We start from the raw sequence: 576716 nt of genomic DNA, 5'->3' as shown, positions 1-576716 counted from the left end.
CTTCTTCTTCTCTTAATATATTTTATTGATTTTTTTTTTTTTTTTTTTTTTTTTTTTTTTTTTTTTTTTTACAGAGAGGAAGGGAGAAGGATAGAGAGTTTGAAACATCGATGAGAGAGAAACATCTATCAGCTGCTTCCTGCACACCCCCTATTGGGGATGTGCCAGCAACCAAGATACATGCCCTTGACTGGAATCGAACCTGGGACCCTTGAGTCCAGGCTGACACTCTACCCACTGAGCCAAACTGGTTAGGGCAACGGGTTCTTCTTTTAAAAGAGGCTCTGACACACACACACCCTCCTTTAATTTAAGTCATGTTACTAGTCATGCCAACTTGAGTCACTGTCGGGCTTCAGAGTAAAGAGTGGGGAAGTGGGGGGAAGGGGGAAATCAAGTGATTTTTAAATATTTTGAAATGTCAAAAAAAGGGAGGGAGAGGACAATGGCATCATTTTGAATATGAACTGCTGCTTATTTTAAGAGCAGTCGTTTTGGCCATTGCCCTGCAGATGACGTAGAAGAGGAAATGCTTTCTGCATGAGGAAACAGCGAAGGAATACTGAGAAAGGGTCCAGTTGTTTCCTACGGGGCTAATGCCTCTTTCTGGAGGCACGTGGCCTAAATTTTCTTCTTGTCCCAAACCACTGGGGACAGAAGAAAGTGCCCCACTGAGAGCGGAGATGTACAATCTGGGAGAACCAAGAGAATCATTGGAACCCAACAGAAAAAATCATTTCCTCCAGGGAGAATCGCTTTCTCCTCTGGACTCCCACGTTCACATCTGGGGTCATTATTTGCTTAGATCTGTTCCTTGGCTGGAAGGCAGGAACCACGGCTTATTCATCTTGGTGTAGGCCCAGCATTAGCCAGTGTCTGGCACAAGACAGTTCAATGAATGTTTATCAAGGAATGCTTGAAAAAAGGAGGGCTGCTTGGAAACTAGGTCTTACTTTAATCTCAGGAATGAAGCTATCTGGACATTCAGAATAAAATTGTTGGCAGAGATCAGTTCAGAACATCCTTAACGCGCATTACCCAAAGTCTCAGAATTTTAGCAATAAGGAATGATACAGACTTTGGAGGTCCCAGGTCAAGAAAATGATGGAAGGGGAATGTCGTGGGCAGGATTTTGTGCAGAGTTCATGTGCCCCATATCCTGCCCTCTGAGCCTCAGGGTGTAACTGCTGAGATAACCCCAGTGCATGGTTACACACACACACACACACACACACACACACACACATATTTGTGCAAAACATGTCTTTCTGGTCAAAGAATCAGCCATCTGACAATAAAAAAAAATTCTTAAAGCATTCATAATAAAAACAAAACAAAATCCAGACAGAAAACAGCAAGGGGGGGAAATGGTGAATAGTTGAAGTCCTGACACAACACCTATTCAAAATGATTGTCTGTTGATTATCTAGAACAGCGTTTTTCAACCGCTGTTCCGTGGCACACTAGGTTGCCTGGTGTGCTGTAGGTGCAGACAAGACAAGAATTTTATAATTTTTCACTATTTTGTTTACTTAATATTTCATAATAAAGTAATTATAAAATACTTTCTTTGTGTTTATTTGATTCCTATTCAAGAGAATTACTTTATATATAGTCAATGTAGGCACAGAGTTAAATTTTTTAACATTTTCTAATGGTGGTGTGCCTCGTGATTTTTTTCATGAAACAAGTGTGCCTTTGCCCAAAAAAAGTTGAAAAACACTGATCTAGAAAGAAATGCTCTTTTATTGTTCTGATAGGAGGAGGGCTTTCATAGCCAGACTGGAGGGGCTGTCCTGCACTGTTCCCCTCAGAGCCTCTTGGCAGTAACTGGCTCTGGAAATTAAGACCCCAGTGACGAGCAGGAGACGGAAGAGCTGCCGGAGCATTTGAAATCAGTCCAAATTATGCTCTCTTTTCCCAGGACGGGCTCTGCTTTGGTTCTGATCACATTCTTACCAGTGTCTCCCTCAGGCATCTGAGTTCCGTGCCTATCTCAGACAAGTGATCACAGCCTTATGAGATGGGAACCGGGTTGCCCGACATCAATCCAAGTACCATTCTCTTTGCACTCCTGCTCTGTAATCCTATTGCCTGCACCTGTCAAAGACAATACACAGAAAGGGATCAAGAGAAGTAGCTCACTTGTGAACTACAGATGTAAAAGATAAATAAATAAAACCTAAATAAGATAACAGTTAATCAAATCCAGCACCGGACTGAAAGGAAGCACAAATAATGGGGGACATTGTAAGGAATGCACAGGACAGCTGCGCCTGAATCCTGACACCACTAAGTAGGACGAGCAGATTTTATGTGCCTCCTGATGTGGGACAAAAGCAAGGAAACAGTATCTCCTCTAAAATATTCTTGCCTAAAATTTGAACTTTAGTCTACTCTAGGTCTAATGAAAGAAAATGCAAGGGAAAAGAGACTACGTTTATAACCACAAAGGGTACAATCAATCAAATCTTGAGTGCAGAATATGAAAAAAAAAAAAAAATACCCCATTTTTTTCAACAAAGCACACAAAAAAATTAAAAGAAAGGAAGGGCTATCGTAAAGAGACTTCTTAAAACAAATCGGCAATTCCAAAAACCCAATAGTGATGCAATTGGAGAACATTGAACTTGGATAGGTTACTGTATGACTCTTGGAAATGAGTACATGTATTAATTGGTCTTTTGTTAGATGCCATAATGGCATTGTGCTGGTGTTTTTAAAGCCCTTATCTATTAGACAACTATATTATAGTATTTATGGGCCAAATGGTAGATTGCCCTAAAATTTGTTTTAAAACACTCCACCAAAAAGGGGAGGAAGAGAGAATAAATAAAACAAGAATGTTGATAAATTATATAATTTGGGTGTAGATTATATGAGGATTTATTACATTATTCTCTACACTTTGGAGTTTGTCTGGAAATTTCTATAACTAAAATGAAATGAAAAGAAATACCATAATCAAATGAGGAGTTTCCAAAAATGCAAAAATTATTTGACATTAAAAATACTTCACTACAACAAAACGTAAAAGGAAGAAAATCACTTGAGCAATCTTATAGATGCTAAAAAAGGCCTTTGAAAAATTCAATATGTAGTTCTAATTTTAATAACAAAAATATTGGAAACAACAACATAGGATATGTTAAATGTATTATGGTATCTTCACCTGATAAAATAGCATGCTTTTGTTAGGAAATAATGTTGTAGGAGAATAACTAGTGACATAGAATTATGTTAATAATATACTAAATTAACAAAATGTTATACTAAAAGATTACTTTATGATTTCATTTTATATTAATACTAGAGGCCCGGTGCATGAAATTCATGCATGGAGGGGGGTGTCCCTCAGCCCAGCCTGCACCCTCTCCAATCTAGGCTACTAAAAGGATGTCTGCCTGCCCGTTTAGGCCTGATCCTGGTGGGATCGGGCCTAACTGGACAGTCAGACATCCCTCTCACAATCCAGGACTGCTGGCTCCCAACTGCTCACCTGCCTGCCTTCCTGATTGCCCTTAACCGCTTCTGCCTGCCAGCCTGATCACCCCCTAACCACTCTGCTGCCAGACTGATTGATGCCTAACTGCTCCCCTGCCAGCCTGTTTGCCCCTAATTGCCCTCCCCTGCAGGTCTGGTCACCCCTAACTGCCCTCCCCTGCAGGCCTAGTCCCTCCAAACTTCCCTCCTCTGCCAGCCTGGTCACCCCTAACTGCCCTCCCCTGCAGGCTTGATTGTCCTCCCCAACTGCCCTCCCTTGCAGGCCTGGTTCCTCTCAACTGTCTTCCCCTGCTGGCCACCTTATGATGGCCATCTTGTGTCCACATGGGGGCAGGATCTTTGACCACATGGGGGCAGCCATTTTGTGTGTTGGAGTGATGATCAATCTGCGTATTATTTTTTTATTAGATAAGATAGAGGCCTAGTGCATGGGTGAGGGCTGGCTGGTTTGCCCTGAAAGGTATCCTGGAGCAGGGTGGGGGTTCCCTTGGGGCATGGGGTGGCCTGGGCAAGGGGCCTATGGTGGTTTGCAGGCCAGCCACATCCCTTGGTGACCCAAGTGGAGGCCCTGGTATCTGGAATTTATTTACTTTCTACAATTGAAACTTTGTAGCCTGGAGCAGAGCCAAGCCTCTTGCTTGCTCTGTGGCTGCTGCCATTTTTGTTTGGATTTGTTTACCTTCTATCACTGAAACTTTGTAGCCTTGAGTGGAGGCCTAGGCCTGAAAGGGCAGGTAGAAATCTTGGCTTCCGCCATTGTCTGGGAAACCCAAGCCTTCCTCCTGCTCTCTGTGGCTGTAGCCATCTTGGTTGGGTTTATTTGCATACTTGCTCTGATTGGCTGTGGGCATGGCTGGTGGGGGTGGCTGGTGGGTGTAGCAGAGGTATGGTCAATTGCATATTGCTCTTTTATTAAATAGGATATGTACTAAAATATTGAGGAATGTTGGTTTGGGTTTGTTTGTGATCTTCATTTTCTTCCTTGTATTTAGCTAATTCTCCAAAATGTCTACAGATAACACATATTACTTTTTTAATGAGGGGAACGCACCCAATGTTATTTCAATTTTTTTATTTGAAATTCTTATGGTCATATTTTCAGTTACAAATACACCTACAGGCCGGGACCGGTTTGGCTCAATGGATAAAGTGTCGGCTTGGGGACTGAAAGGCCCCGGGTTCGATTCCGGTCAGGGGCATGTGCCTTGGTTTCGGGCATATCCCCAGTGGGGGGTGTGAGGGAGGCAGCTGATCAATGACTCTCTCTCATTGATGTTTCGAACTCTCTATCTCTCTCCCTTCCACTCTGTACAAAGATCAATAAAATATATATTTTTTTAAAAATACACCTAAAGGAACTCTCATCTTCCCAACATTTTTTTCATTTTGCCCAAATCTGAAGAGATTTGTTAAATGCCGTGTTGGAATCAAAATCTATAGTGTTTGCAGTGCTCCCAAAGCAATAATGTTATTGGAACAAACCTGAAAGGCCCTTTTGAAAAACAGTGCTCATATTAAACACTTCAAACTGTCCTGAGATAATTAAGTTATGTCAATTATGTTTTAAAATAACCCCTATTTTACAATTCATGCATATGGCACAAAGTGTGAGAAATACAAAAATGGAATCAGTTTGTATATGGCATGAGATAAAGGAATTTGCTTTTTTTCATTTTTGTAATAATGTTATAAAGGAAAGAAACTATGTAGAGTCTTTTAGAATGATTTTTGGATACAAATTGAATTGACTTGCTAAAATTTCAGTAAAAGGGATAGCTTCCCTCTGCCCAAAATGTACTTTATGAGATGCTACTTTGCTGCAAAAGTATGAGATAAACCCAGTTTTCTTAACCAAATAATAAATGAATTATTAGGAATAGAATTAAGTTTATTCTGAACTGTGTTGCTAAAAATCTAATTGTTGTATATACCATGTACTGATAGTTCTGAAGAACTAAAAAGGCAAAAAAATAAATTAAAAATGAATTAAACTAAAAGGAAATCAAACATCCTCTAAAATTTCATGTTTTTCAAAATTCTGTCATTGAACCTGACACTTCAGTCTCATTCATATATCAGACTGAGCTTCTCTCTATGAGTGGATTTGGTTTATTAGTAGCCCAATTACTAAATTTGCACAGTAGATATGAACTTGTTTATAAAAAGGTGTTATCTGCGAAAAGTTCAAGTTTTTATAATTAACTTTTTTAAAAAAAAGGAAAAATAAGCAAATGGGACTACATCAAACTCAAAAGCTTCTGCACAGCCTGGCAGTGTGGCTCAGTAGTGGAGCATTGGTCCTCACAATGAAGAGTCATGGGTTCAATTCCCAACCAGAGGGTTTTAGGTTCATTTCTCCCCTCCCCCTTCTCTGCCGGCCCGTACAGAATGCAACCAATTGATGTGTCTCTCTCGCATCAATGTTTCTCTCTCTCTCTCCCTGCCTGTCCTTCCCTCCTTCCCTTCCACTCTCTGTAAGAATCAATGGAAAATATCCTCAGCTGAGGGGAAAAAAAAAAAAACAGAAATAAGCTCCTGCACAGCAAAAGAAACCATCATCAAAATGAAAAGGGAGCCGAAACCGGTTTGGCTCAGTGGATAGAGCATCAGCCTGCAGACTGAAAGGCCCTAGGTTCGATTCTGGTTAAGGGCATGTACCTTGGTTGTGGGCACATCCCCAGTAGGGGGTGTGTAGGAGGCAGCTGATCGATGTTTCTCTCTCATCGATGTTTCTAACTCTCTATCTCTCTCCCTTCCTCTCTGTGGAAAATCAATAAAAGATATTAAAAAAATGAAAAGGGAACCCATTGTGTGGGAGGACATATTCCCAGTGATACATCTGATAAGGGGTTAATTTCCAAAAATATAAAGAACTTATACAACTCAACAGCAGGAAGACAAGCAATCTAATTTAAAAAATGGGCAAAGGCCCTGATTAGATACTTCTCCAAACAGGACATATAGATGGCCAATAAACATACAAAAAAGATGTTCACTAATTATCTGAGAAACACAAATTAAAACCACAGGGAGATATCACCTCACACCTGTCTGAATGGCTACCGTCAATGAGTCAACAAACAAGTGTTGATGAGTATGTGGAGAAAAGGGAACCCTAATACACTGCTGGTGGGAATGCAGACTAGTGCAGCCACTATGGAAAACAGTATGGAGTTACCTCAATGGAACTGCCTTCTGGCCTAGCAATTCCACTTCTGGGAATTTATCCTAAGAATCCTAAAACACCAATTTGAAAAAAATGTATGTAACCTTAGCAGCATTATTTACAATAGCCAAGATCTGGAAATAGCCCAAGTGCTGATTAGTAGATGAGTGAATAAAAAAGATGTGGTACATTTACTTAATAGAATATTACTTAGCTGTAAAAGAGGAGGAGGAGGAGGGGGAGGAGGAGGAGGAGAAGGAGGGGGAGGAGGAGGAGGAAGGGGAGGAGGAGGAGGGGGAGGAGAAGGAGGAGGAGGAGGAGGAGGAGGAGGAGGAGCAGGAGGGGGAGGAGGAGGAGGGGGAGGAGGAGGAGGGGGAGGAGGAGGAGGGGGAGGAGGAGGAGGAAGGGGAGGAGGAGGAGGGGGAGGAGAAGGAGGAGGAGGAGGAGGAGGAGGAGGAGGAGGAGGGGGAGGAGAAGGAGGAGGAGGAGGAGGAGGAGGAGCAGGAGGGGGAGGAGGAGGAGGGGGAGGAGGAGGAGGGGGAGGAAGAGGAGGGGGAGGAGGAGGAGGGGGAGGAGAGGAGGAAAAGGGGAGGAGGGGAGGAGGAAAAGAGGAGGAAGAAGAGGAAATTGTATCATTTGTGGCAGCATGGATGCGCCTGAGAATTATTATGCTAAGTGACATAAGCCAGTCAGAGAAAGACAAATACTATGTGATCTCACTTCTATGTAGAATCCAATGAACAAAATGAACTTAGAAACAAAATAGAAACAGAGGCATGGATCTATGGAACACACTGACAGCTGTCAGAGGGAACTGGATGAAAGAAGGTGAACAGATTAGCCAAAGAATATATATGCATAGCCCATGACACAGACAGCAACGTGGTGATGGCCAGAGGGAAGGGGAACAGGAGCTGGCTTGGGGCAGGGCGGGGGGGGGGGGGGGGGGGGGGGGGAGCGGAGAATGGGAACATTTGTAACAGTGTCAACAATACAAATAAAGTTGAAAGAAAAAAAAAAACAGAGATATTATTGAGTTGAAGAAACAGTATGCAGGCCACTCTCCTCATTCAATAACTAATACCCACACCCAATTAGCATCAGAACTATTATGACTTCAGAAGGAGCATGGCCTAATGAGAGTCAATTGGACTGCGAGTTAAATGCAGAAACGTTATTTAGCATTGACTACCGGCCTTCCTTCTATATTTAGTGTTTTGCATCCCTGAAAATACAAAACTATGTTTAAAATGCTCACTTTTCCAACTGACCAAGGTAAACTCAATATTAGGTGATCCTTTGCTGATGTAACTTGATAGCTGTATGATACTATCTTCTAACTTTTCTTGTAATAATAGAAACACACTGGTCCAAGATCTCATATAATCTAAATGAAATGTATCTAATTTCTGCATAAATTATTGAACTGCTATTTTAGATGAATTAGTTTTACCTTATGTTTTCTCAGCCTTGTGACAAAGGTTCCAAACCACTGACTGGAGAAATATATAATACTGAAAGTGAAAATTCATAATACTGAAAGTTTCAACTTGAGCCAATTTTTGACTAATACCATAAGACTTATATTAATCATAGTATAGTTTATTCATTTAATTCTAGTTACTTCAAGAGCTACACGGTATATCAAAGAACCTAACAAACTGTCATTTTTTAAAAGTATTTTTATATAACATTTGATAGTGTTATATTGTCATGAAAACATGAAATTTTAGAAACTAAGAGAAAAGCAAAACATTTAGCTTACTCTTTTTTTTATTGTAATAAATTCTAAAACAGAGTTGGAGTTGCTAGTCTATAGAATAAGATATTATAAAACATTCTTGTTTAGGATTGAAGTTTCTGTTTCCTGTCAATCTAAAATTCATTAGGGAAAACGAAAATGAACACACACACACACACACACACACACACACACACACACACACATATATATACATAGTACAGTGAGCAGAACCCTGTGTCAACATCAACAGATCCTTTTAGAGTGCAGTGATTATATTTATTTCTTAAGTTGTTCACATTTTATTACTATTCACAAAACTCCAAATAGTTCTTTTCAATTGGGCACTAGCCTTTCTAGGAGAATTGCTCCAGAATCTATAGTTCTATATATATATTTCTTTCCTAAGTTCCAGATATATATATTTCTACCTGCTTCCTGGTCATCTTCATTTAGATGACCCATACAGATAATATACAAAGCTAGAACCCATTTCCCTCACCCCACTCCCACTCCACTTCTGCCCTAGGACTCCAAAATTTAGAAAATGTCATTGCCATCCTCATAGTCATATGATTGTGAGGATTAGAAGTTTTCTCTCATTGCCCATGCTTAATTAGGACCAAGATCCAGAAAGCCAAAGAAACAACCCTCAAATTTATATATTCTATTATATTTCCAATAGCTCTGCTCTCTTCAGGCCATCCTTTCCTCTGGAGAATAATATTTTTTTAAAATACATTTTATTGATTTTTTTTTTTACAGGAAGGAAAGGAGAAGAATAGAGAGTTAGAAACATCAATGAGAGAGAAACATCAATCAGTTGCCTCCTGCACACTCCCTACTAAGGATGTGCCCACAACCAAGGTACATGCCCTAGACCGGAATCAAACCTGAGTCCAGAGTCCGATGCTCTATCCACTTAGCCAAACGAGTCAGGGCTGGAGGATAATATTTTAAAGGACTCCTAACTGACTTATGTTTCTGGCCAACATGAAACAACAGTAATTGAATTAATCCTTCCTCCCAAAACTAAATAAATATATGAAGCAATGGTTCACAAAACTTTAGTCATCAGGCAACCAAGGACAGTCATCCCTGAGAGAAAATAAATAAGGTAAGCCTGTGATTGCCTTAGCTTTCTACCTAGAAAATTTTTTTAGCCTTGGCACAGAGGGGCAAACCAAGTAGAGTTGACCATCTCCCTGAGTGGGAGTCAAAACTGTACAAGGAAGCAAAAAATCATCTAGAATTCACAGAGACAATTTCCAGGAGAGAGGTGGATATCTGCAGAGTAACCATTGGTGTTCAGCTGAGTGTTGATCACTACATGCAGATGATGAAACTACCTGAGGCCAGGGTTAAAAAACAAAACAACAACAACAACAAAAAACCAAAACCTAAAAATATCAAAGAGAACAATACCCTTTAATTGGGGGGCGGGGAGGGGAGGAGCCAATTTCCATTAACCAAATAAGAAAACCTCATAATTTGTGGGGGCATTAGTTACAGTATTCAAAGGGTTTTACCCCAGTAATGGGGAAAAAGTAGTCCTAGACTAAACATTGGTTTGGTCCTGCTCAACAAAGTTTTATAGAATATTCCACCCAACAACAAAAGCATGCATATTCCTTACAAGTGCACCTGATTTTTACCAATATTTTCATTTTCTGAGCCATAAAGCAAATCTCACTGAGCTTAAAATAATTCAGGTCATAAAAAATCTGTTCACTGACTACAATGGAATTAAATTAGAAACCAATAACAAAAAATGTTTTTGGCAAATCAAATTTTTTAGAAAGTAAATACACTATAACTATTCCATGGATCAAAGAAGAAATCAAATGGAAATTATTTTAAATAAAAAAATAAAAACAAAGCATTAAAAATATATGAAATGCCACTAGAGCAGTATATAAAGGGAAATTCAATAGCATTAAACATGTACATTAACAAAGAAGAAAGTTCTCATGACAATGACCTCAGTTTTCCCGTAAGAAACTAGAAAAAAAAGAACGAATGAATCCAAAATAAACAGAAAAGAAATAATAACAATCAAAATGAAAAGCAATGAAGAGAAAAAAGATAGAGAGAAAATCATAAAACTGAAGTTGGTTCTTTGAGATCAATAAAATTGATAACCATCTAGCAATATTAATCAGGACATAAAGAGAGAAGAAACAAATTACCAACATCAGGAATGAAAGAGACGACACCACTAAGTAAATATTAAGTGATAAACACAGTACACCTGAACAATTTCACCCATTAAATTTGGCACCTCAAATGAACTAAACAGATTCTTTGAAAGTTGCAAACAATGGAAGCTCACTCAAGAGGAAATAGAAAACCTGTTTATTCCTTTATCTATTTAAAAAAATTAAATTCACATTTAAAAATTTTTCCAAAAAGAAAACTCCAGGTCCAGATTGTCTCATAAGTTAATTCTACTAAACATTTAAAGAAGTGATACCAATTCTACAGAAAATCTCTAAGATAACTGAAGAAGAGGAAATGCCTCTCAACCTCTGAGGCCAGCATTACTCAAAAAAAAAAAACAAAACAAACGGTGGGGGGGGGGGGGGGGGGAGACATTACAATAAAAAAGTAACGACTAAAATCTTTTGTGAGCAAAAAATTGAAACAAAATTTAGCAACTGAAACAAAAAAATATACAAGAAGGATAACGCATGATAATTCAGTGAGGTTTATCCTAGGAATACAAGGTTGATTTAACATTTGAAAATCAATCAATGTAATTAAGCAAAGAAACAGACATAAATAAATAATATCATTTCAATAAATGTAGAGAGATCATTTGACAAAAGCCAGTATCCAATAATGATGAAAATTCTTGCCAAAACCAGTTTGGCTCAGTGGTAGAGCGTCGGTCTGCAGACTGAAAGGTTCCAGGTTCGATTCCAGTCAAGGGCATGTACCTGAGTTGCGGGCACATCCCCAGTAGTGGGTGTGCAAGAGGCAGCTGGTCGATGTTTCTCTCTCATCGATGTTTCTATCTCTCTATATCTCTCCTTTCCTCTCTGTAAAAAATCAATAAAATATATATTTTTTTTAATTCTTGGTTAAATTGGAACAAAAAGGAATTTTCTCAACCTAATAAGAGCATCTATAAAAACCTACAGCTAATAACATATTTAATGGTAAAGATTAAATATTTGTCCCCAGAGATAAGGTACATAGCAAGACTGTCTTCTCCTTCTCATGTTTATTTATTGTATTGGACGTTTTAGAAATATAAGGTAAGAAAAAGAAATAAAAAGCATCCAGATTTAAAAGATATACATAAAATTGTCTTTATTAGCAAATCACCTATATAGGAAACGTAATGGGGGGAAAAGCCACTAGAACTAAAAAGTAAGTCTGTCAAGATTGTAGGATGCACAATCAATATACAAAATTCAACTGTAACTTCTATGACCTAGCAACATCAGAAACTCAAATAATTTTTAAAATTATATGACAATGTCATGAAGATAAATTTGACAAAAGAGGCACAAATCATGTACTGAAAACTACAAAGTATTGCTGAGAGAAATTAAAGAATTTTAAAGAAATAAAGATTGTCAAAATGGTAAAACTAAACCACATTGTGCAATTATTATAAAGAATAAATTAGAAGTATTGGCCAGGAGAGATGCACATAAAATATTAGGTGACAAAAGGAAAGATAGAAAAAAAAAAAAAATACACCATGTTTTGTTTTTTGTTTTTTATCAGAAAAACTTTAAAAACTCCATAATAAGAAAACAACCATTTTAAAATCCTCAGAAAATTGGCACATACACTTGACAAAGAAGATAATCATTAGTCATTAAGGAAATGCAAATTAAAACCACAATAAGATATCACTTCACAACCCCCAGGTTGGCTAAAATTGGAAAGATTCATGAATCTAACTTTTGGTAAGAGTATGGAGCAAGTTGAAACCGGTTTGGCTCAGTGGTAGAGCGTCGGTCTGCGGACTGAAAGGTCCCGGGTTCGATTCTGGTCAAGGGCATGTACCTTGGTTGTGGGCACATCCCTGGTAGGGGGTGTGCAAGAGGCAGCTGGTCGATGTTTCTCTCTCATCGATGTTTCAAGCTCTCTATCTCTCTCCCTTCCTCTCTGTAAAAAAAAAATCAATAAAATATATTTAAAAAAAAAAAAAAAGAGTATGGAGCAATAGGAATTCTCATACACTGCTTTATAGAATGTAAAATTATACAACAACCTTGGAAAAACAATTTGACAGTTTTGTAAAATGTTCAACATACATACTATACCATTGACCCAGCTATTCAACTCCTGAGTACTTAGTCAAAAGAAATGATAGCATATGTTCTAACTCTTGCATATGGATGTGTACAGCAGCTTTATTTGTACCTAGAGGCCCAATGCACGAAATTCCTGCAAGAGCAGGCCCTCCTTCCCCAGGCTGCTGGCACTGGCTCCCCTCTGGCACCTGGGACCCAGGCTTTCCTCGCAGCCCCGGCTTCATCCAGAAGGATGTCCAGTCTAATTAATATATTATGCTTTTATTATTATACACAGCCAAAAATTAGAAATAACCAAAATATCTTATAATAGATAAATAGCTAAACATATTATGGCATATTCATTTAATACTACTATTCAACAAAAAAACAAAACAAAACAAAAAACACGTGTTGACGTGCAATAATGTGGGTGAATCTTAAAACAATTAGGCTCAGTAAAATAAGTCAGACAATAAAAGGAGTATATACTGTATGATTCTGTTTATATAAAATTCTAGAAAATGCAATCTAATCTATAGTGACAGAAAGCAAATCAGATAAGATATGTGAAATGTATTATATATCAATTATGCCTCAATAAAGCATTTAAAAAAAAAAAAAAAAAGGCTTTTGACTGATCTCTATGACTCCAATGTTCTAAATCACAAAAGTATCAAACTTGAGAGTAAATAAGCCATCTTGGATAGCCAGCCCAGTCAGGCTTTCCTTCCGATGACTCCAGCCTCAGTCACGTCTGATGGCAACTGTGTGAGAGACCCGAGGTGAGAACCACTGAGCTGAGCCTGGCCCAGGCAACCCACAGAACTATGGGCCACTAATTTTTTTAATTCACTAATTTTGAGGGTGATTTGTCACATTGCAATAGATAATAACCAAAACAGTAGATCTTAAAGTTTGTTAATTTTTTTTTTTTTTTCCTCAGCAAAGCCTCTTTTACTTCTTAAATCTTAGGGTTAAGCTGGATATGGCAAACAAATAAAAGCAATACTGCTTTGGTTTAAATGGGAGTGAGAACCTAGATTCCTGCCTGCCCAGCCCCCGTGGATGGTTCCCAAGGCTGCATGACCTGCTCCCACCTAGCATTTCTCCTTTCCCAGGTGGAGAGCTGAGGCAGAAAGGCTGTGTGACACACACAAGGTAGTGACCTGGGACTGAACTCTAGCTGCCTTCACTCACAATTAACTCCACTCTGCTGCTCAGAATAGAAAGATGTGAGATGAGTACGGAAAATATCAATTGTTAAATCAGTGAAAAGTGTGAGGAAATCAGAAAAGCCAAATGTGTATATCTTGACAAATCTAACCGATAATCAAATTTTTTACCCAAAATGGAAGTAAATAATGGGTATTTGCCTCAATTGGACATTTTCAGATACCATGAATGTTCATGAGCACATATTTATTTTTCCACAATCTACATTAGCCATTTATGAACCCAGGAAATGAATTTCAGATATGCTAAATCGAAAATGTAAGCAACTTATTAGTTTCAGTAAATAGACACACTACATCCTGGATGTCCTGCCGAATTGGCTAAAGGCCAGGGAATACCTAATTCCCCTGAGCATACCTCTTCCTCCTTTTTTTCTTTTTGTCCCAATGGTACAAAGATGGTATAATAAATTCTGTGATAGCGGTCTTCCTTATAGTATACTGAAATCAAATGCTCCATTTTTAAAATCTTTGCTTCAGATTAGAAATTATTATGCTGATAAGTAGCAAAGTTCTACAAGGGACACGCTTCCAAAAATCATGATGGATTTATTTCAATACAACCTGAGTCCTAATATCAAACACAGCCAAAATATACTGAAGCACTTGGCCATAAATTTTAGCAGCTGGTTCTCTGAGCGATAGCTATAGAAACAATGTTTCCATAGTAAACATGTAAGTGTGGAGGGGACCATTTCATTAACACGCGTATGACTTAGGACATGGCAGAAGAGCCACACCACGTACACTGACGCTGCCATTCTCTAAAGAGAGAACAGTCGGGTTCTGACCAGCTGCAATGTTTCCTCTCAAGCCAAGATTTACCAAATTCAGTCTCTTTCGTGGCTTTTGCTACTGTTTCCGTAGCTGACATTGAGTTCCAAAGTTGCATAGCAAGAAACATCTTATTAGATTTTTTTTCTTTATTAGAGTATTAGTAGCCTAAATGAGTTGAAAAGAAATATTATCAACTTTTTAACCTAAAATTAAAAATCAGAATCGCTGAATAGATTTCTTTTAAAACTCCCCAATCCACAAATGTTTCTACCCAAATGAAGATTATTTTGAAAGTATGAATGAAGTAGAATGCAAAATTGATGCTGTCAATGAGGTTATTTTATCTTCTGGCAAGTGTGGAGGGTATGAAACCTAGTTCTGTGTATTTTTTTTTTTAATGTACATGTTTGAAAGGGAACACTTTTAAGAATCAGTAATGCTGTAATTTGAATATATAAAATTTTAGTTTCAAAGTAAAACTCATAAGCAAATAAATCACTTGGGTTGCATGATTCATGTTTGTAGTCTTCAAGCAGGATTTGTTACTCAGTATTTGAATTGTCAGAGCTTTCATAGCTCTTCTTCAAGTCAGTAGAGAACATTTTTCTCATGCCTATGTTTATCTTAATCAACATTAAAACAACAGTGCAAATCTCTTAAATTCAAAAGAAATTATTAAAAAAAATTAAAGTGTGATTAATACTACTAACGTTTTAATGCAAGGATTGCTGGAACATTCTATTAAAATTTACAAATACAGGAGAGTAGGCAAAGTAGGCTTACAGTTGTTTCTACGGGAGAAGACACTCAGGTTGATTTTTTACAATAGCCTTATTAAGACTGTGTTTCACCTACTCACAGCTGTAAACCTACTTTTGCCCATCCCTGTCCAGAGAGCTGTAAGAAAAACTGAGTCTACCTGTCTTTAGGTAGACTAGGAATGTGTAAACCTATTACTCCTCAAAGGAGATGGGAGATGGAATACAGAACTAGCTGAAAAACATCTTTCAAAACTGTGCACATTCCCGCTCCCTATCAGAAAGTGACAGGGGAAATGTGAGTGCTCGGAAAAACTCCCTCGCTTAGTAAGACACATTGTTAAATCCACTTCCTGCGCACTCTCATCTAACCATCATTATGACAAGCTCTCCAAATAAAGACTCAATAAAAATATTGGTAATGATAATATAATAATGACAACATCTTATAGTAAATGTCACTTTGCTATGTACAAAGCCTTTTCATTTAATTGTCTCATTTGAACCTCACAATAGCTCTATAAAGTGGACAGTAGATACTATCAACCCGTTTTGCAGCTGAGGAAAATGGGGGTCAAAGAAGTGAAGGGCCAGCCCTGCCAGGTAGTTTGGTTGGTTAGAGCTTAGAGCGCCATCCCAATGTGCCAAGATTGTGGGTTCAATCCCAGGTCAAAACACATTCAAGAATCAACCAATGAGTACAAAATGAAGTCCAATAAATCGATGCTCCTCGTGAAATAAGCCAATCAATGAAAGAGAAACACCACATGACCTCACTCATTTATGGATAATAAAGAACATTATAAACTGATGAACCAAAAGATAGATATAGAGACAGTGGAGAAACGGGCGGACTGTCAAATTGCGGTAGGGAGGGGAGGGAGATCTGGGGGAGATAATAGATCAACCGAAGGACTTGTATACATGCATATAAGTACAACCAATGGACATAAAACTCTGGGAGAGAAGGAGGGGGGCAAAAAAAAAAATCAATAAAATATATTTTTTTAAAAATCGATGCTCCTCTCTCTTTAAAATCAATAAATACATTTTTTTTAAAATGTAAGTGGTAAAGGACTTTCCCCCATTTCAGCTGTATATGCTAGAGCAGGGGGCTAGAAGTGAAGGTTATTTGTTTCTCCATTCAGTTCTTTTTCCCTTGTACAATGCAGTGTCCTATATCATGAAATAGTGCTTCCTAAATTTAAAAAAAAAAAAAAAGGTGTTCTGACTTAAATGCCAAGTCAACTTCTTCATTTAGTTCTCTGTCATCCAACTTTTGGGTTAATACTTAAAAACAAGAAAGGAAACAAAAGGAAGAAACTTCTCTGTCCCAACACATAAAATTTGAGCAAAATATAGATTTAAGAATACTCGGAGAAACAGATTCACAAAGGAAACCAAGCAAAGAGAGTGGTGTAAGATGATGCCATATTTCAAACCTTAACAGCTAGAGAAAGAGAAAATTCTGAGGGACAAGAGAGAGCTATCTAAATCAGCTATTAACCCTAAATCAAGCCCTAAAAGTCATACTTGTTTCAGAAAATAAATACAAGAAAAAGTACTCAGCTTCAAACCCAGAGAGGAATTCCCACTGGATTCAGTGGGCATTGAGTTAAGCAGTCTTCCACGCCACAACAAAGGCTAGCCTGGACAGCACTGGCCAAGCAAAAACAGAATGAAAATAAGTGTAATGGAGACTCTGAACAAATAATGCAGGGGAAGAAGGAAGGAAGGGAGACAAGGAGGGAGGAATAAAGGATAGAAAAGGCCTAGACGGAAATCATTAACATTTGCTTCGTGCCATTGCATAAATTCATGAGAATACAAATTCAATAAAGTATGAGTTCAAAGATAAGATGATAAAAAACAGAAGGAGAGTAAAAGAAAGATTTGATTGGAACTATATCACAGAACTAACTGATAAATTCGAGATGGAAAGGAATAGATACCACCGAATATAAAATTTTAAAAGGCACAATACAAATTCAATCAAAGTAACACAAATAACTATAGAGAAAATAAAAGATTAAAATCCCAAATAATGGTCATTGGGGTCTCCAGGTAGAGAACTACAAATGGAGCAGAAGCTATGGTGAAAGATGTAATTGCAAACAAGGACCTTCTCACCCTGACCCCAAGTGAAGGAAAAAGCTGGATATGCAAATCAGTTCCAAGAAAATCTGATACAGAAGGCTCAATATAGACACTACCTCGGTTAGCAACTGAACTGCAAGGACAAAGAAAGAATTCTTGCCTGGCAAATGTGGCTCAGTGATTCACCATTGACCTATGAACTAGGAGGTTATCATTTCATTCCCGATCAGGACACATGCCCAGCTTAAGGGCTCCATCCCTAGTAGTGAACATGCAGGAGGCAGCCGATCAATGTTTCTCTCTCTCTCCCTCTCCTTGTTCTCTAAAATCAATAAAAAGTATATATTAAAAGATAAATAATAAATAATAAATAAAAATTTAAAAAGAAAGAACTCTTTACATGTCCAGGAAAGTATCTTCCTACTGTGATGGCTAATTTCAGTGGGCCACCTTGACTGGGCCACAAGGTGCCCAGACATTTGGCTAACCCATATTCCGAGTGTAGCTGTGAGGGTGTTTCTGGAGGAGATTAACATTTGAATCTATAGGCTGAGTAATGCAGATAGCCTTTTCCAATGTGGATGGCTCTCATCTAATAACTGAAGATCTGAGTATAACAAAAAGGTTGAATGAGAGGAAAACTCCTCCTGCCTAACTGAGCTATAACACGGATCTTCTCCAGCATCTGAACTGGGACTGGAACACTGACTCTTCTTGGGCCTCATCCCCCCCCCCCCCACACACACACACACACACACACACACCTCACACCATCAATTCTCCTACTTCTCAGGCCTTTGGACTCAGATTGGAACTATATCTTGGCTCTCCTGGGTCTCCAACTGACCAACTACAGATCTTAGGATTTTTTAGACTCCATCATCTACTTATAATGGATCTCTATATAAGTCTCCTATATATATATATAAATGGTCTGTTTCTCTGGTGAACTCTGACCTGCAAAGATGGAAAAAACAAACTGGCCTAGTCTCCCATGTCTTCACAATCATATACAAAGGTGTAAGACTAGAGAAATAACCACAAAATTCCAGTGAAAAGAAACTGTGACTCGGGAGCACTGATTCAGTCGTGAGGTCTTTCTAGTAGAAAGACAACAAATAGGTATTTTCAAACATGAAAGGACCAGGAAATATGGTGCCACCGTGCCCTTTTGAAACACTATCAGACAAACAAATAAGAGATGAATCAAAGTAAAGATCAAAGGAACTATAGTACAAAGACTGGCAGAGAACAACACTTCCATTTAAACAAAGAAGTTACACAAAAACAGTGGAACCGTAATTGCAGAATGTAAACATTATACATCGGAATAATTTGAGAATAGTAATATAGTTAATATTTGAGGGATGGGCAAAGGGGAGACGGAAAAAGGCCAATGCTAACGTTCTCATTTTACACCATCTAAATCTGGGTTAAAAATTCCTTTAAATGTTCGTCATAACCTATTTTATAACCTTAGAGAGATATTTAGTCAATTTCCCAAGTGGAGAAGAAACATTTATTTGAAGTTCACCAATTCCTCCAATAGTGTTTTCTTTCACTTTTCTTCTACTAAATACAAAGTTTTTAATTTTGAGGATTGCATGTACACTGTAATGCTATTTGCCTAAAGCATGTTGATTTGAGTGTGTGCATAGAAGGCTGATGTCCATCAGTGTTAATTGTCACAACTTCTGGGTGATTCACTCTTACTTTTCATTTATACGTTCCTAAATAGTCTGAATAACTTAAAAAGTAAAGCCATTTAAAAAAATATATATATAGTAGAGACTAATAGGCCAAGATTTTAACAATAATGGGAGTATACCCAATTAGTCTTTACTTGTTTGTTGTTGTTGTTGTTGTTGTTTTATTGATTTCAAAGAGGAAGAGAGTGATAGCAACAAGCGATGATGAGAGAGAATCATGCCCTGACCAGGAATTGAACCATGACCTCCTAGTTCACAGGTTGACACTCAACCACTGAGTCATACCAACTGGGCTCTTTACTTATTTGGGTTTTTTTGGTTTTTTGTTTTTTTTACTAAACTTTCAATTTCTGAAAACATAAAGTCACTCCCTAGCTACTGTCTTGCTATTAGAAATTTGACACAATGTTGAAAATTATTTTCATGTACCTTTCATTGCACTCTCTCTCAATAGAGAATCTTTAGAAGGAAGAAAGTTAGACCTCATACTCTCTTCTACTTGAAACATATAAGGCTACAGTACCTGCATTTCACCTCCATCTTATCTAATAAAAGAGTAATATGCAAATTACCATATCTCTGCTACACCAACAAGCCATACCCACCAGCCATGTCCACCAGCCAATCAGAGCGAGTATGCAAATTAACTCCAACCAAGATAGCTGCGGCCACAGAGAACAGGAGAGAGACTTGGGTTTCCCAGGCAATGGAAGAAGCCAAGCTTTCCTCCTGCCCTTGCCTGGACTAAGTCTCCACTCAAGGCTACAAAGTTTCAATGATAGAAGGTAAAGAAATCCAAACTGAAATGGTGGCAGCCACTAAGCAAGCAGAAGGTTTGGCTCTACTCCAGGCTACAAAGTTTCAATTGTAGAAGGTAAATAAATTCCATATACCAGGGCCTCCACTTGGGTTGCCAGGGGGCGTGGCTGGCCTGCAGAACACCACAGGCCCCTTGCCCAGGCTGCCCCACACCCCAAGGAAACCCCCACCCTGATCCTTCAAGGCAAACCAGCTGGCCCCCACACATGCACCAGGCCTCTATCTTATCTAATAAAAGAGTAATATGCAGATTGACCATCATTCCAACACACAAGTTGGCTGCCCCCATGTGGATACAAGATGGCCAGCAGGGGACGGCAGTTGGGAGGCACCAGGCCTTCAAGGGAGGGCAGTTAGGGGTGATCAACCCTGCAGGGGAGGGCAGTTAGGGATGACCAGGCCAGCAGAGGAAGGAAGTTAGGGATAAACAGGCTGCCAGGGGAGCAGTTAGATATCAATCAGGCTGGCAGGGAGTGGTTAGGGGTGATCAGACTGGCAGGCATAAGTGGTTAGGGTCAATCAGGAAGGCAGGCAGGTGAGCACTTGGGAACCAGCAGTCCTGGATTGTGAGAGGGCAGTCTGACATCCCTCGAGGGGTCCCAGATTGGAGAGGGTGCAGGCTGGGCTGAGGGACACCACCACCACCCTCCCCCCACCCTCATGCACAAATTTTGTGCACCGGGCCTCTAGTAGTAAATAAGCACAAATTATCCCGAAATTGCCTTAAATAAGGTAGAATTCCTACACGAGTGGGAAGTGACAGTAGGCAGTACCAGGTTTGTGTACAGACTCCCTCGTTTTCTAGCTGTGTGACCTTGGCAAGTTTTTTGTTGTTTTTTTCCCCCTGACTCCCAACGGATCACTACCGAATGCGATGCATGGTGGTGAGAATTAAACAGACAGCATGTAGGTAAATTGGCCCATATTAGGTCCTCGGTAAAGGACAGCTGTTATTACTTCCAAAATAATTTCATTGAAAGGAGGGATTAGAGGAAGCACCAAATCGGAAAACAGTCTAGAAACCTCTCAAAAGGCCACTTTTCCTGCTTCCAGGGCATCTAGTGAGGGATCTGTGTCTGTGGCAGGAGCATGAGGCTCTGAAAGGGTGATAAGCAGGCAGCCCTTTCCTCTTGGCTCACAGGGCTCCGTCTGTCCTGGGCCCAGACAGGAAGGAGGCTTCTGCGCACTCTTTCATTCCATGCTTTGTAGAAAGTGACTACATTAATTTTTATGAGTTCTTCGAATATATCATTTACCAGGGCAATCAGGCGGCCTGACTTCTCAGAAACCAGGTTGGTGAGATAGCGCCCGAGCCTTTCCTGGTGAATGAATGAGGGAAGTGAAAGCCCCTCCCAGCCCTGCCCCGAACCCTGCACCCAAGGGTGTAACTGCTTATCTCCTGGATGGGGGAGCATGCTCGGGGCGGCACGGTGTGTGCATTGCTCTGCCAGCCTCCTCCTTCTCAGGAGGGCATTTGTAGGGCACACAGCTGTCCCTACAAATAGTTCCTTAATAAAACAGGCAGTGCACCTTGGGCTTGGCTCTTGCGAGAGAAGAATAAACACACGCGGTGTGGAGCTTAAAGATAAGAAAATAGCATGTTCTGGCTGCAGGTCCAAGTCCAATCTCTTGTGCTCATAGAGCCCATCGTCTGAGTCACCCATACTACCTTCACCAGGTGTAAGGGCATTCTTCCGGCTCAGGGCCTAATTCCGACTTAGCCTGGACAGCAAACTCTCCCTGCCACGAGCTGATGGTTACACACACACACACACACACACACACACACACACACACACATCAGGTTCATAACGACTGGGATTATTTTTCTCCATCAATTTGGATCTTTGTCTTCTGTTATTATGGGACAATGTTTGAACAAGGTATAAAAGCACTTATTATTAGTTTCCCTGAAAAAAATTTGAACTGTTTTGTGTCGGAATCTGATATGAACCGGGCCCTGGGCCTAAGTACTGAAGGCTGGAAGTACTCCCACAGTATTTCTTCCATTTCCTCCTCCACCCACATCTCCCAGAACGGTGAGAACCTTCAGAGGCACAGTCTCCGTTTTATTTCTCTTTCAGCTTCTTCATGCCTGGCACTAAAGGGGCTCAATAAATGCCCAGTGAATCAAGGAATTAATATGAAGATAACTACAACTTTCCACATGGATTCCTACTCACAAACTTTTCTTTCCAAGCCACTTAGTGTTGCATTGCCAGCTTCCTCCCCTCCCAACATTTCACTCCCTCTTTCAGAAATCCTCATTACCTTCCCCTTGCTTCTAGAGCAGTGGTTCTCAAATTTCTAATGCCTCAACCCTTTAATACCGTTCCTCATGTTGTGGTGACCCCCAACCATAAAATTATTTTCATTGCTACTTCATAACTGTAATTTTGCTACTGTTAATGAATCGTAATGTAAATATCTGTGTTTTCAGATGGTCTTAGGCTCTACAGCTCTACCATTTTATGGGTGGGGGTCACTACAACATGAGGAACTGTATTAAAGGGTCGCACATTAGAAAGGTTGATAACCACAGTTCTAGAGGAAAGGCCTGACAAACAAGGCCATACACGCCTCTTCCAATATAGTCTTCCTGTAATTCCTTTCACATTTTCTAAGTTCCATCAAACTTGCCTGCTCCCTGGTCACATCGCTGCATGCCCCTGCATGCTCCCAGGACAAGTGTTCTGTTACCCACAACCCCCTTCACCTTCATCTCTGCACATCCAAATGCTACCTTGTTGGGTTTTGAGTCGTCACAGCTAGGGGCCCTCAATAAATGATAAGTAGTCACTGGTATTTGGGAAATTAATTTCTTCTTTCTTATTATACTCTTCAAATATAAGACTATGTACAGCAATAGCTTCCAGGATTGAAGAAGGGCTCTGACTGGGTAATATTACGGTAAAGTTAGAGTGCACCACAGAAACAAAACCAACAGTGGAGAGCGAGAGAGAGAGAGAGAGAGAGAGAGAGAGAGAGAGAGAGAGAGAGAGAGAGAGAGAGAGAGGGAGAGGGAGAGAAAGGGAGAAGTTTAAGGAATTGGCTCATGCACTGTGGAGGCTCGGTAAATGCAAAATCTGTAGAGCCAGCTGAAGGCCCAGGAAATAGTGCAAAGGCAATCTGCTGGTAGAATTTCTTCTAGTTCAGGAGGAATCGTTGTTCAATTCAAGCCTTTGACTGATTGGGCAAGGCCCACGCACAATATAGAAGGCAATCTGCTTTACTCAAAGTCTATCAATGTAAATGTCGATCTCATCCAAAAAACACCATCACAGAATGTTTTCCAGCTACCTGGGCATCATGGTGCAGGCCAAGCTGACACATAAAATTAACCATCACAGCTTCTAAACATCTAATACAGACTCCTCAGACTACCACCATTACCAACCACCAAAGGGGAGTTTCTCTTGATCCCTGGAATTTTCTTCCTTTTATTCTAGAGCCATCAACAAAATTAGCCCCAGAGATATTAGAAATAAAGACACAGAAAGCCAGAAGGTGTGGGGGAAGAGTAGGGTGGACATTCCCCTTAGCACAGTTGACATATACCCTTGCTTTTGAGAATAATGCTAAGGGAAATATAAAGAAATAATTATAAAACATTCCAACAAGTTGCCATGTTCCTACAGAACAGTTCCACAACTGCATATTCTTTTGTAGGTGTGTAGGCTTGACTACACCTGACACCTGTCTGGGAATCAAACAATTCCTTTTTTCTTCCCATGTCTTTTTTTCACTCCTCTTCCCTCCTGGAACAGGGGTTGAGACATCTGTTCACAGACCTCCCTAGGAAGGTTAGGAAGTTCAAGTTTTAAGCGCAACCAATACCCTCATCCCTACCTCCCTGTGAATTGCCACATAAGGAAACATCCCAGGCACAGAGATGCCTGCCCTCCTCCAGGTCAAGTTATTTCCTTGTAGTTATTTTCTAGCCAGTTTTACCCTTACAATAGGAGCTCAAGAACAAACCTTGGCTGCATTTACCCCAGGCCTGAATAGAGCCTGGCTTACATTTCTCTGGATGTGTGATGGGGAAGATGTGGCCTCCTTGAAGGTAATGACTTATGGAGTTTCTTTTTTTTTTTTTTTCCTTTGCTTTCAATATATTTTATTTTTTTATAGAAAGGAAGGGAGAGGGATAGAGAGTTAGAAACACCGATGAGAGAGAAACATCAATCAGCTGCCTTCTGCACACTCCCTACAGGGGATGTGCCTGCAACCAAGGTACATGCCCTTGACTGGAATTGAATCTGGGACCCTTCAGTCCACAGGCCGATGCTCTATCCACTGAGCCAAACCAGTTAGGGCTGGAGTTTCCATTAATATACAATCCTTCTCCTGCTGTAACTGGCTTAAGCTCAGCTACAGTGGGCTTGGGGGTTCTGCTGGCAGTCCCCAGTGCGTGACACGGAGTACACACCTACAGAATTATCTGACTCGCACATCTTTTCTAAGAACCTATTTCCTCCCCACCCCTACTCCCACAGCTCTTCCTCACCTACATTTTTTGCCACAGAAGCCACTATATGCATAGGTAAGGGCCCAGGTCCCTGGCTGTTGTTCGTTCGTCCACAGGTCAGCATGGGACGTCAGTTGAACTACAGTCCTTCTTTGTGGCTGTGACCTTGGAATCGAGGTGTAAGTTGAAGCATCTCTCTCTCCAGGGGCTTCACCCTTAGTTATAAAACCCAGCTGCTTCTGGAAAGTCTATATTCCACCAAGTGGAGAAAGCCAGTCAGAAACTGGGAGAGAAGGAAGCCAGCCTCCAGAGAGGCATGTGAGATGGAGAAGAATCCTGACATCTTCCTAGTCCCTGGGCTTTGAAGCATGCATGACCCAGCTGCACCTCTGCTCTTCCTGTAGCTGGTTATTCAACACTTCCTAGAAGTCTATGAAAAAGAACAACAACACCCACCAGCATCCTTCCAGTGAATGACCTTTCTTACATAAGGTTTATGTCTGGTTGCTATTATCTGCCACCAAAAGATCCTAAAAATAACTTAATACAGGCACCCTTCAGTGCCACTGTGTACTGACAACAGCGTCACCTGGTTTCTGGGAGAATTAAGTGAGATGGTTATCGGAGATTGCTTGGTCATCTGTAAAACAAGATTGCACTTCTTCTGAAATCCTTCTATTCAGTTAACCGGGAATAAAAAATTCTACTTAAAGACCAAAAGTTTTGTCATGCTTCAGAATTTTCCTACTTTTTCAAACTTTTTGGAATATGTTATCACTTTCTGTGACCTCAAGCATTGCCTGATATGAAGTTATCTTTAGGTTAATAGAACTTTGAATACAAAAGCAATGGCCCTACCTAGTTTGGCTCAGTGGATAAAGCATCAGCCTGACGACTGAATGGTCCCAGGTTCTATTCCGGCCAAGGACACATACCCGGGTTGCAGGCTTGATCCCCAGTGTGGGGTGTGCAGGAGGCAGCCGATCAATGATTCTCTCTCATCATTGGTGTTTCTATTTCTCTCTCTCCCTTCCTTTCTGAAATCAATAAAAAAATTTTAAAAAGCAATGTATGCCACATAAGCACAATAATAGCCTTTATAAAATGGCCTTTTGGACATCTCAGTCTGTAATACCCTAATGCTTAGGGGTCTGTGAAGCTAGCAAGACATCCTGAGGCTATTTTAAATATTTTTAAACTTCTAAAGACAACTGTACATGTACTATCTATCAATGTACACAAGTTAATTATAAATCTTATTTTTAAAATATATTTTATTGATTTTTTACAGAGAGGAAGAGAGAGAAATAGAGAGTTAGAAACATCCATGAGAGTCATCAATCAGCTGCCTCTTGCATGTCCCCCACTGGGGATTTGCCTGCAACCAAGGTACATGCCCTTGACCAGAATCGAACCCGGGACCCTTCAGTCCACAGACCGACATTCTATCCACTGAGCCAAACTGGTTTCGGCAAATCTTATTTTTTTGTTTTGGGCTAGAATTATATCAATGCAGTCTGGCAACTGACTAGCTCGTGTTGTTCAGAATTTCTGATTGGCTATTAAAGATACCAATAGGCATTTCTGTGATGAAACCAGAGGTCATACTGTTTTCAGGTTGTAATATCCAAACTGAATACCCAAAGCAGAATGCACCCAGGGACAAGTACAGCTTGATAGCCAAAATTAGGGACTCCACAGGAGTGAATTTTGCTTATACATTTCTATGCTTACATAACTCCATTTGGCATAACTGTGAGTAAAATCAGTTTGATTTTATTTACTGGAAAATGTGTTCAAAATATGAGATAAAAGGGGAAAACAAATAAACGAAGTCCTTGGTAAAAAAAAACTATTGTAACTTGTGATACGTAATATGACTGATATGGTGTTTCCGTAGATGTGTCTCCCAAAATACTAATTCTGAGGTATTATAATAGAGTTAAAAAAGAAGAGTTATATTTTTATTTGTTTTTTTTAAGTATATTTTATTAATTTTTTACAGAAAGGAAGGGAGAGAGATAGAGAGCTAGAAACGTCGATGAGAGGGAAACATTGATCAGCTGCTTCTTCCACACCCCCTACCGGGGATGTGCCCGCACAACCAAGGTACATGCCCTTGACCGGAATAGAACCCGGGACCTTTCAGTCCGCAGACCGACGCTCTACCACTGAGCCAAACCGGTTTCGGCGAGAAGAGTTATATTTTTAAAAAGGATCCACTATATTTAGGCAACACTGGCTCAACAGACTTGTTTGTTTAGCTGCATAATTTCTCAGAGCCTTTACTACCTCTGCATTTGTGAGTCTCCAAGGTGTCTCCTTATCTGACCAGCTATCTCCTTATCTTCATTCTTGAGGCATTTTACATGACTAGTATGCTATTAAGCATCCTTTGGGAAAAGCTGGTCTAATAAACTCTCATCAAATCATTCCTGCTTTTTATTACCTGGTTATACAGAGATTTGTAAACAGAGCCGGCCCCAACAGTTGGTGGAATACATGAAATTAGAGTTGCTTCACACACCCACCCAAAGATCTGTTCCAACGCCCATCAAACCACCTTCATTTTTCTCACTAACGTGCCATTTCTTTGATTCTTGAATAATTGTTACTATTCCCCATACAGATACTCCTGAGAGCAGAAACAACGTAGGCCAAATTTCCTCCAGCGCTTCCAGGATGAACCAAGAACTGGAGTGAACTAAGCCCAAAGCCCAACATTCATATCAAGTCTCCCGTTGGGCTTAACACTAACACAAGTTTCACATCCTACACCATAATGTACCCAAGTTGCTTTAGTATAAAACTTTTACATTGCTTGGCAGCCGGTAGAATGGAAACTGTAAGGAGATGCCCCACATCAGAGCTTGTGCCCTACTGCACACTGTGCAGCCAGAGAAGAAACACCCCTTGGGGAAGGGGCATTGGTAAGATCCCAGGGAGGAAGGCAGAGAGAGGAAGGACTGAGAGTCTGGTAGGTGAGTACCAGAGCAATGGGCAGGCTCATCCAAGTGCTATGGTCCCATCCTCCAGGAAGCCGGAGAAGGGGGCAGAGGTGGGAGACGGTGTTGTGGGAACGGATAATGAGGAGGCAGTCCTGGTTCTTCCCCGGGAGGCACTAGTTCCCTTCCGATCAGGAAGGCTGCCCTGTGCCCGCAGTAACCTCCCCCCACTTCCCTTTCCGCTTCTTATCCTCACCTCAGAGTTGACACTCCACCACTTGTTTTCTTTATTCCTCATTCACACTCACCCTCATCCAAATGTAAGGTTTATTGGTGTCTATGTGCTGAGGGGTGGGAGGTGGGAGGGACCAGAATCACGGCTGTGCCCTCTCTCCTAAGAGAAGGCAACAATTTCAGTTCCTTTAATTTCATGCCACAAGACCTAACTGGGTGTGAACACAGTGGGGCTGGGGAAAAAGAAACACTGCCACTTTTTTTTTCCACTCTGTCCTAACTGGTAACGGTGCCAATGTCAAAAGTGGCTTTCAACATCACTGACTTTTAGCAATTTTCAAGCTTTTGAAATTTAAAAAAAAAAACAAACACAAAAAAACACTTTTTCAAATCAACTGATTAGGAGCAAGAAAAAGTAGTATTATTTTAGAAGTAACCATTATGTCCAATATTCAGAACCCATGAAAGGTAGCTGAACACAACTCTGTTCTTTCTCCCCACGGCCCCTGCCTGCCCATTCTTTGGGGCTGATGTGCCTTTTCCTTTGGATGTAACTTCGGGCCAGTCTTCTCTGGTCTCTTCAGGTTTAACCAAAGGAATGGAACATCCTCTGCTCACTGTATTCTTCCAAACAATTCATTTATTTGGAATACAATAATGGAGCACCTTTCAAAGTCTATGTGTCTCCCCTTCCCTGTGGGACTGCTTTAGGCTGGGCCCCAGCGTGGGAAGGGGTGTGAGCTGGCTGATCTTTAGCTTCACCCACCTTCTTCTCCTACCTGGTTTGCCCCAGCTAATTATCGGAGTTTCTGACTAACCTCCAGGATAACGGGTCAGGAGGGCCGGAGGTTAGGTCAATCACCAATGAGCGAGTGACTCAATCGGTCATCTACGCAATGAAGCCTCCACAGAAACCGGAAAGCCTCTGGAGAGGCTCCAGCGTGCTGAGTGCACCCACGTGCTAGGAGAGGGGTCCGCCCCCGCTCCACAGGACAGAAGTCCTGTGCTGGAGACCTTTCTGGACCTTGCCCGCTGTCCCTCTCCATCTGGCTGCTCAGCAGTATCATTTATATAATCCTTTACAGTGAACGAGCAAACTTTTAAAGGGGGGCGGGGGAGGGGAGGTCAGGAGGAAAAGGGAAGGTAAAGAAGCAAGAAAACTGTTACTCAACAGGTGCTGTCCTGGGTGGCGCAGGGGCTCAGCGGACTGGAGTCGACCCAAGTTGACTTTCTCTTAAGGGGTGTTGTCATAGGGACACTCTCCACTCAGAGTCTTTCATTTGCTGTTTCTGTGACAAAGGTATGTGATTGTCATCAGATTGGTTTCTAATGAGTCTTCCATCAGTCCCACCTCCAGCCTTTTTCTTTCTTCTTTTTTTTTTTTTTTTTAATATATTTTATTGATTTTTTTTTACGGAGAGGGACTGAGAGTTAGAAACATCTTTGAAAGAGAAACATTGATCAGCTGCCTCCTGCATACTCAGTGGGGATGTGCCCACAACCAAGGTACATGCCCTTGACCAGAATCGAACCTGGGACCCTTCAGTCCGCAGGCCGACACACTCTATCCACTGAGCCAAACCGTCCAAGGGCATCCAGTCTTTTTCAACTGAGATCTCACTGATATCCTAGGTTGCTCTCTCAGGTAGAATCTAAGGCAACCCCACACTAGTGCTTTCTCTGTCTTAGCCTACACCTGGCCCACAAGAAGCACACATCTTTGACCTTTCATTCCAGGGAGTGCAGTAACTTCCCAAGCCACAGTCCTCTGCTCCAGGCGCAGCGGTTCAGCCGGAGGCATGGCCTAGGTCTCTCCACATGCAGTTGATACAGATTCTGGGAGTCTCCTCAGACTGCAAGGATGCAGAGCAAGTCCCCGAAACCTTTTCATGACCATGGGGTGAGAGAAGAGTACCCCCTTCACCCTACGTGGAAAAAGGATACTAACAGCATACTGACAGCCGTCTCTAAATAAATCTTCCAATTTCCATCTATTCTTGGCCTCTTCAACTTTAATCCATTTGTATTCCATATTGGGTGAAAGGTAAAGGTTGCAAAACTAGTTTTCAACATCTGTTTTTTTGGTTCTGAACAGTGATGTGGTTTCTCCTACAATACGTTTCTAACATTCAGACTAAGAGGCTGTTTAGATGAACTCAGAAATTTGAAAACAGGAGTTAAGAAGGGTCAGAGGTCAGCCTCCACTTCCATGAAGTGAGTCAGGCATTTGCAAGGGAGCCACCGACCAAGGACAAACATTGGTGTGATCCCACTGTTCCTATTAGAAAGGAGGAAACTGAGGCCTAGATGAATGAAGAGATTCACTCCAGGTGACACAATTGCAGGCAGCAAATGACAACCACGTCACAGTCCTTCCGTGCCTACTCCTGTAAGTTATCGCCACAGCATCTTGGCTCGCTCCTATGCCTCTCAAAGAAATGTAGGAAACTTGAAGAGGCTGAGCAGTCTTGGTGGCTCTACAGACAAAAGTCTGGCCTCAAATCCTGTTCCTAATGTACCCTTGAGAGATTGTGGGCAAACCTCTTGTCTTCTCTAAGCTTCAGGTTTCTATCTGTGGAATGTCATTGATGATGGAATGAGAAATATAATGTAACGTATAGCAAGGTTCTTTCCAAAATGTTGGGCCTTGGGCAAACATTAGTTACATTATTATGAAACTAGAGGCCCGGTGCATGAAAATCCATGCACTGGAGCACATGTGTCAAACACAAGGCCCGCGGGCCAAATCCAGCCCGCCAGGCCTTGCAATGTGGCCCGCACCGCGCTGTCATCACTGCACTCCGCTGTCAGTTTATGACATTGTCAGTTTATGACTGTTCAGTAAACCATTCGGCCCGCGATTTAGGCTGGATTTTAGATTTTGGCCCCTTTTCTGATTGAGTTCGACACCCTTACGAGGTAAGGGGTCCCTCAGCCTGGCCTGCCCTCTCTCACAGTCTGGGAGCCCTCAGAGGTGGGAGGCAACTTGGCAATCAGGGGAAGGTGACACCTCATCCATCTCTGCTGCTGCCACTGCTGGCAGCCCAAGCCTCAGCCAGCCCTGGATACCTGAGCCTTGAGCGCCCTTGGGCAGTGAAGCAGCTACCATCCAAGGCTTGCCTGCACCTCAGGCCAGCCCTGGGTGGCTGGGCAGCCACCATCCGAGGCTTAACTGCTCCTCAAGCCGGCCCTGGATGTCTGGAGAGCTGAGAGGACTGGGCACTGCCATCTTGTGGCTGTGGGCACTGCCATCTTTGAGGGTGTGGTAGTCAATTAGCATATTCCATCCTTATTGGCTGTGGGTGCCACCATCTTTGCGATGGCATGAGGGCCAATTAGCATATTCCCTCTTTATTAAATAGGACTGGAGTAGGGGGTGATCACAGTTTGTTCAGGATAACCTTAGTCTTAGAATTATTATAAGATTAATTACAAGATCACTAATGTGATGGTGTCTGGTCATTAGAAATGCATGAACTAAACAAGTTTGGAATGTTTTTTTACATAACTCTATGCAAGTAAGTTTTATCCATTACCTAGCCTGTTAAATATATATGTATGTGTATATTTAAGAGAACAGTATACATTATAATAACGTTACGGTTATTAAAGAACAGCAAAGAACATGTACATTTTGTCTATATTCAAGAGCTGTGAAATCATCTTGATAAACGGAGATTACAAAGCACCATGGGACAGTGGCACGGGTGTCACGACAGGCCTGGGCAAAACTGTGTCTGGAGCACAAGGACTTCGCCTCCCAAAACTGTGGAAGAGGAAATGGGATCATTCAATAGCAGAGCAGGAAGCACCCTCCCTGATAGTATTTCTAACATCCAGAGGAAAAGTACACACCAGCTGCCTCCCCCGAATAGGAGTCTCTGGACCTAATCAAAGTCAAAGGCACCGAGAATGTCAGGGCAGGACTCACAGAGACTGGAGGGAAGGCTGCTGGCTTCCCAGGGCTCCCCAGCAGGAAACCCTGCCCTTTATCCTGGCTGGATCTCTTTGGATTGCAAAATATACACAGTGCTCTGGTGTAACCTAAGAGTCTTTGAGAAAGAAAGGGGGTGGGGAGAAGAGCACTCAATGGGGGAAAATACTTTTATCTTTATTGTTACCATTTCAGAGAAAAGCCAGGGAGATTAAAGGGCTTGCCTAGACTGGAAAACTCTTAGTAGTTACCACCCAATCCAGCCTTCCTATAGGGGATTAGACGGCCATGCTTACATTTGTTTTTATTTATGTTTGTTGAAAGCAAGAAAAGCAAGTTCGGGATTAACCCTGTGTGGGTAACAGCAGTGATGTAAATGAGCAGTGCGTGGGAGACTAATGCCTGGTGTGCCGTGAGGCCACGTAACACCCATAAACCAAAGGGCGTGATGATCTGAAATCGCCCTGGCAGGCCACCTGGATCCATGTGTTTCTGCTGGGTCTTTTTGCACATTGTGTCAACAGAATCATACACGTACATGCTAAATCACTCGTGTTCTCTACTACAGTTTGAAAGACCATGTTCAATGGAGGCCCACCGGTTTTTCCTTTTATTTGCTAAGTCATTTTTCCTTCAGTACTGGTTTAGAGGGGCTCTGAGTACCGTCACTCTACTAGTCTAGGATCTACAAGTCATCTGCTCTGAACTGGGCTCAGCCTTGAAGAAATCCTGTGCACTTTATTCAGGACATTTGGGAGACTCTTGAGCATCTGTGCAAGCTATGCTTACTGGAATTCATTGGGGGAATGGGAAGAGCAATGGGCATTCTGAAAAGTGGCCTTAAGAGATAAAATCTGTGTTCAGTCAGCATCCATCGGGGCCAACTCTAGATGTGCTCTGGATTACAGAGCCACTGTCTCCCATCTGTAACTATGAGCACTCCACTGGAGAGACAGGACCTTAACTATCTATGTTCCCGCAGAGAACAAATAGCCTCATTCCTGGAACACAGCACTGGCTCAATAGACATTGAACTATATGATCATCAAACCCTAAATGTTATTTTTATCCAACCATTCCCTCTTCATTTACTTCTTATTTCCCATAGGGACTGGTGCTATACCGGCAGGAACTAGTGAATGAATGAATGAATGAATGAATGAATGAATATGTTCATAAATGCATACTGTCTGATTATATATAAAAGCATTTGTATAGCTTGTGAATGTGATAGTGTTTTTCTCCTAATGGTGTTTGCTTGAATATGGTGCCATTATTCATATTATGATAAATGCATCTTTATATTGTAAGACTGTGTGCTATTTATAAAATGCTTTCACATGCATTATCTTATGTAATCCTCACAGCAGTGCTGCAAAGTAGGTATTATTATCCCCCACTTTAGATAAGATAGGTGATTTGTCCAAAGTACACTGGCAAGCACAGAGCTGAACCTGACCCGAAGTTTCGCCACATATACTCAGCAGTCTTTCCCTGAGTTGGAGGGTGAGTAGAAGGCAAAGGTTATGTCCATTTGTAAACAGAAGCTTGTTTCTGAAGACGTACTCATGTGCAGTGTCCAAATAGGGGAAGCTGCCTCTCTATCTCCTGACAAGCTCTAGCACCAGGCACCTGGCTTTCCGCTGGCCACAGCTGCTTTTGAAGGCACAGCTGTCCGGGTCACTCACCAGGACCTACATTTAGTTATAGCTAATTGATACTAAAATAACTGGCAAAAAAAAGGGGGAAAATTCAAAGAATGAACCAGTTACTATTTTGTCTACTACACAAAGACAAACAACCTTTGGAGTAGATTTTTGTCTTTGGGTTGAGTTGCTATCTTCATGGAGATATCACAATTATTTCCTCTCCAGCTAAATGTCAGCCCGGAACGAGGAAGCCAGGAGGCTTGAACAGCAAGAGTCAATATAAAAAAAAACAAAAAAAAACAGAACTAAGCCTCAAACTGTGGCCTGCTTCCTAGAGCCCCTGGTGCTCTTTTCTGTGCGAATGGCCTGTGTTGTTGGCATTGCTGCCCCAGACACACTCAGTGTCCTGGAGCTGCCAGGACTCGGGCAATCATTTAGTGTGGCAGTTTTCAGACTTTTTTAATTTTTAATTTTTGTATTTCTGAGAGGAAGGGAGAGGGAGAGAGAGATAGAAACATCAATGATGCCCTAGCTGATTTAGCTCAGTGGATAGAGTGTCGGCCTGTGGACTGAAGAGTCCTGGGTTCAATACTGATCAAGGGCACATGCCCAGGTTGCAGGCTTAATCCCTAGTAGGGGCATGCAGGAGGCAGCCAATCAATGATTCTCTCTCATCATTGATGTTTCTATCTCTCTCTCCCTCTCCCTTCCTCTCTGAAATCAATAAAAATATATATATTTTTAAAAAGATAAATGATGAGAATCATTGACTGACTGCCTCCTACACATCCCGACTGGGGATTGAGCCCACAACCCGAGCAAGTGCCCTGACTGGGAATCTAATCGTGACCTCTTGGTTCATAGTTCGATGTTCAACCACTGAGCCACACCGGCCGGGCTAGTTTTCAAACTTTGAAGAAATGGTACTGAACACTTTACTTTCATGAAATCTAGCACTGAAGCCCAAAGAGCAAAGCAACCCAAGCAGACTGGTGCTGGATGAAGAGTAGATTGTGATAAGCCTGTGAATGATGAACCTTCCTGACCGGGCTCTAAACACAGGGCAGCCCGTGGTTTTACTTGTGGGGAAGTGAGGCCCAGAGAGCAAAATGACGAAGATAAAGAATTGGGAAATCCACCAGCATGGTTCTGCTACTCTTTGAATTTCTCTGTTCCTCATCTCAGTTTAACTTCCATTTCTGCCTGGATTCCAGTCTCCTCCTATAGCCCATCCTAAGTCCAGCCACTTGTGCCTGCTTACTGCCCACAGAGCCACCCCAGGTTCCAAGTTTGCCACCACTGCTTGGAGAACATCATGTTTCCCAAGGCGCCTGGTCAAAGAGTTAGCAGGAGCCCTTGTTAAAACGCAGATCCTTAGATCCCCTCCTTTGGCAGATTCTCACTCAATTGGCTTGGGATGAAACCCAGTGATTCTTTTTGTCATTGAGTTTGGGAAACACTTCCTGGATGGAATGGGCCAAGGATGTCCTCCTTCAGGGAAGGCAAAGACTATACCTAAGTGGGCCATTTATCTGGAGCAGATGTGGAAAAGACCATCTTCTAAAGACTTTTTAAGGCTGGTATGCTGAGTGAAGTGTGATCATTCAGATCCCCCCGCCCCCCCCCCCCCCCAAAATCAAACTCCCCTGAAACTAAGCTGCTTCCTCAGAGGGCAAAAATAAATTACTTGACCGTGCTAAGCCTGTACCCAAAAGTCAGATTATTCTCAGCTGGATCAACTGTTGTTCTGTTCAAGAAAATGGTATTTTCATTGTGCATAGAGCACATCTCAGTGTTAAAATTTTTCATCGTTTGTTATCACTTCACAGTTGTTTTTTCCCTTAGAACATCTGGTTTATTACCATATATAAATGTCTGTAAGAACTGGAATACTAATATCAATTTTTGTTTTAGAAAAAAAAAAAAAGATTACTTACAATGCAAAATCGGTACTTGCTGAGAATCAACATTCAACAAAGAACCCACACACTGTACATTGGATTTTTGACCATTGCAGTTCTGAGACAGCTCTTCCCATGGACTTTATTTATAACTCCCTGTTTTCTTTGAATAATTCCAAAGATTTTTACAGCTTTCTAGTAACAAGACAACCCTATTGTGTTATATCGTCACACTATTTTATAGTACTCCATCTACCACTGAACTGTTAAAATAGTTTTTTGCTTGTCCATTCAAAGTTGGACAATTCACATTGCATGTCTTCTTTAAAGAATACTAACTTGGGTCTATGCTATCTCTGGCAAAAATTCATAATTTTCTCCATTCTTACCATCTTCCATTTGGAACAGCAAAGTGCCCTTAAAAAAATGGACTAAATTTCTTAACAATATCCCCCTGCTAATAGAAGTGGCCATGTGCTTTAATCCATGAGATATAAGTGAACATCACTGGGTGAGAATTTTAGGGAACTTCTTTAAAAGGAGCACACACCCAGCCAACAAATATTTTCCCTTGCCTTTTCTCTTCTTTCTTCCTGCAAACTAGATGTGATGCTGGAAGTGGTGATGAGCTTGGGCTCATGAGGCAACAAGCATCCGCTAAGGATGGCTGAATGGAAGGACAGGAGGAACCCGGGTTATATCGGTAGCAGGGAGCCACCATACCAGGCCTGTGGTGCCTAGCTCCAGCATCACGTAGTGTAAAGAAAATAAAGCCTTCATTTGTTTAAGCTCCTGTTTTTCTGGTTTCTGTTACTCACAGCCAAGTACAATTTCTAACTTCTAAATGATCAGATAAACAGTGCCAGAGGATATAGAGGTGTTCAATATCTTGAAGCTTAAAAATTGGGATAGGTCTACAAAGTATGATTAAACATTCTGTTATATAGCCATTAGGTATTTTCAAACAATATCTAAAATTCAATCATCTGTTGGTGAATAAGATCAATCATTTGAAAACATGATTCAGTTATTAAGAAAGAAAAAAATATATCAATGCTACCATCCACTCTCCATTTATTTCAGTAAAATAGATCTGGGCATAGAAAAGAAAACATGATTTTTGAATTATGAAACTGACAGAAAATACATAAAGTTTTGGGTTTCTTAACATGAAGAATTCTTGTGCTCAGAAATATGCATATATGTAGTTGTTCACACAGACAAATTGACTTTTAGATTCAACAGTGGAAGCAATAGAAACCTCTAAATTGTAGAATTTTAAAAAGTATGAAAATTAATGAGTGTTTTTCTATATGTATGTGATAATATCTACTATTTAAAATGTGCTAATAATGGACTACGTTCTGTAGTAGGTCCTATACCAGAAGAGGAGAGGTATTTAGTGGATTCATTCATTCATATATTGTTGACTCCTCTGTTTGTCCCATACCTCTGAGAAAGTCTCAATTACCGATGCAAATACAAAGTCTAAGATTTGGAGAGGCATTTTATGTGATTAAAGTTCTGTCGGTGATAGCTCCTAACAACTATATTAATTTTTTACTGCTTGTAGATGAAATTACTGAGCACTTAGTGACTTAATACCTATTCATCACCCTATACTTTCAGTAGGTCAGAAATCCAGTAGGCATTCTGGGTTATCTGCTCAAAGTGTTACGAGGCTAAAATCAAAAGCTAAAATCAGTCAAGACATATTCTCATCTATAGCTTGGGACCCCCTTCCACACTCACTCAGACTGATGGTAAAATTCAGTTCTTTTCAGTATAGAACCAAGGTCCCCAATTCCTTGCTGGCTGTTGGCCAGGGGTCTTCAGGTTCTAGCCCTGTGCCCTCTTTCTCTCACAACTTGGCGATCTGCTTGTCCCCCAGGCCAGCAGGAAAATATTTTACTGATGCGTTGCCTTCTTTTAAAGAGCACATCTGGTTATGCGAGGCACACCCAAGATAATCTCCTATTTGATTAATTTAAGATCAACTAGTAACTTCATCATGGAAGTGGTGTTCCACAATATTCACACCCTTCCCCCACAACACACACATATACACCCAAGGAGAGGGAATTTCAGGGGGCATGTATACCAGGGGACAGAATCTTGGAGCAATGCCCATATTCTTACCTAGTTACCTGAAAATGTAATCGTCAACACTGCACTGTCATTATGGTTTTGGAACTAAGTATTCAACACTTTAGGATGACTGTTTCTTCAAACCAGAATAAAGAAGAAAGGACTATTCCTATCCCATTCTTTTGTATATTTGCCCTAGCAATGCACTTCCAGGCCTGTGCCCGGGGGTTTGGCACCCGGGAGGTTTCCCCATGGCCATTTCTGCTGCATGGTTCTAAAGCTGGCAGCCATTGAGGCCATTCCCTCGGAAGTTCTTCAAGGTGTCTCTAGACTTTACCTTCGAAAATGGAGCAGTGTTCTCTGGTCTTTCTAATGATCCCCTGAGCTACCTAATATCCTTTATTAAATCTACTTCAGCTAAGACTACTAAGTACTACTAACTACTATCTTGACCAATATAGGGATTAATGGCAGAGGTATAATGGACAACGACCCTTTCACGAAATGTGAATGGCTGCTTACCTGATGGAACCAGGTTAAAAGGCAGCAGTGGAGGGAGAGATACTTAAATGATCACATGGTCGTGTGGCATGAGAACCCTATCAATGGCAGGACTTTCGGGGACAAGGGATGGCAGTTGCACAAGAATAGGAAGGTGTGTGAAAGAGAAGACTGAAGATCAGTCTGGACGCTTCTAATTGTTATAGGTTAATTTTATATGTCCTCTTGGCTAGACATGGTTCCCAGATATATAGTCAATGTATGCATATATATGCATAAACACACAAACACATACACACATCCTATTGGTTCTGTTTTTCTAGAGAATTCTAACCAATAAAGACAGGCTTAACATCTATAATAATTTCAACAATAAAGATAAGTTAAATATATATAAATAAGTATTAAATAACTAAAAAAAAAAAAAAAAGACAGGCTTAAAGTTTGACCATGACCTGGATCAAGTAATAGTCAGAACTATATGTGCCCTAAAAAGAATGTCTTTAAAAAAAAAAAATGTCTTAACAGAATGGTGGTTACCAAAAGGGAATGGGGTAGAGGGGTTAAGAGAGCAAAGGGGTCAAATATATGGTGACAGAGACTTAAGTTTATGAGCACACAATATACAGGTGATGCATTATAAAATTATACACCAGAAACATACAATGTTATTAATCATTGTTACCCCAATAAATTTATTTTTTTTATAAGAATGTCCAATGTGGCCACAGGGCTGTTCTAATTGAAAAAAATAACATGGTGTTAGCCTATAGATTGTTGAGTTATATCAGCTGATTTCATAGTCTCCTTGCTACTCTTACATGAAAATGAAGATATTACTTAGGGAATACCAGTACTGGCACTCTATCTCCTAATTAGAATGGGGCATATGGGAGGAGTCGGATGATTCACTTTACTCCAAAGTCCCTAATTTCACTGAGCCTTCCTGTGCCAGCTGAAGCAGCCCTTCCTGATCTGTCTGATGAAGCTGTTCCTGCCTTTCTTGATTCCATGTAATAGCCTAGACACAGGCAATTACTTTGCAAAGGAAATCTACTCCTCCTCCCCCTCCCCTGAGAATCCTCACTACCTAGAAGCTTATAATTAGAAATTTCCAGAGGCCTATTACAAAGGCAAACCAAGAAGGGAAAGCTTACCTGCCTGAAGGTATACAAGTAAGCAAGAGCTTGCTAATTTATATCAGCAAAAGCCTGGGGAGTCTACGGGAATGGATTTTGAGGATATTTGTGGTATGGATTTTCTAGTGATGATAGAACAATATCTCCCATAGCACATGCTCCTCTTTGATGCTCCTCCCATCAAGAGTTGAGGCCTCTTGTTCCTTCCCCTTGAATCCAAGTGGGCTGTGACAGGCAGAAGTAAAATTACGTGACTTTGAGGGTTAGCCATAAAAGGCAATAGTTTCCTCCAGGCTGTCTTTGGGATGCTCACCCTCAGAATCCAGACACAGTGTTGTGGAGTCCAAACAACCACATGAAGAGACCACATGTAGGGCTCCTAGCCATGGCCTCAGCTGAGATCCCAGGCAAAGCTAGCATCAATTGCCAGGCAGGTGAGTAAGCAGGCCAGTCAGCTTCTCACCCCAGTTTCAAATCTTCCCAGCTGAGGCCTCAGATATTATGGAACAAAGACAAGCTGTCCCCATTATTCCCTTCCTGATTTCCTGATTCTCAGAATCCATGCGCCTAACCAAAACACAAAATTTTATGGCACTGAGTTTGGGATATCTTGTTACACAGCATGGGTAACTGAGCCAGTATTCAGGCCAGTGAGAGTAAATTTAGATTAGTCTGAGTTATTGATAGGATTGTGCTCCTAACAGACCCTGGGGTCAATATGGTAGGTCAAATACTTAGTTTTCAAAGTTTTGCTCAATTAATTCACTGAAACTTGCATTTAGTGGTGGTTTTCCTTAAATGAAGATGTACAAAAAGTTGTCTGATATTGTTAACAGGAAAAAGATTTAGGATAAATAAGAAAATGTTGGTGATTATTTATAATTTGCAAACCATTTATACACACACAGACACACACGCCAGAACCCAGAAGAAACTCCTTTCACCACAACATCAAAACAAAACAAAAAACAAAAAACACACACACACATTGGAAAGTAGTGGCCCAGCATTTTGGAAAGTGCTAATGTCTGTGAGCACAGATGCTGCCATGGAAATGGGCTCTCTGATGAGCAGACCTTTGGCTGACAGTGGCTCTGAATCAAGAGACCAGGTACACCTGGTTATGGAAATAGATAACATAGCCAACACAATTATCATATGATTCATAACAAAGTGATTGATCTCTGACAGTGCTAACTGATCCTGGGGTCCCCAGTACAAAAATATAGGGCAACCCACCAAACTCCATCCTATCTAATAAAGAGGTAAAATGCAAATTGACCATCAATCCAACATACAAGATGGCACCCCCATGTGGTCAAAGATGGCTGTCCCATGTAGACACAAGATGGCCACCACAAGATAGCCAGCAGGGAAGGGCAGTTGGGAGAGACCAGGCCTTCAAGGGAGGGCAGTTGGGAGCAATCGGGCCAGCAGGGAAGGGCAGTTAGGGGCAACAAGGCCTGCAGAGGAAGAGAGTTAAGGGCAATCGGGTTGGCAGGGGAGTGGTTAGGGGGTGATCAGGCTGGCAAACAGAAGTGGTTAGGGGCAATCAGCAGGCAGGTAGGTGAGCAGTTGGGAGCCAGCAGTCCTGGATTGGGAGAGGAATCCCAGATTGGAGAGGGTACAGGCTGGGCTGAGGGACACCCCACCCCCCATGCATGAATTTCATGCACCAGACCTCTAGTTTTGATATAAAAACAAAACAAAAATAAACAAGAACAAAAGAAGAAAAGACACTATTTCTAAAGAACAGAGGCATTGAATGATGGAGTAAAAAAAAAAACACCAATAACCAATACTCAGACAGAAGTCAGTTCACAGACCCTAAAGCCCAGAAAACCCTTGAGAAAAGGCCCTTAAGATGACATCACGTGTAAGTAATGGCTTTCTCCAATGGGCTCTCTAGCCATCTGGCAAGGATGACTGTGCACCACCAGTGGTAGAACAACACTTTGGGGATTCCTGGACACTAGCTCTGAGCAACAGGTAATCCATGGAAACCCAGGCTTTTCCTATGGCCCACTGGTCAGCATGGTAGCTAAATGGGGCCATGTGATAAGTGCATTTTAGAAACTACTCAGGTTTAGAGTGCTTCCACAAAACCATCTTGTGTGTATTTTCCCAGTTCTCAAAATAGAATGTGAATATAAATACTCAAATTGGCAAATGGCAAATCTTCATGCTGGCTCTTAACCACTAGAATTAAATTATGGTAGAAATAGCCAAATGTTAAGTCCCTAGGACTAGCTGCCCTCCCAAAATGTTAAATCAAAATCAATACCTTATATATGATACACATAGAGATTAGCTCCACCATTAAAATCTTAAAAGGTGCACAGCTGGTAACTATTATATTTTCATCTAATTTACCTGTATGGCTTCTGGAAAAGAGAGATGGGTCTTGCAGAATGAAAAAGGATTATTTTATATTTAATTGAATTATCACATCATAAGGATACAGTCATGTAGTAGAAAAAAATCAAGCTAGCTCCCTGGATTATACCTTGAATGTATCTATTGACTTAATCAATACATTCTCTGTCCTAATAAATTAATAGACCTGAAAAGATTGTACTAACTAGTCTTAGAGCTTAGAGTCTCCTTGTCTGAGAAAAAGGTGAGGTTTCCCCCACACCCCCCCCCCACCCACCCACCCACCTTATTTGGTGGGAACACAGTTTTTGTTGCTTTTATTGTTTCCAGCTTGGAAAATGAATGTATGTCCAGATAAAGAGTGACTCCTTGAAATATTTTAAATACTTTTTTGACTTTCGATTGCTTCCTGTTTTGTAAATATTTTCCCCAATTGGAATCCCAAAAACTTCATCTTTATAGACTATTTTACAAGTAGTGCAAGCACTTACCTGGTTTTTTGTTTTTGTTTTTTTTTTTGGGGGGGGGGCTTTTTTTTTTTTTTTTTGCCATGTGGGAACATAGGGTCTGTGTGAGAAATTCATTTTATGATGATGTGAATATCACCAGAAGTAAAGGTAGTGATGGATGGTTCCTGTATAACCCATGAAATATGATATTGGAATCAGTGGCAGCTTCCTCCACAGCACAGATCTGTGGAGTGGCTTTTGGAGTTCATGGTGGTGACAAATGACAGCTCCCTCATTAGTCCAGTTCTGTGATGTGTCACAAGGTATTGTTCCTGGAAGTTTAATTTTTTTTTTTCCAGCTCTCAATAATCCCATGTAGGGGACCATATTGTTTATCATATCTCTCTCTCTCTCTCTCTCTCTCTCTCTCTCTCTCTATATATATATATATATATATATATATATATATATATATACACATACACACACACACACACACACACACACCGTATTTTCCGGCATATAAGACGACCCCCTAATTTTACAGTTAAAACATAGGTTTATGCCTATATTTGCTGTATAAGACTACCCCCCACTTCAAAGAAAAGACTTACTTTGTCGTCAAGATCTGCAGGTAATTTTTGTGCAATTTTGGTCTTTTGCCCCCGATTTTCTGTTGACTTTTTTTCGTTTCAAAAGTCGTCTTATACGCCGGAAAATACGGTGTGTGTGTGTGTGTGTGTGTGTGTGTGTGTGTATGCCTAAGTGACTGCTATGACCAGAACGTGACCAGTTGACCAGTCACTATGACACACACTGACCACCAGGGGGCAGATGCTCAACTCAGGAGCTGCCCTCTGGTGGTAAATATGCTCCCACAGCCAACCTCCCACAGTCCTTCTCCCTGGCCAGCCCCCCAATAGGCCTTGATCACTGGCCAGGCCGAGGGACCCCATCCATGCATGAATTCGTGCACCAGGCCTCTAGTTTGAAATAAGACACATTTGGGAGTGAATGGGGATGCTATTAATAATGTCATGGATAAACTAGAACTGCACGGAACAGATGGGACACATAGTAACTCTAATACTGTGATTTACTTAATGCATTTTGCAGCTTAACACATTAAGCGCCAGCCTGTTTTGTCTTCTGGATGGAAAGTATAGTGTCAGTCACCAGTGCCTGACAGGGTGCTTAACGTGTTAAATTAATCAGAATAAACTTACTTGTTTTATTTTTACTAAAATCCTTAACCAAAATTCCATCATATTTGTATGATTATAAAATTAATTAACATAAGTGGACCTAGAATATTATATTGTGCCTATAACACAGGAGAGAATATTTTATTTTACATATTCATAAAGCAAATTCAGATTTACTCACATTCATAGAATCTATTATATCAATATTAGTTGACTTAATGTAGCCATATGCTTGTTGCCTAAAGAACCATGACTCAGACTGATGTCCTTAATGAAGCCTAGGAAATGGAAATAAAATATCTTGTCCCAGTGTTTTATAAATAGTGATTCACATCAGTGAGTTGAAGTTGTTAAATGAAATATTGCTAGGGCAGAACATACACTTTAAGAAATCTTTAACTTCGTGTGCATGTTAAAATTATCATCCTCTTATTTCAATGAAGTTGTTATTTTATGCTAAAGATATAGAGCTATATGCAGATTGTTCTATGCTATAGATATATTGTGCTATATTACTACCAATGTTAAGAATCCAAGAAGAAAGAAACATCAGTCTCCTTCACCATTCCAGCACCTTCCTTCAAACAATATCACTGAACACTTACTGGCATTCTACTTTCTCATTTGCCAATTTGTATCAGCACTGGGATAGTAGCTCAGACTGAGCAAAACAGACATGATCCTAGGGACATAGGTCCAGTAGTCTCAAAAGGCAACGCAGTAATACAATTACAACACAGATAAACACACTGTTACAAACTGTGAAGAGTGCTATGAAGGAAACGTATCCGATGCGCTGGGACCTGTGCAATGTAGGGAGGCAGGGAAGAGCTTTAAGAGGAAGTGATATTTGAACAAACACCTAAAAATGATGAAACAATAACCAAGTGCAGGAGGTAATGTGGGTGGACAGGCTGCTCTAGACATAGAGGAAAGCACATAAAGGGCCATGGAGCAAAACTGGGCATGAGTTTCATTTTAAAGCCCTGGAAGGAGACCTGTGCAGCTGGGGCTGAGAGCAGAGGGTGTGGGACCACAGTGGACTCCAAAGGCGGCGGCTGCCTCCACCACAAGGCCCTGCAGACAGGAACGGGAAGGGGGCTTTGCCCAAGGCCCCTCCCCCATTCTGGGAAATTGGGTAGGTCAGTAACAACTTTAAACAGAACGCCAGGAACAGGAATTCTGAGAGGATAGCCAGTGCAGGAATTCTCCCTGAGATTGTAGAATGCAGGAAGAGATGGAGAGGGAAACCCAAGTCCTTGTGGGAAATCCAAAAATGAGGAGTCCAGACACCAAATCATCAACACCAAAGACAAAGATGACCTTCAGATAAAGATGACAGACTGAACTCATACATCTACCTATCCTTTCTCTCCCGAATCCCTTAACCTACTTTAAAAAAAAAAAAAATGTAAGTTTCACTTATAAAGGATAATTGTGCTGAAAAACAAAAACATTGTACTATCCCCTAACCAGAAACTGGAGGAAGAAACACAGTAGATGGGGAATGGAATGGGAATAAGAGCCAATGAACAAAAAAATCTCACCCAGCCTAAAACACAACCAGGAGAAAAGTACTTGAGTAGATCTGTGTTTTACCAAGAAAAATTGTTTATAAACAAAGTTACAATTGAAATGGGCTTTATTTTCACTGCACTCTGTTGTGATTTAAAGTGTGCACACACGTACTGCATGAGGAGCCTTTTCAGGAGGCCAGGGTCTGCTAGGGGGTTAGAACACCTGGAAAAACAGCCCTGGGCAACTGATCTGCAATTGGTCCATTCCTACAGGAAGCACTGAGGAATGTGTGGGGTGGTCAGGAGCTATTTGCATCTGGTGAACATTAGAAACAACCACAGACTCCAGAACAGTGGAAAATGACCAAGAGGGAGTAAAAACCCCAGAGCACTGGCAAAGAGAACTCTCCAAAACCTCCAGTTCTCTGCGTCAACAGGCAGGGCTACCAGCAGCACAAAAGGCACAACACTCTCGTGTGAAGTGACAGCCAGGCGAGCTTCCCCATCAACAGGATGGCTGTGAGCATTTCACCCTGCAGATCTGTCTCGATGTTTCTATTTCCATGTGAGGAAGTTGTGTTATATATCAGAAACTGTATTGCCTTCCAGGCAACAAGATCATCGTCATAAAAACTGCACAATTACCTATGTGTGTGTTTTTTTTAAAATAATCAATACAAATTATCCTTGAGAAGGCAGACAATCAAAATATTGCTCCAGCGTTCAGCACAAGTGATTTTTCCTTAACAGTGGAATAAAATAATATTTCTTTGGTTAAGCACCTGAGAAAATGTTTGGCTTACATTTAGAAAGTACACTATAAGGGACAAAGCTGTATCTCTCATCATGATTGGCACACTGAATGTGGTGAGTGCTCAAACTACAAGAGGTACGTGGATGCCAAATATGACCCGCAGATTTACATCTCCCTTCTCGGATTCGCTCGTTCTGGGACAAAATTTATGGGATAGAATGATAGGTAAAATCAGCTGCCATCTTCTAAAAACTGTTGTGTTTTTTCCTTAAGTTTTCCCTACAACATATTGAATTCTGAAAAATTAATTATGAATATAATAACTCCACTGTAAAAATTATGCATGAATATAATATAACTCCAGATATATGTTAAGATGAGATTCAATAAAAAAGCAAAGTCAAGTAGCTCTGGCACAATTGTCACAGTGATTCATTAACTTGTGGTCTTGGAATAAGCAACATGAGTCAGACTTTTCCTCTTCCCCTAAGAATCCTAAAGGGTAGCTACTGTTGTTTGTACCCCTTTCCCCAAAGCAAACAGTCTGCCTGGAATATTAGTGTGCTGAGTGTTGGAGTGGGAGAAAGAAGAGCAATGAAATAACTCCAAACCTCCATATTGATAGGAGAGAAAGAGAGAGGAAATGGAATAGATAAATCAGCCACTTCTTTCAGTATAAATGTTAAGATACTGTTTTCTACGTTGGGTTTTCTGACACAAGTAGATCTGAGACCAAACAAGTAGTAAAGCAGGGTAGATAATTTAAGATCACAAAGAAGGAGAGGGAATCTCGCCCTCTTGTCCAAAATCAAGCTATGCACAGATCCTATCTAGTCACATGTCTTCCCAATCCCCCAAGAGCATTGAAAATCACTAAACAATTGGGGAAATAGTTATTAAAAATCAATTTAATGAAAATTGCTATTCAAAAAAATAAAAAATCATATAAGTTAAAATATGTCTCGTAATGTTCCAGATATCTATTGCTATGTAACGAACCACCTCTCTTGTGGCTAAACCCTATCATGTTACTACATTGAAATACCTTTTATTTCAGCATTTTTTGAGTCAGGGAATTGGGGTAGGTCTCAGCTGGATGTTGTTTCTGTTCCTGTGTCATCAACTGAGGTCACTTGATTATCCATAGATGCCAGATAAACTGGTCTAGAGTTTCCAAGACTGATATATTTACATGGTTGGTGCCTTGGGGGGGATGGCTATAAGAATGGACTTAGTTGGAACTATCCACCAACACATTTACAAGCTGCCTTCAGCATGGCTGCCTCAGGAAATTCATACTTCTTACATAGTGGCTGGCTACCCCAGATTAAAGATTCCAAGAAACCCGAGTGGAAATTACAAAGTGTTTTAGGACCTAATCTTAGAAATCCAAGAATATCACTTCTGTCCACATTCTAATTAATGGTCAAGCAAAACTAAGGCCAAGCCAGATCAAAGGTAGAGAATTGGAGTCCACCTCTCAATGGAAGTAACAGCAAAGATTTGTGAGCATGTTGACTCTATCAGAAGGAGAGTTTCCACTATGGCCATGATGGAATAACAAAACCAGAAAAACCCTACTGCAAGAAACAACTAGAAAATAGGAAAAGTGTATGAAACAATGTTTCAGACACTAAACAAAATGCATGAAAGATTATGATCTCGGGGGGGGGGGGGGGGAGGGGGAAGGCAAATAAATGAGGTGACCCCAACAATCACTTGGAACTTGTTTAGAGACACTTCCCAAAGAATCATTTCAGGGAGAGAAAACCAAAGAGAGCACACCATGTTGATGAGCTGGGAAGACAGAAGTTGAATTTGGGGATTCAGGTGACTGAAAATTGCAGAACAGAGAGCAAAACAGAGGAGGAAACCATGCCTAGAAAGAGTCCCAGAAAGATGCTTAAGGGCTCCTTTCCTTAAAAGGAACATTGGCTAAATCCTAATGTCAGAGGATGGGAATCCACCACATTGGACAAACTAAACTTGTCAGAGAGGTACAATTTTCAGGGGTCAGTGGGATAAACAACTACTAAAGCAAATACAAAGCAGAAAGATCTGGAGGATCCAAGATGGCTGCTCAGGTATACACCTAGCCGCAGCAGCTCACAACAATTTCAAGGGAATACAACTAAAATGTAGAGTGGACATTGCCCAGAGCTACAGGTAGTCGACTGACTGAAAACTCTACAATAGGAAGGAGGGAGAAAACCAGAAGGAAAATCAGAGGAGCTGAAAAAAAGCCTAAGGTACGGAGACATGCTGCGCGCTCGCACGCACGCGCGCGCGCGGAGAGGTCGCAGCCGGAGAGGAGGAGAGGGCTGGGTGCTGCCTGGCGTTTCCTAGCAGGAAGGAAATAGAACCCCCAGCCTGGGCTGAACCCCCGAACCGGCAGCGCTGAGCCCCAAGTTATGTGCCAGACCCTGGGGACCCAGGCTCCGGCAGGGGGAGATGGGGCTGTGAGGCGGAATCCCGGCGAAAGGCGGGGCCCCCGGAGTCGCGCGCACATGGCTTGCAGAGGACTGAATGTTGACTCTGATGCTGGATTACCCTAGCAGGAAGAAACAAAGCCTCCGGCGGCAGCTCTGAGCCTCAGTCCAGACCGCCCCGAACTCCAGGTCTGGGCCAGTCCCTGGGGACCCAGGCTCGGGCAGGGGGAGACGGAGCTGTGAGGTGGAGTCCTGGGAGCGCGGCGAAAGGCCGAGCCCCCGGAGTCGCGCACACTGTGCGCAGAGGACAGTCTGTTGACTCTGATCCTGGACTCCCCTAGTGGGAGGGAGAAAGAAAGCTCCAGACTGGAGGAACGCCACGAGGAGCAGGAGCCCCTGCCGGACACCGGCCAGCCGGGCGCCAGCAAGGAGCCGGGCGACTGGGCCCCCAGTGAGGGGGGGTGCCCCTGAGCCTTCGACTGCTGAGCGCTGGCAACGGAGCCAAGGACGGGGGCTGCTTCCTGGGCGGCGCCGACCCCGGCAACAGGCTGGAGCAGCGCGGGAGCCCGCAGAGAACAAAGGGGTGCCACAGGCCAACCAGCTGAGCTCCCAGGACAAGGAGGAAGAAACCAAAGAAGTTCTCAATGTGAAGAAATCAAGTGAGAGCAAATGATAGTAAAATTACTTAAGAAAGAATACAAAGAAGATCTTGAAAAATCAAAGACTAAGTCAGAACTCAACGCACCAGCCAACATTGCAACATAAATGCGTTTTGTTTTTTTTAAAAAAAGAAAAAAAAAAAAAAGAGAAAAAAGGGACAGAATGTTGGAACAGCGGCGACCAGGCCTAGAGTGGCCAGGCACAAGGCAGTGGCAGCTGGGCCCGGAGCAGCAGTGGCCAGGCCCCAGAGCAGCAGCAGCCAGAACAAGAACATCAACGGCCAGCACTGGAGCAGCCAGACCTGGGGCAGTGGCAGCCAGGCCTGAGGCGGAGGCAGCCAAGCCCAGGGTGGCCAGTCCAGGAACACCCAGACACGGAGTGGCTGGGCCCGGAGAAGCCCGGCCCAGAGCAGCCGGGCTGGGAGCAGCCAGGCCCAGAACAGCAGTAGCCAAGCACGGAGCATCCAGGCTGGGAGCGGCCAGGCTCGGAGCAGCCGGGTCGGGTGCGGCCAGGCCCGGAGCAGCGGCGGCCAGGCTGGGAGTGGCCAGGCCCGGAGCAGCTGGGTCTGGTGTGGCCAGGCCTGGAGCAGCGGCTGCCAGGCTAGGAGCGGCCAGGCCCGGAGCAGCAGCTGCCAGGCTGGGAGCAGCCAGGTCCGGAGCAGCCGGGTCTGGTGTGGCCAGGCCCAGAGCAGCGGCTGCCAGGCTGGGAGCGGCCAGGCCCAGAGCAACAGCTGCCAGGCTGGGAGCGGCCAGGCCCGGAGCAGCCGGGTCTGGTGCGGCCAGGCCAGGAGCAGCGGCTGCCAGGCTGGGAGCGGCCAGGCCCGGAGCAGCAGCTGCCAGGCTGGGAGCGGCCAGGCCCGGAGCAGCCGGGTCTGGTGTGGCCAGGCCCGAAGCAGCGGCTGCCAGGCTGGGAGCGGCCAGGCCCAGAGCAACAGCTGCCAGGCTGGGAGCGGCCAGGCCCGGAGCAGCGGCTGCCAGGCTGGGAGCGGCCAGGCCCGGAGCAGCCGGGTCTGGTGTGGCCAGGCCCGGAGCAGCGGCTGCCAGGCTGGGAGCGGCCAGGCCCGGAGCAGCCGGGTCTGGTGCGGCCAGGCCCGGAGCAGCGGCTGCCAGGCTGGGAGCGGCCAGGCCTGGAGCAGCAGCTGCCAGGCTGGGAGCGGCCAGGCCCGGAGCAGCCGGGTCTGGTGCGGCCAGGCCAGGAGCAGCGGCTGCCAGGCTGGGAGCGGCCAGGCCCGGAGCAGCAGCTGCCAGGCTGGGAGCGGCCAGGCCCGGAGCAGCCGGGTCTGGTGCGGCCAGGCCCGGAGCAGCGGCTGCCAGGCTGGGAGCGGCCAGGCCCGGAGCAGCAGCTGCCAGGCTGGGAGCGGCCAGGCCCGGAGCAGCCGGGTCTGGTGCGGCCAGGCCAGGAGCAGCGGCTGCCAGGCTGGGAGGTGCCAGGCCCGGAGCAGCAGCTGCCAGGCTGGGAGCGGCCAGGCCCGGAGCAGCCGGGTCTGGTGCGGCCAGGCCAGGAGCAGCGGCTGCCAGGCTGGGAGCGGCCAGGCCCGGAGCAGCAGCTGCCAGGCTGGGAGCGGCCAGGCCCAGAGCAGCCGGGTCTAGTGCGGCCAGGCCCGGAGCAGCGGCTGCCAGGCTGGGAGCGGCCAGGCCCGGAGCAGCCGGGTCTGGTGCGGCCAGGCCCGGAGCAGCGGCTGCCAGGCTGGGAGCGGCCAGGCCCGGAGCAGCCGGGTCTGGTGCGGCCAGGCCAGGAGCAGCGGCTGCCAGGCTGGGAGCGGCCAGGCCCGGAGCAGCAGCTGCCAGGCTGGGAGCGGCCAGGCCCGGAGCAGCCGGGTCTGGTGCGGCCAGGCCCGGAGCAGCGGCTGCCAGGCTGGGAGCGGCCAGGCCCGGAGCAGCAGCTGCCAGGCTGGGAGCGGCCAGGCCCGGAGCAGCCGGGTCTGGTGCGGCCAGGCCAGGAGCAGCGGCTGCCAGGCTGGGAGCGGCCAGGCCCGGAGCAGCAGCTGCCAGGCTGGGAGCGGCCAGGCCCGGAGCAGCCGGGTCTGGTGCGGCCAGGCCCGGAGCAGCGGCTGCCAGGCTGGGAGCGGCCAGGCCCGGAGCAGCAGCTGCCAGGCTGGGAGCGGCCAGGCCCGGAGCAGCCGGGTCTGGTGCGGCCAGGCCAGGAGCAGCGGCTGCCAGGCTGGGAGGTGCCAGGCCCGGAGCAGCAGCTGCCAGGCTGGGAGCGGCCAGGCCCGGAGCAGCCGGGTCTGGTGCGGCCAGGCCAGGAGCAGCGGCTGCCAGGCTGGGAGCGGCCAGGCCCGGAGCAGCAGCTGCCAGGCTGGGAGCGGCCAGGCCCGGAGCAGCCGGGTCTGGTGCGGCCAGCCCAGGAGCAGTGGCTGCCAGGCTGGGAGCAGCCAGGCCCGGAGCAGCGGCTGACAGGCTGGGAGCGGCCAGGCCCGGAGCGGCCGGGATCGGAGCAACTGGTCCCAGAGCAGCCGGGTCGGGTGCGGCCAGGCCTGTAGCAGCAACAGCCAAGTCCAGAGCAACTAGGTCGGGAGCGGCAGTGACCAGACCCGGAGCAGCTGGTTGTGGAACGAACCAGAGCAACAGAGGCCAGGCCCGGAGCAGCCAGGCCCGAAACAGCTCGCTCCTCGCCTGTACCTGCCCACGGCTGCCTCTCAGACATGGCTGGAAACTTTTGCGGGAACTTGAGGGTCTGCTGAATCAAGTGATGAAGGCTTAGATCTGGATGTGTTGAGTTAGTATAGCGCTGGGGTGTTGATCTGTGAGTGCCTTGGGTGGGGCCTGGATGAGGCTGGTTGACCTATTTGAAAATGTCTTTTGTGTGAAGTGTATCATTGGGCATGTGGAGGTATTATTGATATGAGAAAATGCTAAGTAACAGATTTACTATCTGAAAAGGGATTTACTATCGGGGAAAGGGAGGGAGGAAGAGACTGAACATAAACTGTGCACCTATGGATGAGGACAATGGGGGATGGGGAGGGGGCAGAGGGTGGGGTGGGAACCTGGTGGAGGGGGGAAGAAATGAGGAACCTTTGTAATAATATGAACAATAAAGATTGATTTAAAAAAATAATAATAATAAAATAAATAAAATAATGATATCTTTAAAAAAAAAAAAAAAAAAAAAAAAAAAAAAAACAAAGCAGAAAGATCTTTGACTGGTTGCAAAAGAAAGATTTTGTTAAATACCCAAAACATTGGGTAGAAGTGCCAAGAAGACCATGCCTTAAGGAGGAGGGCTAAATTAGCTTTACAGCAGTGGTTCTCACATGGGGATGATTTTGCCTGCCAGGAGACATTTAGTAATATAGAAAAATAGTTTTATTGTCACAACTGTTGGGGGAGGGCAGCTATTTGCAATCAATGGATAGGGGCCAGGAGTTTTGCTAATAATCCTATACTGTACAGTATAGTCCTACAAAAGTAAAGAACTATCTGATTCCAAATGCCAATAGAACCAGAGATTGAGAAACCCTGATTAGAGTCAGACTACTTTAGATCTGACCTATTTTAGGTCTGACCTAATACAATGAATAAATTAATTTAGCATGATCACAAAATACAAGGTCAATATGCAACATATACTTGAATTTACATGTACTGGCAACAAATAATTGAAAAATAAAACGTAAATAATGTCATTTCAGATAGCATCAAAACACATAAAATAATGAACAAAATGAATGCAAAGCTTTGTACTGAAAACTATATAAAACTCTGCCAAGAGAGATTAGAGAAATCCCAAATAAATGAAAAGATATACTATGTTGATGGCTCACAAGACTAGAGATCGTTCTGCTATAAATTCTTCTCAAAATTGTTTATGGATTTAATGCAATCTCATTCAGAATCTCAGAATATTTTTTTTTTTGCATAAACTGATAAATTGATTCTAACCTACATAAAAATTGCCAAAGACCAAAATTGCCAAAACAGTTTTTGAAAGTAACAAAATTGACATGTAATAGAATATTAATCTATAATAATAAAAGCATAGTATGCTAATTAGACCTCACATCCTTCCGAATGTCCTTTGTTCCCAGCAAAGCGACAGTGGGCGGGGGCCCAGGCAGAGGCCCAGGCAGAGGCGGCAGAGGCCCCAGCTGCAGCAGCAGTGGGCGGGGGCCAAGGCCCTTGCAAGAATTTTGTGCGTTGGGCCTCTAGTCAGAAATAAGAAGGAACAAACTACTGCTATGTGTAACTGATACTGTTGTAGTAACCTGTTTAATATTTAACAGGAAAGGGGTGGAAAGGGAGACCAAAGGATATAGGCATGCCATTTACACAGCTTTGCCAAAAAGCTACATTTAACATTCTTCAAGTCTATTCCTGCTGATTGATGGGGGACGGGACTAGGCAAAGGCAGTTCAGACACATGCCTAGTAAAGTCTGAGTGACTTTGGGAGCCTAATTGCCCATCAACTACACCTGAAAACACCTAAATATATAAACTTCTAGGCAAGAAAGCCTCTAGCTCTCGGTTCCAGGGTGCCTGGCTCCTGGGACTTCTGTTACAGGGGCACAACCCTCTCCCCCTCCCCCCCCCCCCCATGCCCCTGCCCGCGTGGCACACATGTTAGACTTCACACATGGACTGATGGACTTCAGTTAGCTTGAATGCTAAACTTTACCGACTACCACGTGGACCGGAAACTGGACACTGGCCCTCTCTCTGGCTCTGCTCAACTCCCAGCTGCCCCTCCTTCAGGACTCGTTTGGGGAAATGGGACATGGCAAGCCGAGGAAGGTAACTCTATGCCAACAAAATCTTATTCCACCTCTCATCCTCCTGTGGGGGCTTCTGAAAATTCCTATGTCAGGGACACCCAAGAACCCCACAAACAGTGGAGGGGCCCCACTCATATACCCCTCTGGCCGCCCAAAACATGGCTAAATCACAAAGACATTATAGTTAACAAGAAAGCCAGACATAAATGACTATGTAGTATATGGTTCTACTTAGGTTAAATTCTAGGATATGTGAAACTAATCTATAATGATCCATGTTAGATCAATAGTCACTTGGTATGAGGGAACTGGGGGAGTACTGACTACATTGAGGCCCAAGGAAACTTGGAGATGATAAAAATGTCCTAATTAGAGCAGCACATTTTCTATATACATACATGAGTGTTTACATTTGTTACAACCCATCAAACTATTTAAAATATGGCTATTTTGTTGTATGTACATTATACCTATATAAAGTTTTTTAAAACACTTTATTAATTTTTCACAGAGAGGAAGGGAGAGGCATAGAGAGCTAGAAACATCGACGAGAGAGATACATTGACCAGTTGCCTCTTGCACACTCCCCACTGGGGATGTGTCTGCAACCAATGTTCATGTCCTTGACCAGAATTGAACCTGGGACCATTCAGTCCGTATACCAACGCTCTATCCACTGAGTCAAATCGGTCTCGGCTACATAAAGTTTTTTTAAAAATAAAACTTTTATCTGACAAATCTGGAGGGGAAAAGTGTCTCTGAAATTAAAAGTTCAATATGTGGGAAAGATATGGAAGACTCAATGATCAAATCAGTGAGCTAAAAGATTAAAAATACATGTCTCTCAGTCCAAAAAGACAATGCTATATCAGGTATTATTCAATAGTTAATATTTTAGATAATTAAAAAAATCTCAGCAGCTATCAACAGCTCTATGAAGAAGAAATGGAGAGGAAGAATAGGGAATTTTCTAGAAGACAAATACAATTTCCCAGAGCTGAAGAAAGTCTAGGGTCTCCACACTATAAGTACCACTGGCTTCAGAGGAAATAGGACAAATGGAAAAAAAACAATTTTTAAAATACTAATGAAATTTCAGGATCTCAGAAAAGCAAGAAAATTCTAAAATCTTTTGGACACAAAACAATCTACAAAGAAACAAGGATTGATGAGAATCAGATTTTGCATTAGCAACATGAATTGTTAGGAAATAATGAAGCATCTTCGGTATTCTAAGAAAAAAAGCCATTTGTAGTCTAAATTTTTTAACTAAATCAAACCATTCATTTATGAGAGTAGAAAAAAAAAAGATATTTTCAGACATACAAGAAGTCAGAAAATTCATCCTCCTGAGACTTTTTCAGAAATACTCCAATCTTTCAATTTATTTCCATTTCTAGTACTTGGTTTACTGCTATCTAGTCTCTCTGTTTCTAGTCTTACTCACATCCCATACTTTAGTTCACTTTGCAGCTAGCTGGGATAACCTTTTTTAAAGGCAAATCTTGCTTACTTCCTTAGTAAAACAAAGACAAAAAACCTTCAGTGAACGACTCTGGACTCATCTGTAGCCATTCTCCTTCCCTCCAGCCACTGCTGATCTGCTGAGAATTCTTCCCTCCCATTTTCCCTTCGGGCTATTGTCTCTAAGTCTAGAATCACTATCACCGAGTTCCTTCCTGATTGCTTCTACTGTGAATGCTCTCCCCTGGCTCTTTCCTCATCTTTCTTCAGGTCTTTCTTAGTCTTGATATTATTTCCTTAGAAAAGTGTTCCATGAACCTCCATTCCCATCCCTGCCCCTCCATCAGATTAGGTTTGACTCCTTTGTTATTGACACTAACTATGCTTTTCCTTATAGTAGTAATTGTGTTATACAGCTATAAATATAACTAAACAATTGGTATAATTCTTTATTTAATGAATTTTATTCCTATTAGATAATAAGCCCTATAAATCTACTTTCCTTTTACCTACACCTCTGTGGGTGTGGATATTGTCTGTCCCCAATATTTGTTCTCTACTTCTCTAGTAACTAGACTAGATTTTCCAGTCTTCCTTGGCTGTGTGGCTACATTCTGGCTAATGGGGTGTGAGCAGAAACAACATGTGCAATGGACTGTGACCTTAAAGGAAACAGGTTTGGTCTTCACTTCTCCATTTCATCTTCCTGATGGCTAGTAAGTAAGCCACCATAAAACTGACTAAGGTCAAAACCATAAGGACAGAGGATCAACAAGTATCCCTGAGGTTTGAGGGGTGATCAGAACTCTCAAACCTCAAAGGGAAGGTGGGGGAGGGTGGGGGCAAGAGGGAGAGATCAACCAAAGGACTTGTGTGCATGCATATAAGCCTGACCGGTGGCCATGGACAACAGGGGGGTGGGGGTGTATGTGGGGAGGAGTTTGGGATGGGAATGGGGGGATAAGGACAATTATGTGATACCATAATAAAAAAATAAAAAAAAAAGTATCCCTGACTTTGAGGGGCCACCTCATACCAGTCCTGGAATGATATTCTTGGACTCTTATATGAATGAATTAAAAAAAGTACTTCGGGCCGAAACCGGTTTGGCTCAGTGGATAGAGCGTCGGCTTGGGTACTGAAAGGTCCCGGGTTCGATTCCAGTCAAGGGCATGTACCTTGATTGCGGGCACATCCCCAGTAGGGGGTGTGCAAGAGGCAACTGATTGATGATTCTCTCTCATCAATGTTTCTGACTCTCTATCCCTCTCTCTTCCTCTCTGTGAAAAATCAATAAAATATATATTTAAAAAAAAAAAGTACTTCGGATTAAATTGCCAGACCTCAGACCCTCCTGAAACGAAATACTACCCCTCTCACCAAAGAAAGAACTCTAGAATTGCCTGTCGTTCCACTTCTGATTTCTTCTATGCTTTCTGCCTTTCACTTATGGGTGCCGTAAATATTTATTATATTCAATGATCTATTCATATAACCTTTCAATTTTTTATTATTTGGTTATCCAGATGCCCTCTATAAGATCCAGTGCTTCCACGTTATCAACCTTAAATTATAATGAGGATGAAAGATACAACCGCAAAATATCTTTTTACAAGTTATTATTAGAATCCTATACATGTCCTCACCTTAAGGGGAGAAAGGAAATCCATGCCAAAGCAGCCAAACTTCAAGTCAGTATGGAAAGGTCTTAGTGTATCTTGAGTTTTGATACAGCGGTATTGTCAAGAACAAGGTCATGCGCAGGTGAGGCAATCAGCTAGGTAAGCATAAGCCAGCTACAGATGATTGCAGTAGCATCCTAGTTGATCACCTACTTCCACTAGGAATCCCTCAAATCTGTCTGCCAAAACGATCTTTCCAACATGAAAATCTGGTCATGTCACTTCCCCTGCTCAAAGCAGTTGCTGGATCTTCACTGCTCTTGGGATAAACACTGAAATCTGCAGTGTGGCTTGCAAGTCCCTGAGGTTCCTCTGCCTGCTTCTCTAGCCCTCATGCTTCCCTCTCCCGTGCTGTCTGTATGACAATCACATTTGCTTTTTTCTTCACTTTCCTCCAAAGCACCATTTCCTTCCCTCTACCAGACTTCACACAGCTTGTTCCTTTTGCTTGATGTAGTCTACTCCTCTATGCCGCCTCAACCTACTTAACTACTACTCAAATGTCACAGTTTTAGGGAACCAAGCCTTGCCTGAATCTTAAGACTTATTCACATTTCCCATTCTATGCGTTTATACTATTACACTTTTTCACAGAACTTAGTTATAATTAACTAGAGGCCTGGTGTATAAAATTCATGCGCGGGGGGGGGGGGGGGGGGCGGGGGGCGGGGGGGGGTTGGAGAAGAGCATGTCCTCAGCCAGGCCTGCACCCTCTTGCAATCGAGGATTGCTGGCTCCTAACTGCTTGCCTTGCCTGCCTGCCTGATTGCCCCTAACTGCTCATCTGCCTGCCTGATCATCCCTAACCACCTCAGCCTCAGTCCCTGCTGCCGAGGCTTCATCGGGAAGGATATCTGGAATGACATCTGGAAGGATATTTGGCTATCTGGTCTAATTAGCATATACTTTTATTATTATAGATTATATCTATTTATTTGGTTCATGAGAGCAAGGGCCTTGTCTATTTTACACAGCATTGTATCTCATGGTTTATGGGAGGACTTAATAAATATTGGTTAAATAAAATGAACACATTAATGAATGAGATATGATTTGTAAGGTAAGAAAAGAAGGCACCCCTGCTTACCGTCTCCATCAACCTGCTATTAGGGTCTGAAATTGTCCCCATTGTTTAATTTAATGAAACAACATGGACTGGGAAATTTATTAAGGTTTCTGAAATTTAATTGTTGAGTCTGCAATATATGTTCATCAAACTCTATTTCCCACCTGTAACTACTGACTAGCAACAATGTGAAAGCGCAATGCAACTTATGGGGATTTTAGGCAAAGCCCTACTTATGTACATAATGTTCTGGGTGCAGACTCAGTGTGAGAATGAGAGGGAGAGGTTTGCAGGAGGAGGAGTGGTAGCATGATGTAGTGGTTATGAGCTCAGACTTTTCTGCCAACTCTCTGGTTTTGAATGTTTATCCCGTCACTTATGAGGTATTACTCATAGGCAGTTTTCTGTCCTCTCTGTGCCTCAGTTTTCTCAACTGTGAAATGGACCAAAATAGTATGTGCCTCATAGGCCTATGTGGATTCAATTTGCTAATATCAGCAAATTGCTTAGGAGAGTGACAGAGGATAAAGGCTAGATGAATAGGTAAGCATGTAGATAAAACATGTTACATGGGAGATGCTATTCCCAGAGAGGTAAAAACCTACTATAGTCACAATAATCAAGTGTATATAAATGCAACCTCAGGGGACATAGTTTGGATATGCCTCCTTCTTACCATCCTCAGCACATTGCTTTATGCCACTTAGGACTGTCTTGTTATATACAGACTAGAGGCCTGGTGCATGAAATTCATGCATTGGCCAGGGGGAAAAAGGGTCCTCCCTAAGCCCAGCCTGCACTCTCTCCAACCTGGGACCCCTTGGGGTATATTAACTGCCGGTTTAGGCCCAATCCCTGTGGGTGACAGTTGGACATCCCTCTCACAATCCAGGACTGCTAGCTCCTAACCACTCACCTGCTTGCCTGCCTGATCACCCCCTAACCTTCTCTGCCTGACTGCCTGATGAACCTAATTGTTCCCATGCCTGCCTGATTGTCCCTAACTGCCTTTGCCAGCCTGCCTGATCGCCCTTAACTGCCTTCCCCTGCTGACTTGGTCACCCTAACTGTGCTCCCCTGCTGTCCTGATCACCCCTAACTGCTCTCCCCTGCCAACCTATCATCCCTAACTGCCTCTCCCTCAGCCCCTCCACCATGGCTTTTCCAGAAGAAGCCCTGCCCTCCAGTCCCCCAATATCCATGTATTTTTGTATGTGTGTATGTATGCATATTGTTTTTTGGTTAATCCTCACCTGAGGACATTTTTCATTGATTTTTAGAGTAGAAGGGAAGGCAAGAGACAGAGAGAAAAACATAGATGTGAAAAAGACACATCAGTTGGTTGCCTCCTGAACATGCCCTGACTGGATCCGGCCGAAACAACGCCTCCGACAGGGCCAACTGCCGGCGGCCCACTGGGGCTCAAGAGTTGAGTGTATGGCGATTTTCTGTTTCTGCTTCCACTTCTGGTAGAGGTCCCACTTGGAGGAGCTGCTGGTGTAGTGACCACTTTCTGTCTTGATCTTCTTCTTATCCTCCTGTCCTGACTGTCCCAGAAACCACTTCTTCTTCTGGTCCCACTTGAGCTGCTGCTGGCCCTTGGTCAGGTTCTGGGCCTCATCCCCCATCAGGTCCAGGACAGTGCCAGCCACCTGCTGCTCAAAGGCGTCTCTGTCCCTACCAACACTCAGGCCCTGTTCAGTGTCAAAGTCCTTGGACCGATAGGGGACATAGAAACCCTGATCCAGCGGTTGGGTCTCCTTCCACCTCTTGGCTCCCCATCAGATCCTGGCTGCTGCCATTTCAGGCCCATAGCCCCTGGGAAGACGTCCTCCACGCTCTCTCCCTCCTCCTTCTCCTCCCCTTTCCCAGACTGTTCCACTGCCACCCTGGAAAGCTCTGGGCTGGGCCAGCCAGGCCCTCCTGCCCTCCTGCCAGCCCTGCTGGAAGCTGGCGACGGCCTCGCAATCCTTCTACTGCTTGGCCACATCACCTGGCTGCTCATCCCAGCTGAAGGCCTTGATCTCAAAGATGGTTGCTGGTGAGCGGTACTGCTTGATGCTGTCCACTAGCCTCAGCCGCTGCAGCTCCTCCTAGAAGCTCTAGCTGAAGAGGAGGTGCAGGCCCCGCCTTGCCAGGTCCAGCTCTTTGGCAGATGGATGGACTCTGGCAAGGGCCCCAATCACCAGCGCACATACAGCTGCTGGGCATTTTTGGCCACGCAGCCCAGGTTTGCAGCTGCAGTGACTCCTCCAGGTGTTCCACAGGCCAGAGTCCTCATCATCCACCAGGCTCTGTGGCACCTGCCCAGCAGGTCGTCCACACCTGAGGGCTCCTCATAGAGGTGGGCGAGGGTGAGGGCATGGGCTCCTCATGGAGGTGGGTGAGGGTGAGGGCACAGCCCAGGAACAGATGCAGGTCCAGCAGATTGGGGACCTCATCTGGGGCCACCAAAGAGTAGGCTGGGCCATTTTGGCCAGCCCGGCCACACGACCCACGTGGTGCAGGAAGAGCTTGCCCTTGGCCAGGAAGCTGAAGTTGATGACGTCCAGCAGCAGGATGCCCAGGCCCTGGGCCACCAGCTCAGTCACGATGAGGTGGAGCACTTGCTGTGGGTGAACTTGTCCAGGTTGATCTTGCAGGCCGTCTGGTCCAAGGCACTGTAGATGTGGGTGCAGCTCACCCAGGGACCCGGGAGACTTCACTCTGTCCTGGCTTTGTCAGGAAGGACATCTGGTCTAATTAGCACATTACCATTTTATTAGTATAGATGACTTCCAGGAACCCTAAACAGTGAGCTATTTGACCACATCCAGTCTTAGCAAGTTCCAAGTGCAAAGCCTAGGATGATTCATTTTAGTAAACAGAGGCTGGAGAAACGTCGTTCACTTGATCTAGCAAATATTTACTGCAAATGCAGAGGCTGGCTAGCTATTTCCCATGACTCGTGATCTCCCCCTCCTCAGTGCACTATGGCCTGCCTGACCCAGGCCTCTGGCATCCAGGAGGGGAATGTGAAAATCTCTCTCTGGTAGGTGGTAAGCAGAGTGATGGGTGGTACTTTCAGACCATGACAGTTAAAAGCAAGTGTTTAGAATGAAGAACTTCTGAGGTAACATCAAGCTTTTAGATGCTATAATATTTTTTTCTCAAGCCAATCATAGTAATAATTTGTTGACAGTTTTACAAAAATTGACTATATGCAAATAATACCACCCAATAAACTCCTCTTCCTACAAGTGCTTAAAAAAAAAAAAAAAAAAAAAAAAAAAAAAGCAGGTGTTCTGCTCTGCTTATCCCTTATCTCTTCCACTGCCTTCCCTGAAATCCAATCCAAGGTCTCTTTCTTCGTTCTTAAGTTTAAGTTGGAGCTTAGGAGTTATATCAATGAGACTTATTAGCAAGAAGCTTGATGAGTGGTTTTATAATTAAAAAGAGCTTTTATATTGAAGCTATAGATTCATTTTAGACTATTATGTGAGCAAGAAATGGTGTTAAATCAGTGACACTTGGGGACTATTTGTGAAGGCAGCTAGGCTATGACTAACTCCCAAGGTCTGAGCCAGACACTCTGATTAATTTATGTAATGCAATTTCAACTGAGGTTTCCCTATCCATTGTCATCCAGATAGGCTATTCAAGTCTCAAGTCTTCTCACAAGAGTACTGTCACATCTGAAATCGTATTCTTTTTAATATATTTTTAATGATTTCAGAGAGTAAGGGAGAGGAAGAGAGAAACATCAATGATGAGAGAGAATCATTGATCTGCTGCCTCCTGCATGCCCCACTCTGGGGACTGAGCCCACAATCTGAGCATATGCCCTGACCGGAATCAAACCATGACCTCCTGGTTCATAGGTTGATGCTCAACCACTGAACCACACCGATCGGGCTGAAGTTGTATTCTTATCCTCAACCCTGGCACTGATCTCTTGGTTCTGCAGAACTAGAAGAGCTTATTCATGCCGTTTTCCACGTGTTTTCTCTACCCCCAACAGCAGTAACTAAACATGAAATGCAACCTCCACTCAATTTCCACCTCCCTCCCCTGCAAAGTCCACTCTCTCAAAGCTCTTGTTATTTGGTTGATTTTACTGAATGTGGGAGTGCAGTGACACAGTGGTGGTATTTACTTTGCACCATCCTTGAACTTCAAAGAGAACAGCAGACATTTTTTTTCCCCTTAGAAGTCCTTCACCTCTCCTCTACCCAATAAACCTATAAGAAATAATCCTTAACCTTTCTAGGATCCTTTTTTCTTCTTAACCATCTGCCTTAGACTGCCCCTAATGTGAGAACACCAAGTTTTTTCCCCTGTAGTATGTGAGTCAGCAGTTTTAATTTCATGAAATTCACTCCTATACTCAAACTCACTTCCAGACCCATCTTTGTGATGCTAAACCCACTAAGGTCATCTTCTGAGCAAGAGGGCTCATTGAGTCTCGGGATCCTTTTCACAAAGACACAGAAAATACACGGCGGTTCCCACAGGAGGTGTAGAGTCCCATGGAAAAGATATGGCAACTAAAGAATAATTATAAATCAGAATAGATTATTAGACTTCATTAACCAGGATGCTTCCTTTACACCCTCCATGACAGAGAGAAAGGAGCAAAGCAGGCATGCATGGTTCCTTAACAGGCCATTCACTCATGAAGTTCTCCAAGCTTTGGGAGAATTAAAAACCTTCCCCCTCACAACAGAGGAACGATCTTTGGTCTACAGCTTTTTTATCTTCAAGAGAGTCTTCTCCCTCCCCATGGAGAGAGAATTAAATCCAACCTATCCACCAGACCCTCAAATAGTAAATTGAGGCTATAAAAAAATTCCAATTCAAGGTTTCTTTTTGTCATGTGAGCTTAAATTGGAGCCCTGGAGTTATTATAAAAATATTTTCTTTGCTGAACAATATTATTAATGGTTTTATATTTAATGCCAGCTTTGTTATTGAAGCTATAGACATAAGTCTCTCAGTGATAGTAACCTTTGGTGTCCGTTCTGGGCTATTACATTTTAAGTAAAGTACAATGCAGAAAGCAAGGTAGCACCTTAAAAGTCTAGAGTAGTTTGATTTCATCATATTACTGATTCTGGGCCAAATGGTTTATTGCATCATTGACATAAACTGGAGTTAGAGTGCAGAAGGGAATATTGAGCAATTATAACCATCCGTTGCAGGGCTGATATTTGATAGAAAGTGTTAATTTATTTTCATTGTTAGTATTCACTGGGAATGTAGATACTATGGTAGTAGTATGATATCTGAATAAAAGGCTCATATTTTTATTAGACTCTCATAGCTAAATGTATCTTAATTGAAAATTTGAAGTAATGAAGATTTTTTCCCACTTATGATTCCCCATTTTTTAGGTCTCAAAAATCCTTGTTTTCTTTTTTTCCCCTTTAAGCATTAATAGATATAATCTTCATTTTATTGTAGTCATAAAGAAAAGTTTAATTCCATTTCTATTTATTTAAAAAATACAATACAGCCTTTTAGTTTCCTCTCTGAATCATTAATTTTATTCTTTTTATGTGGAGGATTAATAAAGATTAATAAGAAGCTGAGGTAAGTTAAAAATATTTGTCCTGCACTTATTTAAGAATGAAACATAAAAAATGCTACATGATTTCTAAGCCTTCTATATTAGCTCAACTGAACTGATATTTAAAACCGCCTGAAAACAGATCTTAGATAAACCCTGTGTTCTAAATTATAATTGGTTGACTTACTGTGCCTTTGAAGCAGTGTTTTACTCTCCCAGAAATAGCTGCATTTCCATGTACCTTTTATGCTAGCATGTTCCCCACAGAGATAGAGAGTTGGACCTGCCAACTGTGTGTATATTTTTCTAGCGTCTATAAGACTGTCTGAAATAAAACCATAGATTTTCAGAACTGCAAGTGACTCTGGACTCCTCAATCATAATCTAAACCCCACTTGCCATTTGTCAGATGGCATCTGTTTGAACAAGAAAAACCTTAATTAGGCTTTGAAAAAGAGTAAAGCATAACCTTTAAAAGCCACCATTTTAATAAATTAAACAACAGGTAAGCTAATGAGAAGTAGAAGTGAGATTATTTTATTATCTTGGTTTTAATTTGCTTTTTAAAAAATGATTCAAGAGTTTTGTTTTGAACTTAGCCTCCCTTTGTTTTTTCCCTGTGCTGTTATACACAAGCTGCCTGGGCTGCAGGGAAACGGCATGGGGTCTGGGGGCTAAGGATGGGAACGTAAAGGATGAATGCCCTGAGAGGTGATCTGGTCCAGTGCGTCCCAGCCTGCAATGCATCAGAAGCACTTGGAGAATTTTTGAAAATGCAGATTCCCAAGTTTAGATTCAATCGTTATAAGTCAAGGCCCAGGATCATATACAGGGTGTTCCCAAAACTGTATACACACACTTTGAATAATTATAAAGGCAGTGTTTATTAAAATACATGTCATGTTCATTTAAGCTATCAGCTGTTAAAGTGTGTATACATTATGTTGGGACACCCTCTATATAAAATTTCTCAGGTAATTCAGATGATCAGCTGACCTGTTGTACCTCACTTTTAGCCCAGTCCCCTCATTTTGCAGACTATCTGAAAATGTCTTTGACAAAATTAATTAGTAATCAGAATTGAGTTGAACTACAACTATCCATATGCCATGCATGATAAGTAATTATTCCTAATTAGTCACCAGAATTGAGATAGGAATCCACATCCCATGGATTCCCCTGTCCATGTTTCTCCCATGTGACTGTGCTTGAGGATGAGAAGAATGAAGGGACCATGGGCTGAGCCCTGAGAGCAGAGGGCTGAGCTACATGCTTTTACTTCTGATAGTCCTAGCATCTCTTCTGAACAATCCGAGTCAGCAATCCACTAGTGTTGTGACAGTGGGAAGTTGGAAACAACTTAATTGACCAACAAGATGCATGAATTATAACACATAGTTATAGGACAAGAAGAAAATATGTGGCCTTTAACAAAGATGATGTGAATGTATACTTTAGACATGGAAATATACACTGAGTGGCCAGATTATTATGATCTCTGAATGCATATAATTTGGCCACTGAGAGAGAGAGAGAGAAAAAAAAAAAAATATATATATATATATATATATATATTTTAATTCAGGCCCAGTGCATGAATTCATGCATAGGTGGGGTCCAGCCAGCCTGGCCAGGGGGAGGGGACATGGGCAGTTGGCCGGCCTGCCTGCTGGTTGAACTCCTGGTCGAGGGGACAATTTGTATATTAGCCTTTTATTATATAGGATATACACTGAGTAACCAGATTATTAGCATTCAGAGATCATAATAATCTGGTCACCCAATATACATACATATATACACACATACATACATACATACATACATACATACATACATAGAAAAAAATCTGAAGAATATACATCCCAACATTGATGGTGGTTTTCTCAGTGAAGGGTTTTTCTCACCCGGTGGCAATGAAATCATAAGACTCTTTTCAAAAGTTTGCTAACCACTTTTCACGTATTTTATCAATAATCACATATTGATTATAATCACCATATACATACAACACATTCACATACAAATCCAGAGGTGTTATGGCTTTCATGTTATAGTTCAATGATTCTATAGAACCGACATTGAGCCCAAACAAGAATAAAGTGATGAGAAGGTTGCAGATGTTTTTCCTTGATATACTTTTCTGTGGGTATTGTGTGTGTGTGTGTGTGTGTGTGTGTGTGTCCTAGAATACAGAAATCAAATTATACATAATGTGTATATTTAAATTAATGGTGTACTTGTTGAATGTGTGTGGTTATGTGAAGACTCTTCCCATAGTTCCTAGCATATAAATGTTTGCATCCAATAAATGTTAGTTTCTTTTTCTCTTCCCTAAGAGGGGACTATAATAATACAAATGTGAAACAGTTTTTTATAGGAGGAAAGAAATGGAGTTCTGTAGTTGACTTACTATTACAGTTGGGAATTTTTGAAAATGCAGATTCTACCAAAGGCCTTGCCTTGTGCAGTGTTTATTAATAATTTAGCTATAGTGGAAAAGAAAGGAAGTGGTGTGTATTTACTGAGAAAATAGTGAAACCTCCATTGAAGATAAGGTAATATGGCTTAGCAATAAAAATGTGTGCATGTGTAATATATTACTATCTCTTCTGTATAGACTAGAGCGCTAGTAAGTCAAAGGTGGTTATTTCTTTTATGAGACAGGGTTGTGATGGAAAGAGAATTTGCTAATTTCATGATTCTAATCTCATCTCTGTTACTGAGTTGTTCTGTGATCTTGGGTAACAGATAAAAGTTAAGTTCAGGGTACAGAACAAATATGACACCCTCTTCAGAAAGTGCCCCATTTATATGGGTGTATATCTAAGCAATAGTAAGCATATGTTTATATATGCAATATGTATCCATAAACTAAACATACAAAGTTCTCACAATATATTCTAAAGCTAAGAATTTCAGAGTCAATAAACTAGACTTATCACTCTTTTATAGGCCATTCAAAAATAGGTAATTCTCCTTTGTTACATCAGATGCTCTGGAGCATTAAATATTAAACATTAAAAATAGAGGGATGACAACACAAGGTACTTTCCATAACCCCTGCTTCTTACTGCCTTAGGACTTTTCTGCTCCTTTTCTAATGGTGAGCACACCATGCTGAGACAGAATGCTGGGCTGTCGTGGGAGTTGGTAATGTTGGATCCATGTTTTGAAAGCATAACTCTGTATACCCTTAAAGCACCTGGGTGTAACCCAGGCCCATGGTCCCAACAGTGATAATAACTAATTATCCATTGGGTGCTCACTGTTTGTCAAGCCCTATGCTAAAAATTGTACATGTATTAACTCATTTACTCTTAGTTTTCTTGATGAAGAAATAAAGCACTGAAAGGTTAATTAACTTGCTTAAGGTTACTCAGCTAGTGACAGGCAGAGTCAAATTTAGGGCATCCTACCCTAAAACCATACCCTTAATAATTCCCTGCATGGAATTATTGCCAAGCCCCATGAGGACAGAGGCTGGGTCTCTTGTATTCTCATTTTATTCACTAAGCCTAGTTCTGGGTATGCATTCAATAAATATACTTAAATACGAACAAATAATATGGGTATTTTGCAAATCATTTGCAAAGGTGTCATTTTTTAATCCTTATCTGAGAACATGCTGAGAGAGAGAAAGAGACAGAGACATAGATGTGAAAGAGATGCTTCTATTGGTTGCCTCCCACACATGCCTGGACTGGGCTAAGATCAACTTGCAACCCAGGTACATACCCTTGACCAGAATCAAACAAATAACCCATTCAGTGTATAGACCTATGCTCTAACTACTAAGCAACACTGGCCAGGGCATCACACTAATATTTTTTAATGTGGCATTATTTTGAGCAATTAGTAGGTTGAAATATGAAGAATTCACTGTAATATTCTGCCTATTAACAGTATTGTGACATTGGAACAGTAAAGAAGGAAATATATCTCACTGTTTATCTCTGCATTGAACAATATTTATATATTCATCATAGCATGCATGCTATTTCTTACTTTTAATCTTTTAGGATCAGCCTACAAAGCATTAAAGATTTAATTAAGGTTATAAAACATTCAAAAAGTTACCAACAAAAAATCATTAAAACTAAATAAAAATACTATAAAATAAAAGGCTAATATGCAAATTTTCCCCTCCACTGGGAGTCTACTGGGAGTTCAACCAGGGGGGAGGGCCAGCACGCCAACTGCCTGCGGCCTCTCCACCTGGCCGGTTCTGCCTCGATTGTTCCCCCCACCCTGATTGGGGAGAGGACCAACTGGCCATCTGGCCAACCTTCCGCATCCCCTACCCTGGCTTGGACTGATCAGCTCTGATCGGGAAGGTCAGCTGGACCCAACCCATGCACAAATTCACGCACCAGGCCTCTAGTGTTACAATAAAAGTAACAGTGGCCTAACCTAGTTGATGGAAGGAGCTAGGGAGGAAGATGGCAGCAAGGGTCAACGTGCAAAGGGCCTTATTTCCCAGAGAAGAGAAACACCATCGGGGCAGTATTCTTTCAAATTCTTGTAACATAAATGCACTCATATATATATATATTTGTACTTGATAATAAATTTCCATTTTTATTTTCAAATTTTAAATAAAAAGACAGCAAAGTTTGAGAATAAATTTTGAAAGCCCTTGAAGACCTCCCTGAACATATAGCTATATTTGTCAGTGAATTTTAAACCAAATTATCTGGAAAATTCTTTCTCTTTCCCACTTTAGGTGTGTAGTGTCAAATATTTTATTAAAAATTCCTAACATCTGCCCTAACCAGTTTGGCTCAGTGGATAGAGCATCGGCCTGCGGACTCAAGGGTCCCAGGTTCAATTCCGGTCAAGGGCATGTACCTTGGTGGTGGGCACATCCCTAGCAGGGGGTGTGCAGGAGGCAGCTGATCAATGATTCTCTCTCATCAATGTTTCTAACTCTCTATCCCTCTCCCTTCCTCTCTGTAAAAAAATAAATAAATAAAATAAAAATTCCTAACATCTTATCTAATAAAAAAGTAATAAACAATTTGACCATACCCTGCTATACCCACAAGCCATGCCCACAGCCAATCAGAGTAAGTATGCAAATAAACCCAACCAAAATGGTTACAGCCACAGAGAGCAGGAAGGAGGCTTGGCTTTCCTCAGCAATGGAAGAAGCCAACCTTTCCGCCTGCCCTAGCTGGCCTAGGCCTCCACTCAAGGCTACAAAGTTTCAATTATCAAAGGTAAACAAATCCAAACAGAAATGGCTGCAGCCACAGAGCAAGCAGGAGGCTTAGCTCCACTCCAGGCTACAAAGTTTCAATTGTAGAAGGTAAATAAATTCCAGATATCAGGGCCTCCCTTTGGGTCACCTGGGGGTGTGGCTGGCCTGCAAACTATTAGAGGCCCCTTGCTAAGGCCGCCCCATCCCCCAAGGGAACCCCCACCCTGATCCAGAACACCCTTCAGGGCAAACCAGCTGGCCACACCCATGCACTAGGCCTCTTTCCATCTAATAAAAGAGTAATAAGCAGATTGACCAATACTTCAACATACAAGATGGCCGCCCCCATGTGGTCAAAGATCCTGCCCCCATGTGGACACAAGATGGCCACCACAAGATGGCCAGCAGGGGAGGGTAGTTGGGAGGGACCAGGCTGGCAGAGGAGGGAAGTTGGGGGCAAACAGGCTGGCAGGGGAGCAGTTAGACATCAATCAGGCTGGCATAGGAGTGGTTAGGGGGTGATCAGGCTGGCAGGCAGAAGTGGTTAGGGTCAATCAGGAAGGCAGGCAGTCGAGCATTTGGGAACCAGCAGTCCTGGATTGTGGGAGGGGTCCCAGATTGGAGAGGGTGCAGACTAGGCTGAAGGACACCCCCCCTTGTGCACGAATTTCACGCTCTGGGCCTCTAGTATTCCTATAAGAATCTAACTCTCCTAAATTTTCCATTCAGATCAATCTATGTTACATAATACCCTGAAATCCCTATTATATGGTATTAATACAAAATCAAATGAGAAAAATAGAACAGAAACATCACTCTAAACTGATTTTAAAAGCATATGATTATTCTCTTAAAAGCATTAATTATCTCTTAAGTCCCAATTATAATGTCTTATTATCCTTACAAAAATGCCAGCTGTCTTGAGTCATAGATAAATGTGGTAACATGAAAACAAAAACAAAAACAAAAACAAAAGCCTCATGGTCTGATAGTCAATACCTATTTACTATTTTTAAAATCTTGGTGTCTCTAAGTTGCTGTGCTAGGTTGCTTACTATAAAAAATTAAAATGGCCTAGCAGCATGGTTCAATGATTGAGCATCAATCTATAAACCAGGAGGTCCCAGTTCGATTCCCGTTCAGGGCACGTGCCCGGGAAGGGGTGTGGAGGAGACAGCCAATCAACAACTCTTATCATTGATGCTTCTATCTCTCTCTCCCTATCCATTCCTCTCTGAAATCAAGAAAAATATATTTGAAAAATATTTTTTAATAAAGGGCAAGTAGAGGCATAAAAGTGTGTTAACAAAAGCTTATTTCCACTCTGACTTATTTGTTCCCTCTATATCTTCTTTGGGGAGCAGATGGTGCCTCCCATATCCTCCCACAAAGCCTGAAAGAGCTTCTGCCTCCTGGAGTCTGGGGGCTGCTGACTTCATATCCCTGAGTCCCAGGGAAGTGGAATGACAAAGGTTGTCCATCAACATCCACAGAGGAAAAAGCAAGGACAGTTGCCTTCTCTCTTCCCGTCAATGCTCTCATCAGTTCATCTGATTGGTAGAGCCCACATTTTATTTGAAACCCTACTGGCAATGAAATATGAGAAATGTTGTTCCCAGGTTTCTAGCCCCTGCAAAACAGGAGAGATATGAAGAGTATAAACGGGGTCAGATATCTATAGACAATATGGGGTCCATTTGTGTATTACCAAGTTAATATGAGTAGCCCTGTTTAACTAGAATGGAAGCACCAAACAGGTATAGAAAAGACTGATTACGGGTTGGCGAGAGTGGGAGAAGGGGAAGTGAAGGAAGAGAAAGCTAGACCTAAAAATGAAGTGGGTTAAATGGGAATATACTAGAACTCTATTATGGTCCTTATCAAGGAAAATCTCATCATTAAAGCAGCCCTTTGGGACAGTGGCATCACTGATGTGATAGGAAGGACTGTATGTGTATGTGTGTGTTTGGTGTAGGAGAAGACAGGAAGGAGGAAGGTAGAGATTTAAGTACAGAAACCTCTTCAGAGACAATTTTAGGAATCTCCAAGTGAGGTTATGGAAGTTGTGGATTAGGATAGAAGTGGTGAGAATGGAGACAAAAGACACATGACAGAGAAGGTCCTAGAGCCAGAAAAGTAACCTTTTCCTTAAGCATGTTCTAGTGTCACACAGTGTATCACCTGACGGGCCTGTGCCTCCAACCTCTGTCTCCTGGAGGAGCAGCCAGCAGCTGGAGCCTGCCCAGGGCCACCTCACAGCCTCACCCACCAGCCCATCAACAAATCACCCTTTTCTTTTTTTAATATATTTTATTGATTTTTTTTACAGAGAGGAAGGGAGAGAACTAGAGAACTAGAAATGTTGATGAGAAAGAAAGATCGACCAGCTGCCTCTTGCACACCCCCTACCGGGGTTGTGCCCGCAACCAACGTACATGCCCCTGACCGGAATCGAACCTGGGACCTTTCAGTCAGCAGACCGACGCTCTACCATTGAGCCAAACCGGTTTCGGCAAATCACCCTTTTCTAAGGAAGGATCCAGGTTTGTGCCTGCATTTCTGTCTCCCTTTTCAATTTCTTTGGAGTAGTTACATTAAATATGGAGATATGAGGTACGATTAGCTGAGGAACTTCATCATGTTCCCTCTCTTTCCCACTGCTTAAAGAATTCCAAATTCTCCTGTCTCAAATCCAACATTCTTACAAATGATTCCATTTTCTACTCCAGCCCCACTAGACCTCTGCTAAGTCAGGCTGATCTTTCCAGCCATCCATCCGTTCCTTCACTCATCTCATGCTCTTTCGCCAACAAATATTTATTGAGTAGCTACTCTGTGCCAGTGTTTGCTGAGGATTTTAAAGTTAAAACAATGACATTAACAACAAAAATCCCTATATGGTGGAACATACATCCTAGTAGAGAGAAGCAAACAAGAAGTAAAATACAGAGTATGTTAGAAGGTAAGTGCAGGGAAGAAAAATAGAACAATGCCCACCTTTATAGAATTCTCTACTTTTATTTTTCTGCCTTCCAAAACCAACCTACTTTTCAAGATTCAGAGCAAATTTTCTTCCTACTCTGTGCTTTGCCTGACTCCTTCAGCCCACAACATCTTCATCTTGTTCAATACCTCTTATTGTCTCATGTCTTTGTGTACTGTTGATGCATACAACACTCCCCTCTTCTGAAAAGCACTGTATAGAATAGATGTGTTTCATGTAAACACAGGGGCTTGAGAATTTTTCTTGTAAATATCCAGTGAGAGCACATGGCTTCTACAGCAAGATGATAATGTTGTACAGAAGTCTAATTGTGGTGTATGAAATAATGAAGTAAACCTTGGGGGGAAAAAAGATATAATTACCTATATTGAAAATTGAGAGTTAGGCAATGAAAGGGAAGGGTGGAGTCAAAGCTGGATTGGGACAGATTTACAGGAGATGAAGAGGTCTCTGTAATGAAGCCAGGGGGACAGGAGGAGAAAAGGGGTAGAAGTAAATTATCTGGAATAAAACACTTTGAGGAAACAATATGAGAGGAATAGTTAAGGGAAAGAATATGGTGCCCAGCTGGTGTGGCTCAGGGGTTGAGCATTGACCTATGAACCAAGAGGTCATGGTTTGATTCCCGATCAGGGCACATGCCTGGGTTGTGGGCTCATTCCCCATTGTGGGGTGTGCAGGAGGCAACCAATCAATAATTCTCTCTCATCATTTATGTTTCTATCTCTATCTCCTTCTCTCTTCCTCCCTGAAATCAATAAAAATATAAAATCAATTAATCAATAAAAGGTTTTTTTGTTTGTTTTTTAATACACATACATGAAAGAACAGGCTCACTTTCTCACCAGGGAATGGATGAGGGCAAGTGTGCAAGGATATTGAACCCTAGAATCTGAGTCTGAGGAAGAGTTCTAGAAAGAAAATAAAACAAAGAAAGTTGCCCCTTTAATGCCTGTGCTTTCTAATCAGAGGATATTTGCCCAGGATAAGGCAACATTAATTTGCCTTACCAAGATATTGTTGTAACTTTACATTCCCTTAACAAAATGCAAAATTGACATAAGCAAGGTATAATAGTAAAGGCGACTTCAGCTCCCAGGGCATCTGTGGGAGTCTCAAAGCAAAGCATCTGATAAATTAGTAACTTGTTTTTTTGAGAATGTCTATCTCTCATAGGGCAAAGGAAATAATCAGATGAACTGCTACTTTGGAGAGAGAGAGAGAGAGAGAGAGAGAGAGAGAGAGAGAGAGAGAGAGAGAGACAGACTAGTTGTGAACTGGATATGGAGTCAGAGGAGAAAGTGCCCAAGTCACCTTAGATTGTGTGATATCCAAAGATGTCAAATGTGCTTCTAAACCCCAGTAAATGAGATTTTAGAAAGTTGAAGAAAAAGCTAAGTCAGGTGCAAAGGCCTGAAGTTTTAAAGGAAAGATTATTTTGAAAGCCTTTCAAAAATGAGATTTTCAACTCAACAAATATTTATTGATCCATAGCAACATGGTACAATTTGTCCCAGGAATGGTAATTCTTACCCTCAGAGAATTCATGGTCTATGCAGGGAGAAAAATGAGATAAGTGCTCAAATGTGTAGCTACTATTTGCCGAACATCTGTGAAAAACAATATGACTAACAATTTACATATAATATTTTAAATATTTACAAATGCTCTGCAAGGTAGCCTCAGTTAACAAAGAGACTCAATGCTTCCACTGGTTAAATAAATTGCTCAGCCTGGCCAGTGTGGCTCAGTGGTTGAGCACTGACCTATGAGCCATGAGGTCACGGTTCAATTCCCAATCAGGGGACAAGCCCGGGTTGCGGGCTGGATTTCCAGTAGGGAGTGTGGCAGGAGACAGCCAATCAATTGAGGTTTCTCTCTCTCCCTATCCCTTCCGCTCTGAAATCAATAAAAATGTTTTTCTATATAATAAAATAGATAAATAAGTAGCTCAAAGCCTCATAGCTCCCCAGAAAAGAAGCTCCGGCCCTACCCCTCCTACATTTATTGGATGAGCCTGACCCCAGGGGCCTCCCTAGTGTGGCAAAAGGAAGCTTTGTGGTCTTCTGCTTTTCTCCCCTGGGTGTACAAAAAAACCAAGAATTCATCTGCATGGATTTGGCCCCTAAAACTAGTAGCTTTCAACAACTGATAAGAAAGGAATACAATTAGTTCCATCTTTGAAATTGGAATATCTGCTAAACTTCTAGATGAGTTCATTCCTTGAATGAAAGACCATCATTAATCCTTCTATATTTAAAATCCTTCTCCTAAACTGTCAGGAACTTCGGTAAATTAGCACTTAAAATACAGCTACTTAGTGATGAAATGTGTAAAAATGGTTTATCTGAGCATTCTAAGAGGAGTCATATCTTTTTGAAAAACAGACCAACTCTTTATGTTGAAATAACTTAGTTGTGCCGAAACCGGTTTGGCTCCAGTGGATAGAGTGTCGATCTGCGGACTGAGGTCCCAGGTTCGATTCCGGTCAAGGGCATGTACATTGGCTGCGGGCACGTCCCAGGTGGGGGGTGTACAGGAGGCAGCTGGTCGATGTTTCTCTCTCATTGACGTTTCTAGCTCTCTATTCCTCTTCCTTCCTTTCTGTGGAAAATCAATAAAATATATTTAAAAAAAAGAAAAAGAAAAGAAATGACTTAGTTGTGCAATGTGTTTCGAAGTCTAAAATGTTCAGAAGTGGATACCAGCATGACAGAGTTTTGCTTTAAACATTTAATGAATTATATATAGATTAAATGATTGACTAAAGAAAATGGAAGACTTGACCAATTACTACATACCAATCAATTTTGTCATGTATACATTTATTTCAATTTGAGAGAAACAAGATAAACACCCATTTTCTTCTCTATTGCAGTTAATCGTTGACTGAATTCTTGGAAAATTAAATTTACACTGATGTTTATTTACTTATGTAAATTCAATGGATATGTTTTAGCTAAAAATAAGAAAACCAATGAGACCACTAGATGTGAGCAGTCGAAGATAATGTCTTCCGAGGGCTACTGACTCTGGTTAAGATACCAGCAACAAGAGGCAGTGACAGCCAAAGAACTTCACTGGGTTGAAAGAGCCACATAGCCAACCAAACCCTCTTTGCTGTATATTCCTGGGAGGGGAAAATATCCAATAAACCCTCATGAAGTTTACATTACAACAACTTCTAGCATACACAGCGTCAGTTTTCCTGGAAGTTGAGGGGAAAGATGTCTATACTTTTTCTTAGTGGCAAAAAAGAAAAAGAAAAAAAAAGAGTATGTTTAGAAGTAAGCAAGAATGAAATCTGATTCACATCTCTCTATATGCAGAGAAAAATAACAGAACATATTTAACCATTTATTTGCTGTGTATAGAGAAATGCCTATACAGTACTGGATAATTCAAAATCCTCTCATTATCTATACGTCTGTGTGTTGTTAGAAGAGCCAGCACAGGTGGCATGAGTGGGTGTTAGCATCTAACCTGCTCTCTCTGGCCACACCTTGGGCCTGCACTGTGAGGTCTGGGTGGAGAAAGGTGTACCTCGTTCTAATTGGTCCACTCAGAGGGGTACAAAGCCACCTGAGTGTGTGGCTGAGGCCCTCAATGGCCCTGCTCTCATGAGTGAGAAGGACAAAGGAGGTAGCCTTGAAAAAGGCATTCTTATGGAGATGACTAAATGCGTAAATGCAACTTGAACTGGGCACTTCTGCATTCTGGACAGGACAGATCTGAGGCTGCGGAGCACAGGGTTACATCATTGGTGCTTTGATAGAGGAGGCGGGATGGACCTACTCCTGCACATAGACATGCACTTCTCAGCCAGAGGGGTTCATAGAACCCTAGTGCTCTCAGAGATATCTTATTTATCTGCTGAAAATCTGGCCTCAAACAGACCCCCGGGGTGGGGGGCGGGGGAGAGACAGACCCCTGGCCAAGACTTTTTATGGCTCTGATGGGAAAAAAATATTCAATACTTTGCTCTCTTCCCTCCTTCTGATAGTCTTTCCCCCCCTGGACCCTAATTACTCCTTGACCTAGAATCCAGAGTGTTAGAAAGTGAAGAGTCCTTTGAGATCAAACCCAGCAGCTTCTTGCTTTCTGCATGATAAACGGAAACACTTCGTGCCTTCTGCCCTACTTAATTTTTCTGATATCTGCTCACATTTTGTATAATTCCCAACTCCTGGAAAATATGAGCTAAAAAATTTTGCTCACTGCAAATCTTGCTCTGCCTAGTTCCAAACCATAACTAGAGTATGAGAAGAGACAGGAAGAAAACAAGAAACCTATGTGCTTTCAAAACTTAAAGCCGCTTAGACACTGAAATGAGCCATGGCGATTCATTATAACGTTGATATTCATTATAATATTTGTGCTTCATACAAAGCTTTTGTTTTATTAGTTTAAAACTTTTTTGAGCCTAGACCGGTTTGGCTCAATGGATAGAGCGTCGGCTTGGGGACTGAAGAGACCCAGGTTCGATTCCGGTCAAGGGCATGTACCTTGGCTGCGGGCATATCCCCAGTAGGGGGTGTGCAAGAGGCAGCTGATCGATGACTCTCTCTCATCGATGTTTCTAGCTCTCTATCTCTCTCCCTTCTTCTCTGTACAAAATCAATAAAATATTTTTTTTTAAAAAAACTTTTTTGAGAGTAGGGGCTATGTCTTTTAGAGTATCTATCTATCTATCTATCTATCTATATATATATATATATATATATATAATATATATTGATTTCAGAGAGGAAGGGAAAAGGAGAGAGAGAGAAACATCAATGATGAGAGAGAATCATTGATCGGCTGCCTCCTGCACATCCCACACTGAGGATTGAGCCTGCAACCTGGGCATGTACCCTGACCGGAAACTGAACTGTGACCTCCTGGTTCATAGGTTGATGCTCAACCACTGAGCCACGCCAGCTGGGCTAGAGTATCTTTGAATACATATGGAATGTAGCACGGTATCATGAATTCCCAGGAGTTTAATAAATATTATTTGTTAATGATGAGCTGGTCTATCTTCTGGCCTACTCACAGGATCCCACATAATCATCCCAGACAGAGGAAAATCGATTGTGCTTTTACAGACCTCCAGGGAGGCAGAGTCAGAACCTTCTTGCATAACTCATTTCAGTGTTTAATAGGCTTAGTGTCTGCTGGAAGATTCCTCCCAAGGAGGAAGCATTTAGGAATGCTGTATAGTAAATGCTGGACTCTCCCTAAAGCATTGAACCCAGTCACTGTAGTGACTAGGACCTATCCCCCGTGGGTGGGTGGGGTGAGGAAGGTGGGGCTGGATGGGTGCTGGTGGGGAAGGTAGTCAGCTGAGGAAGTGAAAGGGCAGAGACTAGATTTCTTTCCTACTCAGAGAAGTGGCATTGTCCATACCGGTTAGTAGAGCTGTCCAGTGCTAAAGGGATTTGGGATGGGTGGAACTCGGGAAGCTGTGGAGCTGGGGGGAGCTGCGTGATGGTGGAAGGCAAGTCTGCCATTAGCTACCTAGCTTTTTACACCTGTCCCTGGAGCTGTCTGTGAGGATAACGCTGCCATTTCTATGGTCCATTACTATTCCATGGATACCAGTGTTAGCGCCTGTTAATAGAAAAGGAACCTGCATACACAAGTGACCCGAATACTTCTTTTGCAGTGTGTATGTGTGTACGTGTACATGCACTTACACACAAATGTAAAGGTTTGTGGAGGTGCAAAGCTAGAGTTACAGGAGGTGAAAAAAATAAGGGTTAGTAGGAACCTAGCAACCTCTCAAGCCAAAGTAGAGTCAGGCAAAGGATACAAATTAGGGCTGAAAATCCCAGCTGATGACCAAACAGAGGAGCTGCAAATTCAGTGACAGCCTAGGAGGAAGTGGAAGGACAGAGTTGTGGGGAGAATAAGGATTGAAGTGAGAAGAGCAGGCCTACTGAGCTATTGCATTAGAAGGGATGAAATAGCTCTAACCAGTTTGGCTCAGTGGATAGAGAGTTGGCCTTCAGATTGAAAAGTCCCATGTTTGATTCCGGTCAAGGGCATGTACCTGGGTTGTGGGCACATCCCCAGCTGCATGAGGCAGTTGATCAATGTTTCTCTCTCATCAATGTTTCTCTTTCTTTCTCTCTCTCTCTCTCTCTCTCTCTCTCTCTCTCTCTCTCTCTCTCTATCTCCCTTCCTCTCTGTAAAAACTCAATAAAATATATGAAGAAGAAGAAGAAGAAGAAGAAGAAGAAGAAGAAGAAGAAGAAGAAGAAGAAGAAGAAGGGATGAAACAGAACTGTGCCTCCAGAAAAATGGGTTGGCAAAATCCAGATGAGCACTGAGTTTCAGTCTAATGGTTGGGATACAGGTCAATGCTTCCATCCACCCTGTGTCCTTGCCCTAGGCCCGTGGTTGGAAAACGGAAAACTGAAAACTTTAGCTCGCGAGCCACAAGCGGCTCTTTGGTCCCTTGAGTGTGGCTCTCCCACAAAATACCATGGCCTGGGAGACTCTATTTGAAGAAGTGGCGTTAGAAGTTTAAGTTTAAAAAATGTGGCTCTCAAAAGAAATTCCAGTGGTTGTACTGTTGATATTTGGCTCTGTCGACTAATGAGTTTGCGACCCCTGCCCTAGGCTGATGAAGGGCCACAGGAGTGCTGTGGCCAGAAGACCTAGGCAGAAGGAAGGTGGCCCACCTCCTTACTGGAAGCTTGAGATGAAATTCAATAGGATGAAGTTGGTGCCGCTGGATAGAGATAGGGCAACATTTGGATGGACAACAACCAAAACAAGTGGTCACAAATTCTGTTGTTTTCTCATTGTTTGGAAGAGAGAACATTCACCAAGCTAGAAGCTTGCTCTGAGGTGGCTGAGACCAGGCAAAGCTGGGGTACACAAGGCCAGCAGGGAGAATTGGTACTGCAATAACAATCAAGTAATTAGTCACTTTAGAAGGATCTAGGTGGGTTTGGGTGAAAAACACCCTGGCCCATCATTTCTTAGCCAGTCTTTCTCAGAGTCTCCACAAACAGAAGGCAGTTGATTGGAGACCAGTAGGAAGCAGTGGAATTAGAAACCTAAGTGGCATTAAGAGCTTGAAAAGGAAGTGTGGGTGGAAAGGAGTGAGTCATAAATAGTGGTTTACATGCCTTCTAAGGACTGTCAACCCTTGGAATAGAACAAAGATGCCACACACTTGTTCCATCCCCTATTTCTTATTAGCCCCGACAAGTCATTTTCTTTAGCTCTGCAGGAACCTTAAGATATTTTGCTCAAATTGTAAATGATTTACTTTATGAATGCTGAATCACAGGACAATGGTTAAAGAACATAGCCTCCATATATAAGAGAAGAATTCCTAATCTGCTCTCCACACTCTTCTCTTCCTCTCTCACTCCTCGTGTGTGTGTGTGTGTGTGTGTGTGTGTGTGTGTGTGTGTGGTGTGTGGTGTGCTGGGGTGGCTCCAGACATGAGCCCTGAGATTGTCTTGAAAGCACAAGTTTTGAGGAGCTCTCAGGTCAAAAACTGGTATTCAAGTACAAAGCTGACGAGAGCCCTAAATACCATTCCTGCTTTTCTTGGCATTTTCCAAACTGCTCTGGCATATACTTGTGAAAAATAATGAAGGATCATAAATTATCATTTTTGGTTATAAGTGGGCCTTTTGTACATTTTTGCTTATGTGTTATTATATGCCTGTTTTACATTAAATCTAGCTGGGGCAGCTCATTTAAAGTGCCTACCCAATGCCAGCTTGATCTACCTATGATAATACTATGATTTCCATAATACTCTACTAGCTCAAAGATTTCCTCTGTGACCTCCTAGTTCATAAGTCGACGCTCAGCTACTGAACCATGCTGGCCAGGCAGGAAAAGTGTTTTATAAATCCACCCCCCTCACCCTCCTTAAAACTAAGGAGAGCTTTAGTAATGTCAGTGATTAGCAGCTCAAGTTAAAGGTGGGAAGACTGTTTTGTAGGTAAAGGTAGGGGCTGTTTTGTTATTAGAGGGACAATATTAGCTGTCCCTCTAATAACAACTTCTATGAAAATGCCTGGTTTTACAGCTGAGCGTCCTTACTGCATAGCTAGGCTCTTTAAAGCAGACATTACAACGGAGAGGAGTCAAGTTTACTAACAGGCACAATTGCTTCCTGCTGAGGGCAGGCCAGGCTCTTCCCAAGGACACCCAGACATTCCGTGTAAGGGTACTGAGAGGGAAAGGCTGCTACTCCATTTTCCCTGAAGTACGGCACGCATACTGAGTTTCATTGCTCTGCAATATTGTTTTAGGCATCAGTTCCCAAATGGAATGTGGCATGGAACATAATTCTTGCAGAGTTGCTCATGTGTGCAGCTGTGCATGGCATAAAGATCCCAGAGCAGACCTTCGGTTGCCAGACAGGGTTAGTCCTGAGGCAGCTCTGTGGACTCAGGTTCCCGACGTGTCACCAGAGTAGGAACTTTATGCCCCTCTCTCTGTCGTAGTGCCCCTCCAGCTCTTTGCAGGGCCCTCATTTGAGTTAAACACCAAAAATGGAGAGGAGGGCAGGGTCAGACTCAGTCAGGTAAAAGGTATGGGTTTAAAGATTATTTCTTTTGAGCAGAAGCTGGCAACCTGTAACCACAGACCTTATCCAGCCAGCACCTGAGGCTTCCAGTACATTTTTAAAGGACTGGAGCAAGCGAGAACAAGGAGGAAGCTACCGTGGGCTGCGAAGCCTGACGGTTACTGTCTAATCCTCACAATAAAAGTTCGCTCCCCCAGCTTCAGGTGCACCCCTCCTCCCTTTCTCTGCTCGCACTCCTTAGATTCCTCACGGACTCCTGGGTAGGAAGGAGTCTGGGCCCAGCCCTCTGCCCCAGGTTTATTTACTCAACAATTAGAGCTAATCCTCCCACCCAAGGCAAACTCTTTGAACTGGCTGCCTTTTCCCAGCTGGAGGGAGGGCTGCTGTTCTGCTTCTTTCTCTTTCTTTCCCTCCCCCTCTCCCCTCCCCCTCCCCCCGTCCCCTGGCTTCCACTTTGCACTTTGAAATGGAGCTGCCCCTCCTCAGGCTGTGGGTATCCCAGTTCCCAATGCCCTGGGGCAAGGGCTCCTGCAACCAGGAGCTTCTGGAGACCCAGGCCTTGGGTGTCCTCTGCAAGAGCAGTGAACTGGTCTGCTCCTTGGGACTCCCTTGGGTTATGTCATCTGAGGTCCTAAGAGAGGCTTCCCAGGACTTTGGGCTCAGCATGTGACCCATAATGCTCTGGGCTGCCAGCCTTTCAGCTGCATACGACCCCTCCCCCCTTCTCCCCCCCCCCCCCCCCCAACACACACAAACACACACGGGGCTCAGATCTGTTTGCTGTATGGAGTGGTGGTTAAGAGCATGAACTACACCCCATGAAAACCCAGAAACCCAGTTGTGACATTTACTAGTTAAGGAACCTCCAGCAAGTCACTTAATCAGCCTGAGATTTGGTTTCCTCATCAGTGGACAAGGGACAATAATAGTTCCTACCTCATCCGGCTGTGGCGAGGATTAAATGAGTTAATCTGCATAAAATTGTTTTGAACAAGGCCTAACACAAGGTAAGCACGGAATAAAGTGCTAGCTTTTACCACTATTTGATGTTCTGAGGTTAAGCTGTGTGGAGGGCTGGTCTTGGCCCAGGTCTCCACTTCCTCAGGCTGTTGCTCAAGGTAATATGACACTGGCTCTCAAATTTAGGCCATCCCCAGAGGATAGGCAAGACTGTGAAACAGGTCAAATGTGTGTGTGTGTGTGTGTGTGTGTGTGTGTGTGCGTGCGCGTGCGCGTGCGTGCGTACGTGTTTATGTGTTTAAGAGACTTCCCACTCCCATATTCTCTATGCTTTTTACCATAGAGAATAATCATGACTAAAAGTACTTTGCTTTTGTATGCAAGTTGTAATCTGCTTTCAGAAACATCATTTAATTTGCTGCATCCAACAGCCCTGTAAAATAGCTGGCCATGTGAGGGAGATGAGCTGTGAGCCAGCCAGTAGGCAGAATGATGGGGCATGGCTGACCAGTCAGTGGCCATGCCCAACTGGTTAATATTTTGAATCCATGCTGAAACAATCAGTTAATATAATCCCTATTTTATCTATGAGAACTCCGAGTTTCCCGGCTGGTTGATACTTTGTCTAAGATCAGGCAGCAATGAGGGTAGAGTTACATCTAGAACACAGATACTCTGGTCTTTAAACTAGCCTTGTGGCTGATATACCTATCACTAAATATGCATGAAATCAAGTTTGTTTTATCTGTTTCCAATAATGACGTGAGTACTGACAAGCACAGTCCTCCCTGCTTTTTGCTAATGAAGAAGTATTAGAAGGCTGATAAGGGGAGGCATTCTTGGCCTTTACCTCAGAAGAGTGACTTACAAGATTGTGGGAAAGAAGTGAAGGAGCACACAGTACTCAGTGACTTCCCCTCTTGTTGGAGGGGACTTGCCTGAAGACACAGATGCCCTTTGTCCTTGGGTGAGCATTTTCCCCTGCGGGGAAGAGTGTGCTTGTTTAATCCTGTCTGTGGCTGGGGTGAGATAAATTAATAGGGAAGGGCAATTTTAGAAAGCCCGTTGGTTGTGTATCAAACACTATATATCAAACAGTGTTCCACAGAATACTTGGAAAATTTTCAAAGTTAAGTCTTTTAAAAGGGGATTCCATGGATGTATGAGACTTTCATACTGCAAGGTATCTCGGTCTTTTAATATGCTAATAAACACTGAAAATCTCCAGAAGGAAGGTGAGATTTCGTAAACTTCTTGAATGTTGGAACCTTTTCATCACCAAAACACAGGTTATGTGCCCATGATAAACGGAACATGGTTTGAGAAATCTTGAATAAGAACATAATAGTAATTGGGAAGAAAGAAAGAAAGGAAGGGAGGAAGGAAGGAAGAAAGGAAGGGAGGAAGGAAGGAAGAAAGGAAGGAAGTAAGGAAGAAAGGAAGGAAGGAAGGAAGGAAAGAAGGAAGGAAGGAAGGAAGGAAAGATGTTACCTATCAAAAGACATAAAGACTTTTGGGACATCTTTCTGATAAAGTGAAGTGGGCTCACTTTCTATAATAGTAGGTATATAGGCATATGTCACTTACAATGTTATATAAGACAGTGGTCCCATCCTATATAATAAAAAGCCTAATGTGCTAAGTGTCCAGTCATCACAGTCAGCCATTCAACTAAAGCGTAATATGCTAAAAAAAAAAAAAAAAAGAAAAAAAAAAAAGAAAGTGTAATATGCTAATGATATGCTAAGGCTGCTCAATGGCTCTCTAGGACGTTCACTAACTACCAGGGGGCAGACAGTTGACCAGCTGACCAGTCGCTATGACTTGCACAGACCACCAACTGACACGTTAGCTTGCTGCTGGGGTCTGGCCAATCAAGACTGAGCGAGATGGGCCAGACATGTCCTGGGGCCCTCCTGTGGCCCCACCCTGGATGGCCAACCTCCCATGTCCTCCCCTGGCCCTGATTGTGCACCAGTGAGGTACCTTGCCCTATCCGAAATCCAGGCTGAGGGACGCGCCCTCCCCCTTCCCCTGCCCCGAGTGCATAAATTTCGTACACCAGGCCTCTAATAAGATTATAATGGAGCTGAAAAGTTCTATTGCCTACTGATGTCATAGCCCTCATAAAGGTCAGAGCACATTACTCATGAGATAATTACGGCTCTGCCAGTCATATAAAGTATAGCTATTCAATATGTACAGTATAAAATACTTTATAATGATCATACATGACTATGTTACTGGTCAAAAATACTTGCTATTGTGCTACAATTCCTTACAGTATTCAGTACAGTAACATGCTGTATAGGTTTGTAGCCTAGGAGCAATAGGCTATACCAGTTGTCAGCAAATTCATTAGTCAACAGAGCCAAATATCAACTGTACAACGATTGAAATTTCTTTTGAGAGCCAAATTTTTTAAACTTAAATTTCTTCTAACACCACTTCTTCAAAATAGACTCGCCAGGCCATGGTATTTTGTGGAAGAGCCACACTCAAGGGGCCAAAGAGCCACATGTGGCCCGCTATACCATACAGCCCAAGTGTGAAATAGGCTATCCCATGTAGATTTATGAAAGTGCACGATGTTCACACAACATTGAAATTGCCTAATGACTTATCTCTCAGAACATAATCCTGTCATTAAGTGGTGCTTGACTGTAATAAGGTCTCTCTCTCCGTGTGTGTGTGTGTGTGTGTGTGTGTGTGTGCCCCCAGTCAAAATGGAAGAGCAAGTCACAGATGTGAGGGCATGATCAGTTAATTTCTTATAAAAATTATAGCCCCATCCGAAGAAAAAAATGAAAACAATCCATAGTAAAATGAAGTAGAATATAAATTGGTTCAAATCCAGCTATGTGTCAATAATCTACCAGGAGGGAGTGCAAATTCAAATCAGTTGAAGAAGTAGGTGCAGCCAGAATCCATGAACATGAGCTGTGAACATTATCCATCTGAAGGCAAGAGCTTGGGGTTCCCTAGCCCAACTGTCATGGCTCAGTGGTTGAGCGTCGACCTATGGACCTGGAGGTCACGGTTCGAATCCCTGTCAGGGCACATACCTGGATTGCAGGTTCCATCCCCATTGCAGTGGAGCGTGCAGGAGGCAGTGGATAGATGATTCTCTTTCATCATTGATGTTTCTGTTTCTCTCTTCTTCTCCCTTCCTCTCCAGAATCAATAAAATACATTAAAAAAAGAATTTGGGGTTCCCATTGGCTGGCCTTAAGGAGGGGTCAGCATGTCTAATCAGCTGTGAGAAATACAACCCTCATGTCTGCCTCTCCAGCCAGAACCTCTCAGGACAACAAGCTATTCAACCCACTGGAAAGGCATCCCACCCAACTAAATAATAGAATTGTTTATTTAGCATGCATTTTTTTTTTTTTAGCCTCAGGAAAGCATAAAGATACATGAAGAGCTCATGATAATATTTTAATTTTATGTTTAGAAATAACATGCATATCTGCATTTGGTATTTTAAACATTTGGAAAGTTTAGTTTCCTAAAGATAATTTTACACTTTAGAATGTCTAACAGGTTATCCTTGTAATGCCAATTTAAAATATCTAAATGAGAGCTGTAATTGATTTAGATATGTGATTTCAGTTGAAAGGACATGAGAATTTTATTAAATATGTAAACCCTTTGTAATGTTCAAGAGAACTTGATTCATTATATTTTATAATTAGTTTATTATATTTATGACCACTACTTATCTACTTGTGATTCTTTTGTTTGTTGAGCAACTGAAGTATTATTTATTGTTAAAAAAAAAAAAGATGGAATACATTAAATGCATAAATGCAGTTTAATAGTTCAAGGGAATTTAATTAATTAAATTATAAACATTCACTTAAAAGGGAGAGTTAGAACCCTGGCTAGTGTGGCTCAGTTGGTTGGGCGACATTTGTATATTGATGTGTGCAGGTTAGATCCCAGGTAAAGGCAGGAAGTAGCCCACTGATACCAATCAATGTTTCTCTCTCTCTCTCTCTCTCTCTCTCTCTCTCTCTCTCTCTCTCTCCTTTCTAAAAATCAATTAAAAATCTTAAAAAGAGTTATGTTTGAAAGTTAAAATTCAAAGCTTGAAAGAAAACTAGATTATCAAATTTGTAAAAAGTTAAACTGAATTACTGTATATTGTCATCTTTGCTCACAAAACCTGTCTTTAAGAACTCTCCATACCCAAATTGCCCTGTGATGGCAGGGGCTAGGGGGTGGGGAGGTGGTGGTGAGAGACAGGGAGAGAGTGGGACAAAGGTCTTGCTTGTGTAATCAGTAGATACACGAATAGTATCAAAGAGTACAACATGATTGATTATAACCGTGTCTGTATTCAATAAACATTTTTTAAGATTCTGATCTAGGAAATGGGGTCATTTAAATGTAATTAAGATGGGGTTCCTCCCCTCTAGCAGTTTTTCCTTTCTGCCACTTTGCATTTCTCTGCTCTCCTCATTCAGTGAAGGACTTTCCAGCAAACACTTTCGCTTTCTTGCCCTGACCTGCTTACTTTCACTTAGTGGAAAAAACAGACGTTGCACTCAGACAACCTCGAGTTCAAATCCTCATTTTGCCATTTGCAGCCTGACCTTTAGAAAAGCTATTTGGTCTCATTGCTTTAGTTTCCTGATGGATCAAGCGGAGATAACAATATTATTTACCTCTTCAGGTTGTTGAGAAAACCAGACAACAAAAAAGAAGTGCTTGGCAACATGCACAATAAAGGATGGCGATTAATCCTGCCATGTTAGCTTATGTTCACCTTTGACAAAAAATGTTTTAGGTTTCTGAGCACACCAAGAGCAGAGGAGCACTGGTAAGAAAACATTTGGGGCAGCAGATGATTGGAGGTAATTGAGAATCCTCCTTTACCTCTACTCACTCTCTAGTTCATTGTATCCAGACCTGTGATTTCAAATATCTTACTGACAAGCCCCAAAATTATATCTCCAGCTGTGATGCCTCCTCTGAACACCAGATTAGTTTACCTAGCTGCCCATTCTCTACCTTCATGGGGATGTCTAACAGGCACACCGAACTCTAAAACAAACACCCTTCATTTCCCCCTCATTAATTTTCTCCACTCCAAGCCTTTGTCATCTCAGTAAGTGGCAACACCATTCTTTCTCTTATTTGGTCCAAGATCTTGGAATCATGGTTTAAATTGTACAGAGTGCAGCTTCTTCTCTCCAGCTCCTGCCACCACCCCTCTCCATGGGATTCCTGCCCTGTCCCCCTGACCAGCAGTCCCCTTGCATGGCTGTACCATCACACTCAGTCCTCTGCACAGTAGAGGAGTCCTTTTCAAACGGAAGTTGGATCGTGTCACTTTTTTGCTTTCAAAACCTTCCACTGGCTTTCCATTTCACTGGAAGAAAAAGGCCTTTCACATTTGGTCTCTGGCTTCCTCTCTGCCATTCCTTTATTTACTGTATGCCAGTCAACTGGCATTACTTTTATTCCTAGAATATGGCACACTGGCTTTTACACCTCTTCCTTTATGCTTGATAGTCCCTCCATCTGGACTGTTCTTTTTTTAAATATATATAATATTACATTATATTATTGATTTTAGAGAGGAAGAGAGAGGGAGAGGAGCTAGAAACACCAATGATGAGAGAGAATCATTGCTTGCCTGCCTCCTGCACTTCCCCTACTTGGGATCGAGCCAGCAACCCAGGCATGTGCTTTGATCGAGCCAGCAACCCTGACCTCAATAGGTTGACACTCAATCACTGAGCCACATTGGCCAGGCTGGACTGCTCCTTTTTTTATATCAACACACTCACTCACTCACTTCATTTAATTTTCTGCGCATATTAACTGAGCAGTCTTCTCTAAAACAAGGTACACTTTTCAACCCCCTCACCAGCTAATTTTTACACAAGCTTGGTACCTGTGGTTTACCTGACTTGCTAGCAGCTGAATAAGTAGCCAGGTGCTCAAGTTTTGGCCAATGGAGTATGGGAGTGGTAAGTGTGAGTGCCAAGACAAGTCCTGAAAGAGAAGGCGTACGCTCTCAATTTCTCATCCTTTCCAGCCCGGTGACTGGAATTTGAATGTGATGGCAGGAGCTAGAAAAGCCAGCTTAGACTACCAGATTGGAAGATGTGTGTTGAGACAGTAGGGAAATCTGCACCCTTAGTACCTCATCCCCCTCTGGAATGCTTACATCTGAATGGTCTCCTATGGGACTAAACATTTGTCTTGTTTAAGCCATTTTCTTATTACCTTTGCTATAGAAGTCCAACTATAGGCGATTACATACATGTAGTTTTTGAAAGTCTGACTGCCCTTCCGACCCCCACCTGAAGAGGGACTGAAATGTAAAGTCCGTGAGAAGAAAAGCTCTGTTTGGTTCACTGTCAACAGCTTTTTGAACAGGGTGCGGCGCACTAAGCATTCAGTAAATGTTTGTTGAATGACTGAAGGGGCAGAACTACCAACATCATGGAAGGCCTCCAGCGATGCCCCGAGGAAGCACATGGCTGGTCAGTGTAAGTAAGTGATCTGTGCACACAGCACTTAGCCCTATGTGCGTGGCTGGTTTTCTGTTCCAACAGCATCACCACGGCAAGATACGACCTGCTGCTCCCATTACCTGAGAGGCATCAATACTTGCAAGATGGTTGTATGTTTCTGGTTGTCACTGAAAGGAAGACTCCCAAGGAAAGTTCATGGCTGTAATGAAACTGGGCCACAGAGTCATGGAAAAATTGTGACAAGGTTCCAACCGATGAGGAAAAGGTCACCAGCAGCATGCTAAGTGCAGATGGAGAAAAGGTGCTTGTGTGCTAAGATCTGGAGATGTGTGGCCAAGATGTGCATCAGTGCAGATGGCAAAAGCCGATAGTTGAAACAACCACAGACAGAGTTGCACAAGCTGAGTTAGAATGAAACAGAGACACATCACAGGGTATCAGAGACGCTCGAGGGTAAACACTGTCGACGTAAAGCCACTGAGTTCCTGGGTAAGAATATAAAAAGGTTTACAGGGCCAGAATAACATTTTTGGTATCAGATATCTTTTTCAAGCTATTATGTTTGTTTTGAACATCTTAATGACGTAGATCAGCCAATGCAAACAACTTACACCATCGTGGTGGCTTTAAAAATATATACTGGAATGAAATATATACTGTAGGCCTGGGATTAAGTCACCTAAGCTTTAAAATGTTCTATTTCCTGAGTGATGAAAGTCACAAAGGTGTGTAGGCTATCTTGCCATACCACGCCCCTGGGTGTAATATTACTGAAATAAGAAACAAGTCAAGATTTGTTCAGTCATTTTATAATATATTCATATATATGTATGTAACTTCTGGTAACAGTTAGTGGTATGAGGTTTCTTTTTGTTGAATAATTAGCTAGAATGTTTTCTTATCAATGTGCCTCTCTGCTTGAGAATGTCTTAGTAACAGAGTAATTTCTCCTTTCTAGAAACACAACACATACTCATAGTATAAGCCGCAGCCTTGGTTAGGACAAAGCACTGAAAGTTAGTAACAATAGTTACTTCTTTGTGCTCTTGGGCCTCATCCTTGCTTGAATTTTGGTGAGGCCTCTCATCTTGTGTAATGGATATGTCAGAATGACTGAAGGGCAGGGTAACTATGTGTGCCGCCTTTGTATCGTGGCTCATTTATCTGAGGATTTTTTTAATGTTGCAGCCACACCAGCATTTCAGAACGGGTTCCAGAATACAGCAATCAAAGTGATCAAAATATGGTTTCATTTAAAACTCCTTCCCTTCACCAGGGGAATCAAGGCTTTTCCACATTTAGTGCATTTTTTGGTCCAAAGATACTTAAAAGTTTCTTTTCAGTGAGCATGGCGAATGGGGTACCCTTTATTGGAACTGGTTGATGGCACAGGCCCCACCCCACCTTTGGTGATTTTCATCATGATAGTCAAATAAAGTAATTGATGCACAGAAATACCTTTGTAAACAACAGATATGTATACAACATAGATTATTGTTATCATTATAACTTCTCTTAGGGAAGACAGCAGCTTGCTATAGGGTATACGGACTTCAGGCTAGAAGCCTTTGACCCTGTGAACCTGAAAAAGGGTGGGGTCCCCCTTGTGGAGGGAGAGAAAGGGGTCACTTTTAGGGAGAACAGTGGGAGGCCCTGGTTGAAAGATGACCCTTTTAAGAAGCATGTAGTTTGGGAAATCCTCTTTCACTTGAACAGTGCTTTGGTTTTATGCCTGGAGAAGATCCATGCATGCAATGAGAAACTTCAAAAACAATCTAGATTCTAGGCTAACAGATTTGTTTCATTGGGTGGATCAGATAATGGTACTGAGATAGTTTACTTACTGAAAAGAGGATTATGTTTAGTAACCTATGTGTGTGTGTCATTTATCAACTCTTTTAAAAAAATGTAAAAACATAGAAAGCTGCCTGGCCAGCGTGGCTCAGTCTGGTTGGAGCAGTGTCCCATACCCATAGGGTCTCATGTTCAATTCCTGGTCAGGACACATACCCAGGTTGTGGGTTTGATTGCCAGTGCATACAGGAGGCAACCGATTGATGTTTCTCTCTCTCTCTCCCTTCCTTTCTCTCTAAAATCAATTTAAAAAATGCCCTCAGGTAAGGATTAAAAAAGTCATAGAAAGCTGCTGTATTCTCATTACTTCTGAAATAGTCTTTGCAGAGGTGCTGGTTCTGCAGTAAATAAGCCTCGGCTTTAGAATCTCACTGAAAGGCAAAACTTGCTCTCCTCGTGCTGTTTTCCAGTACACTCAACCCAGTGTTTTGGAAACCTTCAGTTATCTAAATTCCCATCGGGTGACATTGTTTAATCTAACATTCCCTCTTTCATATATGAAAATAGCTCCAAGGACATCCACTGACGTGCTCTGAACTCTCCTTAAGGGTGGCTGGGAGGGAGTTTCCAATCCCACTCCTTTTCCTCTAATGGTTTTCCTGCCCCTCCCCCCTTCCCCGGGGCTGGTCAGGACAGCCTCTGGCTGCTCCCCCCTCAAGGGCTAATCAGGGGAAAGAGCCTTTGACCTTGGCTATAAAAGCACCTGTCTAATCACTGAGCTTATTAGGCCACCCGGAGTCCAGATGCATAAGTTACTTCAAATAAACATTTTTTGGGGTGTGTGTGAAAATTTACGTCTCTGCTGATACTGAGAGGGGAAAAAAAACACCTATTGCTTTAAAATAATGACTACACCTATTTCAAATATTGTCCTGAAAGTATGAAAAATAAAATAATAAAAAAAACCTCACATAAAAAGCCTGCAAAAATGTTATTTTACTTTGAAGACAGTAATAACTGAAAATAACAGGTTCTTTTCAGGCCACATCCTAAGAAGGTAGCCGCTTTTTTTATGTCTTAGGCCTGTACAGAGGCCCTCAAAGGCCCCTGACCCTGCCTTCTGGAGATTTTAGGTTAACACGTTGGTCCTAAAAAACCGGAGAAGGTGCCTAAATTTTAAAAAACAACCGGCCACACCCCCTTCCTTCACCATATTGTCGCATCCCCCAAGTTACACTTTACAAACAGCCTTGCTGTGTGCTACACACGTGCAAAAAAAAAAAAAAAAAAAAAAAAGTACACAAAGTGGGCAAACTACCTTGCCTTGGAAGTTACTATATTTAGTAACCACTCCAGTTACATTCTTTTATTTTTTTGTGTGTGAAATGAGAACTGATTGACCAAACCTCTCACACAGACCCACCAGACGATAAATGCCAGCGTCTGTTCGATTCGCAGTATGTTTGGGCACACACACACTCCACTTACAGCTCCGTGTTTAGCATCAGAAACCTTTGCTTGGGCGCGTGCGTTCGCTCCAGATTCCCTGCTCGGGATTACATTTTTGAAAACCGCCTGTTTACACAGATAAAGCCCCTTCCCAGGTACGCTTTTCTCGGGGAGCAGATGGGTTTGTTATGCACACAGAGGGGCGCGCACACCTTTCCGCGCACCAGCGCCCCTCGGATGCCTGCGCACCCGGGTCCCCGCACAAACAGGCGGCCCCCCAACACACGCGGGAGGCCCCCCCCACCTCCCTCGCAAAGTCGCTGCTACCCCGGCTGCGGCTCCAACCTCCCCACCCCTCCCCACCCCCCCACGGGGCCTGGGGCCGCGGGGCCCACACCCACCAGGGCCGCTGCGCCCGGGGCTCCTCGAGGGGTGCGGGTGGGGGCGGGGCGGCCAGTGCCGGGAGGCGCCTCGGAGCGCCGGCCGGCCTTTCTGTATTTTTTAAAAATATATATTTTATTGATTTTTTTTTTTTTTTTTACAGAGAGGAAGAGAGAGGGAGAGTTAGAGACATCCATCAGCTGCCTCCTGCACACCCCCCCACTGGGGATGTGCCCGCAACCAAGGCACATGCCCCTGACCGGAATCGAACCCGGGACCTTTCAGGCCGCAGGCCCACGAGGCTCCATCCACTGAGCCAAACCGGTTTCGGCGCCTGTGTGTTTTTTAAAAGACTGCGAGCCCCAGCGCCGCCCCGGCGGGCGGGAGAGGAGAGGAGCGAGGCCCGCGGAGCCCCCCAACCCCCTCCCAGAGCCTCTGCCGCCGCCGCCTCCCCCCACCCCGCTCGGCGGCGCCCCTCCCCCCGCTCGGCGGCGCCCCTCCCCCTCCCCGCCGGCCCCTCCCCCTCCCCCGCCGGCCCCTCCCCCGCCCGGCGCAGGCCGCTCGGGTTTGTTTTGCTGCGCGGCCGCCGCCGCCGCCGCCGCCGCCGCCGCCGCCGCCGCCGCCGCCGCCGCCGCCGCCGCCGCCGCCGCCGCCGCCGCCGCCGCCGCCGCCGCGGGCCTCGCGAGCTCATTTTCGCCTGGCTGGTCCCCGCTCCCCTCTCCCCGGCGTGGAGTGTCTGAGCCGTTGGCCGCTCCGAACCGTTTGGCTCTTTCCCTTAGTAACAGCTTTTACCTTCTGCCTCAATTCCTCTCCCGGCCCGCGCCCTGCCCCCGCGCCCGCCGCCGCCCCCCCCGCGCCCGCCGCCCGCCGGTCGCGTGCGCCCCCGCCCCTCCCCCCGCGGCGGGAGCACCTCCGCCCGCCACCTGGGGACCCGCTCCCGCCCGCCGCCCGCCCGCCCATCCCCCGCGCCCTCCGCGCGCCGGGGTTATAATTGCCTCTCACCCCCCGGAGGGGTTATTTTGGGGTGGTTGGAGGCGGCGGCGGCGGCGGCGAGGAGGGGAGTTTCCTTGTGCCTCCATTCCCGGGAGGGGGGAGCGGCGTCGGAGGCCACCGTTTCCAGGTAGGTGAGTGCGGGGGGCCGGGCCGGGCTGGGGGCGGCCGCGGGCCGGGCCGGGGGCGGGGGGCGCGGGCCGAGGCGGCCCGGGGGGCGCGGGGGGGAAGGGGCACCCCTGGAACATGCATTTTTCCCCCCCTCAACTTGGCCCTGTGGGCAGCCTGGGCTCGGGTGGGGGAGGGGAAGGCATTTAGGGTGTCCCATCCCCCTCCCCCCTTCTTTTTTTTTTTCCTACCCCCCCTCCCTCTCAGGCTTCTTTGAAATGCTCACGTGCCTGCCCAGCCCCTACCCTTTCCTGGTCTCTTTGGGGGGATGGGGGGGGGTGTTGGGGGATGGGGAGGAGGGAGAATCCTTACCCTTATTATGTTGTTGTCCCCGAAAAAAAATGTGCACCTCGGCCTTGTCCCCCTGGTCCAGCCTCGGTGCACGGACACCCCCTGTTCGGTGTGTGTGTGTGTGTGTGTGTGTGTGTGTGTGTGTGTATGTGGGGGGAAGGGAGGCTGCTGGAGGAAAAGCATTTGCAGCAAAGTGAATCCAGGAGCCATCATGAGGCCGACTCCTTCCCGAGCCTATTTTTAGCCGAGGAGAGGGATCCGCGGGGCGCGTGTGATTTGGGGGAGGCGCGGGCGGCCGCGGGGGGACCCGCCGGCCTCCTCGGGGCGCGTCCGCGGCGGCCGGGCGGCGAGCGGGGGGCCCGGCGGCGGCGGGGCGCGCGGGGGAGGGGCGCGCGGCCGCACTGGGGGGGGGGGGGGGGCCCTGTGTGTGTGTGTGTGTGTGTGTGTGTGTGTGTGTGTGTGTGTGAGTGTGACCCGGAGCCTTTCCTGTCGTCCCGAGGAGGTATTTTTGGAAGTCCCTTTGAAGTTTTGGGTTCAGAAGTGTAAGAATTGGCAAAGTTCTTGCCGGCTTCCTGGTAAGTTTCTGGGGTGGCACCGAGTCCCATGCTGCGGCCGTGTGTGCGGAGGCCACGTTGTGTGTGCGAGGGTGGCTTCTCGGGAACTTCCTCTTTGCCGCCGAGGTTCGGTTCTTTTTTCTTTCTTTCTTTTTTTTTCTTTTTTTTTTTTTTTGAGCAGAAACGGACTTGTGTGTAAGTGGGGAGATGGGTCTTTTCCAGGGCAGCCCGCGGGGAGCGGTGCGTGTGCGAACATGCTCGGTGTGTTTTTGGAAGTTGCTCATGGGCTGAAGCAGGCATCCCTTTTTGCAGGGCTAAAACCCAGATGCAATGTTAGGTTGTGAAGATGGTGCGTTTCCTGTTAACATTCGGGTTGTCGTGGCCCTGTTCGGGGGTCTGGTCACCTCCCCAGATAGTTTGGGGGGTTGTAAGTTGACAAGGGTTGGAACCTAATTTAAAAAAAAAACGAGGTGTTTCTCAGTGTCTGGAGTTTCCTTTCACACCATGGACTGTGCAGTGTGCAGGCACCAGGGTGAATAGTTTTGGGACCTACGTGGTTTTACAGTGTGGACTTGGGGAAGTTTACTATGGGCTTCCTTGTTTTCCAAACAAGAACTTTCATGTTGATCCGAACAAGCTTGTTAATAAAATGTGGTGGGTGCATTGGTGGGCTATTTTTAGTCTCTAAATGGTTTGTCTTCCCTTCCCCTCCCCCCAACGCAATTAAATAATCTCTTCCTTCCCTGTTTTTTTTCCTGAAGACCGTTTTATCCCACTGGAAAATATAAAGACACCGCGTGGTGTTTTCTTCTGCTCACCTAAAACACACGGTAGTAAATGTCCTGGTTACATGCTGAAAGAGGCAGTGAGTGACTTTTTTTGGCTAGCCCAGTGTGGCTCGTTTTCATTTTTTGTCGAATCAGACCAGTGCTACATCAGTGTATTTTAGTAATCCTGACTTCTTGGGACTGTATGTTCTCACTATTTTATTAAGTTTATAGTCTAGGGAAATAGAGCAGTTCTGTCTCCATGAAAAACGGTGTGTATGTTGGGTTGTATCGTGGGAGTTAATGGCAGGCAAGCTTGGGAAATTACCATTGAGGGTTCTAGAAAATAGTGAGCGTTTACCCGTGGGGGAGGGGCGGCAGATAGAAAATGTGGCTGAGAGTGGTTAGGTGGGTGATGCGTTGTTTATGTTTCTTGCTCTTAAGTTGAGGTTTTCCTGCTTGTTTTGAATATAATATTTTCCAGTTCTTTTATCATGCGTTGTCTGATGTATGCAATCACTACCATTAAATCCGTAAAGAACTATTTTTTGCCATTTGAGTAGTTAGAATCAGACCCATAGTGGAAAGGTACTAAACTGTACTGGGGTGAAAACAGTATTTATGAGGAAAAAGTTTTTCTTACTATTAAGGAACTTAATTAAGGGACTCATTAATGACTTAAAAACTGTTGCTTAGCTCACCATTAGTTAATGGAGGGACATTTGGTTAATCAAATGATGGAGACACATTGTAAATGAAGTGGCCCTTGGTTGTATTTTTGCATTGGGTGCTTCAACATTTTAATAAACTTCTTCCATGTGCCCAGGAATCTGTTACTTGTGTTCTCAACATCTAATTAAGGTTTGTCATGATGCCATGATGCTTGCTTACCAAGAGCACAAGGAGTAACTGCTTCCTGTGTGCTGGGAGCCTTCAAGCTAATGTGCAGGAAGGGTAGACCCTTCATGTAAACGTAGGGGCTACTAATGAGAAAATATGTGAACTGATGAACTTTCTGAACAGCAACCTGTTGAATGAATACATGTTTATATGTTGCAATGAAATATAAGCAGTCTTGTCAAATGAGTAGCTGACAGGAATCCTCCCACAATTTACTACAGCATTATTTCTGACATTTTGATGAAGTTCATAGAAATAATTTGTTGGGCTTGTTCAGTTTCTGTATTTATATAAAAAGAATTGAGTGAAACTAGGATGGTGGTAAGTCAGGGGAGAGAGATGGCTAAATATTGACAATGTCTGGGACTTTGTATTTTTTCTAATACAAGTGAATTTGACTCATTTCACAAATAACATTTACAGTATGTTACTGAAATGCAAGAGAGAGAGAGAGAGAAAACAGCAGCTAACATGGAGACATTTATGCATTCCCATAAAACAGAAGGGTAGGCCCTCAGGCTGTGAAGTAAAGAATTAATAAGGGTATGGTCCAGCTTGGAGACCACCATGGTGGTATCTCCTGCTCTATCACCAACAGAAACTTGAATTTTAAAAAATTAAAAAATAATTTAAAGAAAGCTGTGTGAGAGCTGCTGGAGAAGTTTCCTGTTCACCACCTCTAGAACAGGACTGGGCTAGTTGAATACAATGACTTGCCCTGTTAAGAAGAGCCAGTGGAAAGAGACTCTGCTGGGGCTATGCTCTAGGAAAGGTGAGAGAGATGCTTTCTGTGCCATTTTTGAGGTGGGTAGCATTGGGCTTTTTTTGTGGATTATGAGGTAGAAGTGCAGAGAAGTTAACTTACTTGTCCAAGGCCTCAAAATGATCAAATGATGCACTACAGTCCGCCCTCTCTGTGTTCTTTCTAGGTGGCTGTGGCTGCACCAGGTTTTCCCAGCTTTGTCTTTTCTGTAGATATCCTTGCAAAAACTAGTGTTTCTAAGCAGGTTTATAATTCTTTGTTGTGTATTTCTACTAATAGGGTCAAGTGATTGCATGGGTAAATAAAACTCATGGGATTCAAACATCATCGTGCTTAAATCTCTAGAACTGTTTAGTAAGATAAATATTGTCAACTGCTGTATTTTCTACCTTAATGTTGACTGTGGTGAAGGGCCACTCCAAGTACTACTGCTTGCAGACCTGCAGAAATAAAAAAATGAGGTTCCATGCCTATAATTAAGAAGGAAAAGCAAATAAAAGTACCCTCAGAGTACATATTCCTTGAATAAGAGACATCTGTATCTTGTGTAATATAGTGATTCCATCAGAGGTCCTCAAGGCCAACAGCCTGGGTTCAAACTCAGGAACTCTCCCACACCACATGTGACTTCCTGGGGAGTAGCTCCTGCCGCACTCATTTCCTCCTCCTGGGACAGGCGACTGTGTGGAGTTCAGAGGATTGAAGAGGTGTATGTGTAAGGTGCCGAGAACAGTACTTGACATACAGTAAGCATCATGGAAATGTGAGGTGTTTGGGATGATGATGATGGGTTTGGATTTGAAGTTTGCTTCTTTGTATCATTTTATTTGCTTGTTACTTGTTTTCAGTGGGAGCATAATGCCATAGAAAGCATTTGGCAACTTTATTTCCGGAGGTCCTTGTGGAAGTATTTGAAATAAAATTGGCTTAATTTATTTCTATAAGTTGTGATTAAGGCTTACCTTGAAGAATTAGATTGGGTTTTAGTAATATCAGGTTATGTGGTTGGTGTAGATACAGCGGTGAATCTTTTTTTTTTTTTTTTTTTTTAATATATTTTATTGATTTTCTTACAGAGAGGAAGAGAGATAGAGAGCTAGAAACATCGATGAGAGAGAAACATCAACCAGCTGCCTCTTGCACCCCCCCCCACTGGGGATGTGCCCACAACCAATGTACATGCCCTTGACCGGGATTGAACCTGGGACCCTTCAGTCCGCAGACCAACACTCTACTGCTGAGCCAAACCAGTTTCAGCAGTGGTGCATCTTTTGCATGCCTTTGTTGCTGTTCTGTCACTTGGGTGTGGACTTTTTAAATCCACTTGTACCGTTTTTAAAAAAATATATTTTATTGATTTTTTACAGAAAGGAAGGGAGAGAGATAGAGAGCTAGAAACGTCGATGAGAGAGAAACATCGACCAGCTGCCTCTTGCACACCCCCTACCGGGGATGTGCCCGCAACCAATGTACATGCCCTTGACCGGAATCGAACCTGGGACTTTTCAGTCCGCAGACCGACGCTTTACCACTGAGCCAAACCGGTTTCGGCTCCACTTGTACCATTTTAAATATTTTCCAACTTTAAAATTTTTGTTTGTGTTTCAGTGCTGTATTCGGCAGTACCGAGGATCTGCTTTTTTGATTGGAGTGATTACTTCAAGTGGGTTATTGTTTTTCCAGCCTTGACCTTTCATCTGTGTTCTTGTTCCATATTTCAGCTGCTGTCAAGACAGTTCTACTTGGAAGTTCTGTTCTTCAGAAATATCTGTGAGCCTTGTCTTATTTTCACTTCCCATTTTTTACTATTCTTAATTCAGTGATAATGCTAACTACTTACTGTTGGAGTTCTAATAGTCAGGATTACCCAGATGCTTTGACAGGTACTTGTGAAAAACTGAGTGGGTGATACCCTGGTTTTTAACAGCGGAGGCTCAGGGGATAAGTGGCGTTAGGCCCAGCATGTCTGTTTTATAGCTAGTGTTTTTACTAGTCTACTGTCTTCTCAGTGAGTGAGTGAAAAAAATGAATGAATGAATGGTTTTCAGTCTGGGTTATTGCATTAATTTTCTAGTAGGTTGCTTTGAGCAGCCTTTCTTCTTCATCCTATCTTCTGTAACTACTGACAGTGTAATTTATTTAAAATACTGACTTCATCATGTCACTTCCACTGCTGGAGAACTCATAATGGCTTCCCTTTGCCAACTGGATTGCGTTCAGATGCTTCAGTTTGGCTTTTAAGGCTCCATTCTACCTATTCAGCTTAATTTCCCACTCCTTTCCAATTGGGATTCTTGCCTGCCTATCAAATACTGCAGTTTTCCATACTCATTATTCTGCTTTTGTGCATGCTGTTCCTTCCATTTGTCCTCTGGATGGCCTGATTTCAGTCCCACTTCTTCGATGAAGATTTTTCTGGCCATTCTGACTCAGGATATTTCTTCTCTGAGATTCCATTGATTTAGTGACTATTACAAACTTCATAATTATTTATTGTTTTATGAGTATGTGTCACATTATCACAACTACATGTCATATTTCTTGGACTTTTTCCTTTTATAGTATTTCTTTTTATAGTATTTTAAAAAATGTTTTTATTGATTATTTTAGAGAGAGGAAGGGAGAGGGAGAGAGGAACATTGATCAGCTGCCTCCTGCACGCTCCCTACTGGGAATTGAGCTGGCAACCCCAGGTATGTGCCCTAACCAGGAAAGAACCTGCAACCTCTTGGTGCTTGGGGCAGTGTTCAACCAACTGAGCCACATTGGCCAGGGTGTTAGCAGAATTCTTGACTTTCTCTCATACCATCTTCATGTTAAATGGATTGTTTCTATAAGGGCCAGTGCTAAAATACAATGGCAGTCTGTTGATATGGCAGAAACTTCTTTTTGAATTAGGCCTTCAAGGTTTAGGTTTACGATAGTCAACATTTAATTGTTAATTTTGAATTAAAAGAAAATTTAGAGTGAAATGAAAATGAATAATTTTGTCTTCTTAATTCAAGAATGGTAGTCACATTGGTGAAAGACCTTCTCTAGTTGGAAATCATGTCACACTAAGTTGGTTTATCTGGTTATCTTTATGCCTGTTTTAAAAGTTGGTTTATCTGGTTATCTTTATGCCTGTTTTAACTTAAGATTTTAGATTTTATGTATTTATTTTTAATCTCTTAGGCTGTTTTGCTTATTATTTTCTTGGTGGTGTGCCTAAATAAGATTTTTTTAGCTTTCAGTATGTGTGACAGCATTCTGATCACATTGGAGTCTCATTTGAGCCATTGCTATGAACGTTTTAACATTTAGTATAAGATGTATGTATTATATTGTGTAAGTGGGTTTAATTTACCAGAAGAATGTCATTGTGATCATCTCCCTTCAGTAGGATTTTATGGTAAGGTTGGGCCGCATTACTAGTAGTTACAAACAAAACTGCATAATTTATTTGAAACACAGCTAATTTGTTTATATCCTTCTGAAATTTTTAATGTTTAGAGTTATAAAATATAAGTTTTTTAAAGTATGGTTTTTGCATCAAACAAAATGAGTTGGATATTAACCTGCTTTCTGAGGGATTAGATTATTAACTCAGAATTGATATAATCAAACTATAAGGGTCGTGCTGAAAGATCAACAATTAAATTCCAGTAAAAATAGAAAGAGTATTCAGATTAAGGAAAAGATTTGTGTAAAATGAATAGTTTGAAGAATGAATGAGGAAGAGTAGGTATTGAATGTTTAAGCTGGAGGTTTGCCACCTGTTTTCCTCTGTAGCTGTGAAAGTTTCTTTCAGGAGGTAGAATTAAAAAAAAACCCAGAAGAGAAACATGAGGAGCACAGGCCAAAGATGGTCATTCCAATATCTTAATAGAATAATTCTTATGAAATGGTACTCTTTATTCTCAAACCTTTTTTTTTTTTTTTAAAGAAAAAGATGTTTAACTTTTTAATTATCTTAAAACAAAAACAGTGAAGAATTTTTACACTTTAAGTAAAAATTTCAATCTACTTCTTGATATCTTTATTTTGCCTTAGAACAAAGGTGGTAATATTGAGTCTTTTTGAACACTGAATGATAAGACATTATAATTAAATAATCAGTGACTGTTTTTATTCTTACTGCTTATCTACTTGTATGGTAGGAAGCATTTTAAATTTTAACTTGGGTTCATTATTAAGCAAATTAATTTTTATTAGTTTTTATTAAAACTGGTTTAGTTATGTGGGTAAGTGATTTAGCTTCTAGTAATATGTATTACGAGGATCACATGAAATACTACCTAAAGTTTGCTCATTCAACGAATTTATTAAAATTCTCAAATTCTGTCATTTAATTTTATGTGATTTTTAAAAAAGGAAGATCTGCACGGAAATTTGCTTAACTTATGGTTTTAAAGATTAAAAAATATACAGCCTGTGTAGAATAATAGTCAGAAAGTACTTGACATTAGCATGAGCAGATACATTGTTAGAGAAGTTACAGTGATAGCCTATTTTGGTGGCTACCTTCAACTGCTAATAAAACAAAAATTATGGGTTAGGGAGAGGTATTTTATGCTTTCTCCTTCATTTGAACAGGCTTAATTGTGTACTAATTTTGTTCCATCTCTATTTTGATGCTATCAGATGCCATTAACTCAAAGTGTAAGGCAATACTTTGGGTTTTGAAATAAGGTAGTAGGGATAATGAACGAATTTCCATAACATCTTACTTTCTCTACTTCTACATAATTATCCCTTTATTGGTATAAAATTTATCGTGTGTGTGTGTGTGTGTGTGTGTGTGTGTGAATTTTTAGGTGTTGTTTGTAGCTGTGGCAATGTTCTTTGGTTCCTGTTTATATTAAAATGTAATATGCAATATACTTAAAAAATTTCGCCTCCACTAAAGTGGTGGATTTTATCTAAGTCACCTTTCTCTGGTTTTCTTAGTAAGCAGTGCACATTTGTGACACCATATACAGGTTAGGAGTGGAGTCTGTTACTCTGTCACGGAAATAATTTTTCTATTCTTGTGCAAAAACTAACAGACCCTCCCAGAATTACTTTTTGTCTTTGGACTTTCTTATGTCCTGCCAGCAGAGGTCACCAGTTTTATTACCTGGTGAGAGATGTTTTGTGTGAAGTGAATTGTTCTTTTACAGGTTTGTTTCAATTTGATGCTTATGACTTTCTTGTGTTTATTTTATTTTATTTATTTATTTAATATATTTTTATTGATTTCAGAGAGGAAGGGAGAGGGAGAGACAGATAGAAATGTCAATGATGAGAGAGAATCATTGATTGGCTGCCTCCTGCACGGCCCCCACTGGGAATCAAACCCACAACCCAGGCATGTGTACTTGATTGGATTCAAACTTGGGATCCTTCAGTCTGCAGGCTGATGCTCTATCCACTGAGCCAAACCGGCTAGGGCTTGTTAGTGTTTTTTATAGAGTCTTCTCAAAGATACATTTAAGTGAAAAAAAGGAGGAGACGAGATCTTGTGTACTCTGTTGCCATTTTAGCTTAGAAAGGGGGAAAGGAGTGGAAAGGACACGCACATGATGGTGGGGTGTGTTATGAGTATGTGTATGCATGCTTGTCTTACGTGTTTAAGGTGACTCCAGAAAGATGCACAAGAGACTCTTAAGAGTGGTTTTGGGGTTGGGGTTGGGGTGGAGAGATCAGGAGGCCAGATGTGGGAGAAGCTTATTTTTGTGCATAACCTTTTGAACTGTTTGAATTTTGTGTTTTACCATTTCAAAAAAAAGGAATGATTGTGAAAAATCAAAGCTTCCAATTAAGGATTATTAATCTTTTCTATTCCTTTCACACTGGACAGTCAAAAGAAGAGAAAACTATGTTAATTTCTTTCATGCTTTTTAGTTTTTCAAGAGCTGGAACTGTGTATATTCCTGCATGCAGTTATTTGTATTTCTATAATTTGTTGGCAGAATTAGAGCCAGTGAGTATGATGATAAGTTTTCGTTCTGTTTCATGATTGGTCATCAGACCAGTAAAAGTATTTAGTGATAGTGACTGGTGATTTTTGAGTCCTATCCAAGGTTGATCATTAGAAATTAATTAATTGCGCCGAAACCGGTTTGGCTCAATGGATAGAGCGTCGGCTTGGGGACTGAAGGACCCAGGTTCGATTCCGGTCAAGGGCATGTACCTTGGTTGCAGGCATATCCCCAGTAGGGGGTGTGCAAGAGGCAGCTGATCGATGACTCTCTCTCATCGATGTTTCTAACTATCTCTTTCCCTTCATCTCTGTACAAAATCAATAAAATATATTAAAAAAAAAGAAATAATTGCAAACTTGAAGAAAAGATTTTGGTTGTGTAGAAGTAATGGTGTCTGATTTCAAAGGTATTGTTTTGTCAAAAATGTGGAAATTGGAGTGCTCATAGTTTAGCAGTTGATTTTAATAATTATGATAATCTTTATTAAAATGGGATTTGTGGAACCATATATTCTGACATTGCATGGATCCTAACATGATTATGTATTATTGACTCCAAGGAGACAATATTGATTTCATTTTTGATTTCACTCTTGGTTGCAGTTGGTGTCACTTATAATTGTACATTGGCTGTTTAGTTTACCCAAAGGGTTGCTTTGTAGTTGTGCTTATTACTTTTAACTTAAGCTGGAACAACCTCAGAGAAAGGTAGCACCTGTTTTTGTGTGCATTCACTTCTGCTGCTGTGACCTGACGCTAGTGTTTCCTGAGAGCAGTGCCTCTTTTCAGAGCTAAGAGGTTGAGGTAGGTCTGTGCCTGATCTTTGGCAGTAGCCCTGATTGTAGGGTGTTAATATGGAAAAGAGCTCACCTGCGAAGCCAGGCATACCTGATTTGAATCCTGTCACCTTTTTTTTTTATTAATTTGTTTATATGGCTTTGGGAAATTATATAACCATTCCAATCGGTTTCCACTCTGAAAAATGGGAGTAAAGGGTAATTAGTACTTTTTTTCATAGAACATTTGTGGGGATTGAAATGTGGATGCATGTAAAGCAATTATTGTAGGGCCTGGCACAAAGGAAGCAATGAATGCTAGCTACTACTTGGTACTTTTGTTAGCTGCAGGAGGAACAGCTGTAGAGACAGGCAGAAAAGTGACACCCCTCCTGTAAACCTGTCATGGCTTCTTGTGGCAACTGCAGGGAATGGGATGGTTAGAATTCCCAAGCTAGAGGGCTAAGACCACCACATTTGGTGACTGAGCTTTTATTGCTCACTCTGAAATGATACTCTGTACTGTGGAGCTTTGCTATGTCTGATATATATGCTGTCTTACAGTAATATTTTATGTTGAATTTGGTCATATCTTGATAATGTTTCAAGGAAAAAAGGTTGCTACCTTTCTTGCTTTCTGGAATGGAATCTTGGCTCCTTTTTCCAGTACTGCTCTGCTCTCAGTGGGTACTGCTTGTGGACAAATCAGTCATTTTAAATAGGCATGTTACACACTATGCAAACTTTGACTTGGACTCTCACTAAGCAATACTATGACATAACACAGAATGTGTCTATGTGCAAAAATACTGAAAGTTTTCAGGAAATGATATTTGCTTTAATATGGGGTACACATTTTCAATACTCTTATTTTTTTGTTTAAAAACATGCAGGGTGACTCAAATATACAATATTAGAAAAGGGATTCATCCATTTTTACAAATTCATTGACCCTTGAGCTCATACTGTAAGAATTGTGAGGGTTCACTTGATAACCCAGAATCCTGCTATACAGCTTTTGGAGTCTGCAGAGACAATGAATATGCTCAAAACCTGAGTTAAAAGAAACAGAGACTTTGACTAGTTAAATTTGACTTGTCCACTTGCTCCCTGATACTCATAATCTTTCTAGTTTTATTTCCTTTTAGGTCCCTCCTACCCCATTAGAATCCTGGCTTTTACCTGATTCTGATAATGTCATTTTTGCCTGACTTTTAATCCTGATTTGGTGCTCGCTCTCCCTTTGATTTTGGCCTTCCCGAAGGACTCAGAGCATACACACACTCCATGCCTTTTTGTCTCTTTAAACCAGTCATTAATGTACATGTGATTCTGGGGCCCAGGTTGGCTCTTAATTCTGACCTCTTCTGATCTACTACACACATTCTATCATGCGAACATCCGGTACTTCCTGTATTTTTACTGTTGAGTGTAGGTTGGCAGTGGCATGAGATTTTCATTTAATGATATGTGGTGATGAGACAGAGTTGGAAGATAGAGGAGGGTCAGGGTTGGAAGAAATAGGAGTAGGTCATGGTAACACTGTCAGGATCAGCTGGGGCAGCATCTGCTCCTGGCTACTGGTGAAAATATCTAGGACAATTTGAGATATTGGGTGTTTGGAGTGGAGATGTGGGGATAAGAAGTCTTGGTATTATTTGGAAGATGACTCCCCCCCAACCCCCCTCATTTTTGTTGTTTTTGGTTTCTGTTAATCCTCACCTGAGGATATTTTTCCATTAATTTTTAGGTAGAGTGAGAGAGGGAAAGACAGAAACATCAGTGTGAGAGAAACACATTGATTGGTTGTTTCCTGCATAAGCTCCTACCAAGGGCCTGAGCCAGGGAGGAGCCTGAAACTGAGGTACTTACCCTTGACTGGAATCAAACCTGGGACCCCCTTGGTTCACAAGCCTGCGCTTTATCCACTGAACAAAACTGGCTAGGGCTCCCCATTTTTATTGAGGATTTTTTTGTCAGAGGGAGATAGTTGTTAGAAGGGTGATAGTTGAACTGTTTACTGGAAACCAGAATTTGCTGTAAGGGAAGATAAGATTTTCAGTTTTAAAACTTTGAACTAAAATCATTGCCACAGCATTTTAGTGGTATTTTAAGAAATATTTATAAATAAAAATTTTATAATTCAGATAAAAAATTACCAAGCATAGTATACTTAAAACATTAAGATTTTCATTTTCCTCTGAATGTTGTTAAAACAGTCAAGGCCCTATTAAATAGAGGCATGAACAGAGAATTTATATTAGAAGCTTTTGTGTGTGTGTGTGTGTGTGTGTGTTTTTTTACTCTGTTTATATGTTTGCTGGAGTGGACTTTTAAGTAGATAACTTAATCTTTTGTATCCCTGGGCTCTCTGCTTCTTGTATGTGGGCATGTTTTCTAATTTGTTGCTTCTCTACTTGGTTTGTTCCATTGTATTGGGTCATACACTCTCATGAATAGCTGGCTGCCTTGTTTCCATCTAGCCTCATTTGCCTTTTTTGCACTTTCTTCCAGATGACTCATGCTAGTAGATAACATTGGTTGGTTGGTTCCTTTGGTCTGACAAATCAATTTATAAGTGACTCCTTCAAGTGAGAACTGGTAGTAACAGGAAAGGTGGCTTTTATTTTTTTAGTTTGTGCATAACAGCATACTGATTTTTTGATAATGACTATGATAAATGCTCACGGTATAATTTACATGAATGCATATATGGCTTTATAGAGTCCTTAGGAAAAACATTTATACATACTATTTTATCTGGCATTATATAAGGTGCTCAATAAATGTTAGTTTCTTCCCTTTAGTCTTCTTCTATGGTTTTTCCATCATACTCAGTACAAAATTCAAATGCCTTTCCTTAGCTCCCGCCACGTGATCCTGCCCTTGGCCACTTCACAAACTTTATTATATTTCACAGCACCCTCCCCCTTGTTCCAGCCATACCAGCTCCACACCCACTGAACAAGCTTACGCCTGTCTCAATACCTTAATTGCTTTGCTCTGTGCTTCAGGGTTGGCCCTGAAATTGTCATATGTCTAATTTTATGTCACTCTGATTTCAGTTCCAATACCACCATGTCAGGTCACTTTGAAAGGTCATAAGCTGCCCACTTCTTTGCCATTTTTGATTTTTGTTCCAATAACCATTTTAATCACAGCACCCTCTTATTTTCCTCATATATATATGTGTGTGTGTGTATGTATGTGTATATATGTGTGTGTATATATATATGTGAAATATTTTATTTTATTTTATTTTATTTTTATATATTTTATTGACTTTTTACAGAGAGGAAGGGAGAGAGATAGAGACTTAGAAACATCGATGAGAGGGAGTCATCTATCAGCTGCCTCTTGCATGCCCCCTACTGGGGATGTGCCCACAACCAAGGTACATGCCCTTGACCGGAATCGAACCTGGGACCTTTCAGTCCGCAGGCCGGCACTCTATCCACTGAGCCAAACCGGTTTCGGCTTGTTTTTTTAAAATATATTTTATTGAATTTTTAAAGAGAGGAAGGGAGAGAGATAGAGAGCTAGAAACGTCGATGAGAGAGAAACATCGACCAGTTGCCTCTTGCACACCCAACCGGGGATGTGCCCGCAACCAAGGTACATGCCCTTGACTGGACTCGAACCCGGGACCTTTCAGTCCGCAGACCGACGCTCTACCACTGTGCCAAACCGGTTTTGGCTATATGAAATATTTTAATCTCTGAGGAAGATAACCACCTTCATCCTAACCAGACAGTTATGGTAAATATTTTTTTAGCATGAAACAAAATTAACAAGTTACATATTCCTAACAGTGGTTGTATGGAGCAAAATTTTATTAGCTCACTAAAATAAGAAAATACCCATGTAAGAAGAAGCCTTTTGTGACTCAACTTGTTAATTTTTCTGGACTTCATTTGCTTCATCTTTAAAACTTTGAACTGGGCCTCTGATGTCTCTTCTGGATTGAATGCTCTTTGAACCTGTGATTGCACATGTAATTTAAATATTAAACCAGTACTCAGCCAAATTAAATGGAGAATGTACAATACTTATCTCTTCTGGTTAATCATTACCTGAACTGATTTTCCTAAAAAAAGCATTTTCATTTCTCTGACACTTCGATTTTAAACAGATCAGCTATACAGAAAATATTCTTTAGGTATCTTAAGAAATTTCTGTTGTTTTATCCATTAATTTCTGAGTTCAGGTGCATATGTTACATCCCATTTTATTCTAGAGAAAATTAAAAGGAATAACATTACATTTAAAAAATTTTTAATATATTTTTAAAGTGTGTTTTATTGATTTTTTACAGAGAGGAAGAGAGAGGGATAGAGAGCTAGAAATATCGATGAGAAAGAAACACCTATCAGCTGCCTCTTGCACACCCCCTATTGGGGATATGCCCACAAGCAAGGTACATGCCCCTGACTGGAATTGAACCCGGGACCTTTCCGTCTGCAGACCAACGCTCTATCACTGAGCCAAACTGGTTTCGGCTCAAGTACATTGTTGCGATGATTGTTTCCTTTAATGCCTTTATTTTTTAAAGAACAGTTTATTGATTTTTAGAGAGGAAGGGAGAAAAAAGAAACATGATGTGAAAGGGCAACATCGATTGGCTGCCTCCTGCAAACTGCCCACTGGGGATCAAGCTCCCAACCTGGGCATGTGTCCTGACAGGGAATTGAACCGGCAACATTTCAGTGCATGGAGGATACACAACAAACTGAGCCACGCTGGCCAGGCCTAATGCCTTTATTTTACTTGTATGATAGCTGGATGTCAAAGACAATAATTTTTTGGCACTTTCTATTTAATTTTAATTTTGCTCTGTGTTCTACACTTTTGAAATTGTACTAAGTCTATACCTCTTAAGTGTAATAAAATGATGTTCACATTCATAATTTTTAAAAAATTAAAATAAGTTACAAGTGTTGTCAATATTAACCAAGTATCTGTGTACATATCTATACTAATAAAAGGGTAATATGCTAATTAGATCAGGAGACCTTCTGGACAAAGCCATGGTGGCAAGGCCAAGGTAGAGGCGGTTAGGGGTGATCAGGCCAGGAGGGGAGTGCGGTTGTGGGGTGAATAGGCCTGCAGGCAGAGTGGTTAGGGGCGATCAGTCAGGCAGGTTAGCAGTTAGAAGCCAATAGTCCCGGATTGCAAGAGGGATGTCCAACTGCCTATGGGATCATGCCTAAACTAGTAGTTGGACATCCCTTGAGGGGTCCCAGATTGGAGAGGGTGCAGCCTGGGCTGAGGGACCCCCCCCCCCTTCCTCGTCCCCCCCCCGTTCCCCCCCCCCCCCCGCACTAATTTTGTGCCCCAGGCTACTAGTATTGAAATAATTTACAATAAAAATAGATACGTGAGTGGTATAACAGGAGGAGAGGAATATTTATTAGGGCATAAAGATGCCAAACAGGTTGATCTTTTCTGGCAAACCATTCTTCATGTGTAGGATATATTATAGTTTGTAAGTTGGACAGTAATGTGAATGGACAGGAAAGGTAAGGGATCATATCAAGTGACTTTTTTGCTGTGATAAGAAGTTTGGATGTTCTTCTGTGACAGGAGACTAAGCAGAATAGCAGGATTATGTTTCAATCCTGGATATAGTGCATGATGGATGAGATTATGGTTTGAGAGGGAAAGGGGCTTAGCTTTGGACAGAAAGGACGAAGTTGAATTGGTTGTTCAATAGGTGAGAATGACATTGCATCATTATTATAGCATTGCACCCTGGACCACGTTTCTGAATTCTAGAAAAATAAAAGCAATTGGAAATTCAGGAGTGAATGTTACTGAGAAGAACTAAGCATACAGGTTTTCTTCTTTCTGGCTTGCTGTTGCTCCTATTTTGAGGTGCATAGGGGTATGAAGATTGGGGGCTTATGGGAATAGGGAATTGATTTCATTTCCAAATACTTAATGGACAAAAGCAGAACAACTGGAGGAGGGGGAAATTACTGCATGGGAATGAGGAATCCCCTTCTACATTATGATACACTAAACCGAGATAATTAAATTAGTTATTTGAGGATAGTCACAAGAAAAATAGACTGATATAGTGTAACTAATTAATGAGGTTTCTAGGGGGTATAATTTGTATTCTAGGATAGTTTTTCATGTTATTTCAAAACTTCTAAAGATTTTACATTAATATAAAAGTCATCAGAAACTCAGTTTGATAGTTGGAAACAATCTGAATTAAACACTGTTTAATTAATTAAAATTACATAAATAGTATAATTCTCTGTATTTCTGTGGCATCAGTCATCACTTCTCTTTCATTTCTGATTATATTTACTTAGATTCTTTTTTTTTTTTTTTTTTCCCTGAGTCTGGTTAAAGTTTTATTAATCTTGTCTGTCTTTCCAAGAACCAGTTCTTGGTTTCATTGATCTTTATTGTTTTGTTTTAGAGACTATTTTGTTTGTTTCCACTCTGATCTTTATTATTTTCTTCTTTCTACTCTGGGCTTTGTTCTTCTTTTTCTAGTTCCTTTAGGTGTAAGGTTAGATTGTTTTTTTGAAAATTTTATTGTTTTGCTCTGAATTTCCCTCTTAGAACTATTTTGGCTGTGTCCCATAGATCTTGGGATGTTGTGTTTTCATTATCATTTGTCTCAATGTTTCTTTCGATTTCTTCTTTGATCTTGTTATTAACCCATTCCTTGTTTAGAAGTGTGTTATTTATTCTCTGTATATTTGTTTGTTTTTCCAATTTTTTCTACAATTGATTTCTAGTGTCATACTGTTGTATGAAAGATGCTTGATGTGATTTTAGTTTCCTTAAATTTATTGAGATTTGTTTTGTGGCCTAACATGGTATATTCTGGAAAATGTTCTATATGTGCTTGAAAAGAACATATATTCTGCTTCTTTGGGGTGAAGTATTCTAAAAAATATCAATTAAATTCAACTGCTCTAATGAATCATTTAAGGTTGCTGTTTCCTTGTTGATTTTCTTTCTGGATGATCTATCCATTGATGTTCCCTACTATGACTGTATTACTGCTGATCTTTCATTTTATGTCCCTCAATATTTGCATTATATATTTAGATGCTCCTATGTTGGGTGCATAAATGTTTACAAGGATTATATCCTTTTGTTGAACTGATCCCTTTATCATTATGTAATGTCCCTCTTTGCCTCTAAATATAGCCTTGGTTTTAAAGTTTATTTTGTCTGTTACAAATATTGCTACCCCAGCTTTTCTTTTGTTTTCCTTTTGCATGAAATATATTTTCCTCTTTTTAGTCTGTGCATGTATTTTGATCTGAAGTGAGTCTTTTATAGGCATGTATATGGGTCTTTTTTTCCTCTTCATTCAGCCATCCTGACTTTTAATTGGAGTATTTAACCTATTTACATTTGAAGTAATTGATAGGTATGTAGTTATTGCCATTTTTATTTATATTTCTTATCCTTATTTTTCTTCTTGAAGAAGTCCCTTAATATATTTTAGAAAATTTTTTTTCTTTTTTAAATATATTTTTATTGATTTAGAAAGAAAGGGAGAGGGAGAGAGAGATAGAAACATCAAAGATGAGAGAAAATCATTGATCGGCTGCCTCCTGCACGACCCCTTCTGGGGATTGAGCCCGAAACCTAGGCATGTGCCCTTGACCAGAATTGAACCCAGGACTCTTCAGTCCGCAGGCTGGTGCTCTTCTATCCTTTGAGCCAAACTGGCTAGGTCCCTTAACGTTTCTTATAATACTAATTTGGTGCTGATGAACTCTTGTAGCTTTTTCTTGTTTGGGGTCACTCAGCAAACTTTTAAAAGATATCTATAGGTGTCCCAAAACATATATACACACTTTAACAGCTGATTGCTCAATGGATGTTTCTTTTCAGCCTTTTCTAAGCTTTGAACAAAGGAAATCATCCTAAAATGCTACTGAAATTTGAAAATGCAGTTGAAGTACAAACATTGCCTTTATAACTATTCAAAGTGTGGATACATTTTTTGGGGATGCATGGTGTCCAAAGGGTGTGATAACTTAGTTTTCACTCCTTTTGAGTTTAACTGATTTGAAATAATGGGTGAAGCTAGATAAGCTTTGAACAAAGAAAATTTACCCACTAGACTTTTTTTTTTATGGTTGATGCATAAAAGATAAAGTTTACAGTCCAAACTGTAACAGTTGATGAAATGAGGGCGCGAGTGTCAGCAGTGCCTGGGCTAGGACAGTCATTAGTTTGAAAATAGGTGTTGACAAAAAATTACTCATATCTGTAGATTTTTAAACTTTAGATAATGAACTTTCTATAATAATAAAAGTGTAATATGCTAATTAGACCAGATATCCTTCCTGATGAAGCTGGGTCTTCGAGGGAAGCCTGGCTCTTGGGTGCCTGCCGGCGGCCAGAGGGAAGCCAGTGCTGGCAGCAGGGGGTGGGGGGTGGGGGAAGGAAGGCCTGCCTTACACAGATTGATGCATCGGGCCTCTAGTATGGGCCTCTAGTATGTTAATAAACCCTGACTTTGTAATTATTCAGAATGTGTCTACATTTTTTTGGGACATCCTATATGTGCCAGTATTCTTAGACATTGGGGATCCATGGACAAATAAGATGTGGCCATTGATCCCAAGACATCTAGATGTGAGAAAGACAGAGCCCTCCACCCCCCAACATTTTATTGAGCGCCTATTATGTGCCAGATGTGCTAAAGTTAACATGAACTAATAAGAATTTGATAAGGAAGGCACAGGTTGCTTTTAGGAGTCAGTGTAGGGTACTTATCCCAGTGTTGGACCAGGTGGAGTATGGAACAAGTCTTAAAAATGACTTGATTTTTACTATATGTGAGAGTGAGTGGAAAGAGCAAGGGGAAGGAAGCCATTCCAAGAGGTGGGATAGCAGTGCAAAGACCAGTAGGGATAATTATGAGTTAGGTCTAGAGATAAGTGTGTTATGAGTGTGAAATGTTGGGTTTGGGGCTGAAGGAGGAAGTCGAAGGATCCCCATCATGAAGGCAGTATTGGGGGCCGCTGGGTCGCAGCCTCGCAGACTTTGTCGTGGGACGGCTGGATCTTGGCCACCCAGAGTTTGTCTGGGGAGGCCTGGATTGCAGCTACCGGACTGCAGTGCAGAAGTTCCAGGGCTCGGCCTCCTGGGCAGCATTTTTCCACGAGGAGTTGGTGGTGATAGTGAGTCAAGTTCATGATCATATTGGACACATCCTTTTGGTAAGAAGGTCGACCAAATATCAAGATCTCAGCCTCGCCTTCAGGGTTCCACTGATTAATGCAAAGCGTGGTCTGCAACACACACTCGATTTGCTCACCTGGCCAGAGATAGGTCGCTTCCACCAGCCATGCCCAGAGGTGAACTGCCTTCTTCGGGCTCTTGAGGTGCACCGGGTGGAACCAGTAGGGCTGCTTCGCCTTGTCACCCAGCACCTGAATGGCGCCCCTCCCCGCTGCTCCAGTTGTACGAGCATCAGAAAGCACTTGGTGGAGACCATGCTGCGGCGGAGAGTGCTGGTGTAGGTGCACGTGGGCCTGGCTGCCTTCCCGAACACTTTCCTTAGCTTTGACTCCTTAACGACATCTCCTGCAGAAATGTGACAAATGTGAATTTGATTTTTGAAAACTCTGAATCTGAACCTATTTAAAAATAATGTTTTTTAAAAGCATGAATAATTCTAAAATTTGAAAATCTAACTCTCTGCCAGGTGGTTATAATAATAATATTCATGAGACTGATGATTCAATAAGTTATAAATGTAGATTTAAAGTCCAGAGAAATTAGTATCCATGGGATTCAGTCTTTACTGATTTTCCAACATACTGAAGTGATAAATTCTCATTTTTTCTCAATTAATAAACAATATTATCTAAGGAAGTAGTAAAACAAACACCATCACTGCTTTAACAACTGAATTGGAACTTTCATTTTGTTAAGAGAATAATGCAGTCAAGTTTAGGGATTCAAGAATAGTTTAGAATCCTATACTAGCAAGAGAAAGTAAATTGTAGAAGGTTAGAGAACAGAATGATTAAAAAAACAAAAAAAACAACTTGCTTAGTTTGATATGGTTGATTAACTATTGAGATAATTGGGTTGGTAAGGCAAAGGCAGAGAGAGTGGGTTAATATTGAGTTTTTTTGAATGATAATGATTTTAGAGACCATATTGTATTTTATAGCTTCATTTTTAGAGGAGGGGAGATCAGTCCTTTTAGTGGCTACAGTAGTTTAAATGTGGCCCCTAGGATGGATATACCTATTCTTGATTTATATTGAATGGTGTGTAGAAAAATGATATTTACTTAGTATTACTGCAGGGAAGTTAATTTTTTTGGGCTTACACAATGTTAAGGTTGTTAGTGGTAGTCCAGTTTTCTTTAAGCTAGTGGGGCAAAGTATCACATGATTTCTTAATCACATACACATACAGGTCAGTTGGCTTCTTACTTCCTCTCAGTAGTTACTGCTTCTGAACTTTCTCCTAGAAGAATGCCATAGTGACACACAGGATTTTCAGTACTTAACACACAACGTGGAACTTAGGATGTACTACTTGCCAGAGTTGTGGTCATGCTTTAAATTCCCATATTTGAACTGGAATTGCCAACAGGTTTTGCTTTAGAAAGAAACATGCAAATTGACTGTACCCCCGCTACACCCACAAGCCATGCCCACCAGCCAATCAGGAGCGAGTATGCAAATTAACCCAACAAATATGGTGGAGGCCATGGAACTGGAGAGAGCAGGAGGCTGGGGTTTTTCCGGTAATGGAGGAAGCCAAGTTTTCCCACCCACTCTGGCTGGCCCTGGCCTCTGATCAAGGCTACAAAGTTTCAATTATAGAAGATAAATAAATCCCAACAAAAACAGCAGTAGCCACGGAGCTGGAGATGAAGCCAAGCTTCCTGGCTGGCCCTGGACTCCCCTCAATGCTACAAAGTTTTAATTATAGAAGATAAATCCCAGGGCCTCCACTTGAGTTGCCAGGGGGCATGGCCAGCCTGCAAACCACCACAGGCCCCTCCCCCAGGCCGCCCCACTCCCCGAGGGACCCCACCCTGATCTCCGGGACACCTTTCATGGCAAACCAGCCGGCCCCCACCCGTGCACCAGGCTTCTATACTATCAAATAGAGTAACATGCAAATTGACCATCACTGCAACACAAGATGGCCACCACAAGATGGCCAGCAGGGGGGGGAGCAGTTGAGAGAGACCAGACCAGCAAGGGAGGGCAGTTGGGGAGGACCAGGCTGGCAGAGGAGCAGTTAGGCATCAATCAGGATGGCAGGGGAGTGGTTAGGGGGTGATCAGGTTGGCAGGCAGAAGAGGTTAGGGGCAGTCAGGAAGGCAGGTAGGTGAGCAGTTGGGAGCCAGCAGTCCTGGATTGTGAGAGGTAGGATCAGGCCTAAATGGGCAGTCGGACATCCCTTGAGGAGTCCCAGATTGGAGAGGGTGCAGGCTGGGCTGAGAGACACACTTCTCCCCCACCCCCTCGCACGAATTTCATGCACTGGGCCTGTAGTTTTACAAAAAGGTTAGTTTTTCACTGGTGAATATTATTTCTTTTCTAGTCATAGATTGTTTTTCTGAAGACTGCCATGTGGGAATTTAAGATATGTGACAAAGATAGTTTAGAGAACTGAGGTGATGAGCAAGCATGTTAAAAGCCTGTGGGGGAAAACAACTAAAATAACAAAATATCTACTAAAGATGTTATTTATGATCTTGACAATAAACTGTTATGAGGTTTGTGACATATAGTGAAATCTATAATTTATTGAATTGTGACAAATATGTATGCTTGTATAACACAGTTCAAGTCAAGGCTTATATGTTCACTAAAAAAAAAATTCCCTTGTTTCCAACTGCCATCAATCATACTCTTCACCTCCATCCCACACAGCCACTGATCTGCTTTCTAATACTACAGGTTAGTTTTGCTTTTTTAAAAATCTCATATGAGTAGAATTTCTTTCTTTTTACGGTAGTCAGAATGAAGACTCCTTAAAGATGTCCATAATCCAATCCCCGGAACCTGAATATTTTATCTTACGTAGCAAATACAGTAGTTGTACCAATTTACATTCCCACCAACAGTTTCTCCACCTTAGATTTTTTAGCGATTCTTAATCTTAGCCATTTTAATGGATGTGTAGCAGTGTCTCCTTGTGTTTTAATTTTCTTTTCGTTGGTGACATTCATGTATCTTTTATGGACTGTTTAAATATCTTACAGTTGTAACTTTATATATATTAAACATGTTGGTGTCAGAATTACATGAAATATTTTTCCAATATATGGCTTGCTTTTACATTTTTTTCAAGGTTCCTTTTTGGTAGAAGTTTTTAACCCTTTGCACTCCGCTCTCCCCTCTCAGGGGACATCGGAATTCTAGCATATCACTCGGATGTCCCCTCTCAGGGGACATTGCAGTTTATTAGTGATTATGGGGAATTGAGTTAATTCAACGCACGTTTCGCAAAGTAGCGTCGAGTAGCTGGTAGCCAGTGTCCAGAATGGTTCGGAGAAGCTGGTAGCCAATGTTCAGAATGGAGTTCGGAGTGCAAAGGGTTAAAATTCTTGTCAAGTCTAGATTTCTCCCTCTCTCTCTCTCTCTCTCTCTCTCTCTATATATATATATATATATATATATATCTATATCTATATCTATATCTATATATATCTATATATATATATCTATATCTATATCTATATCTATATATATCTATATATATATATTTATATATACACATATATATGTGTTTTGGTGATTGTGGTTTTTATGTTGTAAGAAAATTTATCCTAGGTTGTGTTTTAGAAGATTATTAGAGTTTTATTTTTTACATTTAGATCTATGATCAAACATTAAATTACTTTAATTTATTTTTGTGTATCATATGAGCCCCTCCCCCTATGTGATTACCTAGTTCTGTTAGTACCGTCTATTGAAAATGATTGAATGACTTTAACACTTTTGCCAAAACTTAGTTTTTTGTAGGATTTCTTAAAATCTTCTTTGTATGTGGTCATGTCTGTGAATAAAGACAATTTCTTTTTTCTGATCTGCATGCCTTTTGTTTCAACTGGCTGGGGCCTCCAGTTCATTGTTGCATAGTTGTTGGTGATGCAGGACATCATTGGTTTTTAGCAGCAAAGCATACTGTATTTCATCATCAAGTGAGATGTTAGCTTCAGGCCTTTCATAAATCTTCATCAGATTGTGCGTGTTTTCTATTCCTGTTTTACTGAAATTTTTATTATAAATAGGTGTTGAATTTTGTCAGGTTTTTTCCTGTGTATATTGAGATGATGAGATACGTGTTTTCTCCTTTATTATTTAACATTTTCAAATGTTAAATCATTCTTGCTTGCTTTCTAGAGTCATAATTTGCTATTTTTTTTTTTTTTAATATCATTGGTTTTATTCCCTAATATCCTAAGGGTTTTCCCATCTGTTTCACGATGGACATTAATTTGTAGTTTTTGTTTTTTGCTACTGTCTTAGTCTGGCTTTGTTATTCGGGTAATGCTGATTTCAGGAAGTAAGTTGAGAAATGTTTGCCTTTGTTTTTTTTCTTCTTTCCCAATTTGTATAAGTTTGGTATTCTTTTCTTGATGCATTTCACCAGAATGAGTTTTCTTTGAGGGAAGGTTCTTAATAACATCAAATTTCTGGTATAGATATAGGGCAGTATTGTTTTTTTCTCCTCTTGAGCCATTTTGGTAATTCAAAGACGACTTTTATGTCACTATTTTCCATCCATTTTCGATTGCATTGATTTCCACTTAATTTCCTTCCATTTCCTAAATTTAATTATTGTCTTTCTAGTTTCCGAAGCTTATATTAGTACTATCAAACCCCAATTCTTTTGTAATATAGACTATTTAGGACTATAAATTTGCCCTCAACCCAGGTACATGCCCTTGACCGGAATTGAACCCGGGACCCTTCAGTCCACAGACTGACGCTCCACCACTGAGCCAAACCGGTTTCAGCCCTTTATTTTTTTAAATCCTCCAACTTTGCTCTTTTTCTTTTTTTAAAATATATTTTATTGATTTTTTTACAGAGAGGAAGGGAGAGGGATAAAGAGCTAGAAACATCGATGAGAGAGAAACATCGACCAGCTGCCTCTTGCACACCCCCTACTGAGGATGTGCCCGCAACCAATGCACATGCCCCTGACTGGAATCGAACCTGGGACCCTTCAGTCGCAGACTGACGCTCTATTTACTGAACCAAACCGGTTTCGGCTATTTCTTTATTTTTGATCTGCCTACATTTTTATAGTTAAAGTGGGTTTCTTTTAAACAGCATACAGTTGGGTCTTTTTCCTCCCTTTTTCATTGAATTAACTGGTTAACAAAATTATACATGTTTCAGGTGCGCAATTCCACAACAGTTCATTTATACACTGTATTGTGAGTTCACCACTCTAAGTCACGTCTCCTTCCATCACATTTATTCCCCCTTAGCCTCCTCACTTCCTTTCTCCTCCCACCCACCGCTATTTTTAACTAGAGACCCGGTGCACCCATAGGGTCCTGTAAATTTAAATATGCCACCTTGTTATTAGTTGTCTCATTAAAAAAGAAAAAGACTTCTTTCTGATTTAGCAATTTTTTAGCATTCTGTTTTTTCTTCTCTCTCTCTCTCTCTCTCTCTCTCTCTCTCTCTCTCTCTCTCTCTCTCTCTCCATGTTTTTATTGATTTCAGCTAGGAAGGGAGAGGGGGAGAGAGATAGAAACATCAACGATGAGAGAGAATTATTGATTGGCTGCCTCCTGCACGTCCCTACTGGGAATCGAGCTCGTAACCCGGACATGTGCCTTTGACCAGAATTGAAACCGGGGCCCTTCAGTCTGAAGGCTGAAGCTCAATCCACTGAACCAAACCAGCTAGGGTCCCATTATTTCTTATTAGCTATACTTTTGTTTTCTTTTTTACTTGTTACCCTACAAGTTAGTTTACTTTTTGTATACTTTCTAGTCTTTGTTCAAGTAGTATTATAGCACTTCACTTATGATAGTCTGTTCCCTTTTATTCTGCACTATTTGTTCTAGTTTTATTTCTATAGATATGGTAAACTTGATAATATAGTATTGCTTTTGCTTTAAAGAGTTATTTACCTTTTAGAGGATTTTTTTTTTTTTTTTAAATAAAGAGAAAAGTGCTTTGTATATTTACCAGTTCTGGTGCTTTTTTTCTTTTGAGATGAAAGTTATTACTTGTCGGTGTTGTTTTCTTTCTGCTTAACAACTTCCTTCAACATTTGTACTATTCTGTTGGAAAGGATTTCTAACAACTTTAGTTTGTCTGGTAAAGTCTTTATTTCACTTTTGTTCTTTGAAGGATTTTTTCACTGGATATAGAATTCTGTGGTGTCACCTTTTTATTTGAGTATTTTAAGAGACTTTCCATTATCTTCTTCCTTGCATTGTATTGTCTCTGAGAAAGCTATAGATTAAAAAACAATACTTTAATACTTTTATTGGTTTCAGAGAGGAAGGGAGGGAGAGAGAGAGATAAACAATCATGAGAGAGAATCATTGATTGGCCGCCTCCTGCAATCCTGGCATGTGCTCTGCAGTGGAACCGTGACCATTGGCTGATGTTCAACCACTGAGCTACACTATTTGGGCTATCGTTTTTTTTTTTGTTTTTTTTTGTTTCTATGTATTTAACTTTTTTTTTTTTTCTGGCTGCTTTTATGGTTTCTCTCTTTACCACTGATTTTCATCAATTTGATCATGGTGTGTAATACTTGCAATTATTATGGTTTATACTTGTGTAATACTCTGTTTATTTTGCTTGGGTTTTGTTTAGCTTCCTAGATTTGTTATAATAGACACTGAAATTTGAAGGTCATATAACTTTTACATTTCCTGCCACCCCACCATTTAAAAATGTAGAAAGCAGATTGGATTTGGCCCATGGGCCACAGTTGGCCAACTCCTATTTTAGAACCATGATGTTACTGCCCTATACTATTTAAGTAATTAACAGTATAATATAAAATTAGCAAACCTAAAAAAACTCTGATATCAGCAGATTATTTAGCCGCCTTTAAGCCTCAGGTTTTTTATATATAGAGTGGGAATAATGCAAGTATTATAAATTATAGCCTTTTTTATAAATAACTCTCCCTGGCTATTATAAACAGAGTAGGAATTATTAAAGAATAATAAATAGATCACAGAGTCATTGGAGAGTGCTAGTGATAGAGACTTCAGTCCAAGCTCCTGGGAACATTTTCCAGAGCCATATGGGAGAGCTAGGTTTGAGAAAGCCACTAATCCTGAGCACTAAATGTCAGGTTCTCATCTTTATTGTAGGTCCTTTTAGCTTTGGTGCTCTTTCAGCAACAGGAACTTCAGGTTGTAACCACTGGAAAATGGCTAACATTGCTGATATGCTGCCTCCATTAAAAAAAAACAAAAAAAAAACAAAAAAAAAAAAACCCAAATGTATCTGTTGCTCTGAGCTTAAGCAAAATTGGAAATTCTATTCATTGCATACTTCAAATCAGTCTCAAAGGTTTTAATGGAGGTAGCTGTAGAGGAGGCTGGGAATTTTAAATTCTGGTTTCTAAATTAGAAATTACATTAATGTATTAAGTGGTAAATCATAAAATGTAGGAATACCCACAAGTTAAAGTCTGTTCAAACTTTTGGTCATGATGAGTATGGTGAATGGCCACAATAGCAGACACTTAACTTTCTCCTATTAGCATAGACACCACATTTTGTACATAAACTTCAAAAAACTGTAACAAGCTCTTATCTAAAAACTAATTTATGAGAAGTTTATGTTCTAAGTTAGTATATGAGTTGCTTCTTTAGAATCTAAAGCTTATACAATCTTCAAAACAAGGTTATAAATCATGGATTTGTTTCCAAGGTAGCCAGAATAAGGTTGTTTACAAAAAAGGCACGTGTCTATTTTATGGAGATAAGTTCCTTACTTATAGAAAGATTCTGAATGTTATCAGCTTGCTACCAGGTGGCTGTTTGTTCACTGTGTAATATGGTGCTGTTTGGTGTGGAGGTGAGAGGACACACAGAGTTGCTGTTGTGGTAGATTGTCTTATTCAAAAATATTTGCTTCTTTACTGGGCTTTTCTCTACAGGGACTCTTCCCATAGGAGGAGTATTTCCTTCTTTCCATTGACATCAGGTTTGGCCGTGGGACTTGCTTTGGACAGTAGGAGATAAGAAGTTGTATATGCCTTGTCTAAACAGAAGCTTTAGGAGCCAATGCATGAGTTGATTTTTGCTCATTTACTTCTGCCACAAGAGAACCAAGTAGCAGATAAAGATGTTTCTTTTGCTGAAACCGGTTTGGCTCAGTGGTAGAGCATCGGTCTGTGGACTGAAAGATCCTAGGTTCGATTCCGGTCAAGGGCATGTACATTGGTTGCTGGCACATCCCTGGTAGGGGATGTTTCTCTCTAATTGACATTTCTAGCTCTCTATCTCTCTTTCCCTTCCTCTCTGTAAAAAATCAATAAAATAAATTTAAAAAAAAAGAAAAAAAGAAAAAAGAAAAAGATGTTTCTTTTGCCAGGATATCAGAATGAAAGAGATATCCCCAACCAACCCAAAGCCATCATAACAAAAAGAATGAGAAACACATTTTTGTTTTAGTAAAACAGTTCTCAAAAGCACTGTTTATTGAACCTCAGATCCTTTCAGGGTTAAAACTGTTTTAATGAGGTTAATTCTAAGTGCCCTTTTCTGTGTAGACTTTTCACTGTGTTCAAAAGTGATGGTGGGGAAAGCTGCTGGTGCCTTAGGAAAAATACGGCAGCTACTTCAAATTGTTCTTTCATCAAAACATATTTACAGCAAACAAAAAATGTTTACTTAACAATATCTTTGTTGAAGCAGTAACAATACCTTTGATGAAGCAGTAAAAGTTATTAGTTTAAAAACTTGATCTTGAGTATACATCTTTATAAAAGTCTTTTGTGATGCAACTGGTAGTATTCCTTGAAGCACTCTGTGTGCTGGAATATGATGCTATTGCAGGGAAAGTGGAGATCTGCCTAACTCAGTAGACCAACACTTAGGATTGATTAGTGATTATGCATGGGTAAAAATTCCATTCATATTGCTAGTGGATTTTAATGTAAGAGTATGAAAATTTAATTGAATGAGTATAAGATTTCACACTTCAGTGACCCTTTAAGACACTGTCATTTGTTGAGTTATTCATAGCAATTTGAAAAAGTTATGATCTATTTCTTTTCAACTGTAGGCATACCTAATTTTATTGCGCTTTATTTACTGCACTTCACAGATGTTGCATTTTAACAAAATGAAGGCAAGACCCTCCACCAGCAAAAAGATTGATTCGCTTTATTGTGATACACACTTTATTGAGGTGGTCTGGAAATGAAACCATAATATTTCTGAGGTATGCCTGGATATTACCTGTGTGAGTTTGGATTTTCTTCATATATTTCAACCAAAACAATATATTACATCTGATCAGATGCAGAAGCAGGGTAATCTAATCTAATGTCCTCTACTAAAGGCAGATCTTAAAAGAGATTTGTAAAAATAAAAAACACTTAGAATTTTGTTTGGTGGTTTTTGAAACAACTTTATTTGTGTTAACATGTAACTGATTTATTATTTTTAAGAGGAAATAATAAATATTTTTTCTTCCCTTCTTTAATGCTGAACCTAAGAGCATTTCATGATGAAGTTTTGTATGCTAACCCACATATTTTAAAATTAAATTTGTTGAAGTGACATTGGTTTATAAAATTATACAAGTTTCAAGTGTACATTTCTATAATACATGGTCTGTACATTGTATTATGTTCCCATTTCCCAAAGTCAGATAATCTTCCATCATCATATATTTGGCCCATTACCCTTTACTACTCTTCCACCCTCTTTCCACTGGTAACCACCTTACTGTTGTCTATGTCTATGAGTTACAGCTTTATATCTCACATTTGAGTGAAATTGTATGGTTCTTAGCTTTTTCTGATTGGCTTATTTAGCTTAACGTAATATTCTCAAGGTCCTTCCATGTTTTCTCAGATGGCAGCATTTCATCTTTTCTTATGGCTGAGTAGTACTCCATAGTAAGTATGTATGTACCACATGTTCTTTATCCAATCTTCTATTGAAGGACACTTTGGTTATCTCCATGTTTTGGCCACCGAAAATAATGCTATAATGAGCATAGGGGTTCATACATCTTTGCAAATAAATTTTCTAGTTTTTTTTGGGTAGTTAGCTAGGAGAGCAATCTGGGTCATATGGTAACTCTATTCTTAATTTTTTGAGGAATCACCATACTGTTTTTCATAGTAGCAATACCAATTTACATTCCCATCAGCAGGGAATGAGGCTTCTGTTTTCTCTACTCACTCTCCAACACTTGTGATTATCTGTTTTGTTGATAGTAGCCATTCTAACCTGGGTGAGATAGTAATCTCATTGTAGTTTTGGTTTGTATTTCCCTAATTGCTAGTGAAGTTGAACATCTTTTCATATATCTTTTAGCTATTTGTTAGTCTTGGGAGAGGTGTCTGTTCAGGTCCTCTGCCCATTTTTTAAATTGTATCGTTTGATGTTGAGTTGTTTGAGTTATTTATATAGTTTGGATATTAATCCTTTGTTGGTGCTATTTGTGAACATCATTACCTATTCAGTTGGTTGCCTTTGGGGTCAAGTTCATAAAATGTTCTCTAAGACCAATAAATACACGTTTTAAAGATTATTCACTTTAATTCACTTATAGTGAATATAGCTATAACTGTATAAACAAAATTTTGAGATAGTTTTTAAGAATATAAAGGTTTTGTAAACCCAAAATATTTAAGAACCATTGTTGTAAGTTATTACTATTTTTAGGATTATTTGTTCACTCCACATCATAATCTAGAGAAAGATGGCACATTGGCAATATAAATAAGTCAGTTTTGTTGAGAAGTGCACAAGCTAGTACAATTTGTTGAGCCTCTGTTTTGTCACGATAGCTGTTTTTTTTTTGTTTTTTTTTTTTGTGTGTGTGTGTGTGTGTGTGCACGCGCGTGTGTGTGGCTGTTGACTAGGCGTGTGTGTGACTGTTGCTGGGAAAGATGAGATGTTGACTGACTTTCAAGGAATGGATTAGCTACATGATTCCACATGTAGACTTTTTGGTGAGCCTTTACCTGGGACAGAAATATTTTCACACTTGGTATATTCTAACAGGTCCATCCACGTATCTGTACCTTAAATTAGTTGTCATACCCTTTTCCTGTGAAGACCTGTCCAGAAATCTAGCCACATGATTACTCCCCTTTCAAGAATTAGTATGGACCTCACCTTGTTTCCCTTTCTTGACAGTATGGACCACAACATGCACTGTCTAGTGGGAGGAGTTCTCTTCTTAAAGCTTTCTTAGTAACTGTTCCACAATGGAGCAGTATGGTTGAAAGAATCAATTGCTGGGTGATATCTGTAATCCAAACTACTATTTTTGCTCCTAGTTAGCTGGTTATAGAGAATGCCTTATGTAGTGATAGGCCTTGTTTGAGGAAGAAATAGCAGTGCACCAGGAGCAGGCACATTGAAAATGTGAGCCACCTGCTCATGTTTCACAACCAGCCTGAATCCTTACTATCTAATATAATAAAAGTGTATGATGCTAATTAGGCTGGATGTCCTTCTGGATGAAATTGGGGCTGCGAGGGAAGCCTGGGTCCCAGGTGCCAGAGGAAAGCCGGTGCCGGCAGCTGGAGGAAGGAAGGCCTACTCTTGCATGGATTTTTGTGCATCGGGACTCTACTGTATCATTCATAACCACTTGGTCATGTAGTGTTTCTGTCATATCTGCTTTGACTTGTGGATCAGATTATGATCATTCCTGATGGGCAGGTCAGGTTTTATAGTTTACCTGTGCCTAATGGTTATTCCCTACTAGACAGAAAGAAGGTACAGGAATTATTTCCAAAAGAGAATCTTGGTTTGATAAAGAAAGCATGACTTTGCCCTAAAAACTCGTAGAGATCTCTGCTGTGATTGTCCTAGATGGACTTGCTATTGACTTCTTATAACATTGATCTGTTGACACTTTGAGCTTCATTGCAATCAGATGGTCAGTTATGGTCAGGTGTACTTGTACTGCAGCCTGGATTGGCAAGAGAATTTTCTCATTTTCTGGGCCTCACTTAAACGGATGGATTTCAGATTACTCAGTAGTAAATAGAGCAGCACAGCACACACAAATTGTTACCAATATCCAAAGAGGCCCAGCAAGCATTTTGCTTCTCTCTTTGTTGTAGAATGAACAAGATATAATAATACGTTTTTTCATTTGGAGAGGTTATCTTGACTTGCCACACCCCACTGGCTTCTTGAACTTCATTGTGGTGGCAGGAACCTATATTTTCTTGAGACTTAGTCTGTCTTTTGGCATACATGTCTTACTAAGGCAGCCAGAGTACTGCTCTTGCTCCCTCACTGTCAGCGTAGTGTCCAGTGGTGTGGTGAAATAACTAAGGTCATATGAAAGGTAGAAATTTGACTTAGCCTTAGGCAATGTAGTGAATATATACTGCTCTTTAAGCCAGATGAAAGCACATTGTTTCTGGAGTTCTTTGTAGAGATAGAAACAATTTGCCAGAACTAAAGCTGCATACAAGTTAATTCACTAAGGAGATCCATTTTGGATTATCAGCTGTTCTTGTAGTCATTAGGTTTAAAATGCTGTCATTCTCTAGAAACATTTGTGTGCTTTGCTTTAGCCAACAGTTGTTTTAAATGAATATTGCAATCTTTACATCTTTGAATTCTTTGATAATTCCCTACAAATGCAATATTTTATTTGGAGGGAGAGCTCCAGGGGTTTCTCCCTGATCTTCCCTGATACAGTTCTGCCCTCCGCTCCACCTGTCATGGCATCGATGAGGGACTTTTGTCAGTTGGTAGTCAGTTGAGACGACTCTTTTCAACTGTACATTCAGCATTTGGGGAAATAACTATAGATAGGAGGAATAATCCACTCTAATAAGTGAACTTGTTCCAGAACTTCATATATTCTTTGACCACTATAATCCCTCATCCTGACATATATATCATGGTGGTGCTATCTGTGTCCTCAGAAATTAGTGTAAGAGTTAGCCTTTATAGTCCCAAAAAAGATTGGGTTATTTCCCCTTCCCAAGTGTATGGCTACCCTGAGAAGTGGCTGTTGATCATTTGTGGAAAGCCAAGAGAAAAATGTAATCACAGAGCCGTTGAAGTGTACTTTGCTGTACCTTTATTCTGCAGGCTTTGGGTCTGGGAACTTTGAGAGGCTGTAATTTTCTATTTTGGTGGCGGCTTATGTCTCTTCTGCGTGGCCTCTCTGTGTGCCATTTCTAGAGTTGTTCATTTGTATAGATTAGGAATCAGCAATCCCTTCTGGGGGCCATGTGTTAGTAAATATTTTAGGCTTTATGTGTTCTACAGTCGCTGAAAAAAATTACCCAGCACAGTCATTGCAGTGCTAAAATAGCCATAGGCAATCTATCATAAAAGGCCTGTGGCTCTCGTGGTGCAAGCTACTCTTAGCAGAGCTACCAGTGGCAGAGGGTGGGGTGGCTAGCTGAGGCAAGCGGAAGGGAGCTACTCGTGCATAATTTCGTGAGCATTGGGTCTCTAATATATAAATAAATGGAGTATCTGTGTTTCCATAAAACTTTCTTTACAAAAACACAGTGGGTCAAATTTGGACCACCAGTTGTACTTTCTATACCTCTGGTACAAATCATATGGTATTATAGTGGATGTCCTAATGTGATTTTAGGGACTTTTCAAGATTCTTCCAGACAAACCAGTTTGATAACCACTAGGTTCCTGTTTCCAATCAACAGTCAGACTATGCATTTTGGTCCTGACAGCACTAGAGTGGAGGTTGGCAAATGACAGCCTGCAGGCCAAACATGGCCTATACTTGCTTTTTATGACCCATAAGCTACACATATTTTTCACATTTTTCAGGAATTAAAAAAATTTAAAATAATAATATTCTATGACAGGAAAATTATGTGAAATTTACATTTTCATATATAAGGATTTATTGGAAACAAGGCCACATTAATTTGTTTATGCATAGTTTATGATTGTTCTCACTTCACAACAAGAGTTGGGTAGCTACAATATATAACTTATGGCCTTGAAAAAATTTACTGTCTGGCTTTTCATAGAAAAAAAGCTTGCTGATTCCTGTTCTACAGATTAGGTAGAATTATTTTGTCATATTTAGTAACTGCCTTGTTCTTTGTCAAATGCCTTGGGTCAAAAATGTGCCCAAAGAATGTCATTTTCTTTTTTCTGACCTTTCCAATGCTGTTAGAAGCAATAGTCATGGCACTCTACTGTCCTTGTTCTCATGCCCTTTTTAGCTTTCCACTACTGTCTCCAATTGTCCCCAAAGCCTTGTTTTCAGTAGGCTCTTCATTACAGAAGACCACAGTTGATAATTTAATTTTGTCATAGCCTGAATGAAGTGCCAGAGCTCACCCTATCTAATAGAGGGAATATGCTAATTGACTGCCACACCCTCACAAGATGGCGGTGCCCAGTCCCCTTAGCCCCTCCTCACTCAGCTGGAGTTGTCCATTCTCTCAGCCCCAACTCATCCAGCCTCAGTGCCCCAGTCCCCTCAACCCCACTGGAGTGCGGCAGGTGTCATGCACTTCATCTAGCTGGAGTACCCCAGTCCCTTCAGCCCTGCCTCACCCAAACCCTGAAACATCCAGCTTCATCCCCCTCAGGCCCCCAGTCCCCTCAGCTCCACCTCATCCAGCTTGAATTCCCCAGTTTCCTCAGACTCACAGGGCAAGGCAGTTGGGGGTGATTGGGCCGGCATGGGAGGGCAGTTGGGGATGAGCAGGCTGGCAGGAGAGTGGTTAGGAGCCAGCAGTCCCGGATTGTGAGAGGGATCCCAGATGGGAGAAAGTGCAGGCTGGACTGAGGGACACCCCCGCTCACCCCCCTATGTGCATGAATTTTGTGCACCAGGCCTCTAGTCTTATATAATTGTGTCTTCACTGCATTTAAACTCAACCAGGTTACCTTGAAGGTTTGCTCATCACTTCACAGAGTGGTTTTAAGAATTTAATGATATAAATAATATTAGTCAATAATTTATTGAATACTTACTGTATGAAGGCACTGAGCTAAGTGTTTTTCACATGTAAGAAGTAAAGTGCTTAGTATAGAGCCTGATGAATAAGTATTCAATAAAGGTTAGCTGATATTATTTTTTAATTTAAAAATAAATGACTCCCCTTCATGTACTGTACAAAACTGTATTAGTTATTAAAATACTTTAAATCACATTAAGGATAATTGGAGTGATTAACGTAGATAAATACTTTTTTGCCTATAATATTCTTTTTAAAAACCAGTTGCTAGTCCTCAATATTCACAGTAGTTATGTTTATAAAGTTGCTGTGAACACTGAATTTGCAAATATTGAACTGTCGCTCCTAGGGGAGATACAAGGTTAGGTTCCTGTGAGCCTCTGGTCACATTTTTATTAACTGATCAATAATAAACTTGATTTGTGTTTTTGTTTAAAGACTCATTATTTACTATATATTGTTGATTCATTAGCATTATACTCCTGGCCATCAGCTTTATAACTCCAACATGAACGAAAACCATCTCCCACATTTTCTCCATAAGCACAACACTGTCTTATGCTTAGGGAGCGCTAGAAAGGCAGCTTTCTGCACTATGAGTGGGGAGTGAGAGTGAAATTACCAACAAAAAGCACAGAGATTAACAATGATACTAAAGGGACCATACAAAGGACATTCATTCATTATGATATGGAGCTTCAGCAGAGTGCTGTATTATGTGCACAGTAGGCAACTCCAGTTTTTGCTGTTCTGTACCTGTCTGAAGATCGCAAAAGTGCCACAAGAGTTAATTTTGGGGTTACATATAAATTTTAGCATGTGGGCAGATTTCTCAAATATGAGATCCATGAATAATGACAACAGACTATCTTTCCAGATGTTGCAGTGTATAATTACTTTGTAGATAAATAATTCGGTGTTTAGTCATGCCCATTTACCCCCTGATTTGTTTTCTCTCTTCATCTTGCTACTCCTCTATGCTGTTAGTTTTCCCCATATGCTTGGTGCACCTGGACAATTGAAATGTGTCTGTATGTAGTATTCTCTTCAGTTTTGGTGTGATGGGGTCTGTGAAGTGGAATTAGGTGTAGACCAGCAGGCAGATGTTCTTCTAGGGAGGGTGGGTGAGGTGTGGGTAAAGTGGCACCCTTTTCACTTGTCTAACTGGTGTCTTTAGTGCATTGGCATGTTTCATTCCTTTTGTATTAGAGTTTGCCCTATCTCCCCTTTTTTCCCGGCCCCCTCCCCTCTCTATTTTTATCTTTGTATTAGAGGGTTCATGTGCCCTCCATCTTTCCGTTCTGTTTTTCTCTCAGGCCTGGCTGCTCTAATAGGTAGAAATGCTTACTTTATAGAGACCAGCTCTCTGGCTTTCTCCTAAAGGCAAAAGCTGCCACCACCTGCATCTCTCCTCAGAATGAGAGCAAGGGGGGTCATTTGCCCAGAATAAAGTCAGTCATGTAGTGCCCTGGCTAAGTACCTTAATTGTTTCCCTCTCCTTATAGTGGTGATTAGTTGGATTGTAACTTAGAACTTCTCTAGGGTGTCCTTGGCAAGCCTTTGGCGTCTTATATGTGATTTCTTCTTGTTTTCCTTCATGAATCTACTCTTCTGCTTTTTGTGTGCCCAGAATTCTTTTTAAAAAAATATATATTTTATTGATTTTTTACAGAGAGGAAGGGAGAGAGATAGAGAGCTAGAAACATCGATGAGAGAGAAACATCGACCAGCTGCCTCTTGCACACCCCCTACTGGGGATGTGCCCGAAACTAATGTACATGCCCCTGACTGGAATCGAACCTGGGACCTTTCAGTGTTCTACCACTCAGCCAAACTGGTTTCGGCGTGCCCAGAATTCTTTAAAATTTGTGGTCATGTAGTGATGTCTTTTCTTGTTTTACAATAGTACTATAGTTACATTTTGTTTTAAATTTTGTTTCTGCCATTTCAGTGGAACTTGGGAAAGGAGAAGACAGGGACAGGAGAAAAGAGGTAAATACATTTATTCAGTATGCTGCCTTGAATTACCATTGATTAATTTGTGACTGATTTTAAAAGGTAGATAAGTTTCCAAGCATATCTCTCTCTCTCTCAACATGAATGACTCCTTTTGTACCTTAGAAGAATTACTAAATCTTCTCTTTTCCTCCAGTAACTAAGAAAAAGAGTGTTTTAATTTCATTCTCTGCCATAATGGTCACTGCTGCTGTCTGGATATATGGTCTCTTGTGGAAGAAAACAATGCACCACCACAGTGTCATTGCTGCCCATCACCTTCTGAGTGCCCCCCCCCCCCCATTCTATATAATAAAAATATAATATACAAATTGACCTTCACTCCAACACACAAGATGGCAACAACAAGATGGCCTGCAGGGGAGGGCAGTTGGGGGGGACCAGGCCTGCAGGGAGGGCAGTTGGGGGGGGACCAGGCCTGCAGGGAAGGACAGTTAGGGGGACCCAGGCCTGCAGGGGAGGGCAGTTGGGAGGGGATTAAGCCTGCAGCAGAGGGCAGTTGTGAGGAACCAGGCCTGTAGGGGAGACAGATGGGGCCGACCAGGCTGGTAGGGGAGGGCAGTTAGGGGCAATTGGGCTGGCAGGGAAGCAGGTAGTTGTCAATCAGGCTGGCAGGGGAGTGGTTAGGTGTTGATCAGGCTGGCAGGCAGAAGCGGTTAGGGGCAATCAGGCAGGCAGGTGAGTGGTTGGGAGCCAGCAGTCCTGGATTGTGAGAGGGATATCCGACTACCCGTTTAGGTCTGATCCCACCAGATTGGAGAGGGTGCAGGCTGGTCTGAGGGACACATTACCCCCCTTCCCCCATACCCACCCTCATGCACAGATTTCATGCACCGGGCCTCTAGTTGTATATAAGGTCATACATGTGAGTGCAGATAGCTTTTTTTTGAGAGCATCTATATTGGATAATACAGAATGTCCCCCCCAAAAATGTATATATACTTTAGCAGTTGTTAACTCAGTTTTGAAAATTAAATGTATTTTAGTAAACACTGCCTTTATAATTATTTTGTAAACATTTTTTGGGGTGCACCCTATGTTCATTTACTCACAAAAATTGGGTTGTGATCTCTTGTCTCAGACAGCAAAGAAAGGGATCATTTTTCAAAATGACTTAGTAAAAGCCTGGGGGAAGAGTTAAAGAATGACTAGGTCATTTTTGTTCTTAGCCATCTTTTATGGATGTGCAGTGTAGTTTTAGCATTTTGCTGGAAGGGGAAAAAATATGGAACTTATGTCCCAAACACCTTTTTATCTAACACCTTAAACTTTTTGTTGTTGCTAATGTTGTTGTAATGCTTTTAGGATATTAGGTGAGGGGTTTTGCTGCCCCTGTGTTTTAAAGCATCAGGCCATTGATTTAAAAAAAAAAAAAAAAATCAAGTTGTATTGGTATATACAACTTTAATAAAGACAATGCTTATTTTGTTGGATTTTAGACTCCTGTACCTTATGGTCCACAGTAAGACATAAATCTACAGTGCTGCCTTGTGTGTTTAACACTGAAATCTGAATTTCATGAAACAGTATTTGCCCTTCATGTGATATACTCATATTGTCTATTTCATGGACAAAAAAGATATGCCCCACTAATTTTATTTCATGATCCATTACTTGGTTGTGACCTGCAGTTGGAAAACCTTTGATTTAGATTCTGATCTCTTAGAATAGTTGAAAGATGGAGGGATTTGAATTTCAGGTGGGCCTGGGTGGTTATAGCTTAGTGGACCGGGGTCATTTCCTTCTTTGAGTCTGTTTCGGTATCTGTAAACTGGGAATAATGATATCTTGTTAGCATAATTGTGAGGATTAGAAATAAATGTTAACTGTCTAGTGTAGAGGGCCAAATGGGAAGACACGTGGACATTCTATAGATTGTTGTTGACTGGGCCCGGGATATTGACAGAATCATATCAGTTGCATTCCCGCCCTGGGAGTGCAGAGATGTTCTTAGTTCCTGGCTTGTGTTTGTCCAGGAGGAAAGAGTAGGTGGAACCTGGGCTTTCCTAGGCTCCTTGTTTTCCTGTGAAACCCCCTTATTGGATTGGAGTATAAATAGATGTGCTTCGCGGCTCAGGAGGTGGTCAGTCTGCCTCTCCAGCAGAGGAGGTCAGCGGCCCTCCCAGCTCCCAGCTTAAAATCTATCTCTGTGTCTTTTCTCTTTATTTCTAATATTTCTCAATCCCTGGCCACCTCCACTTAGAACCGGTTCGTTCATCTCTCTTTCCGTGCGGGAGACGGAAAAGGGAGATCCCCGCAGCTTCAGGCCCCCGCAGTCTAGTAATGCTAGCAATGATGTAAATATTTAATAGCTTGAAGTTTTTATTTTTATTACTCTGTCACCTGTCATACTAGGCACATAAGTAGGCACTAAGATTCAAACATTCTTGTCTTTAGGGAGGTAGATAACACTTTGTCATTGTAAAGACACATAGAGACATTTCTGCCCTATAGGTGGTAGGTAGAGTATATAAGAGGTAGAGTAACCTAAAAGAGGAAGTCAGAGTTGGGAAATTACAGATGTCCCATCCCCGGTAAACACCCCCCCCCCCCCCCCCCCACACACACACACACATTTTTTTTTTTTTTTTTTTACTTTTAAGGAACAGTGTCTTTCAGATTACCTCCAGCTAAATGGGGTTTTACTTCAGGGATACATAACGTATGTTAGGAAAAACAGAAATCATTTTAAAACTGCAGAGTTAGGCATTTCAGAGAATTATAGTACTATTTTGACTATAACTGATAGTTTCATTTTCTGACTTCGTGGATAATTGGCGAATTTAGACTTTAGAAGTCTTAGGGACTGATTTTCATGTTTCCCTTCAGTAGCAGCAGTACTAGGCTCTGCCTCCAGTATTCTGCCATCGTATCTGCAGTTCTGCTTCCCACTAGGTCAGGTTCTCCTCCCATGCTTTGTGATTGCTGCTGCAGTTGACTTCCGCTGATTCTGTTACACTCCTGGCTTCTTGACTCCTGTGTTTTAGTTGTAGGCGGCATGCATGGATTCTAGATAACAGAAGCAAAAGAGAGGAAAAGTGTATTTATTGAAGAAAAGATAAACTGAAGAACAAGAAATCTAGTCACAGAAATCAGTGGGCTGATTTGGCAGTGGTTAATAACCAGTCCAGTTATTTTTCTTAATAGTTTTTCTCTCTTTACATTCAGATATTTAGTAGAAAATCTGATATACCTAGTTGGAGTTATGTTCCATCCTTTGGCTTGGGTAAGAGAGGACACTGATTGAAAATTCAATGAAGATTCTGTAGCAGAAGCTGTGTAAAGCAAAATTTAGAGTGCGTCTCCAGAAGGGGACTGGATGCTGGAAGCCTTAAACAAACAATACTGTGTGTGTGTGTGTGTGTGTGTGTGTGTGTGTGTGTGCACACGCGCGCGCGCGCGCGCGCACACGCAATTTAGTTTTATTCAAATTCCAGAGAGAAGATATATCTGGTTCTTAATTATTATCTAGTGTAGAGTATGTTTATTGGGCACATACCTGGTGTAAAAAGTGAAGAAAACTTTGGTGCAATATGTGACTAGGGCTTAGGGCATATAACTTAAACATATGATAGGACAGAGATAACAAGCAAAGATAATGTCATCCTGAAGATTTCAGATTAATTTATTTTAAGCAATCAATTGATATGATTATATTTACCTTTTAGAAAATTTAATCTGAAGGTGTTATAAAGGTTGGAGTGAAGGTGAAGGGGCTATGTGAGCAGATAGAGGCAGCAAGAAAGCTGTTGTGTTAGTTGAAATCTAAATTTATAAATCCCTTTCTGTTCTGGCCCCTTAAGGGTCTTCATGACTAGGCAAATAAGGTAGTTTCCCCATTTATGTTCTCTGCAAACTGTGCCCTGTAAAAAGAATTGTAGTATTTTTACAAACACATGAGGCAACAATAGCTAATTTTTTTGAGTACTTTTCATTCACCAAGCAATGTGGTGTGTTGTTTTTTGTTTTTTTTTTAAAATACATGTTATGTCTGATTTTTATGAGGCCACTACAGGGTGGACAGTAATATTTCTCTTTGTGTGTGCCATTTAATAATTTTTTATTTTTTAACTAGTTGACATAGAATATTACATATAAGTTTCAGGTGTATATCCCAGTGATTAGACATTATATAACTAAGTGATCATCTTAATGAATCTAGCACCCATCTGACACCATACATAGTTATTAGAATATTATTGATATTTCCTATGCTGTACTTCACAACTCCATGTCTGTTCTGTAACAACCATTTTGTACTTCTTAATCCATTTACCCTTTTCCCCACTCCCCAACTCCCCTCCCATCTGGAAGCTGTCAAAATGTTCTGTGCCACTATGAGTCTTTTGTTCTGCTTTGTAGCTTATTGTTGTTTAGATTCGATTGTTAGTAGATATATATATTTATTGCCATTTTATTCATTTTTTTCCTTCTTTTTAAAGAAGACCCGTTAACACTTCATATAATACTCTTCATATAATACTGGTTTGGAGGTGATGACCTCCTTAGCTTTTTCTTGTCTGAGAAGCTCTTGATCTATCATTTGATTCTAAGTGATAGCTTTGCTTGGTAATTTTGGTTGTAGGTTCTTGCTTTTCATCACTTGGAATATTTCTTGCCAGTCCCTCTGGCCTGCAAAACTTCTATTAAGAAATCAGCTGACAGTATTATGGGAGCTTTCTTATTAGTGACTAAATGCTTTTCTCTTGCTGCTTTTAAGATACTCTTTGTCTTTAATCTTTTGGATTTTAACACATTAAGCTCCCAATCAATCACCAGTGACTGACACTATACTTTCTGTCCGGAAGACAAAAGAGGCTGGGGGCTTAACGTGTTAATTATGATGTGTCTTGGTGTGGGCCTCTTTGGGTTCATCTTGTTTGGGACTCTGCTTCCTGGACTTGTCTATTTCCTTCCCTAGGGTAGGGAAATTTTGTGTCATTATTTTTTTTCAAATAGGTTTTCAATTTCTTGCTTTCTTCTTGTGGCACCCCATGATGCATATGGTGAGTTTGAAGTTGTCCCAGAGTCTCCTTACACCATCTTCATTTTTTGGAATCCTTTTTTTCCCTCCTGTTCTGGTTGGATGTTTTTTGCTTTCTTATATTCAAAATCACAAATTTGAGTCTTGGCTTCATTTACTCTACTTTTGATTCCCTGTAAATGGTTCTTTTTTTTTTTTTTTTTTTTTTTTTTTTTTTAAAGTAGTGTATCCTTTGAAGAAATATAATCTGAGACTCAAAGGGTATTACACACAAGGCTTTTAAAAATAATTACTTGGCAGATTAGATTTGCACCTAAATCACAAGGGCTTAAAAACCAGACTTCTTCTCACTGTACCATGTAGTGGAAGTAGGAGATGGCAAGAACCTGATAGTGAATGCTCACTAATATAACCTTTCAACACAGGGTGGGAATATAGATAAGAAAAATATTCAAAGTTATGCCTCTAACAGCTTGCTGATCCAAGATTAACCATAATTCCTGGGGGTGGAGGACTCTGTCTTGTTCATTTGTCTCTATTTCCTTTTGTACTTAAGTATTTAGAATTACCTGAATTCTTTTATTTGGATTAATGTCATATGGTCAAATAGATATCTTGAAATGGATGCCCCTGATTTGCTAAGTAAATTATCATTATACTAGAGGCCCAGTGCATGAAATTGGTGCATGGGGGGTGGGGGGGGGCTTTGTACCTCACCCTACCTACCCCCTCTCCAATATGGTAGGATCGGGCTTAAATGGGCAGTCGGACATCCCTCTCACGATCCAGTTCGCCTGCCTTCCTTCCTGATTGCCCCTAACCACTCCCCAGCCAGCCTGATCATTTGCATATTACTCTTATTAGATAAGATTCTCTGAAATGTAGTTTCCTTTTGCTGTTGTGTCAGTGATCTCATGTATGTCTCAATAATATAACTGACTTCATAGTACATCTAAATCCTAAATATGCACTTTTCTTTTTAAAACATTTCTAGATAGTCCTTTTTTGAGGAGTTGTTAGCAATTATTTTAATCTAGGCTCTCATTATTTGTTTATGGACCTCTAGTTTTGCTTTCCTTTCAGGTACTTGTTATTTTCTTTAATATATTTATTGATTTTTTAAAATGTAATCGTTTTGAACATCTGAACCTTTTCTGTGGCTCATGTACAAATGTATATGCATGGAGAATTTTTCTGACATCTGTCCCCTAGCCACTTAGTCTCTTCCTTGCAGCAACCAGTATTATCCTCCAAGAAATTATGCTGTCATATTTAAACAAATAAATAATGCTTTCTTTCAACTTAAAAAAAGGTATACTGTATACATACTGTTTTGCTCCCCACCCTCTGCTTTTTATTCTAAAAGTATATCCTGATGATCATGCTCTTATCAGTCTTCTTGACTAAAAAATATATCAGTATAGCAAGGCCACTATTGATAGACAGTAGGTTGTTTTCATGTCATTTGCTAATTATGTAGTGAATAACTTTGTAAATAAGTTAATTTGCATGTATGCAAACATTTTGAAGGATAAATTCCCTACAGTGGGATTTCAGTGTAAAAGGATATGTGCATTTTTTACTTTCACTGCCTGATTGTCTCCATGGAGGTTGTACTAATGGACACACCAACCAGCAATCTATCACTACAATTTTTTTTAAATATATTTTTTATTGATTTTGTACAGAGAGGAAGGGAGAGAGATAGAGAGTTAGAAACATCCGATGAGAGAGAGTCATCATCAGCTGCCTCTTGCACACCCCCTACTGGGGATATGCCCGCAACCAAGGTATAATACATGCCCTTGACCGGAATCGAACCCGGGACCTTTCAGTCCCCAAGCCGACGCTCTATCCATTGAGCCAAACCGGTTTTGGCTATCGCTACAAATTTTAATAACACTTTCTATTGCCACCAAACTGGAAGATAAAAAAAATGCTACCTTGTATTTTTTTTTTTTTAATGATTTGTGTTTCATTATATAAAATACATAATACATTAAATGGCACAAAAAATATACCTTGATGAATTTCACAAATGGAAACACCTGTATAACCACTATTGTGGTTATTGCTTCATCTCCTGTCCTGATTTATATCATCAATTCATTATTCTCATACTTGGTTTAAGTCATACAGTGTGTGTCCTTATATATGGATTCTTTTGCTCAGTATTATATCTGAAATTAATCCAGGTTACCTCAAAAGTTCTCAGTGAAATAAAAATTTACATTTCTCTTATGAGGAGAGAATCTTTTCATGTTTTAAGCTTTAACTTTTTATGAGCATCTTTTCATGTTTGACTTTAAAATTTTTATTTTTTGTAAGCTCTGTATTTTCTGTATCCATGAATGGAGAGACATTTCCTTATGGCTCTTTTTGTATATAAAAGGAGTGAATTCTTTAGCTGGGAAATGAGTTGTAACTATTTTTTATAGTTAGTCATGCCTTCTGATTTTGCAGTTAGTCATGCCTACTGATGGTGGTTTCCATAGAACATTTAAAAATTATATAATTAATTTTATGGCCATACATTTCACCCTCATATTGCTTAATTGTTTTCTCAGTAGGCTGGCTGTCTTCTGAACATTACATAACTTTTATTAAACCACACCTTAATTTCAGTAAAAATGATAGTGCAATAAAGAAATGAAAAGTGATAACTGAAAGTGAAATTTAAATAAAACACAAATGGAGTTCTAGAATAGAATGTTCCCACAGCCACCGTTCAAGAGACTTTAGATATCCACTCAGAGGAGCTTACTGAAGGCAAACTTTATGGAGAAATGAGGAAAGTGGTGTGATGAAAAGGATGATGTCCCAGAGGAAGTGACTGACAGAAAACTTCACACTAATGGAACTTGCACAGAGATATTTTCTGCCATTGAAAATGCAAGTGATAAAAAATTGTTCTAAGTTCCAACTTAGGAGTATGACAATTCCTGAAGATATATAAAACATAAAAGATACTCTGTATGATAAGTTGTATATGAGAGAAGAAAAGTGTTGTTCAAACTAATGAATAAGTTATTTACAAAGAAATAAAGCTCTTCATAATGAGTTAAATATAATAGATTTACTATATATATTTTTCCTTCTACACTTTTTAAAAAAATATATTTTATCGATTTTTTTACAGAAAGGAAGGGAAAGGGATAGTTAGAAATATCGATGAGAGAGAAACCGATCAGCTGCCTTCTGCACATCCCCTACTGGGACTGGGCATGCAATCAAGGTATAATACATGCCCTTGACCGGAATTGAACCTGGGACCCTTCAGTCCACAGGCTGACACTCTATCCACTGAGCCAAACCAGTCAGGGCTCCTTATACACTTTCAACTAACAGAGTTTTTAATGTTGTGATAATTGTAAAGGTGATGGAAAAATTCCAAATGATTAAGGTCACTTTACTTGGCTTTATCTCACATGGCCATTTTTGTGTTCCACACTACTGTTCAAAACAATGAGGACTGGCTATATATGTTTAAACAAACAAACAAAAAACCCAAAACATACCCAAACTTCTTAAATCAAAATGATTTCAGAAAAGACTCTCTTTACTTTTATATTCTGACCTTGGATTCCATGATAAGTTTATAGAACTCCAAATATGGGCTGTTTTTCTTGTATTTAGGACTTGAGCTGCTATGGATCTCATTTCTTCCCTAAATTGCCAAATGTAGATACTAGTAGTCTCATGAACTATATTTAGGAAGAAGAGTGTGTATGATCCTGAAAGGCAGCAATGGTTTTATGTATTTCTGGGCACCCGATACGTATTAGGCATTTGGGTATCCTAATATATAAAAACCCTGGGTTGTAACGACTAGTAATGACCAAAGGCTGACCAACCAGAAGTCAATGCTGGCCCTGCCCCCAAACAAGCAGTAAGGGGCAATCAGGCAGGCAGGCAGAGGGGCTAGGGGTAATCAGGTAGGCAGACCAGCAGTTAGGGGTGATCAGGTAGGCAGGTAAGTGGTTAGGGGTGATCAAGTAGGCAGGCTGCTGTTAGAGGACATTAGATAGGCAGACAGCCCCTTGCCGGGCTGGCCCCACCTCCAAGCAGGCGGTTAGGGGTGATAAGGTAGGCAGACCAATGGTTAGGGGTGATCAGGTAGGCAGGCAAAAGGTTAGGGAAATCAGGTAGGCAGATGGCCCCTTGCTGGACTGGTCCCGCCCCCAAGCAAGCGGTTAGAGGCAATCAGGCAGGCAGGCAGAGTGGTTAGGGGTGATCAGGTAGGCAGACCAGGGTTAGGGGTGATTAGGTAGATAGGCAAGCAGTTGGGTCAATCAGGTAGGCAGACGGCCTCTAGCAGGGCTGGCCCCATTCCCCAGCAAAGAAAGAGGGAGGCCTAGCCAAGCCATTGCACCCCAGTCTGTCACCTGCAGAGGGAGGCCACCGGTGGCAGGAAATGGGGGCGGGGGGGGGCAGCGTTGCACAGATGGCAAGCAGTGGCAGCAAAGGGGCGGGGCCAGCTGCCTGCAACCTGGGGAAGGAAAGCCCTGATAAGCCCTGATCTTAGGCCAGGCCTGGGGACCGTATCCAAGGGGTCCCCGATTGTGAGAGGATGCAGGCTGGGCTGAAGGACCCGAGTGCACAAATTTTTGTGCATTGGGCCTCTAGTTGGAGTATAAATAACATTAGGCCTCTCCCTCCCCCCCTTTTTTTTCTTGAAGGAGTTCACAATTGACTAAGGATAGGCAGAAAGATGAAAGATGGATATAATGGAGTTCTGTAGAAATATGACAGAAGATTTCATGGTATGGGAAATTTCAGATAATTTCAAACATTTAAAAAATGTTGCTGAATTCTTTGCTGTGTTCTGTAATGTTGGAAATGCCACAAAAGGGTTATTTTTTCAAGGGAATTGGTGGGAATTATATACAAGTTGAGCCTCTGTATATTGGTCACGTGATAGCATGTTTATGCCATAACAGATATTTCTAATATAAATAATAACATTATGGAAATAATACTTGGTCAGCAGATCCCAGTACTGATTGTAATCTCTTTATGACATTAATCTTTAAAATAAATAGCCTAATTAAACTTTAAAACAAATAGCCCAGTTTGGGATTGTGAATGCCTTTGTTTTTGCCAGCAGAGTAGGTTAATTGATCAAGTTAAGGGTTATATTACATTGTAAGTTACTGTTGAAGCTAGGTTTTGAACCTCCAAATTTAGGTTCTTATTTCTGAACCTATACCTAAATTGTTAAATAGTATAATTTAATGTATGCACAGTCCTTTTTAAAAGATTTGGTTTTGACTATTTCTCTGTAAAAGCTTAACCTACTGTACCTTCCTTTTTTTCAGCGATGAAATAAAAGATATTAATTCTAACTTTTGTTTACTGAAAACCTTTTTAAAATTTTTTTTTTATTGATTTTTTTTTTTACAGGGAGGAAGAGAGAGGGATAGAGAGTTAGAAACATCGATGCGAGAGAATCATCGACCAGCTGCCTCTTGCACACCCCCTACTGGGGATGTGCCCGCAACCAAGGTACATGCCCTTGACCGGAATCGAACCCAGGACCCTTGAGTCTGCAGGCTGACACTCTAGCCACTGAGCCAAACCGGTTTTGGCTGAAAACCTTATTTTTAAATTTAATAAATCTTTATTATTCAGATTATTACAATTGGTCCCCCCCTCCCCCATAGCTCCCCCTCCACCTGGTTCCCACCCCACTTTTTGCCCTTACCTCCCCACCCCAACCCTCCCCCCCCCCCCCCCGTCCTCATCCATAGGTGTACAATTTTTGTCCAGTCTCATCCCGCATCCACCTCACACCTCCTTCCCCCTGATAATTGTCAGTCCACTCCCATAATACCGTATTTTCCGGCGTATAAGACGACCCCCTAATTTTACAGTTAAAACATAGGTTTAGGCCTATATTCGCTGTATAAGACTACCCCCCACTTCAAAGAAAAGACTTACTTTGCCGTCAAGATCTGCAGGTAATTTTTGTGCAATTTTGGTCTTTTGCCCCCGATTTTCGGTTGACTTTTTTTCGTTTCAAAAGTCGTCTTATACTCCGGAAAATATGGGTATGCCCCTGATTCTATACACCAGTTTATTCTGTTCATCAGATTTTTTATTCACTTGATTTTTAGATTCACTTGTTAATAGATATGTATTTGTTGTTCATAATTTTTATCTTTACTTTTTTCTTCTTCTTCCTCTTCTTAAAGAATACCTTTCAGCATTTCATATAATACTGGTTTGGCGGTGATGAACTCCTTTAGCTTTTTCTTATCTGTGAAGCTCTTTGTCTTCTGAATGATAGCTTTGCTGGGTAGAGTAATCTTGGTTGTAGGTTCTTGCTATTCATCACTTTGAATATTTTTTGTCACTCCCGTCTGGCCTGCATAGTTTCTGTTGAGAAATCAGCTGTTAGTCATATGGGTGCTTCCTTGTAGGTAACTTTTTCTCTTGCTGCTTTTAATATTCTCTCTTTGTTTTTTGCTCTTGGCATTTTAATTATGATGTGTCTTGGTGTGGTTCACTTTGGATTCCTTTAGTTTGGGGTTCTCTGCACTTCCTGGACTTGTAAGTCTATTTCTTTCACCAGGTGGGGGAAGTTTTCAGTCATTATTTCTTCAAGTAGGTTTTCAGTATCTTGCTTTCTCTTTTTTCCGGCGCCCCCATAATTTGGATGTTGTTATGCTTGAAGTTGTCCCAGAGGCTCCTTGTATTATCTTTATATTTTTGGATTCTTTTTTCTTTTTGCTTTCCAGTTGGGTGTTTTTTCTTCTTTGTATTTCATATCTTTGACTTGATTCTTGCGTTGTTGTAGTCTGCTGTTGGGTCTCTGTATAATATTTTTTATTACAGTCAATGTATGCTTAATTTCTAGTTGTTCCTTTTTCATATCCTAAAGGATCTCACTAAATTTATCAGCCTTTTCTAGAAAATTCTTGAAAAACCTTATAACCATGGTTTTGAACTATATCCAGTCATTTGCTTTCCTCCATTTCTTTCATTTGTGATTTGTTTCTTTGTCTCTGAATTTTGGCTGCTTCCCTGAGTTGACAGAGTGGCTTTGTGTGCTAGGTGTCTTATAGGGCCCAGTGGCTCAGCCTCTCCAGTTACCTGAGGTGGACACTCTTGGTGCACCCCTTTGTGGGCTAAGTACACAGTCTTGTTATAGTTAAGCCTTGATTGTTGTTGGTATCACTAGGAGGAATTGACCTCCAGGCCAATTGGCTGTGAGAATTATCTATGTCAGTGTTTTCCAAACTTTTGACATATGTGTACCCCTTCTACCGTGTTTCCCTGAAAATTAAACATCCTCTGAAAATAAGACCTACTTACAGGTTTCCTTCTGAGTGAAATATAAGGCATCCCCCTGAAAATAAGGCCCCTCCCCCAGGCTTTGTCTCAGAATGCTATTTCTAAACATGAGAGTTTTGGTCCACTGATTCTGAAAGAAATGGAGTCACAAGAAATTAACCAGGAAGTTTAGGAATTCGATTGTTATGATGATGTTCCAGAAGATGATGACATGATTGTCATTGAATAAATGAGTAAATTTTTGATACTGTAGGATTCACAGTTTGTCTGGTTTGTGTTGACAACTACTGTATTGCCATACAGTATACAGGTAATAAATTTCCTTTATTTTCATTTAACAATAAATGTGTATCGTATTCTTCTTCATGGAAAAATAAGACATCTCCTGAAAATAAGACCTAGCACATCTTTGGGAGCAAAAATTAATATAAGACACTGTCTTATTTTCAGGGAAACGGTATAATTTTCGTAACGCTGAGTATCCCTCGTACTCATGAGAACATAGAATTAGGCGCAGCTAAGCACGGTGCAGTGCATATCCCCACCAAACTCCGGTGCAACGGGTACCCCCACCAAACTCTTCCTGTACCCTTGGGGGTACGCATACCACACTTTGGGAAACACTGATCTATGTCTATGATGGGAGAACTTCTCTGCTGGAGACACCCTTATGAGAGAAAAATCTCTGTGTGCTCAGCTTGTATGGGGCGGAGTCTCAGGGCGGAGCAGACAGCATTGGTTTTCCTGTCAGCCCTGCCCTAAGAGGCCCCTTTGTCTTAGTGTCCCGCGGTAAATGCTGCAAGCACCTCTGAGAGGAAGTCGCCCTTGAGTTCTGAGGCGGGAATGAGTCTGGGTCCCTAGAGTCTTGCCTGGAACTGGAGTTCAGAGCAGTTGGGAGCTTTTGTCTCCTTCCTGCTTGAGAAAGCTTGAGAAAGCCAACTGCGTACTCATTTGCTTGCCTTCTCCACATGCGCGTGCCTTAGTACCTCTGCCTTCCGCAGTTTCTCTGAGTCTCAGTGTGCTTTTCTCTTTCTTTCTAGTTGTAGAATTTTTACTCAGTCAGCTTTCTTGTGGTTCTGGGTGATGTCCGTTTTGTCTTTTAGTTGTAGTTTTGAAATGGTTTTGCGAGGCAGCAGTTTAGTGTTTACCTATGCCTCTATCTTGGTTTCCACAGAGCAGGGAATGCAGACGTTAACCTGGGCATTTTTATTTAATACTGTCCTGAGCTAAGGAGAGCCTGAGCTAAGAACTCTGAGGGATGTGAAAATGTCTAGCTGTTGCCAACTGAAACCTACTAATTTAATAGGTGAATTAAGTCTGAAATATAAATAGCGAGGCAGATAATACAATCAGGCAATCATTGTCTTATGGGTGGTACAAGTGAGGACTCAGGTTCAAAGGAATAAGCAGTTATTTCCAGCTGTGGAAATCAAAGAAGACTTCATGGATGCAGCACAGCTGATAAAGGGCTTGAAGGATGCCTCATGGGAGTGTCCATAGGAGCATGTACAAATTGGAGCAAACACCATTGGTTAAGTCCTGAAAATAAAAATGCTTCTTTGATGTGTCTTAATTTTACTACATAATCATGTTCGGTAATTGATGTTTGACAAGTGATTGTTGGATCATTAATATTAACAAGTTTTAATCATACTGTTATATGATTCAGGATTAAATAGTATAATAATTCTCAAAGTGTGATCCCTGGCAGCATCAACATCTCCAGGTAATTTGTTAGACATGCAAATCCTTGGTCCAACCCTAAACCTAGCAGTTGAGTCAGAAAGTCTAGGTGCGGAACCTAGCAGCCTGTGCTTTAACAATTTCTTCTCATTTTAAGAGGACCAGGCGTTCATAGTCTTCTATTACATTTTTTAAAAAATGTGGCATTTATCAGCTTTCATAGAACTTGATTTTCTTTACATGGTCTTTCTCTATAAGCTGTTAATGATTAGTCATTTATAACTGATTAAAAATCAGTACTCTCCAACTTACTATTTGACAGTAAAATCTTTGTCTGAAAATTTGAAAATCTAGAAGTTGAAGAATTTAGTCAGCTATTTTAATTATAAAAATAGTGATACTATAAAGAAAATAGCTAGCACATCTCCTTGGTATAAGTATACTGACTGCTGTATTGCCATCTAGAGTTTAAAAATAAGTTATTGTAGTTACTGGTAATATATGTATAGAAAGGAAATATGTCCTGATGTAGTATTTTCATTTTATGAAATATTTTAATGACACTTGTCATTTTTTAAACTAAATATTTTTTTTAATTATAATAATTCATTACTTCTAGTGCAATTCTAATTATTAAGGAGCTGCCAGACTTTTCCAAGGTGGTGCATTTTACATTCCAAAAGCAGATTATAGGGGATCCAGTTTCCTCATATCCTGTACAACCATTCTTGTCTTTCTGTTGATAGCCATTTAGATGGGAGTAAAATGTTGTGATTTTGATTAGCATTGCCTTGATGACTAATGATATTGTATTTTCATATGCTTATTGACCATTTCTATATCTTCTTTTTGTGGATTACCTATTCATATACATTCCCCATTTAAAATTTTTGTTATTTGCCTTTCTACTATTGAGTTGTAATATTTCTTTATGTATTCTAGATGCAAGCCTCTTCTTATATGTTTTGTACATTTTTTTTCTCTCCATTCTGTGGGTTGCCTTTTTATTTTCTTGGCGTCTTTTGAAGTGAAATGTTTTAAATTTTGATAATGGCAATTTATATAGTCTTTTGGTACAATTGCTTTAGATATCATATCTAAGAAACCATTGCTTAATCCAAAGTCACTTAGGTCTTTGATCCATATTGAATTATTTTTTTTGTGTGGAATGAACTAGGGTTCTAATGTCACTTTGTTGTATGTGAATATCCAGTTGTCCTAGCATCCATTTGTTATAGTGAGAGATTTTTACGAACTTTTATCTATATTTCCTAGATCTTGTTAGTGATTGAAGAGATTTTGAGTTTTACTGACTATTTCCGCCCCATTCTCTAAAATAAGAACATATTTACTAAGTATTGAAAAATAAATGCTATGAATAAAACACTGTGTTCCATCTCAGGAGTCGTATATTTTTAGGATACAAACTGGAGCAGGTTTGCAATTGTTACGTCATAAATTTTAAAAATAGGAAATAGAACACTTGGGAATGAGAGACTGCGAGAAAGTGCTTCCAGTACTTAACAATTTTCATGCAGGGCAGAGGTAAGCTTGTTTTGTGGAGCTCTAGAGGCCCTAAGTAGAAGTTACATTTGAATCCTAGAGAAGCAAGAACTTTGAAACAATTAGGGCTATGGAATAATTTAGTGAAATGGTCCCCTTTGCAGGAAAGCACTCAAGCAGAGGTTGAGTCATTTTGTCATTAAAATTACAGAATGGATTTCTGCATAAAACAAAGTTGGTGAAGGGTTTCCATTTTCCTATTCTAATTTGCTGTCATGTTTGTGAAGAGTTTTCAGGGTTCATTCTTTTCCAGACCTGTCAAGTAGCAGAACTTGAGTAAAAATAGGAGGTTATTGTCTTGAAGGATTAAATGATAGAAGTACCCAGTTTTTGATTAGCTGACATTATTATACATTAACCTGAAAATTGGTCCCATTGCTTGAGCTAGTTCTTTTCTTTTTGGCTTTTCTAACGTTGTTGGAAAATAACCAACAATAGGAATGAGGCTCTGCAGTAAGAATGAAACTCGATGACAACTAAAAATTAAAGTATTAGTCAAACATCACATTTGTGCATGGTTGTGATTTGTAGCTTGTGGATTGAAGAACGCTTGCATAATTTGCAAGAAAATATAATTTGTAATAATGTGAATGGAATTTCATTTTTATCCTTTCAGGAAAATCTGAAAGTTCCCTTTCTTGATTCAGGGAATTATGCTTTTATTTTGTATATAATTCACTAGGAGAACATATTATCTAAAGGAATGTAGTATTTAGTCTTTATACTTCTATGATTGGTATATATATTTTAACTATATGTTTTAAGGCTTGAAAGAAGCCTGATTGTTATATAAGCTGATTGAGGCAAATGAATTTAAGTTCCCAGTCATTAGACAGAATAATTTGAAGACCTTTAGTTGCTAAGAGCCTCAGATTATATTGCTCAAATAGAATGGGAACATAAAATTATTTGATGTCTATATTTCTTTGAAGTGAGGTTTTGGGATGATTTCTAAAATAGAGAAAAACATTTGAACTTATTAGCCCGTACCAGGTTATAAACATTTATCTTTTTTGCTCAATTTTAGGAGCTTTTCCATTTTTTAAAGATTATTCCAAAAATCTCATTTTGAGTGTAGCCTGAATCTTGGTTGGGAACAATTGATTTCAAACAGAAGCTTTATTTCTATGATGTTACTGTGGTGCAAATCAATAAGAGTGAGTTGTCTTTATGTAATTGTAACTTTTTAAGGCTTAAAAGTAAGATTTTTAAATGCCTGTATTTTTTTTTATGCTTAAAACGGTAAAAAATATATATTATTTTTATTGTATATGAATATTCCCTTGAAGTTACTATACATTAAAAAGTATTGCCCTGGCTGGTTTGAGCTTCGTTCAACTCCTGTGCCTGGTTTGCAGGTTTGGAACCTGGCCCTGGGTCAGGGAGCATGCGGGAGGCAGCCAAAGGGATGTGTCTCAAATCTGTATCTCTCTTCCCCCACCCCAAACCCCCAATCTCTTTTTATTCCTCCTTCCCTCCCTCCCTTTCCCTTTCCTTTTCCTCCCTGCTTTCCCCTCCCCTCTTCTCTCTCTGGAAGTCAGTGGAGAAAGTGTCCTCAGGTGAGGACTGACCAATGAAAAAAATTGTATTGAAGTTTATGATCAGGATTTTCTTTCTCTTTGCCTCCTTATTTTTTTAAAGTAGGTTTTTATTGATTTTAGAGGAAGGGAGAGGGAGAGAGAGAAAAACATTGATGTAAGAAAAAAAAAATCGATCGACCAAAGATAGAACCCGAAACTTAGGCATGTGCCCTGAATGGGATCAAGTCAGTAATCTTTGGGTGCATGGTTGATGCTCAAACAACTGAGCCATACCAGCCAGGACCCCTTTGCCTGTTTTTGAATGGGCCACCTAAAATTTGCTACTGTTCACAGGTCTCTATTCATGGTACTACCAGAAGTTAGTAAAATATTTAATTTTTCTTCTCAATAAATATAAGACATATATATGCAGTACAGGATAGAATGTGGGGAAATACTGCAGGATGTTTTCCTATGGCTGACTTGGCTTGTAATGTTTAACAGCCCTATTAAATTTAGAATTAGCTGTATTGTACATAAATGCGATTGAAGTTGGAAGATGAAGACGTTGTTGATGTTAATTATTTGGTATTTGTGAATAAGTGAAAAGACTGAAATCTGACCCATCAGTCCTTTCTGCACATATGTGAATACCTGTGCTTTGATTTGCAGCTATTACCACTATTTAAAGAACCTGTTGTTCTTTGCATCTGCCTAATTTAGCTCTGTCAGCCTGAAGCCATTGATCCAAGAGCTCTGCCTTTTCTCAAACTTGACTGTAATAGCTATAGGAAAGCTAGCCCAGCACAATTGAATTTCCAATAATGTGGTTTCACTGTTGGTGAACATGCTGTATTTTAGGGTCTAACATTTCAGGTCAGAGATCTTGTCTTCAAGTACACAAAGAGTTCAAATTAGAATGTATAAAGCCAAATTGGACACATGTGTTGGATGCAGATCTCATGACAATAAGGGCTTTGGGTCAGTACTTTGTGCTTTTCAGAGGACAAACTATTCACGTTCTTCATCTCCCCTCTTGTGCTACCTCATCCTGGAGGGATAGTCTTATCTGCATTCCTAGCTGGATGCATTGACATAGGCTTATAGTTTTCACATTTGTCTTGTATAGCAGTTGCATGTCTTTATGGACCCTACTTTAGAGTAGGAAGAAATATTTAAATTGTTCTAATCCTTACAGTACCTAATAGAGTGTATATGACATAGTAGACACAATAGTATGACATAACTGAATTTGATAGTAGTGCTCAGAAGCAGAATATTGGTGAATCTGTCAACATGTACAGATATATTGTAGTTATATATATCTCTACAGTAAAAATTAAAAAAAACAATCCTACTATAGTTTTTTAATGCACTTCACGGTTCTTGGAGTTTGAGTTTGAAGGTCATTAGGATTATAGTCCAGCCTTTGCCCATTGGCTAGTTGTGTGATTTTGGATAAGTTATTTAACCTTCATGGACTATATTTTCTAAGCACTATAAAACGACTGGTGTATTATTAGCATTCTTCAGAGATAAGAAACAAAGGAGTTGAGTTGGATCTTGAAAAATGGATAGCCTCTGGAGGGGAAGGAAAGGGAAAGCCATTACAACAAGCATGTTAAATTAAAGAAGGCACCATTGGAAATAAACCTATTGCATTACAGGTTAAGGAGTGATGCATGTTGGAAACTAATAAAAATTTAAAGGATATAAATTCTGAGCACTACCAACCAGTTAGGGTCTTTAAAGCATTTTGGGGTGGTTGTTTGTGGTAGTTTGCTGAGGGAGCCAGCTGAGGGACTTTCTATTATAGAGGGATATCTTTCTTTACCCAGAAATTTGATGTAAGAAATATTAAAACTTAGAGGAAATATCAAAACTTAGTGGTAGGGTAGGGCCGTGTCTGCCCACACCTTGAAGAGAACTTGGGTGAGGTTGGGGATAGCGAGAACAGACTGATGGTTGCCTGATGGAAGGGTGGTTTGGGTGAAAAAGGTGAAAGGTTTAAGAAGTACAGATTGGCAGTTACAAAATAATCATGATCTAAAGTGTAGGGAATATAGTCAGTAATATTTTAATAACTGTATAATGCCAGGTGGGTACTAGACTTACCAGGCCGATCACTTTGTAAGTTATGAGTAAGTGGCCACTATGCTGTACTCCTGAAATGAATGATTATTGAATGTGATCTGTAATTAAAAATTTAAAAAAAGAAAATGGGTAAGGTTGAAATATAGGCCAGTGATTTTTAAAAAAGTATATTTTATTGATTTTTTACAGAGAGGAACAGAGAGAGAGAGCTAGAAACATCGATGAGAGAGAAACATCGACCAGCTGCCTCTTGCACACCCCCTACTGGGGATGTGCCCGCAACCAATGTACATGCCCTTGACCGGAATCGAACCTGGGACCTTTCAGTCTGCAGACCGACACTCTACCACTGAGCAAAACCGGCTTTGGCTAGGCCAGTGATTTGATGTATAGGCCTTAGAATTCTTTAGAATGAATGTTTCTGCATGTCAGTTGGTTCTGGAGCTTCTGTAGACCCTGCCATGCAAGTGTGGCCTTTGATCTTGGACGAACAATAAATCCTTGGGAGGAAATATTAACTAAACAATCTAAAAAATTGGTAGTCAGGGTCTAGACCAGCATATCACCATGCAGTGAATGACCATTGTTTATTCAGAACAAATTTTAGCAGCATTATCATGTGGCAGTAAAGAAGACTGTGTATGAGTTAACTATTCTTTGTAGATCTTCTCTGCCTGAGTGTTTAAAACCTTCCTTCCACCAATCATATCTATTTACCTATCTACACTAATAAAAGAAACATGCAAATTAACAATCACTCCACTACATCCACAAGCCACATCCACCAGCCAATCAGGAGTATGCAAATTAATCCAATCAAGATGGCGCCAGCCATGGAGCTGGAGTGTAGGGAGCGCTTATAGGGTTAAGTCTTGGACTGACCTGCTGGCAAAGTCGCAAATAAGTCTCAGAGGGCACAGTCCTCTAAGCCTAATTAAGCTTGATCTTGTGACTGCTCCCTAGATCTTTCCTGGGTAGCTAATGGGCTGTGGGAGGGGCAGCAAGTGCTGCCAAAACAAGTGAAACTTATAAGAACATTGTAAACTACCTTGTTTGCCCCGATGATAAATAAAACATCAGCTTTGCAGTCTGGATCTATTCTCTGGCCTCAGCCAGGCACAGAAGATCCACCTAGACCCAGCTTATTCTCGTCTGTCTCTTTCTTCATTCTTCACCGCCCTCCCTCAGGCTCACCGAACCCTTGGCTGTGCTGGCATGGCACACTGGAGCAAGCAGGAGGCTTGGGTTGCCCCAGTGATGGAGGAAGCCAAGCTTCCCGCCCACCCTGGCAGCCCTGGCCTCTGCTTAAGGCTACAGAGTTTCAACCAGGACAGCAGGGAGGCAGTTTGGAGTGAGCATGCCAGCAGGGAGGAAGTTGGGGGTGATCTGGCTGGTGGGGGGGTCATTTGAGGGTGAGTAGGCCAGCGGCGGGGGGCAGTTGAGGGCAAGCAGACTGGCAGGCAGGGTGGTTAGAACCAATCAGGCAGGGAGGTGAGCAGCTGGAGCCAGCAGACCCGGATTGTGAGAGGGATATCCGACTGCTGGCTTAGGCCCAATCTCTGTAAACCAGCAGTAGGACATCCTTCGAGGGGTCCCAGATTGGATAAGGGGCAGGCTGGGCTGTGGAACACCTCTTCCCGCCCCCACTCCCACTCCTCATGCACGAATTTCATGTTCTGGGCCTCTAGTCTATAAGTAAAATTATTGGAAGTCCTGATTAGTATGAATCCAGCAACTCATTGGAGAAATAAGAGAGATGGGACCATATTTGATCACAAGTTGTTGAAATGGGTTCTAGCAACAAACTTCACTGGGTAGGGAGGAGTATTCTTGATCCATAGAACTGCTATGGTTTCTTATTTCAAAACCTGACTGACCAGGTTTTTCTGGGTGTATGCAGTCAATGAATCTGAATTATTATGGTACTAAAATATAAGTATCTTGGGTTTTATTAAAATTATTGTAGGTTGAGAAATTGAGATAAGACAGTTGCCATATATCTTACGTGCTGATTTTGTTTGTCCTCCCCTACTAGAATTAAACTTCAAGGGGTTTTCTTTAATACTCTGTTCCTTAGCCTCTAAAATGATGCCTGCCATGATTAGTAGACACCCAATACACAGTAATCAAATTAATGAAGAACACACCATCAAGCCTAATAAGTGAATTCACAAACAGATATTTTCAAAGTCTTCCTAAAGTCTTTCTCTTTACTTTCTCCTTCCCCATTGGTTTAATGGGCTTTGTTTTGATCAATGAAAGAGTATGACATGTCACATTTTAATTTTGTCTAGGACTCTAGTCATGACTTTGAATAAAAATTTTAGCCTTAATTGGAAAGGACATTTAACATCATTTAACAGAAGCTAAAAATTTATTTTATACTAGTGATTATCTAAATTTTAAATCTTACGCATTGCCGCATATCTAAATTCACCTTAAATCTTTTTAGATTGTCAAAGATACCCAGTGATGGGGGTGTGTAAAAGGCATGTGTAGTTATTGTTTGTTTTATTTATAACTAAAGTTTGTTTCCCATATCCTGGGTGACCTAGAAAATCAGAAATTTCAGCACTTTTAAAATTTATTTTATTTTATTTTTACCATGGAAGTAATAAATGCATTTAATAAAATGAAAGAAAAAAAAAGGGGGGGGAGTTTTCCTTCTTTATTAGCCTCACCCTCAGGTTAGGACTACAACAATGATTCTCTTAGTGGCTAACCATTATATGTTTATTTGTGTCTTCCTTGATCCATATTAGTTGTAGACACAATGTACTGACTTACTTCAACTTATCTTAGGGAAATACAAGTTCTTTGGAAAATCACTTGAAGGAGAAAATTATTGTAGACTGACATAAAGAAAACATGGGAACACAGAGGCTTATTGGCAGGAGAAATATTAAGAACTGTAAAAAAAGCATACCTGTGTTTTCCTTTACAAACAAAACACTTCTTACCAAATGTGTGGTATTTTTATTTTTATTTTCTGCAACACCATCTGAGTATCAAAGAAGTCAGTTCAGTATTAATATTTGGAGTTAGCATCAGATCTCCTGAGTCAAGGGTTCACTTCAAATGCCAACTGCAAGTCCCAGATTGTTACTTCTGAGTGACTGGCTATAAAATCAGAGTTCTCGTGATCATCTCCTCCTTAGGTTTGATAATTTGCTAGAATGGCTCACAGAACTCAGGGAACCACTTACCCATTTACTATAAAAGACATGACAAAAGATACAGATGACCATCCAGATGGAAGAGATGTGTAGGGTAAGGTGTGGGGGGAGGGTGAGTACAATGCTTCAATGCCCTGACTGGGGGCATCACCGTCCCACTACCCCCATATATTCAGTGATCCTGAAGCTCTCTGAATTCCCCCATACTTTTGACATTTTAAGGGAGGCTTTATCACAAGGGCATGTCAATTCTTAGCACAGTGACCAGTCCCTCTCCCCTTCCCAGGAGATTGGAGGGAGGTGGAGTGGAAAATTCCAAGCTTCTAATCATGGCTTGGTCTCTGGTGACCAGACCCACCCTGAAGTAGTTACCCAGGAGCCCACCAAGAGTGGGCTAGCCCTCACTAGAGAAAATGACTTGCAAATTCCAAGGAATTTAGGAGCTGTGTCAGAAATCAGGGTCAAAGACCAAATATTAGAACAAAAGGTGTTCCCAGTGCTCTTATTGTTAGGAAACTACAAGGGCTTTAGTTGCTCTGTGCCAGGAACTGTGGGCAGAAACAAGCTGTGTGTGTGTGTGTGTGTGTGTGTGTGTGTGTGTGTGTGTGTGATTTCATAACTAGTGGATCAAATTAGCTAGTAGGGTCATTCTAGATATACTTTGAATGAAAGTCTGCTATTTTCTGTGTCCTTGTAGTTTTAAACTCTGTCTAGGAATACATGTCTGAGTTGGACTGCAAGGGTAACCAGCTTCTGCCAAGTCATTTTCCATTATGACAATTTCTTTGGGACTAGGAGCTTGAAGCAATTCCAGAAGTTTTTGCACCTGTGCTGACCTGTCTGGCTTGCAAATAGACAATTTTCCCTCCTTTTACAGTGTAAAAGTCCATGGTTCTTAAATATACTGTGAATAAATATTCAAGAACACTTTAGAGTTTGAAGAGATCAGTAATTTTGAAAAAACAGACCTTTTATGTGGCCTGGAATGGAAACAGTATCTTAGAATGTGGCTTAACAGTAATTATGGCTTGAACACTCTACAACTATGTTCTGAATTTTTGGCTAAGAACAGTGATAAAAGAAAAAAGAGAATAGTTAAATTTATATACTGTTAAGATGTATAACCACTGTCCCTAGATTCCTATGAAAATTGGCAAATTGATTGGGTCAGAGTTCAGTGGTTCTTGGTTGACATTCATCTTATACTGAACCCAATCTGCTCTTCAATACTGTTTCCCTGCCCTTTGAATAAAATTTTCAGTTTTACTTTATTTTCCAATCAATGACATGGAAATAAAGTGAATTTATTAAAGCTCCAAGTGGGATCTGCTGATTTGCTTTCAGATTAGAAAATTAGTCACTGTACTGGTGGCATTCGAAGTTAGACTGAATCAAACTGTAGTGTAACACCAGATAAGGTTAATATTAATAGAATTTATAGAGCTCATTAAATTGTCCAGGGTAGTAAACATCAGGGAGAATTAAGAGCTTACACTCCCTTCTAGGAATGGGAAACTGCAAGTTATTTAACAACGTTTTAAATTTTTTTGATGTTCTTTCTAGAAGGAAAGTAATTTCAGACTACACAGATATTCAGTAATTACATGACATTCAAAACCAAAATAAAGGTACTATTTTAAAATACTATATAATTATGGAAAAGGCTTAATGAAGCCTTATTAAATTTATCTATTATTTGCTATCACTGAAAGTAAATCTTACCTGGGAATTCAGTGTTACTGAATTAGGCATTAGTTTCATTGCTTCTCAGCTACTATTTGGAAGTCAGGGAATAATAATAGTAATATTAGAGTGATATTTCTTTAAAACATGGACATTTGATTAATTTATTACCTGCTATAGATTGGTTGTGATGTTGATTAAAATTTGGTATTTCTTAAAGGTCAAAAATCTTGAACCACTCTTGCTTCCCTCTCCAGTAATCACTCCCCCCCCTTCTAATTTTACATCCAATATTTAATCCAGAAATGATACCTTATTTTCAGAATGCTAATAGCAAGCAGACTTCTTAAAAGCAAAGTTGCATTTTTAAGAATAAAATAAAAACATTCATGAAAACAAAATATTCTAGATATTTAGGTTGGGTATATTAACCACTTAATTCAGTAAATCTGTGGTTCTAATTAAAGGATAGCTCAGTGTGTTCCATCACACATACAATCCAGTAAAATAACAATGACTTCATAAATTGCTTTTTTATATCTCGGGTACTATTACATGTTTGATAGGTATTAACTTATTTAATGTCAAAACAACATCCCTCTGTGGGTAGTGTTAAAATCCTCACTTTACAGACGAGGAAACAAGTTTAGAATAATAAGCCTAATGTCTCATGCCCAGGAAGTGGTGGAGTCACAGTATTCTTAGTAGTTCTATGTAGTTTTTGGTAAAAAAAAAAAAAAATTGAGAATGGAAAGCATTGTAAATATTAATAAGGGTTGCACTAATATAATTGAAAAAATAGTAAAGAACCAGACATTTGTTTCTGGCAATTGTATTTTGTAAGGTTTACACATGAAATGGACTTGCATAGGGTTAAGTTATTAAATAAAAAGAGAGAATTTGGTGTGGTTGGGGCAGAATAAGGACATATCCATGAAATGTTCACATTATTAGGAGAGGGGAAAGCAAGAAATAAAAGTTATAGGAGATATGATCCAGGGATATAATTTCATAGTAGCCACCAATGAACCTTTAGTATTAGAATGCCGGGAGTGCACATGTGCCTGTCTTTCTAGGATTTTGGGATCAAATTTGATAATGAAAAGAGTCCCTGCCTATTGTAAGCTGTCTGATTTTTAGGAGTAGTCTGTTTAGTTTCTTGTCTATAGAACAATGAAGGAAAATAGCAAAAATCTCTTGCTCCTTTCTCAGTGAGCTACTGGCTGCTCTAACTTGTTTTTTATGAAGTTCTTTGCCTTCCTTCCCAGTTTCTCTACTCTGGCCTAAGGAAATAAAAAGGATCAAAATCATACACACTCTAAAAGAGCAAATGAAAGAAATGCCTTTTAACAGCAATTGCATTTGTAACAAAGTAGCACTGCATTAATGTGCTTTTAAAATGCCGTACCTAGATGCAATAGTTATGATAGTATGTTTGGTTCATATAATATTTCAGAGATAAGCTGTTAAATAATTGGTCATAGTTCTTTTTCTTTATCTTTTGAACCAAATAATACTTTTAGTTTTCGGAATTTCAGGTATGGTTTGCATCAGATATAATTTGTATTTGCCCCAAAATTGATTTTATGAGGGAATGAAAACAACACAACAATTTTGTCATCGATTTTTTTAATACTTGTATGAATAAGGTCTTTATTTTAACCACTAGTCTGTGAGAGGGATGCATTTTACTATGTTTTCCATGCTTTGCTTTAGGGATCTCGTATTACAAAGATGAATAAGGAATCTTTCAAGATAGATACTTTTTATTGAAGGGAGACAGGCATATAAAAGAATATCTACAATGGTGGCAGAGCTTAAGTAGGATTTATTTATTTATTTATTTATTATTTTTTTATTTACATATTTTATTGATTTTTTTTTTTTTGCCCCCCTTTAAGTAGGATTTAGATGGTCTAAAATTTAGCTAGAGGATATAAGCCTATCTGAAGTCATAAAGGTATGAGGTTTGGAGGACTAAAAACACACTATAGATGGAATGTAATGGTGTTTGGCGATTGATTAACTATAGGAGATGAAAGAGGAGAAAGCCATTGTTTTTAGCTGAGTTAGTGGGAGGATGGAGCCATAGACAGAGGTAGAGAATATAGGAAGAGGAACCAGTCTGAAATGGGAGTTGAACTAAGTTTGAAATGCTTTGGGGACATATATAAGAATATAGGTGAGGAAGAGACTTCTCTGCCTTCAAGGTTCTTTCAGGTGGTCTAATAATTAAAATTATGTGGGAGAGATTAACAAGAGAAAATAACCAAATTTTATTGCATATGTATGCATGAGAACCCCACATGCAAGATAGAGTCAGAAACCCTACATGACATGAATGAGAGAGGTTCAAAGACAGAGTTAGACTGAGGTATGTAAGGCATTCCGAGTAAGGAATGAGCTAAGTTTCCTTGGGGCTTGAGAGGGGAGGAAGGTCTTTGCAAGAGATAACAAGAGCAGATGTTCAGTAATTATTAGTTTGCTCTTTCATATAGATATGGGTAAGGCCCCTAATTTAAATTCTTTAAGGGAGCCTTGAGCTCAAAACAGTTCACATTACAAAGTTGTACCTCTTGGAGAGGCCTGCTTTGAACCCCAGAGGGATAAGGATGTCCAAATGGCTTCAAGTTACAGGAGACCACTATTTTATGCAGTATGTAGAGGCAGGAAGTTGCTATTGTTTATTCCGTTTTCCTTAGTGTGAGGACTTCCTTCAGTCTTCTTGCCTCAGTGGAAAATGGCTACTTTCAGGGCCTCTCCCACTGGGTGCTTACTCCTCCCCAGTGTCTGTTTCCTAGGGCTGTAAGAAAGGCTGGGAAAGTGAGTATCTGTACATGCTGCTGCTTTGAATAAAATTGGGATTATGTAAGCAAGAAGGCAACTAATAGTTGTTATGTAAATGACAACAAAGCAGTGATCCAACAAAGAAACCCACTATTGCCTCTTTCACTTCAAAATTTAAAAAAGCAAAAGAAAAAAGCTGAATTTTCAGATAATCAATTTTGTGATGCTTGGCTGTAATTGGGGCTTTAGACTTCATCAAAATTACAGGGGAAATGGATTGAGAATGCCGATGACGGGATGCAAGGGCAGTGTACATTGATATTTATGAAGAAGACAGAAGGAGACAGAAGGAAGAGCCAAGAAAGATAACTTTCTGACTACTGACTTGGGTAGTGAATATCAAGCCACAAGTAGCACAAAATTTGCTCCAGCAATGGCTGTGGTGCTTTTGTGCCTCCCAATACTTTGGTAAACTTCCAAAGGTAGGAGGATTACGCTTTCTAAAGTTCCAGGCTCTCTTATGAATACTTATTATGCAAATTAATTAAATTTAACCTTATTCCCATCCAGTGAAGTCCTTCATTTCTGAATGTATTAAGTTTTAAAAAACACAAACAAACAAACAAACAAACAAAAAATCCAGACAAATCTATATAGCACTTCAAGAAATAGTTAGTTGCCCTAACTGGTTTGGCTCAATGGATAGAACGTCAGCCTGCCGGACTGAAAGGTCCCAGGTTTGATTCTGGTCAAGGGCATGTACCTTTTTTAAAAGGCTTCAAAGGATATCCGAGGTTATAATCCAGTCATTGCTTATAGGAGATGAACCAGTCCCATAAAAGCCAAAGTTATAGGCCCAAGACCCTGGCATCTTAGAGAGAGAGAGTAGGATGAGGACCCAGGTGTGTTTTGAGGAAAGGGTTCATCAAACTTTTTCTCCTTCTAAGGTTAAATGTCCTTGGTTTAACTAACATTTAGCTGTTTCATTTGAAGCATAAAGGTAGAATGTCAACAATATTACCAGCCAACGTGGGGCTGCATCTGAGTGGGAGTAAATACCTGATGGGAAGGTTTGTTTCATTCTTATGACTGTGTATGTCCCGTGTTGGGTTGAGTCCCCTGGAAGCTATGCCTGTGAGACTCTAATAAGATGATTGGAGACCCAGTGTACGGATTTGTGCACCAGTGTGGTCCCTCAGCCTGGCCTGTGGGGATTAAGCCAAAACTGGCTCTCCAACATCCCCAAGGGGTCCTGGATTGCGAGAGGGCGGTTCTCGATTGACATACCCTGGAATCAAGTGTGTCAACCGAGAATCATAGCTGCCAAGTTCACTGCAGCTTGGCAGCTCCTGCATTGAGCGTCTGCTCCCTGGTGGCCAGTGCGCATCATAGCTGCAGGCCAGTCTGACAGTAGAATGGCCGGCTGGTTGCTTAGGCTTTTAAATATATAGGTATTAGTTTCACTGTGGAGCTTGGGGTTTCTAAGCCAGTGAAACTTCTGCACCCTTCGGTGAGTTACAGCCCCCTTTACCTGAGTTATCCCATGGTGGTAGGAGGGAGGTGTACAAAGACTCCTGGGTTGCATGTTGTGCTGACCTGTCTGGCTTGATACTAACTACCCTGATAGCCTTTCTGTCCTATATGCTTCTGAGTAAACAGGTTACAGGTGTGACCTACTTAGATTTTTGTGATTCCTCCTAGTTGAGTCTGACTCATTAAGTAGTAGTTCTTTTCATTTGATTGATTAGCCAGGACTTGAGCTTTAGAGGCCAATAAATTTTCATTCTCTTTGTGGGAAAGATATTTTCTGGGCTATTTCCCCTCCAATACGGAAGAGGTAAGATTTTGTTTCAACTCCCCTACCTTCACAAATATCCCCCTCTGTCAATCTCATTTAGTGCTCACTGGAGTCCAGAATTATGTTTTAGATATGATAAGAGGTATAAATTATAAAGACATTATTAATTTTTTCCAGGTATTTACAATTGAAGGTATTGAAAAAAAGTTCAGCCAGTCTTTATAGTTCTAGCTTTGTGGGTTTTCACAAACAAGTTTCACTTTTTTCCTCTACTAAAGAATATGAAACACAATGGGGAAAAACAGACAAGACCAAAGGTTCTTAAGTATTTGAAGAAGTGTTGGTCTATATCCACATTTGTGTTTTGTTATTTTTACCAAGTTGGTATTTTAAGGTAGTAATGGTAGGTAAATAAATGTATGTAATACAAGGCACAAAAGTGTAGGCATTTGTTAGATAAACATTGAGTCTATTGTCTAAACTGTAGTAGGACTTTAAGTGACCAGATATTTCATTTCAGTGGTATTTTTCTGTTTTCCAGTATCATGTGTCTTGAAAAAGTTCAAAGCTTTTTTATGTTAATTTTGTAAGAATGCTTGTATGGAAAATATATTGAACAGCTCTGGGCAACAATTATGAAAGTTTCTCTTATTTAGCTTATCTTCTCCTTTGCATTTGATAATTTTTCTGATGGCCTCCATAAAACTACAGTGCTAAACCTATCACTTATAATGGCTAATATCTGTCCTAGGAATTACAACTTTATAACATATAGGATATAGCCAAGAACAGATCTTTCAGAGAAAAATTGGAGTAATTGAAACATAAATGACCTGTTTTGTGAATGTAGATGTTCTAGGTACTAACACTTAAGTGACAACTTCAAGATAAGGCACATTTGCATCCATGACTGCCTGCATACATACAGAACAGAGAATATGCAATAGCTTCCTGATATCTTGCCAGCTCTCCTGTTGAAATACAAACCAGTTCTGAGCATTCTACTTAACTATTGCAGCCTGGAGGCACCAACTCCTTCCCTTCTTCATTCCGGAGTCCCCTCCCCCAACTCAGACTTTTACTTTTTTTAATAGCAGTTGTCACCAACTATGTGCAACCTAATTCTAAATTCTCCTGGAATTTAAACTCTGGGAAAGCAGGGGTCTTTATTTACTAGAGCACATGTGTCAAACACAAGGCCCGAGGGCCAAATCCAGCCCGCCAGGCCTTGCAATGTGGCCCGCACCGCGCTGTCATCACTGCACTCCGCTGTCAGTTTATGACATTGTCAGTTTATGACTTTTCAGTAAACCATTCGGCCCGCGATTTAGGCTGGATTTTAGATTTTGGCCCCTTCTCTGATTGAGTTCGACACCCCCATACTAGAGACTCGCACGAAATTAGTGTAAGGGCCTGAGGCTGCTGCCCTCTGCCTCAGCCCCAAACTGCCTCCGCAGACGTCCAGGCTAATTAACATATTACACTTTTATTATTATAGATATATTTTAGTAAATTTTGTTCTACTGTTGTAAAGGGCTAACTTATAATATTAACAATGTTTGATAGAGAGGTTAATAAAACGTTTTCCCCTTTTTCTCTACCTTCTATCTCTTTTTCTCTTCACAGTTCTGTTTGTTGCAGGATAAATGCTACAGTCAGTTAAAGGAAAAAGAAAAGCCCTACTATGTTAACTTGGCTTTGAGATAAAAGCAGGCTTTAGATTACATTGCTGCTTGGCCTTCTGAAGAAGAATCTGGCTTTCTCCTAGGTTTGCGTTTTCTTGAATAATTAATGCATAGCTAATGGAGAGAGTTCATTTGTAGTAGGCAGGTCTTTTGTTGTGGGTGGATTCTTTCTTTGTTTTGATATTAGAGAACTTAGAAAAGCTAAGGAAATTAACACTTTGTTTTATCTGTAATTTTGTCTATATGTTTACGAGTTTGTTTTAAAAGCTAATTACTAATACACAATTCACTTGTTCATTCCCAGATTTATCTGTGAGTTATATTATGATTTAGGATTATTAGAAAATGTGAAAATATCTTTTGCAGTTAAACACTTTAGTTTACATTATAGAAGTGATTTTTGATGTCCAGTGGTCATTAATCATATCAGAAAGCTAAAAGATAAGCTCATTTTCTCTTAATTTAAAATATGCATAATAACTGTCATTTCTTTTCACCCACTATTTGGTGAATATTGGGCAGGTGCTGGCAAAATTTATGGCCAACAGTTTTTGTTACTTTATTTGCTCTGGCCAAGAGGATTCATTTCCAAGACCTTGCTATTCTATGCCTTCATTGTTCTCTGTCTTTGTTGGTTGTCTGTTTTTTTCCCCCCTTCTTTTTTAAAATACTTCCCATTGCTATTTTTATCATTTCATGGGAGGTCGTAAACAGTTTTTTTGCTTAGAACATATTTTTCTTAAAAATATGTTTTCATTAATTAGAGAGAGAGAAAAACATCAATGATGAGAGAGAATCATTGATCCTGCATGACCTTTATTGGGACTGAGCCCACAAGTCATGCATATGCCCTTGATTAGAATCAAACCAGGGACTCTTCAGTCCTCAGGCTGACGCTCTATTCACTGAGCCAAACTAGCTAGGGCATTTCTGTTATTTTTTAATATTAGACTACTAGAGGCCCGGTATGGGGTCAAGGAGGTGGTGTCCCTCAGCTCAGCCTGCACCCTCTCTAATCTGGGACACCTCAAGGGATGTCCGACTGCCTCTAACTATCGGACATCCCTGTCACAATCCAGGACTGCTAGCTCCCAGCTGCTCACCTGACTGCCTTCCTGATTGCCCTTAACCACTTCTGCCAGTCAGCCTGATCAACCCCTAACCACTGCCCTGCCAGCCTGATTGATGCCTAACTGCTCCCCTGTCAGCCTGTTTGCCCCCAGCTTCCCTCCTCTGCCGGCCTGTCACCCCTAACTGCCCTCCCCTGCTGGGTTGATCGCCTCTAACTGCCCTTCATTGCAGGCCTGGTCCCTCTCAACTGCCCTTCCTTGCAGGCCTGGTGCCTCCTAACTGCCCTCCCCTGCTGGCCATCTTGTGGTGGCCATCTTGTGTCCACATGGGGGCAGGATCTTTAACCACATGGGGGCAGCCAGCTTGTGTGTTGGAGTATTGATCAATCTGCATATTACTCTTTTATTAGGATAGAAGCCTGCATGAATGGGGGCCAGTTGGTTTGCCCTGAAGGGTGTCCTGGATCAGAGTGGGGGTTCCCTTGGGATGTGAGGTGGCCTGAGTGAGGGGCCTGTGGTAGTTTGCAGGCTGGCCACGCCCCCTGGCGACCCAAGCAGAGGCCCTGGTATCTGGAATTTATTTACCTTCTACAATTGAAACTTTGTAGTCTGGAGCGGAGCCAAGCCTCCTGCTCTCTCCATGGCCAGCAGCCATTTCTTTTGAAATTTATGTATCTTCTATAATTGAAACGTTGTAGCCTGGAGTGGAGTCCTGGGCCGGCCAGGGTGTGCGGAAAATTTTGCTTCTTCCATTGCCAGGGGCAACCCTGCCTCCTGCTCTTTCCAGCTTCATGGCTGCTGCCATTTTTGTTTGGGTTTGTTTACCTTCTATACTTGAAACTTTATAGCCTTGAGTGGAGGCCTAGGCCAGCAAGGGCAGGCAGAAAGCTTGGCTTCCTCCATTGCCTGGGGAACCCAAGCCTCCCTCCTGCTCTCTGTGGCTGTAGCCATCTTGGTTGGGTTTATTTGCATACTTGCTCTGATTGGCTGGTGGGCGTGGCTTGTGCTTGTAGCGGAGTGATAGTTAATTTGCATATTGCTCTTTTATTAGGAAGGATGATCTCATTAGAATCCTGTGCCAGGCAATGTTTAGGACTTTATAAATTCAGCTCTCAGAACAATTTTACAGATGGAAGAACTGAGGCCCAGAGAGGTTAGTAACTTTAGTTTTAGTTCTTGGTTGTGAGTGAAATCCAAGATGTGTGGCTGCACAGTTCAGGCTCTGAACCCCCAGTACTCTAAGATGGCTTCTCTTTTTAACTAATGTGTCTTGCTGGAGTACACTTCGAACAAAGATGCCATAGGTGCTTCTGGTGGCCCTATCATGATGGCACACTGGAACGCTGATGGAAGGGCACATACGCAGCCCTGTATATTCCACTATAATAACTTTCTCAGTGAATGGTAGATCTGGGTTTTGTTTAATATTTCCATAATAGTTTTTCATTATATCGAGTAGAAAAAATTTTTCCTATAATTTCTACTTACTACTTAGAGTGTTGTCATACAGAGTTCAGTTTCATTTGTTTTTTGTGTCTCTTATCTAAATGTAGGTACCCAGCAATGCTCTTTTATTATGATAACCTCCATTTTGTGATCTTATGTCATTATTACCTTTTCTAATTCATTTTTCGGGAGGAGGATTGAGTTTATCTTTTTTTCTTATTGCTAATCTTAAAATCAAATTAATAACTTCTAATTTGGTTGATACAGTATGTTTCCCACTCTAATTCTGAGAAGCACTCACTTTGCAATGCTAATATTTGAAAGAAGTAATCCTTTTGGGCTTCCTCCCCCCCCACAGAATAATAATTAGAATCTGACTAGTAAAATTCCCCATTTTCCCCATTCCTATCACATATTCTAGTGGTTCCCAACCCCCATTGGAATGTCATGGGGGATCTTTAAAATGCAAACAGTGTATAGATTCTACCCTCCACTGATTAAATGAGTGTCACAGCTAGGTTAGAATCTGGGAAGGTATTTCTGTAGGGCACAGTTAACTAAAGACACATCATCTCTGCAAGAGCTGTTTTTGTTTCTGTTGGGAGTGTACTAGTATTGTTCAGCAGAATGATTTCTGTCTTGTCCTAGCTTAATTAGCTATTCCAAGTTCTTGAATAGCTGACACCTTGAATCAAATGTTTAGCCCTTGGGAAGAGTGACAAACCTAAAAAGATTTGGGAATTATGTCACTTTTTTCTTTTAAGTGCCAAGGTACTGCCTATGTAGTGTTAAAGCAAATTTGGAAAGGGCAAAGTTTGATTTTGTTTTACCCTATAATTTCCTACATACTTATGCTATTCCTACTGCCTCCCCTCACCCTTCTTCTTGTTTCTTCCTCCCAAATCACTTTTACAAATGTTTAGCTGCTATCAGCTTTGTGTTAAGAAAACAATGTCATATCTGTCATATTTCTAAGGCATAATCCTATAAAATAATCCTATATAATAAAAGGCAAGTATGCAAATCGACTGAACTGCAGAATGACCGGTCACTATGACACGTATTGACCACCAGAAATGATGCAAGCTGAACAGCAGAGGGCAGACACTCAGTGGAGGAGCTGTCCCCTGGTTGTCGTGTGCTCCCACCGGGTGAGTCCCGCTCAGCCAGAAGCCCTGAGCTGGGCTCATAGCTGGCAAGTGCCACCGCAGTGGCAGGAGCCTCTCCTGCCTCCATGGCAGCACTAAGGAAGCCCAACTGCCGTCTTATCTTGCTCCCTGTATCAAACATTTCTTGAGGGCTCCTGTGCATGAAATTTATGCACTGGGCCTCTAATAAATTATGTCACAACATTACGTAATTTAGTAACAGTTTTTTGAATGAGAAAAAGAAATTAGTTACAGTTACACATTGTTGATGTACCGCTTTTTTTTTTTTTTTTTTTAGTAATTGACAACAATGTACTTAGTCAAACATTTTTACATCACTGTCTAATATCACAACTAAAATGTGAGTCTAAGCCTTTTCTAGTGCTTGGTTATCTATCACTGAAAGTTAAAGAACTAGAAACTTTTGATTGGTAGATATTAGTGCTTAAACCAATTTAATTTTTAATAATACTTGAAACTGCCCAAACCAAACTTTAATTTTAAAAACTTTGTGTCTTAGTATTAGAGAATTTGTGGTTTTATTGTCTTTTGAGGCTGGCCTGGCCCCAGTCGTGGTGGATCTGGCTGGACCTGTTGGGAGGAAGAGACAGCGGGAGGTTGGCTGGCGGGCCAGGTCCCAATCAGTGATGATTGGAGCCAGGCTCTCTTCGGGGAGGGGCCCTGCCCCTGATTGGGGGTGGAGGGTTTGGGTGCTGGACCAGCCATGGGAAGGGGCTATGGGCCAGCTGGCCCCCCCTCCAAAAGAGGTGGGGGAGGTGATCAGGGGCGGGGCTGGCCTGGGGGGGAGGGGCTGCGGGCTGATCAGGGGTGGGCTAGCCAGGGGGATGTGCTGTTGGGTGGTTTGCTGGCTGCCCTGCCCTTGATCGGGGTGGGAGAGTCCAATTAGGGGCAGGGCTGGCTGGGGGGAGGGGCATCACCCCCTGATTGGGCAGTTTGCTGGCCATAGTAGGTGTCATAGCATCCTGTGGTTCAGTCCTTAAGACGTTCTGGTCTCTGGCTTTATATATATAGATTAGAAAATTAGGATCATAATATATAACTTTAAAAAAATATATATTTAATTGATTTTTCACAGAGAGGAAGAGAGAGAGTAGAGAGTTAGAAACATCAATGAGAGCGAATCATCGGTCAGCTGCCTCTTGCACACCCCCTACTGGGGATTTGCCCGCAACCAAGGTACATGCCCTTGACCGAAATCGAACCTGGGACCTTTCAGTCTGCAGGCCGACGCTCTATCCACTGAGCCAAACCGGTCCTGGCCATAATATATAACTCTTGAATCCGTTTTCCCTAAGTCACTTAAATAACAAATGAAAGTGAAAACCATGGCCAATGTTGGTGAACTTGTGTTTAGTCTGACTACTGGGCCTTTGAATCTGATCTGATCTCTGCATCAGTTTCTTTAAGATATCCTTTCTGTTACAGATTCTTCCCCCTTTCCACAGGCTGTCTAGAATATAGTGTGTATGAGAATGGAATGAGAAGAGCACATTCTACAATATAATGTTTTAGAGGCTAGGTTGAATGCTTAGTATGATACTAGAGATTGCCCAGTTGAAGAAGGTGATTAATAAGTCTTTTGTTAAATGGATCAGTGGAATTGAGACAATTTAGTTGAAACTTCAGTTTACAAATATATTCTTTTCTTAGTTGTTTCAGTAGAAGGTAATCACTATTTGTTTATTGTATTAAGCAATTTTGTGCTAAGCAATTTAATTTGGACTTTTTATGTGACCTTTTTTTTTTTTTTGCTCCAAAGTTCATTTAATAAGAAACTTTCTAAGCACGTTAATTATGGCAAGATCATTATTTTTTTTCTCTCTCAATTTTTGGTATGATGTCCCCAATTTATATAATTCATTGATACCTTTTATTTCTTAAGGATATCAAGAACGCTTTCTTGAATTTGTTACTGGCCACTAGGTTCTAGATTAGATTATGTCTCAATTTGTACCTTTTCTTAGGAAAAGACCTGTAATCCATTAGTTTTTCAAAGAGATATACAAGTCAAATAACTTTACTTCTAAAGTCTTTATGGTACTATTTTTAAAGATCAGTCAAAATATACTGTTGAACTTTTTAATAAAAATTTTGCATATTAAAAACTCATAATTATATGTAGTTGGAAGATTTTGAAAGATGTCTGCTGAGTCAGCAGTGTTTATTTGAAAGCCTTTTCCAAAATTAATGTCTTTTATTTTAGTTAAAATATCCTGGAATATAGATTTTGAAAGCAAAGTTGTTTTTGCTTAGAAGTAAAATCAAAGCCTACAAAAATTTATTTCAGTATAAAAAGTAAAGCAAATAGGTGTAGTGTATGTAGAACAAAATAGTTGTTTTATGCAGATTTTATGTGATTATGTGCCCGTGAATTTTTTTGTTTTGATTTTTCTTTTTAGTGGCAGAAGGGTAGCCTTGATTGGTTACTTCCTAGAAGTATTGGTATAGTCAGGCTTTCCTAAGCATTTTTACAACAAACAAAAAGTTGAGTAGTTCTTCCTAAACACTATGATTTGTTTGCTATAATTCAGTCTATACTATGTTTTATTTTCAACTAGAGCAGGGGTCCTCAAACTTTTTAAAGTGGGGGCCAGATCACGGTACCTCAGAGAGCTGGAGGGCCGGACTATATGAACTACTAATTCCTACTGTAACACCTTGGCTGCGCTCACTGCCCAAAAAACCTGGCGGGCCGGATCAGACTCCTCTGCGGGCCGCATGTGGCCCGCGGGCCGTAGTTTGAAGACCCCTGAACTAGAGTCTTGGTGCACGAATTCGTGAACGGGTGGGGTCTGGCCGGCCAGCCCCTATGGGGGCTGATGTGGGGGAGATGCGGGAGGTTTGGGGGTCCTGGTTGGGGGGCTTGGTTGGGGGCAGGGCCATCCTCGGAAAGGGGTTGCGGGCTGTTGTGGGTGTAATCAGGGCCCGGATCTGGCTGGTTGGCTGCTGCAGTGTGCGTTATAGTGACCGGTCATCCTGGTCATTCCACTGTTCTGGTTGCTAAGCTTGTATATATATACTAGAGGCCCGTTGCATGAAAACTTATGCACTGGAGGGGGCATCCCTCAGCCCAGCCCGCCCCCTCTCACAGTCTGGGAGCCCTCAAAGGTGGGAGGCGACCCAGTGAGTGATCAGGGAAAGGCGACTCCCCATCACATCTCTGCTGCTGCCACTGCTGGCAGCGCAAGCCTTAGTTGGCCCTAGTTACCTGCGCCTCTGGCAGGCTCTGGGCAGTTGGGGAGTTGAGGGGACTAGGGGACTCCGGAGTGGCCAGGCCCGCCTGGGTTCGGGCCCAGCTCTGGTGCGCACCTGCCGCCCTGGCGGGGCTGAGGGACTGGGAGCCGCTATCTTGTGGCTGTGGGTGCCACCATCTTTAAGGGCGTGACAGTCAATTAGCATATCCTCTCCTTATTGGCTGTGGCACCACCATCTTTGAGGGCAGAGCAGTCAATTAGCATGTTTCCTCATTATTGGCTGTGGGCACCACCACCTTTGCAATGGTGTGAGGGTCAATTAGCATATCCCCCCTTTATTAGATAGGACATATATACGAATAAAATGATAATATGCTAATTAGACCGGACATCTACCAGACTTTTACTTCCTTCTAGATAAAGCCAGGGTGGCGGAGGCAGAGGCAGTTAGGGGCGATCAGGCCAGCAGGGGAGCAGTTAGAAGGTGACCAAGCCAGTAGGGGTTGGCCAGGTCAGTAGGTGATCAGTTAGGGGGTGGCCAGGCTTGTAGGGGGGAAATTTGGGGGCAACCCAGCCAGCAGCAGAGGACCAATTAGGGGGCAACCAGGCTGGAGGGGACCAGTTAGGGGGCAATCAGGTCGGCAATCAGAGGCAGTTAGGAACGATAAGACTAGCAGGTGAGCGGTTAGGCAGGTGAGTGGTCCCAGATTGCAAGAGGGATGTTTGATTCCTGGTTTAGGCCCTATCCTGCAGGAGTAGTTGGACATCCCCCTAGGGGATCCAGATTGGAGAGGGTTCAGGCTGGGCTGAGGGACCCCCCTCCACCACCACATGAATTTCATGCACCAGGCCTCTAGTGTGTGCGTGTGTGCGTGTGCGTGTGTGGTGTATAAACTGTATGTACTTATTTCTACATATAGAGATGTTATAACATTACTTTAATGAATCCATATCTTAAGAATTATGTCTGTTCAGGGCACTATTCTTAGTTCTCTGGTGGGTCAACAAAATGAACGATCAATCTCTGGTTTCCAGACGTCTGATAAGGGGATGTTTAATGACAGAATAAGGCACTACAAAGTTCTGGTAAGAGAGGTGCAGATTTCTTTCTCTAGAAAATGGTGTACAGCCAAGGAGGAAGCTGATGTGGGCTGGATCTTGAGGGGCAGAACCAAAGATAAGCACATTTCTGGCAAAGGAATGAGCAATGTCATGGCAGCCAGAGTGCAGAGAACAGAGAGGGAGGACAATCTGATAATGGTGAGAGGAGAGGAGGTTCAGCAAGTGAGATTAAAAAGGCAGATAAAGGATACACATGATTTTGTTTTTTGGACAACTTGAATGACTAGTGCAGATAGTTTTAATATACATTCTGTCAGGTTACCTTAAATACGCCTTATATTTTTATAAAATGCATAATTATATCTTAAAATTTGGATGTTTATCTTATAAGATGAAGAATTGTGTCATGTGCTTTTAGAAATGCACAGCACAATGGCCTGGAGCATATGTAAATGAGTCGACTAGGAAAATATCTAATATAGAATCCAAAATAAAGCTCTGCATACGTTTATGTTTTTTAGAAATCCCTCACTTTTTCAGGTTGTATGTTTGTGCAAATGGGCATACCTATTGATACACTGTTTCCCACAGAGTAACACAAGCTTCAAATCCCTAGACTTAAATATTTAATAAGTCACTATTGTGATTTTTCCCTTAAGGACAGTAGTCTAATAGGTAAAGTTAAATGAATGAGTAAATGCAGAAAACAAGGGTAGAGAAAAGATAGAGAAACTGAGATTCGAGATATATAAGAGTGATGAGAGACTCACTAATAACAGAAAAGAGAAGAGATCCAGGAAGAGGAAGAAAAAGACTTAAGAGCTGGAATGATCTAATTAGTATTTTATAAAGTTAGATGTGTGTGTTTGTGTGTTGTGTGTGTACATGTCCCAGTAGTAAAGACAAATCATTTGGTTGTCACTCACTACCCCCCTCCCCCCGCCCGCCAGCCTAATCGTAGGCAGCCATCTTGTGAGGGTTAATTTGCATATTACCCCTTTATTATACAGGATAGGATAGAATGAATGTCTGCCCAAAAGTCTTTTCTGATAAGAGTACTCTGCTGATTTTGGGATAATAAGTCACCCTATATGGCTTACAGCTCAAAAATTCATGAAAAAGCCACCCTATAATAAAGAGGTAATATGGAAATTGACCATCACACCCTTGCACAAGATGGCTGTCCCCATGCGATCACAAAATGGGTGCCACAAGATGGCCAGCAGGGAATGACAGTTGGGGAGGGGGGAGACCAAGCCTGCAGGGGAGGGCAGAGTTAGGGGTGACCAGGCCAACAGGGGAGGGCATTTGGGGGTGATTGGGCTAGCAGGGGCCGGCAGGGTAGCAGGCAACTATCAGGCTGGCGGAGTGGTTAGGGGGTGATCAGGCTGGCAGGCAGAAGCAATTAGAAGCAATCAGGCTAGGCAGGCAAGCGGTTGGGAGCCAGCATTCCTGGATTGTGAGAGAGATGTCCAACTGCTGATTTAGTCCCAATCCCATAGGGCCTAAATCGGCAGTCAGACATCCCCCAAGGGTCCCAGATTGAGAGAGTGCAGGCTGGGCTGAAGGACCTCTACCCCTACTCCCCCAACCCCCGTGCACAAATTTCATGTACCGGGCCTCTAGTAGTAAAATAATTAATGTTCATAACAAATAGCCCTGCTGAGGTAAACAGAGCCTAGCTGTGATCTAATTATTGTTTGGACTCAATCATAATATATATCAGGGGTCCTCAAACTTTTTAAAGTGGGGGCCAGATCACGGTCCCTCAGAGAGCTGGAGGGCCGGACTATATGAACTACTAATTCCTACTGTAACACCTCGGCTGCGCTCACTGCCCAAAAAACCTGGCGGGCCGGATCAGACTCCTCTGCGGGCCGCATGTGGCCCGCGGGCCGTAGTTTGAAGACCCCTGATATATATAGAACATTTTATCAATAGGTGTGGAAAGGATCTGCTAGCTAGCTCACAAGTGTCTTATACCAAAAAGCCTTGGCCTCATTTCTCTTGAAACACTAGAGGCTGGTGGGATACTATATATTGATATAACCATCTGTAATTCTTAGTTTCTAGATTTCCTTATAACTTAATGTTATGTAGTAGCATACTAGCATTTAGGTTTTAGTATGGTCATAGAGCTGTCAATCAGCACAAATAAGAGTTCCAGTTCATTACAGATAAAATCTGAGGGGAGCTAATTTCAAGAGATTAAATTCTGAGTTATTCAGTGTATTTGCTGCATTATTTTTTTGGTGTTTCTTGAATTAATTTACCTGTTAGGTGTATGAGGTAAAGCTCCTACATTGTTTTTGTGTTATCTGCTTGTGCTCTCACAGGAAACTGCTCAGCTCTAGAACTTGCACTGGTCAGTGTCTCTCCTGAGAGTCATCACTGACCTGGGGTGTGAAAAAACCACATGTATTTACAAAAAGTGTTCATGGAAGATAATGTGCTGGGACTCAGCAATTGAGAAGTCTTGGAAATTACAAAATGTACTCTGAAGAGATTAACATTTATTAAGTTATGATAGAAATTGTTTCAAAACCAATCATGTATTTCTCTTTATTATTTAGCAATTTATAGAATATAAGTTTGGTACCATTCTTTATGGTTCACGATTGTAAATTATTAGCATACTATATTGGGCCCTTTTACAATAATATTTGCATGGATTGACCTGAATGTGGTTCAGTTTGTGCGGATTCATCTCTTGAGTCTCATTTTTTTCCTTGTGCCAATCTTTTAGGAATATTATACAGATTCACTGCATGCCGTTTGTTATGCATTCAGAAGTTGATGCTGTTGTTTATGATTACAATTGTTTAGGGGGAGAAAGATAGTCACTGGTGGAGACCTTGAAGACATGAAGAGTATTTCCTATATGTAGAATTTGGCATGAGGAATCTTTTAAACTGAATTTGTTTTAGGGCACACTGAATATTTTACTTTCCTTTTTCTCAGCATCAGCAACAGCAACTTGTGATTGGTGGTACCGGATATTCAGTTGTACATCCCCACATCAATGCACTGCCAATGGTAAGAATTGCTCCCATTCTGAATGTTAGAGTATTTTAATGCTCATTTTAGCATTCACTTATTTTTAATAAGATATTAAGGAAAGTTTCTCACAACTCACAAAATATACATGTTTTCCAAAACTAAAGAAATGTTTATAATATGTAATTTAAGGCACTTAAAATATTTTTGATTACTTAATATAAACAAAAAGGCAAACCTATACTTTCAAGATTTCCATTATCTGTAGGCTTTATAACCTCTTGGTTATGGTTATCAGGATGAAAAGCATTACTTTGTTGTGATAATACTGTATTTTAACAAGTAGGCTATATTTTGGGAATAGAATTTCCATAGTAAACTTAAATTATAGTGGCAGTAATAACTTGTGTTTTTATCTGTCATGCTAGTTTTTGCATATTATATTTATCCTGATACAGGAAGTCCCCAAAAAGTACTTGAAAATGAAATGTATCTTAATAAACACTGACTTTATATTTACTCAAAGTGTGTATATATATTTTGGAACACTCTATATTTATAATTAAATGGCTGAAATTATACCTATTGTTAGCTAGTGGATAATTAATTTTCAGGAGAACCATTTTCATCTATTTAAAAATATCACTTAGAAGCCAGTGTGGAGTAAAATCTGTCAGCTGTGTTATACAGCAGAAAGAACACTGGGCTCTGTAGGAGCTGGGATTTGCTTTCTTTCTTGCATGTGTCTTTTGGATGACTTTTGTCAAGTATTCATAAAATTTGATGATAGAATTGGACTAAATTTCTAAAGTTTAACTCTAGCTGTAGGCAAAATGAACTCATCACTGTTGATTAAAATTCAGAATGATTCTCCCTTACAAAAAGTAATTCCTTTTTTTAAAAAAGTATATATTTTATTGATTTTTTTACAGAGAGGAAGTGGGAGGGATAGAGAGTTAGAAACATCTGATAAGCTGCCTCCTGCACACCCCATACTGTGGTTGTGTCCGCAACAAGGTACATGCCCTTGATCTGAATCGAACCTGGGACCCTTCAGTTCACAGGCCGACGCTCTATCGACTGAGCCAAACCGGTTTCGGCACAAAAAGTAATTCCTTATCTAACTGGTATTGCTGTGTATTTGGGGGATTGATAAATAGGATAATTATTTTTTACTTATACTTTTAAAGAATTACTTAAACAATATCTTCCATTTCAAAACAGTGCATCATCAAAATTTTTAAAAACTTTTACTTAAGTTTTTGCATTAAACATTAAATCAGGGAGCTATGAAAACTGATAAAGATTTACAGGATTTTTTGGGAAATGGTAGATGCATCAGTATGAAACTAAAAATTAACTAGGACTAGAATAATAGGGTGAGATAAGTTATCTGTGAAAATATCCCTAGGAGATGATTCATTTTAAAGATGGATTTGTCAGTGTGTTGATAAGAGGAAGATTTTCTTTGACTAAACTATCTTTTGCATTCTTAAAAATGACTTCTCTCTCCCGCTTTGTCCTTCCTCTCCCTAACCCTCCCCTATGTCTCCTAGCAGTTAATGGAGAATGTTGGGGAAAACAGAATTTTTTTTTTCTGTAGTATTTACCTAACTTGAAGGAATACATGATTCTTCATTAATTTATGAAACACTTGCTGGGTTTTTTAGGGTGGTTGGGTGACTCATTAACCATCATCTACATCTGCTATTTCCCCTGGAGCACTACAGAGTTTCTATTGTAAGAAGTAGTTCCATGGTAAACCATCTTTGGCATTTTGGACTATCTGCCTTGGTGAGTTTTGTTAGAAGTTCACATTTGAAACCTGTTAGTTTACTAGGTAGGTTGTTGCAGTCTTAACTGTTTGTGACATGTCTCCTTTGAGAATCCGTTGTGCAGGCATTTGGACTCAGATGTTGGTGCCTATGCAACTGGCTGTCTCTTTCTTCTAAGTGCCTGTCCTCAAGTGAAGTTTTAAATGTGCCGCTCACACAGGATGTGTATTGTGGTTTATTTATTTATTTATTTATTTATTTGAAACAACTTTTAGACTGTATTTTTAATCAAATCATATCATTTTCCCCAATTTTGTTGAAAATCAATAATTTTTAAGTCACGATCACAGAAATGTATGTTTATGTATGTTACTGTACTATATATGTGTGTGTATTAGAGATGAAGGGCAAGATTACAACAAATTTGCTTATAATCTAGCTGAGGACATAAAAGCCATTTCTACACATATGCATATGATGCTTATAAATTTATAGATATTGGCCCACATGATGGTTTTCCTCTGGACCTGAAAAATGCCATAGTGTTAACAGTTATGCCTGTGTTGTGTAATATCGCAACTTTTTTTTTTTTTCCCCTCTGAACATCCCATAAAGGAGTGCTTTGTGAACAGTTAACTCTACCACCCCCACACCCTCCCTCAACTTTGTTCTTGATATAATAACCATGAGGGATTCATAACATTTTTGTATCTTCATTTGACTAGGTACAAGTTGTTTTAACTCTAATTGCACCTTAAGTCATGATGACGTATAGCTACCTTCCTATATTAATGTTTTATATTACTTTCTGTAATTATTTTATAACATTAATAGAACCCATTGGCCAACATATGTGTATTATTATTGTAACATTTTATTGTGAAAAATTTCAAATATACACTAAAGTAGAATAGCACAATAAACTCTCAGCTGCAGTACTCATCAGTTTTGTTTCATTTAATCATTTTGTTACTATTAAACCCCCCCAACACACCTGATTATTTTGAAGCCAACACTTATATCACATGATTTCATTCATTAATATTTTATTATGTATCTATGGAAGATATGGACTATTTAAAAATATATACCAAGATGCCATTATCACACTTTAAAAATCGAGAGTTTTTCTTATTTGAAAAGAAATTTAAATATGCTTTTTTAAAATTGTGGTAAAAACAAAATTTATCTTACCAATTTTAAGTGTGCAGTATATGCAGTGTTAACTATATTCACATTATTATACAACAGATCTTTCGAACTTTTTCATCTTGCAAAATTGAAACTCTGTACCTATTGAATGAATCACAGGTCTCAATTCTTTCTCATCTTCAGTCATTAGCAACAACCAGTTTACTTTTTGTTTCCATTAGTTTGACTAGCTACTTTTTATAAGTACGTATGTTTCTTTTCTTTCATGATGCTCTCCAGTTCCATTTAACTTAGCATAATGTCCTCTAGGTTCTTGCATGTGACAGGATTCCCCTCTTTTTAAAGGCTGAATAATCCATTGTGTGTGAGTATCATATTTTCTTTATTCATCATCAGTGGACATTTGTGTTACTTGTACCTTTGACTATAGTGAATAATGCTGTGATGAACATGAGTGTGCATATATCTCCATGATAAACATGGGTGTGCTTAGATCTTGCTTTCAGATCTTTTGGCTATGTACCCGAAGTGAGATTGCTGTATTATGTGGTAGTTCTAGTTTTAATTTTTTGAGGCACCTCCATATTGTTTTGAACATGGCTACATAATTTTATATTCTCAACAATAGTATACAAGGGTTCTGATTTCTCCTCATTTTTTAATACTTGTGATTTTCTGTGGGTTGTTTTATTTTTTGAATAGTGGTCCTCCTAATGGGTATGAGATGATGACAGTAATTTCTTTTTTTACAGTAATTTTTTAAAATTTAATTTTATTGTTTAAAGTATTACAAATAGTACTACATATATCTCTTTTCCCCCTTCCCCCATTGACCTTTCCCCGAATCCCTTCACACACACACACACACACCCTGCCTGTACATGTTCCTCCCCCCCAGTGTCTTGTGTCTATTGGTTATGCTTATATCCATGCATACAAGTTCTTCGGTTGATCTCTTTACCTCTCCCCCACTACCCCTCCCCAGCCTTCCCGCTGTAATTTGAAAGTCTGTTGGATGCTTCTCTGCCTCTGTGTATCTATCTTTTTGTTCATCAGGCTATAATCTGTATTTTCCATAAATGAGTAAGATCATGTGGTAGATTTCTTCACTGAGTGGCTTATTGCACTTAGCACGATGCTCTCCAGTTCCATCCATGCTGCTGCAAATGGCTGGTCTGATAGTTTTTTGATGGAGTCTTTTGGGTTTTCTATGTATAGTATGTCATATGCGAATAAGGACAGTTTTACTTCTTTTCCAATTTGGATGCCTTTTATTTCTTCTTGTCTGATCACTATGGGTAGTACGCTAGTACTGTGTTGAACAGGAGTGGTGAGAGTGGGCATCCCTGTCTTGTTTCTGTTCTTGGGGCAAAAGAGTTTAGTTTTTGCCCATTGAGTATGATGTTGACTATAGGTTTGTTATATAAGGTTTTTTATTATGTTGAGGTATGATCCCTCTATTCCCAATGTGCTGAGAGTTTGTATCAAGAAAGGGTGTTGGGTTTTGTCAGATACTTTTTCTGCATTGATTGACATGATTATGTGATTTTTGTCCTCAGTTTGTTTATGTAATGTATCACATTTATTGATTTATAGATATCGTACCATCCTTGCATCCCTGGAGTAAATCCACTTTGTCATAGTGTCTGATTTTTCTAATATATTGCTTAATCCAAGTTGCCAGAATTTTGTTAAGGATTTTAGCATCTATGTTCATCAAGGATATTGGCCTGTAATTCTCCTTTTTTGTGGTGTCTTTATCTGGTTTTGGTATTAGAGTAATGCTGGCTTCATATAAAGAGCTTGGAAGTGTGCTTTCCTCTTGAATTTTTTGGAATAGTCTGAGGAAGATAGGTTTTAGTTCTTTGAATGCTTAGTAGAACTCCTCTGTAAAGCCGTCCAGACCAGGGCTTTTGTTTGTTGGAAAATTTTTGATTGCTGCTTCAATTTCTTCAGTAGTTATCGGGTTATTCAGGTTTTTTGATTTTTAGTGAGTTTTGGGAGCTTGCATTTTTCTAAGAATATGTCCATTTCATCTAGGTCAGTGGTTCTCAACCTTCCTAATGCCGCAACTCTTTAATACAGTTCCTCATGTTATGGTGACCCCCAACTATTTTTGTTGGTACTTGCAATTTTGCTACTGCTATGAATCGTAATGTAAATATCTGTGTTTTCCGATGGTCTTAGACGACCCCTGTGAAAGGGTTCGAGACCCACAGGTTGAGAACCGCTGTCAGGGGTCGGCTAAGACGATTGGAAAACAGATATTTACATTACGATCTTGTTTTCTTTTTTTACATATGCGTCATGTTTTCTTATCCACTCAGCTACCCTATGTCTTTTGATTGGTGCATTGAATCCATTTCCATTTAAAGTTATTATTGATAGGTACTTGATTATTGTCATTTTTATCTCTTATGCCTGTGTTCCTTTTTCGCTTCCTATTTCTTCTTTTTACAGCAGACCCTTAAGCATTTCTTGCATTGCTGGTTTGGTGGTGATGAACTCTTAGTCCTATTTTGTCTGTGATGCTCCTGACTTCACCCTCAATTTTGATTGATAGCCTTGCTGGGCACAGTATTCTTGGATTCAGACCTTTTGCATGACTTTGTATATTTCATTCCATTCCCTTCTGGCCTGATGTGTTTCTGTTGAGAAATCAGTTGCTAGTCTGAAGGGGGATCCTTTGTAGAAAACTCTCTCTCTGGCTTCTTTTAAGATTCTTACTTTGTAGTTGGTCTTTGCCAGTCCTATCTAATAGAAGGGTAATATGCAAATTAACCATCACTCAGTCACAAAGATGGTGACACCCAGTCCTCTCATCCCACTTGCTCATAAATAAATAGTTTTTCTACAGAATCACAACAAAATCCATGTATATTTGGTTGGTATGTATAACTTACACTTTAAACTATTTATTAATTTTTCCTTTTAGGGAAAAACCTGTAAAGTTTTCTTATTTTGTGTTTCATAAATTGCATTCCTGTAGTAGAATATCTCTTTCCCTTGTGTATTTTGACAAATTGGTAGTTAGATCTAAAAACTTAATCTAATTCAGGGGTTTTTGCTTAATTTGAAGGGGAGGGTTAGGGTGGTATATTTCATGGATGGTGCTATATAATTCTTTGAAGAAGCACACCTAGTATTTAGTTTTCTCTAATTATTATGTTAATTGGTCACTGCTGATCATTGCCTTGATCCATTATTTCTATGAATGTACAGAATATTGACATCCTAATTGTATTAAGTATTTATTAATATGTAATATTTCTACAAAGAGAAACTTCTCTCACTGGATATTTGATGCCCTGGTAGCACAGTTGGCACAGGAAAAGCATACTAAACACTTGATTCTTTCCTTTATTTATGAAATTAAAATACTGGGTTGTTTCCTAGAGTCGTTGAAAAGTAGACCAATGAGGATTTTAAGATGTCATTGTGAGCTTATGGATTTAAATACTGGATATGTTTTATTGCATGTAGATTTTTTTTCCTGTGGATGCTTATACTGTCTTGGCTGAAGGAGCTGACAGTGGCTTTCCTAAAAATAAATACTTGTTAATACATCAATTTGAAATATTACATAATGTATACCTTTTTTTGTTTTTTTAGGTGCTACCCATAGTAGAGATGGCTATTTATTTCAAAATCAGACTTTCTCCAATCTTATCTCCCTTCCATGTAACATGGCAGACTTCATTACCACCACCAATATGTATTTTGTGTGTGTGTGTGTGTGTGTGTGTGTGTGTGTGTGTGTGTATGGCAGATTACTTATTGAGACACTGTGGCCCTTGTTTGCCATTGCCTCCCCTTCCCTGGTCCTTCACATGTAGGCCTGTGATCTATAATGTGGTAGCCACTAGTCATATGTATTTGTTGAGCACTGGAAATACGACTAGTCATAATTGAAATGTGCTGCAAATATAATATGCATGCTGGAATATGAAGATAATTTTTAAAAAGTAAAATCTTGATTATAAGAAATTTTGATATTGGGTTAAATAAAATTTGTTATTAAATTCAGTCACCACCTTTTTAAATTTTCATGTCTATAGAAAATTTAACATTATTTAGATGGTTTGCATTATAGCTTGCATTGCCTGGGTTATTTTCCCAGCCTTACAAAGGGTTCAGCATTCTGAAGAAAGGGGTGCGCGTACATGATTAAAGATTCCAGAGATGAAAGATAATTTTGAAAGGCATTGGGGGTCAGAGGATCTTTAGCTGAAGGGAACTGAAGACTCTCCCCCTATACTCAGGACCCTGCTTTTATTCACAGGATTTATCCCAAGGCAAGGTGGAGATAGACACTTCAAAGGGTAAGGTATCAAAGGCTAGGATTATCAGTTTGGGAAATAGTCTACAGTTCTTGAGGTGTTTGGCCAACAAGAGGCAATAAAATGCCCTGAATTGTCTGGCAGCTAACAATGCTATTCAGGTTTGGGGGAAGTGCTGTAGAACTGTTTCCAACAAGTAAACTACATATGTGGCTCACCCTTGTTGAGCCGCCTAAGCTTCACCAACCTTTTGGTAAAACTCTTTAATTATGACATGCTGGAATTGGTTCTCGGCATTGCATTGTAACATTATTGTTCTAAACCTGCTAGTCTCAGCTACCTGACCTATATATTCTGCTTATTTGCCAAAAATAAGTAATTAGCACAATGAAAACCTGGATAATGCTAAGATCCGGGGAAACTAGAATGACCCTCAGAGGGTTCCTAAAATTAGATCATGGGACTACATTTCACAGCTAAATTGACTTTACTCATCGAATGTCCCCTCATTTTGCAAAGGAGATACTAAGACTTAGAGAAATGATGCCATATCACATACTTTGTCAGTTACAGACCAAGACTTAAACCAGATCTCCTCATTTGCAGTCCAGTATTTAAAAAGAATTCTGTCATACAAATTATACAGAATTGGGATATTTTTCAAAGGTTTATCATGAGAGCTTCACAGGACCTCTGGAGGAGATAGAATTATAGGATTAAAGCCTCTTGGATAGGAGAACAGCAGTTGCCAACCAGTGGTCCATGAGGGCCGAAAGGTTGTCAACCGTTGCTCTGGACGTTTTCATTACTGATGCAAACTATCAGGAAAAACTTTTTAAATTTAAACTAGACTTTCCCCCCATTTATTTGCATTCTCTTATTTAGAAAGATGAATTATTCAGTGTTTGCTCTCTGTCTACATTTATTATCTTATAAAATAATTCTTCCCCTTCCCTCAATTTTTCAATTATGAAGTTTTCATTTATTTCTTTTTATGTTTTCATTTCCAGTGTGTGCTTTACCTTGTGGAGAGTTGGGTAAAGTGGCTGCCGTAATGTCTTTGATCATTCTCATGTCTGGATCATATCAAAATTGGTATCTGTTAATTGCCTTTTTCTTTCAGAATTGTTCAGAATTTCCTGATTCTTTGTATGTTGTGATTTTTTAATTTTATTTTATTCTCTTGGGAGTATGATTATTATTATTTTCTTCTGATTAAAGCAGGTGATCAGTATGGTAAGGTTTAGACTACAAGTTCTGTTACTCTAGTAGTTCCAATGTTAGTTGTTTCATTTTTAAGGCCTTTGTTAAGCTGCTTTGGGTCTGTTTCCTCATATGTATCACTCAGGATTAGTGTGGGACACAAATAGTGACTAATATCTTTAGATCTCAAAAATCTTTGCTTCTTAGGGTATGTTCTACATAGACACCCTATGGTTCTTGGGACTTTGTTGGTTCATACATAGGAGTATAGGATCCTCTTCTTCAGCTTTCATACTCTCTACCTCTCAAAGGCCTATTTTCCTGGTGTAGTTTGGCTAAACTGACTTAAGCTTTTGAGGTAGAAAAAGACCAACACCCCCAAAATAGGAATATCATTTACAGTCTTGAGCAAGTGTGTTCAGGAGAATAATAGGGAGGTGTAATTAAAAAAATGAAGAATTGGCTCCCATCAGACAAATCCTTCCACACACCCTGACCGCAGTCTCTGTATAATGATTGAAATAAAAATTACTATGAGGGCACTGTCACACAAACAAAAACAAGTAGAAGCTATACTAGCCTTGGGTGAATTTCCTGTCTTAATGGTTTTGCCTGAGGGCAGGTTCCTGTTGGCTTGTTGGCAGTCATTGGCTTGAGGAATCCAAGACAGAGTTCAGAACTACACAGCAGCTGCAGAGTACTGGAGACAGCAGAAGGAAGAGAAAGGAAATCCCCTATATAACCTCTGCCAAAATGGGGCCGACCTCTCACCTCAGAACATTCAGGTGTCTGTCAGCATGAGAATACTTAAACAAGCTGTGCTATCTTTGTACAACAAAATACTACTGGGCAATGAAAAGGAACAAACTATGTAGCAACTTTGAAACATGCTTAGTGAACATAGCAATACATAAAACATGACACTAAGATATGATTTCCATGTATATGATGTTTGAAAAACAAAAACATGCAAATTTTATCTGTTTAAAAGATGGGGTGGAGGAAGCAGAGCTAAATTATGCTGGAAAGAAGTGGTTGTCATGGCCTAGAACTGGATGCCTGGGTTTTGGGGACAGGAATTAATTGGGAAAGGGTATGTGGGAACTTTGTAGGGCAATGGTAATATCCTGTGTTCTTAGGAAATTCAGTTACCTGAGCATATGCGAGTCAAAATTGATTCAATGGTACATCTAGCATCTATTCATTGTTTGTTTGTGTAAATTTTTCTTTAAAAGAAAAAACATATTACTTTGCTATAGTTAATAATAGGCAAGCTGAAGACTATAGGGGGAATTATACTGAGATCTGAAACTTCTTTTAAAATGCTTCAAAAATGAAGACCAATTAATAGATGTGGGAAAACAGATACAAGGTATAATTTTAAATTAAAATTTGGTGGTGACTCTGCAGTTTTTCCCCCCATTTTTTTCTGTATGTCTGTACATTTTTTTAATAATAAAATGTTGTAAATATACTAGTAGTATTTTTCTAAATCAGATTCCTCTTAATATGTTTTTAATGGTTTCATCAAAATTTATATTATTTCTTTACATTTGAAAATAGTTTGAATTGATCAGTGACTTTTCTGCCTGTGTACTGAGCTCTGAACTGTTTAGATGCAGAAAGATATAGGAATATAAACAATAAAAGTGAGAAGACAAAACATACCACATAATAATTTAGTTACCTCAAAGTGACACAGCAAAGACTCATTAAGATAATTTATAATACATAAATTCTGAGGGAATGGATACATAATTAGAGTATGCTCAGAGTCAAGTATGATTAATGGAAGATGGACTCCCTGGGGTTGCTTATTTTGAACAAGTTTTGAAAATGCTACTAGAGAAAATTACTAGAATCTCTTTCCATTTTTTTAATTGACCAATTGTCATTTATGAATAATGGCTTAGAACAAAATTTTATAGTGTAATGTATTCATTTTTCAAAGAAAGAGGCTGCTTAATTTTTATGCTAGAATTGTTAGCTAGGTTGGATGATTAGAATTTGTTTTTTAAAATAATGTATTTTAGGAATATAGTTAAAAGTATATTAATGAGTTTTGGGGTTGAAAAGCAAACAATCATTGTTCCAGCATTTTGTGGTATTTTATAAACTTTTAAGAGATAAATATAATGTTGTTATAAGGTATTGACATAATATTCAATATTAAGTATAATCTTTATAAAATACTAATTCACTTTTCTCATTTGATTTACTTTTAGGAAATCTATTCTGATAAGCTGAATGTTCATATCAGAATAAGTTGAAAGTGGGTGAGAATGAGAGAAAAATAAAATTAAAATGTAAATTGTAATTATTAAGTGTGATATTTTAACCATTATTCTAATCATTTTAATTTCTTTTTATAGCCCATAATTTTCTTCCCTAATCCTGAAATGAGAACTTCCAATAAAATTAAGCAGTTAATATATCTTAGAAAATGAAAAGTTACTTACAGTATATTGACTTCATATTTTTCTAGTGCCCTAAAATAGTCATATTTGGACTGGGTTTTGGTCTTTTGTCTTTTTTAAAATTTAAATATTGATTTCAGAGAGGAAAGGAGAGGGCGAAAGTGGTAGAAAACATCAACTATGAGAGAGATTCATTGATCAGCTACCTCCTGCACATCCCACACTGGGGATTGAGCCCGAAACCTAGGCATGTGTCCTAATAGGAATCCTGGTTCATAGATTGATGTTCAACCACTGAGCCACTGTTTTTTCTCTTTTTATCTTTCCAATAGTATTGCAATAATAAAAATAATTAACATTTTTTCTTAGGTATTATAACTTCCTCAAAGCAAATGGGCTGATATGTTGTGCCCAGCTCTAGTCATTTATATTGTTTCAGGAATTCTGTATTATTGATAACTGAGATATTTTGGTCTTAGAGAAATTGTCTGCTTACTTATATAAGTGGTGGAAGAATTACAGATGTACTTATTTTCTAGCGATAGAAATTTAGTGAGGGACAATCTATTGGGCTTCACATGACATACCAAGTAGTTATTTTAAAGATCACATTTTTCTTTAACTGTTCATCTTGGTACCAGCACCATCCTATAGGAGAATATTTTACCTGAAACAGTAATCCTAAACTTTTGAAGGAGTTTTTTTTTTTTTACACTGTACAAAATTGGCTAAAAACAATGCTGCTTATAGTATCTTATTATTAGTAATAGTATTTTATTGGTAATAAGCTAATGTTTAAGCTAACATTTTAATGTAAATAAGCTACTGTTTAAGTCTCTGAAAAAGTCATGGGGGAGGTGAGGTGGAAAAAATTGCTAGGCACAGCTGATATTCAGAATAGAGCCCTACAATATGTTCTGCATATCCATTCCTGATTTCTGTTGTTTGCAATTAAGTTTAAGGGTATTTTAATAACAAACTCGTTAGGATTATAAATCCAAGTACCCAAATTAAAATGGGAAATATATTCAATATAAAGGAAAATCTTGTTTCACAGATTTTCTATCTCAGACACACATATATCTCACAACCATTAAGATTTTTATTTTTGCCTTTGTTTTTACCAACCACAGAGAAATTTTATTAGTGATTCTGAATAACATATTAGGTACTACATTGCCAAGATAAAATGTTCAAATGAATAATTAATGGAATTGTGTCGATGTCAAGTTATTTTATAATACCTTAGATAATTTGCATAAAGTAAGCATTGAAAAACAAGTTGTTTTTTTTCTCATGGAATGTTTCATTATATCTTTACTAAAAGGCCCAGTGCACAAATTCATGCATGGGTGGAGGTCCCCTGTTCTGGCCAGCGATCAGGGCCAATCAGGGCTGCTGGAGGCTGGCCAGCGGGGGGAGGGGCCGTGAGAGGTTGGCCAGCTGAGGGAGGTTGGCTGTTGGAGCGCACTGACCACCAGAGGGCAACTCCTGCATTGAGCATCTGCCCCCTTTGTGGTCAGTGCTCAACATAGCGACTGCTTGTTCAGTCTTTCTGTCGCTTAGATTTTTATATTATATATAAAGATATCTTTTAAAGGTGGACATTGCATCCTTTAATGAAGTAGATTTCTCATAGAGTTTGGATTATTGAGATAGGCTTATTGGTTCTCATGTTTCTGGAGTTTCTGCCAGGTCAGAAGCATAGCATCAACATAAGCAAAAAATAATAAACATAAAGTAGACTATTAGCTGACCTATGAACTTAAAACTTACAATTCAGTTTATTAGACCACGAGGATTAGCTGGGACCCAGGCAGTTAATTGTACTTGGGAAATTAGAGTGGAAAGCCACTGTTTTTGTTTTTTTTTTTTGAGGCACCAGAGCCTTTCAATCATCTGTTACTGATAGAGGCTTGATTTCTTTCAGTACAGAATCTTGAAACACAAAGACACCCTTTTTTTATGTTTCTGTGTCACCCAGAGGGGGAAAAAAGTCATTTCAATTAGCCTTGTTGGAAGGAGAAGCCAGGTTCTATTTTGAGACCTAACCAGAAAAAAATGGTTGCATAGGGAACATACACTCATTAACAAAGAAGGATATCACAAGTGTAATAGTTATTTTATTGCATATTGAAGTTAAATAATTGTTTAATTATTTTTCTTGTCATTTTACTCTTTGTTCATTTACTTAACTGAGGATAGTTATGAGACACTTTGTGACTTGAAGTCATTACTAGGCCAAAGGTATTCCTGTACTATTTTCTAGATTTACTTGGGTGGTCTGGCTAAACAAAGGTGAATAGATTTTTTTCAGGTCATAATTTGGCCACTCATTACTACTAAATTTAGTTTGTATAGTAATACTACTAAGGCTGGTTTATCATAAAAACATTTATAGCAGTTACAAGTTCGAAGGTAATTGCCTTTTGCAATTCAAAATTTTATGCAAATTCTTTTCATCTGTTTCCACCTGCTATATCCAATGTAAACTTCTCTGTTAACAAGTCTACATTTTATTGCTTCTTCCTAAATTTGTCCATAGAATCCCTCAACATTAAAGCTGGAAGAGCCCTTCCAGATTATCAAATTCAGCACCCTTATTTTACAGATCAGGAAACGGAGGCCTTGGGCTAGAACAGAGGTCTCCACTCACTCTAGGACTCTCTTCTGTTCCATCAGGCTTCCTGAGGTTTATTATGGAACACAACAACGTCATACACAGGGTGAGCTTTTTTGTTGTTGTTAAAAGAACACACAAAGTGTTTGCTCCTCTCATCAGCTGCTGTTCATCATTCCTGTCAAACATTCCATTTTCATTTTTTGCCCATACCTGTTTTAATCCTTAACATAGTGTAGTTACTTATGACTTTTAAAAAAAAAATTTTATTATTTTTTTACAGAGAGGAAGGGAGAGGGATAGAAACATAGATGAGAGAGAAACATTGATCAGCTGCTTCCTGCACAAGTCCTCCTGGGGATGTGCCCACAACCAAGGTACATGCCCTTGAACAGAATCGAACCTAGGACCTGTGTCAGTCTGCAGGCCGACGCTCAATCCACTGAGCCAAACCGTCAAGGCTACTGGTGATTTTATTTTTCTGATACTTCTCGGCATTTGATCATTATTTTTTAAGTTAAACTCTTTTAAGAAGGTTTCTTATCAGTAACCACTGAAGCCTTACCAGGCATTATTAGCAATAGTAGATTAAAATTTAAAACAGGAATGATTGGTAGAGTCACAAATTTAGATTTAAAAAAATGAATTACATGTAAGTATAAGAGTGTGGCTGTGAGATCTAAGAGCAGACAGGATACTAAATATGAGTGCATTTTTTTGTGTGAAATAAAATGCCAAGTCAACAGTGTAACATGTAATTCCAGTAAAATTGGTTTATCTTATGACCTTAGGGATTTAAACACATTTGTGTTTTAGATTATTGAATTATTTTCTCTGTTGATGCTCAAATTGTCCCATTTGGCTAGTGATCCCCTCTTTAAGTTTGTTCCTATATCCTTTAGACCCTGGTTAGTTTAGGTAGCTTTCTTGCTTTCTGGTTTAACAAGATAATATAGACTTATGTGGTTTTCAAGAATAACTCAAGGACTTCAAAGTTCTCTTGGGTAATGATTTCTGTGTGACCAAAAGAATCATTTCCACTCTCTTTTCCCTTTTTGTTTTTGAATTTTTGTAAACATTGCCCATACTAATTTTGCTTTTGTAAAAGAGTAAGGAAAAAAAAATCTTATCAGTTTCATGAAAATTAACATGCTTCTTTTGTATGTTTACTTTTTAAAAATCTGTTGTTTTATGTCACTGAAATAACCATGATATCAACTTTTAGGCTTTTTGAATTTTAGGGTAAACAAGCATGACTGCTTCATCATGAATCCTGATAAATTTGTTCAATTGGATAGGGTACCACCATCACAGTCACACAGACAGACACTTTTGACTACTCATCAGCCATTTAAAGGGTTCCTATCTATTTACCAGTTAACTAATCGTACTTCAGGTGAACTAAGTAAGCGGTGTAGATGTATTATGTGGCGATAATTTTCCTGAAAAGATAACTTTGTGGAGAAGGGTTGTAGATGTTTCATTTTGATTGAGTCATAATGGCATATAAATTGTGTTTAGATTATATTTCTTATACTGGAGCACGAGAGCTATTTTATGATTTATGAAGTTTTTAAAAAATACTTGAATAGCTACTATGTATTGAGTATTAAATTATAAAGAACAGACTGCCTTTTAAATGCATATAATTTGGGGGAGGCTGAAAAAACAAATATGCATAATAAAAGGTAATGTAGTAACAGTCTTAACACAGATTATAAACTAGTTTTTCATGCATTTCTATCTACTTATGAGGTTTGTAGATTAGATTTTATTTTTATTTTACAGAACAAGAAACTGTGACTTAAGGAATTTAAAATGACTTTGATTTATGCATAAGCAATAACATTTGAAAGAAAATATCATTCTGATTGGTAGTCTAATCTTTTCTCTATTGGCTAGTTTTGAACAGATTTAAAAAACAAAAAAACAAACACCAAAAAACACAAAACTATGCTTTGGGATCTAGGAGGGAAGTTCCAGCCATCTTTTATGTTGGTATTGGAATAGGCTTCATAAGGAGATGGCATTTGAAGAACAGAACAATTTCAACACTTGTAGTTGGAACAAAGAGCTAAAAAAAAGCAGGAATGTGAAAATTTGTGGGATGTTAGAATCACACACATGCACACGCATGCACACGATCTTAATTTATGATTGTTCAGGTTAAACAATGGAGTGAAAACAAAAGCATTCAGTAGAAGTTGCACTTGGAATTTGATCTTTTTCCAGTAAATGTGGCATAATTCAGGGGCAAAGGGGTGATTTCCCCTTTGTTGGCACTTATATGTAAGTGTTCTGAGCACATTTATGGTAGGATAGGCTAATATAATGATACTTGGCAGTTTAGGTGTATTACCATTGGAAGTAGAGAAACGTCTATGCTCATCAAAGGGTAAATTTAAGGAAGTGATCTGTGGCGAGATAGATACTTTGAGACTGTAGCCTGGAGAACTTAGATGCCTGGCTGAAAAGTTAGAGGAGTGGTTACGAACCTTTTTTTGGCCATGCCCCACCTAAACATCTCTAAAATCCTGAAGCTACCCCATTCCCCCAACTTGGCATATAATTCTTATTATTCAAAAAGTGAATTCCTGCCGAAACCGGTTTGCCTCAGTGGATAGAGCGTCAGCCTGCAGACTGAAAGGTCCCAGGTTCAATTCTGGTCAAAGACATGTACCTTGGTTGTGGACACATCCCCAGTAGGGGGTGTGCAGGAGGCAACTGATTCATGTTTCTCTCTCATCAGTGTTTCTACTCTCTATCATTCTCCCTTCCTTTCTGTAAAAAATCAATAATATATATATATATATATATATATATATATATATATATATTTTAAAGTGAATTCTTATTCATGTGGAGGAATCCTAAAAGGCCATTAATTTGGTCTAAACAAGCTTTCAAATAACATGGCATTCATGAAAGAGAAAAATAAAAGAACAGAAGGACAGTTGAAGTACTGAGGAAGAAATCATTAACAAATTGTTTTAAAAAACTAATAATAATTGAAGTGACTAAGGGTCTGGTGCATGAAATTCATGCATGGGGTGTGTGTGTGGGGGTGTCCCTCAGCCCAGCCTGCACCCTCTCCAATCTGGGACCCCTAAAGGGATGTTAAACTACCCATTTAGACCCACTGGGATTGGGTCTAAATGGGCAGTCAGACATTCCTCTCACAATCCAGGACTGCTGGGTCCCAACTGCTCACTGCCTGCCTTCCTGATTGTCCCTAACTGCTTCTGCCTGCCAGCTTGGTCACCCTCTAACCACTCTGATGCCAGCCTGATTGATGTCTGACTACTCCCCTGTCAGCCTGTTTGCCTCTAACTTCCCTCCTCTGCTGGCCTGATCACCCCTAACTGCCCTCCCCTGCAAGGTCGATCACCTCCAACTGCCCTCCCTTGCAGACCTGGTCCCTCAACTACCCTCCCTTGTAGGCCTGGTTCCTCCCAACTGCCCTCCCCTGCTGGCCATCTTGTTCTGGCCATCTTATGTCCACATGGGGCAGGATCTTTGACCACATGGGGGCAGCCATCTTGTGTGTTGGAGTGATGGTCAATCTGCATATTACTCTTATTAGATAGGATAGAGGCCTGGTACAAGGGTGGAGCCAGCTGGTTTGCCCTGAAGGGTGTCCTGGATCAGGGTGGGGGTTCCCTTTGGGTGTGTGGCGGCCTGTGGTGGTTTGCAGGCCAGCCACGCCCCCCAAGCGACTCAAGCGCAGGCCCTGGTATCTGGAATTTATTTACCTTCTACAATTGAAAGTTTGTAGCCTGGAGTGGAGCCAAGCCCCCTGCTCACTCAGCAGCCGCCATTTCTGTTGGGGTTCATGTATCTTCTATAATTGAAACTTTGTTGCCTGGAGGGGAGGCCTAGGTGGGCCAGAGCAGGTGGAAAGCTTTGCTTCCTCCGTTGCCGGGAGCAACCCTAGCCTGCTTTTCCAGCTGGGTGGCTGCTGCCATTTTTCTTGGGATTTATCTTCTTAAAAATAAATTGAAACTTTGTATCCTTGAGTGGAGGCCTATGCCCAGCCAGGGTGTGTGGAAAGCTTGGCTTCTGTTGCCGGGGAAACCCAAGCCTCTCAACTGCCTTTTGAGGCTGCAGCCATCTTGGTCAGGGTTAATTGCATACTTGCTCTGATTGGCTGGTGAGCATGGTTTGAGCAGAGTGATGGTTAATTTGCATATTACTCTTTTATAAGGTAGGATATGGAAAAATAGCAAATAAAGTTTCAAAACATAATAGAGAACTGAAATGCATAAATATGTCACAGTATATATTTATATACGATATATGAAGCCCCTAGAACCGTAAGAAATGCAAAAAAAAAATAACTCATCAAATTGCCCCTTCCCTCCCAGTTTAGAGTGAATGTGGAAGGTGATAGGTAGCAATAAATTGTATATGACATAATCAGTATGTTTTATGTCTTTGAGTCTCAGAAGATAACAGAAAGAGACCAGGAGACTTTAAGGCTATTGTAGTATGGGTGATAGAAACTGTAGAACGGAAGGCATGGCTGAAAATGGTATTGCATAGGTAATAGAAGATAGAATTATGGTTGCAGGTAAAAGCTGAGATAGGAAGTTATATCCAACATGATACTAAAGTTTAAAGTGTGTGTGCTAGAATTAGTGATACTTACAGGCAAGGGGAGAAACAAATTTGGGGGCTTAGGACATAAATTGCCCCAGATGATGTTGAGTTATAAGATTCTGAAAGGAGAATTTGTATTTCAGTCAGCTGGAATACTTGAAGTGGGAAAGGTCAGGATGTGTTAGATGCAGCTAATTTCTAATTCTTCAGAGTGAATGAGATCATCAGTGGGAGAGGAGAGTGAAGACTACAGTGCTAAAAAGAAGTTAGCTCTACACATAATAGGGCAGGAAGAAAAGTCAGTGAGAGATAGATAGTGAGAGGAGGACCAAGAATTCAAATGTTGGAAGTTTAACGACTGTTCTTCTTAACCTTCTCATATTCTGGAAATGGCAAGGGGTGAGAGTCAAAGAGTATGAAAATCCTTTGAATTTTTAGGTAATAAAAGTATTTAGAGTCCATAAGATCAAAAGCCAGATTAACAATAACAAAAATATTTTTTCTTCTTTACACACATACATATTCTTTTACTTAAATTCATGAATGTGATTATACTTTTTTAAAAACACATTTTTATTGATTTCAGAGAGGGAGGGAGGGAAATAGAAATGTCAATGATGAAAATCATTGATCTGCTGCCTCCTGCATGCCCCCTACTGGACGTTGAGCCCGCAACCTGGGCATGTGCCCTTGACCAGAATTGAACCCAGGACCCTTCAGTCTACACGCTGACATTCTATCCACTGAGCCAAACCAGCCAGGGCTATACTTTTTTTAGTGTACTCTTTTTCTCTCCCCCCCCCCCCCCCAATCAAAATCCAGGAATATTATTAATGTACAATAACCTTATTTTGGTACTCCCTTTTTAATGGACTTATTTTATTCCTTTCTCTCTTTTTCCAGGGGGAGTGTGTTTGTAGTTAGTGGGTCTATAACTTGACTGGATTGATTATTTACTAAGGAGGACACAGCAGGAACTCCTTTGATTAAGGAGTATTCACTTGATTTGTTCCTACCTGTTTGTTTTTTTAAGGAAAAAAACCCACAAAATCTAATAGGATAGTACTGCTATTTTTTTTTTTTTCTAACACCCTGAAACCAAGCTACGACATTCATGGTGGATTTCCCTCATTTCCCCCCCAATAAAACTTGAAAGCCTATTTTAGTTCACATATGTCATTAGTTTCTAGTTCATTTGCTTTGCCTTCCACGTTTACTAATAGTTGGTATGTGTGTATCTGTGCACACAGGCGTATGCGCACATGTGCACATATGTACTCACGTGTATCAATTGGTATCTGAGGATTAAACTTGGTTTAAATTGTCTTCACTTGATTTGAGCAGCATTGATTGCCATTGGAATGAATGTTGTTCTCGTCTTTATGTTTTTTCCTCATACTTGGGACACTTACATATATTAATCAAACTTTTCTGCCACAAGAACAATCTTCTGCACATTTTTACTTATGCCCCAGAGTTTGCTCAGTATAACCAATTTATGGGCACTTGTTTTGATTTACTAGGGCCCACTAGTATTCATTTTGTCTACTTAGTTTTTTCTCTTGAATCAAGAATACCTGTTTCTTACCTAATAAACTTTTATAAAGGTGGTTATAGGTAGTTTTTATTTATAACTCTACGAGTTTGTTATAATTTCTCAGTTTTAAGCAGTTCCCATTCATTCATGTGATTTTCCTTTTAAGGTTCTAGCTGTTTCTGTCTTTCATATTCCCATAGTATATCTGTTCCAAAGCTAGAATAAGTTGGTTTTAATAGCCCTGACTAGTTTGGCTCAGTGGATAAAGCGTCGGCCTGCGGACTGAAGGGTCCCAGGTTCAATTCTGGTCAAGGGCATGTACCTTGGTTGCGGGCACATCCCCAGTGAGGGTTGTGCAGGAGGCAGCTGATTCATGTTTCTCTCTCATCAGTGTTTCTAACTCTCTATCATTCTCCCTTCCTCTCTGTAAAAAATCAATAAAATATATATTTTTTTAAAAATTAATCGAGAAATTTTTGTTATTTTTCTTGTTTCGTTTCAAACTCAGAGCTTTTCTTCTAGTGTTAGGGGTCCACCTTCTTACTTTTATTTTCATACCTGATTTTGAGTTTCTAGCCTTTCCTTTAGAGACTGACAATGCTTTGCCTTCAGTCCTAGGACTCATTGCTGCTCAATAACTGAAAAATATGTGCCAGAAATATGATCTACCTCTGTTCCTTTAGTGTTTTGATATCTTGTCTGTCTTCATTCCTCTGTCAGTGTATCTGGACTAGAATTTTATCATTCAACGTGTATTTATTGAGTCATGTAGTTTTATATTTTAAAAGGATCTTAGAAGACATCTGAGTAAACAACCATTCCTTTATATGTTTGAGAAGTTAAGTCCACATCTGTGGGCAGTGAGGCAGCTCATCAGAGGCCTCTGGGTATAAAGGAAATAGGGTAGTAGTTAATGTCAGTTGAACTTAAAGCAAGGGTGATTTGGATTGGTTGCTAGTTTACTTTTCTCAGTATAGTTTTGCTGAGAATCAAATTGCCTAATTGAGATTCAGAATTCGTGTTCCCGTTCATCAAATCAATGGCAAGTGTTCTGTTAAAAATGTTCTGTAAACACCAGGTTGGATTTGATACCAGCCATAGTTTGCAGAACCGGTCATAGGTGAAACAAATGATTGACATTAGGAATCTATTGCTAATGAATAATGATTTGATATACACCTTGCCTGTGATGCACCTTGCAAACGATATACATTTGCCTGTCTTTTTAAAAATATATTTATTTTATTGATTTTTTTTTTTACAAAGAGGAAGGGAGAGGAATTGAGAGTTAGAAACATCGATGGGAGAGAAACATCAATCAGCTGCCTCTTGCACACCTCCTACTGGGAATTGTGCCCGCAACCAAGGTACATGCCCTTGACCAGAATTGAACCTGGGACCTTTCAGTCCGCAGGCTGGTACCCTACCCACTGAGCCAAACCAGTTAGGGCTGCCTGTGTCTTTATATAATTCACTGTTTATAAATGATAGTTGGTCCTAATAAGCATTATATTTAGTAAGTACTTAAATGTTTCTTAATGAAGTGAGCCCATTTGTTTTCCATTTCCCTAATTCTTAGAAATGTCCATTTATTTAAAGGTGCATTATTTCTCTTAGGGCAAGGTTGTACTATAGATTTTTATTGGGACATAATATTCAAATTATGTCAGATACCATGTTAAAAACTTCCTGATTTATTATAAAAGGGATATATATTCTCCTATTTAATAGTGTAAGAGTTATTTAATGATGGATTTTTAAAAATATAGCTTAAACTCAGCATTTATCCTAATGTTAAGACTAGTAGAATTTTGTTGTTGTTGTGAGGAAATACACTACTTTGCTTCTCTTTGGACTTAACGTTACAGGCAGCCATGAAAAGATATTCTTAAAATGTTTGACAGATAAACCACAGTTGTAGTTTAGGGCTAATACACTACAAGAAAAGTAAATAAGGTTTTGTTTGCCAATAATGCTTTAAGGTATCAGCCAAATAGTTTGGTTTTGTACTGTTTTTGTTTTTGTTTAATTAGTATTATATTAAAAATAAGCTGAAATATGTGTTTCATTTAGAGTTTAGTGTTTCTCCTTGAGATTATCAGATTGTTTCCAAATCCTATTGTAACTACAGTTTACAAAAGTAATTTGATAAACATGATTTCATTTAGTCTAGTAATATTTTGTACAACCTTACAAAATGTAGCATTGCAAAAGTTGAGAATGTATTTTACGCACATTTTAAGGTATATTGCCAAAGACTTCAAAGCTAAGTCTTAAAATATACCTTCCTTCATTGTGCCATATTTTATACACACAAAAGCATTATTACCTAACAGTGGTAGAATTTTAATTATTGTTTTTAATGAGGAGGAGAATTAAGGGTAATGTATTTTTGGTACTGCTCCTGAGAATCTTTTGTGGGGGTGGGGGCATTAGGAGAATGAGGTATTGGGAGTAGGGGCAGAAGATTATAATATAACGTATTCTGTTAATCTCATCATCCTTGATAATTACAGAACAGGATGGGTTCCTAAAGATAAAGAGAGAGGCAAATTGAAAGGCAGATCCTAGCAATTGTGAACTTAATAATTTTCAAGGTCTCTAGTGAATGATCAGAGAGCTTTTAAGAATTTGTCATATAAGATGGGTGTTTCTAAGTTTGACAGGACTGCCATAACAAATGGCTACAGATTGGATGGTTTAAGCAACAGAAATTTATTTTCTTACAGTTCTAGAAGTTGGAAGGCCAAGATCAAGGTGCCAGTGGGTGTGGTATTTTTTTAAGGCCTCTCTCCTTGACTTGCAGATGGCTGCCTTCTCTTTGTTCTCACATGGCCTTTCCTCTGTGCACATGCATCCTGGTGTCTCTTCTCTTACAAGAACATCATTCTTTTTTTTTTTTTTTTTTTTTTCAATAAATTTTTATTGTTCATATTATTACAAGTGTTCCTTTCCCCCCCCTTCCCACCCCACCCTCTGCCCTTTCCCCACTCCCCATTGTCCTCATCCATAGGTGCACAGTTTATGTTCAGTCTCTTCCCACATTCCCCTCTCCCCTTTTCCCCAAGAATCATCAGTTCACTCCCCTTCCATACCTCTGATTCTATTATATTCAACAGTTAATATTGTTCATCAGATTTTTTTTTTAATTTCCTTGGTTTTTAGATTCACTTGTTGATAGTTACGTATTTGTTGTTCATAATTTTTATCTTTATTTACTTTCTCTTCTGAAAGAACCCCCTTCAGCAATTCATATAATTCTGGTTTGGTGGTGATGAACTCCTTTAGCTTTTTTTTATTAGTGAAGCTCTTTATCTGGCCTTCGATTCTGAGTGATAGCTTTGCTGGGTAGAGTATTTTTGGCTGTAGGTTCTTGCTATTCATCACCTTGAATATTTCTTGCCATTCCCGTCTGGCCTGCATGGTTTCTGTTGAGAAATCAGCTGACAATCGTATAGGTGCTCCTTTATAGGTAACCACCTGCTTAGCTCTTGCTGCTTTTAATATTCTCTCTTTGTCCTTTGCTCTTGGAATCTTAATTATGATTTGTCTTGGTGTGGTCCTCTTTGGATTCCTCTTATTTGGAGTTCTGTGTGCTTCCTGGACTTGTAAGTCCAATTCTTTCCCCAGGTGGGGGAAGTTTTCTGTCACTATTTCTTTCAGTATGTTTTCGATATCTTGCTCTCTCTCATCTTCTGGGACCCCCATGATTCTGATGTTGGATCGTTTGAAGTTGTCCCAGAGGTTTCTTACATGATCTTCAATTTTCTGGATTCTCTTGCCTTCTAGCTTCTGCAGAGGAGTGTCTTCTGGCTCTTTATGTTCCAAATCTTTGACTTGATTCTTGCGATCTTCTATTCTGTTTTTAGGACTCTGTAGAATATTTTTTATTTCAGACAATGTATTCTTTATTTCTTGTTGATCCCTTAGCATTTCTTGTTGATCCCTTTTCATATCCTCATAGGTCTCATTTATTTTATCGGCCTTTTCTAGGAGTCTCTTGAAAAACCCCATAAGTGTGGTTTTGAACTCTATATCCAGTCGCTTTTTGTCCTCCATTTCTTTCGTTTGTGATCTATTTGGTTTAGGCATTTTCGCAGGCAGCTTTTCTGATGGGGCGGAGTTTCAGGGTGGAGCCTACAGCCTTGGCTTCCGTCAGCCCCGCCCTATGCGACTCCTGAGACTCAGGGTCTTTCAGTACTTGTTGCAAGCGCCTCTGAGAGAAAGGTGCCCTCGATTTTCGCCTGCTACCAAACAGTGTAAGCTCTCCCGCAATGGGCCCGAAACTGGGGTTCAGTTCAGTTGGAAGTGGAGTTGGAGGTGGCGTTCAGAGCAGTCTGGAGCCTGTCTCCTTCCCGCCAGGGCAGTCCTACGGCACAGCCGGCCGGCTCTTCTCTGCGCGCTGTGTGCGCGCCTCTGGGACCTCCTTATGCCGCTTCCCCGAGTACCGCCTTACAGCCCAGCTCCCTCTGGATGAGCCTGGGTCCCCGGGGTCTGGCCTAGAACGGGGGTTCAGAGCAGTTGGGGGCCCAGCACAGTCGGAGTGTTTATCTCCTTCCCGCTAGGGAACGCCCGCCAGGCACTCGGCCTCCCTCCTCTCCGGCTTCGTCCTCTCCGCCCGCGCCGCGTGTCTCCGTACCTTGGGCTTTTACAGCTCCTCCGCGCTTCCTTCTGGTTTTCTCCTTGCTTCTCGTTGTAGAATTTCCAGTCAGTTGACTTTCCTGTAGTTCTGGGTAATGTCCATTTTATATTTTAGTTGTATTTTATTGAAATTGTTGCGTGCGGCTGCGGCTAGGTGCCTACCCGAGCAGCCATCTTGGATTCTCCAAGAACATCATTCTTATTGGGCCATATTCAGATTATTAAAGGCTCACCCTATTGCCTTCATTTTAACTTAATCACTTCTAAAGATCCCATCACCAAATGAAGTCCCATTCTGAGGTGTTGGAGGTAAGGGCTTTATAGTAGGAATTCTATACAGCCCATTGAGTGTAGTACTCACCATGACTTCACTAATGAATAAATTGATTTAATCTCTCTCCGTTCTTTTATTTCCCCACCACATACACTTTTTATTATTGTTGTTATGATAGTTTGGTATTTTTACAATGTGTTTTGGTTTTCAAAAGACTATTTGACAGTTTTCTATAACTCAGTGGGTTGCAGGGCAAGCAGCTGAACTGTATTTTGCTTTAGATCAGATTGACAATTGAATTCACCCCCAACAACAAAATAAATTTGTGTTTAAAGCTGTTATATTTAGCAGGGAATTGTAGTGGTCTGTTTGTGACTGCCAAGACTGGCTGACCAATTAGTTCTGCTTTTCATATCCTATTCTGAGTCATTGACAGTTTATATCATAACTTGGAATTAGGAACTTATTCGGACCCTCTAGTGCTAAGAATTTTGATTCTTTATAGTCATTACATTATTTTACATTATACATTCCATATTTTTATTTTTTTCCTACACTGAGCAGTCAGTTTAGTTTTTGAATAGCATTTCTGAATACACAGATTTATATATATGCCAATGTTCTTACATTAAAATGAGGAATAGAACACTGAAGAGGAAACGAAATAATGTGTACAAAGGCCTAGCCGCTGCATAGCATGTAGAAATCCTATCTAATAAACAGTAATATGCAAATTGACCATACCTCTGCTACACCCACCAGCCTGTCAGGAGCTGGTATGCAAATTAACCCAACCAAGATGGCTGTGGGCACGGAGAGAACAGGAGGCTTGGGTTTCCTGGGCAATGGAGGAAGCCAAGCTTTCTGTTTGCCCTGGCTGGCCCAGGCCTCCACTCAAGGCTACAAAGTTTCAATTATAGAAAATAAATAAATCCCAACAAAAATGGAGGCAGCCACGAAGCTGAAGAGAGCAGGAGGCTTGAGTTGCCCCTGACGATGGAGGAAGCCAAGCTTCTGCGACCCTGGCCTGCCTTGGCTTCCTCTCAAGGCTACAAAGTTTCAATTATAGAAGATAAATAAATCCCAATAAAAATGGCTCTAGCCACGGAGAGAGCAGGAGGCTTGGATCTGCTCAAGACTACAAAGTTTCAATTGTAGAAAATAGATAAATCCCAGATACCAGGGCCTCCACTAGAGTCACTGGGGGTGTGTGGCCGGCCAACAAACCACAGCCCCTCACCTAGGCTGCCCCATGCCCCAAAGGAACCCCCACCCTGATCTGGGATACACTTCAGGGCAAACCAGCTAGCCCCCACCAGTGCACCAGGCCTCTATCGTAGCTAATCCTATCTAATAAAAGAATAATATGATAATTGACCATCACTCCAACACACAAAATGGCTGCCCCCATGTGGACACAAGATGGCCACCACAAGATGGTCAGCAGGGGGAGGGGAGTTGGGAGGAACCAGTCTGCAAAAGAGGGCAGTTGGAGGGACCAGGCCTGCAAGGGAGGACAGTTGGGGATGATCGAGCCTGCAAGGGGAGGGCTGTTGGGGGCAACTGGGCCTTCAGGAAAGGGCAGTTGGGGGAGGGAGGGTCCAGGCCTGCAGGAGAGTGCAGTTGAGGGGGACTAGGCCTACAAGGGGAAGGCAATTAGGGGTGACAAGGCCTGCAGGGGAGGGAAGTTAGGGGCAAACAGGCTGGCATGGGAGTGATTAGGGGGTGATCAGGCTGGCAGACAGAACGGTTAGAGGCAGAAAGGCTTGGGTTTCCCTGGCAATGGAGGAAGCCAAGCTTTCTGCCTGCCTTTGCTGGCCCAGGTCTCCACTCAAGGCTACAAAGTTTCAATTATAGAAGGTAATTAAATCCCAACAAAAGTGGAGGCAGCCACGGAGCTGGAGAGAGCAGGCAGGCAAGCAGTTGGGAGCCAGCAGTCCTGGATTGTGAGAGGTAGGATCGGTCCTAAATGGGCAGTCTCAAATTTCTCGAGGGGTTCCAGATTGGAGCGGGTGCAGGCTGGGCTGAGGGACACACATCCCCATGCACAAGTTTCGTGCACCAGACCTCTTGTTAATAAGTGTATTAATAAATATTCTTTGCCTCATTTTCCTTAACATGCAAATAATGAGAAGCAGTGTGCCTACAGGTAGGAGCAAAAGTAACGATATAACCCATATAATTTGATTTAAGAGGAATATTAGTTCCTCTAACACTGTGCTTATTACAGAAACCTGTAGGCCATTTATAGGTGCCTGCCTGAACACTCAGATCAGGGTATGTGCTTTCAGAATTTTATATACTTTTTTCTTATCTAAGTTGTAATTATTTGTTGTTTTGCTCCCCAACCTGGAAAGACATAAGGCCTTGCCCTGGTCTACTTTATTTAGCCATGTCTTCAACATCTGTCAGAATACCTGGCACATTTGGAAGTGTTCAAATGAAGTATTGGATGAGTGAATAAAATAAATCTATCAGAAAAAAAATTGTGCTTTGATGCATTTCTCCCCATAGTCTTTGTTAATTACATGACCATTTTAGTGTTTGCTTTTCACTGGTCACTATCTAACTCCACAAATGCATCTGATCAGCATTTGTTTGGAATGGTTTATTACCCCAAAGTGCAGTAAGTACTTTAGCCCCACCATTATCTACGGTTTCACTTTCCATGCTTTTAGTTACTCATGGTCAACCAATCTAACAATATTAAATAGAAAAATCCCAAAAATAAACAATTCACAAGTTTTAAATTAGGTCCCATTCTGAGTATCATGATGAAATATCATGTCATCTTGCTCTGTGCTGCCTGGGATGTGAATTATCTCCCTTTGTCCAGCATCTTCACACTGTGTATGCTGCCCACCTGTCAGTCCATAGCTGTCTTGCTTATCAGATCTACTCTCTTGGTATCGCAGTGCTTATGTTCAGTAACCCTGATTTTACTTAATAATGACCCCAAATTGTAAGAGTAATGAAGCTGGCAATTTGGATATGCCAAGGAGAAGCCATAAAGTGCTTCCTTTAAGTGAAAAGGTGAAAGTTCTCAATGTAATAAGCAAAGGGGAAAAAATCCTATGCTGAGGTTGCTAAGATATATCCTAAAAATGTATTTTCTATGTGCGAAATTGTGAAGAGGGAAAGAAATTTGTGCTACTTTTGCAGGTGTGTATACAGGATTTGATACTATCTGGGTTTTCAGATACTAAGGTTCTTGGAATGTGTCCCCATGAATGTTGAACATTCAGGTGATTAATTGTACTCTTTTAGTTAATTTTGTTGGTAAAGTTCCTTTCTTTATATCAAGATAGTTGTTACTCTTCCACCATGCTATCTCATCTCGGTAAATGGAATTACCACCCATCCAGATGTCCTAAAAGAAACCTTTGAGTCTCCCTTTTCCTCATCCTTGTGTCCAATCAGTCACCCTAGTCGACTTGCTCAGTAACTGGAGAATCCCGGTACTTCCCCCGCCAGTTCCAGTGGTGTAGTCCAAGTTTCTTGGTCTTCAGCTAGATTTCTCCAACATCCTCCTTTCCCTTTACTCCCTTTTCCAGTTGTTTCCTTCCAGTCTATTCTCCAGATCACCGTCAGGATAATCTTTTTGAAGTTTAAATCAGTCCTGGCCAGATGGCTCCTTTTCGTGGAACGTCATCCCATGCACCAAGAGGTTGTTGGATTGATTCCTGGTCAAGGCACATACCTAGGTTGTGGGTTGGTCAGGGGATGTACCTGAGGCAACTAATCAATGCTTTTCTTTCCATAGATCCCTCCCTCTCTCTCTCTCTCTCTAACATAAATGAAAACTTATCCTCGGGTGAGGATTAAAAAAAGTAAATCAGGTCATTCACCTACCATCTTAAAACGTTGTCAGTGTATTAGTTTTCTCTAGGTGATGCTTTTAAGGCCTTTCAGAATACGGATTTTGTTTCAAGCCATAGTTCATGTTTTGTTATTCTTCCTCGCCCAGTCCTCTCCTTGACATTAGTGCTCACTGGATTGCTTCCATTCCTGGGTTCCTCTCCCAAACCTTCCTGTTCTCCCTTTGCTCCTGTCTGTCCTTCAGGTTGAAACACCAATGCCACTTTCCTTAGGCTGTATTCCCAGGCTCTAAATCGGTTAGGGTTTCCTCTGGGTGCATCCACTGGAAAATTCTTCCCATCTCCTTATCTTTCTTCCTTTTTGAGCTACAAGCTGGGTGATGCTTGCTCACAATTGCCACAATGTAGGGCAGTAGCAGTTCCTGTCAAGGAGGAGTCTACTAAAATGTTTGGTTAATTTGTGATTTTAAAGTATCCTGTGAAATCTGCCCTATGAAGGATCGGTGATGTGGCAGAGCAATCCGCATGGGCCTATAATGTTAGAACCCCTTTATTACTAGATGTTAGTGTATCCTTTTTAAACAAAGAACAAGAAACTAGACTGTGGACCAAATCTGGCCTGTTAGCCTTTTATAAGGACCACTACTAAGAAAGTTTTATTTTTAAATGCTTGGAAACAAATCAAAAAGGAAAATATTTTATGACAACAAGCCATATAACATTGAAATATCGGTGTCACTAAATAAAGTTTTAATGGAATATAATCACACTAATTTGCTTACATATGGTATGCTACTTCTTTTGTGCTATAGCCGCAGGGTTGGGTAATATGTTTGTGAGTATGACTGGCAAAGCCTAACATGTTCACTATCTGGCTCTGTACAAAGAAAGGTTGCTGAGTACTGCTTTAGGTCACTCTGTGTCCTGAGAATGGGTAAGTATAGTTAGCCATATTTAAGTTATGTCTCAATTTCCTTTTTCCCCTTTCTCCCGGTTCAAGATTTAAAGATGCACATTTAGATAAGAGAACATCATTTGAGTTTGCAGAATTGTATTCTTACCTCTCTGCCTTATATACCTAGAGCTTTTGGAAACTTGAACATTGCAGATTAGATGTTGACAAAATAGAGACTTCAAATCCTATGAAATTATGTAGACATAACCTTATGTAGACAATCGGCTCACTCTCTAACAAGCCTGTGGTCTAAAATCCATCTTGTCTAAATAAATAATATTCTGATTCTTAAAATTTACTATTTTTACAGTTAAGGAGAAATAAAGGAACAACTTTTTATGCTGTTTGATATAATAAAAATGTGATGCTAAAGCCCTTTTATAAAATTTGAATCATTTTTGTCAATGATTTTCTATTATCTTGCAGAAAAATAGATTCAGCTATGTTTTGGTTGTATAATTTATTATTAACTATTGGAAGTAACATTATGAGGCAATATAGAACCTTCTTTTTTTCATCATTTAATAAAATCAAATGGTTTTTACAACATTGTTTACATTTTGTTTAAAATATTTTATTGAGAAAATACTTAATTGACTTTGTTTTATTTTTAGGGTTATATCCTGTGTTGTGACCTCATGGTTTAAGTGGGAATAAAGATGAGTATAAGCAGTGATGAGGTCAACTTCTTGGTATATAGATACTTGCAAGAGTCAGGTGAGTACTTTCATAAAATAAATAGGCCTCAAATTATTTTAATATTCTCAAAATAACCTTTCATGCATTTGAAATTTGTATCAGTCCAAACTGTTGAACTTTGTATGTTTCCTTAAATTTCTGGACTGCCATTTTAAAGCTATGTGTTACTGCATGGTTTAACTCTCTGACTCTTTCAAATATGTTGGAATCATCTCAGGCAAATATTGGTAACAAATGGTTTGGCTTTCACTGTTCAAATACTATTTTTATAATTTGTTTTGAAGTGAGAATATTGTACACAGAACATATAGACTCTCAGATGTCATCAATTTAATAATGTATATTTAGAATCCTTAGCTAAATGTTATTGGTCCTAATTGTAGTTAGCATTTTAAAAGCTAAATTAGACATATATTTTCAGAATGCTTTCATAAGTATAAGTATTATCCCAATTGATTAACTGTATCCTTGACCTGAATTCTAACTAAATGTATTTATTGAGGAATAATTAGTAAACATAAAACTTTGAAAGTCATTTGTAATAAATATTAAATAAATGAGTAATTATTTAAGTTTTCTGGACAGATTAATAGATGTTGTTATAAATAGAAGGAAAACTATAAGGGGAAATAGGGGATGGATTAAGCAAAAAAAAAAAAAAGGTAACATTCTAAGAAGTTAAGCTTAGATTAGATGGGTCATAGGATGGTGGAAAAGATTGACTGCAATGTAAGTGCAGATTGTTAGCATGAGATGGAATTATTTGGGGTTTGAATATGTCAAACTGGAGTGGTTGAGTTTTAGAAATTATAGTTTAAATTTATTGCAAGGTTTAATAGTAAGGTGGGGTGTGGTATAAAAAATGATAATTTTCGTAGTTGTGTATGAGGGAAGGTAGAAGGAATAGAGTAGGGCATTGAATTCTCAATTTTGGTTTTGAAACTCATTCTTCTTCTTCTTAAGGGCTCAGATAGTTGTCCTTCCTTGTATAGAGAGTGTAAACGTGGCCTCAGATCCCAGATCCCACTGCTTGCTGAGATTTTCTCAGCTGCACTCTAGTTATGAGCTTTTTCTTGGGTGGCTGGTTTCTGTTCTCAAAAACCACCACTGCCTCTCTGGCCTGGAACAGCTGGGAAAGTGATGTCCAACAAGGGCAGGGCGGAGAAAAGGGAAAAGAAACTAAAGGAACCAACTGATGCAGAATAACTTGCTATGAAGCGCTGACATTAATAGACCTTGTTTAGTTTTCTTTTTCAACTAGTAAACTGGTTTTGAAGGCAGATCCAATGAGGACATCCATATAATATTTTGAATAAAATAAAATGATTAATAAAGTGTGAAAAGGAGTGACCTAGTGATTGTTACATATAAACATGTATGCACATTTGGATATTGTTATGTAGTACTTTTGGGACAAAATGTAAAGAAATTGTTGGGCCAAAACAAACTACTTTTTAATGCCTTGAGTCTGATTACCATTTAAGCCAGAGTTTTGAGACTTTGGAAACTAAAGCAGAGTACATGGTGAAGGATCAGTGGATGGGAAATATATTTTAATGGCTTGTTAGGTGCTTTGTAAAGGCGGTTAGTTATTTAGATTGAACCACATGAGACTGCTGTTTCAGGAGATCAGGAACAGCAGAATAGCGCAGCAGCATCCTGTGGTGCCGCCGTGCTGGTGAAATAGGGCAAGGTGAAGTTAGAGATGTTAAGGAACACTCACATCCTCCAGCTCCCTCATGTCGCTGCAAGAAAATTCAGCAAGTAAAGGGGGTAGTAAAATAATACTTTGGATTAATTTCTGAATGAGTACCAAGTGACTAAATATTATCAAGTCTTCCTAAGAACAAAAAAAGAAAGAAAAATTTTCTTAAAGTTGCTGATGTTCTTAGAGCAGTGGTCGGCAAACTCATTAGTCAACAGAGCCAAATATCAACAGTACGATTGTTATTAACTTAATTAGGGTACTCCTAAGCTGACCTTTGCTAAAAAACGTCCTCAACCTGATTAAAGTACGTGCTTGCAAGCCGAGGTTTGTCGACCACTGTCTTAGAGAAAACCCTCGTAAATTCCAAGTCTTAAGATGTTTTATGTTGCCGTAAAAATAAGGCAAGAATTATATTTAAAAAGTTTTGTGAGATAGACTGATAGTTGTCATATTAAGTCCTTTATAATTATTTACTGTATTCTTAATTATTCTTTATTCTCAAAAAGGCTTTATACAAGCAGATACAGTAGTAGACTGGTGACAAAAGTATGATGTTGAGCCACATCTTTGAAAATGTGAAACCAGTCCCTTCATAAAATTTGTAATTTTATAGGAGAAAATGAGACTCAACTGATGACATTTTTTATCCTCACCTAAGGCTATGTTTATTGATTGAAGAGAGAGAGAGGTATTGATCTGTTGTCTTCCATATGCACTTTGACAAGGACTAGAACTCATAACCTTTTGGTGTACAGGAAGACACTCAAACCAACTGAGCCACCTGGACAGGGCTCAACTGATGACATTTTGATTTACTGCACTTTTTCTAGGAATGCAGGTTGCCATAAATTTAAGAATGGCTTAGACCAGAATTCTAAAGTTTGATCCTATGACCACCTGTATTAGAATCACTTAGACAACAGTGAATGGGGCCCAAGAATCTGCATTTTACAAATGCAGGTGATTCTAAGGCATAATAAACTTTGAAAGCCCCTGGTCTATATTAATTAGTTGTAGCTTGACAGAAAAGTATGTAGCTGTCCACAATATCTTGAAAGAAAAATTATATCTAGTAACTATTTGAGAGAAAGTAGAAACCATGAAGTTTACACATTGAGATTTGGAATGTGAGACTAATTCCCGAAGAGGTAGCTGCCAGTAAAAGTGGTGTATTTGTATTTGTAGGTAAGGTTTTCCAGGAGTGATGAGGCATGTTTATATCATAAAGGATACTATCAGACATTCTTTTGAAATTACTTCTAGAAATAGGAGATGGGAAAGAGTTCAAAACATTTATATTTCCGTCAGGTTTCTTAACAGAGCTCAGAATCTCACCCACCTCAGGACTCCCATTGCTCCAGAGGCTCATTCTTGGTTCCGATTTCCATTTGTACATAAAAATCGCCATGTTTGCAATTGATTCTATCTTGCAATCACATAGCCCAGAAATTCCTTATCTTGGGATTTAGTGTTATTTATCACAAAGGATACTTACTGAGAATTAGTCATTAAATATGTGATAAATATTATGTAAATTATTTTTTTTAAGCTATAAATATTTCTCTTAAAAGATTTAAAGCAATATAGAAGAAACTAGAATCTTGCTATTTCCCCATAAGAATACTGAATTGGATTAGGACCATGGTCAGCAAACTGCAGCTTGCGAGCCACATGCAGCTCTTTGGCCCCTTGAGTGTGGCTCTTTCATAAAATACCACAGCCTGGGCGAGTCTATTTTGAAGAAGTGGCATTAGAAGAAGTTTAAATTTAAAAAATTTGGCTCTCAAAAGAAATTTCAATCATTGTACTGTTGATAATTGGCTCTGTTGACTAATGAGTTTGCCGACCACTGGATTAAGAGATAGGGAAAAAAGAAATCATGACAAAGACAATATCTGTGCAAAGACATTAAAGAGCTGGTTTGCAAAGACTTACCACAGAGGAAAACAAAATTTCCTTCTTTTTTGTCTAATTATCTAAAAGCTTTCAGTCAGAAATTCCAAAAAACATCTTAAGAACATTTGATTCTGTTTTGATAAAGGTGGGATTTAGAAATTTTTCAGTAAGAATGTCTAATATTTGTTCTCAGCAAGCAGTATTTAATACTGACTGGACGATAGTATCCAGCTCCAGAGGGGATAAATTACTTGAATTATTTTCATCTTAAATACTTTATGTGGTGAGCATTCTATTATGACTGTTACCAGCACTAGAAGATATTATCTGTTCATCCCTCTCTTTCGCCCCAAATTACTTAATTTCTTAGATCTTCAGTTGCCACATCCATAAACGTTCTTGTTAAAAAAGGGATTACACTGTGATATATGGCCTCACATATATTTATAGATGTCTCTTTGAAGTAAGCCATTCTCCCCTATTAAAACGAGTTAAGAGAAAAGTCTGTTTATTGTAGGATGTTTATATTAGGGGTTGCCACTTTTTATTTTTCTCGATTTTACCTCTAGAAAGTCCACCCTAAGCCCACTGTCAGCAAACTGTGGCTTGAGAGCCACATGCGGCTCTTTGGCCCCATGAGTGTGGCTCTTCCACAAAATACTGGGTGAATCTCTTTTGAAGAAGTGGCGTTAGAAGAAGTTTAAGTTTAAAAGAGAAATTTTAATCGTTGTACTGTTGATATTTGGCTCTGTTGACTAATGAGTTTGCCGACCACTGCCCTAAGCAAATTACTTTGTTCATCATCATTTTGTACTTTGGTGAATTAGAGTTCCATATTCAACAAACTGAATGTATATTACGTGTAGTACTGTGAGTACGATTGACTGGATTTAGTGTGCTCCCTTTATTTAGTGCTCACCCATGAGCATTAATAACTTGATTGCACTTAATAACTCATAAAGTAACAACCATATGCAGAATAAATACTAAGTAGTACACACTAAATTGTATCTATATAACAGCACCTAATACAGTGATACTTTTAGAAGAGCTAAACTAGTTTGGACTTTTTTAACCTGTCCTTTGCATTTTGTTTTCCCTTGAATGCTGTAATTATTCACAGTTTTAGTTTACTTTTTTCTAGAGAAATTGTTCCTGACAATTATTTGTGAGCTTTGTGGCACCCTCTTTTTTTTCTTTTTTCTTTGTGTAATACATACTTTTATTTTGCCTAAATTGATTTGGGGGAGGATTCTTCATTATAGATTTAACTGTTGTCTTTTGCATGTTGGTTTATGCTATACTTGAATATTGGGTGTTATGAAGAATTGTATTGTGCACCTTCTGATTGAAGACTAACTGGAAAATGCAAAAACAGCATCTTCATATTACTGAGTTATTTTCTAGATTGTGATTCTGAATATTATTATTATTTTTTTTAATTCCCCTGTTTTTAGAACTGAGGTTCATCTTGCCCTACAATCTCTGAAAAAATAACAATACTTGTAGGTTTAAAGGATTTGGTTCATGGAAGAAGAGCATATTGTCTCCTGCACCCCACCCTTGGAGCTCTCTACTGTGTTCTGCCCTTTATAAAGGGACAGCGCGTTTCCCTGGATATAGATCTTGCACCACACCACTTCTTCTGAGATGGTGCTTGCTTCCCATGTTCTATTTGTTTATAATGGGTGGGGAAGGTCTGGCCCTCTGACCGGATAAGTCCCGAGAAATCATTTGGTCTATCCCCAACAAGGTATTAGGGGTAAGTTAGTTAAATGTTTGAACAAATGTAGCAAGTTAATTTTTCAGTTGGTAATTTTGTATAGCCCATGAATGATGTTGTAAATGTTCAAATGGCCCTTGGCAGAAAAAGGTTTCCCACGCCTGGTTCATAAGATCGCCCATCAAAGACCCATACACACATAATTTAGAAATACAGATGTGATCATAGTAGGAACAAGCTAACCTGTTTATGTGGTAACATTAAGGTTCTAACCTGTAATATTAAAACCCATTCCTTTGTATTTTTTTCAATACATTTTTATTGATTTTAGAAAGGGAGAGAGAGATAGAAACATCAATGATGAAGAGAATCACTGATTAACTGCCTCCTGCACACCCCTACTGGGGATCGAGCCCACAACCCAGGCATATGCTCTTGACTGAAATCGAACCCAGGACCCTTCAGTCCATAGGCCGACACTATCTACTGAGCCAAACCAGCTGGGGCAATAATTTAAATTAAAATTTAGTGATTTTTGTATTAACCCCTGTAATGAGCTAGTAAAATGCCAGCAGTCAGGTGACTGTGTAGTTCCTCTTGGCTCAGATATAGGTAACTGGACTAGATAAATATTCCAGTCCACATACCCTCTTGCTGGTGCTATTTATAAACAGATTGGACCAGCAGACAGGATGGAGTCACGTGAAACTGGCTACAGTAATGTGCCTATAGTCATGAAGAACCGGAGTGAGGAAAGTTCGGATCTGGAATGTCCACCTTTAATCTTTTCATTTATATGAGTAGTAAAATGGGCAGCTACAAAAGAACAAGTAGATATACAGTTTTGCTTTATAATCCAATAAAATATGCATTAACATTTGACGTATAGTTGTTGTATACATGGCTAATTAATAAACAGCAAACAGTTGTCACAAAATGTCAGCAGTTACTGTACTTTTATACTTCCAAGTCAGTTCTTTTTTGTCACCTGAATGCCTATTTTTTTCTGATAGAGGAAATTCCAACTACATACTTTCTGCTGATATACTTGTTAAAAGACAACAACTTTAATAGTTGCCAAACAGAACTTGTCCAATCCTATATAATAGAGTTTATATGCAAATTGACCATCACTCTGACTCTCAAGATAGCAGCCCCCTTGTGGACACAAGATGGCCAGCAGGGGAGGGCAGTTGTGGGTGATCAAGCCTGCAGAGGAGGGTAGTTAGTGGTGACTGGGCTGGCAGAGGAGGGCAGTTGGGGATGACCAGGCCTGCAGGGGAGGACAGTTTGCGGGGACCCAGGCCTGCAGGGGAGGGCAGTTGGGCACAAATAGGTCTGCAGGGGAGGGTCGTGGAGCGGGGCGGGGGTGGGGGGAAAGACCAGGGCTGCAGGGGAGGGCAGTTAGGAGCAATAGGGCCAATAGGGCAGCAGTTAGGTGTTGATCAGGCTGGCAGGGGAGTGGTTAGGGGGTGTTCATGCTAGCAGACAGAAGTAGTTAGGGGCATCAAAAAGGCAGGCAGGTGAGCAGTTGGGAGCCAGCAGCCCTGGATTATGAGAGGGATGTCTGACTTCCTGTTTAGACTCCATCCCACCGGACATCCCTCGAGGGATCCCAGATTGGAGAGGGTGCAGGCTGGGCTGAGGGGCAATCCCCCACCCTTGAATTTCATGCACTGGGTCTCTAGTATGATAATAAATTTATTTTAGAAAATATGATTTATATGAAATGCTTATAGTTGTATGTATATTTAAGAGAAAAATTAGGGCACAAAATTATACAGCCAGTGTATTATAACTTTTTTTTGGGGGGGGGGGAAACAATATGTAAAGAAGAAAAGGAAATATAAATATATTAACAGTTGCATAGGGTTTTGGTATTATAATATTTTTTCTTACATTTTCCCCTATTTTGTTTTTTGTAAGTGTTCGGTCTAGCTCTTAAACATCAAATATCCCCTATAGGATGTTTCCCCCTATTTTCTTTGACCTTTTCTAAAATCTTTAAGCATTTGATTGTGGAACTCTTTGGTTGTTCAAGCTTGTTTTTATTTTTCTTGGACAATATACCCTTGAGAGGAATTGATGGATCATATTGTAATTCTAAGCTTAATTTGTTTACTTTTCAATTACAGTTGATAAACAATGTTATATTAGTTTTAGGTGTACAGCATAGTGATTAGATATTTATATGACTTTTGAAATGATCCCCCAATAAGTCTGGTACCCACCTGGCACTATACATAATTATTACAATATTTTTTACTATTTCCCTGTGCTTTTACATCCCCATGACTAATGATTGTGGAACTTTTAGAGTAAAAATTGGTCTGTAGAGACAGAGGTGGAAATGGATCTGGGGTCAAGGTTGTGTGTGAGGATGAGAGCAGGGAGAACATTTTTTAGGGTTTTCTGATCTGAGGCTTAAATATAGAACCTTGTAAAAATCAGATTTTCCTTCTAGACTATGGCACTGTATTTATTGTATAATAGTTAAGCTTTGCTCTTTAGACCCCTTCTGGTTTAGACATCCAGTATCATAACCATGAGGATCAGGGCCCATTTTCTTGTTCTTGTCTTCTCTGTTTGTAGAGTGACCAACTCCTGAGGAGTAACTCCGCCTTTGAGAACACAATTTCTGTCATCCCAAGGGAGGGTACTCCCTGAAACAAGCAATATTCAGAAAATGGTGGTTTTGTGATCCCTTTTCTCACATGGGAATGGTGTATGGTCTCATGAATAACCACACCCACCCTGCCACTGCTTGTCTTTGTCACCGAATTATTATCATTCTACTCTGGAATCTCCTTTCTACCTCCCAAACCCAGTGAATGTGTGGAGTACTTGATTACAGAGGTAGTCTCTTACCCCTGAAAAGTAGAGATGCTATTTAGGCTGTCAGGCCAGACTTCAGTATTGCACAGATTTAGGTTGATCCCTTTTGCTTTCTACTTTGTGAGTCAAAAGCTGTCTCTGAAAAAATATTTCCTACATATACATTTACAGATAAATGGAAATATTTTCTAGCATAACCCTGATTCAAGTTCTATTTTTGTTTTGTTTTCCAGGAAGATTTAAATCATATGCTTTTTCTGGATTTATAGATTTTTCTGATGTGTCAAGATACATTATAGTAAAACTGGAAGCCCCGTGCATGAAATTGTGGACTTGGGGGTTGTGGGGAGTTCCTCAGCCCAGCCTGCACCCTCTCGCAGTCCAGGAGCCCATGTTCCTTACTGGGAGCCCGCACTTCTTACTGCTCACTGCTCCTTAGTGGTGCTGCGGAGAGTGGAAGAAGCTCCCACCACCGCCACTGCAGGAGCCTGGCTTCTGGCTGAGAGCGTTCCCCCTGTGGGAGCGCACTGACCACCAGGGGGAAGCTCCTGCATTGAGTGTCTGCTCCCTGGTGGTCAGTGCACATCATACAACCAGTCATTCTGGTCCACCGTAATGGTCGCTTAGGCTTTTATTCTATAGATTGCTTTCTGATTTAACAAATATTTATTGAGCACTGGATAAATTAGGTAATGTCTTCTTCCAGAACTGAAAGATTAGTAGACATAAATCCTTCCTTCAGGCAGCCCAGCACACACTTACATAGAACCATAGATGGATATAGTGTGCTAAGTGCTATACATATGAGAGGATTAGCCCAGAAGAGAATGGTCAACCTAGGGGCAGTGAAAGGAAGGACATCACTTCCATTTAGGAGAAAAGAACATAGGAATACATAAGGCCCAAAGGCATGAAGTAAGACAGCATATTTGAGGTGTTAGGAGTAATGTTAATCACTTAAATGTGCAGTGGGAAGAAGTGGAGGGGTGTGGAATTAGGAAGATGAATCTGAAAAAATAAGTAGAGTTAGATTACAAATGTAACTGTGACATACTTAGGAGTTTGGCCTTTATTATGAAGGTCAAAGTAATTATTGAAAGTATCCAAGTAAGGAGTGATAGGATCAGTTTTTGTTTTCCAAGCAGTATTCTAACTGTGATGTGGCAGATATACGAATTGGGGAGGAGAGGAAAGGAACTTAGGACAGGAATAGTGCAGGCAAGAGATCATGGAACTAAAGTCCAGGTTTTGGCAGAGAAGGAAAGCTGATGACTGAGACCAGGGAGGTAGGATTGATTGGTAGGATTAGGTGAATGCTGAAATGGAAGGGAGTGAGAGGGTGTAAAGTCAGAAGTTTCTAAGGAAAAAGAAGTTTTAAGAAGGGGAAGAAGAAAATTAATTTTGAACATAGATTTTAAGCTGTCCTGTCATGCTATGGCTACAAATAAAAAGAAAATGATAGTTAAGTCCAGCATTTGTATACACAGAGGTTTACGTGTGAACCTTCTTTAGAGTAAACATTAGTGAGAAGTGCCAAAACAATGCTAATGACCACTTCAGGGTTGTTTTCTGGCTGTTTGGAACATTCTAAGTGCATGTGCAATAACTGGAGATAGATGTAAGTACTGATGATAGCTTCTGACCTTGGCTGACAGAACAAATTGAGGATATATGCAACATTCCAGCCAAAAATTGACATCTCTAGAATATCCACTTGCAACTCTTAGGATATTCTTGGACATAAGCTTGGACTATGTCATCTAGTTAATAGTGTTTAAATGTAATGATTTTTATTTTTAAAAATTGTACTTATGAATTAGTGCCAAAATCGTGGACTTTGCTACAATTTATAAGGCTTATGAAATCAAAATACTTTTAAAACCTTGCTAATAAGGCGTCTTAATATTTCATGCACAACTAACACCATTTTGTAACACTTTAAGCTGAAACAGAATACTGATGTGACTTTTTGGTGTACTGTTAGTGACCCAGAAATTCACTCTGCCTTCGCTTTATTTTTGACCATATTCTAACTGGTTGGTAGGAACAATAGAATGTAATAGTTATTGGATCCTTACTCTCTTAACAGCTGTTTTCCCATTTGCTAATTTAGATCATAAAATAATACAATTATATATGCATGGCACCTGGTGAAGACTCTTCATAAATACTATTTATCTTGAAGTCTTACTTTTTAAATCTTAATGTCTTAAATTTCTAAGCCACTTGGCTTTTTTCCTATTCATGATTTACTGCAGAACTTATTTAGGGAGGAGTATATAATGAAAAACAAAATCTCCTACCTCACTGCTTATTGATTTCACAGGCAAATATCTCTTCCTTTCTCCTCATCCTTCCTAGTCTTCATTCTCTGGATTCCACTCATATTCAAGTAGTTGTGAGTTTTTCCCATGGGTGAATTTCTAGCCATCTCTGTGAGCTTAGATTAAGCTGAAAATTATAAATGTTTAATAACAGTTGCCTGTTGGAAAAATCATGAGGTTAAATGAAAGTCTTAAAAGGTAGCATCTTTTCATTTCTCACTATGGTTAGTTTCAGGAATGGAAAGGTTAGGTGTTCCAAAGAGGGAAGGAGCCATGAGGAAAATCAACTTAGGTATCTAGTCAACTTTGTCTATTGAACAATTGAAATATTTCCTAGGCACATGCTCTTTATGAGCTCACAGTACTTTACTATAGACTCATAAAGAGCATGAGTTCATTTCATAAGTGCCACATGGAGCCTAAGAGTAGAAACATAAAATGCAAAGAATAAAAGACATGGACTAAGTATTAGAAACCTGGGCTAGACAGCAGTTATATAAGGTTAAAATCCATTTAACCAAGATCCCAATAAGCCTATATTCATTTACTTTATTTAGTGTGAAGGTTTCTTAACATTCTGTATTACATGCATAATTTAATTGTTTAAATACATTAGTGACAATTGCTACTTAGTGATAAGCTCTGATGGATATTGTCTTAATCACCCTTGGATTATCAATTTACTAGAATTTTACTTTTCATTTGAACTTGGCTTGCATTAAAAAGCAAAGCTAATAACAAAGAGATTTTGTTATGTGAATGTTTTGGTTTTAAGTATTATAAATAAAAATTAAAGGACTGTTAATGGAGATAGGTTTTGGATTTTCACTTGCTAACTCATTTTCTAAAGCTTTCATTTAGGTGGGTTATTGCTAAGTGGCAAAGAATTAGTAATTTTTTTAGTATTTAATTCATACACTGGGTGTTAAGCATGAAGCTATTTTTCATTATTACATTTCAACTTTCTTATATTACTTTTAGTTTGCTTTTTATATCCTAAGTAGATTCTAAAAACCTGCAAAAGATTGAATTTATAAGGTGTTTGACAATTTGTATGTAGAGATTTAAATATACTACAAAAATTTATTAAATGTCACTTAATTTATCTTGGCCTAAATTATCTTGAGTGAAGCAGTTGAGTCACACGGCTTCCAAATGCTTTCTTCAAACTTTAAATTTTGATGCTATTTGTAGAGGAAATTTGTGCCACAGCTAAATTTTACATTTACTAGAAACTTTAAATAATAGTACATTACATAATTAAAGTGAAAAGAAAAATAATGAAGGTTATTATGTTTGAATTTTGATATTTCTGTTGTTTAAAAACATACATTTGAACTTAGCCAACAGTCTGGGATTTTAAAGATGTGGGATGTGACTTTGAAAGATTATAGAGATCTTTTGTTTGTGTCTTGCAGCATGCTGCCACTAGGAGAATAACTTCTTACACCTTTTCTTTTGCTTTTAGGATTTTCTCATTCGGCGTTTACCTTTGGTATAGAAAGCCATATCAGTCAATCAAACATAAATGGTGCCCTTGTCCCACCTGCTGCATTGATTTCTATCATCCAGAAAGGTCTACAGTATGTAGAGGCAGAAGTTAGTATTAATGAGGTAAGGAAGATTTATTTAAAATATTCTTACTCTTGAATATGATAGCTTGTTTGCTCGTTCATTACCTGACTTCAGCTTCTCTGGGTTAACGTAGAAGGGTGTTGCTCCTAACGTGAGGGTCAGGCTGCACAGGCAAGGCATGTCTCCCAAAGGGGAGGACCACTATCTGTAGCTTATTTTACTATAAATGATTTTATGAGTAAACAATAAGAAATAATTTTCTTTAAAAATCAGGAAATTTCAGATTATTTGATTATACCTGATGTTGGAAAGCAGTTCATAATTAAAGCTAATTCTTGATACTAGTGCCTATTTAAGGTCCATATGTCGGTAGTTTAACTCAGGTGTCAGCCAGCATTGTCCCATAAACCATATCCTGCCTGCTGCTTGTTTTTGTAAAGTTTTATTGGAACACATTCATGCTCATTCATGGATATATTATCTGGCTAATTTTGTGCTACTATGGCAGAATTGAGTAGTTGTGACAGAGAACTTATGGTCTGCAAAGCCTAAAATATTTACAATTTGGTCTTTTACAGAAAATGTTGCAAATCCTGGTCCAACTGAAAATTTTCATATGTGGACAGGATTTATGATATGTGGAGCTTTTGCCTTATTTTCATTTCAGAGATTAATATGTTCCCCTTTCCTTTCACAAAATATGTGAACAAATATTTTAACAAATATTTTAAAAACTGAAGCATCCATGGTTTCCATATCAGTATTTATTACTGTAGTTACGTAGTTTACTAAAATTGATTTTATTGTCTTTGTTTTCCTCATCTCTCACTGATAAATTTGCTAATACTAAATTAAACGTGTTGTCTTTTAGCACTTTCCCTCCAAAAATATCCTTAACAGAGGGTGATAAACAATTTCTAGCAGTAGCCACAGATGAAGTCTCATTTTATCTGAAAAACTTTGTGTAAATTTAATATAGTACTCCACAATGTGTCTGTGTTGGTTTTAATATTTATTTTTAAATTAGTTACAAATTAAAACTAGAGGGGGGAGGTGTCCCTCAGCCCAGCCTGAACCCTCTCCAATCTGGGACCCCTCAGGGAATGTCCGGCTGCCAATTTAGACCCACAAGGATCGGGCCTAAACCGGGAGTCGGACATCACTTTCACAATCTGGGACTGCTGGGTCCAACCAATTGACCAATTGCTTGCCTGCCAGCCTGATCACCCTCTAATCATTCCCCTCTGATAGATGCCTAACTGCTTCCCTGCTGGCCCAATCGCCCCCAACTGCCCTCCCCTGCCAGCGTGATTGCCCCCAACTGCCCTCCCCTGCTGGCCTGATCACTCACAACCACCCTCCCCTGCTGGCCATCTTGTGCGAGGACGTGATGGTCAGTTTGCATATTACCTCTTTATTATATAAGATACTTTCACCTACTCCTCAAATACTCCATTACACTCGACAATTTAGAAAGTTGTGCTGTGTTTATGGCCTGGAACCCCACTCACACACTGCAGATTTTCAGGAGTGTGTGGTCATCTGCTTCACATACACATCGTGTTGGCTAATTTGCACTGTTTCTATTTCTGACTTGCTCTGTGTTTGTGTGTCTCCTTGTGCTCACTGGAGAACTTTTATCCATTGTGAAGTCCCTAATACCCAATTTTATGGACTTGCTATAATTTTCCAAAGCTCGAGAGGAGCTTTGGAAAATTATAGCAAGTCCATAAAATTAAAGAGCAGCAGCCTGTGAGTTAAGATGCTTCTCAACTGGTAGCACACATAAGACTCCTCCAGGGAGCTTTTTGAATCAATGTCTGAGCTTTCAGAGATTTTGATTTCGTAGGTTTGAATCTACATTTTTAACAAGTTACCAGGTGATGTGCTCCTTACATCACACTTTGAGTAGCACTGGTTAAGAGATGCCAGCTGCTATTGACATCTTTAAATTCAAATCTTTAAACCCGACTGTGTTTGCTTGCACTTCAACATTAGTAAAAGGAAATGTTGTATGGCATAATATATGGAGTCTTTCTGTTTTAATTAAATCACAATAAACTTTAAAGTCCAACAAAACTATTTAAAAGTTTTTGGTTTTAAAGAAGTATTTTCTATACTGTAGTACCAAATCTCTTATTGTGTGAATGATTTTATTTTGATCATTGCTTTTGACTAACAAATGTTTGGAATATAATTTATAAACCTTCCTATTATCTGGGCCTACTTTTATTATTCCTTTTAGTGTTTTAGCTTTAGATGTGCAACATATAAACTAAGAACCAGGGGAGAAGGAAAAATTAAAGGAAACAGCTATTTGGAGTTGTTTCTTCAGTTTCCTTCTGACTCCTTTTTACACACATTCAGAAAATTATTTAAAAATATTTTATCTTGGAATGAAGCTTTTTATTTCTGCTGTGGACTTGTATGAATACAAATTACTCTAAATATGGCACCTTTGGTTTTCTTCTTTTCCAAATCCAGGATGGTACCTTGTTCGATGGTCGACCAATAGAATCTCTGTCACTGATAGATGCCGTAATGCCTGATGTAGTACAAACAAGACAACAAGCTTACAGAGACAAGCTTGCACAGCAACAAGCAGCAGCTGCAGCAGCTGCAGCAGCTGCCACGAACCAACAAGGATCTGCGAAAAATGGAGAAAACACAGCAAATGGGGAGGAGAATGGGGCACATACTATTGCAAGTGAGCTGAGATAGAATTTTTAAAAATTCCTTTTCAAAAGAAATGTGATAGGGATGTCACCTCTTGTAAGCTGAAATAACACCATACTTGTCATTTATGCCAACTTGTTCCCCTAACTCTTACCACACAGTTCACATTTTCAAACCAAGCTCAGAAAGTGGGGTTTACATTTATAGATTTTGTTTCAAAAAATATTTTTTTATGGTTAAATGAGTTTTGTGTCTGCATTTGATTTCTAAATAAAATGTGTAATACTAGTCATTAACAAATACAGTGAAGCTCTGACATGGAGCTATAAAGGCAACTCTCATGTTATAAGAATGATATCAGCAACCCCTACTGGTGGGAACTCAGAATAGTATTGGCATGGATTACATGTTCAAACCTTTTTATCAACTTTAGTCATGTTTGTGGGTCTAACCTTTTGCAGTCCTTCTCTACCCTCATCCTCTAACCCCCACCTCTAAACACACACTCAGACATATATATCTTGGCCATACTTGACTAAAGATAAGAATTTATTCTCCATGTGATAAATACTGTGTATTCAAGTTACACTGTATTTTATAAAAGAGGGATTTCCCCAGCATGTTGCAATATTACCTGACTGTAATTTTCCTCTTCTTTCCTGTGCTGCAGATAATCATACTGATATGATGGAGGTAGATGGGGATGTTGAAATCCCTCCTAACAAGGCAGTTGTGTTACGGGGCCATGAATCTGAAGTGTTCATCTGTGCCTGGAACCCTGTTAGTGATCTCTTGGCATCCGGGTATGTTCCTCAAAGTGAAACTGAAATGGATTTTTAAAAAGATCTTGCTGAACCTATTACATTTTATAAGTACATTATTTAACGTTTTTTAGGTTTCTGTTGCTTATTAGTGTTCATTTTTGCCCCCATAAATCATCATTCCTTTGTAAAAGTAACCTTGGAAGTCTTCATTAAACTCAAAATGGAGTTGTTTGGGGCCCTCAAAATGGAGACAAATTAAAAATACTGGAAATGGAAATTCCTGATATTCTGGTTTTATTTTCCTTAGTAATTTGGGATATAATTATTTTTTTTGTGTGTGGTGTTTTTTTTTGGGTGGGTGTGTGTGTGTGTGTGGGGTGTGTGTGTGTGTGTGTGTGTGTGTTTTTAATTCTGGGATACTTGAGAATATTAAGAGTATTTAAAATATGTTACATACTTTCTAGGTCTGGAGACTCTACAGCAAGAATATGGAATCTTAGTGAAAATAGCACCAGTGGCTCCACACAGTTAGTACTTCGACATTGTATACGAGAAGGAGGGCAAGATGTCCCCAGCAACAAGGACGTGACTTCTCTAGATTGGAATGTGAGTATCACCGTACTGTCCATGGTGGATATAATTACTAATTCACTTCTTTGAGCCTTAGATTAATGGCAGGGCTTGTCCCCTTTTCAGATACTTTTAAATTTCACTAACTAATGAGAACAACAAACTAGGAATCCTCATTCCCAAATATGTTAAAAACACAGGCTGGCCCTTGAGCAGTCAGACCAAGGTTCAGCTTCCAACTCTTCTGTTTACCTAATAGCAGAATCTTCCTAAGGTTGGTGGTCGACCGCCTGCTTCCTTTTCCTCACATGTATAGGAAAAGTGTGGTAATGGTAGCTACATAAATGAGGAAATAGATGAGAATCACTAGCAGACACATACTAAGTCCTTAGCTAGTAAGTCCTGTGCTGGAGTTAAGAGAAAGCTATATAATAAAAAACGTGTTCTTGTTTTTCTCATTTTGCTGTGATCTGATGAAAACTTCATAGCCAACTAACTGCCATTTAGGGACCATTAGTCTAGATTACTTCCAAGCTTTATTTAGCTGTAGTACTCTTAATAATTCTTTGATTCAATATATGATTTAATATCTTTCAGGGGCAACTTAACTATTCTGACTTTTATTTTTGACAAAGCTTCACCCTTGTAGTTTCTAATAAATGGTTAACATTGTTTTTGTGTTTGTTTTTTTTCTATTCCTATGATTAATATGTGAAAAATTTGCATTTATAAGGTTCCTATATATTTTCCTTTGTTCCATGTTGCCTTTTAACTTTGTATCCAATTTTCTTTCTCCAACTCCCCTCTGCCCTCCTTCCCCCACCCCATCCCCCCAAAAAAAGCCTTTTAGACTATTTCAGTGTTTCCAAGAATTTTAGGGGTTGGCTAGTCTTTCTTCAGCAAGTGAACATCCTTCCTCCTCTGGCTCCTGCTTAACAGCTTTGCATGGGGCTTTCCAGGAACCTTACAAATGTCATCCCAAGGAACGAGGTCTATTCTCAAAAATGATTACTCCAGCTAAAGTTTTGTTTCCATAAGATTCTTCCAGAACTCATAGCTAGGGTGTTTTTCCCCCCCTCTTTATTTCTGATGTTTTGTTTTGTTCTGTTGTAGCATTCCTTTCTAAAATTCTCAGTAATGTATTTACCTTTCCCTTACAAAGTTGGCAGTTGTAAAAATGAAAGAAGGTTTTATCACATTGCAGTATTATTTGGTTGGTATAGGGTCATGACTAATATCTTCTTAATATGGGACCTTATTATAGCTTAGGTCAAAAACCTTATAGCATCCTTCAGCTATTTGGCTCAGAGACCATGTTAATTTAATGAATTTTACAGTTTACACTGAAAAAGATGGTAAACCAACATTGATTTGTTCAGCTTGGTGATTCTGAAATGCAAATTAGTTTTAAATCATGGACTTTTCAAAAATATATTAAAAGGCAAAAACATTATCCTTGACTAATGGTTCTTTCTCATGACTAAAGCAGGAGCCAGACATATTTGATGGTTCAAGTATTTTTTCCAACTTTAGTGGTCCATGAACTAAAATACTTGAGACCATTAGTTTAAGAGAAACTTCCCACCCAGCTGGTGTGACTCAGTGGTTGAGCACATTTGTATGAACAAGGAGGTTATAGTTCGATTCCCGGTCAGGTCACATGTCTGGATTGTTGGCTCAATCTCCAGTAGAAAGCATGAGGAGGCAACCAGTCAATGGTTTCTCTCTCATCAGTGATGCTTCTATCTTTCTCTCCTTCTCCCTTCTCCTCTAAAATCAATAGAAATATGTCAAAAAAGAAACTTACCATTGTGCAAAGCCTGGAAATAAGCTTTTGCTGTTGGCTTCAACATGGCTGCTGCTTCCTGGGGCAGAACCACAGGGGTTTTTAAAATCCTGGCAGGTCTGATTCTACAGCCCCCAGACCTAGCATTTTCTGTCACTTACCTTTAGAGCTAAGTGGCTTGAGAGGTCTGAAAAGGAAGATGCTGTTTTTGGTTCCCTGACCAAAAAGCATCAAGAAAGTACTGTGTAAGACAGGATTTCATTCTGTGTCTCCAATAAGGCTTGCTCATCCTAGCAGCCGTCTATTTCGTGTACTCTGTAACTTGCATTTCCATAGAATGTTAGACTGTCCTTCCCTAGTGCCATTTGTCAGGGCATATGAGACTAGAGGAACTGGAATGTTCTCCTAATGAAGTGGTTCCAGGAAACTAATCAACTTCTTTTATTGTCAAGTCACTTATACTCTGCTGAGACTCTTGTGTTGCATTTTTATTGGTAAGGATTCATATTTGGAAAGAATTAACAAAGGAAAGAAACATTCAATGACATTTAAGAATCTGATCATCTGAAACAGCAATATTGTTAGTAGCATGCAACATACTTTATTTAGACAGAGATTTAAAGAGGGTCATATAAAACCTTTTAATCATAATGAGATATTTTAGAATATTTTGCTTTTTACTTACACTGAATCATTAAAAGATGATGATTTTGATGTCCTTTCCAGTCTGCCAGCCTCCCCTCTTCAGTCGTGTGCGCCTATACGGATGCAGACCTCAGCGTACAGGGGAGTGAGTGGTCCTGCTTTGTGAGATTTGGACATAGGCTCGCACACTGGCGAGGTGCTGCCAAAGCGCCAGCTTCCCAGCAATGAAGGGTGTTTCCTAGCCTGGGAGGCTCTCCCAATTGGGCAGATTTTGTAGCAGAGAATATCAAGGATCTGCTATACCTAGGATTTAAACATGAAATGTTCTTACAACAATTAAATGCCCTTTCTGGATTACATAGTTGAAAGAAGTGTGTTTCTCCCACAGAGTGAAGGTACACTTCTAGCAACTGGTTCATACGATGGGTTTGCCAGAATATGGACTAAAGATGGTAAGTGAAGCATTTTTCTTTTCACTTGTTGGTTTAAATTATGAAGATGAAGTAATTAATTTCTTTCTTTTTAATACTAGGTAACCTTGCTAGCACATTAGGGCAGCATAAAGGCCCTATATTTGCATTAAAATGGAATAAGAAAGGAAATTTCATCCTAAGTGCTGGAGTAGACAAGGTAAAAGAACATTAAACCTATATATACACATATATATAAGATTAATGTAATAAAGAAATATTTTCTCTGCTAATTACAGAAGCATTAAAATATTTATATTTGGGAAATTCAGGAATGAATTTATGATAGTAATAGAAATACTTTCTTAGATTTTCTGTCAGCTCACTTCTGAACCTACAAAATAAAATGCCTTTTATTCTTTATCTGTGTGACTACACTACTTGTTTTTGCTGGAATTTGAGCTATAATGAATGTCACACTTCCCATGATCTTTGCTTCCCTTCTAAAAATTCCAGTTTATCTCATCAGTGAGTGTGGCTCTGGAGTGATTCCATAGGAAATTTTAGAGCCAGTCAGTCTATTAGGTGAACTCCTGGTACTTAATTGAAAATGTAAGAAATGCAGGATCTTTCCAGCTTTTTTCACTTACTTAAACTGGTTAATACTCACAAGTTGAAAATATGGCCTTCTTTCTCGTTAGATCATCCCCTTTCCCCAGAACCTAGGAGAATACATGCTTGTAGGTAACTGGGTGCATTGACAAAAGGGAAATAGAGAGAAAAGAGGGAAGAGAAGTGAGGGAGGCCAGGAATGCGAGGGGAAAGCCCTGTTAATAGTTGCTGCACTGTGCAATTCTCCATCCCCAAAGGTATAAAATCAGTGGTGGGAGGGTATGGAAAGGAATGGTAAAATAGCCATATATGTCATACTTTGATGTAATTATTATGAAAGGCATTGTTTTAAATACTGTATTGTCAAAATTCAAGCTGCCTTTATATGTAAATGTGAGCTTTAAAAAATCTTAATACTGAGAATTAGCTGACTACTTTGTAAACCAAGAATTTTTCTCCTTATAGCTGAAGAGCTATGAAAATCTTACATTAAATACTCTATTGCAGTGGAATATTTAAAGCAGTCTAATATAATGTCTGGTACATTGAAGACAAACCAATAATTGTTATTTCAAGTGAGTTGACTTAAAAAAACCATCAAGGAAAAATTAAACTACTTAATAATCATATCCCCTTCCCCCCAACCCTGAATGTGGAGTATAACCTTGTTGTACTGTTGCAAAAAGTAAATGCAAATAATTAATTCCACTCTGACATTTCATATTGCTTTAATATAGTGAGGAATCTAATGTATGCCTCTATAATAAATTCCTTTCAACTACTTAACAGTATCTTTTTCTTTTCTATTTAATCTCAGACAACAATTATTTGGGATGCACACACTGGGGAAGCCAAGCAACAGTTTCCTTTTCATTCAGGTAAATTTTTACAATTTACATTAGAACTGGATTTTTTTTTCTTCTGTTTTTCTAATTATATTTTAACTGCTTAAATTCATTTAAAATCTTGAACTATCAAGTATCAGTCTTGTTACTAGTTCTTTGAAGGGTTGATATTCCATGAGTTTCAGATTGTTAATTGCCAGGATCATCAAAAGTTTTTGTGAAATGTATCATAGCAGAGCATTTGATATTCTTTAATGGTAAGGACATAAATTTTTGAATTAGGAGGTCTAGGTTTGGATATCAGTTTTACTCCATTTAACAAGCTTTAAGACTGAGCATTTCGCCCTAGCCGATTTGGCTCAGTTGATAGTGCTGCGGTTGGCCTGTGAACTGAAGGGTCCCAGGTTTAATTCCAGTCATACCTCAGTTGCGGCCATGCAGGAGGCAGCCAACCGATGATGCTCCTCTCTCATCAATGTTTCTCTCTGTGTGTCCCTCTTCTTCTCTTTCTGAAAATCAATCAAAACATTTAAAACAGCAGCAACAACAACAAAAAACCTTGAGTATTTCACTTAACCTTTCTGAGCCTCATTTTCTTTATCTGTAAATGAGGATAATAATGCCTATCTGTTATAAGGCTAAAATTAAGTAACGTATCTGAAAATAGTGTATAAACTTCTACAACTTTAGATATTGTTACTTCTCGTTTTGGATTGATGTATCTAAATCAGTCTACCTGTGTACATAAAATAAAAATGAGGCTTTTCCAATGATGTTAGAACTTTGGTGCTATAGGTGGATTTTTTAAAAGAAATAAATTGATACTTAAAATCCATAGGTCTGACCCACAAAATATTGTGCTCCATACTCGATGATGTATAGCTACACAGTAGGTAGGTATACAGTAGGTCCTCGGGTTATGTTGGAGATCTGTTCCTATGGTGCGACATAATGCTATTTTTGCCATAAGTTGGAACCCACCTATATAAGCACCTACGTCACTTACACGGAGCACATACACAGCAGTAAAGAAGTGAAACAGTAAAAAAGAATATATATATATATATATATATTATATATATATGGGAGATGGCGACATAACCACAAAACGATGTACACTGAGTCCAACGTAACCCAAGGACTGCCTGTAATCAGATGAGTGGAGACAAGAGTTTATTACATGTGCTCTCTTGCAGCCTAGAACTTTTGTACCTGCTTTCAGGTAGTTTGCTGATGACAGTAGCTGATATTAAATTGGAACAAGATGCCCAATAACAATTGGAACAGGAATTTTAATATTACTTGATTTAACTGCTGCTTTCAGGGTTTTGGTTTGGTTCAGAAGAGCTTTCAGTAGGAGGCTGACTAAAGGAGTAACTGGTTATAATCAAATCTTTTTCACAGACAGTGGTACAGCTTCAGGATTTTAAAAGTGTGTTACCCTGGGCAAATTAATTTTTCTTAGACTTATTGTGTGTAAAATGAGTCCAGTAATAGCGAACACACATCTTATGTCTCACTTACATTAAAGTACATTTTATGTTAGAGGTCTATTTCTACCCTAAAGAACATGCGTTACCTGGACTCATTTTATTTTAGGAATAAAGAAGAAGTAAGGAGGTATATGTTCTTAGATTGCACCAATCTATAACCATTGCACCTTAAGAGCCGGTTGTATCCAGCTCATGTTGCAGCATTCCCTGCCTCCTCCAGTATCTGTACCTGCACATACTCTTTGTTTTTGTTTTGAACCAAACAGTATTCTGTTTGAATACCACTACTTATTTTCATCTACTAACATTTTGTCGACAGCTTTGTGCCAAGTTAATGTCCTTGTGCATCAGGACAGATACTTGGCTTTTTTCATAGCAATATATTATTAGAATTAATTTTTTTCACTTTTCTTTACTTTCTTACTTGAACAAATTATTTACCTAAGAATCATAGTTAAAATTGTTTTCGAAATATCTTAAGTCATGTATTTAATGACAAAAACAAAAGTGTAGTGTAAGTATTTACTCAGATTCCAGGCATGAGAAAGAAAGGGAATTTAATACAAGGAAATAGTTACAGAGGTGTTGGAAGAGTGAAAAACAGAGGAATATGAGGAAACTCAGAGTTTAACAACTGCCAGAAACCTAAGAATTAGAGAAGGCAGCAGGAGCCAAATGCCCGGTGTGAATCGGAGCCTTAGCGGAGCGGCTGCCTGGCAGGAACAGGCAACATGGAGTAATCCCAGCAGCTGCCAAGTCTGAAAGAAATGGGAACAAATTGCTGTCTTCTTTGTTTCTGCTGACCTCGGTGTCTTCCACTGTGGGAACTCTGTAGGCACAGGGTGCTGTACTATGTGATTGGAGAAGTCAGCCCCAAGGTGCGCAGCACAGGAGAGCAGAGTGGAAAGGAGTGGGCCTAAGAGCCGGTGACACGCCAACAGTCCTCTGTATTACTCAGAATCGTGATGCACACAGACGGCAGCAGAGTTCATACACAGTGCCAATCAAAGTTGGCCTGTAGTTTTATTTTCTGGCTGATTTAAGTTGGATTCTCTCAGAAGCAGACCTGGAGCCAAGCATTTGAGTGAAGTGATTTATTAAGGAAACCTTCCAGGAGAAACAAGTGGAGGAGTGTGGGAAGCAGGATGGGAAAGAGCTCAAGGGCCCAGGAAGGGAGGGTTTCTGATGAAACAGCCCGTGTTCAGCCCCATCAGACACTGTTCTGGGAGGTGTGTTTACACTCAGAATTTCTCTCATTTGAGCCAAGGGTGCTAGGTTTTTTTTTAACCTACCCTTTTACCCTGTAACTACATACCACCAGCTATTGGGTACTAGCCACATTTTGCGTAAGTAAAAACAACAGAGCAGGGTGATTCTCAGAAGAAGTTTGCTTCTCTGAAGAAGTTTGCCCCTGAAAAGAGCCCTTAGCACCCAGGCACTCAGAAGCTGGGGACTGGTGAGACGGTTTTGCAAGGGAGGGAGGAGACCTGGCCATCCCGAGCAGTTGCCTTATGACAGTAGCAGTCACTGCCATACTGCCATTCACACCTCTTGCCCAGTCCAAAATTGTTTCTTGTTCTTTTTTTTTTTTTTAATCTGGTGGGAATTCTTAAAATTTGAAATTTTTGTAGGTGAATTCATGTTAATATTTTTATATACACTGTAGTTTTCTTAAGGTTGCTTGGGGAGAGGATTTAATATTTTATACCTCCTGTATAGTAAGCTTCATAGTAAGTTATTTTTCCATTTTGTATTACTTTACTGACTCAGTCCAGGTAGGTTCCTGATCCCTGGTTTTTCATTGTGGAAATATATACGAAGCTAGTTCTTCAGTAGTTTCTGGCCATGTTACTACCGTTAGCTTCCTTGAGTTGCAGTCTAGATTTTAGTGTTTTACCTGATTAGTCTCTAGCCAGTGAAATTAGGTTTCACTGTTGTTCTTTGTCTTTTTTTAAATGTATTGCTATATATAGTTCCCAAAATTCTGAGTAAATATTTCTTTGAGTTGTAAATGCTTTAATTCCTTCTTCTGGTTCTTCTTGTTCTTCTCCTTTCCATAGTTGCAAGCCCTCATACATAATGATGTACTTTTTGGCTTATCAATCTAAGTGCTCAAAATACCCATTTATAATATATTTAGTTTCAATATTGCCTATTACTATTATAATTATATATACACAGAGTGGCTTTCTTTTTCCCTTCCCATAGACACCTTTATTAAATCTTTTATATCTCTAATAATGAGGATACACAGCTTAAATTTGACCTTTTCTGTTTCCTCTAAATGGTAAACTTGTTCTGTAAAGGTTTGGAAAATAACTTAGGATTTATAAGCTGTAGAATCTCTGTTGCAGTTAAGTTTACCCTTGCAATATAAAAGAAGCCATATGTAACCAAATGAGCTTGGCTGGATTTTCATAAAGCTTTATATATGAATTTGAATTGCATATAAATTCTCACATTTCTAGATCTTCTTTTGATCAGGTATAGTCTTTTGATTTTTTCTCTCTCCCCAGCCAATTGAAATATAGAAACTGTTCTTGGCTAATGGGTCATAGTATGTCTATCCCTGCTCTAAATCCATTGTTTTTGGTATGCTCCTATTGCTTAACCCGATTACTTGCTATCATTACCTTAATCTGCATTGCTAATTATAGAATATTTGCACCTTTTAGCAGGGGACAATGAAAGGAAGAATCTTTAATCATAGTAGAGCTAAAATAAGTAATATAATAAATGCAGACAGCTTTTGGGCTTCAGAGGTTTGAAATTCAGTGACATAGATTTTAAGAGTTTATTGATAGGAATCTCTTAGAATAAAATATATTTGTGAATCATATATAATATTACATTTATTAGTTGAGATGCTGAGAATGCTACTTATTCAGTGTAACATTTGCCTAGCTTGTAATTTACAAAGTACTTTTCATAAATACCTCTCACTTGATTTTCACAATATCCTTGTGTACTAAGCTTAAAGGTTTTATTTCCATTTGTTTAGATGAAGAAAATACCATGACAGGTTAAGTGGCTTACTGAGAGCCCACTACTAGTTAGGGAGTGGCAGAACCAAGGATTCTTGTTCATTGAACACAGACTTTTCTTTTCTTTTCTTTTTTCTTTTCTTTTCTTTTTTCTTTTCTTTTCTTTTCTTTTCTTTTTTTTCTTTTCTTTTCTCTTCTCTTCTCTTCTCTTCTCTCCTCTCCTCTCCTCTCCTCTCCTCCCCTCCCCTCCCCTCCCCTCCCCTCCCCTCCCCTCCCCTCCCCTCCCCTCCCCTCCCCTCCCCTCCCCTCCCCTCCCCTCCCCTCCCCTCCCCTCCCCTCCCCTCCCCTCCCCTCCCCTCCCCTCCCCTCCCCTCCCCTCCCCTCCCCTCCCCTCCCCTCCCTCCTTTCTTTCTTTTCCCCCAAAAAACTAAACCACATGCATGTTATTTTCAAAACTTATTATTATTTTTAGCTACTAAATGAGTCTTTTGTTGCTGATATAGACTTACTCAAAGTCCTTGGATTTGCTGCACAAAACTTTGCAGAAGACTGGAAGCTAACAGATGCTAGCATAAGCAGGAACATGATTAAAGAAGTAGCTTCCAATTCAGTCTTTAATTTCTTCAGATGACTCCATGTTGGCACCTCAGTCCCTTGCGTAGCCTTCAGTTTTCTTCTCCCACTTTGCTGTCGTCTGGGCAACTCTCAGTCCTTTGGGGTGAAGGGACACAGGAGCTTCTCTGATTCCATTGTGATGACGGACATAACACTCTGGTACCCGAATTGGCTGCATTGCTCCTTCTTTCCTTTCATTTTGAACCCAGGGTTCGACCCCACAACACTTGGGGCCTGGCTGCTCCGGGCCTGGATGCTGCTCCGGGCCTGGATATTTCGGGCCTGGCTGATGCTGCTCTGAGCCTAGCTGCTGCTGCTCCGGGCCAACACAGACTTTTAGGAATAAGAAGTATAGCATCATTTACAAATGAGAAACCCAGTGCTAGTAATTCAGAGTATGCCCTCAGGAACACTGACCTCCTGGTTACCAGGCCAGTGTACTTCCTTATTAGCCTGTGTTTGACATGGAGGCAACTAACCTGACATGTGTTAATATTTTTTATATTTAGATATAATATTTTAAAATTCAATTTTTAAAAGTATAAAGTAGAATTTTACATTTCCATTAGAATGCTTAATGCCCAACCATGGTTTCAAAGTGAAGGCTCTGAGGTAGCAGTACCTGTGGAATGAATGCTGCTAACCTGGCGTTTTTCTTTTCAGCACCAGCATTGGATGTTGACTGGCAGAGCAACAACACCTTTGCCTCTTGTAGTACAGATATGTGCATTCACGTCTGCAAATTAGGACAAGACAGACCTATTAAAACATTCCAGGGACACACGGTGAGAAACGGGTTTTCCCCTCTTTGAAGTGATTATGGTGAATAAGTAATGTTTCAGAATGGGTTTGAATTATGCATGTTTAATGACCAAAGAGCAACCTGATCTATAAAATGAAAATGAAATATTTACTGTTATTTTTAGAATGAAGTAAATGCTATCAAATGGGACCCAACTGGCAATCTCCTGGCCTCTTGTTCTGATGACATGACTTTGAAGGTAATTTGGAGAGTGGGGAGAAATGGGGTAGAGATGTCATACAATGTCACTGTGCAGGCCATTTGAACACTGTAGAATGTCTCATAGTTCATTGAGTGTTTAAACCTTGTTCTTTATATTTTCTTTTATGAAGTATTTCAAATGTTTGAATGGAGCAAATAAATTCCATTTAAAAGGATGGCTGCATGATGAGAATTACAGTACTTGGATATGTGCTGTTATAAATTGTCTTCACTATTAGAAAGTCACATATTGGTGCAATAAATGTATTTGCACATGTAAAGATTTGACTAATAAGAAACTAAGATCTCTGTAGCATTCATGAATTTGATTGAAGTCTGAAAATGATTAATTTTGCTATAGTAATGTTGTCACCCTTGCCTGGAAACTGGTAGATTGCAGAGAATCACTTAATAGGTGAGTAAGCCTAGATGACATGCCAGTATTCACATTTCAGCATGAATTTACATTTTTCTTGTTGTGTAACTAAAAGCAGAACTAAGACCTATGCATATCACATACCTCAATAAGAGGAAAAAAACATTTTGATATAAAGAACAACCTAATATTAATCTCCAAAATGAATGAAGCCTTTTCTACAATATACTAACTACTGAAAAGGTCACATGCAGACATAGTGACCTTTATAGCTATCATGCTCATTAGGGAAAACTGCTCCTCCTCCTCCCAGGAACAGACTAAATGTAACCTTGGTAACCTAGGAGGATTTTCCTTAAATACCTGCTGTTTTTAGTTTGATTTTTTTCCCCTCCTCAAGCCTGGACTTCCTTGCAAACAGTGCTAGTAAAAATGTTTTTCTATCAGTATAAGTATTTTTGCTGTTGAGTTGAAGGGGTTCTTTATATGTTTGTGGAAATTAACCCTATATTGGATAAGTCTTTTTCTCCACTTTGTAGGATTGCCTTTTTATTTTACTTTACTGATTGTTTCCTTTGCTCTGTGGAAGCTTTTTAATTTTATGTAGTCTCGGTTTCTTTTTTCTTTTGTTGTCTATGCTCTGGTGTCATACATGAATCATATTTTATTTGTAAGTCACTTATCTATTTTCTCTGTTGTAAATGTTTTCTGGTTTTAAATTCTAAGAGCAATTTATAATGTTAATCTTTCATTTAATGGACAGCATAAAAACTAATATCTTAAACATTTTAGAAACATCACCTAAGGAGTTTATTGAGTTACTAGAGGCCCAGTGCACAAATTTGTGCATGGGTGGGGGTCCCTCTGGGTAGCCTGCAGGGATCGGGTTAAAACCAACACTGCCTGTAGCTCCTACCTGCAGCTCCTGCTCATCCCAGCCCCATTGTGCCTGCCACAGGCTTGCACCCAATCAATTCCAATTTGGAGAGGCTTGTGCTGCCACAGCAGCGCTCACCAGCCATGAGCCCTGCATCTGGCACCCTCCTGAAGGGAGTGGCCTGAGGGATCGGGCTGAAACCGGCTCTCCAACATCCCCAAGGGGTCCTGGATTGCTAGAGGGCCATGCTGAGGACCCACCAGTGCATGATCGGGCCAGGGAGAGAACAAGGGAGGGAGGGCTCCAGGACATGTCCAGCCCATCTCACTCAGTCTCAATTGCCAGACCCCAGCAGCAAGCTAACCTACCAGTCTGAGCATCTACCCCCTGGTGGTCAGTGCACATCATAGCGACTGGTCGATCAGTTGACTATCTGCTCCCTGGTAGTCATGCATGTCATAGTGAGCAGTTGAGCAGCCTTAGCAGATCATGAGCATATTACACTTTGGTTGGTTGTTCGGTTGTTCTGCCATTCTGTTTGCATATTACCCTTTTATTATATAGTACTAGAGGCCCAGTGCACGAAATTCATGCATGGGGATTGTCCCCCAGCTGAGCCTGCACTCTCCAATATGGTACATCCCTTTCACAATCCAGGACTGCTGCCTCCCAACTGCTCGCCTGCCTGCCTTCCTGATTGCCCCTAACTGCTTCTTCCTGCCAGCCTGATCATTCCCTAACTATTCCCCTGTCAGCCTGATTGATGCCTAACTGCTCCTCTGCCAGCCTGATTGCCCCTAATTGCCCTCCCCTGCAGGCCCAGTCACTCCCAACTTCCCTCCTCTGCCTGCCTGGTCACCCCTAACTGCCCTCCCCTGCAGGCTTGATTGCCCCCAAATACCCTGTCTTGCAGGCCTGGTCCCTCCTGACTATCCTCCCCTGCTAGCCATCTTGTGGCAGCCATCTTGTGTCCATATGGCACAGCCATCTTGTGTGTTGGAGTGATAGTCTATTTGCATATTATTCTTTTATTAGATAGGATAGAGGCCTGGTGCACAGATGGGAGCCAACTGGTTTGCCCTGAAGGGTGCCCTGGATCAGAGTGGGGGTTCCCTTGGTGAGGGGCCTGTGATGGTTTGCAGGCTAGCCATGCCCCCCAGCAACCCAAGGGGAGGCCCTGGTATCTGGAATTTACTTATCTTCTATAATTGAAACTTTGTAGCCTTGAACACCAGCCAGGGCAGGCCAGGACTGCGGGAGGGTTGGCTTCCTCCATTGCTGGGGAAACCCAAGCCTCCTGCTTTCTCCATGGCCCCAGCCATCCTGGTTGGATTAAATTGCATAATCGCTCCTGATTGGCTTGTGGGTGTAGTGGAGATATGGTCAATTTGCATGTTTCTCTTTTATTAGTGTAGATACCATCTGCAGCTATCAGAAGTAATCTTATAACTACAGTTAATTCAGTCCTGAAGCCTCACAATAGAGAATATTTGGAAAAATTGTCATTTTTAAAAGAGAAAATGGAAAGTATATTCTACATTTTAGTTTATTTCCAAATAATCCCTGATTTCTATAAACATTGTTTTGGTTATAGCACTTACATTTTGAATTGTCAAGGTAGTGTTTTAAATGTACCTTTTGTATGGAAAAGTAATTTCATACATATTTCTTTTTTGCTCAGATATGGAGTATGAAACAAGATAATTGTGTCCATGATTTGCAAGCACATAATAAAGAAATTTATACTATCAAGTGGAGTCCGACAGGACCAGGGACAAATAATCCAAATGCCAACCTTATGTTAGCAAGGTAATATTTATGTCTTACTCTTCCTTTTATGAGTCTTCTACAAATGCAACTTTAATAAATATGACAGAAAATTAGGGGAAGATTCCATGAAGTGGGAATGTATCCTGCAAAGAATATATGTATATATATTTAAATAGGAACTTTTAAACGGAGTTTTATTTTATTTCAAGTCATAATGGATTTTTTTGTCTGGAGATATCAAATATTTGCTGGTGATTGTTATCCAAGTAGTTGAGGCACAGTTCAATAAAATTTCTTCAGCATTTAAAAGAATTTATAAAGTTAAAAATATAGTCAATACAGTGTTCAAAACCCTGGATTAATATAAAGGAATTATTTAAAGAGCAAAGGAATACAGTGAGTTAGTTCATTTATGTGCTGCAATTCAGGGACCTGGGGATGCCCTGAAGCTACCTTTTCTCATTATAGATTGGTTTCCCGAACACTTTCTTTCTAACAGCCCAGTCTGCTTCTCATGAGGAATTTGTGCTGGCTATTAGGAATGGATGAATATTGTATATTGGGGGTGGGCTGAGAGTATTTCATTACTTATAAAACAACATTTTTTCCTCCCTGTCAGTGCATCTTTTGACTCTACTGTTAGATTATGGGATGTAGACCGAGGAATTTGCATCCATACCTTGACAAAACACCAAGAGCCTGTGTACAGTGTAGCTTTCAGTCCTGATGGCAGGTATCTGGCAAGTGGTTCTTTTGACAAATGTGTGCACATCTGGAATACACAGGTATGTCTATATGTCTGTATAAGAATAGTCAAATACTCTCATAATCAGTAAGAAGCATTAGCCTGTACATATAATTTCCTTTTTGGTTGTCATTCCTTTTGTGCCCTGAATTTAGTTCTTGTTTTTAAATGAATACTTAAAGAAATTACAGCTAATTAAAAATGAAAACCAACTGAAGTTATATTTTCATGATATGATCAGATTTTAGAAACAACTTTAGATTCTTCATTTTATTTTTTCCATTACTTTTGCAGACCTAAAATGTGAGAGTTTAAGGTGCATTTATTAAATAATATAGTTGTTTTTTGTTTTTGTTTTTCTAAAAAGATTGTCTTTGAAAAAATCGATATGAGCAGTGAAAATGTCCTAAAGGACACGATTTTATGACTGAACACAATGTAACAAACTTAAACCTCTACCACCATTTAGGGACAGTGCTATTGAGTGTCTTTCTTAAAAGTGGAGAAAATAGCCTGTTTGTTGCTTTTCTTTTTTATTTTTTTTAATCTTTTCAGCATTTTAGTTTTTATTTTACATATACTGTTTCTTTTTTTCTGTTATCTTTTTTTTTTTTTTAATTGATGAGAGAGAGAGAGACATCATTTGTTGTTCCACTTATTTATGCATTCATTGATTGCTGCTTGTATGTGCCCTGAGGATCAAACCCTCAACCTTGACGTATTGGAATGACCACTAACCAACTGAGCTACCTAGCCAGGGCCATACAGTTTCTTTCATAGCAGTCACTTGACTCCCATGATCCAGCACTTCACTGGTTGTAGTATAGCCACAGTAAGTTATTGTGGTCTATTTCTCTTTATATTACTCTCCATTGCTTCTGGTCAGACTATTTTGCTTAAATCATCATTTTCAAGTGTTTTGTTTTTGTTTTCCTTACCAGAGGCTATATTTTTTATTGATTTTTAGAAGTGAGAGAGAGAGAGAAACATTGATTGGTTGCTTTCCATACATGCCCCGACAGTGCATCAGACTGTAATCTTTTGGTATATGGACGATGCTCCAACTAATAGCCACCCATCCATGGCTCAAGTATTATATTTGATTAAGTTACTCATCCAGGTGGTCTTCATCCCTAAAACCAAAACATTGTAAAAGGTATACACTGAGAACTTTTGCCTCCCATTTCTGTCTTTACAGTCAACTGTTTTTATTAGTTTTTGTTGTCGTCTCGAGGGGTGTGTGTGTGCGTGCGTGCGTGCGTCTGTGCGTGCATGCGGGTAAAAGCAATATGATTCTTTCATTTTATACTTTCTCTATTTTGTTGTTACATTTATATTTTTAACTCCTTTGGAATTTGTTTTTTATATATGGTGTGAGCTAGAGGTCTAATTTTTTCTTAGAAGATGGATAACCAGTTATGTCAGTACAATTTATTGTCCCTTAATGTTTCATAATACCACTTCTTTCATATATGAAGTTCTTGTGTGATTTATTCATAGATGCTGTTGGATATTCCTGTATCATTAACATAGCTTTAATAACTATAATTTTTTAAGTCCCTCTAATTACATATTTTTTTCCCTTCAATAAGGTTTTATAATTTCTTTATAAAGACTTTTCTTTTTCTAAATTTATTCTGAGGTGTTTTATGGATTTTATTGTTAACCACAAATATCATCTTTAAAAAAATAGATTCCTTTTATTTACTGGTTGTTGCTCGTGTTGAAACAATATGGATTTTGGCACATTGCTGTGCTCTCTGTCTACTAGTTCATTTCCCCTTGGCTTTCCTTTCACATTACTCTTTCTGTTGTGGCCGAATAGCAGAGGCTTTTTAGATACAATATATGGATAATTTGTCTGTTGTATACCTTTTAAATCACTCATTTACTCCAGTGTGAGAAAAATCAATTTCCATGAAATTTGGAAAAAGGACTTGAGAGTTCTAATGGCAGATATTGATTGGTTTTTAAGGGCATTTTGAGCAGCTATCTGTGCTGTTTTGTTGTATCACTGTTATGTACCAAAAATGTCATTTTACGTTTTTTTTAAGTTTGAAAATAGTAAATTGCATCTAATGAGTTTTTAGTGTAGGAGACAGTCATTATCCTTTTATCATATATGCATGTAGTTTTTTTCTTTCATTAGTTGGGTGATATGTTACCTAAGCATTTGACAGGTAAATTCTTGAAATCTGGTCTGAATATACATATAGATTTGAGTAGATGCTAATGATCCATTGACCTTTGTTAATGTCATAGCTCTGGCTTTTGACCATGCTATTTTGGTTCAGTTATAGTTTAATTCAAGCTTAGAAATTGGTCAGTGCTTTTAAAAGAAAGTTTTTGTTTTCTTACCCCAAAGTTGACTGTCCTATAGATTTTACTTTTTATATATCAGCAGATTTTAGATTTTGTTGGTACCACTTCTTTCTCTTCTAAATTACTTGTAGATATTCAAGACCTGTATTCATACTTGTTAATTAATCTCTTAAATTGTTAGAAATTTTAGATAGGAAAAGAAAAATTAGGAAGCGGTAGAGCCTTCCCAGTGTGATCAGCCTTGGCAGTGCATCTGTGGTTTCTGAAGTATTTTCAGACACACTGAAGAGGAAAGCAAGGAAAACAGACTTTCTAGTGATATACTCGGGTTAGCTAGCTGGGAGGTATTTACAAGGTACATGACTGCTAACGTTTTCTTTTTAGGAACTCTCGTTTGGCCTGTTAGGCTGCTTTAAAGCTGAGAGATGCCATCCTGTTTGTCAGGGCAGAACACCATTTTTCATTGTCCGTTTTCTCCCAGCAGAAACCCTGGCCTTTGCCCTATTTAATGACTGGTTTCTTAAGACAGTACATTTTTTGTGTTTTAATTAATCAGTGGCAGCTGAACGATTATTGTTCCTCTTGCTGAAGAAATAAAATTTAATTATACTTCTGATTCGGCTAAATTGATAATGAAATTATTAGTGTTCCTAGTTATATTTTTTAAGAATTTGAGAATTATGTACGTATCTATTTTTTTAGCTTCTTTCTTAACTGTAGCTTAGGGATCTATTCTATTAAGAAATTTTACTTAATATGGAATACCTAACAGACTCACACTATAATTGTCTTTACAAGTTGGCCAAACTCATGCAGCTTTTAGTAACATCATCAAAAGTTTAAGTCATACATTGGATGTTCACTTCTAACCATTGTTAATTGTGTCAGAGAGGCCAAAGGTGCCTTAGTTAAGAATGGTTATCAGTTCTGGAGAATCTGACTGTGAATGATCTGTTGAGAGCAGATTAGTGTTCTCTTTTTATGAAAGGATCCTCAAATCACTCTTCTAGTATTTTAGAACTTGTATTTACTTCGGAGTTTAAATCCTATCTTTGATTGCTAGAAATAAAGCCTTATAATATTTTTACATCAATATGTTAGTATTTATAAAATTTTGTTTTTCATATTTTTAGACGGGTGCTCTAGTTCACAGCTACAGGGGAACAGGTGGAATTTTTGAAGTTTGCTGGAATGCAGCAGGAGACAAGGTTGGAGCCAGTGCATCAGATGGTTCAGTAAGTATAATACAGATTTTCCAGCGGGTGTGTGGGTGTAAACATAGTGAATACATGTGGCTTAGTGTTCTCTTCAAAATAAATTTTATGATATGGTATTGATCTTTTTTACTGAAACCTGTATATTTTTCATGTTTGTTTCATAAAAAAAAAAAAAAAAGGAAACAAACTTTGTGCTACCTTTGCCAAAAGAGAGTGTTCATAATCAAGAAATTGACAGTTATTTTTAAAATCAAGCTTCCTTAGTGAAATTAGGAATAGCAGGATACCACTATGAGAGATTTGAATTTTAGTTGCCTATTTCTACTTTCTCTTCTCTTCAGAAGAGTGTTGGTGGCCAGGGAAGGGGGAATAAAGGAGTTGAGTTCTGCATTTGAGGAATATGTGATACTGAGAGACTTTTCAGGGTGAGGTTGATCAGCTCTACAGAAATATAAGTTATGACTTCTGAAGCTCTGAAAGCAAAGGGACGATGCATAGGGTACAGCCATTAGCTATTTACTGAAGCTGTAGTTTAATACAATCTGTAGTATGTTTTGTTAAGATCCAAAAGATAGGAAATGGTTTATTTTGAGCATTTTTTTTTAAAACTTTCATTTATTTATTTTTATTGATTTCAGAGAGGTGTAGGGAGAGGGACAGAGAGATAGAAACATCAATGATGAGGGAATAATTAATGGGCTGCCTTCTGGGGATTGAGCCTGTAACCCCGGGCATGTGCCTTTGACTGAAATCGAACCTGGGACCCTTCAGTCTGCAGGAAGACGCTCTATCCACTGAGCCAAACTGGCTAGGGTTATTTTGAGCATTTTTTTTTTTTACTTCTTAGTTAGCAGAGAGTAAATCTTCAAAATGTTAGCCATGGTTCTGCCTCTGTAGTGTTAGCCCGTCGTTTCCTCCCGCCTGATTAGACAATGTATCTGAGTTCTGTTAAGTGCCCATTGCCATGATTATTATTACTTTACCAGCTTTGTGAACTTGGAATCAAGAAATAGATTCCAAACTGTACTATAGAAAAGTTAAGTTACATGCTGAAACCGGTTTGGCTCAGTGGTAGAGCGTCGGTCTGCGGACCGAAAGGTCCCGGGTTCAATTCCGGTCAAGGGCATGTACGTTGGCTGCGGGCACATCCCCAGTGGGGGGTGTTGCAGGAGGCGGCTGGTCGATGTTTCTCTCTCATCGACGTTTCTGGCTCTCTGTCTCTCTCCCTTCCTCTCTGTAAAAAAATCAAAATATATTTAAAAAAAAAAGAAAAAAAAGAAAAGTTAAGTTACAATTGTATAATGAAATTCTTAACACACTGGTTGACTATTTTAATTTCTTACAGGTTTGTGTATTAGACCTTCGGAAATAGCGCTACTAGTTGGAAGCCATGGACCGACTATGAATGTGTACATAGCCAAAATGACTGTCCCTGACCCATGTACTGCTATCGTCCCACTTGAACCATGGCCAGTCCACTACAGCCAAATCTAAAGGAAATATATACATACAGTGTATATACACACAAATTGCACCCTGAAGACGACAGAATTTTGTCACAGCTTGTGAATTCTGTTCACCAAGTGCTGGAATCTAATCTGCTGTGCCCCTAAAATAGCATTTAGAAGTTTTGGATATGAAAAACAGAAGAAAGAAATATGCATTATAAAAGCAGACCATACATGTACCAGTTTTTGGATACTAATAACAGCCTTGTTTATCCCCTTTGAATCAGCAGACACCATGGATTATATTCTTTTCTTTCCTTCAATAGTTGAGCAGTTTGTATGTACAGAGAAAATGGACTTACAAAAACTTGCAGCAGTAGTTTGTTCTTGCTTTTAAACTTTTGTTTTTGGTTTAGTTTATGAATGCATGAAGTAAGGGAGTGAATCAGTTTCTTGTTTATATTTTTTTTTCACAATTTACAAAAATTATTAAAAAATATTTTAATGCATTCTTTTGAAAAGATGATGTTTGGTACCTTTTATGGCTCCCAGAGCATATATTCAATTGGTGCATGTTGTGGAAGGGGAAATTGGAAATTAATGAAAATATATGACTTTGGTCACGTCAATCTGTAAGACACATCAGTAAAAGGGTATTATGCTCTGTTCTTTTTTTGTTTGTTTGTTTTATTTCGTTTTGTTTTATTTTGTGATGTGGCTTAAATGAAGTAGTTTCTATTTTGGGACATATTTCTGCCAATTAAAAACTAGGAGGGCACAAATTAAAAAACAAAAAATACCATAGAGAAGATGCAAAAAAAAAAAAAAGTCTTCTGAAGTTTTGTAGCCATAACTAAATTATGGTAAAATGTGCACTATTATAAAAGGAGCAAAGTAGGTTTGGGGTTTTTGTTGTTTGTTTATTTGTTTGTTTTGCTTTGTTTTTTAAGAGATTAAAATGTTTCTGGATAAGGATTAGCTTCTCAAAAGTGTCCATCATTCTGTGTAGAAGCTTAAATATGTAATATAACCAAACTCCAGTATTAAAAATCTCTCATGTTACTTTTCTTTATACAAAGCAAGATAACGGCATATAACACTGCCATTACGTGGCAAAATGTTAGCTATCTTAGTTTAAAAACAATCTTTAAAACAAGACTTGCTTCAAGGTGTTTTTAAATAGCAGTGATTCCTATTTTCTTTTTTAAATGTATAATTGCACTAACTTCCCTGCTGCTCTGATTCTGCATTTGTGGTACTTGTGACTACATCCCTCCCCCAATATAGGTAGATTTAAGCTGCTATTTTTTTTTTTTTCAGTAATCACTACTATATCATGTCTTTTATTTTGTTTATAATATCAAGTATTTTCTTAAGGATGTAGGTATCAGATCAAACCTCCTCTTGTGCTCATGCAACTAAAAGCGAAAATTTAGAGAATTGACCAATGATAGCATGGGACTGTGTTCGTATGTGTGATTAACAAGTTTGTCGTGGTTAAGGTGAGAAGCCAGAACTGTCAGTTTTGAACAGAACAGTTGTCAAATTTCTCTCTCAAAGATTTTAATTAAGGAATCGCTTAGCAAATTTATAACACTAGTCCTATTACTAATTATTTGAGGCCTTTGCTACTAAAATTTTAACCTATGTTTTAAGTACAAAGTGATTTAGCCTAAGTAATGCAGCTTTGATTTTCAGCATTTGTTGTTTCGCTATTTTTACATAAGAGCATTGATTGAAGCAAGTCTTGGTTTTACTAAGGTAGGATAGCATTTGCTATTGTTAAATAAAATAAATACACTTAATTCCATAATACATTGTTATATGTACCCCAGTTGTTGTTCGTGGGGACTATGATACTGTAATAATATTTTTAAAAATTTACATCCAGAGAGGCAGTCATTTATGATGGTTTTGTGCCAGCTGTTTTTAGGGTTTGGATCACATTATAGATACTTAGAACTATTACCCTGTGACTTATGTAGGAAACCTAATATGCTGAGTATCTGGCACTTGAAATCCTGCTTTTATTGCTGGAGGTCCACATCTGTGGTTAACCTCTGTTGTTGTTTTAAAAAAATAAATAAAAATAAAAAAAATCTGTGCAATAATTTTTAATGTGCTCCCAGGAATAGACACAAATGTTTTGCATATGTTTAAGCTGCATTTTCCTTTAGCGATGCATTTGTCAATTGCACTGAATTTAAATCTGAAAGTCAGAGGTGATTATTGATAGTACTTTTGTATTTTGATATTGACAGTTTATTCATTTGCATACAGTTATTGACTTCTCCCCCAGCTGATTAAAAGATGGTCAAGTAGTTCTGCAGTAGAGCTGCCAAATAGCTACATTTTTATGGTGTTGTCATCTTTTCTGTTTTTATTTTTATTTTTTTATTTTTAGCTGTTTTACTTAAGCATAATAGCCACAATAGGACATATGAAAGATTATAAATACAGAGCTTTATTATCCTGATGTCTTGGGTCTTTTAAGTGTAAACTTTATCTGGAAGGTATCCATTTTGTAGGCTTGGGTTCTTTGTGAGCATACAATTGTTTATTTTTGCTGCTGTTCTCAACATCATCATTGCCTGCTGATGTGCCACGATGCTGCTCCAGTAGATAAAAAGCAGATTGCCTCTAATTTGAGCAGTAACATGATTGTAAGAGACCAAGTTTCACAGCAAGTAAAGTTTTATATTTGAAGTTCTTGCTCATTTTTTTCCGACAATTTATTCCTGAAGTTCAACTGACTCCAGTAGATTTTCTGTGGTATTCATTATATATCATTTTTGTTTAGGCTACTGTTAAGAAGCTAATCATAAGGAAAAATAGAAAGGAAAACTTGAATGAATAGAATATTCACTGATTAAAATAGAATAAAGAACAGCTGTGACTCCTAAACATCATAAGGGATTTTACTTCTTCTCCATGTAGGAAATTCCCTAAGCTCTTATATTTGATCCAATCCCCATTTCCTGTTGTTGATCAGGTACCATCATTGATGTCCAAATGGCTTTTAGAAGTGGTAACTTAATTTCCTGCTAGGTCTTAGAGTGTATTGAATTCTGTTTTAATTATTCTCTAAGTATGTTTTAGGATTTAAACCCCTTTTATAGATACTGAAAGTGCCTCCTTTTGTGATGTAAAAAACAAATATGGTGCAAAAGTAATCATAAGATTGAATTACATGAAGGGTGGTTTTTTTTTTGTTTTTGTTTGCTTTTTGACATATAAAAATGTCAAGAGAAAGGCCAAAGATTTGTACATTTTCACTTATAAAGCACTCCTTTTTCCTTAAACTTCTTTCTGTCAAATTAGATTTAATGAGAGAGTACTATTTTTAAGGAGCTGTTTATGTAGAATGATTTTGTTAAGAGTAATGTAAACTATTGAATAGAGGCCTGAAGAGGAGTATGCATTTTTGCTATTTAAAGGAATCACAAATGATCATCCTTATGTGAACAGGAAAAATAAATTTCAAATGTAGTGCTGTTTATCTTCTCAAAAACAGTTTTCATTTTCATAAGTGCATTTGTCCACTTGGATAGAACCTGCATTTATTCTCACATGCATTTGGTGAGTTACTGTTGACAGTTTCCACAGAATCCTACTCAGTGGACCAACATTGTGGCATGGCAGCAAATGCCAACATTTTGGGGAATAGCAGCAAATCTACAAGAGACCCTGGTTGGTTTGTGGGTTTATTTGGTTTTTTTCCCTTCTGAATCAGCAGGGATGGAAGGAGGGTAGAGAAGTTATGAATTATTACTCCTTCCAGTAGTAGCTCTGAAGTGTCACATTCAGTATCTGTTTTATTTTAACATGATTCTAGTTAATGTAGAGGAGAGAGAAAACAGAGGAAGCGTTCACTTTTTAAAATACACTGATTTAGAAATTTGATGTCTTATATCAGTAGTTCTGAAGTATTAGTAGCATTCTTTATTTCTGCCTTTATGTTGACAGTGTTGAAGCAGGGTGAATAACAGGCTTTTTTCTTTTTCTTTTTTTTTTCTTTCTAGTAAGCTGTTTCATGATGTTTTCTTTGGATTTTTGGATAAGTTCAAAAAAACATTCTGCATGTTATATCTAGTCTGATGTACTTATCCATCTCATTAAAAACAAAAACACAGACTGCATTTTGTAGCTCTGTAATCCCTAAATACAGAAGTGATTTTCTTCTTTCCTGACTTTGACATTGTAGTTGTAATGTTCTAATTTTGATTTTTACAAATCCTTTGGGTCTAATTCTGTGAGCCTACCTATAGCACTGGATTAAAATGTCTGCATCATTTCTTTAGTTATCCAGTTAACTTTAAAACTGTTGTAAAAGTGTAAACCAGCCCATGACAGTTTTTTGTACATGTTGAAGAACTTTATTGTTCAGTTTTCATGATTATTGTGTAAGGAAGACTGATTATAGATGTTCTATGCTGTCCTGGACCATGTTAGTTACACTTACGATGTATTTTGGTTCCACATCACAATGATTTGTCCCCAATGATCCTTTATCCTTTCTAGGCACATTTTTTGTTGTTGTTGTTGTTGCAGTTTCCCTTTGCATTGTATTGCTTTGACAACTGTAATTTGAATCAGATCTGAAAGAGGTCCAGAATAAAATATATTTTGATATTATGTTGGCTGTGTACATATATAAAACCTTTGATATCTATGTAGTTTGTATAGACTATTTAGTCAAAGAGAGAGATGCTATTTCTTGTTTACAATTTCTTGTTTACACTTTAATTGCATTTACTCCTCCAATGTTCTATTGTAGAATAAACTTTTTTGCTCTGAGTTAGCCTTCATAACATATTACATGTCTGTTCTCTCCCATACTGGTGTTCCTAATTGTAACAACTGCCATAAGAACCCAAACCACTGTTTTCATAAATATATTGTTTTCTAAGATACATAGATTACAGTAAGCCCATAGATAAAATTACAAATTTTACTATTTTATTACTTCTCGCCAGAGATAAGATTTTTTAAATGAAGGGTTACTTACTATTTTTATTAAAAATAGAGCATTTAATCAGCTAAGGAATAATTCTGAATTATTTTGAAAAATAATTATTGTACTTAAAGGACATTGTTTCACATAAACTAAAAGAGACCTCAGATTCATTTGCTTGATTTTTAGGATAGGATGCTCAACTTTCTTAATGACATTTTTTTCTGCATATAAACCTATTTAGTAATTTCCTCTTTAGCTAGTTGCTTATATTGCTAACAAAACTTAAAATCTATAAGGAAATACTAGGCACCTTCCAGTTTTAATTAAGCCCAACTCCTTTTAGAGACTTAAAAAGAATCATGGGTCATTTGTTTTGTTTTGTAAAAACTTGTATTTTCCCAGTCTTTTACTTGTCCCTTCCATTTCCTTAAGGAGAAACTAATAGAGGTATAGCCTTGTCATGTTTTATTAAATGATAAGCTAATGCAGGTCGCTAGAACTTTCTGACAGCCTTTTATTTTCAAAGGGTTAACTTTTATTGCATGGCATAGATTGTTAATATTTCACTTTACACTTTTTCAAAAAGTGTTGGTCTAAGAATTATAATCTGTAGAAGCTTGAGGTGAAGCTGAAATAAATTTGAGTATTCATAGAAAGGGTTACTTTTTATTTCATAGTTGTTACACTTTATACAGTAGGTCAGATTTCTTACCTGTGATAATACATAGCAGATCAGGTTAAAGTTTACTGTTTCAGTATATTCATCCGCAGATGCAGTGGAAGGAAAGCCACTGTGGATAGTAGTTTTGTGGTACTTTCTCCAGAGCACTCTGTCAACAATGAAATGTTAACCCTATGCTACTTTTTCTGCATGTTTTCAAATGTCATATCGCAATGCTTTGTCCTAACTTGTAATATTTTTGTATAAATTTTTTAGGAGTTCCTTGTAATTTCTTTATAATTTAAAATATATTAAACACAAAGTGTTTAGTAAAGTACAGAAGACAATTAGTAATGTTTCTTGGTTGTTGGGTTTGTATGATCAATTATGCAAACAGTTCACATTTTGAGAACTATGATAGAACCAGTGGGGTGGAATTTACATAGAAAAAGATACCACAATTTTATTTAAAAAACACAAAACAAACAAAAACACAATAATAGTAAGTAAGTCAGTGTCAGAATGGGCTCTACCAGAAATATCTAAAGCAGAGTTTGGAGGGCTACTGGATAGGACTCTCTTTCGTTCGGGGATTGAATAGAAATGTCAGGAAGTGAAACTCTTGCAGTAAAAATCCAGTCACACTGAACCCAGTCTGAGATCAGACATTTGAAAACATCAGCTTCCAGAAATGCATATCTTCAAATTTAGGGGGTTTTAAAAAATCTACACACTGTCAGATTCTTTTCCATAAAAGCTTTTTTGACTGATGGAAAGATTTTTAAAAGTAAAAGGAATTCAAACAAATTCTTAACCCTTGGTTAATTGTCTGATTTCCCAACTTGACAAGCAGTATCCCCAAGTAGGGGACAGAAATGGAGAACTGCACATTCAGCATGGATAGCGTAATAAAGGTCTACCTACAGTGCTAAACTAAATTGAGTTTAATGTGACATAAAAAAATGTAGCTGTGTACTATGTCTTTATTTCCAGTGAAGTGGTTGAAATATTTAGCATATGGAAATAAACTTGTTTGAAGTTGGACAAATATGGTGTTGAAATACGTCTTACGATAAATCACAACTAAATTAAAGGTAAGTAAATTTTACTTTTTTAGCAATGTTGATAAATCTAGAGTTCATTAAAACCTTTTTTAAAATAAGGTTCCTGCCCTACTAGGTATGTGTGCTGCTCTTAATGCTTGTTTATGTACCATAGAAGTATATGTATATACAGAAATTGGAAAATGATAAATTCCCATTTCCAAGCTCCCAATTCCTCCTCAGTTGTGACCATTGTTAATAATGTATCCTTTCAGACATTTTTCATACATGCTTTTTTTTTTAATGGGTTGTAATATTGATTTCGGAAACACTTTTTCATTGAAAATGTCAAGGACTATTGTCCTATAAAGTACAAGCACTTCCCTATACCACAAAGCAGTGATCTTCAACCAGTGTGCCACAAGAATTTTTAAAACATGCATTACCTGATTATTTAGTCAGGAGCACTGGCCTCTTTTCCCTTAGATTGTAGAAAAAACAAACAAACAAAACATGACAACGGCCAACACAATGATAGCTATCCAATGAGAATGATTCAAAATGAGACCTTTTTTTTTTGTTGTTGTTAGATCGGCAAAACATGTACTTTTGTGTGGGCTGCAGGATTTTAGTAATTAGTTTATGTGTGCCATGAAATCAAAAGGTTGAAAATCACTGCCATAGAGGTTAAGAGCATGAATTCTGTCTGACTGCGTAGGTGGGTCCCAACTCCACTACTTACTAGTTATTTCATCTAAGGAGTTACTGTCCTGACTTTCCTGTCTGTAGAATGGGACTAGTGGTATGAGGTAGGAGGATCAGAATTGTTCACATACCTGTATTTAAAGCCCGTAGGGAATAGCGTCTGGCTGTGTAAAGTGCACTATGTGTTACCATAATTTTGATTTTTAATAGTTGTGTTGTATTATACACACTAATTTAGCCCCTATAATGTATATTTAATCACTATCTCCTATTATAAACAACTAGTGTCCCAGTGCACAGATTTGTGCACATTGAAATTAATTAGAAGAAATATCTTAATATCACTATTAGCGTCTTGCTTATGAAAAGAAAATAGGATTCTACCAAGTCTCCTATCTACCTACTCCAGAACTTCTGTGAGGATCAAGTGAGATGAAGCATGGGAAAAAGCTTCACAAACATTTGGTAAAACTGTAAAATGTTTGCACCTGGCTATAAAGCAAGTCATGTTCCTGGACTGAAGAAACTCCAAGGAGGTTAGTCACTAGGGAGAAGCAGCCAGGTGTTGCTACAAGATGTCATTATCCAGCGCCCACAGCCACCATTTCCAGGCTGGGCTGGGCAGTGGGCCGCATTTTACAGCATGGGGTCTCGGCAGCATTGGCTGCAATTTGGTGGAGTGTTGCTCCAGGGTAGTGGTGCCTATGTCCCACTTCAGGGAAACCAAGTATTGGTTTGTCAGTGCCAGGTCCACAGTGCCATTTATTTTTATTTTTTATTTTAAAATATATATTTTATTGATTTTTTACAGAGAGGAAGGGAGGAGAATTAGAAACATCCATGAGAGAGGAACATCAATCAGCTGCTTCCTCACAGCTCCTACTTGGGTTGTGCTCGCAACCAGGGTACATGCTAGTGACTTCTTGACTGGAATTGAACCTGGGACCTTTGAGCCTATAGGCCGACAGTCTATCCACTGAGCCAAACCAGTTAGGGCTGCCATTTATTTTTAAACAGCCAGTGTGCATCATAGTACCGCAGTTCCTGCATTGAGTGTCTGCCCCCTGGTGGTCAGTGCATGTCATAATGAGCAGTTGGGCGGATGGACACTCAGCCTTCCTATATAATAAAAACCTGATATGCAAATTGACCTACCGTGAGAATGACCAGTCACTATGACACACACTGACCATCAGGGGGCAGATGCTCAATGCAGGAGCTGCCCGCTGGTGGTCAGCGTGCTCCCAAAGGGGGAGCACCACTCAGCCAGAAGCCTAGCTCATGGCTGGTGAAAGCAGGAGCCTCTCCTGCCTCTGGTACAGACAGGCGGTAAGGAGTGAGACAGGCGGTAAGGAGTGAGCTGTCCCGGACTGTGTGAACCCCCGACTGTGAGAGGGCAGACATTCTCCAAGGGGTCCCAAACTGCAAGAGGGCGCAGGCTGGTCTGAGGGGCACCCCCTCCCCCACAGTGCACAAATTTTATGCACCAGGCCACTAGTCCATATACACACACACACACTCAACTCCCGTGCATGAAATTCATGCATGGGTAGGGTATCTAGGCCTGGCTAGTGATCAAGGCCAATTGGGGCCTTCCTTCCCCTGGCTGCCAGTTGTTGGCCAGAGGCTTCCTTCATTTCGTGCCGCCCCCTGGTGGCCAGCACATGTCATACGAACTTCTGAGGGGACAATTTGCATTTATATGGTACATTAAACATTTGTGTTTAAGGCACCATATAGTAGGACAAATTCAACAGTTGATTATGATGCACAACTCTGGTTAATAGACACATTCAAAGACTTCCAACTCACCCATTTTCTGGTATTAAATTTATCTGTTATTTCAAGAGGGGTCATTAGGAATTTGTAGAAGGGAAATTCCTTGGGAACGAGAATAATTTAGACCAAGATATGACAACCATTTCGCAGGAGTTAGGGAAAAAAACTAACTTTTTAAGCCTATGTTACTAGTTACTAAATGTTGACAATATCGTTAAGTTTTGGTAAACATGGAAGACAATATTTGCCACAGAGTACATTATATAGGTTAAGTTTAATTGTGTGCTTCATAAAAGTACCAGATTACTTAATGGTCTATACTAATATTGGTGGGAGCTAAATTTCTGGTCCATGTGCAAATGAATAGCAGACTTTTTTTTTTTTTTTTTTTTTTTTTTAGGACTTCTTAAATATTATTTTTATACATTTCATCCTCTCAAGTCTTGGGGCCTTTTTTTTTTTTTTTTTTTTTTTTTTTTTCCTAAAGCAAATACTTATTTGTTGATGATCTGGAATGTCCCAGGAAGCATGTTTACCAGTGTAAGTATGCCTGGTGTGTAGGCTCCTGGGAGATTAGAAACTTGGCTGCAGTGAGAGGGCCTGTGAAGTGGGTTATGGTTTATGGTTGTCCATGAGAATTCGTAGCTTAGGGGTGGGAACTGTGGAATAGAGGCTGGCAGGAACTGGGTGTCTTCCTGATTAGTAACTGAAATAAAGTGGCTGAGGAAGCTTTGTTTCCTGCATTTAGTCACATTCTCATCTCCATACTGAGATAACTGCACCTTCTGAAAGGTGTCTTCCCCTCTATTCATGTACTAGGTGTACCAGTTAATAATGCAGATTTCTTTTTCAATAGATGAAGTTACACATATGTTGATATATGTGCTATTTGATTTGTATGCTATTTTGTACTGACAACAAGTTTCAAAACTTCATGTCAAATTTGCTGAAGACATTAACATCATAGATATTTGTACACTTAAAAATGTTGGATTTTGTGCCAAAGGGGGGAAAAAAAGCATTTGCAGGAAGGTTTAACTCATTATTTTGAAGAAAAGTGCTGCTGAATACTTTGGGAAGCTTATGGTGAACATGCTCCATCTCAAGATACTTGTGAACGCTAATTTAAAAGCTTTGAAAGAGATGATTTTGATGTGAAAGACAAAAGACATCCAAGTCAACTGAAAAAGTTTGAAGACCAACAATTAAAAGCATTATTGGATGAAGATGCATGTCAAACTAAAAAACAACTTGCAGAAAGATTAAAAGTTGCTCAGCAGACAATTTCTCATCACTTACAAGCAACGAGAAAGATTTTAAAGGAAGGCAAATGGGTGCCACATCAACTAAACAAAAGACAAATGGAAAACCCACATCAACTGAACAAAAAACAAGTGGAAAACTGAAAAGTCATCAGTAAAATGTTTCAACAGCATGAAAGAAAGTCTTTTTTGCATTGAATTCTGAGTGGTGATGAAAAGTGGATTTATTTTGAGAATCTCAAATGCACAAAATCATGGGTTGGTCCAGGCCAAAATCAACATCCAATGCAAGGCCAAATGGCTTCAGAAAGAAGACAATGCTCTGCGTTTGGTGGGGTCAGGAAGATGTAGTGTATTATGAGATTTTAAAACCAGATGAAACCCTTAATACTGATCACTACCGACAACAAATAATTTGAACCATGCTTTGATAGTGAAATGACCAGAATGTTCCAGAAGACACAGCAAAGTAATTTTGCTTCATGATGACACAACATCACACACTTCAAAACCAGTTAAAGACAGTTAAAAGATCTTGCCTGGGAAGTATTAACCCACCCGCTGTATTCACCAGACCTTGCTCCTTCAGATTACCACTTGTTCTGATTGATGGCACATGCACTTTCTGAGTAGCACTTCAAAACATATGAAGAAGTGGAAAATTGGGTTTCTGAATGGTTTGCCTCAAAACAAAAAAAAAAAAGTTCTATTGGGACAGTATCCATAAATTACCTGAAAGATGGGGAATTGTGTAGCTAGTGATGCACATTACTTTGAATAAAGCTCTTTTGGTGTTTCTCTTGAAATAATTGTTTTCCTTGATGACAAAATCCGCTATTATTAACTGGTATACCTAGTAATACCTCTCCTAGTATATCTTCTTCCCTCCCTCATTTGCTTAATTCTTAATTGTTAGGTTCAATCAAGTCAGGTGCTTCTGTGGACACAGGCCACTCACCAACTCCTTGCCCACTTCCTCTGCCTTCACTGTGAAAGAGGTGTCAGTGCCTAGACATAGCTCTGCTTATAGAATTGCTTCCTATCTGCTCTGATATTATTAGGCTGTGTTCCTGAAGGACAAAACCGATCTACTATAGTTTTCTCTTGATCCCCAGAGCCTAGAACAGTGCCTGGAAAAGAGTGGTTGTTGGATTCATTTGAGGCGGTGGTAAGAGTGGGAAGGCCTTCCTGGAGAGTGAATTTTAAAAATGAGAACGCGATTATAAAAAGCACCACTCTTTCCTATAGATGTGAATGTGAACAGTTACTTTACATCTGAGTGTCAATTTCTTACCTGTAAGAAATATCTATTGGCATCTTTTTTTATTCTAGATTAATTTTTGGAGAATTCATTCTAGGTCTGTGAAATACCAGATATCATGCTGTATTACAAAACCACTGTTCTCAAAACTGCCTGGTAATGGCACAAGAATGGACATATACACCAATGGCATAAGAATAGACATATACACCAATGGAATAGAGAACCCAGACATTGACCCAAACCACTATGCTCAATTAATATTTGACAAAGGAGGCAAGAGCATACAATGGAGTCAAGACAGTGTCTTCAATAAATGGTGCTGAGAAATTGGACAGATATATGCAAAAAAGTGAAACTAGACCACCAACTTACACCATACACAAAAATAAACTCAAAATGGATAAAGGACTTAAATGTAAGATAGGAAACCATAAAAATACTAGAGGCCCAGTGCATAAAATTTGTGCATCGGGGGTGTGTGTCCCACAGCCCAGCCTTCACATTCTCCAGTCTGGGACCCCTTGAGGGATATTCAACTGCTTATTTACAGGGATCGGGCCATGAGGTGTGGCCAGCCTGAGTGAAGGGCTGACGGCTGTTTGCAGGCTGGCCAACCTCCCTAGCTGGGACCCTCACCCCATGGTGTGTGGCCAGCCTGGGTAAGGGGCTTTTTTCTTTCTTTCTTTCTTTTTTTTTTTTTTTTTTTTCAGTACCTCTTTGAGTGGAGTCCAGGGCAGTTGGAAGCAGGTATCTGGAATTTATTTATCTTCTGTAATTGAAACTTTATAGCCTTGAGCAGAGGCTAGGATTGGCCAGGGCAGGTGGGAAGCTTAGCTTCCTCTATCTCCGGGAACAACCCAAGCCTCCTGCTTGCTCCGGCTCCATGGTGGCTGCCATCTTAGTTGGATTAATTTGCATACTTGGTCCTGATTGCTGGTGGGTGTAGCTGAGTGATGGTTAATTTGCATGTTTCTCTTTTATTAATGTAGATTAGAGGAACCTACAGGCAGCAAAATCTCAGACATATGTTGAAGCAATATTTTCACTGGTATGGCTCCTAGGGCAATGAAAACTAAAAAGAAAATAAACAAATGGGACTATATCAAAATAAAGTTTCTGTAAAGCAAAAGAAACCATCAACAAAACAACAAGAAAGTCCACTGCATGGGAGAACATATTGCCAATGTTATCACAGATAAGAGTTTAATCTCCATTCAGAGGGAACTCATACAACTTAACAAAAGGAAGATTAAAAAAAAATCAATCAAAAAATGACAACGGATCTAAATAGATACTTTAATAATGAAGAGAGAAGAAAGGCCAAGAGACATATGAAAATATGCTCAAAGTCACTAATCATCTGAGAGATGCAAATCAAAATGACAATGAGGTACCATCTTATACTTGTCAGAATAGCTATCATCAACAAATCAACAAATGACAAGTGCTGACAAGGATGCCGAGGAAAAGGAATCCTCATGCACTGCTGGTGGGAGTGCAGACTGGTGCAGCCCCTGTGGAGAACAGTATGGCATTTCCTCCAAAAAAATTAAAATGGAACTCCCATTTGACCCAGTGATCCCACTTCTAGGAATATATCCCAAGAAACTAGAAACACCAATCAGAAAGGATATATGCACCCATATGTTCATAGTGGCACAATTCACCATAGCTAAGATTTGGAAACAGCCTAAGTACCCAACAGCAAATGAGTAGATTAAAAAATGTTGTTACATCTATACAATGGAATACTATGTTGTAGTAAAAAAGAAAGAATTCTTACCATTTGCAACAGCATGGGTGGAACTGGAGAGCATTATGCTAAATGAAATAATCCAGTCAGAGGAAGATAAATACCACATGATTTCACTTATTTGTGGAATATAATGCACAATATAAACTGATGAACAAAAAACAGATCCAAAGACAGAGAAGCATCAATCAGACTGTCAAACCTTAGAGGGAAGGTAGGGGAGGGTGGAGGAAGGGGGGAGAGATCAATCAAAGGACTTGTATGCATGCATATAAGCCTAACGAATGGACACAGACAACAAGGGGTGAGGGCATGAGTGGGGGTGTGACGGGCCATTGGGGGGGTAAGGACACACATGCAATACCTTAATCAATTTAGAAAAAAATTAAAAAGAAAAAAATATCTATAGGAGATAATTGCTTTTGAGGTTTTATGGATTCAGTCATACAGATTATTTAGCCCAGTAATTAGCATAATGAGGCTTTCATACTTGGCATGAATATTATTGTTACTATTTTTACTGTTCTAAACATGCCAGAGAAAACAATTGCTTCACAGGGAAATTTGTTGTAAATAATCCTATATAATAAGGAGCTAACATGTTAATTAGACCAAGGGCCCAATGACCATCCGGACGACCTTCCAGACGAAGCTGGGGCTGCGAGGGCTGAGGCAGCCGGGATTGCGAGTGCTGAGTCCCTTGCACGAATTTCATGCATCGGGGCCTCTAGTGGGTTATAATTACATGTACAAAGCACTATTATGGGAGTGAGTTTTATTGAACATGCTATTATTTACAATTATATTTTGTTACAATGGGACATCTGAAAATCTGTTCATTGTTTTTGCATACAGCCTCCTTAGATGACGATGACGATGTATGTGTCATCAGTTTCCTGTGTTACTTTATCTGTAATTTTGGTGTGTCTTGCCCTTAGTCTCCTACATTTTATTTTATTTTATTTTATTTATTTTATTTTATTTTTTATATTGTCAGGAATTGGGAAATGCACTTTTAAAAGCAACTCTGTGCCAAGCATCCATTTTGTAATCTATTATTTATAGGAAGACATTAGAAATGGCATCGATATCAAGAAAGAAGGTTCGAAAGGCTTAGCGTTTCACATTTCACTCTTTGGCTTTTATTTCAATTATCTCACTTAGAGCTCAAATTTGAAACATTAATCAAGGTCAAAAATAGTACTCCACTTTTGTGGGTGTTTGGTCACCTCTATCTTCAGGCATAGAAATTTGGTTCCAGGTAATTTCCCCCGGTGGTAGTAATACATGGTAAGTTTAGATATTTTTTTAAGTAAAGAGGAGTGTGTGTGTGTGTGTGAATGAGAAATCACAAATACAAATTTTATCTAGTTTTGGGCATGGCTCTTAAGTGCTGCTAATTATAGGCCTTTCAGCCATTTCAGGGACCCTCCTCCCCCCACATGGGGTGTGCAGCATGAGGAGGAAAGAAGTGTTGCCTTTGTCACCGAGATTGTGGAGTTGTTTGTTCTGGTAGCATACTCACCCCCCACTCCTACCTCTCACCCACCTGGCTGTAGCCTCTGTTAGTTACACAACATTCACACTGCCATGCATTTATAAATAAAACTAAGTTTTATTTTATCATAAAAGGGATTTTGTGTGACTGGTTTTATTTCACTTAATATAGTAAAACATCTTCCTGTCGTTCTTTAAAGAAACCTTATTGTGTTCTAATTGACAAAGTGCGTATTTAAATTGTACGTTTACGTATTGGCCTGTGTATGCACCTGTGAAACAATGACACAGAATGAACCTGTCACCTTAAGTTTTTTCATGCCCCTTGACTATCCTTCTCTCTGCACCTCCCTCTCCTGCTCCTACCATTCTTGGGCAACCACCGACTTGCTTTCTGTCACTATAAGTTGCTTACATTTTCTAGAATTTTATAAAAGTAAAATCAATATGTACATTTTTTTTTTTTTTTTGGTGGGGGAGGCAGTCTCGTTTCTTTCACTCGTGTTTTATAAATGAATAGTTTATTATTTTTTATTGCAACGTAGTAGTATGTTGTATGGATATACCGTAAATTATTTAACCAGTAACCTGTTGATGAACACTTGGGTACTACTATTCTTTGGCTATTACTAATAATGTTCCTGTAAAGACTTGTGTACAGACTTATTTGTGTATTAGGCTTGCTTTCATTTCTCTTGAGTAAATACCTAGGAATAGAACGGCTGGGAAATATTATGTGTTTATTTTTCTAAGAAACTGCCAAGCTTTTTAAAAGTGGTTGTGTAATTTATTGTTTTACATTTCATCCAGCAATGCATGAGAGTTTCAGTTGTTCTGTAGCCTTACCAACATGGAATGGTCAGTCTTTCAATATAAAAGTCTTTTGAATAATTTTAGATTTACAGAAGAGTTGGAAAGATAGTATAGTAAGTCCCTATATCCTTTACCCAGCACCCCCTGGGAGTAGTATAATAGGCATACTTATCAAAACTAAGAAATTAACATAGATACAGTACTTCACACAAAACCATAATTCAGATTTCATAGCCCCCTCTTACTCCCCCTCCCAATCCAGCTTCAACATGGCATTGAGCCATTGTGTCTCCTTGATTTCCTCCAATCAGCAACACCATCTGTCTCCCTGTTTTTTATGACCTTGCCATTTTTTGAGAAGCCTGGTCAAGTATGTTCTAGAATGCCTCTCAAGCTGGGTTTATCTGATTGTTTTTCTCATGATCAGGCTGGCATTTTGGATTTTGGGGAAGAATATAACAAAGTTTAAACGTAATCCCAGCATTACAAGAAGTACGCCACATCAACGTGATTATTATTGGTGATGTTACCATTCATCATTTGCGAACACAGTTTCTGCAGGGTTTCTCCATGGTGAAGCTGCTGGTTTTCTTTTCACATACTCTGTTCATGAGAAGCAAGTTACTGATTCCTCGCTGTAGGGGAAAGAAATTAAGCTTCCTTCCTGGAGCTTAAAATAATCCGGACCTGTGTAAAAAAGCACCACAATAATTCATACATATTAGGGGATGAGGCCCTACAAGTATCCTGTTTTTCCTTTAAGTCATGCCCTCCAATTTTTACAGTCTTCAGTGGATCTTGCCTGTGTCAGTTACTACTGAGGTTTTTTAATGGTGATTCCCTATTTCCCTCATCCCTCCTACATTATTTGGAATTCTGTAAGGAAAACCTGTTTTCACATGTTTATTTATATAATCATTTATTTATATCAGTGCAAAATATGGTTATCCCTGATACCGACCTCACTGCTGACTACAAATTTTGGGGTCCCCAAGACTGCCTTCCGGTTTCATCATTTGCTGGGGGGAGGGGGGGCGGACACCTAATAGAACTCAGCAAAGCCATTTTACTTGCAGTTATGCTTTTATGATAGCAAATTAAAATCAGCCAAGAGAAGAGGAGCAAAGGACAGAATTTCCATTTATTTGCCAACCACCAAAATACCATAAAGAAACAGTTCTCTTACTCTAAAAATTCCCCTGTACAGCCACTTTGTAGTCAACTCCTCAATCCCGGATCTGTTTACCATTCTGATAGTTTCATCCTCTCCAGGATGCCAGATCAGTGGAATAATATATGTAGCCGGACATGATGTATCGAGGAAGGACCTGCTATAAACAGGCCTTTAGTAACGCTGCGGCAGGGGTGGGAGGTGTAGGCCTAGGTTAGGTCTGAGTCAGGAGGACTGTGAGCTTTTTCCTCCCTCCTTAGATGGGACAGGATGCCAAAGCCAGGACAGTTGGCTATTTCCCCTCCCTGGGTCAGTCAGGCTCATGCAGACCCCAGCAGGTTAGGCTGCGGTTAGTCTCTCCTGAGGGCAGCGTGTGTGTGGCTCCTTTCAGAGTGGTTCCTTTCCCCTCCTTCTGCCAGAGGCATGAGGGCATTGTTCATCATCAGATTAAAAAAAAAAATTATGTTTATTGATTTCAGAGAGAGGGAGAGAGAGAAATATCAACGATGAGAGGAATCATTGATCATCTGCCTTCTGTCCATCCCCATAGTGGGAATCGAGCCTACAACCCAGCCATGTGCCCTAACCAGGAATTGAACCATGACCTCTTGGTTCATAGGTCAATGCTCAACCACTGAGCCACACCGGCCAGACTGTTTTACTGTGAGCACCTGGTCCAGCTCCTATAGATAAAAAGTGTACCCCATCCCCTTCCTGTGACTGGGTCTCTCTGGACTTTTAAACTCTCAGACGTGTCCTCACTAAGCCTCCAGCAATTCACAATTACAGTTCAGGTTTTCCTATCCTGGCACTGGACCCATGACTGTTTCTCCTCTTGAGTTTCTGCTTACATAAACCATGATTGCCTGTGTTCACCCCATCTGTTCCTCCACCTCGGAGGCAGAGGTTTGCTCTGTGTCCTCATCTCCCTTCTGGATCCAAGAGAACTTGTTGGCTTTTAGTCTGCTCAGCTTTTTACTTGTTAAGACAGAGCAATAGATTCCAAGACCCTTACTTGTTGGACAGGAAACCGGAAGCTGTCTCCCACCCTTCGAGGACCCTTTACTAACATGGGACCTACTTGAATGATCGAGGGTTATCTATGTCAAGGTCAGCTGATAAGCAACTTCCATCTGTCTGCAGCCGGCATTCCTCTTTGCCATGTGGTAAACTACCATGTTGATAGGCTTGGGGGTGAACATCTTTTGGGATGTCATTGATCTGCCACTATATCTTTTTTTCAAAAGTCTACTTCAAAGATGAAATGTTCAAGACCAGAGGGTTAGCAATCACTCCTGCTACGGCTCAGCAGCTCTTGTTGCTGGATGACATGTAGAGAGGCTGAGCTGTCCACCCCTACCTTTCATTCCAACAGGGCTAGCTCTGTGCATTGCCGGGGAGAGCTGTATGGCAGTGCAGGAAACTGATGCTCTCCCGTTTCCCTGAGTTCTGTTACTCAGAAGCTCAGGTTCCTAGGAGAACGTAGTGGACTTTCAGTCAGATACGAGTGTTACAAAGAAACATAAAGGAAGAGAGATTTTTCTCCAGACTTAATGGGTGGTGGCAAGAATGCTGGGAACACAGAGACTGAAAAGAATGAACAATCTGTGGATTCCAAAGGCAGAGAAGACCATTTTCTGCTTTCAGACAGCACTGCTGTGTAGTTCAAATATTCTGAGAGGAATAGCACTAAGGTGTGTCTAGGCATGTGAGACCTGTGCTGCCAAACAGATGTTCATGTACCACCCAGCCAGTGTGGCTCAGTGGTTGAGTGTCAACCTATGAACCAAGAGATCACAGTTCAATTCCTGGTCAGGACGTATCAGGGTTGCAGGCTGGATCCCCAATAGGAGGCAGCCGGTCAATGATTCTCTCTCATCATTGATGTTTTTTTTCCTTTTGCATTCTCTCTGAAATCAATCAAAATACATTTAAAAAAAGAATTCCAGGTACCAAGGAATACCTAGAAGTAGCAAAAGACTCAACTCTAAAGAGGCCATTAGAAAAGCTTTCTAATCTCTTGCACCAATAAAGGGTTATCTGAAGAACACCGCCTTCTCATGCTTTGGCATGCAGGGGAAGGTGGTGGGAACTTCATAAAGTACGAGTGCTTTTTCTCTTTGATGCTGTGTAATGGGGTATACTGGAGAGTGGCTCAGCGTCAGAAGTTACACTTTATTTATTTTTTTTTCAATTCTATTTCTTTAACACTTGGTTGAATGTCATTCATGCCTGGTGCTTTGCAGTTAATTTCCCTGAAAGTCACTTATTCTGCTCAAGGTCACAAAGTAAACTTCTTCCATCTGTATTGAGGAAGAGTAAGAATAGGATTTGCTTTATGTAAAAATATATCTCAGCAATCCTATGACAAATGACTACAAATTTTTCAATTGCAGAATATAATAAAAGCTTAAATGTAAATTATACTTTGGCGATCAATTTGTTTTGAGACATTTTAGGCAACAGTTGTGTCAAATCCAGGGAGGATTCCATCTCAATCTGCTTAAAAAATTTCCCCTCTAAAAGTCCAATACTGTAACCTGATAACATTTTTACAAATTCTTTGCTATCTCTTAAAAGAAATTCACTAAAATTGCTTCATGACAGGTAATGGCAGCATTTTAGGCAAATAGCCTGAAACTGGTGTTGCTTCGTTTTCAATTCTGTGTTTCAAAATGAAATTAGGGTTTTTTAGAGTGAGGACTATTTCTTGAATAGTCAAATTCAACTGAGAGAAAATAGAAACATCTCAGCAAATCTGAACGGAACCATTTTAAAGTCCTTGCGTCGTCCTCACTCTGTCCTGAGAAAGTAAGGTGCTTTCTGAGGCAGGTACTTTCACGTGAAGTGTTTGAATGACATGTCAGTTATACTTATTGAACCGATTACGATTACAGCAGGCATTATATAACCATGAGCTCCTCCCTCGCAAGGCCCTTCCTTTTCATCTTATATTTCTAGAATGTACTATGTAAGTGTCTTGAATGAATGATTGCCTGAATAACTGACTGAATGAGTGAGTTGGACTCATTTCCTTTGTATCACTTATATTTAGGAGAGTCCCTGGCACCTGGCTGTGTTGCTGGTGGAAAGGGGGCCCATCCACAGAGCTGCAAGGAAAGCATTTCAGACCCACGCATGAGGGTGAGGGGCAGTGGTAAGACTTACTGGAGCTGAAGCAAATGCAGAGGACTGTCCCCGGCACCTGGTCCAGGACCAGTGGGCTCAGCTCCATCCCTCTGTGGGAGAAGTCCAGCCTGGTCTGTGCCACGGAGATGCTGTGCCACGGCCTGGCAGCGGCAGAGATCTGAAGCTGCCATAGTTTTCAGTTCAGTCCATACCAAAGCGTGGTCCAGCTCAGCCTCCTATCCTGTGCAGCTAGCTTAGCCTCTGCTGCCAGGCCCACGCTTGGAGCCGTGGGGAGGTTACAGAGGGAGAACACGAGAACACGCATGAACAGGCAAAGGAATAGGCAAAGGCATGCTGCCCAGAGGGGCCTTTGTTAAACTCTGATTATAATCCCTAGGGCTTGGGGGAGAGAGGCTTTTTTTTAAAGCTAACCAATCTCTTTCCTAATCTTCCATGGGCTTGGGTTGCCTCCTCCCCCTAGCCATTTCTCCCTAGATTTTTGGGGTTTTGTGTCGTTTATCCAAGTTGTCTTTTTCTAGCTTAGCCGCCTTCCCTTTTGGGTGCCATCTTGGTTTCTACTGCACGTGTCCAGCAAAGGGATTTCCTTCATCTCTGTGCTCTGCCCCCTTCTGATGGTGGTTCTCTGGGGAGATGGAAAGGCCGGTCCTTCTTCCCTACATAGTGTGTGTGTGTGTGTGTGTGTGTGTGTGTGTGTGTGTGTGTGTGGTGTTGTGTCTGAGCCAATCAGGCTCAGCCAATTTAGCTCTCTCCTGTTAACTCCCAGCTGCCTCCACTAACAGTTGGTACTCAAACCTCTTTTTAGGTTGGATGAAGGGAAGAACAAATAAAGGAATGGATCATGGTAACTCGGGATTAGTAAGGCCCAGTGCTTGCTCTCCTCACAAGGGTTAAGAAATCTGTACAATCACACCCGACCCAAGTGGCTGTCTAGGCTGGGCCAACCCTTACCCGTTTCCCTTGCCCTGGTCTTTGAACCGAGTAGGCTCGCAGGGGTCTTCAAACTACGGCCCGCGGGCCACATGCAGCCCCCAGGGGAGTCTGATCCTGCCCGCCAGGTTTTTTGGGCAGTGAGCGCAGCCAAGGTGTTACAGTAGGGATTAGTAGTTCATATAGTCCGGCCCTCCAGCTCTCTGAGGGACCGTGATCTGGCCCCCACTTTAAAAAGTTTGAGGACCCCTGGAGAGGAAGGAGTGTCTGCGTGAGGCCGCAGAGCTCTGTGCGTCTCACCTAACTTCTCTCTCATGTGCAACATGAGAACCACAGTGCAGGTTTAATAGGCCCCTGTGGGATGATCAAAACCCTGCAAGGGAATGACACACTGCAGATGCTAAATATTATTGTTTGCCCGGGAAAGAAAGGTTCTGGGAATGTGATAATTACTCTTCTTAGAAAATAGAAATGTATGAAACTACCTAATAGTTTTGTTCTTGCACCTGATGTTTAATTAATTGGGATCAGTTATGTATTTACTAGGTTATATGATCTAGGGGTTACTGCTATGCGAATTCAGAGAATTATGTGATCCTTTATATCCAAACCGTGTTATCATCAGTGTTATTATAAAATTGCATTCAGCTATCACTTATGTAAAGGCAGTTAGCTAATTTCTTGAAAACTTTGATAATGGGGAGAAATGAATCATGGTTATCATCAAGACAGGTGAACATAATTGCTTATGGGACTTCAAACCAGCCTTCATTAATAGCTTCTCTGTGCATTTACTAAGACAATGAGAACAGCAAATTACAAAATAATGACAATACATTAAGGAGGAAATTAAAAATACATTTTGCATAAATATTTGAGATTATGAACCTAAATGAAATGTCAAGATTGTCAGTTTAAAGATCTAAGAAGAGTTAATGTTTAAACATTGGAAATGTTTTGATAAGAAGGTTAAGATGACAGGTGATATTCTGATGATCTTGACATAAGAACTTTAGAATTTGGAGGGAACAGCAAGATAACCTTTAAACATAACTGCTGTGTGTGTGTGGGTGTGTGTGTGTGTTTTAATAGGTGGAAAGACAGGCCATGAGAGGTTAAGTGAAGATTATCCAAAGTTTAACAGCTGCAAGTAAATATTTAACAGCTGTTAATAAACACTGACCCGGTGGTACAGGATAAACCATGTATTCTGGAGAGCAGGGACTAGACCTAAGATATATACACTAACGTTTCATTACTTCATACTTTGCACCAGTGAAAAAAGATACAGATGTTAATATTTGGGCCCAGTTAACACTTTCTCCAATTCATTACTCACTGAGAGAGCGTGGTGGTGTGGTAGAGATCTGGCTGTGAGAGTAACAACTTGCATAACCTCAGGCAACTCTTGTGATCTTTAAAATTCGGAGTTTTTTCCCCTTTTAGTCTGTGTAGTGGAATTAAGTAATGGGCGTCAGCTACATGGTGATCACAGGGTATAGACAGAATCACTTGGAAAACAACTAACTTATGTCCAGAAAGTAGTTTTTGCATCAACAACACCCTACTATAAGGTTGTTCACCTGCTGGGCCACGTGACCATGACCGTACGTGAACTGGCACCTTGTGAGGCATTTTAATGTCTAGTCCTTCTCCCCGTATCCAACTGCCAGCATTTCCTCCCCTGGGCTCAGCCCCAAACACCTGTACGGTGATGGTTAGTTTGTATGTAATGACAGTTCAGTGACCCCAAAGGTGGAGAATTCGGTCTCCGGTGAATGATTAGAAGAAAGATCTACTTATAAACCGCTTTTGCGAGGATGGCTGCCAAAAGAGGAGGAGCCCTTGCCCTGCCCCTGGAGGCCCTGGGGGGATGGGGGTGTTGTCCCAGGGGCTGGATGACACAGGGTGTTTAGTTAGTGCTGACCTCCTTCTCTCTGGGAAACCTTTGGCAAGTTCATAAATTCTTCAATGCTGCCTTTCCCCTACTTACAGAGCTGTGATGGTGCTACCTGTAGGGATTAAATAAGCCCATATGAGGTGCTCAGTGCCCACCGTCCCAGAACATGTCAGTGTAGCAGTTTTCACCTTGTGTGCCATCCGGTGTGAAGGAGGCTTTCTGAACCTCAGAGGGAAGGTGGGGGGCGGGGGGGGGGAGGGTGGGAAGAGATCAACCAAAGAACTTGTAAGCATATATGCATATATGGACACAGACCATAGGGTGGTGAAGGCTTGGGGGAGCCGGGGGTGGGCTGGGAGAGGCCAATAGGGGGGAAGGGGGCTATATGTAATACTTTCAACAATAAGATTTAAAGGACACACACAGTTTGTACCAAGGTACTGTATGTTTGGTGCGCTCAGAATTGCAGTCATTCGTTTGTGTGCCGTAGAATAAGGGTTGGACATCACTGTGCATCACATGCTTCTCTCCAGGGAGGGCAGTGCGCAGTTATTCCCATGGATAGAGACAGAGGAGGATGGAAACGTCTGCAAAACTGGGGAGACGCCATATGTCCAGTGTCAGCTGCTGTCCATGTGGGTTAGGCGTCGGGCACAGTGCAGAATGTCTGTCCTTTATCTCAGGGCTTGTCCTCCATCACATGGCCACACCCCCACCTGGCCACACTGGGACATTCCCAGGAAAGACAGTCCCCTCCAGGTGTCCCTCCCATGTGCTTTTGTTGTATTAAGGAATTAATAAATCCAGAAATTGTTTAGCTCCCATTATGTAATAAGTATGAATATTAATCCCTCAATTAAGAAACAAATACGATTTTATTTTTGTAAATGTTTTTATTGATTTCCCAAAGAAGAAGGGAGAAGGAGAGAGAGAAACATCAATGATGAGAGAGAATCATTGATCAGTTACCTCCTGCACGTGCCCCCCCCCCCCCCCCCCCTCAATGGGGATCAAGCCCACAACCCAGGCATGTGCCCTTGACCAGGAATCAAACTGTGACCTTCTGGTTCATGGGTTGATGCTCAACCACTAAGCCACACCAGCCAGTCACTACTTTATTTTTTAACTCGCGGCCCAGTGTATGAATTTGTGTATGGGTGGGGTCCTATAGCTGGGCCCCAGTTGGGGCATATTGGGGTGGGCCTATCGGGAAGAGGAGACTGTGGGAGGTTGGCCAGCCAGCCTGCTTTGATAGATCGAGGCCCAATCAGGGCAGGACAGGCTGTGTAAGGGGCTGCAGACTATTAACCAGGCCCCTCCCCTGATTGGGGAGGGAGGCCGATTGGGGGCAGGGCGTGCCATGGAGAGGGGCTATGGGCACTGGACCTGCCAACCCTGCCCCCAAATGGGTAAGAGGGGTTAATTGGGGGAGGGGTGGTCAGCAGCTGTGGGAGGAGCTGTGGGAGATTGGCCGGCCACCCTGCCCCTGATTGGAGTGAGAGGGGAGCAATAGGGGCAGAGCTGGCTGGGAGGTAGGGCCATGGGTGGTTGGCCAGCTGGCCCTGCACCCTATTGAGGTAAGGGGGAGATCAGGGGTGGGGCTGTCAGGGGATGGGGCTGTGAGCCGATGGAGGTGGTGGGGGCCCATTGGGGGCTGATGGCTGGAGGGAGGTTGGCTGGCCAGCCCCACCCCCTATTGGGGTGGGGGGCAATCTGGGGTGGAGAGGTTGGCCAGCTGGCCCCACCCCCTGATCGGTAGGTTCACTAGCCACAGTGGATAGTGAATGGTCTTTCAGGTCGCTGGCTTTTTATATATAGAGAATATATAGATACTCAACTTCATATGTGGCTTTGAGCTCTAATTCAATCAAACTAGAGGAAAAAGTTAACCTCAGAACTTTCCAGACCTCTCCTCAGGAACCCATGCCCACCTCAGGGTTAAGCTACAGTTCGAGAATTCAGATATGAGGTGGGGTGGATGGGGTGGGCGGAGTGGGTGGAGAGCCCTGAGGTCCTTGGTTCTTGGTGCTCAGGTTGATCTCGGGAAGGATTGCCCCTGCCTGTAAGGTCCCTCCAGGCCCACACTCACATGCTCTCAGACACAGGAACCCTACAAAGCTTACTGGTCTGCCTGGTCAGGACGTTCTCCTGACTCCCTGCCAGCACAGGGAGCAGGGCGAGGGCCTCTCTCCCTTCCCCAGAGCACTTCTCCCTCCCTGGTTTCCACAAGCTCAGAGGAGTTGCCTGTAGATCTGGAGCGAGTGGTCCTAATCCTCCTCCTTCACTCTTTTTCTAACACAGACTATTTCAGTGTGATGTTCTTTTCCGTCCTTTACTTCCTTAGCAAAGTCTCTAAATTCTCTAAGAAGCTTAAGCCTTTTGGGAAACCGAAGGATCCTCTCCCGAGGCAAGAAATATACAACCGACTACCTATTTAAGGGTTGAATGCAGAGGGGGAAAAAATAGAGGGGTGAAAAAAGCCCCCTAATGTCTCAAAACATTACCCAGACACAGCTGTGTGCCTGCTGAGCCAAGGAAACAAGGACATAGACTTGAGTAAATATGCAATTAAAACATACCCTATGTGCACCCAAATCATAGGAAGAATTACACGATGTTGTAATTATTTCATTATTTTTACTCCAGCATTTATTGCTGGGCAGCTCGTGTCCCTTGCGACTTTCCCCCGGATCCTTTAAATGCCTCCACACCAGACTTAACTGTTGGGACAAAGCCTGTTTCCAAACTGGAGGGTTCAAAGTAAGGGCACGCAGGGAAGCAAGTCAAAGCAGTGTTCCTGCTCCCTGTCATCTAAAGATTAGGCACTGGTTGCTTTACCTTTTCTGTGGAAGGATGTCCTACTGCAAATCAAGATCTTGAATAATTTCAACTTGTGCCAGCAGAGAAGGGTATCCTTCTCCCCCCATAAAACAATAATACCCAAATAATGTTTGGTATTATTATTTTATGTTTTCCAGAGAGGAGAAAGTAAACAGCAATAAATACATGCATTTAAAAGTAGATTTCATTTCTTCTTAAATGACACATTGCGTTATTTTCTTTTTTTAAAAATATATTTTTATTGATTTTTTACAGCAAGGAAGAGAGAGAGATAAAGAGTTAGAAACATCAATAAGAAAGAATCATCGATCAACTGCCTCTTGCATACCCCCCACTGGGGATGTGCCCGCAACCAAGGTACATGCCCTTGACCGGAATCAAACCTGGGACCCTTTAGTCCGCAGGCCGATGCTCTATCCACTGAGCCAAATCGGTTTTGGCTCATTGCATTATTTTCAATCATCAATATTGCAACATATAAAGTTCTTTGGCTTTTTAAGAAAAGATAATCACTTAATGCACTTCATTTGTCTGTTCGTGCCTGCAGTCTTGCTCGGGCAGCTGTCAGAGGCAGAGCCCTTCCCTTGGAGGCGCTGGTCCCGTGTTTATGTGCATATTAATGGAAGTCTGCAACTTTCCTATTCTGACTGTAGCATGTTGCTGCCTCTGCCACTGATTATGGCCCCGGATAATTGCCACGTGGGTCCCATATTTAGTGGAAACAAAACGTATTGGTGACAAACATGTTTCCTATCAGGAAGCCAGAGAGATGGATCTAAATTCAGACTGTGCAGTAAAAACAAGTATGTAAACTCATTAGGTAGACAAGATGCAAATTTACAGAGCCTGGGAGAAATGATGAGACAGCTTCCAGTCTGAGGCCAGAGGCAGTGGCAGGCCTCATTATGGTGAAAGCATGGCTGAAAACAGATTTTTCAGGGCACACTCATCTGGAGGTAAACATGAAACCATCCTGTCCCCTGCGAGGTGGCAGAGCACATGCCCGAGGACTGTGATGGAGCAGCTAACTGGCCGAGTTGCTGAGATCAGGATGGTCATCCCCGGTGCTGGAATGCCAGTCCTGCTAATCAGAAGGATGAATCAACAATGTAAGGCCATATATTTTCCCTTCATATGAGCTAGGTGGCTGTCTTGATTGTTCGGGCTGCCATAAAACACACACACACACACACACACACACACACACCACAAAAAGCAACAACACCACCACAGACAGGGTAGCTTAGAACAAACAAATATTTATTTCTCACAGTTCTGCAGTCTGTGAAGTCCAAGTTCAAGACGCTGACAGAAACTGTCTGGTGAGGGCCGCTTCCTGGTTCACAGGCGGCCTTCTCCTTGCTGTGTCCTCCCACGGTGAAAGCAGCAAGGGAGTCCCGGGGGCACTAATTCCATTTATAAGGACTCCACCCTCATGACCTAGTCATCACCCAAAGGTTCCCCTCTCCAAATACCTATTCAACATACAAATTTGTGTTGGGGGGTGTGGGAGGAACACAATTTATAGCAGTGGATTTTCAATCTAAATATGATTTCATTTTTTATATACTGTGCACCTAACCTCAGTTATATGCCCTGTCCATACAAGTGACTTAGCCCAAACCAGGTCTTCAGGACTAGAGAGAGAGAGATGAGAGAGAGAGAGAGAGAGAGAGAGAGAGAGAGAGAGAGAGAGAGAGAGAGAGAAGAGAGAGAGAGCACAGCTAACTCCTAAAGATCTCTAAAGTCTTGCTTGAAAAGTGACTTACGTGGTAGGTTGACATCCCGAAAGATATCCATGTCCTAATTCTTGGAGCTGGTGGATGCTACCTTATATGACAAAAAGAGAATTTCACAGATGTGATTAAGGGAAGGATATTGAGAGGAGAGATTGCCCCAGATAATTCAGGTGGGTACAAAATGCTATCCCACAGGTCCTTGTGAGAGAGAGGCAGAAGAGATTTGACACAGAAGTGGGGAAGGTGACTGTAGAGGGAGAGAATGGAGTGATGTGGCCACCAGTCAAGGATTACTGACAGTCACCAGAACAAGGAAGTGTTGTTCCCTAGAGGGTTTGCAGCCTGCAGACACCTTGCTTTCAGTCAAAGGACTGATGTTGGACTTCTGGCTGTGAAAGTATACATTTCAGTTATTTGAAGTTACCAAGTTTGTAGTAATTTCTTACACCTGAAGAGCTACCCCACTAGCATAGACCTACCAGGATATTCAGTAAGAGAGAGAAATAGAAATTCATGTATTTGAAGTCACTTATTTTTGGTGCCTTAATTTTACAATGTCATTCTTATCTAATACAGATATTAGTATTTATCATTATAAAAACTTCAACTATGTGGCCATGCCCTAGATGTAGGAAATGGCCAATGAGAAAAATGGAAGTTGCAGATATTGGATAGCTGATGAACTTTGTAATGTCAAGGCAACATTTAGTCAAATGGTCTCCTACAGCTAGTTGGAAGACAGACCCCATGTCTGTAGAATCATTAGCCCTAAAGAAATCAGTTGGGCCCTGACCAGTTTGGCTCAGTGGATAGAGCATCAACCTGAGGACTGAAGGGTCCCAGATTCGATTTCAGTCAGGGGCATGTGCCATGGTTGCGGGCACATCCCTAGTAGGGGTGTGCAGGAGGCGACTGATTGATGTTTCTCTCTCATTAATGTTTCGAACTCTCTATCCCTCTCCCTTCCTCTCTGTAAAAAATCAACTATATATATATATATATATATATATATATATATATATATATATTAAAAAAAAAAACAGTTGGAAAGAGCCCGAAATTTATATGTTGGCTAATTTTTGCTATTTCCACAGGTTATTATAAAAAAATGAGCCCAGGTAAGAACGGGCCAATTTGCAAGAACTGGAAGATAATAGAACTCCCTGTGGTTGGGAAAAATCAGCTGCTCTGCATCCCACCAAGGCAGAAGAGAAGCTGCTATTAAGAGAGTTTTCAAAGCCCCACCATTGAAAGATTCTCACCCAAACAAAGAGAGTTAGTTCTAACAGCAAAGATCTAATGAAGTCTGTGTGTCAGTGGCCATAAAGGAACTGCTGTTTCTGTGGGGCCAGAGTGATGGCTCAAGCTACAGCCAGGAAGTAAGGTAAGTTTAAGAAATAATGCCCAGCAAAGACTTCTGGAAGGTTATTAACACATTAAATCAGACCAGGACCGCCAAAACCGGTTTGGCTCAGTGGATAGTGTCGGTTTGAGGACTGAAAGGTCCCAGGTTCAATTCCGGTCAAGGGCATGTACCTTGGTTGCGGGTACATCCCCAGTAGGGGATGTGCAAGAGGCAGCTGGTCGATGTTTCTCTCTCATCGATGTTTCTAGCTCTCTATCCCTCTCCCTTCCTCTCTGTAAAAAATCAATAAAATATATTTAAAAAAAAAATCAGACCAGGACCAAACAGATGAGTAACCAACCATGTATTTGAATAAATTTTAATTCTAAACAAACCACGGGCCTGGGATAGTTCAATACTCATGCCATCCTCATGGTTCCTAAAACTGCAGCATCTGAAAAGACTGGGCTTCCTTGAAGGAGGGCTCAGGAAAGAAATGTCTCCAAACTCAGATGTGGTCTTGAGGGACAACGGTCAAGGGAGCCAGGCAATGCCACAGGCCCGGGGGACAGTGAATAAATGAATTCCTTCCAGAAACCAGAACCAAAGTCTTACCAGGGAAAGACTCCGATTCCAGGGCAAGACTGTAATCACTACCCAGCAAGACTCCGTCATTCTAAGGGGACATGTGGTTGCTGTGTATTCTGATTCTTCTTTTCTGAGAAGAAACTCCTATTATGCATAGGTTGTCTTACTTACCATTGTTCATTGAGAATGCTGTAGGTGAAGGGATGGGTGAGGAGGGGGATGGGATGGGAATGGGGATGGGGATGGGGATGGGAGGGAACAAGCTGGTTACCTGGCCACTAGGAGACACATCCAGATCTGGAGGGAAGACTGCATATTGCCCAGATATCTTGGATTTTAAGGTGGGTGCAGTAGTTGGATGGGACCTTGACTGGTCTTTTTTAGGGGAGGAGTGAGTGTGTTTTGTGTGAGGGAACAAAAGGGTATATGCACAGACATTTGGGTTATCAGAGGGTGGGCTTTGGGAAATTGCTACTTATTTCCTAACTTTCTTCTCAGCTAGGTGTGAACATGTGACTAATATTTGGCAACTAGAGAGTGAGCTGAAGTGGTATGTGTAATTTGGAGATAATTTGCAATTTAAAGTCAAGCATGTTTCCGTGGATATTGGCTTTCTACCTCCTACCATAGGCAGTGGAGTGGATGTTGGGGCAACCTAGCTATACCCGTGTGGATGAGGCAGTACCCCTGGGGACGGGAGGACAATAATTAGCAAGAAGCTGTGTCCCTGAGCTGCATAAGCCTCACCGGCTCCTACTGTAACATGGTGGTTTTTCTCTTCTTTTTAAAAAATATATTTGTATTGATTTTGGAGAGGAAGGGAGATGGAGAGAGAGATAGAAACATCAGTGATGAGAAAGAATCATTGATTGGATGTCTCCTATATACCCCCTATCAGGGATCGAGCCCACACCCTGGGCATGTGCCCTGACTGGGAATCAAACCATGGCTTCCGGTTCATAGGTTGACACTCAACCATTGACCTATACTGGACCGACTGGACATGATATACTTGAGAGAAGCTTTTACTAGTATCTTATTTAAGGCACTGATTTGGGATCCTTTGTTATAGCAGTTTCATCTTTATCCCAACTAATATATACCCCATATTGGCCTCATGAGTTAATGTTAAATGAAAACTAAAATAGTTTTAAAATTAAAATAAGATTATATGTACATGGCTAGTTTCTAAAGAGTTAGATGTCTAGATTGCTTAAGACATGAATACTTTTCTTACAGTGTTACCTGAGTGGCCATTGCCCCAGGCAAGATGAAGTAGATGTCAATCCATTCAGGTTGCTACAGCAAAACACCACAGGCTAGATGGCTTATACACAATAGGAATGTGCTTCCCACAGTTTTGAAGGCCCGAAGTGTGAGATCAGGGTGCCAGCATGGTCGGGGGAGGGCCTTCTTCCAGGTTGCAGACTTGTTGCAGACCCTCCCATGGCAGAAGGGACTGGGGAGCTGTGTGGCCCTTTTATAATAAGGGCACTAGTCCCATTCATGAGGGAGGAGGTCTCATCTCCTAATCCCATCACCTTGGTAGCTAGGTTTCCAACATATAAATATTGGGGGTTGGGGGACACAAGCATTCAGACCATGGCGATAGATAATCAATCATTCTTGTACAGGACTCTGGAAGCCCGTCTGGGAGGGCTGGGAGGTAACTGAATGTTGAGGAGGTCAAGCCTCCTGGAGCTTCTGGCCGTGGTTCCCATGTCTGGGTCAAGGGTGTGAGGCTGAATGGCCACTCCCGCACCTTTCATAATGTTGACTTTTTCCTTTTAGAGACCTTAATTTCATTCTCAGTGATTCCTCCTGCATATCGCAGTCATTTGCAAGCATAATCGGAAAGATCAATGCGAGATCCCCTGTCAACCTCCAAGCCCTCCAAAACATGTCAAAGATTTGTAAGAAGGCATCACTTAAAACCCTGCTTATGCTGGCTCCCTCTCCGATTACCTTCCTCTCCTGTCTCCCCATGGGAGCTGTACAGTATGGTTATATCCATAAACCCCATTGCCAGTAGAGAAATCAGTAGATCACAGTCTAAAAGTATTTCCTTAGTTACTATTCTGTGCTTACTACACTACCCTTATTTGCAAGACAGTTTCCTGATGATGACTATCCTAGTGAAATAGGTGGGCTTTCTGTGTGGGTTCTACCCACACACTTCCCAGTTTCATTTCTCCTTGTCCTCAGAGAACCTCAGGCACTTTATTCTTACCTTTGCTTTTAAGAATGAGAATATGTCATTGTTTAGTCTCTGTTGGATGGGACCCGCCTTGAGTGTGTAACGACGGTACACCTACCTCAAGTCACCTTTCTTAGGTGACTGTCACTTAATAAGCCTCATCCTGAGTGTGAAAGAAAATCATTGGGCCTCTAAAAGCTTCTCTTTGTGTTTCTGGTTCTAATTTTTAAACAACCTTGAGTGATCTTAAAATCTTTGAAAGGAGATTGCAGTGATCTTATTCCAAAAGAATGACTTGAAACTTAGGGTATCCCTGCCACCTTGGGTTTTCCCCTGAGTAGATTTTTAGAATGGGGCTATTTTCACATTAAAACAGACCCTCTTTTTGCCCTGTGCACTGGGTTTAGTTTAGTATTTGACTTATATGGTCCCCACGTTTGACTCCTTGTCCATTCCTACTGTGGTCTTTAAAAAAAAAAAAAAAAAAAAAATATATATATATATATATATATATATATATATATATATATATATATATATATTATTGATTTATTACAGAGAGGAAGAGAGAGGGATAGAGAGTTAGAAACATTTATGAGAGAGAATCATTGATCAGCTGCCTTTTGCACGCTCCCTACTGGGGATGTGCCCGCAACCAAGGTACATGCCCTTGACCGGAATTGAACCTGGGACCTTTCAGTCCGCAGGCTGATGCTCTATTCACTGAGCCAAGCTGGTTTAGGCCCTACTGTGGTCTTTATCACTCCTATTTTGGTGACAAATATTTGTTGAGGTCCCAACTCTTCATGTGTTCAAGTGAACACCCCCCTCTGATCTTTCTTTTGCTTTTTCCAAATAAATACATAACCTGTACAATCATTTGGTATTATGTTCCATATCTTTGGATGACATAATTTAACTTTTTAAAAATATATTTTTATTTGATTTCAGAGAGGAAGGGAGAGGGATAGAGAGATAGAAACATCAGCGATGAGAGAGAATCATTGATTGGCTACCTCCTGCAGTGCCCCGCACTGGGATCGAGCCTGCAACCCTGGGCATGTAATCTGATTGGGAATCGACCTTTGATCTCCTGGTTCATAGGTCGACGCTCAACCACTGAGCCACGCTGGTTGGGCATAATTTAATTTTTTATGCGCACGTGCAAATAAGCATTATCCAATAATAAAAAGTGGTAGATGTACTTGAATAAAACACTTTGATCATTATACAATCTTTAAATTAATTAATGAGCCAAAGACAGCTAAACATTAGCATTTAGAAAGATCTCTACAGCATTAGCCACTAATGAGTTCATTTAGATCCATCGTGCAGCCCGTTTTGGAAAGCACAGACCATATTTAATCATATTCAATCAGATCTAATATTGAAATTATGAACACAAGGCATTGAGTGTGAAATTACCATAGAATGTTAATTGTTAAACACATTTCTTGCTGGTACTTATAGATGAATGGTAATTTGATAAGCAAGTAGGTAATCTGTATCCAGTGGAAATTTAAATAATATTAAGGAATTCTAAGGTGTCCTGATTCAAGTTGATCATTCATGTACAAATTCTAAATTTGTTGGCCTCAGCTGTTTCAGAGGCAGTACTGCCCTCGGGTAAGAGGGTGCACTTTTGGCTTTATTTTCCCCTCTAGTCTGTCATTTTTATTTTGAGAGGGAAAATGTAGAAACTTTTAGAAATGTACTATTTTAACAATTGATTCGTATCATGCATTTTAAATTGAAATAGAATAATAATACATAAATACCACCCCTTCCCCCAACCTGACTTCTTTCCAGTTAGTACTCACACGCTTCCCCTGACTTCTAACAACACTGAAGAATTTTGCCTGTTTTTATCTTTTATATAAATGAAATCACACACCATGTATATTTCGGCCTGTCTTCTGCTTAGCATTGCATTTGTAAGATTTATTCCTATTATTTTGTGGCCTAGGTCGTGCCTTTCTTATTGCTGTGTAGTATCCCATGGCTGAATAGCCCGCAGTTTATTCATTTTACTGTTGGAGGGTATTTGGTAGTTAGTGTCCAGTTTCTGGCTGTTATGATCGCCTACTCTGGACAGTCTAGTACATGTCTTATATGTAGTTGTGGAAATGACACGTAACAGAAAATTGACCATCGTAACTGGTTTTGAATCTATAGGTCAGTGGTGTGCAGCCACTCTCCAGAGCTCCTTTCATCTTGAAAATTGAAGTTCTCTGCCCGTTAAACAGCAACTCCTCATTTTCCTCTTCTTCCAGCCACTGGCAACCACTGTCCTACTTTCTGTTTCCCTGAATTAGATGACTCAAATGAGTGGAGTCACACAGTATTTGTCTTTTGAGGATGACTTACTCACTTAGTACACTGTCTTCAAGGCTCACCCATCTACTGTATATAGCAAGTCAGAAGTTCCTTCCATTTTAGAGCTGAATAATATTTCATTGTATGTGTATAACACATTCTAGTGCATGTTTTCGATGAACAAATGCCCACATTTCTGATGGGATTACATGCAGTTGGGTCATAGAATATGCAACGGTCCAGCTTCAGTAGATTTTTCGGAACAATTTTCTACAGTGTTTGGACCAATTTATACTCTCACCAGACATGTGTGAGCTGGCTACATTTTCATGCAGTAACATTATTGTTTCTTCTAGTACAACGATCAGATGCTATTATAGGAAAGAATACATAGGATTGTATTAAGTACATTTTCATTTTAAATACTCATGCTATTAATTAAGAAACATCAACTTCTGTTGTGGATACAGCTCATTTCTAACTCACCAAACAGTTTGATGTGGGTGTTCCCACTGAGGCAGCCTCCCCGCCTCTGAGAAGTGATCCAGGAATTCAGAATTCTTGCATTTTGTGACTCTACCATATTCTACATGTGGTTCCCAGTGTCACCCGGAGCACTGAGATCCAGGTAGAGAGTGTGGAGCAGGCACACCATCTTTTTAACCATCTCAGCTGGGAAGTGACATATATCTTTCTGTTCCCATTCCCTTAGTAGGAACGAGTCTCATGGCCATATCTAGATGCAGGGGGTGAGGGTGGAGGTGGGGGTATACTGGGCAACTCCTTTCATAAAAAACTCTGCACTCTGGACAAGGAGCACAAATATTTGTTAGACAGTTAACCGTGTTTGCACATATGCCTTTGCATTTTTGTGTACCATGCCTTCAAAACTACACTGAGTGTTCAGATTATTATAATCTCTGAACGCATAATAATCTGGCCACTCTGTGTATATCCTATATAATAAAAGGCTAATATGCAAATTGCCCCCTCCACCAGGAGTTCGACCAGCAGGCAGGCTGGTCAACTGTCCATGTCCCCTTCCCCTGGCCAGGCTGGCCGGACCCCACCATGTACAAATTCATGCACCAGGCTTCTAATATATATATATATATATATATATATATATATATATATATATATATACTGAGTGGCCAGATTATTATGTGTTCAGAGATCATAATAATCTGGCCACTCAGTATATATTCTCCTCAGGATCCCTGGCTTACAGCACTGATGCCAGAGATCAATGGAAGGATCTTAGAATCAGTTTGTCATGGACAAACATGATCTGCTATTGAGACACAGCTGGTAGGAGACATGTTTTATAGAATGCTTACATACAGTAAGCCCCTGTCTGCATGGTGTCTCATGGCCATATCTAGATGCAGGGGGTGAGGGTGGAGGTGGGGGTATACTGGGCAACTCCTTTCATAAAAAACTCTGCACTCTGGACAAGGAGCACAAATATTACACCTTACATAATTTCCTACTCTTTGAAACCTTTCTCATAACTAAACTGTAAGCAAGGAGAGTGATTTTCAGGGAAATTGAGAAGAGTCTGTACAAAGGCACATTTTTGGACATGTATTCTCTGTAGTCACGTTCAGAATCTTGGTGGATTCCTGATAAGCACCAGGCATGCAGTATTTTGAAGTGCTGATTGGAATCAAGGCGTTGGATCTGGACTATCTGGAAAAAGCTTCAGGTCATTCAAGTCTCAGCCATGTCCAATATCTATAGACTAAGCATAAGGCAAGAAAGCAAATCTTATACATTTAAGGTGACAAATGAGAGAAAGGTGGAGGGTCCAGCATCAGTGGTCCGTTCTGTGGTCATAATAATTTTGTTTTACAAGATAACGGGGAATGCAGTTTATTAGCATACGTAAGGAAAGTAGCAAAATCTCTGTCCAAGGTGATAAAGAGAGAGCTGTCTGACTATGACCAGCTTGGAGTGTCATTCTTTCATCTCCAATCCATAACCAACATGAGCTGTGCACATTGCCTGTTGCCATAGCTTCCTTTTCTCCTGCTTTCTAAAATGCACCTATGTGTCTCAGTTTTGTGATGAGGCTGTTTCGAAGAAATGGGTTTTAAGGTTTTAAAAATGAGTAAGTTGCCTTATGGCACATGAAGCAGTACCTATAAGGGATGGTGTTTGGTAGCAGGAGGATGGAGAAGTCTCCAAAGATAGATAACAGCTAAATTGTTGTATTGATCTTGGAACATGCTATGTGCTGCACACTTTTATGGCACTGGCCCCTTCAGCACATGGAAGAGAAAACTGAGGTTCAGAAAGGTGACCTGCTCATGGTCACTTAGCTGGTAAAAGGAGCCATAATGTGAACTGGCTCTGACTCCTAATCACAGGCTCCATAGCCAAGAGCAAAGAGGTCCTCCGAAAGGGAGGTGCTAGAGAGACCCCAGAGGGGATAATGGAGTCTGGATCACCCTCTGAGTCATGGACTTGCCTTTAATGAAACTGACATCCCCTTTGACAGTGAGGATTCACTGTCATTTACACGCACCACTGTGACCTCGCCCAGTGGTAGGTAGAGCTTTTTGTAAAATAAACAGAAGCTAAAATGCAATCTCAATTTTCTGGTGTTTTAATGTCTAAATTCTCTTCTCATTTTAACACATTTCAAAAGTGTGCAGACCAGCCAAGTTTCACAACCATCAGAAGTACTGGGTTAGTACAATAAATACCAGTTCACGATACAATTGCTCCAGGGAAACAGTGGATTTTTCAAAAGGTGGCTTCTTGCCTGTGTACTATATGTCAGGTTCATCTCAAAATGATGATTTATTTACCAGTGAGAGAAGCAAATTAATTCTGTAGTGTTGGGGAGGGGAGCATTTTCCCTATACCGTTCCAGGCTGGTCTAATAATTAAATTGACATGAGACACATTAATAGGAGATAACAAACTGTAATTCATATGTACAGTTTAGATAGAGGATCTAAAGAAATAATCAAAGCAAGCAGCTATTATTCTTTTTAGATAAAGAAACAATAAATTTGTGAAGAATTGACAAGACAAAAATGTTTGGGCTCGGGTAGTAAATTAGTAAAGAAGAAAAAGGCTTTCTTTATACAGCCTTCTCAGCCCTAAATTCCCTCTGTCTAGTGATAAGGATGTGTTTCTCCCTCCTTGTGCAGGGAGGGTAGCTTTCACCTGGGAGATTTATTTTCTGTTTCCAGGGAGACAGAAGAGGAAGGTCAGAGTGTCTTTCTTGCACAATTTTTTCTTTTCCTCCAGTAACTTTAATTCAAAGTAATTAATATGCAAATTGGCATATTTTGGGATGGCAAGTTTTGCTACCCTACAGTATAATAATAGGGGGTTTAATTTGTAACCCAGTCAGAAAGAAACTGGAAAGATCATACTGTAACTACATCAAGAGAATCTATTTTTTTATGCCTTACTTTGCTTCCCAAAGCACTGGCAACTATTTGACCTATGATAAACAGTACTACCAATTTAGGAAACATTTACATTTTTCAATTCCTTCCCATCTGTTTTCAATCTCAGCTCTCAAATGCTTTATTTAGCGAATTCCATAACAAATTTAAGTTAATTAGGCTTATTTTGCTAACGGTATTAGAATGGGTTAAATTAAAAAATTCAAGTCCTCAGTTGTACTAACCATATATCAGGAGTTAGGATTCTCAATATTCATAACCGTGTGAGCCAATTTCTATACTAACTATCCTCTAAAAAATGTCTCTCCATAGCCTATTGGTTCTGTTTCTCTGGAGAACTATAACAATACAGTCACATGGCTATATAAATACTGTGAATAAAGCATTCATATTAGTAACATGTAAAATGAATGGAAATCTATACAGATAATATATATATGTATTTTAAACTTTATTTTTATTGTTGACATTATTACAGATGACCTAATTTCCCAACTTGCCCACCTCCATCCAGCTGCCCCCCTTCCCTCTGGCCATCACCACACTGCTGTGTGTGTCTATGGGTTATGCATATATGTTCTTTGCCTAATCCCTTTACGTTCTTTTTTTTTGTAAAGCCACTGATCAAATGATTGCATACAAATTCTACATCTTCCCTGTCCCCTACAGGATGGAAGGCAGTTTTTGGCCCTTCCTCTTTTGTCCAGCCCTTTCATGTGGCCCCTGGGTGTTGAGGAGCTTAAGAAAAAAAAGAGTAGCTATTCTTGCCAAAAGAGGAACTTAGAACTCAACAAATGCCGCAGGCTTCTAGCCAGAGATTGGCTAGTGGTTAAAAACCTTTGCCTAAAATGTTCATTTTGTAAAAGAAATTTAAATGCCAGTTCTAATAAAACTCCAGAGAAATAGGCTTTGAGAGGTGGTATTTATCAAATGGACCATAAACAGATTGGGGAATCTGACTTTGAAAGCTGCACAAGGTGATAGTTGTACTCTGTGGTTTTAAGAAATAATCATTTTTTTCTTTATGTCACTGGCAATAAATTTTCTTTATATGAAAGAAGAAAATACGAATCAGTGGGAGGTTGAGAGTCTGGACTGTGAAGGCAGACTGTGAAAGCTGAGTTAAATCGCAGCCCTGCCACTTACCAGTGTGACCTTGGGTGGGTATTCTAACCTCTCTAAGCTCAGGTACCTCATTTGAGAAGAGGGAAAATAATAGCAGCTCTCTCGGGGGGTTTCTGTGAATATTAAGTGAGGTCGCGCTTGCAAAGTGCTTAGCATGCACAGTGAACTCTCAATTAATGTCAGTTATCATTTTTATTACCCATAATCCCACCGCTTAAAGATCGGCGCTGTTCACAATTTGATGTATAGGGGGTCCTAATTATGCGAGAATATTTTCTGAGTCACAGCAGTTACAAAGTTGTTAAAAAATAGCAGCATAAAAATATTCCCTAATTAACAGGCCCATTATACAATGTCTGCTTTTAGACAGCTCGGCTTGCTTAATCCTAGTGGCAAGAACCAGTGTTCTGAGGTGAAAGCTAGGTACATCGAAATGTGAAGCTGTGAGTCTCACCGAAGTTGTGAGCTTTCCTGGAAGTGGTATTGGGGGAGTTATACAGAGAAATGAGGACCTGGCAGAGTTGGACCAGTTAACAGTGGAAGAGTGAAAAAGCAGGAGAGGCCCTTTGAAAAAGAATGATTTAAATATCAAAGGACTTAAAGAGGCTTTTAGGAGGATTGATAAAACTCTCAAATATTTCTGCAAAAAGAGACCCTTTACCTTTGCTTTTGAGATGGGAGCTTATGTCTGTTTCTACGCAGTTGCTATTTCTAGACAGATCCTGTAGTTGCAATTGCTATGACCATGACCATCAAGGTGTGACTATTAGCGTGAGTTCTCCGACATCCACAAATCCTGTAAATACTGATTTGGAAGAAATGGAGGTTTGCAGTGACACCCTTTTGTCCTCCCTTTATCCCAGGCAGGGTCTCAGATAACAAAGCAGGTGGTTAACTCAGTAGAAACATGACCTATCTGTGAGAAAGGTAAGATCTTTCTGCCTTTTTTTTTTTTTTTTTTTTGCAATCTGGTATCAGAGCTCTATGCTTTTGGTAGTAGATCTCACTGAGAAGCTGATGACAGTTAAGGATGCTCCTCCCAGAAAAATACACATTGGTACCCACTGTGAATATTTTCATACAGTTTGAAGGGAGACCCAGTGAAATCCATTTATAGATCACAGGTCAAGAAACCACATTTGATTTGTCATATTTGAATTGTTACATGTTTACATATTGTTATTGATTTGAATGGTTACACATTTAATTGTTTTAATATGAATATATATTTATGCATTCCTAAACTGAGACTTGCATGAGTACTTATTGTACATTTGCTTTTTGCCTTTAGCTATAGGGGATAAAGAAGAAATATTGAACATAAATCCTAGGTTTCAGTTAGACCAAGGGGGCACCCAGAAGGTACAGACAGGATGTGGTGAAGTAGGAAGACACTGTTAGTCCATGTAGGCAGAATTACCCCAAAATGTCACCCACAGAAGGTGTTGCACATCAGCCGATAACATGGGGAGCAGAGTGTTGGGGTCCTGCAAAGTCTCTGTGCTCCTGGAGATCAGGATATGGAAGGTGTGTGGATTAGATACGCAGATTAGAGGAAAATGAAAGGCGTTTGAGCCAAAGATTTCTTACATGTTCTCATTCCGGGCTGGATTGTTCTTAGGTTTATAAGGAAGTGGCCTTGTCAGGCAGCCTACTCATCTGTCAGCACAGTCTGGGCACCATATGGGGACTGCAATCTGAAAAAGTTCTTAATTTTATAATGAATATTACAAGAATAAGTGCAAATACATGCTCAAGAAGCTCCCAAAAGTTGTTTACTGAGACACTACACCAACCCTGGTGTGCGCTCCTTACTGTAAATTCACTGCACAAAACACTTGCTATAAAATGAATTCTCCTGTGTCTCTCTGTGGCTCCTAGGCCAGTGGTCGGCTAACTCATTAGTCAACAGAGCCAAATATCAACAGTACAATGACTGAAATTTCTTCTTTTTAAAAAAAAAAATATATATATATATATTTTATTGATTTTGTACAGAGAGAAAGGGAGAGAGATACAGAGTTAGAAACATCGATGAGGGAGAGTCATCGATCAGCTGCCTCTTGCACACCCCCTACTGGGGATATGCCCGCAACCAAGGTACATGCCCTTGACCAGAATCGAACCCGGGACCCTTCAGTCCCCAAGCCGAATCTCTATCCATTGAGCCAAACCAGTTTCGGCTGAAATTTCTTTTGAGAGCCAAATTTTTAAAACTTAAACTTCTTCTAACGCCACTTCTTCAAAATCGACTTGCCCAGGCAGTGATGTTTTGTGGAAGAGCCACACTCAAGGGGCCAAAGAGCGACATGTGGCTCACAAGCCGCAGTTTGCTGACCACTGTCCTAGGCCATGGTAGCTTTTAGCAGTGAAAGGATGGACTGTTACTTAGAAGAATCCTTCTTTGTTTATGTCTCCTTTTCTCTCACTATCCACTATCTACTTTTTCCTCCTTTGTTTCATGGTCATAGCAAGAGTTAAAAGGATTCAGCTTGTTGCCTTGCCAAATGTTGCTGTTTTAGTTATTTCATCTTCAGTTCAAATGGATCACATCTGCAGATTAACAGACACACCTGACTTGGCTGAAATAAGGAAGACAGGGGAACTGGGAGAGAAGACCAACAAAGTACAATTAGAAGCCAATATAAGACAGTGCATGACCAAAAGCTCATTTATGTGATAATTTAAAACAAACAGAATCACGGGGGAAGGCTTTATAACAAAGGGAGATGTGTGGATGTGGGGGGGAGAATGGGGTGTGGAGATATATATATATTTACTGGGAAGGCAACGTGATGCAGAGCAAGGAGCCTGGGGCATACGGTTCTTCCAGTGCACAAACATTCATTGAGCATCTGCTGTGTTATCCGCCAGATATAGGCAGAGCAGAGAACAAAAGGCCCCCTCTCAGAGTCACACGTGCTAGGAGGAGACTTGTGAGTCTGCCTCCACAGAGTACTGGTACTATCTTGTTCACATGGAGAAAACTACTCAAGCTCTTTGAGCCTCAGTTTCCTTGTCTATACTGCGAATTATAGTAATTCCTTCACAGTTCGGTTAGGAATAGAAAAAGCCAGATAACGTTACTGAGTCATTTAGTAAGCTGTGCAATTTGATGCCAAACTTAGTTCCTATGCCAACTAGTGAGTGACAGGGTACATGATTTTTATTTATTTTCATCCCCAGAAGAACAGAAAGTTGTCACTTGACCGGTGAAGAGGGATCCAGTAAGATGCCAGCACAGAGCTCACCTGCCTCTCCTTTACCTGAAAACGGTGTCCGGGACCTTGGCTTTGGCTCTGGGGAGGACTGAAGGAGAGTGGGCAAACTGAAAGGAGATGGGTGGCTCCCCATAGAGTGACTGGAGGTGAAGAATGGGACACCACAGAGGAGTTAGTTGTTTCTACTGGGTCACATGGGCTATCCACCAATCAGGGGAAAGATGTCACTTAGCTTCAAATTTAAGGATTTGATATGCTCATGGTTGAGGTTGAAAACAATGTATTTTTTTCAGAAAGTTCATTATTAATACAGCTCTGATTCCTGAAGCCCATGGTATTTGGGACCAATCACACACACTATATTTCTTCCTAAGAGCTTAGGGTTGAAAGCTATGGATTTCTTTCCTTTGTGTCTTTAACATTTTCTGTATGGTTTATTGGTTATAGTGATCTAAATACCTTCATCAAGCCACAATTAAGTCCCTGGGACTGAGCCCTGTGCCTCCACGGGAGGTAATTATAAAAGCTGGAGTAATTTGCCATTGAATTATTTATGTAAGCATAAATATTGCAGAGGCAATTAAACCTCAGGTATTTCGGAAGGCGTGGCTACATCAATTTCCATTGTGTTCCTCTAGTTCATTTCAGAGGAAATGTTTGACAGGAAATAGAAATCTTTGTCAAAAGGCAAAAATACGCTAAGAATCCCTCCCTCCATTAATTTTCTTTGCTCTCTAAACATACCCTGCAAAGTAATTTCGTGTGTTATTGGAATTCTTTCCAACTGCCAAAAATAATAAGTCAAAAGACATTGAGAGCTCTCTCTTGTCAATACCAGGAAGTCAATCTTCTGTCTATTCCGCTATAATTTAGCACAGTGAGAATCAACTGATTTCACAGATATTAACTTTATTGAATATACAAACGGAAGTGTTATAAGGAAAATAATTTCTCACTGAACAGCAGCGATAACTTAGCAATCAGGAAATGCAATCTCCTTTTCGTCTCAAAACTTACTCAAAGGCTGGAGCGCGCCTGGAATCCGCCCCCACTCCCCCACAAAGCAGTGATTTACAGAAATGAAACCTGCGGGATACACATTATGCAAACGCTCTAGGGAAGTGAATCATTGCACAGCCAAACTAAAATTGATGGTGCTGCAGTGAAAATAAAGTTATTAAATTTGTGGTGAAGGGGAAATTGTAAAAGGTAACACTTTAACGGCATCTCATATATAAAACCAATCAGCTCTTTCTGAAGTCGTTATTTGCAGCCGCCACATCCTCTGCCCCCACCCCTTCATATGCTTCCAGCCTCCATCTGAATTGTTTGGCCCTTTCTCATCACTCTAGTCAAGCTTTTATTTTATTTTTTATTTTTGAAAGGACACCTTATTTTCTTTCTTTCTTTCTTTCTTTCTTTCTTTCTTTCTTTCTTTCTTTCTTTCTTTCTTTCTTTCTTTCTTTCTTTCTCTTTCTTTCCTTCCTTCCTTCCTTCCTTCCTTCCTTCCTTCCTTCCTTCCTTCCTTCCTTCCTTTCTTTTTTTCTTTCTTTCTTTCTTTCTTTCTTTCTTTCTTTCTTTCTTTCTTTCTTTCAAATATATTTTATTGAGTTTTCACAGAGAGGAAGAAAAAGAGGGATAGAAAGCCAGAAACATCGATCAGCTGTCTCCTGCACACCCCCTCCTGGGGATGTGCCTGCAACCAAGGTACATGCCCTTGACCGTAATTGAACCCAGGACCCCTCAGTCCCCATGCCGATGCTCTATCCACTGAGCCAAACAGGTTCCAGCTAGTCAAGCTTTTAGGTCCTTTATTTTTACCCAGCTTCAGATTCAGAACTGCATCTTGTATATTTATTTATTTATTTTTTAGTTCCTTGTATACAGGGCCACCAAGCCAGCTCATTGCCCTCATTCAAAGCCATCCTCATGTAATTTAATTCTGTTTTCCAGAGCAGTTGAATATGGGACAAATCTAAGTTATCTTTGTGTCTATCTTTCCTCTGGTTGGACACATGGAAGCATCCTCAGAAGAGAAGTTGAAGGATTAGAACACCTTAACGGAAACGAACACGTTCATTTATTGTAACACATTCAAATGGAAGGTGCAGGAAAGGCGAGGCTTCTCTTAGTGCTGACTCAGCACAGAAAATAATTTTTGACTTAAATTGGTGCTTTGCACATCGTCGATGAGCAGTGAAGAATGCGTGCTAGATTCTTAGGTGCTGGGGTGCATTGCCTGGGGGAGACAGGAGGAGGAGTGGGAGGAGGAGGAGGAGGAGACAAGGAATATGCTGTAGCTATAACCGGAGGCTCTGTGGGAGCCAGAGCACCAGGTCTTAACCCACCCTACCCTCCTCTGTGACAGAAAGGAGAGTGTCATTGCTGTAGTCCAGAGCATTAATATCCATCTTTGGCTTCCTACTGCTTGGATCCCTTCTAGGGATGGACAAGGCCCTGACTGGTTTGGTCCTCATCATCCTCTCAGATGCTATCTAGCTTTGTGCTACCGCCGTGCAGCCGCTTCCTTAAAAACATCGTGCTTCCCCTGTGCGGGGCATTTTACCTGCCTGAATGCCACTCACCCCTCCATACTCTCCTACCCATTCTCCAGATTTCAGCACACACTTCATTTCTTCAAGGAAAACGGCTCAGATCTTTGTCATGTGGGGAGACAGATCTCTGTGGATTTCTTCCATTCCTCATGGGCCCAAAACTTCCAAGCAAAGGACATGCTTGAATAACAAACAGCCTTGGACGCTAGAGATAGTATTTCCCCAGAAAGATTCAGAGACACATCTCTGCGGAGATGTCCGGGGCAGTAAAGTCCTTTTCTTACCCTCCCTGATGACTTTCCAGAATTATGAGGCTTCCCCTTCTGCTCTGGAGGAGACTAATTCACCTGAACATCTTCCATGGATCTCTCTAGATGGCAAAATGTGCAGCCTTGTAAGAGTCAGTCTCTTACAATCCAAACTCCCTGCTTCCCTGAGGTACACCCAATTGCAGGGGCAAATAACTTCTGCCTCTAATCCCCATGCCCTGTGGAGACTGGGGTGTGGGATTGCCAGACAAGATGCTTCCATTGGCCAGCTGGCATGGCTCAGTGGCTGAGTATGGACCTATGAACCAGGAAGTCAGGGCACATGTGCAGGTTGTGGCCTAGAACCCCATTGTGGGGTGTGCAGGAGGCAGCTGATCAATGATTCTCATCATTGATGTTTCTCTCTCTCTCTCTCTCCCCTCTCCCTTCTTCTCTGAAATCAATAAAAATATATATTTTTAAAAACATACTGCCCTGGCTGCTGCTTTGGTATGAGTAACAAACCACCTGTGCTTGTGATCCAGGAATCTTGGTTAGTGTCTTCTGTCGTATGCATGTGAAACTGACAGTGTATCTTTTTACCTTTGCAATTTCTGACTTATCACACATAAGAGATCAAATCCTCCCCTATTCTAGCACCCCATGCCACTCAGTTATGGCATATATCACAATTAACTTTGCTTTACGCTTTGATTATTTGATTATTGTTTATCTCTCCCAGTAGAAGAGCAGTATGTTGTTTACCCCTGTTGTATATCTTGCCTCTAATACAGTGCCCAGAATTCACTAGAAAACACTCAAATATTTGTTGGTTGAAGGGGGAGAGAGAGCTTAATTTTAATTTAGAGGATGAGAAAAAGCGTCACAGAGAAGGAGACATTTGAAGTGGGCCTTGAAGTGGGCAGAAAGAAAAGAGGGCCAGAGCCGAGGATGCTGGGCGTGGAGCACTGCGGGTCTTTGTGTCCATCCTAGTGGCTTGAGTGTGGAGCAGTGTGTGGTGGGTAAAAATGAAGAGGGAGTCATTTTCTTGGCAAATGCCAGTTTATTGCTGAATGTAATAAAGTGTAGAAAATCCTGAAGGCTATCGGAAATGGGAGACTGATGTGTTTGTTGAGAATTTCAACAAGACCCAAGAGAATCAAGTAGAGTTCTTCAATGCTCCTAGAGATTGTGTGTGTGTGTGTGTGTGTGTGTGTATGTGTATGTATGTGTGTGTTTTAACATGGCTAGTGAAGAAGTAGATTTATAACTTAATAATTTTTCTTTTCTTATGGAGTTGATGGAAGAAGGAGTAAGATGTTAGCTGAAGCACACTTTGTTCTTTTGAGTTTCTAGCTGAATTTAGTTATTCCCAAGGCATTTTAGGGCCAGGAGAAGTAAGAAAATAATGGGATCCAAACCAAAAGAAAACAATGGACTCTGAGAAACAACATTAATTCTAGTTTATAAATGAGAAGGTGGCGCCTGGGGGTGATGCTGTGGACTGTGGGCTTTCCTATTGACAGCCCTATTTCCAGATTTCTCTGAGATTCTGGTTTCCTCACAGATACGGGATGCAGGTGCGCTCCTTGGAGTAAGGAGAGACAGCTGTGCATTAACTCTTCTAGGTTCAAAATTAATGCATAGATTGAGCTTCATTTGAACATTTCTGACTGAATTAAGAATGCTTTTGTGTTTTCTTTATTTTCTCACTTATTTAATGCAAAGGTGAAGTTGGGAATGAAATCATCTCTTGGGGATTCTCTCAAGGAAAAAGTATAATAATATGTAATTACGTCTCAAAAACTTTGAAAATATTTTTTCTCAGAGATTATTTCTAGCAATAACATGTATAAAATTATTTTAATGGGACCATCATAAATAAATCTATATCCTTTTTAATATTTTATAGTCCTTATCAATTTTTGAGTTATGAATTTAGTTGGAATCGCTAGGTTTAAAAAAAATTCATAAAACATGCTATGTTTTTACTAAATGTGCACAAACAGCTGTGCCTCTTGAATGTACTAGAGTTGACTTTTTATGAGTGTTCAATTTCTGTTGCTATGGGTGTGCCTGGTTTGAGTCTAACAGTATTTCCCCTTTCTCTATTGTGTTGTCATTAATCTTCCTTGGAAGGAAAGTCCAGATGAAACGGGCTGGTTAAAATGATGTGTAAAGCAAATGTAGTTCAACTGTGAGTGATGGCCCCGGAACTTACATTAGTTAGGATTGGATTGGGATGCACTTAATAGAGAAATCCATAATAAAACTAAAGTTGATTGGCTTAAACAAGATAGATGTTTGTCTCTCACATAACATAAATCTCTAAGAAGGTAATTCTGCGCTTGTATGGGGCCATGGTGGATTTTATTTTTCAAAGATGGCTCTTACAATATCTTCTGCTCTCCTTAAATTATGATCTTGCTATTCCCTGTCCTCCTCTCCCAGAGGTCACTCTGTGATCCCTTTCCTTGAATCTGGGCAGAATGTGTGATGACCTCAACCAGTAGGGGGCAGCAGAGGTGGCACCATATACCTTCCAACCTGGATCACAATTTCTGTTTGTTTCTGCAGCCATGCTGTGAGGAAGCCCTGGCCACATTGGGAAGCCATGTACAGGTTCTGGCTTATGCTGCAGTGAGAGGCCAGCAAGGAGTAAGCATGAGCCTTCACATAGAAGTGAGGAAGTCAACAAGAAGACTCCGGTGCCACATGGGAAATCCTGAGCCAGAACTGCTTCGTTGAGCCCAGTCAAGCCTTAGAACCATGAGAGAAAATTACAGTACAAAGTGGCTGTTTTTTTTTTTTTTTTATGCCACTAAAATTTCAGAGGTTTGAGGTTTGTTACTCAGAAATATAAAATTGGACTCCAGAAAGTTACTGACGACTCTACTTTTTCCAGCTCTCTGCTCTATTATCTCTAGCATGTAACTATCATCCTCACAGTTGAAGATTCTGCCAGAGCTCCACATCTGTATTCTGGCAGCAGGATGAAGCTCTGGAAGAAGATGTGTGTATTTCTTCCTTTTGGGGAATCTTCCTGAAATCCCATACATTAGTTCTAGACTTAGTGGCCAGATTTTAGTCTCATGGTCACTTGGCAGCAGGGAAGGCTGAATAATGAGTCTTTTCTTTGGAGTTGTAGAGTACCCAAGTGTTGTTGGGTGAGGAAGAGCAGAATGGCTGTTGGATTAGACACTTGTAGTTTGGAGGGCTTTCTCATGAGCCACATGCATGAGCCTTAATGCATAGGAACTGTTTTATTAAATTCTCAGTATCCTTGCTTGATAGCTATATGACTTCTATGGATAACTTTTGCTATAACTGGAATTTCAGTGTGTTTATTTTGGTATTTCTGCATTGCTGTGGTAGCTGATAAGCAGCCCTGTTAAGGTTTCTTCAAATTTACTATTAAAATACCCACAAATAACCACAAAAAGCTGGCACCAAAGCCATAAACTGAAGAGAGGGCAGAAATAATTAAGCACAGGTAAAAAACTGTTTTTACTGCAACATGGTTGAGATTAGATTTTGAATAGTATTCTTTGGCTACACACATTCCATTCACTGAACCAAAATATTATGGAGAAAGGAGAAGACTTTGAGGAAGGCCAATGATCTCCCTTAACTCTGGGATTCTGAGTTCTCCCCAGTCAATAAATCAGGCAACTGTCTTTTGCTTTCATAGAACCACCTTCTAAACCAATAATATCTGTTCTGTGTCCCCAAGATCTCTCATGCTCCCCAGTGATTCCTCCCATCTGACATTTATTAAGTGATTGGCATGTAGACTACAATTTCCAGGATTCAATATAGCTAGTAGGAAATCTCAGAGGATGGACCATAAGAAACTGCATTATGAGCTATTTCACTGCTTTAGAAAAGCCCGTATGTAAAGGCAGAGCTGGGAAAAGGAAAAGAAGCCAGAGCAAAGCAAGCCTGGGTGGGATGGATGGCTTGTTATAAACAACTCTTTGCTGAAGGACTCAGAACACATGCAGAAGATTCACCTAGAATTGGAGGAATGCCTGTACGTTCCATAGCTGAGCAAGGGGCTGGGCACACTAATCTCTCTAGGTGTAGATTATATAGGGAAAGTATCTAGTCTTCAAATGGATGGAGTGAGGAGGAGGGAGTGCACATCACCCTCCTCTACTGTGGAGAGAGAAAGAGAGAGAGAGCACATATCATTTAGAGATCAGTAAATAAAATTCCCCTAAACTCACCCACGCGGAGAAATTTCACAAACAAAAACCTTACCAAACACATATCAAATATTTATTATTTTCTTAAAGGGCAAAGACAAAAACCAGAAGGCATTTGGGAGTGTCTCAAGGCCCTTAAAGATTCTGTCTAATCTGTTGCTCTCCCACAAGTACACCTACAGGCCTGTGTGATGAGAACTGATGTTCAGCATGAGGGCCCACAGACACTGCAAGATTTTCAATCATCAGATATTCAATTATGTACTCTGTGTTCTATTTACTAAAGCGGAGAAGCAGACATTTAAAAAATGGTTTTCCATAATAGGAATTGGCTTTACTTTCACAGACACTGTGCTCTCCTGGTTGCATGTTTGCTATTATAATTTAGCCTCCCACCAGCACTGAACCCAGACAATGCCAAGGACAGGTAGAAAATGTTGAACATTTGTTTTGGGTGACCTAGCAACAGAGTAAAACACACACACACACACACACACACACACACACACACACCCTTTTTAACTGCTCTACAATCTTTACTTATAACCTTAAAATCCTCTAACTATTGACCTGTCTGTCTGTGTGTATATTCATTTATCATTATTATGTGTGTTACCTTTTAATATGGATCAGTGGAGAGTAACCGTCATAGTATTTACTGCATTATTCACAATAATGTATGATGTCAAACATTTTGTTATGGACTGAGTGTTTGGGTTGCCCCCAAATTTATATGTTGAAGTCCCAACCCCAATGTGATTGTATTTGGAGGTAGGGTCTGTTGTTGGCAATTAGGGTTAGAATAAGTAATCAGAAACTGAATTGGCACACACCTTGATCTTGTTTTTCCAGCCTTGAGAACTGTGAGAAAATAAATTTCTTCTGTTAAGCCACCAGTTTGTGACGTTTTGTTATAGCAGCTCAAACTGACTAGTACAGATCTCCATTTAATAATGATGGCAGGGAAGATGACTTTAGCTAACATTTGGATTTCTGCCATTTGCTAGATTTCGTCTTAGACAATTCGCATGCATAAATACTTTTAATCTCCACCTTGACTCTATGGTTTAGGTAGCATTAATTGATCCCATTTGATAAATAAGGAGAGGTTAAGTTATTGGATCAAGATCCTGCAGTCAGTAAGTGGTAGAGCTGGGACTTGGAACCCAAGACAGAGGCTCCAAAGATGGTGTCCTTTTCCAATACTAGGTATAGCACTTCAGTTCTGAGACTTGTCAGTTAATTGTAGTTAGTGTGCATATTACGCTTTATGTTTTGCAAAGTGTGTCTGTTTGCATCTACTTCTCCAGAAGGAGGTATTATTGATCTTGGTCTCAAACATGGGCATCCTAGGGCCACATCCAGTGCTCTTCCCACTGGGCCTCATTTGCCACTTCCTTGTTGTGTCTTTCAGGTCATACCACATCATTGAGGGTCAGCTGCGTTCAATTGCAGGAACTCCTCTCACTCGCTGAGGGCTTTTAGTGGTGGCTGGAGCCAATCTGCCTGCATGCCCATGAGGCCTGAATTGCCAGGTGTTCACACCCTCCTGCTCCTTTTTGGCAACTCTCAACCAATGTCTGATGGGAGTCGGTAAGTGCCCTGGCTCCCTCATGTTGAGTAGTGTAATTCTGAGGTGTGTGTTCTTCACAGGCTCCTTGTTTTTCATCTGTTGTGGGGTTAAGCTCCATTTGCTCATGGGGGTAACATATATAAGCACACAACCGTTAGTGTCTGCCTTCTTTCCTTGTTTCAGATCCCCGCCCCCTACAGCTGTTTTCTCTCACTCACCTATCAAAGAAAGTACTTGCCCTTGAATTCCTTGTCTCCAGTTCTGCTTCTAAAGGGATCCAAACTATGACAACTGTGTCAGGTGACAGTCATTATACACATTATCAGGCATTTTAGATCTCCGTGATCATAGCTCCTCTTGTCAACATTGTAAATGTGTAGGTAATATAGTTTTTCTTCACAACACCTAGACTCTTGTGGTTTTTTTTTTTTTAAACTATATTTTATTGATTTTCCACAGAGAGGAAGGGAGAGGGATAGAGAGCCAGAAACGTTGATGAGAGAGAAACATCAACCAGCTGCCTCCTGCGCACCCTCCACCAGGGATGTGCCCGCAACCAATGTACATGCCCTTGAATGGAATCGAACTTGGGACCCTTCAGTCCGCAGACCGACGCTCTATCCACTGAGCCAAACCGGTTTCGGCTAGACTCTTGTGTTTTAAGTTAAGGGGATGTTAAGGGAATTGGCCAGCCATTTCATGAGCTACACTAGAGCCTCCAGGGTCAGGGTGGGGCTCATGATGCAAACTCACTATAGGGTGCTGTGGTGCATCAGGTATCACTCATTCTAATTCTAAATCACAGGTTCTCTTGAGATGCTTGATGATCTCTGAGTGTAAGCTTGGTCACCCATCGAGTGGCTTCCTCTCGAAAGCTGATTTTGAATTTCCCTTGGTCCAAAAGTTTCATAGGTGCTAACCATATGCTTGTGTTTGCAAGTATATACTGGTTTGATTTGTAAATAATTCCACACGGGCTAGGTCTTTCTCTTTAATATCTGCATCTCTGCTGGGATAGTTCCCACTGGGCCTCCCTAGCTGGTTTTGCTTAGTGGATAGAAAATCAGCCTGTGGACTGAAAGGTGCTGGGTTTGATTCTGCTCAAGGGCTTATGCCTGGGTTGCGTGCTCAATCCCCAGTAGGGGGCATGCAGGAGGCAGCCAATCAATGATTCTCTCTCATCATGGATGTTTCTTTCTTTTTTTTTAAAAATATATATTTTATTGAATTTTTATAGAGAGGAAGGGAGAGAGATAGAGAGCTAGAAACATTGATGAGAGAGAAACATCGATCAGCTGCCTCCTGCGCACCCCCTACTGGGGATGTGCCCGCAACCAAAGTACATGACCTTGACCAGAATTGAACCTGGGACTTTTCAGTCTGCAGGCTGACGCTCTATCCACTGAGCCAAACCGGTTTTGGCTCATCATTGATGTTTCTATCCATCTCTTTTCTCCTTTCCTCTCTGACGTCAATAAAATGTATTAAGAATTCTTTTGAACTTTTTCAATTCCAAGTTTGTATTATGTATTAGGACTAAATTCAGACTGAAGGTCATCTCTGCACCAGGTCTTGTGAAAAAAGGGGGCTGATTAAGTTTGGCATAAACAGATGTGTCTCAGAAATGTTTATTTACTTAAGAGAAGCTTTTTATTATTATTATTATTATTATTATTATTATTATTATTTAAACTACTCTTCACATTATTTATGAGGTAAGCAGAAGCACATGGAGACTTGGTCTGTTACAGTTGCTATGAACCATTCTTATCCATTCACTAATGCAGAAGTTTACCAGGTGATGTTGGTGTTTGAGTGAATAATTACAGGGCTGGGGTGCACAAAATACCTCTGTACTCACTTTGGCGTCATGCTGGGCTGCCCTACAGCGATTTGGACTTTGTGGGGCCATTTTATCGGTGTGAGTTCTCAGTAAAGGAGGGAGAATTGCTTAAGCATGAAACTTCCCATCACACTCATGGGTGGTGTAATGGGCACTTTCTGGGTGGCTGCCCAGTTCTCAGTAATTCAACCTGCTCTGATCCAGAGGCCCGGGCTCCTCGGTGCCATCTGCCGTGTCTGGTCTAATATGACCCTGATTGCTTGGCAGTGGCAGATTTTCTCAGTGGTATTCTCTGAATGTAAACAGGGCTGCTTGCATTGTCTTTCCTGGAATTTTTAGAATTTTGAGCTAAAGACAATGGGTTTGGAAAACATAAAAAAGGGAGTGGTATTAATTCTAACATTTCAGAGGAGTAGTTCTGACCCTTAGCCATACATTAAGATAAGCAGGAGAGCTTTTTAAATATACTTATTCATGGGCCCCACCCACAGAGATTCTGATATAATTTGAATAGAGCCAGTGCATGGCTTGTTTCCCAGGTGATTTTATTATGTAATCAAGGTTAACATCAATGCTCTCTGGGGAATGGCCAATGAAGCCCCGGAGCATCCCAGAATCCTGCCAGTGTCCTTGTCAGAAATTCTCTTTGTTCCTCAATGTCTCTCTGAGTCTAGACTGAGTCAGTGTTTTTTCCTCACTGCTAGAAAAGTGTTAATTAATATAGATGATAGCAGTGTCGGGATTATCATCTTTGCCTTTTTGTTGTTGGTCATGGAACTATAACAATAAGTCACATAACTCCCATTTTGCTATTCTGCATCTGGGTTTTAAAAAATTTCTATTTTGGGGTTTCCAATATTTTCTTAAAGGATCACGCCTATTTCTCCTATTATGTTTCTTTAAGGTTTTCAGGCGCTAATTCTACATGCTTTTTTTTAGCTTCCTATTTTTATATCTTCCTAATTCTTGTAACTTTGGGGAGTGAACAATAGGATAGAACACCTTGAATGTGCATTGGGTGAACTGAAGCTTAAATCTCATCTCTTCACTCCCAACAGCCTGAGTGTGTGTGTGTGTGTGTGTGTGTGTGTGTGTAAAATTGCAGTGCCAGTCCTCAAACCTTAAAGATTGTAAAATATCTCATTTACCTTTCTTCTTTTTCTGGCTTTTCTTCCTTTTCCTTATTTTCTCCACATGATCCCAAAGAGATGAGAAACTTATCTATTTGAGCATTTGTGTTGTTTATTGTCAGTTTGGAAAACATTGCCGACAGATTGTTTGTGGTTTGTATAATCAAATACACACACACACACACACACACACACACACTCAAATGTCAGTGTAATCAAGTTGCCAAATATGTCTTTGGCATGGCTGCCTTGTCGGTGACCAACTGAGACCTCTGGTACAGGACTCAGTGTGGCTCTGCTCCCAGCTGTACTGCCCAGCTGGCAGATGGCACCCGCTGGCACAAGGCCACTGTCAGTCAGATCTGCATCGCATGCATGCCGTGCCACCCAGAAACAGGCCAGAGGGCCAGTTTCTCCCTCTACACTGTTAGAGAAATGCCCTTTCAAAATGGCTTTGGATAACTTTGCAAGTATGAAAAAGACTCATTTATTAGCATTCCTTATTTACAGTAGCCTTATGTAAAGTTGGGAGAACCCAATCATGTTTACTTGAAAATATTGGTTGCAAATTGCTATGAGATTTAATAATGTTTTTCTGGTCTTGAAATTTCATCACATAGGACTGAGCCAGTGAGCTTTTGTGAGTCACTTGGATTCCTCTCCAGGCCCACGGCACCTTAGATTTTGAATGGCTCTGCTGCCTTGAACCTAAGGAGGCACCCCCTGTTTCTCTCATCTCTGGCATGTGGCATCCTAGTCTGTTTCAGTGTGAGGGATGGTCATCTGGGCTGGGAACCAAGAGATAAACATTTGGATTGCATTTCCACCACATGGGGCTGTGTGACCTCTGATTTAAGTAGGCTGAGATTTGATGGTGATTCACTGAAAAATTGCTTTAGCATTCATCACTATGCGACAGCCTTTTGGAGTTATCATTGCTTCAATGCTCACAAGCAAACAAAGCCAAATACACTCAAGGCCCATCCCACATGTAGGTGGGAATCTTAGTATCTTCAAGAGGTGGGGTTGGGGACTATACTTCCTAGCACACCTTCCCTTGGTTTCCTGCTTCCTGCTTCTGCTGAATTCTCATCTGCTGTCCTGTAGCTCACCTCCTGGCCTGTTTCTTCCCTTTTATTTTTCCATCAATTCTTACATGGAAGACAATTTTGCCTTTAATTTTCTATCATTTCTCTTTTATCCAAAACAGTGTGCCTAGCAAAGCAAACTTTTACTGAAAGTCTGGAGGAAGAGAGAGAGAGAGAGAGAGAGAGAGAGAAAGAGAGAAAGAGAGAGCGAGAGAGAGAGAGAGAGAGAGAGAGAGTGAGTTATGGGCTGAACTGTGCTCCCACCCCCAATTCATATGTTGAAGGCCTAAGCTCTATCACTTCAGAAGGATTTCAAGACTGGGTTTTTAAAGAGGTATTTAAATTTAAATGAGATTATTAGGGTGTAATATGTAATATGTAATATGACTGATCCTCTATAATAAAAGCCTAATATATTAAGTGTCTGGTCATCCATTCAACCAATCAAAGCATAATATGCTAATGATATGCTAAGACCAGTTAATCACTTGCTTTGACATGCTCTGACCACAAGGGGACAGACGCTCTGACTGGTAGGTTAGCTTGCTGCTGGGGTCCAACTGATTGGTGCCTAGCAATAAGGGCTGGACACACCCTGGAGCCCTCCCAAAGTCCTTCCCTGGCTGGCCAACCTCTGGTGTCCCTCTCCTGCCCTGATTGTGCACTGGTGGGGTCCCTTGGCCTGGTCTGTACCCTCTCATAATCTGGGCTGAGGGACCCCTCCCCCCTAAGTGCATGAATTTTGTGCAACAGGCCTCTAGTGTCCTTATAAGAAGAAATCAGGACAGAGACACATGCAGAAAAAAAGACCACCTGAAGACACAGGGACCAAATGACCATCTTCAAGCCAAGGAGAGAGGCCTCAGACCTCGGAAGAAGCCAGTTCAGCGGACACCCAGCCTTTGAATTGTGAGGAAATACATATCTGTTGTTTAAGCTACCCAGGCTGTAGGAACTTTTTCAAGGCATACCTAGAGATGGGTGCAGGGGGTTACATCAGAACAAGCAGGACACAGGAAACAGTTTACAGTCAAACAGCAGCCATCTTTACTTGAAAGGTCTCATGGCTGTCCTCACTACTGAAAATTTCTGGTGGGCAGCTTGTCTGGTTTTGATCTGGTCTTGTATTCATTTTTTAAAAAAAGTGTTTTTATTGATTTCAGAGAGTAAGGGAGAGGGAGAGATAGAAACGTCAATGATAAGAGAGAATCACTGATTGTCTGCCTGTTGCACGACCCAACTGGGGATCAAGCCCACAACCTGGGCATATGCCCTGACCGGAAATCAAACTGTGACCTCCTGGTTCTATAGGTCAGTGCTCAACCACTGAGCCACACCAGCCGGATAGTTTTGTATTTTTATTGTCAGTACATTTCTTTCTCTTTAGACCTCCTTTACTCTCTCCATTCTACCTTTAGGGGGAAGAACCCTGAATTTGTCCAGGAGAAATGGAATGCTTAAGGAAACCCATGGCTAGGCAGGAGCCCAGTGGGCAGGTGGGCCTGACAACTTGTGAGCTCCACAACTTCCCAGCGGTGGGGTGTGGGATAGATTAAGAAACCTCTCCATCCACCGGAAATGGGGATAGTGTTGGCAGCTACATTATAAGAGCTGTTTTGATGATTAAATAAACAGTGCTCATAAAGCACTTAGCAGAGTGCTGAGCTCAACAAATACAAACTATTATTATGTCACCATCTCACCAAATGCTGCATTATGGGTGGAGAAAAAGGATGATAAATTGATGCAGGTGCCCAACTAGCCTGTGTTTAAATGCTAAGCAAGGTCACGTTTCCTTTGATATACTAATGGAACAGGCGGACTCTTCTCTTAGAATTAGTGTATCTTTTCCTTTAAAAAAATATTTTATTGATTTTTTACAGAGAGGAAGAGAGAGGGATAGAAAGTTAGAAACATCGATGGGAGAGAAACATGGATCAGCTGCCACCCCCTACTGAGGATGTGCCTCAACCAACGTACATGCCCTTGACCGGAATCGAACCCGGGACCTTTCAGTCTGCAGGCCGATGCTCTATCCACTGAGCCAAACCGGTTTCGGCTATATTTTCCTTTTTAATACTCACCCAAGGATTTATTTTTATTGATTTTAGAGAGAGAGGCAGGGAGGGAGGGTATATATATATATCAATGTGTCAGAGAAATATCAATTGGTTGTCTCCAGTGCACACCCCAACCAGAGCTGGAACCCGCAACCTGGGTGTTTGCCTTGACCGGGAATAGAACCCTCAACCCTTTGGTGCACAGTATGATGCTGTAACCAACTGAGCCACACCTTTCAGGCTGCATCCATTCTTTGCTGAGCTCTGCTGTCTTCTCTTCTTGGGACTCCTGATCAGGCACCATCAGATCTCTGAAAGCCTGATAGCACCAGAGAGGGCCCAGGCAAAGGAGACAACAAACAGGGTTCTTGTTTGTCTGCTGGTCAGGGCCCAAGATTTCTTTAGGTTCCTAGAACATCTAGTCTCAGCTCATGGGGTAAAAGAGCAGAAAGGCGTTTGGATGAGAAATCTCCATTAATAATAAATAATGTCTTTGTATGTTTGTGTGCATTTTTCGTGGGGGCCTTGTATGGCTGTAAATAGAACAATAAAATAGAAGAATACAGAGACCTGGCCTTTGTCACTTTTACCACAGCCAATAGAATTGTGTGTGTGTGTGTGTGTGTGTGTGTGTGTGTGTATGATTGAGGCACACGTAGAAGCAGCACATGCGCACTAAACTGTGGATAACATCTCATTGCAAGGTAGACCTACCTGCCCTTGCCGTCCCAGGGCCAGGAGAGAGCCCTGTTTGTAGGGAGGAAATGGCGAGTGAAGCTATCTGTAAGAAGCCAGCAGACAGCGTGCTCCCAGCGATGAGCAAGAGAATTCCCAGCTGACACCAATCTGTGGCCGGGGGGAATGAAAGCTGTGCAGCAGGGTTACCACGCTCTGGCACCGGATCTTGGCTCCATCTCCTCTGAAAGCTCTTCCTTTCCGGTGCAGTTAATAAAAGGCCTCGAGGAGAAAGCACCATGCAGGCCTTGACTTTTTGTCTAATGTGAATCCTCACAGTGCCTCACGCAGAGCTTTCAGGGGGTGGTTATTAATGACACACAATATGGATTACACAATCAATATGCCTGAGTTCCTCTCAATGATCCCATCATTGGATCACGGAGTCACTTTGTTAACAAGGCCGAAATAACTTTTAAATGATGTTTAATTACCACCCTAACCACCAGATGTCAGTTTTTAAGTGCAGGTCACAGATCAAAAGGCATTTTTTTTCCCACTATTGTGAGGGAGGAGCAGCGGCTGGTGAAGGAAGTCCAGCAGTCATGGTGCATGGTCCCCTTGGGGAGTGTGTTTGGGAACTTCATTTCAATTTATAATAAAAAAATATATATTTTATTGATTTTAGAGAGGAAGGGAGAGAGAGAGAGAGAGATAGAAACATCAATGATGAGAGAGAATCATTGATTGGCTGCCTCCTGCCCGCCCCCTACTGGGGATCGAGCCTGCTACATGTGCCCTTGGCCGGAATTGAACCCGGGACCCCTCAGTCCACAGGCCGAGGCTCTATCCATTGAGCCAAACCATGTAGGGCTTCATTTCCATTTGAACAATGCCAACTGGGTGGATGGAATGCACGTCCTGTGCTTCATATAGTCACCCTCAGGGGTGACACTGCCCAGTGTATGCCTGGACCCAGAATGCAGCATAACAACTCCAAGTGTGCGCTGAGCTGAGTTGAACACCCCTGGCAGTGCTGTTTGCAGGTGGCAGCGGCAGCCGTATGGCGTCTGTGTAGTGGAGGTCAGAGAGGTGCCTTGTGCTCTCTCTCTCTAAGCAGAACCGTCACCCAGAGTGGCAAGCAGCCCGGGGACTGCGTGACCTTCCGCAGAGCCTGCAACCCAGTTCCAAGATAAAAGCCTCCCATCGCCGCTGCGGTATCACTTCTCAGATGTGTCCAGATACTGACATTTCAGGGGCTCATGAGCAAAGCCATTTCTTCATGGTCATAATTCTATTTACTAAGTAGATAACCGAAAATCTGAAACTATGCATTCTTTTCTCACCTAAGATGGCACATTCCTGGGTTGCAGGCTTGATCCCCAGTGTAGGGCATGCAGAAGGCAGCCAATCAGTGATTCTCTCTCATCATTGATGTTTTTATCTCTCTCGCCATCTCCCTTCCTCTCTGAAATCAATAAAATACATTAAAAGAACAAAACAAAGAGTCAAAGAAGTGAGGTAAAGGTGTTGTGCTTTTGAAGTGGAAATTTCTAGTCACAGATTTACTACCTTTTTTTTTTTTAATTTTACTGTGGGCAAGATAACTTGAGGATACAATGTGGGTTATGACACTTCTTTTCTAGAGTTATTGGAGAGACATTACATGGAATATTATAACCAAGTGCTGGCACTTACTAGGGCCTGGTAACCTGTAGCCATCACACCCTCCAGCATCATCATCGGCATAGTCCATCATCATAACTACTTAGTCTGCTCCTAGTTTCATAAACATAGTAAATCAATTCCTGACCTGCTGTGTTGGCTTAATCCCCTGCCCCATTAAATTCTCTCTTTTAATTCATCCCTATTCTTTTGGGTAAGGCTTGAATCGAACCTTCCCCTCCCCTCGCTCTCCCTGCCCAGAACACTCCTCTATTCCACATGTGAACATGTGGCTACTGTTTGCTGCCCTGTTTTCTAAATCTTTATTTCACCTGCCTTTTCTCCCCAGAGAAGATTCTGAAAGGCAGGAACTTGCCTCATGCTTGTTTGTCTCATACCCAGTAGAACACAAGTAAGAAGAACTCAATACTTAAATGATAAATAAAATCAGTTTCAATTTCTGTCTGTCTTTAAAACGTAGGTCACACTATACACTATATTGCCTTAAAACATAATTTTGCTCATTTATGCAGTGAACATGGAATATCCATTAAGTTCCTGGCACTGTTCTAGACCCAGTAGAATACATGAGTGAATAAATAATGTTGCTGCTTTGGTTGAAATTACATTGTGGAAGGGGAAGATCGACTAAAAAACCAAGTGCACAAACATGTATTTTTGTGTATATAATGCATGCACAAAGTAAAATATTATGACAAAAGCCCAAACTCCCTTTGTGTGACCTTCTTGCAAGATATTAACATGTAGTGAGGCAAACTGTACATCTAATGAGCAAAACCGGTGCAATTTTGGCTACAGAGGGAAAAAACCCTGTCATGGTTAGGTTGCAAAGATGAAGTCTGTGGCTCTTGGTCAGGTATTGCAATTTTTAATGCTTGCCAGCAGGTGGCACTCATGCCCTATAAACATCAGAGACACAAACTTGATTGGCATATACAGCTTACACTGAGACTTAAGTTCTTTGATTTTTATAACGCTAGAGCTTCCTGTGCTATCTAATTATCTCTGTTGAAAGGGCTGGCTATATGAAAGACTTAATCAGTACAATTTGGAACACAGGTAATGGGGCTGTGTAATTTTCAGTCACAATTTATACAACTTTTATTTTAAGGCAGTCCTCAAAGTGTACCACATTTACAGAAGCCTATGGGTTATATTCATATTCATGATGAACAATTGACTGCATGATGAAAATAGGCTCACGAAAGTGCCACATTCTGCTAAATTACCTGGTCGGAACACACTTCGAGTTGAGAATCTAACAAAGGTTTCCACAGAGGAAGATGCGACTGAAAGATAAAACTAATTCCTGGAAATTGATATGCCTCTGAAACTCGCCAAGTTGTTTTGATAATCTGCATGTAATCTGTGCTGTTTTAAGGGAAGGCGAACATTATAATATTCTGGATTTAGAAAGAAAATACATGCACATTTTGAGCTCTGATTTGGTACCATCCCTGCCTTCATCCCTATCGTTTTTCTTCCAAAATTAGATTGAGGGGTTACAACAGGTACAGGGGCGCCATGGTGTCCTTTCAAGCAATATTACTTTGTGCAGAAAGTGATTGAGACCCCCTTTGGGTAAAACCTGAGATCTAGGGGTGCACAGTATTTTAAAGGGTGCCCTCCTAATGTTTGCAGGTGCAGCCATTGGGCTCTCCAGCACCTCCTGCTACTGGCTAGTACACTTACTAGTCCGCAGTCTATTGCATTTACCAACCATGCTGTTTGCTAGCTGTCAGATTTACCATTTGAATGGCAAGGCAACATCTTATTTCAAAAGCTCAAGTCCCTTTTTGTTGCATTGTTAAGAAGCTATCAGTCATTTACTATCCACTAAAGTAGGGGTGTCGAACTCAATCAGAGAAGGGGCCAAAATCTAAAATCCAGCCTAAATCGCGGGCCAAATGGTTTACTGAATAGTCATAAACTGACAATGTCATAAACTGACAGCGGAGTGCAGTGATGACAGCGCGGTGCAGGCCACATTGCAAGGCCTGGCGGGCTGGATTTGGCCCACGGGCCTTGTGTTTGACACATGTGCACTAAAGAGATCTTGCTGGTGATGTCTGCAGCAGCCTGCTAATGGGCAGCTTAGTTGCTTTTATGCAAGACCTGAGGAGTCTAGTGGCTTCTCCTCTGCATTAAATTTGGAAGAAGTTGTATTTCAGGATGTTGCTAGACTTTTGTAAAGGAAATACCAACTTGTTTCATCCCAAGTTTCAACTTCCAGCCTTGCATTTTGCCATCATATTACTCTGAAGTTACTGTGGGGAATATTTATTTATTTTTGTTTCCTTTCTTTTCCTCTTTGGGTATGTGCCCATTGATCGTAATAATAATAACTACAATAATAATATAGCATCTTCTTGATTTAAATTTCATTTATGAAGTTCAAACCAGTCCTTTCCCTTTTTCTTGGAGGATGGCAGGAAAGTAGTAAGTTTTCAATCCCCAAAGGGACCTTGAGTCTCTTCACAGATCCTTTCCACGAAGTTCAGCAACTCATTGGTCTAAAGCTCCTGGTCCTTAATCTTAAATTGGCTTTAATCCAACTGCTCAGTAGACTGAATTTTTCTAAACAAAATCAGGTCCAATGTCTTCTACCTAAACTAAATCTTAGAGTAAAAAAAGTCCAACTTGTACATGACAGACTGTTTATAGCCTCACATTTGTTTTTCTTTTGCTGAGAAACCAAAGGGGAAAAAAAACCCCTGAAGAAACCAATGGACTGGTAGTAACAACCTGTCTTTAGGTGGGGTGAGATGTGAACTAGAAGTGGTAAAATTGTGTATAGAAAAATGAAAAGTCTTTCTTGGGTGTTGATTCATAGTGATTACATGAAGGTTTGAGCCTAATGATACTTAAGTAAGAAATGTCTTTCAGAGCCAATGTATAAGCCCATTCAGTGCTGGTCCTGGGACTCTGTCTGCAAATGCCAGGGACACATTTTCTCCAAAATGTCTGGGTCAAGGGTGAGTCCGGATGGGAGAGTCTGACAGAGCGGAATTTGAGAGATTCAAAGGCAAGGCACTTGTGTACTATGGCATTTCAACTGCGTGACAACTGAAGAGGGTAGGTAGTTCCTACTCCCTGCCTTTACTAAGTGAATCTTTCTTGGGATAATAGAGGAAAAAAAGATGGAGAAAAAAAATCAACATTGTTTATTGCTTGGAAGAAAACCTTTCACAAAACCATAGACAAGCAGGGACCCACTGCAGCTTTCTGAAGTGACTGAGCAGAGGCAGCATGGCTCACTGCTTCTGAATTAGATCACACATTTTCTGGCTGATGGCAGCATCTTAGTGCTCACCCTTAAGGCAAAGATCTGAGCAAATTACATTTTAATATCTTGGGTTCATTTATCCCTGCTAGGATCACACAGAAGCAAAGAAATACATATACTTGGGAATCCAATAGGCCCAAGGGACTCGGCGGCAGACTGTACCTGGAAAGAGGGTAACAGTTATAGTGAAATAAACCCCCTGTTTCTGCAGAGGGGGATAGACTCCACTTAACAGATCACTTTAACGGCGTGCACTTTATCCAAGAGGGGGATTATGGATTGAAGAACTAAACTTTGCTTAATGAAATGTTCCTGCAGTTACATGCTTAACACCTCACTTCCCCCCCCCCCCCCCCCCCGCTATGCATAGGGAAAAATGCTAATGTTGACATACGCTTCAAATGAAAAAAATTTTTCTTTTTGAGAATATAATAACTTCGGAGGATAAAAGCAGGAAAACGTAAGATAAGATATGACCAGGCTGGGGGAAGGCTTTGCAAGCTGGGCTGAGGAGTTTCATCTTTATTCAACAGGAACTGGGAATCGTAGGAAGATTTTGAGAGTGGAGGTGATTCATATGGAAGAGGCATGTATTATACATACAGATAACAAGAAGGAGGAAAATCATTTCGATACTGCTGCAGTGCTCGAGGCAAAGAGAAGCAGGAGCTAGAAGGATGATAGAAGTAGGAATCGAGATAAGGAAATGAAAGAAAGGGTGGTCATGAATTTGCAGGCTAGGCAACTGCTTGGGCACGGCAACCAAAGAGGGGGCGGAAATCCAGTCCTGTGAGGTCCTGACATCGGGCCACTATTAGATGCCGTGCTGCGGATGGAAGCAGGATCCATAGGAATGCAACCAGGTTTGGGAAGAGGAGAGAATTCTATGTTCAATGTGGAGTGTGAGGGTCTTGTGGGAGAGCCATATGGAATCACCCAGGAAGGTACTGAAAATGTGAAGCAGGAGTATGATGGGGGCCTGACCTAGAGTTGTTTGGGGATGGGAGAATTAGGTCATAAAAAGCATTTTTTTTTTTTTTGAAAATTTATACTTCATCTAAAAATTTTATTTTAATTTTGCATTTTGTTCTTCAACAGAACAAAATTTTAACTTTGCTTTACAACGGAGCTTGACAAATATTAAGGTAAATGAAAAAAATCTTACGTGTACAACTTGATGTTTATATTTGTTTTAATGGGATAATATGTTTTAACTACAATCAAGAAACATCAATATTTTTGCTTGCATGCTACCATGGACGCCAGGACCAACTAAGCATTTTATTTCAATTGCTACTCTTAGAATTGAAAGGGATTGTCAAAGGAGAGAACTGAGAAGGGGGATACAGAGAAATGAGGACATATTGGGGTTAAATCTACATGTAAGAGGAAGATAAGCTCAAGAGGATGGTCAGAAAGTTCAGAGAATTAGTGGTGCTAGCACCGAGGGGAGGAGATTAAAACCTGGATTCTCAGCTCAGTCAAATGTTCCAGAGGAGACTTCAAGAAAGAAGAGAGGTCTTGAGATTAGGAGAAAAGGCTGAGGGAAAAAAAAATTCTAGCAGAGCATTGAGGGTGGGAATGAGATGCTAAGGGTTAAGGAGTGAGTGGATAGTGTCAACATAGAGGAAGGTGAATTTAGAGTGAGAAGACTTGCATGTTTGCAGGCTGGTAGAAAGAAGTCATTTCAAAAGAAAGATAGAAAACCCAGCGAGAGAAAGGTGAACTGTTCTGGGGGAGACAGGAGGGGTGGAAGGAAATACTAGATCCTGATGAATCCACAAATGGCTAGTTAGGAGGGTAGGTCCGGTTCCCTTTATGTCTGGCAGACCTACAGGAATTCAGCGGTTAAAAAAAAAATCTGTTTAGCAAAGGCATGGCATATCCGAGTTAAACAAAAACCAGCATCTATTCTTTGAGGGGAACAAATCATGGGGAAACCAGTGAGTTTAGATGATCTTGTTGCAGGCTGGTGAGGAGCAAAGCATTCTAGAAGCTTTCTCCTTGCCAATCTGGGGTTTTTGAGACACATCTGGTATAATCCAGTGACCAGATCCGTCTCGTTTCTATCATCCACTGGAGAATAGTCTAGGCCTTAGAGGTGTGCTAATTTAATTATTGCTATGCTTGCTTGGAGATGTTCTCTAATGTTCTTGGGCCGAAGAACCACAATGGAAAGCAGTGGTTAGGTTGGCATTTAACTTTGCTAAAGTGCCAGGATTCCAGGGTTCCTGGGGAAAATGAAAACGTACTTGCCAAATTTGCTAATGTTGCACAAAACATTCTTATATCCGGTAGAGTTTGGGCATACATTTCTTTTGCCAATTTGGCCAAAGCAAGCAAGCCCACTTCTTTTCCAAGTCAAAATCGTGAGCAGACTTTACTCAGATCCCTAGAGGGGCAGCTCAGCACGTCAGCTTGCTGCTCTCACTTGTACCTCTCATCAAACATCAGTGTTAATTATGACTGATTAGAATAAGTTGGATTTGTTGACAGAATATGTAATGTACCTAATCAACTCCAATTTTTTTCAAAGTTAATTTTGTAAATGTATTCCAACTGAAGCACCATGGGGTAAGAACTTTCCTTGTTACAGCTCTTGATCTATCCAAAAGAGAAATAGGAGACAACCTATTGTTTTGCAGCTCCCTTAAAGTGCTGAGGCTTGTGCCTGAGAAAAGCCAAAGGAGGAATTCCTGGAGGCACAGACCAGTCTCAGAAGTTGTAAGTGATGTCTCTGTATTGACAGACAAAGTGTTCTCAGATTCCATCTAGCTCAGGATTTATTCCTCAAGAATGCCTCATTTGAAGCAATGAATTTCATTTAAGGTCACTTTCCCAAAAGTATCATGCTTAAAAATAGAGATGCTAATCCATTTGCTTCGGTGAATTAGCAACCTCTTCTTTGGCAAGATGTTGGGATATCAATGAAGCTTGGATCTGATAGGAACATTTTCATATCTATGAAAGCAGAACTGTAAACTTTAGCAATGAACAAGCTTCCCTTAGCAAAGGTAAATATTCTGACCTGACAGTGTAATAGGAAATTAGCTTAAATCTAATCTCTCTGTTTTACTTCTCCTCAAAGTCACCTTTATACTTTTCTTAGAGATGAGTTTTTCACTTTCACAAATTCTATCTCCCTCCCCAAGGTGCTATTTGGATACAGTCTCCCCTTGGCTATTAGGGATTTGAGTGGTAATTTTTGTTGTTGTTGTTGAAAGAAATGCCATACCTTGGTCTTTAATGGCAAGAGATATAATTTATTTTACCTATCAATAGAGTAACATGTAAATTGACTGTACCTCTGCTACACCCACAGCCAATGAGAGTGAGTATGCAAATTAACCCGCCAAAAATGGCAGTTAATTTGCATACATACCTGGGTCCCAGGAACCACCTTGGCACCCAGGTCACTCCCAGCTGGCCATTGGGTGGAGGCTTTAGGCTTGGAAAGGGGCTGAGCCTGCGATTGGAGGTGCTGGGGCAGGGGAACTCCTTCCCAAGCCTAAAACCTGGGGCGGAGGCTGTAGGCTTGGGCAGAGGCCGAGCCTGGGATTGGAGGAAAAGGGAAAAAAAAATCAATGGAAACATATCCTCAGGTGAGGACAAAAAGAAAAATAAAGAAAGAAATGTCATAGTCTATAAAAGACACATCTTGAAAATGCCTAAAGAAAGTTATCATTTTTTCATGGTGAAGGGACTAGAGTTCGTGTTGATGAAAATACCTTGACAGCTGCTGCAGTGGCTGCAGGAACAGGATGATGGGGCTGGTGCCTTCTCCTGATCAGCCCGGTCACCTCCCACAGAGGGAGGCCAGACTGGGGCTTAGGTCCGCTCCCAATAGGACCTAAGGGGATGTCAGTAGGACATTCCTTGAGGGCTCGCAGTATGTGAGAGGGGGCAGGCTGGGCTGAGGGACCCCTCCCCAGTGCATAAATGTCATGCACCAGGACCCTAGTATTAAATAAATACAATCATTTATATTAAAAAACATTCAAGGCATTATTTACATGGTAGCTCACTTTTTCAAAATTTTACACTTAAAATGATTTTTAATATATATATAATAAAAAATGATTTCTCTCTATATAATAAAATTATTTCTAATATATATAATTTCTAGTTATATATATATATGTATATATACACACATATATATAATAAAAGCATAATATGCTAATTAGACCATACAGCTGAACAATCCTCCAGATGTCCTTCTGGACAAAGCCAGTGTTGCGAGGGTTGAGCCCCTGCCCCCTTGCATGAATTTTGTGCATCTGGCCTCTAATATATATATGATTTACAGCAACCCAACCATATGACCCCAAAGGTTATCATAAAAATGCTTATTTCACATATATATATTCAAGGGGGATATTGAAAGACCAAGGATTTCCATAAACTTCAGAGGTTTGACTAAAGTGGTAAAAAGGCTATGAAATATGTGAATTTAACCTTTGCCTTTTACCATGTAAATCATTTAGTTCCAGAATGTTTGCCCTCAAATGAGTGAAGGTTTGTATTTTTTTTTCTGTCAAAATGCCTGTGAACTGGGAGTGAAACAGTGATGTTTGCAAATGCCAACTTTAATGCCTGTCTGCTGGATCCCAGGCAGCTGCTTTAGCACTGAAGAAATTTGAAACCTCTGGATGTATTAGCAGCATGGAAAGGTGTTTCTCTATTAAAAATGATGACAGTGGATAGTGATCAGAAAAAAAAAGTGAAAAATCAATGTCATTCCTGCTTTACTTACCACCAGAAAGCAGGTAAAAGAAGGGAATTATATCCTTTATTTTGCTCTAAAACCATTTCAAAATAAAGTTTTTTTTAAGGTATTTCCCCCCTCCCCCCCCCCGCATTGTCTTAATGTCTTCTTTCCCACTGCTATGTTTACAGCATGGCTAACTGAGATTTGAGATGTAATTTCTTCCAGAAAACTTAGAAGCTTTGGGTTATGATGGTGATCTCATTAGGAACACATTCTACCCATAATTACTATTGGTTTCACATGGTAAAAACAAGTTATTGCTCTCAAAACAGCAGATGACAGAGGAAAGGTTAATTCTTACCACATTGCAGCCTACTTCTCCAAGAAAGAATTCTAATATGCTTGTTCATTGGACTTCAATAAAACTCTTATTAGGGGGATACATTTTATAAATGTGGGAGAAATGAAATGATTGGATTCCATCTTAATGGGGCAGAAATAAGTTTTTGAGGCTTTGCTCTGTTAGGACCTGTTCTTGGAAGTTCCCACGTGTTATCGCATTTGATCCTCACAAAAACTCCATGCAGCAGCCGTCTTTGTTATGCTCCTTCTGCAGATGGCTCAGCTGGGGTGCTCTCTGAAGGGTTGTGTCTACACACAGTGCCTACAAGTGAATCCAGAGCTATTCCAAAAGTTTGCTGAGTAAAGATTAGGCTTAATTCTTTCCCTTAGCTACTCCAGGGATTACTTCAGTCTGAGTTCCAGGTTCCCTGGTTAATAAAGAGCTTTTCCCCTCACCGGCAGTGGGAGGATAGGAAAGACATGACTGATGGTCACAGACTGCCAAGGGGCAGGTGGCTGATGTGCAGTTGGTGGATGAGATTCATTGAGGCTTTCAGCTGGGAGGGTGTGGACTTGTAAGGTTACCCCTGTCATATCCACCAGCTCCTCTTCTTTGACAGCTGATGCCCGCTGCAATTGCAACTCCAAGTTCAGAGCAGAGCGCCCCCTTTAGGCCCCTCTTCTATAAAATTCCGGAGCTTTCACCTGGCTGGGTGTCTTGAGCGAAGGGATGCGCAGTCTTTGGGTGAAAGTGGGCGCCACATGGAAAGCAAATACTGGGAACAGAAACAGTAACTGCCCTGATGGGAACCGGCAGAGCAGAATGAAGCAGCAATCGAGACTGCGCGAAGGCTCCAGCTGAAACAAACATCGGATGCAGGATGGAGAGGAGGAAGGACAGAGCTGGTAAGGATTTGTAACCAGGGCAACAAAACCCAGACGGAGTCAATTCAGGAGGGAGCCCCCAATTTTTCAGTGATGAACAAAAAAACAACTAAGCGAAATAGAGATGCTGACCTAGCTATTCCTGTTTAGAAAGGATTTATCTTTCTGTCTGAGAAGAGATTAGTGGTCAAAGCTAAAATCACACTTCCTTTATTTAACTGAAGGATTCTATTTATTAGAATAATTACTTCAATTAAAGATTTAGCAACCACACAATAAATTTTCTTAAAGAAATCCTTTTTGGGTTCTACGTTGTGATTAAAAACCAGAGCTAATTATTTTGTTCTTTTTAAAATTAATTATTTTATTTTTCAGTTGCAGTTGACAGTTGATATTATATTAGTTTTTGGTGTGCAGTATAGTGGTTACACATTTATATAACTTATGAAGTGATCCCCCAGATAAATCTAGTACCCCCTGACACCATACATAGTAATTAAAATATTGATGACTATATCTATATTCCCTATGCTGTACTTTATATCCCTACGACTATTTCATAACTGATAATTTGTACTTCTTTTTTTTTAAAAATACATATTTTATTGATTTTTTACTAGAGGAAGGGAGAGAGATAGAGAGCTAGAAATGTCGATGAGAGAGAAACATCGACCAGCTGCCTCTTGCACACCCCCTACCGGGGATGTGCCCGCAACCAATGTACATGCCCTTGACCGGAATTGAACCTGGGACTTTTCAGTCTGCAGACCTACGCTCTACCACTGAGACAAACCAGTTTCAGCTAATTTGTACTTCTTAATCCCTTCACCTTTTTCATCCAACCTCCTCACCCCTCCCACCTGGCAACCATCACAGTTTGTTCGTTTGTTCTGTGCATTTATGAGTTTGTTTCTAGTTTTAATTATTTATTTATTTATTTATTTATTTTTTAGATTCCACATATAAGTAAAACCGTATGGTATTTGTCTTTTTCACTTAACACAATACTCTCTAGGTCCATTCATCTTGTCACTATAAACAGTAAGACTTCATTTTTATAGTCAAGTAATATTCCATTATATACCAGTTTATGCACCACATATTCTTTATCTAATTAACTATTGATGGACACTTGACTCTTGTTTCCTTATCCATTCAGCCACCCTATGTCTTTTGATTGGAGCAGTTAATTCATTTAAAGTAATTTAAAAAAAACATAAATCTTTATTACTCAGATTATTACAATTGTTTCTCCTTTTTCCTCTATAGCTCCCTTCCACCTGGTTCCTGCCCTACCCTAAAGTAATTATGGATAGGCATGTAGTTATTGCCATTTCATTATTCGTATTTTTAAAATCTTCTTCTTCCTAAAGAAGTCCTATTAACATTTTTTGTAATACCCATTAGGTAGTGATCTACTCCTCTAACTTTTTCTTATCTAGGAAACTTTATCCTTCTTCAATTCTAAATGACAGCTTTGCTAGGGTAGGATAATATTGGTAGTAAGTCCTTACTTTTTATCACTTTGAATATTTTGTGCCAATCCCTTATGGCCTACAAGGTTTCTGTTGAGAAATCAGCTGACAGTCTTATGTGAGTTCCCTTATAGGTAACTAACTATTTTTCTCTTGTTGCATTTAAGATTATCTCTTTACCTTTGACCTTTGGCATTTGAATTATGATCTATCTTGGTATACCTGTGCCTCTTTGGGTTCATCTTGTTTGGGACTCTCTATGCCTCCTGGACTTGTTTGTCTATTTCCTTCATCAGGTTAAGGAAGTTTTCTGTCATTATTTTTTTAAATAGGTTTTTAATCCCATGTTCTCATTCTTTTCCTTTTGGTAAATATCCACATCCATATGATGTAAATGTTGTCATGCTTGAGGTCCCTTAAACTATCCTCATTTTTAAAATTCTTTATTTTTGTTGTTCTGATTGGGCATTTTCTGATAGTCTTCCAAATCGCTGCTTTGATCCTGTGCTTCATCTAATCTATTATTGATTTCATCTGATGTACTCTTCATTTCAGTTAATGTATTCTTCATTTCTGACTGGTTCTCTTTTATGGTTTCTATGTCCTTTTTCATGCTTACTATTTCTTTGTTGAATTTCTCACCAAGTTCCTTGAGCATATAACCAGTGTTTTGAACTCTGCATCTGGTAGATTGCTTGCCTCTATTTTGTTTAGATATTTTTTCTGGAGTTTTGTCCTGTTCTTTCATTTGGGATATATTTCCTTGCTTCCTCATTTTGGCTGCCTTCCTGTGTTTATTTCTATCTGTTAGTTAGATTTGCTACATCTCCCAGTCTTGAAGGTAGTAGTTGGCCTAGGTAGTATGTGTCCTATGGGGCCTAGCAGTACAGTCTCCCTGGTCACCTGAGCTGGGCGCTCTAGGGGTGTTCTTTTTGTAGGTTATATGTTCCTTTCTGTTGTAGTTGAGCCTTGATTGCTATTGACACGTCAGTGGTTGAAATCAATTGTCAGGCTGACTAGCTGTGAGGAATGGCTATGACTACAGTGGACAAGCTATTGTGTGAGGGCTGACCCCCTAGAGTGAGATTCACTGTAGCAGGCCCCTGGTGCAAACTCAGTCCATCCTTTCAGTTTGTGATTTGTGAAGCTAATTGGGTGGTTCTCTTATGTAGTCTAAAGCCAGTCATTGGGTATGTTGGTTCAGGGCCTTTTGGGAGGGACTCTGGTGCAGGCCTTGGTCAGCCCCTGCCTGTGCCTGGCCTGGGACCACCTGGTTGGAGGTGCAAAGTGCTCTGTGATCATGCTAGGTTTGAAGGCACCTGGGAGGGGCTATGCTGGAACCAAGGATGGCTGCCACTAGTCCCGGGCTAAGGTCCACTTGCTTGTTTTGTTCAGGGTTTGTACACCTTTTAGAGATCTTAAGGATGTCCACATAATGGGCCAGGCCAGCTGCTTTTGAGTAACTGCTGCTGAAAGAGGTTTGACCTTGTGTGTGAGTTGGATGGGATGGGTTCTCAAGGAATTACCAGAATGAGGCATGTTTGATTGAAACTCATACATTTTGCACCTCACTACACCTGAACAGTGGTTTGGGGAAAGGGTCAGCAAAGGAACAAAGTGGTGGAGAGCACTGTGCCTCTAGCCCTCATCCTGAAATCAGTTCAGTTCTGTGTGTGGGTCCTTTAAAAGGATGCCTGGGACTCCAGCAGCTGTTTTACCCAGATGGAATTCCTAATGATTTATAACCAGATCTTGTGGGGACTCCTCTTCCTGACACTGGTGGTCCTGGCTGAGGAGTCCACTATGGGACTGGGACCCTTCACTCTTCTGGGAGAACCTCTGCTGCCTGAGATATCCCTTCAAATTCTTAACCTCCACACAAGGTGTGGGATCAGCCTGCTTTTCTTCCTGTCCTTCCTGACAATCCCAATATGGCTTCTTCTTTTTGTCTTTAGCTATAGGAGTTCTGTTCAGCTAGTCTTCAGGTGGTTCCCAAGGATGGTTGTGCTATCATTTAATTGTAATTTTGATGGGAGGAGGTGAGCATAGTTTTTATGTACTCTGCCATCTTTACAGGAAGATCATAGATAACTATTTTTAATCATATCAGATTTACCCGAATCTGACCAATGACTCTTTCATTTTTTTGTGTCGGTGCCTAATCTGGGAAAGACTGTCCCTGATCATGTGTTCCTGATCCCCTACCTTCTTGGAAGATGAGAAAGAGGCCCTGAAAAGGTAATAAAGCAAAGCCAAAGACTTGGATTATGCTCTCATAGTTACTGCTGCAAGTGAAGAGCTGCAAGTTACTGTTTAGACAAGATTGTATTCCATTTGCATGAGCTGGGGCAGATAAATTTGCTGGAAGTGTGTTTGTATAATGTAGCTGTTGGAGTCTTTGGCTTACACTACTTAATTTCATAGCAGTCACATTGTCTCATGGGAATGTGGTATTTCCAGTAATTTGCAAGAATATGTAAGCTAAGCATTGCCAGATCTCATGGCAGGGATGGAATTAACACATATGATCACAGTATTCCACTTGAGGCCCTTAACCCATTAGGACCAGAATACTAAATTACCTGTTTAAATATGCTCTGTTGGCTATCAATTTATTTTACAAACTGCTTTAAAACTTTAGGGAGATTATATTTATATTTTTATAGATATATATGTAAAAACAATATGCTACATAATTAAAAAGCAGAAAAACCCAAATGCAAATCTAAGTCGTGTCTTTCCAGATAAGCTTTATCAAAGGTTATTATTTTTTCTTCCTCCTTCTATCTATAGTCTGTGTTATACTTAATGACTCCAAATATTCATAAGTTTAGAATACTAATGCCTGTTATATAGTTTCTACTGAAGTGCATTTGTTATGCAAATTATTATAGTGAACCATCATTCATTAACTATTTATGTTTGCTTTAATAGGGGAAGAAGTACCCTCTCTCATGCTTATAAATTTTCTTTATAATCTATTAAATACAGAAAGATGCTTGAGAAGAAATAAATGTGCTACTAATATTAGTGAATGTATGATGAATAAACATTACAGTGTTTTTTTGGCATTGATAATTATATTCCTCAAATTGCTCTGGGAATTGGTGACAAAAATGAGAGAGAGGTAGCACTTCAGACTGTTGTCTCTATGGTCCTTTGTCCCACTCATAAAGATGATTTACTTCATAAGGAGACACAGGGTAGTAAACAGAAAAGAAAAGCACTAAAAGGAAGTGGATATCCAAGGATAGAATGAAGCATTCATTTCTTCATTTACTTAAGGTTTGTTAGTGGTCGGTAACCCACTCTGCTGGAGATGTAAAGCAGGAAGACGTAGTTCCCACCTGAAGGCACTGAGAGTCTAGTTGGGGAACAGACACCTGAGAAAATGAGTGTTTCTTGCTCTTTTCCCTTTTCCTTAACTCTTGCTACAGAGTGCATGTTCTTTGCCCTTCCGTAAGGATACATCTTGGCATGATTACCTTGGTTTTAGGCTACACAGCTTTCCTGCATCTCTTCTTAGGACGTGCTTTTCTCCATACACAAAGAAGGACCATCTGGCCTGGTGCCCGTCATCTACAGATGTTGCTTATTACAATGTCTGCTTGGTCCATTTCAGGTCGAGAAGAGCAACAATGTGTCTTCTATGAGTGAGAAGGACATCTTTTTTGAACACTAAAAACCCTAACTCTGGTCCCATCAAATAATGGCAGGGGTGATAGCATTCTAAATATGACAATATAAGGCTCACCCTAGTTGGTTTGGCTCAGGGGATAGAGCATTGGCCTGAGGACCCAAGGGTCCAGAGGTTTGATTTTGGTCAAGGGCATATACCTTGGTTGCAGGCTCCTCCCTTGCTCAAGCCCTGAGGGCTCCTATAGAAGGCAACCAATTGATGTATTTCTTCCACATCGATGTTTCTTTCTGTCTCTCCCTCTCTTTACGACTCTAAAAATCAATGGAAAAAATATCCTCAGGTGAGGATTAAAAATAAATAAATAAGCAAGTAGGTAAGTAAATAAATAAACAGATAAATAAGACAAGGCTCCTAGGATTACTTATGGTAGCTCCCACTGATCTTTTAAATGGATTTTTACATCCTCATGCACTTAGCTTGCAAACAGGAAGCAATTGTTTTTTACTTTAATAACTCAGGCTCACGGTTGGTTGTGATGGAGCTTAAGTGTATAGTTTATACACAAACAATGATAGTCTTGGACCAGACACCCCCCAGTTATAGGCATTTAAAGAACTGGTTCCATTCTAATTTTTCCATTTTAAGTTTAAAATATTTATTTATTTTTTATGATGAGAGAATTTTCTAGAGGTAGATTTAAGTATTGGAGATTCTGTTGGATAAGCTTATAACTGCTGACATATTCTTTAGATTAGGAATTCTCACTTTTTTGGGGGCTTGGGTTGTAGGGCAGGCTGTGACACAACGTAGATGTTGTGAAGTTGTAGATGTGAATACTGGTAAATATAGGGCAACACATATTATGTTTCTGATAAAAATTGTGAAAGAAAAGAGTCACATGTTAACCTGATAAGCTCAGGGAAGGCCTGCATGGCAGTCTTGCAAACCCAGAGACCAAGATAACCACAAAAGATGATTTGAAAATTAAATATCTAACAGGTTATAGTAGGTAGTCATGTCTCAGATATTTTCCCAGACAAAGATCAACTTCGATCTTTTTACTGAGCCCATTTGCCTTTTTGCCTCTAAGATAACATATCTATGAGATGTCTGGGTAACTTGTAACCTCCCTTTTTCCAGAGCCCCTGGGACACAACCAAATGTGGTGGGTGCCAGAACAGATGCCTCAAATTCCTTTGTTATCATGTTAATTGTTCCTGCACTCACCTGAGTACACATCCATCATTTAATTTTTATCCAATCCCAGGAGTTTCCCACCGCTTTGCTTTCTCCCACCTCCTTATCCATCACCAATGAATTTCATGTAACCCACCTATGTCCCTCCTTTGATTTCAGTGTATAAATAGAGAAATGTAACCCGCCATTCTTTGGAGCATTATCTCAATCCGTTGAGGTTCTGCTTCCCGGCATTGGTCGAAAAGTTTGGCTCAAATAAACTCACAAAAATTCTTTACAGGTTTCAATGTTTTTTTTTTTTTTTTTTTTTTCTTTCATTAACAATATAAACCAAAGTAATGTGAACACTAAACAGTTGATAGGATACTTAGTGTTTCTGGTTCAAGTGGTGATGACATTATTTTCAAGATAATTCTTTCAAACATGTGAAGTTGTTAATTACGGAAGGGTGTGTGGGAAGAGGGGGAGAGAGAGAGAGAGAGAGAGAGAGAGAGAGAGAGAGAGAGAGAGGGAGAGAGACTGGTGATGGTGAAAAGGCCATGTTTACAGATTTATTTTTAAGTTTATTTTCCTAATGATAATATGCATAGAAATCCTTTTATTTGTGTAGCATTGAGATAGAAAAGGAAAAACAGGTTTTTAAGTTAAACATACCTGGAATTAAATCCAAGCTCTGTAATTGACTGGTTCTGTGATGTTGGTTAGATAAACCTATCTTGAATGCCAATTTAATTGCCTGTAAAATGTGAATAAAGGTACACTTATTGAAGAATTGCTATGAGCTTTACATTAAATCACATGTGTTCAATATTCAGTCCAGACTTGCCATAGGCAGACAGGTGCTCAACAACTGAGTACAACCTTAATTAAGCTAAGATGCATATTGGTAAGGCATACACTACCTTTGTGCACAATACATCACTGTTTGCTGAGCATCTTGTAGGTGTGTCAGACTCTGGGCTAAGCCCTGGGGCTATAGGAATGCTGAGCCCCAGGTACTTCCCTGAAGGAAATAGCATACTGGGGATGTCAAGCCCTCACACCAGTGTCATAATATACTGAGGCCTGGTGCATGAAATTCATGCACGGGGGGTGGGGGGGGGGGGAAAGGGGGGAAGGTCCTTCACCCTGGCCTGTGCCCTCTTGCAGTCTGGGAGCCCTTGGGGGATGTCTGACTGACAGCTTAGGCTTGCTTCCCATGAGGAGGCGAGCCTAAGCCACCAGTTGGACATCCTTAGTGCTGCTGCAGAGGTGGGAGAGGCTCCTATCACCACTGCTGCATTCACCAGCCATGAGCCTGGCTTCTGGCTGAGTGCCACTTCCCCTGTGGAAGCACACTGACCGCCAGGAGGCAGCTCCTGTGTTGTGTGTCTACCCACTGGTGGTCAGTGTGCATCATAGTGATCGGTCATTCCACTGTCTGGCCAAAACCAGCTCTCCAACATCCCCTGAGTGATCCTGGATTGCGAGAGGGCGCAGCCCAGGCCAAGGGACCCCACATGTGCACAATCAGGGTGGGGAGGAACGTAGAAGGTTGGCCAGCTGGGGAGGGACTGTAGGATGGCTCCAGCAGCAAGCTAACCTACGGGTCAGAGCGTCTGCCCTCTGGTGGTCAGTGCACATCATAGTGAGCGGTTGAGTGGCCTTAGCATATCATTAGCATATTACGCTTTGATTGGTTGAATGGCCAACTGGAGGACTGGATACTTAGCATCTTAGGCTTTTATTATATAGGATAGTATGCAGCAAGAACAAGAAAGTGAGGCACAGACAGCACTGTGGCAGCATGAGGAAGTCAGCTAATTTAGAAAGGGAGGCCCTTCTGGGATAGCTTCCCAGATGGAGTGACCTTGAGCTGACCTTGGAAGGACATGTATAACCAGTTTGATTTGTTTAATAAGGGAGTGAGGAAGGAAGGAGGAGCTGAGAAAAGATCACAGGGGCCTGAACTCAACCAATTTCTTAGATTTGGATGGAAGTTGTATAGATTCAAACATTTGTCTTTTATTCTCTGTGTGTGGAATCTCTGTATCTTCTTACTCTCCCACTCTCAGTACAGGGATATCTAAGGAGGAGGAAGAAGATTGCAGGGCACACCACTATAGGGCTAAGACTTTCAATTTCTCTTTTCCAAATGGATTCATTGGGGAGGCCATGGTGTACTGGCGATTTTCCACGCCTGGGCAAGCCTTGCTGTCTATTTTATTAGGAGTAGCAAGGGGGAAGGCAGGGGAACTTGGCAATGGTGACTCCCACGGCCTTACATATGTGGTGGGTGCATCAGCAAGTAGCTACATGCCATTGATGACCGGTGTGCACATTCTCTGGCAGATAAGTGGGAAAGTGTTTGATGTAGCAAGAGGGCTCCTCCAGCCAATGTCCCGTGTCACAGTGACTCCTACCTCTTTCCAAACCACCCTCTCTCAACACCCCATGGCAATTAAAATATTTCCTGGGAAACCCACTTGTACCAAAAGTACTGTGAATTCCATCACCAGGATGCAAACCACTCTATGGCATTCCTGAGTAGTGGGGCCTCTGAGGCTTGCAATGACCAAAGTTATGCAAACAGATTTTCTTGGAGTACATGCTGCACAGGGAGGAGATGTTGCTTTGTGAAAACGGAGCATCAAAATTGCCTTGAAAATAAATACATTTATAATTGCAAATAAAACAGAATGTGCATGTGAGCTGAGTGGTTCTATTTTTAATTATATGCTTTTTAGTAAAAATTCCACTAAGATTATAAGAAATAAAATTCCAGGGCCTCATAAATGAATAAATAAAATATGAAGCATAATAAAATCAGATGATGTAATGCACATGAGAAATAGGACAGGAGGAATATAAATAGAAAATATATATAGTCTTGTAAAACTAGCATTGTGCTCCTTTGTGAAATAAAGATCTCTGGAACTTTATAAGCAAACAAATTTAAAATATGAAGTACACTCCATTATTTTATCTTAGGTTTTATGTCTAACTATTAATGTACTTGGGTTTCTTTTTGTTTTTATTAATCCACTGAAACAGCCTTCAGCTAATTCCTACAGTCTAAATGTAGTCCACAGATGCTATCTTTTCATAAAGAAAAAGATACATTTATATTTCACGATGTAGCTATATTAATTTCAATGAGAGGAGTTTTATTGTATCAGATTTTCCCATTCCAATGTAACAAAACAGTCTCAAAATCGATAAAACATCAGCACAAATAATAAATAATATGTATAAAAGTAGGTCACTCTGCATCAATTCATGCAGAAAATAAGTCTGCTCACACTCTGGCCTGAGAGGCCTAATTAGTGTTAGTCACTGCTTCATGCCGGACAGCAGTTACTACTCATCCCTGGCCTTTTTTCCTCCCTCGCTTCCCAGACTCTTGTGTCAGCAAACACTGTGAAAGCAAAAAAGAAAAAAAGAAAAAAAAAAGGAGTTGTTTTAATGGTTCTGAGAGACACGGCTCAAGTGAAGGTCTGGGGTTAATGTGGCTGAGTTTCTGAGCGGCATCAGCTAATGACTGTGAGGCAGGAAGGGCTGTGGGGAAGCCAGTCCCCACCTGGGGCAGCAGAGCTGTTGCCTTCTCCTCTTCCCCTGAGGAGTCTAAACTCCAGACAGAAAAACAGGAGTCTCATCGGACAATCACGACTCCCAGGTTCATTGCTGACATTTGTATCTCCCGGGCCAGTCTAACCGCAGCTTGTGGGTTTCATTAGACTCCTCACTAAGCTTGCCTTTGGCCCTGTGGGAATCACCTGCCTACTTATGTTGTTGTTGGTGAAGTATTTTTACTTAGGGAAAATGCTGACATGTAAGTCAGTGTACCTCAGGCAGAGGTTAAACCTGCAGTTCCTAGGCATGTTTTATTTAAATTTCATAGTATTATTATTATTATTATTATTATTATTATTATTATTATTACTAGAGGCCCAGTGCATGAAATTTGTGTCCAGGGGGTGGGGGAGCTTCAGCCTGGCCTGTACCCTTTCCAATCCAGGACTCCTTGGGTTTGGGTGTGTGTGTGTGTGTGTGTATGTGTGTGTGTGTGTGTGTGTCCAACTGCCGGTTTGGGCCCCTGTGGGATGGGGCCTAAACCAGCAGTTGGACATCCTTCTTGCAATCCAGGACCACTGGCTCCTAACCACTTGCCTATGTACTGGTTTGATTGCTGCCTAACAGCTTCCCTGCTGGCCTGATGACCCCCATTGTCCTCCTCTGCTGTCCTCATGGCCCCCAACTGTCCTCCCTTACTGGCCTGATTGCCCCTAGCCCCTAACTGCCTCTGTCTTGGCCCCCATGGTTTTGTTCGGAAGGAAGTCAGATGGTAGGAAGATGTCCAGTCTCCTGGTCTAATTAGCATATTACCCTTTTATTAGTATAGATTTTTTAATATATATATATATATATATATATATTTCATTTTTTTATTATTTGAAAGATTATAAATAGTAGTACATATGTCTCCTTTTTTTCCCCCCTTGACCTCTCCCCAAGCTACCCCTTACCCCTCCCTCGCATATGCCTTCACCTCCCCCTCTCCCCCCATGTCTTGTTTCCATTGATTATATTTATATGCATGCATACAAGTCCTTTGGTTGATGTCTTACTTTTAGGCTTCAGATGCACCCGAGCGATTTGATTGCATTGTTCTGGAGAGGGGTAGTTCTATCCCAATTCAGGTAATTCTAATGTCTGGCCAAAACAGAAAAGCTGGCCCATGGAGGATAGAGAGTAGACACATCATTTTCTCATGAGGTTCCCAATGGAATAATTGCTTTGCCCGGTGATCTCCATTAAGGAAATTATAAGTTTCTTAGCTCTTCCAAGGAGAATTGATGGAATTTTCTCTTCCTCAAAATTTTGTGGTGTTGAGGGGATTCATTGGGTTTCATGAAGCTCCCAGATTGGTGCTGCTGGCAGAGGATGGACCAAGGATCTTGTCTTTCAAGCAGTTGCAAATGCTGAGGATCACACTCTTTGTTTCTGGATTTCCCTCACTTACAAAGCACATTGTGGGACAGCCTAGTTTCCTCCCCAATACCTCTTCCTCCCTCCCTGTCTTGCCACCCCTGCAGTGCTGTGCACAATGGGGACTTCTTGGCTGTGTAAGGTGGAGATGTATCTGTGGCCTATGTCATAAGATCAAACCTCTTAATGCCCATAAAGAGACAGGATGTTAATTTAAAGCCTCATCTGTCACAAACATTTTCAATCTTGCTGTGATTTATGAAATATTGTAAATTGCAAGCACACTGGCCCATAAGACCCTGGCAGCTACTTCAATAGCAAAACTTGCATCTAGAAATGTAATATACAGGTGGGATAGAAATTTCAGAAAGGGAGTGCTGTTTAACAGGCAGGTGCTATTATGCCCTACCAACAAAGGAAAGTTTCCTCACTAAGACATTTTCTTTCCCACCACACCAACCTCTCCCTGAACAAAGGCGGCCAAGGAGAATGCTATCTTGCCATTTTCTGTGCATCTTATGAGCAAGAAAGAGTTCAAGGAGTAATTGTTAGGAAAGCCAAAGAAGTGACACTTTCATTTGAAATGAACTATCCAAGATTCTCTTCACTGTTCTCTATATTTTCACCTGCAGACAAACATTTCTTGCACAGTCCGATGGAAGAAGACAGAAGGCTGTGCAGATGAGTCAGGTCAGGATGGGCCAGTTTGATGTGTAATGGATTGGCAGATTTAGGATAATTTAAAAATAAACATCTCTGAGTGATGATAGAGATATATATTAAGATACACACACACACACACACAGAGAAAGAGAGAGAGAGAGAGAGAGAGAGAGAGAGAGAGAGAGAGAGAGAGAGAGAGAGAGAGAGAGAGAGAGACTGGCAGAAAGACAGAGAGGGAAGGGGGGTAGCAGGAAGAAGGGGAGGAAGGGGCAGGGGAAGATCAGTTGGAGTGTTCCAATGGGTCCTTGTACAAAAATTTTTATATGAAAACACAGTGACTTCTTTAAAAAAAAAATATTTTTATTGACTTTTTACAGAGAGGAAGAGAGAGGGATAGAGAACTAGAAACATCGATCAGCTGCCTCCTGCACACTTCCTACTGGGATGTGCCCACAACCAAGTACATATGTCTCCTCCTGGGGAAAAAAAGGAGACATATGCCCTTGACTGGAATCAAACCTGGGACCCTTCAGTCCAAAGGCCGACGCTCTATCCACTGAGCCAAACCAGTTAGGGCCACAGAGACTTCTTCAAACCTAGTTGACAGAGAACATACTCTTGGATCCTCAGGAGAAACTTAAGATTTAAAATTCCTAAATTGCTTTTTTGACACGGATTTGCTGTCACCTCAGACTTAAATGTCACCAGATTATACACAAAACTTCACCTTAGCAGGGATCTGTTAGTAGTGGGGAGCTCACCAGCCAGTGGTTGAAAACTACTTTATCCCATTTTTTTTTAACACATCAAAGGGGCATGCTTTCTTTTATACTAAATTTGCATTCAAGTTTGCCTCTTGGTTAGCTGAGGAGAAAGGGCTTCTTAACACTCAGGTAGGAAAAAGAAGACAAAGGGACACTTACAGGACAAGAAGGTGAGTTCATAAATTGCCAGACTTCCAAAAATCTACTTGAAAGGGGTATATTTGAAAGGGGTGTTGATAATATACATTTGAAAGCATGTCAGATATACATTTGAAAAGAGGTCAAATATATACGTGAAAAGAAAGGAAGGCATAATATTTGTTCTGGAGAACAAAGAAAATTATGACATTGAAATTCTATAATAGGTCATGATTGTAGAAGGGAATAAAATCTTAAGGATATTTTTGGTAAGTGGGCTTTTTAATAAGACAAGAGGAGCCAATTTCTTCTAATAGTGTATTTTGATCATCTTGATATTTATTCTTTTTCAGGAAGTCTGATCCAGAGTAGGTGCTCAAATAATACATTTGAGCTGTGGTGGCTTAGATGGTTGGAGCATCTTCCCATACACTGAAATGTCATGGGTTCAATTCCCTGTCTGAGCAAATACCCAGGTTGGTGAGGGTGTGTATGTGAGGCAACTGATCAGTATTTCTCTCTCTTTCTCCCTCTCCCTTCCTCTCTCTAAAATCAAAAGTACATCCTCAGGTGAGAATAAAAAAAACCTAAAAGAATACATTTTGATAAATGTTTTCTTCATGGGCAGAAAGAAGTTACACTTAATCAGACTTTTGAAAGCACTTAATTATTTGATGCAAATCACTGTGGGAGATCAATTTTGTTATATCCTCTGACAACGTTAAGCTTTATTGTAGCCATGTGCTTCCAGAAAGCAGTGACAATTAAGAAATCCTATCACATCTGTATTACAGAAATGGCTAACCTTTGTCAAAGAAAAAAATGCCACTGGATGGAGTTAAACAGTCAAAGAAGGCTTTATTCAAGACTATTGCAATAGGGGTCAAGACTATTTCAACCAAGGAGGAAAATTGAACTCATTTTCAAATATAACAGGACATCTAGGGATTTATAGCCAACAGCCAGGGTGAGAAAGTCAATGGATGGAAAACTACTATGAGAAACATAGTTAGCCATCAAGGGTGGGGGAAATTATTACAAAATTGGCTTGGTAGGATTCTAGTTAAAATGGGTCAACAGGCTAAGGACAAGATTTCATTGAGAAGAAGGTTCAAAGGAATCTGACTAAAGTTCAGTTGAGGAGTAGTTTTTGTCACCACAAAGAACCATTTTTGCTTTTGTCTGTTCTGAGGTAAAACCCACCTCATCCTTCCTTATGACTCCCATAAGATGTTATCATTATATTAGCTAGCTAAGATTAACAATAGGAAGAAAGCAAAGGGGAGGCCAGACATTATAAGCATGGTCCTCTGGGTAGCTTGACTAGGAAGCTGCAACTCCACACTCCCCAGGGAACCACCAGTCCATTCCCTGCAGATCACTGGGGGAAGGGGTCCAACAAAGAGGATGATGGATGCATGTGCAGTGAAGTTGAGGTGACAGAGGGAAGGTACTTGCCTGTCAGTCCAATCTGGAATGAGATAATTGCCCAGGGGGTGGAGCCACTGTAAGCACAGGAAGTCTTGGAAGGGAAACTCACCAAAACAAAGAATTCTCTTTCTCTTGCCTCTCTCTTGTCTTCTTGCACTTTTATTTCTCCCTTGCTCCATGACCCACACTCACTCTAGGAAGTGGCCTTAATTCTAGCACTGTTGGAGGCGTGGCTCGACTTTTTCCATGGTGGGGCGAAGGGAGGCACGACCTTGGAAATCCAGGGGCTTAATTCCACACTAATAAATACATCACTCATTCACCTGGGGGCATCTCAGAAAATCCCTTTTCTTATGACGTGGCAAGAATTCTACCTCCACCAGCAACGGGTGTGTGTGTGTGTGTGTGTGTGTGTGTGTGTGCCCCCAGGGGGGAATTCCCAACTGGTAACAAAGACAGGCAGATGACTCTCCTGTTTATCTGCTTCAGACTCCTTTCCTTTTCTTGAGGCAGTCCTCATGAAGGAATCTTCTCCTTATTGTAACGGCTTGAATAAAATCATCTCTTTAGTTGGCTGGCACAGATTATCTTCCACAGTTTTGGTGCTGTGTCTTGGCTAGAAGTAAAACTCTTGCCTTTGGAACGCGATTTCCTCTTCCCAGGTCACTGAGGCCTCTTGGAGCCCTTGGTGCTCAGTTTCTGACCGGGGGTTGGGGGACTCAGTGGTGGGTCAGACTCTTGTCTTTCCCAAATTGAATCCCAAATAAACCTTTTGCCTGTAAAACTGTCATTGGAGATATGCAGAAGACCTCCAGAAAAATCACAAAGAATTTGTTCTTTTAAGATATCATTTTGATATTTGTTTATAATGAAGATAGACATAATAGATAGGTAAATACAAAATTTTTGACTTAAAAAAGAAACAGATTAAGGCTGTATCCTAAATGTAGATGTATAGAGTCAATTGAATATCAGCATAAATTTTTATTTTGGGTGATGGAACTATGTTTTCCTCTGATAAGATATAATGTCCCCACCCTAAAACCATTAGAAAAGCAGTCATATATATATATATATATATATATATATATATATATATATATACACACACACACACACTCAATAACTGTCAAATGTCAACTACACATCAAACACTGATCAGTGCTAATGGACAATTGAATGGACAAGTTTAAATTATATTGGGGAAGACAGAAAATAGACAAGTGATCAAAAATAAATCATAGAGTTATAGATAATAATAATTTTCATAAAGAGAAAATAGGATGATGTGATGAAGAATAAGAGGAATGTTCAGGATGATCATGGGAGGTTTCTAGGGGAGGTGACACACGCTGAGACTGGAGGGTCTGCTGAGTCAGTCATGCAGGCAGCTGGGAGATGACCTCTACTAAGCTTACAGCTCGGTTAGACAGTGATTTCCATTTGCTCTGTAATTCCCCCCCCCCCCCCCCGATGTGGCTAGTAGCCTACTCTCATTGAGAATGCATTGAGCTTCTAACCACTTTTGTCTTCTGATCAAGAATTATTTGTTATCAAATTAGGTGTGGGCAAGACAACAGTGTGGGAGAAAAAATTAAAAATATGAAAGGATTTTGGACTTAAATGCTTCACAGGAGTCTTCATATTTTCTCACCAGTTAGAGAAATTGAAACTGGAAATATTTGATAATGTATTATATAATGACAGAAAATACAGAATTCTAAAAGGTGAACTTACAACCCACCCATCTCCAAAATTAATCTAGGCCTTTTATCCAACGACTGGTAGAGGAGTGTACAGTTAGGTTTTAGGTTAAATAAAATGTTTTTAAAAATATATATATTATACTTTTTATGTTTTACCACTTGAACTTATTTTTTTCTTTTAACTGACCAACTCACTGACATGATTACTACTATTTAAAAACTATAGTATTCTTCTCACAAACATGAAATCATGCTACTCATATTGTTTTGTAACCTGCAGTCCCACTTACTATGAACACCTCTGTGTCAATAAATATATTTCTATAATATATTTTTATTAAAAAATATTTTATTGATTTTTTACAGAGAGGAAGAGATAGAGAGTTAGAAACATCGATGAGAGAGAGTCATCGATCAGCTGCCTCTTGCAGCTGCACACCCTACTGGGGATGTGCCCGCAACCAAGGTACATGCCCTTGACCGGAATCGAACCTGGGACCCTTCAGTCCACAGACCGACGCTCTACCACTGAGCCAAACCGGTTTCGACTATAATATATTTTTAGATCCCATAGTATTTAATTATGTGAGTGGATTATAATTTTTTTGCTAGCTATTTACAATGGTCAGTTATTTAAAGAGTTTGAGGTTATTATTATGATGACCATCTTTATATACACATCTTTAATATTTTTCTCAAAATAAATCCCCACAAGGTGAATTTCTGGCCCAAAGGCAGGCACAATTTTAAGACCTTTGATTTGTACAACCAAATTATCCTCCAGAAAGATGAACTGTCACCTTTGTGTGTGTGTGTGTGTGTGTGTGTGTGTGTGTGTGTGTGTAAAATGAATTTCTGAAATTCTCTGAATATTTGAGGCAATTTGATAATCAGACACTAGGGTATGCTCTTAAAGGTTATGTGCACATGTAGGGATACCGAATTCAGGCCACTCAAAGGACAGAATGAATAAACAAACAAAAAAAAAGCCTCCAAAACAATAAAATGTAGAATAGCATCCAATACATACCCAGCCAAGTCACCATCATTGTGTGAAAAGCTTTGCTTTTGCCAAGTAAAGCCTTTATTTTTTGAGTGACAAATAAAAGGCAATAGAATCTGAACCATTTTTGTCTCAGTGGTCCTCCCACTCTCTTTCTTGAAAGCACTTATTGGCTACCTGTACTTTTCAATTTAAGGACTGCCTGTCGAGCAGGCAGCAACGTTGCTTGAAGGAGCAGCCTTCTTTGTCAGCACACCTGGCTCTCTTTTTGATGTCTTCTGTATAAAGTTTGTTACTTCCTTTTCTTTAATCTACTCTGTGGTCACTTTACTAGTAAATGTCATTCTTTGAAATGTCTCCTAGAGACAGCCCCTGAGGAAAATAATTGCATTAGTTACAAACATCTAGACACAGCACAAGCCCAGAATGACACACCAGTCAGATCTAACACCTTTTCCTCCCATAGCTGTCCTGGATGTCTTTCAGGCTGATAATTAGGTTTTCAGGGTTTTCTTTCTCATTAATGGCCCTGGGACTGTCAAAATCCCCACTGAGAGTGAGATTTATTTAAAGCAGAAATTAAATTCCATCGCAAAGAACAGAGCCAGGAATCCCCACCACACCATCCAGGGACAAAGGCACCTCTTGCCACTGTGTATTCTGGAACAATTTAATAAGGGCTTATGTCTTGTTCCAAACACAGATAAGGACCTCCAGATTTTAAGTTCTCTGTGTCAGTTCAATTTAGCTTATTCTTTACTCACTCTGGAGCTTTGGAAATAAGTACTGGGTCATCTTCTGGAGCCACATCTCTCAAAAAGCATGGAGAAGGAAGACATTGATACTTTTCAAAAGGCTTTCCCTTTTCTGGCGTGGGGAAGCTGACCCAGAGATGGAGCCGTGAACATGAGGTAATGCGGGTGAGTGTCAAGGGGGCATGAGGTTCAGTGGAATCACAGAGAAAGAGGTGACCTGATTTCTTCTTGAGATATCAGAACAGGCTCTGGAGAGGAGATGACCTGTGACCCCAGAATGGGTAGGATATAGAGAAGATGGGCATTCTGAGAATTGCTGGTGGAGGAGGGCAGGGTGTGTCTGAGGTAGAAAGACCACAGGGTAGGGTTGTTTATGGATAGTAGGTGAGTTTGTGAAACACCTGGAGGACCAGGCAAGATCCCCTCTCCAAACCTTTTGCCCTTACTGCCTCTATTTCTGCCTGCTAGTGCCTTCATTAAATGGTTATTTAAAAATGGTCAAGTCCTTTTTGTTCTCTATCAAAAGGGAGAAATAAAGAATAGTGGTGTCATTGAGTTTCCTAAAGGGACCCAAATCCTATTCTCGAGGCTTACCTATAATATTCCATTCAGTCCTTACAATGACCCGAGGGGCTCATCTTGCTTACTGCTAGTGTTGGGACAAGGAAACAATCTTATTTGGTGAGTAGTTGTCAAAGGCCACATCCTGGCGAGTCCTCTCAGGGTAGATCCTTCAAATATCTCAGCAAAGGCATCAACCTGGCTGGGGGCTTCGGGGTGCACCCAAGGGCAGTGCTGTGTGCCCCAGAGGGAGGATGTCTGGAAATGGGGGTAAAGAGGAGATGTAGAAGGAAACCAAAAGATCTCAACACAAATTTCCCAAATGCACTTGCTCATCTATTTCTTATTCATTTAATGAGTATGTCCATTGAACATCTACTGTGAGGCAGGCAGTGAGCCAGGCATTGGGGTGAGAGAGCACACTGAGGCAAGACTGTTACTCTCAGGGAGCTCACAGTCTTGTGAAATGTGGAAATCCAAGCAATTACAATTCACTGTAGAAATGCTCACATGGAGGTACATCCAACGCAATGAGGTGATAACTCTGCTGAAAGGGCCAGGGGAATAACATGGGGATGATCTTAAAGGACCACCTTGGGGAGGAGAAACCAAGATGGTGGCATAGGGTAGACACCCGAATGCAGCCTACCATGACAAATTTGAATTTAGAACTGGAAAACGGGAAACATCGCCCTGAAGCGCCGGACGGCTGGCTGAGAGGAGGCTCTGCCATCTGGGAAGGAGAGAGAAGGCACACTGAGCCTCAGGAACTGTGAAGGTGCAGAGAACTGTGTGCTCGAAAAGGCGGCTGCCCGACTTCACTGCTGGCTTGCTTGCGGAGCGTGGAGAGGGCGGGCCGAGTTCGCTGCTGGCTTACTCCCTGTGCGCTGAGAGGGCAGACAGCTAATGCACACTGCGGCTAGCTTTCTTGTTCAGGAGGAAAACAGAAGCACCCTATTGCTCTGATAGATGGCCCCAGGCAGGGAGAGGCCAGACTGTCAGGCAGTGGGCAGAGATCTCTGGAGGTGTGTGAAGCCAGCAGCCATTACTGCGGGACTCAGAAACCAGACCCTCATAGGGAGGGGCTGATCAAAGTTTGTCTGCACCACCCCAAGACTCCGCCCCATCCAAGCGGAGCACAGAAGCCCTTCCAGTGGCTAGCTTTCTTGTTCGCCACGAATAGGACTCTCCTAGGGAGGAACAGACAGGAATCCAAAGCTTGTCTGTACCTATACCAAAGTGGTGCGCTTGCCTGCAACCAATCTTACGGGATTCAACAAAGCTTGTCTGTGCCACCCCGAGACTCCACCCCATCTAAGCAGAATACAGAAACCCTCATAACTGAGACACTTCTGATCCTCATAGCCAATTAGCTTGGAGATCAACACTTCCCAGTGATACCAACAACAAGCAAGGCTTAACAACAAGATTGCACACACAGCCCACAAAGGGCTACACCAAGATTGTCCACCTCAGGTAACTGGGAAGCTGATCCACTGAACCATATAAGACACCTTAGCATACAAAGCCATCCTACCAACTCAGGGAAGCTGTGACCATGCCAAGACAAGGAAACAGATCACAAATGAAAGAAATGGAGGACAACAAGCGACTGGATATAGAGTTCAAAACCATGCTTATAAGGTTTTTCAAGAATTTTCTAGAAAAGGCCGATAAAATAAACAAGACCTATGAGGATATGAAAAGGGATCAACTAGAAATAAAGAATACATTGTCTGAAATAAAAAAATATTATACAGAGTCCTAAAAACAGAATGGAAGATTGCAAGAATCAAGTCAAAGATTTGGAACACAAAGAGTCAGAGGACACTCCTCCACAGAAGCAAGAAGATAAGAGAATCCAGAAAGTTGAAGATAGTGTAAGAAACCTCTGGGACAATTTCAAACGAACCAACATCAGAATTATGGGGGTCCCAGAAGAAGAGAAAAAGCAAGATACTGAAAGAATACTGAAAGAAATAGTGACAGAAAACTTCCCCCACCTGGGGAAAAAAATAGACTTACAAGTCCAGGAAGCACACAGAACCCCAAACAAAAGGAATCCAAAGAGGGCCACACCAAGACACATCATAATTAAAATTCCAAGAGCAAAAGACAAAGAGAGAATATTAAAAGCAGCAGGAGCAAAGCAGGTAGTTACCTATAAAGGAGCACCCATACGATTGTCAGCTGATTTCTCAACAGAAACCATGCAGGCCAGAAGGGAATGGCAAGAAATATTCAAGATGATGAATAGCAAGAACCTACAGCCAAAAATACTCTACCTAGCTAAGCTATCACTCAGAATCGAAGGCCAGATAAAGAGCTCACAAATAAAAAAAAGCTAAAGGAGTTCATCACCGCCAAACCAGAATTATATGAATTGCTGAAGGGGGTTCTTTACAAAGAGGAAGAAGATAAAGATAAAAATTATGATCAACAAATACGTAACTACCGTGTTTCCCTGAATATAAGACATCCTCCAAAAATAAGACCTAGCACATGGAAAGATAAGACATCCCCTGAAAATAAGACCTAGCGCAACTTTGTGAGAAAAAATTAATATAAGACACTGTCTTATTTTCGGGGAAACAGGGTATCAACAAGTAAAACTAAAAGCTAAAGGAATTAAAAAACCTGATGAACAATATTAACTGTTGAATATTATAGAATCAGAGGTATGGAAGGGGAGTGGGCTCATGATTCTTGGGGAAAAGGGGAGTGAGGGGTGCGGGAAGAGCCTAAACAAAAACTGTGCACCTATGGATGAGGACAATGGGGGGTGGGGAAAGGGCAGAGGGTGGGGTGGGAACCTGGTGGAGGGGAGCAATTGGGGGGGGGGGAGGGAAAGAGGAACATTTGTAATAATCTTAACAATAAAGATTTATTTAAAAAAAAAAAAGGAGCATCTTGGGGTTCTCTGGGGGAGGCAAGTAGGAAAAGGCATTCGAAGCAGAAGGCCCCTCATGGCTAAGCATCAATTAATGAAGGGGAATTAGGTATATGGAGAGTGAGCCACTCATGGTTTCAGAAAGAGGGTGAGGAAAGGCAGTGGAAATAAGCTAGGGATGGAGGCTGGGGCCAGGTTGAGAAGTAGATTATCTAATACAATCACTATCTCTATTTACAGGTCTTATAAGAAGGAACTTGAAGTCTTTTAGGAGGAATATATTAAAAAGCAACTCCCAGTTAAAAGAAAACAACTTTTCTTTTGCTGCTCTAGGACATGGGGAATGCAGAGGGGCCCCTCAAAAGTCTCTGAGCATCAAAGGCTCCTAGACATGCTAAAAGATGAGCCTTTCAAAGAGAAATCCACCCAGCCCATCCAGGGGGCCAGCCAGCCTCAGGAGGTGAGTCAGGTGTCGCCCATCTTTTTGATGAATTTCACCTGTTCACCCATCTTCTTGATGAGTTTCACCTGCCCATCCAGGAAGTGGTTCTCCAGGAAGCCTCAGAGATGAGGGTTAGTGCAGACAGAAGCCAGGGCACGCAGATCCACAAGGGCCTGGTTCAGGTTGCTCTCCAAGGCCCTGGTGGCTTCCATGATGTCCTGAGTTTTACCTCACTTGTCTTAGAAAGGTTGCTGCTCATCATGGGAGAGGGAGCAGCCGCACTGCTGGTATTGCATCCCCCAGAGACACCTGGCTCCCTTGAACTTCTCCATTTCTCTGCCACCAAGTCTCAGAAGTGGCCCTCGCCCTCCAGTGCCACATTGTGGTTGAAATAGAAGCCCCGAGAAAGGTAGGTGTAAGGAGCAGGCAGATGCAGGCTGGCCAGGTGGTTGACCGCAGCCTCCACCACATTGGAATGATTCTGATGAATCTGGGGGCTCAGGATTGTTCGGCAATGAGTTAAATAGTGTTGGCTGGTCTCAGAGGCTGAGGATGGCTGAGGTGGTTCTGAAGGTGGTGACTAGAAAAGCAGTTGGAGGGTGGTCACAGGCTGGAAGAAAGGGTGACTCTGGTTCTTCTCCATTGAAAAACGGTTGAACAAGAGACAGATTCGGCACTCACTGTGGGCATTGCCTAAACACATTTTGGCACCTTTTATCCTAAGGCAATGGTCGGCAAACTCATTAGTCAACAGAGCCAAATATTAACAGTACAACGATTGAAATTTCTTTTGAGAGCCGAATTTTTAAAACTTAAACTTCTTCTAATGCCACTTCTTCAAAACAGATTCACCCAGGCCATGATATTTTGTGGAAGAGCCACACTCAAAGAGCCAAAGAGCTGCATGTGGCTCGAGAGCCGCAGTTTGCCGACCACGATATGGGGATTTCATGATGGGTTGTTCCTTAAACACTTTCAAGGAGGCCTGGGAGGAATCCTCTGACACACTTCTCTCTCTCTTTTAATGTATTTTTATTGATTTCAGAGAGAAAGGGAGAGGGAAAGAGGGGATAGAAATATCAATGATGCAAGAGATTCATTGATTAGCTGCCTCCTGCATTCCCCACACTGGGGATCGAGTCATCAACTCGGGCATATATCGTATACTGACTGGGAATTGAACCATGATGACCTGGTTTATAGGACAATGCTCAACCACTGAGCCACCCTAGCCGGACAACACCCTTCTCAATGTTAAGGAAAGGAAAGAATAAAAACTCTAGACCTATGTGGTGAAAGAAAAGCATCATTAGGGCTAAGTAGAAATCTCCCAGAGACATTGTTCCTTTCTCGACATGGCTGTGGGATATGTTTCCATCTCTGCCCTGGCTATACAGTGTCTGCTATCTTAGTATGTGTGAACAGCAGTGTCCTCTCAGGTGCAGGACTCCACGGATTACTGTGGCAGCCTTGGTGTGCTACTTTATGGACTGGGTTCGAGGACACATCCTTCTTGCCTGCCTCTAACAAGCTTTCTCTTGTGAGGAAATGTGGTTTGTGCTGTAAAATATAAACTTAATTAAGCTCTATGAGGCACTGCATTCCTTGTGAAAAAGGGAAACTGGAAGAACTATATAATAAAGAGGAATTGGCCTAGGCAAACATTTGTGCTATTTTTCACTGGCATTTCTGGAAATTAAGCTATTAAATCAGGAGAGCGGGTCAGGCTAGTTTGATATTTATTTTTCATTCCTTGACTACCAAATAAAAGGCTTAACTTATACTGACATAAAATCAACACCTACTGTGTTCCATTAATTACTTCTGGCATTCCATCAAAAACATCTCCCAGATTTGTCTAATGTGATTTTTTTTCCCTTCATAAAAGCCTAGAGAACATTAGTAATGATGCCATTATACTCTAGAGGTTTTTAAAAAGATTTTTATAATTCTTCTCATCCCCTGCCTAGTACTTTTTAGTGAGAAAACAAAGCTGGGTACATTAGAAGGTTTTGTGGCTTCTGAAAATGTCTTGGCATTTTTCATAGATTTTGGTGGTCTCTTTCCTTTTCTCAGTATTTTAAGAAAATTGTAAATAGCTCACTAAAGGCATGGGACATATTTATCTCAGAGCTTTTTATTTATTTTAGCTTAACATTGTAAGGGCTTATTTCAAAATAATATTTCCCAAAGTTTGTTATTTTCCAACTGTGCACCTTTTTTCTTTGCCATTAAAAATTATATCTATTGGATTTGTCTTGTTCCCATAACATTCTATGCAAGAAGATATTTCATCTTGCTTTCCTTTCCTTAATTTTATGCCAACAGTTCTCTCATTTTCTTTACTCAGATCATATAGCCTTCTTGAGGGAGAAGTGTCCAGACTATTGGTTCATTGATTTGGATACTAGTGAAAATGGGACACAGTGCGTCTTTCTGCTAGATTGAAAACTTCTTAAGATGGGGGTGTGTTTATCTTCCTTAGCCCATTTCCTGCATTGAGCAAATACTCCATATACGTTTGTTTAATTGATCTGAAAATAATGGGTCAGGAAAACGAAACTTCTTAACTTGTACTTACCAATGCTGTATTTTCAAAAAGCTAGTTTGATGTAAAGATTTAAACAAATTGACTTGACTAACTGTTTATTTCTCTTTTAAGGTAGGCATATGATGAACATCATCTTGTGAGTTGATTTGACTTCTGCTCCTTATGTTTTTCATGTGAAGAGGTTAAAACCCAGTGAAAGAATCCTTTTTTTGTTGTTGTTGCCATGGTTTACAGTCATGGGTCCTAAAGGAGAACTGTCCTTGGGTTTACTGAAACCAATTTATTCCCAGAATGTACTCTCTTACTCACAGTTTCCATGGTTGTTAAAGAGGCAAACCTGATGCCATTTCTAACCACTTTATTCTTCCCCATTGCTCTAAGTTACAGTCAAGCTCTTTATTCATGTCTCACAAAGCTCAGAATGTTTCGTTTTCTCCCTAACTTCATCATCTCACCCTCACCATTAATAGTGCCAGCACTCTACTTCATGCTTTGTTAGACTGAACGCATTTTATGTTCTTGAATGTGCCTTGCTAACTAGTCCTGTTTTCTAAGATGCCAGTTTGTGGTGCTTTGTTATGGCAGCCTACTGTTTGCCATGTGATGTTCAGATGCTCAGACTACATCATTTAGAAAAATAAAGAGCACTACTCTTTTTTAAAAATAATTTTTTATTGTTTAAAGTATAATATTATATATATTAGTATATATATCTCCAGCCTCCTCTCCCCCTGTCCCATGCCCTCATTCCACACGCTCCCCCACCCCCATGTCTTGTGTCCATTGGTGAAGAGCACTACTCTTGAAGAACTTACATTCTAGTTGAGAGTGATGGATCATGAATCATAAATGTAGCATATTACAGTGAAGTATATATTGTGGAAAAAATAAAAAGTACAGAACAGTACAGTACAGTGGATAAGAAGTGGAGGAGAGGGGCAGTATAGTCCTTATTGAGAAAGTGACATTTGAGCAAAGACCTAAAGATGATAAAAGAGTTATCCAAGGATCATTGTGGGAACAGTGTTCTGGGCAAGAAGAAGAGCTAAAACTATGTTTCTGTTATGTTGGAGGGGACCTAAGGAAGTCAGCATAGGGGAGTCCAAGGTAACAAAGAGTCCTAGGAGTGGAGGAATGATGGCGTGAGTGGATCCAGATTAAGGAGAGCTCCTTGAACTCCTGAAAGCTCTGGCTTTTACTGTGATGGAAAGCAGAAGTTGATGTGGGTTTCAGATGGGGGAGTGATATGATCTAATTTATGTTGTAAAGGGATCACTCTGGCTGCTGTGTATTAGGATAGATAGAAGCAAGAGAACCATTTCCAGTTTCTTGCAGTAATCCAGGTGAGAAATGGGTCTCACTTCACTAGGCAGTAGTAGTGAGGGAGATAAGAAGCAGTCTAATTCTGAATAGGTTTTGAAGGCAGAGCTTTAGCATTTGCTGATAGATTGGACATAAGGAGTTTGTCAGAAGGAGAAGGAGTCAAGAAGGATTTCAAAGTTTGTGTCTTCAGCAAATGAAAGATGGCATTCTCTTCTATGATAGTCTCTTCAATTTCTTAATCTCTCTTATTTGGCTGAGGACATTAATCAATTCTTGGTGAAGTTGATTCCTTCCCTGTTTGCAGACTCTATTTCTTCTGGTTTGCTTTTTGTGATGGATTTGTTTTCTTTAGCATAGAAATCTGCCTTTTATTTGTTTTGTTTTTAAAAAAATATATTTTAAAAATTGATTTCAGAGAGGAAGAGAGAGAAGGAGAGAGATAAAAACATCAATTTTGAGAGAGAATCATCAATCGGCTGCCTCCTACATGACCCCTACTGGGGATTGAACCTTGACCGGAATTGAACCCAGGACCCTTTAGTCCATAATCTGATGCTCAATCCACTGAGCCAAACCAGGTAGGGCATCTGCCTCTTATTTTAGATGCTTTCCTATAATGTCCAGTCATCCTGGACTCTCTTCATTGAAGAGTAGAGCATAAAAGCCTATTTGGAAGTTCTAGGTGTGTAGGGAAGGTGGAGAATGCTTGTTGATCATGGTCTTCCATGCAAGGTGCCTTTGTGCCATTTGATTAGGGAACCCCCAATCATAAACTACTTTTTGTCTTTTCTCTTCAATTGTTGAGATTTCTTAGAAACAAATCTTTTAGTCCTAGAGTGTATAAGTCTATGTTTAGGATGCTAAGTGGTTCAAGAAAGCTGGGGCTCTCAACATTCAGTGTGAGATCTTTTTCGGTAAGGTGTCTCAGGCTGTGCCATGTGTCTTTAGCCCAGGCACTCACTTTACTTCCTCCAAAGAAAAAATCTTTAGCCACTTGCCAGGGTAAGTGATGGGCTGATGCCAGGCTGGGCAAAGAGAAGGAGGGGATTGAAGTTCTTCTTGGCAGAATTTCACTCAGTGCTTTAATTTTAACACCACTTCCACAGGTACAGAGTGCTGCCAATTCCAAGTCTTTGTGGGGGTCAGCAGCATAAACGGTGTTGCTTTCTGATAGTTCCCTCTGCTGGCTCAGAGTCAGTGTTCTCTATTCAGCTACGTCATTCTCCATTTGTCAATCTGCTTTCCAAATTATGAAATTTCTTGGGTATCATCTTTCTCATTCTCTTTGCCCCTGTAGTCTTCCCTATTCATGACTTCTTTAAAAAATATTTCAGGGATTTTTCCAATCTTTAACCAGAAGTCCTCTCCTTCCCATGGTTAACCACTTCACATCCTCTGTCCTCAATTTAGATGTCCCTTCTCTCAGGAAGTCTTCAAGTTTGAGTAAGTGCTCTGTTACTGTGTTTGGACAATTTTTTTGTATTTCCATGTGACAGTTCTTTTCACAGAGCATTGGAATTGCTTTGATCACCATCCATCTTTCTCAACAGACTCTAATCTCTGTCAGGGCAGGGACAATGTCCATTTTAGAAACTTTATATCCCTAGAACCTGACATATAGTCTGGAATATAATAGAGATTCCAAAATGTCTGTTGACTCATTGGTTAAAAGACCCTTTACCAAACTCTGGCCACACTTGTTGTTGAGAGCCTGCTGCTACTCTCTAGTTCCTTTGACAGCATACACCACACCCCCAGGTGTGTCAGCCTCGCTGACCTATCACAGGACATTTGAACTCAAGAAGCGCATTTCCAACAAACCTGCTGGGAAGAGAATAATGTTTTGGTGGAGAGCTTTCCGCAGCTGTATGACAAATCTCCAACGTGCTTTTCTGTTTCATGTCTTCTCCCTCAGGACTCTTCATTGCAAACACTCTTTGAACAGCCATCAAAACTCCCAAGACTTCTTCTCAGTGTGCTATATATAGATTAATAAGTCAGCTACCTCCAGCACACCAGGTTTTCAAACGCTAGCATCTCAGCTTATTGATTTGGATCTTCTGACAAAACGCACCACATCAGTGGTTTCATTTTGTGCCACAGAAAATGGCTTTGCTAGGGAACACTTCCATTAAAACCAGCTTCAGGCATCTGGGAACTTACAGCCTGAAGGCCTGTAGATCAAAAGGAGAATTATATGTTTGAAAAACTTAGCTTTCTTAATTAATAATACATTCTGTAAATTAAGAGAACAGTTGACATGATAAAAAAAAGTATTAATGGTTTCACAAAAGTTATTTCTCCTTTTTTTTTTTTGAAAGTATTTTCCCCAAAGTTTTAACCATGCAATTATTTGGCAAGGGAGAAAGAAATGCATGTGCCCCATAGACTGTGAAATGAGACATCAGGAACCAAATAGACACAGGAAGTGGAAAGCTCTGATGGTTATACCCAGGAAATGAAAGTCTTCCCTAACTTCCCTTCTCCAACCCCAGCTCTGTTCTACCACTTACCCCTCTAGGTTATGTCAGTCTACACTGGTTTCCCATGGGAAACTTTGTAGTACTCACAGCCCAGTGAGTACTGTTCAGTGCTTGTCTTTCCTGCTAGCTGTGACCTCCACAAGGGCAAGGACTATTTCTAACTTTTCTAATTGCTGTTCTTCTGTGGCTAGTAGAGTACAGAGAACTCAGGAAGCATTCATAAACGTTTTTGAAAATATAAAAGGATGAATGAATTATGATACAGTAAGGGAGGTGTGGTAAGTTGTTTGCAAAGATGGCTGCAGCAAGTCCCCACACCCCTATGAGATATGACTTTGCTGCTCTTCCCATCAAGAGATGGAGTATATCCCTTCCTCCCTTGAATCTAGGCTGGCCTTGTGACTTGCTTTGACCTATAGACTATGGCATAAATGACATTGTATGACTTGTGAGGTTAGGCTTTAAGAGGCCTTGCAGCTTCTGTTGTTACCATCTTGGAAGCAACCCTCCATTGAGGAGGCCAAGTTAGTTTGCTGGTTCAGTGGAGAACTGAACTACCAGGCCAAAGCCCCACCAATGTTGAGGCCTCCAGTGAGAGCCAGACCTTCTCTGCCAGCCACCTGTTCACAAACACGTTAGTGAGTCAGCCAACACTAGGTGGAGTAGAGGTGAGCCATCCCAACTGACACCTGCCCAAATTGTTGACCCAAAGAATGAGAGCAAATAAGTAGTGGTTTTAAGCCACTACATGTTGGAGGTATTTGTTGTGCAGCAATGATTGATACAGGAAGATTTTTTTCAACATATGAGTTCTCCTTATTCTAACAAGAGAATCTGTAAAATCTGTCGCATCCCTCAACCTCTGTCCATGGCTTCACTACAGACTCAGGAGGTGAAACCCATTCCTGGGTAAGTGAAATCAATTATAGGAAGTTTACAAAGGTAAAATCAAACTAAATTCCAGGTTAACTCAGATTGTCATACAGAGAGATAAAATGTAGTTGATGAAGAATCCATTTAAAAAAAAAATCATTATTTTTATGAATTCACCTTGATTATAGAAGTGATTCATGCTAATTATGAAAGATTTGGAAAAATCAGATAATTATAGAGAAATGATAAAATTAGTTAAGAATTTCAAAATATGAATAATGCTACTAATAATATCTTATTGCTAATGTGTAGTGGTGTGTTCCAGATCTTCCAAATGCCATAATAATCTTCCCATTCAGGATCATCAGACTGTCTCTTCATTTATTCCAGTCTTCTTTTGCATGTCTCAATAAGGCTTTCCAGGTATCTACATGTTAGATTGGCATATGTCATTTTAGGATTATGCTCAGTAGCTTTTAAACAGATTTTATAGTTACTACAAACAGATTTTTTAAAAAAGTTAAATATTATATTTCATGTATTAGTTATCTATTGTGATAATTCTGGTTAACAGACAACCACAAAATGTTATGGCTTAAAATAATAAGCACTTGCTTTGTTTGAAACTTAGTGAGCCAGCTAGAGCATTTGTCTTAACGTACTATGGGTCTGTGGTCAGCTGTGGGTTGGTGAAGTGGCCAGGACAGGTTGCTCTCATTTGTGCAGTGGTCAGATGGTGACAGCTGATCTGAAAAGGCCTCTGCTGGTATGAGGAGGCTGACTTGACCCAGCTCCATTAATTTCATCTTTTTCAGCATAGCCTAGGCATGTACTTTATGGCAAAGGCAGAGACGTGAGAACTCACAAAAAGAGGAGGTAGGAGAAATAGGAACCTGCGAGCATTTTTTTTCAAGATTCTGATTGTGCAAAGTTTGTTAGTGACACGTTGGCCAAAGAAAGCCATAGCTAAAGCCAGAGTCAATGTGTGCAGGCACCACTACATGGCATGGAGACAAGGAGTTCCACTGGTATAAAGGAAAACAATGGATTCTGTACACCTGTCTTTTAAATGATTACTGTATTCACTCTCAGTCTCATGTATATTGTTCAGTAGACATTTAACGTAGGCAGTTATTCTGGTTGAAGTCGGTTCTCCTACCCTCAATACCTGACTTCTGACAATGAAAAGCTGCAAAGCCCTGCTGGGCACCACTAACACTACCTAACTCTGGTCCTATTTCTGCACTGGTGTTTCCCTTTCTAGAAGGTCATCTATCTAAATGGTAATCCATGTTGATTTCTGAACTGAGGTCTCTATTTGGGTGCAGGAAAGGAGATATTAACTAAGTGAGAAACTAGTATAGTGCCTTCCTCAAAAATAGTACCCATGGCATTGACCCCAGTTGATTTGGATGATGGGACTTTGAGCCCTGAGGGCAAGTAGAGGTTAGTGGAGGACAAAAGCATCTTCCTTTCTTTATCAAGAATAATATGCTTTGGGTCAATATGAAATTGTACATTTTCTTATTAGTTTTTGAATTTTTTCTATAGGTTTTATAGTTTGTGTGAGCTCTTTTCAGATTAGCAAACAATTGACTGACAGTCTTAGACTTTCTGTTAGGTATTTAAATCATATTTTATTGATTTTTTACAGAGAAGAAGGGAGAGGGATAGAGAGTTAGAAACATTGATGAGAGAGAAACATCTATCAGTTGCCTCCTGCACACCTCCCAATGGAGATGTGCCCACAACCAGGGTACCTGCCCTTCACCGGAATTGAACCTGGGACCTTTCAGTCAGCAGGCCAATACTCTATTCACTGAGCCAAACTGGTTTCAGCTATTTTTATTTTTTTAATTTCACATGTTTTTCAGTGGGATTTTAAAAGTTGCACTGAGGTGTGTATTTCAGATGGTACATAAAAACTAAACTCTGCAAGCTTTAATGTATACAATCCTGATTTAGATCAGGTTTTGGGCTAATAACAGCCTGGGACAAAGGAGAGGTTTACTGAAAGACACAACTATGTAATAAGGAAACCATGTATGAAAGTATCTGGAAAGAAACAAAACAGAGAGATGTTTTCCTTCGTTATTCCTGGCCAAGTGTGTCATCAGTTTATTAGTAAAAACTAGAAGTTAATATAATATGTATTTTGTAAATATATCTACCAACTCAGGTCAATTGACGGTTAATGTGTATCTTAAAGAGAAGCATGAGATCATGTCTGGGCTCAGCCAGAGATTGAGAGCCAAGAACAGTTAGGAATGGTTGCTGTAGTGTAGGGTGTCTGTGCATTTACAACAGTAGCAGTAATTTATCTCTAGATTAAATAGTACAGTAGATTGTTATTGAGTCAATTCAGGTAATTTGAGAAGCATATACCAACAAGGGATTATACAGTATTGATATATATTTTTTTAATACCAGTGAAGAAAAAAGAGGGGAAATAGAAATTAGTAAGTAGAGTCTTTAGGTGATAATGCTAGTTTGGGACTTCTGAAAGAAGGGAAAATAAGGATTTGGTAAAAAGAGTCTCTGACTACTGTGTATTTCTGCTAATGTTTTGATCAGGCAGATGGAACATCCTTAAGCAAAAACTGCCTGTTGGAAGAGTTCTACTTTAGATGGTAGTAGGTCCATCAAGCTCAGTCATTGTCTGGGAACAACAGGAAGAAGAGCAGCCTCAGCATGAACACTGTGGTGAGTGCAAAAGGTGGCAGCTGGAAGCTTCAGTCTCCATTAACATCTGCCATTTACAGAGTGCATACTATAGTCCAAATTTTTAAATATTTAATCTATAAAACAAACTTATAAGGTAAATGGTATCTTCCATATTTTATGAATAAAGAGACTTCAATTTGGAGAGGGTAAATAATTTAACATCAACTAATCATTAAATGGCAGTGCCAGAATTTGAACATAGATCTATAGTTAGGATTTTTATGATTGAACGCAATAGAAAAAAAAGTTTTTAAGATAAGAAACTTATTTTCAAGACATAGGCACAGTTGTCACACAGAACCCAAGGGTGGACACCAAGGAAGGCCTAGAAGTAGAGATTGACATGGGCTCTCTATTTTCACCTGTGGTCCTACTGGTGCATTTAGTTATTTATTCTCTATTGCTACAGAACTGGTCTAATAATAATAGTAATAATAATAATAATAATAATAATAATAATATGCAACACATGGACTTTACTATAACAGAATTTGGCCTCTATAAGCAAGCTTACACATAAACAACGTTAATCTTTGCTTACCCGACATAACCTATTTAGTGTGCCAAAATCTATCACAGAATTTTGAGATGCATTAAAACAAAATTTAATGAGAAACCTGTGTGGTTTTTTTTGGTTAGCACTCTAACTTTCTATTGTACTATTTAGGTAAAAGGCTTAAGAGTTGCCCATAAGCTATTTTTGGTGTTCTATCTGCTGACATGTTATAACTGGTTTTCTTATATAAGACAGAAAAATGGCTGTTGACCACTGTTGAGTTCAAGACAACATCAAAGACTAAAGCTGAGATGACTTTCTCAGGGGAAGGGTTCTGCATCAGCTAGGATTAGGTGTCCACTTTCAGCTTGATTAATTAATTAATTTTACTGGGAGCTGGGATTCAGTGAGGAGATTCTTTTGCAGTGGGATGGGGATCTGGGTGCTACTCTGTTATCATGTAAATGGCTGGGAAAGGGGAAAGAAGTCACCAGAAATGGAAGTGTTGGATGTAAAACTTAATAGGTGTCCATTGCAAGATTGGGTTGAACCCTAAATACAATTATAATGAAATTTCTGTGCATATATGCAGGGTGGTCTCAAAAATATATATGCTACTTTAATAGCTGATAGTTCAATTGATGTTTCTTTCCTTTAAAAGTTAACCCATTCTAATTCACAATTACTCAAAGTGTGTATACATTTTTGGGGGAGCCTGTTTATTAAAAAACCAGTAATCACACTTTATAAAGGCCATTTAGCAAGCTACATTTCTGATTAAATATGCGCTTATTTGCATAAAGATAACTAATTGATTATCTACAATAAAATGTTCCATAAGATTCATTATTTTTGACACGAATGAGAAATATGTAACATACGAATATTGTGTAGAGAAATAAAACATGAGTTTTCATTGTCCTAAATCCTTGGGAAGGAAGAAGTTGGAGCAACAGGCCCAGATCTAGTTCTCTCCTGCTTTCTGGAAGGATGCTTCTGAGGAAATGCAGGTGACTAGGTCTAAACTTCTTGTAAACATGTCGATAGCTGAACCTTCTGGTAAGTAAATTAATAATGTTTGCTAAGAAGAGAATACTTATGCCCTTAATCCAATATGACTAGTGTTCATATAAGAAGAGGAAATTTGTATATAGAGGTAAGAAAGAACCATGTGATTACAGCCATCTACCAGCCATAGGAGAATGGTCTCAGAAGAAACAAATTCTTCTGATAGCTTGATATTGGACTTCTAGACTCCAGATAGTGTGAAAATAATTTTCTGTTGCTTAGACACCCAGCATGTCGCATTTACCATGGAAGCCCTAGTCAAATTAATTAATTAATCAAGCTACTAATGATGGGAAGGGGGATTGTATCTCCTTTTCCTTTTTGTTCACTCATGAGAACCACGCAGGATTTAGCCTTATTGATTAGTGTGTCTTCCATCTAGGGCTCTACTTGGTACTTAAAATTCCTTACTCCTTAGTATTTTTAAAATTTTCATTTTATTAAAAATGTTAAATCTTTATTGTTGAGAATATTATGAGTGTCACCCCTGGGGTATGACCCCTTTCCCCCCATTGCCCTCCTCCACCTAGTTCCTGCTCTGCCCCGTCCTTCACCATCCTATAGTCTGTGTCCATGGGCAATGCATTTATGCATATAAATTCTTCAGTTAATCTCTAAGGTTAATCTCTAACTTGAGAATTCCCTTGCATATTAATAATAATAATAATTATTTACAAGGAATAATTCACTTGAAGTGGAGGAATTCTTTTGAATGTTCTCTTTATTAGAGTATTTTGCTTATGTTGCACTTTGTACCTATGATGAATGGAGTAATCTTGATATTTTGCAAATATGATAAAATATGGAAAAAATATATACAATATGAGCCTGGAAATTTAGGAGTATTTATTTTTTGCTATCTGTCTGTTATTGGAGATTCTGAAGAGTTTTCTTTAATTTAATGAATTTCCTTTTTTTTTTCTTAGAAGCTTTGCAAATTGCTAACTTTCTAATATTCTCATTGTCTGTACCCTGGTTATTACACAGGCAAATGGAGGTTCTACTATCATTTTAAGTGGAGAAGTTTCCTAGAGTGAATACTAGGAATTTGAACTGTATCAGCTAATGCCTTGATTTGGAAAATGTCTGACTTCTTCCCCAAATAGAGCAGAGGGGAGTATTTCTACTTTATGTTTAAAAGGCAAGGGGGAATCTAAATAATTAATTTAAAATATATTATTATTGATTTTAGAGAGGAAGGGAGAGGGAGAGAGAGATAGAAACATGATGAGAAAGAATCAATGATCAGCTGCCTCCTGCAGGCCCTACACTGGGGATTGAGTCCACAAGTCCGGCATGTACCCTGACTAGTTTGGAATTGAGCCATGACCACCTGGTTCATAGGTCAATGCTCAACCACTGAGTCACACTGGCTGGGCTCTAAATAATTACTTTTCATCTGACTTTTACCCAACTTGCTAATTTGCATGATTCAGCTATTTGAAAGCATATAGAAATGGATTTTTAATAAGATATTCTCATTTTTCTTTCTTTTAAAAAATACTATTGGTATTATTTTTCAAGCAGCTTTGCAATAAAAGGGTATTAGTCAGTACCTTTCCTTTATTAGTCCTCACCTCCATTTTCTGGGCTCAGCTGAGTGCACAATCAAGTTAAACAGTTTGCTCTTTACCCCCTTGCCATCTCCTGCTTATATTCTTAAGGAATAGTATGTAGTAGATTATGGTTAAAATTTTTGAAAGCTGTGAGAAGTCATTCTTCCATACTGACTGAGAAGTCTAGTGAAAACAGATAGAAAAGAGGCAGAAGAGTAATTGGGAAGTGGTTGGTAGATTTACCTTTTTGTGATTACTGTGCTGAAGTGAGGTATAGCGATCTTTGAACTAATGAGAATTAGTTGGTACCAACATTTGAACAGAAGAGGGCAGATGGTGAGAGGAAAGGGGCCATGTAATTGGCTTCCTGGAAGGCAGTATGAGTTATAAGAATTTAAGGGGTATTTCCTAAGGGAAACTCTAAAGGGCTTTATTTCCTGTGACAATCTACAAGATGTGCATTAGGGCAGAAGTGTGTGCTTAAGCCTGCAAGGTATTTGTCTTCCTGCCTGAGGCCCTGCCAATTATGTGAGCTATCAGTTCTCTCTGTTCTTCTCACCTCAGGTGACCTCAGTAGGTGTTTACTGCTTGCCTGCAAACCTCCAGGCCCTGTGCCAGTGTTAAGGGAGTCTGGATAAGGGACTGCATCAAGAGGAGTACAGATTTTTTTCCCTTCCTTTTAAGAGTTTACAGTTTTTTTTTTTTTTTAAAGGAGAAAGCATGGAAGCACAAGGCTCTCTATACTCTATCTGGTTAGAGGTAATGAATCATTGTCAGTCTGATTGGAAGAAATAATCAAAGAAAAAAGGGAGAAGGAAAGAAAGTTTTAATAAAGAAATGAGAGATAAAAACTACTGGCCAGTGGCAGATCTGACACAGGAGAAAGTAGGAACATATGCTTTGGCTTGAGTGATACTATATGTATGGGACCTTACTAGAAAAGGGAAATTAGGATCTTATGAAGAAATGGTAGCATGCCATGCTCCACAGAGCAATCAGTAAAATTACTAGGCTCTAGCCCACATGTGTCAAACACAAGGCCCGTGGGCCAAATCCAGCCCGCCAGGCCTTGCAACGTGGCCCGCACCGCGCTGTCATCACTGCACTCCGCTGTCAGTTTATGACATTGTCAGTTTATGACTGTTCAGTAAACCATTCGGCCCGCGATTTAGGCTGGATTTTAGATTTTGGCCCCTTCTCTGATTGAGTTCGACACCCCTACTCTAGCCTATGCAGGTAAGCCTGTTACAATGTTAGTGAAGGAGAGATGCTTAATGGTGGTTGGTGTTTTCTCATTCAGGCCATACTACCAGTTCTACAAAGGTAATTGTATATAAACATGACAAGAGCAATTGGACAGTGCTCTGTTTTCCTGGAACAGGTAGATGAAATGTGACACAGAGTTCTCACAAATATATCAAATTCCACCAATCATGATCTTATTCTGTTGACTGAATGATTGAACAACCAGTCAACCAGTCTCTATGACGAGCACTGACACCAGGGGACATATGCTCAATGCACAGAATTGGGCTTCCTCTTGTCTGGATTGGGCCTGAAGGGATTGTGCTCCCTCCTGTCTGGATCAGGCCTGTAGGGATCAGGCCGAAACCAGAGATCTGACATTCCCCAAGGGGTCCTGGATTATGAGAGGGTGCAGGCCAGGTCTAGGGACCCCACTGGTGCATGAATCTATGCACCAGGCCTCTAGTAGTATGTAATAATGTTGTAAAAGTTTTATAGGAATTGGAAGACCTTGGATACACAGAGGGTATCCTTATTGCTTCTTGTCTGGGAATGAAACTATAGACAAGTATTAAAATTACTTGTTTACTTATTTTAACACACTCATTAGAAGATGCGGACATTGCCTACCTGTCCACTATAGTAGCTCCAATTATTACCGTAGCATGTTGTACAGAGTGTTTTCTCTGTTGAACAAATGCATGAAAGAGGAACGTTCATGTTGAATGGATGCCAAGTGGGGCTGTTGCTGAAATAGAATTTAGATTTTTTTCAACCAAAACTAAGACCTCATAATGGTGAGTTTTTGTTGAGGGTGAAGATAGATCTCAAAATTATTCGGTTGAGACTTAATCTAAATATATAGGAAAATAAGACAAATTATCAGATACATTAATGTATACTATGCTTTTTGGAAAATGAAGTAACAGATATGTAGGAGATGCTTAGTAATTTGCATAGAAAATCAGGAATGGTAGTAAAAGCCAAAATTATGGACTCCAACACTTATATACCCCTGCAGACCATGAGCAATGAAAATGACATAGTGATATTTTAATACATAGCGAGATGTTGAAATAATTTAATAATTATTGAGATTCATTGAAATATAATTCAAAATGGAAAGATGGTGATATTATCTTTTATTATTGTTTAAAAATTTGTATATATATTAAAATATATTTTTATTGATTTTAGAGAGGAAGGGAGAGGGAGAGAGAGATAAAACCAATAATAATGAGAATCATTGATTGGCTACCTCCTGCACACCCTCCACTGGAGATTGAGTCTGCAACCTGGGCATGTGCCCTGACCTGGAATGGAACTGTGACCTTCTGATCCATAGGTCAACTGAGCCACGCCCACTGGACAGTGATAGTATCCTTTTAAAAGAAACATTTTGTAGTGAAAGTTTAAAGTAGTTATATATCAGGGATACACCAATCCATGTAGAAACCTATGATGGGGTAGACTATTGCTGACGAAAATTAAAAATGGGATCAGAAAGTATATTGTTGGAGAAGTGTTCTTCAAGCTTCCTACCCAGATAGAAGAAAGAGATATTATGCTTTTGATAGAGATTCAAAAATGACCTTGTGTCAAGACACAGTTATGATTGAGGGATTTCAGTTGTTTAAAAATCTGCTAGAATTTTCAACTTGCTAAGAAGCTGAGTACATGCAAGCTCATGAGGTCTTCTAAGTTGATAATAATCTCCTGTAAAATAGGCCATTTGTACCTCTGCCCTCCTCATGAAGTTGGTCTTTGTACAAGAGCTATGGGATATAACAGATCCCTCTCATTTAGGGACTAGCCAGTTTAGGACCTTGCTCTTCAGACCTACCTAATTTTGGAAGCCCTCCACATTACAAAATTGCATATGAAATTATCTGAAGTCTCTAATTGGGCTTTAACTTCTTATCTCCCCTTTGTTTTTAAAATTGTCAAAACAATATCATTTTTACTAGACTATTTGTTGACAGGTGAAAAACATGAAAAAGAAAAAAAAGCTAAATACTCAACACATGTTAAATATCACTACTATTAAATATTTAAATTATTTGCTTATGTAAGGGGAAACTTTACACAAGCTACTATAAATAATTTAAAATGATATTGGATAATATTAACCAAAATTTGGAATTAGAGTAAAATACTTTCTGATCATGTAAGATTTCTCTAAGATATCCAGACATAGTGTAATGTCTCCTCAGGAAAAGTTGTATTAAAAGATATTTTTAAAGTTCTCAGAAAAAAAATCAAAGTCATATTTTACATCTGATAACGTGTTTATTGAATTTGAAAAGCAATGCTATATATTTTTATCATCTGGTCAATTATGAAATGACCTAAGGATAATATCTTTATAAAAAGAAAAACCATTGCTTTATCATTTCTTGGGTATGGCACCAAAGACACAGGCAACAAAAGAAAAAAATAGACAAACTGGACTTTTTTAAATTTAAAATTTTGTGCACCAAAAGACATTGAGTAAAAAGGTAAACCACAGAATTGGAGAAAAAATTTGCAAATAATATATCTGATAAGGGATTAATAGCCAGAATATATAAAGAATTTCTAAAATTAACAATAATTTTCAAAAAGCTAATTCAGAAATGGGCAAAGGACTTGAATAAACATTTCTCCATAAAGATATACAATTGGTCAATAAGCACATACATGAAAAGACATTCAACATAATCATTAAGAAAATGCAAATCAAAACTATAATGAGATATATCCCCTTGTGTCCATGAGGATGGCTACTATTTAAACACACACACACATATGCAAAACAAAACAACAACAACAAAAATAAAGTGTTGGTGAGGAGGTGGAAAAAATGAAACCTTGTGTAGTGTTGATGGAGATGCAAAAATGGCTATAAAATAGTATAGATGCTATAGAAAATAGCATAGCAGCTGCTCAATAAATAAATAAATAAATAAATAAATAAATAAATAAATAAATAGAACTATCACACAGCAACTCCACCCAAAATAAGAACTCAGAGAATTGAAATCAGGGTCTTAAAGATAAATCTGAATATTCCTGTTCATAGCAGCATCCTTCACAAAAACCAAAATAGGGAAACAACCCAAGAGTCCATAGATGGATAAATGGATAAGCAAAATGTGGTACATGTTCACAATGGAGCATCACTCAGCCCCGAAAAGGAAGGATATTCTAACATACTGCAACATGGGTGAGTTCTGAGGATACCACCTTAAGTGAAATAAACCAGGCACAGAAAGAAACAAATAGTATTGTTCCATCATGGGGCAAAAATTTGCATGGAAAATGCAAACTCAGTACAAATAAGGAGATGAGAGAGCATTAGCAGTTCAAATGAATGATACCTTGGGGTACTTAGTAAATTCAAACAGATTAACTGAATCCCTTTTTGTTATTGCAGAGAAATTTGGAAATTAGACAAGATGTGGGAGATAGTGTCAGGCAATTATTCTAAAAGATTTTAAATGACAAGTGATCTCTGTAAACACAATACTCATTTCTGTTAATATTTAGCAATATTAATTTATTGAAACCCTTCCCCCTTTTTGCTTATAATTTCAACACAGTCTCAGATATCATGTACTTTTATGTTGAAACTGGAGGCCCTGTGCACGAATTTGTGCACAGGTGGGATTCGGCCACCCGCCCTGATGAGGGCCATTAAGGACTGGTGGCAGGGAGAGGGCATGTGGGAGGTTGGCTGGCCCCATCTTTGATTTGGGTGGGAGTCTGTAATTGGGGCCAGGCTGGCTGGGGGGAGGGGCCATGGGAGGTTGGTGGGGGCCTATTGGGGCCCTGATCAGGCCAGTTGGCCACCACAGTGTGACACCGGTTGTTCTGTCATTCCAGTCACTTGGCTTTTATATATATAGACATATCAGTATTTATTTAGAAAAAGAAAAAAATGTTATTTTTATGCATAGCTATAATATCATCAATGGTGGCTTTTAGAACAAAGAAGTTGAAAATGATCATTGGGACATAGATTATACTAGCCTAGTTTTATTTATTTCTTTAATGATATTTCTGAACTTGTTAAGGCAATGCAGTCAAAGTGATACTATATATCTTCATTTTATCAATAAACTTTTCAAAGTCCCCTAATTTGTGGACAAAATGGATACATACAGATTGAATTTCAATATTTAATTGAAGTCATGGATTTCTCTTCAACTGGAGGAAGATTTCTGTTCTTAGCTTTGTCAATTTTTCATATTTTTGCCAAGAAATTTGAAAAAAAATATAGAAAGTCTATTCATCTAGGTTGTGGATAACAGAATCTATAACAAAAAAATCTTTATTATTTGGGGCATAGATTGAATAAAAAAATGCTAAAATTTAATAGTTTGAATAAATGGTCCTTTATTAGTTTCTAAATATTCTAAGAGACAGGATGTTTCAGTTGGCAGTAAGACGAGGCTTTCAAAAAAAAAAAAGGGAATATGATTTGAGGTTGTAGGAATACACATGGATATCTAGAAAGAGAGTAATTATTACCTTCTTCCCTCTCTGCCTCAGTGGGTCATTTTAAGATTATTTAGACAGATTGAGTAGTTAAGAGATATAAAAGAGAGTAACTGGTGTGGTTAAACATGCTATGTGAATAATCTGTTAAAAGAAATGAGACTTAGTATTCTGTAAAAGGGAAAACTTGGATGATGTGATAACCATCTTTTGATATTTGAAGGGTCATCATGTGAATGTATAATTAGACTTTCTGGGAAGACTTGAGTTAGCATTTTAATCAATAATAGAACTTCCAGGGAGATAGTTTTGGCTCGAGACACAGAAAAATTTTCTAATGGTCAGAACCATCTGAAGTGGAATATGTGTGATCCACTTTTAAGTCATTGGAAATGTTCCAGAATGGCAACATCATTTTCTTGGGATGTTATACCAGGCATCCAAGCTTTGGATGATGAGGTTTTTTTTAATTATTTATTTTTATTTTTTTTTTATGCCTAAATTTTTAGCATTCTATGAAGTTGTTTTCAGCTTACTTGACTTCAAAGAGGCCAATTTCCTGGTAACCCAATCCAAGATAATGATGTCTTAACCCTAAAGGGATGACACAACTTAATAGAGATCTTGCTGTTTCCTTAACCTTCTGCCTGATTCACACTTAAGTGGCTTCTAACTATAATTTTGTCTTCCTGGAAAATTCCTTCCTCTTTTAAACCTAAGCTTCTTTTATGATGCAAGTATCCAAATCACCTATTGTTTTCTAATTTTTAGTTCTGGTCTGATGGAGCAGCTCTTTGACATTTTATTGGCATTAGTTTGGGATAAACCCTCGATAAGATTCAATGAATATTCTAATTATTCCTCTACTAGGTTATTACATTTGACCAGATATAGAACTTTCTATGAAAAGTCATAGTCTTTATACAATATTAAGTTTACAGAATAGCCATAATTGAACTCTAGACATCATAATGCCCACATCAAAGTGCTTCTCTGGCAAATGAATTTATTTAAAAAACTCATTTGGCTTGTGAGAGGGTTTGAGGTAATGGTGGCCAATACCAGTAGAGATGAGCTGGGATATAAGGAGATAAAGTTAGAGACTAAGAGTTGGAGGAGTTCATATAATGGATAGATTGTTTAAAGAATGTGCAGAGAGAATAATAGCAGTTCTAGCTCTGGGATAGGTGTTTGTTCCTGGCATTCCTCTAACTGCTCTGTTAGACAGGAAACTTAAATTTATTTAACACTCAGGCCAAACATTAGACTAAGAAAAGAATAAAGAAAAATAACGTTTATAGTCTTTCTGTGTTATAACCTGTGCTAGGTACTTTATGTTGTTATCTAATTCAATTCTCAGAACAACCCTTGGAGGCAGGTGGCAAAGGATGCAGGTAATGAAACAGTTGAGGAAGTTAAACACTTGACCCACTACACAAAGCTAGTTAGCCATGCATAGTGGTGATTCACACCATCTTATGATTGCCTTTTCTACCACACCACACTGCATTCTCTATTATAGAGATGAAGCTGGCGGTCTCAAGACATAGTATGGAGCAATGGAGCAATGACATCGTAATTACCTTTACATCATTGTAAGCAACAAATGGTGATTTGTTTTTCATGGAAAACTTACAAGATTAAAATGTTGGATTTCTGGAACTTTTTTGAGTTGAGAGCAGACAGTTCATTTTAAGAATCCATAATGACATTCAAATTTGTTAGCCATGAAATACATCAAGCAAGTAGCCCAAAGCATTCTGTAAACCATGAAAAAGCAGAGTTGTTTTTTTTCTTCTCTAAATATAATTCTATAGTTGCCTCTGGAACCAATGCAGCAAATCTGCTCGACCTCAAGTGTTTCAGGTAACAAGATTAAATCATCATGGGGAAAGGTTTCTTGACCTCCAAATACCTTGAGTTTAATGAGATCTGCTTGAGAGGAATGCAACTCTAGGCTCAGGGCCGCAGGAAGCCTTTGGCAGCTGGTGACATGTTGGAGGAAGGCTGTGATAATGCACTCCCCATCAATTCCCTTATCTCTTGATTGCACCACTTTTTAGAAGCTATCCCTAAGGGTAAATCTCCTCAATTGATTTTACTGTCAGGAGGCAGTTCCAGTTCACATAGGAAAGGCAGATTAGTACCTCACTGGTTAAGTGCTTGAACAATTTGCCCAACATGTTAAATTATGGGCTTTATCTGCTCAGAGCTGCTTAATTTCCGGAGCAGGGTGAAAATGATACCATTTGGACCAACCGTTGATCTTCACATATCAGTCACTGGGAAGTTTGGCAGTTTAAACTTCTCTGTAACTTTAGTAAAATCCTCCCAAGTTCTGGGACTGATTTTTTTTTTATAATATCACTGACAGTTTCTGTCTTACTTGATGAATTGTGTGGTTGCATTACTGTGAATTGTTATAGAGTCTGACTCCTCTATCTCTTCAAATAAGTATAAGAATTTGCTGGAAATGATCATATAATTGTTAGTGTTGGTACCCAGTTTATGATGTGGCATGCAAATGATGCACAAACAAGAACATTACAGAGAGCAATGACAGAAAAAAAACACAGTCCAGTTCAATATCAAAACATTGGAATATATCACAGTGCTATTTCCCAAACTTCACGATGTCTACGACAGCAGAAGGGTATTTCATTCCATCCATTGTCTTTGTTATCTTCAGACAACCTTCACTGAAACACTTAGAAACAAAAACCCCTTTCTTCTATCCATCAAGTATTTCACCCTCCTTGAAGTCTCCGTACCAACTTCAGTTACATAAATAACTGGATTTCTATTTTGCAAATCAATTTCTTGAAGGAATGGGAAAGATTTCTAGTGAATCATCTCAACTGAGTTTGGAAGAGGCTTGGTGATGCTTTCCCTTACTTTTAAATATTTAAAAAACACAACAGATGAGCATTATGTTCACAAAACAATTTCTTATAATTCCTCTGAACAGTAGACTAATAGACTTACTCCCTGACTTGTTCCTGATCTGCTTGGATTCTGACCATTTTCTCTTTCTTTATATGGACCTCTACTTGCCCAGAGCCTCTCAGATTTCCTCTGCCTTTCCCACAGCTGCCTGCTGAACAACATCTACAAGCTAGTTTTGACTGCCTACAGGTTGGAAACAAGTGATACACACCATACACATGGATATAAGCATAGGGTATTCATTTATTTCAGTGTTGAGAATTCAGAAAAACCTTCCTAGAAGAAATGTGATCCAGAGGATGGATACATAAGCATCACCCAGGCGGAGAAAAAGAACACAGACAAAGCTCCTAAAATGAGAGAGACTGATGCAATGGGGGACCACAAGTAGTTTCACATGGCTGCAGTGATAGGTGAAGAGGGGGAGGAGGAGCAGGTGAGGTTGGAAAAGGAGACAGAGCCACGCTATGAAGAAGTTTTCCAGTTTCTGTTTATTTTCTAAGGAGTTTTGTTTATTCTAAAGGAAGCAAGGGCATAATTTCCTAGTCTTTGAGAAAATGTGCAGCTCTTAATACCAATGATTTGCCTCCACATTTCAAACAGGTATTGCTCTTTGTCCCTGGGATGAAGAGAAGTGCAGATAAAGATCTTTCTTACTGTTTTTCACTGTGTGAAACCTTAGTACTTTTAGCTTCAAACCTACATCTAACAAAGAATCACTTAGAGATTAGTTGTCTTTAAAAATAACACTCCTTATATTTATAGAATATCCTACATTTTCCAACCAAACCACTTGACTATCATTTCCAAATGCAAACCATGATTACATCACCCTGCTACTTAAAACCATTTAGTGGCTTCTCATGACCATGATCTGCTGGGTGCTTCATGGTCTGCTTCCCTGATGTCTCTTCAACTTCATGGGTTCTTTCTTCTCCTCAGGCTCAGAGATCAAGTCTCTTTAGCTTTCTTTTGGGTCCTAGACCCTCCTGCCATAAAGAATTTGCATCTGATAATCCCTCTTTGGGTAATATTGTCTTATTTTCTTCACACCCAGCTAACTTTCCGTTCTCCTTCAGATCTCAACCTCATCATCACCTCCTCAGGGAAATCCCTCCTAACCTCTCTCTGACCAGGCTGATTTCCCTCATTTTGCTCATCACTGATAGTCCTGCTTTCTAAAAGTTAGTTCAGGCCTTATGATCTGCTGAGTGAGTCCAGCACTTTCTCCCTTTGGTATTTGAAATTTGAAAATTTCTTAGTAAACAGAACAATCGATCACAAATGTGTTTTCCTCATTGCTTCCTGGAACAGCTCTTCACCCTCTTTTTTGTTTTGATATGCTCAGTTCTCTCCCATTTCATGCAATGACTCTTAGGTCTATTACAACATCTTTTTTTTCCTTCATTTTTTTTATTCCAACATCTTTAACAACTTCTTATCAATCCTCTTTGTAGGCTCCTCTTCCTTCTCTGTGCCTTCCATGTAGATATTCCGCAGGGCCCTGTCACTATTCCTAGTCTTTTCTTCCCATATAAACTTCCCATATTATTACACCTACCCTCATGATCTCTATTGCTACTTAGGCACCAATGAGTCTCAAACCTTTTATCAATATTTCTCAAGGATCCACCTCTCATTTGAGCTTAATTACATTATAACTGAACATTACCCTTTGATGTGTTGAAGACACGTTATAATCTATATGTCTGATGTAAAACTACATATTGTACATCTTCTCCCATTAACAATGCTCCTTCTCCACTGTTCCCCAAGCTAGTTATCTTTGAATTAATTCTGATTCTTCTCTCTTTTTAATTCCTTCCACTAATCTGACCAGCAAGTGCTGTGAGGTTCACATTTTAGATGTTTCTAGAATCTGGCTTATGTATTCCTATCTTTCCACAAGAGGATATCTACCTAGTCTTCCCCCTCTAAACCTCATCTCCAGTTTATCCATCGATAGCTTGTCCACAATATTGTCATTAGAGTTAGCATTCCAAAACAAACGAAAACCTGATCATTCAATAACTCTGGCTAAAAATTGTTGCTCATTAATTATTCTCTACAGGTTGTTATTCAAGGTTCTTGGCATGACATTCAACATCAGACCATCTCTTGTTGCTTTGCCCATAAATTGTTCACTAATGATCATGCTCATCTTCCCCATCTCTACACACTTGCTCTTTTGCTCATGTCAATTAACCTAGAGGAATCTCTATCTGGGCGAATTTAATCTTCAAATGTCACCTTTCCTGAAAAATTTCCCTGGAACTTCCTAGTAAGAACTAGTGACTAACCCCTTCCTTGGTGTTGCTACAGTATTTTTTACATGCCTCTGTAGCATTTTTCATAATAAAGAAATAGAATACATATATGCACATATATAATTTTAGTTACAGGTATACTGCCCTCACTAAATGTAAACATTATGAAAATAAGGACAGTATCTTAGTATCATCTTCATTTTTAAGTCCAGAGTTTAGTTCCATGCTTGGATTTAGGCTGATTAATGAGGATTTGAAAACTTTTGGTTAAATTAAATTTAGCAAATAATACTGTGCATTGGATGAGCATTTTTCTACTTAGATTATGGGCAGAAATTGCTAAAAAAAAAAAAGAGTAACAAGAAACAGAAAACAAGTTTTTTGTTTTTTTTTAGTGTTGAGTGAACTCTTTGCTAAAATACTAAAAGGCAAAAATATGGTTGACATATATTTGGCTTAATGTACACTGCAGGTATTAATAACCTCATTTTAGAGAAGAATAAATAGAATCTCAGAGAGGTTAGATATAGAAATCAAGTCCCCTGTTTTTGTTTTCCTTTCAGGTTGTCCACAAGGAAGAGAGATGATGCAGAACTATGAATGCAGTATTTTTAAGCTGAAGCAGAGAGAAGGCCTCACTGATGGAAATTAAGACAGGTGCATTCAGAGACATACTGGTTTTAGAGAAGAGATAAATTAATCCACAATAAAACCAATAGAGGAGTCATTTCAAAGGTTACCCTGCAGTTGGGAAAAATGCTTTTACTTGTTTCAATTAATGGTATTTTCTATTGAATGGTGAAATTAGTATTCAATGATAAATGCATTTTTGGGGGTAAACTCAGTATGTGCTTGGCTCATTGGCAGTCTGATGGGAAATTTTACTGCACTCCATGTCAAAGGTTAGGAATAAAAGCATTCCATTCTGAAGTAAAATCTATTTCAATCAAATAGATTGAAATAATTACATTGTAGGACCAACTCACAATTTTCAGTTTTAGAAATGGCAGAATTATAAATGAAATTGAGGTTAGAATAGGAGTGTAAAATAATGATATACATAGAATGTTACAGCTGAAAAGACTTTACATGCATCTAATTTACCAAGAAAATAGGGGCTCTGAAAAGTCAAGTGATTTGTCTGAAGTCAAGTGAGTTCATGGCCAAGTCTTGGCCTAAGCCCAGTGAACTGACTCCCTGTCCAATTCTCTTCCCATCACTACAGACCTGATTCTCCCATCAGAATGAAGGTACTCTTCTAAAATTTTCTTGTATTGGGTCAGGGGCTTTAATTTTTAGAGCTTTGAAAGTTTTTTGATAGCATTGATGCAGTTACCATCCTTGGGGTGAAGATCATTTATCCAAATAGCTATACTTCTCCTTAATATTCAAGCACCTTATAAAATAACTTGGGAAAGACCTTTTTGAAAGTACCTAATGTAAGATGGTCCTTGCAATTAGTCAGAAAAAAATAGTTCCTTGTTCAGGCAGTTGAATTTAGTATAGGTTTGTACTTTGTTTTTACAAAGTCATATTTGATGTGGAAGCGTCAGGTCTACCTCTTCTAATGCAATCTTTAGAACTTTGCTTGATCAAGTACTGCTTTCTTGAATATTAGCACGAGCCCTTAAAACTTTCTCCTATTAAAGAAAGAAAGTAGAAACTGGGGGAAAAGAAAAGGTAGAGATGGGGTACTAGATGACTGGAATCAACCTTCAAATTCTTCATCAACTTTCCTAGCCTAATATTTGCATAGCTCTAAATTGATAACAAAGCTTCCACGTATTTTAGCCATTTTATTTTCACAAACACCCTCTGTGTTATCATTGTGAACATCACTGTATAATGAAAACTGAGCTTCAGTGGTTGAGCATCGATCCATGAATCAGGGGGCCAGGGTTCGATTCATAGTCAGGGCACATGCCTGGTTTGCGGGCTCAATCCCCGTTTGGGGACATGAGGGAGGCAGCAATCAATGATTCTCTCTCAACTTTGATGTTTCTATCTCTCCCTTTCTTTCTCTGAAATCAACTGAAATAAAATAAAACTGAGGCTCAGAGATGCTAGATAATTTTCTCTATGTGGCACACCAGTTGTAGAACTGAGACCGGGCCAAGATCTGAAGACTCCTAGCCCAGAGTTCTTTCCCTCTCCCAGTTGACACATTTTTAGTTTGGAAACCCTCCAAAGATAATTCCATTTCAACCCCTCATAGTGTTCTTCTGCATAATTTTATTGGACACTTGAGCACTGGGTTTGAAAAATCAATAGCCTAGTCTTTCAAGGAGATTTCACATACTCTTTTGTTTGAATTTTTCCAGGATTCTGATAATATTCCAGTAGGAGGGCTTCAATGATGTTTGTGGAAATGAAAATCACAGTCTTTACCAAAGCATTGTGTCAGATTTGTCCAACAAGAATCTAAGTTTCTCAAGAATATGGGTTAGATTTTTTTGTTTTATTTTGGCTCAGTGGTTGAGCATCAACCCATAAACTGAGAAGTCACTGTTTTGATTCCTATTCAGGGCACATGCCCTGGTGTGGGCTCGATCCCCAGAAGTGGGTGCACCAAAGCATCCAGTAGATGTGTCTCATCTCATTGCTATTTCTATCTCTCCCTAAAATCAATAAAAACATATTAGAAAAATCTGTCTCATCCAGATTTTCACAATAGTTACCAGCATAATGTTCTACCCAAAGAAAGTGCACTTTGGCTATTAATTCTGCAGTGATACTAACTTCTGAACTCTCATTTAGCTCTAAGGCATTATAATTCTATGGGTCTATACAATGGAGAATAAATTTATAATTTTATACATATTGTCATTCCATTTTAGAAATTCAATTATATTTATGTGTAAGAATATTATAGATGCATAGTTCTCTCAAAATGTCTACACTTTTCTATACTAAATTCAATCTTTATGTTATGAATTATTGAATTGAAAAAGTTATATACATGTAAATGACAGGTGTATATGTGTATTTATGTGTGTGTGTGAATATGGCTTGCATGTGTCCATGTGTCCAAATTCTATATATCAACCTCTCACTGTATCACATCAGGCCTTCTCACTATTGATGATGCTGAGCTTGACCACTCAGTTAAGGCAGTGACCACCAGGGGTCTCCATCGTAGATATACAGAGCCTCTTTGTAATAAATAAATAATTGGTGGGTGATACTTTGGGGCCATGTGAGAAAATACTTTTCTTTCTCCATTTATGGATAAAATGGGCCTATCCTACTCTCCTTCATGATCTTTCTTCTACTAAATCCACTCCAAGCAATATCCTCTTAAATTATTATGTTGGGGGTGGTGGTCTCCAACCCATCCGCAGTTTTGATAATTCAGTAGGACTCACAAAACTTAGGAAAACTGTTTCCTCATGGTTACAGATTGTTATAGGAAAAGAATAAGGTTAAAATCAGAAAATGGAGAAGATGCAGAGGGCAGAGTTTTGGAGAAGCCAGGCTCAGGCTTTCACTTGTTCTCTCCCAGTGGAGTCACATGAACAGCTCTTAATTCTCCCAGCAATAATGTGCAACAACATCTATGATGTATTGCCTGCGAGGGAAGCTCACCTGAGTCTTGATTCTAAGCTTTTTTATTGGATGTCAGTTATGTTGGCCTGGAGCACCAATGCAGTTTCTGCCTATCTCTCCTCATCCCTGAAGGCCACAGAAACACAGCATGGCCTAGGGCAGTGGTCGGCAAACCGCGGCTCCCATTGCCTGACCGACTGACACCCCCATTTCTTCTAATGCACTTCTTCAAAATAGACTCGCCCAGGTCGAAAACTGACTTCTGTGCATGGGCCACGAAGTTTCAATCACACTGTACATGCATGCCCACATGTGGTATTTTGTGGAAGAGCCACACTGAAGGAGCCAAAGAGCTGCATGTGGCTCGTGAGCAGTGGTTTGCCGACCACTGGCCTAGGGGCCCAGGAGAACAAAAACAGGCATTCACTATAAATCTCATTATTGGCATAAACTATCTGGTGTGGTCCAAGGTCTCAGGTGTAAAAGGCAATCCTCTTGGGTAGGATATTCCAAGGGCTTAGAGGTTATTTCCCAGAAACCAGTTAAGGGCCAGCCCTTTCTTTGGAATGTGCAGGCTTTGAGCAACCCAAGCTTGCTGAGGTATCCCTTTAGGGAACCTTTATACAAATATCTTCATTAATTTTTACATTAACAGTTCCTTAAGGAAAAGAAATTTCCTTTCTTACCTCTTTATTATACCTATGAGTTCTAAAAGGTCACTATTTATAGCTAAAATGTTGTGTATACTATTAGTGTACATGTACTTCTTAGAAAGGGGATATCATAATTTCTGGAGAAAAGTTAGATGTAAAAATTAATCAGTATCATGACTTCTAACAGTCTGTTGAGAAGCTCAATGACAATTTCCAAGTTTTCTTCATCTAATGAAATTCATTTGTCCCAAGAACCAGCACTCACACTGAATAAAATTTTTCTTAATTTCTTTCTGTTTTATCTAATCACTAGTTTCAAAATGTGATAGTTTTTTTATTTTTATTTTTTTATGGCAACTTTGTTGTATTTCTGCTCCAATGAAATTTATGGAGTATGCTTTGGAATGACACTGGAACTCAGTCACCACTCAGGATGCTAATATTTGTACAACTACTCCGCTGCAAATTAATTTGGGAATATGATTTGCTTATAATTTTATGATTGCTGAATTTACTTGCCATCTGAGGTAAAGTCTCTCTCTTTTTGTCCAATTTATAGATATTTTTTGCATAGTTATATAAACCATTTAAAAAATATACAAGGCTTAATTCTTAATCCACTGTTAATTTTTAGCGTGCTGATGGATTATTTCATTCAATGATTGTTTTCTGTTTACCTCTAGAATATCTCATAGATTTGTAAGATACATGAGCAGTCAAGAGTTTTTATAGACACCCAGCAGAATCCACTGTGGCTTCTTTAAGCAGAAGAGGATTTAGTCAGAGGAATTAATAAAGAGCTCAGAGTTTCATTGAGAACCCTGCAGAAGCACACTCTGGAGGAATACTGGCAGAAGCCTAGTGGAGGACCAGCCTATCCATGCTGCTGCTGCAACCCTGCCAGCCTCAGTGCTAGGACAATAGGTGTCCAGTGCCTTGCTTTGCTTGCTTTGTATAAGTCTATCCCTGGCCATGAAAATTCAAAGGGAGCTCTTTTCTCTCCAAGTGACTCGGTTATGAATCAAGGTCTTACACAGGAATAACTGGTTGGTGGCAGCAGAATAACATGAAGAATTCTGGCTGCAAGAGAGATGTGGAAACACAATCTTCCAGCTTACCTGCTTTGGCAGGCTAGAAGGGGGCCGAAACAGATGCTGAACCAGCAAACCCATCTTCTGTCATTGGGAGAAGGGTATAAGGAGTGGCTAATGCACTTATTTCTCTCAGTTCTCCCATCTATCAAATCAGGTGCGATGTTGAAAGGATTACCTGTTGCCAGGAGAACACTTGACACCTAATAGCAAATGCTCTCTTTTTCGCCTATCGGTTAGGTCCTGAACAGAGAGAATTTCCTCAAATATAAACAGCTCCCGTTTTCAATTTCGTTTATACTGGTGTGGGATTTTCTGCTCTCCCTGAATAATAGCCAGGGCTGTCTGGGATCATTACTGATAAAAGTGGCTTCAGAGGTGGAGGGTTGGGGCATGGATGATGGAGTCTCTCAGATAAATACACTGGAGGGTATGGAGTGAGGTTTAAAAAATTATCTGAGAAGACAGAAACATTTATTCTACGCCACAGGCCTTTGGAATTCTTTTTTTTTTTTTTTGAATATGGTTTTTATTGGTTTTAAAGAGAAAGGAAGGGAGAAGGATAGATAAAAACATCAATGATGGCTGCCTCCTGCACACCCCTACTGGGTGGGGATTAAGCCCACAACCCGGGTATGTGTCCTGATGAGGAATAGAACTGGGACCTCTTAGTTCATAGGTTAATGCTCAACTACTGAGCCACACAGGCTGAGCATCTTTGGAATTCTTAAGAACTCCTTTCTCCCTGCCACAATTTTGTATACTTCCTTCATCCTTTAAATGGCAATCAATATTATTTGAATATTTTTTCCAAATTTTATCCTATATCTCTATAACAAAGCCCTGGTGGTACGCTGCCTAATTTATAGCTCCCAAACTCAAAACAGTTTGAAAACATTAGGAAGGGATTTCCCTTGTTTCTAATTGTGTTAAAGTCTTCATCCCATGAGGAAAGGCCTTACTGTGCCTATTCGTTGTCTTCAATATTGCAGAGTTTTGGCAACTTACTTAAATTCCCTTGTTCCGATTTCTACTTGGTAGCAGCTGAAATGCCCTGAAAGTAAGTTGGTCACGGGGGGACAGTTCAGAGAAATGAGTATAATTTCTGCACTACCAAGGGACCAATAGTAAATATATCTATTAAACATTATAATGAGTTCAATAAAATATCCAGGAAATTTTGAGGACTAAAATAACATATTATTCTTGGATTTCATTTCTGGGCTTAAAGGTTTTACGTAGCTAAAAATACAAATCATCATCCCTGTTTTGGCAGATTTATCTCCAGCCGTTGTTTGCATAAGAAACACATATCCAACTGAGTTTCACAAATAGACTTGAAGTAATTTGGTTTAGAGCACAACATTCCATTTAACCCGGAGAGCTGCTGTGAAGGGGAGAAGTTCCCTGGGATCCAAGTGTTCTCCTGCTGACATTTACACTCCTGGAGCTGTGAGCCCACTCCAACCTTCTCAGCCCAGCTGCAGACATTAGCAATGACTTCCCAAATGAGCTTGATTATTCAAGTAGAATTATGTGTTCAACTATAATTTCCTCCACTGTGTAATCTTTTTTTTTTTTTTTAAACAACAAGAACATGGCACTTGAATGAGCGGAGAGGCATATTATTTGAGAAGGAAGTCATAGCCAAAGGACTGAAAGAGTTTGATATGCATTATCAGAGTAAACCAGAAAAACCTTCATCAAGGTTTTTTTTTGTTTGTTTGTTTGTTTGTTTGTTTTTTTTAACATCCTTCACACATTTCTATGTAAATGACATGGTCAAAAAGAACTCACACACGTTACATCTTTAGCAACTTAGTCTGGGTGGTATACCTTGGGCTGTTTTAAAAAATAAAGTAAGATAAAATAAATAGAATCATTTTGGATGATGGTCATTTCAACCTTTCCTCACCACTTATAGAACTCATCAATGAGAAGGTAAAGAAAGACTTTTCTTGTCTCCAAAGGTGGTAGACTTCCTCCTGGGCTAGAATTAGTGTTTGGAATATGTCTCCTGTAGGTAGCTGACATGTACACAGCTAATCTGGCCTTTGCTTTTCCCTTCCCATCATGTGGATGGTGAAAGCATTCTCAGAATGCTTGAGTCCAGAGGTACACTCAAATCAACATTCAGTTATTCATAAGTGATTTAAGTTTAAATTTAGTAATTTGGCTCATTATCCCCCCACCCAGCGAAATGTTTACACGGAGGGAAGGTGATATATTATGCTTATTAGTGAAGTGAATGTTATGTGTATCTCAACTTTTGTTCATCTTGAATAACATTTAATGGAACTTGGTAACACTGAGGGATTTGCTCTAGCTAATACCAAGATTTGTTACAAAGCTCTAGCTATGGAAACACTGTGGTATTGGCAGAGATACAAGTAGTCCTATGGACAAGAATAAAGAATTGTGAAACACATCCATACAAATGGAAAAGTCTGTAAAGCAAACATGTATGACTTTGCTAGTTAGTGGAGGGAAAGATGGGATGTTAAAAAATTATGTAGGATCAATATCTAAGTGGAAAATCAACTTGTAAACCTATTTTATACTATAATAAACATATACTAGGTGAACTTAAATAGGAAAGTTAAACTTTAAAGTCTTTAGTAATGAACACAGAATGCATTTAAGACTTTGCAATAGGAAAAGATCACTCCAAGAGACAAAAGGTATATACCATAAAGGAAATGAATGATAAATTTATCTCCATTAAAATGAAGAATTTATCTTCATTATAAAACCACTATAAAAAAAGTAACAATCCACAAACTTGGAGAAAAGATTTGCAAAGGGAAAAATTGAAAAGGACTTTGTATGCAGAATATACAAAGTATCCTTCAAGTCAATCATAAAGAAACAATACAATAGAAATATTGGCTAAAGACATGAATAAGTATTTCATAGAAGAAGGCTCAAAAGACCTGTAAGCACACAAAAGGATGCACAATCTCATTAATAATCAGGAAAATGAAAATTAAAAACATAATGTGATAAGCCATTTAAATGAATACATGGATGCTATTTTGGATAATAGAATAGACATATGTTAAAAAGCATTGTTAAGTTCAAAATATTTTTTTATTACATATTTCTCAATCAGTATTGCTTGGAAACTACAATTATAATCACCCAAGTAATTCATTTTTTTACTGTAAATTTTTTTTTTTAATATTCAACAAGGTTGAGAGACAATTGGTTGAGCCAATTTTCTAATCCACTTTTTTTTCTTAATGCAGGTAAAGAAACTAGGTTGAATAAACTGGTTCGATTTCTATATCTATTTAGTGAATGAATAGAGACTTAAACCCAGATCTCCTGACTCCTAGCCTGGTTGCTAATTTTATTGCTGTACAATTTAGAAAGTCCTAACTCTTATGTGTACTTGGGAAGACTTTACATAATCTCTTTCCAGATGGTGTTTCCAGTCTTAGCATCTATTAATCTTATATTCTACTAGTGGCCCAGTGCATGAAATTCATGCACATTAAAGGGGAATTAATTAGAGGAAATATTTTAATATTGCTCTTTTCCCTTTCTCAATAATAAAAGGAAATTAGTAAAATGTATATGAAAATAATATATAAATTTATTAATAAATAATAACAAAATGATATAACAACAAAGATATGATATAAAAACAACAAAAATGATATGAAAACAACAAAAATATGATATAAAAACAACAAAACCATGATATAACAACAACATTGATGCAAACAATGACTGATAAAGTGGACGCACGCAGGCAGCTTCACCTCAGCGATGGGTGGAGACATACGCAGGCAGTGCCATGTCCCAGGTCAGGGACACACACAGGCAGCATCAAATCCCAGGCAGGGGACACTGCTGGGCAGGCCTGTGTGTGCCTCTGCTCGGGGCCACCTCCACTGGGGGCTGCCCTGGGCGGGGCATGTGGAGGCCCTCCTGGTGATGGCAGTCCCTGCCCACACATTCCTGCTATGTATGCCTCCTGCTGAGTGGTCATGATGTTATGGCATCCCAGACAATTTGCATATTCCTCTATTATTATATAGGATACGTGATTTTAGTACAGCTAGCTTTTCCTTCATCTGCTGACTGCAACTTTCTCCCTGGCTTTTCTGGGTCACTAAATAAATTTCACATGCCCTTTAGGATTGGGTTTTGAACTCTCCCTTCTTCTTCTTCTTCTTCTTCTTCTTCTTCTTCTTCTTCTTCTTCTTCTTCTTCTTCTTCTTCTTCTTCTTCTTCTTCTTCTCCTCCTCCTCCTCCTCCTCCTCCTCCTCCTCCTCCTCCTCCTCCTCCTCCTCCTCCTCCTCCTCCTCCTTCTTCTTCTTCTTAAAAAATATATTTTACTGATTTTTTACAGAGAGGAAGGGACAGAGATAGAGAGCTAGAAACATCGATGAGAGAGAAACATCGGCCAGCTGCCTCCTGCACACCCCCCACTGGAGATGCTCCTGTAACCAACGTACATGTCCTTGACCGGAATCGAACCTGGGACCTTTCAGTATGCAGACCAAAGCTCTACCGCTGAGCCAAACTGGTCTCGGCTCTCCATTCTTAATATTACCTGTCTGAATTTCCCCAATCCAATGTAATTTTTCCCACCTCTGAACTTTCACAGACATTTCTAAGTAATTCTAAAAGTAATTGTTATGTAACGTTGTGCATGGTGTATTACCTAACTTACATTAATTTGATAATTATTTATTCAGTCTTTAATGTATTTGAAAGACTCAGGGGTTATTAGTAATCAAGAAATACAAGGTCTGTTTTGGAGATTTGACAATCCAATACATTTTTTAAATTCATTTTTTGGGATTTTCCTGTTTCCTCTAGGTTTTTGTAAATGCCTCATGGGTAGTGTTGAGTAGGCTCAAGAAATGTGTTTCAAATTATATTCTCAAGGAAAAAAGGATTCATTTATTATTATTTTAACCCAGCCCCTAATCTATTTTTCCTTAAAGATTTCTTGATTTTATTAGACTAATGTGGCTTTCTATGAATGAAAACTTTTAGGTGGTTCGGCTGAAACTGTAGCACCGAGTTAGTACCTTAAAGCTATTTTTAATTACCCAACCTGTGCTATTGCAAAGGAAGAAATGGGAGAAAACCTGAAAAATGAGCCACGAATGGAGTTTTATATCAAAGAAATACAAAGTCTGATAGTAGGAAGTGGGAAAGGGTATCTCTTTGCTATGCTATGACCCTAAAAATGAAGCAAGCTAATAGCAGCTAATAGCAGCTCAGTAATCTTAATGAGAAAGCTGTGCTGAATGGCTCTCTGAATTACAGGCAATCATTTTAGTGACCACTCGAGTAATATGTGTGGTATGCTGTCTACAATTATGGTGGCAATGAAAAGACCATGTAGCTTTCGTTTCAAAAGCTGTGGGAATGTAGATAAAAGCTTCCTTTTGTTTTTGTGTGTGCTGAGATTCCTTCTATCTTTTGTGCTGCCAGTGTATTTGTAGTTTTCCCAGAGAGTGGTATTTGTTCACTTGTGCTTTGAAAGATGCCAGAATGTGCTTGGGTGATGGTTTCTGGTACGTGATAACTGAATGATTGCAAAAATAAACAACATGACACGAAGTGGTGTCTTCCCTTTCCCATGTTATAGTCACTGTGGGGAAAGTGACTGGCTTTGCAGGTAGCCCAGTGAAGGTGACTGTAGTTTAGGTGGCAAAAGGGCTGGCCTCTGTATGGTATCATTCCATGGACATCTTTTTGTCATTACACATTTCCCACCTCACTTGTTTGCTGACACATGGATCATTTATTTCTTTATTTATTAAACAGAGGTTCAAACCTGTCATTCAACATTTATGTAGGAATGGGTTAATACATGGGTTTATTTAAGGAGGACACTAAAAATAGGAGAGCCAGTAAAACTTGACTCATCAGAACTTTGTCCTGTGTTTTAACCAGGGATCATTTGATTGTAAAGCACAAAAATTTCACTAACTAGACTTACAGAAATAAGTGAGGATATATTAGAAAGATACGGCAATCTCTTATAGAGCTTAGGTGTGGGAAGTGAATTTGGTATTTACTTACTATGGCAGTTTCAGGGAGAACATTTATAATTGGTACAGAGGTGAGATAATGGGATTCGAGTCTACAAGGTTATCTCTGGGCCATGTATGGGCATTTGGAGAACATGCATCCAGTGTGCTTGGGACAGATCTGGATTTTGTCTTTTATCCCTAAAGAATTACACATTGGTCCCTCCTTTCACTCTCAAAGGTATCCTGTGTGGTAGGTAGAATAATGTTCCCCACAAATATTAGGTAGGGTCTTACTCATGGAACCTGGAAATTTTACCCCTTCAGGGAAAGTTTCTTTGCACATGTGATTATTAGGAATCTTTGTATGGAGAGGCTATTCTGGATGATCTCAGTGGGCCCTAAATGCGATCACAAGTCTCCTTAGGAGGAGGCAGATGGACCCTTGGCACACAGAGATCTGAGTGGTGTGGCTGCAAGCCAAAGAATGCTAGCAGCCACCAGAAGCAGGGAGAGAGGCAAGGAACAGGTCCTCCCTTAGACTCTCCAGAGGGAGTGTGTCACTGCTGCTTGCTATGATACTGATTTCAGACTTCTGATCTCCAGAATTGTGAGAAATAAATTTCTATTTTATGAAGCCACCAAGATTGTGATAATTTGGCAGCCTTAAGAAATTAACACACCTGGCTTAGACGACAAATTGTGTGGTTACTCTACTTATAAAGGACACGTCCCAGAGCTCTGAAAGTTATGGGATCTGATGCAGCACTGTTACCGTCTCTTCTATTTTGTAGGCTGGCTTAGTTGCTCCCCTCTTAGTCATTCTTCTCTCTTAGTGGTACAGGGTGGGACAGGCATTCCTTTTCTTAATTTGTTAGACCGCCCCAACAAGACTATCTGGCTCCAAATACAGGTGAATCTGGAAAGTCTAGTGGTAAGTCCAGTGGACGTATTTCTCAGTGTTCCAGGTCTAATTCCCTAGGGAAGAAAACGAGATTGGCTCAGATATGTCTCCAGACTAATTCCTCAATGTTAGTTGTGTTTTTGTCATCTGTGATATGTGATGAGGAGAGATTACATACTAGAAACATGCTTGAGAGGCCCATTTCTTTGAAGATGTGTATTTTTGGTGATATTTCAAGAGAAGAAAGCCCAGGCAAATACTCCTCCAAAAATATCCACTTGTTAAAAACAAAATCAACCCAGTAAATATTAGGCTTTCCAATGCTTATGAATATTTATTGCTACAATCAAGAGAAGTTTTTAGATAAAAAAGAGAAAGGTTCCAATTAAAAATCCCTCAGAGGTATTTTTCCTTACATATTTCATGTCCCAAGTTTTCTGAGTTGAAGTTTAAAGAAAAACCATAATTTCCTTCATACCTTATTTGAATATCAAATCAATCATATAATCCTCCTCTTATAAAATTAAAAAAGGATTTCTTTATGAATATTATTGGTCTGTTTGCTTTCCATTATGTCATCATTATTAACTCTCTGAACATTATTATCCATTGGGAAATAAGTTGGAAATATATAAGTGAACTTCAAAACTTCTTGAACTATATTTCCTTTGAGACAATATAGCTATTAACTTCTTTTATTAGTAAATGTTCAATAAATGGAACTTATTCCTGTTCAGGTCTTCCTAGCATCTTTTCAGAAAAGTCTTATGTGCTGAGGGAATATGTGTGTGTCTTCACATTTTGCTCTGACATGTGGCCAGTGCGGTAACACATTGTATCCCTTTTTTAATTGTGTCTTTCTTTGTTTAATATTCTCTTTTTCTCCTTGCTTTACCCATGTTAGGATTATGCCAATGAAGTGTCAACATCTTAATACTGCCTCAGAGAACACAGAATTTCTAGAGGACTAGAAACCATGTCCAATACCTTTCTTGTGATTGAAGAGAATTCTGTTTTTTGACTTTAAGTTATAGTTTCATTTTCTCTCTCTCTCTCTCTCTCTCTCTCTCTCTCTCTCTCTCTCTCTCTCTCTCTCTCCATATATATATATATATATATATATATATATATATATATATATATATATATTGATTTCAGAGAGGTAGGGAGAGATAGAAACATCAATGATGACAGAGTATCATTGATTGTCTGCTTCCAGCATGCCCCCTACTGAGGGGAATCAAGCCTACACTTGGGCATATGCCCTTGGCCAGAATTAAACCTGGGACCCTTTAGTCCTCAGGCTGAGCCAAACTGGCTAGGACTTATATCTTTTTTATATGTAAGAATCCAATGATGGATTTTCATGCTACATATTAGTGACTAGGGAAATAAAACACATAATCTAAATCACCTGGTTATACTTAAATTGGATTCCATCTCATTGGCTATCAGACTAAAAAAAGAAAGGAAGACAAACAATAATAATAATAAAAAAATTAAAACTGAAACAAAAAAACTAACTTATATTAATAGAAGTTTGAATTTTAATCGATAAGGAACTCATGAGCCAAGAAGAAATACATTCTAAAAGGTGTCTAGGGTTATCTATAAGATAAGCTCCTTATATTTCCATACAAAGAAAAACTTTCTAGGATTATTAGAGCCTTATATTTATTTGTATGGAACAACATGCACTTTTAAAACTTATTTTGTAAAACCTCTTGAGATATTTCAAAGTACTTCACTATCTAGGTTTATTTTAAGTAGAATAAAATTTTGTCTTTAAAGTGACAGGAGGTTATACTAAATCTACAATAGAAACCTTATACTATTTTCAGAAAACAGCTCTGTCTGCTGAATTTGGGGACCTGAATTGTATCTCTGGCTCTGTTATTATCTAGCTGTGTGACCTTGAGAAAGTCACAGAATTCTCTCTGAGCCTCAGTTTCTTGTCAGCTGAATGAGGAGGTTGTAATATATTTTCCCATCCTTAACATTCCTTTTTTTCCCTTGGACCCTAATGACATCAGGATTGATATGTCCTGAATAACTAGCAGCCTTAACAGTTGAGGTTAAAATAGAATGTTCTATCTTTACAGTTGTTGAAGGTAACCTTGTCACTGCAGGAAAAGAGAAAAGATAACAATAGAATGGTAATGACTAACTTGTTACCCAAACCCAATGTAATTAATGATCCATGTACTATAGAGGCATACGTTATGTGGGAAACAATGAATTTAATAACATTAATACTCTGTCAACTAGGACCTAAGGAATAAAGTTTATGCCATTACTTTCAGTGTGAGAAATGTGGCCTTTTTCCTGTTCTTATAATGAAATGGTGGTCAAACTGTAGGGTTTGTATCCTCCATTAAACAAGCATGTCAAACTTGCATTCTGCAGACCACATGACTTGTTTATTTGGCCTGTGTTAGCCTTTGAGTTTGACATGCTTGGCCTACAGTGTTAGTGTTCATGCTAAGGAATGTTTTGAATAGTTGATTCCCAAACACTAAATTATTATCCACAAGCTGCCAGTCTGCCCAGAAATTGTCTTCCTTGAGCATTGTCAGTCTTTTGTGTTTGAAATTCTTATAGATTGAATGGTGTATCAAGTTATTCCTACAGGAAATCATTGATACTGATCTTTAGTGGTGGGGAAAGCTACAATTTCAGTGGCCAGCTTTGCTTGCTTCCGAGTTTGCTTTAGGTGATTTATATATGATCAAGCCAATAGATATAGAAAAAAGACATTTGACACATTAAACAACCATTCTTGATTTACACTCATAGAAAACAAAGGATTGAAGATCATTTTCTCAAACTGATAAAGGACTGACCTCATATGTAATGGTGAAAGACCAAATGCTTTCTTCCTATGATCAGGAACAAAGCAGGAATGCCTGGTCCCATCATTTCTTTCAGCATTGTTCTTGAGGTTCTTATAAGTGCAGTAAGGGAAGACAAAAAAATAAAGCACATTCAGATTGGCAAAGAACAAGTAAATTTGTCTTTATTAAAGGATGACATTTTTGCATACATAGAAAAGTCCCAAGTGATTACAAAAAGCAAGGTCACAGGACACAAGATCATATGCAAAAAACTATTTCTATATATTGTCCCTATATTTTTTGTCAATGGGAAATAAACAAATAATTATTTGCTACAGCATCACAAAACATGATATAAATAGGGAAAATTTTAACAAAATATGTAAAAGACTGTACATTGAAGACCATAAAATATTGTTAAAATAATTAAAGGATATAGCCTTGGCCACGTGGATCAGTTTGATGGAGCATTGGCCCCATACACCAAAAGTTTGATTCCCAGTCAGGGCACATACATAGGTTGGAAATTTGATCTCCCTTCAGGGCACGTATGTATGGGAGGCAGCTGATCAATGTTTCCCTTTCACATTGATGTTTTTCTATCCTTCTTTCCATCTCTCTCTCTCTCTCTCTCTCTCTCTCTCTCTCTCTCTCTCTCTCTCAAAATTAATAAAAACATATCCTCAGGTGAGGATTAAAATATATAAATAAATAAAGATTTATAACATCTTCATGACTCAATATTGTTAAGATATTATTTATTTCCAAATTGATAGACTCAGAAAAGACTCCCCAAAATAGACAGTGTATTTCTCACCAACAATATATTTTTATAATTTGACAAGCTGATTCTAAAATTTATATGACAATCCAAAAGACTCATAGTAGCCAAAACAATTCTGAAAAAGAATAAAGTTGTAGAACTCTTACCCTATAGGATTTTAATAATTCTACAATAATCATTGCCATACAGTTTAGTAGAACAAAATAGATACTTGAGAAATAGACCACAAATATATGGTCGATTAATTGCTAACTAAGATGCCAAAGCAATTCAATGAGAAAGAAAAGTATTTTCTTTAAAAAAATATTTTTTAAGAGTATTACAGATGTCCCCATTGTCCCCATCTACCTGGTTCCTACCCCAAACCAAACCGTCACCACCTATTGTTTGTGTCCATAGGTAATGCATATATGCATATCTTCTTTGGTTAATCTCTTTCTGCCTTCCCTCCCCACTTCCGACTAAGATTTGGCAGTCTGTTCCATGTTTCCCTGCCTCTGATTCTATTTTATTCATCAATTTGTTTTGTTCATTTGATTTCTTCTTCATTTTGATTTTTAGATTCAATTGTTGATAGCTATATATTTATTGCTATTTTATTGTTCACATTTCTTCTCCTTCTCCTTCTCCTCCTCCTCCTCCTCCTCCTCCTCCTCCTCCTCCTCCTTTTCCTCCTTCTCCTCCTTCTCCTTCTCCTCCTCCTCCTCCTCCTCTTCTTCCTCCTCCACTTCCTCTTCTTCCTCCTCCTCCTTCTCCTCCTCCTCTTCCTCCTTCTCCTCCTCTTTCTCCTCCTCCTCCTCCACTTCCTCCTCCTCCTTCTTCTCCTCTTCCTCCTCCACCTCCTCCTCTTCCACCTCCTCCACCTCCTCCTCCTCCTTTTTAAAGAATACCTTTCAACATTTCATGTAATACTGGTTTGATGATGATGAACTCTTTTAACTTTTTCTTGCCTGTGAAACTCTATCTGATCTTCGATTCTATTGTAAATGACTAGAGGCCTGGTACAATAAATTCATGCATGTGTGTCTCTCAGCCCAGCCCACACCATCTCCAGTCTGGGATATCCCTCTCACAGTCCAGGACTGCTGGCTCCCAACTGCTCTCCTGCCTGTCTGCCTGCCTGCCTGATTGCCCCTAACTGCTTCTGCCTGTCAGCCTGATCACCCCCTAACCACTCCCCTGCCAGCTTGATCATGCCTAATTGCTTCCCTGATGGCTTGATTGCCCCTAACTTCCCTCCCCTGCCAGCCTGGTCACTCCTAACTGCCCTCCCCTGCCAGCCAGCCTAGTCACCCCCAGTTGCCCTCCACTGCCAGACATCTTATGGAGGCTATCTTGTGTCAACATGGGGGTGGCCATCCTTGACCACATGGGGATGGCCATCTTGTGTGTTGAAGTGATGGTCAGTTTGCATATCACCTCTTTATTATATAGGATGGCTTTGCTGGATAGTATAATCTTGGTTGTAGGTCCCTGATATTCATCACTTTGAATATTTCTTGCCACACCCTTTGGCCTTCAAAGTTTCTGTTGAGAAATCAGCAGACAGTTGTATGGGTGCTCCCTTGTAGTTAAATAACTGCCTTTCTCTTGCTGTTTTTAAGATTTTTCTCTTTGTCTTTAACCTTTGACATTTTAATTATGAAGTGTCTTCGTGTGGGCCTCTTGAATTCCTCTTGTTTGGGACTTTTCTGTGCTTCCTGGACTTGCAAGTCTATTTCTTTTACCAGGCAGGGAAAATTTTCTTTCTTTATTTCTTTGAATAGGTTTTCAATATCTTGCTCTCTTATCCTTCTGACACCCCCATTAATTGAGTATTGGTACTCTTGTTGTCTCAGAAGCTCCTTACACCAAGCATGTCAATCTCAAAGGCTAACATGGGCCAAATAAACAAGGTTTAAATATACGTGGGCCACAAAAAAACAGAAGCTTCAATTTTCATAGAAACATAGGTTTATTTTGAAAAGAATAGTACAAAAACAAACAAACAAACAAAAGAACAAGAGCAATGATAACATTAATCTTTTCTTTCTGACATAAAGCATCTCTTCTCTACTGCTATCTTTCCTACTTTTGGGGAAATCTTGTTCAGAGATTTCCAAAACTGACCCAAGGTGAATGTTGGTAATTCTGGATCTGATAGGAGCCTTATTTCCTTTCATAATTGTAAATAACTGCTCACACTGTTATATTGGCTGGGCTGCAAAAATGTTTGTTGTGGGCCACATATGGTCCACAGGCCGTGATTTTGACAAGCTTGCCTTACACTACCATCATATTTTTGGATTCTTTTTTTTTTTTTTTTTTTTTTGATCTTCTGATTGGGTGTTTTTGGTTCCTCATATTCCAAATTGCTGATTTGCTTCTTGGCATCTTCTAGTGCATCATCTACTGATTCCTTGTAAATTATTTTTCATTTATGATTGGTCCTTTTCTTGTCTTTGATGTTCTCACTAATTTCTTTGAAATTCTCACTAAGATCCTTGGAATTCGAAGTCCCTTGGAGCTCTCATTATGATCCTTGAGCATTGTTTTGAATTCTACATCTACTAGTTTGCTTACTTCAATTTCATTTAGTTCTCCTTCTAGAGATTTCTTCTGTTCTTTCATTTGTGACATGTTTCTTTGTCTCTATATTTTGGCTGATTCTTGTGTTTGCTATGTTTCCTGGGATTGGTAGAGTGGATTTGTATAGTAGGAGTCCTGTAGCACCCAGTGGTTCAGCTTCCCCAGTGACCTGAGCTGGGCACTCCATGTGTTCCCATGTTTGGACTCTGTGCACTGTCTTGTACTTGAGCTTTGATTGCTGTTGGCATCACTGGGAGTAATTGACCACAGGCCAATTGGTTGTGAGGGCCAGCTATGACTACAGTGAAAGAACTGCTGTGTAGGAAATACTCCTGTGGATCAGGACTTTCTTCACTGGGGCTTTGGTGCTCATTGAGTCTTCCCCTTGAGTGTGTCACTGGCGGATATGTAGTTGTAATCTGGCATGGTCTCAAACTGTCCACGTGGTGAGTTGACTCTGGGGCTCCTCTGGAGATGCAGAATCAGCCACTGCCTGTGCTGTGCCTGGGGCACTCTGTTGGTATTTACAGAGTGATCTGCAGATGGCTGCTACTTTTGGGGCTTGGAAGTGGCCAGGAAAGGCCAAGCTGTGAAGCAATGCAGGCTGCTGCTAGTACCAGGCCTGTGGCTTCTTATTGAGAGGAATGGGGCATGCTGACACCAGCTGCTGCTTATTTGAGAGACTTTAGCAAAATCTTAAGCCTGAGTCAGGACAGGCCATTCATATGGAAAAGCCACTGCAAACAGCTAGGTGGGATTGCAACTTAAGTGACGTGGGATCTCAAGGAATCACAAGGGCAGAGCAAACAGTGTGAGCCAGGCTGATGAAAACTCTGATATGGCACCTGACAGTCTGCTCTGCAATCAGAGAAGTCTCAGCATAGGAACAATGATGTCTGCCAGCACTTTTGTCTAGGAGAAAGCCACCCCTAGTTCTTTCCTCAGTGTGGATAATCCATTACCTCCTGGTATATTCCTGGATCTCTCCCCACCCCCCGCGTCCCCGTACTCCCCCCCCCCCCCCAAGTCACTGCCCCAGAGTTAGAGCTCTGAGGGAGTAAGCCTGAGTAAGTCTGTGCACTGGCTCTTTAAGATGAACTGCATGGGACTCTAGCAGCATCTGTGTCACTCATCCCCAGTCCCAGCTGGTTTTTGTAGCCTGAAATCATGGGTATTTCTCTTACCAGCACTGGAACACTGTGTTGAGGGGTCTGGTGTGGGGCTGGGACTCCTTGCTCCTCATTAGAGGCATCTGCAGCCTAGATACATCTCCTGATTAAAAACAAACAAACAGAACACCCTGCTACATGTGGGTGTCAGACCAGCCCATTCAGTGTGCCTCCACCCTTCTTAGAGTCTCAATGAACTTTCTTCTTTACTTCTCTAGTTGTAGGACTTCTATTCAGCCAAATTTCAGGCAGTTCTGAATGATGATTGTTCTGTATTTTAGTTGTAAATTTCAAGTAGTTGTGAGAGTGGTGTGTACTGGTGTACATATGCCAAAATCTTGGTTCTCTCTACTAAGAAAAGCGTTTTCAATAAATACTGCTGGACATCCACATTTCAGAAAATTAAACTGAGTTCTTAACACATACTATGCATAAAATTAACTTGAAATGAATTATAGAAATAAATATAAAAGCTAAAATTCTAGAAGAAAACATAAAATAAAGTTTTATGACCCTGGGGAGGTTATTTCTTAATAGTATACAAAAGGCACAAATTATAAAAAATTATAAAATTGAAGTTCATCAAAACTGAAAATTTCTGTAATGACCAGATAGTATTTTTAGCCTTTGTAAGCCATATAGTCTGTGTTGCAATTGCTTAATTCTGCTGTTGTAATACAATGGAAGCTATGGTTGATATGTCATGAATAGGGGTAGTTGTGTTCCAATAAAGCTTTATTCATAGAAATAGACAGTGTGCAGGGTTTGATGCATGGGCTGTAGTAGGTGGACACAAACTCTATCTTGATACTCAGTAAGATGAATGATTTCTCCAAATAATAAGTGACTTATTGGAAGAAGCAGGATCAAATCTCAAACCCCTCCACACCCAGTTTACTATCTAATTTCTTTTTTATAAATAAATTTGAAGCTAAGATTCTCTTCAGTGCACAACTATGTAATTATGCAACTGTAGATACTTAAGAATTGATTCATAGAGTTGCCCTTTTTATGTTTAATACTTTGATTAATGCCTTTTTTTCTGGCTAGAAGAAATGAAAAGTAAATAATTTTTTATTACCTTTTCCTTTGTATGATTTGAAAGCTCATTCTCATTGCTCCATCATTCACCAGAAATCTGAAAAATGACTTTATATTCATGTGACATTTTATTTAAACCTGTGAACAAACAAAACCATGGCAGTTATTCATTAATATTTTGATGTGATTATTGCTGAGAAAATCACCCATCTAAGTTATTATATAAAAGAGAACATGGCAGGCATGCATTACAGGATCTTTTTTTCATCACATGAAGATTTCAAAGAGAAAACAGAAAAAGAGAATCAATATGCCTTTGCTTTGTGTTACTTAAAAAAGAACCTGACATATTCAGTGGAAACAGAAATGCAGAACTGGACCACTGCACTGTACTATATGGAGGGAAAAATATATTTATTGAGACTAGAATATGCCAGATCCTATGTGAAGTATTTTACTTATATATTATCATTTGACCTGATCAGCATCATTTGTAGGTGAGTTTAATTGTCCTCATTCTATGGACAAAGAAACTTATATTCCAGGAATCTTAGTGATTTTATATAGAGTTTGTTGCAGTTGGGAGAAGTATGGACTTATCAACTCAAATCCAGGTTTATTAGATCCTGAATCTGTTCCTTGAGGTTTATAAATCTGGGAAAGAAAATGAAAACAACTGGGAAAGACTTAGATACAATTGCTAAATATAGTCACAACATTAAAGAACAAATCCAGAATAGGTAATTATATCCCAAACACTTTCAATATTTTTTTCTTTCATATTATCAGGAATTAGGAAGAGACTGCACTCTGAATTATTTTATGCCTATATTAAGAAGATTGGAGAAAAAATACAGTTGTCTTCCTTATCTGTAGGGGATACATTTCAAAACTCCCAGTGGATGTCTGAAACCAAACCCTATGTAATACTATGTTTTTTCCTATACATACATATGATAATATTTAATTTATAAATTAGGCACTATAAGAGATAAACAATACTTAGTGGTAAACAATAATAACAACATACTGTATTAAAAGCTATGTGAATGTGGTCTCTCTTCCCCCCCCCCCCCCTCTCTCTCTCTCTCAAACTATCTTATTGTAACCAGTAACCATCCTTTACTTGTAGTAGATGGCTTGATGTCACTCATTTCAGGGGATCCTTTGCTGAAGTATTTGTATAGACTCAGTGTTTTCTGGCATAGTGCCTTACTGTCAGTAGCAACATGTTTTTTGTTCATGTTTTCCATCCACAAATTTAATGTCTTTGTCATCTTAACTAAACACTTAACAGTGCACTTGCAATTGGAGGTGTGATAGCAAAAATAAGTATGGATTTCTTTTTCCTTCTTCACAATTTCACAGATAGAAGATACATTCTTACTGTAGATTTTAGCAACCTCAGCACACAATTTTTTCCTTCAAGTTGTGAACTTTCGCCTTTTCATTTGAAGAGAGCACTTTACACTTCTCTTTGACATACTGGCATTGCCAGCACCACTACTCTTGTACTTTGGGGCCATTATTAAGTAAAATGAGGCTTCACTTGAACATGAGCACTGTAATACTGAGACATTCGATCTGATACCCGAGGTTGTGAGAACCCCTTTCACGTCCTGCATGGTTCAGGAATCCAGGTCAGGGTTCAGGTTCTGGAAAAGGCCGAGCACAAATAAAAGAGACTAGAAAAATATTAATTTGGGAAATGGGGTAGGTTTTAGATCTTTGTTGAATGTTTGGTGAAACTCCCCTGTGAAGTTGTCCATTCCAAGGCTTTTGTTTTTTTGATTATTACTTCAATTTCCTCCATAGTTATTGGCCTATTCCAATTTTTTGATTGATTTTTGATAGATTATATTTTTCTAGGAATATTTTATTTCATCTAGGTTGTCCATTTTGTTGGAATAGTTCATAATATATATTTTTTAACAATATTTTGTATGTCTGTGTGGTGGGTTGTTACTACACCTCTTTCATTTCTGATAGGACTCAATATTTCCACTTTGGAAACTTGTTTTTGGATCCATTGACCCTTTATGGCACAAAGGGACTTCTCTGGCATTGAAATGATGGAGGAAATAAAACATATCTATGCTTTATCATTATAAACTGAAAATATTTCCAAGGGATGGGGAGAGGCTGGCTCCACACTACACAAAAAGCTTTTACTAAAGTCATGGTAGCACTTACTACTTGTTAAGGTAGTTCCTGTGGTCTTATGTCCTATACAGGATTGCAGGTCCTCAACAAAGATTTTACAGTAGTGTATTCTGAAGAGTATCACACTAGATCTGGGGGGCTGTAGTACTCTCTTAATAAGTACTGCTAGGGATCCAGGCTCTTTGGTTTGTTACTAAGATGTAATCTTATGCACTCAAAATTGAGGTGTTGTGATTGAGAGGGAATCTGTTGCCAAGTCATACACATATTGTTCCCATCAGAGGAAAAAAAAAAGTTCCTCCTTAACTACATATACTACTGTTTCTTATAGGAAACTCAGCTTCATTATGATTTTATGGGACTACCATTGTATCTGTGGCCCTTTGTTGACTCAATCATCATTATCTGGTGCATGGCTGTAGTTAAGACAAAGTTTAATTTAATTCTCAGGCATATGTGCACTGGACCGTTCTTTATTTGGATGAAACATTGATACAATCACTAGGATCCTGCAATAGTTGAGGAAAATGGCTTGAAGTAACCTCTTCCCCTGCTTAATTTTTATTATTTTAATCTACAGTGAATAGGGTTATAGCTTTGGCAACAATTAAATTGCTCCTCTGGAGACGTGGATTTCTAAGAGATTTTTTTTTTTTTTATTAAGTTAGAAAAGCTCATAAAACCTGTTCTCAGGCTGAGAGAATGGAATTATGTGATTATTAGTATTAGATTGACCCTAACTTAAATTCCCCGCTGATGTCTCTGTAAAAATCTCAGTAAAAGCAGTTTTCTTTTTATACCTTGCGATCTCTTTGGGACTATTATAAGATGGCAAAGAAAAAAGCAAAAAAAGCAAATAGTTTTCCATTTTGTAAATAAAGATGGCCTAGGGATGACATTTTTAATTATGCTTTTGCAGGAGGTTTGACAATAAGCCTTTTGGCTGGAAAGTTTAGGGCAAGGAGAAGATAAAATCAGTAATACTTTGAGTCCAACGATGGGTTTTCCTCAAAGAAATAATGCAAAGCCGTCAAATAAGTGACAGTTTCTGAAGTCTGCACAACCAACAATTCCCGAGTCTTGGCAGATGGGGCATTGCAGGGCATTGAACACTGGTATTCAGTGGCGTGGGAATTCCCATGTTTCCACTCTAATTTTATTTCCTTAAAAAACAAAACAAAAAAACTTTGGCAGCTGAAGTTACCACAGCTGCTGCCCTGGGGAGCAGGAGTCTGAAATACAGCAGGCGGTGCGGTGCGGCAGGCTCTTTACTCTGTAAAAGGGCTGTGTATGGCACTGGAGAGCTCATGCTCGATTGGGGGATGTGAAGAAGAAGGCCCTGTACTGACTTCTGTGAGGCTCTACCATTTCTTTTCATATCTTCAAGGCAGCAGCCTGGAGTGGGATCTGAGTCCTAGTTCTACCACTGACAGCTGTGTGACTTTGGTCCACTTTTCAACTTCTTCAAGCCTTTTTCTTCATCTGTCAACCCTCCTCTCCCCCCACCCCAACTTTCAGAATTGTTGTGAAGATTAAGATTAATATATCAAAATGTCTAGTAGTACTCAGCATAGCCTAGGCCCTAACTATTTAACCCAATGAAATTCTTGTCATGTTTCCTTATTTCCAGAATTTCAGTTTCCTAACCAGGAGGTACATCCTTCGGGCTAGCACAGTGCTGGGAGCTAGAAGATACAAAAGTAAACAAACCTCATCTCAGCTCTTAGTCAGCACATAGTTTAGTAGGGGGGAGAGATAAATAATAGAACCAGAGGTAAAGTAAAATACATAACAGAATGAAGGGAGCCCTTCAGTGTTTAAAATGATTGAAGTCAATATGTAGACAATTTAAACTGAAGCTCCGAGGAACAATGACAGTTCCGGTGAATTAGGCTGGCAGGGAGTATTGTCTCTCTCCTCATTTGAACACCTCTCATAATCCTTAGTTCTCTTAGAGTCCTTTCAACTAATGAATTAGGTAGCAGCCCTCCGAAATCCCAAATGCTGAGAAGCAGCTCCTGAGCTTGACACGTGGTTTCATCTTTCATTGTGCCTCATTCAATATAGCCAAATGGAGGATGCATAATTAACAAATTCATGAATGCTGATCTATTAAACCTTCTTGAACAAGAATCATTATTTTTAATAAGAAAATCTTTATTTATTAGGCTAAGTACCATGAACCAAGGAGTCAGATGAAACATTGTTGGCTCCCACAGTTATCACAGACGTGTTAAATTCAAACATAGGGCTCTAGGCGTAGTTATTCTTCTCCATGTTGAGTTGAAAACACAAGGCATATGATTTTGATTTTCCTTTTAATTAGACAAATTATGTAGGACATTAACTTTTTTCTAAATTTAATTTTATTTGGAGACTGTTAAGATGTCATGATTCAGAAGCCACATGAATGCCTATCAATGCCTTTTATCAAGGCACGTGAACATCCACACCCTCAAATAGGGAGGGTTGACAGACAAATTCAGTCACATCTGTTACTTGATGGAGATTTTAAAGCTGAGCAGAGTATATTTACTGTTGTGTCCACTTGGCTGAGTAAGTATATATGTATCTATAAAAGGCTCCTGTAGCTAATTTGGCTATGCTCATTTTACTGCAGGAACACTTCTTGTAGAAGGAACTTGAGGGTAGCAGGGAGGTTGGAAGAGGTGACTGTGGCTGGGAGACTCTCCCTGAAGTGGTACTTATACAGCCAACACGGTGCACTTATTTACATCATGCATTTATGGACACTGTTGTGGGCAATGTGTGCTGAAGCTTCTCGTGCTATTGATACCTTCCCTTGATACAGCACTGTTCAGGGAAAGTGCAGTCTTGAAGTGCTTTGCCCTGAGTTGATAGCAAATGAACAACTGGTATTCAGTGAATTCTCACCCACGTGCTATCTTGCTGCCTGTCTGTATTTGTATGTGCATATAAAGCCATGGTGTATGGAGACAGATTCAGGTATGAACTTTAGCTCTTTGACTTATAAATTTGGTAATATTTTGTGAGTGAAACAAAATACTTACTGGCACTAATCACTAGGCAGCACTGGTGTTGAGGGGGGCGTGACATCGCACTGGTTCCATTGAGTTCATGCTTTTAGAGGGACTGAATTACATTAAGATTCCCTCATTGATGATGAAATAAGGTAACAGTGATTATCTTACAAGGTTCTTTTGAAGATGAAAAAAGATATTTTTAAAATAACATGTCCAGCGCCTATCCTGTGGCGAATTCTCAGTGAATGTTAATTGTCATGCCCATCAGAGTGGCAGGAATTCAGGGAGGGGCAAGACTCCTGTGGACTGAAAAAAATCAATGAAGGTGTAAGGATGAGATAAACTTGATCAGGCACCGAGGATAAAATTTAATGTTTGGAGCGGGGGGGACCAGCACCTCTTAAAGAAAGGCCAGATGCTGACATAAGGCAGAATGTGTCTGTAGAATAATGAGATGCCATCACAGGTGGAGGTGTATTGGAACAGCTATTGGGCCAGACAAGGTTAGGCTGGATTTTGGGGGTCTCCGAGAGCTGGTCAGACTGTTCAAAAATAATTATGGTGTTCAGAGCAAAAGGGTGGCATGGTGAAAGTAGTCTTATAAACATTGGTTCAATGGCAGAGGATATTAGGAGAGATAAATGGTGATGGCAGGAGACTAGACTTGGGGTGGCGAACACACAATACAGTGCGGAGATTACATGCTGTGGAATTGTGCACCTAAAACATATATATTGTAATTTTGTTAACCAGTTCACCCAATAAATTTAATAAAAAACTCCCCCCCCCCCCAAAAAAAAAATTGATTCGATGGCAACAAGCTCAACAGATTAGATCCAAAGAGACTCTGGAGCCAGGGAGGCTGCAACAGATGCCCAAGCACTGGACTGAGTCTCATGAATTTAAAGAGCTATTTAGAACAGCAAATTTGATGTTTTCTTAATTTGATCTTCATTTTGAGCCACAAATCCAGCACTAATAAAGAGAATTGACCACTTTTGCTCTCTCAGGATGTTACATGGAATCCCAGCAAATGGAATTTAATTTCTACCTAACTTGCTGCCTAATACCTTTTGAGACTCCCAAGTCGTATTTCTGCTCCTCTCCACTTGATCTGACACAGTGACAACAATATTTTTTTTAAAGCTGTTTCAGCTGCTCAGGGAAAAAGTATAATTGACCTGATACTGAAATGTTCTCCAGTTTGAAAGATTGTGGAAGACAAAGGTCTCCAGAATGTCCGTCCTGATAAACACGAGGAGAGTCTTCATCATTTAAATGTTCACTCCTCTGTCAGGGTGTAAGACTCTGCGATTATCAAAAGAGACTTGGAGGATACATTTCGAGTGTTGCCTTGAACTGTACTGACTCACAGAATTTATAAGCTCATAGCTTTGATATTTTGTTGTTGTTGAAAGTTAAGCTTCTACTGCCAATCTAAGTGTCAGATCAGCCCACAGAGAAGTGTCTGATCCTCAGGTTACCTTAAGTCCAATATAAATACCCATTAGATCTGGCTGGAGTCTGGCCCAGCACTTCATCATTATTGCTGTTGGTCTGATGGCGGTATCCTGGATCTGGTTCTGTGAACAGATTTGGATAGGGCTCTAATGGCGTCTACCAAAAAAGGAAGGCAGGTGAATATTAACTATTTTTGATTGTTCATTTCATTAGGAAAATAGTGAGCACAGAAAGCCTTCTGGGATAGATTCAGAAAGGAGATGTTGGGCTAAGGATGTCTACCTGGCAGCCCGGCTTCACAGTGTGCCTGCCGTATGAGAGTTGGACTGGGGGGCTTGACTTGTTTTCAGATTCCCTCTCCTGCATTCTCTTCACCCCAACTAGTTAGTACCTTTTCTGGAAAAGATTCTTTCCAAAAATCGGGACTTATTAAAAAACGCTGTGGGACACGGGACAAATTGTTAAAAATCGGGACTGTCCTGCCAAAAGCAGGACGTCTGGTCACCTTACTCTATGCGCGTCTGTGTGCGCTTCTTTTCCCCCTGGCTCTGCACAGCCAGTACAGGACTTCAGGCTTCCTATCTGGGCCCAGTCCAGCTGTGGGTTAATATCTAGAGTTCCCTTTTGCCAGCAGTCCTGTGCACCCGCTTCCACATTCGAGGACTACACTGACTCCGACAGTCGCGGATTTTGTGGGGCATATTCTTCCTCTGATATTCTTGTTCCCGCTGCATAGGTTTCTTCCTCCAGCCTAGCTCCCAGATCTCACCTTCCTCTAGGCCTGTGGTCAGCAAACTCCTGCTCACGAACCACATGAGGCTCTTTGGCCTCTTGGGTGTGGCTCTTCCACAAAATACCACAGCCCGGGCGAGTCTATTTTGAAGAAGTGGCATTAGAAGAAGTTTAAGTTTAAAAAATTTGGCTCTCAAAAGAAATTTCAATTGTTGTACTGTTGATATTTGGCTCCATTTACTAATGAGTTTGCCGACCACTGCTCTAGGCAATATCTGACCTGTCTGCCGATTGCCTCACCAGCTGTGTTTATTATTTATTTATTTATTTATTATTATTATTTTTAATAAACCTTTATTGTTCATGCTATTACAAAAGTTCCTCATATTTTTCCCCCTCCACCAGGTTCCTACCCCACCCTCTGCCCTTTCCCCACACCCCATTGTCCTCATCCATAGGTGCACAGTTTATGTTCAGTCTCTTCCCGCGCCCCCCACTCCTCTTTTCCCTGAGAATCATCAGTCCACTCCCCTTCCATACCTCTGATTCGATTATATTCAACAGTTAATATTGTTCATCAGGTTTTTTAATTCCCTTGGGTTTTAGATTCACTTGTTGATTTTATGTCCTTGTTGTTCATAATTTTTATCTTTATTTTCTTTCTCTTCCGAAAGAACCCCCTTCAGCAATTCATATAATTCTGATTTGGCGGTGATGAACTCCTTTAGCTTTTTTTTATTTTTTTATTAGTGAAGCTCTTTATCTGGCCTTCGATTCTGAGTGATAGCTTTGCTGGGTAGATTATTTTTGGCTGTAGGTTCTTGCCATTCATCACCTTGAATATTTCTTGCCATTCCTGTCTGGCCTGCATGGTTTCTGTTGAGAAATCAGCTGACAATCATATGGGTGCTCCTTTATAGGTAACTACCTGTTTCTCTCTTGATGCTTTTAATATTCTCTCTTTGTCTTTTGCTCTTGGAATTTTAATTATGATGTGTCTTGGTGTGGCCCTCTTTGGATTCCTTTTGTTTGGGGTTCTGTGTGCTTCCTGGACTTGTAAGTCTAATTCTTTCACCAAGTGGGGGAAGTTTTCTGTCACTATTTCTTTCAGTATGTTTTCGGTATCTTGCTCTCTCTCTTCTTCTGGGACCCCCATAATTCTGATGTTGGTTCACTTGAAGTTGTCCCAGAGGTTTCTTACATTATCTTCAACTTTCTGGATTCTCTTGTCTTCTTGCTTCTGCAGAGGAGTATCTTCTGGCTCTGTATGTTCCAAATCTTTGATTTGATTCTTGTGATCTTCCATTCTGTTTTTAGGAATCTGTATAATATTTTTTATTTCAGACAATGTATTCTTTATTTCTTTTTGATCCCTTATTTCTTGTTGATACCTATTATTTCTAATTGATCCCTTTTCATATCATCATAGGTCTGAGGCCTTTTCTAGGAAATTCTTGAAAAACCTTATAAGCGTGGTTTTGAACTCTATATCCAGTTGCTTTTTGTCCTCCATTTCTTTCGTTTGTGATCTGTTTCCTTGTCTCGGCATTTTCGCAGCTTCCCTGAGTTGGTAGCCTTAAAATCTCTGTGTTCAGCTTGGATGTGGCAGAGTTTCAGGGTGGAGCTTACAGCCTTGGCTTCCGTCAGCAGTGCCCTATGGGGCTCCTGAGTCTCAGTATTCCTCAGGATCCTTCAGTACTCGTTGCAAGCACCTCTGAGAGAAAGGTGCCCTCGAGTTTCGCCTGCTACCAAACAGTCTAGGCTCTCCCCCAATGAGCCCGGAACTGGGGTTCAGATCAGTTGGAAGTGGGGTTGGAAGTGGGGTTCAGAGTAGTCTGGAGCTTTTGTCTCCTTCTCGCTAGGGCAATCCAGTGGCACAGTCAACTGCCCGTTCTCTGTGCACAATGTGAGTGCCTCTGGGACTTCCTTTTGCCGCTCCCCTGGGTTTCTGCCATACAGCCCAGGCTCCCTCTGTGTGAGCCTGGGTCCCCAGGGGCTGGCCTAGAACTAGGGTTCAGTGCTGTTGGATCTGGGGTTCAGCACAGTCCGGAGCCTTTATCTCCTTCCCGCTAGGGAACGCCAGCCAGGCACTCAGCCGCCCCTCCTCTCCGGCTCCGTCCTCTCCGCGCGCGTACAGTGTCTCCGTACCTTAGGCTTTTACAGCTCCTCTGATTTTCCTTCTGGTTTTCTCTTTCCTTCTCGTTGTAGAATTTCCAATCAGTCGACTTTTCTGTAGTTCTGGGTAATGTCCATTTTGTATTTTAGTTATATTTTATTGAAATTGTTGTGTGAGGCTGCAGTTAGGTATTACTTATGCTGCCATCTTGGATTCTCGATCACACCAGCTGTGTTTGATTCACCAGCTCTGGGTGAGTGCTGTTTGATTCAGCTGTTCCTCCTATCTGCTCTGTGAGAAGGAGCAGGGCCCTTCCATGTTTTCTGTGCCACTTTGTCTCCCCCTGAGCAGACCTCCCAGGTGCCCATGATTGGGGAGGCTGGAGTTCTGGTGTTCGTGGGTTCGCAGGTGATATTATTTATTGGTCCCTGGGTGTTGTGGTTGTAAGGTCCCAGGAGATATCTGAGGTCTCTCTATTTGAAGGTAAGGCTGGGGTTCCAATCTCAATCAGTCTCCTGATCACAGCTGGTCTCTCCCTTCAAGATGGCATGGCCTCTGGGAGAGATTTTAACCATAGTAGAGGCTGCCCAGTCAGGGTGGTGGCCTGGCAGTCCATGGAATATAGCTGTCCCTCACTAAAAACAAAACAAAACAGACATTCCCTGCATGTCCACACACTCTCATTTCATTTTCTCACTCACACACTATCTTGCACCTGCCGTCCTGTGGGCAGCCATCTTGGATCTCACACTGCATGTTTTCAATCATTGTTTTGCTCTTAAGAACAATTTAAAGATTAAAATAATTGGTAAATCACATTAAAAGTAACAGAAGAAAATAACATAAGTTTGCTGATTTGTAGAGTATACACTCCTCTGTGATTACTGTTCTAGGATGAACAGTTATATAGATAGTTAAAGGTGAATCTAAGCAGAGAAACTGCTTTGAATGAAATATCCCCCCCCCCCCATTAGAATCGTAGAAGCCCTTAAGAGAATATATATTTTTGATCAAATCTCCAATGTGCTAATGAGCAATGACCTAAATTCTAGGTCCTTGGAAATTGACACCCATGGGATTTATTTTATGAAGTAAGGCTTTGAGGCTCTGCATTAACTTAGGTGGTAATCAACCATTAAACTAGTAAAAGCCATAGTATAAGGTATGAATATTTAGCTTCTTAGGTCTGAATCATACAAACTCTGGAATATAAAAGGGACTAATTAAACGTTAGATTATCCTAAGTAATATATTGTTTGCCCCACTCATTTGCCAATTAATCGTGGGAAGCTTTGTGCCCTTGTTTACCCTGTTTCCTGTTGTATTGATGCAGTATAGAATAGTGGTTAATGTATGCCCACATAGAGTTCTGACTTTGCCTCTTATGTGCTGTGTAATTTACAACTTTTCTAAACCCAATTTTTCTTATTTATCAATTACAGCTCTACTGAGATTTTATTGACATTTACTGTGACTAGAGAAAGAGAAATCTCTGGAATTCAGTTTTGGAAGTCAACCTGCTCTTTCATTGAACTACTCTGCTAAGCCAGCTTCTTGCTAAGCTCCCAAAGCCAACGGAGAGAATAGGGGGTAGATGTGGAGGACGTGAGCCTCTAGAGCTGTCTGGATTTATCTCTGTTTAGTGAGTCTACAGAGGGAAAGTTGGTGGGTGCTTAGTTACCTAAAGTTAAGGAGATAAAGAGTGTCCTCATTCTATTATTTTTGGGAAGTTCAGTTTTTCTTAATTTTGACTAGTTTCAAACAATAACAGCACATACTTGTTTCTATGATATGCCAATCTTATTAATATTTAAATTTGCCTCGAGCATTCCTCATGCCTTAACTTTCTCTGTTTTATTCTTTTCACCATTCTTTTCTTCTTTCCTTTAGTTATTCTTCCCATATCCCAAAATGTTAGTCAGTAGTAACAGAGGGAGAAATAATCAGAGTTGATAGATATTTAACTGATTCCTTTCCTTTCCTTCCTCCCTTCCTTCCTTCCTTCCTTCTTTCTTTCCTTCCTTCCTTCTTTCCTTCCTTCCTTCTTTCTTTTCTTCTTTCCTTCCTCAGTTGTTTGTCTTTCTTCTACCTCTACTCATATCCATCATAAAATACTGTAAGAGATTTTAGTCCTTGAAATACTGAGCTCTTTCATTTGCTGAGTATATTTTAGAAGTAAAAAAAAGAGCATGCTAAAATACTATATCATAATTCTGTCTTATTGTCACCAATCTTATTGCTAATATTTCCCCCAGCAGTAAAATTATGAAAATCAACGAATGCATTTTTTTAAAAAAAGAAATAAGAATTTTCAATAGTCAATCAGCAATGTCAGATTGTAAATTACAGTCTGAATTCATTGAGACATTAAATTGAGTTACCAAATTGTACTTTTTACCTTAAAGTATATTTATCAAAAATTGTAGGTCAATTTGTTTTTATTTATTACCTGGCTTTTCACTTTTTTTTATATCCACATGGACTGCATCTCTTTCAAGCCCACTGTAGTCTGTTCATAGTCCCAGTTTCTTTCTCATCTTAGACAAAAAGTCCAGGTACATAAAAAAATAATTTTTGGAAGTTTATTGAAGATTTTTGGAGTCAAGATCTGAGATAAAATTCACAGTTCACATTTTACCAGTATTCCTCTTCCCACTTCTGTAGATGAGCTCAGCTTTGACATCAAATCTGGAACTAGTTGGTCATGGCTCCAAACTTCTGATTAGGGTAAGGTTAGCTCAAGTTCTTATTTCCTTTGGCCCAACAAGCAAGACAAGGCAGAATGAAGAAAGAACAAGTAGAAACATGGGATGTCTCTTAAATCCTAGTGGCAGATAAGGGCACACTGTCAATTCTGTTCACATTCTGTTGGATAAAGCAAGTCACTTACTAGAAGCAAGTCAAACCCAACATCAATGGGACAGAGAGATAATCTGTCTTTAGCGAGAGAACTGCACAGTCATGTTATAAGAGGAGAGAATTAAAGGAGGAGTAACATTTTTTGAAAAAAGAATGCAACTATCAGAAAGGAATTCATCGGATTATATCCATGGGGGAGGAAAGATAATTTCCTTATGCCTTAAAAAAATTTTTTTTTAAAAAATTGATTTCAGAGACAGGAAGGGAGAGGGAGAGAGGGATAGAAACATCAATGATGAAGCAGAATATTGATCAGCTGCTTCCTGCATGCCCCCTACTGGAACCGAGCCTGAAACCTGGGCATGTGCCCTCATCGGGAATTGAACCGTGACCTCTTGATTCACATAGCTCAATGCTCAACCACTAAGCCACACTAGCTGGGCTTCTTATACTTTCCTAACTTCTTCTGGCTGGACATGAAACAGATTAACAAGAGAAAATAACCAATTTTATTACATATGTACAAATAGGGGGTTTCCCTAAGAATATGAGACTAGAGGACAAATCAGCAGTTAAAGCTTTTATGTCATCTTGAGCTAAGGAGAAGGGATAGAGGTTGGGACTTCAAAGGGCAGGGAGGCAATTCATATAAAGATTGAAGAGCAAATGTTTGGTAAACAAATGTTTGTCGGGCCATTTTTAACAATGAGACACAGAGAGGACTTTGATCCTTTAGACCTTGCCAGTTTTCTCCTTATCTATCACACACGAGTTCATATAAAGTAAACTATAGTTGTCTGTGATGCCATCTCTCTTCCTGGAGCAGGTCTTTTGTTTCTTAAAAATAACCAGTTAGAAATAATTACTATCTGAAAAAGGCATATTTTGGAGTGGGAAACTCTGCTTCCCCTCAGTCTAAAGCAAAGGTTTTAAAGAGGACTTTAATCAAAATTCATAATAATTTTTACATCTGCTCTGATGATGTACCTTACTGATACCTACTTCGCTTTGCTAAGTCCTGGTTAACTCCTTCAAATGAAACTTAAGATAAATTACATGGTAACTAGTGAATGGGAGTTTTAAAACTTGCCCCTTGTCATCTAGAGACTTCTTTGTTTTGTGTGGCTTGTTGGGTCATGCATTTCTTTCTGTTATAGAAATTTATATCTTTTTTTTTTTAAATGGAAGCTTTCTGTCCACCTTTTTTCTATTTGCTTAAGGAAAGCAGGACTTATACTAAACCCATGAGACAGCTGAGCAAGCTGAGGAGAAACTATCTTATTTTCTTGTATGATTTCTAACCTGAAAGAGTAATGATGAATTCTGATGTTATTGAACACTGCCTCCTAATTTCAAATAAAATTTTATTTTTGCCATAAAACCAATAATCCTCTGAGACCTCATGTAGTGTGAGATGTGTTTTATTTATTTGTATTTGACACTGCATTTATAACTATATATGCACACATATGGACACACATACATTCCCATACGTCTTATTGTACAATATGGGTAAATGACAGGAGTCACATGTGTTGAGTTGTGCGTAGGTTGAGTTTTTCTATATTTTACAAGTGAGATTGAAAAAGCAAACATTTTCTTAGCAGTAGCCTTAGCAGCTTTCTCTTTATCCCCACACAGAAAAATGCCCAACATTCAAGGATGTCAAGCCTGATAATACTATACACAGTGTAGCAATTCCCATTTTAAATACATCACACCCATCATCAAGTTGTTCAGAGGCCTTCACATGTTTAGATCTAAAGTGTCCATGAAGAATGTGAGAGGCTCTGGGTCCTGAAAATTTGGCCTCTAAGGAACAACTTATTCACTAAATATATTGTTAAAATATTTTTATTGATTTTTAGAGAGAGAAGAAGGGAGAGGGAACAAGAGGAACATCGATGACAGATTGGCTGCCTCCTGTATGCCCCCTACTGGGATTGATCCAGCAACCCAGAAATGTGCTCTGACCAGGAATTGAAACAGCAACCTTTTGGTGCATGGGATTGCACTCAGCCAACTGAGCCACACCAGCGCAGGCATTCACTAAATCTTTTCAAAAAATACTTTTGACCATTTCCTATTTTTCCAAACAAATATATATGCTGGGTATTGCAAAACTGAACAAAGCATCTTGAGGGTCTTACATTCTAGTGGGGGAGTTGGCTAGAAAAGAAAGTCACAGATAATGATAATGATTTGATATGCTTTATTTCATAGGTACAAAATAAATGTTGTGAAGCAACAACTCTGGAAGAGTTGTGGAAGTCTTTTCTGCCTCATTTTCCAGGACTCATATGTTGCCTATGAGGAGAAGATAAAAAAGAATCATTATAACTGTGATTCAATGGAGAGCATGTCTGTAGGCTGGATCTGGGAAATTTTTTTTTGTGATGAGTTCTGAAGAGTAGCTTCTACCTGCTCAGACTGTATTAAGCATAAAAGGTAAGGCAATTTATTCATTCAATAAATATTTACTGTCTGACTCTTATGAGGTAGGCATCATTCCCATGCTTGAGATACCTCAGTGAAAAAAAACAAAAATCCCTTCCTCCACAGAACTTATATGCTTGTGGGAAGAGGCAGACAATAAGCAATGAACATAAGTCAGAAAGCATGTTGGAAGGTATTCCTCAAGGAACTGATTAATTTCACATCTATTTGGGATTAGATAATTTCTCAAAGACCACAATAATTGGAATTACTTCCAATTGTCTAGTTCAGCTAGACTGCACGTTCTTTGATACAACAGAACATAGAAAATGGACACCATGGTGCTCTAGTTATATTCAGGTTACAGATTTTATAATATTGTTTACATATATTTTTCCCCTAACTGTATTACAGGCTCCTTGATGGCAGACATTATTTCAGTTTTTATATTTCTGGAACCCTTCACAATGGGTACTAAGTAAATTGGTGATATTTACAACGAGTCTTAAAGAATGAGTGGGTATATGGGTGTAGTAAGCACCGATGGACTAGAATGTGAAGGGGTGGAAAGAAAAGAGAACACGGAGTGCTTGAGAGACAACAAGAAATTAAGTTGAACTCCAGTTTGATATGTCATAATGTTGTTGTGCTGTAGAAAAAACAAGTGAAGTAACTACCTTATAAATGGGAGAAGTTAAGGATGAAATAGGAAGCTATCCACTTAACATCACAATGACTCCCATAACTCATAAGTGGACTCTTGCTGCTATCAATCACCATGCAGACTTAACCAAGTATAATGCATCTTGAAAACCTGGAGTTTACTTAGAAGTTATGTTTAACTTCTAAGTAAATTTTTGATATAATTTTGTGTTTTAGGTTTGTGGCCTGGGCCCCAGGTGGGTCAATTAGGCTGGCCATGAAGGTCTGGGACCCAGATGTAGGTTTGGGTGCTCAGGCATGGTGTGGTCACTAGGGGGCGCTATGGGCCCAGGTGTGAGGTTTGGGGCAAGGGCAGGACCTCGAGATGATGAAAAGTTGGGAAGCATTAGCCTGGTTATTTGGCCTCCAATTAAGGAATAGGCACTGGCTGCTAGTATGGGTCCCAGGATACTAGCAGTACATGGTAGTATAGGCTGTACATAAAGGAATCTTTGCCTATGAAGTCCTTGAAACAAAATCTAAGATAGTTTTTGCAATAATTGTCACTCATTCTTGGGTTTGGTCAAGTCCATCTGGGGGTGGGGTGAGGAATGACTCTTACAGTCATGGTGGTCTCCTGAAGCTTTGATCACATACATTCTTCTCCCTTCTGGCTCTTCAGTTGTTTAACTTTGCAAGGCATTACTTACCATCAGGAATGTTTAATTTCAAGGAGGGGAAAAACAATTCCTGTAACTTTCTTTTTTTTGAGTCTGGGGTGCTGGAGGATGATGATACTATCAACAGGGAACAGGACATTATTATTATTATAATGAGTGAGGGTGTGGATGGATACTAGTGGGATTGCATTTTGTTACGATAAAAAGATAATCAGTGAAACATCTGTAGCCTAGACAATTCATACAGAGATGATTACACAGAAGCTGACAGGAAGCAACACCTTATATTATACAGGGTCCTGGAGGCCCAGGAAATGGAGACGGCAGCACTTCTGTGGGAGAAGTGGAAGGAAGTGAGATAGCTTGCTATGCAAGGCAAAAGAATGCTCTCCTGTTGAATGGAAGCATTGAAAATGCAAAATGCTGGGAATGCATATTTTCCATCGCTGTACTTTCAGTTTGAATACATTTGAAACCCTCACCCCCTCCCACCCCTAGAGCACCTGCTCCTTCCTGCCTTTCCCACTGCCTGCCCAGTGGGGAGAAAAAAGGCCCAAACAAAACACTGAGCACATTGATAGGAAACAATTCCAACAATCAGATCAGAATAAATAAAGGACTGGCAGAGTGAAGTCATCTATAAACATGTAACTGAACAAAAGTGGTAATTTGGAAACAGTAGGAAAGACTGAGTTTGTGAGTAGAATAAAGAGAAAGTGGAATTTATGAGGAGAGTATCCAGGGCTTATTTCAACACAAACGTTTTCTTGGTGAAATGATTTTGGGAGATAAATCGGTGATAACTCAGACATTCTTAAGATCTTCTGCTTTTGTGAGGTAGGGTGGAGGAAGGTGAAGGGTCAGGCTGCATTTTAATGTCACATAACCCTTATTCTGTGTCATCACAAGACATCTGGTCTTGCCTGGAAAAATTACTGAAAATTGTTGGGGAGCACTGACATGTTCCACAAATCTATCCTGGATGTTGTTGCTTCTCTTTCCAGATGCCTGCTCTGAACTTCTCCCTCGATCACTCCAGCCCACTCTCTGTTGCTGCAGGTCTCTCCACCCATCCTGTACTCTGAGAGGGCCACCCTTCCCCAGGTGTTTAACAATGCTTCACTGAAGATGCAAGAATAGCCTATGGGAGTTACAATGCCACAATTTTAGGCATCACTTTTCTTAGGCCCTTAGCTGTTCTTCATAGAAAGTCCCCTGTTGGTATCTGGACTTCTTGGAACCTGACATCATCCTTCCCCCTCATATTCCATGTTTCCACTCCCCCGCTTCTAAACTGGTTTCTCCCCTCTAGCCCACCCAGAGGGAGCAAACCTCAGTTTGTATCACCATAGCTCTTGAGCAAGGCACTTTGCCCATGGCAAAGTAAAAAAAAAAAATTGTATTAAATAGGATATTCAACATGTCATGATAAATCTCCTACATTTGGAATAAACCCTCTGTTAGCCATTTAGTTCAAGCATTCCCCACACTATGGTATGTGTTGCTTTTCATTAACCAGACAGGCTCATTGTTACCAGGCTTTGTAGAATATATATCTCAGCATCTATCTTCAAATACAAAGGCTTGTTTTCTCTCACTGACATTTCCAGCTCCAACAGTATTGAGATACAGATGCATTCAAAAAGCCAGTTTATTCAAATCACGATTTTAATGGTTCTGTTCTCCAGGACTGTGATCTTGTGGCGATGGTTACTAGGAGTGAGAATGCTACCACACAGGTGATTCTTATTTCCATCACATTCCATTGCAGCAGACTCCAAAGCCATGAAACTCAATGACACCTGTTCTTGGAGTGTAGAAGCTGGACTCTGTCGTTATTAGTGATAAGACAATGAACAGCTCACTGACTGCTACTTGTGTGACTGCTGTGCTAGCTATGTAACTATGAGTGATCTTTGAGGGCTAGGTTTCTACAAGATTTATATCTACACGTTATGACTGTATTGTTATGCAATAGTTCATTTGTCCCATTCATTTGGCAATTTATGCACAGAGCAAGTCCACAGGTTACATTCAATAATGTTCTTGGGTTCTGCAGTCCTAAGCGATTTTATAGTAAGAAAAACTTGGGAAACTTGTAGAAAGCTTCAGAAGTTGATGATGAGGTCATTGATTTCTTGCATTCCAGTGAAGTTAAGAGTGTTATGATGGCCCTTGCCAATTAAATGCCGTGTGAGATATTGCAATTGTGAGGGTGTCTTTAGACACCTGGAATAGTTTTGGATAGTGTAGAAAGAATTTTTATTAGTGTTTAAAAAGCATATTGGATTACCTTACTGTAATGCATATTACTGAGCAGCATTTAACTATCATTCTTTGCAAAATTAACCCTGACACAAAGAAGACATTCCTTGTGCAGTAAAGATGTAAGGATGCATGGGAGAGTACCTCATTTGAAATAAAACAGGTAAATGGAGAACAGGCATATGTAAATTATACAAGCTGGTTGAGTTTTATCTGCTATGATTGACAAAAATAATGTAAATAGTAATAAGAATGACAGTTCCATTTCTGAACATGTAGCAGGTATCTGGCAGAGTGCAAAGCAATTACATATACTTCCTTATTTCATTCTAACAATGAATGTTGTGGGATGGAATTGGTAACCTGCTTCTCATGGAAACACTCCTACCTTTTTTTCTGCTAGCCTTTTTTATGTTTTCAGAGCCTGTTGCTGTGGCTGACACATAGTAATGAATATTTAGCATTTTTTGATAAATAAGTAATTGGAGGAATAAACATTGATTATTACAATGTGAATGGATGGGCAGTGTTGTTGAGACACATTTTAATTGAAACTTATATTGAAACAAACTATGGGTCTCCTGAAAGCCAAAACTAAAAGACAGGGAGAGTGTGCTAAGCACCATTTTCACTAATTTAAATAGTGTATCATATATTGATTCCTCAGTGGGAACTAACATTTTTCTAAGTTCATTATATGTAAGGTAGACAGATAAAATACAGAATGCCCTGTTAAATTTAAATATCAGATGAAATATAAATAATATTTAGTATGAGTATGGAATTATTATTAATTTTTTCTATAATTCAAATTTCATTGGGTATCTTGTAAGTTTATTTTCTAAACCTGACAACCCTAATTATAGGCATTATTATCTTAGTCTGTTGGGCCATAATAACAAAATACCCCAGACTGGGTGGCTTATAAATAATATATTTTTATTGCTCATAGTTCTGGAGGGTAGGGGGCTCAAAATTAAGGTGCCAGTGGATTCTGTGTCTGGTGAAAGCCTACTTCCTGGTTTTTGTTGTGTCTTCTCATGATTAAAAGGGCAAGGAAGCTCTGTGCTGTCTCTTTTATAAGGGCACTAATTCCATTCATTAAAGCTCTACCCTTCTGACCTAATCATCCCCTAACGGCTGTATCTCCTAATACATGCATTGGGGTTAGGTTTTCAATAGTCAGATTTGGGGGCGGGACATTTATTCTGTAGAAGTTTTCTTAATAACACGACAATCCCAAGAGGTTCATTTTATAAATGGCAGCACTGAGGTATGAGAGGCCATGTAACTTGTTCAAGGTCAAACAGCTAGTAAGTGGTTCACCAAGATTTAAATTCAGTAGATGGGTCTTTCATCACAGTGCTATCTCCCAACTCCCCTGGAGGCAGGTATAATTATCCCCATTTTATACATCCAATACCACAGTTAGTGAAGTCAGGAAAGTGGTTCCATGTTATGACGCTAATAACAGAGGCAGAGCTATGATTCAAACCCAGGGAGTCTGTCTCCAGAGTCAATACTTTTAATCTCTATCTTTAAAGATAAAACCGTATAACTGGACTTTCTCACACTAAGGGGCCAACGAGGTTTTTGAGTTGTAAATATTTTCTTCCAGGGTACTATGAGACACAGGATAATGAAAAAGAAATAACCAGGAGGGCCTAATGTCAGTTAGTGTCAATAAATTATAAAGAGTTGTCACCAAGATCCCTTTTAGAGAGAGGATTTATTTCACTATTTCTAATAGCTTAAGTGTTGGCATTAGAATATTTCTGTAGCTAGAGGGGCTGAACTGTAGAGAAGCTGATTCATCTTTCAACATCTTACCTTATATCTGTGTTAGTTCAGAGGATTTATTAAACACCCGCAGCATGGAGACCTTCAACATGACTGTAGTGAAAGTATTTCCTAAATATTGCCCTGTCTACTTCATTTGATTCTCAGAATTAGCAGTGACATGTTTCAGTCCTAAAGAAATATGCAAGACAGTTCTTTGAATTTACTCATTCTCACTGTATCCAGCCTGCTTCTATTCCAACACAGTAAGTAGCTCAGGGCAACTCTATGACACAATGCAAATATGGGCTTGCCAGCAAAGAGAATTTCTTAAATAGGCAAATCAGACCATTTTAACTTTTAAAAAATGTGTTCATTTGAATCAAACAAAAATAACTCAAATCGATACATTTCCAATGACAGGCAGAGAAATTATGGTCTCAGAATTAAATTTGTCCCCTATTCCTGTTATTTGAGACAATTGGCCATTTGTGTGAAAATCAAGTCTTTATATACATCATGCTTTTTGTAAGAAAGGGTAAAAAGAAAGGGAAAAACACAAGCATGGGCCACCTATAGAGAAGAACATAAATTGGCTCCGATTTTTTAAATGACCTGCAAATGTTACTATTACACACCTCCTGGGTGACTGGGTGGTTTCTGAACCTACTTTGGGTTCTGTATTCAAAGCTTGAGAATTATTCTTTTCTAGAGATGGAAAGTGCTGGTTTCAGTGCTATTGAAGGGTCACCATATAAGACCTTTGTTAGGAGGCTCATGATTTATTGCTAAACTTCCCTGCCAGGGCTAGATGTGCCTGCTATGGGAACCAGTAAATGCTAACTAAACATCCACCAGCATATTCATTACTCTACATTAGAATTACCTGTTTACTTGCCTTTTTCCTTCAGAAGACTGAGAACTCCCTAGTACCAAGCAGAGTGTATGACACATAGAAGGCAATTAACAAATTGCTTATTGAATGGTGAATGGATAAGCCCAAGTAGAAATATCCAGCAAACTGTCAAAAATATGAGCAGTAAGAAGAATTATTTTTCCTTTTCTTTCTGAATTTATAGCAGATAAAAATATAGATCCTTGTATTTGAATATTTGGTTACCATTGCCAATTTATCTGCTTCCTTGACTTGAAACGAGGCCTATGATTTTGACAGTACTTCTGAAAATATTTTGTGCTTAATCAAAGCCCATTGGACCAATCCTCCGATGGAGGGCATTTTAATTCTTATCCATTCCTTTCTACCTCCAGGAATCAATGGAGCAGCAAGACAGCAGATCTTCTTGCTCCCTCATTGTTCCTTCAGGTACACACCAGTTTTCTACCTTCAACATATCCTGGCGAATAATTGTTTGCTTCTGAAATAAAACTCTTACTGCCATAGTGATAGGATACTAGAAGGACACTACAATGAAGTCTTAATGCCTCTGACGTGAGTGTGACAGGCTGGCAGGATGCCGGAGGTGGTGAACGGATCCTGGGCAGAACTGCCTGAAGGTCCAAGTGCCATCATAAATGATTTCTACAAGTGGTGTGACAGAATCTTTGCTGAGCTGAAAAAGGGGGAAAGAGTCTGCTATTCCTGGCGTGAAACCGACTTCTTTTTATGTTGCTAACAAAGAGGAGCCCACTGGCAGTGCACAAGGTGGCATTTGCTTTGGGATTTAAAAACACGTAGCTCTGCCTGGTTGGAAAACTTGAAATTCTATGTGGCAACTGCCTGTGACTCATGTAGGGCATGTTATCCAAGCTCATTAATGATGTGACTAAGAGAAAAAGATGATCTTCTCACCACCATCTTGGCAAAACAATATGTGGGCTAAGGGGCAATGTTACAAAAGGAATAAATGGAATGGGAAGCAGGAGGTTGAGTTATAATAGATTATGGTCTCTAGAGATAGACTGGAATTGTGACATGCTGTGCTGGTTTCCTGACTTTAGAATGGGGACAGTACAACTCTCTCCATGGCATCGTGAGTATTAAGCCAGGAAATATGCCCAGAAAAAAAAATATAGTTTTGGCAAAGAGAGGGCACATTTCTTAATACTTATTGGGGTTCTGTTAAATATGATATTTGCTGGAACACCGATTGAAGCTGTTAAAAACAATTCAAGTCTTTAAGATTTTTTAAAAATGGAAGTAAGTAGTTTGACTTAAACGCTGGTCCACACATATCTTATGAAAGACATGTTATATTAAAAATGTTACCACCTCTTTTTTTTTGCAAATAGGAAAACAACTTAGAAAACAACAGCCATGGCAGCCTGAATCAGTTCTCCTATCTTGCCTATCCCCACCCCAGACTTTGCATGCGTGTGTGAGTGGACTATATATCTTTTCAGTGATATTCAACTGGAAGGGGATGGGAGGTGATGCTTTGAAAGCCTGGAGACCCCATCAACCTAAGAGTGAGGAGAAGTCAGCAATTTTATCTATTACTGTGTCTAGGTTTCTTTTCTTTAGATTTCAGGGAAGCTGTGGAAAGAGGTGAAATCTGACAGTCACAAGGAGTACTGAGCACTTGCTAGGTGGTTTTATGGGTAGCTGTACTTTGCCGTTCACTTTTAGATTTTAGGTAAAATTTATTTCATTAGTTGATTGGAATTATGGATCAATTTAATCAGGAGGAAAAAAAAAAGAAAATTAACAAAAACCTAGCCATATTAGTTGAGTATATAAGTCCACACTTAGTGTTAAGGAGTGAAAGCAGTAGGGTGTGTCTGAAAACTACCTGGGAGTCCTTTCGGGCCTCATAGAAATGACTCAGATATGGCTGGGTGATCCAGGCAGCTATATAAAGCACTGGAAACTGGAAATGACAGCATGGGAGAGAAACAAGAGAAAAAGGCATTGAGATATTAAGACCAAAAATTGATCTTGGAGGACTGATAGGATGCAAGTGAAATCTGCCCCCAGTGCAGAGTGTGACAAAGAGAGGCCCTTGTAGGCATCAATGTGGGGAATCTCGGAGAGAAGAAATGCTGAGAACAAAGAGAGGAGAGCTCTCCTCTTGGTAGTGGGAGGTATCAGGATTTAAGAGACAGACAGACAGACAGACAGACCTCAGACAGACCTCAGTCCAAATGTAATGTCCGAGAACCCATCAATCCTATTTGAGGCTGATTTTTCTCATTTAAAAAATGGCAAATATTAGCATTGACTTTGTAAGGCTCTGGAATAGGGGTGTCGAACTCAATCAGAGAAGGGGCCAAAATCTAAAATCCAGCCTAAATCGCGGGCCGAATGGTTTACTGAACAGTCATAAACTGACAATGTCATAAACTGACAGCGGAGTGCAGTGATGACAGCGCGGTGCGGGCCACATTGCAAGGCCTGGCGGGCTGGATTTGGCCCGCGGGCCTTGTGTTTGACACATGTGCTCTGGAAAGATAAAATAAATAATAAAAAAGGCAAAACTATTAGAAATAATGGCACATCATAGGGCTTAGATGTTTGCCATTATCATTATAGTTTCCCAATGAAAAATAATTTTAAATCCTGGAATAAAGCTGGTGGGCACCTTGTATTTAATTCTCACTTGAATTTGGCGGTGCACTCCCCAGAGGAGCACCTTTGAACTGATGGGGTTAAAATTTCATAGTGTCTTCTCTTCACAGAGGCTGCACGGAGGCAGGGAGGCAGGGCGGCTGCTCCTCTGAAGCAGCCTTCTGTTCTCTCAGATGAAAGAGGCATTGAATTCAGATAACGGGGTCGGACATGTCTGGTTTTGATTGTTGATAAATATTTCATTTTATATTTTAAATTTATACGGGCCACAAAATCATTGAAGATGAAAAAGAATTCAATACGAGGCCATCCCTTTGCAGGGCTGCTTCTTAAAACACACTTGTTCCCATTTTGTTCAATTGAGAGTGAAGCACCTTGGCAGCGGGCCACTGACAGCTACTTCACAGCTGTAGAGAGCAGCACACCGAGGGGATGCGTTCCCTTCTCCCCTGGAGTCTAAAATATCCCCTTCCAAGATGAGCTAAAGATCAGTCATTACTGACCTAGCTACAAGCTTGATTTTTATATTATCTCAAAAATATCATCTTTGGGTTACTGATGCCCCATGTCTACATGCCTTGTATTAGAACATAGAGATGCTAGCTATTTTGTTATTTTTTTTTAAGATTTAATGGCGGAAAAAAAAAAAAAAGAAAACATCTTGGAGCTAATTACAGGGCAAGGTTTTAACAGATACATGAAAATGGCATTCGATTAGGAAAATTCTGAGAACAACTGAAAATGGCTAAGAGCACAAATATTTACATGATTGTATTACTGTCCTGATGCAGTAAGTTTCTGGGGGTGGGGCTGAGCCGTCCTCTCTCTAAATTTCAATTATATTATTAGCAGTGGGCCATCTTCACAGTAATTGGTACACTCACTTTACTTAATGGAGTATTTTTCATCTAATTGACTGCAAATTTATCATATAAATGTCAGAGCCAAATTTCCCTATAATAACCCATTTTCTCTGCAGTTCTGGCTCAGTGCACCCACAAGAAATGGCATAATAATTGTCTTTGGCAGAGTGAAGGACAGCAACTTAATTTCCCTACCTGTGATGTGCTCGGCAGCTTACTTCTCAGAAAAGAAGACTTTTAATATGTTTTCTTAACTTTGCCACATTTCTCAATCACAAGATATGACTTCATCCTACTCTAAACACAGGCATGGATATTTTTGTTGAAAGAGAGCATTACAAAGGCAGGAAGGTAGATGCAAACAAAGAACAGGGCCAAGAGCAGGAGGTCTGAATGGCACTTTCAGATTGGATGACTTAGGCAAATAATTCCATCTCCCTGGTTCTTGTATATCAAATGAGAAGGTCATCCTAGAATAGTTGTATCACAAACTTTGGTTATTTATGTACCCCCACTTCAAGGCCTCTTCCTGTTTGTATACCAATTGTCCACTTTTGTACCTCAACTAACCATTGGAAAAAAATGTGTTTATTGATTTCAGAAAGAGAAAGGGAAAAGGAGAGAAAGAGAGAAACATCAATGATGAGAGAGAATCATTGATTGGCTGCCACCTGCCTCTGCATTGGGGATTGAACCCACAACTAGGGCATGTGCCCTGACTGTGAATCGAACCATAGCCTACTGGTTGGTAGGTTGACCCTCAACTATAGAACCATACCAGCTGGGCACAACTGACTATTTTTAATTATCTCAACTAACTTGTAAAAATATATTTGAAAAGGAAATTTAAAATATGTAACAAACAGAAAAGCACTACCATTGGTAATAAACATAACCCTAAAAATGAATAAATGAATATCTATGTAAAAGCAATGTTCTTATGGACCACCAGCAAAAACTGCACCAGGAGTTATTTCCAATGATCAGGTAGTTTGCAGTTTGCAGTTTGAACTACTAACAGAATGTGCATCTTAGTTTCAGGAACATTGGGCTACCGGATTTTTGGGGGTATTTTCCTACTCTACAAGTCCATGATGAAGTTACCTAAGAAAAAGGTTTTCTGGTGTACATTTCAGAAGAGCCACTCTGTCTCAGAAATCCTCTGGATCATTCATACCAAGAAATATGATATTTCTAGTCAAAGGATGAGATGTGACATACTCTCTCATTCTCAGAGGAACCAGAATAGACATGGAGACTCATGGGAATGTCAGAGTGAGAGATCAAATAGAAAAAAATCTATTTTTTCCTTAGGGAACATTACATTCATGAAACTTAATGTGACCTTAATTAAGGCAAAAATGTAAGGTATTATTTAGGATATGCTTTTAACATTGGCAATGCTTCTTTCCATCTCATTTTTCGTGTAAATCATGTAGCTATGCTCATATACAGAACACACTTTTGTGTACAGTCTAAAAGTTTAGATGTCAACATTTTTCTAGTCTAAGAAAAGATGAGAACCTGGAATAAGGCCATGATTATTTCTAGCTTCTTTGAACTGAGTAATAATCTAGTCTAACTTTCTAGTTTAAGCCCAGAAGTGCCTCTTCTTTGAAACAGAGATTTATAAAGATGTTTATTGTTGTGATCTTTATAATAGAGAAAGAAATACATAAATAATCAACATCTAATTTATCCTTAAGTCAGAACATAACACTTTGATAGAATATATAGTCATTAAAATAGTATTTATGAAGAATTTTAATGAAGTGGTGTTATGCATATGATATTATATAATATTAGGTAAAAAATATCCAGATATCTTAGCATGGTCTACAAATTCACTCAAACTCTACCCTATGCCTAACTCTCTTGCCCTTTGTCTCTAATACTTCAGCTGTACTGAGGTGCTGATTATTCTCTAAACACAGCAAGTTTTCTCACAATTCCATCTATCTTTAATACCGTATTTTTCGGACCATAAGACGCACTTTTTTCCCCCCAGAAGTGGGGGGAAAAAGTCCCTGCATCTTATGGTCCAAATATAGCCTACACATATACTGTAAAAAAAAAAGTTTTTTTACTTGCCCTGCTCTGTGTGGTCTCTGTGTGCTTGCCCGGCTCTAAAATGGTTCTAAATGCTGCTGTTTACTTTACAGGGTTGATTACATGTGTTTATGACTGTGATGTTGGGTTTTAATGCACATAAAATATTTTAGGACACTATTTGTTTCAGAATCTTTTTTTCTTCATTTCCCTTCTCTAAAAACTGGTGTGTCTTATGGTCCGGTGCGTCGTATGGTCCGAAAAATACGGTATGTATGCTGTAAACATGCCAGATTTTCTTTTTTTTTTTTTTTTAAAAAAAAAAAACAAACAAAATTCTTTCATAAAAAAGAAATTGAGATGAATATCAAGTTAGAAAAAGGAGTAAAGAGTTAATAGAGAGAGGAAAACCAAATTTCTTGCTAGAGGTGGGAAATTAGAAACTTTTATTTCAAAATTGCTGGCTAGTATAATTCCCTTATCCTTTCTCCCCCTTGTCAATTTAGTTGTAAGTAGAATCACAGTGCAACTAATATTTGATTAGGTCCCTAGCTTCTGGCTATTACTGTAATATTATTTAGGGGCGGGGGAGAGAGAGAGAGAGAGAGAGGGAGAGAGAGAGAGGGAGAGAGAGAGAGAGAGAGAGAGAGAGAGAGAGAGAGAGAGAGAGAGAGAGAGAGAGAGAGAGAGAGAGAGAGAGAGAGAGAGAGAGAGAGAGAGAGAGAGAGAGAGAGACCTAGTAAAACCTATTTGTCTCTACTTACCACTGGAACTAAAGAAACTTGTCATGGAGAAAAGAACAGAAAAAGTGTCTTCGGAGCCAAATGAGGAATGTTGCTTTTCCTCTTACCCTGCCTTCAACTGCAACCCAGTGACCCCTTCCTACCCTTACTATTATTTGATATGTACTAGACTTAAAAAAAAGGAAACATTTTCAGACTATAATCAGTTGATTTTCAGACAATATCTTGAAGATACATTCCTTCAGGACTTATAATGTTCCTAAAGATCAAAACAACTATTGTAAAAGGAATTCTGATAGGAATTTGCAGCTGGCTGTTAAGACTTTAAATAGAATGGACCTCTTAGGTACATTCTAGAGAAGAAAAGAAATGGAAAAGATTTGACATATTTTTAAAAAATGTAATATTTTGAAGAATTGAAGAAGTTGAGTATGTTCAATTTAGTAATTTGTAGCACTTATTAGTATAGCTACATTATTTGACATATAAATACATATTTGTATTGCTCTCATGTTTTTGTTTATATTACAATATTTAAAGTTTCTTGGAGGTAGATTGGACTTGTTATAAAAATGCATTGTAACCAAAACCAGTTTGGCTCAGTGGATAGAGCCTCGATCTGTGAACTGAAAGGTCCCAGGTTCAATTCCGGTCAAGGGCATGTACCTTGGATGTGGGCACATCCCCAGTAGGGGGTGTGCAAGAGGCAGCTGATCCATGATTCTCTCTCATCGATGTTTCTAACTCTCTATCCCTCTCTCTTCTTCTCTGTAAAAAATCAATAAAATATATTTTTTTCAAAAAAAGATTGCATTGTAAATTTCTGCTTTGGATTTTTTCTCTGCTCCAAACACATAAACAATAATAGATAACAATTTAAAAATAATTTAAAAAACTAATGTAAACTAAATCTGTCAGGATAGTTCATGTATGACTGCAGTAGATAATAACACCAAAATCTTAGTGGCTCAAAACAGATAAATTTAGTTCTTGTCTGTGCTGTGCTTCCATTGTGATTTGACTCCAGGCTTTGCTCCATTATGTCTTCACCTTGACCTTTAGGTGAATGACAGAACCAGTGCTTGGGACATTGCTAGTTTCTGTTGCACTGAGCATGAGGCATAGTGAGTCATGCTCCTTACAGCATCCATCGAGGGGAGACAAATGTCATGTCTTCTCACCCTCATTCACCAAATCAAATCACAGAATCACATCCAGGTAATAAATAAAATCCTAGTATTTTGGAAGGAAAAGTGGAAATATTTGGTAAGTGAAACTAATTATCATTACAATCACCATGTTGGAATCAGTAGCACCTTGGCCCCAAATTAGAACAGAAATAAAGAGCCACAAAAAAGAAGGAAATATATTATAATGCCATCAATATTAAACATTAAAAAAAGAGAAGGAAATCATACCTTTTGCAACAGCATGAATGGACCTGGAGAGTAATATAGTAAGTGAAATAAGCAGTTAGAGAAATATAAGTACTTGATTATTTCACTTATATGTGGAATCTAATGAACAACAACAACAACAAAAAAACCCTAACAAATAAAACAGAAACAGACTCATGGATTCAGAGAACAAACTGACAGCTGTCAGAGGGGAGCAGTGTGGGGGAGCTGGGTGAAAAATGTGAAGGTATTAAGCAAAGAAAGAAAACATTATAGACACAGACAATAATATGGTGATAACTAGAGGAAAAGGAGGGTGGGTGGAGGTAGAAGAGGGTGAAGGAGGGATAGATAGTGATGGATGGAGACTTGACTTGGGGTGACGAACACACAATAAAATATGCAGTTGATATCTTGTAGAATTGTAAACCTGAAGCCTATATAACTTTATTAATCAATGTCATCCCAATAAATTCAATAAAAATGAAAAAAACAAAAACAAAAAAAGACTGGTGAGCAGAGGAGACTTCAGGACCAGAGGCAAGGAGAATTAGTCAGGCGTTCAGTTCTATTGGGATAAAAAAAAAACCATAAATGTCTATAAATTTGTGTGCGTAGGTAGCTAATATTACTGACATAGACTAGTAACCAGTATTCAAGATAAGCCACCTACTATCTCAGTGGCCCCATCAGTGATATCCCTCTCATCTTCATAGGTCAAGAGTCCTATGGGACCTGTTTAAGGACTCCTGAAAGAACTGGTAGAATGATAGCAAAAGATCTAGTCAAATTTATGCAAGCCTACAGAGAGTAAGAAAAAATACTTAATGTTCATGGTAAATCTCCAAGTCAAAACTTTAAATCAATCAAAGGAAACTAATGTTAAGATAGCCAAGAAATCAACAGTTAGAAGAATTCATTTCACTTGTAAACAAGTATGTCATTCTGAGATTTATTTGCTAACTACCCTATCATTCAAGAGAGAGGGAGAAATAAAGATACTTGCAGACCTATAAAGACTAGGAAGTGCATTCACTACACAGAGCCATTATTGAAAGAACCCTATAAGAAGAAATTACCTCTCTTTGCCCAAACAAAGAGGTTGATATTTAAAATATGGTAAGGTTGTAGTCAGGAAGATGAGACTATTTAAAAATTTAAAAGTAATAACTAAAAACCAAAAACTATAACTTAGAGTTTATGTATCAGTAGAGAGAAAAGGAAAACATATAGAAGAGCTGTATCTTGAATTATTTGATTTTTCTTTTTCCCTTCTAAAAGATACAAGAACTAAAAATATTCACTAAATTAAATTAAATATGGATTCTGTTGAGATACATGGAAAAATTCTTTGGAGTTGGACAATTGGGCTAACTTTTATAGTAGTATATTATGACCTGTACAATTATTTAAATTCCAAGATAAATGCAGAAAAGATTGAATTATGTGAAAACACTAACTAACCCAAATGACTTTCTCATTTAACTTTAGAGGAAAGAAGAAAACCACAAGGAAACAATCAGTATATGTTAAAAATTATATTTTGTTTCAGGTCAGGATAGATTTAAGCTAGTCACCTGCAACTTTTAAAGTTCCATCTATCTCACTCTACTATGATCACTTAGCTGCAAAATGTCAGCTTTTAGGCATATCTATTATCAAAGAAAAATCCAAAATATACTTAATGTGCAAGGATAGACATTGGATACGTATTTTGAGAAATGTTTTTCTAAACATTTTAAAAGTCTAAAATACCAGGAAAAAATTCTGGTGATTAGATTCAATAGAAACATTATTGACTTTAAATAACAAAAGCATCCCAAAGAGCATGCTAGAGAGCTAAAAGTTCTGGTTTCAAGTCTTTGCTCCATGGCCAAAGAGCATTGTGGCTACATATAACGTATTTAACCTGTCTGAGCCTCATTATTTTTATGCATAATACAAAGAGTTCAATGAGATGAACACAAGGTCCTTTGATGCTCATTAGGCCTGATTCTAGAATATACCATATCTATTCTGGTTAATCAAGGTTTTAGGCTAAGTAAAAAAAAAAATTTTACATATATTTGAACAATATATTTTTATTGATTTCAGAGAGGAAGAAAGAGATAGAAACATCAATGATGAAAGAGAATCATTGATCAGCTACCTCCTCCATGCCCCTCTCTGGGGATTGAACCCACAACCAGGGCATGTGCCCTTGACCAGAATCAAACCTGGAAATCAAACCTTTAGTCCTCAGGCCTTTGTTCTATCCACTGAACCAAACCGACTAGGGCCATGGTCGGCAAACTGTGGCTCACGAGCCACATGTGGCTCTTTGGCCCCTTGAGTGTGGCTCTTCCACAAAATACCACGGCCTGGGCAAGTCTATTTTGAGGAAGTGGTGTTAGAAGAAGTTTAAGTTTAAAAAATTTGGCTCTCAAAAGAGATTTCAATGGTTGTACTGTTGATATTTGGCTTTGTTGAGTAATGAGTTTGCCGACCACTGGACTAGGGCAAAAACAAAGCAAAAACAAAAACAAACAAACCAAAAAAAAAAAAAAAAATTCCTGTTTTGACTAGTGGTGTGAGTCTCCCAGACCCTGCTTTGTCAGATAGCTGTGGGGCAGGGCAATGCAGCATCCTGCCCTCTGCAGAGTAAAGTGCGATGGGATTGTGAGCGCTGTGAGAGCTGCAGGGAAAATAGGAGAATGACTCCAAATAGTGATACACACAGGAAAGACCTCTCAGCCAATTCATGATTGGCATATTTATACTAATATTAGACAGAAAGCTTCTAAGTTGGAAAAGGCAGTTTCTATGGTACCTTTGTCTACAGAAAATGTGAACAATGAGAGGCCTGGTTCAAGGAGATGGGCCAGAGCTGCGGTAATGACTTTGGCACTGGCCCACTTCTTCATCTGTGACATTTATCAGGATCTTGATTGGAGGCTCCTGCTGTGAAATACAATGAATGTAATATCTAGAAAACAAGGGAGAACAGATGTAGCTGAGTTGAATAATCCAGCGTGACACTCATTATCCTTCTGAAAGGAATAACTATCAAGCCGGAAAGACGGAAAATAGATGCAGCCAAGGTGGTCAGAATTCTGCCTGGTTTTAAAAGATCCCTGTGATTTTTGTACCTGGGAGTTAGTCATTATGAAGCAGGATGTCATTATGCCAGTTCTTAACAACACACAAGCCTCCCTTATAATAGGCTGTGCAGCCTGACTATTCTTCTATGGAAATGTTTAATTTTGTTCAAATGATATTTCATGGTGAACGAACAAAGGAAAGGTAGAACAGAGTGAGGTGGTTAGAAAATGGCTTTTCAAAGATACAGACTCTTGTTTTCAATATCTTACTTTAGGATGATTAAAGTACAATATACAAATCCTTACGAGTAGGAGGGAATGGAAGATGTTTGCAATAGCATGTGTCATTATTTTCAATGTGTTTGCACTATTAAACCTTTTTCTCATTTTTTTTTTTTTTTTTTTTTGCGGGGGAGGGGGCAGTGAGATGTTGTTAGACTGAAAATTGAAATAAGCTGCTAAAATCACATTGGCATAATGGTTTGTTCCATTTCTAAGCCCTTATACCCTTTGGTATTTGAGTTTATAAAACCTTTTGCAGTGTTTTATATAAAAGAGTAATTTTGTTTCTCTCTGCAATATGCTTTTATTATGAAAAATGATGAGTGTTTGGGGCTTCCTCTCTTTTCTGTTGCTACAGGAGTCAGATTACTGAGAGAGATTACAGAGACTGAATGTAGAGAAAGGAGTTCCCCAGTCTCACTTTTGGTTAAAACCCAAATGATAGAAGAATCTTTAATGCTTTATTCTCTGCAACAAACCAGCAATCTTTTGCAGATACTCAATATCAAAGTTTATTTGTTTTGTTGATAGGGTGCCGTGACTCTCTTTCATTACAAATGTTTATCTAAATCTCTGTTTCAGATGTATATTTTACATGGTTGATAAGAATTCCCTTATTTTCAATATACCTATTTGACTCTTTTGTAAAAAATATATTTGACCTCATAATTTTTCTGAGGTCAAATATATTTTTTTAAAGTAGGTACTCAAATCACTTCTCAAATGAAATTTTAGTGTTTTAAAATTCATTTTCTTTTTTAAGTATAAGAGGCCCCCTTTTCTGTGGATCCAAAAACAATTCCCGGAAATGTGTGAAATGAATGGAATCTCAGGATGTGCTTCCGCATAGAACACACATTGTGGCTATTAAGGTTTAAAGGAATACAGAGTGGAAAAGTCACATTTGCAAATATCCCGGGACTGTTTATTTCCAAAGAACATCAGATACCAGCTCTTTAGTCTGGGCTTCATTGTTAAACATTGCTTTACTTTTCCATTTGATGCTGGGCTCGACAGGTACCTCAAAATCCATTGTGCTTTTATCCCAGGAACTCTGGAGCCTACGTGGATTGAAAACTAGTGGCTCATGGGCAAACACCAGGTACTTTCAAAGTTAAAGAAATAAATATCTAAATACCTTAAGATGGGCATGCGTTATCTACTTCTCAGATCCCCTCATTTCCCACCATCTGTCAGCAGGCCTACAGTGAGATTCTTGGACTGGCAGCTGTAGGGTGAATTCATGAAGCTCTCCCAGGAATAGTTCTGGGGCCATCTCCCTAGATTCTAAGCCTGGGCTCTTTAATGCACATGGCACCACCTATCCTGGAAAGCTTTCTCTGTCTTCCTTCCCATCACTTCAATGCCCTCTCACAGATGCTTTATTAAGAATCTTCTGTCTACCTTGACATAGAAATCGACTTTTCCTGTGTAGTAGTGTTGATTTGCCATATGGCTTTTTAGAGTCAAGACAATTCAAACAGAGGGTGATCACACCTTCCCAGGTAACAGGCTTCCAGAGAGGTAGGACAAGTGACCTGTAATTAGACTCTTATCTATTACCAAATAATAAGTATAAAAACCTATAATTAAAATTTAAGTTTTTTGGGGGGTATATTTTTAGACTTATAAAAAAGTTGTGAAACAAAATTTTCTCACATATCCTTCACCAAACTTTCCCTAAGGTTAATATTTTACATGATCACAGTATAATGATCATAAGCAGACACTTAGCATTGGTATTGATATATAGTATTAACTAAACTATAGTTCTTATTTGAATTTCATCAGGTTTCCCCTATTAGAGGTTCTACCCTCTGGTCCTGTTCCTTCTCCAGATAGGGAATGAATTTAGGAACAAGGCTGTGTGGGTCTTTCCATTCTGACTGGCACCATAAATAATCAGATCTATACCTTTTGCATTATTTAGCCACTGCAAATAAACAAACAGCTACCTCTCCATTTTCCTGATCTCAGTGAATACTGATCATGACTTCTCATTCGGTTTTCCTACTAGTTCTTATTTTCCCAAGTATTAATTTTGTGACTCATTTTTCTGTTCACGGCTCCAACTTAACTTTTTTGTTGGCTTTTAATTCTAATGAACTTCTGACAGTACCCCTCCCATTTATTATGAATTGAACTTCTAATCATTTGCTTTGTAGTGAGAAGTAGACCACTTATAGCCACATACATAACTGAACTCTTGGGACTAATAACCAAGGGCACTTGTGTCTGAAAATGTAACTATTGGTTGTAGAAAATTCTTATTTAAGGAAACAAGACTAAACCAATAAATAAGCCTACTGTTTATTTCAGGAAAGTTCTGAAAATTAATTTTATTCAGGCAAATAATTTGCTCCTTTGGGTAAACGGCCTTCCTTTTTCAGAAATAGAATGCACACCTGAGCAAGCAGCTTGCTTCTCAAGCAACAGCTTACATACCAAGACTTTTTATTTTTAAGGCATTTGCTTTACTGTGTCCATCAATAAGAAGCTATTATGTCACAGATCTTGCCTAATCCTTATCTGTTTTATGCCTGAGAAAACTGCCTTGAGACATTTGAGCCCAGACTCCAAGACTCTTTCCGTACCTTCTCTTCCTGAAACACTACTCAGACTTTGTCCAGGTGGTGTTACTAGCAAACTGAGTATTCTTTGCTCAACAGTTTTCTCATGGTCTTTTGAGAGTTAATGGACAATAGTGGGTAAACACTTCATGTGACCAGCTTAGCTACATTGATGTTACCATTGGGTTAGGTCTTAAGTAGTTGTATTTGACTGACAATAAGGGTAGTTCTCCCTCCTGGTGTGGGATACTTAGAAGAGGATAGAATTATTTTATTTACAATTCACATATAGGATAGTAGTTTTCAGTTGGTGGTGACATGAAAAGGAGAGGCAGTCTTGACATTTGATTCACCTGGTAGGAGTGATTCAAATTATACTCCCATGAAGATTCTTTTTTTTAAATAAATTTTTATTGTTCATATTATTACAAGTGTTCCTTTCCCCCCACTTCCTACCCCACCCTCTGCCCTTTCCCCACTCCCCATTGTCCTCATCCATAGGTGCACAGTTTATGTTCAGTCTCTTCCCACATTCCCCTCTCCCCTTTTCCCCAAGAATCATCAGTTCACTCCCCTTCCATACCTCTGATTCTATTATATTCAACAGTTAATATTGTTCATCAGATTTTTTTTTTAATTTCCTTGGTTTTTAGATTCACTTGTTGATAGTTACGTATTTGTTGTTCATAATTTTTATCTTTATTTACTTTCTCTTCTGAAAGAACCCCCTTCAGCAATTCATATAATTCTGGTTTGGTGGTGATGAACTCCTTTAGCTTTTTTTTATTAGTGAAGCTCTTTATCTGACCTTCGATTCTGAGTGATAGCTTTGCTGGGTAGAGTATTTTTGGCTGTAGGTTCTTGCTATTCATCACCTTGAATATTTCTTGCCATTCCCGTCTGGCCTGCATGGTTTCTGTTGAGAAATCAGCTGACAATCGTATAGGTGCTCCTTTATAGGTAACCACCTGTTTAGCTCTTGCTGCTTTTAATATTCTCTCTTTGTCCTTTACTCTTGGAATCTTAATTATGATTTGTCTTGGTGTGGTCCTCTTTGGATTCCTCTTATTTGGAGTTCTGTGTGCTTCCTGGACTTGTAAGTCCAATTCTTTCCCCAGGTGGGGGAAGTTTTCTGTCACTATTTCTTTCAGTATGTTTTCGATATCTTGCTCTCTCTCATCTTCTGGGACCCCCATGATTCTGATGTTGGATCGTTTGAAGTTGTCCCAGAGGTTTCATACATGATCTTCAATTTTCTGGATTCTCTTGCCTTCTAGTTTCTGCAGAGGAGTGTCTTCTGGCTCTTTATGTTCCAAATCTTTGACTTGATTCTTGCGATCTTCTATTCTGTTTTTAGGACTCTGACAATGTATTTTTTATTTTTTATTTCAGACAATGTATTCTTTATTTCTTGTTGATCCCTTAGCATTTCTTGTTGATCCCTTTTTATATCCTCATAGGTCTCATTTATTTTATCGGCCTTTTCTAGGAGTCTCTTGAAAAACCTTATAAGTGTGGTTTTGAACTCTATATCCAGTCGCTTTTTGTCCTCCATTTCTTTCGTTTGTGATCTATTTGGTTTAGGCATTTTCGCAGGCAGCTTTTCTGATGGGGCGGGGTTTCAGGGTGGAGCCTACAGCCTTGGCTTCCGTCAGCCCCGCCCTATGCGACTCCTGAGACTCAGGGTCCTTCAGTACTTGTTGCAAGCACCTCTGAGAGAAAGGTGCCCTCGATTTTCGCCTGCTACCAAACAGTGTAAGCTCTCCCGCAATGGGCCCGAAGCTGGGGTTCAGTTCAGTTGGAAGTGGAGTTGGAGATGGCGTTCAGAGCAGTCTGGAGCCTGTCTCCTTCCCGCCAGGGCAGTCCTACGGCACAGCCGGCTGGCCCTTCTCTGTGCACTGTGTGCACGCCTCTGGGACCTCCTTTCTCCGCTTCCCCGGGTACCGCCTTACAGCCCAGCTCCCTCTGGATGAGCCTGGGTCGCCAGGGTCTGGCCTAGAACGGGGGTTCAGAGCAGTTGGGGGCCCAGCACAGTCCGAGTGTTTATCTCCTTCCCGCTAGGGAACGCCAGCCAGGCACTCGGCCTCCCTCCTCTCCGGCTCCGTCCTCTCCGTGCGCGCCGCGTGTCTCCGTACCTTGGGCTTTTACAGCTCCTCCGCGCTTCCTTCTGGTTTTCTCCTTGCTTCTCGTAGAATTTCCAGTCAGTTGACTTTCCTGTAGTTCTGGGTAATGTCCATTTTATATTTTAGTTGTATTTTATTGAAATTATTGCGTGCGGCTGCTGCTAGGTGCCTACCCGAGCAGCCATCTTGGATTCTCTCCCATGAAGATTCTAATAATCAGTCCAATATTCCTTCCCTCTTCTTCAAACCAGAAATGAGAGCCACTCGTCTAGATACTTGCTCTTCCCAACAAAATGAATGACAGAATGCAGGTCATTGTCTATTAATCAATGAGTAAATATGAAATACTTTTCTTAAAACATGAAAATAATTCAGGCAAAGATGTCATGTTGGATATAATATCCAATATTTGCCTTCTTTTTCCACTTTAGTCATTTTATGTTGAAAAATAGTGCTTTTTCTTGACCTTTTAGAGGCTTATTTTTATACCGAGGAAACAAAAACATATTATCTCAAGCCCCAGAGGGACATACAATTATGCCAGAGAAATTGAGTAAGGCAGGATTTGTCCAGATCAGTTCTTGGTTATTTTAGAAATGTTTTCCATTAAAGCATTGGCATGAGAATTTTTTTTTTTAACATGGAAATTGCTTTTCCCTTATTAAATGTTCACTAAATGTTGTTTAAAGTGTTTCTTTCTGTTTATTGAGAAAGTTTCATTTTTCCTACTTAATATAAAAATACCATCCTCATAAATAAGTCTAGAAAACCTTTCTATAGGAGGTAAGATTTTAGTTTCAACAAGTGGATACTTGGAAAGGGAGGGCTGACAGAGAGTCTTCAGTTGGAGTGGAATGATGAAGAAAAGAAGGTGAAGAAAATCTGTAACTGTATGTCAGTTGCCATTTCACTCTAAGTGATTCTGTGCATAGCAAATCTTACCCTCTCTTCTCTCACTGGAATTTTTTGGTGACGATTTATCAACTTAATATACTATCTATAATACATTCTCTTCTTTGGTCCTGTTACTATAATTGCTTTTTCCTCCAGGTCTTCTTTGCTGTCAAAAGTTTCCACGGTTCCTACATATTACACTTTTGATGTTAAGTCTTCCCAAGGTTCATGTTGAAAATTGTTTCATAAAATTTACAGATATTCGCTTTTTTACTTTTATCTTCAGAATATTTAAAGTTTTTTAAAATTTAATATTTATGTTAATATTTCCCTCAGTAATAAGTCATACTGATATTGGACAGATAGCTCAAGTTATACCATGCAAGAACTCTGGCCAGGATATAATGAATTGTTGAGGCAAAAGGTTGACCCCATTTTTTTCTTTTAATATATTTTATTGATTTTGTACAGAGAGGAAGGGAGAGAGATAGAGAGCTAGAAACATCGATGAGAGAAAGTCATCGATCAGCTGCCTCTTGCACATCCCCTACTGGGGACATGCCCGTAACCAAGGTACATGCCCTTGACTGGAATCGAACCCGGGTCTCTTTAGTCCCCAAGCCGACGCTCTATCCATTGAGCCAAACCGGTTTCGGCTGACCCTATTTTTTGTATTAAAAAAAGTGTTGGGAGGAAACTGGCACTCACAACATTTTTTTTTGAAGAGGGCTCTACTGCCATCAGATGCTCAATTCTGTCCTGGCCTCATTTACACTATTTCTCAAGACCTACTCCTTAAATCCACAGATGAATCAGAAAGAATTACTTTTTAGAGTCAATGTAATAATAACTTAACAAAGGTATAGTACTTACATTTAGTAGATATGAAATGTTATATGCATATTAGGTGGGTTTTTTTAAAAAAACATTTAATTAGGAGTCATTTTTGAAATTTTGGCATGCAACCCAGTCAGACAGAAATAAGTGTTTTTTTTTTTTTGTTTTTTTTTGTTTTTAAATTCTATGTGATGTTGGGGTATATCCATTCTAGATATTCTTATGTAATGATACATAGAAGGGAGTTTTTAGTGTTTACGCTTCATCATAAAAGGACATCAAAATATTTTCTGACCCCTCTCTCATGCTTACCAAATGCAATCCATCAGCAAACACTGTTGGCTCTCTCTGAATTGATATCCTCAATCTTTCATCACCTCCACCATTTTCATTGTACTTCAAACTATCTCCTCTAGACGACTGCAATAGCTTCCTACCAGGTTAGCCTGCTTCTGCCCTGGACTATTTTCCACAGTAACCATAGTAATGATTATGCCACTTCTCTGATCAAAACTTGCCAATGGCTTTCCTTTGCACAAAGAATAAAATTCAAACTTTTATCTACCATGATCCAAAAGTCACTGTCATCTCACCCCTGGCTACCTCTCTGATCCTGTTTCTTACAACTCTCTCCTTGCTCACTGTGTTCCAGCTCCACCAGCCCTCTGGCTGCTCCTTGAACACACAAATTCTGTTCCACCCTCTGGATCTTTGCAATTGCTAATCTGCCTGGAACACTCTTTTCCCAGATACCTGTATGGCTGCTTCTCTCAAGTCCTTCAGGTTTCTGCTTCTCTGTCACTTCATCATAGATGTCTTATTTGACCACTCTCTCTCAAGAAATACCCCCAAACCCTTTCTATCCTCCTACTCTGCATGCAAGTGTGCACTAATTACTATCAGGACCCACTCCATCTATTTATTGTCTGCCTCCCATATATTAGAATGTAAACTCCATGAGAGCAGGGAGGACATTGTTTTGTACATTGCTCTGCCCTAAGACCTACAAGGGTGTGTAGCCTATAGTTAAGTACATAATAAATATTTGATAAATGGATAAAAACAAATGAATTAACCAAGAATGACCATATGGCCATATTCAGGCTACACTAGCTATAATGACTAAAAGCTAGAATTTACTAGGAATAATGGGCCATCATAGCTGTAGAGTATGTTCTCATGTTACTCTCTGATTCCTTCTCATTCCTTCTCCTTTAATCAGTAATTTTTTTTCTGGACTGAGAGGACATCTTTAGGTCATGTTACAAAAATCCTAGACCTTGTTTATGTTTTTGTACTAGGCCAGTGGTCTGCAAACCACTTAATATTAAACAGGCTAAATAATACAATTGAAAATACTCTGCAGTAAATCATAACTGACGGCATTTTTTTTTGTAATGTTAATAATTAGTCCCAAATCTTTATAAAGAAGTTTTTTATATGTTAGGTTTTATTACAGTGGGTCACAACTGTTGTAACCAAAATCCATACATTGAAGTTTCTGTAGCTCAGTGCTATTATTAACAAGAATAAAGCTTTTTCCATTTAAAGTTGAAAGCAATAAATGGAAAATGCCAACTTGAATGTAAGAGTTACATCTATGTCAGTCCTTGGAATTTCATTTCTCTTCAACAGAGTGAAATAATATTGGCCATACAAAATTTATTTCTTGTATTTTTATCTTTAAAAATTTATTTTTTTCTGATATATTGCCTTGGGCAAGGGAAACAAATAAAACACACACACACACACACACACACACACACACACTCACAAATGGGAATACATTAAACTAAAAAGGTTTTGCATAGCAAAGGAAACCATTAACAACATAGACAACCTAGATAGAGAATAGACTGACAGCTGTCAGAGAAGAGGATGGTTGGGGGGCTGGGTGAAAAAGGTGAAGGGATTAAGCAAAAAACCCACCCCCCCCCCCCCAAAAAAAAAAACAAAAACAAAAACACACACACACAAAAAACTCACAACAAACTCATAGACACAGACAACAATATGATGATTAGCAGAGGGAAGAAGGGGTTGGGGGAGGTAGAAGAGGGTATAGGAGGCATAAATGGTGATAGATGAAGACTTGACTTTGGGTGGTGAACACACAATACAACTATACAGATGATGTATTATAGAACTGTACACCTGAAAGCTATGTAATTTTATTAATCAATGAGAGGCCTAGTGCACAAAATTTGTGCATTTGAGGGGGCTGTCCCTCAGCCAGGCCTACACTCTCTCTAAATCCAGGACTGCTGGCTCCTAACTGCTCACCTGATTGTCTGTCTGATCACCCCTAACCACTCTGCCTGCCTGCCTGATCACCCCTAACCACCTCTGCCTAGGCCCCTGCCACCATGGTTTCATCCAGAAGGTCATTCAGTTGTCCAGTGTAATTAGGATATTATACTTTTTATTATAGATTATTATAGATATCACCTTAATAAATTCAATAAAAAGAATCTATTGTTACTATTACAAAAGGACAATTGTTGACATATAAGGTTTTGGCCTAAATTTTGGGTGGTTCAGTTAGTTGGGTATCATCCCATGACCCAAAAGGTTGCTGTTTTGATTTCTGCTCAGGACACACCCAGATTGCAGGTTCAGTCCCCATTAAGGTGAATGCAGGAGTTCAAAACCACAGTTAGTCAATAATCTTCTAGAAACCTCCAAGAAATTTAGTGAAACCCTAACTAAATCCTCTCCCCCCCATCTCTTTTCCTCTCTCTAAAGTCATTTAATAAAATAAAAACAAAGAAAAGATTATATATTTTTAGGGTCACCTCTTAATCTGCTCATTCTCATTCTAGACCTCTGATCTGGACTAACAGGAATGAGCTCCATGGTCTCTATCACTTTTAGTTTCTGACTCACACCAAGGAGATTCCTACGTGCCTTCAATTCTAGCTGGAGTCATGGCTTCTCATTGGAGAGCATGTCATCTTCTGGTGGTTTTGTTTAATTATTAATAGTAGTGGTGTTGGCAGAGAGTTTTATGGTCTACCATGGTTTTTTTCTGGACCTTATAATGAATGTGCTGAGAACTGGCCATAAATCTAAAGCCTATCTTATCTAGACTGCATCTAGACTGTGAAAGTCTGAATTTATCCATGCATTGCTATGGATGTGAATGTGCATTTGTGTGAGTTCAGGTCTTCTAAGGAGTAAACAGTGAGATAGGATTAAATCCACAAGAGGTCTATTGGGTAAAACACCCATGAAGCATGAAGGTGAGGGATCAGGAAGGAACTTCAGACTGCAATGTAGGTCCACCATTTGTGAAAAGACAAAAATAAGGAAGCATCAGGTATGACTCTATGACTCCAGCACAGTTCTGAGAAAGTTTCAGCCTCACCAATGGGGGCTCCTTGTGCCAAGGGTGCTTGTTAAGGGAATCCCATAGTGACAGAAATTGCCTGGGTTATGTACCACTATGCTCATTCATGGGCTGGGAGCAGCTGGGAGAGGTATGGTGTGAATCGGCAGTGGGTTCAAAGGTATGGCAGACAGAGGTAGTCAGTCATGTGTTCTCCTTGCAGCAGGTTCTCCTGAAGGGAGAGTAAGCATGTCCATGTCCCCATAGCACTGTGACAGAAACACTGCCAAGCCCAAGGTAGAGCCTAGACTTAAGGGCACTTTGGTGTGGGACCACTGTTCTAGGTAGAAAATTTGGCTCCATTATAGTTAATTGTGAACAAGTAACTATACCTCTAGAACATTGCTTTTCTCATCTTGAAAAAGATGTTGATAATAGTCGCAAAGCAGGGTTGCTGTGTTGATGAAATGAATTTGTGATGTGTAAATTCCTAGCAGACAATATGTGTTGCCCTGTCATTCTCCCTTTTTTAATTGTAATTTTATTTTTTCAATTATAGTTTAATTTCAATATGATTTTGAAATGGTTTCAGATGTACAGCATAGTGGCAAGATAAATACAAAGTGTTCCTTCTGATGTTTCTCCCGTGTTTCCCCAAAAATAAGACATCCTCCGAAAATAAGACCTAACGCATGGAAAGATAAGACATCCCCTGAAAATAAGACCTAGCACAACTTTGGGAGAAAAAATTAATATAAGACACTGTCTTATTTTCGGGGAAACAGGGTAGTATCCACCTGGCACCATACATAGTCATTGCAATATTATTGACTGTATTCCCTATGTGTACTTTACATCCCCATGACTATCTGTAACTACCAATTTGTACTTCTCTTATTCCTCTCCCATTCTATCAACAATCTTTACTTCTTTCTTGTCAGTCTTGTCTCCCCATTATATGTCCCCTCTTTCCCTTTATCTTTCTCTTTCCTTCCTTCCTTCCTTCCTTCCTTCCTTCCTTCCTTCCTTCCTTCCTCCCTCCCTCCCTCCCTCCCTCCCTCCCTCCCTTCCTTCCTTCCTTCCTTCCTTCCTTCCTTCCTTCCTTCCTTTCTTCCTTCCTTCCTTCATTTCTTTCCAAGTTGAAAGATGATTTAAGCCAATTAATTTCACATGGGGAAAAATTCAATAGATGAGCAGTTTGACAACATATTCTTTATCACTAGAACACTAATCAAAACCTTGTTTCATATAGTTGATATCTCAGTAATGTTTTTTTATATATGCCACACAATCATACATATATCCTACATTTACTTGTAATTTTAAAATATTTTCCTATATCATATTTCCAAAAAATTATAAACTCAAATATCTGATGACTTATTAAATATTGGTCCTATGCATGTGTGAAGCTTCAGCAAATACATCTTGAAGGTGATGATAATTAAATGACATTTTATTCCATATTTCACTAGCTCTATTGACTTAGAATATTTTGAATCACTATTTTATTTTATTTATTTATTTTTTAAAATATATTTTATTGATTTTTTACAGAGGGAAAGGGAGAGGGATAGAGAGCTAGAAACATCAATGAGAGAGAAACATCAATCAGCTGCCTCCTGCACACCCTCCGCTGGGGACGTGCCTGCAACCAAGGTACATGCCCTTGACCGGAATCAAACCTGGGACTTTTCAGTCCACAGGCCCACGCTCTACCCACTGAGCCAAACCAGTTTCGGCTGAATCACTATTTTAAATAGGTGCCATTAACTGAGGATTTAAACATTTTATTTTCAAGTATATTCTTGATGTTTAAGATTCATTTAAATATGATTATTTTCTTTTTATATCCTTTTTCTCTTTCTTCTTTCTTTCTCCTTTCTTTCTTTCTTTCTTTCTTTCTTTCTTTCTTTCTTTCTTTCTTTCTTTCTTTCTTTCTTTCTTTCTTTTATTAGATTCAACATCCTCATTCTGGATTTTAGGACCACCTACAGATCTACTCCCAACAGTCATTTAAAATCTTTTCCATGGGCTTTCCTTGTTCTTATCAATTAGATCATTTTAGCAATTGGTGCCTGTTTACACTGAATTAGAAATTCCATTGCACCCAACTATAAATGAGAACCTCCTCCCTCTATCCTTTTTGGAATCCTATTCAAAATCCATGTTATACAAAATACTTATCTCACTTTAACGTCTGGTTTGAGTGAAAGGACTTCTGCTTTCTTTCATCAGTTCTCAGAATTGCTTTTCATCCAGCTGTCCCATTCATTGACAAGAAAAACAACAACATAAAAGAGGAAATAAAATTACTATTAATGTGCATCTAGGTTATAAAAGCTTTATATAAAAAAAGAATGAGTAAACTATTTTGGAATAAACTACTAGGGAAGAAGGAAAAATTTAGAATTTCTGTTTCACATTTCTGGAGAGAAAGTTAAAGTGTTTTTCTACCTAATTATTTTAATATGACTGGATCACCTTTATAGTTCATACATAAACTATATTTATCACAGACAACATGGAGGTTTAGAAGGGAATAGCATCAGGAGATGTCATTACCTCTTGCTCTTGATCCTGGTGAAGTCCTGGTTAGATAGAACCTGAAGCCAAGGCAGATTTTTAGGAAACTTTTCTCTGTTATCAGGTGTATAGTTAGCTTGATGTTAAATATATTATTCAAATGGTATCATCAAGGATGCCAGAAAGGTTGGTCTATAAATAAACTAATAAAATAAAAGTAGTTTTCAAAATGTTCTTAGAAAATTCATGCTTAAACTCTGGAGCAATGTACAAGTTAGGTATTAGGAGACTAGCCAACTTATCTCTTTAAGCTTTAGTTCTTCAGTGATCAAATGATCTTCCCCTTACCCTGCCTTATTAGGAAGGAAGAACTGTCACTTTTCTTATGGATCATTGTTTAATCAATGAAATGATTAATCACTCAATTAACAAATCAACCATCCAACAGACATTTATAGGGCATCTCTATACAAAAAATGTTTTTTCTCTATCTAATGGACCATGAGGACTTCACATATATAAAATAATGTTTACACTTTAAAATACAGAAAAATATCAGACATTGTTATGATTAAGAATGAAGAATCCTTCTTCCCTTTGTTCATCATGATCTCATAACTAAAGCCAAAGTTTATCTAAAGCATTGTTGAACATCTAGCACTCTGGATGTGTTAGAGATCATTAGGTTATCATGTTCACAGTCTACAACTTGATTCCTCATTCTGCTTTGCTTAGTGTTTGCCAGCTTTGCCTTCTGACCTCTAGCCTGATCTCCATGTTTCTGAATGCACTAAGGGGAATGAGCTCTTGATTCCTAATCCTATCTAATAAAAGAGCAATATGCAAATTGACCATCACTCTAACAGAAGATGGCTGCCCCCATGTCGTCAAAGATGGCTGTCCCCATGTGGACACAAAATGGCCACCACAAGATGGCCAGCAGGGGAGGGCAGTTGGAGGAGACCAGGCCTACAAGGGAGGGAAGTTGGGGGCAACTGAGCCTGTAGGGATAGACAGTTGAGGGGGGGGCCTAGGTTTGCAAGGGAAGGCAGTTAGAGGTGACCAGGCCTACAAGGGAGGGCAGTTAGGGGCAATCAGGCTGGCAGGGGAGTGGTTGGGGGGTGATCAGGCTGGCAGGCAAAACTGGTTAGGGGCAATCAGGAAGGCAGGCAGGTGAGCAGTGGGAGCCAGCAGTACTGGATTGTGAGAGGGATGTCCAACTGCCCATTTAGGCCTAATTCTACCAGAATTGGGCCTAAATGGGTGTTCGGAGATCCCTTGAGGGGTCCCAGATTGGAGAGGGTGCAGGTTGGGCTGAGGGACATAGCCCCACATGCATGATTTATGCACTGGGCTTCTAGTATTATTATAGAAATATTCTGATTATTATGGTCCTCACTTACCATATGTACTCATTCCTTAGATACATCTATCTTACAGGCACTTAGGCCATGACCTGGGCCAACTCCTTCATAGCTCCTAGGGTTCTACCTTAGTTCCAATCTCAATAATAAAGATTTAGAACTTTCCCCAAATATCTTCCTTTTAAAAAAATATATTTTATTAATTTTTTTAAAAAAATATTTTTTACAGAGAGGAAGAGAGAGGGATAGAGAGAAACATTGATGAGAGAGAATCATTGATCAGCTGCCCCTTGCACACCCCCTACTGGGGATGTGCCCGCAACCAAGGTACATATCCTTGACCGGAATTGAACCTGAAAATTTTCAATCCACAGGCCGATGCTCTATCCACTGAACCAAATCAGTTTTGTCCAAATAATCTTCCTAACTGAAATTCCCTCATCTGTGCTTCTGTAAAATACAATGTTATCCAAAAAGAGTGGCTCATCAAACCATCATAAAGTTTTAATATTTGAGCTAGAATCAATGCCAGATTACCCAGTCAGAATCTTGGAGAAAAGTGAGAAAATAGGACATGCCGAAATATGTTTTGAGAGAGTGGCAAGGAGTGGTTGTGTCAGAAAATGGTCTAGAATGTGGCAGATTTCAGTGGAAATCCATGGGGGGCCTTCTTGAGAGTGATGCAATAAGGGAGAGAAAGAATATGGCAGCAGAGTTAGAGGATACCGGAAGATGAAAGTTCAAAAGGGCAAGTGGGGTAGCCTATGTCAAAGAGCTTCTGCAATCCTTTATTACTGCCTCTGACATGGCCTTATCTCATTGAGTTAGAATGAGCTGTACACGGTTTCATGTTCTTTATAGAATCATGAGTTCCTTGAGGTTAGGTACAAGGTTTTAATAACCTTTCATTCCCAGTACTTGGTATCGTACCTGGAAATATTTTAGGTGCTCAATGTTTCATTAGGAAAACCCCCCAAAACATTGATTTTGCTGCTGGGCAATTTTGCCTCAAAACTCTCATCTTTTTCCAGAGGAAACTCTTCAAGATGCTAAGTTCCTTGTTTCATGGTAATTAATTATTAAATATTTGGTACATGGTTTTTTATTTTAGTTATGTAAGAAATCAACATTCACTCTGAAGATAAGAGGGTGAAGAGTAGGAGATAAGATCATCAAGAGAGACGGGGGATAGATACACTGGGGAGAACAGTAAGCTTGCACTTAGTTTATAGGAAATGAAGGGTTACAAGAGGATTTTTGACAAGGAAATGAAACACAGGAGTGAAATTTAGCAATATTAGGGTGCCAGAAATTTGGAGGCTGAAATGGAGTCATGGTAAGTGGTAAAAATGGCTTAAACTGGCAGAAGAAGCGAGGAATGTAAAGGAAGCTAGAAATATAGGATGCTATATATGGAATTAAAAATGGCTTTAAAGGAGAAAGAAAGACAAATATTTCAAGGTCATATTGGCCTGGTGATATTAATAGCAACAGAGAAGTCAGTGATAAGGATGTTTAGGGAAAAAAAAGTTTTCCTGTTGAAGGAAAGAAGCAGAATGGTCTTACAGAAAAATAGGGGCTGTGAATTAGACAACCTGGATTTAAATTCCTGCTTTGACCTTGGCCAAGTCACCTCTCAGAGTCTAAGCTTCTATAATTATTAGAAAAATATGAGTTTTGGACCAGAAGAGCTTTAAAGTCCCTTCTAGCTCAGCACTGTGGAATTTAGACCCATTTCTTCAGCTGCTTTATTATTTGGGCACTGGAGGGAAGCTGGATAAGATAGATATGTGATAACTCCTGGACTGAGTATAAGGTATTGGTAATTGATGGCTATTTCCAATCACAACAGAAGAGGGTGTAGAACCTTTGTGTTTGGGTGGCCTACTGTAAGAATTGACTTCATGGTATCTAATCGTTCTGTACCCTAGACTCTTGCTTTACCAGTAGACTTATTGACCTTTTTTTTCTTCTTTTTTTTTCTTGATTCTGGCATTAATCCCCAGTGTGACACCTAATGATGGAAATAGCTGTCCAACTAGGCAATATTGAGAGGGTCCAGAGCCTCTGAAGGAGAGATGGCTGTAGGGAGCCGGTCAAGACATTGCTGTGTATAGTCTGTGCATCCAGACCTCAGAATAAGGAGAACCATTGCAGCCAATGAGAATGAGAATGTGCTTTAAGAAGGAAATAGAGAGATGGGAAAGCAAGGGAGAACATAAATGAGTTTCAGGGCAGGTTCTTTCTAATGGCTGTCTGGGAAGGGAAGATGGAGGGCAGAGCGAGTTGATTGGAGGCAGGAGAAGGATTGATTTGGAGGCAGGACAGCAGGGCTGGTTTATTTACTGAGGAAGGCTATGAAGAGACATAGAGCCCTGGCAAGGAGGCAGAGACACTGCATCAGGCTGTAGACCTGGAGAGCTGGACATTATCTGGAGTGAAGATCACAGTAGAGGCAATAAATAGAACTCCATCAGTTTCAGTCTGGAGCCGACATTAACCTAATTTTATAGAAAAGTCATATTTTTCAATTTTGTGAAATTGTGCTACAAGTGGAGGCTTTGCTCTTACCTTCTCAGGAGAAATGAGTTTCACTGTAATTGCTTTTTATTTTCATCACTGAGTAAAATACTTCAGTGTCCCTACCTTCCTATCAGTGCCCCAGGCTTTCATGTGCGCAACTTGTTTTAATTCTAATCAATAGGAGAATAAGCCCTGAAGAGTGTGTTTAAGGGTTTGAGCTGATTGCATCCCCAAATCAAGCAAAGAGTTTCCAGATGCTGCAGTGTGCTACATAAATGCAATAAAAATTGCCATGCACATCAGCACCACTGCTATTGTTATGGACATGAACACATTCTATCTTTCATTGCTCATTTTGCTATAGTTCTCTGACTTAATGATTCCCCATTTCAGAGAAAAACTCCATTAGCATTTGCAGATGTTAATGTAAATGCAGGAGGAAAATGCTTTAGAACCAAGGTCAGCAAACTGCAGCTTGCGAGCCACATGTGGCTCTTTGGCCCCTTGAGTGTGGTTCTTCCACAAAATACCACGGCCTGGGTGAGTCTGTTTTGAAGTGGTGTTAGAAGAAGTTTAAGTTTAAAAAATTTGGCTCTCCAAAGAAATTTTAATCGTTGTACTGTTGACTAATGAGTTTGCAGACCACTGTTTTAGAACATGACCTAATCAGGCAAAACCCTAGATAACTTGCTGCTTGGAAAAAAAAATCAGAAGAAAAAAACTAATTTCCATTGGATAAGTATTAAAAATCCTAGAAAAGTAGCAATGGCTCAGTGATTGAGCCTCAAACCAGGAGGTCATGGTTTAATTCCCAGTCAGGGCACATGGGTGGGTTGCAGGCTCAGTCCCCAGGGTGTGGTGTGCAGGAGGCAGCTGATCAATGATTCTCTTTCATCACTGATGTTTCTGTCTCTCTCTCTCCTACTTCCTTTCTCTCTGAAATCAATAAAAAATATTAAAAATAGAAAAAAGAAAAATAACAATGAAAGCTTTAGCTACTCCTTATGTTTTATTCACTCATTAATTCATTCATTCATTTACTGCCTCATTCTGCAAGGAATCTGAGGAGGCATATCAGAAATGCATAAGCAAAGAAATAAAAAGTAGAAGGGAGATTAGAAAATTAGGACAGGGAAAATAGAATAAAATAATTATGGCAACTTTAAGTAGACTTCTTATTTGTGCCTGTGCTTTCTGATAGCAGGAAAAAAAAATGAGGTATATAATCAGTGATAAAGCTGTTGTTATTAGAAAGTTCTAAGCATTTTAGTTTCCTGAGAAAATTTTTTTTTCTAGCACTGAATTAATTAAAAAAGGAGAAAACCTCATATGGAACTTTGTAAAGGGTCATTGAGTAATGTAATGTGTGATTGCCTTAACATTTTTATACTGATTTCAGTTACAAATATCAGATGTTTGCTTCTGGCAATGACCTTTGATAGAAGCTAAGGGAATATTAATAACTATAATGTGGCATAAAAGCAGTTCTCAAGGAGCTTAATTTTCTGGAAATGAATGCCAGATATTGGAAGTCCAGCTTTATTCAGGCATGTAGAACAAGTCTGTTCCTCAAGTTTGAGGGATGTGTAAACCTTTGATTTAGAGTAATGGTTCAGGGTATTCTTGTTCCATGCAAAATGGAGGAAGCACAGCCCATTTTGTATCTCCCGGTGAATGCAGCTATAAAGCAGGGACAGGATTCATGGAACAGTAATTTAAAGGCTGAACAAAACCTTGAGAAAAATGAGGATCAGGAAGAATATAAAAATTCAAAATACCACTAAACTGGCAGTGAGTTTCCCATTTAGTTTACTTTAGCTTCTCCTGAGTGGAAATCGTTGCAGCTGAAAAACCTAGAAGTGGTTTTAGGTTTAGCATGGGCAGAGAGTTCTAGGAGAAGCCCTCTACTTCTGGCTTAAGAAGCTGTAAAGTGATTTTCTAAAGCTAATAAAGAGTGCAGAAACCTTTTACCTTAAAAATTAATTAATTAAGATTTTCTCCTCCCGCCCCCTATTTTTTTTTTGCTTCCTAATTCTCAAGCAATCCAGTGGAAATGGCACTAGCAAAGTCAATAGGAACCCACAGGAGTCAAATTACTAAAGGTACTATCTTTGAGCTACTATAACAAATTACCATAGACTGGGTGGCTTAAACAACAAGCATTCATTTCTCATAGCTCTGGAGGGTGAGAAGTCTAAGTTCCAGATGTTGGCAGATTTGGTGTGTGGTGAGGACACCTAGTTTGCAAATGGTTGCCTTCTTGTATCCTTTCGTATCTGAGAAATATAGTCTTAGTTTCTATATCTTCTTAAAAGGACATTAATTTCATCATGTGAGATTCTACCCTCATGATCTCACCTAAATCTAATTACCTCCCAAAGGCCCACCTCCTAATAGCATCACATTGGGGGTTAGAATTTCAACATATGGAGTTGGGGGTAGAGAATACAGACATTCAGTCCTTAATAGGTAGGCAGACATCCTTTCTAATCAGAGGAGCTATGATAATAAAATAGGAATGCACTAACTCCCAGTGGTTTCTCCTCACTTTCTGCTGTTCTATATTTTATCTGAGATGTGTGCACAGTGGGGGTAACTAAAACCTCACTGTTCTGGCCAGATGACCAAAATGGGAACAACATCGAGCCAAAAAGTACTGAGGAGATCCTGATAGGAGAGAACTTGAGAATGCAATCCATTAAACTTATGAATGAACTTCTAAGCTCATCCATGAGCTCCACAGTTGTGGATAGAATCCTGGAAAACATACGTAGGCTTTAAGAACTGAACTATGGGATATATCAATGCTTAAGATCCAAACTGACTTATGGGATTTCTTGACTAAAGAAGGACTAACTAAAGGGATTTCTCTAGACAATAGGGACATGATAAAAACAAACAAACAAACAAACAAACAAAAAACCCAAAAAAACCAAAACAAAAAAACAACAACAAACTTGTAACTTCTGGAGTGAAAAAAGAGTACTAGAAATGGTCAATTCTTGGATAAATATAACAAACTATTCACTTATTGATTACTTTAAATATGTTTGATTATTTAAAGCAAAATATTTCTGATAGTGTTTTAATGTATGTAGTTGTAATATATAACTGCAACATAAATAAGAGCAGGTAAGAGACATATATGTTGGTAAGATTTTTACAGATCACTCAGTCATAGAATATTGATTCTATATAATCCGTAAAAAGTTATGTATGTTAATCAATAGAGAACCCCTCCCCAATTATACTAAGAGATACAGTTAAAAATAAAGTAAGTTAAAAGAGAATACTAATGTTAAAAATAACATGAAAAATAATTTAGAATGGCCAAGACATATTTAATACAGATAAAACTACAGTAACCAAGACAGTGTAGCATTGGCAAAGAGTGGGCACATAGAAGAATAGAAGAGTCCAGAATTATCCACACATGTAACTCATTGACTTTGACAATGATAAGAGAGTTATTTGAAAGCAAAAACATTCCTGGCAGGTGTGGCTCAATTGGTTGAGCATTGTTCCATACACCGAAAGGTTGCCAGTTCCATTCCTGGTCAGGGCACAGGTCTCTGTTGTGGCTTGAGCCTCCTTGGGGGCGTGCAGGAGGCAGCCAATCAATGTTTCTCTTTCACATCATGTTTTGCTCTTTTTCCCTTCCTCTTTCTCTAAAAAAAAAATCAATTAAAAATCTTTTAAAAATGGTGTTTAACAGATATCACAGAAATAAAAAGAATAATGAAGACTATTTGAACAAATTACATGCCAACAAATTAGATAACCCAGAAAAAATAAGTTCTTAGAAACATACAACCTACCAAAACTGAATGATGAAGAATTAGAAAATCTGAACAGACCAATAACAACTAAGAATATGGAAGCAGTAATAAAAACTTTCAATAAAGGAAAGCAAATTAAAACCTCAATGAGATTTCATTCTCCATTTATTAGACTGGCTGTCATAAAAAAGACAAGAGATAACTGTTGTTGAGGATATGAAAAAAAAAAGGAACCTTGTACACTGTTACTAAGAATGTAAATTGGTTCAGATGCTTTGAAATCACAGTGTATAAAGATTCCTCAATAAACTTAGAAATAGAACTTCATACTATAGACTGGAAGAATATATACAAACCGCATGTCTCACAAGAAGTTTATATTCCGAATATATAAAAACTCTCAAAAGTCAATGGTAAAGAAACAAACAACTCAATCAATAAGTGGGGAAAGATTTGAACAAATGTATAACCAAAGAGAATATATATCAGGTATACAACATAATGATTTGATATTTGTGTATATTATAAAACAATCATCACAATAAGTCTAGTTAACATGCTGTAATACATAGTGCCCAGTACTTTTCTTGTGATGAGAACTTTTAAGATCTACTCTCTCAGCAACTTTCAAGATATACAATACAGCATTATTAACTATAGTATTTTATTACTTTTTATTGCTGAATAATATTCTGCTTAATGATTATAATTTGTTTACCTTTTCAACATTGGTTATTTCCAATTTCTTTTACTACAACCATGCACCACTCAATGATTGGGATACCTTCTAAGACATGACCTTGTTAGGTGATTTCATTATTGTGGAACTATCATAGAGTACACTTAAACAAACCTAGATGGTATACCTCATTTAAGGTAGAGTATCTATATTATTTATTTAGAATGTTTCTGCATGGGAAATTTGTCTCTACACTGTCATTTTTTAAAATAATTAATCTGGACTCATGAATATTTATTTTATATGTCAGGTATAATTCAGTACTACTTTATTTATTTTGATGTTCAAATACACCTAGGATTATGGTAGCATCACCACAAATATCTGAGTGATGTATAATGCTATGACATTATGATGGCTATAACATTACAAGAAGATAAAAAATTTTCAGATCCATTATAATCTTACTAGAGGCCTGGTGCATGGATTCGTGCATGGTTGGGTCCTTTGGCCTGGCCTGTAGGGATCAGGCTGAAACCTACTCTCCGAAATTCTTCAAGGGGCCCCAGATTGCCAGAAGGCAGTTCTTGGGTAATGCACCCTGGAATTGGGCTCTCTCCTCTTTGGTTCCGGGTACATCACCAGAGAACCACCATTGCCAAGTCACTGCAGCTTGGCAGCTCCCGCATTGAGCATCTGCCTTCTGGTGGTCATTGCATGTCATAGCTACTGGTTGGGTGGTTGAATGGTTGGATGGTTGCTTAGGCATATATATATATTGCTACTGTTATATATGTGGACCATCATAGACCAAATGTCATTATGTAGCATATGACTATTGATATATTATGAATAAAGCTGCTTTGAATATTCCATATATTTATTTGTATAGATAAATGTTTTTCTTTTTTTTTCTTGAGTAAATACCCAGGAGTGCATTTTCTGTTTTGTTTGGAAAATTTATAATTAACTGAATAAGATATAACCAGACTGATTTTTAAAATGGAATAGTGTATTTTATGTTTCTCTTAGTGTGATGTCTGAGAGTCCCAGTTGCTCCATATCCCTGCCAAAATTAGATATTATTAGTCTTATTAATTTAGCCAGTGTGTATGAAATACCATTAGTATTTCATTTTGGCCTTGATTGGCATTTTTAATAAGTAATGATTCTTAGAGTGTTTTTGATTCTGACATTTCTTTAAATGGGCATTTTGTCTTGTGATTATTAAACTGTAAGAGATCTTTGTATATTCTGGCTACAAGTCTTTTGTCAGATATATGCACTGTGTATGATTTCTCCAAAATGATGGCTTCCTTTTAAATTTTTAACAGCATCTTTTAAAGAAGTATAACTGCATTTTCCTAGAGTTCAGTTTATGAATGTTTTCTTTTATTGTTTGTGTTTTTCATGTGCCAGCTAAAAATGTTTTGCCTACCACAAACTCATGAAGTCTTTTCTCCTTTCCCCCCGCAAAATGTTTAAGAGTTTCAGCTTTTGAATAATATTGGTTAGGTATATTGTAGGATGCTCCTCTATTTATTGGAATTTTCCTGATGTTTTCTTCATGATTAGGGGGTTATGAGTTTCTGGGAAGAAGCTTTCTAAGGTAAAGTGCAATTTCATCACATCATATCAAGGATACATACACACTACCAACTAGATTTATCACTATTGATGCTGACCTCTTTCCCCCACCCCCTCTTTTCATACTGGACTCCTCAGAAAAAAAGTCACTATGTACAACTTGCACTTAAGGACAGATGACTTATGATCCCCCTCATTTCAGGTAGAGTATCTACATTATTTATTTAGAATGTTTCTGCATGGGAAATTTGTCTCTACACTGTCATTTTTTAAATAATTAATCTGGACTCATGAATATTTATTTTATATGTCAGGTATAATTCAGTACTACTTTATTTATTTTGATGTTCAAATTGTTCAAGGCTTTGAACATTGTGAGGTCATTCAGTGTGTGTGTGTGTGTGTGTGTGTGTGTGTGTGTGTGTGTGTGAACGCTTCCTTACTTGATTTATGGTACTATAAGAGGCAATGGGCTCATCTAATATAACTCCCGCCCTCATCATAAAATCAACTATTGCTCCTGTTTAATGGAGAATGGCATAGGAAACCAGGATCTGGGTGTTACATGTACTTATTACTGCTGGAATTTTATTTCTTTTAGGACCTCTCAGAAGACAAAGCCAAAAAAATAGTTGTGTGTACACTGACTGTGAATGTTTCTAAATGTATCTACAAATATTTCTATACTAGAGGCCTAGTACATAAAATTTGTGCACAGAAAGGGTCTTTAGTGGCTGCCGGATGCCAGCAGGGGCCTTCTTTCATTTTGTGCTGCCCTTGGTGGTCAGTGCACACCATAGTGAGTGATCAAACTCCCAGTCAGTCAAACTCCCGAGGGGTTACTTTGCATATTAGGCTTTTATATATATATAGATCTAATCATCTGTATCCTCTTAAGTTAACTATTCAGTTGGTTTAATACCACATAGGTTATTCTAGCCTATTCCCCTGGCTTGCCTGAAACACACCTTCAACAGTGAGAACAGTGATGGCTTTAATATTTATCTTCATTAATATGGATCCCCAATGCTCATGTAAGGTTTCTGGAGCAGAGAAGATTGACTATTATTTACTTTATGACAAATAACAACAATGTGGTTCTTCTGTACTCCAATGCTTACCTCAAGAGCAACATGATTAGAGATGGATGGACAAACCTACGTACAGAATATTGTAGGTGAGGGATCTCAAAAACATGAATCTGGGTGTTTACCTACATGCTGTTTCTCCTGAAATGAGGCAGAAAAACCTTTGCTCCTCCAGAAGATTCCAGATTCTTACTCTTGAAATGTAACTATATCTCCTATTTCTAAGCAAAAAATAACTATTATTTCCATCTTTATAGCCAAGATGTCTTCCTGGTCCCCCCTTTCAGCCTTTCTTGAAATGTAAACATGAATCTCTGAGAGAGAAATCTCTCTGGAGTTCTCTCTAGCTAATCAACTATAAATTACTGTCCAATGGTTGCTTTGAAATCCTGGTTCCAAGTTCAATAAAATTTGTTCAAACATTCTAACTCTGCCGAAAAATAAAAGCATTTTCTCAACTACCCAACAGACAGATGAGAAGAATGAGGCTCAGACAGGTTAAGAACATTCTGAAGTTAGGAGTATTGAAACTGGCCCCCCAAAAAAATCTGTCTATAGCCCATGTTTCTTCAATCAGTAGCTTAGTTCTCATCACCTAGCTAGTACCAGCTATTCCAAGAACCTACTTAACTTAGTCTTTTGCGCTTGCTTTGTTCATATTCCTTTCTTGGGGCCTGATCATCTCATATTTCTTCATTACGTAGCTCTACAGATTTTTTTCCCCCCATTTAATTCCAATATTTATTTAGTAGCAACTTTGCATTTTCTATATTTGGATGCATTTTTTGTTTTTAAAAATACACTCAGCTTTTTAGAACTTGACAAGGATGGAATGTCTTCTTTGGATCCTAGAATTCTTAGAAAAGATTAGGTAATACTGGAATGATGCTCTGATAAGCAAAACCATTATAGCTGTCTTTGGAATAGATTTTCTGGATTAATGCAAATAAATAGCTCATCTTCCGTTTTAAACATACCAGTAGTTTTCCACATATCTTTCTTCCTTGATACTCCAATACATTTCATGCTTATTCTAACCTCATATTTTGTTATTCGTGTTTCCTTGAATGGTTTGTTATTAATGCAATAGCAATACTCAAGGTCAGAGTGCGTGTCTGTGAACAGTTATTAAGAAGAATATAAAAACCCCAATGGTATTTCCTGGTAATGAGGTACAAGACAGACTCTACAGCTGACATTTTTACTAGTGCAATCTCTTCAATACTGTTGCCATATAGGAAACTCAGGGAAAGTCTGCAATGTCATGAAGTTTGTAACATTGCTTCAGAGGGTTTTGTGCATTTCAATTATGACTTGGATTCAGCACCACCATTTAATTCTTGACAGTTGCTTGGGTATGACAATTTCTGATTTAGCTGTTACCTATTTTCCTGTGCTTTTAAGAAAGGGATGATGCCGAGACCGGTTTGGCTCAGTGGATAGAACGTTGGCCTGCGGACTGAGGGGTCCTGGGTTCGATTCAGGTCAAGGGCATGTATCTTGGTTGCGGGCACATCCCCAGTAAGGGGTATGCAAGAGGCAACTGGTCTATGTTTCTCTCTCATCGACTTTTCTAACTCTCTGTCCCTCTCAATTCCTCTCTGTGTAAAATCAATAAAAAAATATATTAAAAAAAAAAGAATAGGATGATGATGCAGACTCCTTTCATAAAACACAAAAAGGCTCTGTTCACCTGCATGCTCAATTTCCTGCAGTTGCAGCGTTAGAACAAAAGCCCAGGAGAAAAGAGATCCCTAGTCTAGGTTTCGCACATTCCTGGAGTGTGCTTTGCCAGAGGACATCGATAAAGACCTGCCATGGGTGGAGTTTCCCTTCCTGCAAGTGAGAATGGCTAACGGGCTCTGGTGGGACAGGAAGTCTTTTCAAACCATGTATCCAGGCTCCCCGAGGTGACCCAGCCCTCTGTTAGCTGCAGTGGCTTTGGTGCCTGTAGCTAACACAGTTTTGCCCTTTTGGAGCTCAGCCATTTAGGAAGCTGCACGAAGCCTTTACTGCAAGCAATCTTCAGTCACTGAACACTGTGTGATTGTGTGGCTGCCTTTGCTGCTGTTTCCAGCAGCTGCTATGCTGATGGGCAGCTCCCTGGCTTATATACAGTAGAGTACCTCCAACAGTATTTTGATAGTAAGTGACTTCTTGGTTATTCTTTGAGTTTTATGACTTCTTTCTACTAAAATTTGACTACACTCCATTGTCAACTGAATGCTGGCTGTCAAAGATAACTGCTAATTTCAGATGCGTTTTATCTATTTACCTACTGGCATTTCATTTGAATATCTCACAGTTATTGAGGGCACATGAAGCATTAGTGGTTTTCCCAATTGAAGTCATATATGGAGTCAAAGTAAATGGTTCTTTAAAAATAAGCTAAAAACCATTGCTTATTAAATGTATCCTTTGTATAGAAGAGGGGTTTTTTGGCTGACAAAAATCTACCCTTCTTCCTATTAGTTAAATACATGGTAGGAATAAAGACTATTTAGGAGTTTAAAAAATGGCTTACCTTGTTCACAAATCAGTAACAATTCAATTTTATTGTAACAGCTTGAAAGTACTCTGCTAGTATAACCTTTTGGTTAGAGAAAGGATAAAACCTTTGTCCTTACACTCATTCATTTATTCACCAATTAATAAGTTTTGAAGGGAAATGCACTAGGCAGACACTGGGCTGGTCTCAGCCTACAAAGAAAAGGAAGACATGTTCTTTGCATTTAAGCATACTTCAGTGTTCATGGAACAAACAGTTGGATGGATGCATGAACAGATAGATCTTTTCCCTTTTTCTTTCTGGTAATTAATATTTTGAATATTGGGAGAGAGGAAATGTTGGATATCTCTTTAGGATAAGCATATCATAGCTTACACATTATATAGTAGCAATTTCTACATTATTTCTCTATGAGATTATATACCCACAGAATCAGAAATAATAATGTGATTAATAATTATGATTACAGCAGCAAATGTAAGAGGTACAAAAAGTCTATAATAAGACCTCTAAAAGTAAAAACTTTTTCAGAGCTGCAAACTGGTACATTTGCAAAGTTTAAGATGTCACTTGCCCATCTGCTGCATAACTTTGAAATCTCAGGATATATCCAAAGAATAAAAGCATTGTTCTTGATGTTTTTATGAGTTTTATATTATGGATTTTTCTCTCTACTGGAACTAGGCATAGGAAATGGAGTTTTTCAGTTGTGCAAGTAGTTTACACTTTCATTAGGCAAGTTGACTATGTATAATCCAATTATTCTCAAATATTTTTGAGGATGTCTTTTGCATGCTCTGCTCTGTGCTCTGGGGGATACAAAAATGGATAAGACAAAAAGCACAGTCAAGTAGGAAAAAAAATAAATGTGTGCAGGTGCATGTAATACTAAACAATGAGATTCATGCTTTGAATAAAGGACAAAGCAAGGCTTGTTGTGATACAGAGGAAAGGATATATACTCCTAGGCTTATTAGAGAAGGGTTTATGAAAGAAGAAACATTGATGAAATTGAGACTTTTTATGGTTTATTTAGTTAGAAACGAAAGTGAAGGCAATTTGAGGTAGGGTAAAAATCCTTATAGATAATTTATCAATCAAACATTCATTGAGCACCTACAGTGCAGAGTTGCAGTCTACAAGTAACTTGCAATCTGCTTAAGAAGATAGACACTTACCCTAATAAATAAAATGAAATGTGACAAATTTAATAAAAGTGGTATGTACTGAATATACTGGTAGCACAGAGGAAGAAGCAATTTATTTGGACTAGAAGGGGAAGGAGATTACATTTGACTGGGGCCTTGGGGAATACATAGGGATTTTATGGTCAAATAGAGAGAGAATGGCATCTCAGAGAGAGCAAAGATCATATATATGCAAATGGTCCAAACCAGTGTTTCTCATAATGTGATTCTCAAGCCTCCTCCATCAGAACCAACTAGTGTGCATATACATATAGATTCCTGGTCCCACCTCAGCTCTACTGAATTGCAATATCTTTGAATAACACCTAAATATATTTGACTCCCAAATATATTTTCAAGCTTGATAAAGGTTGAAAATTGCTGTTCCAAGAATAAAGTGATGTGACTACTTTGGAGAATTGAAAGTAGTTTAGCATAGCTCAAGAGATTTATATAAGTGTGTGTGTGTGTGTGTGTGTGTGTGTGTGTGTGTGTGTGTGATGAACTTGCAGTGTAGCAAGTGTTGTAATAGATAAGACTGGAATAGTGGTTGGTGCCAAATCATGGAGGGACTTAATGCATTAGCTTTGTTCCTCAGATTAATGAGGATCCACTGAAGTTTTCTGAATAGGTGAGTGAGCATATAAAATACACATATAAAAATATAAAAAGTTTCCAAAGTTACCATGGTGTTTTCAAACAGTAGACACTTAATACACAGTTGTTAAGCTGATTGCCTTTTCCTCTCACACAGACGCATACATTTTAAGAAAATATTTTAAGCAAAATCTAAACTTTGAGTTTGTCAGTTGTGATTTTGGGTGTTGCCAATAAACAAATATATCCTCTTTGCAACATGTATTTAATGATTATAATTTTTAATATTGGCAGCATGAATTCTATTAGTCTATAAATTTGATGAGGTGATTTTCAGTTGCATGTGCCAGGTAGAGCTAGCTGATGGAACAAATTTGCCTATAAGTTGATGGAAGGACCCACCTGGCATGACAGTGTGGCTCTGTGAGCTTCTGGCTCTCCACTCTTTGTTGTAAATGATACAGCTCAACCCCATGAGGCTTAATCTGTGCACAACCTAAATAGCGCCAGTGAGTCTGCAGAACTCTTAGGTCTGTGATGGGGGCTGAGAAAGCAATGTAAGATTCTCCTAAAGTCTTCAAACTGTGCCTTGGTTCACCTTTATAGTTCTTAAAAAATTCCATTTTCTTTAAAAAATAAGTAAAGAAAATAAGTGTCCATTATTTTTTATACAGCAGTCCTGATGTCCAGTGCTTGGGCTTTCCTTTGACAAGTTGGCTACATATATATATGTTGGCCTGGCCACACAATGCCTGTTTACCAGCGTGAAGTGGGTATCTTTGTGGTCCTGTTGTGGCATGAGTCTCAGCTCACCCATTACAGAAATGCTTGCCTTCTTATGAGGGTTGGCTCTAGGAGACACAGAGTGTGTCTTCCCTAAGCATACCTAAGAGAGAGAAAGAAAGAGGGAAGAGGATGCCAGGGTGGGTGGATTAAAATTTGCCCAGATAATCCAGTAATTGAGCTTTAACCTTAAGTGCAAAAATTCTATTCTTCATTATGGTCTGATATGGGCATAACAGGGGCAAGAGAGAGAAAGAAAGAGGGAAGAGGATGCCAGGGTGGGTGGATTAAAATTTGCCCAGATAATGAGTAATTGAGCTTTAACCTTAAGTGCAAAAATTCTATTCTTCATTATGGTCTGATATGGCCATAACAGGGGCAAGTCTAAACAACAGGCTTATGTGAAGATGGGGAAAGTTGGGCTCTGAATGTGGCCTAGAAACATTTCTGCCAAATCATCTTGAGGGGAAAAAAACCCGCTCATTTTACAATGCCTGGAATGTGAACATATCAACTTAAAAGTAAAATACTAGGCATTTGGGATATATAAATCTCTAATGACATGAACCAAACTTTAAGTTTTCATGCATTTGTAAAACTACTGATGTTAAGAGTGGCTTCTTATAATTTAAACTTTCCAATGCTGTTTATATACAATAAATGTAAACAAATAAGAAAATAGGCAGAGGGATCATTTATTCTTATATCATATTATATCATACTAGAGGCCTAGTGCATAAAATTTGTGTACTCAGGATTGGGAGGAGGGTCCCTCAGCCTGGCTTGCACTCTTCACAGCCTGAGAGCCCTCAGGGGATATCTGACTGATGGCTTAGGCCCACTCCCCCCACCCCCCTGAGGCCTAAGCTGGCAGTTGGACATCCTTAGAGCTGCTGCTGAGGTGGGAGAGGTTCCCACCACTGCCACTTGCCAGCCTTGAGCCCAGCTTCTGGCTGAGCAGTGCTCCCCCTGTGGGAGTGTACTGACTACCTGCATTAAACGTCTGCCCCCTGGTGGTCAGTGTGCATCATAGTGACCAGTCATTCCACTGTTTGGTTGATTTGCACATTAGCCTTTTATTATATAGGATATTATGTACCACATATAATCATATTTATATATATAATAAATTTCCAGTTCTTTTGTTAAAGATATGTTTTTTCTCCTTTGTATCATGAGAAGATATCCTCTGCCAATTGTTTTCCTTAGCACCAGGAGCCCTTGGGTGGAATGACAGAATTTGCTTTTCTATCAGGGCTATTGTTAATGCATCTGGGCTCGTTAAGGGGACAATATGGCTGGGTAATCTTAAGGGGTAAGGAATTGAAATAAGAATGAAGTAAGAGTGGGAAGATCATGTTGAGGGAGGGTATATTTCCAGGGGGTTCTTAGTTGAACTTCTATGAACAATGGCCACTGTATGAACACATGTGATGGGTTCTTGTTTGTATCTGAATGAAATGGTGGGAGGGGCCAATCAGGAGCTGCCTCATGAACATTTCCTACCTAACCTGGAGGCCATGCAGGCCTGAGGGATGGGTCATTGCAGAAGTAACTGGTGTGCAAATAGTTCTTATATGAACATTCCAATCTATTTGCGACTCTTGGTATCTTTTTCAGGGTTCTGGAAGGAGAATGGAAATAAGGGATGGAGCTCTAGTAATGATTGGGAACATCACATTTCCTCTCCATCTCACAGGCTGAAAATGAGAGATTAAATCTGCTTTAGAAACACGAAAGAAGTAGGGCATTTATTATACTTGGATGTGTAGAATTCACACACACTACAAATGTATATAGGACAAAGCAATTTACACAGAACGTTCACAAGTCTGATACAACAATGACTCACAAAAAGCCAGGAGAGCATTAGCCCCATCTTAAGGTTGAGCAAAGAGAAACTAAGAGGAGTCAACCTACTTGGCCAGGGTCATACAGGTAAGAAGTGTAAATACCGGTCCTACCCAGGTTGTCTGACTCTAAATTCAGGGTTTTTCCCACCACTTGGGGCTGATGTTAATATAACACATTACGATAAAATACAGTGCTTTTCAATGCGAGGAGAAAATAGCCCTTGCATGTTAGTAACTCCCTTGTTTTTATCAGAGTTATTTCCCTTCAGGGGACACTTCATATCTGAAAGGCAGCTCTGAATCTAAGAATGTTAGATTTGAAAATTGCTATAGGTAGGGATCATCGGTAAGTTTCTCATGTGAGAGATGATGGAGGTGGAGCCCAGGTCGATGAAGTGACTTGATGAAGGCCTGCAGGCTGTTTAGAGACAGAACCAGCACTGAAACCTGAACATCTTGTCTCCTGGCTCAGGAGTCTTTCATGTCACTGTGCAGTCTCCCATCACAGAGGAGGCAGTACAAGACACATTTCACAATCAAGAGGGTCATTGAGCAACATCAACAACAGTAATGACAAGCAACAAAACTGCTGACTGGGTCTGCCAGAAAGTCTCTGGTTCTCTTCATTAAACAAAAAAATTTACAATAAAACTAGAGGTTCGTAATTATTTATAAAATGAGACAATGGTATAGCTACTTGCTTTGCAAATAATGCCTGTGCCTTTGACACTCTATGTGTGGTCTCTTCAGATTGGCAGACCAAATTGGCCAATTCTTTATTTATTTACAGGAAGATGCAGTATTGATTTGGGCTCTCTCTTAATACTTATCTCATTAGGACACTTCAGAGAAAAGAGAACTAAATTAGGAGACAAATATCTGGGGTCAAATCCTTGCTTGTCACTAACTTGTCTGAGTTTAGGCAAGTTGTTTACCTTTTGGAGCCTAGCAGCCTCTTACCTGACAAATGGGCACGTTGCCCTCCATGCCCTGCCCACCTTATACTATATTGCCTACTATAATACAGAGGAATGGACCTTTTAATTCTAGTTTTAAGAGGAATTATTCAGAAATTCCATTTTTTTTTTTAATTAGGAAAAATGAAAAAGACACAAGCTGGCCAGCAGGGATCTAATACTGAGCTACTCTTTTAAGTTCAAGGCTCTGTGCCATGGTGCTTTATGCACATTACATAGAATTCTTTCAACAACCCTATGAAGTAGGTGTCATTACTTCAGTTTTACAAACAGAATTTGAGAGTAAGGTGGGCAGTTGGCCACTAGGTACGAAACAGAGTTGAGATTTGAACCCAATTTATTTTGATTCCTGCTGTTGGGCAGCTTACTGTCCCACCACTCAGAAGAACCCAGACATCCCCTGTGCCACTGGCAGGCCTGTGGCATTATTCCCCTACAGGCAGAGAGCACATTTGTGAATGGCTGACATGCTAACACAGGCTGAGGTGCTGCTTGCTGCGGCGGTCCCAGACTCAGTCAGGTTCATGCTGGGGACATTTCCAATTGCCTCTGCAGATTGCACCTGTGTTTCTCCATTGTTTTCTCACAGAGCTTGGTAATAAAAGCCTCTCTTTTATAGCCCCTGTGAAGTAAATTGAAGCACAGTGTTTACAAAGATGCTCCACTTGATCAGGCTGCTGTTTCAGCCTTTGAGTGCCCCGGCCCTGCAGACAAGCACTCTTTCTAATGACCCGAAGGAAAGAACCTTTTAGGAAGATCAAATGAGACAACTGAAATGAATTCTGGATTCTAAGTCCCTTGGGTAGAAAAAGTAGCTTTTACATTTGGGTTTACATTTTGAGAATTGTTTGTCTTGTCAGGCCCCAGGGAGTAGAAAAAGATTTATGTTGGGATCCTGCCTGGAGATGAAACTGCATACTGCTAAGGTAACTTACTGCACTGTGGCTGGTAGGGCTGCTTGGTGATGCAAAGTTTTGAAAGACTTGGATTCCCATCCTGGCTGTGCCACTTACAAGCTGTGTGACCTTGGAAAAGTAAACTTACCTCCCTGAACCTGTTTTGAAACTATTCCCCTCTCCCCCTACAAAATAGAGATTATAAGTCGCTTACAAAGCTCAGGGTTTAGAGAGGTTAATTCACTTTTCCAAGGTCACATAACTTATGAGCATATTATTTCTCCCCCCCCCCACACACACACACTCAGACACACACAGACATCTTTGAAGGGTATATTGAGAATTCAAAGCAAACAAACTCCTTAGCTTATGAATTGATTCATAGTAGGTTATCCATTCCCCTGGACCTGTGGATAGGTAACCATAATTTTGTTCAGCAAATTGGTGTTTGACATTGGGAAAATCACCTTATGTCTCAAGGTCTTTGTTTCTTAATTGGAAAGAATGAAGAACTTGGACCAGAATTTTTCTTGTTTCTTCTAGCTCAAATATCCTATGAGTCTATAACTGATCATTTGTAGCCTGATAACCACAAGAGTTTCAGTGCTTTTGGACTCGACTTCCCAAGCATTACAAAGGGTAATGACAGTGAACAAGGTACACTAAACTCACACCCTTCCCACTCAAAATTTCTCAGCAGCATCCAACCATGAGTCTATATTTTGGGAAGTATTACATAGGTATCATGCTTGTATGACTACCTACCCTTCCTCCTATCTTCCTCTTTTTTTTTTTGTCTCAAATTCCTTCAATAGATTCCTCTTTACTACTGTATGAAATTTAACCACCACCTGGATTTTCTAACTCTTTATTTTGTATCATATTGGCTTCAAACTGTAATATATTTCCTTTATCTCTCCAACATTATATTTTTTTCTATACATTTAGTAAGGAAAAACTGTCAAAGATTTGAGAACTATTTGTTATTGTGAGATTATCATTCAGTAATTTTGAATTACCTGTTATTCTAGGGAGAGCTGAGAAACCACAGGCATGTAATGTTGTGGTTTTTTTTTTTTTTTTTTTTTTTAGAAGAAAGTAGGATTCAGGAAGCTTCTAATGAACCACCAGAGACAACAGTTTGAGTGATGCAGATTTAGTGTTTTATTGAATCAGACTCTGGTTATTTCTGTAACTCTCCAAAAGGAGCACAGATATTATTTAAATGCAGACAGACTTTGTCATTACAAAGGATGACAAAATACTTGACAAACTTTTTGTGGTCACCATGCTAAAAAGCAACCAATGGGGATATAAAAGAGTTGCATGGACAATTAGCCCTTGAGAAACTGAACAAATGTGTAGAGAAGAAAAATGTTGACTAGTAACATCAAGACAACTATACTTTCTTCAAAAGAAACCCAAGAGATCCAAGATAAAAGAACAGACTAGATTTTGATGTTAAATAATTCCTGTTCTCAATTCATGGAACAATTTTTTGAGTATTCACTATGTACTTGACAGCATTTTAGCACTGTGGGGAACACTGAGATAGATAAGACAGAGTATCTGTTTTTGCAGTTAGAAGAACAAAAAATAACACCCCTTCCTTCTCTTTTTATCTTTGTAACCAGAGGAGAATAAGAGAAGTCATCTGGCAATCAAAATCATAGCTGTACTGATGCCCTGCCTAGGTGGCTTGATTGGTTGGGGCATCATTCTGTGCACCAAAAAGTTTGCAGGATCGATTCCCAGTCAGGGCACATGCCTAGGTTGTGGTTCAATCTGTGGTGGGATGACTAGGGATGGCAATCAATGTTTCTCTATCTCTCTCCCTTCCTCTCTGAAATCAATAAAAACATATTCTTGGGTGAGGAATAAAAAATAGTAGCTTTATTGCTGATAATGGTGATTGGAGAACATGGATAAATGGATTTGCTGATTCTGGAGCTTTGGATACCCACCCTAAGAAGAGTTTAGGTTGGCAGAACTGACATATATAGAATTATTATTGTCTAATTGGCCTTATCGTTGGAGTCTAAATTGGTAATTTTTTAATTGATTAGCTCCACATTTTAAGATTTATAGCACCTACTATTCAGATAAAGTAATTCTCTGATTATTGAGGAAAAAATGAGTAGGAGCAATATGAAGTAAAACCCAAGTGTTCTATTAGTGGAAGTAACCTCCTAGAATTTTTGTAGTAAGGGAAATAAAGATCACTTAATATACTCCAGCCTCTATTCTTCTAACCCATGGTCTTAATCTCTATTATATGGTAAAATGACAGTGTATTTGTTCCTCTGAGCCAGTGGTTCTCAACCTTTCTAATGCAGTGACCCTTTAATACAGTTCCTCATGTTGTGGTGACCTCCAACCATAAAATTATTTTTGTTGCTACTTCATAACTGTAATTTTGCTACTGTTATGAATTGTAATGAAAATATCTGTGTTTTCCGATGGTCTTAGGCTCTATAGCAGTGGTTCTCAACCTGAGAACTGCTGGCAGTTAGGCAATGAAAATAATTTTATGGTTGGGGTCACCACAACATGAGGAACTGTATTAAAGGGTCATGGCATTAAAAAGGTTGGGAACCACTGCTCTAAGCAGAAGAGATAGGCAGTATAGTAGAGAATCCCAGCACTAGTTACTATTCATTTTTGGTACCTTCTTGGGACCACTGATGGGAAGTTTAGTTTTGGTCCTTAAAAGGCCTTTGAAAAAGGCTAGTACTTTAGTCTAACATGTACTTTTTATTTTATATCTTTTATTAAATTTCCTTCTCTTTTATTATCCAATATCAGAAGTTATGAAATAAACCCAAAATAGCCAAAATCAACATCATAGAAATGTCCTCAATTTGGATATAGCTCTGCTCTCACAACTGAATTCCTAGGGATAAATAAAAGTACAAAAATCGCATTCTCTTTCCTCTTAATAAAGTTTAAATTCACTGAAGACCAAAAATATGCTTAAGGACTTCAGTAGGTAAGATTTGAAAGGTATAATCATGATGTGAAAAGAGATGACTTCTAGACTTGTACTTGCCTGTAAAGATGTCTTTATACATCACCACTTCATTTCCACCAGATGGCCACTTTGTGACCTTTTTTCTAATGAGTGGAGTGGAAGTCAACCTAGCTAACATTTACTGAGTGCTTTCTATGTACAAGTTAAAATGGATAATGCAGAGATGACTTAAAGACATATCTTTTGTATCTCAGACATTTACAATCAAGTAAACATGGTAAAATGGAATAGTAGGTTGGCATACAAAGACTTCTCTATCTGGTTCAACCTCAAGCATAAATACAGTCTTTCTCTCTCTCTCTCTCTCTCTCTCTCTCTCTCTCTCTCTCTCTCTCTCTCTCTCTCTCTCTCTCTCTCTCTTCTCTCTCTCTCTCTTTCTCTCTCTCTCTCTTTTAGTTCCAGACATAGACTTCATATGTTCTCAACATATTATGCTTAATAACATTCTTGTGTCATTTCATCTGTGTTTTCTTTCAGAAATGACCTCTTTGCTGCCTTTTCAGACACACAACTTTTAAATTTAATTATTACTTCTTTGATGAAAACTTTGTTGATATTCTGAAAGGAGGTATTTAGAACTTCTAGTGAACTCCCATAGCACTTTTTTTTTCCTACCTCATTATAGCACTTACCCCTTGTTATAAAATAAGAGGATCTCTTCTTGTTTGTCCATTCTTCTATGGTGGATTGTAAGAATGGCTTTGATTCTTTACCTCTCTCTATATTGGCATCCTTTACCATGTGTCTTGAAGGGTCCTTCCACCAGGAGGCAGAGTTCATTTCCTTGCTGTTTGATTCTGAGTTTGGTTGTGTGACTTACATTGGCCAAAGGGATGTTAGCAGTCATAACACAGACTGAAAAAATTACTTGGAGTATATTTGATTGTGCTCTTCTGCTTCTTTCATTCCTTGAGAATATGCCACACTAGCCCCTTGGAGAAAGAGAGACATATGAAGCCATATTCTACCAGCCAAAGCCACCATGAATCAGCCAATAGGCAGCTGACACCCAAACATATGAACAAGTTCAGCCAAATACAGAATAACTGCCTTACATACAGCCCAGACTGTATCACTGACCTTCATGCTTTTTACTTTATGTCATTGGGTTTTGGGAATTAGATGTCAGATAGCTAGTTTGTGTAAATTAATAACTCATCCCTCTTTTATTTCTTTTATTAGATTGCAAATTTTCTGAGGGTAGAAATTATGTTAGATTATCTTTTTTTTCTTCTCCAATACCTAGCATAAAAAAGATATATTTGTTTGTGGAATGAAAGATAATATAGAAAAATAAATGAGTATTATACACCCAAATTAGAGCTTCCTCCAAAGTTGATTAAATTTGGCTTTAAAATATAAAATAATCTTTTATCATTGTAGTCCATTTATTTTTCTAATCTTTTCCTTAGGCTAACATTTATGATATTTTTATACCTTATATCAAAATTTGAAGAAGAGTATGCCTCTAAGAAATAAAGAAACAAGAGAAAACAAGTTGGGGATAAAATAAAATTTTATTGTTAACCAGCTAGCTGACCATGTGAAATAAATAATACACTGATCCCAGTTGTCCCCCTTTAATGTAGCTATCAACCATTTTTATCCTTTCTAAATGTCTCAGGCCTGACACTGAAGTAGTTCAAGTTATTATTAAGATAAGTCCACATATTTAATTTTTGCTTGCTTGTATGCATTTTAATGTTCATAGAGTTGCCATTAAGGAAGCAGAATCAAGTAGTTTAATATTTGTCTGATGGTCTCCCAGTGATGAGTTAAGTTGCTAAAAGTTGGTTTTTAGGGACAATTTATCAGTTTTTCATTGAAGCTGAGACATAAATAGGGTGTTCATTGGAAAATTGGGAGATCACTATGAAGAGGAATCAGTTTTGAAGAATGGGTGTAGCCAGTAAACGAGGAGTCTGATATTCCTTGAAATGTGAGCTTCTCTTGGGTCACAGCCCTCCTTCAGCTGTCTGTCACATACTGCACTCAAAAAGTGATATATTCATTCTGAACATGCAGTGCAAACATAGATCCTACAGGTTTTGGGAAGATAATAAACAATGACCAGTTCCTTCAGGCAAACAAACTCCTTTCCATTTGGCAAACACTAAATAAACATGGTAAGTTAAGATACTTCTAGAGCTAGGGAAAAAGAGAGAAAAGCCATTTTTTTGATAAGGTGTTAAGAAATATGAATTAGAAAATTTAACTAATATGTTTCTTACCTATCTATTATTGTCATGCTGACTTGAAATGTTATGCTCTGACAAGAATGAATTTTTCAATATAGAGATTGCTCTGAATGTTAACAGAAAGAAGCACTGGACCCTTATGGTCCTCAACTGGTCTTTGTGACTCTCTCATGGCCAGAACATCATAGCGTATGTTGGCATTTTTTCCTAGTTTGTTTTTTTCTTACACCTAGGCCATTTTATAGTGAGATGAAGCCCTGTACCTTAACCCACTTGTCAAAATCATAAAGTGAATCCTGTGATTCTCATGGAAAAGCTAAATTTACTTCAAGGTTTTGGTGGCATGCATTGAAATGCTCATCACTTATTTGTGCTCAGAGCCAGTCAAGACTGTTATTTCTGTGTCTTGAGCAAGACAGTCAAATATTGAAGGCAGTATTCTGGGAAGAGACCTGGCTTTATCAAAGGAGCATGGGATTCAGGATAACAGGGCTGCATTCTATATTTTCTCTGTCACTTACTAGTACAAATGATTTGGTCTTGGCTGTTTACATAGCTTAGTTGAAGTTCATTTTCCTTATTTATAAAGTTGGGTTAACATGAATGTTATGGTATAGCACAAATGAATCATATGTGGCAGGCATTCAAAACAGAATTCTTCCATCATACTGTAGTTCTTTTGGTTTCCTCATGTTCAGGACATATAAACTGGAGTAATTTAAATAAATTGTTGGTTGTGAATAAAGGAAAAAAGCACAGAGCCCAGAATTGGTACAGACTCATTAACTCTGCACTGAGTGGGACCATCTATACACCTCAGTTACAGTTCTGGGCTCTGATTGCTGAGGTGCTGGAGGCCAGTTGCTGAGAAGGAAACCCAGAGGTGCTAACTCATTAGTAATCTCCTCAGACAGTCAAGCCCTGCACATGGCTGTTTTTGCCTCTTTAAGCTCAAGAGGTTAATGACATTTAAAAAAAAAAGAGTTTTAAAGTGCTTGATGATTTCATGTGAGCTGGGTATATAATCTGCCCAATGAAATGAAATATGAAATGCAGAAATGTAGCATAGTGATCTAACCCCAACTTTCTGAGAAACTTGCACACACACACACACACACACACACACACACACACACACACTTTAGTTACTAGTATTTATATCAGAGAAAACAATTCTATTTTCAATCTGAGATAAGTGCTTTTAAATGTAAACTTTATTACCCATTCCATTTCTACTGAACATTGAGCTCCAGAAACAGTGTTCAGGGAAATGGTAAAATCTGTGTGATTTGAAGAAGAAAATGTGTCCATAGTGGAAAATTTGAAAAGGAGTCCTCACAGATAGAAGACTAAGAATTCTTTGACGATCAAATTTTGTAGGATAAGATGCATATTTAAATTCTAACTATTATAGGTCATGAGACTAAACACAATAAGAATAAGGGGTGATTTACTTTTTCCTCTCCCAAAGTGTTGGCATGGGGTCTGGGAGGATACCTCTGTGTTGACTGCCACCACCTGCAATCTATGAAGTTCCATAGAATTCCATTTTGCTCTCCCCCATCTGTTTGTGGAGTACAATGAGACCTACGAGAGGTATATGGCACAGGACCTGAATGAAGACAGAAAAGGTCACTTTGCAGAGGATTTTGGTCATAGGTGAAGTGCATTTAATTATTGATTTAAACATAAGAAAACCAATAAGGGGTGAATAAAGAGAGCATGCAAGCAGAATGGTGAAATGTACTGGCAAAGTATGATTTTCTTCCACAATAGCACAGGCGTGTGAAAGGGAATGAACTTTTCACTCCAGTATAAGCTAATTCTTCCAGCACACATTTTTCCTGATACAAAGCAAGAGAGCCGCAGGAAAAGGATTTAGGACTAAAAAAAGAAACCCTCACATGCCATTTTATTCTCTCTGTTTTTATAGTAATGTCACATTAACTTTAATGAGGCAAAATGTCTATCAAGCTTTAGACATATCTGAGAAATTTTAAGAAGAATCATTATAGACTCAATTCAGAAAAGATACTCTGGATAGTCAGTTAAATCTTTTTCTTTTTTATGAAAGCTGACTTTTTTAAAAATAGGAGCTTTTTATATTTTGGGTTATGTGACATAACCTAAAGAATACTTAGAAAATCCTGTGATCAAATTTTAAAGTGAAGTGTTTTGAGAGGTAAAAAAGAATATGATGTGAGAAATCTTTTGACAGAAAGATGACAGGCAGGTAGACAAAACTTCTGCATGCTAGTGAAGGGAAAAAAAGCTACCCCTAAAATAATACATCACATAACAATGGACTGAAATGAGTCATTTTCTTTTTATTTCTTAGGTAAAATATACTTAATGATTTTAACATTTATCCATTATTTTTTTCTGTTTAAAATGTAATTCAAAACGTTATGTCAATCCCCACCAAGTTAAAACAGGTATTTATTTTAAAATGAAAAAGGCTTACAGATTTGCAGCCATATAAGTCATAATACAGACGAGATGTGTAGTTGGAGACTTTCTGGGGAAATGTTTTTTGTGCCATTACTTCTCTTGATGAAGGCTTGGAATGATGATAAACCTCTATACCTACCAGGGAAGGAGAGCATTTCAGAACAAACATAGAAATTTTCTTTCAGGTAAAAACAACCAGTTCTGTAATTTAATTCTATTCTAAGCCAATGTCTGGAATTTTAGGGGCAAGGTGAAAAACAAAATTCATGGTGTTCAGAAAATTGGTTTCAGAATTTTCCTGGGGTGGGGGGAGCAGGGTGTGTGAAAGGCACTTTCCCTTAAAGGGAAAGGTTTAAATCTAAACCTTTCTTACCACTGACTTGCTTGAGTTTGTGACAGTAAAGAATGGCATAGGAAAAATGGTGAGGTGGTTTCAACTGTTCATTGACTGTTATGGTGTCAAGATTGCAAATTAGGAAAAATTATCCATAAAGGAAAAGTGTATTTATCTGTCATGATGTTGTTTATAAAATTATATTACATTACTTAAACATCTATTTTTGCAAAAATACATAGGCTCTTTCCATAATTGCAGAGGATGTGCAAACTCAATGGTCATTCAAAATGTTATGAGCTGGCAAGGAAATTAGGACTCAGGGACTTTGATTTTGCAATATGCACCGGACTACTTTTTTTTTCTGACTGTAATTTTAGAGCCTTACAATGGATTTGAATAATGGAGTTTGTAATTAAAATATGCACAGAGGTCTCAATATTAGGCTGATTAAATGTCCTGTTTATTATATTATATGATAATAGTTTTGTATCTTGAGAACTAAAAATTATTCCAAAACAGCCTGGCCTAAATGCCTCAGTCAGTGGTTGAATATTGACCTATGAATCAGGGTGGATTTCCAGTCAGGGTGCAAGCATGGTTTCTGGCTTGATTCCCAGTGGGGAAAATGCAGGAAGCAGCTGATCAATGATTCTCTATTATCATTGATGTTTCTCTCTCTCTCCCTCTTCCTTCCTCTCTGAAATCAATAAAAATAAAAATAAAAATAAATAAGTTATTCCAAAACAATAAAACGGAATGGCCTCAGTTTCTTTCAGAACGATCACCCTGTTATACCAGTTAATTAGTTACCAATTACTAGGCATTCTGATAGGATCAATTTCCTTATGTTATCTAGAGATGAGAAAACAGAGATTCAGAAATTTTTTAAAGAATTTGCCCAAAGTCATGCAGTTCAGTCAGAATTAAACCCAAGTCTAGAATTTTTCAAAATCTCATGATGGCCCTAACTGGTTTGGCTCAGTGGATAGAGCGTTGGCCTGCAGACTGAAAGGTCCCAGGTTTGATCCCAGTCAAGGGCATGTACCTGAGTTTCTGGCACCTCCCCAGTAGGAGGTGTCCAGGAAGCAGCTGATCGATGTTTCTCTCTCATTGATGTTTCTAACTATCTCTCTCTTCCTCTCCGTAAAAAATCAATAAATATATTTAAAAAAATACCTCATGATGTTTTACTACATCACACTGCCTTCCAAAGTCAGAAAAAAATTAATAGTTGTTTAGCTCTTCCCATATACTACAAATAGTAATAATTAAAGTTAATTTTACTGTTTTTTATTATTTATTTATTTATTTTGTCATAGTCCAGATTTATGTGCCAAGATCTGTATGGCAGCTCTATGGTTTTGGGTACTCATGCTCTTTCTATCAAGTTGCTTTGCTATCACTAGGGTATCTTGTCCTTGTCCCTGTGATTCAAGAGGACTTATGACCATGCCTGTCTTCAGCTCATGGAAAGGAGGCAGGGAAATGTAGGATGGGAGAGAGGACATGGTGTTTCCTTTTAAGAGCATAATCACTATTATTCATATGCCACTGACTTGAACTTACTCATATGGTCATGCCTAGTTGCAAAGGAAGATGGAATAACCATGAGACTAGCTAAAATTAGGAAGTTCTATTATTATGGAAAAAGGAAAGAACAGTTATTGGAAGCAAATTAGGGACCATCATAGAGACTTTTCATATGTTGGAGTTGACTTGTTTTATTTTAATGATGATTCTAAATTCCAGGGAGACTATGTAAATTAGTGGAGATTATACACAAGTTGGTGACAGCAAGTTTAGAAACCAGTTTTCTTGACCTTCAGATCTGCGCAATTTTTACCACATCAGATTAGGTCTACATCTTTACTGCTGCTGGTTAAAAAAAATAACAACCCTGACCAAATTGGACTGCTGGTGTATAAGTTATGTTCATTAATACATAAAACATTTCCAAAGAATTGAAAGATGCTTTGTGTTCCTCTTCCATGAGTTAATTTGAAAATACATAAATATTTGTATCCTATTTAATAAAAGAGTAATATGCAAATTAACCATCACTCTACTATTCCAATCAGGAATGAGTATGCAAATTAACCCCAACCAAGTTGCCTGCGGCCATGGAGGGAGCAGGAGGCTTGAGTTTTCCTGGCAATGGAGGAAGCCAAGCTTTCTGCACACCCTGGCCTGTCTTGGCCTCCACTCAAAGTTTCAATTACAGCAGATAAATAAATCCCAGATACTAGGTCCTCTGCTTGGGTTGCTGTGGGGCATGGCCAGCCTGCAAATTGCCCATGCCTCCCCATGCCCCAAGAGAACCCCCACCCTGATCCAGAACACCCTTCAGGGCAAACCAGCTGGCCCCCACCCATGCACCAGGCTTCTATCCTATATAATAAGAGAGTAATATGCAAATTGACTGTCACTCCAACCACAAAGATGGCCAGCAGGGGAGGGCAGTTGGGAGGGACCAGGTTTAGAAGTTGGGGGGTACCCAGGCTTGCAGAGGAGGGCAGTTAGGTGCAAACAGGCTGGCAGGGGAGCAGTTAGGAATCAATCAAGCTGGCAGGGGAGTGGTTAGGGGGTGATGGGCAGAAGTGCTTAGGGACATCAGGAAGGAAGGTAGGCAAGCAGTTTGGAGTCAGCAGTCCTGGATTGTGAGAGGGATGCCTGACTGCCTGTTTAGGCACGATCTTACTGGGTTCAGGCCTAAACGGGCAGTCAGACATCCCTCAAGGGGTCCCAGATTGGAGAGGGTGCAGGCTGGGCTGAGGTCCCCCCACCCCCTGTGCACGAATTTCGTGTACCAGGCCTCTCATATATTTATATTTCTTTGAAGCTTTTTAAAAAAGTTTTTTTTTTTTTTTTTTTTTTTTTGTTAATCTTCACCCAAAGATTTTTTTCCCATTGATTTTTAGGGAAAGTTGAAGGAAGGGGTGAGATAGAGAGAAACATTGATGTGAGAGAAACACATCAATTGGTTGCCTCCTGCATTTGCACCAACCAGGGATTGAACCTACAACTGAGGTACAAGCCCTTGACCTAATAGAACCCAAAACCTTCAGTCTGTTGGCGGCTGAAGCTCTAACCACTGAGAAAATCAGCTAATGCCAAAATGGTTTTTTATTTTTATTTTTTGAAAATTCTTTATTGTTTAAAGTAGTACATACTGTATGTCTCCTTTTCCCCCATTGACTTCTCTCCAGCTGTTCCCACTTCTCACCCCTCCAGCACATGCCCTTACCCCCGTACTGTCTGTGTCTGTGAGTTATGCTTATATGTAAGTTCTTTGGTTGATCTCTTAACCACCTCCCCTCCTCTACTTTACAAGAGAATTTCTGCATAGCTATAGAAATGAAGTATGAATGAACTTAGTGCCATTTTGTAATGAGTAGAGAAAGTGATTAAGTTCTGAAATTTATTATACTGAGCATTCCACTTAGATTGCCTGACAGATCATTGGAATTTAATTTTAATTAAAAATATGGTACATCATAGTCTAATAATCTATAGCAGCTATTTTTAACCTTTTCATCTCATAAACTAATTACTAAAATTCTCTGGCACACCAAAGAATATATTTTTACTGAACTGACAAAAAAAAATAGGTGTAATTTTGAGTCATTGACAACAGACAGCTTTGTCGTGTTGGCTGTTGTCATTTTCTAATGTGACAATCTAAGGGAAAAGAGGTTAGTGCCCCTGACTAAGTAATCAGGTATTGTATGTTTTAAAAATTTGTGTGGCATCCTGGTCGAAAATCTCTGATCTATAGTCGCGCACTGCCATGCCATTTAAAAAAAAAAAAAAAGCATTTTGGAAAGCAAAGTTGGAATTATTTTTTTAGTATTAACATAATTATGTGTTCATCCCATAGGCCAATTTACAATTTAATTCTGAATCTTTGTGAGCACACTGGTTAAGAAAAAATTGCATTTATTGTGACATAGCAGCAGCTAAGCGCAAAGCTGCCTCCCAACCCTAAAGGAGTGGTTGGATAGAGAACAGATTGTGCAGACATAGTGAGCAAAAACAACAGCCAAAGTGGCACTGAGGACAAGTGTTCCAGCCACTGAAATCAGCTCTCCTCTATCAGATGCTTTTATGCTCGGAAACATCACTTGTTTGATCTTGCCTGAATGTCTTGTGTAAAGGTTCATCAATACCAATAGAAACATTTCCTGTGTATACTGTGTTTTATGCCTTATAAAGTGCTTTCCTTTCTGAGATGGCATTTTATATAAAAACAAAACAAAACAATCCAGTGATATAGATGAAGGCAAAGTAATGTCTTCCATTTGTACAGATAAGGAAATCCATCTTGAGAGAAGTCATTATGAGATATGTTGATTGTCCCAAAAGCAACAAAAGGGAGAGTTATGCTTGATTTTGAGTTTAATGTTTGTCTTTGAGACAGGGTGGTTTGTATATATAAATGTGTTTCTGGGATGGAGGACAGGTAGCAAAGTTGGAGCCATCCTGTGAGTATGTCTATAGAAATGGAAACAGGATCCATTCTAGTAGTTGAATGTTTCATGTAGCTAGACTTTTGGTTCTGATTGTGAGTTCTAATTTTTTTATCATATGAGAATTTTTGACATTTTTCATCATAGGAGGCTGGAGTTTCCATGCTAAGTTTTACTTTTCTATTCTTTCTTTCTGTCAGCATCTTTTACCATGCCCAGAGCTCTTGCTGTCCTGCTGTTTCTTGTGGTAGTACTTTTTCTCTGCCTTCTTCATCATTGCTCCATCTTCTGCTCAGCTAAAGAACTTTACATTGTCATCCTATCTGCTCTTTGAAAGATTGCCCATGATCAGGAGACATAAATGTAACTTTAGATATAGACAGATGTACACAGAGACAAATATTTGGAGACTTTTCACTGGAAGCTCATACTCTGTGTGGTCGTGTGGCCAATACAATATTTTCCCTTTATGATATGGTAAAGAAAGAGGAAATTTGACATTTTCTTTATGTCCATCTTTTTTTTTTTGACCTCTCAAGAGTTCAAACAACCATATCAATGGCACTGACCAAATTCTATTTCACTCGGAGAATGCATTTGCTAGTACTTTGGCTTCTCAGTGACCAATACTGCCCCTACTCTAACTTTTTTTTTTAAATCTCCAACTTTCTTGTAAGCTGAATGCTTACATGGACTTTGCATTCACTTTGGATCATCTTGGTACTCTTTGGCATGATGTCTCGACACTCTCTAAGTTTGGTTTGATACCAGACGCTAAGGCTGAAGAAGTAAGAATGGTTTATTAAATTTTAGTTGTAGTCTTGGACAAAATTACTAGCTTTCTATCCATCATTTTCTCTATGCTCATTTCATTTCAAAGATTAGAGGACAAAAATCATTGTTTCATCTCTGGAGGCCAAAAACTTCCATGGTACAGTATACACTAGGTTCAGCCCTCACTTTGGAGTTGTTTGCTGGCTGGAATTCAGCCTTCATGAGGGTCTTCAGTGTCCTCAAACTCTCAGGATTTAATTGGTCATACCCTTACTTCCCTAGTCAAGATCTTAGTGCCCTGAAACTACCATTGATTTGCTGGTGATTTTACTCATTAATCTGAGAGCAGTCTGTGTTCTGCTCTGCTTTTTTGAGAGGAGGTACTTGAAGACCTGAGCTTGGCTCATAAAGGAAGCTTTCCAGGTCACAGCTGAGTTTTGAAATTGGCACTCTTGTAAGACTTTCATGCTGAAAGAATTGAAATCCGTTGTATAAACATAGAAGAAAGTCTCAGGGTGGTTGAAAATTTTGCAGTTTTCTTCAAACTACCCAGTATGACTGGCCATAGACTCAAGTCATGGACTAGGAAAGAGAGTAGTATTTTACTGTTATATTGTTTATTTTTGTACATGTAATAAACTATATCTGGATATTTTTAGACATTTTTGGGGGGTGAGTATTCAATTTACTGGCTTTGTTCTGGATCTTCCAGAGAAAAGGCAACTATGTTACTCCAGTAAAAGTAATTTGATGATAATCTATAATAATAAAAGTGTAATATGCAAATCGACGGAATAGCAGAATGATCATCTGGAAGACTTTCTGGATGACCATGCTATGACATGCACTGGTGCAAGGCCAGCCAAGGCAGGTGTGATGGGATTGGTAGAGGGCCTCACCCCGCAGAGGGAGGCCCAGGCCACCCTCTGCTCTGCAATCAATCGTGGAGCTCCAGCTGGGTGGGCGGGGCCTCCCTCTTTGGGGCTATTGAAGGCAGAGCCCCAAGATCAATCACCCAGAAGATGGAGGTCCAGACAAGCCAAACCATCACATCCCATGCCTGTTGCCCATAAAGGGAGGTGAACAATGGCAGGGGGAGGGGGAGCAGCGCCTTACAGATGGCAAGCAGTGGCAGCAGCGTGGGCGGGACTGGCTGCCAGCAGCAGGGTGAAGGAAAGTCCTGATAGGACCCGATCACCTGCCAGGCCTAGGGGTCCCAGATTGTGAGAGGGTGCAGGCTGAGATGAGGGACACCCCTCCCATGCATGAATTTTCTGCACCAGGCCTCTAGTTTGTAAAATAAGATATTATTTCTTTCTTTTTCTCATATATTGCATTTCATGTATTTATATGAAATATTCAGAGTAAATTTATAAAGACTGAATGAAGATTGGGGGCTGGGAAAAGTTTCTTTCTTAATAATTATTTTAAAGATTTTTTTTTCTATATTGTGAAAGATTTTAATGAATTTAGAAAGGTAAAAGCTAATGTTTCATCATTAATGGTGAGTCTGAGTAAAAAATATAACCTGAATAATGGCACACTTTAAGGATTACTTGTATTGGGCTTTTCCTTAAGAATAAAAATCAAAACTATAACAAATAAAAGCAAGAATTTTTACGCATTGCTATTAAAACAAAAGAAGCCCTGAAATACTTGTGTTGTCTCTACACTGCACTATAAAATCATAAATATAGGGCTTTGCAATCAAAGGTGACATATTTCTACCTTTCATTGTCTTAGTAAATTTATGGGCAGAGAGTAAAAACTCTTATTGCACATCTTTTGAAATTTAGTTCAATGATTCCCCCCCCCCCCCCCCGCCTCTCTTTATTTCTGAGGACGTGTCCTATACGATCAGTGGCTCTATTGCACATCTCTCTAGACAATTTATAAAGTGCACTCTAACAGTGGTGTGCTATATACATCTAATGATTCTAATTAAGCTTGACAAAATGCTATGATTGAGAACTAGGAAACTTGCCTTCAAATCTGATTATGAGAAATCAATTTATCTCAGCATTTGTTTCCTCACTTATAACATCAGGGGCTTGAATATCAATGCAGTAAGCCAATTCTTTCCCTCTAAGTGTGGACGGGGAAAGCCCATTGAAAATGTGATGCATGCCTTTCCACCTGCACTAAAAGGAACAGAGTGTGTAGAGGAACTGTGGCTTTGAAGCCACAGAACAATAGTTCTGAGACTTTAGTGTGCCCATGAATCTACTCTTGGGAACTTATTAAAAATTACCTACTCCTGGCACCCACTGCAGAGATTTTGATTTGTGAGGTCTGGAGAGGCTTAGGAATCTGCATATTTGGCAAGTAGCCAGGTGGGTCTGATACAGAATATCTGGCACTGTCTTTTGGGAGTCACTGACTTAAAGACTATATGGCTATGGCGGGAGCAGGTAAGCACTCACAAGCTATCAGTCGATAAGATGCTTTCCCACAAGTTCCGGAGCTCAGCAGATTTTGAGCTTAGTAATTGGTTATGTTTCTGCTGGGTGTGCTTTTGGATGAAGTTTAGCTCCCTGCGGAGAGAACAGCTCCAGGGGCTATGTTGTATCATCTAGTTCTCCTTAAGGGCAAGTGCTCTTGTGATTTCCTTCAAGGCGAAGGTTGACTGTCACTTCTTGGGATGTAATTCTTCCCATGAAAATCTTTTTCTTATCTCTAAAATGGGGGTAGTATAATACATTTTCCATAGTGACACTGCATAAGAACACATAAGAAATGATTGAAAGCAATGAGCAGCGTGCCTGGAATGTGGTAATGCTGAATAAATATTACTATTGTTGTTAAAGGCAACAGATTACTTTGGCTTAGTAATCAATGTTTAGTACAATTTATCCTTAAATTTTGTAATTCATTGTTCAAGCACCTATTACTTATCTATTTGCCATGAACATAGCACTCTGATGCAGTGGGTTGTGTTATATGTAAAGAGGAGGCAAATAGGAAGGTGACCTCAAAGGGATGTGCAGACTAGCTTTGGTTCGCTGACCTCAACTAGGCTAAGGGCCTGGGAATTCTGGGAGGAGGGAGGAGTTCAGCTTGCTTGAATCTAGAAGTGTCTGGCCTCAGTTCCAAACTTACGCTGATGATGAATCTCAGGTTTGACTCAGCCCTGGTCCAGGGTATAAGGAGGAGGTGCCAGGGAACTTTCAGGAGTTCACTCATAAATTTCCAAGTAGTATAATAGTATGTATCATAAGGCTATGATTTTCCCTGTCTAATGCCCGTGGTTAATCAACAAAATATTTTTAAAATAAAATAAAATTGAAGGATGGTCTTTCTCTTTTCATTTACTTAAGACATTTATTAACCCAACTTTGAATAATCAGTGGGAATAAAAAAGCAAAACACATTCTTCTTTTTGTAAAACACATTCTTAGCAAGGGTAGACAGTGTTATCTATTTTCCCAACAGGGATTAAGGATTTCTTTGAATTTATGATGCTTTCTGAGCTCTTGCTGGTAGGTCTTCCTAATGAGAGAACACTTTCTCTGACAGACTGCTCGATACCTTTGCAAAACATACAGGAATTACTACCAGGGTTAATGACATAGAGTCTATGTCATAGACTACATAGAAAATTCTTACCCCCCAAAATAATCTTTCCTCTATGTCTTTCAGATGTCTTTGGTGGAAGGGAAAGGCATTAAAATAAGGTAAACTATATCTGAGTTTTATGATGCCTGCAAAAATCTGCAACCCAGAGATAAAGCATTCACATTTTGTTGTAAAAAGACACAACATTGGCTAAAGAGTAGACACAATTACTTCAGTTAGAAACAGGTGTCCTCAGAGGGAAAGGAAGGGAATCAGAACACTCACTATTTCCTGACCACAGCTTCGGCCTGCTTCATTAGCAATGGGCAGTATACCTCTTCTAATTAAGAAGTCATTTAAAATAATTTGCAAAGAGCAGGGACATGTCAAGTGTGAAAAGTTCCTCATAGAGGAGCACTTCAGGACTGCTGCTGCTGAGACTGACAGCAGTCTGGGACTGTGGAGTCTTACTCTGGCAGCTTGAAAGGGCACCTAATGAGCACCTGCGGTTCTCTTAAAAGTCAAACAAAGGAACCAATAGATGGTCTTAGGCCAGGTAATTATGTGTGGCAAAAAAGCCTTCACATGTTCCAGGAATCCTGCCATTCTAAATAAACTAATCAATAACAAGGGCGAGTTCTGTTTACAGAGAAATGAATAACTCAATTGAAACTGCAAAGAGAAATAGCTCCAAAAGCAAAGGAAGTGGCCACATTTTTGTAGAGTTGTGTAAGCCAATAGCAGAAATTCTCCAAGATCAATGTGGATTTCTCTATTTTGGCTTGCTAAAGAATTTACACTGGTGCATATAATGTACTGTTTATTATGGGTAAGAAAGGTCACACTGGCCCAGCCCTTCAGCGTATTCTCATTGATAGGAATTGTGAGTCAGAGTGACCACTGTTAACATTTTTAATTTGCCACTCACTAAGTGAGTGATATTGACTCTCTTTGAAAACTTATCTAAGCCTCATGTTTGATGAAAATATTAATGTTAATTTCACACAGCTATTGGGGAAGATTGGTTATGATATACAGTAGATACTAAAAAATGTAGCCATTATTATTATTGCTTTCTAACCTTGGGGACTCATTCACTCAACAAATATTTCTTGAGTGCTCATTATATGCTAGTCTCAGGTTCTACAATAGATGGCTTTGTCATAAACATCTGTACTATAGTGCTTTATCCTCTAGGTAATCATCAGTAAATAAATGTGTAAATGAGGATGGCTTTTAAGTTTAATAGTCTAAGAAGATATTGTTTTATGGAACCTGTGAAATTTTTCAAAATATGGCAAATATCATCATATTTGGATGTTCCTATCACTCACGAACCCAAATGAGTCTTGGAAAAGTAGAAAATGATTTTATTTAAAAAAATATTTTATTGAATTTTTATAGAGAGGAAGGGAGAGGGATAGAGAGCTAGAAACATCGATGAGAGAGAAACATCGACCAGTTGCCTCCTGCACACCCCCTACCGGGTGTACATGCTCTTGACTGGAATCGAACCTGGGACCTTTCAGTCCACATGCTCTTGACTGGAATCAAACCTGGGACCTTTCAGTCCACAGACTGATGCTCTATCAACTGAGCCAAACCAGTTTCAGCTAGAAAATGATTTTCGTCATCAAAAAATAAATCTTTATTAACACCAAGGATATTGACTTGCATGTGCCATGGATTATGAAGGAGTTCTCCAAAATGAGTTCTCAGATTAGGCCAGCCATGACCCTCTCATTGAAATAAATATAGTCTCCTGCTTGTTATTTTGAGCAAAAAGTTTTTGTAACCTGTGTTAGATTTCTATTATCTGTGTTTGTTTACTTAAAATTCAGACTCAAAACACAGCTCACACTATCAGTGGAATTATGGGCAGAGCCTCTACTCTGATTTTTATCTAAGTAGAAGAACTTGAGAAGTAGATGACTGTGGACTAAATACAAACATGCTGATTGATAGCTCATTAGGACTTTTGCTAATTTTCCTGGCAAGCAAGACTTGGTTATATTCTGCTTTAATTTCCTCATTGACAATTGGGAAATTATTATCTTGTACATACTAGGATTCCTGTTGCCATTGTTTTAATCGTACAAAAATAATACTCAGCGGTGGTTCTCAAACGTTAGTTGCATGAGGATCCTGCAGATGACTTATTCAAACACTGATTTGGGGGCCCCATCCTCCAGAGTTTTTGACTCACTAGGTCTGGGTGGGCCTGAGAATGTGCATTCTAACCAGGCGATGCTGCTGGTTTGAGATGGCACTGTGGGGGCCACTGGATAAGAGTAACCTAGTCTAGTTTCGTCAGGTGATGCAATTACACTGGGTCAGCTAGTGCTTGGATAATACCTGATAGCAACATGCTGTCCCTCTCATTTTATCCACTGAGTAACCCTGGGATGAAGCCATTATTAGATCTGATTTATAGATGAGAACTATACTGTAACCATTTCCTAATAGGCTGTGAGTTCTTTGAGGCCGAATTTCCTATCATATACAGTTTTGTATCCTCAACACATAGCAGGGGTCGGGCAATAAATGTTTGTAGAATGAATAGGATGATTGGCTTTGAGTCCCACAGGGAGTCTGTGGTAGAGCCCAGTTTTGAACTTGGATTCCTTAAATTTTAGTCTAGTGCTTTTGTACTCTTAGGTATAACAATCAAAAAGCAAATTTGCTCTGATACTTGAGAAAAGGTAGTAGTTCTTCTGTTTTATCCTAAAATCCTGGGCTTAAAAACTATCTAGACAAGGTTATTAAAATCTCTTTCGAACTCTACTGTTAACCACTGAAATACAATAGACTAGTCATGTCTTTCCCACTTATTCTCTTTTCTTTTATCATGACTTCTTTACCAAAATACAGGCAGTCCTTACTCTGTGCAATAGTTTAGGACAGTACAAGTATTTATGCAAGCTAAAACCATAAAAGGTGATCTTAATAATCAATGGAGGAAGATTTTTTTTAGTTATGACATTGGAGATTCTCTTACTGTTGGTTATAAATGTATAGGAAAATGGGAAAAAAACCTAGTATTCATTGAATACATTGCAACTTAGAACATTAGAAGTATTGATAATTAGTTAATTGAAAATTGTTTTATTTCTAAGTAATTGTTTATCAAGCAAAGTTTGAACAGTACTTGCTTTCTTCTCATATGACTTATGATATGAAATGAGCATCTTTTCTAATGCCTTGGAAAACCATCAGGTCATAGTCCTTTCTCAGTTTGGATCAGTTCCCAACATTTTATCCTTTTCACTTTCAACCCTGTAAATATCTCTGATATTTCTTTTAATGTGAAGCCTTTTGCTGATGTCACTTCCTCTGGGACATTGTCATCCTTTTCATCTCAACTTTCCTCATTTATATTGATACACTAGAGGCCCAGTGCAAAACATTTGTGCAAGGGGGTGGGGGTTCCTCAGCTTAGCCTGTGCCTTCTTGCAATCTGGGACTCCTTGGGGATGACTGATTGCCAGTTTAGGCCTGATCCCTGTAGTTGAACATTCCTCTCACAATCCAGGACTGCTCGACCCTAACCACTCATTGCCTGCCTGCTTGCCCCTAACTGCTCACCTGCCTGCCTGCTTGCTTGCCCCTAATGGCTCGCCTGCAGTGCACGTCATAGTGACCAGCCATTCTGGTCTTTCTGGCCATTTAAGTCATTCCACCACAACAGTTGGTTAGGGAAGAGAGAGAGAGAGAGAGAGAGAGAGAGAGAGAGAGAGAGAGAGAGAGAGAGAGAGATTCTTCTTCATTAAGTTTCTCTGGCTACATAGCCAGAGTCTCTTGAATTGGTGACAGCATCAGCATTTTGTGGTCAGCTATTTATACATCACCTGGAACCTGGGTGTAAATTTCACAAAGGGATCTTTATTTGAGCTACAGCCTCACCAGATATCTTAACACTAATCAATTAATGCCAACTTATGAAGCAATGAAACCAGTCTTTATTGACAGTTAAAGATTCTTCAGTCTTCTAGTAATTATAGTTTTCATTCAATGTGGCAACTAATTTCTTTGCTTTGGTAGTCAAACTGATTGAGATTTGTTTTTTATTACAGACTTCAAGGAAAGGTAGAAGTAAGCATCCCATTTCAAGTGTAAGTAGTATTCTGTTCCTAATTCAATTGAACTCTAAGATGTTGAAGTGAATTTATGTTCTTTTTAAAAAATATTTATTAATTTTTTTCAATACTGCACCTTCTTGTAGGCCTAGATCTTGCTCTGTCTTCATCAGCATTTTCTAATAGCATACAATATTACTTTTTTTGCTGCACTTTTATCTTTGTCAGCCAATTCTTTTTTTTAAATAAATCTTTATTGTTCATATTATTACAAATGTTCCTCTTTCTCCCCCCCCCTTCCATTGCTCCCCTCCACCAAGTTCCCACCCCACCCTCTGCCCTTTCCCCACCCCCCATTGTCCTCATCCATAGGTGCACAGTTTATGTTCAGTCTCTTCCCACACCCCTCTCCCCTTTTCCCCTGAGAATCGTCAGTTCACTCCCCTTCCATACCTCTGATTCTATTATATTCAACAGTTAATATTGTTCATCAGATTTAAAAAAATTTTTTTTTTGGTTTTTAGATTCACTTGTTGATAGTTACGTATTTGTTGTTCATAGTTTTTATCTTTATTTACTTTCTCTTCCGAAAGAACCCCCTTCAGCAATTCATATAATTCTGGTTTGGCGGTGATGAACTCCTTTAGCTTTTTTTTATTTGTGAAGCTCTTTATCTGGCCTTCGATTCTGAGTGATAGCTTTGCTGGGTAGAGTATTTTTGGCTGTAGGTTCTTGCTATTCATCACCTTGAATATTTCTTGCCATTCCCTTCTGGCCTGCATGGTTTCTGTTGAGAAATCAGCTGACAATTGTATGGGTGCTCCTTTATAGGTAACTACCTGCTTTTCTCTTGCTGCTTTTAATATTCTCTCTTTGTCTTTTGCTCTTGGAATTTTAATTATGATGTGTCTTGGTATGGTCTTCTTTGGATTCCTTTTGTTTGGAGTTCTGTGCACTTCCAGGACTTGTAAGTCTAATTCTTTCACCAGGCGGGGGAAGTTTTCTGTCACTATTTCTTTCAGTATGTTTTCGATATCTTGCTCTCTCTCATCTTCTGGGACCCCCATAATTCTGATGTTGGTTCGCTTTAAGTCGTCCCAGAGGTTTCTTACATTATCTTCAACTTTCTGGATTCTCTTGTCTTCTTGCTTCTGCGGAGGAGTGTCTTCTGGCTCTTTATGTTCCAAGTCTTTGACTTGATTCTTGCAATCTTCCATTCTGTTTTTAGGACTTTGTATAATAATTTACTTCAGACAATGTATTCTTTATTTCTTGTTGATCAGTTGACTTTCCTGTAGTTCTGGGTAATGTCCATTTTGTATTTTAGTTGTATTTTATTGAAATTGTTGTGTGTAGCTGCCGTTAGGTGTTTACCTGTGCAGTCATCTTGGATCTCTGTGTGCATAGAACCCAATTCTTTCTTTTGATTACCCATTTTTATATCATATGGGTTTATTACTTGGTAACAAGAAGGCAACAAAACCGCATGCTTTACTGACTATTTGTGAGCTGAGTAATAAATGTGTTGACAAATAACTGACAGACTCTGAAAGAAGTGATGTAGTCAGTCATTGATTGTTGCTCATTGGATTCCATGTTGTGGTCTGTGGATTAAAGAGCCAGCAGTGAAGTTTGTACTTTCTGCTATAACTATACTCACAGTTAATATTCTCTGTTTAAGATTTCAACTATGGTGATGGAAGATTAATAGTATTTAATTAAACCATGGTAAACAAATTTTGTGCATTTTGGAATGCAATGTGAGAACTGCCTAAATAGATGATTTTTTTCTGTATGTTAGATAAAAAGTATTTGTATAATTTCAGAGCCATCCACTGTAAAATAGTTCCACCCCTCAATATTTCTAACTTGTTCAAAGAAACAACTTTCTTTTGTCTCCAGATGGACTGATTAAGAAATGAATGCATATTCTGATATAGTTTAAGTATATCATGTATTTAAGAGGGAGTAAAAAAAGAGATAGATCTGTACACTGTTTTTTTTTTTTGTTTGTTTTTTTTGTTTTTTTACAATTCAACATAGCAATAGGACTTCAATATATCTGTAGAGGTAATTTAAAATGTGGATGGAATATACGAAGACTATGTTAAGATTTGATATTTATGTTTTGTGCTAATCTAACCTTCTTTCCGTGATGTTTCTTCCCCATGATTATTTTAGTGGTATGAATAAAATGGACAGAGTTCTCAGCCAAACTAGGTGGGCTAGGTTCTTTGAAGGAGGAGGAATTTGGACTCCAGAAGATCATTTGTCTAAGTCACTGAGTTTCCTTTTTTTTTTTTTTTTTTTTTTCTGTGCAAGGATTTTATTCACTGGGCTATGCTCTTTTGTGATGGAAGAGCTGGAAAGGATTTTAGGCATTTATTCATTCATTCACTGCCTAGAACAGCACTTGGCACATAGTTGTCATTCTATAAACACATATTTTAGTGAGCCCATACTGGGCCCTGGGAATGCAAAGATAATTCAGACATTATTCTTGTGGCCACAGAATAGAGCTCTCTGTACCACGACTTTCTGCTGAATCACCAGTATTGTGCAATGATAACATTAATGGAATTTCTAATTTATGCAATGTCTGCAGGGTACTAGCAACTCTATTAGACCTTTGCTGACATCCTTGCTGTAGTTATCTGAAGCCAAAATTGGAGATGGAGGTTCTACTTTCAAGGTGGTTCACTACATATCTGGCAGGTTTTGCCAGCTATTAGATAAGGGCCTCTGTTCCAATCCGTGGGACCTCTTTATGGGGTTACTTGAATGGCCTTACAATATGGCCACTCAATCACCCCCAAAAAGGGTGATCCAAGAGGTCAAGACAGAAGCTTCAATGTTTGCTATGCTTAGCACTGAAAATCATACATTGTCACTCCCTCAATATCCCAATGGTCACACAGGGCACTACACAAGGGTATCCATACCAGGAGGGATTTATATCTATGATATATAAATTACTATCATCCTACTTTACAGATGCATAAAATATACATTTTAGAATAATCTGGGATATTCCATGAAGAACCTTGTTGGTGCTTTGATTGGAATTGCAGTGAACCTAAAGATCAATTTAGAAAAAAATGATGTCTTAAAATACTGTGTCTTCCTGTCCTCAATCACTGGATTCTTGAATATGGTATATATGTCCATTGCCTACCCTATCTTTCCACAGAGCTGGTATCTATTTTCTGTGAATTCCCCCAGGACAGTATGTGGCTAGTTAAGCTTTGTTATTGCAGCAGTTACTTCATCTTGGAAGATATTGTTGCCACTTTAGTCTTTCACTTGTCCTAGTTTCCCAAGTTAGAAAGAAGTGTTGCCCCATTTGTATTTTTGCTTCATGGTAGCCCGTAGTTCTTAGAAAATTCCTGTCATCCTTACTTTTCTATTTTTTTTACAGCCCTTTGCATACTGAAAATACTCTGAGATCACTTCAATTTTCTGCTTATTATATCTCCCAAGCCTAAGGCTCCCTATCACCTTTCCAGATTATTGGTGGTTTTAAATATGTTTTGTCAGATCTGCCTAGAGGTATAGTGAGTAGAGAGTAGGGGAAGGAAGAGGGATGTTGAGAAGGTTCAGAGGTGATGGGTGAAGAGGCAACAAAAGTTGTTTGGTTGAAGGGCTCTAAGCCAGTGACTGCTGCCAGGAAGGTTCATTTGGGTGCACAGCCTGAGTGTCTTTTATCCTTGGAATTCATACTTATCAGACTCCCCACTCATCTCACATCTTTCATCTTCTTAGTGTGCATAGAGAAACAAGGATGATGACCACTTATGCATTTTGCAATATGTGTTTCAGTTTTACTTTATGTAATTGACCTAACATTATTCCTTAATTTGTTGACAAAATATGATAGGTACAATTTCATTTTTTGGGTACAATTTCTTATGCATTATAAGATTTAATAAATAAGAAACCCAGTTCTGGAGGAGGGGTGCTAAATCCTTAAGTGACATTAATGCTATAAGATTTTAGGGATCATATTGGTCCCCATAGTGGGTTATTTAGTGAATAACACCCCAGTATACTGAAAGAAGCTATTTAGATACAGCAAAAACTTCTGAACTCTTAAATCTGTCTCATTATTTATCATATATAAGAAGTCCCCAATGAAAGGAGTCTCTATACACACAAGGCTAGGGCTCTGATATTAACAAGGGTATTTGAAACTACATATTAATAATGAAATCCAAATAGCCTAGGGAGAGTCCTATGGAGTTCTAGCAGTGTAGTCATTGTGGGTAAATCTTCTGATGAAACTTATACTAGAAAAGGCACTGAATGTTGTGCCGACTGAAGTGGAAAGTTCTCACTATGTGAATTTACCCATCGCGGTTTAATATTTAGAAGCACTTGGGAACAAATATTCCCTTGTATGTGATAAGCCTCATTTAGAGCCAAACCGTTCTTCAAATACTCCATTCATAATCAAATGGTAAGTGGAAATGTAGCAATTCCCTAAAAGGGAAAATTCTGCGTATATTTAGGAGTATTTGCTGAGTTTCAATGTATTTTTTTAGAGCATTTTTTATTTTATTTTATTTTTTTTACTTCCTCAGTCCTCTTTCACTATTTAGTTTGTATTCTTAGGAGTATCTCTGTGAGACAGAAAAGATAGAGCTAAGAAACAGATCCCAATGTCATACTTTCGGTTGAATAATTAGCATTAAAAAGAACTGAAATGTTCATGTAGTGTTTTACATGTGGCTTTTATAGGTTTGTGTGATTGGGATCAGAGCTGAAAGTTCACTCAAAGTTCATAAATTGTATCTCTTTTGCTTTTCATTTTTGCGACATGGCCATTGGGTAGATAGTGTGCTGGTGATTACCTTCAGTTTCAAAATGTTTACTTGAAACTCTTTTCCCCTCCTGTATCTAGAGATTTTTCTTTTGAGAGTCCTAATGAGATGAGTGAGGTACCCCATGCTTCAGTAATTATATCCCCTAACTGTTTTACAGATAGAAATGGGGCCTCGCTCTGCCTACTGATTTATGCATATGTATCAGGGATCATCCTGGGAAACAAATAACTGGTCACTTTAAATGAACACCTTTGTGGGACATTAAGAATGGGGAGGTGGTTGGCTTCTGTTCATTCTGGAAACTCATCCTCATTGCTTTTCTTGTGTCCTTTAGGTAAGAGATTCCATGATTCAAACCTAGGATGAATTTCATGGACCACAGTCATCTTCTTCCCTCCCTTCCTTACTTCCAAAGGAATCAGAAAGAGAGACAGAAAAAAAAAAAACAAAAAAAAACACCCAAGGGTAAAAGGGCCAAGTGTGTGATAGCCAGACTGGTGCAAAGAAGAATGTGGGGGGAGGCAGGCAGACAGAGTTTGTGGGCAGTGAAAGATATGCCTTTGGGAAACGCTGTACATGTCAGCTAACCCTTGGTCTCATTAACCTCATAAACAGATTTAAATTCTGGTCTTCCTAGTCTAAAAGTGTCTGACAACTTCCTAGGCCTCTCTCAATTCTCCTTTACAGCTTTTCCACGTCCAATGTCATGTGTGGACCTACAGAATAGGCAGCACCGGGAGCTGGTCAGAACGCGAGAAAGAACTCTCCACATGTGCAGAATCTGAGTCTCCATCTCACCAAGTTTGCTGGCTGATCCCTGTGCTTACTGCAGTTTCAGAAGCTGCTCTGTAGAAAGTCTGTGGTTCCCTTGTGTTAAGTTAAAAACAAAGCAACGAACACCAACTAGTCAATCAAACAAAAGACCTTAGAGATTCACCTTTCTGAGATTTCCTTTGTATCATAGGATCTTCAGACAGTGGGAAAACATGTTTGAGTGCTTATAAATATTCAGTATGCCCCAGTACTGTTTATGTTGGGTTTAATATTTATATGCCACCTTAATGAAAGAATGTAAAGACTGGTTTCAGGTTACTTGGTTTATTTGACCGCCTCCAAATAGCACCAAGTACATAGTGTCTCATCATGTCTTCCTTTTATGGCATGTCACATTAATGAAGCTTTGATGGCTTCTGTTTTTCACTGGAGCCCAGAACAGGAGAAAAGAAGGTACTGCTACTCCTAGGCCTAGAGCTAAGAGCAAGGTCTCTGAAGGTCAGGGCAGCTGAATCAGTGACTAGAGGTCCTGCTCTCCACCTCCAAGTCCTGGGCTCCTCCCACCTCAAGGTTGCTGTGGCATTTATTGAGAGATCAGACTCCATGAGGGCTGTTTTTTTTTTTTTTTTTTTTTTTTTTTTTTTTTTTTTTTTTTTTTTTTTTTTTTTTTTTTTCAAGGGCTTATAAAACCATTTTCCTTCAGAGACAGGCAGGCTTCATGCCTATTGAATAAAATCTGAGACACAGAGACTAGGAAGACAAACATTAAAACATAGACTCCTGAAAACCCCAGGTAGCTGGGTAGCTGGGCTGGACCACAAAATCATTCTGTCTTTTTAATGAGCACCGATTGGGGTGGGGGGGACTAGACCACTCAGCTTATGCTCCCTGATGCTTCCCACCCAGCTCAGCTAACCTGCAAGCCTTGGAACTGGTGGTGAGGAAATTGCTGTTTTTTCTTCCCCTCTCACCTTGTTTTTATTTTATCCTCTTTCATATTATGAGGTATAATTCCCCCTCACATATGGTTCTTTCCCAGCTCTACATGTTTTACTTGTTTTAAGAAGCTAGAATCAGTATTTTGCTTCCCACTTGTCAGGCTGTGAACACATTTCTATTTCCACTTCTTCCTTTTAGGATTCTGTGGAAAAGAGGGCTCTAAATATATACATTTTTTTTTCACCAAGAGGAGGAGCATGCAAGTTGCCCTCTGTCTGCAGGACTGTGGCTGTGGTTCAGTTCTGGTCCTCAGGACGGAGGGGTTTGCTGGGCAGAGCAGCTGGAAACTGGCCAATTAAAGTGTCATGTTGGCAAGATGGTGAAATGTGCATCATCAGCAGATTTGCTGATCTTTTGACCCACACGCCCTCTAAATGCTGATTAGAGAGCTATTTTTAGTCTGCTTTGCCTTTAAAGCATGAAACGTTTAGTCATACGTTTCATGCTTCCTAAATTATGACAAGTTGGCATGTCCAGCTAATATATCTGTCCACATGTTGAAGCAGAGTTGAAGTAGGAAAGTTATGTCAACCTTTTTGCAGCTGTCCAAAGCAATAGCAAGCTTCCCACTGAGCCAGCATTAGAGCCAATAGAGGCTAAGAGGGGTCTTCTCAAAGGAGAGCTCATGAAATTCCTGCCACATATGAAGCAGGTCTATTGTAATCAGACCCACCAAATGGTCCCAGGGACCTTCTGTGGATAGGAACAGACACTCTATGGCAATTCAGTCTGATTTCCCCTTAAGACAGGTACAGGCAAAGGCAGGACAATTCTGCTGGTACTCCGTTTGCATGTATGGCCTTTAGATTTAGCAGTCTGTGGGTAATATTGTTTATTTACTTGCCTCAAAGAGATTAACTCAGTGCTCTGTACACAGTGGGAATTCTAGAAATGTTGCCTAATGATGTAGTTTGTTGCTGGGGCCAACTGTGGAAAGGAGTTTTGTTAGCAGGGATAGGCTATCTAAAAATTATTGCAGGTGTTAATAAAAATGCCAAGGAGCTAAGCCTCTTTGAGACATTATATGAAGAAGTTGGTAGAAAAAAGTTTTCTTTCAGAGAATCCATAGATGGACTAGTTTGAAATACCATATTTTCCGGCGTATAAGACGACCCCCCTAATTTTACAGTTAAAACATAGGTTTAGGCCTATATTCACTGTATAAGACTACCCCCCACTTCCGAGGCAACACCAGTTATTTTTTTAATAGACCGCCTCTCTGACTCTGGCCAATCTGAGCAGGCTTTTTACTAGAACACAGTGTAGCTTTGGGTACAGAACATGTACACTGTGTTCTAGTAAAAAGCCTGCTCAGATTGGCCAGAGTCAGAGAGGTGGTCTATTAAATCCAAATTCTGTAATATAGTCCACTATGATCTGATGTCTTCTTACTTTGTAACCTCTTTTTATACATTCTTGTCTGCTCACTTATTCCTTTTGGGACTGGCCTTATTTTCACTCCTTGAATGGCCTCAGAGCCATTGAACCTGCTATATATATGTTTGTTTGTTTTTAATTTTCTTCTTTCTTTTCCTTTTTTTTCTTTCTTATTTTGGGATGAGTTACAAAGACATGTGTGCTTGTAGTGGTAGTCATCACAGGGAAGTCACTCTTGAGAAGTGTGGGAATGCCTTTCAGGGTGCTGGGACACAAGAGGACAGTAGGCAGAGAGGGATGTGGTGCTGGTTGCTACCCTGTTTCCCCGAAAATAAGACAGTGTCTTATATTAATTTTTGCTCCCAAAGATGCGCTAGGTCTTATTTTCAGGGGATGTCTTATTTTTCCATGAAGAAGAATATGGTACACATTTATTGTTAAATGAAAATAAAGGAAATTTATTACATATTTACGGTACGGTAGTACGGTAGTTGTCAACACAAACCAGACAAACTGTGAATCCTACAGTATCAAGAATTTACTCATTTATTCAATGACAATCATGTCATCATCTTCTGGTACATCATCATAACAATCCAATTCCTGAATTTCCTGGTGAATTTCTTGTGACTCCATTTCTTTCAGAATCAGTGGACCAAATCTCTCATGTTTAGCCTAGGGGGGCCTTATTTTCGGGGGGATGCCTTATATTTCCTCAGAAGGAAACCTGTAAGTAGGTCTTATTTTTGGGGAAACATGGTACATTGACTTACTTTCCTAATTCAACTCGTAGCCAGCCTGGTGTAAAATAGGGCCAGTGTTAACTGTCTCACAGGTTATTGTAGGAATGTAATTAGATTAGATGTATCAAGCATGGTACTTAGTTGATATTCAACCAAGTCAGAATTTCCTTCAGAGGGTTGGTCTGGCAATTTTTTAAAAAAAGTCATTTCTTGAAAAGGTAAGGCAAAAAATACTTCCATTTTGGTGGGAGTGTGAACCTCGTGGGTAAAAATGTTACATCATACTGTCTTTGTGGATAGCAATTTGGTAATATACTCTAGGATGCTCAAAAAGTTTCATACCATTAGTTCCTATGATTGTAGCTCTGAGGATTCATTTTACGGTGTAGAAAATTTTTATATTTGATGATATTACCACATTTTACAATTATAAATTGAAAAAGTTTAAATGTCCATCAGTAAATAAATTATAAAATGTGAGGTGTGTTTGCAGAGAGGAATATTATTCAGCCTTCACATGTAATGATTTCAAAGAATATTTATATTTATTAATTAGTAAGATAAGAAAATGATGATAATGTTAAAAAGAGCAAATTATAAAATTATGAATGATCCTCATATTATACTAAAAATGCAAGATATAATGCTAAATATGTATAAGAATCTCTAAGCATTTATGAAACACTATTTGCTGTATTGTTATAAGGGATTTTACACACACTAGCCCCTAAATAGGTACTATTACCATTCGCCTATACATGTGAGGAACTCATAGTTTAGCTTTATTAGTGACTTTCCCATAGATTCTTTAAAAAAAAATATTTCTTGATTTTTTACAGAGAGGAAGGAAGAGGGATAGAGAGTTAGAAACATTGATCAGCTGCCTCTTGCACACCCCTCACTGAGGATGTGCCCGCAGCCAAGGTACATGCCCTTGACCGGAACTGAACCTGGGACCTTTCAGTCCGCAGGCTGATGCTCTATCTACTGAGCCAAATTGGTTTCAGCTTTCCATAGATTCTAAATATAACTAGACTTGGAGTTGGAATCTGGACTACTAATTGAACTTTCTATATTCAAGCATATCACCTCCTCACCCACCCATTCACTCTCTGTCCACATTGCAGCAGACAAATCACGTTGAAATACAAATCTGGTTAATTTGATTTCCCTGTGCTTTTAGGATAAAGAGCAAAATTATTGTCTAACCATAAAGTCTAAGCTCTTAACTACAACTGCTCATTGTTTCTCCAGATAATATGTTGTTTTCTTTGTTTCCCTAGTGGGGAATTTACAGATGCTTTTTATTTTCTTTGTATTTATCAAGTCAATGAATGTATATTGTGCTTGTAATGGGAGACAGGATGTGTATAAAGATAATGGTGGTGATGGTTTCTAATAAACCACTTTTATTTTTTGAAGACAGAAAAGTCTGAGCAACACCACTGCGCTCTAGAGGGGCCTGGGAAGGTAGTGTTGGATCATCTACCAAGGAGTGGGTGTATAAGGGGTCCTCTGGGTACTGCAGCTAACGGAAGCTACAAACATTTCACTGTAGCTATAGTTATAGCTTCCCCTGTAAGTAAAAACAAACAAAAAACCCCAGCCAAGAACCACCTAGGCCAGTGGCTGGCAAACCATTGCTCGTGAGCCACATGTGGCTCTTTGGCCCCTTGAGTATGGCTCTTCCACAAAATACCATGTGTGCGATTGAAACTTCGTGGCCCATGCGCAGAAGTCGGTTTTCAGCCTGGACAAGTCTATTTTGAAGAAGTGGCATTAGAACACTCAAGGGGCCAAAGAGCCGCATGTGGCTCTCGAGCTGTGATTTGCCGACCACTGGACTGACTAGGCCATTCCCATTGCTGACAAGACCAGCAGCTTCAAGGAGGCCTCTGCAAGAGTACCCACTAGAAACTATAGATGGAAAGCATCCTGGGGAGAGCAAAAATGGTGTCAGTTTAAGGATACTGCATTGTAAACTCTCTCTCTCTCTCTCTCTCTCTCTCTCTCTCTCTCTCTCTCTCTCTCTCTCTCTCTCTCTCTCTCTCTCTCTCTCTCTCTCTCTCTCCTCTCACTGAAAGGGCATCCAGATCCATCACAGTTTAACTCCCTAATAGTTGCATGACCCCAGATATGCAGAAATTTTGGAAATCGTCCCAAAATGCTCTTTCTTTTTTCAACCCTTGATTCATTCAACAAATATTTATTGAGTGAATTCAAACCTGTCATCAGTGCCTAGGAATTTACCTTTAAAATGACTCTTGCATTAGTCCATTACTCTCCACTTCATGATAGCCATTCCAGCCCAAATCACCATCTACTGGGTACTTCAGTAGTCTCCACATTGACCTCCCCATATCCAAGTATGCCACATCCTCACCCATTTATTCCTTTTCTATCCCTGCTGTAGCAGAGATCATCTTGAAACATAAATTTGATTCTTTGATTATAGTCTTCCAATATACCTGGGATAAAGACTAAAATTCTTGGTTCTACAAAACCTCTTTCAGGACCTGGTCTCTGCCATCTCTCTGTCTTCTGCTCATCCTGTGCTTCTGCTTGCACTAGCCTCATTCTCAGCACATGTGTGCTATCCTCTTGCCCACCCCAAGGACATTTGCCTGCAGTTTTCTGCCTGGAACAGACTTCCTCATTCTTTGGACTTTAGCTCAACGGCTATTTCACTAGGAAACACTGCTTGCTCTCCCCACCTTTCTCCTAAAATATTTTCTCTTTATTCTATTTCATTGTCTTCTATTGTGTACCTTGAACATTCCTCAAACAGTAGTCAGCACAGTTGAATTTTGACATCGGTTCATTTTGCTATGATTATTTGTTTGAGTATGAAACATCGAAAGGTATTCCCACACAGATGAAAACCCCAGCACAGGCTGTGAGGACTCTTTATCTCGTGGTGAGGAAATATTTCAGGGCCACTCAAGGCCCATTATCTTGTGGTGCATGGGGTTATAGGACCACACAGAGAAGACTGCTTTCCCCAACAGAATGATGTCCCCATCCCACACTGATCTATTAAATTTTTATGTTAAGCATGTTTTTATTGATTTTAGAGAGAGAGAGAAAGAGGAAGGGAGAGGGATAGAGAGACGCATCGATAAAAGAGATATTGGTCTGCTGCCTCCTGCAGGCCCCCTATTGGGGATAGAGCCCAAAACCCCAGCATGTGCCCTGACCAGGAATTGAAAACTGTGATCTCTTGGTTCATGGTTGGATGCTCAACCACTGAGCTACACTGGCCAGGCTATTAAGTCATTCTTGAGAAGAATTCACTATCTTTCCAGGAAAACTGTTTTTCAAAGACCAAATATATCTGAGAATTTGAACTTAAATTTGCTGATTTCTGATTACTTGAAAAGGGTCTTTAGGTATTTAAATCTGTATAATTGAAGTTTCATTTTTATTTAAAAGTACATGTTGGTATTCAAATAAGTAAACATATGACTCTCATAATTAATTACCTCCCCTCAATATTACAAGTAATTGGAAAATGAATCAATCTCTATACATTGTTTGGTATGAGTATCACTGCAGCAAGCTAGATCTACCATCTGCAGTCTTTAATGATATCAGCTTTGATGTCATGTACAATTTCAAATAAACTAGTTTTTCCTGTATTGGTATCGGAATATCAAAGAACTTGACTCCTCCAATTGTACAGTGATTAAAAGCATAGACTCTAAAGCTGTGTCTCCAAGATTCAAAGCCTGGCTCCACTATTTAAAGGCAGCAAAAGCTTAGGCAAGTTATTTGAACTCTTTGTACCTCAGTTTGCATTACAGAGGGAATAGTAATATCATCATTTAAGGCTGGTATGTAATAAGTTAATATATGTAGGTCTCTTCCCACAAACAATGCTCTAAATAAATTTTCTAACTATTTAAGTAAACAAAAGTTTTTATCCTAATTTTAAAGGCCATGGACATTCCCACAATTACAAGTTAAAGGCTAGAATAAGTATCAGTTATATTTGTAATATTTGTATAGATTTCAGGTTAGCCCTCTAAAAAGGATGATTGAGAAAACTCATAAGACTGAGATCCAGTATCTCAAGGTTAGCTGAGGGGGTGGAGACTGATGAAAGCTGGCAGAATAGATGCTCTTCTTGGAAAAGGCTGAAGAAACTTGGAGATACATGAACTTGTCTCATGTATGGATTGGTCAGAATTGCATCCCGGCATAATCTGTGCATGCTGTGTACCAACAGTATGCCCATTGCCGAACACTTGAGATGATTAAGGTGTGGTACCTTAATTTCATGGGAGGAACACAAATAAGAATTCTAAACAACATGCATATATTAAAAAATATTTATTTATTGATTTTTGGAGAGAAGAGAGAAAGAGAAAGAAAGAGAGGGAAACACCCACCAGCTGCCTCCCACAAGCACTGCAGCAGGGACTTGAACCCACAACCTGGGTACAGGTATGTGTCCTGTCTGGGAATCAAACCTGTCACCTCTTGGTATACTGGATGATGCTCCAACAAACTGAGCCACACCAGCCTGGGTATAGATTGTGTTGCATTGTGCTAAGCTTTAGTTAAAAGCAATTTGCTGGTGAGATTAATTCTAAGGTGCAGGATGTGAGAAAGCTGTTTGAAAAGCTATCACTTGGGCTCACCTTCACTTGGGGGAAGGAAGAAGAAGATTTCAGTAGGTACTGTCATGACAGGGGGAAATTATTGATAGAGGGAACAGCTGAGACAGAGGCCTGGTGGTGGGGACTTGAACAAATTCAGGGAACACAGGGTGGGTCAGGCAACAAGACTTTAGGAGTGAGTAAAGTTACAATTGTTTGTAGAAGAGGAGAGTCAGGGATCTTGGTGTATATTTATTTATTCCTGGCACAGGAGTGCAAATCTCACTTGCAAAATGAAATCTTGACTCATATATCTCTTTCTTCTTATCATCCGCCCCATTCTTTTTGTCCTTTCTCTCCCTTCAAGTTTGTGCCTCCCTGGCATACAAATGGGTTGTAATTCTTCCCTAAAGGAGACAACCAGGAACTGACAGGGAGGGGCTAAATGATTGTGAAGTCAAAGGCAACAAAAAGGTTCATTTGAATGGGTGGGTAGCTCAGAATTCCCAAAGTGTGCTCTTCTGCAAATACAGCATGATGGGTGGCTCCTCAACTGTGCGGGGCGACGCCCATTATCCTGTCTGTCTTCCTCTATAACACAAGTTTACTCCATGAGTAACCAGTATTTTTAATCCATCTTTCTTTCCTAGGACCATTTTCTTTCTAATAGGGACAAAGGAATCTAAGCTTTCTTCACTAGGGACAAAGGAATCTAAGCTTTTAGCTTCCTGCGAACAGCATGAAAAGCTTTTACATTACACAGCGTTGATGAATTTTCACCCCTTCCTCTAAATACAATGCATATGCTATCCCTGGGGTTCACTTAGGCTTCCTTACTGATGATAAAACTGCTGCTTGGCGCCGATGAGGGCCCAGCTCCCTGCATCACTGCTTTCTTGTTCGCATTGCTGTCTAACCAGTGAAGCCGAAATGGACATTCTAAGCCCCAGATTCTGGTGACACAAAGCATATTAAATGCTGTTCTCGCTAATATTTCCCCTCTTGAATGGCAAATACATTGCTTCTGCCTCCACATCCCAGTGTCCTAAGTGGTTGGGTGACTCTGAATTGTGTACCACAGACAAGCTGCAGAGGGCTCAGGGGAGAAGCTTTGAAAGAAAGAAAGAAAAAAGATGCAAATGCTGAAATGTTCCACCTATGCGAGAGTCCTTAACAAGAGAGCCTGTCCTCCTTGGGTGAGAAGAAGGCATTCTTTTGCCTGTCATTTATGAAAGCAATCCTTGCAGCCAGTCTGCGGTTCATGGGCTGGTTGCCTGTAAAACTGTACGTATGAGAAATTGGACAGGAAGTGTTATTAAATGAACATAAGGACCTTGAACTGGATTGCTGAGAGCTGAGAAAAGAAAACAAACAGACAGAGAAAAATAAAATGTATTGTGCCACAAACTATTCTGGTACGTGCCTGGACCCCTTCCAATGGTGTTTTTCACATCCCACAGTACAGTGATTTACAATTTGGAAAATGCTTTCACCCATTTTACCTTGTGGAAATCTTGCAAACATGTCAAGGAGAGAAGGCAGGCAGAAATATAATTTTCATGGGACCACTGGGGAAACTGAGGCACAGAAACACATCTGTGATCTAAAATTACATGGATAAGAAGAGGCAGCATTATACCTAAAACTTAGACCTTTTCCTTTAAGTTCTAGATCCATTGACCAATTAAAACAATATGCCCTATAGGAACATTGTGGAGAGAAAAAGTCCTTCCCAAGTCTTCTGAGAAATCCTCCCTGCCCACAGTAAGCTCTGTGTCTGTCCCCCATGTTCATATGCGAACTACCAAACTTGGCAAATATTGTGAATTCTTGTATTTCCTATTTTAAAATAAGTTTTGGTGTTAACTTATTAGAAAACTAGAGGCCCAATGCACAAAATTCATGCAAGGCGCTCAGCCCTCACAGCCCTGGCTTCGTCCAGAAGGTCTTCTGGAAGTACGTCTGAAGGGTCGTCAGCTGTCTGGTCTTATTAGCATAGATTATTATAGATAAGCTTCCCAAAGCAGGTATGAGGTTGTTGGACATATAGCAAGCATCTAATGGACACTTACAGACTTTTTATAGTGAAAACTGTGTTTGAGTACATAAAGAATGTAACTTTAAATTGAGTAAAGTCATGTATTAAAGTGTTTTTTGTTTTTTTTTAACACTTCCCTCTATCTCTTTGATTCTTTTTACTACCTTCAACAAAATAGAATACATTTTCTTGTATGTCCAAAGTAAAAAGAGAAATAGAATTTGGATAGTCGCTTGTACTCTTGTTTGGGCTTTGAACAACTAGTGAAAGTTGTGTTTGTGTGCAAATCCAGGATGGAGACAAAAAGAGATGGGTGGAAGCCCTTTCTGGACCATAATTAGGGACTCCTATATTAGAAAAGAAGCATATTGCTATGTTGCCTGACAGTGGCATTTCCAAGCATAACCCAACTGCAACAACAACAACAACAACAACAATAACAAAATAGAAACACCTCACTTTCCCTGAGATTCCCTTTGCTGTTCAGGCAGATAGATAGTCTACCACTGCTTTCCTTTTTGTAAATTGCCCAGTCCCCTCTACCTTGTTTTTGGTAAGAGATAGTAACATTCACCTAAAAATTCTTTACCGGACAGTGCTTTATTATGTATCTTCCCCATGCCAAACACTGTGGTGGCCACAAAAAGAGATAGGTCTCTTGAGAGAGGTGCCTTGTATCCAAGAGGTCTAGTCTAGAATGTGCATAAAGAAACTTTAAATTCTGCTTGGGGGAAAAGGAAGAGACTTCTTGGTAATCTTAGACTTGGGGGATCAAGGTAAGTGGGCATCCTCCAGGTGGAGAAGAGAAAGAACCATGTTTGCCATTTTAGCAAAGCTCCTGCACAAGTTCAAAGACACTGGGGAACACAGTCTACTCAGAGCACAATGACGTGTTCAATGTGTGCTTGAAGTTGAGTGCTGGGTGAGGAGGTGGGATGGTGTAGTCAGGGCTTATGTGACAAAAGGTCTTTGAGACCTAAGATGCATGCTCTTTGTTCTACATTGCCAACACTCAGATGGGGGAAGTTAAAATCTGTTTGGAGATCTTTTGTATATGGCAGAGTTAGAGTTGCCATCATGTGCTATCACAGGGAAGTGGGGTGTTTCTATATTTTGTTGTTGTTGTTGCAGTTATGCTTGGAAGTGACCACTGTCAGGCAACATAGCAATATGATTCTTTTCTAAGATAGGAGTCCCTAATTATGGTCCAAAAAAGGGCTTCTGCAGATCTCTTTTTGTCTCCATCTTGGATTTGCATACAAACACAATTTTCACTAGATGTTTTGAGCTGTTCAAAAGGAATTATTGGCTCTAGTCATAACTCAGAGACTGCAAACAGCCACCTGAACAAAAAGGCCTGCCTGTCCATTGCTGGATAGATGAGATATAAAAGCTCTCCAGTGCAATAAGAACATTTTCTTAGATTCTGGGGATGTTAGCACGGCTGTTTATAAACACTGTCACTCCACAAGTATCGGGGAGGGATGGGGGGAGCCACAGAGTAATTTATCAGGCTGCCTGAGCATTCTGAGAAACGAAAAACTGGTGACATGGTAGATTGACACTCCTGCTGATAATTTACATGGCATGGCTGTGCTGAAACCTTGCCACTGCCTGTTTAATTCAGTGAATGTGGTGGAACTATATTCTATCCATTCACTTATTTATTCTCCAACATTGGTCCAAAAGCCAGTGCCTGCATACCAAAGTCTTCTGGGTAAATGAGCCTCCTTTCCCCCGAATCATGTCATCAATACTTCTCTCTTTAACTAGATCCAGCATCAAGTTGCTACACATATTCAGGAAATGAGTTTTATTCCCTCACCATTTAGCTGCCTTAGAATTTGGGGCATGTGAGCTACCACTATAGCTTCTTAGATTTGAAGACACAAGATTATTAAGTTGATTTACCATATCTTTCTGGAGACTATAAAAAATGTTCTGGGAGCCCTGGCTGGTTTGGCTCAGTGGATAGAGCATTGGTCTGTGGACTGAAAGGTCCCAGGTTTGATTCCGGTCAAGGGTATGTACCTTGGTTGCAGGCACATTCCCGGTAAGGGGTGTGCAGGAGGCAGCTAATTGGTGTTTTTCTCTCATCAATGTTTCTGGCTCTCTATTTCTCTCCCTTCCTCTCTGTTAAAAAAAAAAAAATATATATATATATATATATATATATATATATATATATATATATATATATATATATATATAAAATATATTATATATATATATAAATGTCTTTGGAATCTTACCTCTCTACCAGCTGATTCTGGGGGTAATAGAGTTCCTTCAGGTGAGAAAAATGGTGATATAAGATTAGTGATTTGGCTTCTTTAGGAAAGTTTAAGAGGAAACCTCAAGTGCTCTGTGTGATGGATCCCAGACTAAGAGGTCATAATAAGTAGAGAGGCTACTCTGCATTATGTCTGGGCTGAGTCTCTGCTGCCAAGATGTCACAGATGGCAGAGTAGGCAGTGGTCATAATCTAGGCCAAAATGCCAGATGCTTGTTCTATTTAAATTAGCCCTACATTTAGTCTACAGGGGTCAGGACTGGATTCAGCTATCTGGGTGCAGTATCAGGAGGACTTTTGTCCCAGATATCATTATTTTTTTTTAAATTTAAGTTTTTTATTATTTAAAGTATCCCATTATTCATCTGTTTGTCAAAATTCTACAATATCATAAGACTTAGAGAAACTTCAAAAATATTATCTATTTTATTTTATCCCATCACCTCTATATGAAATTGTTTCCTCAGATAGCTTGTGGAACCCTGCTTGATGTATTCCCTCACCAATATATTGTTAAAGGTGTTCAAAGCCAATTTTCTTTTATTTTTCTCTCTGGTTTTATTTTCATTTTTTGAATATATTAGAATTTAGCATTTACTGAGTATTTATTAAATGTTCTGCCTTGTGGTAAACACTTTAATAGGCATGATCTTTTCTTCTCTATCAGTAAATAGATACTCCTTACCCCCATTTTCAGTATGAAGACACTGAGGCTTAGAGAAGTTGAATAAGTTGTTCAGAATAACATAGCCAATGAGTGGTGGAACCTAAACTTAAATTTAGTTCTGTTGCATTGCAGACCCTGAATTCTAATCCTTAGTCTCCAAAATCATTCAGCCATGTGGTTATTCACCAAGTATTATTGTACATGTTTTGCTAATACTTTGCAAATTTTTAAAAAGTACTTTTTTCAAATCATGTTTTATAGCTCATTAGTGGTTATGACCAGCATTTTTTTTTTAGGGAAATGGACCAGAACAGAATATAAAAAAATTAGAAAATACCAGAAAACATTGAGGGTAGTAATGATAGATATATTTTTGTGAAATATTTGCTTTAGGTATACATAAAAGTATATAGGTTTATCTGTGTAATTGAATCATAATGTAAAATGTACATATTTTTGTGAGTGATGATAAATTTAGAGAAATAATGCTATGCTAGATGTAAAAGAAGTCTGAGTTCTTTGCTGTCAAAATACCTAGATCTCACAGGAAAGGAAAAATGTGTATGTATTAATTAATGTCCGCAAAATACACAGAAGTAGATTATTAAAAGCTTATTAAAGATTACTAAAAATATATCTGTAGATTATATTAAAGTCATAATCCTCTTCTGATACTCACCATCTGCTGAGTTACTATTTTTAAAAATGTGTGTAAGAAGGACCTGCCTTATTGTTTCCATTGCTCAGTGCCTTGAGCAGAGAATTTCATGAGTGATTATCAAATGGATGAAAGGAGAAATAAGAACAACTAGCCTCCTGTGTACAAAGCATGATTTAAAAATAGCACATCTTCATCCTGGCTTGGTAACTGAGTTGGTTATAATGTCATCTCAATATGCCAAGTTGGGGGTTTGATTTTGGGGGTTTGATTCCCTAGTCAGAGCACATATATTATACTAGTAAGAATCAATGGATGCATTAATAAGTGGAACAACAAATCTCTCTCTCTCTCTCTCTCTCTCTCTCTCTCTCTCATCAATTTAAAAAAAAATCTATAAAAATACCACATCTTGAGTTTGTGAAATTTAGCCAGCTCCCTTGCTTTATGCCTGTTTCTTCCTTTTACAAATGAATCACTTTCTGTTATATGTGAAAGAAGCTGAATGAACCACAAAAATTTCTCGAGGAAGCACATAAGATAGGAATTGTCATGGTGGCTCTTTGTCTGTCTTGACTCAGTTGAAGGCCTCTTTTATTACCTTCTCCAAGAATACGATACAAAATCTAATTATAAGTAAATTGGGTCAAATTTACCAAAAAGAAAACATGATGGACAGATGCCATATAGTACCTTAATTATTTAATCCTATAGTTTTGTGCCAACCAAATCACTGGTATTAAATAAAAGCAAAGCTAACACTTTTTGACTCACAAAGAATGTTAGTTTTGCAAAAAATGTCTGTTTCTGTTCTCTTTAACAGAGTAAAATTCAATTCCTTTAATGTTTTCATGATCTTCCCAGAAATGATCTAATTCAGTTTTTGCCTTAATTTTTGCTATTTATATTTGTGTCAAGGGAATGATTCAATCAAAGTTGCATAAATAAATCTTAAATTTTAGTTTTCTTTTTGGGCCAAAGGTTGCCTTTTAAAAACTAGTATAAAAATAAGCAGGAAGAAGAAGTGAAGTATGACTCAGCCGCTACAGTATCTGGAAATATTGAAGAATAACATTTTGAAATTTGATTTTAGATTATTTAATTCATATCTTGCTATCTAAAAAATTATCTTAATTGACTTATTTTTTTTTTAAATTGAACATATTTTATGAACAAATTCTTCTTACTTGCCTGATGTATACCAAACATTGGGCTAGATGCTGACGGGTCAATGATAAATAAGATGCACAGTTGCCCTCATGGTGCTGGAGAGGGAGTGGACAGATGAAGGGCAGGTCAGGTCTAGTACAGATGTGCGTGTCATATCAGAGGTGAGACAGCTTCAGGAGTGGAGTGCTCATGGGGACGCTCCCTCTGACAGAGCAGAGGACATGAGGTTTAGGTTGAGAAGTACAGAGGAGTAGCGGAGTTCACTGGGACCAGAAAGGGGCAACTTAAGTTGCAAGGATGAGAGAGGGAGGGAGCTAGGAAAAGAGAGAGAGAGAGAGAATGTGAGGTGAGGAAGTGGAGAGATGTGGCTGGAAGAGAAGGGTAGGGATAAAGGGTTTTCTAAACCATGTTCTGAAGTTTTTACTAAATCCTGAAGTGAATGAGGAAGCTTTGAAGGGTTTTCATTAGAGGAGTGAGTTAATTCAGTAGAAAGTGACTGTTCTTTGCCCCAGAAATGGAACCACCTTCCCTCTTTCACTCTGTGGGAGAGGACAGAGCAGCAGAGCCTTTCCCTTGACCTCCTTCTGCAACCGCTCCCTCCTGACAGGCTGCAGGAAAGGATCTGGCATCATACCTGCTAGATCTGGAGACTCTGCTGCTGTAGACAGAGAACCACACTTCAAGTTAAATCTCTTAGCATTCTATCGCACTCTCTGACTTCCTAGAGAAAATTGTTTTTCTTTCTTACTCTTACGGAACATGAGAAATGATAAGTGAGCAAGAATATGTACAGTCCTGCATGACAAATGGGGAACAATAAGCCTTCACTTAAAAACTGGTATTGTGATTATCAAATATTATCTTCACCTTTATTGAAGGTAGTATAAAAAAACAGTGAGCTTATATGGAAAGTTCATTCTTTGTCCTACACACCTACTTCATATTTCTGCTCATTTCTGCCTTTAGGTTCTGTGTTAGCCACCATAGACTTTTGCCCCAAGGAGAAATCTAAAATTAGATCCAGGTACACATTTTTTCAACTTCCGGCATCTCTGATGTGGCCTCCTGTTTTCTTAATTTTGCCTCATCAGCTGCTTTGGATCATGTCTCCTTTATTTTCATAGGCCTTTACATTCCTGCCTTTATCCATCATTCTTTAAGAATCTTAGAACCTTTCAAAGATTATTTTCATGTGTATTTTAAGGATGCTTAAAAAATCATTAGAAGCTATCATTCTTAAAAATGCTCTTTGCTACCCAGCCAGTGTGGCTCAGTGGTTGAGCATTGACCTATGAACTAGACAGAGGTCATGGGTCAATTCCAAGTCAGGGCACATGCTGGGTTGTGGGCTTAAACCCTAGTAGGAGGTGTGCAGGAGGCAGCTGATCAATAATTCTCTCTTATCATTGATGTTTCTATTCTCTTTCCCTTTCCCTTCCTCTCTGAAACAATAATAAAATAGCCCTTTCCCTTCTCCTATCTTTGTGCAAATGTTTTTGTGAGTCTGCTTGAAATCTCAGACACATACAGATCACTATGTGTAGGTCAATGAATGTTACTTGAATAACAAGACAAAGACGCAGTTCTCAACACTTGTTAAGGCAAAAATACAGCAATACATTATCACTCTGGGGAACAAGAAAAGGTCTAGGTACATCATTCTGGCAGAGATTATCACATACACACAAATATAGTGTCTTAAGTAAAAAAGCTTATGTTAAATGACTAATTTCTAAAAATTTCTGGCTTATATGACCACTCAATATCTGACCAGCTACTTATCATGTATCCTCCTACTTCTGTTTGTCCTAACATCAGCTGTCCACTTGCTTGAGACCTTTTGACTTATACATAAGAAGCTGAATATTACCTATAGAAGACCCTGAGATCATCAGATTCTGGTCCTTGTCTTAGGTTTGATCTGTGCTTGGGCTAACTGTGTGATCTTCACCTTCAACTCTTCATGATTGCACTCCTAGCACTCTGCCAAAGGTTTACCAGCACCCATGGTTCTGCTATTAATATAGTAGCGGAGTCTTACTAAGGGCCTGAACAGAAATTTTCTAGGCTCTTTCCGGCATGCTGTTAATGCTCTTTTTTTTTTTTTTCATTCCCACATATTCATATGGCTAACTCCTTCCCTTCATTCAGACGTCATGCCTAAATGCCCTAAATGCCATCTCCTGTGAACTCCTAGTTCTGTGGTCAGCAAACTGCGGCTCACGAGCTACGGTTTGCAACTCTGTTGACTAATGAGTTTGCCGACTATTGCCCTAGTTATCTCTGTTTCAAGCTTTCATCACTTAGTTTGGGGAAGCTAAGCTGCTACTTAAAGAAGGACCCTTGATGATGTTTACTTATATTTCATATAATAAAACTGATATATTTGTTCCAGGTTATGGGAAATTCCATCAGGTTATTCATGTGTCCAGGATCTTCCCATCTTATTGTTCTGTCATGATCCAAGTATTGCCATCATCTGGATAATAAAAGCTAGGCTGTTGCTATATTCAGTTTCTAGCCAATGGGAAGGGGAAAGAGAGCATGGTAGAGTCGTACTCAGTATGTTAAGGCCCAGAACCAAAAGTGGCACACATCGTTTTCTTATTTCACTGATGAGCTCATGGTCATATGGCCATGTTTGCTGCAAGGGAGGCTAGGAAATAAAAGTAGCTACTTGGATTTAATAATTGTTAACATTTTGAAACAATTGTTAACATTTTGCCATATTTTGTTAATCTACGTGCCTATCTCTATCCTGTAACTACATCTATGCTTACATATATATGTCTATCTACATATACCTCTGCAAATGACTTCAAAATAGGCTGCATATATTATGACATTTGCCTCTAAATATTTCAGCAGGCAGCTCCAAAAACAAACATTATTCTGCATCACCATAATGCCAATGTTGTATATGAGAAAATGGCAATGATTCACTAATGTAATACCTAATTTGTATTGAAATTTACTCAGTGTTCCCCAAAATATCATTTATGCATTTCAGATTGCCAACATGTATTGATCAGGTAGACTGGCAGGATCTAACAGAAGGGATAGAGAAGTAAGGATTTCAATAAAAGGTAAGGCAGGAAATACTGGCTGCAGGGAGGCCCAAAGAGAAGTGATTTCAAGAATGCTAAATCTGTAAATACAAATGGCCCTCTGCAGTTAGCTCTTCGCCTTAGAAAAGCAGGGTCTAAAGCTATTTGAAAGAGGTTCAACAGCAGGATGTATTGATATCCCTTCAGACTAATGATTTATGATAAAGTGTGGGTGCTCATATGCCAATTGGTTTGATAAAGAATTAAAGATGAGAGGAGATAAAATTCAATGTTATCTGGAGAAGGATTGTAAGTTGAGTCTTGCCTATTGACTTGTGTTTTATCATCCCATTTGGTATTTTTATAATGCTTTTCTTCTGGGAACTGACTTAATTTCAGTGATTTCTCTCCACTTTAAACTTTTTACTCCCTGTGTGTCCAACTAAATATGCCATTAATTTAATGTTATTTATAATCCCAGTTTTTTACTCCTTTCACCAACTAGAAAACCATATGATTTATCTTTCAAAAAGAAATGCTTTTTAAAGTAAAAGGGGCATCATTAACAGTGACACAGAGCTATAGGATAAAGTGGACTGTTTCAGGCAAACCAGTTTGCATGATCACACTACCTGTGGGTAAATTACTTTCTCCCATTATTTTTCCTTTCTCTCTCCTTCCTTTTTAAGGGGGCCCCTTAGCATATCAAGGATGGAAACCTCCAGGATACCATTTATAAGAAAGCAGACTAGTGTTCAACAAGTCATAGAATAAAATGCACATAACCACAACCTTTCAAAATTTTAAGCACTTTTAAGTGGTTTCCAGTTACCCCATACTTTTTCTAATATTCTAATTTTCAAGGGTTTTCTCTCTTATTCATTTCTATTTAGCACCTCATTTATCGAATTGCTTTATAATTGCTTTACTTTACAAGAGTCTCTACTAAGCCCTTCACTAAAGAGTATAAAAATTAATTTATATTTTAAATATCTACTACCTTATTTTATATAACTAAAGAGATTATACGCTTTTAGTAAAAAAGGAAGTCGATATATGGGAGCACATTTGTCAAATGTATTTGAAAATACCTTGTACCTGGTAAGCTACCAATAGCTATTTATTAAATGAATGAATAAATGGGTGAGACAAATTATAGTGTTTTAGTTTGTTCCTAAATTGTTAGGATAGTAGGCTCAAGTCTTTCCTTTTATTATAAGTATGAAAAGGTAAAGTTGAACACAAAGAAAATTTAATTTTTCCTTAATACTTTCTGCCATGAACACTCTTTAATTTGAATAAAAATAAGTATTTGGTAAGTATATACTATGAATGTCTAAAGTAGTGGATCCCCCCTAGGATTAAAATGAATCATAATATTACATTCTATTTTGAAACATGATTTTGGTAGGCCAAGGTGACTTGAGTTTTTTATTTTGTAGTTTTTAGCGCCCCCCCCCCCCCTTTATCTCTCTTTCAAAGACTACTTTTTAAGAGCAGCTTTAGTTTTACAAGAAAATTGAGAGGAAGATACAGAGATTTCCCATATAACCCCTGCCTGCCTGTACACATGCATAGCCACCCCCATTACCAACCTCACTTAACAGAATGGTCTTTCTTTCTTGCGGAAGTCTCAGAGACTAACTAATGCTTCCGAGTTTCTCCAAAAGGGGCATAAGCTTCATAGATTCTCTCAGGTATTTGAAGAACTCCCTTTATTCACAATTTTGTGAAATTATATTCTGCAAGACTTGTTTTAGAATTGGTATAGGGCAAAAGATAGAGATGGATAAAGTGACTTTTGGATTGGCTTTTTTTGGTTAATCCTCACCCATTGCTTTGCAGAGAGAGAGAGAGAGAGAGAGGGAGAGAGAGAGAGAGAGAGCATGGATGTAAGAGGGAGAGAGACACATTGATTGGTGGTTGCCTCTGGCATGTGACTGAGGTCAGAGAGTGAACCCACAACTCATTTAGGTGCTCTTGACTGGGAAATGAACCATTCAGTGCAATGCACAGGCCCACACTCTAACCATTGAACACCACTGGCCAGGACTGAATTGATTTTTAAAAACATTGCAAAAAATAATAGAGATAAACTAATATGCTCCTTATCTCTCTCTCTCTCTCTCTCTCTCTCTCTCTCTCTTCTCTCTCTCTCTCTCTCTCTCTCTCTCTCTATTTTTTTCCCCTTGAACGATCAGATGTGATAACTCATACATATTCCTCACAAGTAGCTACAGCAAACAGCCCACCTCTCTGAGCCTCACTAGGTTCTAAATCAAACTCCCAGTGACTTGTTGCTCCCTTCATTTCTTAACAGAGTCAGTAGTGGGGAGGAAACCAATCTGTCACAACATTGGACTTGGTTAACATCAGGAGAGCCTTTCTTTCTGGTCTACCATTCAGCAGGTGGAATATAGAGTACAGGGGTCTTTGGGAATGAAGACTTCCTCCCAAAACAAACTCTACACTAATTAAACATCTATAAGTGTAGGGTGTGATGTAAGTGTTGCATGAGTGGGTGGCAAGCCCTCTTTTTTTTAATCACCCTCTTTAGACGAGCCCCAGTGTTCTCTAAGGACATTCTGATTACATTTTCAATTGCTAGGATAATTTCCCTGATCATAAATCTCCATTCCTCACTAGTATTCTCTTTGTGTTAGTTAGTTAATTAATTAATTATAAGCTAATTCAATAAATATGTATTACATGCCTGAGAGGTGTTGTTTACCGTGATGGGAAATGCTGAAAAAGAAGCAGGCATAGGGATGCAGAAGAACAAAAACTGTTCTAAACAAATCAAGCATAAGGTTCTTTGTTAGATATTTAAATGGAGATGTTAAGTAGGCATTGGGCATAAAAGTCTAGAGTTGAGGTACAATTTCGATCTGGTTATAGACATTTGAGAACCATCAGCCTAAAGATAATGTTTAAAGCATGGGATGGATGACATAATCTAGATATGTAGTATGGTTTGAAAAGAGAAGAGGCTCAAGGACCAACCTTAAAGAGCAAACCTGCATTCAGAGATAAGAATGAGAAAGAAATTGCAGCAAAAGAGACAAAGAGAAGTGGCCAAGATCTTGGAAGAAAGAGTTAAGAGTATGCTGCATTCTGGAAGGCAAGGAGAGACAGTATTTCAGGAAGGAGAGGAAAGTCATGTAAATGCTCTGTAGCTGAGTAAGATGAGGTCTAAGAATTTTCCCTTGGATTTGGCAATGTTGGGGTTTATTGGGGACTCTGAGGAAAGTAGTTTCTATCTATAAAGGAGATGTCCTCTGTACATTGCAGCAGTGGATGATATAATATAAATTGCTTTTCCAAGGGTGGTAGCTATATTGGCTTCAGCCAAAGTTTGGCCCCTTATTCATATAATTGCCTTTGGGTCAAAGCTGCTTATGTAGTTCATATAAACATTTTGTTCTTTCCTTGGTGACTGCATGTAGTAGATGGACTAGAGATGAAATGAGTTTGTTTTGATTGCTAGGATTATTTTCTTTAAGCTTTTGATTTAAATTTGTCCCATGGATCCAGAGGCGATGGTGGATATATCATGAAAATCTGTAGACATTTGAAATGAAACATGATACCGAGCTTTTTCTTTTTTCTTTTTAACTTTAATGTTGTTTTTCTTTGGCACAACAGTACCAGTATTTCTTGGTGGCTACTTTCTAGTTAACATTGTGCTCACACAGTAGACTTAATTTCATATGATTGTTTTGTATCAAGATGGCTTTATATTATTCCCATTTTTTAATTCTGGAATTCGATTTAAAAAGTCACAAGAAGACTAGGGTAATATGGGTATTATCATGCCCATTGCTTAGTCCCTGGACAGACCATAATTAAGGAATTAGAGTGAGCTAATTATACATCCTAATATTAAATATCTCAAGGAAAGCAGATTAGAAATGTACTAGAAAATTGTAATAGCTTTTCCTAAAATATTCAAGCTCTTTTCTAATAAATATTGTAATTTCAATTTCAAATGAACTGAGGTCACACTGAGCAGTCAAAACTAATTTCTTATTACCATTTGTGTATTTTCTATTTTTCTAGTTCGTATTTTAATCTGTGTGTCAAAATGGAGAAAACAAGTAATGTTGTTTCTCCCTTTATCTCTTCTCTCCCTCATTATTTTTCTTTGAAAATAAGCAGCCTGACAATAAAGTAAGATTTTCATCGTCAGCATGCGAAGTGCCTGCTTCTTTGTTTGCTATGTCACTTGGATGTTAGGCAGTCTGATTAGATTACTAGACACGTTAAGTAAATGCCATATCAGTTGTCTTCTTGTACTTTTTTCTTATTTGCTATTTGAAACCTATTACAATTATTTGCTGTATTTTTTATTTGAATTCTGTGAGGATATTTACGTAAATGCCTTGTCTAACTTTAAGAAAATTTGGTATTAGGAGCAAAGCTTGATCCTTAATGTAACCATCTAAAAACCTCTCACTGGTATTTGCTGTTTTTTTCCTCAGCTCCTTAACACTGATCATGGTACAGCTTTTGAGAAAACCCCTAATGCAGTTGCAAAGATAAAAAGAAGCTGTGACAAAGTTGACCCAATGCATTCTTTTAAATTATTTATTTTTGTGTGAACTGTGAGATTATGAGATAAATTTGCAAAATAGCAGGGCCTGGTTGTATAATCAAATGGGACTGATTTTAGACACACACATTTTCAACCTCATTGATTTCTTGTGTTGATTGCAGACATTTTTTAAAGGATTGGTGGAACTTTTTCACTTCACATCCTGTAGATGGCAATGTTGCACTTGAAAAATAAAAAGATATGGGTCTAAAGAAAGTCTATGCTTTCCAACAGCTTCCCTTAGTAACCAGTGAATAGCAACAGCTTTAATGCCAATCCAAGGCATACTGTTCAGAACATATATTTCAGATGTAGAGTACGTATGGAGTAGGCAGATATCTACAAGTGTCAGCATTTACATTTAAAATCATGGGTGGTTTTAGAGAATGTTTTGTTTAACTGTGCTCTTTTCTCTGAGTGGTCTCATTTTTCCTTTACAGAATGTCTTATTTTAGGTCTCATTCTTAGGGTTGCTTTCACGTTGCTGAAATAAAGAAAAATTGTCCTTGCTGAAACCTACAGATTTTAAAAATGTACACTATTCAGTGATTACCCTAGAATCAGGAAGACAAAGAACCCAGGGATGGACACACAGTGGCCTTCTCCTTGAGGTCCAAGGGCATTATCGCTCTCTCCAGCAAGCCAGGGATTGAGGCAGGAGGGCCGTGCTTCCTCAAGCAACAACCTCTGTTGTTCTTATTCAGTGAATTTGATGTCAAAAGCAGCCAAGAGAGCCACAGGAGGAGGTTTTAAAATATAAACCCTCAAGAAGGCAGATATCCAAAATCTCTTGCTTTTAAATCGAGATGAAAAATTCAAATGTATGTAAAGGTATACAGCAAACTTTCTGCATAAAAATATAAACTTAGAATCAGCTTTATCATGCCTATTGGGCCTAAAGGTATCATTTTCCATGAACTGAAACTGAAGCCACATGAAAACATGGAATTGTAGTCTTGTTCTGGCCCTTTTTCCTCCTTAACCATGAAATCCCTGACTATTATTATTGCTCAGAAAAAACACAAAACTCTTGCTGAATTTAATCTAGACAACAAAAGTGATTATTTGCTCTTTGGTAAGAATGGGAGAACAAAAATGGATGGAAATTGTGGGAAGAATTTTAAAAAGTGATGTACGGTTTCAGATAAAAAAGAAAGAACTCTTACCATTTGCAACAGCATGGATGGACCTGGAGAGTACTATGCTGAGTGAAATGAGCCAGTCAGGGAAAGGTAAGTATCACATGATCTCACTCACATTTAGAATCTAATGAACCAAATAAGCTTATGTTCAAAAACAGATCCAGAGTCACAGAAGCATGAACAATCTGTTGAACCTCAGAGAGAAAGTGGGGAAGGTGGGTAGACGGGAAGATCAACCAATGAACTTGTAGGCACATATGCATAACGCATGGACATAGACAATGGGGTGGTGAAGTCCTGGGGATGGGGATGGGAGAAGGCTGGAAGAGCTTAATGGGGGGAAAAAGAGGACCTATGTAACACTTTCATCAATAAAGATTTAAAAGAGAGAATGGTTCTACTTAGGGATAGGACATAAACTAGTTTTATTTTTTCTCCCTAAAACATGCCAATATGTTACTGCATATTATTTTGAGCTGTTAGACACTTCCAGTCACATTCCACTTTATTGTGTCTTTATGTTCTGAATTTCCTTGTTTTATAAGTTCATGGACAGCCCCAGCGGAGGAGCCCTGCTGAACAGTGTCAAGGGTGGGCAGTCCTGCAGTAATAGGTGGCTGTGCCCACCTCAGCCTGGTAACTTGGTGAAAGTCACTTGATTGTAATGGACTCCAGTTTTACTTGCTAAAACAGTAAGAATATCTGTACCCATCTTTTATGTATTTTGGCTCATAGTAAGTATTCAATAAAGGATGGCTTTTTTTTTTTCCTCTCTGAGAAATGAGCTTTTCTTTCATAATTTCTCTCCTCTTGGCAAAAGAAAAAATTACATAGTTACTATTCAATAAATATTTGTTAAAGTGAATAGTGAATTAATATTATTATTGAAGAAAGTTTGTTCAGTGACACTCATATCAGAACATTTTCTTCCACTTCTCTCTAGACTCAAGCCCAAGGCAGAGAATAACCATGTCTCCAAGGTCTGTGATTAAAAAGAGAGAAAGCAAAGCAAAAAGAAAGTCAATATATTTAAAATTTTATTATGGCATGTCAGGCAGAATCATAGAATGTTTCCTACTGAAGCGAATTTCTAGTGAAGTTCACATGGGATCTTGCACTCTTTGTTTCATGAGTGGGAGCCAACTCTAGCTTTTGCATCATGACTAGGAAAATAAACAAGACCTCAAGATCAATGTCAAAAGAAAGATTAATAATCTGCTTGTTTGCTTATTGTATGTATGTGTATGTTTTCACTTTAAAGCAAATAAACTGCTGGAGTTGTGTTTTCTGTTTTATAGAGTAGCTTTGCAAAACTTAACAGGACACAGAGAAAACACTACTGAAGTATCCCAAAGCTAAATGTGTAATAAGATTTCAGAGGATGCAAATCTTTGTAAATTAGTTTTTTGTTTTTTTTTTTTACTATGAAGTGAATGTTTCAGCTAATGATCACAAGTAAATCTAATTCTATAAAACTTGTGGCCCAGCTGAGAAGTGTGTGATTAAAAATTGGATTCTAGATATAAACTCCTCTTCTTTTCCTTGGTTGAATGTATTTTATGAAACCATCTACCAATAAAATATAATGCATTTGGATGACTTGCTTTTAAAGCAAAAACTGAAGGCAGACCTGTTACCTTTTTTTTAGGCCTGTTAACCTAAAAAAACAATATTAATTGTTGAAAGAATTACATATGTCCCTTTTTTTTTCTCCCATTGACCTCTTCTTACCCTTTCCCACCCCCTCACCACAGTCCTTCACCACCCTATTGTCTGTGTCCATGGGTTATGCATATAAGTATACGCATACAAGTTCTTTGGTTGTTCTCCTCCCACACCCACCTTTCATCATGCTTCTATGTCTCTGGATCTATTTTGCTCATCAGTTTAGTTTGTTCATTAGATTACACATAAGAGTGAGATGCTATGATACTTGTCTTTCTCTGATTTGTTTATTTCACTTAGCATAGTATTCTCCAGGTACCTCCATGCTATCTCAAAGGTTACAAGATCCTTATTTTATATTGTTGCGTAGCTTGTTAACTTTTGATACAAAACACTGTCTCATGTACTTGCCTAATGCTTATAATTCATTAATTCATATCAGCAAAAAGCATCGAAGGTTTCTAGCATTGAAAAAATACTTACCAGATATCTGATATTATGTTAAACAACTTAAATTATTGATCTCTCAATGGTTATCTGACTATTATTATTAACCATGTTTTAAAGAGGAATATAATGCTGGAGAGATTAAATAACTAGCCTACTCTTCCCAGCCAGGAAGTGATATGCTTGGGTGGTAAACCTAGGCTGACCACAGTTAGAGAAGAGACTGGACTCTTAAACACTAGTCTTCTGTAGCTACCTTTCTAGAAAACACCTTTCTGTGGATCTCTTGTCAAAACTCTAGCTGAGAGAAACTCTTAACAGACGTAGCATGAATCTATATTTCTTAATCTGGGGTATGTTTGTTTCTCTGATTATGTTTCTTGTATCTCTCAGGTTCCATGTTCTCTAGTCTGAGACATATGCTTCTCCAGAGGTTGTATTATGACATAAAATAAATATGGCATGCCTCCTGAATGAATTATTTTGCTTTTAATATGAAACATTATTATTGTATATTTGTAAATGTGAAATTATTTCCAATGAAAGTAGTTGAAAAAAAACTTATAATTAGAAAGGTTCTCATCCTCTATTTTAATATAGTTTAAAGACCAAAAAGTAACATAGTTTTACTATATCCCTCTGGTACTCTTGAATTTTATTACTGAACTCTATTTAAATATTGTATTCTCACACCTCATAGATGGTCTGATATAATAGGAAACATTTCTGTGCCATTAAAAAAAAAGCAACTGTTATTGAGGTTTTTATTATCTTGTTCAAAGCTTCTTGTAAAAAATCCTTGTGAGAGATTTCTCCAAGAACTTAGAACTTTACTATATTGGGTTCATATTCTACTTGATAATGAGAGATAGATAATCCCTTGGTTGTCCTTTGATATGCATTGCTAGGACCTAGAGCTAAGCATTGAAATCACTTGTAATGGTTTTTCCCAGTCAAGACTTCATATAATTTTTCTCTTTAGTTCTACTCCTACTATTTAAAGTAATATTTTATTATGAGTTAATAGTCTTGAGTTTATTTATATGCTTTTATTCTAAGTTGTCCCAAATACTTTATAGGGTACAAAAAGGGTAGTATAAGAAATATACATAAGAGGAAACATTGTAAGGTATATATTTATTTTTTCAATAAACATAGGTAGAATTTTCTTCAATAAAGTGAAGGATGTACTAAAATTTCAATGTGTGCTTGACACCCTGTTTGCTATATTTTATTTTTGGTGCATAACTATATGGCTATGGAATGCTTCCACAAACCAGATTTTAAAATAAAAAATTTTTTTAGAGTATATTAAGATTTGATAGCTGTTAGTAGGTGATATTGAATTGTTGGACAGAATCAGTATGGACTAGACACATTAATTCTAAAAAATATTGTAACATTATGAAAACAAGGAAGAGAGATTATTTTGTATTCTTTATTCACTGTGAAGACCATATCTCATTCTAGTAAGTGCTTTCTTTTAAGAAAGTATCCACAACATAAGGGGTTGACCTAGTTTCTACACTATTTCCTTAAGTAAAATCTGCATTTTTTTTTCACTCAAGTTATGGAAAATATGACATTTTTACAATGTTGAGCAGATTCTTGTTTTCCCAACTATCAATAAAATAAAGATAAAAACTTTTGCCTTTTAGACCACCTTGCATTCTGAACTCCTCATGATTCTAATTGTATATAATTGTAAATAATATTTTACAATTATTATTTATATGTATATTTATTTAATTATAATTAAATTCTACTTTTTTTCAAAGTCCTAAAGATAGTGATTTTTCACTTGTTACTCAAATTGTATAAGTGTACATTATTTAGAAAAAGTTGTAAATATGCAAAATAAGATAATTTTAAAACGTGCAACAGAAACCAGTTCTAAAAATATCATCATGACATTGGGGGTGTTTGAGATAAGTTGGTATTTATCTGTGTCATCAATGCTTCATGAAACTAGTAGAAATATCTATCCAGAAAGTCAATAAAGAATGCTGAGAGCATTTGTGAAATGCCATTGACTTTTGCAATTGCAAGAAATCCATCTCCCTAAACATGAATTGTACTATGCCTGTGTGTCTTCCAATAAACATCTCTCCATCAAATAATTTCAATGTCAGTAAATAGAATGAAATATGAAAAACCCTTCTGTCTCTTCTGTCTTTCAGAAAAAGAACTATGACCTTGCTAAAACTATAAAAAGTTAATATACATGAAAAAAAATCAATACAGCTCTTTTGATGAGAACTACAGCTTTAGTTTACACTTTGGAAACCATTGGAAAGGTAATTTGACATCTTTATTTTAAAAAATCACATTATATTAATAATTGCAGAGACACATGAATGAAGTAATCCTTTTCAATCAAATCTTTGTGCTTTCATGGAATGCTTATTTCCTTTATTTTTTACTTTTTCTTATTTTGCCTTTATCTCTTCCTGGAGTGGATATTATGCTTTTGTTAGATTATGATTTCCCCACCTTGGTTGTTTCTTTCTCTTGAAGTGCCAGAAATGCCCTTATTAGGAGAAAACAGAGCACACTGATTCATTTTTTCTCAGAATATATTGTCTTGAGTATCTTTGTCATATGATTTTTGTTATTATCTTTACTTAGGATAATATCCTTTTATCTTTATTATGTATTTATTCCTTTCAGTATATTTATAAATTGGAAATGTTAGTTTCTTTATTTTGTGGGGAGAGGACATGAAGTTACAGAAAGAAGTATTTAGAATTGTCTCCTATGACCTTAAAGTATAATTGCAGAACTCATGGGTGAAAGGTTCATTGTAAAGAGAGATTTTGGACTTTAATTCTAAAGATCTTAGAATTTTCAGCTCCTGGGAGAATGTACAATAGTAAAGAAAATTCAAGTATCAGATTGTTGGTATTGAATATTCTTCTATTGGTGAATAGTAGACCCCTTCACTAATTCATGATCCTTCACAGATCAGCTTGAATTTCATCTACATTAGTTTTCATGGATGTTTCCTTGGACTGTCTCCTCCCCACTCCCATCTCTGTGCTCCAATGGAACTACATATCCCTCTGTATCACAATACATGCTACTTTCTAATGATTGCTAAACTCATATTTGTGACTAGTCTTTAGTGACTGGAGTGTAGGGATCACGACTTATTTGATTTTATGTCTCAAATATTCAGGACACTTTCTAGCAATAGTGAAGTTAAATGAATTAATGAAAAATTTTGGACTGAAAAAATGTGATTTGAAAGGACATTTGAAGGAAATCTATTTGTAGTATTTTAGAACCTCTGTTTCATTTTCATACCTCTACAAATCATACTCAGCATTCTATTACACAGAGTAACATATGTGCACAGTTGGTCAAAAAGCCAATTTATTTGATAATCTATTAATTGATTATGGTTGCATCTCTTAGGATCACAATACTTTGCGAGTGTATTGTTGTTATTATTGAGAATTATTTGGTGTCCATTTTTATGTCCATTTTATTTCTTATAGTGCCAATATTTGAGTGGTAGTAATATTTTTTTCCCCACTTCACTGTTTCCATTGAGGTTTTAGATAAGAGCTTAACAATTTATTGAGGTAAAATGAAAAAGACAGAAAATACCAAGTGTTATTGAAGATGTGGAATAAATGAAACACTCAGGCACTGTTGGTAGAAGTGTAAATTGCTATAAGATATTTTGTAAACCTGTTTACTAGTATCTCTAAAGCTGAACATCTGTATGACCTATGACCTAGCAATGCCACTGTTAGATATATGACACATTGGAAAAATTCATCAAAATATATAGATGAGAATATTTATAGCAGTCCTAATTGTCATAGCTCTAAATTGGAAATAAGTGAAACATCCTCAAGAGTAGTAGAGATGATTGTGTATAAATTAGTGTAATGTCTAAATAGCAATTAAAATAAATGAAATGCAGCTACATGCAATATCATGGACGAATCCCCCCATATTCAACAATAATATTGAATGAATGTATTCAGAAAAGATAGAATAAATATTGTATTTTCTATTTAGATCAATTTCAAATACCAACAAAACAAATCTATGGTGGTAGAAGGCAGGAAAACTTAGGGATTGGGAAAGGAAAATAATAGAAAGGGGGACATGAAAGAGAATGTAGCCAATGTTCAATTTCATAACCTGGGTAGTGGCTATCTAGTTGTGTTAAAATACATTTTGAATTATATAATTATGATCTGTGCAATTTTTTGTATGTTCATTAAAACTCACTAAAAGTTTAAAAATAAAATAAAATTAGAGTAAAAATTCAAAATTATGATTTAGCAATTGGTAGGTACTTCCCAATGGATATTTTCTGTTTTGAATACAACTTTCATGATTATACCATTCTTTTATTAAAAGTGTAGAATTTGGCTATGTTAATGTAGTCAAGGTTTCCGTACCTTTAGACTTTGGGTATTGCCATTTCACTGAAAAACCTGAACATATGAATCCCTTGGAGAGTAGTGTTAAATATAAGATGACAGGCCCAAATTGTAGTAGCTTATGCTAAGCTTCATGTCACCAAACTGAGACTTTACTTAATTAACGTTTTGTCTGTCCCAGAAAGGGAATTTTAAACCAGTCAATCAGGAATCACCTCATCAGCACTAGTGAGGTAATCTGCCTGTAGACCCCTTACATTCTGCAAAGGAAAGTGACCTGACGACAATCACCTGCTTTTTTTGCCTAGAATAGCTTCCTTTTGCCCACTCCCTTATGCCTACAAAAGTCTTTCAGTTTAATACAGCTCCTTGGAGCTCCTTTCTGCACATAGGATGCTGCTTGATTCATGAAACATTGAAAGAAGCCAATAGGTCTTTAAAATATACTCAGTTGAATTTAGTTTCTTAACAGCAGTGCTGAAGTTCCCCCTCCTTGTCACCAAAAAATAATAAATTAAGAAGGGTAGACAAGTATCTTATTGAGAATCAAGTAACTTCTGATTGTTTGGACTTACTACTTCTTCAAAAAGTCTTCAAGCTATTATACAAGTGACCTCCTGTTCAGGTTATGTTATTCATTTGGCCTAATTAGTGATGGCCCTTTAACATAAAAAACCATTGAACTTTGTGTACATTGTAAATTGATTTGTTTTTTGAGAATATGCATATTACTTATAGGTTTCCCTTTTTTTTTTGTTGCTGTTAATCCTCACCTCTGTGTTCACACACATGTACACACACACACACACACACACACACGAGGATATTTTTTCCATTGATTTTTTTTTTAAGAGAGAGAGAGAGAGAGTGGAAGGGAGGGGGAGAGACACACACAGAGAGAAACATTGATGTGAGAAAAGATGCACTGGTTGGTTGTCTTCTGCATGTGCCCCCACCCACCAGAGATCAAGCCTGCATCTGAGGTACCTGACCTCTATCAGGATGAAACCCATGACCCTTCAGTCCACAGGCTGACACTCTAACCACTCAAAAAAGCCAGCTAGAGATATAGGCTTCCTTTTTAAAAAAATAAGAACTTATCCCTGGTTAAATAGAGCACATATATGCTATTTTCTCCCCCAAAGTCAATTTTTTGTGTTTATATTTTATGGACAGGTAGCAACTAAAAAAACAAAGTTGTAAAGACTGATCACCAATAGAGAAATTTATAACATTTGTCCTTTTAACTATAAGAAAATGAAAGGTTGATAAATCTGTTACTTGCTTGTTTATCAGGGTCCAAGGAAGGAAGTGTTTTCATTAGATTGTCAGGCAGATGTTAAACGAGGTGAAAAATACTCACATAGAACTAGGAGCAATTGGGACTATCAAGTTTAGACAGAGCTTAGTTGGCCTCAATGTGTTCAGCAACTTCTGACAAAGAAAAAGTTAGGGGAAATTATGAAAGTGGTAATGTGAAAAATAACGATACAATCTTTGCAATTTAGCTTGGCCTTTGAGATGTGCCATATTGCATGATTTAGTTTTGAAAGGTCATTTAAGCAGAGTTAATTGCTTCTATTTAATTAGATAGTCAACAAGGTTTGTTCAAATGCTTGGTGCACTTGGGGCCTCAGAAGTAAAACAAAGAATTTAGTCCTTCTTAGAACAGTCCTGATAGGCAGGAATCATAAATGCTTTCAAGTGTTACAACACCAGACTGTTAAGAATAAAAATTTAACAGCATGTCCAGGTAAAATTGTCAAGGGATGTGAGTTAAAAAATAGCTAGCATTATAGTAGTTTTGTAAAGAGAGAAAGAGAAAAAAAATACAATTATGGATCCAAGCTTCTGTATAAAATGCTATGTTATATACACATTGTATGATGTTTGTATTTCCTAAAGAAATTCTCTGTTCAATTTAAGTTAAAATGTTGGAACAATTATGTTGAGGACCATTGTTTCAACTACATGACCCTTAACTGCAAGGCATATGCTCAATTCTGTTATTGGTTAGCAACACAACAATTTATATGTTTGCCTATATTAGAAACAATTAGGATGCCTAATATACATTAAACCTACTCATAAAAGCCCTGAGTGATGGCAATTTACAAAATTAGTTTTAGGAAAATGTGTGTCGAATAGAGACTACTTTCTATTATCTGTGATAATGAGGATTTGGTATCATATAAAAATAAAATTCATGTTTTAACCTATGGTTTCAGCCTCTTTACTAATAAACTTTTACTATAGGCACAAACAAGTGACAGATTGTGGTTGACTCATCTTCCTCTTTTCACTCTAATGAGCAATTAAATAACCTGAAGCAGAACAATCAAAAGGTCTAAAAAATCCACACACTAGGTAATCTATTTTTGAATAATTGAAAGTTAGTGGTACTTGGTTCCATTGTTAGTGAAGGATTTCCCAAGTGTCTTTCTCACTTGGAACATCCAATCCTAAATAATAAGAGGCTAATGTGTAAACTGAGCAGCAGAATGACTGGTGGCTATGATGTGCACTGACCACCAGAGGGCAGATGCTCAGTGCAGGAGCTGCCCCCTGGTGGTCAGTATGCTCCCACAGGAGGAGCTGTACTCAGCCAGAAGCCCTGAGCTAGGCTCACAACTGGTAAGCGCAGTGGTGGTGGCAGGAACCTCTCCTGCCTCCGAGACAATGCTAAGGATGCCCGACTAAAGGCTTAGGCCTGCTCCCCTGATGGCTCTCAGGCTGTGATAGGGCACAGGCTGGGCTGAGGGACCCCACCCAAGTGCACACATTTTGTGCACCAGGCCTCTAGTAACAAATAGCATAGTTTTCAATAGTGGTACCATAAACCCAGTCTATAATTTACCAGTATCTGTTGAATGTTTTAAATGAAAGTATGCAGAAGGCATGCAGTCGTATATGCTGTGCTATTTGAGAAGACCTGGTGAAATTCTGGTATTCCAAACTAGCTTTCTGATTCAAGTGTTATGGCCCACCAGTATTAGTGGATTCTTTCTTTGGGTAGTAATTGTCTTTAGAAGTTTTTTCCTTCTTCTCACTTCTCCTCTCCTTTTGTTTTCCCATTTTTCCTTTACTCTCCACACATTTATTTATTTATTTATTTTTTAATATATTTTATTGATTTTTCACAGAGAGGAAGAGAGAGGGATAGAGAGTTAGAAACGTCGATGAGAGAGAATCATCGACCAGCTGCCTCTTGCACACCCCCTACTGGGGATGTGCCCGCAACCAAGGTACATGCCCTTGACCGGAATTGAACCTGGGACCTTTCAGTCTGCAGACCGACGCTCTACCACTGAGCCAAACCGGTGCTGGCTCCACACATTTATTGAGTGCTTGTTATGTGTCATACACTGCTGGCTATAGAGATATGATAAATTAAGACAAACATTTGATACTAGAGGCCTGGTACACAAAATTCATTCACTGAGGTGGGGGGGGGGGCGGGGGGGGGGGATGCACGGTCCCTCAGCCCGGCCTGCGCCCTCTCACAGTCTGGGACCTTCTCACTCCTTAATGCCCACCTGCTCACTCCTTACTGCTTGGCTCACTGCTCCTTAGCACTGCTACGGAGGCAGGAAAGGCTACCGCCAGCCATGAGCCCAGCTTCTGGCTGAGCAATGCTCCCCTTGTGGGAATGCACTGACCACCAGGGGGCAGCTCCTGCATTGAGCATCTGCCCCCTGGTGGTCAGTGTGCATCATAGCGACCATTCATTTGGTCCTTTGGCCATAAAGGTCACTTAGGCTTTTATTATATAGATAATACTCAGTTGGAAATTAAAATATGAGAGGATAAAACAGCTGTGTTTCATTTACACAATAGAATACTCCTCAGCTGTAAATAGGAAGGAAATCTTACCTTTTACAAAAGCATACATGGACCTGGAGATCATTATCTGAGCAAAATAAGCCAGTCAAGTACCCTATGATTTAATCATATGTGGAATTTACTGAGAAAACTGAAGTATTAACAAGCAAAATACTGTTGAGACAGATTCATAGATAGGGAATAGACTGGCAGCTGCCAGAGGGGAGGGGAGTTGCGGGGTTGGGTGGAAAAAGTAAAGGGACTAAGAAAAACAAAAAAACAAAAACAAAACTACCTCAGACACAGACAACAGCATGCTAATTACCACAGGGAAAGGAGAGTGGGGTAGGTAGGAGAGTATTGAGGGGGGATAAAAGGTGTTGGAAGGGGACTTGACTTGGGGGACTTGACTTGCAGGTGCAGCGGGGTCAGGATGAGCTAGAGTGGAGGCAGGAGCAGCAGGTGGTATTGGACTGCTGGTTTCAGGCCAATCTCCACAGGCCATGCCAAGGGACCCCACCAATGCACGAATTCATGCACTGGGCCTCTAGTGGTATTATAAATCAAGATTTAGGTGTTAGTTTTACCGTTTGCTACTGGGTGTCATTGCATCTGGGCCCTTTAATCTAACAGAACAAGAACTGTACATGTATACTAATGCCTGTGTATCTTTAAACTTTTCTGTATGTACCCATCTTTATGTTAAGCTAACCGTTAGTTCATACTGATGTCTCTAATTCATTACCATAAGGATCATTCCAGCCTCCTCCCTTTGCTTAGCTGTAACCTCCTACTCCACCATCCACCTGACTCCCCACCACCATGAATCCATTTACAGAATTCTTCAGTCCCAGTTTACTTGTACTAGAGAACAGTTCCTAACCAAAGTTCCTTTTGCCTTTATTATTTCTAAAGTTCCTTTTGCCTTTATTATTTATAAAGTTAGAACAGCATTTATTTCTCAACCCTCTTCATTGAGGTTGATTCCATCTTGTGCCTTGACTACCTAAATGATGTTTTAAAAATTTGCATATATTAAGGTTCACTGTTTGTGCTGTAAAGTCTTCTGTGTTTTGACAAAAGCCTAATGTCTTGAATAAAACATTATGGTATCATATAGCTAATTCCATAGCCCTAAAAGAATTCTGTGTATAATCTATTCAACCCCCAACCCCATCCAATAGACTGATCCTAGCAAATACTGTTCTCTTTACTGTCTCCATAGTTTTGCTTTTTCCAGAATGTGTTTAAATTTAAATCATACTGTATGCCGTATTTTTATTCTACTTCTTTTACTTAGTTATATGAGCTAAAAATTCACCCATTTCTTTTTTTATTAATTTATAGTTTACTTAATTTTTTTATTACAGAATAGTAGTTCAATTTACTACAGTTTATCAATTCACTTGTTAAAGTACATTGTGGTTGCTTCCAATTTCGGGTGGTTATCAATAAAGCTGCTATTATCATTCATATTAAGGTTTTTGTGTAGATATAGGATTTCAAATCAGTTGGATAAGTATTTATGAGTTCAATTGTTGGATCATATGGTAAGACTATATTTAATTATATAAGAAAATAGAGGTCCAGTGCATGAAATTTGTGCATGGGCTGGGGTTGTGTGTCCCTCAGCCCTGCCTGCACCCTCTCCAATCTAGGACCCATCTAGGGAGGTCCAACTGCTGGCTCCCAACTGCTCAACTGCCTGCCTTCCTGATTGCCCCTTAATGCTTCTGCCTGCCAGCCTGATCACCCCCTAACCACTCCCCTGCCAGCCTAATTGCCCCTAACTGCCCTCCCCTGCCAGCCTGGTCATCTCTAACTGTCCTCCCCTGCAGGTTCTCCATAACTTCCCTCTTCTACAGGCCTGGTTCTTCCCCATCTGCCCTCCCCTGCAAGTCTGGTCGCTCCCAATTGCCATCCCCCACAGGCCTGGTTACCCCTAACTGCCCTCCCCTGATGGCCCAGTCACCCCTAACTGGCGTCCCCAGCTGACCTGGTCTCCCCCAACTGCCCTCCCCTGCTGGCCATTTTGTGGTGGCCATCTTTGACCACATGGGGATGTCTATCTTGTGTGTTGGAGTGATGTTCAATTTGCATATTATCTCTTTATTAATAGGATTACAAAACTGTCTTCAAAAGCAGTTGCAAAATTTTAAATTGCTAACAGCAATAAATGAGAGTTCCTAGTGCTCCACAACCTCACCAGCAAATGGCATTATGAATTGTTCAGATTTTAGTCATTCTAACAGGTATACTAATATCACATGTTTTGTTTTAATTTACCATTTTTTAATGAAATATTACTTTAAGCTTATTTGCTATCTGTATATGTTACTTGGTGAGGTTTTATTTAGATTTTATGCCCATTTTTAATTGAGTTGTTTGCTTTCTTATTGTTAAGAGTTACAAGTCGTTATCAGACATGAGTTTTGCAAATTATTTCTCCAAGTCAGTGGCTTCTATTTTCATTCTCTTGACATTGCCTTTCACAGAGAAGTTTTTAATTTTAGTAAACTTCAATTTACCAATTTTTCCTTTCATAGATTATGCTAGTTGTGTTTTTATTTAATATCTCATCACCAACTCCAAGATCATATAGAGTTTTCTGCTATGTTTTTTTCCCCCAAGAAATTTTATATTTCATAGCTTTGACTTTCACATTTAGGTTCATGGTCCATTTTGAGTTAATTTTTGTGAGAGGTTTGAGGTTTGTGCCTGGATTCATTTTCTGGCATGTGAATGTTCAGTTATTCCAGCACCATTTTTTTTTAAAGGAAATCCTTTCTCTGTTAAATTTTTTTTACTCCTTTGTAAAAAAATCAGTTGACTATATTTGTGTGAGTCTATTTCTAGGCTACCTATTCTGCTTCATTGAACTATCAGTCTATTCCTTTGCAAATACCACACTGTCTTGATTACTGTAGCCTTATGGAAGTCTTGAAACTTGATAATATGAGTACTCTAGGTTTATTCTTTTTCTTCAGTATTGTATTGGCTACTCTAGGTCTTTTGCTTTTCTACAATATATAAACTTTAGGTTCTGCTGTTTGGTTTCTATGACAAACTTTTGACTGGGCTTACATTGTACCTACAGATCAAATTGAAATGAATTAACATCTTTATAATATTGGACCTTCTAATACATACGCAGGGAATATATTTTCAAAGGGCATACCAGCAGACAGCAGCTGCGGGTTGCTGAAGGATGCCCAGGACCAAACCAGAGACAGGCGGACCTGCATTACCACCATTTGTCCACCAACCAGATCTGAAATATCATGGCTGGCATGTACACATAAGGAACTATCTGGCATTGAAATTGGGACTCAAAAGAACTGTTGGCCCAGAAAGGAACTCACTACAGACTGATTCATTTGCCTCTCAGCATAACCATTATGGCTTGTTGCAGTTTAGGTTCTCACAAGGGTATTTCTTGGATCACATGATCTCACACAGCTAGAGGAAATAATGAACAACACAAACAGACCCAGAGAAAGAGAACCAGTGATCAGACTCTCAAACCTCAGAGGGAAAGTAAGGGAGGATGAGGTTAAGGGGAAGAGATCAACCAAAGGACTTGTGTGCATGCATATGGGCCTAGCCAGTGGCCATGGACATTCCCATCCCAAACCCCTATCTAGGGAGGGGATGGGAATGCGGGATGGGAATGGGGGAATAAAAACAATTATGTGAGACCATAATCAATAAAAAAATAAAATAAAAAAATAAAGAAGCTTAAGAAGAAGAAAAAAAGGGGGGGGGGTTAAATATATGTGACAAAAGAAGATTTGACTTTGGCAGGTGGGCACATGATGCAATAGACAGATGATGTATCATAGAATTATACACTTGAAACGTATATAATTTTATTAACCAATCTCATCTCAATAAATTTAATTAGAAAAAAGGAAACTGGATTGTCTAGATAGGTCCAATGTATTCATTAAGATCCTTTGACTCATTTGCTATTTAAAAATATGCCGTTTAATTTCCATGTATTTTGAAATTTTCATCTATCTATTTGTTACTGATTTATAGTTTAATTCCATTGTGGTCCAAGAGCAGACATCATATGATTTATTTTCTTTTAAATTTGTTAAGGTGTACTTTATGGCCCAGAAGGTAGTTTGTCTTGGTCAATGTTTTATGTGAGCTTGAGAAAAATGTGTATTCTGCTGTTGGGTAAGTAGTCTATAGATGTCCATTCTATCCAGTTGATTGATGGTATTGTTGAGTTTAACTATGTCCTTACTGATTTACTGTCTGCTGGATTTACTTCTGATAGAGGGGTGTTGAACTCTCAAACTATAATAGTTGGTTCATTTATTTCTCCTTCCAGTTCTATCAGCAGTTCTCTGTTGTTAAGTGTATATGAGCTAAGGACTGTAATGTCTTCTTGTAGATTTAACCATTTTACCCTTATGTAATGCCCTTCTTAATCCGTAATAACTTTCCTTGCTTTGAAGTTTTCTCTGTCTGAAATCAATATATCTATATCTGCTTTTCTTTAATTAATGTTAACATGGCATGTTTTTCTTCATCTATTTTTAACCTGTATGTGTCAATATTTAAGTGAATCTCTTATAGACAATAAATATGTGGCTGAGCTTTGTTTTTTGATACACTCTGACAATTTCTATCTTTTTATTGGTCCATCTAGAAATCTCTGCCCTTGAAGTTTAATATACTGGACAGAAAAAAAAGGTCAAATCAAAATTTTAGTATACATGTACTAGAAATTCAAGGGTTAAGATCCAGGGGTTCTGGGAATTTTGGGGGATATATATATATATAATTTACAGTTTTTGCCAATAATCACAATATTGTTTATGTTCAAAATTTTGAAAAGTACACTCATTAGTAGACTTACCACTTGATCTTATAATTTCATGTATTAATGAAAAAGCACATATATAATCATATCACACATTTGAATTTTTTTGCTAACTATATTTAGATATAATTTTTTAAACTCAATTTTTATCTTATAAAACAAAAATTAATCTGAGGGGGTATGGTGAGCAGAATAGTGGCAGCAAAACAATTTAACTCCTTATACTTGTGAATTTGTTACCTTAAATGGCAAAAGGGTCTTTGGAGATATGATAAAGGTAAGGACCTTAGATGGGAAGACTATCCAATATTATCCAGATAGACCCAATCTAATCATAAAAGTCTTTAAAAGTGGAAGAGAAAAGAAGAATATTGGGTGAGAGAGATGTGACATGAGAAGGACTAGACCTATTTGTTGCTGGCATTGAAAATGGAGGAAGGCAACCATGAATCAAAGAAGGTAGTAGGGAAATACCTTCAGCTATAGACTGCAAGAAAATGGGGATATTGGTTTTACAACTTCAAGGAACTAAACTCTTCCAACAAGCCAAAATGAGTAGAAAACAGATAATCTTCAGAAATGGATGCAGTCTGCCCACATCTTGATTTGAGTTTGGTGAGACCTGTACTGTACTTCTGACCTACAAAACTGTAATTAAATAAATGTGTTTTTTTTAAACCAATCAGTTTGTGCTAATTTGTTACAGGAGCACTAGAAAACTTATACAGATGGGATCTTCATGTTTCATAAAAATTTCAGTGGTCCCCATGACTGAAAATAAATAAATAAATAAATAAATAAAATAAAATAAAAGGTTAAGAACTGTGCTGCTGTTAAACTCAATATTACAGTCCCCATTTTTTTTTTAAAGATATATTTTATTGATTTTTACAGAGAGGGACAGAGAGTTAGAAACATCGATGAGAAAGAATCATGGATCAGCTGCCTCTTGCACACCCCCCACTGGGGTGTGCCCGCAACCATGGTACATGTCCTTGACTGGAATCGAACCTGGGACCCTTCAGTCCACAGGCCGACACTCTACCACTGAGTCAAACCGGTTTCGGCTAGTCCCCAAATTTTTAAATGATTAATGGTCATAAAGATACTCCAAATTTGGGCACTGAAAATAATAATTCTCTGTATGCTAATAAAGGCAAAACAATTATACTAACCTTCTCCCTTCCAGTTTGGTTCCTTTCTTTCCTAACTCCAGGTCCATGGCTGATTATAACTATTCAAACCCTCCCCCTTCACACCAAATATTATGTTGTATATGTAAACTTAGGCATCTAACCAAAAGATAGCTTTTAAGAAATGGATTGTCACAAGCAATCAATTGAATATAAACTTATATCATTGAAAAATGCATGTGGGTGGGAAGATTGTGCCAGCAAGATCTAATGAAGAAATTGATGTATTAGAAAAGTAGAAGAGTAATGACTTGTTCTGAGTATGCCTTTCAGGTTGGAATAAATTATGTCTTGTTGTAATCTCAGTATCTGTTGGTAAGAGTAAATATGTCAGGGCTAAAGCAGCATCACTTTGTGTTCTTTATGAGAATGGATTTTTAAAAAAGCAATAATCAAAGGACCACAAAATGCTTTATACTAGTATACCCATTAGAATTAAAGTAGTAGAAACTTAATTTATAAGGCTTCTGGAATATTGCAATATTTTTACGAGGTAATGGAAAGTCTATAGGCAGTTATGTGAGGAGACAATACTTGAATAACAGATTTTGGACTTTTTTTTATTGGAATATACTTTTAATTAGTTTTACTATAGATCCTTTTATTCATAGCCTTTAGTCCCTAGGACTGTTCAAGTCAGCTTCTTTAAAAAAGTCCCAACAATATTGCCTTTCTAAGCATTTTCTTCTAGAATTGGCAAGTTTAGGTGAGAAAAGATGCCATGACATTAAAAGTGATATCTTTTCATCTTTCAATCAGTTTTCATCTCAAGGTGAATTTCCACTCACTCTACACTATCCAAATAAAGGCCTGCTTCTTTAAGATGTTCTGTAGCTTCATCCCTCTGTCATTTGCTTTATTCTCAAATGTGAACATCTCAAAATGTTTGGCATCTTATAAATGTTAACTTGAGTCTCATTCATTCAACCCTGTGTGCATACCTGGTGTGTGCTAGACTCAGAGCTAAATTCTGCAGATACAATGGTAAATGGGACTCTGACCACATCCTCAATCCTATGTAAATATAGATAATTAAAATAAGCAATGATAGCATTGTAATATAACCTAGAATATTCTATTACAGAGGTGTGCCCTCCCTAGCTATTATTTAAATCCCTAAAGTGCTTCATGCATCATTATCACTCAGTATTTACCATTCTGATCTGCATCCTGTTTTTAATTGTTTTCTTTAAAAAAGTATTGCTTCTCTTTCTTTTCTTTTCTTTTCTTTTCTTTTCTTTTCTTTTCTTTTCTTTTCTTTTCTTTTCTTTTCTTTTCTTTTCTTTTCTTTTCTTTTCTTTTTCTTTTTTTCTCAGCTCCTTACTGTGCTGAGGGAAAAGGCATTTATCCTTAGTCAGCCTACTACCCTGTTTCCCCGAAAATAAGATAGTGTCTTATATGAATTTTTTTCTCCCAAAGTTGCGCTAGGTCTTATTTTCAGGGGATGTCTTATCTTTCCATGCTCTAGGTCTTATTTTCGGAGGATGTCTTATTTTCGGGGAAACATGGGTAGTATTATTTTGAGTTGGTAGAAGTGGTGATAAAAAATACAGGCCTTGGAGTCACATCACCTTGTATTTGAATTCTGACCTGAACATTGGATAGCCTTTTAACACTAGATGAATTATGTAAATGCTCAGTGCCCACATTTTCTCATCCAAAAAAAATGGGTATAATATAGAACCCACCCCAATATATATATTATGATCTGAGTGAACAGATTATTATGATCTCTGAATGCATAATAATCTGGCCACTCAGAGTATAACCTATATAATAAAAGGCTAATATGCAAATGCAAATTATCCCCTTGACCATACACACACACATACACACACTGAGTGGCCAGATTATTATGTGTTTAGAGATCATAATAATCTGGCCACTCAGTGTATATTAGAGGCCTGGTGCATGGATTCATGCACTGGTAGGGTCCCTCAACCTGGACTGTGGGGATTGGGCCAAAACTGGCTCTCCAACATCCCTCGAGGGGTCCTGGATTGCAAGAGGGTGCAGGCCAGGCCAAGGGACCCCATCAGTGCAAGATTGGGGCTGGGGAGGGACATGGAAGGACTCCAGGGCATTTCCAGCCTGTCTCACCCAGTCCCAATCACCTGAACTCCAGCATCAAGCTAACCTACCAGTTAGAGTGTCTGCCTTCTCATGGTCAGTGTGCATCATTGGGCATCATAGTGACTGATCGAATGGTCGAACAAATAGTTAGACACTTAGCATATTAGGCTTTTACTATATAGGATATATATATATATATATATATATATATATATATATATATATATATATCTGTTGTACACTAATTACTGCATAAATAGTATGCCAGCCACTAGTATTCTTTGTTATAACAAACAAACACATAGAAACAGACAATAGTATGGTAATTACCAGAGGAGAAGAGATCAAAGGGGGTAAAAGGGATCAAATATATGGTGATGGAAGAGGACTAGATGACTTTGGGTGGTGAGCATATAATGGAATACTTAGAAGATGAAATATAAAATTGTGCACCTGAAACTTATTAACTAACTAGAGGCCCAGTGCATGAATTTGTGCATCAGTAGGGTCCCTCAGCCTGACTTGCAGGATCAGGCTGAAACTGGCTCTCCGACATTTCCTGAGGGGTCCAGATTGTGAGAAGGTGCAGGCCAGGTCCAGGACCCCATCAGTGCATGATCAGGGCTTGGAGGGACACAGGAGGTTGGCTAGCTGGGGAGGGACCACAGGAGGGCTCCAAGGCATGTCCAGCCTGTTTTGCTCAGTCCCAATTGGCTGGATCCCAGCAGCAAGCTAACCTACCAGTTGCTCTCTGGTGGTCAGTGCATGTCATAGCAACTGGTTGACCAGTTCACTGTCTGTCCCCTCAGTGGTCAGTGCACCTCTTAGTGAGCTGCTTTATCATATCATTAGCATATTATGCTTTGATTGGTTGAATGGATGACCAGATGACTGGATACTTGGCATATTAGGCTTTTATTATATAGGATGTTACCCTAATAAAAAAAGGAAAAAAATGTAAAAAATTATATCATGCTGATATTCCACATTTATTCTAGAATGGTATCAAATAGGTTTGATTTTTCCTCTCAGTGTTATTGTACCACATTGTCTGAAACTCAAACATGATATTACAGTTTTAAAAAAGCATGCCATTTAGTATTTATACTAACAGAATCCTGTTGATGTTAAGAACCATGCACAGGGATGTCAAGATAAGGCAGGATTCTGCACAGCTGTCTTCTTCCACTGGTCTTCACCAAAGGGCTTTGGTTGTTGGCAGGGACTCTTCCCACCAATCCCACCTTTCTGCAAGCCCACAGCCTTGCCTTTGAAGGCTGCAAGAGAGTCAGGCTCCCGGGTAGCCCAAATTTAGGGAAAATCAGACAATCAGAGATATGGGATATAGTTCTGTATTTAAAGATGTGATCAGGCTTTCTTTTCATTATTTTAATCGCTCAGAGGGATTTGAAAATGAATTGAATTGAATGCTGGTTTGTTATTTTTCCTTTATGGTTCTTTGTATGTCTTTTAATGAGCACAATGGCTTTAGAAATCCTGTTTCCAGTGATGTTTATTTCTTTTCTATTTGGGAAGCATTTTAAGTCTCACAGTGGTACCTGTGGCACCCCATAACAGCTCCCTACCCCTCATCCTCCTTTCCACACTCATGTAAAAAGAAAGAAAAGAAAAAGCACCTGTGTGCTCAGAAGCTTTGTCAAGACACTTTAGCACAATTTAGTGTCTGTGAACGGTGTTCAGATAGACACAAAAGGGCATTTGTCAAATCCGAAGAAGCCTATTCAACTGAGACTCTCATTTCCAGCTCTCTGCTGTGGAGATTCCTAGAGAATGATTATGAGTGAGCATTGTTTGGATCATCTGGGGGCCTGGCCAGAGGAAGAAGATTCTGGGAATAAACAGCAGCTAAGAAGCACAAGAGCCAGCTGTCTGTTTAAATGATGTTTTGTAAATGTCTAGAGGTAGCCTGACTAAACCCTGGGATTTTATTTTCTTCAGGGCTGCTAACCACCTCTCTGTACCACTGAACTGTGAGGACAGAAGCCTTGGTTGGTTTTTAATTTTATTTTTTAAACAGCTTCTCCTTCCTCCCAAGCAACAATTACTACCACAGGGTTTTTTTGTTTGTTTGTTTGTTTGTTTGTTTTAAATTATTTTCTCTTAGAACGTTTGTTGTGTGATTAGTTTTCTTCCATTATTTGCTAGTACAAATGAATCTGGAACATATATAATTATTCAAAATATGCATACACTTTATAATTATTCAATATTCAAAGTGTGAATATATATTTTTTGGCCAACCTGTATTATAAATCTATATCAATACATTAGGTTTGTTCTGTTTTGTTTTAATCATCACCTGAGGATATTTTTTCCATTGCTTTTTTTTTTAGAGATTGGAAGGGAAAGACACACACACACACACAGAGAGAGAGAGAGAGAGAGAGAGAGAGAGAGAGAGAGAGAGAGAGGGAGAGAGAGAAAGAGAGAGAGAGAGAGAGAGAGAGAGAGAGACACTTTGATGTGAGAAAGACATATTGATTAGTTAGTGGGGATCACCTAGGTACTTCCCTTTGACAGGGAATTGAGCCCAAGATCTTTTGGTGCTTGGGCCAATTCTCTAAACTTTGGACACCCTAGGGCTAGGTTTGTGTTACATACAAATTTCTTACTTTTAAATACAAATGACTCTAGCTAGAGTCTCAGTCTTCACTTAGCTGAAGAAGAGGGAGTTGTAAAGACCACAGTAGAGATGTTTTACTTGGGTTGTATGCTGTTAAAGGCTAAATGTTGAAAGACGATATAATCATGACTCGCATACAGATACAAAATGAATTCATGTCGAACATTTTATTCAACTCAGTAGAGAAACTGGAAAAGATGTTAAAACTAATCAGTACAAAGTAGAATCTAAAGAGCCGCCTAACATATAAACTCATCCGAAAGGCTAATTTAAATTTGCTTAGTAGAAGCAAAATTGGCTTCTTCAACAGTGGCAGTGGGAATGTTAGTTGAAGCTCCACTGGACAGACTTTATTTACACGCCTATAACCAAGAATTATTTGGATTATTATCAGTTTTCTGCAAGTCAATGCCTATCTGTACAGAATTACAAGATAGCTAAAAGAAAATGAAGGGCAGGAACGCCACATAACTGAACCTTGAGTGTGTTCTAAACAATGTGTTGTCTTCCATTGAAGGCACTCTTGAATCTTTTGGCCCACTTAACTAGCTGTCACAATTTCCCTACATGGTGCCTTCTTTTGACTTTAATTATTTTAATGGTTTTGGGGGAGATAACACCCCTATTTAGGTTTCATTATTATTTTTATTATCTCTGTCTAACTCCACCATGATCCTTTCCCAAAGGAATTTGTCTTCAGTGAGAGAATTTCAGGCAAGAAGGCTGATGGACAGAACAGTTTAGTTAGTCACAAATCATGCCATATAGGCAAATTTCTCCTTTTGTCAAACATGTGGCTAATATTATCTCTATGAGATCTCTACACACAGCATTCTTGATATCATCAAGATAAGGATATTGGAGGATGCTGATATATAAAATATTGGTGTCAGTTGCTGCTCTTCCTCAGGATCTCCCTGTGACCTTTTACCATGTTTCTGAGTCTGATCTCAGGCACCTTCTGCGTAACAGCAGCCTGAGGAGAGCCACCAAGCGCTGTGTGCCAGGATCTAAGCTAAGTACTTTGTAATTGTCATCTCATTTAATCCTTAAATCCATCAGCAAAATAAATTGAATTGGTTGTTATCTTATTTAATCCTATGGAATAGGTGAGGCTATTATGACTGTAATAATACAGTTAATGGTTGAGGAGTTAAGATAGGAATTAAGGTTTGTCTGAATGCACAGGTTGTATTCTTTGCCACTAAACTGTGTGGCCTTCAAATCTAGAACTAATATGATGAGAATAAGTCTCTCTCTCTCTCTCTCTCTCTCTCTCTCTCTCTCTCTCTCTCTCTCTCTCTCTCTCTCTCTCTCTCTCTCTGTGTGTGTGTGTGTGTGTGTAGCAAGGTGAGGTTTTCCCTATATCATTGCACAATCAAGACAAAATGCTCATTATCCATTTTTGCTGAGCTTTCACTTCTCACCATCCAGGTTTCTGTTCAATGAAAAATTGCATAATAACTCTAACAATTGAATCAATACTTCTATTAACTGCAACATGCAATTTGAAGGTTCAGAAGGTGATTGGATTATGTTCGGTGGATTTATTATCCTCCACTGGTGGATTCTAAGTTGCAGTAGAGGGACTAGGGAGTTTGTGAAATGTGTCCTGATTGAGAGAGGTCATAAAGTCATTCACACAGTGACACCTTGGCCCTTTCACCCACCCAGCCCCAAGAGTGCAGAAACAGGTGCTGTCTGAATGATGAAGCTTTCAGGCCTTTCAATTAGCAGGACAGCCTGGCATTTTTCTTTTCCTTGACTTTCAAAATTTTTAATATCTTAACATTTGATTTTTCTCCTCAGAATTTTTTCTCCTAAAATGGCTACAAAGTAGAATCTAAAGAGCCACCTAACGTATGAACTCATTGGTTCTACTTTCTTTAGTTTTGCTTTGAATTTTGAAGTCAGTATGCCCCTTTAAAATAATTTCCCTCCTTTTAATTAACGTCACTCTATTATAAACACAATCCCTATTCTTAGCTTCATTGTATCATCTATGTAGATTATTCAAGTTCTTCCAGCTTTGTCTCAGACGCCCTTTAACATCCACTCCTCAGAGTTCTTGGTTTCTTGCCATTATCCCTGAATAGCCTCACACCTCTCTCTTTCTCTCTCTCTCTTTAGTAATGTGCTGGCAAGAAAATAATCTAGGTGTGTCTTTCACTTACTGGTAATTTAGTTCTTTTTACAGATGTGCCAATATCCTTAGATCAGTGTTACTGTGAGTCTTTTGATTATATCTTCCAATATCCACTAATTGTGAACTGAAAGTTTTAAAAAATTGAATATGTAGAAAACTAGAATAAATGCTAAAAAACTTATTATATTATATATATAAAATTAATTTTAAAAAATATATTGTATCCAGTTCTGTCAGTCTAAGTTCTAAAAGGTACCTTCTGGGTAAGAAATAAGTACACAGATAACATATTACAGAAAAAAATAGCTATTTTCAAGAGTTTAATTTTCAATTTTTATTTGATCTGTGGTTCCTCCAATATAATATTTTATGCATGTTCTTTTTTATTTTAATTTTTTATTGTAGAAATTTCAAACATTTGCAAAACTGGTATAATATTATCAACTTTCCTATAGCCATCATTCAATTTCAACCATCATTCAATTTTAACCATGACCAATCTTATTCTGTCTACACTCCTAATCACTTCCCCCTTCCCTCTGGAGTGTTTTAAAACAAATTCCAAATTGCATATTTTATATAATCATTTCAGTATAGATTTCTAAAGGATAAGCTCTCCTTTGCAATATATATATATATATATATATATATATATATATATATATAAAATACGATGACAAAAACTAAAATTTTTCTTAAAATCAAAAAGTGATAGTCAATGATCTAATTTCTTTATCTTCTTTTTTTACAGTTTGCTTCAATCAAATTGAAATAAATTGTTTCATAAATTGAATTGTTTGTAATATTTTGTGTCTTTTAACATGTGATTTCTTTCTCACCCCTTTATTTCTACTAATTTATTTGCCGAAGTAAAATAATTTGTCCTAGTTTCCCATCCACAGTTTGGATTTGTAGATTGCATTCCTGTGGTGTGTTTAAAACATTTCTTTTCCATCTTTACTTTTGCTAAATTAGACATTAGCTCTACAGGCCAGATTCAGGTTTGGTTTTCTGGTAAGGCTACTTCATAGGTGGAGTGGTGTACTTCTATCAGGATGCAACACAATGGCTGGTTGTATCTTTTTTTGTGATGTTACTGGCCATTGGTTGTCATGACCTAAATCCATCAATGCATAGTGGTTGAAATAGGATGGTATTTTATTGTTCCCTCTTCATATTTTATCTAAAATAATTTTGTAAACCAAAAAATTCACTCCATCTACTGTTTGATTTCACAAAGAGAAAGATTTCGATGATTTTTCTCCCCTTTATTTGCCACTTTCTAAAATGATGAGGTTGTTTCCTAGCATTATCCATAAGGAATATTTGAGACTTTTTTTTCTTTAAAAAATCATTATGAGTTTATGTATTTTTATATATTTGATGTATGTCAATTCATTGCAATTAATATCCTTATGGATGTCATATTTTCATATGTTTGCTGCCAATGGAGCCTACTCCTCAGTTCCTTTAATTTGCCCCAGAAGTCTTTTATAGCTTCCCTAATTTCATATTTAACAATATGTTCTATGTTCATCTTATATATTTCTTTTCCAGGCCTGGAATCAGACATTTTTCTCAGAAGTCCTGGCTACTTTTGGGAGGAAATGAAACTTCAAAACTACATATATTGAATTTTCATTTATACAAGCATATTTGTCTGTGACATTTATTTTTATATCTTTTTATTTTGATGCTATTTTAGCTGAATCAATACCTACCCACCACAAGATATTCTTAGACATAAAAGCAAATTATAACAATCATGAGTGTAGATCAATGAACATACTTTTTCAGATCCATCAAAATTTAGATTTTTCTAAGATCTCTAGCACTTACCCTTGTCTTTGATACTTGTCTTGAATTTGGCGTTCATTTGCAATCATTTCCACACTATTGGATTCTATATTCATTTTCAACCCTTTCCACACTATTTTGGTTTTACTTTCCTTGGGTCTTGGTAATCCTTTTTGCTTTCATGTCAACCTCATAGAATCCCAACCTGATAGTTGGGATAAGTCTATATAAATTTTGTGAGGGTAAAATTTGGACACTATCATCAGAAGAAAATACTTTGGAAGATAGTTATTCTATTTATTTATATCAAGCACAAGTTTTCCTTCTCTATTTTTTTTTCCAGCATAGGAAAAATAGAGTCTTTCTTGTCAGGGATACTTATTGAATTTTAATATAGTTAGTGTAAGTTAAATAGGCATTTACTAACAAAGGCAATTGTAGAATGGCCAGCAAAATAATTTTAAAATACAGAAGTATATTAAACTATATCCACCTGTGTTCTCACTTCTACTATCTTATTCCAGTTTAAAGCAAGCTCTTCTAATTTTCTATGCAAGTCCAAGTCAATTAATACTCCTGGATGTAAGATACTAAGTATCCCAAAAAATCTATACACACTTTAACAGCTGCTAGCTCAATTTTGAAAATGAAATGTATTTTGATAAACTCTGCCTCTATAATTATTCAAAGTGTATGTATCCAGTTTACGATACTAGAGGCCCGATACACAAAATCATGTACGTGGAGGATTGGGGGGGGCGTGTCCTTCAGCCCAGATTGAGAGAGGGTGCAGGCCAGGCTAAGGGACCCCACCAGTGTATGATTGGGATCAGGGAGGGATGCAGGAGGTTGGCCAGCTGGGGAGGGACCATGAAAGGGCTCCAGGGTGTGTTCAGCCCATCTTGCTCTGTATAAATCAGTCAGGTCCCACCAGCATGCTAACCTACCAGTCAGAGCGTTTGCCCTCTTGTGGTCAGTGCACGTCATAGTGAGTGGTTGAGAGGCCTTAGCATATCATTAACATATTATGATTTGGTTGAATGGACAACCAGATGACTGGACTCAGCATATTAGGCTTTTATTATATAGGATTATATATACAATTCTATGTAACCTGTAAGATATGTATTATTCTATTTATTTACACTTTTATAAATAAGAAAATGAGATCAGTGAGGTTGAGACAGATTCAATGTCACTCACCTAGTAAGTGGAAGAATAAGAAAACAAACCCAGTTCTACCTTTTCACTAGGCTATGCTTCTTCACAAGATTAGGAATTGGCTTCTAACTCAAAGCTTTGTAAATTCGTTAATTTTGGCTATGATCATTTAATAATTAGTTACATTTTTCCCCCTAGTATATTTTTCCAGATCTATTACACCTTCTTTGTTTCCAGTTACCCAATCACACTTTTCTTTTCTCCCTGCCAGCTGGACTCAGGCCTAACCTTAGCAACTGCCCTCCCCCCCCTGCCGACCCCGCACCACCACCTTCATGATCCCTGTACATCTGGCAGGAGCTGAGCTCTGGCTTCCTCAGCTGCCTTGCTTGGCTTCAGCATTTCACCTTAAACTTCATTTTGTTAACCCTTTGGCTGACCTAATCACCTCTGTAAATTTGACAAGTTTCTTCTTGCCTTATCCAGAAAAATGTCCTTTTGGGGTGGATATTTATTTTTAAAGGTAGAATGAATATACAATGAGCAGGGAAACTCATGTAGAGGGAATTTTTATTTCCTCAGTTTGGTGATTTTTAGTTGATTTTCATTTCAGTGAGAAGGTAGGGGATTGGCAGATGGAAGAAAGAAAATAGAAAACTCAGAATAGACTTCAGTGGGGAAACAATATTTTTATCATTTATCTGTATCTCCTTACCTATGTAATTTATAACTTATTTTTTATTTATTTACACATTTTATGAAGGAATTGTTTGTAATGAATTTAAACTATTGAAAAAACAATAATAGCTAACATATAGGAATTGCTGTGTCAGGCACTATTATTATAGCTTTAAAATATTAATTAATTTCAATAAATGCTACAAAGGCAATTTATTAATTTTTTAAAAAAGAACATGAATAAAATAATGTTAGTGAAGAAACAAAAAAGGTGAATCCGAAGAAAACATAAGACAAAAGTATAAAGTTAAGTCAAGAGAAAAACAACATGCATATTCAACTAAAAAGGATTTATCAGATTGTAAATGTTCTTTAAATTCAACTCTCAGTTTTTTAGAAGTAAATTTGGGAAGATATAGTCAGTGACACAATTCTTGTTATTAAAAAAAAACCAGGATACTTATACCTTGCTTAGGGAAAGTCAGGCTTCTCTCAACAATAAGTCAGAAAATTTTGTCATAAAAAATACCCAGTGTTGGTGGATTTTTCTGATATCGGTTCAGTCATTCAATTATCCTCAGAGACCAGGATGCTCTTCCTCTTCTGCTCTGCCATCTGATTGTGTTGATTTTCCTTCTCTATTTGCTATCTCTCTCTCTCTTTTTTTTTTAATTTTCTTTTTTTTTTTATTGATTATGGCCTCACATAATTGTCCTTATTCCCCCATTCCCCTTTCTAGATATGCCCCCAGACCCCTGTTGTCCATAGCCACTGGCTAGGCCCATATGTATGCACACAAGTCCTTTGGTTGATCTCTTCCCCTTCCCCCCATCCTCCCTTACTTTCCCTCTGAGGTTTGAGAGTCTGATCACTGGTTATCTTTCTCTGGGTCTGTTTGTGTTGTTCATTATTTCCGCTAGATATGTGAGATCATGTGTCCAAGAAATACCCTTGTAAGAACCTAAACTGCAACAAGCCATAATGGTTATGCTGAGAGGCAAATGAATCAGTCTGTAGTGAGTTCCTTTCTGGGCCAACAGTTCTTTTGAGTCCCAATTTCAATGCCAGATAGTTCCTTATGTGTACATGCCAGCCATGATATTTGCTATCTCTTGACCACAAGATGGCTGCTCTGCACCAAATTTAATGTTCATCTTGACAGAAGCAGAGGAAGAGCAGCCAATCACATTTATCTCAATTAGCCTATTGGAGGATAGTGTCCAAAACAATAAAATATTAAACATATTTTAATAAAAGTAAGGCATATGAAATAAAATATTAATCACTTACTAAGATAAATGTTAGTCTCATGAGATTACAAAATAACCAAATAAAGATGACTTAGTAAATGATTAAGGCAATAAATATGTTCAAATCTGTGGTCATCTCATGTCTTGCTTGATGTAAACAGCAATCAACATATGCCAGGATGACAATACATTTTATCTCTTCCAAAAAATAAAACTTTAACTAAATTTTCAAGGACATAGCTAATTTGGGATTGTTATATTATCCATTGAGGCCTTGGAATGGTCGTATTTGGAGTTATTCATTGAGGGTGCAAAGATTTTAAGAAGCTGATGAGTAGCTGCCATCTCTAGTTCAAACTAAAGAACTTAACTAGAGAACAGTTTTTTTTTTGTTTTTTTTTTCTGGGATAAGGATGATATGAACACAAACTCAGTAAGCTGTTAACAATATCTCCATTGATAAGATACATCTGGAAAAGGGAGGAAAGATTGTAATTTAATTTTATAGTTTTGTCTACTACTTGAATTATCTACATGGTGGGATCATACTCACTTCTATTTTCTTCTTTGGTTTTATATAGTTAAAAGCCTAGCAAATGTTAAAATGAATTAATCTAAATAAAATAGATTATGTTACATAAAGAAGATACTGAAAACACTTGTCTGGAGACACTTCCCATTCTCACAGTAGACATGCTATCCTAGGCACTATCTGGGTGGGGAAAACAATACTAGGACATAGCATTTATAAAACTGTTTCACCCTAAAAAAGGCATCATCAATGTGCAATATAAACCATTGTACTTTAAAAGCATTGTCTCTAAAGAAAGCTCGTTTCTGTTTACCAGAGTGATTGCATATTTGCTAGGCACTGAGACACTTGAGAAAAGACCAGATTCCATTTTAAAAATTTTCAGAGGACTTTAATCATCAGTCTTACAGAGTAGGAGAAGGCCCACTGTTCATGCTCCAGAGTACACCATTTCCAGGGTCTCAATGTCCCAAGACCTGCCTGGCTTCCTGGGTCTCATCAATCAGCTGCCTTGTGCCCTAACCTAAGCTGGAGGCATCTGCTCCATGGTGCGCTCTCCTATTACAATGTCCCCTCACTGCTTCCTGTGATCTGCACTGTCCACAGGGTCTCCGGGCCCTCTGAACATTGCTTTTTACCTTTGCCTTAATGCACATGTGTCAAACACAAGGCCCGCGGGCCAAATCCAGCCCGCCAGGCCTTGCAATGTAGCCTGCACCGCGCTGTCATCACTGCACTCCGCTGTCAGTTTATGACATTGTCAGTTTATGACTGTTCAGTAAACCATTCGGCCCGCGATTTAGGCTGGATTTTAGATTTTGGCCCCTTCTCTGATTGAGTTCGACACCCCTACTTAATGAAACCAATTCCCTCAAAGATAAGGTGTTCTCTCATTTGGCCCCTTAATGATTTTTCTTCTCTCTTGAAAAAAAAATATGTTTCTGTTAATTATTATTTTTAATAAGCTACAGCAATATTTGTGTGCAGCTTACCCTAAAGGATACGTTTTACATGATTGCAAATGGAATGGAATGTTTTCAATGGTGTGTCATGTTTATTTATTTCAAATGTCAAATGGAATGGAATGTTTATTGAATGGAATATGTTTTCAAAGTTCCTGCAAGTACTTCCTTTCCCCAAATTGTTCTAGCTGACTGTTGAATGAGGTACCCGACTAGTAAACCCACACCAAATGACTAGTAAACCCACACCAGAGGGACTATCTTTTCATTTGCCAATACCTAATTAATGAATCAGGTGTTTTGGAAAGTGATAAGTAGGGAATTGTGACTCTACTCACCACCCTCAACAGCTTATACCCTTGGAGAGGAAAGGGCATGAATAGCCCTTAACACTGGAGGCATCTGTCCTTGGTGCCACTTTCCAAAGGGTGTTGGGTGGGGGAAAGGTCTGGATCAGTTTAGATAGTTGAAAAAAAAAAAAGTAGAAAAAAAAATCTAACAAGTAGAATGCTAAAATAAACATGAGAATACAATAAAAGATGTGCAACCTGTGAATGCATTTGGCTCCAAATATAAACCCAAGATTTTCTAAAACCTACCTACATTAGTAGGCACTTATTGTCATAAAAAATACCCAGTGTTGGTGGATTTTTCTGATATCGGTTCAGTCATTCAATTATCCTCAGAGACCAGGATGCACTTCCTCTTCTGCTCTGCCATCTTATTGTGTTGATTTTCCTTCTCTATTTGCTATCTCTTGACCACAAGATGGCTGCCCTGTGCCAAATTTAATGTTCACCATGACAGAAGCAGAGGAAGAGCAGCCAATCACATTTACCTCTTCTCACCAGGAAAGCAGATAGTTACCAATTTCCTCAAGGCAATTTTATTTCTGCTTCTTCGGTTTGAGCTATATTATATGGGCACCTCTAAATGAAAGAGACGCTGGGAGATGGGGGAGCTCCGACTGGGCACATGGCCACATGAAACAGGGGTCTAGTAGATGGCGCCAAGCAAGAGGTGCGGGTGCAGACGGAGTCAGAGGTAGGCAATCAGGATTGATGGCAGAATAACTGATGGCTGGTCTCTAAGCCTCTTGGAATCCTAGAATGTCCCTGCTGGTTTTAAAACCCCCTAAATTAGGCTCAGACTAGAATATGGAGTCACCATGTGCCTAAAATTATTTGACCATGAGGGTTTTAGAGATGTGTGGAAAGCAAATTCTTTATTCAAACAGAGACTCCTCTGTTAACTGTAGAGCTTGTGCTAAGGACTGTGGAGAAAGTTGATTTGAGGTGTTAGAGCTTATTTCTTTCTGATTCTGGCCTATTCAATCCAAATACCTATCTCCTATTGCCATGGGAGGGTGGTGGAAAAAGTAACTCACACATGTTATCAACGATAACTATAAACTTTGTTTTAATGTATGTGAGTTAAAAAAATTTTTTTTTTACCTGACATTCTGAAGAAAAATCTGTGACCTTGAAGTTCTTTACCTCATGCAAACATAAAAGAAGCTAATTTAGTTAAAAATTGTGTTGATAGAGATCAAGCTTAAAAAGAGTTATGTGGAAAAGGCCACTCTTAAACCGATAATTTAAATTTAAAACTCTTTAATTAATAATATCTAAGACCGAAGGTTGAAATATAAAATTTTCTTTTAGAGATTTTGATTGAAAGATGAATGGGTGCTAGTCCCGGAAAAGATGAATAAATCTTTGTGAAAGGTTAGAAAGCTGAGATCTTTATCCTTTCCAAGATGCATTCCCACTCAGTGGATTAAAAGGCTATCATGAATCCCATCTTCAGCATCAGAATATGTTTAAGGAAACCTGCCAAGACCAGAGGAACTATCCTTTCATTTGCCATTACCTAATTAATGAATCAGGTGTTTTGGAAAGTGGTAAGACATACATTCAGGTCTCTAAAAGAAATCAGTTAAAAGAGATAGAGATTTGTTTTTATAATTACTTCCACAAGTTAGAGCTATTATGGAAGCTCTAACTTATGGAAGTAATTATGTTACCTCTTAAAATCTAGGTGACTGATAGTGAGTACCTCCATTGATAATTATTCTTATTCAGAGCAATGAGATTGTGGGAGCTTTTTATGAAATATTTTAAGCAGCAAGCACATACATTTTTTCCCCCTGATATGAAAATATAGAAAACTTTTTCAGAACATTATACAACTTCTGAAATTGAATATTTATGCCTTACGATAAAAGAGGGCCTTGTGTAGTTCCACATGTCAGAAATATCTTTTCAAGGCCAGCCAAGTGTTTCTAGGTTGGGGTAGGGGGGAGCTAGTTTGCTAATCTTTATTGAACATGACTGTGTACACCATTACTCCTCCACCCAAGTAAAATACTCCTGCCCTGCAAGGCTTCATACCTCTGGTCATACTCTATAAGTTCTGCATTATTATCAACCATGAATACCCAGATGCTGTTCAGTAAAATCGTAAGCACTAGAATCACAGTTAACGTCTCCATTCTATGTCCTCTCATCACCTTGGCTCCAACTCACTGGCAGGGCAGTCCTAGAATGTCAATGATTTTTTGCCTCTGCCTTATTTCTGTCAGAATTGGGTCCACACTCAGTCCACATATATTTTACAACTCATAGAGATTTGTTAGACTTTCTTTATTCTAGAATCTTCTCTCTCACCATCTTCATCTCTCTCTCTTTTTGGCATCTGTGGCACTTTCTGGCTATCTCCTGTCCTCTCCATGGTTCTCCTTAGTTTCTTTTTAAAGCTCCCATTTTTCCCAACTTCCTTTGAATATTGTTCTTCAGGCCATCACATTCTATATGCCTTCCTTGGACCATCACATCACCTGTATGTCTTCACTAGCATCTAGGCACTGTTGAGGACAAAATCTATAGCACTAGTTCAGAACTCTATGAAACTGCATACTACATCTCTCGATTTGGGAGTCTAAGACAGGTCTCAAACTCAATGTGTTCCTCCTGTACCCATTTCCTCCCACAATGCTATTTACAGATTGCCATTTCATGGCCCTGGTGGTACATAGTGTTCTTGCTGATTTTTCTATCTCAGTATTGACATATGGTTGCTCAAGTCATAAACCTAGACTCTATCTTTACTCTTTCCAGTCCTCCTCATTCCTTCTGTATAAAAATCAATCAAGTCCTGTTGATTCTCACTCCTAAATATCCCTATTACCTTTCTTCAGTGTGCATATTTTTTCCTGTTTCTTCTACTATTACTCAAAATTAGTCCACTATTATTTCTAAACAAGGCTAGTACAATAGGTTTCACTGTTCCAACCTCCATATTATCTAAGCCGCGCTATCCCTCAAAGCCATTACAATATAATTATGTCACTTTCTTTCAACACTGTCCCATCTTTCTTAGCCTAAATTCCCAATTACCTAATTTTTTTGCAGCACCTTTTGTGACCTGGCCCTTGCTTACTGGCTTTATTTTCTGCATTTCCTTTCCTTGACAATGCTAAGTCTCATCCCATGTCAATCTGTCTGCTTAGAAAATTCTTCCATTATTTTTTTCTCCATGCCACTACTAGCTGTGCTTTTAAGTGGTTGATTTCTACTTATCTTTCACTTATTTATTAGACACTAGTGGCCCGGTGCATGAAATTCATGCACAAGGAGGGGGTAATTCCCTCAGCCCAACCTGCACCCACTCCACTTGGGGATCCCTTGGGGGTTGTCCAATTGCCACAGGGATCAGGCCTAAACTGGCAGTCAGACATTCCTCTTGCAATCTGGGACTGCTGGCTCCTAACTGCTCACCTGCCTGCCTGCCTGATCACCCCTAACTGACTCTGCCTCCCTGCCTGATTGCCCCTAACCCCTCTGCCAGCCTGATCAACCCCAACCTCTCTGACTGCCTGCCTGATCACCCGTAACTGTATATGCCTGCCTGCCTGTTACCCCCAACGGCCCTCCCCTGCTGGCCTGGTTGCCCCCAATTGTACTCCCCTTTAAGCCTAATATCTCCTAGTCTCTGTATTTCTTTGTTTTTCTCAGCAGTCCTCCAAGCCTCCCTACCTCCTTAGGAGCAGTCTGTTTTGTTTCCTCATTCTGAGCGAGGCTCTGAGAGTGACCTGGGAGGGAGGGGAAGAAAGGGAGAAAAGGTTGTGAGCTGGTGGGTACTATGTGTGTCTATGCTTGTGTGTGGTTATGAGTGAGTGTAAGTGCCAGCCCCACCTCCCCCGTCTCCATTTCCACTGTCACAAGTCCGCACCCACCAGAGCCTGCTGCTTGTGCAACCTGGATGTTAGGTTGAGCATCCAGTTGTTGTGGATGTGAAGGACCCAGGGTTTTTATATATTAGGATTATGTCTCCTAGGAAACATCTCTCAGCTACTTCCTGTTTTCAAAATATTTGGACCCATGCCTCTCATTTACTCCCTTGTTTATAGCACTTAGTACTCAGTAACTGCTTGCTCATTTTTAAAATGCCCATTACATTATAAGTGCAAGTTCTTTTTCCATTTTGCTCATCATTACTTTCTCACTGCTCATAAAAGTGAATGGAATGTGGTAGGAACTCAATAATAATAATAAAAAAAAGAATGAACAAATAATAGCCAGCATTGCTGGGAATAACATCACTCAGACCTGGAATCACATATGTGTTGAAATTCCTTCTCCACTCTAATTAGTTCTGTGACATTTGAAACACTTATTAATTCATTACATGTATATATAGTGCCATTTCCTCTTGTCATCAACCACCCTCATGCTGATGGAGAGACAGATCATGAATGAATAAATAAATATATCCAATGATAACGTTAGGAAAGTGCTATGAGGAAAATAGGATGGAGTGTAACCAGGTGGAGCAAAGACAATGTGTGAAAGCTTTGTGAGGAGGTGACATTTAAACTGAGACTAGACAGAGGAGAAGGAGCCAGCCATGTAAGGACTAGGGAAAGAGGTTCCAGCAGGAAGGCATAGCAAGTGAGAGTTCCTCAGAACTTTGTGTTTACCCTCCCTCATCTGTGAATTAGGACAGAAATAGTAACAATCATATGAGATGGCTTTAAAGTTAGAATAAGATTGATAATATAAAACATTTATCCCATGTGTGGCTGATAGTAAGCACTAAATAAATGTTTGTTTGCAGTATTATTGAGTATAAAGTTGTCCTTTTCTGAAGGAAGGCATAAGTTATATGTATTTTACTGTAGATCTCAGGGGATGTACTTATGTTATCAAATTAAGTCAAATAAATTGTAATTGAGCACCTATGTGAAAAACAGTTGCTATAAGCTATGGAAAGTTAAAGGGATGTTAAGAAACTGAGATTCTATTGTACTTTTATATTCTACACTAGAGCTCAGTGCACAAAATTCATGCACTGGGGAGGACGGGTCCCTCAGCCTGGCCTGCACCCTCTCTGCCTGGGACCCCTTACTCCTTACCATCTGCCTGCTTTCTGCTTCTTACTGCTTGGCTCACTGCTCCTTAGGACTGCCACGGAGGCAAAAGAGGCTCCCGCTTCCACTGTTGCACTTGCCAGCTGCTTCTGCTATTGCACTTGTCAGCTTCTGGCTGAGCAGTGCTTCCCCTGTGAAAGTGCACTGACCACCAGGGGGCAGCTCCTGTGTTAAATGTCTGCCCCCTGGTGGTCAGTGAGCATCATAGCAACTGGTCATTCTGGTTGTTCCACCATATGGTTGCTTAGGCTTTTATCATATAGATTTATCTTCTGTTACTTATTACTGCTTTTTCTCACTATCTATTCTAGAAGCTACTTTTCCAGGCGTGTGTGGGAGTGTGTGAGTACTTGCACACTCTTCCCACACAACAACGACCCTTTGTCTTATATACTTTTTCTGTTTGGCTACTTGGAAATTCAGTGTACATAGTTTTTCTAAAGTGATGACCTTATAAATCATTTGAATCACAGTTGGTATTTTGAGCATTTGAAATGCTCACGGCAAGGAAGCCTTCACATTTCTGAAAGAAAGGCTGTCACAAATACTGAACTTTATTGGAAAAGGAGCCAGATGCTAATGGAAAATATAAATGTTATCCAAAAAAGTTTTGCATTTGTATATTAAAGATTTTTTGTACCTAATAGCTACATGTGGCTACATTTCTTTTCTTCACGTAGGTGTCCACTTTCAAGAAAATGATGACTAAAATGTTAGAAATGCAAAATTAATTAACACCTTGTATAGTTCATTTGGCTCCTGCAGATTCAGTAATAGCTTTATTTGCATGTAACTGTGTCAGTTGCTTATTTTTGACAAGTTTGGACAAAATATCTGCTCTACACAATTTCTGGGTTTCTGGTGTTGCTGAGAGAACGTGCAAGAATAAGAAGTACTGAGAGGAGAATGAAAGGGTGTCAAATGTTACACTTTTATTTGCATTCATTATGTGCCAACCCTGGGTTTTTATTAAAAGTGAGAGGATAATATAAGGCTAATAGCTTCTTTTATAGCAATAAAGTTAAAGAAAATGACTTACTTTAATTACAGTTTTCAAAAACATAAGGATTACACTTTTTAAATTGTTTGTTCAACTTGATTGCTAAAGATAATGTCCTTCAAACATGAAAAACTGATCTAAATATGACATCTTAACAAAGGACCGTAAAAGCTTCTAGTTACTATATCGATTATTAGCAAATTATTCTTTTTATCTCAATTATTTCTCTTTTGACAAATATCCCAATCAGGAGGACCTATTCTTTAAACTTCAGCTTTGCCTGACAAAATGCTTGTATAATATGCGTATGAAATAAAATACAAAGGCAGATGCAAAACAAATTGCATCGAGTTTATAGCTTGGTGATGCTACATTAAGACTTATTGCTCTGATATGAGAATGACTTCCTTTATATGTTCATATATAGGTGTGTGCATAAATATAAGTGTGTGCATATTTTGTATTCATAAATATGTATGTTAATGTGGTGCATTTATGTGCGTTTAAACCTCAAGAAGCCTATTGCTTGTTTTTAGGATCTCTAAATTATTCTTAAAGTGGCATTATTATTAGATTTCTGAAGTTGTAAGTTGGAAATATTTGAGAAACAGGTTTGTTGATGAAGTATGATAATTTAATGGGCAATTTGAGTGAATTACTGTGGGTAATTGTTTTTAGAAATGCAATGTGTTAATAAATCTGTTGATAGATCCTGAGAGCATTATTAGAACTTGAGGGAACAACTAGTGTTTACCAATTCAATATTTATTTAGCACCTATCAAGTGCCAAATATGTACTAAATTGTAGTTGCTCTGGTTTTCAGCTGTCTGTCACAGAATCATACTCCCTCTCTCTCTCAATATAAGCATGCTCTCTCTTTGTACAATTTCCCTCTCTCATCTTTTGTTCCTGGTGGACCGGTGGTCATAAATACAATATTCTCTGTGCCCACAGTGAATAGGTATTCAATTTAGATGGAGCTAATCATAGTGCTTGGAATAGTGATTATTAACAGATGAGTCTATGACTCATACAAGGATTAATCTGTGGATGTTTGAGAAGAAAGGTTTGCTTTGCTTTGAAGTCCCTAATCTGAGATCACATAACCCAGGATCCATCAGTGAGTGAAACACAGTTTCCCAGTAGTTACTCTATTAGAACTGGATTTCTATCTTTTGTAGTCAAAAGTCTGGATTAATAAAATTGCGGATATAGAGATATATCTATTCCAGCTTTCAGTAATTCCATTCTGATTAGACAAGTTTATGAAGCAATAGTTCCAAATCATATGAAGAGCATTGTTTGTGGTATGCATACGGTGTAATGAAACCAGAGAGGAGAAAGAAACTTGGCTTAAGAAGGCTGGTGAAGATTTCAGAGAATGATGTCTGGGCCATGTATAAAATTATTACTGGATAGTCAGGAAGGCAAATGAAAGAGAAGTGCCTACTAACATCAAAGAACTATCATGTAAAAGCATAGGAGTCAGAAAATACATGGTATGTTCAGATATTGTAAGATTTCTATAATTCCACTGTTCATAAACTATGAAAAGTGGAAGACAGATGAAGTTAAGGTCTAGTGATGGGTAGGTGGAATTTAATAGAATTTAAAAGGTAGAAAAATCTGCCCACTCCCAGACGTAACTACAACAATATGGGGAATTTTAAAAATGTTGATGTAATGAAGATTTCTATAATAGTTAATATTTGAGTGTTAAAAATTTCCTACCACTTCCTTATCTTCTGTATGTTAGCTAGGCTCTCAGACTTTGGTTATGCTAATCAGAGTATTGAGTGAAGCAAGAAACTAATAATGGCAAAATAGGATGACTTATAAATGATAAAAAGATAATTAAGGAGCAAAGACTATGTCTTAGTCCTTTCAAACTGCTGTAACAAAAATGCCAGAGATTGTGTGGTTTATAAACAATATAATATATTTCTCACAGTTCTGAAAGCTGGTGAGTCCAAAATCAAAGCACCAACAAATTTGGTGTCTGGTGAGAGACTGCTTCTTGGGTCATGGATGGCTGTCTTCTGGTGTGACACTGCATGGTACAAGAGGAGAACTCTGGATTCTCTGACCTTTACAACAGCATAAATCCCATTCATGGCTCTCCCAAAGGTTTCACCTCCTACCACCATTACATTAAAGCTGAGGATTTCAACATATGAATTTTGAGTAGACAAAATATGCAATCCATAACAGATTACTTCTGGAAAGTAAAAGAATGGATAGAAAGAGGAGAGTGAGACAGCGTAAAAAGAAAAAACAGTGAAAGCTGAGTTTTGAGAACTTTTGAGGGTTATAAATACACTAGAGGCCCGGTGCACGAAATTTGTGCATGGGGGCAGGGTGGGGGGTTGTCCCTCAGCCCAACCTGAACCCTCTCCAATCTGGGACCCCTCGAGGGATGTCAGACTGCCCGTTTAGGCCTGATCTCATAGGCAGTTGAACATCCCTCTTACAATCCAGGACTGCTGGCTCCCAAATGCTCACCTGCCTGCCTTCCTGATTGCCCCTAACCACTTCTGCCTGCCAGCTTGATCACCCCCTAACCACTCCCATGCCACACTGATTGATGTTTAACTGCTCCCCTGCCAGCCTATTTGCCCCCAACTTCCCTCCTTTGCCGGCCTGGTCACCCTTAAATTCCCTCCCCTGCAGGGTTGATCATCTTCCCTCCTCTGCAGGCCTGATCCCTCTTAACTGCCCTCCCTTGCAGGTCTGGTGCCTCCCAACTGCCCTCCCCGACTTGCCTGATTAGCAACAACTGCTTTCCCTTGCAGGTCTGGTCCCTCCCAACTGCCCTCCCCTGCTGGCTATCTTGTGTCCACATAGGGGCAGGATCTTTGACCACATGCGGGCAGCCATATTGTGTGTTGGAGTGATGGTCAATCTGCATATTACTCTTTTATTAGTTAGGCTAAAGGCCTGGTGCATGGGTGGGGGCCAGCTGGTTTGCCCTGAAAGGTGTTCAAGATCAGGGTGGGGTTCCCTTGGGGCGTGGGGCAGCCTGAGCAAGGGGCCTGTGGTGGTTTGCAGGCTGGCCACACTCCCCAGGGACCCAAGGCCCTGGTATCTGGGATATATTTACCTTCTACAATTGAAATTTTGTAGCCTGGAGTGGAGCCAAGCCTCCTGCTCACTCCATGGCTGCCACCATTTCTGTTGGGATTTGTTTACCTTCTATAATTGAAACTTTAGAGCCTTGAGTGGAGGCTTAGGCCAGCAAGGGCAGGTGGAGAGCTTGGCTTTCTCTGTTGCCAGGGAAGCATTGCCCTCCTGCTCTCTGTGGCTGTAGCCATCTTGGTTGGGGTTAATTTGCAAACTAGCTCTATTGGATGGAGGATGTGGCTTGTGCAGGGGAGTGATGGTTAATTTGCATATTACTCTTTTATTAGGTAGTATGTGCTTAGAAGTTGGAGACCAGAGACTGAGGTTAGCTTGATATTGTTAGTAACTGAAAAAAATATTGGGAGATTATACTTAAGCCCTATTAATATTGCTCAGTGGTTGAACATTGACCCATGAACCAGGAGGTCACTGGTTCTATTCCTGGTCAGGGCACATGACTAGGCTGCAAGCTTGATCCCTGGTAGGGGACATGCAAGAAGCAGCCAATCAATGTTTCTCTCTCATTGATTTTTTTTTTTATCTCTTTATCCCTCTCCCTTCAATAAAAACAAAACCAAAAAAAAAAAAAATTGCTGTGCGTTTAAAATGTAGTTTCCATTTGCTACCTCTTCTAGAGATACCTGTATTAATACTTTTACATTATTTCCTTTCATTATTATTGAATCTATGTTTATTTTAGATGGGATACCTAATAAGGCTGTCCAATTTTTACTAGCTTATATAAATATTAGAGGCCTGGTGCATGAAAATTCGTGCATGCGGGTGGGGGTGTCCCTCAGCCCAGCCTGCCCCCTCCCCTCTCACAGTCCAGGAGTCCTTAGGGGATGTCCTATTGAGAGCTTAGTCTGGCCTCCCTCTGCAGGAGGTGCCCAACATCTGGGGAAGGCGATGCCCCCATTATGCTGCTGCTGCATCTACTGCTGGTCACTGCAGCTGTCCGAGCCTAGGCCCAGCCCTCACAGCAGCAGCCACTATCTGAGGGCCGGGGCTCAGGCAGCCACTGTGGCATTGTCTGGAAGGACGTCCAGAAGATATCTGGTCTAATTAGCATATTACCCTTTTATTAGTATAGACTAGCTTATGTAAATACTAGAGGCCTGGTGCATGAAAATTCATGCAATTGTGTGTGGGGGTGGTGGTGGTGGTGGTGGAGGGTTGTCCTTCAGCTCAGCCTGCTTCCTCTCACAGTCTGGGAGCTCTTAGGGGATGTCCTACTGACAGCTTAAGTCCATTCTCCTCAGGGACTGGGCCTAAGCTGCAGTCTGGCCTCTCTCTACAGGAGGCGACCGGGCTGTTGAGGGGAAGTCAACACCCCCATCACCCCTTCGCTGCTACTGCCTCTGGCCTCCCTCTGCAGGAAGCAATGGGGACAATCAGGGGAAGGTGCTACCCTATCACTGCTGCTGCCACTGCTGGCTGCCTGAGCCTTGGCCTGGCCCTCACAGCAGCAGCCGCCATGGCTTTGTCTAGAAGATATCTGGTCTAATTAGCATAGTATCCTTTTATTAGTATATATAAGGAGCTTTTCTATATATCTTCAGTTTTAAAAAAGTTCAGTATATATTTTATGTCTTTAGTTTAGTGGGGATAATTATATACAAGCATGTGATGGTTCATTGTATGTCTCAATCTGGATAGGAAATGGTACCTAGATGTGCTGTAAAGGTATTTTTTTTTAGATGAGATTAACAATAAAACAGTGGACTTTGAATAAAGCAGATTACCATAATGTGATTGGGCTTCATCTAATAAATTTAAGAGAAAAAAAAAGACTGTGGTCCCCAGAGGACTTGAGAATTTTCTCCAGTGTTTATACCCTACGCTCAGTCCTCTCGATTTTATCACTCTGATGGTGAGAACAATCATGATGAATATTCCAAGGGAAATATCTATAAGGGAACCTGAGAATGTTTTCCACTGAGGGCCTTAGTAGCTGATCTAAGCACTTTTATAAGGAATAAGACTCTCCTGAGAAAAAGGAGACCCAGGCCCACTTAAACTGGGAAGAGAGAATCAATAAGATGAGCCTGAAATGAGGGTAAATCCTAGGGAATGGGCTACCTAAATTTAAATGATTCAAATAGCTTCTACCCAAACAATAAAAACAAACCATGGGAAATATAGTAATAATATTATAATAACTTTATGGTATGAGGGGGGAACTGGAAATATCAGAAGAAACATTTTGCAAAGTATATGATTGTCTAACCACTGTGCTGTAGAATGGAAACTAATCCAAAATAATATAGAATCTAAACTGTAATTAAAAAGTAAAGAAAAGGTAAGGGTAAATCCTTAGTCCAATAATGCCATTATTTTTAATCTGCTCACTGTTAATGTTTTTCTCAGGTTCAGTTTACTGGTGGGTTCAAGAGTGTGGGAGAAGGAAGAAAATATCTGTATCCCTTTCAGAATTCAAGATAAAACTTAGATACTTGGAAAACTCAGTGTATATCATCTGCTTTTCAAAAAATTCTATGCTTTTGTAATGCTCTAACCATTTCTTTTGATCCATAACAAATTTTTCTTTATTGCCTATTACTGTATTTCTCCTTAACAACTTGGCAAATAGAATGGGTCAGAAAGAACAAAATTTTGGCACAGAAAGAAATATTGAGCATACTTCCTGAATTCACAGAAGAGCTTAAAGTTTTTTAGGCTATGTCTCAGGTCTTCTAAGAAACTCGAATCAATAAGTTAACATCACCAAATGTCTTTGAGATAGTTGCAGATGTGCACCTAAAGCTATTTATAGACATACTAATGCACAAAACCGAGTGCACAAAATTTGTGCACATTAAAAGGGGATTAGAGGAAATAATTTAATATTGCTATTTTCCCTTTCTCTATAATAGAAGTGTCAGAGATGAAAGAAAATTAGTAAAATGTATATGAAAACCTTCCTCTTGTCAGAATCTGGGGCTCACCATGGGACCCAGAGCCAAGTTCCCGCCCACCCACATGCACCTCAAAATCAAGTGAGACCCAGACCTGGCCAGCCTCCCCGCACCCCTCCAATTGGGCTAGATCCAGACCCAACCAGTCCCACCCTTGTCAAGCCCTGCCAGGCAGGGGGCATAGACTCAGGTCCCCTGGCCTGGGGATAGGATGGGGGGTGTAGCCTGAGGTCTCCCAGCCCACACTGGGCTGGGGGGCATGCCTTCAGGTCCTCCATCAAGCCCCATCAGGTGGGGGACACAGCCTGAGATCCCTGTCAAGCCCCACTGGGTGGAGGGCAGGGCCTGAGGTTCTCCATCAAGCCCTGCCAGGAGGGGGTGGAGGGTGGCATGGGCTCAGGTCGCCCCGGCCCAGCACTGGGAGGGGGCACATCCTCAGTTCCCCCATCAAGTCCCACTGGACAGGGGTGTGGCCTGAGTTCCCCAACCCAGCACTGGGGTGCACCTTGAGGTCCCCTGTCAAGCCCCGTTGGGTGGGGTCATGGCCTGAGGTCCCCTGTCAAGCCCCAAGCGGGGGGGGGGGGAGAGGGGGGAGGGTGTAGCCTCAGGTCCTTGCTGATTGCTCATTAAGGCTCTTTATGGGAACTTGGCTTCAGCTGTGGGTACAGGCATCTTTGTGACGAAGTGATAGTCAATTAGCATATCCCCTCTTTATTAGATAGGATATTATATAGGACTAGGGGCCCAATGCACGAAATTCATGCAAGAGCAGGCCTTTCTTTCCCTGGCTGCTGGCACCTGCTTCCCTCTGGAACCACAGACCTGGCATCAGGCACCTGGGCTTCCCTCGCAGCCCAACTTTGTCTGCTCTAATTAGCATATTATGCTTTTATTATTATAGATTTAAAGCACAAATATAAAACAAAATGTAAGCTGTGTGTAATTTGTGACAATCACGCTGGATCCAGTATTGAACAAGGAATAGAAACAAAGAGGAAAAGAGAACCAACCCTCCAGATTTACATTATTCATCCTTATATCTACCACTGCACTTTGTACAAGCTTATGCCTATATTAGGTACTCAGGTATTTTGAATGAAACGTCAATATAAAATAGTTCATAATTTCAAGATGATGCTTGTGGTTATTATACTGATAAGGAAAGCTATCTTCTGATACCACTCTGTACATACTCCGAATTTTACAGTATGCTTTTAAATGGAGTAAAAGAACATTTCCTGTACTCTTTAATGATGTCGGCAATCAGTGTGTAGACCACCCACTCTCTGCCCAGCTAGAATGAGTGGCTTTATTCAGGAAAGTTCCTGAAGCAATTCTGACCCTTTATGACTTCTTTGAAAATAAGGAACAGCAAATTTCTCTGGTTTTATTGTTAGGGAAGAATACTGGTGAGGCAATACAGCAGACTTTCTTTTCAATGAAAAAATAGACTCATAATTTGAAAAATGTTTTGGGTGTTGCTGACCCTACAAAAGATTAAAATTAAATTCTGAGGTAAAAAGGACTCAAATGAGACAGTACTTTACAACATTTTGTTTTTCCCATTTGCAATCAATGTTCTCATAAACCTACTGTAAGTGCTACGATATAATTATGTAAGTGACAATAACTTCACTTAAATATATAACAACCAAAGTAGATATAATAATCTCTGTCATTTATGAGTATAGACTTTGTGTAAAAAAAGTGTTAGGCCCTCTAAATATGTCATCTAATTTATTGCCCTGAACAGTTATATAAAGTAAATTTTATTATCCACATTAAAATATTAGAAAACTAAGGCGTAGTAAGGTTAAGTAACGTACATAGAGCTGTACAGCTAGTAAGTTTATAGGACTGGAAATTTGAACCAGGTCTATGACTCCAAAGGCTGTTCCCTTTAGTCAGTAGCCATTTATCATCCCCACCATCCTTGACATTCAAAACAAACAAATGAACAAATTAATAGGTAAAGCAAAACAAATCCCAGATGTTAACACGATATCCATTTGTGTTTCTCTAACAAGAAAGAGTATGTATTTTTTTAAATAAGTTTACTGGAAGTTCCAATGTATAAAAACAAAAAAACAAAGCTACATAGGTAAACTTAAGTCTTTTACTTTGGGTACATTGCTGGGGACTTCTGCTCTATGAGCTAACACAAAACAAAAGACAGATCTGCAAACCTTTTGAAATCAGAAAACATTGGATACTGGTACTCAGATAACTTTTTGAAAAACCGCCCCCCTATTTTTAGTTGATTCTTTTATGTTCTGAAGCAAAAAAAGGAGTGTTTCTCCAGAAACTCTTTATTAATCCATGCTTGTCTTCTAAGTGGGATCAGATTTTATATGCTGCTACTGTATTTAAAATTCATGCTAATATTCACTTCAAGCTAAGCAGTTGGAACTATGTATAATTGGGCAAGTTATGTGACAACACTAATGGATATTATATATAGAGTTCCCTTCATTAAAATATATTTTAAATTCCACAGCAAATAGAAGCCATGCTATGGCAAGAAGGGTGCTGTTGAATAAATATCTCAGGCTTGAAGAGGTTAGGATTCATTCACTCATTCTCATGCACTAATTCATTTAATAAATATGTATTCAGTATCCACTAGGTACTAGACACTGTCATAGGCACTAGGCTACAATAATGAACAAAATACACTAAAGTCTCTACTTTGTGAAATGTTCTTTCTGCTAATAAAGTATTTTAAACATGCCAAACTCCTGTTTAACATGTGCCTAGACCAGGGGTCAGAAAATTTTTTTCTGTAAAGGACCAGAAATAAATATTTTAAGCTTTGCGTGGGATACAGCTTCTGTTACAACCACTCATTGCAATGTGAAAGGGGCTATAGGCAACATGTAAACAAATGCGGCCCTATGTTCATAGCAGCACAATCTTCAATAGCTAGGATTTGGAAACAGCCTAGGTGCCCATCAGCAGATGATTGGATCAAAAAACCGTGGTACATCTACACAATGGAATACTATGCTGACATTAAAAAAAGGAATTCTTGTCAGTTGCAGCAACCTGGATGGAATTGGAGAACATTATGCTGAGTGAAATAAGACAGTCAATGAAAGAAAAACACCACATGATCTCACTCATTTATGGATAAGGAACATTATAAACTGATGAACAAAAAGATAGATACAGAGATAGTAAAGCAACAAACAGACTGTCAAATTATAGTGGGGAGGGTAAGGAGATATGGGGGAAATAAGAGATCAACCGAAGAACTTGTATGCATGCATATAAGCATAACCAATGGATGCAAAACTCTGGGGAGGGAGGGTATATATGGGAGTGGGGGGGGGGGTTGGTAAGATATGTACACATATAATACCTTAATTAAAAAATGAAAGAAAAACAAACAAACAAAAAACAAACAAACCCAAAAAACACAGGCAATGGACCTAGACTGTATATAATCTTGTCTAGGCCTCTGACTATGAAAACTAGGAAAAAGCAGACACACAAAGATATATAATGGGAGTAATCACTTCAGTTGTTAATTCCATAAATGCCTTTTTAGATAGATGAGTTAAATGAAATCCTGATTGGTTGAGTAATTAGCTTAAAGTAACAAAATGAACTAGTGGCAAAACCAATACTCAAACCAGTACTTTCTAATGTACTTTCTTTTTAGTTTACTATAGTACTTGTACTGTGCTGGAAGTAATAGGACTTATTATAATATCACTAGAGGCCTGGTGCACAAAATTCATGCACAGGTAGGGTCCGTAGGCTTGGCCAGTGATCAGGGTCAATCAGGGCCTTCTGGCTGCTAGCTGGGGCCTCCCTTTGCCCACTGCTGGCCAGGGCTTTTCTTCATTCTGTGCCACCCCCTTTGATCAGTGCACATCATAGCAAGTAATAGAACTCCTGGCCTCCTTGTTGAACTCCTGAGGGACACTTTGCATATTAGCCTTCTATATATATATATATATATATATATATATATATATATATATATATATATATATATATATATATAATATAATATAATATATATATACTAGAGGCCAGGTACATGAAATTCATGCATGGGGTGGGGATGTCCTTCAGCCTGGCCTGCACCCTCTCCAATCTGAGACCCCCTAGGGATGTCCAACTGCCTGTTTAGGACCACTCCTACAGGGGACATCCCTCTCGCAATCCAGGATCCCTGGCTCCTAACCACTCACCTGCCTACCTGCTGACTACCGCTAAACACTTCTGCCTGCTGGCCTGTTCACCCCAACTGCCCTCCCTTGCCAGCCTGATTGGCCACAACTGCCCTCCTCTGCTGGTCATCTTGTGGTGGCTATCTTGTGATGATGTAAGGGCATCACGAGAGGGCGGGAGAAACTCCTAGGCTTTTATTAGTATAGATTGTAACATGTGTAAAAGAACATTTCTCTTTGGTTTAATGGGGTGCAGATACTATTGGAGTTATAACATTCAGCTACACACTACTACCTGTGTCATTGCTACATGCACTACAATCTCCACCTTCACCTTGCTATGACCACCAACACCACCACAACCACTACCACCACCACCACCACCATGCCCACCTCTACCCCACCATCAATATTGTTACCATTACCATCATTAGTAGAGATCCTCAGGAACACATTCACAGTTACAAAGTGGGGTTTCTTTAGGGTGGTGTATCAGTGTCTGAGGATGCCTTCAAGTGTAGTTGTGAAAGCACCTCCCTGAGTGTCAGGAGGAGTTTCTTACAGAGCTTGGGTTTGTGCTGAAGACTCAGGAAGGATTTTATAAAGCAGAAACACATTCTGGATTGTGTGCCATGAGCAGACAGTTGGATGACTGGATTTCTTAATTTGTTTTATCTAACAGGTGAGAGGATGAAAACTTCTGGTTGTACTGGTAAAGAAGTTTCAATCACTCAGGTTAGTCCGACAATGGGAGACTAGTCATTCTGGTGGTTGTGAGTGGCTTGTCACTGTCTCATTCCAAGCATCTGTTTTTCTCCTTTTTACTTGCATTTTCTTATTACAATAGCAATACAGGTTCACTGTGGAAAAATTATAAAATTCAGATAGGAAAAAGAATATGAAATCCAACATTCAGAGGTAACCATAAAAAACAACATAGTGTGTATCACTTTTCATTTTAGAAATGTACAAGCATATATTTGCACAGAAAATGGGATTACATTGTATATTCTAGTTTAAGCAAAAATTTTCACTTAATATGTAATGAGGAAGTTTTTCTTAAAAATTATCATTTTTATGATCTGCAAGATATTTCAATGTGTGATTATGTCACAATTTATTGAACCATTTATTTTTTATTATATATTTAAGATGATTTCCAGTTTTTTGCTCTTTAATAACATACGCAAATCTTTGTGTTTACCGTAAATGCTTTTCTTGAGATTAATTTCTAGAAATAAGAATGTGGGATTAAAGTATATAAGTATATGCACATTTTTAAGGCTTTAAAACTTGTATTAAATTAAAAATCAGAAAATCTGTATACAATTTTACTCATACATATCCTATATAATAAAGAGCTAATATGCAAATGGTCATCACGGCCTCATGCTCTCACACCCTCATGCCCTTGTGCCCTCAGGCTCTCATGCTGGGGGACCTGGGGCCACATCCTCTGCCCATCAACATCATCACCATTACCATCATTATACCCCCAGAAACAAGTAGAGATCTTCAGGAACACATCCACAGTTATAAAGTTGGTTTTCTTTAGGATGGTATAATAGGCACCTGCTTTTATAGAAGAAAAAAAAAAAAGAGAGAAGATTGATAATCCAGTAAATTATGAGCTTTTTGGAAGATACAATTGAGGGATACTTTTATTTATTTTATGGCACCTATTGCAATAAATCTATTGCAAGTAATACCATCATCTTGAGTTTGTAAAAAAAAAAAAAAATTTAACTTTTCCTCCAATTATTTAAGAACTTTTTTGAGGTGAGTATATGTAACTTTTATTTGTTGTATTTTTACCACAAATATTTTTGAACTCCTAGGAGAGTATTAGTGAACCCTATAAATGCTGTACTGGCTCAGGGGCAAACACTGAATTAATTATTATGGACAAAAAATAAAGTGTTTAAGTTTTATATGTATATAATTGCTATACTCAAGAAGGCTCATATATCAAATTGCTACCAGTATTAATATGTTAGATTGCAATGTTAATATGTGAGATCATATACCATCAAAACTCAGAGGGAAGGCAGTGGAGCAGGGGAGATGGATATGAAATCAGCCAAAGGACTTGTATGCATGCATATAAGCATAACCAATAGACACAAACAGTAGGGAATGAGGGCCTGTGCTGGGGGCAGAAGTGGTTGGGGAGAGGTCAATGGGGTTGGAGGGAGGGGGAAGTAGACATATGTAATACTTTCAACAATAAAGAATTTAAATACAAAAATAACACTTATTTTTAAGTGTTAAGGTATAATTAAAATCAGGGTAAATGCAAAGTAAGATGATTTTTCTAAAAAAATTGTATTTTCTGCTTTACTTTCTGAATTGGGGAGTGGCTCCATTATTAATCTGATTCTTGTTTCCTACTAAATAAAGGGTAAGCTTAGGCAATATGCAACTCTCTTGAAATTGAGTAAAATGTATATGATCTTCATTTCACTATATCTTTTTTTAAAATTTAGTGCATATCAATAAATACTAATAGACTTTTGTGCTATTTTAATTGAAATAGATTCACAAAAGTTTATACTTTACAAGATAATTTTATTTGATATTTTTATATATTTAGAAGTGAAATAAGTTCACTGATATCACACTTAGATTGTTTTCTTATTAGTTTCTTGGTTTTTGAATGCAGTTGATATTTTTTCACATACAATCTACTTAAGCAATAATAACATAACCTGTTTTTAAAACATATCATTATAACGACTATAATTTATATTCTTTTAGGTAGTTTATTTATTTTTCAAAGTAGAATTGAATCATTCTACAAATATTTGGGTTAAATAAAATGTAAAATGCACTCAACATATGAAATATTATTTATTTGACATACTTTCATTAAATCACTTTGTTCTAAAGTAATGCTCTATATTGTATATTCACCAACTATAACAAATATGAATTTTATTATACCGCGAAAACAATAATCATACCTAATATGTATAATTCTTACTCTTCTTTTTTATTGTTATGATATTTAAATTGCTACTTTCTAACTTTAAGTGACAGTAGAAATTATCATTGGTCATCCTGAATTTTAACTATGCTAGTAAATCAATTGAGTTAATTTTGTTACTTTTGTGTAACTTTCCAAGTTTGCTGTGTATAGAGTAGCAAAAGTTCAAAGATCTTGATATGAATCATTACTGCAGCAATTTATAAATGGCATTAAATTATTTAATTTTGGTATTTCTATTTTGCAAATGAAGTTAATTTGAGGTAACTTGTAGACTCTGCAGAGATTTCACCCTCCCAATTACCTCTCTGGTGAGGCTTTTCACCAGTCCCATCTCCAGACACCATATGCTCTAGACACTAAATTCCAGCTGTCCACTATCCTCCTCCAACCACCCACTTTGCCTTGAAGTCCCCTCCAAGATAATGCTCATACCTAACACCCAGGACCTCACTTCTCTCTAATCACATGAAACTCCACACTCCAGGTTATGAAACTGTTTCCACATATCTGTTTTGCCTCTTTCAAAGATTTTATTTGTTGTCAACTCTTTTTTTTTAAACTTCTTAATTAAAAAAGAAATAAACCCAACATATCATAAACTCACCACCAATTTCTACTTGCTCAGAGTAGCGAATCTCCCACTTAGTCTAGGAACTTCTTAACAGACCATGTAGGTAACCCCATACCCTCTTGATTTAAATGGTTTCTCTGAAGGAGAAAGTTAGATTGCTTAATGTAGGGTACCTTCACCTTTGATTTTCAGTTAAGTGGGATCAACGAGATTATGGGTTGGCAATAATTTGATCACAATGTGTACTGAAAAGCTTCAAGTACCAGAAGCCTGTGTATTGGAAGGCAAAACTTAACTAATTTAGATATAAATCAACTCTTGAACTGTATGGAGTCTTATTGTCTCAGGTCACCGAAGATTTTGTGAAAGGCTTTGATTTGTTTGGAGATTTTGCTTACATTGCTCCTTAGTGTTTTGAATGCCACTGTTTTTGTCGTTTGTAAAGATAGGAGTTTTCTGCATGTTTTGAAGTCTGTTTTCATCTTTCATCTCTTCTCACTCTCAAAACTAAGTCAAGGATGTGAGAAATGTGCCATCTCTTTTTGCCTCCCCACCTAAGAGTTGCAACTCTTCAGAGGAAGAGAAAGAAGTGTTCTTTGATTACTGTGAAAGGTCAATTGTGACGTCTTTCTGGAAAGTTAAGAATAGGGAGAGATCAAATGCTTTTCTTTGAAGTCCATTGTGTGTTCACAGCACATGTAAAAAAAATGTAAAATCAAAGAAAAACACCTGTATAGGTCTAAGCTAAAATCCAAATGATAATAGAGCTAGAGCAAAATACAATAGACATTTCAGGGAAAAATTACACGGACTCAACTTTTGGAAGATGAATGCAAATAATTTATCATCAAGTTTGTTGATATGTTAAACAAACCAACAAACAAATAAACAGCTAGAATCTACAAACAGCCCTGAAGGAGGTAGGAACATAATGAGAACCACTATTCCATTGGATAAATATCTTAAAATTGAAGTAAAGTCACAGGTACTAATTCTTGCCTCTTGTGATGATGCCTCTACCCCTTAGGGTGGGTTGTCAGTTGTGACTTCTCCTGAGTATTGTGTGCCAAGTACTACCTAAGTGCCTTATATGCATATATTCATATAATCTTCCTATGAACTCTGTGAGGTTAATAGTATGTCCATGAAATATTGTATTATTTAGTTCAACACACACACACACACACACACACACACACACACACACACACACATCAGTATAATCTCCTAAGATTTTGCTGGTAACACTGTCTCTACTCTCCCATGTTTTAGTTTAGTGCTCCAGGGAGGTCATATTGAATGAGACGGGTCCCAGTTCTAATATCATGCTACCCTGGGTTGTTTTCCTGAATCTGCCAAGTTGGCAGAGCTTTCAACTATGCCGCTTCATAACATGTGTTCATGGTAACAGGCTGAGGCAGAGGCATCACAGGGGGTACAGAGGTAACCTTGTATCCCTGGAGAAAGACATCTCCTTTGTTCTATCACAATGATTAAAGAAGGAACTATGTGCTGGTATGCATTAGAATGGTCAGTGGCTTATTTGTCTGTTTCCTCTACCCACGACCCACACTACCCACTCTCAAATACCATTATTTTGTTTCACCTTATGACTCCCAACCTTTCTTTGTTTCTCTTCTTATCTCTGACCTAAGAGTGATCACTGACTCCTCTGACCTTTAACTTGGCTTTGACACATGACTTTACATTTCTGCCTCAACTAAGTAATGACTTTAGCTACTTTTCATCTGATTGCTCATAGCTCATTCTGATGCCCTCACATGTAGATGCTCCTGGAATTCAAGTCAAGCCTGGTATACAGCCCTGTGCTTCTAACTCTAGTCTGTCATTTTGGCTAAAAATGAACAAACAAAAATGTTCACCAGACTTTAACCATTACCATTAAACTGGCTTTAATATTGTGAGCTCTAGAGGTCACAGTTTGATTCCTGGTTAGGGTTGTGGGCTTGATCCCCAGTATGGGATGTGCAGGAGGAAGCCAATCAATGTTTCTCTCTCATCATTGATATTTCCATCTTTCTCTCTGAAATAAATAAAAAAATATATAAAAATAAAGTGAGGTCATGAATTTTTAGTGGTTAGCAAATCTAAATAGTCATGTGATTTACTCTGGGGGTGATCAGATCATCAGTGTAGGTAGGAGGACCCAACTTTGAAGCAGGGTTGGAATTTTATCAGACAGGTATGATAGGAGCAAAATCAAGCAATGAAAATAATTTTGGGAGGAGGGTGGCTGAATAATGTATTACAGTAACTTGGCTGGATAGGAGAGAAGTTAAGGAGGAGTGGAGACATAGGGAACAAATGGGAATGAGATCAAGGACCAAGAAGTCCAAGAAAAATGGAAAAACAGGCATAACAGGGAAACTTAGCAAGCACACTAAAAGGATAAGGCATTGTGGTCAGGGTGGTTATAGTTAATATTTTGGATATAGGACAGGTATAGTGATAAAATACTTATAGAGTGCAGCCAGGGGCTTAAAGTTTAAAGTGGAATGATAGTAAAGGTAACTGGAAATGAGATGGTGAAGAGGCTAAGCCTGAGAAATGTGGCTTAGACAGCAAAAGTAAATAAAAATACTAAGGAAGCAGTGAAGGATTTCTTACTCGAGAATTAATCAACCATGAGTACCAAATATGACATATGAAGTAACTTCATGGTAACCTGGCACATTTATTTTAAAAGTACTTTTGTGGGTTCCTCCATTTACTTGCAGCCTAATGGCCTCTTCTTCCCTGCAGCCTGAACAGTGTCTGGAATTGTTTGCTAAAGAACACAAGATTGCAAATACTCAATTACGAGGCAAAGTTAAATGTGATACAAAAAACTCAGATTCATATAAGCAGACGGTTTCATGCTCAGAGGAATGAGTTAAAAGGTAGATAGAAGCTAGAAGAGGAGTTGGTCTCCCAGAGACAGGAGGGAGTACTATGAAGAAGAAAAAAACATCATTGAGGAGGAAGATGACCTTTGATGAGGCCAGCACAGCACAATGCCCATTGCTCAGTTTGCCTGAACCTGTGATTCTGCGCAGGCCCATACCCCCTGAAGATCCATCCCACACAGACAGTGTCCCACATGGACTCTAAGGGCACACATTAATTTCTCTCCCTCCCACCCTCATACTCATCTGCCCACCCTAGGACGAAAGATGAAGGGCCTAGAAAGGTGATGGTCAGATGAAGAGAGAGTCTTACTCTAACTAATTAAGTTAGTTTGACTAATTAATTAACTTTGTATTTTTCTTCAATGTTGTGGAGAACTGAAATTCACAAGAGCCTTGCAATCAGAATTATTTTAAAGGGTAATTTTAAGAAAGAGTTTGGGACCATAGTATAGAAAATCTTAAATTTCAAGATAAAGAATTTAAACTTCATTCTAAGGCTCTCTAAGGTGCTTTTTCTCTGAGACAGAAAGCTAGCATGTTGGAAGTGGCACTTTTAGAAGATTTATCTGGTGATGATGTGTGGATGGTTATGTGTTTATATCACCTTACATCAATGGGGAAATAATTCTTTGTCCTTCATAGCTTCACTATCAATAGATCTTGCAACTTCTTTTAAAATGTCTTAAATATACCTCCATTTTCTTGCCATTTCATATTCAGCCACTGCCATTTTATGTTTTTTCTCTTATTTGCTTTCAGAATCCCAGCTACCCTTCTATTATTTCTAAAATGCCATAGTTATTTTTTCCTCTTAGTAACTTTTGTTGTTAAAGGTCACCCATTGAGCTACTCAAAAGCCTCTCATGGTGTTCTCATTTTAATTAAATCAAAATCTCCAAATATGAGTTCAAGGTTCTCTTGTCCCTGCCCTATTTTAATTTTTTTAGGATTGCCTCTTATACTGTGTATTTTCCAGTAGGAATACATTTTTGGCCATTTTCCTTGTTCATATTACTGCTTTCCAAATTCTCAAACAAAAAGGAATCTTATGCAGTGACTTTCTCATAGTGAAATCTCAGCTGTTCTTTAGCAGCCCATGATAAAAAAAAAAAAATCAGCCCAAGACATGCATATACACGGGTCTATGCTAGCAGAATAAAACTGTCAATCCCAGTGACCAGAAATGACCCTACCTTGCTGTACATTATTAAAAGTCTACTTCCACAGATATGCTAGAATAAATTGGGCTGAAATGAGAGATCCTACTTGTGTTCTCCAACTTTCACACTGTCTGTTGAGGTAAGGTTTGAATATATATGTCTCTGTCTAAGTTTTAAGTGTTTGACAGTTGGAAGTCCACATAGATGTCTATGAATGAATCTGGGAAGGCCATGACCAGTCTCCCTAAAAGTGTATATAAAACTTTTGTTTTTGGGTACTTGTGGAATTATTTTTCCCCACAAAATAATCATCCATGCTTTAAAAAAAGGCATTTTTCTTTCTTGATTATTGTGAACTGACATAAGCTAATTTTGCTATTCACATCTCTTAGGTTCTTTGGGTTGGGAATAGTATCGACAATGAAGTTTATGTGGCAAGTTTTGGCAGTGGCCTTCAATCTAACTACTATGTGACAATGGAAGGAATTTCAGATTAAATTCTTCAACATATAAAAAAAATTCATTAAACAATCAACCATACATAAGCAGGCAGCACACAGCTTATGTAATTTCTCTTTCAGATGAAATGAAAGTCCCAGTTTTGTGTTCTTTAAAGGCTTTGACCTCTACATTAGATGGAAGATTTGTAGAGGTAGGGTTTTGATATTCTCATAATCACATTATTTATAATAGCTAGTCATAGGGCTACTTGTTGACAAACTTTGATAATGCCTCTACTAATTCAGGCGAAGCACCACTGTATTCTTATGTATTGTTCCTGCAAGAGATTGGAGGGAGGAGTGTTCTCAAAGTATTTTAGCCAATGCCTATTTATTGACTATCATTAATTTTTACCAATGAGACTTTGATTCTAACATGAGGTATGCCAATTAACAAACCTATTATTACACCAATAAATATGTTTTTCAGGTATTTTTTATGTTCAGGTAATGACCATAAAATTAGAACAGAAGTACCTGAAATGGCCATGTTTGTTTTATAAACATCTGATAAAAATCAATATAACCTTCACTGGAGTTTCTATGTAACTAATTAGTTTTACTGTTTCTTGTCCTATCTAATTACTTTAATTTTTGATAATGTAGAAACAATACTGTGAATAAATAAAATATACTGATCTTTTCCTTGATTATGACATTTTCTCCAGTGTTTTTCTCAAATGAAATACATAAGTAATATATTCCCTGAAGTCTTATATACTCTAAAATATTTTTTCTTTAACCTCAACCAGTAATCAATAAATTGTTTGGATTTAGCATTCTTGTATTATATGTAGTCATTTCCTTTCAGTTACCCATAGATGTTATTATTTTGCAGATTGAGGATGACATGTTTGGTACCAATCTGACTTTAATTTCTATTTTAGCTAAGCTATTCTTTCTGCTAGAAAGTCTGTAATTTTTTTTTCAAAAATGTCATAAGAGTGCAAGAAGCTAGTACTAGCATGAGTTTAGTTGTGCATCTTTTCACATTAATCCAGCCTTTGGTGAGCCCTTTGAATCTGCAAACTCAAGTCTCTTCCCATCGTGTGGAAATTTTCCTCCTAATATTTGCTTTTCCTCCATCTGTTCCTGTTTCTCCTGTGGAACCAATAATATTCTCAAGCAAGTTTTTTCTGAATCTATCCTTTAATTCTTTCACTTTATTTCCCCCTTGTGATTTTTGTGTCTGTATTTTGCTCTGTACACTGTGGAGAACAGTATGGAGTTTCCTCAAAAAAACTAAAAATGGAACTCCCATTTGATCCAGTGATCCCACTTCTAGGAATATATCTCAAGAAACTAGAAACACCAGTTAGAAAGGATATATGCACCCCTATGTTCACATCAGCACAATTCTCCATAGCTAAGATTTGGAAATAGCCTAAGTGCCCATCAGCAGATGAATGGATTAAAAACCTGTGGTATATCTACACAATGGAATACTACGCTGTGCTTAAAAAGGAATCCTTACCATTTGCAGCAGCATGGGTGGAACTGGAGAGCATTATGCTAAACGAAATAAGCCAGTCAGAGAAATATAAATATTACATGACCTCACTCATTTGTGGAATATAATGAAAAACATAAACTGATTGCTGAAACCGGTTTGGCTCAGTGGATAGAGCATCGGCCTGCGGACTGAAGGGTCCCAGGTTCAATTCTGGTCAAGGGCATGTACCTTGGTTGCGGGCACATCCCCAGTGGGGGGTGTGCAGGAGGTAGCTGATAGATGATTCTCTCTCATTGATGTTTCTAACTCTCTATCCCTCTCCCTTCCTCTCTGTAAAAAATCAACAAAATATACATATTAAAAAATAAAAACATAAACTGATGAACAAAAACATCCAGAGATAGAGAAACATCAATCAGACCATCAAACCTCAGAGAGAAGGTAGGGGAAGTTGGGGATAATGAGGATAGATGAACCAATGATACAGACACCAGGGGGGTGAGGGCATGAGTGGGGTGGGGTGGAGGGGCAATGGGATGGTGATAAGGGCACATATGTAATACCTTAATCAATAAAGAAACAATATATCATTTGAGGTTTCTCACAATTGACTTCCAAATCACTAATTTGGGTCTCAATAGTGCCTTATCCTTTAACTCATCTGTTAAAAATTTAAATTGGGAAGTATTATCTTTTGACTCCCAGAAATCTTTTGGTTTCACTTGAAAAATTCTTCAGTGCATTTATTTTTACCAGATCTTAATTTGTCTCCTCTAGTGGTTTTGTGTCACAGGATATCTATTCTGCTTGTTTTGATTAATTATCAACTCTAGATTTTCAGCCTCTTTAGCTGAGTTAACATTTTGGATTTTCTGGGCTCAGGTCTAGCAATTATATTATTTAAATGGCAAGACTCTTACTAGAGTACCTGCATTATTAGAATATAATTGTGTAGGTTGTCAGGCCCTGTTTGATTGCTGATAGAAATCCCTCTGATCTCTGGTTTCTCTGCTCTCTTCTCATTTCAGGGATTACCTGGAATCCAGAAGTAAATAACCCAATATACTTGGGTGAGCATGTGTAGATCCTTCGTTTTTAGAAGCATATGATTTCTGATAGTCAATCTCTTTCCAAAACCACACATTTTAATCTTTGGTTCTGACCTTTGAAGCTATTTTCAGATGCTTGTCCAGGCATAATGAATCAAGTTTCTTATCAATTTTTTCTACTTGAAACATAATAGAGTTCAAATATTATTTAAGCAAAACTATCCCAGTATGATTTAACAGTTTTGAGACCAATTTAGAAATGACTTGGATTTTATGAAGAACCAATAATTATATAATCATTTGTGGAACATAAACTAATTTTTCCACATACTGTTAAGACGTTAATGAAAATAAGTATACTGTAAATGTTGTAGGGTTGGAAAGGGATGAGAAAGGAGCTACTGTCATGTGCTTTGTGTTTACAATCCCATGTCCATTGCTTTTTTGAATTTTCAAAGGAGTCTATAGTCCATACAATAACTGTTTCTTCATATAATTAAAACTTAAGCTGATAAAGCCATGGTTCTCCATATCTTTTTAAAATATATATATTTTATTGATTTTTTTACAGAGTGGAAGGGAAAGAGAGATAGAGAGTTAGAAATATCGATGAGGGAGAGACATCGACCAGCTGCCTCCTGCACACCCCCCACTAGGGATGTGCCCTCAACCAAGGTACATGCCCTTGACCAGAATCGAACCTGGGACCCTTGAGTCCGCAGGCTGACCCTCTATACACTGAGCCAAACCGGTTTCGGCTCTCCATATCTTTAATGCATTTATCCAGGAATGACTTTGTATATGGATGACAATTTACAATTCATAATACTGTTGTCTGTCCATCTAATTTAACAGACAATTGCTATAATTTCTACTTATTGTACTGTTTTTTGTTTGTTTTTGTTTTTGTTTTTTTTTCCTGTAGTGTAAAACATCATGAATCCAACTTACTATATGGACTCTGACAGGTACTTATCCCCTTTTAGGAAAAAACAAGTATATTTTAAGCTCTAACTCTTGATCTTCAACCCTAATGGCTTAGCACTATAAAAATTGATGAAAAAAACTAATGGAAAGGCTTTGTATTTGTTAACACATCTGATTATTGGAAAGAGACTGTTATTTTAAAAACTAAGTCTCAAGATTTGAAGATACTTGAAAAATTCTTGGTCACATTTTTCATTAATACCAGGTGGTTAGTTGGATTCTATCTTAACTCTCTGAAGGGTGTAATCCAAAACCCTGTGGGAAGCCAATCCATTTATTGGAAAATTCCGATTGTTGAAAAAGTCTTGATATATTGAGTTTAGATCTATCTCTTTGTAAACTATAGCCATTAATCTCTGTTCTACCTTTATAATATCTAGTTTGTAGAATAATGCTACCATTATAAAAACATTTTATATTCTAAAGAAAAGCATATGTGTTTACAAAGTTTTTATGGAGGTATCTGTATTTAAATGCTATTTTAAGTGGAAACTTAAATGCTATGTTGACCTTTCACATAATTTCAACTTTAAATATTTCAAACCAGTTGGCCAAGATAAGCAATTATCCTGATTCCAGTCTTGGAAATTCTTATTATGAAACTTAGGTTTTTACTGTTAGAAAGAACCTTGCACATATACTACCTAACCTCGAGCTACTTGCGGCTCTTTGGCCTTGAGTGTGGCTCTTGCACAAAATACAACAGCCTGGGAGAGTCTACTTTGAAGAAGTGGCGTTAGAAGAAGTTTAAGTTTTAAAAATTTGGCTCTCAAAAGAAATTTCCATCATTGTACTGTTGATATTGGCTCTATTGATTAATGAGTTTGCTGACTACTGACTTAACCCATTATTTTTATTTTACATAGGATGAAATCAAAGTCCAGTTCAGTTAACTTTTTTTTTTAAAGTTAAGGCCAGTGAAATTCATATCTCCTTGTCTCTCATGTAACAGTTGAAGAGAACACTAAAGAATAACTAGAAATTAAAAAGGGACTCAGTAGATGTTAAAAGGTCGATACCAAGTGCTAAAATATAATAATTATAACAATGTTATTTACAGCAGACAAATCAGTTACTGCCAAATATCATACCAGTTTTAAAATATGACCATGATGAATAAATTCTGTCTATAAGAAATTTGCAAACTTATTACAAAGATAAAACCCAAATAATTACCTCATATTTGGTGTTATGTGGACTTTGTCAAATGAAAAATGATAGAGAAGTAATCTTTTCAAATTCACTGTGGCTTGGAAATCAATAATAGCACTAAAATGACTGAGCTGCTGAGTCACTAATTTTTTGACAAGAAAGAAAATCTAATGCTAAAGTTAAAAATAACTAATAAGAATTTTCTGTTAAGAAAAAATAGGTAAGAAACCTTTTGGAAGTAAATGAATCTTAATTAGTGGTTTCAGATGACATGTGCCCATGCCATTAAGGTTATTTGCTTGTTCTGTATTTTTTTTTAATGGGTGAAAAATCAGGAAGTGCCAGAGAAGACCACAAAGGAGACTGGAGAATATAAGACAAAATAAAATTCTTTTTCTCTTGCTTTTGGTAATGCTAAGGGAAGATAATTCAAAATTCATTTTTCCTTGGTAAATATATTACTCTTTTTAATATGCTTAAGGATTATTTTTTCTGGTGGTGGTTGGTTAGACATTTAATGGAACACTGGACCCTTCAACAGAATTGTCCTGCCTTTTTTTTTTTTTTTTTTTTATAGATTACAAAATATGTCTGGTCTATCAGCCTATACATGGTGACATGCAATAATACAAACTCAAGGCTATTAAAATAGAAACACACAGCATACTTTTACCAAAGCAATTCTTTGTTTTGATTTTTTTTTTATGTCACTGTTGTAGGATACAACAACCTCTGGATTATAATTCCTAGGGGGCTAGAAATATTTGTCTTTGTATTTCTACTGAAGCATCAGATGGATGCCATACTTTCTAGTTCCCATCTTTCTTAGGAGTATTTGAAGAAGTACTGGCCATGTAGTTCAATATTTGTTGAAAAAATAAACTGCAAGTAATAAAAATGAACAAAATACTTGTATAAAGTATTACCCCACTTGGCTCATAAACAACCATTCTCCCATAGTGAATATAATATTTTTACCATAAAGAGTTAACCAATTGCAAAACTATTTCTCAGTTATACTAGTAGGTATAAAAGTACCATGTGCTTTTATTTCATCATGCAGTGGACAAAGAAGAATTGTTGTTTCTTTTACTTTGAGGCTCTGGTGAGTCCTCAGGAAGTGTAGTTGAAAAATCAATTTTTTCCAGGCTGAAGTCTTTGCTGGTCACAGTTCAGGATTAGAGAAATCCAATTTGAGGAAAATATTGGTCTGCCTGAAGGCACCCTTAGAGCTTATCTCTTTGAAATGGTAAGATGGCTTCCCTTTTGGGTGAATATACAAGTCAGGATTTTCATCTGTCAGTATAGAACTTCCCCCTTGCTCCTAATGTTATAGATGATTAAACCTATGGAGTTTCCCTTTCATTCGGAAACAAAGGGCATCTGTGCTTCACTAGAGGTTTAAAATATGTCCCACATGTCATCCAGGTCCTGCTAAGACCTGGTGATAGATGTTCTATCTTTGTCTAATGGACATATACTCCATCTGCTTGTCTAGAAGACTAGTTGTCAACTCTGTACAATAACTTAAAATGTAGCCTACTTGATCCTAAATGTCTGTGTAAGACCAAATTCTGGAAGGGGGTCAAGGTAAGATTGACTTATTAGTTTTGATTATTCTGAGCATCGTAGAGAATTCTGTAACTATGCCTGGAGGGAACTGGTTGACCTCAATAGAACTGACATTCTTAATGCAAATTATATGTAGTTACTTTTCATAAAAGCTGTGTTGTCCTTGCCAGGTAACTAACAGTTGTCCAACCTCTCTCCCAGATAAACAGAGCTTCTAGTGTTAAGAGACACAGGGCTGTATCAAGCTGGCACCTAGCACAGTGTCTAGCCAAAGAAGTTGTTCAATAATTATTTGTTGAATAAAGAAATATATCTTAGCATGAGTTCTATAAACACTTATCACATAATTGATGAAAGAGATTCTTATTTTGTTTTCATATGCTATACCCCTAAGGATCCACTGGTTCTATTCTGAAATATGTGTTTGAATATAATAAAAGAATATTAGGCACAAGCATATAGGAAAAACAATGGCATCTTAGCATAGGTTTCCCCCATAACTATAGGTTTATTTAACTGATCTGGGAATATAGCATAGCATTTTGAAGAAAAACATAGCATTGTTCTCTTCATTTAAAACGTCTGATCCTTCAGGTGAAGGGTAAAGTTATTAGAAACAAATGATCAGGGCGGTATCCCAGATCCTCTTTTTTTTATATATATATCTTATTGATTTTTTACAGAGAGGAAGGGAGAGGGATAGAGAGCTATTGTAGAAACATCGATGAGAGAGAAACATCAACCAGCTGCCTCCTGCACACCCTTACTGGGGCTGTGCCCACAACCAATGTACATGCCCTTGACGGAATCGAACCTGGGACCTTTCAGTCTGCAGACCGACACTCTATCCACTGAGCCAAACCAGTTTCAGCCCCTCTTTTTGCACATTTTGGATTCTTCCTTGTCCCATCTTGTCTGACCTGCATTATAACTGTTTTGAGGCCTGGAATAGACCAATTAAATCCTGATTTTATTGCTTCCTTCTTTTCTTAACCTGAAAATGCTTTCTTAGTCCTTAAAAAATTTGATATTCCCCTTACAACATTAAAATTTGAACTCTTTTTTCCTTCTGATTTTGGAAGAATTTGGGTGAAGCAGGGATTCTGCTTTTGCTGTGCAGTGACATCAAGTTGGTAGCCCTTGGAGTGTCCATATGTCTGTATGGACAAACATTTTATAGTTGGCCATGGTTTTAGCAGGGAACATGAATATCTTCTGGGCTAAGTAATCCTAGGAGGCTTGTTCCCATTGTTCAAATACTGACAAAGAAGAAAGGGAGGGTTGTTTTGGGGATTATGGCTTAACCAGATATATGGCAGATTGTTCAATTCTTGGTACTCACACGTCCTGTTTCCATGTATGTATTATTGTTAGTGTGTGTGAGAGAAATAAGTACACTACTTATAATCTAGAGCAGTGTTTCCCAAACTTTTGACATATGTGTACCCCTTCTATAATTTTCGTAACTCTGAGTACCCTTCATACTCATGAGAACATAGAATTAGGCGCAGCTAAGCACGGTGCAGTGCAGTGCATATCCCCACCAAACTCTTCCCGTACCCCTGGGGGTACGCGCACCACACTTTGGGAAACACTGATCTAGAGAACTAAGAGGACAAAATCACATCGATGACAATAATCAGAATTGTAATCTGCTTTCGGGCTGGCCATCGCTCCATGATCCTCCATGTTTCGCAGTATTCCATAAGATACAACACTCCAGAGCCATGGCAATCTCTCTAAGATTTTGCCAGATGGGAACCATCTGGAGCTTTACTTCTACAGATTGTATCTACTCATTGCCCACATTTCCTTTGGTTTCTCAGTTAGGGATTTGCCTTCTCTGCTCCTGACTCTGCTGCCCTCTGCTGGAAAAGGCGTAAAGCCCAATTCTGATCCCACTGGGTGTTCTGTGCTTTTTTTCCCCCCAGCATTGCCCTCAGAAACTGAATTACATTCCAGGGCCAAGAAATTCTGTTGAAGCTCAGTTTCTCTGATTATACAGAACACCTGGGAGCTTTGTAGCTCTTCACCCAGTGAGATTCCCATCCTAGTTAGCTTTAGAAATCTCCCCTGACCTGGCCATCTCCTTATTTCTCAAAAGTATGTTGGGGCATTTTGTCTCCAAGGAGGCATCTATATTCCTCAGTCTAATAAGACACTCCAACTTATTCTCGTGGATCACTAGATGTTCAGTGACAAGTACTGCTAGTTTTTGAGTTTCAAATAAAGCCGTGTCCATAGGAGCCCATTCAGACTATATGTCTTCAGCCTGCTTGTAATTCTTTGCAATAATATTTGCTCCACACTAGACTACCCCAGGACACACAACTGGGAATCAGCAGGAGAACTAGAGCCCAGCTCTCTATTAATTTATAGCTCTTTTCATAGCAAATAAGGCCGTGGCTGCTGGCAACATTTATTTAATATATGGACATAAATTACACTCTCAGGATATATGAGTCATAAAACAGGAAAATGATAGAAAGCATCTGGTTTATTATGTTTCTGTATTGTTCGGTTTCACTGAGGACTTTCAGTTTTTGAAAGAGAGACATGTTGTTGAGAATCCACAATGAAGAGATAATTTTGCTTTGTGTTTTGATTGAGCTGCAACATTCATCTACCTTGATTTTAAGCACAAAAGCCCTTAAAGTGATCAGCAAGCAGCTGTTTATTCACGAGTGTACCACCTCTCTGAATACAGAACAAAATATAGTTGTCCTTACAATTTCACAAAAGTAATAGGAAAAACAATGGTTCTTTGTGGTGAAACAACACATCCCAGCATGAGAAATCCGATTAGCACAGCTTTGCTGAGTTGTCTTAATAATCAATATGCCTCATTTCATAAATGATATGGCCCCTGAATTCATTTTGTAAATTGTTCTCAATTCACCTTCTGATCCATTCATTTTATCATAATGTTTTGTAGATACAGATATTGACCATAAGCTTGTCTTTAAAAATCTAGTATAATATATGTAGTATAAGAAAGAGAAAATACAACTGGTTTCTTTTCCTCCCTTATCTAGGATAGTACCAAGAATATTTTCTAAAAGAAAAAATTAATTTAGCTTAAATATCTGATGAATAGTATAGACAGGAATTGCCAAATTTAAGCCACTGGGCCAAGTTTGGAGCAATGCTTTTTTTTTTTTTTTACATTAAAAAATGTTTAAATTGACTTTAGAGAAAGATCTGAAGGAAAGAGAGGGAGAGAGAGAGATGGATTTGTTGTTCCACTTATTTATGCATTCATTGGTTACTTCTTGTTGTGCCCTGACCTGGGATCGAACCTGCAACCTTGGCATATCTGGACAATGCTCTAACCAACTTAGCTGCTCGACCAGGGCCCTAATGCTTATTTATTTATTTTTTATAAATAAAGTGCTATTGGAACACAGCCACATTCATTTGTTTTTTGTCTATGGTTGTTATGCTACAATGACAGAGTTGATCAGTTGTAAATAGCTGTATGGTGCACAAAGTTAACCTATTTATTATCTGGCACCACAGGGAAAGTTTGCTGATCTCTGGTATAGAACGGGGATTCTTATAAAGTATTGTGATTTTATTGACATAAATATCAGTCTGCTGTCATTTACTTCAACATCGTCTTTTCTTTAAACTGTTAAATTACTGCCAAAATAGAAATGACTTCAAACTGTAAATAATGCCTAATTACTGTAAGTTAAACATTCCAAGCTATAAATAATTCCTATTAACTTATTTTTGTATTCTTTTGACCAAAAATATAGGGCTACATCATCACAAATAAGGCGCATTCTGTGCTTTTTGCTACCAACTATAATACATGAAGTTAAAAAAAAAAAACAACACCCACATTTAAAAACTGATTTTCCTAGATTGTGTACAAAATTTTATAACTGATTAAAAATATACCTTGTGGTATGCTTTGTGTTTATCTGGGTTCAACGAGGTTAGTGATTCGCCTCAAGTCACACAGAGAAAAAGCCAATACAAGTGCACCCTCTTTCTAGTTCTTCTACGGGCTGAGTCACTAGGCATTTGTGATTTCCCTCAGTTTGTTCTCTGTGGAAATAGATGTGGCATCTTCTTTAATGGCCGTGAGAATGCTGTAAGGGACTCATGTTAGAAATCCCGGCATGTTTATTTAGAATGTTACTGCAGGATCTGGGAACAGGCCCAGTGTTCACTCCACAGCACCCTGTGCTCTGCCAGCAGGACTCAGTGGGCACCATTGGAACAGTTGTGTTCCAAGGATGTTTACACAAGTCATTGAATATTTATGATACATATTGAATATCTATTCACTTTCTCTTTGCCAATAAATTTAGAGTGGAACTAATATATTAGGTCTGCAGGTGTTATATTTCTCAGAGAGCAGTTAGATATGTGTGGAAATAAAAATCACAGATAACAATGTTGTCCCAACTTGAATGTGACTTTCTGTGAAAAATATTTAGTATAATGGATACTAGCATATTAAAATATAAGATTATGTGTATTTATGCACTTGTGTATAAAAAGGAAATACAGTGTAAAATTTGGAAGCAAGTTTAATGTTTATGATACCTAAACTCTGTATTTTAGATATCCAGTGTTGTCATTTGAGATGAGGATCAAATAATTTAACTCCCTAAAAATGATTTTATACATTTAATGTTTACTAAAAGCAGCAGTGATTTTTTTTTAAAGGCTGTGTATAAGAAATAAGGAAAACCTTGATTTAGGTATGGTTTTCAAACTCCCCAAACCAAACCAAACCAAACCAAAAAAAGCTCCACATAATTAATGCTGCTGGGCTTTATGGATCTCAACTCTTGAGTAATCCTTAACCTAGTAGACATATAAGACACAAGTAGACATACATAGAAACAAACTTATATGTGTGCTTGGTCATACATACAGTTTAAGGACAAAGTTAAATACTCTCAGGGCTGTGCTTCATTTTTCCTCTACAGGGTAAAGGTTGAACCTGTTGTCTTCATAAAGATAAAGATCCTTGCATGTTTTATTCGGTAATGTATTGTTGAATGTATTAAGAACTGTGTTGCCGAAACCGGTTTGGCTCATTGGATAGAGCGTCGGCCTGCGGACTAAGGGGTCCTGGGTTCGATTCCTGTCAAGGGCATGTGCCTGGGTTGCGAGCACGTCCCCAGTGGGGGGTGTGCAGGAGGCGGCTGGTCGATGTTACCCTTTCATCGATGTTTCTAGCTTTCTATCCCTCTCCCTTCCTCTCTGTAAAAAAATCAATAAAATATATTTTTAAAAAAAAAAGAGCTGTGGAGGATGGCCAAATGGAGGTTGATTCTGTCTTGTGGATGAAATATTTAAAACATAGGTGATGAGACAATGTTAAGAAATTCATTCTAATAAAAATAGAGGCAGAAGACAGCAACATATGGAACAATAGATTTATGACACAATCAATTTAGGCTTAGATTCTAATACCTAATATGCTTTAATGAATATAATGAAGCAAGTGATATACTAGAAATTATGAACCAAGCTTATGAGATTCTGATTTCTTCAAGGTTATAGTAAAATTATTATTGCTCTGGGTCCAAGATAAAGGTCTTTCTGTCACTGATATACTAAATCTAATTGCTGGCATTGACTTTCCATTCAAGTAATAATCTTCTTGTTAGGTGGTAAGAATGACCATTTCTATATGAAATGGGGCCTACAGAAATTTGATCTTGGTTTAAGAAGACAAATATTATAACCAATTTATCTGCTATCAACACTTGAAAGTTTTATTACTGTACTTAGTAATTTTGAATGCAGGCAGGAAGGAAGACTACATTGAGTGAGAGTGTTGTCTTCATAAAGAAAGATCCTTGCATGTTTTATTCGGTAATGTATTGCAGCCACTCAGGATATTGCCCAGTGCATTGTCAATAATATTTTTATATTATTATTATTATTATTATTATTATTTTAAAATATATTTTATTGATTTTTTACAGAGAGGAAGAGAGAGGGATAAAGAGTCAGAAACATCGACGAGAGAGAATCATCGATCAGCTGCCCCTTGCACACCCCCCACTGGGGATGCGCCCGCAACCAGGTATATGCCCTTGCCCGGAATCGAACCCGGGACCTTTCAGTCCGCAGGCCGACGCTCTATCCACTGAGCCAAACCGGTCCCGGCTTATTATTATTTTTTTAGCAGAAACCAGGATAGCATTCTTTACCTTGAATTCACATGTATGGATTTTAATTATGAAAGCACCAATTCAACATACAGAGTCATAGAATTTCAAGACTACATAGTACACATTAGGAAATTATCACACAATCAAACATCTTTATTTTGTGTTTAAGAAAAATGAGTGGTTATAACTTGGTACAGATAACTTATAAAGTTATTGCTAGAACAAGTAGTATGATTCAAGACAACTAACGCCCCATCCAGTATCTGTTCCCACATGTGTTGTCATTTTTGTTATTTCTTCAGATGATAAAATAATCAAGACTCTAACTTATTTATTTGTTTGTTTGGAGATGTAATTTACATAAAATTTACCCTCTTATAGTATATGATTCAGTGGTTTTTAGCATATTCAAAAATGCTGTGCAACCATCTTTACTATTTAATTCCAGATTATTTTTATCACTCCAAAATAAAATTCCATGTCCATAAGCAATCACTTTCAACTCCCCACAACTGCCAGTCCCTGACTACCATTAATCTACTTTCCATCTCTTTGTCTTTGCCTATGCTGAATATTTCATAAAAATGAAATCATACAATATATGGTATTTTGGGTCTGTCTCCTATCATTTTAATATGATATTTTCAAGGTTCATTCACATTGTAATATATATATATATATATATATATATATATATATATATATATATATCAGTACTTCATTTTTTTTTAAGACTGAATAATATTTCATTGTATAGATATACCACATTTTATTTGTTCATTAGCTGATGAGGACTTGTGTTGCTTTCACTTTTTGACTATTCAGAATAATGTTGCTACACTATGGAAAAAAAGTGTGGAGGTTCCTAAAATTAAAAAAAAAATGGAATTTCTGTATGATCTAGCAATTCTACTTCTGGGTATAAATCAGAAGAAAGGCAAAGCACTAATTTAAAAGAATAAAAGCACCCTTATGCTTATTGCAGCATTATTTACAGTAGCCAAGATACAGAAGCAATCTAAGTGCCTATCAATAGATGAGTGGATAAAAAAAGTGGTGGTGTTTGCCTCAACTGTTACTATCATCTCAGCAGCTGTGATTTTAAACAGTGCTGCTGATTGTTTTTGACAAACATGCCTGGAAAAAGGGCTGTTTTCACGGGGTCCCTGGTAAGCTCTAAGTGAGGTGAAATGAAGACACACCTTGTGAGTAGGGTTTCCCAAAGAACTGCCAGACAGGTCAAATAATTATAGTTTTCTGAAATTAGGCTTTGAAAGCACTCCAAGCCCATTCTCACTCTTCTAGTGGCTGCTAAGCTACTGGTGTACATTGTAGTTGTGGGCAATTGATTTTTGAGGCCACCACAGAGCTAGGGAGAAGATAATGGGAACGGGACAAGATGTCACAATGTAAATTGCTATTACCAAGATTCAGCAGTTCTTCTTCAATACAAGTTCCCTAGATTGTTGCAAGGCCATAGTTAATTTCCAGAATTCTGAGAGGTTTTGATTTTGACTTTTTTTTTTTTTGCTAGCGTTTTAGTTGCTTTTATAAGAGGCATCAATGTTAGAAGTCCCCACTGCACCATTCTCACTGACACCATCCCCTAACTTGCATTTTAATTACTAAGAAGTTAAGTCCTCCATGCAGGAAAACAAAGAAGGTGATTAAACAAGAAAAGCAAGGAGAAGGAAAAGGACTTATTTGGGAAATCTGAAAGAAGCAAAAATGTGTGCATATTTTGTTTATAGAAGATACTAAGTACAACCTCTTTTATGGACCTATGCCTGAAGGAATGCTAAAATATACGAATGGCATATTTTTGAATCTTTTGCAGATTCATAGTTGCAGGGCAAATCTTTCTATAACAGCATGTGTTGAATGTGTGAAAAGTAAATTCAGCCAATTCTTTTCTGTTTCTTTCCTCCCCCTACAGTTTTGTTTTTAAGGAAGAATAAGCATTCCAAATAAAAATACTGATCAAGTTCAACTGTACTTAATATATTAAAATCTAAGCAAATGAAAAACGGAATTCAAAGCTATGACTTAAGAACAATTATTTTAGGAGAAGAAAATACTTTTAAAGCCTGGGCTTTACCAGAAAGCATACTTTCCACCTTCTTTCCCTACTTAGATTCAAAAGGTCTAGGTTTCCCTAATTTACAACTCAAATATCATCTTAGAGCTCAGCTTACTGCCACCTTAGAAAGTGATCTAATAGACTAATTCCTACTGGGTTTTTAATTACCTTTAATTGTCTGATGAAAAACCATTAAAGGCATAACCCCATGTCAGTATATTCTTCTGTGAATCACACAGGAAATTAATTTCAAGGAATATTGCCTTTAATGGCATACCTACCCTCTACCCACCCTGTCCTCCTATGAGTATTGAAAAATGGGACAAGCACTGCTGATACTTGTTAGCATTTTAATCACAAGGTTAGTGGAGGAAAACAATTAACAAGACATAGAACAGCAAAAGTAGCATAGCTAATAGAAAGAGATGGCTTTGAATTCACATAATTCAGATCAAACTCTCACCAGCTGTATGCTTTTAGGAAATTTCTTAACTTCTCGGAACCTGTTTCCTTGCCTTTGAATTAGAAATAACACCTGCTGCATATGGTTCTGGGGGAAGATTAAATGACATCTCTTGTGCAGAGTTATAAGACACCAAAGAAAAGCATTTGTTATTAGGGCTGTCAGTGAGTATGGCCATAGTAATGGTCATGGTCATCATTCAGTGGCACACAGAGCATGACATTCCACATGGGCCAGGTGGCATTAGAATATCTTTTATGTCACATGAAGAGTGAGGAAGCCATCTTCAGGATTCCTCTATCTTGGGGGCCACAGTTGTATGGCTGTGTGCCCCCCTTTCATGGTGTTCTCTAGCAGTCACCAGAAATGCCAGTGAAGGAAACTCCCATTCTTCCAAGAGTCGTCAGTCCAGAACACTGGGGCATCTTCAGTTGAGGTCTTAGAAACCTGAATCACATTAAAATCCACCATCATTACTTATTTCAGTTTTAATTCTGGGCACTTGTGTGTGTGTGTGTGTGTGTGTGTGTGTGTGTGTGTGTGTGTACACACACATGCTAGGGGCCTATTACACGGATTTGTGCACTTTGAGAGGATCTATTGGCCCATCTTCTATGCCCCTGCCTGGCTCCTCCTGCCACGGCCCCCCCCCCTACCCCCCTGTACCCTGTTTGCCGGCATCCCCACTCTTGCCGCCTGCTCCCATGCACTGAAGGTGCTGGTTCCACTCGCACCTGCTGATGGTGCCAGCAGCGGGTGTGAGCAGGGCCAGCATCATCAGTGGGTGTGAATAGTGGCTGCTGCCCTGATCAATCCTCAGGAGCAGAGGGAGGTGGAGAAACCCTCAAGAGCGATCAACAGAGGCTGCTCAAACCTGCTGATGGCATCGAGTAATCCGGACCAGCACTGGGCACCGGCAGCAGGTGCAAGTGGCTGCCTCAGCACTGGCTGCGAATGCAAGTGGGGCCAGTGCTGGCAGTGGGTGCAAGTGGCGGCTTCAGTGCCAGCAATGGGTGTAAGTGGGGCTGGCATGGGCAGCAGGTATGAGCAGTGGGTGGGACGTGCAAGCAAAGAATCTTGAGTAACTACCAGAGACTCGCCCCATTGACTGCGACCTGCACTCCACCTTGGTCTGGTGTCCCACTCACCTGCTCTACTATCCCACCATGGCTAATGCCCACCATGTTCTGCACATGCTGCTGGTGTTCAGTGCATATCATAGCGACCAGTTGTTCGGTTGTTCAGTTGTTCCGTTTATTCTGCCATTTGGTCTATTTGCACATTAGCCTTTTATTATATAGGATAAATGTAAATATGTTTATACATATGTATGTAGGTATAACTGTTTATATATACATACACACATGTATATGTAACTGTTCATATATGTATACTTTTTAACATATTGTATAGTATGTGCATGTATACACACACATTTCTTTTCTCTCTCTTTGAAAATCACTACTTTGATATATCAAGGGAGGGGAAGAAGCTGGCCTGAAAGAGTCATTTCTAATTGCCTTTCTTGTTTTCCTGCCATCATTGTGATTGTTATGGTCAAATCATGTGCTGCTAGTGGCATGTTGAGGACACTCTGCCAGTGTGCTAATTCTAGCACAGTGCAATTTGAATTCTGCAATAGAAAGGTATTTACATTCTGACAAATGAATTATACAGATGAAAACAAATCAAAGGTTTTAATAGGGACATTTCACATTCAATTACTTTTAGTTAGGGGATTCCCCCTATGTTTCTCTGTCATGCATGCGATACTTGGCCTATCTTTGGTTGGGGAAGAGATAGGTATTTTCTCAGGATTTGGAGTCTGAACCTAAGATATAAGGATGGAGATATAGAGGATGGCAAGGATTGAAGAGATGATTGTTGAAGATACAGCCAAAAGCAAACTGTAACATTAGGGGTAGGGAAAATCAGCAGTGAGACACTCATGTTTCTGGCTTGGAGTAGTGGGTGGATTTTTTAATCTCTCTATATGTGAGATAGGTACTAAATAAAGAGAAGCATGAATTCTGGACACATCCATGAAATATTAGGTAGATCATCTTATTAGGTCATTAGAAATAGAGATCTGCTGTTCTGTGGTGTAAATTTATGGGACATCAGTGTATATGTGGTATTTGAAGCTAAGAGTGGATAGATATTAAGGATACTCTACTTGAGAAATGGACAGTTGATGGAATCTAAAGGAACATTAATGATGAAAGAGGTGCAAGAAAAAAAGGATAAGCAGGAAAGATTCAGATGGTCACACACAGATATGGCAGGACAATCAAGAAAGAGTCATGCTGTGAAGCCAGGAAGGAGGAAGATTTCAGAAGAGTGAGGTTGAGAGTGATACCTTCCTAAATGGTCTCTGTCTCTAGTCTCTTCCCCATGCTCCCTAGTCTCATTCTGCTGCCCAGATGCTTCCTCCTATACATAAACTGGCAGTTATTACATACCTATAGCACGCAACATCTCACACACAAAAATGTCACCTGAGCCTAACTTATAACCTAAGCCACATTGGCTATTGAAAGACCAGTTCTGTGGCCCACACCCAGAAATGCTAATTTAGGATGTCTGCACCCAAGAATATGCCTTTACAAAAGATGGTTCAGATGCAGAAGATCTATTGATATCTTATAAAACAGTGGCCTAGGGCATAAGCTTAAATTCCCTTGTATAAGATTCGTGGTTTTTATTGTTGAAGCTGTCTTTCTAAAACAATATATTTTATTGATTTTTTACAGAGAGGAAGAGAGAGGGATAGAGAGTTAGAAACATCAATGAGAGAGAATCATCGATCAGCTGCCTCCTGCACACCCCCTACTGGGGATGTGCCTGCAACCAAGGTACATGCCTTTGACCGGAATCAAACCCGGGACCTTTCAGTCAGCAGGCTGAAGCTCTATCCATTGAGCCAAACCGGTTTCAGCTTTTATTGATTTTTTTACAAGAGAAAGGGAGAGGGAAAGAGAGCCAGAAACATCGATGAGAGAGAGACATTGATCAGCTGCCTCCTGCACACCCTCTACTGGGTATGTGCCACAACCAAGGTACATGCCCTTTGCCAGAATTGAACATGGGACCCTTGAGTCTGAAGGCTGATACTCTATCCATGAGCCAAATTGGTTAGGACACGAATCTGTGTCTTTACAGTTAATTTTTTCCCTATGAGTCTGGACTTTATTGGAGAAATTTAAAAAATAAAAAATTGAGTTTTAGATGAGAAAATTTAAAATTTCTGGAATAACAAGAGGGTTTTGAATAATCCAAAAAACATTTAGTCATAAGTTACAAGGCAATTAATCAACTTTCAAGTTTTCCAAGCCTGTGTTAAGAGGCAGGTAAGCCACTGTGATTATTCTCTTACTCTTTCTCAAAGAAAAAAAAAAAAGCAAGACATAGTTCAAGTAGCTGGAGTTTGGACTCATCACCATAAAACTGAGCACCATGTATTTTTCTCCAAGGGAAGATTTCAGCCCGATTGGGTCCAAGAGAACATACGAGCACCTTCTGCTGAACACACACTTAGAGAACTGGATGGGTTTTGCCATCTGCTAAGCCTCACATAGCCTCCAGTTAGAAGTTGAAGTGATGTCAGAAGCTGATTTAAGCAGCTTACATATGTTACACTGCAGGAAAAACATTGGACGTTGGGGACTTGGAAAAACAATGCTAGGCATTTGGGGTCCATAAATGTTTAGTGTTTGTGACAAATATGCCCAGTAGCCATAGGGCAATGCTTTTCCCTCCTCAGATTTAAGTGTAGGTTTTTCTCCTTTGCTTAGTAAAAGAATTTTCACGTTATTTTGTGTATTTGCTGGAACTGCAATCATCACTCATTCCAGCAGGTAAGATTATTTTAGTTAATCACAACCTTCTTTTGTTGATTAAAGTTTGACCAAAAATATCAGTACTCTGGCATACTTTAGAGAATTATTCTATGGACTTTCCATTACTGATAATGCGTTTGAAAAATCTGGGTGCATAAAAAGTGGATGAATTTATAATAACTGACCTTTAAAATTCTTAAAGGTTCTACAACATGCTCACTGAGCATTTGCAAAATTACTCAACTGGTCCTCTAAGGCCTTCTATGGTGTGACTGTACCCAGCTTTCTAGCTTACTTTACCCTTGTTCTGTACAATTACAATTCTTCAAATACATTTGATTTTTTTTTAATCCCTAACTGCATCTACTAATGCAGTTTCTCTTCTAGATTTTCCTTTCCTTCCTTTTTTTTGCCTTTCCTCATCATCTCTCCTTTTTTTAAAAAAATATATTTGATTGATTTTTTACAGAGAGGAAGGGAGAGGGATAGAAAGCTAGAAACATTGATGAGAGACATCAACCAGCTGCCTCCTGCACACTCCCCACTAGGGATGTGCCCACAGTCAATGTTCATGCCCTTGACAGGAATTGAACCCAAGACCCCCTCAGTCCGCAGACCAATGCTCTATCCACTGAGCCAAACTGGTTTCGGCCATCTCTCCTTGTTGATAAGTTATCTATTACTAAGGATTGACTCAAATCTCCTTCCATGAAATCTTTTGTGATCACTTATAATTTTCTCATAGCACTTAGCATGATCTGCATTGTATCATAGTTATAATATGAATATATTAAAGATCTGCCTTTAATGGTACATCCTTTCCTTATATAAATAGAAATCCCTGTCATGTGAATTTAATATCCTCTCATATGTGTCTTAGGAAATTCAGAAAAAATTCAAGGCATGAGAATCAGCAGTTGCAATAAGAAAGAAAGAATATTCTTTCAATTATTCTGTAGATTTTAAGAAATTAGTTTTAAATTTCTCATTTAAACTCAATTTTTGGATTTCCCTAGATAATTTGTAGATCTATACACTTTAAAAATAATATATTGATTTTAGAGAGAAAGAGGAAGTAGAAGGAATAAAGATATAGAAAGATCAATGATGAGAGAGAATCATTGATTGGCTGTCTCCTGCATAACTTTTAAATAAAATTTAATTTTTTACCAATTTAATAATTTCCACCCTTAGTTAAGGAACATTTGTCATATTTACTAATGGATTTGTCAGTCTGTATTGAGTTCTCTGGTGGCCTTAACTTTCCAAATATCAGTTTGTCATATATGATCTGAAGATGACTTAGTATTGCCACAGCCTTTCGGACTGCTTGCAAACACCCCATCTTTAGGCATGGTTAGTTGCATATATTAGACATTTCATGACTTGTAGGTAATGGCACATGGCACAGAGGAGCACACAAACTGGTTCGCAATGAGTTTCATTATGGAAGAATAATACTCTGGACAAAAAAAAAAAAAAAAAAAAGCCGGATGGATTAATCACCAATGCTATTCATTTGTATTTGGTGCTGGACTCTGTGGATTATTTATGTTTCTGGGCATGGCCTGGGAAGTATTTCAATGAAGCCTAATTTGTCAAGGTTACTTACACTTTACCATATTTTTTCCTAACTATATCTTTCTGGATGGCCCCACACATAAATATTTTCATTGTACTGTGCATTTATTTGCAATATTGATGGCACTGTAAAAAGTGGGATATTAGCACCTCTTTAAGCAACGTCAGCTGAGGAATTAAGATCGGAAACACCAGCACCTTCCTTTTAGAAATATGAACGTTAACTTTGATTATTATTCAGCTTTTGTGGCTGATGAGCCAGCTATAAGTCATACTGTGGAAAATTTAGTGTCTAGAAATCATGCTACTGAATATATTATCTTACTGGAAATGTGCTATAAAGGGGCTGCATCTTTAATCAAATACATGATGATGTTGCAAGCCCTTGGTTGGACTGTCATGTTGAAAAGTCGAGGATAAGCAAAACTAAAGGCATAGTTTCTGGGGAGAGCAGTAATTGTCAATGTGTATGTAGTTTCTATTTATCTGAGAGGTTTTATTTTAAACCCCTGTGCTATAAAGGAAGGCTTTGGCTCCTTGTAATGCTTGAATCCCAGTTACACCACATAGAGAAGCATGAGTGACAAGACAGGGAGGAAATAAAGAGGAGAAGCAAATAATGGTTATTTAAGTGTTTATAGTTTCTATCTCTGATATATGTTCCAGATCTCACAGAATCTGGGGAAATTTTCTGTTTGTAGGAAAACAACTGTTTTAAGGGCAGAGAGAAAATGTCCAGTTGGTACGCTGTGATGCCTTAAGGGTATACTTACTCTAAGTGCCTGGCTGGTATGGTTCCACAGCCCGCCCCCCTACCATCCCATACCTGGATGCTTGCTGCCTTGTGTGCTGTATTGGGCTTTGTTTTGTTTAGACACTGGGGAGAGGAAATGATTGTTCATTGTTGGATCCAACTTTCAGTTCAAGCCTCTTATGACACTCTATCCAGATGCTTTTATTTCTTTCTGAAGATTTCTCTGAAAAGACTAGCTGAGGAAAAATCTATAGGAAATTTGAAAGCACTACTGAAATATTATCAAACTAGCATTAAACTTGTCTAGGTCTTGTTTAGCTTATTTTAGTGTCAATCTTACTGTTCTTTTTATAGTTTTCTCCCCATAGCCCAATTTCCCTTTAAATATCTCTTTCCCTATATCCCCCATAACCTAGAGGAGGCTGCTTGTTTATTGCACAAGATTTAAAAGCACTTTATTGAGCCTTCCAGTTGCTAGATCATTCTAAAGAATTGATATGTAAACCAGTACTGTTCAAAATAGCATTTTTTTATGATGAAAATAGGCTGTACCGTGTGGTATGACACAGTGGCCACAAGCCACATGTCACAATTAAGCATTTGAAAGTGGTTAGTGTGCCTGTGAAATGAAATTTTATTTAAATTTGAACAGCCACATATGACTATTGGCTACCACATGGAAACTGCATAGCTTATATCCATATATTCAGGGTAGTGTTGACACTTGCTTTCTGAGCAAGTTCAGTGATAGTCATTAAATTTTTAAAAAATGAGATAATTCATTATCGCATTAAAATTAATCTACAAACACTCATTTTTGTGTCTTTGTTTATTAGTGTTGGGAGAAGTGAGTAGTATGTGATATAGAGACAACTAAATATAATTAAAATAATCCTATATGGCAAGAACTTTTGAGGACATATATTTTACCATTCAGAACTTAGGAAAGGCCTCTGTTTGGTCCAACTTTGGGTCAGCCCATCCCTAGATCATTCAGCTATAGCCAGGATGGCAGGGTCATATCTGATAATATCTGATAATATCTCATAATAGGCCTGTTTTGGGGAGTGGAGCAGGGACATAGTTCCTAAAATATCAAGGTTGCTAGGAAGACAAAATGAATATTCTTTTTAGTTCATTTTTTCCCTCTCCCTTCTTTCCCAAATCCAATGTATTCCAAGTCCAGCGCAAATGCCACCATAACCACAATATTACTCCTCTGTAAAGTTCTCTAGGAATGCCAAAGGAACATAGTTTAGACTGATTTAAGTTTAAGTCCTGGGCAAAGTATTTGGCCTTTTTTTTTTTTTTCTTCTTCTTCACCAGTGAGAATAAAGGGATGAAAGGTTAATCACGATAGGATTGCACAACTTTAAAGGCTATCTAGCAAAAGAAGGTAAATATAGTTTTTGAACAAGAAATTTTAAGTGGTATTTCAAGAATTGTAATGTGGCAGGTGTTATAGATTGGGAACCTTATCACCAAATTCAGTGGTTGTGAAGAAGATCAGGATAATGCTTAACATGAAATCTTATCAGATAAGAAACCCCTAGGAGACACAGGATATACTTTGATCTTGACAGTAGGCTGATGGTTAGATGGTTGCCTTTTTGCTTCCTATCTTAGCTTTCCCATCATCTTTTCCCTTCATGCACTATACTTAATTTCTGCCTTTTGCTGACCAAACCAGCCATTTTTCACTCTTGACTTCAGAGCTTGGTAGTTGCTTTTCTTCTTATCAAATCACTCCAGTCTATTTCTCAACTCTTAGCTAAACTAGGATTTTTAGAGAGAAGATGAAGTGAATGAGACAAAGCTGAGAACATTATGAATAATAATTGAAAATATCTAATAGATTATTGAAAATGAATTCAATTCAATATATATATATATATATATATATATATATATATATATATATATATATATATATATATATTACCTACTACTATCAAGATGGTTTTAGTCCAAAGGACTACTGGATTACTAGATTTGGAAACTGAAATCAAGAAGGGGTACAGATTAAGAAATTATTAAGTAGATTAGTGATCTCACTTTGTTTAGGTGATAATACACCTGAAATTCATGATGCTTATTGGATAACTAGAGGCCCAGTGCATGAAAATTGTACATTTGGGGGGTCCCTCAGCCTGGCCTGCATCCTCTCACAGTCTGGGAGCCCTCTCACAGTCTGTGGGCCTAAACCATCAGTCAGACATCCCCAAAGCTGCCATGGAGGCGAGAGAGGCTCCTGCCACCATCACCAAGCTTGTCAGCTGTGAGCTTGGCTTCTGGCTGTGCGATGCTCCCCCTGTGGGAGTACACTAACCACTAGGGGGCAGCTCCTGCATTGAGCATCTGCCCCTTGGTGGTCAGTGCAAGTCATAGTGACCAGTTGTTCTGCTGTCCAGTCAATTTGCATATTAGCCTTTTATTATATAGGATAAGCAAAACTTTCAAAATATTACTATACAAAATTTAAAGGGAATAAATATATGATTGTGTACTTAATCAGATATTTTCTTTTGCCAGATTTTAGCAGAGATAATCTTTAATATCTGTCAAAGACTTAGAAATAATTCTAAAAGTAAATCTCTAAATCCAGAACATGCTATTCTATTGCTTAATATTGTCTTCTGAATTTGATATTAGTGGTGACATATTTAAATAGAGCTCAGTGAGAACATGATCTGAAAAACAGTAAATTAGAGCTCAGACTTTGAGTAAGCTCTCCAAGGGCCTCTAGGGTAGACTTCATCTCAATGTGTATTCTCTCCTTCCTGCTTCCTACCTCCAGTTCCATGGAGTTTAGGGTAAATGGCCCAGCCCTGCATACAACAAAGTGCCAGGGGATCTTAACACTGGTTATAGTTAGAATCACTTGGTGAGCTTTCAAACAAATATAGATGACAGAACCCACCCTAGACCAATTCAATTAGAATCTCTAGGGTGACACTAGGGCATGATTTTAAAAAAAAATGCACCCTAGTTGATTCTAATATGCAGATAGTGTTGAGAATCACTGATGGAAGAGATGAAAGAGAATCATGAATATTCTAGCCTAGCAATCAAGAATTTTAAATTATTATTCACACTTTGGGTAGTGAATTGCAGCTATTTTATATCTCAGGTTTTTTTGGCTAGAAATGAAAGGATGAGACTAAAAGACCTTATGTATTTTCCTAACTCTAATTCTTTAGATGTACTCCTGGACATTTGTATACAAATAAAATTTTATGGAACTAGGGCCAATATAATTAAATAAATTACATAACAAATTCTTCAGTCACACAAATAATATATGTATTATGCATATGATGTTTTTGTATATAATTTAATGAGATCAAATTCAGAAATTAAATCATTTATTGTTTCCCTGCCACGGACACTTCAACAAATTAAAAAAAAAAGATTTTAATAAAAAAACTAGACTCTTATAATCATCATTAGGAGAAATATTTTATCAGTTCTAACAACTCTCTTCTATTCAGTGTTTTCCAGTCATTCTCTATAAATTTCTCAATGTCTTTTTGAGAGTGTCAAAGATATCATTACACCAGCTTGCTGGGCCATCTGAACAATGTTTTACTTGTCAAAGGCAAGAGACCTGTAGAATTACTTACCCATTTTTCCCCACGGGTTTAACCAGTGTACATCAAGAGGGTTAGCATGGATGGGCGTAACTTCAGAGTAAAATAGTGGATAGAATTATTGCTTCACTTGAACTGTTATTTCTCTATCATTCTCACACTTTCTCTTTCATAGCTAATTTCTGACTCAATGCAACTGCATTTTATTGTTCTCATTTCTGAGCTGGAAAGCTGTGTGCTTTTCCTATGTTTCCCAGCAAATACAACAAAGAATTGGTATCAGGACCTTTTTTTTTTTTTTTTTTTTTTTTTTTTTTTTTTTTTCTTCAAACTGAGCAGCTTTGTGTAAGCTTCCACATGTTAAATAAAGTGTTCATTTAATAAACATTTAAGGAAAATACTTTGGGTTCATGAAGTCGAGGGTGATAGAAAGGTAATGGGATTAAATCTCATTGGGATTCCTCTTAAGAGAAGAGAATGTAAAAAAATTTGGTAACATGATTTGATTATTGCTAAGGATGGAAGCTGAGATGTGGGGTCTGGGTAGAGCTGCAGGGCTGGGTAAGAGGGAAGTTCTGCTTGTTGTTCCTGAGGAGGAGGGAGAGATTAGAGATGATGAGAAAGACCAAGTAGAATTGGGAAATGATAGAGATCATGCCTTACCTCAACCCTATTAAGTCTAGCTAGTCTTGAGTGAATTTCACATGGAAACTAGTAAAAAAAATGGTTTTTCATTAAGAATGTCCCAGTATAATCGGAGACATATGGAAAGGCTATGTCCAGAGGTATATAAAGAAGATGCCAAGCACTTATAGCTCAAATCATGAAATTGGATTCAGGACAAATTTAAAAATATGTCTGCAAGGCAGCAAATGGGTATGGGGGAAGGGAGAGTTATTAGCTGACATGTGTTATCCCAAAATGAATAGACTATGACTCATTATCTTTGCCCAAAAATATGAAACTGAATAATTTTAGAAACAATAGCAATGTGAAAATAATTTACTTACACTTTACTAAAAAGTAATTGCCAATGGCAGAATAGCCCCTAATGTTTCAAGATATGTAAAGGATTATCAAAATCTAAAAGTATAGAAGTATCACAAATAATGGTGGCATCTTACATTATTTCCTTAGCTGAGGAATGCATTGTGCAGAGGTTAGAATGCTGAAGAAGACCAACATTTCCATAACTATAAAAAATATAGAATTCAAGGATTTAGTTACATTATTTTGTTTTCCCCTTAAACACATAGTATTTCATTATATTAGGCTTTTGAGTGTGTGTGTGTGTGTGTGTGTGTATGTGTGTGTGTGTGTTTCTATATGTTTTTTTTTTTAAATGGCATCCACCTAATTTTTTAACCTGCAATTAGTTTTCTCAATGAAAAATTGCAGTAATGGGCTTTATTACATTCACTGTATTTGAAATCATTTCTGTGGCCTGCTTTATTATTGTTGGTGATGAAATATTGCTAAACTTATCAGAATGTACCAACACAATGAGTTGGACAAGTGAATCACATATTCACATGATGTTCTTTTGTTTAAATGCAAGAGGAAATCTTAAATTATTTTAACATAGCATATGCTTCTGTAATAAGTCAATCTTGAAAATGGTTTGTAATGAATATGCCAGTTTCTTTAGAAGATAGATGATTCTACTGGTTAAAAATATTAAGCAATTTCCAAAGCACTTAAATTCAATTTGGTTTGACTAGTTCATTACAGTTTTTCATTTAAGCACAGACAAGAGTCCTCAGAATAATGAATCCAGCCCCCAAACTTTCATTCTAAATTTAGGTCAGGTAATTAGTGTGTGTTTCCCACAAGAAACAGGTAATTAAAATGGTAAATGCCATCTACCTGGAAGAGTAGATATCTTATTTGTGTGTTTCAATGACACTGGAATAATTTAAAACCAAGCCTGAACCACAACTTGAAAAATCTGAATTTTGCTGTTTGTATAAGTTTGTCATACCTATTTCACACCTTCCTACAGAAATGGCACTTGAGATATATGCTGCCTGTGTTCACCTTGGAAGAAAATCAAATGGTATATAATCCGGTATGAACGTACAATACCGTACTAAATTATATTTTCTGGCTAATGGAGACCAGCAAAGACATTTTAGGCATCAGTAAATGAGGACCCCGCTTAAGGAGTTTGTGTTCTGCTGTGTCTGCAGTTGCATAATCACTGGGGATCTGATTAGTTCCAAAGGTGTCTTTTCTCATTTATCATCTAACTTAAATTCATATCCAAATGAGAGCTAATAGGGCCATGATGTGGAAGTTGTCATAATTCCTTAGAGATATTACTTCCCCACACAAAAGAATAGTAATTGATTTTTTTCCATGATAAGAGAAACACTTTTTCCATTTAGGTTTTTGGGTACTTTTAAAAATAATTAAAAATTATATGAACTATTCAGTACAGTGATCATTTTAAGCAATACAGCCAAAAACAACAACTGTGTTTGACACGTAAGTCTTAGAGAATTTCTTGTACAGTAAGCACACATGAGCTTCTAAATTTCAGTGTGGTGAGCCAGAGCCTAGATTTTGGGGAATTCCTGGGATAAATGCTTCCCAATAAGTAACTTTTTGAAGATAACTTTTTGTCTGTGCTGGTTGCTTTTCTGCTTCTTCACACATCGCTGCAGTTTTTGTTTTGTTTTTTTGTTGTTGTTTTGTTTTGTTTTTTTTAAAAGAAAATCTCTACATCATGCATTCCTCACACCTTTGTCAGAATTATATTCATATGTGAGCAAGTATGAATTATATTCAACTATTGTCATTGATCCTCAACATTATTTCCCTCTTGCATAAAATGATTACACTGCATTTTCTCATTCAGCTCATTTGGTTTTCTTAAAAGCTGTGCAGTAAATCTATTATCCTAAGAATGTTCTATGTTGGTTAATACTTAGATTCAAAGCAGAAAGCAAATGTACCTTAAGGAATGAATGAATGATTTTAAATGTTTCTATCACTGTTTTTATCCTAAAATATAATTGAAAATAAATTTCTGCTGCCAAATCCAAAAGCAGAAAGTTCTCAAAAAAGGGATAGCATTGGATGGAGTTTGTTCAAGAGAAGTTCTGTAAAATCCAAGTTATTGATTTAGTTAGGATTTTCCCCAAAGATCATGTATAAAATGACCTGGATTCTTTTCTTTACATCAAAACTATTTTCGGAAGATGTTCTACCCATGATAGATATTTGATGAAGCACATAAAGAACTGATGTAGGTAGACTGATAAGACAGATGCCATCAATAAATGCCTTCACAAAAATACTTGCCTGTCACAAGTTAATTTGATGCAGTATTTTCTGTCATGAGGGTGGATTAATTTTGTCCATTTTCTCCTCTTGTCGTAATTCTTGTCATGCGAATAAGAATGTATTACAAAGGAGAACATACTAGACATTATAGTTCTGTGATAACTCATTTTTGTGACAAAAAATATAATGAGACCAGACAATAGTGCAAATTCATCATATTCTTACAGTGAACTTAACATTGACTTCCTGGCTTCCGCTCATGATTTTGAGGGCATGTCACTTATGGTTTTATACCAACCAAATGATTAAAGAAACCACCATTGAAAGACTTGTGCTGATTACATAAGCCTTTCTACAGGGAAATAATAGAACCATTTTGATTTTCTTTCTTTTCCAGCTTAAACACACATTTAATGTATACTTGCGATTTCATTTTGATGAAAACTCACTGATTTGATAAAGTTACTCAAAAAATATTATAAGCTTAAAGATTAAACTGCATTTATCATTGAGGAGAGAGTGAATTTTCCCAATAAATCACTATTACAAGTCATAAAGGGAACACAAAGTTTTATAATAAAGAACCTTTCAGAAATGTTCCTCATATTTTGTCCCAGCAGTATAAGCAGCAGAGCAATGGTTTCTAGCATGGTCTGTAGCTCGAACCAGAAAACCCTGATTCAGGAAATACTTCCTTATTAAACAGACTAGTAGTTTTTAATTGCCTTTCATTTCTACTACCTCTGCTCTAACTCCATTTATTCTCTCATTTCTTATTTTCATGTTGGAACAAAGCAATTATCCACCATCAATCATGCCTTTTATACAACTTCAGGAAAATATTTAAACAGAAATATAGGAGATAGAATCTATAGAGAATATTAGAGCTAGAATAATAATAGTCTTACAATAGGAATGTCATCTAAGTAACACATTTACTACCTTCTTATGCTCCTTGTGATCAGTGAAAATAGTACACAAGTACTCTTTCACTCTGTGTTTAGATAGCTCTTCAGAATTTTCTTTCTTTTTTTTTAAATGTTTTTTTTATTGGTTTTAGAGAGAGAGGAAGGGAGAGGAAGAGAGGGAGAAAAAAATATTGATGAGAAAAAGAAACGTTAATTGCTGCCTTCTGTACACCCCCTAACTGGGGATTGAGCCTGCAACCCAGGCATGTGTTCTGACTGGACCTGAACCTGTGACCTCCTGGTCCATGGGATGATGCTGAACCAACTGAGCTATACTGGTTACGGCCTTCAGAATCCTGCTTAACACAGCGCTAGAAATGAGCTGCTGATAATTGCCTTTGTCTCAGGAGTTGAAGTCTACTAATACTTGTCTTTCATAAAATTCACTGTCTACATTCCTTGCATATGGATAATGTTAAATTAAGTGCTCACTGAATGGATGATTAAATGTTTCAAATTTATAAAGAGAAGAAAACACACCTTACATCTACATAGCTAGGGTTTCATTTCTCTTGTGATGTAAAAGAGATGTGCTTCTATTAATAAAGTTCTTTGTGATTTGACTCTCCTAAATAGAGAAGGTGAGGATCATACATAAAAATGCATGTGAGGAGTTATTTAGGTATCTATGTTCATGCACCTGAAATCTATACATTTTTGAATACAAACATAAACATAAATTCACTCAGAGTAATGTGTTGTGGAAAGTCTGTCACGCTTTGCCTTCCTTTCCCCTTTATATGACCTTGGTCTCAATTTCCTCAGCTACAATATAACATTTAAGAAGTGGATTTTTCTCTTTTAATTCTAGCTTTCTACGTGCAGATACACATGTGCAAAATCAATCATAAAATAAAAGAATAAATTTCACTTGACCTGATTTTAAGGACTTATTCATATGTAGGATAATAAATTAGGCATTTTTCTTTAATTTTTTCCAAGGGTCTTTGATGAAGCAATCAAAACCCAATGACTGATTTTCTTTTTCCTAATTACAATTACCTGTAGGAAAAATAGGAGATAGTATTATTTTCTTGTTAGAAACCAGGTATTCTATTCCGGTGTTGAAATAATATCTCCAGCCTCTTTGAAACGAAGCACAAAGAATAGTCTCTGACTGAGGCTGAATTGACCCAGAGAGAGACTCACTCTGGAGTCTCCCGGAAGATCAGCTTCCTTCTCAGAACAAAAGGCCCAATCTGATTGGATTCTTGCAAAAGTTGACCAATGGGGAAGCAGTTATTTGGCCAGAGAGTCTTGGAATGAATTAAGCTGCTGGTTGGCAGGTGGGGGTACAAGTAAAACACTACATCCAGGCTACACAGTAATTTGTTTTTAATTACTGTATTTGCTTGGGAAAGGCTGTGAGGTCTGCTTACTGCTCATCTTGGTGTGCTCATTGACTGTTCAGAGATTTACTAACTGGGTTTTACACAGTGTCCTTTCCATAGCCTGTGGTGATCTGAATAACATGTCATTTATTTAGTTCTAAAACTTTGTTTTAATATCTCAAAAAAAGATAAAAGAGAAAACGTATCTCTTATTAAATCCCTCAACTTTAATGAATCAAGACTGTAAGAATGTATTACCCTTTAAACATGACTTTGATTTCATTTTGTTTCCTGGTTTACAAAATGAAATATTTTTATGTGACATGTTTATGAGTGTCAACAAGTAAATGCTGATTTATGTGTATGCTCTTACAGCCCAGGGAGGTGGGATGTGGGAGAGGAAGGGTGAGGTGGGTGTGAGGAGAACAGCCAGGGCATAGGAGAAGCCAAGCAAATGGTGAGCCAGGTGTCTGCCCAGCAGGAAGCATGCCCAGGGATAGAGCCTGGCAGCCCACAGTGGGTCGGATGGAGTTCAGAGTAGCACAGGTGCTGGGCAAGTCCACACCCACAACTGGGAACGGTCATGGCTCAAGCTGGGCTGGATGAGAATAGGCAGAGCGATGACCTACATGAATGAAAAAGGGGCAGTCAGAACTGGGTCAGGACACATTGGAGGCAGTGAGTGAGAAGTTGAGCACACATGTAGAAGGGCCGTGTGAAATTCTACTCGCCAGAGAGGTAGTTCTCTTCAGATGCTGAACTGAGAGGAGGGATTACATTATACGGATGTCTCCAGGGTCTCAAAGCAGTTGGGCTGAGGATAAGAAACTAATATAAATTATTAGTGACCTAAGAAGGGTTCTGATTGTCAGTGCTTATTGCATTTGAATTGATATAAAATTCCTGATAACAAGTTTAAAATGTAAAAATCCCATGTTGCATATTTAGCCTGTCTGCGATTCCTGAAGTTGGGGGTGCAGTTTTTGTTTTGTTTTTGAACCAGGTGACTCCTGCTCAGCCCTTCAGGGTCCAAAATAGTTCCTGATCGATAATTGTTGCTTAATAAGTTTCATGTAATATTTATCAGATAAAAGGTAATTCTTCTTTCTGTAATGTTTTAGCCCTAGATCATAAAGATAAAAATTGTGGCTCTGTGTCCATAGGAATTCAACATAAGCAGAATGAAGTTTAGAACCTTTCTGTGAAATGTAGGTACCAATTCATTGTTAATCTGAATATTTTTACTTTGTTCTTTTTGAGAGATGGGTATAAGTTATGCTTTCTGCATGATTGCCTGAATTTTAAAATATATTTGGTTATTGTCAATACTGTAGAAGTCATCATTGTATTGAAGTGCTACTAATATGCTATTATGTGGTCAGGGATTCAGGAATTCTGACTTGGACTCAAAGTATCCACCATTAATAGAAAGATGAATGTCTCTACCCATGTGCTCAATGATATTTATCTTTTTTTTAAATTCCACTCCTAAAAACATGGCTAAATGACCACTTCTCCAACTGGAGCCACACCCTCTTCCTTGGCAATGATGGGGTGGTGGGATAAAATGAATATTACATAGGGTTTAGAGCAGCAAGTCAAATTTCTTTGGGTTTAGTTCATTGGATTCAATTCAGGTTCTCTACCATTTACTAGTGTTATGATGTGGCTCAAGTAATCTCATCTGTAAATGGAAGCAGTTACAGTACTTACTTAATAGTATTGATGTGAGGATCGTATATGTTCATATATGTAATGCATTTAGAACACTGTCAGAACACACAGTGAGCGCTTATGTGATGGCTATCATCAATAAAATTCTGACTACAATAATTATTAATTTTGATTCATATTTTAGAGGTGGGAAATGACTAGAGGTTAGAGAAGAATTTGATGTCTCTTAAAGGCCAACAAATATGGTGATAGATAGTTTGAAAATAGAAACATTCATTAGAAAATTGAAGCAATTTTCTCTCTACCAAGACATTTAACAAATATTTTTTTCTGTCCAGATATTTGATAACCTGGCAGGTACAATGTATACATTTTTTATAAATAAAGATGATAAAGTCATAGACCACACTAGAAAAGAATTACTTATATACAGATTAATTCTTTTTATTTTTTGTTTAAATATATTTTATTAATTTTTTACAGAGAGGAAGAGAGAGTTAGAAGCATCGATGAGAGAGAATCATTGATCAGATGCCTCTTGCACATCCCCTACTGGGGATGTGCCTGCAACCAAGGTACATGCCCCTGACTGGAATCGAACCTGGGACCTTTCAGTCCGCAAGCCGACGCTCTATCCACTGAGCCAAACCGATTTCTGCCAGATTAATTCTTTGTGCTTTTAAAGCTGTGCTTTTGTGACAAGTGTAATTGTGAGATAATATTGATAGAGAATTCAAGGCATGCAATTAACACAAAATAGTAATAACCAAGCATGTTGTAATCTACTGATAATCACAAAGCAAATATATTTTATTAAAATGAGAAAAAGAGTTCTGACATAAAAATATACATGGAGGAACCAGGAAAGGTAAAGCAAAATTTGGATAGCCAAGTGATTGAAGTTGATCATCCTAGGACAATCATGGCTCTTATAAAAGTTATCAGAACTTTCCTGAGCGATGTTACCCCAATGCCCAATTGTGACATCAAAATCAACACATCCACCTAGATAATTTTTTCCTGGGATTGCCTTCTATTGTTTGAAATCACTTTTAATACTTCCACAATAGGAGGCTGATATACAATTGTGAATGCCTGAATCACACTGGTTCACTCCCTAATTTCATTTGAGAAACCACTTTATAAACTAATATTCTGATTCTAAGCAGAAAAGGAATAGAATACAAAATAAAATGTCCACAGGGGTTTTTAGCATTTCATTTGGGGTGTCTTATTGAACATTAAAATGCGATGTAATAAAAAATGTTTAGAATAGATAAGATGATAGTATCATTTTGAATAACTCAAAGAAGAAAAAAAATACTGCCTCAGATTTGAGTGCTACATTTTATTATTTATAGCTTCAACTGGTGACTTGACTTCAATCTTGGAAGCTCTAGTTAGTTTGCAGAGATGGTTTTATAAGCCTCCTGGGTGAAGGGAAATAGCCCGAGCTGATTGGCCCACCACTAGGAAGCTAGCTGCAGAAAACAAAGGAGGAAAGATGAAGAGAACTAGTCAGCAGTGTGAAAGGTGGATCAGAAGTTTCCCAGGGGAAATGTGCAAGAGTGGAAGATTAGTTTCAAAACCTAAGAACTTGGAGGACAATGGAAGGGCAAGATAATAAGAGGAGAAAAATAGAAAGGGAGGGATCTCCGCTACACTGTGAGCAAATAGCTGGTTTAAAGGAGAAAAATTCAAACTGGATATTTAAAAAATATTTGTAGACCAAAGAGGTGAACAAGGCAATACAAAATAGTGTTAATCAGCTATACTTGTTAACAGCTATTTTATAGAGCCTTTCCAAATACACATGTTTTTAAACAAAACAAAATAAAACTGAATTTCTTTAAGTAAATTGGAGAGTATATTCATCTAGCTTATAATATACAAGAGACCGGTACATGAAATTCATGCACTGGGGTGGGGCTTTCTTCAACTCAACCTGTGCCCTCCAGCAGTCTGGGACCCCATCGCAATCTGGGATCCCAGGTCCTTATTGCCCTCCTGCTCGCTCCTTACCACTTGGCTTGCTGCTCCTTAGCGCTACCCTAGAGGGGGGAAAGGCTCCAGCCACTGCTACTGTGCCACCAGCCATGAGCCTGGCTTTTGGTTGAGTGGCCACTCCCTCTGGAGAGTGCACTGACTACCATGGGGCAGCTCCTGCATTGAATGTCTGCCCCTGGTGGTCAGTGTGCATCATAGCAACCAGTCATTCCAGTTGTTCTGCCCCAATGGTTGCTTATGTTTTTATTATATAGATTTGCATTGGGATGTGTGTAAACTATATGCTTTTGCATTTGTGAATAGATTATGTATATTTTTTATTTATATACTAGAGGTCCGATGCACAAAATTCATGTATAGGGGTGGTGTCCCTCAGCCCAGCCTGCACCCTCTCCAATTTGGGACCCCTTGAGGGATTTCCAACCTCCCATTTAGGTCCAATCTCAGGACTGGTGGCTCCCAACTGCCCTCCCCTGCAGGCCTGGTCCCCCCAACTGCCCTCCCCTGTTGGTCTGGTCCCCCCCAACTGCCCTCTCCTGCTGACCTGGTTTCGCCCAACTGCCCTCCTTTGCTGATCTGGTCACCCCTAACTGCCCTTCCTGTTGGCTTGATTGCCCACAACTGCCCTCCCCTGCAGTCCTGGGTCCCCCCTAACTGTCCTCCTTTACAGGTCTGGTCCTCCCCCTATTGTATTCCCCTGCAGTTCTGCCCCCTTCCACAGCTGCCCTCCTCTGCTAGCCTGGTCTCTTCCAACTGCCTTCTTTTGTTGGTCTGGTCAACCTTAATTGCCCACAACTGCCCTCCCCTGCAGACCATCTATGGTGGTCATCTTATGTCCACATGGGGGCAGCATCTTTGATTACATGGGGGTAGCCATCTTCTGTCTTGGTGTGATGGTCAGTTTGCATATTATTCTTTTATTAGATAGGATTTTTAAAAAATACATATTTTATTGATTTTTTTACAGAGAGGAAGGGGGAGAGATAGCAAGCTAGAAACATTGATGAGAGAGAAACATCGACCAGCTGACTCCTGCACTCCCGCACTGGGGATGTGCCTGCAACCAAAGTATATGCCCTTGACTGGAATCGAACCTGGTACCTTTCAGTCCACAGGCCGATGCTCTATCCACTGAGCAAACTGGTTTCGGCAATAGGATTGTTTTATTATGTTATTTTACATGACACATATGTTAGACTATGTTAATGTAATGTATATTTAATTTGTTCTAGCCTCCATTTTTCTTTAAAGTTAATATTATTTCTCTCAAAGATAAACGTTGTTTAAAAGAGTTGTTAAGTATTATTTTGTAGAGCAGAGTCATTTCCAAATGGACAATACCTAGTTAAGAGGACTTTGAGGATCAAATCCTGTCAGATCTATCTTTCAAATATACGCAGAAGCTCATTGCTTCTCATCCTCTCCCCAGCTGCTCCCCACCATCTTTTACTAGATTATGGAAATAGGCTTCTAACTGGTCTCCCAGCTTCTACCTTAGTCCCGAGATCACAGCCTGGGAAAGGTGCTGTGAAAATGAAAGTCTCACCAGGCTACTCCTCTGCTCACAGTGAAGGCTCTGTCTCACTCACAGTCCAACTCTGTGTGAGGCCCCAGCAGAAAGGCACGGAAGCTCCTCAGAGCTGAGTCTGCATGGTACAGCCTTTGTACCTGTATTATATTCAAAGTATTCCTTTTCACTGGGTAATTCACTTCAAAGAGGCTGGAAGTCACCCATTTTGCTTCCAAGTTCCATAGACCTGACCTAATTTCTGGCCCTGCGTTCTCTATAACCCATTTCTATTAGAATAGACCCATTTGGCAGTTTTATGGAGTTTGTCATAATCTAGTTTCATCTGTTATACTTATTATAACTCACACTATGCTTTAATGATTTCTATCTGGGCTTGTTGCTCAATGCCCAAGGTTGAGAGTTCCAAGCTGACTTCTGAGGAAGTTGGAATGAATACTAAAATTATCATTTTGAGCCGAAACCGGTTTGGCTCAGTGGTAGAGCATTGGTCTGCGGACTGAAAGGTCCTGGATTCGATTCCGGACAAGGGCATGTACGTTGGCTGCGGGCATATCCCCGGTTGGGGATGTGCAAGAGGCAGCTGGTCAATGTTTCTCTCTCATCGACGTTTCTGGCTCTCTACCTCTCTCCCTTCCTCTCTGTAGAAAATCAATAAAATATATTTTAAAAATTTAAAAATTATCATTTTGAGAGTAGAAAGTTAGAAATGGAGATGTGTGGCTGTAGAAATTTGAAGGTCATTTCTTTTGTGTGATTTTTTTGTTTGTTTTTTTAAACAGTGAGGAGGTATGCTTTTGACTTAGAGTGACCCAAGTAGGTAAAAACAGAGGGAAATGTTTTACTGAGCTTTTAAGATGTTTTCTAGACCGTTTTGCGCCAAGCTCAGTTTGAAGTGGCTCCGAGGGTTTTAGGGCGCCGCCGTCATGGTTCGAACTCTCAACAGCATCGTCGCGGTGTCCCAGAACATGGCCATCGGCAAGAACGGGGACCTGCCCTGGCCCCCGCTCAGGAATGAGTTCAAGTATTTCCAAAGAATGACCACCACGACGGCTGCAGAAGGTAAACAGAACTTGGTGATTATGGGTAGGAAGACCTGGTTCTCCATTCCCGAGAAGAGTCGGCCTTTAAAGGACAGGATTAATTTAGTTCTCAGTAGAGAACTCAAGGAACCTCCAAAAGGAGCTCATTTTCTCGCCAAAAGTCTGGATGATGCCTTAAAACTTATTGAGGAACCAGAATTAACAAATAAAGTGGATATGGTTTGGATAGTGGGAGGCAGTTCCGTTTATAAGGAAGCTATGAACAAGCCCGGCCATCAACGACTCTTTGTGACAAGGATCATGCAGGAATTTGAAAAGTGATACATTTTTTCCAGAAAATGATTTGGCGAAATACAAACTTCTCCCAGAGTACCCAGGTGTTGTTTCTGATGTCCAGGAGGAAAAAGGCATTAAGTACAAATTTGAAATACAATATATGAAAAGAATGAGTAATGTGAAGGTGTTTTCTGATTCACTTCAAGTTTTTCCCCATCCCCTCCAAACAATTATATATTTAACATTAGAAAAAGATATTTCTGTTAATTAGATCTGTGGATAATTATTTCAAAGCAATGTATTTTATTAATTACTTTTCATCTGAAACACAACATTTGTGAAATATCTGTTGCTGTAACTGTTTGAATCCTCAATAAATTCTGAAGATTAGGTCCCTAGCACCTGCCTAGGGTAACATGCCAAGAAACCACAAGGGGAGAATCCCTTGGTGGTATCCATTACCTATAAAGAAAGGAGCTAGCCAAATTTGTCCAAATGTCAGAAATGGATTATAAACAGAAGAATTAGAACTTAGATATTAAACTAGAAGTAGATCAATCAAAACAGAGAACAAAATCACTCTATGCATATCACACTTCTGAAAAAAGTTCTGTTCACTCAGAGAATCACTAAGTTGAGAACTACAGTACATTCCATATAGATAGTAAGAAGCAGGTAGGACTACTTTCTCAATGATTAAAAGAAAAGGTCTGAGACCTTTAAAAACACTATTTATAGTCAAAACTGGGTTGGCTCAGTGTGGACTAAAGGGTCCTGGGTTCGATTCTGGTCAAGGGCATGTGCCTTGGTTACAAGCACATCCCAGTAGGGGGTGTGCAGGAGGCAGCTGATTGATGTTTCTAACTATCTCCCTTCTTCTCTGTAAAAAAACAATAAAATATATTTATTTAAAAAAAAGATGTTTTCTAGTAAAGGACAGATGCAACATCTATAATTGATGACAATGGAACATTAAATAAATATTAGATAAATTTTGCACTAGATATAATGATTCCCAAACAGCATTCATTGGTAAAGTACAAATACAAGGGCTTGCCTATAATATTGTGATTTAGAGCTAGAGTAGGCTCTAAAATATGTTTATTTATTTACATCCTAACTTGAGGGTATGTTATTAATGATGATGATGATGATAATGATGATGGAGAGAGAGAGAGAGAGAGAGAGAGAGAGAGAGAGAGAGAGAGAGAGAGAGAGAGAACATTAATAGATCAGCTACTTCCTGTACATGCCCTAAATGATTGGGGATCAAACCTGCATGTGCCCTGACCTGGAATCAAACCTATAACCTTCCTTGTACACATTCCTATCAACTAAACACTCAGCCAGGGTGAAAAATATGTATTTATTTAAAAGTAGTCCCTCAACTACCTGGCTGGTGTGGCTCAGTCAGTGGGTGAGTGTAGACCCATGAACCAGGAGGTCAAGGTTTGATTCCTGGTCAGGACACATGCCTGGAAATTGGGCTCAATCTCCAGTAGGGAGCTTACAGGAGGTAGCCCACTGATGATTCTCTTTCATCATTGATGTTTTTGCCCCTCTCTCCCTCTCCTCTGAAATCTATAAAATAAAATAAAATAAAATAAAATAAAATAAAATAAAAGTCCATGGACCTCTAGTAGAAGAAACTAGTAGAAACTAGAAGACAAGAAGATGGGCTCTCATCTTGAGCACAAAGAGTTGTGAAAACTTGGGCATGTAATGTTCTGTCTCTTTTCAGTTTTTCTATCTATGATATTAAAAATTCACATTTGTATATAAATTTTGCAAAGCATAAATAGTATTTTCATGCATTATCTAATTTAATATTTCTGGAATTTTGCAACGTAATTATTGTCTCCATTTTATGAGGAAAAAAGCCACAAGGTTCAGAAGGGTTATCACAGTTCAGTGACAGATCAATGTAAAACCATGATGGGAAATCATGCTATTTTATCCCTAAACTACTGGTATGCCTGTTACTGTACTGTGGATGCAAAACAGAGTAGATTCAGATTTTATATGCTTCCTTCTAGTTGAATTCTATGATTTAGTGAGACAGTTTAGATAGATACAGAGTTATTTTCAGCCCACATTTCTACCAGAGCAGGGTTCAATTCCAAGTTAATCTTTTGTTGGTCTAGACTATTCTGTTTTATTACTCACTGCATACAGAAGATTTACTTGATAATCAATTCTATGGATTAGTACCCAACTTTGGAGGAATTAGATGCAATGGAAAGGGAAGGAACCAGCAAAAATGAATTGACTCACTCTAAGAAATAGCTGAGGATATTGCAACAGATTTCTCCCATAGAACAGAGACTAATATAATTTTATATCAGGGAGCAGCAGCAATAACTTTCCCCTGCACATGTGCTTTCTGAACAAAATGCAAAGTAAGACCAAACAGTAAGGGAAGATGAGGGATCCAATAGCAATCTAATTGGATGCGGAGAAAGTGGCTTCCTAACCTGAAGCAGAGAGTCAGACAGCCCCTCCTCAGGGAAGGGGATTTTCAGCAAAAGCAGGTGTCCTGTTTCTGCAGGAGGGCTGTTCCCGAGAGGATGGGAGGTGTGGGGAGCTGAACTGTGCATACCAGGTTCCTCTTCCAAGGTCACCAACAGGTCACTTGCTCCTCCTCCTTGGAGATGAGTAAAGGTAGGGCAAGAGGCCAGGCACTTTGAGAGAAAATCCCTCCTCAAGCAAATGAGAGGAGAGAGAAGTGGGGAATAAATCCCTCCTAGACACCATTTTCCATCTAAAGAGAGAGAAGCAGGACTTGCAATGGAAATGGGAATCTTGAGTTGAATTTGGAGGGTCTTCCTTTGAGTGGAAGAAACGGTGAGATGGGTGGGAGTGGACCTTTTCTAGGTCTCACATAGAAACTTCAGTGGCTGGTCTCTTTTACCTGCTCTGAAGTGAAAGCTTCTGCTTTCTTCAGACACCGAATTTCTCTCTTTTCAGAGGCTCCCTTGAGGAAACCTGTCTCCACTCTAGCTTGAGATTCCAGCCCATTACATGCAGAGCATCTCCCG

At 39.2% G+C, this 576716-nt stretch overlaps 2 protein-coding genes and 1 long non-coding RNA gene across 12 annotated transcripts; 2 read left to right on the top strand and 1 right to left on the bottom strand.

Moving 5' to 3' along the window:
* Window positions 1-91279: 91279 nt before the first annotated feature.
* On the top strand, window positions 91280-240262 carry TBL1XR1 (TBL1X/Y related 1). Of its 9 annotated transcripts, none has more exons than XM_084875563.1 (16): window positions 91464-91733; window positions 127850-127890; window positions 169086-169160; window positions 211046-211191; window positions 213637-213859; window positions 214499-214631; window positions 215057-215198; window positions 217982-218045; window positions 218126-218223; window positions 219433-219493; window positions 225216-225337; window positions 225479-225553; window positions 228490-228617; window positions 229198-229363; window positions 232779-232880; window positions 234208-240262. In XM_084875563.1, the coding sequence occupies exons 5-16, from the start codon at window positions 213694-213696 to the stop codon at window positions 234232-234234; spliced, it is 1284 nt and encodes a 427-aa protein (XP_084731689.1). In that variant the 5' UTR covers window positions 91464-91733; window positions 127850-127890; window positions 169086-169160; window positions 211046-211191; window positions 213637-213693; the 3' UTR covers window positions 234235-240262. The 9 variants fall into 9 exon arrangements, with proteins under 9 accessions (XP_084731688.1, XP_084731689.1, XP_084731686.1 ...); XM_084875556.1 differs by lacking the exon at window positions 127850-127890 and adding an exon at window positions 199007-199109 and having other exon boundaries at window positions 91671-91733; XM_084875557.1 differs by lacking the exons at window positions 91464-91733; window positions 127850-127890 and adding exons at window positions 92588-92637; window positions 199007-199109.
* Window positions 91781-561892, bottom strand: LOC311618212. Of its 2 annotated transcripts, none has more exons than XR_014794273.1 (3): window positions 561850-561892; window positions 459779-459858; window positions 91781-91967 (listed from the first exon to the last, which is right to left on the bottom strand). It is a non-coding gene; the product is annotated as an uncharacterized lncRNA (long non-coding RNA). The 2 variants fall into 2 exon arrangements; XR_014794274.1 differs by having other exon boundaries at window positions 91944-91973.
* An 11341-nt stretch (window positions 561893-573233) lies between these two features.
* LOC311618041 (dihydrofolate reductase-like) lies at window positions 573234-574556 on the top strand. Its single transcript, XM_084875197.1, is given in 2 exon segments — window positions 573234-573717; window positions 573719-574556. Coding segments are annotated over 2 exon segments (663 nt in total). The 5' UTR covers window positions 573234-573285; the 3' UTR covers window positions 573950-574556.
* Window positions 574557-576716: the final 2160 nt, after the last annotated feature.

Source organism: Pipistrellus hanaki, assembly GCF_964339955.1.
Source record: "Pipistrellus hanaki genome assembly, chromosome: 2".
Classification (NCBI taxonomy): Eukaryota; Metazoa; Chordata; class Mammalia; order Chiroptera; family Vespertilionidae; genus Pipistrellus; species Pipistrellus hanaki.
The sequence above is the reverse complement of the archived record's forward strand: the minus strand, read 5'-3'. Positions and strand labels throughout refer to the sequence as shown.

Bases quoted from the DNA above. Each gene is read 5' to 3' on its own strand.
- TBL1XR1 (XM_084875560.1), top strand. From the start codon at position 199,052: ATGAGTATAAGCAGTGATGAGGTCAACTTCTTGGTATATAGATACTTG. The intron at 211,192-213,636 runs GTAAGGAAGATT...TTCCAAATCCAG, and splicing joins CAGAAGTTAGTATTAATGAG to GATGGTACCTTGTTCGATGG. The intron at 213,860-214,498 runs GTGAGCTGAGAT...CCTGTGCTGCAG, and splicing joins TGGGGCACATACTATTGCAA to ATAATCATACTGATATGATG.